This window comes from Mastigoproctus giganteus, chromosome 2, assembly GCF_048544385.1.
Source record: "Mastigoproctus giganteus isolate SK-2022 chromosome 2, ASM4854438v1, whole genome shotgun sequence".
Taxonomy (NCBI): domain Eukaryota; kingdom Metazoa; phylum Arthropoda; class Arachnida; order Uropygi; family Thelyphonidae; genus Mastigoproctus; species Mastigoproctus giganteus.
Window position 1 is genome coordinate 271,584,187 of NC_143576.1, and position 576,716 is coordinate 272,160,902.

The 576,716-nt window shown below is 41.1% G+C and overlaps 1 protein-coding gene across 1 annotated transcript; it reads left to right on the forward strand.

The window, feature by feature from the left end:
• The first annotated feature begins 73,678 nt into the window (after positions 1-73,678).
• Positions 73,679-473,892, forward strand: LOC150090473 (immunomodulatory peroxidase-like). The gene is made up of 13 exons (XM_090390327.1): positions 73,679-73,809; positions 225,311-225,516; positions 255,827-255,959; positions 279,613-279,836; positions 293,747-293,920; positions 305,793-305,948; positions 323,661-323,765; positions 375,367-375,477; positions 393,093-393,228; positions 414,891-415,451; positions 446,668-446,837; positions 452,868-452,970; positions 473,602-473,892. Exons 1-13 carry the CDS (start codon positions 73,793-73,795, stop codon positions 473,675-473,677), a joined length of 2,172 nt encoding a protein of 723 aa, XP_090246453.1. The 5' UTR covers positions 73,679-73,792; the 3' UTR covers positions 473,678-473,892.
• The last annotated feature ends 102,824 nt before the right edge of the window (positions 473,893-576,716 follow it).

Genomic DNA, 576,716 nt, shown 5'->3' on the forward strand with positions numbered 1-576,716 from the left:
TCTTCTGGATATCATGACCACGTCTTTTCCACTTCAGTTGCAGTGGGTTGTACTTCCTCTTGCTCTTCATCCTCTAGTTCCAAATTAGTGTTAGTATTAGCATTACCAATGGCCGCATGGTGCAAGAAAGCCTGTGACTTATGGTGCACCAGCCAAAAAAAAAAGAAAAAAAAAGAAAAGAGAAAGAAAAAAAAACGAATAAAACAATGATAAAAAATAAATAATAATAATTAATAAAAGAAGAGGAAATTAAACCCATCATCCTATGCGCTTCCCTCGCCCGAAGGTACTGTCCAGATGACCTTTGAATTTCCCCAAACAGTCAGCCTCTACCACCCATGAAGGCAACTTATTCCACTAATTTATAACTCCCTGGCTAAAATAAAACTTCCTGCATTTCAACCTAAACATTTCCCCCCTTCATAAATTGAATTTTAGGTTTAGCATTAGCATTAGTAGAGGCATTTGATGCAAGAAAGCAAGCTTATGCAGCATCAGCCAAAAAAAAAAACACATATAAAAATAATAAAAAATTAAATAAATAAATAAATCACAAGTAATATATAAAAAAACCTTTTTTTTTCTATTATAAACAACAAGTAACATATAAAAAAAAATTAGTCAATTCCTACTTAGGTCAACAAAGAAAAATTTTATTTAGTTACTTTTTATAAAATAATTACAATTAATATAAATATGTCATCATCAGCAGCCACTTTCAATCCACTGCAGGATGAAGGCCTCTCCAGCAACTTTCCAGTTCCTTCTGTTTTGAGCACTGGCCATCCATTTACTGCTCAAAAACTCATGAATTTCATCTATCCATCTCCGCCTTTGTCTTCCAGGTTTTCTTCTAGCTCCTCTTGGGTACCATTCTGTTATTTTCTTAGTCCATCTGTCATCATGTCTTCGAGCTATGTGTCCTGCCCAAGACCATTTTAGTTCTTTAGTTTTGATAAGAATGTCCTTTACTTGAGTTTGCTGCCTAATCCATGTGTTTCCCTTCTTATCTAACATTCTAATTCCCAATATAATTCGTTCCATTCTTCGCTGTGTAGTTCTTAGCTTCTCTTCCATTCTTTTGGTGAGTGCCCAAGTTTCACTTCCATAAGTCATGGTGGGGAGTATACATTGATTCATTATTTTACGTTTCAGACAAACTGGGATATTGCTCTTCAGTATGTGACTATATTTCCTGAATGCTATCCATCCAAAATTTATTCTTCTCTTGACTTCCAGCCATTTATCATTATTACAGCTAATAACTTGTCCCAGATAAGTATATGACTCCACCTTTTCAATTACTGCTCCTTCAATCATTATTTCCCTTTCTGTGGCATACTTGTTCATCATTACTTTTGTTTTAGGCATATTCATCTTTAGTCCAAATTCCTTACTAACTGTGCATAACTGATTAAGATTTTCCTCTAATTCTTTGGGATCGTGGCTTATGACCACAATGTCATCTGCAAATCGTAAATGGTTTAGGTACTCTCCGTTCACATTGACTCCTTTCTGTGACCAGTCTAATCTTCTGAAAGCTTCCTCAAGGGCAGCAGTAAACAGCTTCGGAGATATTATGTCTCCTTGTCGAACTCCTTTCTCGATTTTAAATTTGCTACTGTCTTTGTCTAGTCTAATAAAGGATGTAGCACTCTCATATATTTTCTTCAAAATCATAATATATGGAGTATCTATGCCTTGTCTTTCCAGTGCCCGAAACATTGCCTTATGCTGTATGGAGTCAAATGCCTTTTCATAATCCACAAATGCCAGGCATAATGGTGTTTTATATTCATTTGCTTTCTCCATTAGCTGTGATATTACGTGAAGGTGATCCATAGTTGAGAATCCTGTCCTAAAGCCAGCTTGCTCTTTCGGTTGATTCTCATCAAGTATTCTTTCTAATCTGTTAGTAATGACCCTTGTGAACAACTTGTAGATATGGGATAACAAGCTAATTGGTCTATAATTTCCAATTTCTGATTTATCTCCTTTCTTATGCAGCAAAACTATGATTGCATTATTCCACTGCTTAGGCATCACACCTTTTCTAATGCACTTTGTGAAGAGCCTTGCCAGTTTTTGTGTTATGTCTCTTCCTCCCAATTTTAACAACTCTACAGTAACTTCATCTTCCCCCGGGGCTTTCCGATTCTTCATTTTCTTCAATGCATGTTCTACCTCATCAGGAAGAATATCGGGTATGTCGTATGTGTTGCTACTTTGCAATCCATCTTCCCCACTGCTGGCATCATTCCCCTGCTCCTTGTATAATTCTCTATAGTAGTCTTCTGCTATTTGAATTACGCCTTCTCTGCTGTTTACAAGTACACCATTGCTATTCTGCAGTTTCAGTATCATTTGTCTTTCTGTATTACTGCTCATGGCTGCTGATTTAAATCCTTTGTTTTCCCTTAATGCTTGTTCTACTTTTCTTGTGTTAAATCTTCTTATGTCCTCTCTGAGTCTCTTTCTAATGGCTTTGCATAACTCAGTATACTCAATTTTCTCCCTGTTAGTGTTTTTCTTGCTCTTCATTTGTCGTCTTTGGTTCATCATGACAAGTGTTTCTTGACTAATTTTTTCTTCTTTGGATTTCTGTTTCCCTATAGGTTTCTTGGGCTTTATCACTTTCAGAAAGTTGTAATATTCCTCGTCGATATCTTGGTCCTGAGCAGTCTGCAGAAGCTCAAACGTGTTCTTAAGTTCCAGTACATACTGCTTTTTCTCCTCCTCTGTTATTTCAAAGACCTTTGTATTATTTACTCGAGTCAGTTTTTTCCTTTCCTTTCCTATGTCTATATCAAGTGTACATCTTACCATTCTGTGATCCCTTCCAACATTTACCTTATTCAGGAAGGTAACATCATTCACAATATATCTTCTGTTAGTGAGGATGAAGTCGATTTCATTAGTTGTTAATCCATTTGGACTCTTCCATGTCCACTTTCTGTTCACCCTTTTCTTGAAAAAAGTGTTCATTACTGACATTCCTTGAGATTCTGCAAATTCCACAAGTCTTTCACCTCTTTTATTTCTTTCACCAATTCCAAAATTTCCTATAGTTCCTCTTTCTACGCTGTTTTGCCTTTTTCCAACCTTAGCATTGAAGTCCCCCTTAATGATAGTGTAGTGAGTTTTCTGCTCATCTAGAAGACTCTCAATTTCAGTGTACATTTCTTCAACCTCTTCATCATCATGGCTCGATGTTGGTGCATAAATCATTATAATCTTTAGCTTGTACCTCTTAGAAATCTTGAGTATTAGTCTTGACACCCTTGGTGATGTACTTTTGAATTCCAAAATGTTGTTTTTAAAATCTTTATGGACCAGAAACCCAACTCCACCTTCACTCTTTTCACTGTTTCCATTGGTGTACAGCAGATTTCCACTTGATAAACTTATAAGTGATTCATTTCTTCTTCTTGTTTCAGCCAAACCGATGATATTCCAATTCACATTTTCTAATTCCTTTTCCAGCTCTAATATCCTGTCTTCCCCGATGAGTGATCGTACGTTATAACAGGCCAAGTTCAATTTCCGTGCATGGCAGCCTGGTCGTACCCAGAGATTCTTAGCACCCTCTGCTTCCACTCTGATCCTCTCGCTGCCGTAAGAGGGAGAGTGAAAGCTGCTGGGGACTGAGGGCCATTTGTATTGTTGTGCTCTCATTGCTGGAGGGATTGGTCTTTTCCTCTTCACGCTGACCAGGCGTCTTGAAGAGAACCACTCTGCACGTTCGTTGCCACCTAAGTGACGTAACAGGGCTCACCATCGAGAAGGTGCGCATGAGTGGATTTTAGGGAGGCAGGCCAACCGGACTTCTCCTAAATCTTCTGTAATAGAGAGATATTGGATCCATCAGTGTTTTAGGCTGAGTGTCTGATAACACACAGGATACCTGTTCCCCTCTAAGCCCCATATAAATATGTATATACATATTAAACCAATTTTCCATTTTCCTTTCTATATATGGTGTTGGACTATTATTTTTATTCACACGTTTCATTTTCCATTTTGTTCCCTCCTTGACTCAGACTAGAACCCTGAATGAAAAAAGAATCTGAAAACGAAAATTTTTTCCAGCGATCTACACGCTTCGCCACTGACGGTATTTATTCCTAAATTTATATCCTGCTAAATATCTTATATAAGAGAATTTTTTTCTCCCATATACAACTAAAATTAATTAATTAAATTTAATTAATGAATTAATATTTGAAAAAACTGTATTAACATCGAGTGTCATCCACTACAAGTTTAAAAAAATTTATTTCAGCTTGAGTAGATGAATAAAAAGTATTTTATTAACGTTTGAAAATTTGAACAAGATATATATATATATATATATATATATATATATATATAGGGAGAGTGTGAACTAATAGTAGAAATTGAAAAAAGACAAACTGAATGAATATTTTGCATCGACATTCACAGATGAGAAGTTATTCGGCGAGGGGAATACCAGAGGTGTATTCAACTCTCCACCGTTTATGTCCCCTAGTTCTGGCATCATTAATAAGCTTGACATTTTCGTCCTCATTCATTTTACTGGTACCTCTCAGAGCCTCAAACACCTCAATCAAATCTTCTCTAAGGAGTCTAGTTTCCAAACTCTGCAACCCACATATTCGAAGTCTTTCTTCATAAGGACGCCCTTTTGCCGATCTCACCAGGCGAGTTACCCTTCTTTGCACCCTTTCAAGCAGCTCGATGTCTTTCTTTAGGTGCGGTTTCCATACTTGAACACAGTATTCCAATTGTGGTATAACAAAAGCCTTATATGGGGTGATTCACTACCAGTGCGACAAACTTGAAGGAAGAATCACATAGTATTGCAGGGTCCGAAATGCCTTCGTCATGCGGTAGAGGATGTTGAACGGTAGGTCGCGTGAACAGCGATCCCGCTGGAAGTCAGCATTTACGAACCGTTTCTGTTGACGAAACCAAGTAGCAAAAGCCCTCCGGAGTGGATAATCCTCAGGCTCTAATGATTGGACGCGTTCAGATGGTATGAACTCATTTGGATTGTTGACAGTATCCTCCATACAGTGGATTGGGAAATACCCAATCGTTGGCCCATCGCTCGAGTACTCGTACTGCCTTCTGCAAGACGTAGGATATTCTCCTCATTGGCTGGGGTCTTTTTCGTTCGCTCTCGATTCATGGTACCTCTCGTGAAACGAACAGTCTCACATAAACTTCTGTGCACACGTGCGAAAATCGTAGGATGAACACGCCTGTGCAAGAAACGTTCCTGGTACAAGCGCAGAGCGGCGCACCCGTTACAGTCCGCAGCTCCATACGCGAGGTGCATGTCGGCCAGTTCAACGTTTGAATACACGTCCATCCTACTGCCTTGGGAACCGGTTCGCAAGTGCTCAATTACAGCGGGATCGCTGATCACGCGACCTCCCGTTTAACGTCCTCTACCGCATGACGAAGGCATTTCGGATGCTGCAATGCTATGTGATTCCGATTCGTCTTTGTGCCCCTACACCTCCTGCAAGTTTGTCGCACTGGTAGTTAATCACCCTGTATAATGGGATTATCTCTACTTGCAAAAGTTCGATAGATCATCAATAGGACACCATGGGCCTTCCTTGCAACCTGTTTACAATGCTCAGAGAATTTCATGTCTGACCGTATCGTAACACCCAAGTCCCTTTCCTCCAGTACTGGGTTTAGTTGAACTCCACCAAGTGAATACGTTTTTTTGGGATTACTGTTTCCCAGGTGTAATACCTTACACTTTGTTGGATTAAAGCACAACTATCCATTTTCTGACCATTCCTGAAGTCTATCTAGGTCTCTCTGAAGAAGCTCAGCTTGACAGTGATCATTAACTACTCTACCAATTTTAACATCGTCTCAAATATTTATTTTTAACATATAATATACACAACAGGCATTCGCCCAGTTAAAGTGTATAACAGAGCAAAGGTTGTACAAAACATAAAAATAAATGGTATACTTTGTACATAGTGGCATAGTGGCATAGTGGCATAGTGTTTTGTGGAAGGCGCCACCGGTGGTTTCCCACATCTGCACCATAGTACTCTGTGAAGAATTTACAGAATCTCTGTAAAAGCCAGAAAAAGTGTGGTGTCTGGTTTGTGACAGCGTTGTGCTGTGGTCTGTTGTTCTGTCTCTGGCTGCTTAGCCGCAAGGACCCTAAGGGAACCCCACGTTGCCCGCCACCACTACTGGGAGGTGAGCCAGGCTGCCCATTATACTCTGGCTGGCCTCCGCCAGGGTTGCCTGAGCTTCCTGATGGAGACCAAAAAAAAAAAAAAATATATATATATATATATATATAATAATAAAAAAATATATATATATATAATAAAAATAAATTAATAAAAATAAGTAAAAAAGTAATAGATTAAAAATAAAAAGGGAGAGAGAGAGGGGCATAGAAGAATAGAGGATTTAAGGGGGAATGAATTTGGGTGGGTTGACAGTGGAGAATAAATCCACCCTAATTGGGCGAAGTATAGGAAAGAGTGTGGGTTTAAAAAGTCACAGGGGACAGGTGCCCCTGTGTAATTGTCAATGGCATAGTGCCTGTAGATCCCGCACTGAGGTCAGTGCCAGCAATCCCGCACCTTGGATGGTGCCTGCAATAGATCCTACCCTATTAGGGTTTGCATGATTATGTCTGCGTTTTCCGCGGGAATAGAGAGTTATCCCACGCCGGTCCGGTTTAGTTCATGGGCTCTGAGTTCTGCAATCTCAGCTCGCCTAAGAGCAAATGTTTCCTGAGCGTAGGTGGTTAATGCCTTATAGGTATGTTCCTCGAGTAGCAGAGTGGATTCTTGATTACGAGGGTTTCTCTGTGTTGTGGTGAGGAATTTAAGCCTAATGTTGTCGTAGCTGGGGCACTCATACATGAGGTGCCCCCAGGACTCCTCTTCGCCGCAGTGGCAACGTGAATCATTCTCGATTCCCATGGCGGTCAGTTTTTGTTGGAAGGATCCATGGCCGGTGATGATAAAGGTCACATGGAGGCCAGGCGAAAACCAGGGTGGAGGTTCTGGGTAAGTTGAGCTTATGGATGGAAGGAATCGTTTTGTGATGGCCCCTTTTGTTGTAGTGTCCCAGTCATGTTGCCATATATCTTGTAGATTTTGGGTTATCCGTTGTCTTTCCTGCCTGGTGCCGTTTGTGGTGTCAAGTTGAAAATTTAGCAGTTGGGTTGGAACTCCCTTCCTTAAGTGATAAAAAAGCCCTCTTTTAACCACTTCTAATTATAGTGGCTGACATCCAGTTAATACCTGCAGAGCAGGGGTGCTGACGGTGCGGCACGCCCTGCAAATTGAAAGGAGCATGAATCTCTGGATTGAATCCAGCTTACGTTGTACAATGAAAGTTAATTCAAACGGGAAAAGTCCAATTCACAAAAATAAAAGAGATATTCATGACGTTAAGTCCAGCGCTATGTAGACTCGCAGAAAGCAGTTTGCTGCAGGAGACATCATCACTCACACACACACACACGAATAATGAGGACATCTTTAGCCCAGAACTCATCCATCAATCGGTCAGCTTACTCCAAATAGTTCTGTGAAATTGTTTCTTGTTCACAGCCATATCCAAGTCAAACTTGTTCATGAGTGCCAATGTTCTTTTGAAGAAGGAGTTCCTGGATATCTCTAATCTGGAGTTCCCGATGTGGAATGTAGTCTTCTGTCCAGTAGCCACCACTGGAGCGTGAAGGTCAATATGGCACAGAAGATCCGGCAGGTAGGTTGAACCAGCGAAGATGTGGTACAACAGTTTTAAATCAAGAACAGTTCGCCGAGTTTCCAGAGATTGAAGCTTGAAGTAGGAACAGAGATTCCGGTAGAAGATTCTGTGGTAAAACATGGGGTTACGTCTGGAAAGATAGTGGATAAATTTCATCTGGAGCGATTCTATTTGCTGTATCATGTATGCATAGTGTGGGTTCCATATAGGAGAAGCAAACTCCACTATAGGGAGTATAGTTGTCTTAAATAGGAGCACAGAGAATTGAGGATCTTGAAATCTGTACGTCTGCCGTTTAATGAAGCCAATTTGTTTTTTCGCTTGGTTTAATATATTCCTAACATGTTTATCAAACCCACATGTAGCAGTAAAAGTAACTCCCAGATCTTTAACTTCGTCAACTATGGAAATCGGCATGTCCTTGATGTAATACTCATTAACTAAAGACTTAGTTTTCCTCGTAGCTGCAAAGGAAATAGAGCTGCATTTCCTTGTATTAACCTCCAAACCATTCAAAGCAACCCAATCAGCAAAAGAGTTGAGAGCAAGCCTGAAGGTTAACTGCATCATCTTGACTGCTGATACGTCAATATAGTTTCACATCATTGGCAAACATTAGTGTCTTGATACCACCTCTCTCAACAAATTGCGGTAGATCGTTGATAAAGATGGTGAATAAAAGCGGCCCAAGAGATGATCCCTGTGGTACTCCTCTCGATGGAAAAAATTCCCTTGAGACTTCCTGTCCGATGATCACCCTATGTTTTCGATATGAAATATAGCTCATCAACCAGGATAATAAAGGGTCAAGTATTCCATAGTGGCTTAGTTTTTGAGCAAGATATCACGCCCTCTTTCCCTTCATCGATGTCGTTTATGAAAATTAAAAACAACAGTGGTCGTAATACTGACCCTTGGGAAACCCTACTTCTTATATCAACCCACCCTGAGGAATAGCCATTTATCATAATCCTCGGCCTCCTGCCCTGAAGCAATCCTGATATCCATCTATGGATTTTCCCAGTGATTCCAACTTGTTGCAGCTTATAAAGCAACCACCCATGTGGGACTGAGTCAAAAGCTTTGCTGAAATCTAAATAAACAATGTCGAAATTATTCTCTAAATCCAGCTCGTGAGTTACCCTTTCGAAATAGCGAACCAGATTTGTTAAACATGATTTAACATGTTTAACAAATCTGGTTCGATCCAAATGAATTCCACCCTTGATCATTGCCTCCATGATTTTCCGTACTACTGAAGTCAGACTGACAGGTTGATAATTTCGAACTTCACTTTTAGAGCCACCGTTATGTATGGGAGATACATTTGCACTTTTCCAATCCAAGGCAATCTCCCCAGTGTCTAGTAATGCTTGCATAATTATCCTCAATGGTTTAATGCACTCGCTTGCCGCCTCCCTTAAGATTATAGGGTATATTCCATCAACTCCAGGAGCTTTACTGGTCTGTAGGCTCGAAAGTTTTTTCATTAAATAATTTTGCAAAATTTCAATATCATTAATTACATATTTTTTAACTTCGCTCCCACAATTTCCCATTGCCACCCACAAAAGGTTTTTCATTTGTAAATATCGATGGAAAATAACTGTTGAGTTCATCTGCAACGGCAGCTGGTGTATTTATTACTATCCCCTTTCCCTTACGTAAAGGTCCGATCTGGTTTGTCCTGCTCTTCTTGGCATTTATATATGTGAAGAATTCTTTATCCCCCCTCTTTGCTCTGTTTGCTAGTGATTTCTCATAAACTGCCTTTGCCTGTCGAACCTTTTCTGTGGCTCTATTACACATCACCTTGTAGCTGTTTTAGGCTTCAGTACATTTTATTGCTCTGTAACCTTCCCATGCCACCTTTTTCTGCTCAAGTAATGTGGCAACTTCACTATTCATTCAACTTGGAACCCTCATCGTGGAGTATTTTTTTAATGGTATATACGCATTCAAGGCATCTGTGTTTAATGTTTTAAAAGCGTACCACAGTTCAAATGCATTCATTCTGTGCGCGATATCTACCCAGTTAATAGAGGCCATGTAGTACCTTAAGGCATCGTAATTTCCTTTTCTGAAATTGAAACCCATTCCTTTGCCTTTTACTTCTGCTACCTCTCTCTCATCATCATCCACCGTAGAACTCCGTGATCACTTCCTGCTACTGGTTCCTCTACTGTCAGCCCTGTTATGTCATCAGATTCATAGGTGATGATGAGGTCTGGGATATTGTTTTCTCTATTACTTTCCCTGACACGTTGATACAAATAACAGTCATCTAGTTGATTAAAAAATTTGTTCCCAGTGTCGAGTTTCCTTCCCATTTATTCCAATTAATTAGTGGCAAATTGAAATCACCCATAATAAGGCATTGACGCTTACTTGTCCATTCCATTTGCATGTAGAATCTTTTGTCATAATCTTCAGAATCACGTGGTCTGTAGATTACTCCTACTCGCATTATACCTTTGTTTCCAACTATCTCACACCATACAGACTCTATACTAGCATTGGAAACGTCTGAATCCCGGAAAACTGCCGTCGCACTTCTGATAAGAAGCATTACCCCACCGCCCCTTCTATCTACTCTATCCTTCCTAAATACATTATACAAGCCGTACTTAAACTCATCATCCCCAATTTCCGGGTGGCACCACGTCTCTGTAAGCCCCATTATGTCCGCGTTACTTGTTTTAACCATCAATTCGAATTCGCTCATTTTATTGACGACTCTTCTAACATTACTCTATAAACAATTAAGACTTACTGTTCTTGTATATTTAACAACCCTAACACAACCCTTGAAGTTTTTTAGGCTCTCTTCCCTGATATTAGCTACCCACTCACGTGAAACCTTTCTGCTCCCAGAACATCTAGATAATACGTCCAGTTGGAGTAACTGATAAGAACTCTTAAGGTATGTGCAAGAGTTACTTTGACCGATATTATCAGATAAACGCGTGTCAGTATTACCCACATCCCCCCTAACTAGCAGTTTCCCTGAACCTTTAAGGTATCCTCAATAATACTGGCAAAAACTTTTGCACCACCTTTGTTTAAGTGTATCCCGTCTCTACAAAACAAATTCCTTCTACCTACAAGTGTGGGCCATGCTGATAGAAATTTACCCCCTAAAGCCTTGCAGATTCCTTCAAGTCTTGAGTTAATCCACAAGGCTCTTAACATATAATCCCTCGTATCGTGTCTGGGCAGAATTGCAGACACATACACATTATGGCCTAGCTCGCGACATTTCCTCAGGATGGTCCTGTTTTTTCCCAACAAATCGTTGGATCGTGTACGTTTAATATCATTAGTCCCCACATGAGTAATAATATTCTCTTTATCCCCACTTAAAATCTGACAGTGTGTTGGTGACATCATCAATAGTTGCTCCCGGTAGACATAGCCTGGTTCTACTCCCCCTATCCTTATTACAAAATCTATTCTCCGTTTCCCCGACAATGGAGTCTCCTAATAAAACAATGTCCTTTTTAACCAGAGTAATTTGCACTTGGTTTTTCTGTTTTGAGGCTCGAATCGGGTGCGCATCACTTGGTAAATTTCTGGAGTCTTGAGTCCCCGACGAGCTTCCAGATGCATTATTCTCGAGGGTAATCATTCGTTTCTTCAGGGACTCAAATTGTTCCATCACTGCACGAAATTGTGATTTAAGATCGGTGCACTCCTTACATCGACCACAAAGAAAAGAATCCCCAGGTGAGCTACGATTAGTGACCAGGTCGACCTTGGAAAATTCCACAGGTTTCACAACGGATTAAATCGTGACTCCCCCGTAAATCGCCATCGGCTATTTCCGTGTGAGTCACGATACCCTGTGACGCGTTTAAGGCAGATCTCGTAACTACCATTATAAAACTAAATAAATATCAATGAAATTAACTTTAAAAAATTATATCTATAATATTATTAAAATCAAACAGTTACAGGAAAACCTATAACGAAATAATCCAACAATATCTAAATAAATCAAATATTTAAAATCACTAATCAACAGTAATCTAATCTACTTAACTGAGGAGCCCTGACGAAGCACGTCCGCTCACCTCGACTGCCAACACTCGAAATATTCTTTATCCTTTGTAGTTGATCGCTCACATCCTGCTTGATTTTTTCCAGGAATGCAAGGGCTATTAGGTTCTTCCTGACGATGGTCCTTCTCTGGTCTGCTGTTTGCTGACCTGAATAACCGGGAATTGTCCCAGTCACTTGGTATATAGTCTCACCCTGTAAGTTACATGGATAAGTTACATATCGGTGTCCAGCTTCATTATTTAGTAGTAGCCTTGCATGATGTACCTTTTCATTTCGATGCTCCACTTGATGCGTTGGCGTTTTATCTGTTCCTGGGTGATTACTATCGCAGATGCGCAAGAAGCACTTACAGTTGGTGGTGCTGGATGGTCTTGTCCTTCTCTTGTGGTAGCCATACGGGGGACAGCGCCACTCGCTCCAATGTCTTCCGCAGGAGACTGTCTCTGATTTTTCGAAGCGACCCGTCTGCCTAAGGCATGAACGCGAGTGACTTTATCCTGCGCCACACTCGATGCAGTATGATTAATATTTCTCTGCGACATCATCCATTATTGGTGGTGGACTTGTTTAGTTTCGGCTTATGTCTAGTAGTAGTTCTCGCGAGTGACGCCAGATGGCCCCACAATCTGCCTTATCCGCCACTCCGACCTTGGGGTAGGTAGGTTCCTTGGAGCAACTTTCACAATGTTTATTTATTTTATTAATTTTTATTACTATTAATTAATTTATTACTATTAATTAATTTATTACTATTATTCTAATTTATTGCTATAATTATTATACCGGTCTCCAGCGTGATGGAGCCACATTCCGTTCAGCCAAGGCGGTACTTGAACCCCGGTCCATCAGGCTTGTAGTCTAGTGTCGTAAACACTGGGCCATCGAGCCCATTATTATTATTTTATTTCGACATCAGTGAGCACCTCGGGTGCAGCCTGGTTCGACTAGAAGGGTGTACATTATGCAAATTCCAGTTGATTACATTTATCGAAATTCCAAGAAATCAAAACATATTGAAAATACAAATCAAAATAATTAAAAATAAAATAAATAAACAATAAAAAAATTATGATTCCAAGGAATTATTTCCACATAATGCTCATTGTTCATGTTTATAGCGTTTTTTCAGGGTGTTCTGTCTATAGCGCTTCGAGCTGCACACAGAAGAGGCATCGATTCCCAGGGTGTTATTCATTCCGAGAGCATTCGCCAGAAACACTGACCTACACCAATGACCCAAAACAATATGACCACTTACGTCATATGATGTTGGTTCTCCACGTGCAGCCAAAACAGCTCGATCCCGGCGAGGCATGGACGCTATAAGATTTCTAAATGTGTCTCGTGGTATCTGGTACCAACACGTATCCAGCAGATCCTTTAGCTCCTGTAAGGTTCATGGTTAAAACGCCGCAGATCGGAGTTGCTGTTGCAACACAAACGACAGATGCTCGATGGAATTGGGATTGATGTCTGAAGAATTTGGAGGCCAGGGCATTACCCGGAAGCCTTCCTCATGTTCCGCGAACCAGTCTCGAACAATCTATTATTGGTGGTGGACCTGCTTAGCTTCGGCTTATGTCCAGATGCTCAAAGAGATTATCACTTCAGGTAGATTCCGTTGTGAGGTTTAATTCCTTTGTTATTTCACATTGGTGTCAGTTCATCATCTGGGTAGGTTTCCGTGATTGTGTAGACTTTCTGCTGGTCTGCACGGCATGGTTGTTTACTGCAGTGGTTGAGGCTATGGGAGCGTCCTTCTCCTTGTGAAGAGGTCCTGGGCCAGCTGCGCGAATGCCTTCTATGTGTCAACTTTACAGTTATGACGAAGTCTTCGTGATTACTGAGGTTAAGCTTTGTTCTAGTAATGAACCTGCCATGGAGGTCCTCATATAGTGGGCAACTTATAAATGATGCTAGAACTAGGGGACATAAATTCAAGTTAAGGGGGGAAATGTTTAGATTGGACTGCAGGAAGTTTTATTTTAGCCAGCGAGTTATAAATTACTGGAATAAGTTGCCTTCATGGGTGTTAGAGGCCGACAGGTTGGGGAAATTCAAAGGTCATCTGGATAGTACTTTCGAGTAAGGGAAGCGCATAGGATGATAGGTTTAATTTCCTTTTTTTTAATTAATTATTATTATTTATTTATTTTTTTGTTTTTATCATTGTTTTGTTCGGATTTTTTTTTTTTTTTTTTTTGGCTGGTGCAGCATAAGCCATAGGCTTTCTTGCACCATGCGACCATTACTAATACTAATACTAATACAAAGTGTACATTAGGTGCTCCTACGTTTCACGTTCACCGCAGAGGCAAAACGGCGTATCACTGAGTCCAAATCCTTGCAGTTTGTCTTTAATGAATGGCCCCGTGTCCCGTCAGCAGGTAGGTGGTGTAGAGTCCTGGTGAGGGCCACGATGGATAATCCGGGTATCCCAGCAGTATGTTGGGTAGAAATTTTCTAATTATTGCACCTTTGCTGGAGGTCTCCCAGCGGGCCCGCCAAGTTTGTTGGAGGTAAGCGGAGAGACGGTTCCTTTCTAATTTGGGATCATTTGACAGATCTATGGTGTAGTCGAGGCATGTTGCCGTTCTGCCTTTGGTCAGTTGATAGAGTAGCCCATGTATATATATATATATATGTATATAACCTTTATTGTATACAAACATGGTATATACAATAGACCCATCACAGCAGCAATGCCAGGGGTTTTACATTGGATGGTGGACAATAATAGCGGATTGGGGAGACGGGGTCCACATCGAAGTTCGGACTCGTCCCCCAGAGCCAACAATAAAATAGAATCAGTGTCAGATTATTTACAGGACATTTTATGCTTTCGACAGTATTTACAATGAATTAATAAAGATATTCATATTTACATTATGTTTTATTGATATTTATATTCATAAAGATACTTTATTTACAACATATTCATAAAGACATCGTGCTTTGAACATTATTTACAATATATTGGGCATTATTATTATGCTGCCCTTATCAATGTGCACTTTGCCTGGCCAAGGTCAGGCTCTTAAGGATTGGGAGCATCTCCCTGGGGAGAAAGCGGTCACTGAGCGCTAGTCTGTTATAATGAGCTGTGAGCGTGGGAGCTGACCTCAGTCCGGGTACAGGGATTCTCCAGCCACACAGTTCCCAGATGCTTGGCTCCGAGACCATTCCGGTCGTCATCTTGACAGTGAGAACGAGGCGTTTTTCAAATACAAGATCTGGAAGTCGGGCAAAGTGAAGTGACGTCGCCATCGCAGTTGTCCTTTGCTGGGGTGGACGACGATGTTTTTGCGTGATCCAACAAAGGAGCCAGTATTCGGCGGAGTACACGCGCTTGATGTTGGTAGGGGCCGCAGACCCCCAAATTTCCGAGGCATACAGTACGACGGAGTATATTGAGGTGTATACGTATCGACGGGTCACATCCAGATCCCTAACGTGGAGCAGTTGTTGTTTTGTGGTCCAGCGCATTTGACAGAATTTTGCTGTGAGCTTGTCAATGTGGGGGTTGAAGCTCAGTTTATAGTCGAAGACGACTCCCAAGTCTGTATGCATCTTGACCACTGGGAAGGGAATGCCGTCTAGAGAGGCTTGGAGGGCCGCCGTAGCCTAGTGGTCAGGCGCGCGGGTGCAGAAGTACACGTGCCTTGAGTGACCGGGGTTCAAGCCCGTGACTGCTGAATACGGTGCTGTTTCTTGTATTCTCTCTATCTTGTGAACTCCTCTGACCGTTTGGTCGTCCCGGAGTATAAACAGAAAATTTATTTATTTATTTTATTTATTTCAGTGGGTTGGCGCTTCGGAGAAAAAGACAATTTGTGCTGATTTCGCAGGGTTAATGAGGAGGCCAAATTGATGCAGATAGGATCCTAAGTCGTGTAACCTTTCACAGATCTTTTTATTGATGTTTGAGAGATGTTCGCCGGGGTTAATCTGAGTATATATCTTAATATCATCGCCATAGCAGAGTATGTCTTCTCTCTGTTGCACAAACGGAAGAATAACTGCGGTGAATAATGCTCCGGAGAGAACTCCGCCTTGGGGAACTCCCGCAGTGATCTTTCTCCGGATTGTGTGTTGATCCGCTTTAAGAAGAATGGTTCTCTCAGAGAGCAGGGCTGTGATAAACCACAACATGTCACCTTTTATGTAGAAGTAGTTTTCTAGGAGGTGAACAAGTGAGGGGATACTGATGGAGTCGAAAGCAGCTTCCAGGTCGATGTAGGTGACAGAAAGCTCTGCTTTAGCTTCTAGTGCACTGAGAATGGTGTTGGTTATCCATGTTAAATTGGTGACTGTGGATCTACCTGGAATACCATAGTGAATCTGTGGGGGTTTGTGAGGCATGATTTGATTGATGATGGTGGAAAGTAATGTCTTCTCCATGAGCTTCAAGAGGCTGGAAGAATGAGAAATTGGCCTGAACTGTTTAATTAGGTTTGCAGATTGGCATTTAGGGTGTGGCCTCACAGTATATCTGTTCCAGAGAGGGGGAAAGTATTGCTGCGTTAAGACACGGTTAAAAATTGATAGTAGAGGACCGATTATAAACGAGCTAAGACATTTAGTCATGAATTGTGGCACAAGATCGGGGCCTGCAGTTGCAGTGGGTGGCAATCCATTTATAGCAGTTATAAGCCGCTTCCTGGTGATGCGAACGGTGGCGAGCATATCAGTAGGGACGTTGTTGATGGGTAAGTTGCCAAGGTGCATCGGGGCCACAGTGTTTGAGAACCGTGCAATGTGGTCCATCCACAGTTGAAGGTCCAGTGCTTTAGGTAATCCTGTGTGCTGAGAGTCATAAAACGATTTGCCTTTTCGTAGGGTTGAATTTAAATGCTTTTTAATTGCAAATATTTTCTGACGGTTGAAAACTGCCCGGGCTCTGGAGAAGGCAATACGATCTTGTATAGCGCCTGATTCTTTCCATCTCTTATGCAGATTTTGTTTTTGTTGAAAGCTGTTGTTCAGTGCTGGTGTCCACCAAGCTCTCGAACGGAGAGTGATGCAGACAGTCTTTGTAGCACCATAACTTGCAATGGTCCGAATCCATCTGGTCATGAGGTCCACAGCTAGCTCGAGATCACAATTATTGAGAGCCTCCCAAGGTATCGAGGATGCAGCTTCGAGACAGCGTTTCTTAACAATCTCCATGCTTAACAATCTCCAGGTGCAGAGGGAGGGATCCCGTTAAGGCCTGGAGTGCGTGGGTATTTACAGTGTTACATGCTCTCGAGATGGTTATGAGTATGTGTCGCTGCGTAGTCTTGCGATACCAGATATCGCGCAGAGAATGAATACAATTGAACTGTGGTACGCTTTTAAAACATTAATCACAGATGCCTTGAATGCGTATATACCATTAAAAAAATACTCCACGAGAAGGGTTCCAAGTTGGATGAATAGTGAAGTTGCCACATTACTTGAGCAGAAAAAGGTGGCATGGAAAGGTTACAGAGCAATAAAAAGTACTGAAGCCTATAACAGCTACAAGGTGATGTGTAATAGAGCCACAGAAAAGGTTCGACAGGCAAAGGCAGTTTATGAGAAATCACTAGCAAACAGAGCAAAGAGGGGGGATAAGGAATTCTTCACATATATAAATGCCAAGAAGAGCAGGACAAACCAGATCGGACCTTTACGTAAGGGAAAGGGGATAGTAATAAATACACCAGCTGCCGTTGCAGATGAACTCAACAGTTATTTTGCATCGATATTTACAAATGAAAAGCCTTTTGTGGCAATGGGAAATTGTGGGAGCAAAGTTAAAAAATATGTAATTAATGATATTGAAATTTCGCAAGATTATTTAATGAAAAAACTTTCAAGCCTACAGACCAGTAAGGCTCCTGGAGTTGATGGAATATATCCTATAATCTTGAGAGAGGCGGCAAGCGAGTGCATTGAACCACTGAGGCTGGTTATGCGAGCATCACTAGACTCTGGGGAGATTCCCTTGGATTGGAAAAGTGCAAATGTATCTCCCATACATAAGGGTGGCTCTAAAAGTGAAGTGGGAAATTATCGACCTGTCAGTCTGACTTCAGTAGTAGGGAAAATCATGGAGGCATTGATCAAGGGTGGAATTCAGGATCATTTGGATAGAATTGAAATTCTCAAGGATACTCAGCATGGTTTTGTAAAGGGAAAATCATGTTTAACAAATCTGGTTCGCTATTTCGAAAGGGTCACTCACGAGCTGGATTTAGGGAATAATTTCGACATTGTTTATTTAGATTTCAGCAAAGCTTTTGACTCAGTCCCACATGAGCGGTTGCTTTATAAGCTGGAACAGGTCGGAATCACTGGGAAAATCCTTAGATGGATAGAAGGATGGCTTCAGGGCAGGAGGCAGAGGGTTGTGATAAATGGCTATTCCTCAGATTGGGTTGATGTAAGAAGTGGGGTTCCCCAAGGATCAGTATTAGGACCACTGTTGTTTTTAATTTTCATAAACGACATTGATGAAGGGATAGAGGGCGTGATGTCTAAATTTGCAGATGATGTTAAAATTGGTAGAGTAGTTAATGATCACTGTCAAGCTGAGCTTCTTCAGAGAGACCTAGATAGACTTCAAGAATGGTCAGAAAAATGGCAGCTGTGCTTTAATCCAACAAAGTGTAAGGTATTACACCTGGGAAACAGTAATCCCAAAATAACTTATTCACTTGGTGGAGTTCAACTAAACCCAGTACTGGAGGAAAGGGACTTGGGTGTTACGATACGGTCAGACATGAAATTCTCTGAGCATTGTAAAAAGGTTGCAAGGAAGGCCCATGGTGTCCTATCGATGATCTATCGAACTTTTGCAAGTAGAGATAGGGACGTGATAATCCCATTATATAAGGCTTATGTTAGACCACACTTGGAATACTGTGTTCAAGTATGGAGACCGCACCTAAAGAAAGACATCGAGCTTCTTGAAAGGGTGCAAAGAAGGGTAACTCGCCTGGTTAGATCGGCAAAAGGGCGTCCTTATGAAGAAAGACTTCGAATATGTGGGTTGCAGAGTTTGGAAACTAGACACCTTAGAGGAGATTTGATTGAGGTGTTTAAGGCTCTGAGAGGCATCAGTAAAATGAATGAGGACAAAATTTTCAAGATTATAAATGATGCTAGAACTAGGGGACATAAATTCAAGTTACGGGGGGAAATGTTTAGATTGGACTGCAGGAAGTTTTATTTTAGCCAGCGAGTTATAAATTACTGGAATAAGTTGCCTTCATGGGTGGTAGAGGCCGACAGTTTGGGGAAATTCAAAGGTCATCTGGATAGTACTTTCGGGTAAGGGAAGCGCATAGGATGATAGGATTAATTTCCTTTTTATTTAATTTTTAATTTCATTTTATTATTTTTATTTCTTTATTAATTATTATTATTTATTTATTTAATTTTTGTTTTTATCATTGTTTTGTTCGGATTTTTTTTTTTTTGGCTGGTGCAGCATAAGCCATAGGCTTTCTTGCACCATACGGCCGTTACTAATACTAATACTAATATTCCAGCAGCATATGTAATCGCTGGCAGGAAAATAGCTTTATAGTAGAGGCTGAGGAGTTTCCTCCCCAAACCCCATTCCTTGCGTGTGATTCGCGCAAAACGTGCGGAGTGTCCTCTAATTTTCTTCCGTAAGTGCACTATATGTGGTGTAAAGCTCAGGTTCTTGTCTAGTACGACTCCAAGGCGCTTTAATTCGGTGGTAAGCTTAATTGTGTTACCTTGTATCTTGATTTGAGGGGGTCGTCTGGTGTCTGGGGCTCCTTTTAATAATATAGATCTTGTCTTCGAGGATGAGATCTTCAAATTATTGTTGTTAGCCTAGTCCTCTAGTTCCTATTGCTCTGTTGGCGGTGTTCTCCAGTTGCGCCCTAGACGCCCCAGGCAGCATCAGAACCACATCATCCGCATAGGCTAGGGGAACGACGTCGCCGAGTTCCAGGTTCAAAAAGACGTCTAAAACCAGGTTCCATAGGAGTGGACCCAGGATTGAGCCCTGTGAAAGACTGAATATGTAGGTTGCAGAGTTTGGAAACTAGACACCTTAGAGGAGATTTGATTGAGGCGTTTAAGGCTCTGAGAGGCATCAGTAAAATGAATGAGGACAAAATTTTCAAGATTATAAATGATGCTAGAACTAGGGGACATAAATTCAAGTTACGAGCGGAAATGTTTAGAGGGAGTTTTATTTTAGCCAGAGAGTTATAAATTACTGGAATAAGTTGCCTACTTGGGTGGTAGAGGCTGACTGTGTTTGGGGAAATTCAAAGGTCAGCTGGATACTTAACTACAGGAGGAGGGAAACGCTTAGGTTGTTCATTTCCTTTTCTCTAATTTATTAATTATTATATATTTTTTATTTTCTTATTCTTATTATCATTTAATTTTTTAATTTTTTTATTTTATTATTATTATTTATTTATTTATTTATTTTTATTTTTCTTTATTTATTTTTTATTTTATTGTTAGTTTTATTTATTTATTTTTATTTTTTGGCTGGTGCAGCATAAGCCCCGGGCTTCCTTACACCATGTGGCCATTGCTAATTCCCAAAATATTAATTCAACCTCGCCGAGTGTATAATTCGTTTTGGGGGTTGCTATGTTGCAAATGTGTAAAGTGTATTGATGTCTAGCGGCACCAGGGTTGCATGTGTAAGACCTCGCATTTTGCTGCATTAAAATACGCTGCCACTTTTCTGTCCGTCTTTGAAGTTTGTTCAAGTCATTCCGAAGAAGCGCTAATTCTCCGACGCCTCTAATTTGTAGATGTTATTAATGGGGACCTCACTTCCAACGCTAACTTCTACAGTTACAACTACGCCAATTTGCAGATTATTTCGCGAGACCACAGGCGATGCCCGTCTGTACCCAATTATTCGAGGTGGTCCTGTTCGAATGCAACTCGGTCACAATCGCAAACTGGGGAAATGTGCATTTCGGAACTCGACAGTTCATTGGCCCTTGGCTCTTTGCCGATAGGGGCGTCACACGTTGCGGTTAACCTTCTCCTGAGATTCTGAGACACGTGTGGTCGCGGCTCCTGCGTAGAGAAAAGAGGGAACCGGCCCAACTGAATTTGGCAGATTCTCTTCTCCCCCACCCCGCTGTATTACCTCCGCACGCCAGTTAACCATAATGACCTCGATACTTTACTTCTGTTCGTTCTCTCTCTTCAGAATCAATGAAAGGCCCTTGAACCTGACTGTCGAACTCGTAAATGAATCCTAAATAAATAATAATGGACGGATTGTTTCGATTAAAAAGCACAGGGGCGAGTCTCGCTTATTTTTAGGCTATTTGTCAAGCGTCACGTTTGGGCTGAAATTTTTCAGTTCGACGCTAAAATTGTCCGAATTTTTGCCGTCTTGAGTTTGCAATTTTTAAATTAAAGTTTTGCCCGCTTGTGAGCTGTTCTTTCCTTAACGGGAAAGTTGTTCCCCGCTCTCGGTGTAGTCTTCAAAGGCCCGTTTCGTACTTCTGAAAAGAGTGTACACCATTTTATTTGAAGAAGGAAAAAGACTGAAAAAAAATCGCAACAACGCAGTGGATCGTAGTGGCGTTGACGTGACACAAACTGCTCGACGCCGTGTACGGAAGGGTGGGCATCGCATACAACCGTTCCGCTTCTTTTTGGTTCAAATGAAATTGGTCTAGATATTATTTGAGCGGCATGGCGCCTAAGGAGACTGTTGTTTGAAGAAAATAAAGCGCTCAAAGCGGCGTTGCTTTAGTTTTGTTTATTTCCGATTTGTGGACATAATTGGAGTCAAACGTTTCGTGGTCACCGTCGCAAAAGTTCACTTAGGTCGCAGCAACGTATTGACTCGATTATGTAAAAATAAGTCCTTACGTGAACTTTCATGACAATGATATTGCAACGACAGCTGTCATTGAAGAAGTAGCGAGAAAAATTTGTTTTTCGTTAGGTTTAATATATTCCTAATATGGTGATCAAACTGACAGCCAGCGGTAAAAGTAACTCCCAAATCTTTAACTTCAGAAACTCTGCAGAAACTTCAAGGATATCCCGACAAACAGAGTTTGTCGTAGTTTTACTTTTCCCGGAACCTGCAAAAGAAACTGAGCTGCATTTTCTAGGATTATCCTCCAGACCGTTTAAAGCAACCCGATTAGCTTAAGAGCAGAGGGCTGCTTGTAGGTTATCTGCATGTACTTGACTGTTGATGTGTGAGTAAAGTTTCGCATCATCGGCCAACATTAAAATTTTAATAACGCCTCTTTCTACAAAATATGGTAGCTCATTGACGAAGATGGTGAATAAGAGAGGCACAAGGGATGATCCTGGTGGTACTCCGTTTGATGAAAAAAATTCTCTCGAGATTTCCTGTCCAATGATAACCTTATGTTTTCGATACGATATATCACACATCAGCCACGAAAGTAGAGGGTCCAGTGTCCCATTCTGGCTTAGTTTTTTTGCAAGATGATAGTGTGGGAGGCTCTCAAAAGCCTTAGTTAAATCAGTGTAGATCACATAAACCTGTCTATCCAGATCGACGGCATCTTGTAGGAGGGGTGTTTTTGTTTCTTTTTATTTATTCTTTTACTATTTTCTATTTACTTCTTTATTCACTTATTTCAATTCAGTTTATATTATTTACTTTATTCAATTTTACCTCAGAATTGCCATCTAACACAATTGTTGAAATTTATTTTTGGCAACAGCTTGGCTCAAGCGCTGAGGCCCTCAAGCAACCTGACTGCCCAGAATTCCTAGAATCTTCCAGGATTCCTGGAAGCTGAGGGATTCCTTTTACACATAATATAGCGTATATTATATTACATATTACGTTCTTAGCGTTTTTTCACCAACCTTTCATGGAGTAAAATAAAATTAAAATAAAATAAAACAAAACAAATCTTGATAACTATATTTACAATAACCTGTATTTACAAAATTAATATACGTATTACAATATTAAAAGTATTAAAACACAAGATTAAAATGCATTAAAATATACTAAGTTAAAAGCGATAAAATCCCGTAGCTTTCAAAGGCTCCAGCCTTCTTCTTCTTCAGCAGTACTCTCTATTATTCAGTACACCTTTAAATATCAGCAGGGTAATGGTAGGCATCACATGTTTCCATTCTCACGTGTTTCTCTCTTGCATTGTGGAACTGGAAGTGGCTCGAACGGAAGTCGTACGGAACCGTTCATCCTTTTTTAGGATAATAGTCTCTAAAAGGGGGTGAATCCGTACACCCCTATCCCTATTAATGTTGGTTGTAGAGCTGATCCGCAAACTCTCGAGCCACTTACGGTCCCAGAACCTATGCGCCCGATCGGTGATAGTGGCATCGTCTGGGGAGATCTGGTGCTGCTTCTCCCAAAAATGTTCGGCCACGGCGGACTTGTCATATTCCGCATTTCTTATTGCTTTTTTTTTTTTTTTTTCATATGACAAGTCCGCCGTGGCCGAACACTTTTGGGAGAAGCAGCACCAGATCTCCCCAGACGATGCCACTATCACCGATCGGGCGCATAGGTTCTGGGACCGTAAGTGGCTCGAGAGTTTGCGGATCAGCTCTACAACCAACATTAATAGGGATAGGGGTGTACGGATTCACCCCCTTTTAGAGACTATTATCCTAAAAAAGGATGAGCGGTTCCGTACGACTTCCGTTCGAGCCACTTCCGGTTCCACAATGCAAGAGAGCGGAACACGTGAGAATGGAAACATGTGATGCCTACCATTACCCTGCTGATATTTAAAGGTGTACTGAATAATAGAGAGTACTGCTGAAGAAGAAGAAGGCTGGAGCCTTTGAAAGCTACGGGATTTTATCGCTTTTAACTTAGTATATTTTAATGCATTTTAATCTTGTGTTTTAATACTTTTAATATTGTAATACGTATATTAATTTTGTAAATACAGGTTATTGTAAATATAGTTATCAAGATTTGTTTTGTTTTATTTTATTTTAATTTTATTTTACTCCATGAAAGGTTGGTGAAAAAACACTAAGAACGTAATATGAATATACCCAACCTCAGAGGCCTATTTGAGGAGATAGCGTATATTATATTATTACCGCGATCTCTGAGTTTCTCATGAGCAAATGGCACAAATACACATCAAGGGTATTCATTCCCAATGATGCAGGTCAAGCGCGAAATAACGCATACATGTACAGGTAAGATGGTTGGTCAGTCATCGTAGTTAAATATGAGAATTATTTCCTTTATATTTTTAGTGATTAATCTTAATAAACCACAGCTACTGATTGATATCCATCATTTTCTATTATCAGAGCTTCTTCAGCTCAACATCTGTTACAGACAAATAAATTCCCATTGGTTTTATGCCTTAAAACCTTCAAAAACCTCCCTAATGGTTTGCTACCATTCACCATTATTTCTTTTAATTCCTACCTGCTTCGTCTCGTTATTTGTCGCTTTTAAACTTCATTTCTGCTCAATATTACTTCAGTTATGCATTTCATCCCTCTAGTAATCACAGCAATCATTTCACACTCAAATCACGCTCTCCTGAACATTATACATCGGCCTGGTGGTCAGTTCTTTTCCTGAATTTAAAGAAGTTCTAAAATACCTTCGATTTTAGTTACGCTTTCTCTCTTCACGCCACAATATGCGATATACTTCTTTATCAGCTGGCACGCTCATGTCACTCCTGTAGCGTACCTAATTTTACACCCTCGCTCACATCACCTGTTTTTTTTTTTTGCCTCTCTAACATCTATCATACTTTTACAACTACATTTCTTCTTTCCCCCTTTCTTTGCGCGCGAGAACCCCTTCTCTTTAATTTCACTACGCAGTTTCTTAATTTTTTTCCATATCTTGTTTTCAAGTACACGGAATCCCTTAATTGTACAGAATCGTTTCACCTACCCCCCGCACTTTTAGAACAAGGCGCGGCGATCCTCTTCCATCCTCAATCGGCGGTATGATTGAGGGATAAAGTGAAAATGTACCCCTCTTCTTGCGCACCCTTTTAAATCTACCGCTCTTCCACTTTGTTTCTTCGACCTGCTAATCGTTCCGCCTGCTCCGGCCCTCTAACGGAACTATTTCTGTACACATTTCTTTGTTTGTAAACTTTGTTTCCGCCCGCTATTTGTACCCTTAAAACTAAGTATTTGTACGACTTTATTATGTTAAAAGCAGTACAACTTACGGACAGCAGATTCAAATTCAGCAAAAGCGTTGCCCGATAAGAATCCAATTTTAGATAATATTATACATGAGGGGATAAAAGTTCTTCAGATAAATGGTCAGCGCTGCAGAGTGGCAATGGATGAGATTAGAATAACAGCATTTGAAAAAAAAAAATGATATTATTTGCATACAGGAACCCTTTCATTCTTTCTCAAAGTTATGGGCTTTCCCACCTCAGCAAGAATTATTCATTCGCTTGACAAATCTCCAAAAATGCCATAGTTGTTATAAACGATGAATTGGTTGTTACCAACGTTACAGATCTGTGCACGGACACTGTGACCTGTTTAATGATTTCTACACCTTTCATAAGTTTTTACATTGCATCTGTTTACTGTCCACCAACCGAAGACATACAATTCACTTTCCATCGTTTGGACAATATGTACTCATTTCGCTTCTAAAAATCTTATAATAACAGCGGATCTAAATGCCAAATCCAACTTCTGGCACGGCGGTTTCATCAACCTTAGAGGATTAGCTCTCGAGGATTTAATTTCATCCTACAACTTAAGAGTGCAAAACCTGGTTGACAAGCCGTTCACATTCTCTACTGTGAATGGTGAATCAAATATAGATGTCACTCTTACCACGATTAAAATAGATGAAATTCTAACTGACTGGGACGTTATTCCAAACCTTGTGAATAGCGACCACCGCGCTATTGTATTTGAATAGAATAGAACAGAATAGAATAGAATGTTTAATTGCAGCAATGATAGACATACAATTAGTCCCGTCACGGCATGGTGGTGCCAGGGGTTAACAAAACATATTTACAAAAGAGATACACATGAGAAAAACATGAGTTACATCAGATTATTAACAAAGCACAGTTTTATATTTTCAGTTCGACGAGGATACCCTTCCGGTATTTTTTATTATTGACCACTTCTTGAGGTCCCCGTCGATGGCTTGCAGTGAGGGCAGCATTTGCTTTGGCAGGAATCTATCGGTTAGTACTAGCCGGTTACGGTTTGCTAGCAGCTGTGCTGAAGATAAGGGGAGATAAGGGGAAGGAATGCGCCAAGAGCAGTGATCCCAGAAGTTCGGCTCTGTAATTTTACCGGTGGCCATCTTGATGGTGAACAGCAACCTTCTTTCTCCGATGTAGGACCGGAGCCTGCGTAGGTGAAGAGCTTCTGCTAACTGCGTTGATCTGAGAGCTGGAGGAAGGTGGCGTTTGCTGTTGGCCCATTTTAGAAGCCAGAATTCGGCAGAGAATATTCTTTTAATGTTGGATTCGGCGGCCGAGGCCCATATCTCTGAAGCATACAGTATTGTCGGGTAAAGGATTGATACGATGTATCTTTTTACCAGTTGTGGGTTGGTGGTGTGGAGCAGCTGTTGTTTGGCGACCCAGCGTAGTGAATTCAGCCTCGACTGTATGAGGTTTATGTGATCGTTAAAAGATAGTTTGGAGTCGAAGACGACCCCCAGATCTTTGTGTGTTTGAACACTTGGAACTGAGGAGCCGTTAAGCACAGGCTCCAACGTTGTTGGGTTGTCTTTTAGAGAATAAGTTAATTTTAGGGGGTTGATTTGGAGGTTGAAGGTATTGAGGTAGTCAGCCATGTCCTGCAGTTTGCTAGTGATTTGCTGAGTGATTTCGGCTGCTGAGTTGGATGGCGATATTCTAGTAAGGAGCTTGACATCGTCAGCATATGTGATCCAATTGCGCTTATTGGTCACAAATGGCACCATGATTGCTGAAAAGAGAATGTCAGGCAGGACCCCCCCTTGAGGTACACCGGCAGTTATGTGACGCGTGAAGGTCTTTGTTCCGATCTTTAGAACAAGGGTCCTCTTCGATAGGAGAGATTCTAGGAACCAGAGAACCTTCGACAGCAATATAATGATTCACAGCCACACGATCTTAAACGTTTCTCAATGAATACCATTAAATGGAATAAATTCAGAGATTACCTTCTCACTATTTTCTCTGCAGATGTTGCAGATAATTCAAATGCTATGACGGCAATGGAATTTACAAATTTCGTCCAGACCCACCTATATTTCGCAATGAAGTACTCAGCCAAAAAAAGGACAAGAAGAAGAAGTTTTGTTCCTTGGTGGTCTTTAGACTTAAGTAGCCTGCGAAAGCAAGTTCATCATGCTAGAAAAGAATTCCAGCGAAATAGGCATCTTTCTGCCGAGGATGTCGGACCTTCAGGGAAGCTTACAGTACTCTAAGGAAAAACTATCAAAAAGCAATTTCCAACTCAAAAGAAAGTTGTTGAAAAAATTTTGTAACGGATAGAGAAAATAAAGAACCGTGAGGCTTGATTTACCGGATATCAAAGAACAAAATGGCTTGCGGAGGTATTTATAACACCGTTAACGTAGATGGTCAAGAGACTCAAGACTGGATGTGTACGGTGAATTCAATAATTAACAACTTGTTCCCCAAAGGTATAACGGATCTAGATTCACCTGAACAAATGCAAATACGTCATGAAAAGTATGAAGGGCCATTAGACATAGAACACTTTTTACTGGATTTGGGCTCTGCCTTGGCAAAGCTCAATGGTAAGAAATGCCCCGGTATTGAACTGATTGAGAACACAGTCATAGTCAATTTTTTTGAATTTTTTCCCACATTCTTTTAAATTTGAAGAACAAGTGTTTAATAAAAGGAATATTTCCTCGTCAATGGAAAATAGCTCTACTAAAGGTACTGCACAAGCCTGAGAAATCAATATCAGATCCACTGGCCTACCAGACCTATTTCACTTTTAGCAAACCTGGGGAAATTGTTTGAGCGAATTAGCCCCAAGAATCCAAAAAAATGCTAGAAGATCATCAGTTATGTTCAGAAGCACAATATGGCTTCAAGAAAGCGCGGTCGACTGAAGACGCTATAAATCTTCTGACCAACTATGTGTCCAACTCACCTGCTAAATACGTCCTCGCTGGGTTCGTGGACTTTCAGGGCGCGTTTGACACTTTATGGTGGGAACGTGCCCTCAGGAGCTTGAGATCCGCAGAGTGTGATGCGTAAATCTACAGTGTTATGCGATCGTACTTTAGCGACCGACATTAATGTGGTGGCAAAACATCTTACGTACAGTGTAGAGTGTGTTTAGTGTCAAACAGCACCAGGGGTTTCCCCCATCTCCGCGGGCTATACATTGTGGGTGTGAAACAGAACATTGTCAATGCCAGAGGTTTAAAAGTGTATGGATTTTACACATGTGTAGTGTCGTGTACCGTTGTTCCTCTGGTCATTTAGCCGCTGGGCCCCTAATGGGACCCAGCGTTGTCCACACTCTGCCTCGTGGTGGCAGACCAGGTACACCAGTATTATAGTTATTTACTCTGGCAGGTCCTGCCACCTAATTCCCTGAGATTTCAGTGGCAAGGACCTTAAAAAAATAATAATACAAATAAAAAAAAAAATAAATAAAAATAAAATAAATAAATCATTAAAAAAAAATAAAAAAAAAAAAATAATAATAATAAATAAATAATAAAAAAAAACACGTTATAGTTATGGGTCAGCCAAAAAGAAGTACTATTTGTGCAAATAAATGTTGTTAAGTTTATGGGTGTAGGGCTCAAGCAATTTTACAATGGTTCAGACACTAGTAATTAAAAGAGAGAGAGAGGGGTGGGGAGAGTGAAGGCTGGGGGGAAAAGACAGAAATAAGGGGTCCATAGAGAAGATGACCCACAAATCAGTGGAGCAGGCCCATGCCCCACCAGAGGGAAGAGAGGGGCGGTGAGGAGGGGAGGAGACCAGAAGTCACCACTCCCGCACGGGGAGTGGAGGCAAAGGGCCACGCAAGGGAGCTTGGCTTAAAAAAAAAAAAAAATTCTATAGAGTCCCAAAGGAGGGTCTGGTATCTGGATGAGAGCCAGTTTCGTTGAGTCCAAGGATGGTTAGTTTAGTCGTGGTGCCTGTTCTTGATCCCTGTAGATAGCAATAAGTGTCCTCCTTCGGGTGAACAGTCCCTGGGCGAATTTTGTCAACTCCTTATACTCCTCTTGCGAGTCCAACAGGTTTGATTCCCTGTCGCGAGGGAAGTAAGTCAGCCTTGTCATCAGGAAGTAGCGGAGATCCTCATAATTTTCACAGTTGTACATTATGTGAGACCATGTCTCCACTTCCCCACAGACACAGCGGGGATCGTTTACTAATTTAAAACTGTTTAGTTTGGCATTCAGGGCCCCATGACCTGTTAAAAGATACGTAGTGTACAGTCCAGGGTGAAACCATGATGGTGCTTTTGGGTATAATCTTCCGACATCAGGCAGAAATTTCCTCGTTATTTCCCATTTTGTGGATTCTGACCACCTATCCTGCCAGACCTGCTGTAGGTGGGTGGCGAGTTTTGTTTTCTCTCTTTTTAGGTTTCCTGTAGGGTCAATGGAGTGGCCCAAGAAGGTGCAGGGAAGCCCTTTTGCGAGATGCTGCACCATGGCACAACGCACCACCTCGAGATCAAGGGGGAGTGCTCCCGCCAGAACCTGCAGAGCATGTGTACTCACAGTGCAGCAGGCCCGCGTAATAGAGAGGAGTATTGTCCGTTGGATGGAATCGAGTGTCCTTCTGTTAACTGCAGTAGTTGCTTTCTGGCACCAGATGGGTGACGCGTAAGTTATGACTGGTATAAATGTCGTTTTGTAATACAGTCCCAAGGTGTGCCTCTTGAGTCCCCAATCCCTTTTAGCTATTCTTGAGACGAGGGCAGAATATCTCCTGATTTTCTCTCCGATATGTTTCAAGTGTGGGTTGAAAGATTGGTTCTTGTCCAGTATGATTCATAGATATTTCATCTCACTGAGTAGTTTGATACTTGTGTTTTCTACTTTAATTTTCGGTGGTCTACCGAGATTTAATGTTCCTTTCAGTAGCATTGAGGTTTTCCCCGGTGAGATCTTAAGAAAATGGACCTTCATCCAGTCTTGTAGAATTTGAATTGCTCGATTTGCCTGGGTTTCCAATTGAAGTCGATTGTCTGCGGCAACAGCCAGTATCAGGTCATCTGCAAATGCCTGTGAGTGGACTTCCCCCAAGTCGAAGGACAGAAATTCATCCAATACCATACTCCAGAGGAGTGGTCCCAGTACCGATCCTGGGGGCAGCCCCTGTAAACAGGCCTGGTCAGTTTCTTGTACGGAGTCACTACTTGTATTTTTCTCTTGGATAAATATGACTTCATTATTTTGTAAAGATTGATGGGTGTTTTTGCGTTCCGCGGTCTGGCCAGGACGCTCGGCCACCAGATGGTGTCGAATGCCCCAGCAAAATCGACCGAAATAACCAAGAAGTACTTCCTATCACAGGAGCAGCCAAACTTAGGAGGCTGTTGAGAGCATCCACTGTTGAGGTTCCGGGTTTGAACCCAAACTGTGTGGGCATCACGAGATTTGCAGCTTCATAGTGGTGCAGGAGTCGCTTGTGAAGCGTCTTTTCAAGGAGTTTACTAGCAACTGGGAGCAGGGAAATTGGCCGGTATGATTCGGGTTGTTCTGGTGGCTTCATTAAATTTTTTAGAATTAATTTGACGTTGGCCATTTTCCAGTCGGCTGGAAAGACTCCAGTCTTCAAGCATGTGTTGAAGAGGTTTAGTAAAGTCTGCGGAGAGATGTCTACTACTTTTTTAATAATCTCCGGCTCCAGAAGATCTGGGCCTGGGCATTTTTTATTCCTTATTTGCTGCGCTGCCTGTTGTAGTTCTTCTAGGGCAAAAGGTGGTTCCATTTGGTCTATGTGATATGTTTCATTTCCATCGCAGATCTGCAGTTGTTCTGGTAGTTGCGGGTGTGCTGGTTTTTGGAAAATCACATTGAGGATGTTGGTGATAGACTGTTCCCAGGTGGTGGCCATTGTTCCCTGCGTGGTGCGGGTGGAGGTCATGACCTCACCCCTGGGGAGTTTATTCGTAGTGACTTTGTACACCACCCCCCAGGGTCGGCATTTCCATTCGTGCTGACTAATTGCTCCCAGTCCTTCTGCTTACTTTTTCATATTAACTCAGTGTATCTGTTTCTCACTGCTGCGTATCTTTGTCTGAGTGCTGTTACTTCCACTTCCTGCCAGGTACGTCTTGCCCTTTGGAATTGTTTTCTTACCTTTATGACTTCTCTTCTGAAGTTCTGTATGTCCCGAGTCCACCAAGGGACTGCACCAGGTGTGAGCAATTTTCGCTTCATCGCAGCCTCACTGGCCGCTATTATAGTCTTGGCAATTTTTCTCTGGATGTTGTCTGGGTCTTCTTGTCCATCCTCTTCAATGCGGTGTTGGCATAAGGTTCGAGTCAACAGTTCCCCAAAGAGTCTCCAGTCAGCTTTGTTTACTGCAAAGCGGTTAAGCATCTGTTTGGCTATTGGTGTTCTATATAGAGATCGGTTAATTTGGAAGGTAATCACTCTGTGGTCAGACGTGGTCCAGGAGTCTTGGACTGTCCAGCCAGTGATGTGTCCTGCAAGGTTTCCGGTGGCAAGGGTGACGTCAACTGTTGCCTCCCACAGTGTTACAAAACGTAGGAAGGTGGTGCGGCCTGTTTAGGACTTTCAAGGGAGAATTCGCCAGGAACTCCTCAAGACGCTGCCCATTTCCGGTGCCCCTTCTGTCCGGTATTTGGCTATGCCAAGCCGGGGAGCGGCAGTTTACATCCGCCCCTACCAAGATCCGTTGGCCTGGGAGAGTGTCCATCACAACCTAGAGGTATCTCGTGGCAAATGTTATTTCTTCCCCCGGGCCTACAATACAAGGCAATCGCGTAGAAGGATCCCAGGGGTGATATTATATGGGCACAAGCAGCCCAGCCTGTGCAAAGTTGTGTGATACGGGTGGCAGTAATGGCTGGATTGCGGATCACTATGTCCGCTTTTGGGGTCTCATTCTCAGCCTGTATGATTTTATATGCTATTGGATAGCCTCTTACTTCTTTGGAGTGGGTGTGGGTTTCCTGCAATAAGAGGATGTCGGCATTTTCCTCGTCCGCTATTTTTCTGAGTTGTTCAGGCACTGCTCTGGCATGGTGTGCGTTTTGTTGTAGTATTAACAGCTTGGTTGTATTGAACTTTTTAAATTGTATTGCCATAATCAGTCCTCATTTGGTATAAACTCTTTATCTTGTTGTACGTCGGACATATTGGATCCCTGATGGAATGGGTATGTACGAGCTTTGAGGATTTACAATTCACACAAATCGGTTCTTGCTCCTTGTTTGGACAGCTGTTGTATTCATGCCCTTTGCTAGAGCAGTGTCCGCAAGTTGGTGTGATCTGAGTGCATGTATGGGAGGTGTGGCCATACCTGCAGCATTTATAGCATTTAGGTACGGTCACATACTCCCTGAACCTGTGGCTACCCCACTCAATATAGAGTCTTGTCTGGTGTTTTAGAATCTGCCAAGCGGCAGGAGCCAGTTCCACTATCCAGTTGTTTTCTCCGGACTTTGACTTTTTTGAATATCTTGGTTGCACAAGATTTGTCATGTCTTTATTTATCTCTTGTAGATTACGAGTTACCACTTCCTCTGCAAGTTGGGCAGGTGTCACATCTTTGTTGACATCGAAAATTAAGATTGATGGCCCTCTTCTCTTGGGTGGCTCTGCAGTGATACCCAGTGTGGCTATCTTGGGATTTTCCACGATATTGTTGATATCCTCCCTTGACTCTGTTTCTATTATTACCCCTACATTTCTCATCTTTCTAATTGCTTTTATCTTTGTTGTCTTTAAATCATCCTTCAGTGTTTTCATTATGGTGGTTTTAAAATCCTCACTTGTTTGTGTTCCTTCTGTCTCTGCTGGTCTGAGCACCACAAGGTTTGGTGTTCGAAGCAGCGGTTGTTTTCTAGGTTGCGGGGCCTTTGGGTTTGTCTCTTTGTTGTTTGGAATCCTCAGGGCTTGTGCATATGTGGGAGTAAGCTGTTGAGACTGTGGTGTAGGAAGATTCGGTAGTGTGTCCAGCACCTTCTCAAGGATGGAGGTTCTTGTCTTAAGTTCCTCGTTAGTGGTTTTTAGTTTCTCGCTGTCGATGAGGAGGGCAGTGGTAATAGATTCAAGGGTGGCCCAGAAGAAAGGTCACAAGATTTCTATGTAAAGCAGATATTATTTGGTGGGTTGGAGGAGAGTCTTCATCTATAGATTTGTGAGTTGTAGGGTATGCAGAAGGTGTAGTTGCTGTGACGGTTAGTTTTCTGGATTGGGGGAGGCCTTCTGCCTCAGTCTGATCCAATGCTGTGCGTGGTCCCTCTGGTTGTTTGGCAGAGGAGGTCTTAGGGACCCCTGATGGGGTAGGAAGATTAGTTGATAGTTTGGCTGCAGATAATGTTCCAGGACTCTCGGCCAGATTAGGGGAGGGCCTTAATGCTGCCTGGGAGGCAGGAGCACTTATAGCTGTTGGAGAGAGATTGGTCTGTAATTTCCCAGTGTAGGGAGAGCTTGCCTGTGAAGGTTGCAGAGTAGGAGGGACAGGGGCTAGGCGATCTGTTACTGGCGTTGAAGTGTTAAATTGAAACTTAGATGAGATCACAGGGTCAGATTCATCAAGAGGAGCTTTGTTGAGAAATTTTACTTTGGCTTGAGGAGACCGGGTTGTTCTGGTTTTTGCTCTCCTCTTACTTTTCTGTTTCTTTTTCTTGGACCTGTTGACTTTGAGAGGCTGAAGGCCAACTTGGTCTGAATCGTCAGCCGGCGATGAGGATGTTTCTCTTGAGCTCATGTCTAAGGGTTGTATGGTTGGGGTCAAAGACCAATAAAGCTATAATAAAGTAATTGTAAGGGGTTGCTCCTGAGTAATTTGATTTCTTCTGAAAAGTCTACCGGAGGTTTAACGGGGTTGAAATTTTTTACGCCTCAAGAGGACTGAAAATGCTGCCGAAAGACAGCGTCAGGCCCGTGTGATGACCTGAAGCCGCACGTCAACGCCTCGAAAATCCCCGAGTATCCCCAGAACACAAGTGGGGGAGAAGAAGTAGCCAGCGGCGAGCGTGGCCCTAGAGAGAGGAACCGACGGCGAAGCAGACCACTTTCTGACAATTGCTATAAAGGGGTTAGGCAAGGTGTTTGTGGTAGCACAGCTCCCTAGTTTATTTCAGGTGCAGTCTTTAAAACAGCCGGAGGCAATGAGCTAGATACCAAGAGGTGGGAGCACCCGTCGTCGAACACTGGTTGTCAATAGCCAACTGCTTTTGTTCTATAGTCGGGAATTGGAAGTTCTGTATCGTATTGATAAAATCAGCCAAGAAATCATAAATAATAAAACATTACCTGAGGAAGATGCAGGCGATTTGGCATCTTTACCGGACAGACCATCACCAGAGGAATTCTTTAGAACATCTTTCTCGAAAATCAAAACAGTATAACCGCACAAATTATTAACTTTAATCGGAGCTCATTCACAGGCTGCCACACACTATTCGCGCACGCACTCGCTCCAATTCAAAACTTTATGGACGTATCGTATTCCCATCAATACCCACTAAGCCTAACTGTCAACAATGCGTGTGTGACTACAGCAAAGCGTTAGCAGAATGCTAAGCCAAAAGGGATTTTTTTTTTATTATTATTAGTACTAGTATTAGTAACGGCCGCATGGTGCAAGAAAGCCTATGGCTTATGCTGCACCAACCAAAATAAAAAAAAAAAAAAAAAATCCGAACAAAACAATGATAAAAACAAAAAAATAATAAATAAATAAATAAAATAAATAACTAAATAATAATAATTAAAAAATAATAATAAAATAAAAAGGAAATTAAACCTATCATCCTATGCGCTTCCTTTACTCGAAACATAGTGACATAGTGACATAGTGTTTTTTGACAAGCGGCACCGGTGCTTTCGCACAACTCCGCATTTGAATCTCTTGTGAAGTAAGACAGAACAGTACTGTCAAGGCCAGATAGCATATGTTAGTGTATGTTCATGTTTGCTTAGTGCGGGTTATGTTGTTCATCTGGCCGCTTGGCCTAGGGTCCGTGGAACACCACAGACCGCTAGTTACCATCACTGGCACTGGGAGCCGGACCAGGTATGTGGGAAGAGAACTCTGGCTGGCCGACCCTGGGGTTTGCCTGAGCTTCCCAGGGAGAGCCAAAAAAAAAAAAAAAATAATAAAATAAAATAAAAAAGAATAATAATAAATAATATAAAAAATAAAAATAATAATAATAAAAAAAAAAAATTAATAAAAAAAAATAATAATAATAAAAAATAAAATAAATAAATAAAATAAAATAAATAAAAATAAAAAAATAAATAAAAAAAAAATTTTTTTTTTTTTTTTGAAATAGGAGAAGGGGTGAGAGATTGAGGAGAAGAAAGAAGGTAAGCAGAAGAGAGAGGGTGAGGTAGGGTGGGCTCCCCCCTGGGGGGAGCCCACCCTACCTCAGGAAGAAGAGAAAAGGTTGTGAGGTCAAGTGACCCACAAAGTCAGATTGCCTAATAGCATGATCCTGCATTTGAAAGTCAAATGCCAGCCCCACTCCCAGAGGAGTATTTATATGAGTTCCTGCACAAGTAGGAAAATCAGATATTGTCATACACCTTGAAGAGAAGAGGTGCCAGCAAGTGAGTGGGTCCCACAATGGGCAGGGGGCCCAGGGTCAACAATTTAATCTTCTTCATCCAAGGGTGACTTGTAGGCAATGGGCAGTGTCCCACACTGGGACTTGGATAATCTTCTCTTAGGGGATGAGAGGAGGCACATGGATTCATGAAACTCAAGGATTGCTTGGAGTTCTTGTGGCTATTGTAGAAAAGTCCTTTTTGGGTTCGTGGGTTTGTCAGATAGCTTCCTTTGTGAACGTCGAGAGATTCCTGTTAGGTCATGACAAAGATCAATATTCTGTTTGTGTTTTCTTTGATTCCATTCAGGATATGTTCTGTGAATTGAGTTTTGGGTTCATTATAAGATGGGGGTGCGTTGAACAGTTTGCTGTAGGTGAATTTGACGCATTTCAAATACAGTCTGGGCAAAAGTAGTGAAGGCTTTGTAGTTGGTTTCGTCAATTATGTAGAGGTGTTCCTGCCCACTGGGTATATTTCCAGTTTTGGTAATTAGGAGACTTCTGGGTAAATCATAAAGAGGGCAATTATACATGAGGTGAATCCAGTCTTCATTGTCACCGCATGTGCAGAGAGGAGAATCGGTGAGACCCAGGGCATGCAACTTGGCCCGAAACGATCCATGACCAGTGAGGAAGAACGAGACGTGAAGGCCTGGTGAGTACCACGGAGGAGGTTTTGGTGCAGTTATCATAACTTGTGGAAGAAATCTTTTAGTTGTTTCACCTTTGGTTGTTTGCTCCCAAGATCTTTGCCAATGCTGGAAGAGCTTAGTGTAAATCTGTTTCATTTCGTTTTTTGGATCATTAGCTAGATCGAGTGTTATATCCAGAATGGTGGTGGCAATTCCTCTCTTTATGCGGTATGCAAGGCCGCGACGAATAACCTCCAGGTCCAGAGGAAGAGTGCCTGCTAAGACCTGCAGGGCAGGATTACTGACTGTGCGGCATGCTCTAGTCACAGTGAGTAGGATATTGCGTTGAATTGTATGTAGCTTTGCTTTATTACGTGCAATGATGGCACGAGGGAACCATATGGCTGCACCATAGCACACAGCTGGTAAGAAGATGGTTTTATAAAGTAGCATGAGAGTCCTCCTCTTCAAACCCCAGTCTGCTCTGCTAATTCTTACGATCATGGCAGTATAACGACGTATTTTATTGGAGAGGTAATTAAGATGAGGTAAGAATGTTAATCGGGAGTCAAAGGTTACTCCTAGATATTTTAGTTCTGTTTTGAGTTGCAATGTCTGCCCAGAGATTTTAATTTGGGGTGGTCTTCTTATGTCCAAGGATCCTTTGAGGAGGATTGTCCTTTACTCGAAAGTACTATCCAGATGACCTTTGAATTTCCCCAAACTGTCGGCCTCTACCACCCATGAAGGCAACTTATTCCAGTAATTTATAACTCGCTGGCTAAAATAAAACTTCCTGCAGTCCAATCTAAGCATTTCCCCCCGGTAACTTGAATTTATGTCCCCTAGTTCTACCATCATTCATAATCTTGAAAATTTTGTCCTCATTCATTTTACTGATGCCTCTCAGACTCTTAAAAAACCTCAATCAAATCTCCTCTAAGGTGTCTAGTTTCCAAACTCTGCAACCCACATATTCGAAGTCTTTCTTCATAAGGACGCCCTTTTGCCGATCTCACCAGGCGAGTTACCCTTCTTTGCACCCTTTCAAGAAGCTCAATGTCTTTCTTCAGGTGCGGTCTCCATACTTGAACACAGTATTCCAAGTGTGGTCTAACATAGGCCTTATATAATGGGATTATCACGTCCCTATCTCTACTTGCAAAAGTTCGATAGATCATCGATAGGACACCATGGGCCTTCCTTGCAACCTGTTTACAATGCTCAGAGAATTTCATGTCTGACCGTATCGTAACACCCAAGTCCCTTTCCTCCAGTACTGGGTTTAGTTGAACTCCACCAAGTGAATAATTTTTTTTGGGATTACTGTTTCCCAGGTGTAATACCTTACACTTTGTTGGATTAAAGCACAGCTGCCATTTTTCTGACCATTCTTGAAGTCTATCTAGATCTCTCTGAAGAAGGTCATCTTGACAGTGATCATTGATTACTCTACCAATTTTAACATCATCAGCAAATTTAGACATCACGCCCTCTATCCCTTCATCAATGTCGTTTATGAAAATTAAAAACAACAGTGGTCCTAATACTGATCCTTGGGGAACCCCACTTCTTACATCAACCCAATCTGAGGAATAGCCATTTATCACAACCCTCTCCTCCTCCTGCCCTGAAGCCATCCTTCTATCCATCTAAGGATTTTCCCAGTGATTCCAACCTGTTCCAGCTTATAAAGCAACCGCTCATGTGGGACTGAGTCAAAAGCTTTGCTGAAATCTAAATAAACAATGTCGAAATTATTCCCTAAATCCAGCTCGTGAGTGACCCTTTCGAAATAGCGAACCAGATTTGTTAAACATGATTTTCCCTTTACGAAACCATGCTGAGTATCCTTGAGAATTTCAATTCGATCCAAATGATTTTGAATTCCACCCTTGATCATTGCCTCCATGATTTTCCCTACTACTGAAGTCAGACTGACAGGTCGATAATTTCCAACTTCACTTTTAGAGCCACCCTTATGTATGGGAGATACATTTGCACTTTTCCAATCCAAGGGAATCTCCCCAGAGTCTAATGATGCTCGCATAAATTGCCTCAATGGTTCAATGCACTCGCTTGCCACCTATATTAAGATTATAGGGTATATTCCATCAACTCCAGGAGCCTTACTGGTCTGTAGGCTCGAACGTTTTTTCATTAAATAATCTTGCGAAATTTCAATATCATTAATTACATTTTATTTAACTTCGCTCCCACAATTTCCCATTGCCACACAAGGTTTTTCATTTGTAAATATCGATGCAAAATAACTGTTGAGTTCATCTGCAACGGCAGCTGGTGTATTTATTACTATCCCCTTTCCCTTACGTAAAGGTCCAATCTGGTTTGCCTTGCTCTTGTTGGCATTTATATATGTGAAGAATTCTTTATCCCCTTCCCTCTTTGCTCTGTTTGCTAGTGATTTCTCATAAACTGCCTTTGCCTGTCGAACCCTTTCTGTAGCTCTATTACACATCACCTTGTAGCTGTTTTAGGCTTCAGTACATTTTATTGCTCTGTAACCTTCCCATGCCACCTTTTTCTGCTCAAGTAATGTGGCAACTTCGCTATTCATCTGATTTGGAACCCTCCTCGTGGTGTATATATTTAAGGTTATATACCCATTCAAGGCATCTGTGATTAATGTTTTAAAAGCATTAGCATTAGCATTAGTAGAGGCATTTGATGCAAGAAAGCAAGCTTATGCAGCATCAGCCAAAAAAAAAAAAAAAAACGACTTCCACTTCACCCCTCTGTTCGTTCAAAATACCTGTCCAGCTGAGCCTTAAACTTATTTAGGCTATCAACCTCCACCACAAGGGATGGAAGTCTGTTCCACCAACCAACCACCCGCTGGCTAAATGCAAATTTCCGCACGTCTATCCTACATCTGTCTTTCCTCAATTTGAATTTATGCCCTCTCAGGTGATTATTCTGAGCTAGAGGAAGAATCCCATCAGCATTGAGCATGCTTAAACCATTCAAGGCTTTATACACCTCTATCAGATCACCTCGCTGGTGCCTAGTCTCCAGACACTGTAATTTGCAAAACTTAAGCCTTTCTTCGTAAGAGCACCCCTTTGTTCCATTCACTAATCTTGTTGCCCTTCTCTGTACTCGTTCCAGCAGCTCTACATCCTTCTTGAAATGAGGCCTCCAGACCTGTATACAGTACTCTAGGTGTGGCCTGACCATCGCCTTATACAATGGAATAATCACCTCCTTATCCCTGCTGGAAAAATTCCCGTATATCAATGACAATACTCCATGAGCTACTCTTGCAGCCCGTCTGCACTGCTCAGAGAACATCATATCTGCCTGCACAACCACCCCCAAGTCCCTTTCATTCTCTACCACTGTCAGTGTTGTACCACAGAGTTGATACGTTGCTTTGGGGTTGCTGTTTCCCATGTGTAGTACTTTACATTTGTCAATGTTAAACTTCATTTGCCACCTCTCAGCCCATCTGCTCAAACTTTCCAGATCCTGTTGCAGCAGCATAGTGTCAGTAGTGTCCTTGACAACCCTGCCAACCTTTGTATCGTCTGCAAACTTGGACATTAATCCCGATATACCATCATCAATATCATTTATAAATACAGAAAACAATAATGGACCCAACACTGAGCCCTGAGGGACTCCACTAATAACATCAGTCCACGATGAGCAGTGTCCATTGATTACCACTCTCTGTCTTCTCCCCCTCAACCACCCCTTTATCCATAGCAGCAATTTGCCTCCAATGTCACACTGCTCCAATTTGTGTAGCAGTCTTCCATGTGCAACAGTATCAAAAGCCTTTCTAAGATCCAAGTATATAATATCAAAGTTATTCCCTGCATCCAGTTCTTTTGTGACTGCATCATAGTATCCAATCAAGTTGGTCAGGCAAGACTTCCCCTTAACAAAACCATGCTGCGTCTGAGCTATAACTGAAGTCTTGTCTAAATGATCCTGCAGTGCTGCTTTAACCAGTGCCTCCATTAATTTTCCTGGAACAGAAGTTAAGCTCACAGGTCTATAATTACTTGTGTCAGCCTTTGATCCTCCTTTGTGAATTGGGGTCACATTTGCACATTTCCAGTCTATGGGTACCTCCCCTGAGTCCAAGGAAGCTCTCATAATTATGGCTAAGGGTTTGCTTACTTCCTTTGCTGCCTCCTTTAATATAACTGGATAGATCCCATCCACCCCGGGTGCCTTTCTTGTGTTTATCTTCAACAGTTTCTCCTCCACTTTACTCCCAGTTATTTCAAGATTCTGTAGCTTACTGCTAGAGTTGAATACACCTCTCGCATTCCCCTCGCTGAATAACTCCTCATGTGTGAATGTCGATGCAAAATATTCATTTAGTTTGTTAGCTACCTGAGCAGGCTCATCAACAGTTGACCCATCAATATCAAGTGGACCAATCTGATTCATCCCCTTCCTTCTAGAGTTTACATAAGTGAAGAACTCTTTGCTGTTTTTCTTTGCATCCCTTGCCAAGGATTTCTCGTAATCTGCCTTCGCCTGCCTAACCTCCTTTGTAACTTGGTTACAGACCAGCTTATATCTATCATAGACTTCTGTGTCACATGTTAATTTATATGTATCCCATGCATTTTTCTTCTCTGTCACATGTCTTATTTTTTCATCTGAAATCCATTTTGGCCTAAACCTTGAACAATATTTCTTAGTTGGTATGTAAAGCCTAGTAGCTTCCAAGACAAGTTGTTTGAATGCTTCCCATTTTGAATTTGCTGTTGGTAACATCATCAGTTGGTCCCACTGTATAGAATTTAAATACTGTCTCAGTCCATCATAGTCGCCTTTACGAAAGCAAAAACCCTTCCCTTTACCCCTAATGGTAGTTACCTCTTTGAATAAATCCCACTTCAGCACACTGTGATCACTGCCACCTAGTGGTTCATTTATCTGCAGATTCTTAATGCATGAAGAATCACTGCTGATAATCAAATGAAGAGTATTGCTCCCTCTAGTTGCCTCCCGAACATGCTGATGTAGAAAACAATCATCCAATAAATCCACAAAATCCCTGCTAGTGTGTGAGTATCCAGCCCCCAAATTCCGGTCAATATCTGGGAAATTAAAATCTCCCATTATAAGACACTCTGATTTACTGGCCCACTCTATTTCCCTGTACAGTTCCTTATTATACTCATCAGAGTCATTAGGCCTATAGCACATTCCTACTCTCAATTTTGATCTCCCAATGTTTATGTCACACCAAACTGACTCCACAATGCACTGTCCAGCGATGTCGACTGGCTTCACTTCCTTGGTTTTTATGTGTTTCTTAACTAATAGCATAACACCTCCTCCCTTTCTATCCTGTCTGTCCTTTCTGTAGACATTGTACTCCCCAAATTCCAGTTCTCAATTCCTTATATCTGTGTGACACCAAGTCTCTGATATCCGAACAATATCTGCCTTCGATGTTTTGAGCAATACCTCAAATTCATCAAATTTATTTACTAAACTCCTAGCATTGGTGTACACGCAAGTATACCTGCACCTGTTTCTATTCTTAGCTACCCTAACACAACCCATGTGTTTACTTGTACCGCAATGGCTCCCAGCAGTCTCTGAAATACCATGCATCTTGTTTTCCAGGCTTCTGCTCATTCCAATAGAAGCAGTGCAAGAATCTCTTTCACCTCTGCCAGTGGCTACTGTCAATCTATTGGTCTTTGTCTCCCCCCAAGCTAGCAGTTTTCCGACCCACCTAACACTGCCTCGATAGCATCAGCAAATATTCTTGCACCCTTTCTATTTAAGTGTATCCCATCCCTCTAGAAGCAATCTCTCCTGTTCCGTGCTAAAGGCAAATTTCCGCACATCTATTCTACATCTGTCTTTTCTTAATTTGAATTTTTGCCCCCCTTAGGTTCGTAATCTGAACAAGTGGAAGGATCCCATCAGAATTCATTGTGCTCAACGCATTCTTTCCCCCACTGTTTTCCTCTTGTATATCAATGACCTTCTTCCATTGACTGGAAATCCTATCCAAAGTTTTGCCGATGATAGCACATTGCATTCCACTTTCCATTTTGAGAAAGCTTGCCCTGCTCAATCAGCTTCTACTTCTCCAATATCCACTACGAGTTCCTTAAATGCCGATCTTCAGGTAATTCTCCAGTGGGGCAAAGACAACTTAGTTGATTTCAACCCTTTTAAAACTCAATCTTGTCTTATATCTCGCAAAAAGGATTCTTCTGCTCCTATGCTTATCTTTAGTGATACTCCGATTTCTCTTTAATGATATATCTCTTTTGGGGATTACCCTGACTTCTAATCTCTCTTGGCACAAGCACATTACAAATATTGCTTCCTCTGCATCTAAAAAACTTGGTTTTCTCTTTCTCTCTCGGCATTACTCTTCTTCCAAACAGCTGCGCACTCTGTATAAATCGCAAATCCGCCCTGCCATGGAATATTGTTCCCACATCTGGGGTCGTGCCCCCAAAACCTCTCTCAGGCTTCTTGATTCCATTCAGAAGAGGGCAGTTAGGTTAATTAATGACTCATCTCTAACAGAGTCTCTCCACTCGCTGTCTCATAGATGTACTGTTTCTCTTCTACAGATACTTCCACGGGCAGTGTTCTTCTGAATTGGCTTCTATAATTCCCGCTCTCTCTTTCAAAACAGTCCGAACACGTGCCGCCACCAGCCAACATCCATTTACTGTCCAACTTCAAACTCACAGAACCAACATTTCATCTTCCTCATTTATTCATTCAACTGCCATTTTCTGGAACAACCTTCCTTCATACGTATTTCCCGAAAATTACAATCTACAGAAGTTCAAGTCCAATGTCAACAAATATCTTCTTTCGTCTTCTCAACCTCCAACCCAAGCACGGTACTAAGTACTATAAGTTATAATACCTCTCGTGTTTGGGGTTCTCATAAAAAAAAAAAAAAAAAAAAAATTCAAGTCCTTAAATACCTCAATCAGATCACCGCGCAGGTGCCTAGTCTCCAGCCACTGCAATTTGCAGAACTTAAGCCTCTCTTGATAAGAGGATCCCTTCATTCCCCTCACCAATCTTGTTGCCCTTCTCTGTACAAGCTCAAGTAAATCTACATCTTTCCTAAAATGACGCCTCCAGACCTGTACGCAGTACTCAAGCTGTGGCCTGCCCATTGCCTTATACAGAGGGATAATTACCTCCTTTACCCTGCTAGCAAAATTCCTATTTATCATTGACAAAACCCCATGACCTGCCCTGGCAGCCTGTCTGCATTGCTCAGTAAACTTCATATCTGACTGCACATTTACTCTCAGATTTTTTTCATTTTCTACCACTTAAAGTGTAGTACCACACAGTTGGTACGTTTCTCAGGGGTTACTCCTACCCATTATTTTATTTTATTTTATTTTATTTTATTAATAACAAGATACACAACAGGTAACCATGAAGAGTGTATCTGAGATCAGATCAATAAACATAATAACAATAATATGAAATCCAACAGGACGATAAACATTGATATAGATTCAAACAATAAAAGCATATGTACAAAAGAGGATTGTATTAAGTTAAGTTACCGGTAAAACAAGTAATAATTAATCCGTTGGAGAATAGAAAAATAATATAACAAATAATAAGTTACAATAATTAGATGTGAGCTAGTCACTTTGCAGTTTAAGAGAAGAGGCAAACTTGTGAATGGAGTTCATCAGTGATTGGGAGTTGTCAAAGAAGTCAATGCGAGAGTCATTTGCTGATTTGCTGATTCTGTTCAGTGGACTGAACTTCATTAAGTCCATGTTGGCAGAGTCAAGGCGAAACGGTGTAAGGTTCCTGACTTGTCTACAAGGAGCATTGAAGTTTATTTTACTCAGGATATCAGATGCTTCGTAAATTCCAGTGATTACTTTGGCTAGAAGGGCGATGTCAGCAGTAACTCTTCTGGTGCACAGAGGCCTCAGATGAAAGTAATCAACCAGCCATTCATAATACACTGAGTGATAGAATAGAGGATTGCGGTACGTAAGGTAACGGACAAAGTTTTTTTGGACTGCTTCAATTTTGTTAGTTAAAGTCTTTGTGTGAGGATTCCAGATGGGTGAACTGAATTCAAGGATTGGCAGAACAATAGTTGTATGTGTTCCGTTTGATGAATCCCAGTGTTTTGAATGCTTTGCTGGTGATTTTAAGGACATGGGCATCGAATTTAGCACTGCTGGAAAAGAGAATCCCTAAGTCGTTAACTTGGTCACACCTTTCGATGATCACAGAGTTAACAGTGTACTCCGTATTCATTAGTTGTGGAGATCTGCAAGATGAGAAAGAGATAACTTTGCACTTCGCGGGGTTAGCAGACAAGCCATTCAGAGATAGTCACAGAGAGAATTTATTGAGAGCACATTGAAGTTGTTGAGAATCGGTAGTCTCCTTCACTACTGAGTAGATCTTAAGATCATCTGCATAGAGAGCAACTTGAACATTGGAGGTGTAGATGAAAGAAGGAAGATCATTTACGAAAACAATGAAGAGAAGAGGACCTAAGGGAGAGCCTTGTGGCACTCCGCTTAGTGGTATAAAACAGTCTGAGTTCACTTGATCTATGATAACGCTCAAGGAACGATGCGTAATATAGCTGCGTAGCCATGAGAGCAAAGGGTCACGGATACCATATAGCTTAAGTTTTTCCAGAAGTTGTTCGTGCGGGACTTTTTCAAATGCCTTGGATATGTCTGTGTAGACTGCATCAACTTGTAGGTGGTTATCAAGAGCTTCCGAGGTATATTGCCAAAGAGGAAGTAAATTTGTGACTACTGACTTGCCACTGCAGAAACCATGTTGATTCTGATCGATAAAAGGCTTGAAGAATTCGAAGAGATGTTTGTGCACTGCTGTGTCGAAGAGTTTAGCCAGGCTGTTTTGCAAGGTTATGGGTCTGTAATCGCATACGTCATTTTTATCACCTTTTTTGAAAATAGGAACTATATTGGCCTGCTTAAAGTGCTTAGGATACTTCCCCAGCCTGAGAGACAGGTTGAAGATCCGCAGTATGAGGGGTTTTAATGTAGTGACAGTCCTTTTCCAAAATAAGCCTGGAATGTCATCGGGGCCTCTAGTATAGTCATTTCTCATGCTTTTTAATGCCGAATTTAAATCTTCATCAGTGATAAAGAGATTAATGAGGATATCATCTTTAACAGGTTTGAAGTCAGGAAATGAGGCAGGTCTCAATGTATCATTTGTTTGAATTCTGGAAAAGTGTTTGGCAAACTCTTGAGCAATACTGAATTCGTCAGATAAGAGAATTCCATCTGCGTTACGGAGTTGTAACTTTCTACTGGTTATGTTCTTATGCTTTATGAAATTCCAGAATGGTTTGATATCTCTGTGAGTAAGCAGACTATCCTGAACCGACTCTGTATACATATTGTAAGAGTTTAATATGAGTGTTTTCACTTCTTTGCGGAGTTGGCTGAATATTTCATAGTATTGACTGTCACCTTTTTGCTTATACTTGTTTCTGTAGAATTCTTTGGATTTAATTTTACGTATTAGTTCACTGTTATACCAGTGCGGGTAGGTAGAGCGTGCTGTAAGATGGGATTGTGGAACAATGTCAGATATAACTGAATGGACACAGTTAATCAGGTTGTTGGTGAGCACATCGATGTCATCCATAGCGTCAGCGAGCTGCTTGTCTACATTTCTTAGAGCTAGGTTGAGCAGAGGCCAGTCAGCATTTCTGAAATTGAAACGAGGAGTACGGCAGCTGCATTTGAAGTTATGAGAAGTCACTGTGATGTCAAAAGTAATTGGTGAATGATCCGAGTGAAATATGGGGTTTTCGGTGTGAACATCTATATGAGTAGAGGAAAATATTAGGTCGAGGTAGGCATTTTCTCTGGTTGGAAAGTTGCAAATTTGTTCCAGACCGTAGCTGTGAAGCATATTAAAGAGAGCCCTAGTCTGCAGTGATGGAGAAGAAGATCCTAAATTGGCCATTTGACAGTTAAATTCACCCAAAACCATTGCTATGTCGGCAGATTGAATTAGTGGGAAGATTGATTCCAGCGAGCTTTCTAAGTACTGGAGGTCTATATTAGTTAAGGGAGGTGGAAAATAAAGCAATACTATTAAAACGTTTAACTTGCCAAGATGAAGAAGGCAGTATACTGATTCAATATTTGTGAAATTTGATGCAGTTTCACAGAGTATATGGTTAGAGTGTATAATAGCTACTCCGCCTCCACGAGATCCTCTGTCCTTTCTATGGATTGTATATTGTCCATCTATAATCTCCTGATCATCAATATCAATGGAGAGCCAGGTTTCAGTGAGCAGGTAAATGTCGTAAATATGTGAGCCTTGGATTGCTCTGAAGTGGTTTAGGTTGCTAATTATACTCCTGCAATTCTGAAGGTAAACACTGAACAGTTGGGATCTGGGGATTCTATGACGAGAGGAGAACGTAGTATGTGTAGATAGCAGGGTATCTGATTGCTATGCCGGTGGAGAGGAGATTTTGGACTCCCTTGATGGTCTGTCCGTGAAGCGTTTTACTAGAGCCCCTGATAAAAGGGATCTTAGATTCAGCACTTTTTCTGTTTGTGATGGAAGGCATGTTATTATAAAAGATGAGTAGGCGGGACATCGTGTCTTCAGAGAACGGACATCTACTCCGAAACCATATTCTTCTTTAATTAGGTTGATAAGATCTTCAGATTTAGTGGCGGGTCCAAGTCTAGCAAGAAAAATTCGGTCTTTTTTGATATTATACTTGTGTTTGAGTAACTGAGATTTTTCTGCAGTAGTTACATTCTGTGTTTGATGAGTTATGGCTGGAAGCTTGGAGAATATATATTGAGATATAGATGCTTTAATATTTTCTGACGGTTTGTTCTGTTTTGACCTTTGGTGTGATATTTGAGACTGGCAATTAGAAACAGGTTTACTCGCTGTGGCGGCAGATCTACAGACAGGTTTGCAGACCTCATTAGATGTGGCAGCAGTTATTTTTGCATATGTTGCCTTAACTGATGTTGAAGAGGATTGCGCTTGGTGACTCTGAGCTTGTAAAATAGAGGTACAGACAGAACTGTTCCGCAGAGGAGAGTAGGTGGGAGGAGTGGTTCTATTTACATCAGAAGAATCATCTAACAGAGTCTGTTTGGCAATAAATTGCTCAGTTGAATGACTTGAGTCAGGAATGTTAGCAGGCTTGGGCAAATTAATATTTGCAGCAGTAGAAGTATTGAGGCCGGTGGAAGGTGAAGATCTGGTCTCAATACTGAGGGCATCGTCAGTTAATGAAGAATTCGTATTCCCTTTGAGCCCATTGGTTTCGAGAGTAGGTTCAGAATTCTTCCTAGTTTCCCTTAAGTGGCAAGACATAATTGATGTCAGATTTTTAATTTGGGCGTTAATGTCAGAATTTTCAGCCTGTTGATTAGTTAATATTGTTTTTATACCACAGATCTCCGTGGATAGCTCGCTGTTTCCTTCATTGAGTGTATTAGAATCCAGGAGAATTTCAGAGTTTGCAGTATGAGGTGCGCTGATTAGATGAGTTTGAATGAAGATTTTCTGCATAGTGTTAAAGAGTAGTTCCTGGAATTCAGTTGATTGCAGAATACCAAAGGTTGGATTCAGAGTTTCCATAGGGAAGGAGTTAGCGCTGAGATCTTCTGACAGCACAGATATATGTGTTTGAGTTGATGCATCTGAGATTTGATGCGACCCCAAAGACAACAAAGAAGGATTAGAGGCTTCATCCATGTACGATTCAGAGTCGGTATTTCTAGTTATTGGCATGATATTTGTCTGAAATGTACTAGAGTACGGCATTTCAACTTTGTTAGCCGAAGAGGAGGAAAGTGACTCAGGTTCCGTGCTGTTTGGCGTTGCAACAGTTATAGGGCTTTTCTGAGAATTTCTGAGTCGACATCTATCACAACAGAATGATTTCCGCCGACTTTTATTTAATTTTTTCAGGTCAGAATGTGTACAGTCATTGCATATTAATTGTTTGCACTCAGTACATTGGACAATGGGGTCAGAGCTGGTCCCACAGATGGTGCAGACGCTAGAATTTTGACAGGAGGTAGTATTTGTCATATTGAATTCAGTTGCTGTAGTGTTACTAGATAATTTAATATCACCACAGTTGTGGTTTAGCAAGCAATTGGCACTGTGACCTGCCGGTCGCCTTAGTTGCCCTGCAGTGAAATCCACAGGGAGCAGGGGTCTAAGTAGGGAGGGAAGAACAGAGCGGCTAGGCAATACTCTAATGCCTGGTCAAGGTCAAGTGTCTGTTGGACACATGTATAAGTTGAACTACAAGATAATGGCTGAAAGCGCTTGTATGGAGTAGCAGAATGAACATGCAGAAATTCATTTAATACTTATCTGTTGTCCGTTCAAATAATACAGTACTTGCACCTGGAAATCCAAGGGCCTATCCTTATGTGGTGGCACTAATAGGAACTTAATACTCTAATAAAAAACACACAAAACAAGAAACGTTTACGGAGCATATCATACAGACAGCCGGACACAATCATTCCCCTAGCGGCTATGCAGTACTTTGCCTTTGTCAAGGTTAAACTTCAGTTGCCACTTCTTAGCCCATCTGCCCAAAGTATCTAGATCCTGTTGCAGCAACGTACTGTCATTAGTATCCTTAACAACCCTGCCAACCTTTGTATCATCTGCAAACTTCTACATTAAGCCTGATATACCTTCATCAATATCATTGATAAATATACTAAACAACAGTGGACCTAACACTGAACCCTGTGGGACTCCACTAAAACCATTTGTCCACTAAGAGCAGCACCCATTGATTACCACCCTCTGTCTTCTCCCACTTAACCATCCTTTTATCCATTGTAGCAACTTACCCTTAATACCATTCTGCTCCAATTTGTACAATAGTCTTCCATGCGCAACAGTGTCAGAAGCTTTCCTGAAATCCAAATATATGATATCAAAATTATTTTTTGCATCCAGTTCCTTTGTGACCACATCATAATAACCAATCAAATTTGTCAGACAAGACTTTCCCTTAACAAACCCATGCTGTCTGAATTATTGCTGCAGTCTTGTCTAGATGATTCTGCAATGCATCTTTAACCAGTGACTCCATTATTTTACCCGGAACAGAAGTTAAACTAACTGGTCTGTAATTACTCGTGTCACCCTTCGATCAACCTTTGTGAATTAGGGATGTATTTGCACATCTCCAGCCCGTGGAAACCTCCCCTGAATCGAAGGACGCTCTCATAATTATGGTTAACGGTTTGCTTAGTTGCTTTACCGCCTCCTTTAATATAACTGGATAGATCCCATCCACCCCAGGTGCTTTTCTTATGTTTAAATTCAACAATTTGTCTTCCACTTTGCTCTCAGTTATTACAAAATCATGAAGTATCCTGCTACAATTTGATAACCTTCTGCCATTTTCAAACGTTAATAATTCCTGATGTGTGAATGTGGATGCAAAATACTCATTCAGTTTGTTTGCTATCTGAGCAGGATCATCAACATGAACCATCGATGTCAAGCGGACCAATCAGATTCATCCCCTTCCTTTTAGAGTTTATATAAGCAAAGAAATCCTTGCTGTTTTTCTTAGCATCTTTTGACAAGGATTTCTCGTAATCTGCCTTCGCCTGCCTAACCTCCTTTGTGACCTGATTACAGACTAGCTTATATCTGCCATAGGCTTCTGAGTCGCTTGATAATTTATAGGCATCCCATGCATTTTCTTCTCTGTTACGAGTCTCATTAGTTCATTTGACAACCATTTAGGCCTAAACCTTGAACAATATTTCTTAATAGGTATGAAACTTTTAGTAGCTTCCACGATTAATTCCTTGAATGCTTCCAACTTAGAATTTGCTGTTGGTAACATCATCAGTTGGTCCCACTGTAAAAAATTTAAATACTGTCTCAGTCCATCGTAGTCGCCTTTACGGAAGCAATAACCCTTCCCTTTACCCCTGATGGTAATTAAATCTTTAAGTAAATCCCACGTCAGTACACTCTGATCACTGCCACCTAGTGGTTCTTTTATCTGCAAATTCCTAATACATGAATGATCACTGCTGATAACCAGATCCAGAGTATTACTTTCTCTGGTTGCCTCTCGAACATGTTGCTGCAGAAAACAATCATCCAATAAATCCACAAAAGCCTTGCTAGTGTGTGAGTGAACAGCCCCCAAATTCCAGTCAATATCTGGGAAATTAAAATCTCCCATTATAAGACTCTCTGATTTACTGGCCCATTCTATTTCCCTTTACAGTTTCTTATTATAGTCATCAGAGTCATTAGGCCTATAGCACACTCCTACTCTCAATTTCGATCTCCCAATGTTCATGTCACACCAAACTGACTCAACAGTGCACTGTCCACCTATATCAACTGGAAGCACTTCTTTTGATTTTATATTTTTCTTTATTAACAGCATAACACCTCCTCCCTTTCTATCCTGTCTATCCTTTCTGTACACATTGTACTCCCCAAATTCCAGTTCTACATTCCTTATTTCAGTGTGACACCACGTCTCTGATATCCCAACAATATCCACCTTCGATCTCTTCACCAAAACTTCAAATTCATCAAATTTATTTACTATACTTCTAACATTGGTATATATGCAAGCATACATGCTCCTACTCCTATTCTTAGTTACCCTAACACATCCCATATACCCACCTATTTCAGGATGACTGCTATCCGTCCCTGAAACCCAGAACACCCCACGCTCCAGGTCGCTACTTATTCAAATAGAAGTTTTGCAAGAATCACCTTCACCGCTGCCTACGGCTACTGTTAAACTATTAGTCCTTGTATCCCCCAAGCTAGCAGTTTTACGACCCACCTAACCCTGTCTCGATAGCTTCAGCAAATATTCTTGCACCGTTTCTATTTAAGTGTATCCCATCCCTGTAGAAGCAATTTCTCCTGTTAAGAAGTACAGTCCAGGCTGAAAAAAAATTCTATCCCTTGAGCCTTGCACAATCTTTCCAGGGCCGAATTGATCGACGGGGCTCTCATCATTTTACATACCAACCCTAATTCACGGCTTTTTTTCAACAGTGACCTGTACTTGTTAAGTAATTCTGCCGCTCTCCTACTCCTAATATCTCCATTAGTGCCAACGTGTACAACTATATCACCCTTTGTGCCCTTAAAAGATGATATCCGCTCTACAACGTCATCAACCTTTGCCCCTGGCAGACATACCCTGGTCCTGTTCCACCTATCCTTCTTACAAAGCATGTTTCCCGTTTCCCCTGACAATAGAGTCACCAACAACTACTAGTTCCTGTAGGACCAGCGCATTCTGCCTTGGGGGCTACCGGTGTGTTGCGTGATGACCAAGTGCAAGCTCTGGCGTTGATGAGGGCAGCTGAGAGCCTGATGGGCCCCTAAATTTAGATCTTTCGAGCGCATGCACCTTGTCCTTCAAACTCTCATATAGGCCCAATACAACGCTGAGTTGTCGCCTGATTTCCTTACACTCCTTACATCGCGCACACATAAAGACATCCCCCATGGCAATATCATGTTCTGTCTGTTCCAGAAGTTCGACAAACATTACACAAGTTGTACATATTTTTAGGCTGCGATGCGTTGGAGAATCGCCCCCCTCTAAGTTCTTCCCCGAGTCACAGCACTCCTGCCACTTTGAGCCCGTTGCTTTGCTGCTCTAGTTTGTGGCATGATACTTTAAATTAATAAAATCAATAAATTAAATTAATTAAATGTCAATACTACGATACCTAATAGAAACAGTGAAGCGTAATACTCTATAAATAATACGTTCCAGCTACCTAACTACCTCAATTAAAAAGTTGAATTACCTATCCCTATATACACTGATAATACCTTGGCATTGGAGGTGAGCCGACGCGCTTAGTCAGGGCTCCTCAGTTAAGTGGTTTACTGTTGGATAGTGCTTTTAAATATTTGATTTATTTAGATATTGTTGGATTATTTTGTTATAGGTTTTCCTGTAACTGTTTGATTTTAATAATATTATAGATATAATTTTTTAAAGTTACTTTCATTGATATTTATTTAGTTTTATAATGGTAGTTACGAGATCTGCCTTAAACACGTCACAGGGTATCGTGACTCACACTGAAATAGCAGATGGCGATTTACAGGTGAGTCATGATTTAATCCGTTCTGGAACCTGTGGTATGTTTTCCAGGGTCGACGTGGTGACTAATCCTACCTCACCTGGAGATTCTTTTCTTTGTGATCGATGTAAGGGGTGCACCGATCTTAAATAAAAATTTGGTGCACTGATGGAACAATTTGAGTCCCTGAAAAAACGAGTGCTTGCCCTCGAAAATAATGCATCTGGGAGCTCATCAGGGGACTCAAAACTGTAGCAATCTACCAAGTGATGCACGCCCGATTCGAGCCTCAAAACAGAAAAACCAAGTGCAAACTACTCTGGTTAAAAAGGACATTGTTTTATTAGGAGACTGCATTGGCAGGGAAACGGGGAATATTTTTTGTAATAAGGATAGGTGGAGCAGAACCAGGGTATGTCTGCCGGGAGCAACTGCCGGGATTGATGATGTCACCAACAGATTGTCAGATTTTAAAGGGGATAAAGAAAATATTATTATTCATGTGGGGACAAATGATATTAAACGTACACGATCTGACGATTTGTTGGAAAAATACAGGACCATGCTGAGGAAATGTCGCGAGCTAGGCCATAAAGTCTATGTGTCTGCAATTCTGCCCAGACACGATACGAGGGATTATATGTTAAGAGCCTTGTGGATTAACTCAAGACTTGAAGGAATCTGCAAGCCTTTAGGGGGTAAATTTCTGTCAGCATGGCCCACACTTGTAGGTAGAAGGAATTTGTTTTGTAGAGACGGGATACACTTAAACAAAGGTGGTGCAAACGTTTTTGCCAGTATTATTGAGGATACCTTAAAGGTTCAGGGAAACTGCTAGTTAGGGGGGTTGTGGGTAATACTGACACGAGTTTATCTCATAATATTGGTCAAAGTAACTCTTGCACATACCTTAAGAGTTCTTATCTGTTACCCCAACTGGACGTATTATCCAGATGTTCTAGGGGCAAATACGTTTCACGTGAGCGGGTAGCTAATATCAGGGAAGAGAGCCTAAAAAACTTCAAGGGTTATGTTAGGGTTGTTAAATATACAAGAACAGTAAATCTTAATTGTTTATACAGTAACGTTAGAAGTGTCGTCAATAAAATGAGCGAATTCGAACTGCTGGTTAAAACAAGTAACGCGGACATAATAGGGCTTACGGAGACGTGGTGCCACCCGGAAATTGGGGATGATGAGTTTCAGTACGGCTTGTATAATGTATTTAGGAAGGATAGGGTAGGTAGAAAGGGTGGTGGAGTTATGCTTCTTATCAGAAGCAGCTTATGAGTGCGACGATAGCTTTCCCGGATTCAGACATTTCACATGCTAGTATAAAATCTGTTTGGTGTGAGATAGTTGGGAACAAACCTATAAAGCGAGTAGGAGTAATCTACAGACCAGGTGATTGAGAAGATTATGACAAAAGCCTCTACATGCAAATGGAATGGGCAAGTAAACGTCAATGCCTTATTATGGGTGATTTCAATTGGCCTCTAATTGATTGGAGTAAATGGGAAGGAAACTCGACATGGGGAACAAAATTTTTAAATCAACTAGATGACAGTTATTTGTATCAACATGTCAGGGAAAGAGAAAAGAATATCCTAGACCTCATCATCACACATGAATCAGATGACATAACAGGGCTGACAGTAGAGGAACCAGTAGCAGGAATTGATCACGGAGTTCTACAGTGGATGATGAAGAGAAAGAGAGGTAGCAGAAGTAAAAGGCAAAGAAATGGGTTTTAATTTCAGAAAAGGAAATTACGATGCCTTAAGGTACTACATGGCCTCTATTAACTGGGTAGATATCGCGCAGAGAATGAATACAATTGAACTGTGGTACGCTTTTAAAACATTAAACACAGATGCTTGAATGCGTATATACCATTAAAAAAATACTCCACGATGAGGGTTCCAAGTTGGATGAATAGTGAAGATGCCACATTACTTGAGCAGAAAAAGGTGGCATGGATAGGTTACAGAGCAATAAAAAGTACTGAAGCCTAGAACAGCTACAAGATGATCTGTAATAGAGGCACAGAAAAGGTTCGACAGGCAAAGGCAGTTTATGAGAAATCACCAGCAAACAGAGCAAAGAGGGGGGATAAAGAATTCTTCACATATATAAATGCCAAGAAGAGCAGGACAAACCAGATCGGACCTTTACGTAAGGGAAAACGGATAGTAATAAATACACCAGATGCCGTTGCAGATGAACTCAACATTTAATTTGCATGGATATTTACAAATGAAAAACCTTTTGTGGCAATGGGATATTTGTGGGAGCGAAGTTAAAAAATATGTAATTAATGATATTGAAATTTCGCAAGATTATTTAATGAAAAAACGTTCGAGCCTACAGAGCAGTAAGGCTCCTGGAGTTGATGGAATATACCCTATAATCTTAAGAGAGGCGGCAAGCGAGTGCATTGAACCATTGAGGCTAATTATGCGAGCATCACTAGACTCTGGGGAGATTCCCTTGAATTGGAAAAGTGCAAAGGTATCTCCCATACATAAGGGTGGCTCTAAAAGTGAAGTTGGAAATTATCGACCTGTCAGTCTGACTTCAGTAGTAGGGAAAATCATGGAGGCAATGATCAAGGGTGGAATTCACGATCATTTGGATCGAATTGAAATTCTCAAGGATGCTCAGCATGGTTTTTTAAAGGGAAAATCATGTTTAACAAATCTGGTTCGCTATTTCGAAAGGGTCACTCACGAGCTGGATTCAGGGAATTATTTCGACATTGTTTATTTGGATTTCAGCAAAGCTTTTGACTCAGTCCCACATGAGCGGTTGCTTTATAAGCTGGAAAAGGTTGGAATCACTGGGAAAATCCTTAGATGGATAGAAGGATGGCTTCAGGGCAGGAGGAGGAGAGGGTTGTGATAAATGGCTATTCCTCAGATTGGGTTGATGTACGAAGTGGGGTTCCCCAAGGATCAGTATTAGGACAACTGTTGTTTTTAATTTTCATAAACGACATCGATGAAGGGATAGTGGGCGTGATGTCTAAATTTGCAGATGATGTTAAAATTGGTAGAGTAGTTAATGATCACTGTCAAGCTGAGCTTCTTCAGAGAGACCTAGATAAACTTGAGGAATGGTTAGAAAAATGGCAGCTGTGCTTCAATCCAACACAGTGTAAGGTATTACACCTGGGAAACAGTAATCCAAAAATAACTCATTCACTTGGTGGAGTTCAATTAAACCCAGTACTGGAGGAAAGGGACTTGGGTGTTACGATACGGTCAGACATGAAATTCTCTGAGCATTGTAAACAGGTTGGAAGGAAGGCCCATGGTGTCCTATCGATGATCTATCGAACTTTTGCAAGTAGAGATAGGGACGTGATAATCCCATTATATAAGGCTTATGTTAGACCACACTTGGAATACTGTGTTCAAGTATGGAGACCGCACCTGAAGAAAGACATCCAGCTTCTTGAAAGGGTGCAAGGAAGGGTAACTCGCCTGTTGAGATCGGCAAAAGGGCGTCCTTATGAAGAAAGACTTCGAATATGTGGGTTGCAGAGTTTGGAAACTAGACACCTTAGAGGAGATTTGATTGAGGTGTTTAAGGCTCTGAGAGGCATCAGTAAAATGAATGAGGACAAAATTTTCAAGATTATAAATGATGCTGGAACTAGGGGACATAAAGTCAAGTTACGGGGGGGAAATGTTTAGATTGGACTGCAGGAAGTTTTATTTTAGCCAGCGAGTTATAAATTACTGGAATAAGTTGCCTTCATGGGTGGTAGAGGCCGACAGTTTGGGGAAATTCAAAGATCATCTGGATAGTACTTTCGGGTAAGGGAAGCGCATAGGATGATAGGTTTAATTTCCTTTTTATTTTATTATTATTTTTTAAATTATTATTATTTAGTTATTTATTTTATTTATTTATTTATTATTTTTATCATTGTTTTGTTCAGTTTTTTTTTTTTGGGCTGGTGCAGCATAAGCCATAGGCTTTCTTGCACCATGCGGCCGTTACTAATACTAAATACTAAATACAAAAACAATGGCTGCAAGATTCAAACGAAATAACTGTTATTAAGTATAACGTATAGCTACAAAAACGGTTTATCTAAATTAAAATAAGAATAACCAGCATAACTATAACTATAAGACTTCATATTAAGTACAATATAAAATAACAATTATGTAAATAAAAAGGCAAACACTTATCGTTTTTTTCGCAGCCTGCAACTGACAGCTGTAATTTTTAAAGAGGGTCTAGCGGCTCGTGGGATTTCTCCCATCTCCGCGAATGTTCTATGTATCGGTGAGAGTACCCTGTCAAAGCCAGAGATTTTGAAGTAAAGTGTAAAGTTTAAAGTGTGTTTAGGGTCAAACGTCACCAGAGGGTTTCCTCCATCTCCGCGTTGCTTTCATTCTGGGTGAACCAGTTCTCTGGGAAACGCCAGAGATTTAAAAGTGTATGGATATTGTTCATGTGTAGTGTCGTGTACCGTTGTTCATCTGGTCGTTTAGCCGTTGGACCCCTACTGAGGCCCAACGTTGCCCCTCTTTCGCCCCGTGGAGGCAGACCAGGAAACACCAGTAGACTAAGATGTACTCTGGCAGGTCCTGCCGCTTAATTTCTTGAGATTTCGGCGGCTAGGACCTTAAAAAAAAAAAAAAAAAGAAGAAGAAAGAAAGAAAAAAAAAAATATATATTTGGTAAATTCGATGAGGAATAACGCTAAATTTTGAAAGGCCGAATGTATGGGCGAAAAACGTAATTTGGAGATGATTAAATCAATTCCGAAGTGTAGGGCATTCGCTTGCATATGAGTGGGTGTGGAGACTGAAGCCGGGGGGGGGGGAGAAAAGACAGAAGTATGGAGTCGAGAGAGGAGGCAACCCCAAGTCACAGTGGGTCATGCCCATGCCCCACCAGAAGGGAAAGTGGGAATGGCAAGGATAGGAGGAGACAGTAAGACCGTCTCCCCCCCCCACCGGGGATAGGGATATTAAAGATGAAGGAGGCTAGGGTGCCCTCTTCAAGTCGCCAAATGGCTTTTGGCAGCTGTGTTGCGTTAAGTCTCTTTTCTTCAATGTCGAGTCGATTTCAGTCCAGTCACTCATGGGGTAAGCCCCGTCCTTGTGTTTTTCACTTTCTTGTCTCAGGGGTTTTTCTCTGTAGTAACTCTGTTGGATAGTATTTTATGGTCTTGTACAGTTTAACTTGTGGTGATCTTTCTTCAGACACGATTTATGGTAATTAGCAGTTTTCTCCTCTCGAAGAGGTCCTGCGCATATTGAGAAAGTGCTCTGTATTCCTCTTCTGTGTCAATGAAGTGGGATTCCAGTCCTTTCGGAAGGTAGTGTATCTTTGTGATCAGGATGCCTCTGAGATCTTCGTATTCTGGGCAGTCGTAGACCAAGTGGTTCCAGTTCTCGATCTCCCCACATGTGCAGTTGGGGTCCTCAACAAGGCAGAACCCAAGCAGCTTCTCCTTAAAGGGACCATGACCAGTAAGGAGCGAAGTCAAATGCTTCCCCGGAAAGTACCAGGTCGGTTGCTTGGGGTATATTTTGCTGAGGTCAGGGAGGAATTTTCTTGTAATTTCTCCTTTTGTTGTATCGATCCATCTTTGTTGCCACTCCCGAAGTAGGTAGGCCTCTAATCGGACTTTTTCTGTTTTAGTACTACTCGCTGGGTCAATTAGTCAATTATGAAATCCTGGAAGGTGGCAGCAACCCCCCCTGTCGTGCAGGAAGAGCAAGCCAGCTTGTACACTTTCCAAATCGAGGGGGAGCGCTCCAGCAAGCAACTGCAACGCCGGTGTGCTTACTGTTCTGCCTGCTCGTGTGGTTGTTAATAAAATGGTTCTTTGTATCATATCCAGAGTTCTCCTATTGATTGCAAGCGTCGTTTTGCTGTACAACAGTGCAGCAGCATAAGTTATCGCAGGGATGAAGGTTGCCTTATAATACAACACTAGTGCTGTTTTTTCTCGTAACCCTCGTCACCATTGCCGAGTAACGTCTTATCTTCGTCCTTATATATTGTAGGTGAGGTTGGAAAGATAAGTTTTTGTCTAGGATTACTCCTAGATATTTCATTTGGTTCGCAAGTTTAATGGTCACACCTTCTATTTTAATTTGGGGTAGACGCCGTATTTGCAGAGTTCCTTTTAGTAGAATAGATGTGGTTTTTGTAGGCGAAATTTTTAACTGGTTTCTTGTAGCCCATTTTTGTATTTTCTGTAGAGCTTGGTTTGCAGTGGTTTCCAGTTGGGCTCTTGAGAGCCTCAATGGTTAGAATAAGGTAGTCCGCAAAGGCCTGAGCCCCGATCAGCCCAAGGTCCAGGTTCAGGAGCTCGTCGAGGACCATGTTCCAAAGGAGTGGCCCCAAGACAGACCCCTGCGGGCAACCCCTGTGTACAGATCTTGTGACTTTTTGGTAGTTGGCATTTATTTCTAGTTTCCTGCAAGATAGGTAGTCCTCTAGTACCTTGTATAGGTTGATAGGGTCTGCAGCCACCCTTAGTCTGCCTAAGACGCTCGGCCACCATAGTGAGTCGAACGCCCCGGCAAATTCAATTGAAATGACTAGTAGGTATTTTTTTCTGCATTCCTGTGCCTTCCGAAGCAGGTTTCGAAGTGCATCCACTGTGGAAGAAACCGGCTTAAATCCGAACTGATTCTTAGCCGCCAGGTTTGTCCTCTCACAGTGGTTTTTGATTCGCTTGTGCAGCAGTCTCTCATATAGTTTGCTGACCACCGAGGGCAGTGCGATAGGTCTATATGACTCTGGGCAGTCCGGTTTTTTGTTAGGATTTTTAAGTAAGAACTTGGCGTTTGCTGTTTTCCATGCTGTGGGGAATTTTCCTGTTTCCAGGCATCTGTTGTATAGAGTAAGTAGTAAGTGCGGTGCAAATTCTGCAGTTTTCTTCAAGATCTCCGGTTCAATCATGCCCAGTCCTGGGCATTTGCGATTTCTGATCTTGGTGGCAGCCTCACTGAGCTCCTCTAGGGTGAAGGGGGATTCGATTGCCGAGGTGATATAGTTTGCGTTGTCCTTGCAAATTTCGTATTGTTCTTGGAGTTAATATTGCTGGGTCCTTAAAGATTTTATCCAGTATGTTGCCCATTGACTGCTCCCAGGTGGTCGTTAGGTTTCCCTCCGGTGTCCTGGTAGTACTAATGACCTCGCCCCTGGGGAGCTTATTGGTTATCACCTTGTAGACTAAGCTCAGGGGTCGGTGTTTCCAGAAGTAGACACTAGGCGCTCCCAGGAACGCTTCTTACTTTTTTTATGGTGTCTGTGGCAGGTGGTAGATGACTTTCATCAAACGGTGAAATACCACCACTTTGCTTATTGGAGGTTGAAGGGGTGAAACCCATGTTTAGGCTCTATAGCAAAGTTTCCGGCATCCCCCTCCCCCATACTTCTCCTTCAACCCATGCACGGTACTAAGTACTATAGGTTTTGATACCTTTCGTGTTTGGGGTTTTCATAAAAAAAAAAAAAAAAAAAAACGGTTCCTAGCTTCTCTGTAATGTTGTCTCAGGACCTCCAACTCATTTTCGGGCCAGGTTCTGCGAGCTCTCTGGAAGTCTTTTCTTGTTTTTTGCATTTGTCGTCGTAGTACTGCAATTTCTGGTGTCCACCAGGGTACTGTGCCAGGTTTTTCGTTTTTTCTTTTTATCGCTCGATCACTGATGTTCAGTAATAATTTTGTAGTTTCTCTCTGAAGGTCATTCGGGTCGCTCCGGGGGTTTATGTTTTCCAGATTGTGTCCAATTGCCGTGGTGAGCAGCTCTGTATATGGTGTCCAGTCTGCATTTGCGACTGCATATCTCTTTTGTGGTTGGTTTGTTTGAGTTATTCTTGTTAGTTGTCTTTCAACTGAAAGGGTTATTGCCCGGTGGTCTGAGGGTGGTCCATGCTTCCTCGAACCTCCAATCAGTCACACGTCCGGCCATACCCCTGGTGGCTAGGGCGATATCAATTGTGGCTTCCCAGAGGGTGCTCGAAAATTGTAAGATATAAAATCTTACATGTTAATATTTTAGAAATGAGTGAGATTTATTTAAAATAAAACTTAGGAAATAGCAAAATAGGACAGTAAACATTTCCAGTCACAAATATTATTCTAGGTCACTCACAAGGATTAAAAATTAGAGAAGGGAGCGGTAAGCTATTAGCAATTAGGGATACATTTCAGTTCCCACCATGGCATAGAACAAACAATAACAACGGGAATGGTGACAACTGTTTGCGAGCAGGTGCGAATAACTATGGTTCTGAAGAACAAAGACTGAACATTGTGGGACATCCCTTTGTCTGGTTACATCGAGAAATCGGCCTGGTAGTAAATACGGGTCAAATTACTCCGGCTAGCAATCACATTTGCGTCTGACTGTCGGCGATGGCAAGGTCGTTAGAGCATGTAAAATAAATCTGCTAAGTTTAACGAGGGGTGGCGAAGGTGACGGCGAACTTCAAAGCAGCAGATTGCCTGGGAAAAATTTGGAAATTTATTAAAATGAGCTCTGAATATACAGCTTGAGAAATTTTAAAGGATGAATAGGAAATGATGAAAGTTTGACAAAATGAGAAGATTGGGCAAATCCGAGAAAAAAGGCAGGCCCGACATAAGGAGGCGATACGTAATTGAGATGACAAAAGTGAGTGAACGGGGAGAGACAAGACACACACAGTTGAGATTTCGTTGGTGTTTGTGGAAATGGGTTAGAAAAAACATAGAGTTGAGTTTTTGACGGTGTTGGGGAAAGAATGAGTTAAAAGTTACTGAGTTGAGTTTTTGTTAGTGTTTTGTGAAAATGGGTTAAAAAGAACACAGAGTTGGGCTTTTGTTGGCGGTTTGTGGAGATGAGTTAGGAAAGACAGAGTTCGGTTTTGACAATGTTAGTTGGAAAATGAGTAATAAGTTGTGTAGGGTTAGATAAGTCCTGTCCTATCCTGTCAACCAGCTGGGAAAGATGTGACAAATTAAGATGGAGTAGTGAAGGGTTAGATAAGTTTAGTGCAGTCAGTAAGTTAAGAAAAGTTAGTGGAGTTTCATAATAGAAGAGAACAGTCGAGTAGTCCGTTATGGGAAGGCAAGGGTAGTGGCCCGTATGCAGATGAATGAAGTGTAAGGAGAAAAAACCTGTCCGTCGTCTATAGGCAAGGATAGTGGCCCGTATGCAAATAAGTCTGTCCGTTATAGGAAGGCAAGGGTAGTGGCCCGTATGCAGATGAATGAAGTGTAAGGAGAATAAGATTGACCGTCGTCTAAAGGCAAGGGTAGTAGCCCGTATGCAAACGACTGAAGTGTATGGAGAGATAAACCTGTCCGTTATAGGAAGGTAGTGAAAGTGGCCAGCGTGAAAATAAGTAGTGTAAGGAGAAAAATAACCCTAGCTCATCATTAGAAGGCAGTGATAAAGGCCAAGGAAAGAAATAACCCTAGTCCATCATCTGAAGGCAGTGATAAAGGCAAGGCGCAGATAAGTGAGCTGAGAAGATAAAGTTGTAATTCCTAGTCCGCCAGAATAGCTGAACCGAAGGTTGAGTAGCAGTATCGAAGACGAGCCCATAAATCCCTAAAAGACACAATGATGCCCTATCTAGACGTAGACTACAGCCCATGGGGAAACTTGAAGTTCTGAGATGAATGCAGTTGGTAAACGATGATGCCATTCCCAGACAAGGAGCTGAAGGCCCCAAAACGGAGAAATCCGATTCGTAAAATTAAGTAAGTGACTAGTTATATAGTATTCTCCCTCACAAATAAAGGACTGTTGGAACGCTAATATCAGATTAGTATATAATGTTTAGAAAGATGTTAAGGGAAGGATATACAAAGATATAAATACTGTATATGCATAAATATAGAGATAAATCAGATAGGGGTTTTGATTAATGTATAGTTAGACATATGTAGAAAGGCAAAGGAGAGAAATTTGATATTTGTTATTAATTATTGTCTAACATATAGGTATGATATATTTTGGAAGGGAAGGGTAGAGAATACAGAGAAAGAAATAGCCTTATGAATGTAGCTAACCCTTGGGACCAGCATTAGTCCAGAAATTGGTGTCAAATGTACTATCTGTCTTGATTAGAGAAAGTTGTGAATTTATATTCCCCAAGACAAAATGGGGCACTAATTAAAACGGAAGTTAAGAGTGAAATTCCTAAATCAATACATAAGGTAAGAATTTGATTTAAAGTGGAGATAGGGTGTACCTAATCCTCTTAAGTAATTATTGTTCATGTGTGAAGAAGAAGGTATAGCAGTTTTTGTAAAGATATTAAGTTTGTTGTGTATAAAGAAATAACCTTTCTAGTGCAAAACCAATGTATTTAATTGCCATATATAACTGATAATACATAGGCAAATTTGAGTAATAATAATATGTGCTTGAGAGTTGTTAATTTTTATATTGTGTATATAAGTGTAAATAAAATGTTATGTTATACATTAATGTGTGTGTTGTTTGTCATTCTTGAACTCTCAGCCTGTCCGATGGGAATTATTAATAATTGAGAAGTTCCCTTGAATCTGGAATTCTCCTGTAAAGTAAAGTCAGATGTGTAAGTGGGGAAATTAAAATAAGGTGGATAAACATTATAAGGGAACGATAAAAGAAAAAAAAAGAACAAATAAATAATAAAAAAAATGAATAAGTAAATATAAAATATCATCATCACTTGAATTCCATCCCCCACAAAATGTTGATGGGGTCGATTTAGTACAGTTAGATAGGATCCTGCAAGGTAGTCTTCTAAGAGTTGTCCATTTCGAGTTCCTCGCCTGTCTGGGGTGAGGCTGTGCCATGCCGGGGAGCGACAGTTCACATGAGCTCCAATGATGACTCTTTAATTTGGTAGGGTATCCTGTAGGCATCGGAGGTAGTCGATTGCAAAGTCTATATAAATAAATAAATTTTCTGTTTATACTCCGGGACGACCAGACGGTCAGAGGAGTTTACATGATAGACAGAATACAAGAAACAGCACCGTATTCAGCAGTCACGGGCTTGAACGCTGGTCACTCAAGGCACGTGTACTTATGCACCCACGCGCCTGACCACTAGGCTACGGCTATCTTGTCCCTGTCTGCAGTAGAGTGCCACGACATATAGAGATCCTAATGCTGTGCCAAGTTGTGCACAAGCAGCCCATGGAGTACACAGCTGTGTGATTTTAGTTGCGCTGATGTTGGTGTTTCTTACCAGGACGGAAGCCCACGGGATGTCTTCAACCATGTGGATCACCTTGTAATTGTGTGGGTACCCTGCGACCCGCTTTAGATGTGTATACGGTTCCTGGAGTATAATGACGTCCAAGTTTTCGTCTTCGGCTTTGGTCCGTATCTGGTCAGCCACTGCTCTGGCTCGCTGTGCATCAATTTGGATTATTTTCAGCATATTTGTGTTATAAATCTTAATTCTCGTTCCCATAGTTGATCCTGCTTTGGAATAAGGTCTTGGTTCGTTGGTATATAGGGCATTTCGGGTCCCTAAGTGAGTGCTTGTGGCCTAATTTCATAGTCTTGCAGTTAACGCAGGTGGGTTCCTTATCTTTGTGGGGGCAAGCATTAAAATCATGGCCCTTTTCAGAGCAGTGGCAACATGTTGGGGTGGTTTGTGCACACATGTGTGTCGTGTGGCCAAACTTGCAGCAACGGTAGCATTTCGGTATGATTACTCGTTCATCATAGCGGTAGCTTCCCAATTCAATGAAACCCTTGTTTGGTCTTTCAGGACCTTCCAGGCATGTGGGGTAAGCTCAACTACCCAATTTTTATTTATTTCGTTTCTCGCTTGTATGAAGTATTTGGGTATTACTGTTTCTTGTGGGTCCTTTCCCGGGATTTTGCTCTGTAAGTTCCTGTGGTACAGCTCAGACGCTAATTGGTTAGGTGTGACATCCTTGTCCACGTCATAAATTATTATAGCCGGGCCTTTCCTTTTTGGTGGCTCAGCTGTTAGGCCCAGGGCAGCAATCTTGGGGTTTTCAATTATCTCTTGCATCTCTCGGTTTCGATCACGAGTCCTACGCTCCTCAGTTTGCGTATTCCTCTTATTCTTGTTTGCTGGAAGTCATTCTTCATAGTGCTTATTAGTTTGTTCTTGATTTCGTCACTTGTACCAATTTCCACTATGTTTTTGGGTCTTAGTATTACAATGTTAGTCGTTGGTAGCAGCGTTTTTTCCCCTGGTTGTTCCTTGGCTGGTATATTTATTACAATTGGTGGGTTCGTGAGCGCATTTACATAGATAGGGGCGCGCTGTTGCGTCTGTTTGCCCCTACATTCCAGGTAAGCCTCTAATTTGCCGCGTTTCTTTCTGCCTCTCTGTTGACTTTGTGGAGGACTGTTTCTAGTTTAGTCCAGATTCCCACAATCTCGCCTCTGAGGGCTGCCGTGATTCTGTTCGTTGACTCTTTTAGTTTGTTTTCGAGCTCTACCCGAAGGGCCAGTACCTGGTCCACCACAGTGCCTTCCGGCAGCCTGGGGTCAATGTTTGGGGATTCAGGCTGTTTGCTTGCTTCTTCGTTGTTTTCTGTTCGGACGTCCTCTTTATCTTGTTCTTTAGGTTCGCCTTGAGATCTTGTCTCCCTTCCCAACTTTGGGGCAGTGTATTTCTTGTAGTTCTTTTTGGGCGTTGGCTGTGGCAGTGCAACGTTGCCGTCTCCACTTTGCTCTATTATTTGCAATTCGTCGTTTTGATCTTGTTTGTAATGTCCACTTGTTAGTTTTTCTTCGTCCATAGTTTGTTCTGTGATTTTCTGATTTGAATTGCTCATTTTGTCCCAGTTGGTGTCTGACTTCAGATCCTCGAGGCTGTTGCGGATTAACGAGCTGAGGAACTCTCCGTCGGGAAGAGCCTGTGAGATGATAGCAAAGATTTTGAAGTAAAGTGTAAAGTGTAAAGTGCGTTTGGTGTCAAGTGGCACCAGGGGTTTTCCCCATCTCCGCATTGCTTGCATTGTGATGGGTGTGCCAGTTTACTCGAAATGACAGAGATTCAAATGTGTATGGATATTGTACATGTGTAGTGTCCTGTACCGTTGTTCATCTGGTCATTTAGCCGCTGGACCCCTACTGAGGCACAACGTTGCCCCACTTTAGCCCCGTTGAGGCAGACCAGGAAACACCAGTTGTCTGTATTCACACCCTTCTGGCACAGAGCCGTCCCGGGGTGACCCAAGGTTTCTTTGGAAATAAACTGATTTTAATAATAATAATAATAATAATAATAATAAATATCCAGGAAGATGACGTCTAGCTGAGATTTACTGTTGAGAGCAGTTTGAATTTTAAATAGGGTATGGGTTGTACCCTGTAATGATTCCACATTGTCGGGATTGATCCGGACTTCAATATGCGATTAAAGATTAGAAGAAGGGGCTCCACAATGAAGGCACTACACACTTTAACCATGAAGAGAGGGAAGCCGTCAGGACCAATTATAGATTTATTGGGAAGTCTATTGATGGTATTTATAAGGTGTTGCTTTGTTAGCGTTATAGTTGAAAGGGGCTGTCTGGAGTGCATGATGAAATCACTTAGGTTTGGGGTTATTGGGTTTAATGGCAACTCGTTGAAAGTCAAAGATACCCATTCCTGAAATACCTTCTCATCGATATGGAAATATATACACACCCTCTATGCACTTGCGTGGCAGGGAGGCGCTAGGAATGAGAGGCCGAAAGTAGTGGGCGAAGGTGATCTTAGATTGTGTGGGGCATTGCGTGCAGGTAGAGTGGGGGAGTAGATTGAAGACTGGGGGGAAAGGCAGAGACAGGGAGCCGATAGAGAAGACAGCTCCAGTTTACAGTGGGGCAAGCCCATGCCACACCAGAGAGTAAGAATGGGGTGGCGGGTGGGGGAGATACGGTGGAACCGTCACCTCCCCCACCCGCCGGGGAGGGGTGGAATAGTTGAGCCAGGCAAGGGAACTGGCTCAGGTCGCCAATACGGCGTGCATGCAGAGACTGCGATTTGTTCATGTGGCATTTGGTATAGACTAGTAGGATTGAGCCGCTTGTAGGATTTAACTCCTCTTCTCTGATGTCCATGTGAGCCAAGTTTGGCCGCCTATTTGGAGGTCGCTCATTGGAAATGGGACCCGTCCAGTTAAATCAGATTTTAGCATCCATAGGATAATGCGTAGAGGGCTGCTCGCCGCTTTTGGTGTATACTCCGTCTGTAGGTCAAGATTGAGTGTTCAAGAGGCAAATCCTGGTCCATTTGATGCTGGAGATGTAGGATCAATAAGTCTAAGTCAATTCAGTGCAGTTAATGCAGCATTTATTGAGTAGTCGCTCGTGGGATCCATGTCTCGTCCATTGATATTTGCAAGAGTAGGATTTATTGTCCATTAGGGCTGATTCCGTTGTTGTTTGGGAGAATGGATCTGTCAACCAGAATGCAAGTCCAGGTCGTATATTGTGCACGGAGGCTGTGCTTGCTCTTTTGTTTGGAGGTTGCCCTTGGGAATCATGTCCCGTCGGTGAGTCAATTTGCAGAGAAAAGAAAGTGAGTATGGTTCAGGTGAGTTTCAGTTCTGCCATGATGTCCAACGTTATTCACTAGGGTAGAATTGGGAGGTTCTCCCCCCCCCCATACTCCTCCTGTGACACGTGTTCCGTTTGGTTATAGTTGGTGATGAGTTGGGATATTTAATGGTCCTACCCCAGTAATCTGGTGTGGATGGAATTATAAAAGTTTCCACTTGATCACGGAGCTTTCAGATTTGAAGTAAAGTGTAAAGTGTAAAGTGTGTTTAGGGTCAAACGGCACAAGGGGTTCCCCCCATCTCCGCGTAGTTTACATTGTGGGTGAACCAGTTGACTGGAAAAGCCAGAGATTTAAAAGTATATGGACTTTGTATATGTGTGATGCCTTGTACCGTTGTTCATCTGGTCATTTAGCCGCTGGGCCCCTACTGAGGCCCAACGTTGCCCCACTTACGCCCCGTGGAGGCAGACCAGGAACCCAGTAGTCTGTTTCACTCTGGCAGGTCCTGCCACTTAATTTCCTGAGATTTCGGCGGCTAGGACCTAAAAAAAAAAAAAAAAAAAAAAAAGAAAGAAAGAAAGAAACGCGTCGATGTAGGGGTAGAATCGCTTAGTTTTGCTAGGCCAAGTTATGGGCGTAAGGTAATTTAGATATGTTAAGTTTTTGGTGTGTAGGGCTTTCGCTAGCGTATAGATAGAGAGGGGGGAGGCAGAAGGCTGGGGGGAGAAAGACAGAAATATGGGGCCAATAGAGTAGGTAGCCCCAGTTTTCAGTGGGACATGCCTATGTCCCACCAGAGTAGAAGATATAGGGTGGAGAGGAGGGGAGGACGAAAAAGTCCCCCCTCCCCCCAAGGAAGTAGGTATAAAGGTGAAGGGGGCTAGAGTGCCCTCTTCAGATCGCCATATGGCTATTGGCAGCTACTGCTGCATTTCTGTTTTCAAGTTTCTTCACTCATGGGGCAAGCTCCATCCTTGTGCTTGTGTCCCTCATCTTTAGTTGCAGCCTGTACATTGTGCTGGCTGGTGTCTCAATAGTGGTACTTGATATCAGTCATTGTAGATGGTGATTAATGTCCTTCTCCTGATGAAGAGGTCTTGTGCGAACTGGGACAATGCTCTATATTCATCCTCAGTATCTATGAAATGGGATTCCAATCCTTTTGGTAGGTATCTTATTTTTGTTATAAGTACCCCTCTGAGGTCTTCATATTGTGGGCACTCGTACATTATGTGATTCCAGCTTTCTGTCTCCCCGCACGTACAGTTTGAGTCCTCAGTGAGTCCGAATCCGTGCAGCTTCTCATTGTAGGGTCCGTGTCCTGTTATTAGAGATGTCAAATGGTACCCAGGGAAGTACTAGGTCGGCTGTTTTGGGTAGATTTTCTGGAGGTCAGGTAGATATCTTCTGGTTATCTCACCCTTGGTGGTCTCAGTCCATCTTCTCTGCCATAATTTTAGCAGGTGGTTCTGTAATCTAGTTTTTTCCGTTTTTAGGTTGTTCGCTGGGTCAGTTGTGTAGTCCAGATGTGTGGCCGCCACTCCCCTGGATAGCAAGTATAGCAGACCTGTGCGAACGACATCCAGGTCCAAAGGAAGCGCTCCAGCGAGTACCTGTAGTGCTGGAGTACTCACTGTACTACACGCACGCGTCGTAGTTAAGAGTATGGTCCTTTGGATCATGTCCAGAATTCTTCTATTCACTGCCAGTGCAGTTTTTGGGAACCAAATTGCTGAGGCGTAAGTAATTGCTGGGAGAAACGTTGTCCTGTAATATAGCGTCAGGGCTCTTTTTTTGAGTCCCCAATCTTTCCTAGTAACTCTGGCTACCAGTGCAGAATAGCTCCTGATTTTTTTTCTTATGTACTTTCAGATTTGAAGTATGAAAATCAGACCATTCTTACTTGTATGCAGCTTATAAACACACAAGTGTCACCACTGTCACAACCCTTATAAGCAACACTACGCCCCCACTTGGAAGAGTCACACCAGTTCAAATTACGAGGCAGCAGTCCTGAGCAACTGACTCCCTATGCTAAAGCATTGGTAACCATTATCAGTAAAACGGTTGGAAAGTTCTCCAACCGTTAAAAAGTATTTCCTATTAAAATCGGTAAAGAAACACCAGAGTCAACCTAAAAAATATCAGAAAAGGTAGTTCTTTACTTCCCAAAATAAACCGTATATTATTTACAGTATTTTCATATTTAACACCACTTTACTCACAAAATTACCATTTTGAAAACGAGCTAAGATTGACACCGCGCAACACAAAATACACAGCCAGCCGGTTTCATCGGGTTGGGCTTGTGAAGATGAGGAGCAACCTCGGCTCTGTTCAACGGTCCACGCTACTGGCTACCTGCATAGGGTGGGACGGTTTCTACTGCATCTATTCAGATCATTGCCGGAACCTTTCCGCTTGACCTGTATGTTGCCTTCCGTGGTCTGGTCTTCAGAATCAAAAAGAGAATCCCGACGAAGTTTTTGGATATGGAACTTAATCTGGACGCAGAACCTAAGGCAGAGAAGACCCGCTGCTATAATGAGTTAATTAACAGCTGGCAGACCCGATGGGATACATATATATAATCTTTATTGTATACAAACGTGGTATATACAATAGACCCTTCACAGCAGCAATGCCAGGGGTTTTACATTGGATGGTGGACAATAATAGCGTATTGGGGAGACGGGGTCCACATCGAAGTTCGGGCTCATCCCCCAGAGCCAACAATAAAATAAAGTCAGTGTCCGATTATTTACGGGATATTATGCTTTTCACAATATTTACAATGAAATAATAAAGATATTCATAAATACATTCATATTTATATTAATATTTATATTCATAAAGATATTCTTGACTTTATTTACAACATATTCATAAAGACATCGTGCTTTGAACATTATTTACAATATATTGGGCTCTTAAGGATCTGTCTTCGGTGGGTACCTCCGATCCTTCACAAACCTACAGAGGTCGCCGTCAATTGAAAGGATTGTGGGGGGCATCTCCCTGGGGAGAAAGCGGTCACTGAGTGCTAGTCTGTTATAGTGAGCTGTGGGCGTGGGAGCTGACCTCAGTCCGGGTACAGGGATTCTCCAGCCACACAGTTCCCAGATGCTTGGCTCCGAGACCATTCCGGTTGTCATCTTGACAGTGAGAACAAGGCGTTTTTCAAATACAAGATCTGGAAGTCGGGCAAAATGAAGTGAGGTCGCCATCGCAGTTGTTCTTTGCTGGGGTGGACGACGATGTTTTTGCGTGATCCAACGAAGGAGCCAGTATTCGGCGGAGTACACGCGCTTGATGTTGGTAGAGGCCGCGGACCCCCAAATTTCCGAGGCATAAAATACGACGGAGTATATTGAGGTGTATACGTATCGACGGGTCACATCCAGATCCCTAACGTGGAGCAGTTGTTGTTTTGTGGTCCAGCGCATTTGACAGAATTTTGCTGTGAGCTTGTCAATGTGGAGGATGGGGGGAGGGGGGGGTTGATGCTCAGTTTATAGTCGAAGACGACTCCCAAGTCTGTATGCATCTTGACGACTGGGAAGGGAATGCCGTCTAGAGAGAGGCTTGGATTTCAGTGGGTTGGCGCTTCGGAGAAAAGACAATTTGGGATGATTTGGCAGGGTTAATGAGGAGGCCAAATTAACGGAGATAGGATCCTAAGTCGTGTAACTTTTCACAGATCTTTTTATTGATGTTTGAGAGATGTTCGCCGGGGTTAATCTGAGTATATATCTTAATATCATCGGCACAGCAGAGTATGTCTTCTCTCTGTTGCACAAACGGAAGAATAACTGCGGTGAATAATGCTCCGGAGAGAACTCCGCCTTGGGGAACTCCTGCAGTGATCTTTCTCCGGATTGTGTGTTGATCCATCTCGATATGCCTTGTCTACAGACCACAGGTCGAAGTCGATGTTGAGCGAGTTGAGAGTGTCCAGAGTCACATTAGGGAAGTGTCTTTTGAAATTCTGTAACCGCTGTAGCCTTGAGCAGAGGGAGGGTGTACTACGGAGATGTCTGCCTGGAAAACGCCAACCAACCGTGTTCCAGATGTTGATGTGATCCTCCTTAGGTGAGCACAGATGAAGGATTGACTTTATTTTTAGCACATGGGCTCTGTGGACTATGGGCGTGTATTGCAGGTTGCAGCAGAGAGTAGATTTAGATGTTGTGTAGATCTGGTGCGACCACAAGTTGGCCCACTTCAGTATAGAGTCATTTATAAAGATAATAAAGTTACTTTGATGAAGAAGAGTTCTTTGAAACGTATCTTAGGTAGTAGAGCTTTATCAGAAGGATGCAGATGGTTTGTGCACGCTGCAGTCAGTTCCTGAAAAGGGCAGTTTAGAATTTTTTGTAGATTCTGAAGCACTTGAAAAAGCTGGCCGGGCAATAAAAATTGGCCGAAGTGCTGGGAAAAGGAGAAGAATTTGGAGATGTATTTCTAGGTAGCTACCGTGGCCAGAAAGTAGCAGTAAAAGTCCAAACTGACCACTGCTACTGTGGGCTAAAGAGAACTGGAGAGATTCTCTTTGAGTGCACCCTATGTGATGACCTGAGGCGGAACGTAGTAAACTACACCCAGATCTGTGAAAACCACCCGCAGCTGCCTGCAAACACCAGAGAAACTTCGTGCCTTTCAGAACTTCTCTACTGGAGTCATCTCACGCAGGACTTCGTATGGATTACCAGAGGCCACCAGTGGTCTGCTGAACAACGAATCAAGAACATTTTTTCCCCTCTCTCTCTCCCTCTCTCTCTCTCTCTCTCTCTCTCTCTCTGTCTCTCTCTCTCTCTTTCTGTTACCGTGAACACTGATTTGTGTTGCCATTGCGTAGTTAAAGGTTCTTTTTTTTTCGCGCTCCGCACTAGTGTAGCCAAGATTTTTTTCTCTCTCTCTCTCTCTCTCTCTCTCTCTCTCTCTTTTTTCTCTTACTGTCGCTCTGCCTATTCTCTAGCCAAGTTTTTTTTTTTCTTTTTCGCTTTTTTTATCGGTATTTTTTTTCTTCTTCGAAGTATCCCATTTTAGACGTTATTTTATCATTAATTTATTTCTTCTTCTTCTTCTTCTCTGGAGCGAGCGCCCAGAGGAATCTGGAGGAGGCCAGAACAGGACAACAGAACACAAACCTACGACATTCACATTTCTGGCCCATTTGCAGTCGATTCCGCTCTTTACGGAGATACGAGGCAGAGTTGAACTGACGTCGTAGGAGCTGCCCTTTACACGCACACTCTCTCTTTCTCTTTCTCTTTCTCTCTCTCTCTCAGGGGCCACAAATAATAATAATAAATTATTATCAGTTTATTAATGAAGCACCCCCGTACAGACGTTTTGTAAGAGGGTGGCTGATAAATACATCGAACGTAACTGGAACACATAAAATAAAATATCCCAAAACAAACAAACAAACAACAAAAATAAATAAATAAATAAATAAACAAACAAACAAACAAATAAATAAATAAAGTGTCTTTTTAGACCTGAGTTGAGTGATTGTGCTGAACGGAATATCGCCCGTCGAATAAAAAGGGTCTTTTGATCACACCATAAAGCGTTCATTACGGGGTTTTTATTTGTCCTTCCAAAATGAAAACGCATTGGGAAGAGACAAATTCCTTTCACGGCCCAAAATGTCAGGGGTGTCGTGCAATCTTCGGGTCTTTTGCTACGAATAAACAAACTGTTCTTTCTCAGATGCAGTGAGCCTCGCATCGAGCCGCAATGAGGTTCCTGCAGGTTCTCTCTCTCTCTCTCTCTCTCTCTCTCTCTCTCTCTCTCTCTCTCTCCTGTCCGGGTCCATTTTGAAATCGCTAAAGAGTGTCGGCAGGAAACATCCGCCCGCCTTAATCCCCTCCGCGCGATGAAGAGCGCTACGGAGACAATGAGGGTGGTGGAGGAAATGAGCTCCACGGCGGGGCCTCACAGCAACATTATCAATTTGTGGGGCATCTAAAGTCCCAGTCAGAAGTTGCGCAGATGGTACGTAGGGTGACCCTCTGAATCCACTGAGCTACTTTTAAGCTTGCGCACAGTAAGCATTCTCGGGCACCCGGTATTCCAGACTGACCAACTTCTTAATACAGCGTCGGAAAAGGAACTAATTGAGGCATGGAGGGAAACGAACGGGAACGATACACCTTGGGATGTCTGTTCAATGTCGAGTTATTGAACATCCTCGCGTCCAAGAACCTTCTCGAAAGGTTCCGCAGTTGCACCTTAGAATCGTTGTGGAAACTGAACTGCCAACATCCGACCCCCTCCCCCTTCTCCTCGCGAATGCTCCCGCACAACTCTCTGCGATCTTCGTTCGCTGTCCCCGCAACGAAACTCGAGCGTGTTTTCCTCGCTCGTATCGAGGGTGCTCGAAGTGGGAACAGCTGCACGGGTGGCCCCCGGTCGGTCTGCTTGCGCGGGTGCGTTCACCTGCGTGGCGACGTGGAATGAGCTCGTAAACAGAGCGGAACAGGAACTCGAAGTGGACTGGATTCGCCCGTGACTCCGTACTGTCTTCGGGAGGGGGAACGGGACGGGGGAGGCGGAGGGAGGACGCCCACCGATTGGTCGTTCGGTCGGCACGATTTTCGAACGGACAGCCGTAATCGGGACCGCGTTGTTATCTGGATCGCACCAATAAGCTTCGACATGGCTCGAGGCTGTCAGACAGCAGCAAAGCGCGAGGCCGTAGAAATACCCGGGTCGGAAAGTAGGCTACCCATTGTGCCGCCGCCAGATGCCGAGCAGAGTTCGTACGAAAAGGACCGTGACGTCATGAGCGGTTAGGCTTAGTCGCGAAGTGTTTCTTAGGTCGCAGCAAAGTTCTGTTCTCCGCACTCCAAGCGAAGTGGTGCTCGTGCAATCGCGAAACCCACAGAGGACTGTTTGTGCGTGTGTGCGTGCGTGCTTCATGCGGGGGAGACTCCCGACTGACTGCTGCCATGGAAACAATCGAAAGGTGAGTGCGATCCCTTCTTTAATTGTCCAAATTTAACTGACCCCGCGTTGGGTTTGCGGATGACGCTTTGTGGGGTGATCACGGACGGGGGACACGTAGCCCCCTATCACGAACGTTAATCGCTCAACAGCGCAGTAATGACATTCGCACAACATAAACTTCAGTTCTCAGCCGCTGCACCTGCGGAGGTTAAGGGCCACCTGTCGCAGGCATTAGAGTGACGGTACAGAGTCGCCGACCCTCCGTAGCGTTCTCATCACGACGGATAGCAATTTCCATTAGAGAGATCCAACTCCTCCAGGAATGAACCTCAACGCTGGTGTCATCGAATTGCGAAGACTCCCGAGGCGAGTTTCTGAGCATGCGTAACTACTCGTCGCTGCTCGGTTGCCGCGCGGACCGAGGAAATGCTTTTCCGGGTGTTGCCCTTGAACTCCGTGCTACGTGACGGACTTGAGGTCGGTGATCGTTGCTCAGATGTCCGGACTCACGATTGTTCGCTCGCCACGACCATTGACCTCCTCGCACACCGTTCCCGTTCCTCCCCGCCCATCCCGTCCCATTCCCCGAACACTGAGGTCCCCCAGTCGGAGCATTTGTACGGAGGCCGCGGAACAGGATCGCCCGTTACGTGCACTGCACAAAAACAAACGAACGAACGAGCTTTTCGGAGCAGAAGTCGAAGGCGCATTTCAAAACGGAGGGTGGTTTCCCCTCACGAGAACGAATCAGCTTCACCGTCGACTTCCTCACTCTACCCCTCCCCCCTTTCACGACTACCAGTCGGTCACGACCCCGAGACACAGAGGAACCGACAATTGTTTACAATCGCTCAATCAGCGTGTGAAATGTCGGCGAGTGGGGCGACGTCCTCTCTCTTTCTCTCTGTGTCCGTGTTTCGCTGCTCGGAAGGAAAGAGAATTCGTAAGGAGTTAACGGCGCCGAAGTAATTTTACGATTTCAGCGCGTGCGCGAAGACAGTTGCACGGATCGGTTGGAAGACAGTGCGAAAGGGCTGCTGAATGAAAGAGGGGGGCAGTGCGGGAGGGCCGCTCTCCGTCGATTTGACTTCTTTTTTCTCACGAATTGCAAAACAAAAGCAGATGACGGGATGGAAGGTAACGAAACTTTTCTCCTCAATTGCATCGACACATTAAAGAGTATTTGAAATCAACGAAGCAGAATTATTGAGCACAATCCATAGTATGAAAAAGGACCTCACACGAGGGCCGGATGGTATCCTACTGTTTTATGGAAAAAAAATGTGGAACTACAGTGGTAAAGCCACTCGTTCACTTAATAACATTGTTCTTTGACAGTGGACTCTATCGCACCCAAAGAAAAAAGGCTTTTGTTACCCCTGCTTATAAAAAAGGAGACCCAACAACTACACACCAGTTTGTCAATTGAATACACTCTCGAAGATAATTGAATCCATCGTAATGAAGCGGCTATTAATATTATCTTTATTTCTCCTAGGAGAGAGGCACCCGGTTAGGGTACAGTCATTGACTAGGGGAGGAGGGGGGTGTACATGTATATTCTGTTATGCAACAGAGAATAATACAATTTTCCATTAAATGATACGAACACTCGTTACTAAATTATACAATTCGTCCTGTACTTATTATCACAATTATACGATACATTAATAACTTGTAATCTGCTTCAGACTTAATAAATACACGAGAAAAATTTTATACTACTGCGTTTAAAGCATAACATCACCATATTTACATTAGCACGGATATTCGCAGCAGAACAGTAAACAGAATACTGTATAATACAGAGTAAAATGTTCGTTTTCACTGTTTCTTCTGTGAGAGTAGAGTGGGGTAGGTAAGATATATCCAGGAGAGTGTTTCCAGGTGAGGTCGGGATTCCTGTCAGCTAATCTATGGAGGTTCTTAGTGCTCTTTATTCTCTTTATTTTTTCTTCCATCTGTATCTGCAGGCAGCACTTTTCGAGAACTTTTTCTCTGTATGTTTTGCTTGTGCAGAGTTATTCAAATTTATGAAACTTAATCTGTCGGATTTCTCTCATGGATGCATCAATGGACTTTCCAGCGGGCACGGATTTGATCTCTTTTGTCTCGAATATATCCCAAGCGCTTGACGAAGGTGAACAAGTCGACTCCATCTTCCTTGACTTAAGCAAAGCCTTCGACAAGGTAGTCCATCAGAGAGTAATCAATAAACTGGATCGCTATGGTCTCGGAGGACCGGCACTAAACTGGATTGAAAACTACTTGGAAGGTAGAGAAACTTTTAAAGGTAAAATCTCATATCCTTTCAAGCCTAAAATTGGTGTCCCACAGGGTTCATCCTTACGCCCACTATTATTTCTTATCTAAATCAACGACCTGCCAAGTACCCTTGGAGACTACATATTATAAAAATCCAACCAGAATCAACATATTATATTATATTATTACATTATATCAACAAAAACCAGAATCAACATATTATAAAAATCTATAAAGCAATTGGCAGTACCAAAATGAGTGCATCATCCTAAACGAAGCTCTTCAACGAGTTATTCAGTGGCTGAAGGAGAATAAAATGGCAGTCAATGAAAACAAGTGTGAGCTGATGAGCTTTGCTAGTGCACACAAGAAAAACAAACTTCGTTTTTCTTATTGTATCAACAACGAGGCAATCAAAAAAGTTAATTAAAAATTTAGGTATCGTTATTAAAGAATCATTTTCCTTTGATGTCCATGGCTCTAACATTGTGAAGCCAGCTAGCAAAAAAGTAGGCTTCCTGAAAAGAATTAACCGAGACTTCAATCAGTTGGCACTTTTCATCTTTCTTTACAAAATCTGTTAGGCCAGCCCTAGAATTTGTCTCATAGGTAAACCCATACCATGCAAGAACAAATTAAGGATACTACAACTTCTATAAGGGACACCAAGACAATGAACAAAGCAAATGTGGAAATATTCGACACTTTTGGGCACTTCAAGAGGCAACTGAAATTGCTAACCTCATCCGTTACTTGAACCTTGAAATTGACTCTTCTTACCGGTTCTAAGACTCTGATTCTATAATGCGCGTGAAGAAGGCCTGACGTAGCCCAGTGGTCAGGAACGAGAGTGAGTGCATAGCACGCGTTCCTTGAGTGGACGGAGTTCAAGGCCGTGACTGCAAATTACGATAAATATTTGTATTGACGGACGATTAATTATGAACTCTATCGACTTGGTTGTCATGGCTCAGTATAAACAGAAATTTTAAATACCAGTGCTCTACCTTACTCCTACCTGTTTACTTCAATCTCACTGATCCTACTCCTAAATCCTCCTTTATTACCGTTATAGTTATTCACAGTTACAAAAGAGTAATGCGCATGCGTGAGGGTGCAGCTGCAAAGCAGAAACTCCGAGTACGAATTTCCAAGAAAACTCAAGAAAAGAAGAAATTCTACGGGAGAATCAGTGAGACTGAAGTGAACGGCAATAAGGAGAAAGGTTGAACGCTCAGATTTCTTCACGCAATGCTTCAAATTCTTATTACAGTACGTCACTCCGAATGAATTCCTGGGGGCACTAGCGTAGCTACCCTTTCTCGGGCCGGAGGAAGACAACATGTTCGGCCCCTACTTAATTAATGAAAATTGCAAAAACAGCAGACAACGAAAGACATCGGGCCCATAAAGGGCTCGGGACCGGAGGCAATTGCCTTGTCTGCCTACATGGTAGCTAAGCCACTGGATGGGGGTTCCCTTGCCACCGCTGTGAATATACGCAATCTTCCTCCCACTGAACTCCTTTTAAGAGAAAAAAAAAAAAAACTCGGACTCTCTCTCTCTCTCTACCCCTTTGTTAAAGGCGCGAGTGCCCGTTCCGGACCAAGCTTTTTGTCCGGTCAACTTCTCTTTCCCAAGTTACGTGACGTTGAGAATTTGCCCTTCGCAAGTTGGCCGGGGGGGGGGAGTCGTTAACGATTAATTGCCTTCATCTGGGCAACTAATTGGTCGTGCGGCAGCCGATTTAGGGCAGCCGATTGAGCAACTGATTGGCTGCCCCACATTTCTTCGCGGGATAACAATTTTTCGACGCAACGGAATTATTTTCAAAGTTAAGGCCCTGCGGCAGTTTTGGTTGACCTAGATTAGTGACACGCGTCTCTTGTTCGGTTTTGATGCTTCGATTGCGAGCAAACGGCGCCGTTTTATTACGAGAACCTCATTTCCACTGCCTTTCTCGCGACAACCCTTAACTGTGGCCAACAAACAAGCGTTTCATAGTCACATTCAGAAGTTTCCATCACTTTTCGCAGATGATTTCAAAATTGGCGATTTCGGGTTTACGAACAGTAAGAGGTGCACGAATACAAACGAATGTTCGACCACCCCCTTTGCAATTCTTCTCGAACAATTCCTTGCTGCACATCCAAATTTCTGCTCCTTCGCCGATGATTTAAATTTTTTTATTATTTCGAAAGACCCCAAACAGATTGAAGAAATTAATGATCAAACCTCCAATCAAATTCAACAATTAACAGATTATTTACAGTTAGCTGGACTGGACTCCAACTAAACAATGCGAAGTCAGTCCACATGACAATTACGAAGAGGAAGTTCAGGAATGACATCTGAGTTGTAGTTAATGGCGAGACGATTCCAAAAGTATCATCGCATACTGACCTAGGGTTAACGCTGGATGAAGCCTTAAATTTCAAAGATCACTTCCTGAAGACAAAGAAGAAGATCTACGCTGCATTCTGGGCTATCCGCCAGCAGCTCGTAGGCTGCCACAACGTCAGTCTGCTTTGTCAATATATTATTGGTTGTCTCACTCCTATACTTTTGAGATTTACATCTGAAATCTGGCCCTCAGCACCTGCCTCTCTGCGTAACGGATTCTTGTCGACGGAATACTTGATTCTGCGGTGGCTGAACCGTCTGGGAGGGAACCCTTTCACCATCTCCAAATCTGTTCTTCTAGTCAATCTAGGCATGATACCCCTGGAAGCTCACTGTTCTTAAAAAAAAACTGTGCACATTCTCTGAGCTGATAACCGGTCGGATTGAAGCCCCATCGATAGAGGATGTTATCTCACTTCCCAAAGCAAGCAATAGAAACCACCAGAGCGGGCGAGGTGCTCTTAGGATGGGGCTCAGAATTTATTATGAGAAATGTAAATAATTAATGCAAAAATATATTGTAAAAGCAAAGCAAATTGTAATGACAGAAGAAATGAAATGTAGGACAACCTCTATTTGTAATTGCAATATTAATTTAATATCAATTTTATTTTAAAATTACCGCTATTAAGTGAATGTTCTAAACAATCTCATTATTTTAAATATCAAAAGTTTGTATAAAATTGTACGCTGTATTTAAAAAATATATATTTGTACACTATCCTAGTCAACTGGCTGTTCAGTGGGTGAACCTCTTGTTAATAAACAGATGATTAATAATAATAATAATAATAATAATAATAATAAGCTGTTAATACCACTCGCTGTGTTGCATCGGTCAGACGTGGAAGGCGGTAGCTGTGGCCACACACATGCGTTTTCACGAATAACTTGAAGTGGAGCGAGAAAAGAATTCGTTTTAAAACATCTTCGCTGTTGTCTTACTCTTCCAGATGGACGCTTTTCAATAACAATCATTGCTTCTTCTGAAAATTGAGAACGTCTCTTCGGACATTTCCATCTTTGCCCTTGTTCACTGCAGCACCGGAAGGGACACTCAATTACAGACGCTTAAATCAGCGCGATCAACATGGACCTGTAACCGAAAGCACCGAGAACATCCGATCATCATGTGTATGGACATGTGTTTAGGTAAGGGCGGCACCTGCAACGTTTGTTCAACTCCGCCTCGTGTCTCTGTGAAGAACAGTATCTCTACAAATGGGCCAGACATATGTGTGACGTACGTTTGTGTGTATATATTATATATATATATTATTTTTCTGTTTATACTCCGGCACGACAACCAAGTCAGTAGAGTTTACAATAAATCGTCAATACAAATATTTACCGTATTTAGTAGTCACGGGCTTGAACCCCGGTCCACTCAAGGAACGCGTACTATGCACTCTCGCTCCTGACCACGTGTGTGTGTGTTCTGTTGTTCTGTTCTGGCCACTTGGCTAGCCAGAAATATCAGTCACCTGAACAGATAATTCTGGGTAATCGTCCACACCACGGGAAGCTGGGCCAGTCCCAGCAAGGCGCCCTGTAGCCAGGTGGGAAGGAGCAGCAGTGCGTAGCACACGCTTCTTCATTAGACCTCGGTTCGAGCCCGTCACCACCAAATACCAGTGAGTTTGACCTGTGAGTTTAACTTCAGTTCCTGGAAAATTAATGGAGACACTGGTTAAAGAAGCACTGCAGGATCATCTAGTTTTTGTTATTTGGTTTTTTTAGGAGCATTAGCAACTAAGGCTATATTGCTCCGTGATATGCGGTGGTCATTCCCTGACCTTTCCGCATCCTCCGTTTTTGGTGGTGACGGGCTCGAACCCCGGTCTAATCAAGAAGCGACTGCTGCTCCTTCCCACCTGGCTACGGAGGCGCCCGATCATCTAGACAAGACTTCAGTTATAGCTCAGACGCAGCATGGTTTTGTTAAGGGGAAGTCTTGCCTGACCAACTTGATTGGATACTATGATGCAGTCACAAAAGAACTGGATGCAGGGAAGAACTTTGATATTATATACTTGGATCTTAGAAAGGCTTTTGATACTGTTGCACATGGAAGACTGCTGTACAAATTGGAGCAGTGTGGCATTAGAGGCAAATTGCTGCTGTGGATAAAGGGGTGGCTGAGGGGGAGAAGACAGACAGTGGTAATCAATAGACACTGCTCATCGTGGACTAATGTTATTAGTGGAGTCCCTTAAGGTTCACTATTGGGTCCATTATTGTTTTCTGTATTTATAAATGATATTGATAATGGTATATCAAGCTTAATGTCCAAGTTTGCAGACTATACGAAGGTTGGTAGGGTTGTCAAGGACACTACTGACACAATGCTGCTGCAACAGAATCTTGAAAAGTTCAGCAGATGGGCCGAGAGGTGGGAAATGAAGTTTAACATTGACAAATGTAAAGTACTACACATGCGAAACAGCAACCCCAGAGCAACATATCAACTCTGTGGTACTACACTGACAGTGGTAGAGAATGAAAGGGACTTGGGGGTGGTTGTGCAGGCAGATATGAAGTTCTCTGAGCAGTGCAGACGGGCTGCAAGAGTAGCTCATGGAGTATTGTCAATGATATACAGGACGTTTTCCAGCAGCGATAAGGAGGTGATTATTCCATTGTATAAGGCAATGGTCAGGCCACACCTAGAGTACTGTATACAGGTCTGGAGGCTTCATTTCAGGAAGGATGTAGAGCTGCTGGAACGAGTACAGAGAAGGGCAACAAGATTAGTGAATGGAACAAAAGGGGTGCTCTTATTAAGAAAGGCTTAAGTTTTGCAAATTACAGTGTCTGGAGACTAGGCACCAGCGAGGTGATCTGATAGAGGTGTAGAAGGCTTTGAATGGTTTGAGCATGCTCAATGCTGATGGGATTCTTCCTCTAGCTCAGAATAATCACCTGAGAGGGCATAAATTCAAATTGAGGAAAGACAGATGTAGGATAGACGTGAGGAAATTTGCCTTTAGCCAGCGGGTGGTTGGTTGGTGGAACAGACTTCCATCCCTTGTTGTGGAAGTTGATAGCCTTAATAAATTTATGGCTTATCTGGACAGGTATTTCGAACGAACAGAGGGGTGAAGTGGAAGTGGGTTTTTTTTTGACTGATGCTGCATAAGCTTGCTTACTTGCATCAAATGCCTCTACTAATGCTAATGTTAAAATACCGAGGATGCGGAAAGGTTAGGGAATGACTAGCGCATATTCCTGGAGTAATATGGCCTTAGTTGCTAATACTTCTAAAAACCAAATAACAAACAAAGAAACAAATAACAGTCCCAGCAAAACACGTACTGTGTCAAGAGGGACTCTGACCCACCTAGCGTTGCCAGAAGTTGGGCGAGATTTCTCTGGGAGACCACTCCAGAGGGAGGAGGAAAAAAATGGAGGTAAAAAGAAGGAATAAAAAAAAACCACAACCACCCGTGGTGCAGTTTGTAAAAAAAAAAAAATCGTCACCAGACAGCATTGACGGTTCGCAGGACAGAGCCCTCATTATGGTGGAAGGTGAATGACGTCTGGGTGTGTAATGGTGCTGTTTGGGATTTCGGGAAACGACGAGATTGATTCGTGACTCTTGTCAAGTGCAAGGACGGTGTGCTGGAAGAGAACGCGGGAGCGTTACTGAATAACCATTGAATGATCCTCCCGGAGAGACGAGCCACCATCGCCGAACCATATACGCGCGCGATGATTAAGAAAATACGAGGAAGGTGCCAAGGGCGGTGAATAAGGAAGTGGAGCAGTAAGGGAGAGAGAGAGAGAGAGAGAGAAATGAAAAGCTGACTTAACCGATTTCTTTTTAATTGAAATTGAAAACCAGAAAAGCGCCAACGATTGCGTTTGTAAATTTGTTAATGAACTATTTGTGGTGTACATCTGATGATACAACAGTCGTTTTCTTTACAATATTTCTCAGCTTTGCTCAAATGTACAAACAACACGAACAGCACTCCAACAATTACAAATTCAATATAAAATTTTATACGAAACTATTTAAAATTAATTTGCAACCAGCAAAGAATTTCCTTAGAAATTCCTTGAAAAATTGCAAATTATGCTCTCTTTCTATCTGTCTGTCATGTAAAATAAGGCAATGGTACGTATAATTTGTATAATTTATAAAGACAATGAATTGTAGAAATTATAATTCTGTGTATAACTTCTATTTGTAGATATGAATGTGCACCCCCTGGCTAATAGCTGTAAGCGGGTGTCTCTTAGGAGATAATAATGTAAATTCAGGAGTACTAATCTTTAACAGCTCCGGTTGTATTACCAGGTATCTCAGACAACGCGGTGATGAAAATAACGAATATGATAATGTAAAAGATGGCTGGAATCTAAAAATCACGACTGAAAGTGAATAAAGCTTGTTTCGAAACCACCAAAATTTTTCTTACGAATTGTTCGCACGATGTATGGAGGGGTTGATAACGAAATGATTACTGGTGACTTTAATTCAGAAAGAAAATGTCCGTTTCACAAAAACTGTACACTTTCTATTAAAAGAGTTCATTTATTTCTGTGTAATGGTACATAAAATGGGATTGATTTCAATAATCTACCTAACACAGATGTGTCTCATTCTTAAAGCCTGAAGTTTGTGCTCATTTCATAATCAGCAACCACTGTCCCACAAATGCTGATTTTGATGATGTGTTTTATGAACTGTACATATTCTCTTGATTAAGGTGCTGGTGATGTAGATTGAAATGTTTCTTTAAAGAGTTCAATCAGCATCTCCATCATCCCTTTTCCTTTTCTGTACTTAGGTTGTTGTTGTTTTTTGGTTTTTAGGAGCATTAGCAACTAAGGCCATATTGTCGGGGATATGCAGTAGTCATTCCCTGACCTTTCCGCATCCTCCGTATTTAGTGGTGACGGGCTCAAACCCCGGTCTAATCAAGAAGCGTGTGCTACTCACTGCTGTTCCTTCCCACCTGGCTACGCAGGCGCCTTCTGTACTTTGGGTGTCATCAACTCCATCAGGATTATAATCATCACCTTCACTTTCTTCATCGATATTTTTTTTTCTCTAGGTAGTCAATACCGACCTCACCTTCTCCATCTTCATCTGCATTTTCATCCATATCATCCTCTTTCTCGCCATCTTCAATATTTAAATCATTAACTTTGTCTCCATCCTCATCTTCATCTTCGCTTTCGCCTTCGCCATGAAAATGGATCATTTTCATCTTCATCGTCTTCCGCTTCATCTCCTTCTCAGTCTTCTGCTTCCTTTTCTTCTCGGTACTAACCATCTAAGTATTTCAAGTTTGATATAAGATCGAAAACCTTTTTTCTATAGTTATCAATAGTCGTTACCTCACAGTTGAAGAGATCCGGGTTTTTCAAATTTGTGAATTCCTTTAATGGTTCCAACGTTTCAAGGTCTTTAATTTTATTTTCACTCAGGTCACAGAGAAAATCCGTAGATCTATAGAACGATGGCTTTAGGGCAGGAGGCAGAGGGTTGTGTTAAATGGCTGTTCCTCAGGTTGGGTTGATGTAAGAAGTGGGGTTCCCCAACGATCAGTATTAGGACCACTGTTGTTTTTAATTTTCATAAACGACATTGATGAAGGGATAGAGGGCGTGATGTCTAAATTTGCAGATGATGTTAAAATTGGTAGAGTAGTTAATGATCACTGTCAAGCTGAGCTTCTTCAGAGAGACCTAGATAGACTTCAAGAATGGTCAGAAAAATGGCAGCTGTGCTTTAATCCAACAAAGTGTAAGGTATTACACCTGGGAAACAGTAATCCCAAAAAAAACGTATTCACTTGGTGGAGTTCAACTAAACCCAGCACTGGAGGAAAGGGACTTGGGTGTTACGATACGGTCAGACATTAAATTCTCTGAGCATTGTAAACAGGTTGCAAGGAAGGCCCATGGTGTCCTATCGATGATCTATCGAAATTTTGCAAGTAGAGATAGGGACGTGATAATCCCATTATATAAGGCTTATGTTAGACCACACTTGGAATACTGTGTTCAAGTATGGAGACCGCACCTGAAGAAAGACATCGAGCTTCTTGAAAGGGTGCAAAGAAGGGTAACTCGCCTGGTGAGATCGGCAAAAGGGCGTCCTTATGAAGAAAGACTTCGAATATGTGGGTTGCAGAGTTTGGAAACTAGACACCTTAGAGGAGATTTGATTGAGGTGTTTAAGGCTCTGAGAGGCATCAGTAAAATGAATGAGGACAAAATTTTCAAGATTATAAATGATGCTAGAACTAGGGGACATAAATTCAAGTTACGGGGGGAAATGTTTAGATTGGACTGCAGGAAGTTTTATTTTAGCCAACGAGTTATAAATTACAGAAATAAGTTACCTTCATGGGTGGTAGAGGCTGACAGTTTGGGGAAATTCAAAGGTCATCTGGATAATAGGTTTAATTTCCTTTTCTTTTATTAATTATTATTATTATTTATTTATTTTTTATTTTTTTATCATTGTTATATTCGGGATTTTTTTTTTTTTTTTTTTTTTTTGGGTGGTGCAGCATAAGCCATAGGCTTTCTTGCACCATGCGGCCATTACTAATACTAATGGTCTTAATTTGTAGAACCTGAGGATGAAGACATATTCAATAAGGTCGATTTCCTGGGATTGATTTTTTTCAGTATTGCATCCAGCTCCAGCATGATAAAGGGGTCAGCTAAGGACTAAGAGCAGTAATTAACATTTTGTACTCGAAGATCAACATGTTCGGGAAGGTCTTCCAAAGGGTCATCAGTTGGGAAAAGATTGTCCAGAATGAGATTGACCGAGTCGTGTCAATTAGTTGATTCATTCGTTCCTACGACCACAGACCCTAAGATGTCTAATGTAAAAGTCTTCTCCCTTGTAATTTTGTAGAAGAGCCCCCAGGGATTTGCATTGCCAGAGTCCTTAATAAAGTTGGTCCACGTTTCTTTTTTCCTGTTTGCTATTGCTTTTTGTATACTGATTCTTTTTAGTGATGTAGCCATTATAGAGGCGGGCAACATCTGGAGGAGGCCATCCACGATGCCCCTGGTACTGATTACGGGCATGATGGACATCTTTTCGCAGTTTACTGAGTTACATTATCCACCAAAAGCAGGTCCTAGGAGTGAATGTCTTCTTCTTGGCTGATTTGTATGAGGATTTATTTAAGGATTGCTGAACGAGATCACACATTCGGTGGTCAAAGCAGTGCCAAGATGGGCCAGTATGGAGAATGGGAAGTCATGCTCAATTGATCCATCGAAGGCTTCCCACTGAATTGATTTTGTGGAGAAACGGACAAAGTCAGGCATTCTGGAATGCGAGGGGCAGATAGAACTGGCAGTAACAACATGAAATAGGATGACACTATGATCACTCAGCGTCCAGTTAGTGATCTCGGACCTCAGGTCATTGGTGGTGATAGTAATATCTATGTTAGATTGTCCAAGAACTGCAGTATGTGGAGAGTTGGTTGGGTTGATTGTGGACTGCCAGATTGCGGGTGAGAATAAGGCCCCCCAGGAGAAGCTCACGAGGATCTGAGGAAGAGCTGTACCAGAATTGGGATTTTTTATTGATGTCTGAGGTTATAAGTATAGATTTAGAACCCAAAAACAGCCCAAAGCAAATTCAAGGTAGTTGGGAGATTCTTCTATGTCCATGGAAGGTGAACAGTAGAGTGAAAGTAGATAAAACATAGATGAGGCATGGGTGATTTGAACACAGGTTGTAAACTTATTGCAAAGGTCGTGGATGGCTAGGACATCCAGCTGGCTGTTGATGATCCCAATACAGGTCTTTGGGTCATCAAGGGTAGGCTTAATTACCAGAGTGTGGATGGAGAATCCCGTGACTTTAAATGAGTTACCAAGTTTCATCCTGGAGGCATAGGGTTCCTGGATTGATATTATATCTATACAGTGCTCCTCCGCTGCACGTCGGATCTCATCAACGACAGTCCGGGATTTGTGACCATTGATCTGCATGACTTTGAGTTTGACACTATGGCTATTGCTGGTGAGACTGTGGATTTGTGGATTGTAAGGAGAGGAACTGCCCTGTACAGATAGGGGCTGTGGTTGAAGAGTTTGGGGGTCCTTAGTCTTACTTGTTCTAATGCTTGCTGGTATTCAGGACAGGCTATATCCCGCACCGAGTGCACATGTTCACGACATCTTTTCTTGCAGTTAACGCAGCTAGGATTCTCATCCTTGTTTGGACATTCTGCATGAACGTGGCCACTACGGACGCAGTGTCTACATGTAGAGAATGAGTGCATACAGTGCTCGGATGTATGTCCACACATCCCAGACACAAAAAGCATTTAGTCACCGGGGTGAACGGGCGGAACTTGTGAGAACTACACTCAAGAAAGATCCTGTCAAGTGACATCATTATTCTGAAGATTCTAGGTGATAGTGTGATGACCTGGTGATCTCTACAACTGGAATTAGCTTTGATTGTGAATCTGAGGTTGGTATCCTGTTTTATTTCCTCAAGGGTGACGCCATGGTCATCAAGATTTTTGTAGAACAAGTCCTCAGAGATCTCATCTTTGGTAACACTTGTGGGAAGATCATACACCAGTATAGATGGATTGGTGCACTTGGTTCACAGTGACTACAGCAGAGTGAAATGGCTGGCAGCTGCGATGTTGTCCAGATCCCCCTTGGTTCTGGTTTCAAGAAGAACTCCCCGGTTCCTAATTGCTCTCAATGACTTGATCTTATCTGTCTTGAAGTCTTTCTTTAGCGTATTCTGTACTATTTATTTCACCTCTCGACTAGTCTTCAGTTCTGACTGTTCAGATGCACGTACTGGAAGAAGATGCTGAAGTTTTTAGGTGTCAGCTTTGGCTAGTTGTGGGAGGTGGGACAGTCCTTGAGATGGTGTATCAAATGGCGTCTTGGCTGCTGAGGCATAGGATCTGAGTGGTAGTTCTTTATTCTGTGAAGGGGCTTCCAGTGCAGGATGAATTGTGGTTGGAGGGAGCTTGGATAAGGTATGAAGCACCCTTTCAAGGATGCTTGTCTGGGACCTTAGCTCTTCATTAACTGCCCGGAGCTTTTCATTATGAATCAATAGAGCTGTGGAGATAGTCTTCAGTCTAGCCCACAGCACCTGCACAGTATTTGCTGCCGACTTATTAAATCTGTTATTATCGTGGTTTAGGAATGACACTAGATCTTTATGCAGTATAGAGATTACTTGATGAAGGGATGAGGAGTCAGCAGAAGCAGCAACAGCAGGGGCAGAGGAGACAGGAACAGCATGCCTGTTCGAGGACGGAAGCCCTGATGCAACAGTCCGCTCAAGGGCAGAGAGAGACGGAGTAGCTTTTGGAACTGATGTGCATGATGGAGTTGAGGTAGCCAGATTCGAAGAAGCGGTGGAAGAGGCTGCAGGATGAGCTGGAGTAGGAGAAACAGGGGCAGCTGGTTGGATGGATGAAGGTAGAGCAGGTTGTGCAGAAGGAGGAGCAGGAGAAACGTTGGCAAGCGATTCCAAGATGGCGGTAGCAACTGGAGTAGAGATGCTGAAGTCGAGTTTAGCTGTAATTGATTGTTAAGGATCAACAGAGGGTGATCTGCCATTATCATCAACTGGGGAAGGATTGTCAGTGGAGCAAAGTGGACGGAACCTGGATCTCTCTTTACTCTTCTTTTTCCGAGATCGGCTGTTTGCCTTAAGGGGAGGAGTTTAGTTGGATCCGAGTCCTCGCCAGCGGAGGAGCTAAATTGTTCGCGGGAACTCATGTGTGATACTCGTTATCTGTTGTTCGGGATGGAAGTATCAGTGTGCTGAGAACAGTCTACTGATATAAGTGGCAATCTCCTGAAACGGGTCTACTGAAGGAAATCACAATCTACCAAAAATTGTAATTTCAACTATTGCCACCAGGGAGCAAGACAGGCAGTTGAGGAATTAGGATGTTCCACAGTGGCACACGACACATGGTGACGTCATAGTCAATTAACGGGATACGAAAATCGCGCTATCAAGCTCAGCAGAATATATATCTATAAGGATCACGTGATGAAGAATTAAATTCGCGTGTCGATAAAATCATTAATAAATACTGTGACGTCATAAGCAACGGTTAATAACCAGATCAATAATAATAAAGAACGTCGAATTAGAAATGCAATCAATCCAAATGTGAGCAGTTGTGTCCACCTTTCGGAGGCAAAGGCCAATAGCGGAGTGGCAACGGGTACCACGTGACCTGGCGCAGTAAACGAAGGCCTTTGTTCAGCAGATCGGAGAGCAGCAAAGACTGCCATTGTGGACGTTCGTCAGTAGAGCAACGCAAAGCGTAAAATAAAAACGCTCAGAAATCGGCGACGCCTTAGAAGTTTGCCGAAAAAAAGAGACGGATAAGTTCGCGTGACGTCACACGTGGGCACGCCGACCCGTTTAATATTGGTTCGCGCGGTGGGGTGGCCCTCGCTGCTGTACGGAGCGTAGTCCGCAGACTTACGAAGCGAGTTCACCCGGTGTCGTCTTCTCCTCTCCGTCACGTGACACTTTCTTGGTCCCGCAGTCCTCTTCTCGTTAGCCCCTGACCTTGTTCTCAGCTTCCGTTACTACCTCGAGTGCCAACGACGTCATCGAAACGTGGGCACGACGTCATCGTTATAATATCTTCATTGCACCCAGCGAAGAGGGTGGCTTCGATCAACACCACGACAAATTTATTTATTTATTAAATCTGTTTATTGCTCTGCCAAAGAGCCACTCCCTGGACAGCTAGAAGCTAGGGGGGTGATATTACACACAGAGGTTAAGACAGGGACATGTGCCTGGCGGTTACATGGGGCCCATGTATGCCTAACCCGACAGGTACAGAACTTAGTGTTTATTATTTTACATCATTAAAAGAATTAAAGGATATTATTTTCTCAAAATTGGTATAAATTACATAAGCATGAGGGAAATATACAAAATATAAAGAAATGAGGCAGTCCTTCACCGGTTGTTACACGTGGTATCTCTTCAATTCTTCAATCTTGAACGTAATAGTGCAGCCAGGCGTCTTTGGAGTAGTAGATTCTAAGTAAGAGAGGACCAGTGATGGCTTCACCTATCTTTAACGGGATGCATTGTGGTGGCATTTTCCTTCTGGTGGCGTCTCATAAGTGTACGTTTGCATATGTGTCCTTTAGCTTCTGACGTCTGTATGAATGCTGTTCGCAGAATCTATCCAGGTCGATGGCTAGATTGTTCATCAAATCTACCGTATTTCCTGGGAACATGCGTCTCAATCCTTTCAGGTTGTTCAAGCTGATTGTGAGTGGGAGCCTTGGGTCCATTTGATTCCTTCCGGCAATGCGTGGAGTTTTTATTAAATCAGTGATGTCAGGGGTGTCGAGTCGTCTTGTGATTAGTCTGGCAAGTGTAAGAAGAGTTGCTGCCACAATCCGTTGTTTCCATGGGGTGACTTCCAGATTTATGTAGAACTGAGCCCTAGAAATGGTGTATTGGTTGCCAGTCCGCCAGTTGAGCCATTTCAGGAGCCAGTATTCCAGGCTGAGGAACTTGTTGAAGTGTGTTGTGGGAGCAGAGGACCAAATGGTTGCGGCATTGAGAGGTATGGGATAGACACATCGGACAACATATTTCTTTACCAGGTCGGCGTCATGAATTCCCGTTAGTTCCTGGCGGATCGCCCACATAGCGGAGTACATTTTTGTTTTTGTGTTCAGGAGGTGAGCCTGGAATGTCACCCATCATCCCACACTAATCCGAGATCTTTGTGCGTTTTAACTTTCTGAATGGGTGATCCATTGATAGTAAGATTAATGTCATTGCGTGACTTCTTCCAGGTGAAGGACATTTGAGCTGTCTTTGTTTGGTTAATCTGTAGTCCGATGGAAGCCAAATATTGTTGAAGGTTATGTATGGTTTTATTTGCCTGCAAGGTAGTGCTACGAACCTGAGTTTGGTCAGAGGATGTAATATAAAGTTTCAGGTCATCGGCGTATGATTGGAAGTCAGTTTGGGATGCAAGGAAGGGCTCCAGCGCTGCGGCAAATAGGGTTGGTGATAGGACTCCCCCTTGCGGGACACCCCTATTAGTAATGCAAGTTGTCTGAAATCTGCGATGTGATATGATGAGATGTCTGTGCTCCAGGATTGATTTAATGATACTGAAAGTCCTTCTAGTGATGTTAAAGTACTGCTGGAGAATGGTGATTAGAGCTGTTATATCTATTTTGTCATAGGCCGCTTTTATGTCAAAGAAAATAACATCAAGCTGTATCCTGTTGTTGAGGGCTTTCTGGATTCTGGTAAGGATGTCTAGGAGGTTGCTGTTAGTAGATCTCCCCTTAATCACAGTGTGGAGGTACGGAGGCCTGTGATTGAAACAGTGGTCTGCAATGGTGGGCTGGATTGCTTTTTCAAATATCTTTAGGAACCCACAGCCGATGGCAATCGGCCTGAAATCTTGAGACCGCTTGGGGTCCCTGCATTTAGGGACTGGCCGCACAAAGTATGTGTTCCAGATATTTGGAATCTCCCCACTTTCTAAGATTTTGTTAAAATTATGGACTAGTGGGTCTATAATATATGTACTGCAGATTTTGATTAAAAACAGAGGAAACCGGTCGGGACCCACAACAGCTTTCAGTGGAAGTTTTTTGATGACCTCCATCAGATGGTTCCGGGTTATGGTTATGAGTGAAATTGGAGGTTTGAAGAGAGGGCCAAAACGTGTAACAGGGGGTGGAACATGTGACTGGTCGGTCTGTTGAAAAGTAAGCTCAGTCCATTCTTTAAATATTTCTTCCTTCATATTGATTTGCTTATGGCTCTGTTTTCTGGAGTCTTTTAGATCTTTTCAGCTTATCCAGGGCAAACTGGTTGCAGACAAGTCGTTTTTGTCTTAAGAAGAGAGCCCTTGCCTTTTTATAGGCGCTGAAGTTTTCGGTGTCAGCTGATTTTCTCCATCGTCTGTAAGCCTTCTGTTTCTGGAGAAAAGTTTGCTTGATTGTTTGATTAAACTATACAGAGGTTCTGGAGGTGATGCGTATTTCTTTTGCAGCTCCCTCTTTGGCTATTCCATAAAGCTCTTCGGCTAGGTGGCTTAAGGCTACGTCAGGAGGGATCGTAAACAGGTGTGTCCAGTTGAATTCTCTGAGACGTCTGAGGATGATTTCTGGTTTCAGGAATTTAGTAGAAAAGGTGAGTTCTCTCTCAGGTTGGTTTTCTTTTCTGGGCAAGTGATGACTGTGATTTTTTGTAAGGCGATTTCACATGTGATAGGATTGTGGTCAGAGTAGAATTTAAAAGAAGAGGTGATCATAGATATGCTGTCAAGATTATGGAATACGAGGTCGAGTGTGCTACTACCTCTGGTTGGGCTGGTAATACTTTTTACGAGGCCCAGGGCAACAAATATGGCGTCCAGTTCTTTCTTGGCTTCTTCATGGCGTGGTGAAGGCATGTTGAAGTCACCGGTCACTATGGTTTTGAGGTTTGTTTCTAAGTTTGTAGCTGTGTAGCTCCACTCTTGAATCTTCAGTATGATCTGGGGGAAAATATATTACACAGACTTGAATCTGGGTATCCTTGAACGATAACACTGTGGAAAGAGATTCAAAGTTAGATGTTTGGCTGGTTTTAGTTTTAGTGGGTTGAAAATGTTCTCTGAACACCAGTGCGACTCCACCTCCTCTTCTGTCGTCTCTGGAATTCTCTAGAGATCTGTACTTTGTTGGCTGCGTGAGGGTATCTAGGTGATTGCTCTTGGGTAACCATATTTCTGTGATACATATAATTTCATATTCTTCCATGAGGAGCAGGGATTGAAGTGTGTTTAGTTTGTTGGTGAAGCTTCTGACGTTTTGGATGGAGCAACTGAGCTGAAGGCATTTCGGATTCATATGTTCCTCATCTGTTGGTTGCTATGTCGAATGGTTGATTTCGTTGGTGGTCAAATTTTCTCTATGAACCCTGTCAATGAATGGTTTAACCAGGGTTCCTGGTGGCCAGATTTTGGGATCTAGAATTATGCTTTGTTTATCCGGAGGACAGAAAATTACAAATGAGGTATAACTTGGGCGTCTTGTTTTGACGGGTTTCACTTCTACCTGTGCTGCGAACTCGGTGTCCAACATCATCTTGATGTTTTCGCCCGTTGTAGCTGGGCTCAATCTTGAGACGAAAAATTTCCCGCGAGTTGGGACAGCAGTGATATTATAAATGGAAGACAGGCGTTGTGAGTGTTGGTCTCTTCGAGGTATTAATGATCTGGTGTCTGGTAAAGAGTTATTTGCGTGAGGAACATTGATGCCTGGGTCAATTGATTGAACCATATCAGCTGACTGTGGGTTTAACCGCCTGATTAGAGGAGAGGTAGGTTTAACTGCTGACCGTGAGGTTAACCTGTCGTGCTTTTCTGGGAGCATCTTTACCACCTTAGCATATGTCGGTTTGGTGGGAGGGCTTGACGGGTCACCCCGGTTTTTATTCTGGGGGTTATATGCAGGCTGGCTCTGGAAGCTTCGTGATTTTGTACTTTGACTGCTGGTAGTTGCTAGGTTGTTCTCTTGTGCCAGTTCACTGGATGCCTCCACCGGGAAATACTGCTGCCTTGGGAGTGCGGTTGACAATGAGGTGTTATTCACTGGGGTGTGTGTTTGGAGAATTGATTCTCTGGTACTCAGTGGTTGAATATCCTCAGAACAATGGTAAGAGGGGGCTGGCATTTCTCTCCTAATGGCGTCAGGTGAGTTGCTGCGTCCTACTGGCTGAAAAGGGCCCTACTTGGGGGGATATTCGCATTGAGATCTTGGTTCCGTTCTGTTATATCAAAATCAAAATCAACTTGAGACGTGGTTTTGTTATATCGACTCCTGAGGCGTTCAACAGCTTTATGAGAGTTCCGAAGGTACTGAGATGCCACGGGTTTAACATTGAAAGGAACGAAAAGAGGAAAAAAAAAAAACAAGTTGTAAACAAGGGAAATGAGAAATCGGTTTATTTATTTTTCTGTTCTTTTTGGCAACGTACCGATGAAAGAAAGAAAAGCAATGCTCGGGGAGCAGCCCCCGTCAGCTGAAGACGGGGGCTGCTCCCCGAAGATCGTCCTCTCTAGGATTTGTCTTCGATGAACTTCTTGTAGCGGACAAGATGTTTATTGAAGACATCTCCCGTTGTCTGTCGCCTTTCCTCGGCCACAGACTGCACAGAAGTGAGGGAGGAAGGACAGCAGGGTTCTCAAGGGTTTCGGGGATTCACCAACTTCGTTGCCTTTTCCGAGAGATCGACAAGCGGCATCGTATTTCACCTCGGAACGTTAATCTGTCGCCACGGTTCACTAATGGAGGAAGTGCGCGTGCGCGTCGGCGTGACTGCTGCCTAATCTTGAATTCCTCAAGTTTTCAGTGTTTAATGTAATTTTTTTTACGTGATTTGTTTCTTGCCTGTACTGTATTCATATTTGGCGCCTTCGCTTGTCTCAAGGCCCGGATGTTAACCCCTCGGTTACTAGCCTTCACTGCTCGCTACCGGCTGTATCACGAGGTCAAGCAGTTGCATTGTGTCGGGAGTTATTCGCCCGTCGACCCCTGTATGGCACGACGTTTACAACTCCGACCTATTTACGCTCCCGCTCTACTTATGAGACTGCCTTCGGCAACAAGTTGGAAGAAATTTGGCAATCAAGCGTTTGGCTATTTGTCCGCTATATGCCCGGCATATAGCCGAGTGGGCAGGAGCGGGAGTGCAGTAGCACACGCTCTTTGAGTAGACCGGGGTTCAAGCCCCTGACTGCTGAATACGGTCGATCTGCCAACCCACACTGGACCAGCGTGGCAGATTATGGTCCATTTCCCTCAGCATGAATTGTTGAGGAGGCTTCCACCCTGCAGTGGGTTGATAATGGCTGCACTTTACTTTATGCCCGGCAACCAAGTGTTGCAAATTTGTCATCATTTTGCCTGGACAACACTCTGGGTAGTTCGTTGGGTAAATTACATTCGCTGTCGGTCCAGTTGACAGGGTGTCCGTGTTTGATTGTGATGGGCAGTAATGAGGAAAGTGGGAAGGCAGGGCGAAAGAAACTGTCTCGATTGTTTTGATTCTCTGTAATGTTGTTTCAGGACCTCCACCTCATCTTCGGGCCAGGTTCTGCGAGCTCTCTGGAAGCCTTCTCTCGTTTTTTGCATTGATGTCGTCATTTCCATTGATGTGATTTGATGTTGTCGCTGTATAATCAATTAAAGCTTTTGATACTGTTGCACGTGGAAGATTGCTGTCTAAATTGTAGAGGTATGGCATTAAGGATATGTTGCTACAATGGATAAAGGGATGGTTGAGTGGGAGACGACAGAGAGTGGTAATCAATGGAAACAGCTCTTCGTGGACAAATGTTATTAGTGCAGTTCCCAGGGGTTCGGTGCTGGGCCCATTCTTGTTTTGTATATTTATCAATGATACTGATGAAGTATATCAGGATTAATGCCCAGGTTTTCAGGTGATACACAGGTTGGCAGGGTTTTTAGCGACATTAAAGACAGTATGCTACTCCAACTGGATCTTGACAAGTTGGGAAAATGGGCTGAGAAGTGGCAACTGAAGTTTAACATTGACAAATGCAAAGTGCTGAATATGAGTAGCAATAACCGAAGATTGATGTGCCAACTGTACGGTACAACACTTAACGTAGTAGAGAATGAAAAAGACCGGGGGATAATTGTGCAGTCAAATATGAAGTTTGCCGAGCAGTGCAGACGGGCTGCCAGGGCAGTTCACGGAGTCTTGTCAAAGATATATAGGAATTTTGTTAGCAGAGACAAGGAGGTGATTATTCCTTTGTATAAGGCAATGGTTAGGCCACACCTTGAGTACTATATACAGGTCTGGAGGCCTCATTTTAAGAAGGATGCAGAGCTGTTGGAACGAGTACAGTACAGAGAAGGGCAACAACATTAGTGAATGGAACAAAGGGGTGCTCTTGCGAAGAGAGGCTTAAATACTGCAAGATTCAGCAGCTGGAGACTAGACACCTGCGAGGTGATCTGATTGAGGTGTATAAGGCCTTGAATGGGTTGAGCAAGTTGAATGCTGATGGGATTCTTCCTCTTGCTCAGATTAAGCACCTGAGGGGTACAGATTCAAATTGAGGAAAGACAGTTTTAGAACAGATTTGCGAAATTTTGCATTTAGTCAGCGGATGGTTGATTGGTGGAACAGACTTCCATCCTTGTGGAAGTTGATAGCCTAAATAAATTTAAGGCTGAGCTGGACATGCAATTGGGACGAATGGAAGGGTGAAATGGGAGGATTTTTTTTTTTTTTTTTGGCTGATGCTGCATCAGCTTGCTCTCTTGCATCAAATGCCTCTACTAATGCTATTGTTTGGAGGAAGGGATGTTTTGCACAGTGTTGGAAGGAAGGAAGCAAGTATAAAGATCTTGTTGGAAGGAGCGGATAGAGAGAGAGAGAGGTCAAAGCCTTCTTCTTATAGCCCAGTTGCCTTGTTGTCTGTTCTAGGAAACGTACTGGAGAGGTTGGTTATGGACAGGTTGAACAAGGTATATAAAGAGCGTCATGAGAAATCTGATCGGCAGTTCGGCTTCAGGAAGGGTCGTTTTGCTGAGAATGCCTTTGTGAGTCTTCTGTCTAAGGTCCATTATTCCTTGAACAAGTATGTGTTGGGATTTTTTCTTGACTTCAGGGTAGCTTTTGATCTTCTCTTGTGGGAAAGCGTTATGCGCTGTTTCAGGCTTTTGAACTGCCTCGTGATTTATATAAAGTGATGCGGAGCTACTTAGATAGGTGCAGAGCGGTTGTTTGTAATCGCTTTGAACGGGTATGTTACACGATCACCAGGGGGTTCCACAGGGGTCCATCATTGGTCGCTATATGTGGAACTTCATCCTGGATGAGTTGTTAAACCAAGAATGGAATGGTGCGAACTTAGTAGCTATGCAGATTATGTTGCGATACTGGAGTATGGAGATGCCAGATTAGAGCTGGACCAGAAGGCCAGCTGGGTAATGAGTAGGGTAAAGGCTTGTGCTTTGGTTTACAAACATATCTTCGAGTAAATCTCAATGCATGATGCTGAAGGGCTCTTTTTTAGTCCTACCAGGAATCCCACTGTAGGTTTTCGGGAGCGTGCCATTGCCTTTGCCCCTGTGGTCAAGTACCTTGGGGTGTATTTGGACAGTTGGCTGAGCTTTATTCCGCATGTAAAGGCCATGCGCGATAAGATAAAGAGATTGTTTGGAAAGTTGCGTTGGATAACTAAAGCGGATTGGGGGATTAAGGGAAACAACTTGAACATTTTGTACAAGTGTATTTTCCTGCACATAATTACCTATGCATGTGGGACTTGGGTTCTGCTGTTGAAAGGAGTGTGGTCCGTCGGCATCTACTGGCAGCACAACATTTTGCGATGCTTTGTGTTACCTGAGTGTGTCGCACTGTGTCCACGGAGGCCTTGCAAGTGGTAGCTGGTGGCTTGCCAGTAGACTTGGTTGTTATTGAGAGATGCCTAAGGTATCGAACTGAGAATAATGTTCCTTCAGAGTGCTGGATGTGCGCTCTTATCCTCAAGAAGGTAGAGCTTATGGAAGATTAGAGCTTAAGGAAGAAGGGAAGGGAAGGGTATTTTGGCAGAGGTTTGTCAGCTCTGGCAGGAGAGATGGAGGGCGTCTACTAAGGGTAAATAAATAAAATTTCTGTTTATACTCCTGGACGACCAAACAATCAGAGGAGTTAACAAGATAGACAGAATACAAGAAACAGCACCGTATTCCACAGTCACGAGCTTGAACCCCGGTCAGTCAAGGCACGTGTACTTATGCACCCGCGCGCCTGACCACGGTAGGGTGACGGACTTCGTATCTGTTCCAACTTAGTAACATCAGATGATGACTACTGTTACTAAGTTGGAAGAGATACGAAGGTGGCCAAAGCTGAGTGTCTTCCATTCCTTGGTAGTAAGTGGACACGGGCTAAAGTTGCGACTGCATCAGTCGGGACTTGTTGAAAGTGACTTGTATCGATGTGGGGAGGGTGAAACTAGCCAGCACGTTGTTCTCCAATGTGGGTTATATGATATTCCAAGGCGGAGGCTGATTAGCCAGTTAGGGGTTTCCTCTCCTTATGAGTTGCATAGGCTTTTTGAATATAAAGAAATGTATATATTTTGTTTATAGAGTTTTTAACTGCTGTAAATAGAATAAGAAATGCCAGATATTACGTTGGCCTTGTGATTTTCGCTTTTGTCTGCTTAATGCATGGTGTATGCATGGTTTGTTAAGAAGCTTATTTAATGGTATTGTTATAACTATGTAGTTAGTTGTATATAGGTGTGAATTAATATTTAATGTGTTAGTAAATTTAGACGAAATTAGTTTTGTTAAAGACAAAGCAATCAGAATCTTCGTACCTTGGTGATGTGATAGTAGTGACCCGCCTCCACGAGGCTAGGGGCGAGAACTTTTCTGCAAAGTCGAGAATTATTTCTGAGGGCTGGGAAGGCTAAGAAGGTCGTTTGTACATGGATGATTTCCGTGGTTGCTCAGGTATCTTGCTCAGGGAATGCTTTAATGAGTGTAAATATGATGATGACGTAACCGGCCTACAGTCCTTATCACAAAAAATACTTCACGCCTGGAATGACAACGAAGATCTTCACACCATTTCTCTGGACATGAAATCTGCTTTCGACTCAGTCCAAATAACGCCCCTTCTTGCTGTACTTGAAAGATTTTACAGGAATGTGCTGGAGATCCTCAATAATCTGCTATCTAGGAGAATGCTTCACTTCACAGGCAATGGCATTACAGTCTGCAAAAGCGTGAAAGTAGGGATCCCACAAGGTGGTTCTCTCTCTCTCTCAGCCTTGTTATTTGCAGCAATATTCGTTCCACTAATGGATCAAATTCCAGCTTTCCTATCGTATGCTGATGATATTGCATGCTACTTGCCATGCAAACGCCGTGTTGGTGACTCACAAGAAAGATAAAACTTCCTCTGAATCTGCAAAAAGCTACCTAAATACATTCTGTAAGTATGCCAAATTTTTGGCCTGTCAGTTAATCCAGAGAAGTCAAACTATCGCATCTTCACTCCAAGTCGGATGACTCCTGCTGATACTGCATCTTCTCTACTTCCGGATTTGGCAGGAAATGTTCTGACTCCCACAGACAGTGTCAAATTCCTAAGAGTAATCCTTGATGCCAACCTCACCTATAAAAAACAGAGCCTTCTGGGGAGTGAAAATAGATCTGTGCAAAACGCACAATAAGCAAATAATCAGGAAATACATTTTGCAACTTACATCAGTAGTGTGCTCTCCTATGGCGGGGACAAGTTTGGTTGGCGGCAGCACCCACCAGTCTCAGGAAACTGTGGGGCCTCAAATTCTGGGTGCTGAAGTGGGTCAAATTATGGTCTCACCAGATTTAGGCGACATCTAAATCTACTCTCTGCTGCAACCTGCAATATACGCCCATAGTCCACAGAGCCCATGTGCTAAAAATAAAGTCATTCCTTCATCTGTGCCCAGCTAAGCAGGATCACATCAACATCTGGAACACGGGTGGTTGGCGGATGCCAGGAAGACATCTCCGCAGTACTTCCCAAATGTGACTCTGGAGAGTCTGCGCCAGTAGCACAATAGTATCGTCACTGTCCTCCCCACCCTGTGTGGAGAAGGCCCCGGTTCGATTCCCGTCGATGACGCGAGGAACTTTTATGGGCTTTTTTACTCCGTGGCTGAGTTAGTCGGTCTCAGGTGTAGATAGCAAGGTTTTTTCCCCCAGAAACTGTGATTTTTCGTCTACCAAAAGAGACAAATCGACCAGAAACACAGGGAATTAACAAACATAAGACACACAGCACGGCAGATGAATTTAAATATTCGGGTGATCTAAATGTAATAGGTTTTTTTTTTTTTTTTTTTTTTTCATCTTGTGATTCTGGACACTCCCAACTCGCTCAACATCGACATCGACCTGTGGTCAATTGACAAGGCATATCGCGATTGAATCTTGTCCTATCTTTTTATTATTATTAAAATCCGTTTATTAAAAAATAGCAAGTGTTTGCGTTCACCCCTTATACACAGCCGACCGGCTAGAAGGGTGTACAAAATGCAAGAATTGCAATTATATACAATATAAGAAGGGTGTACAAAAAGCAAAAATTACAATTATTTACAGTATTTACAATATAAGAAGAGTGTACAAAAATGCACGAATACAATTATTTACAATATTTACACAAGTGCGTATATTTACAATATTGTTTACAAATTCGCTCATTGTTAAGATTATAGTTGAAGTAAGCTGTGCGCTTCTGAGATGCTCTTCACTCTGTACTGCTTACTTTCGGAGTATTTCTAGGTGGTATATTTACAATATTGTTTATAAAATTCACTCATTGTCAAGATTATAGTTGAAGTAAGCAGTGCGCTTCTGAGATGCTCTTCACTCTGTACTGCTTGCTTTCGGAGTATTTCACAGGGTGGTCTATTGTCAATGAGTTGAAAAGGTTCACTGCGTTGTTTGGGAAGAAGTTCTTCAGACAGCACAGGTTGGATAGTTTAGAATGCAAAGGTAAGTAGGGACTGTCATTACTGCGTCCAGCACGTGGAGTAGAGATAAGTCCTCGAAGACTGGGGGCGTCAATCACACCGGTAAGCATCTGAGAAAGAAGAAGAATATTCCTGGATGCAATGTGAACTCTCCAGGCAGTTGTTGTTTGTAAGGGACAGTTATGTAAATGCTGGTCCTAGTGAGCCGATGTCATTTCATCTTCTGCTCAACTTGTAGCCCTTTTTTGTTTTAATTGCTTTTTCATTTTTACATTTTGATTTTGTTTTTGATTTTTATCTATTTTTTGTTATTATATGGGCTTACTCCTTCGGAATTTCTGTCCGTTTGGCTCATTAACCGCGATAACTTACGCGGTTAATGAGCGTTCAAGCTGACAGAGTTCGTTGAACAACCATTTGTAGAGTGTGTTACATCTCCAGACAGGTCGATGTTTCCAGCATTTTGAAGCTCGAAGGAAAGTTACATCGTATCATTCGAGCAGGTCCCCACAGAGGAGGCTGCAGTACCCCCTCGTTTATATCTGGCAGAAGCAGATTAAACTGCAGACATCCCAATTTGGTGGTGGAGAGGAATCCGCTCGAAAGGGTTCAATGCCCGTTTAATTCGGGAACGTCATCTCGAAAGGCAAACCCTTTTTTCTCTGTTTTGTTCGAGGGGGAAACTGAGTCCGCCCCCATTTGCACTACAGAGCTACCGAAATATCGTCCACGCACCACCGACCCCAATGACTCCTAAGCCCCCAGTGCTGCCCAGTGGGGCCCCTTGGAGTCGTTGATTTCCGAAGAAAAACCACGGAGTTCTCGCTGTTGGCGTCTGCTCAACTTTTTTATTTTTTCTTTGCGCGACAGCGTCGTGGCCCCCATGCGCGGGACGCCAATTCCCTCTCCGTGCGACTCCTTTCAACAGCATTTGGGCACGGCGATTTCACTTTCTGTCGCCGTTGTTCGAACTGCGGAAGGTGAACAAACGCTAGGGCAGACAACCCCTCCGTGATAGGCGGTGGGCGTCAAACGTGAGCACGGATCACTTTTCGACACCAGCTGACGACAGCTCGATGCGTCCGGAACAACCTGCCCAGATGGGATGAGGAAGCGCAATTGGGGTCGCTCGCCACTCGCTGTTTCTGCCGCCTAACGACCTGCGGTGTTTTTTTCGTTTCATTTCGAGCTTCAGCACGTGCGCGTTCCTCTTTAAAATAACCGAACAAAAATAGCGAAAGACAAAACCCGATCGGTCGCTGAGGGCCTCAAAGTATTTTATTGTTTTCTGCGGGCTCCAGGGTTTCCCCTGAGGATCTCATCAAGTATGTTATTTATCGATGCGTGCCAACTCGTGCTTATAGTTCCAAGAGGGGCCTTTGTGGATGGAATCACTTCACCTCTGGGGAGCTTCTTGGTAGTTATCTTGCAGACAACCCCCCCCCCAGGATCCGAGTTGCGAAAAGTAAAAACAGGGTCTTCCCACGATTTCCCTTTGCGCTTCATAATTAATGAACCCTGAGGACCTCAGTCAGCTCTCCCCTTATTCCCCCCCTAACTCCCCCCCCAATATTTCTCTCTCGTTTCATTTCGCTACCTGATTCCGACCGATCGCCGGGTGAGCGGAACAGGAAGATGGATTGCTCGTGATGGCTGCACATCGGACCACACGTATTTCGAACGGTTTCCAGCAGCAGTTCCGCGTTGCCTCCCCCCACCACCCCATCAATTTGTTTATTTTCCTTCATAAAAACACTCCCGAACCGACTTGGGCTGTGCATAGGATCTGGGCCGGCTGGCCGGCCCCTTTTAGACATGTTCGTTGTGTGAAGGGGGGGGGAGTCGGATTCTTTTATTTTTATTATTATTATTTTTTAATTTACATACATTTTTATTACAAATATACACATATACAAACACTTTCTATTTACAATCATCGCATTCTGCGTAAGAAACAATTTCAATTATACAATTTCACTTGCAAGCAATTAAAAGCAATAAAAGATATACTAAAGAAAAGATACGTCTCTATGTATGGGTGGGTACTTGTTTTCGGTGGCACCTACACGTTTAGTCGAACTCCACCTTGCAAAATCACTTGGAGAGAGAGAGAGAGAGAGAGAGAGAGAGAGAGAGAGAGAGAGAGAGAGAGTAACTCTGATGTCTACACTCTGCAGCGATCAACACCACATCCGCTCAAACACTGCCCATTTCTAAGCATGCGCAGTTGTGCCTCGTTCTCTCATTCCAGTGCTGCTGCTGCACCAATTTGTGTCCAGTGGAAGGAGTGCAATACCAAAGGACAGGAGCCCTCAGGCTGCCCAACCCGAGGGGGGGGAGGAATAATAATAGGGATTAAAAATAAATAATAAATAAAATATAATTCTATGTGTAGTTAATACCATTATATACATTCTATATTATCACTAATTTAAGAACACAACATTTAGTTTCTAAGTTAACAGCTGTTTGACCTAGTAAGGTAGAAATATAAGTTCAGGAATACATCAGTCTACTGTTGTCAACTTCTAGAATTAGTAAACAAGATGCGTCTTCTTTTAAACACCTTGTCAGAAAAAGATTGGGATGCTGCAAAGTTCTTGGCATCTTGAATCAAAATATCGAGGTTGTCAGTCCTAATAGGTTGAGTGCTGTTAAATAATTCTTGTCTGAAGTCTTCATACGCCGGGCAATGAAGCAGAACAATCTTCTACTGCCCCACAAAAACACAAAGGGTCAGGTTCAAGTCCAAATTTACACAATTTATCCCGCAGTGAACCATGTCCAGTAATTAAATACGACATTGTCATAGAAGGATAGCTTTCTTATTTACACCAAATGTTGCATCTTCAATGAACTGCCTGGTAGTGAGTCCTGTTTCACTGGATTGCCATCTGTATTTCCAGTTCTCAGTGAATTTTGTCCAAAGATTAATTTTCTCCTGCCGAATGTCGAGGATTTCAGTTTCCAAACCTTTCTTTAAGTTGGAAATCATGCCTCGGTATGCCACAAAAAGGTCAATCGGGATACAACCTGAGATCACTTGTAAAGCATTGGTTGATGTTGTTCTGCAACATCTGTGTGTTGCCAATATCATCTTTCTCTGCAATGATAAGAGATTGGCCTTCACTGTGACGTGAGTAACCCTAGGAAACCATATGGCAGCCGCATATACTACAATTGGCAAAATATAGCCTTATAATATAATGCCAAAGTTTTGTGCTTTATACCCCATTCAGCTCTTGAGAGCCTAATCACATTGGCAGTAAACTTCTTAATCTTTTCAGATAAGTTCTTTACGTGGGGGATAAAAGAATATTTATCATCAATTAAGAGACCAAGATATTTATTTTGAGAAAATAAGGAGGAATTTGGACATTGTAGATATGATGTTTAGGAGGTCTGTTTTAATCCAGTTTGTTATTGAAGATCATCATTTTAGTTTTGGTCTCAGGAATGTTTAATTTGTTTATTCTAGACCATTCCAGCAAACCATCCAGGATTTCTTTCCCATGTGTTTCTAGCAAAAGTCTTGACCTGCCTGGTATGCACAGCGCTAAATCGTCGGCATATGCTATTTTATTGCAAATTTGACTTTCTTTTAGTAACCATTGGTCTAAAACAGAATTCCAGAGGAGAGACCCAAGGACCGAGCCTTGTGGACATCCATCCTCTGGAAATGAATTTTGAAAATACCAAGTGTTGTGAGATGGCTTTTATCTTGAATATTTGAAAAATAAGATCTAATAACCTGATATAGTAAATCATCACATTCTGCCTCTCGAAGTGACCTGAGGGCGCTCTCCCACCAGAGTGTATCGAAAGCGCCCTCAAAGTCGATAAAAAAAACCATCATGTATTTCTTGTCTGTTGTTTTACATAGATTCACTAAATTTCTGATGGCATCTTCACTGAAGGAGCCTTTCTTAAAGCCGAATTGTGAATTAGAACTCATTTTACTTGCAGCCAAAACCTTCTGCATCCCAGGCGCTAATAATCTCTCATAAAGCTTCCCAAGATGTCCTAGAAGGGATATTGGGCAATATGCCTTGGGATCCATTGCCAATTTTCCAGGCTTTCCGAGCATCTTTACTAATGCAATCTTCCAAAAATTTGGAAAAGTCCCCTCTAATAGACATTTGTTGAATACATTCAACAATATATGTGGAAAATGTTGGTGAAATCTTTTGATTGCCACATTTTCAATAAAGACCATTCCAGGACATTTTGACAGATTGATTTTAGAAATTGCGAGTGCACGTCCATCTAGACTAAATAGTTCCATGTCATTTGATCCCTTGTAAGATCCGTTAACGAACCTTATCTGAGCTTGTTCGGTTGTGTCTTGCTCTGGGTGATCATCAGGGAAAAGTCTCTCTGTAATAGCTTCAACGGTGGAGAGCCAATAAGTAGTCAGACTTCCGTTAGAGTAAAGAGAACTATATATCTCAGGAGTTACAAGTTTGTCACGACAAATTTTGTATATTAACCCCCATGGGTCAGAATTACCTGTATGGGACACGAGTTTCTGCCATGAGGATCTTTTGGCTTCCGCAATAGCTTCGAAATATTACTTACATAATAGACTTCTTTTAGTCGCCCAACGTCTGTTTCTGTTAAGTATGCGTGCCTGGAAATTCTTGCTTGCATCTATAACCCGTCTTCTCAAAACAGATAACTAGAGATTCCACCATGGGGTGGAGCCAGGTCTCCTAACTTTCCTTTTTCAGTGAAAGCTCTGTAAAGAGTGTTTCGCATAAAGTAAGCATATTCTACTGCAGATAAACTGTCCAATTGTGCAATTTTATCATCTGAAAATTCTTGTTGCAAGACTCGCTTAAATTTGGTCCAGTTCGTGGTTCTGATAGAGAAGCGGTATAAATCATGAAGGTGACCTGAAGAACCTCCATCCATCCCTAACATTTAATACTAAATCAAAAGTGATCGCTATTGCATACATCCGGGCAGACCATCCAGTTTTCTACATGCTGAGACAAGCGTGGAGAGGAAAGGGTAAAGTCTATGTTAGACCGTCCGTGAACGGTCCAAAAGGCTTTTGGCATGTTGGGAAGATTATGCACAATCCAATGGTTAGTCAATATAAATTCTTCAACCACGGAACCTCTAGCGTCGTTGCGTTCGCTAAACCGAAGTTGAGATTTTGCATTGGAGTCGGTTGAAACCAATATATTTGCACCAGGAAAAGTGCTTAAAATTTCTTCCAAAAGATGCATTGGTACCTCAATATTATCATTTGGAGCGCAATATAAAGAAACCATCTAGAAGTCTAAAAATTGGGTAGAAAAGAATGTACAAAAACGAGATATGACTGTTACAGTTAGACCTCAATTAAATACAATGATGGCAGTTTTTGACTGCTTGGATTGACATGCAACGACTCTAGCTACAAACGGGTATCCAACAACGTGATATAACTTATCCGTTTGTCTATACATCGAGTAGGGCTCCTGAATAGCCAAATTGTCTACTCTATCCTGCAAACATGAAGCTCTTAGTTCATCTGCAACGCAACGTGAACGTACGTTGCGCGTTCACCTGCATTAGTTTTAGGAAGTATTTGTTGGTAGATCTGTTGTAATTTAGATGGTTTATTTGTGTATTATTCATTAGCAATTTTCAGTCTTGCAAGTTCAGCTGCCTTCTGATATTCTGGACAGAGTGGGTCCCTTACAGAATGTGCATTGTCCCTGTTCCTCCTCTTACAGTTTATACATCTCGGGGGTTGTTCTTTATGGGGCAATCTGCGTATATATGTCTCCCAGCCGCACAATAACCGCAAGATACAGTCTTGTGGGTGCAAAACTGCGTGAGGTGGTCAAATCCCAAGTAACGGAAGCATTTTTTCACTATTGGCGAATTACGTCCTTTCAGCTCATCTACTCACCTGCTGTTGTCTCAGAATTGTACATAATCTGCCACACAGGCGTGCACGAAAGAACGCTTCGCCATTGCGTTGTCCAATTTGAAAAATTAAGTTAAATTGACCAATTGAAGACCAAATTTGCACTGAAAATCCTGGCCTGACTCGCGAATAAACTCTACTCCCGCCTCACGAGGTGGGGACTAACTATATTCTGGATCTAAGAAATCGTTAGCAATTCATGCAGGCGCAGGCAGGGTTCGAACGCCGATGTCGCGTCGGACCCAAATTGAAGTTGATGATGCGAGTCCAGTTCGTTTATTTTACCCAAGGATTGTTTGGCTGCGAACATCCGTATCTGCATGACACACACACACACACACACACACACACACGGGGGTCAGGATTATTTGCAATTTTCCAACCAGAGAAACTGCCTACATGGAACTCGGCGGGTGGGTAAAGTGTAAGTGTGTGTTGTTGTCTTATGGCACCAGGGGTTTCCCCCATCTCCGCGTTGCTTTCATTGTGGTGAACCAGTTCACTGGGAAATGCCAGAGATTTAAAAGTGTGTGGGAATTGTTCATGTGTTGTGTTCTGTACCGGTGTTCATCTGGTCATTTAGGCGTTGGACCCCTATTGAGGCCCAACGATGTCCCACTTATGCCCCGTGGAGGCAGACCAGGAACCCAGTAGCTGTAGATTCACTCTGGCAGGTCCTGCCGCTTAATTTTCTGGATTTTCGGCGACTAGGACCTTAAAAAAATAATAATAAAAATAATAAATAATAATAATAAAAACAAATAAATAAAATAATAATAAAAACAAATATAAAATAAAAAATAAAAACAAATAAATAAAATAAAAAATAAAAACAAATAAATAAAATAAAAAAAATATATAAAAATAAAATAAATAAATAAAAAATATGAATAAGTGAAAAATCTTTGCTATCGAAGGGGTAATATCGCTTTGGTTTGCGAGGCCGAGTTTTGGGCGTAAGGTAATTTATCATGTTAAGTTTTTGACGTGTGGGGCTTTTGCTAAGATAAAGGTAGAGAGAGGACGGAGACAGGAGATTGGGGGGAAAAGTAGATAGCCCCAGTTTTCAGTGGGACATGCCCATGCCCCACCAGAGTAGAAGTTTGGGTGTTAGGACAGGGAACAAAAACGTCCCCTGCCCCCAAGGAAGTGGGAATAATAGGTGAAGAGGGCTAGGGTGTCCTCTTCAGATCGCCATCAGTCTGTTTGTACAGTGTGTTTAGTGTCAAACGGCACCAGGGGTTTTCCCCATCTCCGTGTACAATACATTGTGGGTGTGAAACAGAACACTGTCAATGCCAGAGGTTTAAAAGTGTATGGATTTTGTACATGTGTAGTGTCGTGTACCGTTGTTCCTCTGGTCATTTAGCCGCTGGGCCCCTAATGGGACCCAGCGTTGTCCACACTCTGCCTCTTGGAGGCAGACCAGGTACACCACTATTATAGTTATTTACTCTGGCAGGTCCTGCCACCTAATTTTCTGAAATTTCAGTGGCAAGGACCTAAAAAAAAAAAAAAAAAAAAATATCCGCTATAGATAGGGGCTAACACAAAGGGAGTACTAGTTGGGAGATTTGATGTTGTTAAGTTTTTGGGTGTAGAACTCAAGAAATTCGGAGTTGATTCAGACACTAGTTGTAAGTTAGAGAAGGGGAGGGAGACTGAAGACTGGGGAGAAAAGATAGAGATGCGAGATTCATAGAGAAGATGACTCTAAGTCAGGGGAGCAGGCCCATGCCCACCAGGGTGAAAAAACTGGGTGGAGAGGGGGGATGACACCAGGGATGAATTCCCCTCCCGCCAAGGAGTGGAGGCAAAGGACCACGCAAGGGAGCGTGGCTAGGGAGGCCTAAAGGCAGCAGCTGAGCTGTGCTGGTGTAGGTTCTGTCACTCCTGGGACAAATTAAGGAAGGAGGTTTTTTTTTTATTTTCCTTCTCCTGAGAGGACTGTCATATCCAGGAAGTTTCTTACTTTGATCATCAATGGGTGGTGATTGGGTGCCTAATCCGTCTAATAGTTGCCAGGCCGGCTGTTTGCGCCGGCCTGGAAACCCAAAGGTCGCGGATCAGAGTAGAAAATGCAAAAACCTTGGAGTTGCAATATGGCCACAGAAGCCGATGCGCCAACAACTAACAAAAAAAAAAAAAAAAAAACTTGATCTTCCATTCTCCTCTACTTATACAGAGGTTCGCAAAGATATTCCTAATATTCCACTCAGATCATTCGCCAATTACCTTTGACATCATTGCACAGTCGGAACTAGGGAGGAGCGAGAGCAGCGTCATCCCGAGGTGCAGCATTTTAAGGGCGCATTCGATCAGTTATATATTTTAAAATTGCTTCATTTTTGATCAAATTAAGTCGGACCCGTGTTTAACGAACTTCTTTATATGAATTTTTTGAATTCCTTTTGGTATTTACATTTAAAAGTTTCTGTAAAATGAAGAACATTTCCATATAAAAAGAACGGATTAGGAGACTTAACTTTGTATGCTTTATTTCCACTTCTGGCCTTTAAGCAATTAGAATAAATTACAATTTATTTTCTAATTTCTAATTAAGAAATTAGAAAATAAATTAAGGGTTAAAGGGATTACCGTTCCACAATGTAAGCGGAACGTAAGATTTTGTATGCAGCCACGTATCCTCACATACCGAGAAGTCATGCTAGTCAACTGCTTTCTGGAGCCTGTGAAAACATTAAGGCGTATTCCCGATATGGATAATAGCTTCTTGTCAACTCGTAAACTTTGTTTAAAATAAAAATAAAATTTTATTAAAAGAAATACAGTATTGCATTATCTTTGAACGTGCTCAACTTAGCTCTCAGCAACATGGACAAGCAACTCTATGATGCCGTTGATGACATCGATATGCTCACCAATAACCTGATCAAATGTGTTATATCTGACATCGTTCCTCAATCCCATCTGATGGCACGCTGTACCTTCCCTCACTGGTACAACAGCGAATTAATACAAAAAATTAAATCCAAAGAATTCTACAGAAACAAGTATAAGCAAACAGGTGACAGTCAATACTATGAAATATTCAGCCAACTCCGCAAAGAAGTGAAAACGGTCATATTAAAATCTTACATCATGTATACAGAATCAATTCAGGATAGTCTACTTACTCACAGAGATATCAAACCTTTGGTCCTTGAGGTTGTCACAGACATTCTCTCAGATATGCCAGACAAGCTGTTCTTGCTACCTGGCGCCGACCGGGCTAGCCGAGTGGGTAACGTACCTGCCCGGCAACCCAAAGGTCGCGGGTTCGAATCTCGCCTCGGGCTTGGATAAAAGTACTGCAAAAACCTTGGGAGGTGCAATATGGCCACAGACGCCGATGCCGCCAACAACTACCAAATCAAATCAATCAAATCAAATCTTGCTACCTGGCAGTCTTAAACGCTGATGGAACTGATATTCGGGTGATACTCAAGTCAAAGTGGACCCAATTTCGGCAAAGTACTGACGGTCGGTGACAGCCAAATCCTCTGCTTGCACTTTCACGATGGTGGGACTAGGAGTAATCCTGGGTAAACCTTCATGCACAAGTACATGGTGGGTGACCACCCAGGTGTGAATCAACGTAAGCAGGGGTCGAGGTGTGGCGCCCACACCACATAGAGGAATGTCGCCCCTCTATGTAACCAGGCAGTACTAGGTGGTAGATGACTCTCATCAACCGGTGCAATAAAACCACTTTGCTTATTGGAGGCTTGAAGTTGTGGAACCCACGTTTAGTCTCTAGAGATAAGTTCCGGTCAACCCTTCCCTATCTCTTCCATCATGCAGTATGATTGATGACTTTTGGAGTTATGATGAACGTCGTGGTGAGATCCAATATTCCTTACATTTCGAGGGTACAGCTCTAAAACGGTGTTCACAGGTCGGCCGCTAGTTAGTACACCGGACCGAACCTATTGGTAACTCTCTAGTAGGCTTCCGGATCAGCTAGTGCATAATCTTGCTACTTCTACTCTGCCAGATAGTGACTGGAGGGAGTCCTAGTAGTGTGTATGCGGTTAACATTGTCGTGGCCATGTTATGTCAAGGATTTGGGTATATTCTTACCATGTGTACGCCATATCCAAAAATTTCATTACTTCATACAGCATGTCCTAATTCATTTCACAAATATACGTGGTCTCAATTCTAATCTTAACGATGTCCATTTTCATTTTCAGTCTGCCAAACCCCATGTACGTTTTCTGACAGAATCTCAGTTATCGGTTGATTCAACTGCTGCTCATCTCAGATGCCCAAATTATTCGCTGTATGATTCCTTTCGCCTCAAAGGTGGTACTTGTGCATATGTCCGTTCTGATATTCCCTGTCAGAGACTTGGCAATTTGGAATCACCTCTCTTTGATCTTCTCTGGCTTAAAATATCTCTACCTCATTGTGTCAAATTCATCTGTTGTCTCTACCGTTCTCCCAACTTCACTAATCACTTGGAGATCTTTGACTTCGTCTCGTTGCAACTTGACTTTCTCCAGTCCAACTTTCCTAACAGTGAGGCAATTTTCCTTGGTGATTTTAATGTTCACAACTCCAGCTGGCTTCCGTTTTCTAGTCACACTGACCCAGCAGGTCGAGTTGCTGAGGCTTTTGCAATTACTAATGACCTAGCACAGATTGTTCACTTACCTACAAGAATACAGGACAATCCTAATCATACAGCCAATACGCTTGATCTTTTTCTCACAAACAACCCTTCTAAGTACACAGTCGAAGTGAGAGGTCCTTTAGGCACTTCAGATCACAACTTGGTGATTGCCTCTTCTCCAATGGAACTTTTATCCCATGGCTGATCGCAACATCGTGTTGTTTGACATTGCGTTCTTGTAATGCCAAACAACACGAGGTTGCGACCAGCCTCGAGACTTCTTTTCTTCTTTTCCTTGGTCGGATTACTGTTTCAAAACTTCTGACGTCAACGTTTGCTTAGATCGTCTCAGTGAAATTATCCTTGCAGGAATGGAATCATTTATCCCACACTCCACTTTAAAATCTCGTCCTTTATCTAAACCTTGGTTTACCAATAAATGTGCTAAGGCTGTCCAAGAGAAGAATGTTGCATATCGTAATTGGCTTGTTTCTAATTCTTCAGTTTTATTTTCTGCCTACACCAAAGCTCGCAACAATTGTAAAGCAGTTATTAATCAGTCCAAACTAGAGTTTGAACAGGCTAAGAGTAGAAAACTTGCTTCTTGCCCTAATGGTAGCCGAGCATTCTGGTCTCTTGCCAAAGCTATTGGCCGCAACTTTTGCCCATCTCTGCTCCCACCTCTGTCCAAACGAGAGGGTTCTGTTGTCACTTCAGCCAGGGATAAAGCTGCCCTGCTAGCATCCCATTTTTCTTCCAACTCATATATTAATGATCTTGGTAAAACACCTCCCACTATTCCCAACACGCTCCATTCAATGCCTCCTGTGGGCTTCCGTCAAAAGGATATCAGAAGGATTTTGATGAATCTTGAGGCTAAGAAAGCTCCAGGTCCTGATGGTATTTCTCCACATGTTCTCAATATCTGTGCTCCTCAATTTACTCCTATTCTTTGCCGCCTTTTTTCACTTTCATATTCCAAAGGTGTTTTTCCTTCTGCTTGGAAATTTGCTCATATCCAGCCAGTTATTAAAAAGGGTGACAAATCCCTCCCATCCAATTATCGTCCCATTGCAATTACTTCTACTCTTTGTAAAGTAATGGAGAAATCAATTAACCGCCAACTCTTAAACTACCTAGAAACCTTCCGTCTGATCAACGATCGCCAGTATGGATTCCGTCAGTGTCAATCCACTGGTGATATTCTGGCTTATGTTACCCATTCATGGACTACTTCAATGGAAAGGTTTGGAGAAACACAAGTAGTTGCTCTTGACATCTCAAAGGCTTTCGATCGTGTTTGGCATAAAGGTCTTCTAAACAAGCTTCCATCTTATGGTTTGCCAACTGTTTTTAGTAATTGGTTATCCAGTTTTCTCTCTGATCGCTCACTGAGGGTGATGGTAAATGGCTCTCTGTCTTCTAATTTCTACACTAATGCCGGTGTCCCCCAAGGTTCAGTTCTTTCCCCCACTCTTTTCCTCTTGTATATCAATGACCTTCTTCCATTGACTGGAAATCCTATCCATAGTTTTGCCGATGATAGCACATTGCATTCAACTTTCCATTTTGAGAAACCTTGTCGTGCTCAATCAGCTTCAACTTCTCGAAAATCTGCTACCTATTCCTTAAATGCCGATCTTCAGGTAATTCTCCAGTGGGGCAAAGACAACTTAATTGATTTCAACCCTTCTAAAACTCAGTCTTGACTTATATCTCGCAAAAAGCATTCTTCTGCTCCAATGCTTATGTTTTGTGACACTCCGATTTCGAGGCAAAATGATATATCTCTTTTGGGGATTACCCTGACTTCTAATCTCTCTTGGTACAAGCACATTACAAATATTGCTTCCCCTGCATCTAAAAAACTTGGTTTTCTCTTTCGCTCTCGGCGTTACTTTTCTTCCAGACAGCTGCTCACTCTGTATAAATCGCAAATCCGCCCAGCCATGGAACATTGTTGCCACAACTGGGGTGGATCCCCCAAAATCCCTCTCAGGCTTCTTGATTCCATTCAGAAGAGGGCAGTTATGTTAATTAATGACTCATCTCTAACAGAGTCTCTCCACTCGCTGTCTCATAGATGCACTGTTTCTGCTGGATGTCCCTTCTACAGATACTTCCATGGGCTGTTGTTCTGAATTGGCTTCTATAACTCCCACTCTCTTTCAAAAGAGTCGGACACCAGCGAACATCTGTTTACTGTCCAACTTCAAACCCACAGAACCAACTTTTCATCTTCCTCATTTATTCATTCAACTGCCGTTTTCTGGAACAACTTTCCTTCATACGTATTTCCTGAAAATTACGATCTACAGAAGTTCAAGTCCAATGTCAACAAATATCTTCTTTGGTCTTCTGAACCTCCAACCCAAGCACGGTACTAAGTACTATAGGTTCTAATACCTCTCGTGTTTGAGGTTTACATAAAAAAAAAAAAAAAAAACATCCTGGAATTTCATGGAGCATAACAATAGGCAGAAGCAAAAGTGATTCTTGCACTGTTTCTATTAGAATGAACAGTAGCCTTAAAAGCAAGGTGATGGAGATTTCCAGGACTGCTGGGATTTATAGTGGAATAAGAAAATACATGGCTGTGTTAAGGTAAATAAAGTAGGAACAGGTTTATGTACACCAATGCTAGGAGTATAGTTTATAAATTTGATGAGCTTGAAGTGCTAGTGAAGACATCAAAGGCAGATACTGTTTGGATATCGGAGACGTGGTGTCACACAGATATAAGTACACCCAATTAATGTTGGTGGACAACGCAGTGTTGAGTCTCTTTGGTGTGAAATAAGAATTGAAAAACGAAAATTGAGAGTAGGAGTGTGTTACAGGCCTAATGAATCTGATGAGTATAATGTGCAATTATGCAGAGAAATAGAGTGGGCCAGTAAATCAGAAGAATGTCTTGTATTGCGGAATTTTAGATATTGACTGGAACTTGTGGGTTGGTCACTCGTACACTAGGAAGACTTTTGTGGATTTATTGGATGACTGTTTTCAACAGCCACATATTGATCTGATTATCAGTAGTGATTCTTCGTGCATTAAGAATCTGCAAATAAAAGAACCACTAGGTGGCAGTGATCACAATGTGGTGAAGTCGAATTTACTGAAAGAGGTAACTACAATCAGGGTAAAGGGAAAGGTTTCTGCTTTCGTAAAGGCGAGTACAATGATCTGAGACAGTATTTAAATTCTATACGGTGGAACCAACTGATGATGTTACCAACGTTGAATTCTAAATGGCAATTCTTCAGGGACTTAATTTTGCGAGCTACAAGGCTTTACATACCAACTAAGAAATACCGTTCAAGGTTGAGGCCTAAATGGATGTCAGCTGAATTAATGAGGCTCGTGGCAGGGAAGAAAAATGTATGGGAAGCGTATAAAGTATCAGGTGACACAGACGCCTATGGCAGGTATAAACTAGTGTGTAATAAAGTCGTATAATGTATTTAGGAAGGATAGGGTTGATAGAAGGTGTGGTGGTGTAATGTTTCTTATCAGAAGCAGCCTGAGTGCGACGATAGCTTTCCCGGATTCAGACATTTCACATGCTAGTATAGAGTCTGTATGGTGTGAGATAGTTGGAAACAAAGGTACAATGCGAGTAGGAGTAATCTACAGACCAGGTGAATTTGAAGATTATGACAAAAGCCTCTACATGCAAATGGAATGGGCAAGTAAGCGTCAATTCCTTATTATGGGTGATTTCAATTTGCCTCTAATTGATTGGAGTAAATGGGAAGGAAACTCGACATACGGAACAAAATTTTTAAATCAACTAGATGACTGTTATTTGTATCAACATGTCAGGGAAAGTACTAGAGAAAAGAATATCCTAGACCTCATCATCACACATGAATCAGATGACATAACAGGGCTGACAGTACAGGAACCAGTAGCAGGAAGTGATCATGGAGTTGTACGGTGGATGATGAAGAGAAAGAGGGGTAGCAGAAGTAAAAGGCAAAGGAATGGGTTTTAATTTCAGAAAAGGAAATTACGATGCCTTAAGGTACTACATGCCCTCTATTAGTATCTCGTCTAGAATGAATACATTTGAACTGTGGTACGCTTTTAAAACATTAATCAGAGATGCCTTGAATGCGTATATACCATTAAAAAAATACTCCACGAGAAGGGTTCCAAGTTGGATGAATAGTGAAGTTGCCACATTACTTGAGCAGAAAAAGGTGGCATGGAAAGGTTACAGAGCAATAAAAAGTACTGAAGCCTATAACAGCTACAAGGTGATGTGTAATAGAGCCACAGAAAAGGTTCGACAGGCAAACGCAGTTTATGAGAAATCACTAGCAAACAGAGCAGAGGGGGGGGGGATAACGAATTCTTCACATATATAAATGCCAAGAAGAGCAGGACAAACCAGATCGGACCTTTACGTAAGGGAAAGGGCATAGTAACAAATACACCAGCTGCCGTTGCAGCTGAACTCAACAGTTATTTTGCATCGATATTTACAAATGAAAACCCTTTTGTGGCAATGGCAAATTGTGGGAGCGAAGTTAAAAAATATGTAATTAATGATATTGAAATTTCGCAAGATTATTTAATGAAAAAACTTTCGAGCCTACAGACCAGAAGGCTCCTGGAGCTGATGGAATATACCCTATAATCTTAAGAGAGGCGGCAAGCGAGTGCATTGGACCATTGAGGCTAATTATGCGAGCACGCGAGACTCTGGGGAGATTCCCTTGGATTGGTAAAATGCCAATTTATTTCCAGTACTTAAGGGTGGCTCTAAGAGTGAAGTGGAAAATTATCGAACTGTCGGTCTGACTTCAGTGGTAGGGAAAATCACGGAGGCATTGATCAAGGGTGGAATTTAGGATCATTTGTATGGAATTGAAATTCTCAACGATCTCAGCATTGGTTTGTAAAGGGAAAATCATGTTTAACAAATCTGGTTCGCTATTTCGAAAGGGTCACTCACGAGCTGGATTTAGGTAATAATTTCGACATTATTTATTTAGATTTCAGCAAAGCTTTGGACTCAGTCCCACATGAGCGGTTGCTTTATGAGCTGGAACAGGTTGGAATCACTAGGAAAATCCTTAGATAGATAGAAGGATGGCTTCAGGGCAGGAGGCAGAGGGTTGTGATAAATGGCTATTCCTCAGATTGGGTTGATGTAAGAAGTGGGGTTCCCCAAGGATCAGTATTAGGACCACTGTTGTTTTTAATTTTCATAAATGACATCGATGAAGGGATGGAGGGCGTGATGTCTAAATTTGCAGATGATGGTAAAATTGGTAGAGTAGTTAATGATCATTGTAAAGCTGAGCTTCTTTAGAGAGACCTAGAGAGACTTCATGAATGGTGAGAAAAATGGCAGCTATGCTTTAATACAACAAATTGTAAGGTATTACACCTTACAACAAAGTGTAAGGTATTACACAAAGACGGTTAGTTAGGCGAAGGCAGATTACAACAAATCCTTGGCAAAGGATGCAAAAAAAAACAGCAAAGACTTCGTTACTTATGTAAACTCCAGAAGGAAAGGGATGAATCACATTGGACCACTTAACATAGCTGGGTTGACTATTGATGATCATGCTCAGATAGCTGATAAACTATGAGTATTTTGCATCTACCTTCACACATCAGGAGTTATTCAATGAGGGGAGCGCCAGAAGTTTATCAAACGCTAACAGGGAGCTACGTGATTTTGTAATAATTGAGAGCAAAGTGGAGGAGAAATTGTTGAAGTTAAACATAAGGAAGGCACCTGGGTGGATGGGATCTATCCAGTTAAATTAAAGGAGGCAGGAAAGGAAGTAAGCAAACCCTTAGCCATAATTATGAGAGATTCCTTGGACTCAGGGAAGTCCAAGGACGTCTTGGTGATACATATGCACACCTGCGGTCCCCATGGACTGGAGAGGTGTGCATTTTGACCCCTCTTTTTGATTTGGTGATACACCAATTCAAAAAGAGGGGTCAAAAGGTGACACAAGCAATTATAGTCCTGTTAGTTTATCTTCTGTTCCAGAGAAATTAATGGAGGCACTGGTTAAAGAAGCACTGAAGGATCATCTAGATAAGATTGCAGTAATAGTTAAGATACAGCATGGGTTTGTTAAAGGGAGGTCTTGTCTGACCAATTTGTTTGGATAATATGATGTGGTCACAAAGGAACTGGATGCAGGGATTTTGATATCACTGGACTTTGATATCATATATTTGGATCTCAGTAAGGTTTTTGATACTGTTCCACATGGAAGACAGCTGTACAAATTGGAGAGGTATGGCATTAAGGGTAAGTTGTTACAATGGACAAAGGGATGGTTGAGTAAGAGACGACAGACAGTGGTAATTGATGGACACTGCTCTTCGTGGACAAATGTTATTACTGGAGTTCTCCGTAGCCGAGTGGGCAGCAGCGCGAGTGCAGTAGCACACGCTCTTTGAGTAGACCGGTGTTCAAGCCCCTGACTGCTGAATACGGTCGATCTGCCAACTCGCACTGGACCAGCGTGGCAGATTATGGTCCATTTCCCTCAGCATGAATTGTTGAAGACGCTTCCATCCTGCAGTGGGTTGATAATGCCTGCACTTTACTTTACTTTTTTTTTCCTCAGGGTTTTTGTGTTGGGCCCATTGTTGTTTTGTGTATTTATCAATGATATTGATGAAGGTATAACAGGTTCAATGTTCAAGTTTGCAGATGATACAAAAGTTGACAGGGTTGTTACCGACAGTAAAGACAGTATGGTACTCCAACTGCATCTTGGAGATAAGTTGGGAAAATGGGCTGAGAAGTGCCAACTGAAGTTTAGCATTGACAAATCCAAAGTACTGCATATAGGTGGCAGTAACCCAAGAGAAACGTACCAAATGTGTGGTACTCCCTCAGGGAAGTGGAAAAGACCTGAGGATAATTTTGCAGTCAAATACGAAGTTTGCTGAGCTGTGCAGACGGGCTACAAGGACAGGTCATGGAGTGTTGTCAATGATATATATGAATTTTGCTAGTAGGGAGAAGGAGGTGATTATTCCCTTATACAAGGCAATGTTCAGGCCACAATTAGAGTGTTGTATACTGGTCTGGAGGCCTCATTTTAGGAAGGATGTAGAGTTGCTAGAATGAGTACAAAGAAGGGCAACAAGGTTGGTGAGGGGAACCAAGGGGTGCTCTTACTAAGAAAAGCTTAAATTCTGCAAATTGCAGCGCCAGAGAGTAGGCACCTGCGAGGTAATCTAATTGAGGTTTATAAGGCCTTCAATGGCATTAGCAAGCTGAATGGCGATGATATTTTCCTCTTACTCAGAACAGGAACCTGAGAGGGCATAAATTCAAATTGAGGTAAGATAGTTTTAGAATAGATGTGCCGAAATTTTCCTTTAAACAGCGAGTAGTTGTTTGGTGGAACAGGCTTCTATCTTTTGTTCTGGAAGCTAATAGCCTAAATAAATTTAAGGCTGAGCTGGACAGGCATTTGGAATAAATGGAGGGTGAAATGGAAGCAGGTTTTTTTTTTTTTTTTTTTGGCTGATGCTGTCCCAAGCTTGCTTACTTGCATCGTATGCCGCTACTAATGCTAATGCTAATAGACCCAGTAGAAAGTTACAGCTCCATAACTCACATGGAATTCTCTTATCGGACGAATTCAGTATTGCTCAAGAGTTTGCCAAACATTTTTCCAGAATCCAAACAAACGATACATTGAGACCCGTCTCCTTTCCTGACTTCGCATCTGTTATAGATGGTATTCTCATCAATATCTTTATCACAGATGAAGATTTAAAGTCATCAATAAAAAGCAAGAGAAATGATTAACCCACAGATGCAGATGACATTCCTGGCTTATTTTGGAAAATGACTGCCGCTACCTTAAAACTCCTCATAGTGCGGCTCTTCAGCTTGTCTTTCAGGCTGGGGAAGTATCCTGAGCACTTTAAGCAAGTCAATATAGTTCCAGAATCTTGTAAAACAGCCTGGCTGAACTCTTCGCCACAGCAGTACACAAACAACTCTACAAATTCTTCAGGCTTCGAATTCATGGGGCACTATCAATTTTGATAATTGTTTTTGATAATTATCAGATAATTATCGAAATATTATTATTAAAATATGTGACCACGGAGGGATTTGGGGTTGAAAAAAGGAACTTCAAAATGAGAAGAAAGTACTTCCAGTAGTGCAACTGCGCTCGATGAAAACGAACACCCTTCAAAGTGAGGATGAACAATCGCAGTCTACTTTTGTCCCCCCAAAATCGAAGTGCAAAAACAAGAACCGACTAGTAAAAGACCAAAACGAAAGTGCGATGACACTTCTTTGAATTTCGACTTCGTGTCGTTAATAAAGATGCTCCTCGTGCACAATAAAATATTACGAAATAGTTCTTTGGATCCCGCTAAACTGGTGTTCCGTAAATATATTGAGATACGAAAAGGTTCCGTCAATAAAAAAGTTTGAGAAACGCCGCTCTATCCTGTCACTTAGAGGGGAACATGTATCCTGTGTGTTATCAGACACTCAGCCTAAAACACTGATGGATCCAATACCTCTTTATTACAGAAGATTTAGGAAAAGTCCGGTTGGCCTGCCTCCCTAAATCCACTCATGAACACCTTCTCGATGGTAAGCCCTGTTACGTCACTTAGGTGGCAACGAACGTGTAGAGTGGTTCTCTTCAAGACGCCTGGTCAGCGTGCAGAGGAAAAGACCAAACCCTCCAGCAATGAGAGCACAACAATACAAATGGCCCTCAGTCCCCAGCAGCTTTCACTCTCCCTCTTACGGCAGCGAGAGGATCAGAGTGGAAGCAGAGGGTGCTAAGAATCTCTGGGTACGACCAGGCTGCCATGCACGGAAATTGAACTTGGCCTGTTATAACGTACGATCACTCATCAGTGAAGACAGGATATTAGAGCTGGAAAAGGAATTAGGAAATGTGAATTGGAATATCATCGGTTTGGCTGAAACAAGAAGAAGAAATGAATCACTTATAACTTTATCAAGTGGAAATCTGCTGTACACCAATGGAAACAGTGAAAGGAGTGAAGGTGGAGTTGGGTTTCTGGTCCATAAAGATTTTAAAAACAACATTTTGGAATTCAAACGTACATCACCAAGGGTGTCAAGACTAATACTCAAGATTTCTAAGAGGTACAAGCTAAAGATTATAATGATTTATGCACCAACATCGAGCCATGATGATGAAGAGGTTGAAGAAATGTACACTGAAATTGAGAGTCTTCTAGATGAGCAGAAAACTCACTACACTATCATTAAGGGGGACTTCAATGCTAAGGTTGGAAAAAGGCAAAACAGCGTAGAAAGAGGAACTATAGGAAATTTTAGAATTGGTGAAAGAAATAAAAGAGGTGAAAGACTTGTGGAATTTGCAGAATCTCAAGGAATGTCAGTAATGAACACTTTTTTCAAGAAAATGGTGAACAGAAAGTGGACATGGAAGAGTCCAAATGGATTAACAACTAATGAAATCGACTTCATCCTCACTAACAGAAGATATATTGTGAATGATGTTAAGGTCCTGAATAAGGTAAATGTTGGAAGTGATCACAGAATGGTAAGATGTACACTTGATATAGATGTAGGAAAGGAAAGGAAAAAACTGACTCGAGTAAATAATACAAAGGTCTTTGAAATAACAGAGGAGGAGAAAAAGCAGTATATACTGGAACTTAAGAACACGTTTGAGCTTCTGCAGACTGCTCAGGACCAAGATATCGACGAGGAATATTACAACTTTCTGAAAGTGATAAAGCCCAAGAAACCTATAGGGAAACAGAAATCCAAAGAAGAAAAAATTAGTCAAGAAACACTTGTCATGATGAACCAAAGACGACAAATGAAGAGCAAGAAAAACACTGACAGGGAGAAAATTGAGTATACTGAGTTATGCAAAGCCATTAGAAAGAGATTCAGAGAGGACATAAGAAGATTTAACACAAGAAAAGTAGAACAAGCATTAAGGGAAAACAAAGGATTTAAATCAGCAGCCATGAGCAGTAATACAGAAAGACAAATGATACTGAAACTGAAGAATAGCGATGGTGTACTTATAAACAGCAGAGAAGGCATAATTCAAATAGCAGAAGACTACTATAGAGAATTATACAAGGAGCGAGGGAATGATGCCAGCAGTGGGGAAGATGGATTGCAAAGTAACAACACATACGACATACCCGAAATTCTTCGTGATGAGGTAGAACATGCATTGAAGAAAATGAAGAATCGGAAAGCCCCGTGGGAAGATGAACTTTTTTTTTTTTTTTTTTTATGTGAACACGAACACGAGAGGTATTAGAACCTATAGTACTTAGTACCGTGCTTGGGTTGGAGGTTGAGAAGACGAACGAAGATATTTCTTGACATTGGACTTGAGCTTCTGTAGATTATAATTTTCAGGAAATACGTATGAAGGAAAGTTGTTCCAGAAAACGGCAGTTGAATGAATAAATGAGGAAGATGAAAAGTTGGTTCTGTGGGTTTGAAGTTGGACAGTAAATAGATGTTGGCTGGTGGCGGCACGTGTTCAGATTGTTTTGAAAGAGAGAGCGGGAATTATAGAAGCCAATTCAGAAGAACGGTGCCCATGGAAATATCTGTAGAAGAGGCATGCAGCAGAAACAGTGCGTCTATGAGAAAGCGAGTGGAGAGACTCTGTTAGAGATGGATCATTAATTAACCTAACTGCCCTCTTCTGAATGGAATCAAGAAGCCTGAGAGTGGATTTGGGGGCACCACCCCAGATTTGCGAACAATATTCCATGGCAGGGCGGATTTCCTATTGATACAGAGTGAGTAGCTGTGTGGAAGAAAAGGAACGCGGAGAACGAAAGAGAAAACCAAGATTTTTAGATGCAGGGGAAGCAATATTTGTAATGTGCTTGTGCCAAGAGAGATTAGAAGCCAGGTAATCCCCAAAAGAGATATATCATTTTGCCTAGAAATCGGAGTGTCACTAAAGATAAGCATAGGAAGAGAAGAACCCTTTTTGCGAGATATAAGACAAGACTGAGTTTTAGAAGGGTTAAAATCAACAAAGGTGTCTTTGCCCCACTGAAGAATTACCTGAAGATCGGCATTTAAGGAATTGGTAGCAGATTTTCGAGAAATGCAAGCTGATTGAGCAGGGCAAGGTTTCTCAAAATGGAAAGTGGAATGCAATGTGCTATCATCGGCAAAACTATGGATAGGATTTCCAGTCAATGGAAGAAGGTCATTGATATACAAGAGGAAAAGAGTGGGGGAAAGAACTGAACCTTGGGGGACACCGGCATTAGTGGAGAAGTTAGAAGACAGAGAGCCATCTACCATCACCCTCAGTGAGCGATCAGAGAGAAAACTGGATAACCAATTATTAAAAACAGTTGGTAAACCATAAGATGGAAGCTTGTTTAGAAGACCTTTATGCCAAACACGATCGAAAGCCTTTGAGATGTCAAGAGCAACTACTTGTGTTTCTCCAAACCTTTCCATTGAAGTAGTCCATGAATGGGTAACATAAGCCAGAATATCACCAGTGGATTGACACTGACGGAATCCATACTGGCGATCGTTGATCAGACGGAAGGTTTCTAGGTAGTTTAAGAGTTGGCGGTTAATTGATTTCTCCATTACTTTACAAAGAGGAGAAGTAATTGCAATGGGACGATAATTGGATGGGAGGGATTTGTCACCCTTTTTAATAACTGGCTGGATATGAGCAAATTTCCAAGCAGACGGAAAAACACCTTTGGAATAACAAAGTGAAAAAAGGCGGCAAAGAATAGGAGTAAGTTCAGGAGCACAGATTTTGAGAACATGTGGAGAAATACCATTAGGACCTGGAGCTTTCTTAGCATCAAGATTCATCAAAATCCTTCTGATATCCTTTTGACGGAAGACCACAGGAGGCATTGAATGGACCGTGTTGGGAATGGTGGGAGGTGTTTTTCCAAGTTCATTAATACATGAGCTGGAAGAAAAATGGGATGCTAGCAGGTCAGCTTTATCCTTGGCTGAAGTGACAACAGAACCATCTGGTTTGGACAGAGGTGGAAGCAGAGATGGGCAAAAGTTGCGGCCAATAGCTTTGGTAAGAGACCAGAATGCTCGGCTACCATTAGGGCAAGAAGCAAGTTTTCTACTCTTAGCCTATTCAAACTCTAGTTTGGACTGGTTGAATACTGCTTTACAATTGTTGAGAGCTTTGGTGTAGGCAGAAAATGAAACTGAAGAATTAGAAACAAGCCAATTACGATATGCAACATTCTTCTCTTGAACAGCCTTAGCACATTTATTGGAAAACCAAGGTTTAGATAAAGGACGAGATTTTAAAGTGGGGTGTGGGATAAAGGATTCCATTCCTGCAAGAATAATTTCACTGACACGATCTGAGCAAACGTTGACATCAGGAGTTTTGAAACAGTAATCCGACCAAGGAAAAGAAGAAAAGAAGTCTCGCAGTTCATCCCATTTTGCATTCTTGTAATGCCAAACAACACGAGGTTGGGAATATCCATGGGATAAAGGTTCCATTGGAGAAGAGACAATCACCAAGTTGTGATCTGAAGTGCCTAAAGATCCTCTCACATCGACCGTGTACTTAGAAGGGTTGTTTGTGAGAAAAAGATCAAGCGTATTGGCTGTATGATTAGGATTGTCTGGTATTCTTGTAGGTAAATGAACAATCTGTGCAAGGTCATTAGTAATTGCAAAAGCCTCAGCATCTCGACATGCTGGGTCGGTGTGACTAGAAAACAGAAGACAGCTGGAGTTGTGAACATTAAAATCACCAAGGAAAATTACCTCACTGTTAGGAAAGTTGGACTGGAGAAAGTCAAATTGCAACGAGAGGAAGTCAAAGAGCTCCAAGTGATTAGTGGATTTGGGAGAATGGTAGAGACAACAGATGAATTTGACACAATGAGGTAGAGAGATTTTCAGCCAGAGAAGATCAAAGAGAGGAGATTCCAAATTGTTAAGTCTCTGACAGGGAATATCAGAACGGACATATGCACAAGTACCACCTTTGAGGCGAAAGGAATCATACAGCGAATAATTTGGGCATCTGAGATGAGCAGCAGTTGAATCAACCGATAACTGAGATTCTGTCAGAAAACGTACATGGGGTTTGGCAGACTGCAAGTGGAAATGGACATCGTTGAGATTAGAATTGAGACCACGTATATTTGTGAAATGAATTAGGAAGTGCTTGGGCTGTTTAAATCTTTTCGCAGATAAGCTTGCTGTATTAGTTTGACAATTCATGGTGTATTCAATAGTAATAAAAAGTGGGTGGGACATGTTGTATGAAGTAATGAAATTTTTGGATATGGCGTACATGTGGTAAGAATATACCCAGATCCTTGACATAACGTGGCCTCGACAATGCTCCCCGCATACACACTACTCGGACTCCCTTCGGTCACTATCTGGCAGAGTTGAGGTAGCAAGATTATGCACTAGCTGATCCGGAAGCCTCCTAGAGAGTTACAAATAGGTTCGGTCCGGTGTACTAACTAGCGGCCAGCCTACGAAAACCGTTTTAGAGCTGTACCCTCGAAATGTAAGGAATATTGGAACTCGCCACGACGTTCATCATAACCTCAAAAGTCATCAATCATACTGCATGAGGAAGGGATAGGGAAAGGTTGACCGGAACTTAGCTCTAGAGACTAAACATGGGTTCCACCACTTCAAGCCTCCAATAAGCAAAGTGGTGGTATTTAACCGGTTGATGAGAGTCATCTACCACCTAGTACTGCCTGGTAACATAGAGGGGCGGCATTCCTCCATGTGGTGTGGGCGCTACACCTCGACCCCTGCATGCGTTGGTTCACACCTGGGTGGTCACCCACCATGTGCTTGTGCATGGAGGTTATACCCAGGATTACTAACAGTCCCACCATCGTGAAGGTGCAAGTGCAAGCAGAGGATTTGGCTGTCACAGACCGTCCGGTCTTCGCCGAAATTGGGTCCACTTGACTTGAGTGTCACCTGAATATCAGTTCGATCAGCGTTTTAGACTCCCAGGTAGCAAGTACAGCTTGTCTGGCATATCTGAGAGAATATCTGTGACAACCTCAAGGACCAAAGTTACTGTAGAGTCTTTAAAATTGGGAGAAAGAGACATAACACAAAAACTGGCAAGGCTCTTCACAAAGTGCATTAGAAAAGGTGTGACGCCTAAGCAGTGGAATAATGCAATCATAGTTTTGCTGCATAAGAAAGGAGATAAATCAGAAATTGGAAATTGTAGACCAATTAGCTTGTTATCCCATATCTACAAGTTGTTCACAAGGGTCATTACTAACAGATTAGAAAGAATACTTGATGAGAATCAACCGAAAGAGCAAGCTGGCTTTAGGACAGGATTCTCAACTATGGATCACCTTCACGTAATATCACAGCTAATGGAATGAACTATGGATCACCTTCACGTAATATCACAGCTAATGGAAGAAAGCAAATGAATATAAAACACCATTATGCTTATCATTTGTGGATTATGAAAAGGCATTTGACTCCATATAGCATAAGGCAATGTTCCGGGCACTGGAAACACAGACAAGGCATAGGTACCCCATATATTATGATTTTGAAGAAAATATATGAGAGTGCTACATCCTTTATTAGACTAGACAAAGACAGTAGGAAATTTAAAATCGAGAAAGGAGTTCGAGAAGGAGACACAATATCTCCGAAGCTGTTTACTGCTGCCCTTGAGGAAGCTTTCAGAAGATTAGACTGGTCGCAGAAAGGAGTCAGTGTGAACGGAGAGTACCTAAACCATTTACGATTTGCAGATGACATTGTGGTCATAAGCCACGATCCCAAAGAATTAGAGGAAAATCTTAATCAGTTATGCACAGCTAGTAAGGAGTTTGGACTAAAGATGAATTTGGCTAAAACAAAAGTAATGATGAACAAGTATGCCACGGAAAGGGAAATAATGATTGAAGGAGCAGTAATTGAAAAGGTGGAGTCATATAGTTATCTGGGACAAGTTATTAGCTGTAATAATGATAAATGGCTGGAAGTCAAGAGAAGAATAAATTTTGGATGGACAGCATTCAGGAAATATAGTCACATACTGAAGAGCAATATCCCAGTTTGTCTGAAATGTAAAATAATAAACCAATGTATACTCCCCACAATGACTTATGGAAGTGAAACTTGGGCACCCACCAAAAGAATAGAAGAGAAGCTGAGAACTACACAGCGAAGAATGGAACGAATTATATTGAGAATTAGAATGTTAGATAAGAAGAGAAACACATGGATTAGGCAGCAAACTCAAGTAAAGGACATTCTTTACAATTCTCCAGCTCCCCTTGGATACCATTCAACAGAATGGTATCCAAGGGGAGCTGGAGAATTGGAGAATACCATTCTGTTGGAGCTGGAGAATACCATTCTGTTGAATACCATTCAACAGAATGGTATCCAAGAGGAGCTAGAAGAAAACCTGGAAGACAAAGGCGGAGATGGATAGATGAAATTCATGAGTTTTTGGGTAGTAAATGGATGGCCAGTGCTCAAAACAGAAGAAACTGGAAAGTTGCTGGAGAGGCCTTCATCCTGCAGTGGATTGAAAATGGCTGATGATGATGATGATGATCCTGTCACTGAGTGTACTTTGAGTCCTCTGTTCTATCACACCGTGTACTTTGTATTGCTGCGTGATTACTTTCATCTGAGGGCTCCCGTGCTCTAAAAAAGTTACTACTGACATCATCCTTCTGCCAAAGTAATCACTGGAGCCTACGGAGCATCGGATATCCTCAATGAAACCAACTTCCTCGAAGACAAGTCAGGGATTTTATGCCGTTTCGCCTTGACTCTGCCACCATGGACTTTACGAAGTTCAGTCCACTAAACAGAATCGGCAAATTATAATCATTATTATCAATCAGAAGGAATCGTGGGTCACTCCGGGACGGCAATGTGCCAGCAGGGTGTGGAACTAACGTACTGAGGTGCGAGGAACCGCGTGTACGTGAGTGCTCGACCTGGGATATTTACAGCATTCAACTTACATGAAGTTGAAATAAAAACAAACTGCGTAGTAATAAAGAGCGAAGTAAAGTAAGGACGGAGGGAGGGGGGGCAACATCGGCAAATCCTGGAAACAAATAAACAGTTCCTTCTGTCGGAGTTTTACTCTTCGCCAATGCATCTGATTCTTACCTTCGCCAGTCAGCACCTGTTCTCTCTCTCTCTCTCTCTCTCTCTCTCTCTCTCTCTCTCTCTCTCTCTCCTGGACACTCGCCTGTTCCGCTGTTATGGTAGCCCGTGCTGTAACTGCTCGTGTGTATTTTATTCCCTTTTCTTTTCTCTCGTTTATTTCTTTTGGTGGCTGCGTGTCACTAAGCGAGGTCGCCGGTTACTGCCTTCGAGCAGCCGTCTCGTGGCCTCCGTGCTCGATGCCACGACAGAAGGTCATTTTGCGAACAACGGCGGATGGATGGGCCGACATTTCTGCAATAAATTCGAGAAAGTACGAAGGAAGGGGGGGGGGGAAGTATCGGCGGATTGCAGTTGCGAGCACGAATTCCTCCGAGCGGATTATCCGGCAATAATAGCGGAGTCGATTCGCCATCACGAAGCCCGACATCGGTGCCGAGGAAAGTGCCGAAAGGTGGTCGGCACACGAACGGTGCAAACACACGCAAGCGTGTTCACGACAGCGTGAACTTGGATATTGTTATTATCTTTATTTCTCCTAGGAGAGAGGCACCCGGTTAGGGTACAGTCATTGACTAGGGGAGGAGGGGGGTGTACATGTATATTCTGTTATGCAACAGAGAATAATACAATTTTCCATTAAATGATACGAACACTCGTTACTAAATTATACAATTCGTCCTGTACTTATTATCACAATTATACGATACATTAATAACTTGTAATCTGCTTCAGACTTAATAAATACACGAGAAAAATTTTATACTACTGCGTTTAAAGCATAACATCACCATATTTACATTAGCACGGATATTCGCAGCAGAACAGGATACAGAATATAATACAGAGTAAAATGTTCGTTTTCACTGTTTCTTCTGTGCGAGTAGAGTGGGGTAGGTAAGATATATCTTTTTTATATATCAAGGAGAGTGTTTCCAGGTGAGGTCGGGATTCCTGTCAGCTACTGTATGGAGTTTCTTAGTGCTCTTTATTTTTTCTTACATCTGTATCTGCAGGTAGCACTTTTCGAGAACTTATTTTCTGTATGTTTTGCTCGTGCACAGCTTTTCAGGGTTGATTTTTAGGGTATTAAACTGCTTTAGAGTGTTTGCTGGAAAGAATCTTCCCAACTGTGTAAGTGAGGGCTTGAGTTGCTGTTCCTTACCTGCAGCTCATCTTTGTTTTTCTCCGGGTGTTACTATCCACTCTCGGGCTTTCGGAGAATCCAGCCGTCCCGTTAAGATCTCAGCAAGTGTCATCTTATTATTTGTAGTGATCGTTAGTCTCCACCAACGACTGACTTCTAAATTGGACTATAGTATAGCTCTTGAGATGGTAAAAGGCTTAGCTGAAATTCTGTTCAGCCATCTCAAGAGCCAGTATTTTATTCCTAGAAAAGCCTTGAGAGTGCTTTCGGGAGCTGAAGACCAGATTTGTGACGCATATAGAGGAATCATCATATAAACAACGGAACCTCAACGTGCCACCTAGGCAAATATGCCCATATGCACAGAAGTCTAAAAAGAATTTTGTACTTTTAAAAATTTTTTGGTGTTATAATTTCAAATCAAACTATGTCCTAAATATACATTTAACCATTCCATTGTTTAAATGACTTACAAATTTTCGGTCATTAGCCTGTCATCGCATAAAGATAGATTAGTATCTCATGCGACTCCAGTTGCCGTCCCTTCCTCGAGGAGGAAGACCTCTACTCGCTCAGAAGGTTAACTAAAATTCTAAAATCATATTATACAAATTTGGCTGTCTAACTCAAATCTCACACTAGGTCTCTTCCCAACACATAGAACATCCACACACTAGTCCCACACTCGCCAAGTCCACGACACTGCCACAGCACCTCAGCATCAAGACATCAAAATATATTCTCGACAAAAATAATGTCCTTAACTTCTAATAGTAATCAGTACGCTTCTTATTTAATTCCATTGCATTATTAAATTCTGGACATGCATGGTCTACTGCAACATGATCACTTACAATTTTCTTGCGCTTGCAATTTACGCAACAAGGGACTTTATCTTTATTCGTGCAATCTTTAAAAGAATGCCCATGTGCTGCACAATAGCCACAAAAAACCTCATTCCTACAGAATTTGGCAATGTGGCCATAAGTCATGCACTTATAACATTGAGTTACTGTGACAATGTCACGAACTGGACAAGCGGACCAATTCAAAAATACTCTGCCCGCACTTGTTAACTGCTTATGAACAGGACTGGAGACTTGAAGGATCCAGTTATTAACATTCTTCCTCTTGGCTTTATTCACAGATATAACTGCCAGATTTTCCTGAAACAGGTCTTCTTCTATTCCATAATCTTTCAAGTTCTTTAACCATAGCTGTTCTAATAACTCCTTCCTATCAATGTCTTTCTCGACATCATATATCAAAATCTTCGGATTCTGCTTCTTCACTTTTTCAGCATTCAATTTAAGTTCTTGAAACTTCACACATTTTGTAATCAAGTCTAGATCTTTTTCTGTTTCAACTTCAATCACCACTTTCTTATCACGAACAGCCCTTAAATTTCTCACTTTGACATCCTGAAGTACCGGTCTTACATTCTTTATTAGATCATTTCTCACATCTTCGCTGCTCTTATGTTTCTCATTCTTGATTGAGATAATGGCAACTTTCGGTTTATTCTCCACTTTATCTTTTACTACAGTTGCATATTCTCTAGGCATTCCTTGAGTGTCCTTTTTAACCCTCTTTATTCGAGCATTAATATCAAGCTCTAAGACAACCATCTCTAGGTCATCCCATAACTCCAAAATTCGAGCTGATACTTTACTAGTTATTCGATTCTCCCGTTGAAAAAGGATATCTCTCAAATTAGAACGAGATTCAGCTATTTTGCCGTATAGAGGAATAGGGATAACACATTTATTGATATACTGAATCGTTAAATTGGGGTTTCTAATACCGGTGAGCTCTTGCCTGGTTGGCCAAGAGCGCCGCGTATGTTTTCCTACGGATGTAAGCATAGTGCGGAAGGAAGTTCAGTCCTTCGTCCCCCTTGAGTCCAAGATCAACGTGTGACTGAACCTTTTGGACAAGGATGTCGTTCACGTATATTCTTATTTTGTTTGTGAAAGTCATTTGCGCAGTCTTGTCTTCATTTAGGTGTAGCCCGATAGAGTCCAGGTATTTTTGTAGTTTTATTTTGGCGTTGTCCATTTGGTTGCAGTAGCTGGCAGATTTCTGGAGTTATAGAAACTTTCATATCGTCCGCATATGTGATAAATAAATAAATCTTTATTGTGAAGTAGAGTCGATATTGCTTCCCGTTTTGAGCTAAGAAGGGTTCGAGGGCTATGGCAAAGAGTGTGGCGAACAATACGTCGCCTTGAGGGACTCCTTTATCGACTTGGCACGTAGCGCACACATTCCCGTTTGTTATTGGGATTCGTCTGCGCAGAAGGGTGTTCGTTAAAAAATGGAGCACATTTCCCGTGATGAAGAAGCAGTCCCTCAGAATGACTATTAGAACTGGGACGGATACGTTGTCGAATGCGGCTGCCACATCTAGAAAAACAACATACATTTGCTGCTTGTTATTTAGCGCTTTCTGGATCCTTATTAGTGTTCCCATGAGGTTGGGGATGGTCGATCTCTGACGAAGTACTGAGTGCAGGTATTCAGGTCTGTATTTGAAGCAATGTTGGTGTCCACAATTGTATTTTCGAAGATTTTTTGCAAAGAGCATCCAACAGAGATTGGTCTGAAGTCTTTTACAGATTTAGGGTTTTTAGTTTAGGTTTTACATAATAGCTTTTCCACAGCTTCGGGAAATCCTCTTCCACCATTATTCCCTGGAATAGATGTAATAAAATATCGATGATGAAACAGCTACAGATTTTAATCATAAAAAGTGGGAGTTTGTCTGGCCCGATTGTAGCTTTATTTGGGAGACTGTTGATTGCTCTTTTTAAGTTGTCTCTGCTGATACTGATTTCCTTCAGTTCTTCGTTGTTAGTCACAATTTGATTAGTGTTGATAATCTCTTTGATTTTCTTGATTACATCGTACATTTTGTTAATGTTATCTTCACTGTTAACTTAATTTTCCTTGAGGGGGTGTTCCGAACTTAGTTTCAGTCCAATCCTTAAAGGTTTTCTCAGTCATTTTATGCGTGTAGCTTTTTTTGTTGCCAATTCTTTTGCTCTTTTTTAATTTTGTTATAATCATTTGAAGGTGTGCCTGTTTCTTAGCCTTCGTGAAACGTGCTCTTTCATGCTTGTACCGGATGTGATCCTCTGGATGCCCTGTTCTTTTCCATTCATTTCCTGTACAGTTTTTGTTTATTTTTAAAAATTATTTTTAATTGTGGGCTGAACCAAGGGGTTGCTGGTTTGTCAGACTAATAGCCGCTTTTCAAATTATTATTGTTAAATCCATTTATTATTGTAACAAAAAGTGTTTGCTTTCACCCGTTTTGCACAGCCGACCTCCTATAGAAGGGTGTACAAAAATGCAAGAATTGCAATTATTCGCAATATAAGAATAAGAATTCAAAAAGGCAAATTCAATAAATAAACAAAGTACACAGTGTTTATTGCTAGTTAAAAAAAAAAAAAAAAAAGAAGAAGGTAAAGTGCAGCTATTGTCAACCCACTGCAGGATGGAAGCCTCCTCAATAATTCATGCTGAGGGAAATGGACTATAATCTGCCACGCTGGTCCAGTGCGGGTTGGCAGATCGACCGTATTCAGCAGTCAGGGGATTGAACCCCGGTCTACTCAAAGAACGTATGCTACTGCATTCCCGCTCCTGACCACTCGGCTACGAAGGCCTTTATTGCTAGTAAATGTCCATAATATTGGTTGCAATGTGTAACTTGGGCATGCTGATGATGTCAGCAAGGCCAGGCGCTTTGCAATTTCGTCCAAAAATTATTAATGGAGATGTTTGCGCGACGTTATTCGCATTTATTATTAACCATCCTCGTGGCAGGGTTACAATGATGGCGGATGGCTGTTGCGTATTGCAATTATGTACAAAAGGTGGGTAGCAACAGTTGGGAAGAGTTCAGAGATCAGTTTATGGTGATGTCCTCACGTTACTGACAGTTCTGATTCGCATACGACGCACCCATCTACGAGCAGGAGTGGCAGTGACAGTTACGAGTGTGACAAACGGCCTCAAAGCTGTTCTTCGCACTTATAACTCGCATTCAGCTGTTTTACTCGAATCCACTTCTTCGCTTTAGATGAGAGATCCGCTCTGTGTGCGGGTTGAGAGATCCACTCTGTGTGAGGATTGAGAGATCCATTCCTCCTGCATTTCTTGTCCGTCATTTGAGAAATTAAGATATTATTCGGAGCTGTGCGCAGTCGCCGTTGGAGATGGTGAATGGGTTGCGGATGATCCTCATACATTCGTCTCATTATCCAGAGAGCGATTGCGAGTGATCTGCTTATATAGGACGCGGGAGCAGAAGAATAGAGTGGAGAAGCGGGTGGCGCAATTGGTTGTAGGCACTGGTGGAAGTATCTGACGATCACTTCCATGCCGAGCGAGCCCATCCGACAGGAACTGTCGCCTTGCCCACGTTGCGGAGTACGTTTTGTTTGTCGTTGAGGAGAATGACTGCGAAAGACAAGACCGTGTGAAGCCACTGTCGGCGCGACACTTCACTTTCTATTTTATTTTATTTTTATTTTTTAACATATAATATACACAACAGGCATTCGCCCAGTTAAAGTGTATAACAGAGAAAAGGTTGTACAAACATAAAATTAGATGGTAGACTAATATACTTTGTACAATGGAAACGGGAAAAGTTCAATTCACAAAAATAAAAAGATATTCATGACGTCAAGTCCAGCGCTATGTAAACTCGCAGAAAGCAGTTTGCTGCAGGAGACATCATCACACACACACACACGAATTAATGAGGACATCTTTGGGCCAGAACTCATCCGTCAATCGGTCAGTTTACTCCAAATAGTTCTGTGAAATTGTTTCTTGTTCACAGCCATATCCAAGTCAAACTTGTTCATGAGTGCCAATGTTCTTTTGAAGAAGGAGTTCCTGGATATCTCTAATCTGTAGTTACCGATGTGGAAAGTAGTCTTCTGTCTAGTAGCCACCACTGGAGCGTGAAGGTCAATATGGCATAGAAGATCCGGCAGGTAAGTTGATCCAGCGAAGATGTGGTACAACAGTTTTAAATCAAGAACAGTTCGCCGAGTTTCCAGAGATTGAAGCTTGAAGTAGGAACAGAGATTCCGGTAGAAGATTCTGTGGTAAAACATGGGGTTACGTCTGGAAAGATAGTGGATAAATTTCATCTGGAGCGATTCTATTTGCTGTATCAAGTATGCATAGTGTGGGTTCCATATAGGAGAAGCAAACTCCACTATAGGGAGTATAGTTGTCTTGAATAGGAACACAGAGAACTGAGGATCTTTAACTTCATCAACTCTGGAAATCGACATCTCCTTGATGTAATATTCATTAACTAAAGTCTTAGTTTTCCTCGTAGCTGCAAAGGAAATAGAGCTGCTTTTCCTAGTATTAACCTCCAAACCATTCAAAGCAACCCAATCAGCAAATGAGTTGAGAGCAGTCTGAAGGTTAACTGCATCATCTGGACTGCAGATAGGTGAATATAGTTTCACATCATCGGCAAACATTAGTATCTTGATACCACCTCTCTCAACAAATTGCGGTAGATCGTTGATAAAGATGGTGAATAAAAGAGGCCCAAGAGATGATCCCTGTGGTACTCCTCTCGATGGAAAAAATTCCCTTGAGACTTCCTGTCCGATGATCACTGTATGTTTTCGATATGAGATATAACTCATCAACCAGGATAATAAAGGGTCAAGTATTCCATAGTGGCTTAGTTTTTGAGCAAGTTGATTATGCGGGACACTGTCGAAAGCCTTAGTAAGGTCTGTGTAGATCACATCAACCTGTCCCCCGCGATCGACGGTGTCTAGAACCTGTTGCCAGATGGTGAGAAGATTAGTGGTAGTTGATCGGCCCCTGGTGAAGCCATGTTGGCAGTCGCTGATGAAGTGATTAAAGTATTCCATTAATCGGTGGTGAATGATAGTGTCCAGAATTTTTGCCAGCGAGTTCATAAGGCAGATGGGACGGTAATTCTCTAGTGAGTGGTTTGCACTTCTCTTTGGGATAGGAATAATATTAACAGTTTTGAAGTGAGTGGGGTAGATACCAGACTTAACGGAAAGATTGAATATATGCAATATTATATATTTAAGTTGTGGAAAGCATTTCTTCTACAAGATAAGTGGAATCTTATCTGGGCCTGCAGAAAAATCTTTTGTTAGTTTCCGAAGCGCTTGAATGATATCGTCTGTGTCCACCGAGAGATTATTCAGTGTATCATCCTTAACAACTTGAAATTGATAAGCTGAAGCAGCAGTAGCTGCTGTTTTCTCTGAAAAGGAGGAGAAAAAGGTCGCAAAAAGATCTGCTTTAGTTTTGTCACAGGTTATAGGCTTGCCATCGGAATCAATGATCCTTGTTCCTGTTGAGCAGTTATTAGAATTCTTTAGCATGTTCCAGAATGGCTTTAGGTCTCCATTTACTGTGAAACTGTGTTCAATTGATTGCATATAACGAGCGTACTGATTTTTGATCATCCTTTTAACGTTACTTCTGTGTTCCTTGAACAGTGCCATATATGCTTCATCATGTGTCGTCCTATGTGCGAACTTTTCTGTATGTGCGAACCATTCTGATAGGTTCCTGAAGATTCCTTATAGTAAAGGGGGGGGTCAGCTGATTTCGATATACCCAGCTCCACATCCGTTTGTCAAGGTAACAGAGGCTGTCAGTAAAGAGACAGTGCGTGTATGTGTGTGTGTGTGTGTGTGGACGGTGGGGTCCGAAAAGTGAAGGGCGCTTTCCCGTACCACTCAAGGAGGAAATGCATTTCAACGTTCACGAGCAAACGAGAATCCCGAGCACCACCACGTTCGGTTCTTTCATTTAAAAGTTCCGACGGGGTTTGGCGTCAGCATGTGGAGGAACTCGTTCTGGGCCACAAAAGGAAGAAAACGCTCCGGGACAGAATTGGCATCGATAAGTACTCTGAAAAGGAATAATACGAAAAATTAACTGAGGCAGAAGACCTAGCTTCGATTGAGGTTCAATGAAGTTATTCGTTTCCCGTTTCAGGACCCACCCGATTACGTTGCGCAGCGTCATGTTCGCAACATAACACGATTCAGATTGAGAATGGAAGATCAAATAGGGGCACCGGGGCCGCGTGAAAACGGGGTGTTTCAATTGACACGGAAAGGAAAAGATCCGAAAGGAAATCTTATTTGTAGAACGCTGTCGTGTGGAGCCTTTTCACAAATGATGCGATGCGCTTTTTCCATCTGATTTTGGGAAGAGGCGGGGCTGGCAAAGGGGCCGAGGGCGCAGAGGTGAATTACCAGCGTCTCCTTCCCCACTCTGTCCGCAATTTCATTTTAAATAAAGTATTAGAAGATGAAATGCACGAGGCATGATTTCATTTCTTATGGGTTTTGGTAATTAACTCTATCATAAATATCGGTGTGGATACACCATAGTTCACCCGTAAATTTGAACTACGTATTGAGGAAGCAGTTTCGCAACTGTGATGGCACGTTGCATTACCAGGGTACCTGCCCACCCACTGATGATGAAGCCAAAAAGCTTCGAAACGATCGTCTGGGTGGTGGGATCCTCTGAAAATAAATAACAGTAGTCTTCTCTCCTAGAGAGAAGAGAACGTTATTCATTTGAAGTAGTACAATACCAGCCATCTCGTTGTGAAGGCACCCACAATATGAGATACAATTAAAACGATGCCCTTGCATTATACATACGTAGTTCAAAATTATGGGTAAACTATGGCGTATCCACGCCGATATTTTAAATAAAGTGCGCCTGCGTGGAACAAGTTGGCCGATATTTATTTGATAATTTAGTTATTCCTATTTTGTGTTACAATTGTTGGGAGATAAGAGCAAGAAGGGAGGGAGGGAGAACACATAAGCCAGAGGCTTTTTAGGGGGTGTTCCCTTTCAAAAAGGTAACAATAAAACCAGACCTGAAATTACGTGAGTGCTATTTAACAGATTCATCATAAATAAATCGGACATGTTTCTACATTCCATTACAGAGACTTCGAAAACCAACCGCTTACGTCACGTGGTGAACAATACTTATAATTACATTGCGAGTACTTTTACAATAAGAAGTATGAAAGCAAAAAAAAAAGATGAAATAATCGCGAAGAGTGTTACAAGCTTTTTGACAGCTATTCCTTCAACTTGTTTACACAATTTCCAAACTGGTATGCATTGTGGAAAGTTCAGGAGTTGAGTGGAAGGTGATTTCGATCAGACCTCCCTGGTGATGTGTTCAGTCAGGAGCTTCTTGAACTTGTTTAGTGAAATGGCATTTTTGATGTTTTCAGGAAGATTATTCCAGGTTTTTGCGCCTCTGTATTTTATATTTTTCTGCCCGATGGCTTTTCTGAAAAGCGGAACCTTCAGGTTCGCTTCATTTCTTAAATTATATCTTATTCCTTCTTCTTCTATTGTTATAAAAAAGGATCTGAAGAGAGGAGGAAAGTTTGGTGTTTTCAAAGCATTGTAGACAAAGACCGCTTCAGCTTTTTGTATCAGTTGGTAGATGCTTAAGAGTCTCGCTTCCTTATATCTCGAAGTCACCGATGCATTCCAGGGAAGGCCCAAAATTGAACGAACACATCGATTGACAATTGAATTAGCATTAGCATTAGCATTAGCATTAGTAGAGGCATTTGATGCAAGAAAGCAAGCTTATGCAGCATCAGCCAAAAAAAAAAAAAAAAAAAAAAAAGTAACATAAATAAATAAAAATAACCACTTCCACTTCACCCCTCTGTTCGTTCGAAATACCTGTCCAGCTGAGCCTTAAACTTATTTAGGCTATCAACTTCCACGACAAGGGATGGAAGTCTGTTCCACCCACCAACCACCCGCTGGCTAAAGGCAAATTTCCGCACGTCTATCCTACATCTGTCTTTCCTCAATTTGAATTTATGCCCTCTCAGGTGATTTTTCTCAGCTAGAGGAAGAATCCCATCAGCATTGAGCATGCTCAAACCATTCAAGGCTTTATACACCTCTATCAGATCACCTCGCTGGTGCCTAGTCTCCAGACACTGTAATTTGCAAAATTTAAGCCTTTCTTCGTAAGAGAACCCCTTTGTCCCATTCACCAATCTAGTTGCCCTTCTCTGTACTCGTTCCAGCAGCTCTACATCCTTCCTGAAATGAGGCCTCCAGGCCTGTATACAGTACTCTAGGTGTGGCCTGACCATTGCCTTATACAAGGGAATAATCACCTCCTTATCCCTGCTAGAAAAATTCCTATATATCATTGACAATACACCATGAGCTACTCTTGCAGCTCGTCTGCACTGCTCAGAGAACTTCATATCTGCCTGCACCACCACCCCCAGGTCCCTTTCATTCTCTACCACTGTCAGTGTAGTACCACAGAGTTGATACGTTGCTCTGGGGTTGCTGTTTCCCATATGTAGTATTTTACATTTGTCAATGTTAAACTTCATTTGCCACCTCGAAGCCCATCTGCTCAACCTTTCCAAATCCTGTTGCAGCAGCATAGTGTCAGTAGTGTCCTTGACAACCCTGCCAACCTTCGTATCGTCTGCAAACTTGGACATTAAGCCTGATATACCATCATCAATATCATTTATAAATACAGAAAACAATAAAGGCCCCAATACTGAACCCTGAGGGACTCCACTAATAACATTAGTCCACGATGAGCAGTGTCCATTGATTACCACTCTCTGTCTTCTCCCCCTCAACCACCCCTTTATCCATAGCAGCAACTTGCCTCCAATGCCACACTGCTCCAATTTGTGCAGCAGTCTTCCATGTGCAACAGTATCAAAAGCCTTTCTAAGATCCAAGTATATAATATCAAAGTTATTCCCTGCATCCAGTTCTTTTGTGACTGCATCCTAGTATCCAATCAAATTGGTCAGGCAAGACTTCCCCTTAACAAAACCATGCTGTGTCCTAGCTATAACTGAAGTCTTGTCTAGATGATCCTGCAGTGCTTCTTTCACCAGTGCCTCCATTAATTTTCCGGGAACAGAAGTTAAACTCACAGGTCTATAATTACTTGTGTCAGCCTTTGATCCCCCTTTGTGAATTGGGGTCACATTTGCACATCTCCAGTCAATGGGTACCTCCCCTGAGTCCAAGGAAGCTCTCATAATTATGGCTAAGGGTTTGCTTACCTCCTTTGCTGCCTCCTTTAATATAACTGGATAGATCCCATCCACCCCAGGTGCCTTTCTTGTGTTTATCTTCAACAATTTCTCCTCCACTTTGCTCTCAGTTATTACAAGATTCTCTAGCTTACTGCTAGAGTTGAATACACCTCTGGCATTCCCCTCGCTGAATAACTCCTCATGTGTGAATGTCGATGCAAAATATTCATTTAGTTTGTTAGCTACCCGAGCAGGGTCATCAACAGTTGACCCATCGATCTCAAGTGGACCAATCTGATTCATCCCCTTCCTTCTAGAGTTTACATAAGTAAAGAACTCTTTGCTGTTTTTCTTCGCATCCCTTGCCAAGGATCTCTCGTAATCTGCCTTCGCCTGCCTAACCTCCTTTGTAACTTGGTTACAGATCAACTTGTATCTATCATAGGCGTCCGTGTCACGTGTTAATTTGTATGTATCCCATGCATTTTTCTTCTCTGCCATATGCCTCATTAGTTCATCTGACAACCATTTAGGCCTAAACCTTGAACAATATTTCTTAGTTGGTATGTAAACCTAGTAGCTTCCACGATAAGTTCTTTGAATGCTTCCCATTTTGAATTTGCTGTTGGCAATATCATCAGTTGATCCCACTGTATAGAATTTAAATACTGTCTCAGTCCATTGTAGTCGCCTTTACGAAAGCAATACCCCTTCCCTTTACCCCTAATGGTAGTTACCTCTTTGAGTAACTCCCACTTCAGCACACTGTGATCACTGCCACCAAGTGGTTCATTTATCTGCAGATTCTTAATGCATGAAGAATCACTACTGATAATCAAATCAAGAGTATTACTCCCTCTAGTTGCCTCCCGAACATGCTGATGTAGAAAACAATCATCCAATAAATCCACAAAAGCCTTGCTACTGTGTGAGTGACCAGCCCCCAAATTCCAGTCAATATCTGGGAAATTAAAATCCCCCATTATAAGACTCTCTGATTTACTGGCCCACTCTATTTCTCCGAACAGTTTCTTATTATACTCATCAGAGTCATTAGGCCTATAGCACACTCCTACTCTCAATTTTGATCTCCCAATGCTTATGTCACACCAAACTGACTCGACACTGCACTGTCCAGCGATGTCGACTGGCTTCACTTCCTTGGATTTTATGTGTTTTTTAACTAATAGCATAACCCCTCCTCCCTTCCTATCCTGTCTATCCTTTCTGTAGACATTGTACTCCCCAAATTCCAGTTCTGCATTTCTTATATCTGTGTGACACCACGTCTCTGAAATCCCCACAATATCTGCCTTTGATGTTTTGAGCAATACCTCAAATTCATCAAATTTATTTACTAAACTCCTAGCATTGGTGTACACACAAGTATACATGCACCTGTTCTTTTTCTTAGCTACCCTAACACAACCCATGTGTTTACTTGTACCCCAATGATTCCCAGCAGTCTCTGAAATATCCTGCATCTTATTTTCCAGGCTGCGGCTCATTCCAATAGAAGCAGTGCAAGAATCACTTTCACCTCTGCCAGTGGCTACTGTTAATCTATTAGTCCTTGTATCCCCCCAATCTAGCAGTTTTCCGACCCACCTAACATTGCCTCGATAGCATCAGCAAACATTCTTGCACCCTTTCTATTTAAGTGTATCCCATCCCTGTCGAAGCAGTCTCTCCTGTTAACAAGTACAGACCAGGCTGAAAAAAATTCTACCCCTTGAGCCCTGCACAATCTTTCCAGGGCCGAATTGATTGACAGGGCTCTCATCATATACTCCCTCCTATCGTGTCTGGGCAGAATTGCAGACACTTTCAATTTCAACCCTAATTCACGGCTTTTTTTCAACATTGACGTGTACTTGTCAAGTAATTCCGCCGGTCTCCTACTCTTAATGTCATTAGTGCCAACGTGTACAACTATATCACCTTTTGTGCCCTTAAAAGATGATATCCGCTCTACAACGTCATCAACTTTTGCCCCTGGCAGACATACCCTGGTCCTATTCCACCTATCCTTTTTACAAAGCATGTTTCCCGTTTCCCTGACAATAGAGTCACCAACAACTACTAGTTCCTTTGGGACCAGCGCATTCTGCCTTGGGGGTTGCCGCTGTGTTCCGCGATGACCAAGTGCAAGCTCTGGCATTGGTGTGGGCAGCTGAGAGCTTGATGGGCCCCTCACTTGTAATCCTTCGAGGGCATCCACCCTATCCTTCAAGCTCTCATATAGGCCCATAACAACGCTGAGTTGTCGCCTTATCTCCTTACACTCCTTGCATCGCACACACACAAAGACATCTCCCATGGCAGTATCATGTCCCATACTTGACTGCTCCGCAAACATCAAGCAAATAGTGCATCTTACAAGGCTGTGATTCAGAGGACAACTGCCCCCCTCAGTTCTCCCCTGGGCCACAGCATTCCCATTAGCTTGAGCCCTTTGCTTTGCTGCTCTGGTTTGAGTCATGATTTAGAGTTACTTTCAATAAAATTTCGATTTCTGTACAAAATTAAATCCTAAACTTGTATCCAAACACAGTTATAACGCTATATTTATGTTTCAGTAACGAGTGTTATCTACGGAATATTTACGTTCGAATTGATCCTCGTAAGGTTGTATTGACTGGTCGTACCCCATGAGATAATTCCATATGTGAAGTGAGGCTGTATTAAGGAAAGGAATACTAGTCGGAGAAGGGAAGGAGGTAGCTAGGCAGAGGCTCGGGCGAGTATTCCTGCTAGTGACGAAGTCTTCTTTCGTAAGGTGATCATTTGTTTATCCCAACTCAGCTTGTCATCTAGCCAGATTCCTAGAAACTTGGTATCATTCACCCTTTCCAGTTGTTTTCCTTTGTATGTTATTTCGAAATCAATATTCAATGGTTTATTTTTCGTCCTAAACACCATATATTTGGATTTTTCTGGGTTTAGTATCAGCTGATTCTTTTGAAGTCAACTATGCATTTCAGAGAGCAGGGCAGAGATCTTGCATTGAAGTTGGTTAGGGTCTTTATCAGTGATTAGAATGGAAATTGATAGAGAGCAGGGCAGAGATCTGGCATTGAAGCTGGTTAGGGTCTTTATCAGTAATTAGAATGGAAATGTCATCGGCGTACGCTACTACGTGGGAAAATGGAAAATGAGAGAGAAATTCACTAATGCAAAGAACAAATAGGATAGGTCCGAGAAGTGAGCCTTGAGGTACTCCCCTGGAAAAATAAGAAATGCTGAAAAAGACAGGTTTGTTTTAACGACAAATGGCCTATCAGTAAGGTAATCTTCAAGGAGAAGGTTAATTTTGCCTCTCCAGCTCAAGATTGCTGAGCTTGTTGGGTACGATTTTATGATTTATGCAGTCAACAGCTTTCGATGGGTCTAGAAACAGTGCTATTGCGTAGCGACCCCTTTCAAGACAGTCCGTGATCCTGGAGCAGAAGTCAACAATTGCCAGGTCAGTGGATCTTTTCGAACGATAAGCGTACTGTTGTTGATGGATAAGCTGATTGACTTCCAGGAAGCCCATGAGTCTGCCGTGAAGAATTTTTTCGAATAATTTTGCAAAACCTAAGAGTAAAGCTGTTGGACGAAAATTGTTGATAGAGTTACAATTTTTCCCTGTAGGAAAAAAGCAGTCATTTTTATTGTAGGAACAGAAACAATGACTGCTTTTTTGAATTCAGACGGGAATTTACCAGATTGAAAATAAAGATTGTAAATATACTTCGGTGGTGTTAGAATTGAGTTAAGGATCTTCCTCAGCAGAGCAGGAGATGTTTCATCAAAGCCAGGGGCTCCCTTTACTTTTAATTGATGTCCTGCTTCTAAAATCTCTTGATCTGACAGCGGAGCGAGCAAAAAAGAGCTCCTCATTGAGTGCTTGACAGATTCTCTTGTTGCATTATCTCTAGAGTCAACTTCGTCTTTAAAAAGGTTATTCACACTTGAGAATTTACCAGATTGAAAGGAAAGATCGTAAATATAACAGAAGGCTGCGGCTTTTTCCTGGTCATCTGAAATGAGTACCTCGTTCTCAACTACATCTCCAACGTAGCTCTGTCATTTTGTTTTTTATTATTATTATTATTATTATTATCTGTTTATTTCCATAAGGAAACCACCCTGGGACGGCAAAGTGCCAGGAGGGTGCTAAGTTCATATCAGGGTACGAGATACTACGTGCAATTGGTTACATATACTGAACACGTAGTCTCGTCCCGAAATATTATAGACACATTTTATGTTTAATATGTACAGTACTTACACATTAATCATTCTGTGCAGACATTCTACAACTCATATTTACAATTCACTAATGATTCCATCTATAAATTACATATTAACATAACTGTTAGAGAGGGTATATTTTACCAGTCAACAGATTACCAAATTATTATTGTTCTTAAAGCAGAAAGTTTCACTTTTACTTACAATTCTTTGGTACTTTGCAGCCGGTTCATATTTCGGTAAGTCTGTATGAATCCTGGAAGATCTCTTTCCGGTATGCTGCATCCTCACAGAGTTTTTCGGCATCTTTGTGCATCTAGGGAGTTAAATATTTTCCCTGCATTTGATGGGAAGAATCTTTGCAGGCTACTAAGATTGTTCAGGACTGAACGCAGTGGATTATTTACTTCTCCGCAACGTCTAGCAGTGGCACGCGGTTTAACTAGAATATTATCCAGGACTGGAGCATCCACTCTGCCTGTGAGCATTTGTGCGAGAGTGTGTATGTTCCTGTTAATTGTCCGCTTCATCCAGGGTGTTATGTTAAGGTTTGAGTAGAGAATAGCCCTTGAGATAGTAAAAGGGTGGCCAGCAACTCTGTTAAGCCATCGCAAGAACCAGAACTCGATCCCAAGGACGGACTTATAATGTGAATCTGGAGCTGAAGATCAGATTGCGAGGCATACATTGCAATTGGCAGGAAAACATTAAAATATACTTGGTCGCTAGCTGAGGATCCCTAATTCCTACCAGTTCCTGTCTAGTAGCCCATAAAGTGGCGAATATTTTTGTCTTCATATGGGCGAAGTGTTGAGCAAAGGTGAGTCTGTCATTCCACTTAAGACCCAGGTCCAGGTGAGTGTGCACTTTTTCAACGCTAGACCCGTTCACCGAGATCGAGATGTCATTTTTATTCTGCTTGTAAGTTATGGTCATTTGGGCAGACTTCTGTGCATGAATACGGAGCCCGATGCAATCCAGGTAGCTCTCAAATTCTCAGATTGTGCTATTTGCTATCTGGCAAATACCTTCTGCTGATTCGTGGTGTTTGGACATGATGAAGAATTTCACATCGTCAGCATATGTTATAAAATTGCAATACCGTGCAAGAAACGGCTCCAGGGCGGCTGCGAAAGAAGGTAGCCGAAAGAACTCCCCCTTGTGGCACTCCTCGCGAGATGGTAAAGCAAAATTATAGCTTTTGGTGTAGCTTCTTAACTATTTAGGATTTGCTCAAATAAGAAGTTCTTTCAGCAATATTGGTGCGCGAAACAGCGAACAGGGATTAAGGAATTAAATAAAAAGATGTTGGGATTAAGGGATTGAGCCCACGCTTTCACTTCGTATGATTTCTGTAGGGGTTCAAAGAATTGAAATACTGCAGTGTCGAGAGCACCCAACGAAATCGAGCGTAGAGGATCCGTAGGATGAGTTCATTCGTGATGTCATCAAATACCGTAACGGAACAATGGGACAGTTGCGCGGTCAGCCAATTCCCCCCCACACACACATCTGGGACTGGTCCATTTTCTAAGAGGAGTGAGCGGGGGGGATTCACTCATCTTCTGAAATCTTCAATTTCAGAAGATGATTTTGCGCCGGCGGATTTGTTTTCGGAACTTGCAGGGAAAGCTGCGCTCTTTCACGGAATGTGTTTTAGAGGGGTGGACGACTGTCTTGTTTCAGCAAGAAGCCGTTCCGCAGTCGGCTGGTACGGAGGTGCGAGAAGCATTTGGAAAACCCGGATGCTGACACGCGCTTCTTTGTTCACGCTGGGAAAACCAGTTCGTCTGCCCCACTTATGGAACGAAAGACTCCGCTACGAGGTCAGCTCTTTCGAGGCACGGCTCGGCTGTTCGGTGACAGTGAGCACGTGCAATTCCCCGCTTCAATACAGCGACAGTTAATTCGCGATCGAGACAAGTTGCCATGGCGAAGGGCACGCGAGGCGATATTTGGCGTTGGAGGAGGAGGTTGTGTCCCGTGGGTTGTCAGCGTCTCCATCCGTTGCCCGAGGAAACGAAACAGAAACCTAATTTCAGGGTCATCAGTTTCGGCCTGCCTCGCTCCTCGCGAATGAAGACCGAGTTGGAAAGAGCATGCGCAGAAGTCCGATGGCAACGACACATGCACAGACTCCACGATCCTCCCAAGCGTCACCCACACGAGACGCACACGGTCTGCAGAAACGATCGTGCCGACTTCGAGGAGGTTGTCCTCAGCGGCGCTCACAGGGGTCAAGGAAGTCCTGCCCCCCCTCCCCCGTTCTTTTAATCGAGAGGTTGTTCGTTGAACTCGGGTTGAACTATCGGATGCGTCAGCAGCAACAGCACGACAGTTTACGAGAGTGGCACACCCGCCGTGCTCAGCAAACACGGCATGCGGAGAACGAGTGGGGGAAGGGGGGGGGTTATTTATTAAATCGCGCTTTACAGTTTGCCCTTTTACGAGTGTCGGTGAAAAATAAATGCGGGTGATCTCCGCGTGTTCGAACACCGGCTATCCGCAGTATCTGACACTTGAAGCTTCCCCCACCCCTTAATTTCTACGAAAGAAACAAACTTCAGTCCATTTTTTGTCGCAAAAACTTATCTTCAATGACCCTCGGATTCCTAGAGAAGACCCCGACCCTGTTAGTGATTGATTGCCCTTGGGATGTCTTGGTAAAAGGCGTTCGAGGTCAGAGCGATCATCAGAGGTCAGGGTGTGCATCCGAAGAAAGTGGGTTTTCTGATTCGCCCTCGCCTGACTATTCTTCCAAGCCACGGTTCTCTCTCTCTGTGGTAACCCCAAATGCCCGTGCGCAAATTTCAGGGCAACCCACTGCGAGAATATTGTTCTCACATGTCGGGGTGCAGTAACCTCTCCGAAGCTTTTTAACCCCCTTCAAAAGAGGGCAGCCAGGTTTAATAATGCGACCCCGTTTCCAAAGAGTGGCCGCTTGAGATTTCCAGTCTTAGGCATTTTAAAGACGTTTTGCGGGGGGCACAGGGCTGGTACCCGACGATAGCAAGAAGTCATTGAGGCCAGAATCGCCGATCCCCAATCACGTGCAGCTTTCGAGTGGAAGGGGAAGAGCGCACCATCCTGCAGTGGGTTGATAATGGCTGCATTTTACTTTTTTACTTTTACCAGCCGGTTCGCTGCGAGTTGCAAAAACAAACTGGTGACATTCATCGATAACTGCCTTAAGGGGTGGAGGAGAGGAAGACGACCCACGTCCAAAGCAGTCGAGTGCGGTTATAAAATTTAAAAACGAGAATTGCGTGAACAGAAATGTGTGAGTGGGTCAAGGCGAGGACGTTTTTCACGAATTTCACGACAATGCAGAAGCCGCCACCCCACTGCAACCACACTGAATGCACCCCGTCGGTTCTCATCTTTTCTTAAATAAATAAGATCTTTATTGTACAGTTCACCGGTACACGCAGGTACCACCACCCTACAATACCCTTCAAGGCACCATGCCAGGGGTTAACAAACGGCAGAGATAATGAAGGAATTGTAAAGATTAATTATAGGCGAATTATATAATAAAAAAAAGAAAAAAGTACCCATAGCAGATAACATTGACTTGAAAGGAAAACTAATACAAAATAACAAATTGTGATAACAAAAGCTTTTCCTCAAGTCCAGTTTTCTGAGAGTCTCTTGCCCCGCCATTACGATCTGAGATCAGTTGGTAGTTGTGGAGCCCACGTGCAGATCTAGGATGATCCGTCTATACTTTTTATCATCTATGATTTTAGACAAGTCAGCATCCAGGGATTGAACCAGGTGGAGCTTCTGATAAGGGAGGAACCGATCTTTCAAATGTAGTCTCGAAGGAAGAGCAAGAAGCTTGGGAGTGGAGCGGAGACCTGGTTGGGGAATCCGCCAGCACACCGTGTCCCAAACGTTGGGTGCTGAGACTCTCCCGGCAATCATTTTTACGGTGAAGATGAGTCTTCTCTCGTGCATTAATGCTGAAAACCTGGTTAAATTCAGCGCGTTGGCCATCGGTGTTGTGCGCTGCTGTGGTGGGAGATGACACTTCCAGGTTGCCCACTTCAGGAGCCAGTATTCAGCGGCTTTTAATGGTTTAATTGTGGTGTCTGCAGCTGAGCCCCACAACTCTACTCCATACAGTACACTTCCAAAAATCATCATCCTGATATACATTTTTATCAGGTTTCTGTTGTGAATGTGTAGCAAGTGCTGCTTGGCAACCCACCGTTTCTTGTTGAATTTAGCACAGAGTTCTTCTATATGGTGATGGAATCGTAATTTTCTGTCGAAGATTACACCCAGATCTCTTTGCTTTTCAACGCAGGGGATCGGGACTCCGTCAAACGCATGCTCAATTATCGTTGGTGTGGGTTTAAGTGAGTTTAAATGTGAGTTTAAGTGTGCGTTTAAAATTCGTGAGGTACTGTTGTACTTCTGATAAGGTCTTGTTGATGGTTACTGTGGCGCTTTTGGCTTCATCGGTCAAATTTATTTTTGTGAAGATCTTTAAATCATCTGCATATGATATCATATCTGTTCTATTGTGTATTAGTGGGTAGATGATAGCAGTGAAAAGAATTCCGGACAGGACTCGTCCTTGTGGAACGCCTGCTTGTATTTGTCTAGTATACCTTTGATTTCCTATGTACATTTGGATGATTCTATTCTGAAGAAGGGATGTCAGAAACTTCAATACTGGGCCTGTAATGTGATAGTAATTTGGAAGGAGTTTGAGCAAGGCTGGGATGTGAACACTATCGAACGCAGCTTGTAAATCAAGATATGTGATTGCCATTTCTTCTTTCTCCTCAAATGATCCAAGGATCGCATTAGTAGTCATAATCAGGTTACTAACTGTTGATCTGTTTTGCAACGAATAATGAATTTGCTGGGGCCTGTGCGGGAGAATGTGCGTGGTAAGTGTTTTCAGTACTGTTTTTTCAAGTAATTTCAATAGACACGAGGAACGAGAGATGGGTCTAAAGTGCCAGTTGGATCCTTTCGCACACCGTGACGAAGGAGCCGCGTTTGCGTCAATGACCAACTCAAGTCCGCATCGCTTGCGGCATTCGGTCGAAGGTTTCTTTCTTTCTTTCCCTCTTTCTTTCTTTCTTTCTCTTTATTTCTTGTTTGTTCGGACGCGTCTGAATGGACGCTGCTGTGGCGGAGGCAACGAGTGCCTGATGAAGGGGGATACGCACATCGTCACGAAGCGTCTGAGCAGCACCGGCAACAAAAAATGGTTTCGCTGACGAGGGGGAGGTGCTCCGCTTGCTCGTGACTCTTTATGGGCCGCCATTCCGCCGAAGAAACAAAAACGTCATTTCCCGTTACTGCTCAAAAGGGTGTCGAGGCCAACCTCTGTTTTTATTTGTTGTGTCTCAGACCCGTCAAAAAACAAAGCGACCTTTAACCTCCAGTACGCTTCGCGCCCATTCGTACAAACTGGCGCAAAACAAACCGATTTTTTCGTCTTTAATAAACTGTCATTTTTCAAACTTCTTGTCAGTTTCAGCGCATGCGCCTCTTGCGATGGATTTTGCGCGTCATTGTTGGCTGCTCGTACCGGGGTCCCGGTGAAATTCAGCCCCCGCCACCCCTCTGTGGTAAAGTGCCGGAATAATATCGCTTTGTGCCGACGGCCCTCACTCCGACCGAAATTAGGGCAAATGAAATGAAAGGGCGAATTCGCCATGGACTTCGTGCCCTTTGCGGCGATCTACCCGAGCGACCTGGCGAGTTCAGTGGGACTTCTCGAGCGAGGTCGGCTTTGCTGCGCTCAGCTCGGGACAGCCGCGGTTATTTTGGGTCGGCAATTTCTTTCGGTTTACCTCGGGGGGAGAGGAAGGGGGAATGTGCAAGAGGGGCACGTGCTCATCTGTGAAAACTTTGTCGCGATGCGCGGAAAGTACGAAATGGGAAGGAACCGGGCGAATCTCGAATGAAAGCGAACGAGTCACGGGTTCCGCCTGTTCCCCTTGACCTGGAACGAGGTCGTTGATGAGAAAGTGACGACTTCGGCCAAATCGCAATTTCCACAACGGGGTCAGTGGAGTGTCCTCGCTGGCAAGGTGCAGTGGGTTCTGCTGGGCGGGACTGCTGGAATGGACTACATCCAGAACTACAGAATATGATAAACCCAAGAACAAAAGTGCGGTTAGTAGTGAAACGATATGGAAATTGGCATTGCTCAAGATTCTTCGCAAGTCAGGGAAAAATATATCCGATCCCCGTGCTTACAGACCAATTTCCTTACTTGCTAATCTGGGAAAGTTATATGAGCGTCTTCTGGCTCCCAGAATACTAAAGAAATTTGAGGAAAACCAACTATGCTCAAACTGTCAGTTTGGCTTCAAAAAAGGGAGGTCCACCGACGATGCTATTCTTACGGTGATGAACTTTATCCAGAATTCATCATCTAAATATGTTTTGGCAATTTTTGTGGACTTTGAGGGCGCTTTCGACTCCCTCTGGTGGGAGAGTGCCCTCAGGTCTTTAAGGCTGGCTAAATGTGATAATTATGTGTACAGGGTGCTGAGATCATACTTTAATGAGAGATACATCATGGTCAAGGCAAAGCATCTGTCTTACAAGGCCCAGGTTTCGAGAGGATGTCCCCAGGGGTCGGTGTTGGGGCCTCTCCTCTGGAATGCCGTACTAGATCAGTGGCTCACGAAATCACATGAGGATTGTCTAAAGGTGGCCTACGCGGATGATCTCGTGATTGCCATAGGCGGAAGGTCACGTAAGGTATTAGAGGACAAAATTCAACCCATCTTAGATGATTTGGTGGCATGGGCTGCCATCAACAAGCTCAAGATATCTCCGAGTAAAACAAATTTCATGACATTTAAAAACCACTTTAATTACGGAAGACCACCAAGAATTCAACTGAATGGTTTACAGATACCTTATGTTCCTCAAAACAAATATCTTGCCATAATTCTTGATGATAAATTAACCTTTCTCCCTCATGTCACCAAACTGAAGGAAAGAATTAGAAATTTTACTGCTTCGGTCATAAGAATCTCCAAAAGAGACTGGGGTTTGAATAAAAAGACCTTGAAACTATATTATAAAGCAATATTTCTGCCTATAGTTTCGTATGGAGCAGGTATTTGGCACCAGAACGTCGTTAAGGTGAAAATTAAAAACAAGTTAATATCAATTCAAAGGACAATGCTTCTGGCACTAAACAATGCCCCTCGTACAGTATCAAACAATGCCCCTCGTACAGTATCAAACAATGCCCTCCAAATTCTTGGAGGAGAACTGCCTTTAGATTTATTTATCTTATACCGTGGCATGATTTATAAACATAAGAAAGGACTGCAGGTATCTATTATGGGAATTACAACCGACCCAGTTAGTAACTTAAAGACAGAACGGAAAAGATTATGGAGTGAAATGGTTAGTATTTGACAAAGGAGATGGAATGAGTCTGTGCACGGTGAAGTCACAAAGAAGTATATTGAAAATGTTGAGTTTGCTTCTACTCAACCTTCTGTTTCGTGGTTTGCACCAAGCATGTTTACGACGTATTTATTAACAGGCCATGGATCTCTGAGGGCCAAACTTTTCGACAGGGGATTGGAGCCGGATCCTTTTTGCACCTGTGGTCAAATGGAGGACTGGATCCATGTTTTACTGTTTTGTCCGCAATATACAGACCATCGAGTATTGCTACTTAATCAGGTTCCAGGTCTAGCTGAGGACAACGTGAAAATACTAGTTGAGAACAAAACAAACTTTGAGACTTTCCAGATCTTTGCAGAATCGGTCTTTAAGAAAAGACTTCAACTACGAACTCAAATCCAAAGTCGAGTATAAATCTGACAGCTGAGCAGTTAATATAAATGTTGGTATCGCATTAAATATAAATAGGATGACTTGTCAGATATGTAAATTGAATTGTATTACTAGGATTTAGAGTCAAAATTCTATTATCTTTTGTACATATGTAAATATTTACTTCGTTTTTTTTTTTTTTTTTTTTTGCTGGTTTCCAGGTTTGGGCAACCTGGGGACGGGATTGCTGGCACCCACCGGTATTGCACTATCTCCGGTGGGTGTGGGATTTGTGCCCATGGCACTAAAGGTAATAGTAGTCCCAGGCTTGGCTGCTTGTGCCTGGGGGCAGGCTGCGGCTGCCTGGGTGTTGGCTGCTCCCTGGTGGCAAGGTGGACATACACAAGCGATTAAAAGCTTGCTGAGTTTCTGCACCACCACAGACGTGCAAGGTGGAGATGGGCTAAGGCCTAGGAGCCACCCTTGATACAGGTAAAACACACACACACACACACATACGTGTTCATATATAATATAGTATATATATAGGTATAATGAGAATGATAATGCTAATGTATATAAAATTGTATATATATCTTCTCTGTAAGTTCTTGTATATAAAAGGTAAAGAATTGTGTGTACAAATAAATGGAAAAAAATGGAAAAATGCTGGAATGGACGTGAAGGCAACTCCTAATCCGAGGATTCCATCGGACACTACTCGTGTGTGAAGGCTGCTTGGACTGAGATTGGCAGCCCCGATAAGTTTTCGGTCTCACCCGGGAAAAGGGGGTTCCCGACTCGATGTCAAAGTTCGCTTTACTTATCTATCTTTCGACACATTAAAATAATTTTCCTCCTAATGATAGCCATTCGGCCAATGGGAGAAGAGGGATGCGGACTACGTGGTGATACGTAACTGAAGCTTGTTTTACTGCGGTAAAACGAGCTTCTCTTTAAGCGTGGTCACGCGCTATCTAACATGACCACGCGGTACCATTCTCGATTTCCATACATAACGTATTTGTCTGTTCATAGCAGACGAAGAGACATACACAGTGTCGAAAGCTTCTGTAAGTATTTTATTTTACTTTATCAACAGAAGCGAGCGCAACGAGCAGGGAGCGAAGCCCCGTAGTCTCTCTATAACCCCTGGTTTAGTGCTGTAAAGGGTTTGTAAAGGTAGGGCACCTGCGTGTACCTAGGAACCTTACAATAAAGATCATATTTATTTATGTATCAAAAACGTTTTCCTCCTCGTTATATTTATTCGAGCTAATGGCAGAAGAGGGCGAGGCAATTACGTCACTACAAATGCGATTAATTATTGAAAACTGCCTGCATAACGTTCACTAACTTCGTGCTTCACTGTCTAACATCTGATGTTTCATTGTAACGTGTTTTATGTATTGATGAATATTGTATATTTGTAAATACTGTGGTTTAGTACTTTGTAAATATTCGTATAGTTTGTGAATACAGGCACTCCTCGACTTACGTACTTCATCGGGGTTTTTTTTCATGTACGTAAGTCAGTTTTGTACGTAAGTCCGACTTCAATATTCTAGATACAAAATACATATATAGTACAGTGCAACGCACACAGATTATAATACCCCCCCCACAAAACTTCATCGCGTACAACATTTTACGATTTGTAATCGAGTTAAATTAGGCTGAAAAAACATAAAATCAATAACAAGTTAGAGTAGAGTATTTATTGAAAACTAATTAATCTAAATACGATACGAAATTTAATTTAATCTACGATCAAATCACTTTACGATGGATTCACCAAAATAAAACAGCGTTCATTGTACGAGAGAAGTTGGGGCCGGTCAGTGCGAACTGAATTTTAATTCTAATAAACGGCTATTGTATTAGCGAAAATATTACCCACAGCTATAAAATTAAAGATGTCGAACACAAATTTACGCTTTATCTCCTCCAATTAACAAAATTTAATGATGCGCGAAAATCGGAAGAACATTCCCCACGGGGCGGCAAAATAAAAATAAATTTACGCTTACGTGCGTTAACGGTGTAATCGATTGATATTTCTGCTCACCGACATTCATTTCTTTCTTTTTTTGGTCGCAAAATTTAAAACGGTAAGAAAATAAGCGATGGATAACAAAGAACACGCACGCGCAAATTGCAACTAACACGATAAGCGCGAATGACGTACGGAGTAACAAATTTACGAAGCTCAGAAAAAAATAGGAACGAAGAGCAGATTCTTAAAATTTATTTATGATTTTTTAAGATTTCAGTGAAGGGGAACGGACTTCACCGTAACAACGTAAAAACCCACACGATTCAAGCTATCGGTATTATCGCAAACGCAATAAGATCGAGTTTACTACCCGTTTATATATATATATTTTTTTCTTTTTATGAAAACCCGAAACAACGAAAGGTATCAAAACCTAACCTTTGTAAAATTACCTTTTTGTAAATAATTGTTCAATTTTCCCAAGTTTGGGAAACTGTAAGCCCCTGGCTTTATGGCCGTGAAGGGTAATAAAGATTATCTCTCTCTCACCTATAGTACTTAACACTGTGCATGGGTTGAAGGACAAGTATGGGGGAAGGGGGATGCCGGAAACTTAGCTCTAGAGACTAAACATGGGTTCCACCACTTCAAGCCTCCAATAAGCAAGGTTGTGGTATTGCACCGGTTCATGAGTCATCTACCACCTACTGTATCAATATTTACTTCTGCTGACATCAAATTTTGCATGTTTGCCATCCCTGTATTTGCCGACCCATATCTGATGACAGCTCTACCACTTTTTTATTTTACTTTACTTTTTTTTTTTCTTTAGTTTGTTTAACTCTTTGGTATTACTATTTTTACTTCACAGTTCCCTCGCCTCCAAATTGGCTTTGCAATTCGGCCCATAATTTTCTTACTTTATCTTAACTCTTAGGATATTAACATTCTTTCACCTTTTCCAATCTACATTACTTCTTTTTTCTACTATCCTTACCGTTCTAGTCCTTGGCACTTCGTGTAATTTTCATCCCCATCTATGCGAACTTTATCAGACTTATCTATTGCACGCTTCTATAACTAATATATAAGTTGAATAAAAATATATGACTATAATTAATTGAAAAATATATATCTTTTTCTTCATTATTCTGGGGATCTGTGGTTTTTGTAATTTTGGCATATCACGGATATAGCAGTAATCTGTATTTAGTCATTCCACAGTTAGGTAAAACTTGACTTACGTAAGAAGTTCTGCAACGTATCTGTTACGTATGTCGGGCGGGAGCTTCTGTACTGCGTGTGGGTAGCAGTAACCCGAGAGTAACGTACGAATTGTGCGGTACTAAACTGGGGGTGGTGGAGAATGAAATCAACGTGAGGGTAATGGTGTAGTCAGATATGAAGTTTGTGAACAGTGCAGACAGGCTCCAAGAGTAGCCTCCTAAACCCCCCAATAATCTTTTATTGTATAATAAATAAATAAATAAATAAGATCTTTATTGTACAGTTCACCGGTACACGCAGGTACCACGACCATACAATACCCTTCACGGCATCATGCCAGGGGTTAACAAACGGCAGAGATAATAAAGGAAGTGTAAAGATTAATTATAAGTAAATTATATAATAAAAAAAAAAAAAAAGTACTCATAGCAGATAACATTGACTTGAAAGGAAAACTAATACAAAATAACAAAAATAACAAATTGTGATAACAAAAACTTTTCCTCAAGTCCAGTTTCTGAGAGTCTCTTGCCCCGCCATTACGATCTGAGATCAGTTGGTAGTTCTGGAGACCACGTGCAGATCTAGGATGATCCGTCTATACTTTTTATCATCTATGATTTCAGACAAGTCAGCATCCAGGGATTGAACCAGGTGGAGCTTCTGATAAGGGAGGAACCGATCTTTCAAATGTAGTCTCGAAGGAAGAGCAAGAAGCTTGGGAGTGGAGCGGAGACCTGGTTGGGGAATCCGCCAGCACACGGTGTCCCAAACGTTCGGTGCTGAGACTCTCCCGGCAATCATTTTTACGGTGAAGATGAGTCTTCTCTCGTGCATTAATGCTGAAAACCTGGTTAAATTCAGCGCGTTGGCCATCGGTGTCGTGCGCTGCTGTGGTGGGAGATGACACTTCCAGGTTGCCCACTTCAGGAGCCAGAATTCAGCGGCTTTTAATGGTTAAATTGTGGTGTCTGCAGCTGAGCCCCACAACTCTACTCAACGTGCATTCTTAATTTAATAAATCTCATTATAAAAATATTCTCCACCGGTTCCACTCCAGGACACTTCTTAACATTAGTTTCCTAGCAACATTACCTAATTCATCAGGAAGGAATAATCTATCCTGAGAATCGGAAATGTATTGCAAATTGTCGTTCTGGATTCTAGAATGTTTCTCAGAATCACCAACCGAATTGTCTACGGGAAATAATCTGTCCGAAATATGGTTCACTCTATCATTCCAATCTCATCTATTGTTCAGTAGAACGTCGGTTTTCTGGAATAATCTGAAACGTTGATCTTTCTTCTTTTTTTAAAGCAGTAAGCTCCGGTTATAGTGATCGCATTTGCGAATTGAATTTTGATTATAATAAGCGAAAGATCGAGTTTACTACCTGTTTATAACAGATTGTGCAAACAAAAAGCCCAATAAACTGAAAACTGCAAATTGCTTTTATTGTGAGCTATGTGACCTTCAGAAATGTGCTTTAGAAAAATATCACAAACTGCTGGGTTTTCTTGGGAAGCCACGAGTGAATTTCGCATTAGTTTAGCTCCAGATTCGGTAAGAACAATATCAGTCGTAACTGAGTGATTTATTATTTTTCTCAATTTTTTACAGTAAAATGTGAACAAAAAGAAAACTTGCGGTTTTAATATTGCAACAAAAAACGGAAATTATTAATAGAATTATGAAAAGGGAAAATTTAGGAAATCTCTCCAAAGAGTTTAATGTGAGGACATTAAACAACAATTTACGACATCGAGAAAAATTCCGATGATATAACAGAATTTGTGTCAATTATGGATAGTGAAGGAGGATCTAGAAGTAAAAAAAAAGTCAAAAACCTTTTTTTTCGACTTTACAGAGTGTACTAAATTTATTTATTTTATTTTTTTTTGTTTTCTTCAAAGCGAAGTTTAGGTGAACCAGTGTCTGGCCCAATGTTCTGTGAAAAAGCATTGGATTTTAATCAAAAATGAATAGGTAATGAAGATTTTAAGGCACAGGTCGGTGGAAAAACTTTAAACTGAGACACTGCATATGTGAACTAGATATTCAGTGTGAGAAACTTTCTGCAGATGAATCAGCAGCAGAGTCCTTTGAAAAGTAACTTTGCTTCAGTTATAACAAATTGTGAGAAAGAAAATGTTTATAATGTTGATGAGACGGGCTTATTATGGAAAGCATTACAAGAAAACCCTAGCCGCTAAAAGAGAAATGCCTGTACCAAGTTTTAAGATGAGAAAAGAGGGAATTACAATTGGTATGCGAGAAAATTATTTATTATTATTTATTTATTTATTTATTTAATTTTTGTTTTTATCATTGTTTTGTTCGGATTTTTTTTTTTTTTTTTTTTGGCTGGTGCAGCATAAGCCATAGGCTTTCTTGCACCATACGGCCGTTACTAATACTAATACTAATACTAAATGCCACTGAGATGCCCAAATTGTCCATGCTCATCAGTAAGTGGAAAAAACCAAGAGCATTTAAAAATCTTTGTGATTTTCCTGTTTTGTATAAAAATCATAAAAATGCCTGGATGGATGTTTCTGTTTTCCGAGACTGGTTTATAATTTTTTAAATTTAATTAATCTTATTTTATTTAATCGTAAGTAAGATTAAATTAATTTAATCGTAAGTTAAGATTAAATTAATTTAATTTTACCTTACGATTCTTACCTACCGGTAAGATTAAAAAGGAATTTAATCTTAACCGGAAAATTTTACGGATAATTTTTCCGGTAAGATTAAATTCCTTTTTAATCTTACCGGAAAAATTATCCGTAAAATTTTCCGGTTCGATAATCCGGAAAATTTTGCTATCCAGAAGAGGCGCGGCATCAATTATTAAGGATAACTGACACCCTACTGTATTGTAAAATATCTAAATTTATGTGATCCAAAAGCAAGATAAATTTTGCTCTCACATGAAATACGTCTGAAAATTTTTGGAACAATTTCTTCTTCTTCCATAAAACCATAATCCTTTAAGTTCTTGCAATATATGTCTTCTGAACAGTGCTTTCTTAGACAGTTCTTTTGGAACTATCATAAATAAGAAGTGAAGGATATTCCTTCCTGAGAGCTTCCGAAGTAACAGCAGCAGAAACGAGAGGGCTAGAAGCAGAAATATGCTCATATCAGTTTTGCAAGCAGTCTCAAGAACAATACCATAATTCCCAGCTAATCTTAAAGATTTCACCGTCACATTTTTAAATTCAGATTTGAAAGTCTTCGTTACTAAGTTCTTAACATCCACCCTTGTCTTCAAATCACTGTTATCATTAGCTTCAAAAATAACATTGTCTTTTGTCTGCCGACTCATCCCTAATTTGTGCCCCATCTGGAGCAACCTCAGCAAAAGTACGTGCAGAAGCAATTTGCAACTCAGAGTTATTAACTTTATTTGCATATTTTTATCATTTGAATCAGGAACCGGAGATCTGTGATCCTTAAAACGAAACAAAGCCGAAAAAAAACTTCACAACACTATCCAATAAATTAGGTCTACTGCTAACCTCCTAGTTTACAGCCTTCAACCTCGTTTTCAATTAATAACAACATAGCAACACTCTCAAGGTTTGACAACTTTTCCATTATTAAATTACCATTTAATAATGATAAAACTTCAGCTTTAATAATGACAGTAACTTCAGTCACTTTATTGCTTTCACTGGAGAAAAAATACCTAATGTCGTGTCTCATATACAAGGAACACTGCCATAAACTAAGGATACATCCTGTACATTATCAATCAGCAAAGTTTGCAAACCTTTTTCAATACCTGGTTTAAGGTTAATACAGTCGATTCCTGTTATTTGGGACACATCGGGACTAGTGCATTTTGGCCCGATTAAGCGGCTGCCCCGATTATCCGAAATTTCACGTAAAAAAAGTTAAAGATACAATGGACCCCCGCTTTACAATTGGTTCACTGTACAATCAAATCACGTTACGATGGAGTCACCACAGTAAAGTACCGTTCGCTATACGATGTGTAGTAAGCCAGTCACTGTGATCATGTTTGTGAATTGAATTTTAATTCTCAATTCAAGGCACAAATTTACCTTTATTACCTTACCAATTAAAAAATTAAATGATACACGAAAATCGGAAGAATATACGTGATAACCAGAATAATTAATACTTACAGTAATATTAACTATATAGCATCGGTGTAAATACACCATACTTAACCCATACATTTGAACTACGTATGTAGCGTAGAGGGCATCGTTTTAATTGTATCTCATACCGTAATATGTACATGCTAAGTAGTTAACATTTCTGTTCACTGACACCTATGGGTGGGGCCTAAAATTTAAAACCGTAAAAAGACAAGCAATCAACAACGAAGAACACGGCACACACACACAAACTGCAAGCAACACGACACGCGCAAGTGAGAACGGAGTAACAAGTTACGAAGCCCCAAAAAGGAATGAAGAGAAGATTCCGAAAATAAATTTTTTTATATGATTGAAGATTCCATAGAAGTGTAAACACATTTCACCATAATAACCCACAGAATTCCAGCTGTCGGCACCATCGCAAATCCAACAAGACTGAGTCCACCATCCGTCCACGATAGATTGCGCAAACAGAAAAGCCCAACAAACAAGTGACTGCAAACTGTTTTTATTGTTCCATGGCTGCGACCTCCAGAAATCCGACCGAACCACGTGGTATGGTGGGAGACAATCGTTGAGTAATCTCGAGTGCTGTGGTCTCCTGCCTCAATTAAACGGCATGTTGTCCAATTAAGCAAAGTAAACCCTGGCTATTTTCTCGATTGGGTTCTGTTTTTTTAAGATTTGCCCCAAATAAATGACTGCCCCGATTAACCGGTGGCCCAAATAACTGGAATCCACTGTATGTGATTTAGAATTAACCTCAGAAGAATTAAAGGGAAGCTCTCTATCAGAGTGCAATTGCAACTGCATGTTTATAACAGAAACAATTTTTGGCAGCTCTCTTGTAACAGGTCCTCAAACATACCTGAATTCAGACAGTTTTCTTAATTCAGATTGAGATGAAGGCACTTTAGGAGGTAATAAAGGAGAGGTAGCCTCTCCTCCCCCCAATCTGCAGAGGGTTTACTTGTTGTAGTTGGTTTTGGATTCATATTAATTGAACTCCAACAAAAACTATCTATAATATTAAGCAAAATAAAATTGAATTCGACTACTGTAAATAAAGAACAAATCAAAATCTATTAAATAACAAGAGCGATCAATTAATTTAAACACACTGAGTAAAAGCAAAGCCAAAATATGCCAAAATTGCTTAAACCTAAGCAACGTTATTCATTGCCCAGGTTTAATCAATCTATAATGTGTTTTGCATTATAAATTGCAAAACAGAATTCTTAAATGTAAACAATGCTATAAATTGCCACACAATGGCTGTCAGCTTCGAATCACCTCAAACTAGCACAAAAATAAGAATGCAGTTAAATATAAAATTGTTAAACAAACTACAACTGAAATTAATTCTGGTGTGAAAGAGAGTTTATGACACATCTTAGATACAGTATTAGAAGTAACAACAGTTAGAAATGCAAATAAATCTCATTAGTAATAATCTGTAACGCTAACACAATGGCGGCCATGCTGATGCTGTCATTACCAGCCACCAAGAGATATAAATTAAACGATTTTTTCCGCAAAAAACAAATACAAAAACACCGAATATACAGCAAATGCCAAAAGAGGTTCAGAAATAACCCCAAAACGAATTAACACTAAACAACTCAAAGAATCATCAATAATCACAAAAAAATCAGCAGCCAAGTAAAAACATGACACTTTCACAGTTTTCGCCACTACTTCGAATGAGTAGCAGATGGCAAAGCCTCTGTACTGAAGTATCGATCAGTGACAACTCAAATAATCACCAATGATCACAAAAAAAATCAGCAGCCAAGTAGAAATGTGACCCACTCTCACAGTTCCCGCCACTATTCCAAATGAGTAGAGAGGGCAAAACCTCTACAAAAACATTAGCAGTATCATCAGTGACATTTTCTTACAAGTTGCACTGTTAGCGAGGAGGAAGGGAACTATCCCAATGCGGCAGACTTCACTATCACAAAAATTTAATCAACTGAAGTGCTACACGAAGAGGACCCTCTGCTCCTATTTTTCTCTTCAAGCTCCTATTCATCGATGACATATCCTGTAACCCAGGCCTTCTTGTTACTGTGCCAAAACACTCCCAGCACGCATTTTTGTTTAAATACTACGGGGGTATTTGTGTTTGTGTATCACTCTAATACTATGGGGGTATTAGAGTGATACACAAACAAAGGCTTCAGCTTAAAATCTCAAGAGGCATTGGCACACAACAGAAGAGTGAGCCATCTTTCATGTCCAGGTAAACTAGCCTCATCCTTAGTGATGTACGTGTTGATGGCGCTAACAGCAAAGCCCAATAAACCGGAGGGTGCGAATTGTTTTTGTTATTTTATGGTTGGGACTTCCAGAAATCTGCTTTAGAAAAATATTACGAAGATTTTCGAAATTGATTCTTATAACTGAACACAGCAACAGCTTTGTAATTTGTACGTAAGTCGTTTTTGTCCTGCCCTTTGGGATGCAACGACATTCCTCACGCAGCATGGAACCAGAAGCAAAAGGCCTTTTCCTAAGTGACCTATGGGAACGCAGGTAAATAATTACATAGCGATATTTATTCGACCTTGAGAATGCCGAGCACTGAATGTACAAGCAAATAATTAGATATAGGTCATTTCCCGATTAGATATCGACCAGTGCGTTTCGACAGGTGTGTCTTTTATGTAGAAAAGATTTTACTTACTCCGTCATACCTCTACATTTTATGTAGAAAAGAGTGTGCGAGGTGGGCGAAGCCCCCTATTTTTATTATTATAGTATTATTTTATTGTCATTTTACACGTTTACACCCGCGCTTACATAGATGCGGGAAAGGGGTTCGTCAGTAGTATCCAAACTTTTCTGGTCCCGCACTCTCATTTTACTTAAAAGGACTAGCGCGCACCCCGAAATTAAAAATTAAAGTTTAATACTTTTTTATTTATAAATCATTAATTTATTAAATAATATTAAATCGTTAATAAATAATTAATATTAGATCAATTTTTTCTTTAAAAATAATTTAAACATGGAAGGCTTTACATCTAAAATCACATTTATCAAGTCGCAATATAATTTTAAAAGATCACAAATAAAAAAATACCAAACAAAATTAAATGGAATTTCAAGAACAAAATGCGTCTACTTGAACGTGCACCATTAAATAAAGTCGTTTTATTTTCAAATCAAACAAAGCGCAATCAATGATATAGACGAATTTTTCTAGAAGGGATAAGGAGGTGTTAATCCCCTTGTATAATGTAATGGTCCGGCCACACCTTGAGTACTGTATACAGGTCTGGAGGCCTCATTTCAAGAAGGATGTAGCTGCTGGAATGAGTACAGAGAAGGGCAACAAGATTAGTGAATGGAACAAAGGGTTGCTCTTACGAAGAAAGGCTTACGTTTTGCAGATTACTGTGTCTGGAGACTAGGCACTGGCGACGTGATCTGACAGAGGCTTATAAAGCCTTGAATGGTTTGAGCATGCTCAATGCTGAAGGGATTCTTCCTCTTGCTCAGTCTATGAACCTGATGGGGCATAGATTCAAATTGAGGAAAGACGGTTGTGGGATAGATGTGCGGAAATTTGCCTTTAGCCAGCGGGTAACCACCCGCTGGCTAAAGGCAAATTTCCGCACATCTATCCCACAACCGTCTTTCCTGGTGGAACAGACTTCCATCTGTCGTTGTAGAAGTTAATAGCTTAAATAAATTCAAGGAAGAACTGGACAAACATTTCTTGCATCATGCCTCTTTTGCCATCATGCTAAGATGGCTAAAATGACTTATGCAATGATGGGCTTGAATCAAAAATAGTAGAGGTCGAAAGGGATCTGGGAGTTATGATGGCGCCGGATAGGAGCTTTCTGAGCGGCGTAAAGAGGCAGCCAGGAAACACCATCGGGTTCTATCGACGGTTTATCGAACACCATCCTGTAGAGATCATAGTCCCATTGTATACGGCAATTGGAAAGTTGTGCCCATGTATGGAAAACTCATCTGAAAAAAGACAGACATTCAGCTTCTTGAAAGGATCCAAATGCAGACAACTCGCACGGTGATATCGGCAAATAGCGTGATGTTTACGTGCAAGTAAATGGTAAACAGAGGCCTACAAGCTGTCGTCTTTCCTCTCATTTTCGGCAGGTTGACTCTTGATAATGATTCCGGGGTTGTGTACACAATATGCTTCGTTTCCTTTGCAATCTTTTTCTCCCTTAGTTTATGTACCGTAGAAGTGAAATTCATCAGCCAACACTTATGCCTCCTCTCTGGCAGCACCACCTTGTGAACCTGGAGAGACATTCCAAGGCATTTCTTTCGAGTCCAATGACGCTCTCATTAGCGTTCTTGACGGTTTGATGCATTCATATGCAGCCTTTATTACAACCGTCTTCTCCTGGCGCCCTTCTTTAATCTCAATGGCTCTTCTAACAAACCCTCACTTATTTTACAGCGGTCTCATTCCTTGACTGTCAAAGTAGAGGGAAGTTGTGAAAGTCTGCTGATGAGTTTAAGGTAGGATATGTGTTTGAGGACTAGAAAACACCATTTTGCTTCCAAATGAGTGGGATCAGTTGCAGAGATCGTCTTCAAAAAAGCAATTGAGGTTTACTGCTTAGAAATTAATGTTAGGAAACAGAAATCTTTGAGTTACCGGCGAAGGGTAATGTGCAGTTAAAAGTGGTGTACGAAGAAAACGATTTAGGGGTTACGATTTAGTCAAACGTGAAATTTTTCACGCGGTGTAAACGTGCTGATTAGAAGTTGCACGGTGACTTCTTGTTGTTGGTATACACGACCTTTGTAAGTGAGGGAAAGAATATTCATGTTACCATAGAATATACACAACAGGCATGCGCCCAGTTAAAGGGTATAACACAGCAAAATAAAAGAGAACAAAGATTGTGCAAAATATAAAAATAAATAGTAGAATAACACACTTTTCCGCCTCGTTTCACTTTTAACATTCAGAGAGGACTCTGCAGAAATGGCCAGAAATGAACTGGCTCTTTGGCTACCCGGAATCATCAGGTCGGAAACGCGCCAAAACCACGGGAAGGTAGACCAGGGGCTACCAGCCAGCAGCAGCAGAAGACAAAGTACGAGCCAGAGACCCAAGCCAAAAATAGTAAAAATACAAAAAAGTATCTTAGTATTAGTAACGGCCGTATGGTGCAAGAAAGCCTATGGCTTATGCTGCACCAGCCAAAAAAAAAAAAAAAAAAAAAATCCGAACAAAACAATGATAAAAACAAAAATTAAATAAATAAATAATAATAATTAATAAAAAATAAAAATAATAAAATGAAATTAAAAATTAAATAAAAAGGAAATTAATCCTATCATCCTATGCGCTTCCCTTACCCGAAAGTACTATCCAGATGACCTTTGAATTTCCCCAAACTGTCGGCCTCTACCACCCATGAAGACAACTTATTCCAGTAATTTATAACTCGATGGCTAAAATAAAACTTCCTGCAGTCCAATCTAAACATTTCCCCCCGTAACTTGAATTTATGTCCCCTAGTTCTAGCATCATTTATAATCTTCAAAATTTTGTCCTCATTCATTTTACTGATGCCTCTCAGAGCCTTAAACACCTCAATCAAATCTCCTCTAAGGTGTCTAGTTTCCAAACTCTGCAACCCACATATTCGAAGTCTTTCTTCATAAGGACGCCCTTTTGCCGATCTCACCAGGCGAGTTACCCTTCTTTGCACCCTTTCAAGAAGCTCGATGTCTTTCTTTAGGTGCGGTCTCCATACTTGAACACAGTATTCCAAGTGTGGTCTAACATAGGCCTTATATAATGGGATTATCACGTCCCTATCTCTACTTGCAAAAGTTCGATAGATCATCGATAGGACACCATGGGCCTTCCTTGCAACCTGTTTACAATGCTCAGAGAATTTCATGTCTGACCGTATCGTAACACCCAAGTCCCTTTCCTCCAGTACTGGGTTTAGTTGAACTCCACCAAGTGAATACGTTATTTTGGGATTACTGTTTCCCAGGTGTAATACCTTACACTTTGTTGGATTAAAGCACAGCTGCCATTTTTCTGACCATTCTTGAAGTCTATCTAGGTCTCTCTGAAGAAGCTCAGCTTGACAGTGATCATAAACTATTCTACCAATTTTAACATCATCTGCAAATTTAGACATCACGCCCTCTATCCCTTCATCAATGTCGTTTATGAAAATTAAAAACAACAGTGGTCCTAATACTGATCCTTGGGGAACCCCACTTCTTACATCAACCCAATCTGAGGAATAGCCATTTATCACAACCCTCTGCCTCCTGCCCTGAAGCCATCCTTCTATCCATCCAAGGATTTTCCCAGTGATTCCAACCTGTTCCAGCTTATAAAGCAACCGCTCATGTGGGACTGAGTCAAAAGCTTTGCTGAAATCTAAATAAACAATGTCGAAATTATTCCCTAAATCCAGCTCGTGAGTGACCCTTTCGAAATAGCGAACCAGATTTGTTAAACATGATTTTCCCTTTACAAAACCATGCTGAGTATCCTTGAGAATTTCAATTCGATCCAAATGATCCTGAATTCCACCCTTGATCAATGCCTCCATGATTTTCCCTACTACTGAAGTCAGACTGACAGGTCGATAATTTCTCACTTCACTTTTAGAGCCACCCTTATGTATGGGAGATACATTTGCACTTTTCCAATCCAAGGGAATCTCCCCAGAGTCTAGTGATGCTCGCATAACCAGCCTCAGTGGTTCAATGCACTCGCTTGCCGCCTCTCTCAAGATTATAGGGTATATTGCATCAACTCCAGGAGCCTTACTAGTCTGTAGGCTCGAAAGTTTTTTCATTAAATAATCTTGCGAAATTTCAATATCATTAATTACATATTTTTTAACTTCGCTCCCACAATTTCCCTTTGCCACAAAAGGCTTTTCATTTGTAAATATCGATGCAAAATAACTGTTGAGTTCATCTGCAACGGCAGCTGGTGTATTTATTACTATCCCCTTTCCCTTACGTAAGGGTCCGATCTGGTTTGTCCTGCTCTTCTTGGCATTTATATATGTGAAGAATTCTTTATCCCCCCTCTTTGCTCTGTTTGCTAGTGATTTCTCATAAACTGCCTTTGCCTGTCGAACCTTTTCTGTGGCTCTATTACACATCACCTTGTAGCTGTTATAGGCTTCAGTACTTTTTATTGCTCTGTAACCTTTCCATGCCACCTTTTTCTGCTCAAGTAATGTGGCAACTTCACTATTCATCCAACTTGGAACCCTCCTCGTGGAGTATTTTTTTAATGGTATATACGCATTCAAGGCATCTGTGATTAATATTTTAAAAGCGTACCACAGTTCAATTGTATTCATTCTCTGCGCGATATCTACCCAGTTAATAGAGTCCATGTAGTACCTGAAGGCATCGTAATTTCCTTTTCTGAAATTAAAACCCATTCCTTTGCCTTTTACTTCTGCTACCTCTCTCGTCATCATCCACCGTAGAACTCCGTGATCACTTCCTGCTACTGGTTCCTCTACTGTCAGCCCTGTTAATATATCATTAATTACATATTTTTTAACTTCGCTCCCACAATTTCCCATTGCCACAAAAGGCTTTTCATTTGTAAATATCGATGCAAAATAACTGTTGAGTTCATCTGCAACGTGTGATGTGTGATGTTCATGTTCAAACTGTTCATGTGTGATGATGAGGTCTAGGATATTCTTCTCTCTAGTACTTTCCCTGACATGTTGATACAAATAACAGTCATCTAGTTGATTTAAAAATTTTGTTCCCCATGTCGAGTTTCCTTCCCATTTACTCCAATCAATTAGAGGCAAATTGAAATCACCCATAATAAGGCATTGACGCTTACTTGCCCATTCCATTTGCATGTAGAGGCTTTTGTCATAATCTTCACAATCACCTGGTCTGTAGATTACGCCTACTCGCATTGTACCTTTGTTTCCAACTATCTCACACCATACAGACTCTATACTAGCATGTGAAATGTCTGAATCTGGGAAAGCTATCGTCGCACTCAGGCTGCTTCTGATAAAGAGCATTACCCCACCACCCCTTCTATCTACTCTATCCTTCCTAAATACATTATACAAGCCGTACTGAAACTCATCATCCCCAATTTCCGGGTGGCACCACGTCTCTGTAAGCCCTATTATGTCCGTGTTACTTGTTTTAACCAACAGTTCGAATTCGCTCATTTTATTGACGACACTTCTAACGTTACTGTATAAACAATTAAGATTTACTGTTCTTGTATATTTAACAACCCTAACACAACCCTTGAAGTTTTTTAGGCTCTCTTCCCTGATATTAGCTACCCGCTCACGTGAAACGTCTTTGCCCCCAGAACATCTAGATAATACGTCCAGTTGGGGTAACAGATAAGAACTCTTAATGTATGTGCAAGAGTTACATTGACCAATATTATGAGATAAACGCGTGTCAGTATTACCCACATCCCCCCTAACTAGCAGTTTCCCTGAGCCTTTAAGGTATCCTCAATAATACTGGCAAAAACGTTTGCACCACCTTTGTTTAAGTGTATCCCGTCTCTACAAAACAAATTCCTTCTACCTACAAGTGTGGGCCATGCTGATAGAAATTTACCCCCTAAAGCCTTGCAGATTCCTTCAAGTCTTGAGTTAATCCACAAGGCTCTTAACATATAATCCCTCCTATCGTGTCTGGGCAGAATTGCAGACACATAGACATTATGGCCTAGCTCGCGACATTTCCTCAGCATGGTCCTGTATTTTTCCAACAAATCGTCAGATCGTGTACGTTTAATATCGTTTGTCCCCAGATGAATAATAATATTTTCTTTACACCCTTTAAAATCTGACAATCTATTGGTGACATCATCAATAGTTGCTCCCGGCAGACATACCCTGGTTCTGCTCCACCTATCTTTATTACAAAAAATATTCCCCGTTTCCCTGACAATGCAGTCTCCTAATAAAACAATGTCCTTTTTAACCAGAGTAGTTTGCACTTGGTTTTTCTGTTTTGAGGCTCGAATCGGGTGTGCATCACATGGTAGATTGCTGGAGTTTTGAGTCCCTGACGAGCTCCCAGATGCATTATTTTCGAGGGCAAGCACTCGTTTTTTCAGGGACTCAAATTGTTCCATCAGTGCACCAAATTGTAATTTAAGATCGGTGCACACCTTACATCGATCACAAAGAAAAGAATCCCCAGGTGAGGTAGGATTAGTCACCAGGTCCACCTTGGAAAACATTCCCCAGGTTCCACAACGGATTAAATCATGACTCACCCGTAAATCGCCATCTGCTATTTCCGTGTGAGTCACGATTCCCTGTGACGTGTTTAAGGCAGATCTCGTAACTACCATTATAAAATTAAATAAATATCAATGAAAGTAACTTTAAAAAATTATATCTATAATATTATTAAAATCAAACAGTTACAGGAAAACCTATAACAAAATAATCCAACAATATCTAAATAAATCAAATATTTAAAAGCACTATCCAAAAGTAAACCACTTAACTGAGGAGCCCTGTCTAAGCGCGTCCGCTCACCTCGAATGCCAACGTACGAATGTGAACGATCTTATACAACTACAGTGTACAAAAATGAAAGAGTGTACACAAGATTAACCTCAACAGATTGAGGTAAACACAAATGACACTTTGAGGTTTCAAAGTAAACGATGCAAGTAATCTTGTTAAATTTCGCAAATTAATATAAATATATATAAAAAAAAAAGATTATATACAAAGGTCGAAGTCCAATGACATGAAGAAAATCGCAGACAGCAGGAGACATCATCATTACACACACACGCACGCGCGAATTAATGAGGACATAATTTATCCAGAACTCATCCGTCAGCCAGTCAACCTACTGCAAATATTTCCGTGAAACTCATTCCTGTCAGAACCTGCTGGATGTTCTGTGCTATATTGATCTTCACGCGCCATGTTCTCTTGAAGAAGGAGTTCCTGGATATCTCTAATCTAGAGTTATCGATGCGGAACTCCTTCTCTCTAAAAGCCACCGCTGGCGCGTGAAGATCAATATAGCACAGAACATCCAGCAGGTAGGTTGAACCAGTGAAGATATGATACAACTGTTTAATATTCAATACAGTTCGCCGAGTTCCCAAAGATTGAATGTTCAAGTAGCAACAGAGATTCGGTGCTAAAACATGGGATTTCTTCTGGAAAGATAGTGATTAAATTTCATCTGCAGCGATTCTATTTGGTGCATTCATTAAATGTTCATAATATGGATTCCATATAGGAGCAGAGCACTCCAGTGGAGGGAGTATCATTGCTCTGAATAGGAGCACAGAGAACTGAGGATCTTTGAAAATCTAAGTCTGCCATTTGATGAATCCAATTTGCGTTTTCGCGTGGTTTAATCTATTCCTGACATGTTTATCAAACCCTCATCCAGCGGTAAAAGTATTTCCCACATCTTTAACTTCGGCAACTCTGGAAATCGGCATCTCCTTGATGTAATATCGGTTAACTAAAATCTTAGTCATCGTCTTTTGTGTAGAAGACGATAGCGAAACTACATTCGGATGTTGTGTTCAGGTCTGCAGTCACATTCGAAGAAAGACAAGAAAGCGATGCTTGTTGTCTACCATGAAACCTCTGCTAGCCTCTTTATAAACCACTAACTGATTGAATTCATTGTAATCATTTCATGGCTGCCTATGTTATTTCTTAGATACTCGATTCAGTTATTCCCACCAAACTTTCCTCTTTCTTCAAAACTCGACTTCGAGTTGAATTACATCGATTTCGCCCACAGACTTGACGACCCTCCGGCGATTTGTATCGTATGAAACTAACAGATTTCGCTGGGTGGATGTGGTATTCGCAGATTTATTTACATTTGAGATTTCTAGACAGTGAACAACTGTTTAGAAGAAACGTACCACCGGGAGCGAAAGGGAAACCCGAATTTTCTAGAGCACAGAGGAAGAAATCTTTATAATGTACTTCTTACGCAAAGAGAGATTAGAAGTCAGGGTAATCCCCAATAGCCATATATGATCTTTCCTAGAAATCTGAGTGTCATCGAGGATAAGCATAGGAGTAGAAGAATGTTTTTTGCGAGATATAAGACAAGAGTGAGTTTTAGAAGGATTCAATCAACTAAGTCATCTTTGATCCACAGGAGAATTGCCTGCAGACCAGTATTTAAGGAATCGGTAGTGGATAATCGAGAAGTTGAAGCTGTTTGAGCAGGGCAAGGTTTCGCAAACAGGAAGGTGGAATGCAATGTGCTATCATCGGCAAAACTCTGGATAGGATTTTTTGCAGTCAATACAAGAAGATTTAATATACAAGAGGAAAAGAGTGGGAGAAAGAACTGAACCTTGGGGAATACCAACATTAGTGGTGATGTTAGAAGACAGAGAGCCATCTATCATCACCCGCAGTGAGCTATCAGAGAGAAAACTGGATACCCAATCGCAAAAAATAGTTGGCAAACCATAAGATGGAAACTTATTTTAGAATATCTTTATGTCCAACACGATCGAAAGCCTTTGAAATGTCAAGAGCAATTGCTTCAATTTCACCAAACGTTTCCACCGTATTTCGCCATAGATAGGTATATAGGTAAGAACAGGTACGAAAAAGGGAGTATATTACCAGTGGATCGACGCTGACGGAATCTATACTGGCGATAGTTATCAGATGGATGGTTTCTTGGTAGTTTAAGAGTTGGCGGTTAATTGATTTCTCCATTACTTTAGAAAGAGTAGAAGTAATTGCAATGAGACGACAATTGGATGAGTGGGATTTGTCACCATTTTTAGAAACTGGCTGGATATGAGCAAATTTCCAAGCAGAAGGAAAACACCTTTCGAATAAGAAAGTGAAAACAGGCGACAGAGAACTGGAGTAAAGCTCAGGAGCACAGATTTTGACAACAAGAGGAGAATTACCATCGGAGATTTTTTTAATATCAAGATTGTTCAATATCATTCTAACATCCTTTTAACAGAAGACCACAGGCGGCACTGAATTGAGTGTACTGGGAATGGTTGGAGGTGGTTTACAAAGATCATCAATACCATTGGGACCTGGAGTTTTCTTAGCATCAAGATTCGTCAAAATTCTTCTAACATACTTTTTACGGAAGACCACAGGAGGCATTGAATGGAGCGTGTTGGGAATGGTTGGAGGTGGTTTACAAAGATCATCAATACGCGAGTTGACAGAAAAATAGGATGCTATCAGGTCAGCTTTATCCTTGGCTGAAGTGACAACAGAACCATCTGGTTTGGACAGAGGTGGGAGCAGAGATGGGCAAAAGTTGTGGCCAGTAGCTTTAGCAAGAGACCAGAATGCTCGGCTACCATTTGGGAAAGAAGCAAGTTTTCTACTCTTAGCCTGTTCAAACTCTAGTTTGGACTGATTAATAACTGCTTTACAATTGTTGCGAGCTTTGGTGTAGGCAGAAAATGAAACTGAAGAATTAGAAACAAGCCAATTGCCATATGCAACATTCTTCTCTTGAACAGCCTTAGCAGAATTATTGGAAAACCAAGGTTTAGATAAAGGACGAGATTTTAAAGTGGAGTGTGGGTTAAAGGATTCCATTCGTGCAAGAATAATTTCACTGACAGGACGTGAGCAAACGTTGACGTCAGAAATTTTGAAACGGTCATTAGACCAAGGAAAAGAAGAAAAGAAGTCTCGCAGGTTATCCCATTTTGCATTCTTGTAATGTCAAACAACACAAGGCTGCTAAGAGAGAAAGGGTCCATTGGAGAAGAGACCTCCAATCACCGAGTTATGATCTGAGGTGCCTAGAGAAAGCGTATAGATCTGAGAAGATACTGGAGTCGTACCACCAGATACAAGTGTAGAAGTTTCCTGACAACATTCCATCCTTCAGGATGGAATCTTCGTTGAACTCTACTTTAATAGAATTAATTTGTTTTAAATTATTGTTTTTTGGATGTATATGGGTTAGTTGAATATATTACGATACGTGTGCATTTATATATATATACAGGGTGTTTCAGTTAAACGTTTCAGAACTTCTAAGAGGGGTAGGGTACATCCTGACAACTCGAAATCATATAGCAATGTGGGGTCGGAAATGCTTTCCTGACGCGGTGTTGTACACAGAAGCACCATAAAGAAAAGAGACCGTAAGTGAGAAATCGTTTTAATAATACATGAAAAGAAGCAAAAGGTACATGGATTAAAGTAAGTGTTCGAAGTTTCTTCAACCTCGTATTGCTTTCGCACAGTGGTACCTTGGAAAATGTGCTACAAATCCCCTTTTTCCTGCTGAAGTGTTGTTTTCCGATGAGGCATCCTTCACAAGGGAAGGAATTTTCAACACGCATAACGACCATATCTGGGCGGTCGAGAACCCGCATGCAATGCGACGTCGTGCAGCACAGATTCGATTTTCGGTCAACGTATGGGCCGGTATTATGGGAGATCACCTCATCGGACCTTACCTGTTACCGTGTCGTCTAACCGGACCTATCTACTTGATCTTTCTGCAGCAAGTATTGCCACAACTTTTGAGAGATGAACAGATTTCTGCATCGACGCAACAGACTGTGGTTCCAACACGATGGAGCGTGCATTGTAGCCCGTGGAAGAAACTTCGAACACTTACTTTAATCCATGTACCTTTTGCTTCTTTTCATGTATTATTAAAACGATTTCTCACTTACGGTCTCTTTTCTTTATGGTGCTTCTGTGTACAACACCGCTTCAGGAAAGCATTTCCGACCCCACATTGCTATATGATTTCGAGTTGTCAGGATGTACCCTACCCCTCTTAGAAGTTCTGAAACGTTTAACTGAAACACCCTGTATATGTATGTGTGTGTGTGTGTGTGTGTGTGTGTGTGCTCGCATTACATGTTATTTGTAGTATTATTGTATAGAAACTAATGTTATTTATGTATGCTTAATTGATGTAAGACTTCTATGTCTGCTGTCTAAGTTATAATGTATATAGGATCCTCCTAGTTGAAGGCTGTTCAGGGGTGAAGCATATGCATATATGGAGGCCCACTTACCTCGAATGGTGTACTTGGAAGGGTTGTTTTTCAGAAAACGATCAAGACTGTTGGCTGTATGGTTAGGATTGTCTGGTATTCTTGTAAGTAAATGAACAATCTGTGCAAGGTCATTAGTAATTGCAAAAGAGTCAGCACCTCGCTCGACCAGCTGGGTCAGTGTGACTAGAAAACGGAAGCCTGCTGTGTGGGTGTAACCATGAAACGGAAGCCAGCTGGAGTTGTGAACGTTAAAATCACCCAGGAAAATTACCTGACTGTTAGGAAAGTTGGAGTGGAGAAAGTAAAGTTGCAAAGAGAGGAAGTCAAAGAGCTCCAAGTGATTAGTGGAGTTGGGAGAACGGTAGATTTCAACGGTAGAGACAACAGATGAATTTGACACAATGAGGTAGAGAGATTTTAAGTCAGAGAAGATTGAGAAGAGGAGGCTCCAAATCATAAAATTTTTGATACAGACTATCAGAACGGACACATGCTCAAGCACCGCTGAGGGTGGAGGTTTTTTCTATATTACTATTAATTTAAATAAAACCCCTTTTGTTACCTTAATAGTACGGAGTATTTTGTAATACAGTATACAAACGTTGCCCTGAAATCTCTGGTACCCACTTCCACTATTTGACTGCTTGATACGTGCCCAATTCAGGAAATTCCTGATCCAGATGAGGGCGTTGAATTTACCCCACTTTTGATGGAACCTATTTATGTCGGCCAGCAGGCGTTTGAGTCTGAGAATAATTACAGACAAGATAAACCTTTGAAACAACTTTAATACATGTTAATATATAAATGTACACTTTAATACAAATTTCTCATTTTTCCTGTTTTATTTTTAAGTGAAAACAGATCAATCATTATATAAGCAGATAATAATTCGGTCTTAACAAAGGGGCCATCTTCCCCTAGGCCAACAACGGACATATCTAATTGCGGCGCTCATTCTGGCCCTTACAGGTCAAGAATATCTGACATATTTCATTCGTGCCTTCTGTACTTCCAGATATTCCGATTCCTTTCAACCACAGTACTTCTCGGTATCCCCTGCAGGTTTATGGCTGGATGTAACCTACAATTTCTTGTCCTCTCGTGATCTGTTTAGTTTCCATCATCAATAGTGAAATATATTTTTATATGTTTCTCTAATTGATATAAAGTTTTCTTTTTACGGAGCCTTAGCTGTGCTTTCTCTCTCTGTCTCTAAACGTTCGTAAGGGCTCTTCTCTGCTGCTTTTAATGAACACAGATACATTAAGTTATGATCAGACAGCAGACATAACACTCCCCGTAGTAATTTTTTCTTAGTTGTTCCACTTTAATTTAGAATATAGCCGCCTTTTGGGTTAACACGACTTTAATCGTTTAGCTCTCAATGTCACATTCACCTTAAGCACTCTGTCTATTTCCAGGGATATATGCACCCCGATATATAAATATATAAGAACTTTGGTTTCGGTACTCTCACTTAGATAGCCTTTTAGAACTTCCAACTTTCGATTCTTTTTTGAATTCTGCTCAATTACAGACCCACTTATGTAAGTCCTACGGTTCACCGTATGGTTTCCATAGCACGAATAGTTCACTTTACTCTCATCCCTCTCTCTTGTCTTGTCCTCGGTCAATATCTTCATCTGGTGTGATCTTCCGCTACTTCCTCTCTTTCAAGGGGCACCCCGATTCCTGGGTGTCGGCGGGTATCCACTCTAGGAAACGGCCTTTATTCCAGTTGGGTAGCCAGCACTGCTGGGCAGATTGTGGTCGGCCCACAGGGGTCTGGCTCCTCACTTCTTCCCATGGATTTCATGTCTTTGTAGGGATTTCGCTTTCACTTGGAGGTTATCTCTCTCTCAGCACACGGCATATTACTTTTCTTAGCTTTACAGTCCCTATCGGCTTCGCTGTCCCCCTTACACAGAAACTATCTCACGTGCTCACATCGCCAACTTTCTTCAGACTTCCTTTCGCCCTTTCTGCCCCCTCCCCGGCTCTCTCGATTCCCCTCCAATGTCAGGGTAGGCTCGAAAGCGCGTCCACTCATTTTTCAGTATCCGATCACCCGATCCCCTACTTCCGCTTACCATGAGTTCCTTCTGGAATTTTCCTTCCTCGAAAGATCTTCGATCTAACCGCATTCTTGATTGTTCATGCTGTTCAAGGGGGCGTGTACGTCGACTCCACTCGGTGTTCCTTTGGAGGCAAAACTGCCACATTCTTTAAGTGTGACTGCGCTTTCCCTGCGGCGTTTCCTTGATTGCAGTTACGAACTCCTTCCAGCTACTCTTTAGAGTAGTGGTGACCAACTGAATTTGAGACGCGATCTACTTTTTTCCTTCAAAATGTGCCGCGATCTACCATCTGAAGAATTTCATTGCACGTGGTTAAAAACGCTAATCAACACATATTGAAAATTTTAAAATTAAAAACAATTCTGAATTCTTATTTTAAATTCGTACGTATTTAAAATTTTAATGTATGCGAAGTTTGTGTCTTAATGTCATCTGCCAAGCTTTCAAAATCGGGGATGTACTGTGATAAGGCCAACCGTAAAGAATCTTTTGTATGCAAGTCCGTAAGAGCACAGCGATTCTTCGTCTTTGCTTGTTTCAAATACGAAAAGGCTCGATTCACACAGATATATTATTATTATTATTATTATTATTATTATTATTATTATTATCCATATGGTGCAAGGAAGCGCGAGGCGTATTGTGCACCAACCAAAAAAAACATTCCCCAGTTACCCTGACAGAGAGAGAGAGAGAGAGAGAGAGAGAAGAATGGCGATATGCAGCTGAGGACCCTCTGTTTGTCAAACCCATACTCACCAGATGAGGGGTTAAAAGTTCGTCGACGCTCAGGTGATGCAGAACCAAAACAGAAATTTAAAAGTTGATTACGTTTTTTTGTTTTACATTTGTGACTACTTTTGTTGGCAAAGATATTTTGAAAAGTCTTTTCCGATGGTCCAAAAAGACGGAGCTCGACTTGAAAGAGAGCCCTCACAAGAGGCCACTGCCACGGAACAGCGTAATGATCGCGGTCATCCTCCCAGTGAATCGTGGGAAGGATTGGTTTGGCAAAGGTGAAAGGGAACTCACTGCGCCATTAGAGGACCGCCTCCAAAGGTCACTGCAACTGCTGTTTGTTTGTTATTTGGTTTTTAGGGGCATTAGCAACTAAGGCCATATTGCTCCGGGATATGCGGTGGTCATTCCCTGACCTTTCCGCATTCTCCATATTTGGTGGTGACGAGCTCGAACCCCGGTTTAATCAAGAAGCGTCTGCTACGCACTGCTGCTCCTGCCCACCTGGCTACGGAGGCGCCATAGAGCATGTGCGTCGTGGAACAGTGTGCTCGTAATGGAGGACTCTGGAAAACGGCCAGAAATGTTTACTTTCTTACTATCAGTTTATTAACGCAAGGTTCACCCCCTGTACAGCGAGTGGGCTAAGGGGGTGTACAGAAAATTTGAAATATACATTTACAATATAATTGTTGTATAATAATAACAACCATTAAAGTTGCTTAATTGTATTCTCTGCAATCCTCTCATGTTGCGCAGATGTGCGTTTCGCTGTTTCTTTCTTGCCTCTACGCACGTGTGATGTTGTAAGGGGCGGCTCCTAGAGCGTCAGTTCAACTGCGCCTCGTATCTCTGTAAGCCCGAACCGCTGAAAAATGGCGGAATATATACGAGTACTGGGGGGTCTTGCCGCTATGTTGCCGTTTAACCGTCTGCGCGTGAGAGCGAGTCGTAAGAGTGCCTCGTTGTTTTTAATCGAGGTCGTCGTTTTGTTGCTGCTGCTGCGGGGATTTTTGTATCAGGGGCTCGTGAAGAACTGCGCGGTGACTGCAATAAAGACGTTAAGGGGAATCGCGAAGACGAAGGGAGGGGGACGCTGTCTGTCACAGTTTCCGTCGAGTTGCGTGCCAGCATTGTTTCTCTTCTTGGGAGGATGGTCTGACGCACCCCTACCGCCAGGTGTTAGAGTGAATCGGAGATGTGTTCCCTTTCTCCCCTCCCCCTCCTCGGGTGCTTCACCTCGCCGTGCGTCCCGATGCCACGGGCACTGCCGTTCACTCCGCAGCAACCCTCATTCGAGGTCGGCGACCTGTCGTAAGACGTAGAGCCAGCGGGGCGGAAAAATCACACTGTGACGTCACGCTTTTTTTGAGGATTTAGGTCGCAATTTGAGACGTTGAGGTCACGCGATGAATCGAGAGGAGACGCGGTTTGTTCTTCCAATTTTGTTTCGTTTTCTTATTCCAAGTTTTTGAGCCTTCGAGTTAAGCGGAATCTGCCCTTTGCACCCGTCGCATCGACGGTTATTTGCGTCGGGGGACGGATTCCGAGCAGAGGCGTGTTCCTCACTTCCGGGGTTCCGCAGTTCTTTCAAAATTCCAGCTGCGAGGAAAGATTAAATCATTATCGTCAGTTTATTCCCATAAGGAGACCACCCAGGGACGGCAAAGTGCCAGGAGGGTTCATTTGCTTCTTGTTCCCGCCGCCCCTCTAGGACAGGAAGACGTCCTCGTTTTTATTGCGGGTCAAATCCCAATTGAAGTGCGTCCAAACAACGTACGAGTAACGACCAAATGACACCGCTGCCCGCGTTTTGCACCCGGCGGTGTCGGTGCATCCGGCGAGTGTTTAGAGAGAGAGACGCTGGAATGTCTCGTGCGTTCTTGATGCGATTCTCCCGAGTTCGCATCTGGCGGGGCGCATTCCCCAGATTTGTTTATTTACACCGTGAGTAGCAGCGGTGGAGGTGGGAGGGGTGGTCGCGGCTTTCACTTGTGAGCGGAATTATTAAATGATCGGCATTAAGCGCAGCGACCCGTTGGATTTCGCTCAGTTTGTTTTGAACCTCGGCAGTTGTGCGTCGCAAAAAAAAAAGTTTTAATTTTCTTTTAAAGTTTATTTAAATTCCTAATTTTAAATTTGATCGCACTTTTAAACTTTCCTTTTTCGTGCTGACAACTTTTTTTTCCAAATTTGGTTTCCGTCATCCACATTTCCAGTTTTAGGGTTTCGGGGGACAAATTTTGGGGCTGAACCGCGGAGTTTTCTTGAGAAGAAACAGCGGGCTGGTCACGCTCTAATTGGCATCGCTGTTTCACCCCCATTCCGCACAGATCTCGCGTTTCTGCGATTGTCCCTATCCTCTAATTTTATCGGGGAAACACTTCGGTCAAATATCTACTTACTTAGCCAAGTGGTCAGGCGCGCGGGTGCATAGTACACGTGCCTTGAGTGACCGGGGTTCAAGCCCGTGACTCCTGAATACGACGCTGTTTCTTGTCTTCTGTCTATCTTGTGAACTCCTCTGACCGTTTGATCCTCCCGGAGTATAAACAGAAAATTTATTTGTTTGTTAGCACAAAGTTCACCCCCTGTACAGCGAGTGGGCTAGGACGGTGATATCTAATCTTCCGAGCAGCGTGGTGACCTCACCCGAGACGTTCTTTCTTTTAGATCGCGATGGCCGCAGAGAGAGACGCACGCGTTCATAATTGAAAGAATAAATTTTAAAAACAGCGGTGAACGGAAACGTTCTTTTTTTGAGTGCGCAAATGCAATAAAAGTAGGAACGTCAAATGCAACTTTAAATCGAGACCGAGTTATGAAATTGGCTTTCAATTCAAATTCGTTTCATGAAAAACGAAAATGCGAACTCGCTTTCATCAAGAGGTCCGCCGAAATGTTGAAAGTTAAAATGGTTCGTTCTCAATTGCGCAATATTTTTAAGGGATTCAGTTCCCTCAGTGGACGCTTCAAAATTAATAGATGACGAAAGAATCGGAGCGTCGCTATTACTAGGGACTATAGAGTATAACGTCGAAGATTCTTCTTCTGTCCTTCAGAGTGGAAGACCACAAATAATGTGTCATCATCCCTTATAGTCACCTCAATTGACATCTTTAGCTGTTTGTAAACGAAATGGGAGATGTCTGTATTTGCTCCAGCAATCTCAGGTTGTTCTTTCCACGGGATGGGGGTCCATTGCTTCCCGTCCTACTGTACAATTGGACGCACTAACGCGGTACAAGTCAAATTAGGATTCTTCGATTTCCTTAGATAATTTGCTAATTAGCCAAGAAAATCGAAGCGTGCTCTCTAATTAAGCCTTTTGATGTGTTGCAGTTGCTTTAGTAACACGCGAGGGATAACAACTATCGCCGCTTCTGGAAACGTCCAATTTGACAAATAACCGACTTTTTATGACAATCGGCTGCGGTTAAGACAAGGCATTTTGACGCATTCGCAGATTGTAGTTGTACCTCGGAATGTTTCTCTCCACTCATAAGTGCCGAGAGAGAGAGAGAGAGAGAGAGAGAGAGAGAGAGAGAGAGAGAGAGAGAGAGCGAGTGAAGCCCGCAGATGGAAGGAAACGTGTCAGACTCCACTCACAGATGCCGGGAGCCAGTGAAGCCCGCAGATGGACGCAGAAAGAAGAAATGAAGAGGACACGAAGTAAAGAAGGCAAGACAAACTGAGTGGCAGAATCAAACTGATCGTCTACTCTTTCAAGTGTCCCACTGGCACTCATTTCTCTTTTAGGTTTTGCTTTTCTCGTGAAGTTACGCTTGGAAAGTAAAAGAAGACAAGGACGTGCATAAATTATATTTGTATTTTGTGGGTGTACACCCCCGTGGTCAAGAGCCGTAAGCGGGTGTCTCTTGGGAGAAAATAAAGACGATAATTCCTCGAGACCCAACAGGAACGTGTTGGGTCTCTTCGCACAATTTCCTGTCATCGGCCTAAGGGAGGTCATCGAAACTGGTCGCTCGTTGTAGGCCCTGCACGCCGTTAAAAAATGTCCCAAAAAGTAAGGGACCCGGAGATAATCCCTGAGGAACGCCGGGCGAAAGTCGTTAAAATAGTTAAGGGTGTTTTTAAAATAAAACGAGGTCACAGCCAATCCCGTTACCAGCGAGCTTCTTCCACAGCGCATTACGGGCAACTGAGTCAAATGACGAGTCCACATCTCAATGAATTACATCCAACAGATGGGTTGCTGTTAGCAAGGAGCCTCCCTAGCACCACGGTCCACTAGCAACAGATTTGTGACTGCCGACCAACCCTCTGAAGGAGCCACGACGAATGTTATTAAGAATGGAGTCTCACCACACCCTTCTGGTGCACAACGCCTTCTCACCTGCGAATACGCACCCCCAGAAAGAAGTCGAAGGAACGCCACTGTTCCTTAGGTCATCCGTCGATGGGTAGACAACAAACGGCCAGTAAAGGAACAAAGGTCACACTCGCAAGTAACCGACGTACGGATGCGCACAGAACTCTTCGGGTGTCGCACGACCTTCGCCAAAATGAGAGGAGGGGGCGAGTTCGCGATGGCCCCCAACCCACTTCGGTGACCTTTTATCGTTCAAAGTCCCGAACTAGTTCCCCAAATGAGGCCCGAATGAAAAAGCCGCGTCCGCAGGTGTACATGGCACGCGCAGAATGGCAGTTGCCGAGAAATTCCGCGCTAAAATAGCGCATTCGCCGCCGTGTCAGTTTCCTTTCTGGGAGCGCGTTCAGATAAGACGGAGGTGAACGGCCACGCTCGAAGTAGGAAAGTAGGGCGGTTCCTCTCCGAACCTAAATTCGTTTGGCCTCGAGGGTCGAAGAACGCGCGCCTTGCATCGACTTCCTTGCATCCCCCCAATTCCCCGCCGACAATCCCGAAGAGGAATTGCCCCCAAAAAGGCTTCATTTATTTCGAGGGCCGATAGCTGAGGAATTGGAGACTCGAAGTTCGCCGACTCAATCGGAATCCGTGGGAATGTACCGGGCCACCCTTTCATCGGGATTCGCTTCGGACGTGTCCTGAAAAGTGCTCGTAACAACCGTGCGTTTCATTAGCGCGTGACTTTTTATATATTTGTCCGCTCGGTTCAGCGACAAACGGCTCGGGTGTGCGCCTTGGAACGCGGTTGCGTCGATAAATGAACTCCCGCAGAAAGTCGGTAATCTTAAAGAAGATGCGGCGATCGTGAGAGCCACCAGGAAGCGCACGATCGGTCCTCTAACGGACACGTGCGCAGGAGCGTGCTATCGTCAGCTCGATTCTGTTACGTCACAGGGGCAATCGGTGACCCGAATGTGCGCAGATAGTAATTTTCGTTGGACAGCCAAACGGCACCTCTTGCACGTGAAGCCACCGACAACTGCACGGCGTATAAAAACCCCGGCGTATTCGGCCATACTGTACGGTGCCGAATTGTCCGCGCTACCCACCCATACCCACGATATCGTTCAGAAATCTCTCAGTGAGTACAGGCTTGTACTCACTGAGAGATTTCTTCCCAAGCAGATGCTCGTTGCCCTCAACCGTGTGGACGCCATCGAGAGCATAATAAGTAAGAAGAGGGACAGACAGAACTTTATCAAAGCCCTTGAACCCTGATGTATGTCCAAGTTGTATTTATTTCTATATTTGTGTCTAGCTCTGTGTTTTTATGCTGTATTTGTGTTTCTGTTGCATTTGCGATCGGTATTTTTGTATTTGTACGCCGTACTTATTCTGCTTTTCCCTTATTCTGCTTTCTTTGTGAACCCCTGGCGCTCGTCGCCGTGATGGGATATTCTGCTGTAACTCTACTTCACAATAAAGATTTATTTATTTATTTATTTATATATGCGACTCAATTCTGGTTCTGAAGTGGGCCAACAACAGCGTCACTTAAGGACCACGCAGCTCGCCGAACAGCTTAAAGTACGGCGTTCACCAACATCGTTGCCTGGAAACGACTGTTAACCGCAATAAAGATGACGACCTCCTCGCCACGCTAATGGCAGCTATGTGAGTGCCACATCCCTCCATCTGCCTTTTAACACGTTTTTTTTTTTTTTTTTTATGAAAACCCCAAAGAGAAAAGGTATGAAAACCTGGAACTCCCTTTTAAGAGAAGATCCGAAAGAAACTGTGGTGTGGATCGCTGTTGTGCGTCCACAACCGAGTGCGCAATTATTTGAACATGTCTCGCGTGGTTTCTTTCGGTAGATGCGATTTATTATTTTGTGTTTATGGGGGTCTCTTTCCACACACCCATTAAGAGCACGCACGCACGCAGCTAGAGGGCGTGGTTACAATATTTCGGTATTAAAACGAACTTATTTACAAAATTTGAGAATCAAGAAACGTAGAGCATGCGCTTAAAAAATTAACTATTTTTAATTAATTGCCAAGTAATTGTTAAAAAGTAAATATTATTATATTAATTATTAAAGTAGTCTTCTTATTATACACTGAGTGATCACCGAATTATGGCCACCTAGCTAATACTTCGTAGGTCCTCCCTTTTCCCTCAGTACAGCGGCAATCCGACGTGGCATTCATTCAACAACATGTCGGAAGCGTTCGTCAGGGTTGGCCAACCGAGCTGGGTGCAATGCGGTCAGCGATGCAGGTTTCGAAGTGATCGGTGTATCCAGACGCCTGATATGCCTTTCCACAGTGTCCCACAAGTGCTCTATGGGATTCATATCGGGGGAGTTCGGAGGCCAATCGATATGCTGGAAGTCAGAACTGTGTTCCTCAAACCATTCCTGCAGAACAAGTGCTCGATGACCCGGCGCATTGTCATCTTGGAAGACACCATCGCCATTCGGGAAAAAGCGTAACACAGTGGGGTGTACACAGTCAGCCAGCAGTTGACCATTGCGGAGACCACTGATACGTTCTTCCACATGCACCAGGGGTCCAAATTCCTAGGCCACCCCTGTAGCCAGGTGGGCAGGAGCAGCAGTGCGTAGCACACGGTTCTTGACTATACCGCGGTTCGAGCCCGTGACCACCAAATACGGAGAATGCGGAAAGGTCAGGAAATGAGCACCGCATATCCCCGGAGCAATATGGCCTTAGTTGCTAATGCTCCTAAAAATCAAATAACAAACAACAAACAACAACCAAGTTCCTACCACTGAAACATTCCCCACACTATACAACTGCCTCCAACAGCCTGCACTTTTGATACCACGCACGATAGATGAAGAGCCTCATGTTGTTGATGCCAAATCCGTACAAGAGTATCCACGGTGTGGAGTAAATAACGTGACCATCCGACCAGCACATCCTCTTCCAGTCTTCTGTAACATCAAACTTGCACGCTCTTTGCACCAGGAGAGTATTTTACACCGATGAACTTTGGTTACGACATCTTCTCGTCTGCTGGTATACCCCATGCGAGCGTGCGACGCATGGCCATGCTAGATATTGTTTAAGGTTGGCCCATGTTGTGGGTAGTCAACTCTTCAGCAGTGTTGCGCCTGTTCGCCTGTACGATTCGTCAAACCTGGCACTCATCTCTAACATCAACCTTTCGCTGACCTTTGCAATTTTGCCGTCGGGTCGTTGTTTGACCATTTTGACGCCAGTCCTGGTACACTTTAACTACGGCGGCTCTCGAACACCCCACCATTTCAGCCATTTGGGAAATCGAGGCACCAGCTCGTCGAGCACCCACAATCTGTCCTTTATCAAAAAACAAGGCGTGACTGGGGCCTGAAAAAGCGAACACTCTCTCTCTACTATAAGGCTACATTCATACCAGCAATCTCATATGCTGCTCCAATCTGGTTCCACAAGACAGCCATGGCCGTAAATAAAAGAATTCTTGATTCAATCCAGAGATCAATCCTTCTAACAATAACCCGCGCATGCAGGACTGTCAGTACGCATGCGCTCCAGGTGCTGGCGGGGGTTCTCCCGCTGGACCTGGAGATTGTCAGGTGTGGTCTGTCATACTACCTATCTAAAGGGATGCCCGTCACATTCATGGGGTACACCACCATCGAACTTACAAATGACAGAGAGACAGAAAAAACCCGATTATTAGGGCATCTAAAGCAAGAATGGCAAACCCGCTGGACAAACAGCACCAAAGGAGAAGTGACAAGGAAATTTCTTCCGGAAATACACAAAGTGTACCCTAAATCACCGCCTTGGCTCCACCCAGGACTGCACTCCACTTACCTCCTGACGGGTCACGGACCTTTCAATGAAAAACTTGCAGCCTTTCGGCTTGTGGAGGACCCACATTGTCCATGTGGGGAACGCGAGAACTGGCAACATTTGATGCACCAATGTCCACTGTACGACGACCTACGTGGAATCTTAATCACCAGACTAACTTACTTACCTCAGGACCAGGAACACCATCTCCTGGACAGCTTCGATGAATATAGTGCGCTGGCCAAATTTGCACAAGACTTATTTGCAAGAAGGAGAACACAAATTGCAATTAATAATGCACGCCATTAGCCCAGGGCTCCCTGCAGATGAGCATCCAAACTGAACCAGACTATGGCCGTTATGGTGGGACCTCACTCTCCCTGTCTCCTAGGATTGAACATCCATTGCAAATGATAGACGATCCGACACCATATATGCGGACTCCTACTAGACAATGATCTCTCTCTGGACGGGACTCTTTCTCCCATGTGCGACGCAATGACTGGACCACATGACCATAGCAGCTCTGCTGCAGCACGCCGCCTGGCGTTCTGAACTGGGCATCTTTGCCCAGTTCACTTTTAAAACCCCATCCCTAGGCAGGGAAGGGGAAGAGATAGGCCCCTGTCTCATCCCCTCCCCTGTCCCCCCCTTTCCTCCCTGGTGGGGCTTGCTCCACTGACACTCCTGAGAGCGCCTTCTCTTTCGTTCCCATACTTCTATCTGTTCCCCCCAATCTTCAGTCTTCCCCCACTATACCTTTATCAACCGACCGTGAATGTCCCACTGCATGCTGCTAAATTTCAATGTAAAAAATTAACCTAACCTTCATTTAAAACCTATCTCGGCCTTACCTAAACCTCTAGCGTCTACCCCATTTTTTTTTTTTTTTTACATAGGTCCTAGCCACTGAAATCTCAGGAAATTAGGTGGCAGGGCCTGCCAGAGTAAATAATTGTAATCTGGTGTACCTGGTCTGCCTCCACGGGGCCAAGTGTGGGCAACGTTGGGCCTCAGTAGGGGTCCAGCGGCTAAATGACCAGATGAACAACGGTACACATGTACAAAATCCATACACTTTTAAATCTCTGGCCTCAACAGTGTTCTGTTTCACATGACAATGTATACTACGCGGAGATGGGGGAAAACCCCTGGTGCCGTTTGACACGAATACACTTTACACTTTACAGTCCGACGAATCCTTCCTTTTGCCCTCACGCTCGGAATTTTACTGCCCACTGAACCACCGACACCTCATCTAAGCTACGTAGGTCGACTGCGCACTCTCGTCCCTCACGTGATCGGCACGTCGCATTCAGTGTTCATAGGGGTGGTCATAATTCAGCGATCACTCAGTGTATTTGCGCCTGTCGTTACACATTACTGGCCGTGTCGTGTACACAGCCCAAAAATATTAAAGCCATGTGTGAGGGCGAACATGGGATAACTGTGGAAGTAAAGCAAGTGAAAACACGACACCCAGCTTACTCCTCCTTTATAATCTCTTGTCCACCAGATAAGGCAACTCGCCTACAAGACGTAAGCGCCTGGCCAGTAGGTACCTTAGTCAAGCCCTACAGAGACAGATGGGCCAGACCACTGGTTAAAAATGATGCAAGGAATCGGGCTCAATAGCAATCAAGAAAACTACCCCCAGCTGGGGATGCAGAACATCACATCCACCTGTTTGCACAAAACGTGAGGAGCATCTCAAATAAGCTCCACACCCTACAAACGATGATGATGTACGGGGACCTGGATTTCATTTGCCTAATCGAAACCTGGTTGGGAAATGGAAAACAGTTAGATCGGCTAACTGCGGCAGCAAACTGCAAATGTGTGGGAACCGGAAGAACAGATAGGCGAGGGGGGGGAGTTATAATTTGCTATCAAAATAAATACCAGTCTATAAGAGAACGAAAAACCAATTCAAATAATTTTGAAGGGATTTGCGTTACCTTTTCAAAAGAGCACGTGAAAATACAGATATGCATCATATACCTCCCACCTGAGCACTCAAAGGAGACAAGAAACGAACTCTATGCTTGGCTTGCTGCAAATCTAAAGCCATCAGTCGACACAATAAGAACGGGAGATTTTAATTTGCCTCTTCCGAAACACAGGGAGGCCAAGAAAGAGCTGGATGCTACATTGGGTGCATTGCACTTAACGCAGCTTCCGACACCAGTAACAAGGGGAATGCAGCAACTTGACCTGTTGTACCATAGTTCCTTAGACATAAGGCTAACGCAAAACTGCATAAAATTTAAGTCGGACCACAATCCTATTGAAATAGAAGCAGCACTGAAGATACACAAATACATGCAGGGTAACCACACGAACTGGGAAAAGCAAAGTAAGTATCTTTTCTCCGTGAAGTATATTAATGCAGAGGTCATTCTCAGTCACCTGACTAGTTACAACTGGAATGACCTGCAAGAAAAGCCAGTAGACGAAGCTTTAGAAATGATCACTAAAAAGCTATACCAAACAGCATTGGAAGGAGCAGCAAAAGAAATCAAAATATCTGAGAGAACAAAAGAATGGTTTAACCCACAACTGAAAGCAAGTTTCCTCAGGAAGCAAAAACTGTATAGAAAATGGCAAAGAACGGGTCATCCTGCCGATCACATTCGTTATAAGAAAGAAAGAGCACATTTCATCAAAGCAAAACGACAGGCACACTGCAGTGTTATTCATAACAAACTAAAACGAGCAAAAAGAATTACTAGCAATAGAAATAGCACAGAGAATATGACAGAATGCATTTTCAAGGAATGGGCTAATAACACTTTTAGTAACCTGCATGGACTGAATCAAATTGAGAACACTGATAATGGTAACAAAATTTTGGAATTCCTGAAAGATTTAAACAAGCGAAACCATTCGGCAATAGAGGAACCAACAAGACCTCCTTTGAGTGAAATACAAATCACCAAAGAGAGCGTAATGAAAGCAATCAACGATCTGCCCAATAAGGCCACTGTTGGACCAGACAAATTTCCAATGTTCATCCTTAAAATAAGTAGCCCATTTATAATAGATCTATTACTGCACATCTATCAGAAAATCATCAGGTCAGGAGCTTTCCCGCAAGCTTGGAAAAATTACATTGTAACCCCAATACCAAAGATTAAACACCCCAAATTGGCTAAGGATTACAGACCAATTTCTGTTAGTTGCACCCTACAGAAGGTATTCGAAAAAGCGCTTCTTCCCACCATCAATCAACACTGCTTCAGCCATAGACCACCACATTTGCACTCAGTCATTTCGGGTAGATCAACAATAACAAACTTACTGGAAACCCTTTTTCGCGTGCAGAAAGCACTAAATGAGAAAAAGCAAATTGATATTATTTTTTTGGATATCTCCGCAGCCTACGACAACGTCTCAATTCCAGCGCTCATTGCGATTTTGAAGAATTATTTTAATGTAAGAGGAAATCTGTTAACTATAATAACCAGCCTGCTAGAACATAGGAAACTTATTGTTAAGCACCAAAAGCTACAATCTTGCTTTACCATCTCGCAAGGAGTGCCTCAAGGGGGAGTTCTTTCGGCTACTCTCTTCGCGGCCGTCCTGGAGCCGTTTCTTGCACGGTACTACAATTTTATAACATATGCTGACGATGTAAAATTCTTCATCACTTCCAAAGACCATGAATCAGCAGAAAGTATTTGCCAGATGGCAAATAGCACAATCCGAGAATTTGAGAGCTACCTGGATTGCATCGGGCTCCGTATTAATGCACAGAAGTCTGCCCAAATGACCATAAGTTACAAGCAGAATAAAAATGACATCTCAATCTCTGTGAACGGGTCTAGTGTGGAAAAAGTGCACTCTCACCTGGACCTGGGTCTTAAGTGGGATGACAGACTCACCTTTGCTCAACACTTCGCCCATATGAAGACAAAAATATTCGCCGCTTTATGGGCTACTAGGCAGGAACTGGTAGGAATTAGGGATCCTCAGCTAGCGACCAAGTACATTTTAATGTGTGTCCTGCCAATTGCAATGTATGCCTCGCAAATCTGGTCTTCAGCTCCAGATTCACATTATAAGTCCGTCCTTGGGATCGAGTACTGGTTCTTGCGATGGCTTAACAGAGTTGCTGGCCACCCTTTTACTATCTCAAGGGCCATTCTCTACTCAAACCTTAACATCACACCCTGGATGCAGCGGACAATTAACAGGAACATACACACTCTCGCACAAATGCTCACAGGCAGAGTGGATGCTCCAGTCCTGGATAATATTCTAGTTAAACCGCGTGCCACTGCTAGACGTTGCGGAGAAGTAAATAATCCACTGCGTTCAGTCCTGAACAATCTTAGTAGCCTGCAAAGATTCTTCCCATCAAATGCAGGGAAAATATTTAACTCCCTAGATGCACAAAGATGCCGAAAAACTGTGTGAGGATGCAACATACCGGAAAGAGATCTTCCAGGATTCGTACAGACTTACCGAAATATGAATCGGCCGCAAAGTACTAAAGAATTGTGAATAAAAGTGAAGCTTTCTGCTTTAAGAACAATAATAATCTGTTGACTGTAAAAATATACCTTCTGTAACAGTTATGTTAATATGTAATTTATAGATGGAATTATTAGTGAATTGTAAATATATCAGTTGTATAATGTTTGTACACAATCATAAATGTGTAAATACTGTATGTATTAAACATAAAATGTGTATATAATATTTCGGGACGAGACTACGTGTTCAGTATATGTAACCCACTGCACGTAGTATCTCGTACCCTGATATGTACTTAGCACCCTCCTGGCACTTTGCCGTCCCGGGGTGGTTTCCTTATGGAAATAAACAGATAATAATAATAATAAAAAATAATTTTAGGCGTACACACAGTTTCTGTGGATGTGCGCTTCAATTATTAAAACACTGGAAATTATTCGGTGGGAAGAATCTCCCCGGAGAGGTGAACTTTTCATTGGGACTGCCAGAACCCCGCACAGATATGCAGCGATGACCCTTTCATTTTATATTTTAGATTTTGTTTGGTTATATTTCTTTTTATTTCATTTTGGGACAATCCTCTGACATTTTGTGCCGTGAAGGGAATTTCCTCTCATCCCAATGTACCACAATGCGGTATTTACTACCTCCAATACTACCTCCTGTCAAAATTCTAACGTCTGCACCATCTGTGGGACCAGCTCTGACCCCATTGTCCAATGTATTGAGTGCAAACAATTAATATGCAATGACTGTACACATTCTGACCTGAAAAAATTAAATAAAAGTCGGCGGAAATCATTCTGTTGTGATAGATGTCGACTCAGAAATTCTCAGAAAAGCCCTATAACTGTTGCAACGCCAAACAGCACGGAACCTGAGTCACTTTCCTCCTCTTCGGCTAACAAAGTTGAAATGCCGTGCTCTAGTACATTTGAGACAAATATCATGCCAATAACTAGAAATACCGACTCTGAATCGTACATGGATGAAGCCTCTAATCCTTCTTTGTTGTCGCATCAAATCTCAGATGCATCAACTCAAACATCTGTGCTGTCAGAAGATCTCAGCGCTAACTCCTTCCCTACGGAAACTCTGAATCCAACCTTTGGTATTCTGCAATCAACTGAATTCCAGGAACTACTCTTTAACACTATGCAGAAAATCCTCATTCAAACTCATCTAATCAGTGCACCTCATACTGCAAACTCTGAAATTCTCCTGGATTCTAATACACTCAATGAAGGAAACAGCGAGCTATACACGGAGATTTGTGGTATAAAAACAATATTAGCTAATCAACAGGCTGAAATTTCTGACATTAACGCCCAAATTAAAAATCTCACATCAGTTATGTCTTGCCACTTAAGGGAAGCTAGGAAGAATTCTGAACCTACTCTTGACACCAATGGGCTCAAAGTGAATACGAATTCTTCATTAACTGACGATGCCCTCAGTACTGAGACCAGATCTTCACCTTCCACCGGCCTCAATAGTTCTACTGCTGCAAACATTAACTTGCCCAAGCCTGCTAACATTCATGATTCAAGTCATTCAACTGAGCAATTTATTGCCAAACAGACTCTGTTAGATGATTCTTCTGATGTAAATAGAACCACTCCTCCCACCTACTCTCCTCTGCGGAACAGTTCTGTCTGTACTTCTATTTCACAAGCTCAGAGTCACCAAGCGGAATCCTCTTCAGCATCAGTTAAGGCAACGTATGCAAAAATAACTGCTGCCACATCTAATGAGGTCTGCAAACCTGTCTGTAGATCTGCCGCCACAGTGAGTAAACCTGTTTCTGATTGCCAGTCTCAAATATCGCACCAAAGATCAAAGCAGAACAAACCGTCAGAAAATATTAAAGCATCTATATCTCAAGGTACTTTCTCCAAGCTTCCAGCCATAACTCATCAAACACAGAATGTAACTACTGCAGAAAAATCTCAGTTACTCAAACACAAGTATAATATCACAATTATTCCCACAAAAGACCGAATTTTTCTTTCTAGACTTGGACCCTCCACTAAATCTGAAGATCTTATCAACCTAATTAAAGAAGAATATGGTTTCGGAGTAGATATCCGTTCTCTGAAGACACGATGTCCCGCCTACTCATCTTTTATAATAACATGCCTTCCATCACAAACAGAAAAAGTGCTGAATCTAAGATCTCTTTTATCAGGGGCTCTAGTAAAACGCTTCACGGACAGACCATCAAGGGAGTCCAAAATCTCCTCTCCACAGGCATAGCAATCAGATACCCTGCTATCTACACATGCTACGTTCTCCTCTCGTCATAGAATCCCCAGATCCCAACTGTTCAGTGTTTACCTTCAGAATTGCAGGAGTATAATTAGCAACCTAAACCACTTCAGAGCAATCCAAGGCTCACATATTTACGACATTTACCTGCTCACTGAAACCTGGCTCTCCATTGATATTGATGATCAGGAGATTATAGATGGACAATATACAATCCATAGAAAGGACAGAGGATCTCGTGGAGGCGGAGTAGCTATTATACATTCTAACCATATACTCTGTGAAACTGCATCAAATTTCACAAATATTGAATCAGTATACTGCCTTCTTCATCTTGGCAAGTTAAAGGTTTTAATAGTATTGCTTTATTTTCCACCTCCTTTAACTAATATAGACCTCCAGTACTTAGAAAGCTCGCTGGAATCAATCTTCCCACTAATTCAATCTGCCGACATAGCAATGGTTTTGGGTGACTTTAACTGTCAAATGGCCAATTTAGAATCTTCTTCTCCATCACTGCAGACTAGGGCTCTCTTTAATATGCTTCACAGCTATGGTCTGGAACAAATTTGCAACTTTCCAACCAGAGAAAATGCCTACCTCGACCTAATATTTTCCTCTACTCATATAGATGTTCACACCGACAACCCCATATTTCACTCGGATCATTCACCAATTACTTTTGACATCACAGTGACTTCTCATAACTTCAAATGCAGCTCCCGTACTCCTCGATTCAATTTCAGAAAGGCTGACTGGCCTCTGCTCAACCTAGCTCTAAGAAACGTAGACAAGCAGCTCGCTGACGCTATGGATGACATCGATGTGCTCACCAACAACCTGATTAACTGTGTCCATTCAGTTATATCTGACATTGTTCCTCAATCCCATCTTACCGCACGCTCTACCTACCCGCACTGGTATAATAGTGAACTAATACGTAAAATTAAATCCAAAGAATTCTACAGAAACAAATATAAGCAAACAGGTGACAGTCAATACTATGAAATATTCAGCCAACTCCGCAAAGAAGTGAAAACTCTCATATTAAACTCCTACAACATGTATACAGAGTCAGTTCAGGATAGTCTGCTTACTCACAGAGATATCAAACCATTCTGGAATTTCATGAAGCATAAGAACATAACCAGTAGAAAGTTACAACTCCGAAACGCAGATGGAATTCTCTTATCTGACGAATTCAGTATTGCTCAAGAGTTTGCCAAACACTTTTCTAGAATTCAAACAAATGATACATTGAGACCTGCCTCATTTCCTGACTTCACACCTGTTAAAGATGATATCCTCATTAATCTCTTTATCACTGATGAAGATTTAAACTCGGCATTAAAAAGCATGAAAAATGACTATACTAGAGGCCCAGATGACATTCCAGGCCTATTTTGGAAAAGGACTGTCACTACATTGAAACCCCTCATACTGCGGATCTTCAACCTGTCTCTCAGGCTGGGGAAGTATCCTAATCACTTTAAGCAGGTCAATATAGTTCCTATTTTCAAAAAAGGTGATAAAAATGACGTATGCGATTACAGACCCATAACCTTGCAAAACAGCCTGGCTAAACTCTTCGACACAGCAGTGCACAAACATCTCTTCGAATTCTTCAAGCCTTTTATTGATCAGAATCAACATGGTTTCTGCAGTGGCAAGTCAGTAGTCACAAATTTACTTCCTTTCTGGCAATACACCTCTGAAGCTCTTGATAACCACCTACAAGTTGATGCAGTCTACACAGACATATCTAAGGCATTTGATAAAGTCCCGCACGAACAACTTCTGGAAAAACTTAAGCTGTATGGCATCCGTGACCCTTTGCTCTCATGGCTACGCAGCTATATTACGCATCGTTCCTTGAGCGTTATCATCGATCAAGTGAACTCAGACTGTTTTATACCACTAAGCGGAGTACCACAAGGCTCTCCCTTAGGTCCTCTTCTCTTCATTGTTTTCGTAAATGATCTTCCTTCTTTCATCTACACCTCCAATGTTCAAGTTGCTCTCTATGCAGATGATCTTAAGATCTACTCAGCAGTGAAGGAGACTACCGATTCTCAACAACTTCAATGTGCTCTCAATAAATTCTCTCTGTGGCTATCTCTGAATGGCTTGTCTGCTAACCCCTCGAAGTGCAAAGTTATCTCTTTCTCATCTTGCAGATCTCCACAACTAATGAATACGGAGTATAGTATTAACTCTGTGATCATCGAAAGGTGTGACCAAGTTAACGACTTAGGGATTCTCTTTTCCAGCAGTGCTAAATTCGATGCCCATGTCCTTAAAATCACCAGCAAAGCATTCAAAACACTGGGATTCATCAAACGGAACACATACAAGTTCAAAAACTACAGATATGCGGTTATCCTTTATAAAACTATTGTACTGCCAATCCTTGAATTCAGTTCACCCATCTGGAATCCTCACACAAAGACTTTAACTAACAAAATTGAAGCAGTCCAAAAAAACTTTGTCCGTTACCTTACGTACCGCAATCCTCTATTCTATCACTCAGTGTATTATGAATCGCTGTGTGATTACTTTCATCTAAGGCCTCTGTGCACTAGAAGAGTTACTGCTGACATCGCCCTCCTAGCCAAAATAATCACTGGAATTTATGAAGCATCTGATATCCTGAGTAAAATAAACTTCAATGCTCCCTGTAGACAAGTCAGGAACCTTACACCGTTTCGCCTTGACTCTGCCAACACGGACTTAATGAAGTTCAGTCCACTGAACAGAATCAGCAAATCAGCAAATGACTCTCGCATTGACTTCTTTGACAACTCCCAATCACTGATGAACTCCATCCACAAGTTTGCCTCTTCACTTAAACTGCAAAGTGACTAGCTCACATCTAATTATTGTAGTTTATTATTATTTGTTATATTATTTTTCTATTCTCTAACGGATTAATTATTACTTGTTTTACCGGTAACTTAACTTAATACAATCCTCTTTTGTACATATGCTTTATTGTTTGAATTTGTATCAATGTTTATCGTCCTGTAGGATTTCACATTATTGTTATTATGTTTATCGATCTGATCTCAGATACACTGTTAATGGTTACCTGTTGTGTATCTTTTTATTAATAAAATAAAATAAAAATAAAAATAAAATAAAAAATTTATATTTGGGGGGGGGGGGGACAGATGAACTTTCTTTCTTTCTATTCAGGATTCCTCTCAATTTCCGAATTAATTCTTACCGCGAATGTTGGCGTCGTGCAATCGGTTCGTGCACAAATGTGAAACCGATCCCTCCCCAGTTTCGTAAAACGACTCCCACGCGCGAGTGTGCGCTACTTAATCGTTCGTGGTGCGTTCCTCCGCAGCGCTGCGCGTGTTTTGGGTTAGTGGCGTTGCATTGTGTACAGCCCGAGGTCATTTGCAGTTCGAGTTCGGCCCCTTTTCACTCGAATATTCGTCGACAAATCCCGACGGCTGCATTTATCGACGCTCTTCGTTCGCGCTCGTTTATTTTTCGATTTTATTTCAGCCACCCCGTTCTGTTTGCGGCGTTCTTTGTCCGCATAACCTTCTCTGACCTCCTGAACGGAGTGTAATCGGAATATTTATTTTTACGAAACAGGTCTCCTTTCTAAACTGGGCGAATCTGCACCGCAATGCTTTTATTTTCTTAATAACGAGTTGCCCAACAGGCAGCCGTTAATGAAGAGGGTGTGAGACCAGAACAGAGTCGGAATCGGTTTAATGAAGAGGGTGTGAGAGCTGAACAGAGTCGGAATCGGTTTCGTAAAGGATGATGGCAGCACGTGATATCTGTGTACTTTTTGAACTTGTTCCGGTCGATGAATCCCGCTGATGTCAATGTTTTGCTGGGGATTTGAAGGACGGGGGGGGGGACATCAAATTTGGCGCTGCAGGAGAGAAGAGGATATCCCCAATATCGCGCGCATTATCGAGCAACAGACCGATAACGCTATTTAATGCAACTTTGGGGGCAACAGCCCGCTCGCTCGCTGCAAATAAACAAAGAAACGGAGTGACGTCCGTGAAAACGAAGACAACCATCCCCGTCCGTTTCGAAAGGCGCCCTGAAGTACCGCGCACATATTTGTCCGCTCGATCGGTGTTAGTGCACTCGTGGGGGCGAATTGGGACCGAGAGTAAGTTCAGTATCCGTTTCCCGAAGAGTGCGTTTGTGGGCTTTTGCGAGATTCACATTTCCCTTCTAAGAGTGGTGGCAACTTGCGAACAAAGACGTGTTGATTGACAATAAAATACTACTGATTTTCAATAAAATTTACTGTTTGTTGAGTTATCTTCTAGTGTCAAGATTGAATTTGATTAAGGGGAGGAGCGCAACCGTCCTACCAACCTGCCTTTTGATCGATATAAATTTTAATCCCAACTGGATTTAGTCTAATTCTTTAAACTCGAAGTAATTTCTAAAATGGACGGAAAAAATGTGAACTCTAAGGAGGTAACGTGTGAAGTTGGTGGAGAGAATAGTTGATCACCGTTGCTTCCACATAAAATCCCTCAGAGGCAAACAGAAGCTAGGAAATTTTATTTTTAACATATAATATACACAACAGGCATTCGCCCAGTTAAAGTGTATAACAGAGCAAAGGTTGTACAAAACATAAAAAGAAATGGTAGACTAATATACTTTGTACAATGAAAGTTAATTCAAACGGGAAAAGTCCAATTCACAAAAATAAAAAGATATTCATGACGTCAAGTCCAGCGCTATGTAAACTCGCAGAAAGCAGTTTGCTGCAGGAGACATCATCTCAAACACACACACACGAATAATGAGGACATCTTTAGCCCAGAGCTCATCCATCAATCGGTCAATTTACTCCAAATAGTTCTGTGAAATTGTTTCTTGTTCACAGCCATATCCAAGTCAAACTTGTTCATGAGTGCCAATGTTCTTTTGAAGAAGGAGTTCCTGGATATTTCTAATCTGGAGTTACCGATGTGGAATGTAGTCTTCTGTCTAGTAGCCACCACTGGAGCGTGAAGGTCAATACGGCACAGAAGATTCGGCAGGTAGGTTGAACCAGCGAAGATGTGGAACAACAGTTTTAAATATGGCCAGTTTGTTTATTCAAGAGCAATTAGTCAGGATCAATTAGGACCGCATGCTGGTCTCATATCAATATTATCGCGGGATAGGGAAGTGGGTGAGGAATCAGCTGGGGTTGATGCTATTGGAAGGAGTCCTGTAAATGAAGATAATACTGTTAGTACCCAAAATGAAGTTGCTACAATGACTGATGAATTGGAAGACGTTCAAGATGTGTCACCAATGTACGAGGGAATTTCAGAAATGCGCGAGGACATCGAGGGTTTTCTGTTTGGGGATACTAACAAAATTTACTAAGAAAGCTGTTGGTATCGCTATGGATAAAAGGAGTAACTTGAAAACTGTTGCTACATTTTTTGGAAGATAACGGCAAAAATGGAGGAGAACGCATAAGCCAATGGCTTTCTAGGGGGTGTTCCCTTAGAAAACGATGCGAATAATATTAAAATGTACAGTTCTGAAATTGTACAGGTAATGTTCAAGGGCAAAGACAGAAATAAATTGAAGTTTTTTCTACATTTCTTTACGGAAGACTTCGTAAACCATCTCTGCTTATACAGAGTATCATTGCGAACATTTTTACAATTAAATGAGGAGAGAAAAGAAAAATGACGAAGCGTCTGCACAAAAATTTGCAACTGCATCCTTTAACATTTGTACATTATTTCCATGTTGGTAATGATTTGCTCCGTGTGTTTCAAATCCAGGAGTTCAGTAATTTGAATCAGACATCCCCGATGATGCGTTCAATTAGTAGTTTTTTGAATCGGTTTAATGAAGTGACATTTTCGATTTTTGCAGGAAGTTTGTTCCAGGTTTTAGCATAATATTAAATACAAATAAAAATATTTGTATTTTATATTACGAAATACAATTTTATATATTTTTATAAAAATATAAAATACAGCGTGCAGTTACAACGGTTTCCCTTTGGAACAAGGACGATTATTGCTCTTTTGAATTGAGAAGGGAATATACCACATTTTTTTTTTTTTTTTTTTTTATGAAAACCCCAAACACGAAAGGTATCAAAACCTATAGTACTCAGTACCGTGGATGGGTTAAAGGAGAAGTATGGGGGGAGGGGGATGCCGGAAACTTTGCTCTAGAGACTAAACATGGGTTTCACCACTTCAAGCCTCCAATAAGCAAAGCGGTGGTATTTCCAGATTAAATATATTCTTCAGTGGCGTAGGAATTGAGCTAAGGACCATTTTCAGCAAAGCAGGAGATATTTCATCAAAGCCAGGGGCTCCCTTTTCTTTCAATTGTTGCCCTGCTTCTAAAATATTTCGATCCGAGAAGGGAGCGAGAAAAAAAGAGTTTCTGATTGAGTTCTTGGTACATTCTCTCATTTCATTGTCTCTGGAGTCAGGTTCGTCTTGAAAGAGGTTATTCACACTTGAAATAAAGTGGTTACAGAAGGCAGTAGCTTTTAGGTGGTCATCTGAAATGAGTACCTCGTTTTCAACTACATCTCCAACGTAGCTCCGTGATTTCAGTTTCCTTTTCGGTAATAGTTTGTTCAAAACTGTCCAGTTTTTCTCGCTTGTTATGATACCTGTAATTTGAGAACTATAGTATTTTCTTTTCTCTGACCGAATGCAGTCAGTGACTTTGTTTCTGTACGTTGCGTATTTAATTTTATCTGCCTCGATTCCTGTTGCCCTAGCAATTCTTGCAAGGTTGTCCCTTTTCTTTATTATCAACTTTCTTTATTTCTTTATAACCCCGGGGGCTCACATCTGGTGAGTATGGGCTTGGCAAACCCAGGGTCCTGAGCTGGATATCATCATTCTTCTCTTTCTTGGTGATTCCTTTCTACTTCTCTCTCTCTCTCTCTCTCTCTCTCTCAGGGGGTAACTTGGGATTTTTTTTTTTTTTTTTTTTGGCTGGTGCAGCATAAGCCTTAGGCTTCCTTGTACCATATGGTCAATAATAATAATAATAATAATAATAATAATAATAATATTATTATTTAACACGTTACGAATCTTCTTTGAGGTGAAAGGATATGTTTTCCCTCTTGGCCTGGTGGCCTTTTTAATCCCTGGGCTCTGATATATGACACGTATTTTTCATAGATATTTAGGATATGCTTAAAAAAGCAGTTAGTTGCAATTTCAGGATCACTTGTAGCAAGCACCCCATCCCACGTTGACTGCTGCAAGTCGTGACAAATCTGATTGAGAGAGTCTGGAGTAACAGATTTGAGAGTGTGCATTATCTCTGCTTCACTTATTTCATTTTCAATTACCATTAAGATGGGACGATGATTGGAAATAGTTGTATCAAGTATTGCATACGTGAGAGAGCATTCCCCAATTGCGAAGTCAAGAAGGGAATTGTGGGACTCTCCCATTCTAGTCGGGATATCTCCATCGGTAAGAACAGAGACACCATTTGAAGTAATGACATCTAGGAGGTCTTGCACCTGAGAGGATGAGCTTTGAAGAATGTTAATATTAAAGTCACCAATCAGTAGAACGCTTAGGGATTTGCTTATGAAATGAGATAGGGTGCTGTCACGAGTTACAAGGAAGCTGTTAACTGAAGCTGAGGGAGGTCGGTATAGACACCCGATCACCAAAGAGGCAATAAATGATGAGGTCATCAAACGTTCTCAGCTTTTATAGCTGGTGGTGCAAACCTTATCTGTTCTCCCGGCTGGGACAGATGAGATTGAAAAGCAAATATCTGTTAGACCTGAGGTAGCAAAAGTTAGATATGAGCATGACACTTTGTATCAGCAAGACAAGCAGTAAGGAAATCATATGCTGATGTGGTAAGTGGATCTCAGTCTATTGGCAGAGTTGGTAGTGATGGGGAAAATTTTATGGTACTTAGGCTATGGATAAAAGTCATTGTAAATCTATTTTGGTTTGAGGAATACTGTGGCAAAAAAACTTAAAAACTGAGTTTAAGCAATTAAAAATTAAATTAATTGAGCGCAATAAGGGAGTTCTTCTTGACACAGCTACAAAAGCTGAGCTGGCTAGCGTTTCGGCGTCAGAATCCTTTGCGTCTGCTGGAATAGCTGCAGAACTTCCAAAGAAGAGGGATCCATCTATAATAATCTATGATGTTCCAAAGTCAAGATGCTTTTTAGAAGAATTACATTGTAAGAACCTTGAGTAGTATGATATCCCTCTGGAGCAGGTTAAAAGGGATTTAGTTTTTAGATTTGCAGTTAGATCAAGAAATCTGCAACAGCTCATTGGGTAATTAGTTTATCACCTAAATTATATAAATGCATTTCAACTTTGGACAGATTATATCTGCCAGTAAACCATTTACGATAGTGTCAAAATGTCTTTTGTGCCTAGGATATGTCACACGACCAAAAATCACCTTCATGCGGTCATTGTGCTAAAGGAGGACATGTTGCAGCAGAATGTCCAAATAAAGACCAGGACCCTTGCTGTATTAACTGCCAAAGAAAGAAAACAGATTCAAATCGTTCGGTCGGAGATGTCAGATGTCCTGGGTATTTGCGAGCACTCGAACTAGTACAGGCTAGGACATTATATGGTTAGAATGCTGATAACAAGACTGATGTTAACTAGGTCTCGATGAGTTGGATGTGTCAGATGATTTTATGCAAATTGGTAATGTAAACAATACTCAAATAAGGATATTGCAAATAAATGGCCGACGTTCAAAATTAGTGGCAGATGAGATTAGACAAATAGCTGAAGAAAAGCAAGTGGATGTGGTATCAATCCAAGAACCGTATTTGGCAATAATTCAACCTGACTAGAAATGTAGAATATCGGGATATTATTTATATTCAAAAGTAATACACTCCGTGCTAGAAGAGCCTAAGACGTCTATTGTAATGTTCAATAGAGAATTGGATGTAGTGATAGTACATGGTTTATGTAATTCATACGCTACTTGTGTAATGATTGCTCAGGTGTCAGTCCGGTTTTATCTCATATCTGCGTATTGCTGTCCTTCCATGGACTTCAATAATTTTCTAGACTACTTGGAGCATGCTTTACTAATATTAAGACCACATAATGTAATTATAACAACTGATGCTAAGGCCAAATCTAGCATTTGGCATAGTTCAATAACTGGTACGAGGGGCTTGATGTTGGAAGATCTTATTTCTAGTCATAAATTATGACTAGAAATAAACTAGATAAATAAACCCAATCAGCTATCAATGTTTAGTGGAGCAACGGGAGAATCTAAATATCGATATCGCTCTTACAACGGCTGGGTTACGAAACTGTTTATACGACTGGCGGGTATTTTCGGACTGGACTTGTGGTGATCACTGTGCTATTTCTTTCTACGCTGATGGTGTACTGCCATTCCAGAATATACAGGATCGAATTCCGGAACTAATTAGATTTTCACTTAAATGAACTGGTCAAAGTTTGAGGATCCTGTCTAAATGGGATTTTCCGACGCATAAGCAGCAAGAATCAATAAACCTACCTGCATTGGTTGTATTTATGTATACTCAAGATTCTATTACAAAGGTGGCCTATAAGTCTACTAGAAAGAAGATAAGTTCTACTAAATCATGTCCATGTCCATAGTGGTCACGAGATTTACGTTGAAACGTACATCGGTGCATCGTGCTAGGAGGCAATTTCAGCGGCATAGACAGTGGCCTCCCAGTGAGGTTGCTAGATTACATCAAGAGTACATAGCACCGAAAAATAATTACAGAAGAGCAATAACAATTCGTAAGAGGGAAACACGGAAATTATTCGTCCAATAGTCGGGGAATTCGAATCCATGGGGTCTGTTGTATAAAATTACGAGAGACAAGCTACGCAATTCGGATGTTTTTAATACTGTGCATACAAGTTCGACAGAAACAATAGGATGGATGGATGGATTCCGTTGAAGCTGTAATTGATAAACTATTCCCACAAGATGATTGCTTGGAGGATACTGCAAATCAGACTTCAATAAGAAGAGAAAATTCTTTACATGTAACTCAAATAACTACGGAGCCATTTACAGTTAATGAATTGGCACGTGCAATTGGAAAATTAAATTTTAAGAAATGTCCAGGATATGATTTGATTGAGAATGAATTTATAGAACGGTTTTATAAATTGTTTCCGCAGTTGTTATTACTACTACTATATAACAAATGCCTTGCAGAAGGATATTTTTCACCAGATTGGAAGGTAGCTTTATTGAATATAATCAAAAAGCCTGGTACCCTCCCCTCTCAGATCCTGGATTCTATCGGCCATAGCCCTTCTAGCTAACCTTGGCAAATTACTGGAAAAGTTGATGGTTCTGCGCATTAAGCAGTTAATAGAGCAGCGTGGAATGATTTCAAATAAACAATATGGGTTTACATCTGGAAAGTCAGCAGAGGATGCTTTAGTGGACTTTCGAACACACATCGAGAGTTCTGCTTCAAAGTATGAATTAGCCATTTTTGTGGATTTTCAGGGAGCCTTTAACTCGGTATGGTGGGAGGCTACTCTTGCTCAGTTGAGGATAGCTGGAAGTTCTCAAGAATTATATACATTGTTTGGAAGTTAGTTTAGTGAAAGATACATAATTGTTAAATCTAAAACCTTTTATATTATAAAGCATGTTCATCGTGGTTGTCCCCAAAGTTCAATCTTTCATCTGGAACCTTGTCTAGCAAAATTGGTTAGCGCACTCTTTTTCCAACTGTAGGACAATAGCTTTTGCCGATGACTTAACAATTATAGTGGCTGGGAGGGAGTTCGAGGAGTAGTGTTGAACATAATGCTGATATTGTATTGACTGATTTGCATCTCTGGGCACAAAACTATAAGTTAACTATTAATCCGTATAAAACTAAAATGATGCTTTTTAAAAGCAAATTGGACCCTGGTCGACCTCCACAAATAAAGTTAAATGGTATTCAGCTACCAATGACATCTGAAGCAAAATATCTAGGAATAGTAATAGATTAAAAACTCTCAATTTTTCCACCTCTAACATATTTAGGAGCTAAAGGGAAAAAGTTCTCTGGTGCTGTTATTCGTGTTTCAAAGTCTGACTGGGGTTTATCCCTCAAGACTCTCATCTTCTGTATTATAAGGCAGTATTTCTCCCCATGGCAACATATGCAACGGGCCCTTGGTTTCATCGTGCTGAGGTTCCAGGCAAAACTCGGCTCTGTACAAAGATCAATAGCATGTTGAGAGTGTGTAGGACCGTATCTACTGCAGCAATTCAGGTGTTGGCCGGGGCTATTCCTTTTTTGGACTTGTTCCTGATATACCGAGAACTATGGTATCGGATTAAGAAGAAGATTCCCGCTATGTTTCATAACATTACAATCGATACTCAGGCAGATATTAAAAGGGAAAAGAAACGGTGTATAAACGAGATAATTAACCGATGGCAAACGAGATGGGACACTGGAACTGCGGGAAGGGTGACATATTTATTTCTTCCACAGGTGACGTTTCTGCTAGATAAAAGGATAGCTGGCTTACGCCTAGATTTGAGTTTCTATATACAATAAAAGGCCAGGGCTCATTGAATGAGAAACTGTTTGCTCTGGGATTAACAAATACTGAATTGTGTTTTTGTGGAGCCAAGGAAAATTGGTTTCACATTTTGGGAATGTAATATTTATGATAATGTGCGATCAATAATTAGTGATCTCCTGGTGACTGTGATTCCTGGACAGCAGTTTCATCTCTTCATAAAATAAATAAATAAATAAATATTCATTTATTGCAAATACAGCAAGCCCATCACAGCACATGGATAGGGGCAGGTAAAAATACAAAGGGAATGACATAAAATAATCGAGTAGATGTACATGGCAGATTTTATATAGATATTAACAATGGCTAGGAATTTTAGTTATGAATTTAAAACACTAGTCAGGTAAATTTTTAAGAGAGAGTAGGGGCAAGACTGAAGGGTGTGGGGGAAACAGACAGAAATATGGGGTCAATAGAGAAGGCGACCCCAAGGTGTCGGTGGGGCAAGTCCATTCCCCACGACAGAGAAAGAGGGATCAGCGGGGAGAGGAGACAAAGAGACCGTCAGCTTCCCCCACTAGCATGAAAGGGGAAGAAAGGACCATGCAAGTGAGCATGGTTTTGAGAGCCAAGCTGGCCTTGAACATCAAAGCTGTGGCAAGTCTTCTTAGGAGTTCCCGTTCAGTGAGTCCCAGTCCGGTCTAAGAAATATCACTGATGAGAACAGTGTCCCATCTTTCATTTTGTCCTATTTATGGTCTGAGTCTGGTAGCAATTTGGACGCCTGTCCCGTCCAATTGTCACTTAAAATGTAGAGGGTCGATTCAATGAGTCTGGTCCGGTTTTGGTGGTCATTCTTAGGACTGATGTTCTGTTATTTGTGGTGACGATGACGTAGTGATTGGTTGGTTTGCACTTTTGTTGTTACAGCCTGGTTCTTCCAGGGTGTGTGATTTCCTTGCAACAGGTTTATCAGGGCTTGCGGTTATATCTAAGGTGGATCCAGTAGGTTAGAATGAACAGGTGGCAGAAGTGTCTGGCGTCTAGCAAACATCTTTTGGGCAAATTCCGAAAAGGCTCTGTAGGTGATTTTATCCTCCAGTAGGTAATGCTCCTGATTTGTTGGTATAAAATGAAGTTGGGTGACAAGTAAACCACGGAGATCTTCGTACAACTCGCACGTGTACATAAGATAGTGCCAGGACTCCATGGAGCTGGAGGCACACCTTGGGTCATCAATAATTCCCAGTAGATTTAGTTTGCAGCGGATTGCTCGTTGCCCTGTGAGGAGGTAGGTTGTATATAAGTCTGGGGAGAACCAGGACGGATAATACTGTGGATATGTAGTTTGTACACTTGGCAGGAATTTTCGTATAATTTCTCTCTTTGTGTAGTCTGTCCAGCGTTGTTGCCAGATGGTAATCAGATGGGTTTGTAGTCTCCTTTTCTCCATGGATCGTTTACTGGCAGAATCTGTGGTAAAGTTCATGAATGTAGTGCTGGTTCCACGGTTCAGATGGCAGAGCATACCCACACGGGCAACCTCCAGGTCTAGGGGTAGAGCCCCCGCAATCACCTCAAGCGCATGAGTTGACACCGTGTTACAGGCACGTTATGGTCAAAAGGATCGGTCTTTGGATTATGCCCAGTCTTCTCCGGTTCACTGCTGCTGAGGATTTACCGTACCAGGCACCTGAGGCTTATGTGATCTCCTTATGTATCTCCTTAGTCCCCACGCCCGGGAGTGATCCTGCGACCATTGCTGTGTACTTTTTTATTTTTGCATGGTTGTTGTTAAGATGAGGGGCAAATGATAAATTTCTATCCAGGATGACGCCCAGGTATTTTAACTTAATTTTTAGTCTGATCGTCCTGCCATAAATTTTTATTTGTGGTGGTCTTGTTGGAGTTAGATAACCTCTTAATAAGATGGACTGGGTTTTGGTCGGTTCGATGGTTAATTTGTGCTACTCAGGCTACATCAGGAGGATTCCTAGAGCTCTGTTAGCGAGGTTCTCCATCTGAGCACTGAAGTTGGCAGCGAGGATCAAAGTGAGATCATCCGCATAGGCCCGCGAATGGACGTTTCCAAGGTCCAAGTGAAGAAACTAGTTGACAACGTAATTCCACAAAAGTGGACCAAAAACAGAACCTTGCGGACATCCACGATAAATTTGGCGTTCCACCCTGCAGTAGGGGACCTGCACTGTGATTTTTCGGTTACTCAGATAATACCGGATGCAGGCGAAGAGTTTACCTGGCAGGTTCGCTTCTCTCAGTCGTGCGAGGACGCTCGGCCACCATAAGGTGTCGAATGCCCCCGCGAAATCTACTGAGATCTCCAAAAGGTATTTCCGATCATAGTTTTTGGCCAGACCCAGGATATTCTCCAATGCGTGGAAGGTGGATCTCCCCAGCTTGAAACCGAATTGGTTTGGTGCATGGAGTTGTGCCTGGGTGGAGTGTGCCTCAATTTTTTCTCTAAGCATCTGTTCCATCACCTTGCTCAGGACAGAGAGGAGTGCAATCGGACGATAGGAGTTCGGTAGGTGTTGCGGCTTGGATGTATTTTTTAATATGAGCTTTTAATGCTGGCCACCTTCCAGTACGTTGGGAAGTAGCTTCTGAATCTATACAACCGTTGCGGAGGCAGCGGTTGTATAGATTCAGAAGCAGGGTTAGGGTGTCCTTTGCCGCCTCCATTAATATTACTGGATAAATCCCATCAACACCGGGAGCCTTTTTTATGTTTAACTTCAACAATTTCTCCTCCAATTTGCTTTCAGTTATTATAAAATCATTAAGTATCCTGCTACAATTTGATAACTTTCTGCCATTTTCAAACCTTAATAATTCCTCATGTAGATGCAAAATGTAGATGTGATGCAACGCGACCAAACGGAGATCCTATGCATAAAATCCCTGTTTCCTCGCCGAGGTTACCCACAGGATATCGTCCTTTTCTTGCCGAAAAGTACAACATTACTTCGGTTCAAACGAGAGGGAAAATATTTGTGCCGCGAATCAACCCTAGCATTACTCCTGGTGTCATCAGAGAAATGTGTGTTGAGGGAATTGGTATCGATGTTGAAGTACGTCAAGTACGAACCAGACACCCTGCCTACTCCTCCTTCACCATCTCTTGCCCCATTAATTGTGAAGCCCAACTACTGAACAGAAACATATGGCCCAGTGGCACCCTCGTTAAAAGATACAAAGAGCAATCGACAAGGCCCACAACTAGTGCAGTGAACACCCTGGCAAAACAATAGCAATTAACGAACACCTCGCCAATCTTCAAAGAAGATACAAAAGTCTCCATTTTCTTACAAAATGTTCGCAGCATATCCAATAAACTCCACACCTTGCAGAGCCTTCTAATCAATTCAGAACACTCATTTATCTGTCTGACAGAAACGTGGCTCCAAAATAATAAGCAGCTGAACGCTCTGGCAGACAATTTAGGCTACAAGTGCATCGGTAGAGGGAGAGAAATCAAAAGGGGCGGAGGAGTAATGATGCTATATAAAACCGACTTCCAGATTGGGAAAGAACAAAGCTCTAATTCAGATAACTTCGAAGCTGTTATCGCCACATTTTCTGGTGAGAACAGCAAGGTACAGCTTTGTCTTATCTACATGCCACCAGAACATACGAGAGAGAGATCAGAAATGAGTTCTTTACCTGGCTGGTATCAAACTTAGACGTAAATATTGAGACAATCATCTTAGGAGATCTGAATATGCCTTTGCCGAGGAATAAAGATGCAAAAGCAGAGCTAGACGCCACAGTAGAAGCACTCGGAATGAAACAACACCTGCGACAAGAGGATTACAGTGCTTGGATTTAATTTATTACAACGCGCAAGATGTTTACTTAATAGACAACTCCTTACAGTTTTCCTCCGACCACTCTGCGCTTTCAATGGAAGTTGCTGTTCGAAGATAGATTGCCGGTCAGAACTGCGACACACATCAGAGTAATGAACCAAATTTGATATTTTCCACAAAATATATCAAATGCGAGGTCATATTGCAATGCTTAGCGCAATATAACTTTCAAAGTCTACACAAGATGTCCACTGAAGAAACCATAGATGAGATTTCGAGGTTACTCTTGCAGATCGCCCACCTAGGAGCAGCAAAAGTATTAAAGATCTCAGACAGAGCGAACTCTTGGTTCACTCCACAAGTTAAAGTTATGTTTAAAAAGAAACAAAAGCTCTACCGAAAGTGGAAAAGAACTGGACACCCGACTGATCGGACTATATATAAACGCGAAAGGGCACAGTTCATTCGACTGAAAAGACAAGCATACTTTGAGGTTATGAAGGAAAAATTAAAAAAAGGAAAGAGAATAGTTAGCAAGAAAAACAACAAAAAAGAAATGACGGACCAGCTGTTTAGAGAGTGGACAGAAGTCACATTCGGAAAGCTTTTGAATGAAAAGCAGAAAAATTTTGAGGAAAACATCCGCGAGATGCAGAAAATGATTGAAAAACTGATGAGTCCGACTGGCACTAACCGGACTAGAGCTAGAAACATATTACGTGAAATTAATATCAGCAGGGAAAACTTAAAGGAAGCTATTAACTCGCTCCCCAATAAAGCAACGATCGGGCCGGACCAGTTCCCGCTATTCGTGATAAAAATATGTAGCGCTTACATAATCGAACCGCTCCACCACCTCTTCCAGCGAATACTAAGTGAGGGGGTTATCCCGGAAAAATGGAAGAGATATTACGTAAAACCAGTTCCAAAAATATGCAATCCTAAAACCAGTAAAGATTTCAGGCCCATCGCAATCGGATGCTCTCTGCAAAAAAATATTTGAAAAAACAATCCTGAACACCATCAATCAGCACTGCTTTGTGGACAGGTCAGAATACTTACATTCTGTGCTTCCTCGAAGGTCGACTATTACTAATTTAATGGAGACTCTACTCCGAATACAGCTAGCTTTAAACAATAAACAACAGTTGGACATCGTCTTTCTGAATGTTGCAGCAGCCTTCGACAACGTCTCAATCCATAACAGTAATCCTCCAGGAGTATTTCCTCATTTGAGGAAGCACTTTAAGCATTCTCACTAACACCCTTCAAGAAAGACAAATTATCGCAATAAACGGGTAACAAACAGCAACTTACAGTACTCTATCTCTAGGGGAGTACCTCAAGGGGGCGTATTGTCCGCCACCTTCTTTGCAATAGCACTAGCACCATTTTTAGCTCAAAACTGTGAACAATTTATTACATATGCTGACGATTTGAAATTTTTTGTAACTTCTAAAGAACCAGAAACTGCACCCCATCTATCAGAGGAAGCAAACAAGGCAATCAAGAAGCTAGAAGAATATCTGCACTACATTGGCCTGAAACTTAATGAAAAGAAAACTGCCCAAATGACCTTCACCAACAAAAAGAAAAATGAAATTACGATTTTTGTGAACAATACCAGAATCCAAAAATCCCCCGCACATGTTGACCTTGGCCTTAAGTGGGATGAAGGATTAAACTTCATACCTCACTTCGAACACATTAGGAAAAAGACTCTGGGCACTAGACAAGGACTCACCGGTCTCCGAAGCCTTCATCTTATGATTCAATACATCCTTAAATGCGTTACACCGATTCCGTTGTACGCATCGACTATCTGGTCATCAGCCCCTGAGAGCAACATCAAGGCCTTCTTAGGAGTAGAATACTGGCTCCTGAGATGGCTAAACAAGATCGCCGGGAAACTGTTTACCATCTCAAGAGCGGTCTTGTCTGCCAATCTGGACATCGCACCCTGGAAGTATATCATCACAACCAGAAACATCTCAACTCTGGCAAAGCTGCTAACGGAGAGAGAGAGAGAGAGAGACAGAGAGAGAGAGAGAGAGAGAGAGAGAGAGAGAGAGAGAGAGAGAGAGAGAGAGAGAGAGAACAGATGCGCCGAAAGTGGGAAACGTGATCACTCGCCCTCGGATGATACGACCGAGAATAAAGAGGGAAGAACCAAGTCTCAAGTGCCAACTGACTCAATTGGACTCTCTGGGGAGATTTTTCCCAGCAAATACTGGGAATTATTTTAATGATTTAAATATAGATCCAGAGAAACTATGTACACACAAAAGGTATAGGACAGAAATCTTTGGTAATGTGTATCGGCAAGTATAAATATAATAAGAACACTAATTTAATAATTTATATAATAATAAGTAGCATTTAACAACTATTTGTAATTAATTAAACCAACTTAACAATTAATTCATTAACCATATATTCTGTGTTTTTGCATTTCCAGAATTTGTAAATAAGTTCATGTAAACATGCTTGTAAATACTATAATGTAACCACACCCTCTAGCCACGTGCTGTCTATGGGTGTCTCGAAAGAGAAATAAACAGATAATAATAATAATAAATAAAAAAGTAGTGATTCAGTTTGTTTGCTATCTGAGCAGGATCATCAACAGTCCAACCGTCGATGTCAAGTGGACCAATCAGATTCATCTCCTTCCTTTTAGAGTTTATATAAGTAAAGAATTCCTTGCTGTTTTTCTTAGCATCTTTTGCCAAAGATTTCTCGTACTCTGCCTTCGCCTGCCGAACCTCCTTTGTGACCTGATTACAGATTAACTTATATCTGCCATAGGCTTCTGAGTCGCTTGATAATTTATATGCATCCCATGCATTTTTCTTCTCTGTCACGAGTCTCATTAGTTCATTTTTATTTATTTATTTATTTATTTATTTATTATTCAATTTATTCCATATGCTTCACCCCTGAACAGCCTTCAGCTAGGAGGGTGCCTGAAGGATTTGACAACCATTTAGGCCTAAACCTTGAACAATATTTCTTAATAGGTATGAAACTTTTAGTAGCATCCACGATTAATTCCTTGAATGCTTCCCACTTAGAATTTACTGTTGGTAACATCGTCAGTTGCTCCCACTGTACAGAATTTAAAAACTGAGACCACTGCACTCACCTTTACGGAAGCAAAAACCCTTACAGTTACTGCTTTAGGTTGTAAATTAGGTGTCACGAAGAAATTTTGTTACGCGAATAATCTGGATTTAAGTTCTTTTAATTTAATTTTTTCTTACGTCACTATGAAGCGGAAAATCCGATTGGTATTTAACATGAAGCGCGTTGAAGTGCCTTTCTAAATTTCCTTTTTTGGGTATAGCCAGGGAAGCATTGCAAATCAAGCATTTTTCTTTTTTCATTACAAAAAGTTCCCACTCTTGATGAAGATAACACGTTTTCGTAGTATTCATTTTAAATCAAAGGGTATTAGATCAACGTTTAATTACTATCCAGTTATTAGCATTAATAATCTAAATAAGATTTCGACACATGCACTCTGCTCTCCACAACGAAACTGCGTGAATTTCCAATCGACAAGCCTAGCTGCTGCGCGGGGACAAGAGTAGTCACGAGGTTCAACGGTTTTGTAATAAGCTGATGCGGTGGGGTCATAATAATAATATTTAATTTCGACTAATCAATTTTTACATGTATTTAGAATTGCTCGTGATCGACCGAATTTTTTTTTTTTTTTTTTACGAAAACCCCAAACACGAGAGGTATTATAACCTACAGTGCTTAGTACCGTGCTTGTGTTGGAGGTTGAGAGGACGAAAGAAGATATTTGTTGACAGTGAACTTGAACTTCTGTAGATTGTAATTTTCAGGAAATACGTATGAAGGAAAGTTGTTCCAGAAAACGGCAGTTGAATGAATAAATGAGGAAGATGAAAACTTGGTTCTCTGAGTTTGAAGTTCGACAGTAAATGGATATTAACTTCGGACTGTTTTGAAAGAAAGAGAGAGCGGGAATTATAGAAGCCAATTCAGAAGAACAGTGCCCATGGAAGTATCTGTAGAAGAGGCATGCAGCAGAAACAGTACGTCTATGAGACAGCGAGTGGAGAGACTCTGTTAGAGATGAATCATTAATTAACCTAACTGCCCTCTTCTGAATGGAATCAAGAAGCCTGAGAGAGGTTTTGGGGGCACCACCCCAGTTGGGGGAACAATATTCCATGGCAGGGCGGATTTGCGATTTATACAGAGTGAGCAGCTGTTTGGAAGAAAAGTAACGCCGAGAGCGAAAGAGAAAACCAAGTTTTGTAGATGCAGAGGAAGCAATATTTGTAATGTGCTTGTGCCAAGAGAGATTAGAAGTCAGGGTAATCCCCAAAAGAGATATATCATTTTGCCTAGAAATCGGAGTGTCGCTAAATGTAAGCGATAGGAGCAAAAGAATCCTTTTTGCGAGATATAAGAGAAGACTGAGTTTTAGAAGGGTTGAAATCAACTAAGTTGTCTTTGCCCCACCGGAGAATTACCTCAAGATCGGCATTTAAGGAATTGGTAGCAGATTTTCGAGAGATTGAAGCTGATTGAGCAGGACAAGGTTTCTCAAAATGGAAAGTGGAATGCAATGTGCTATCATTGGCAAAACTATGGATAGGATTTCCAGTCAATGGAAGAAGGTCATTAATATACAAGAGGAAAAGAGTGGGGGAAAGAACTGAACCTTGGGAGACACCGGCATTACTGGAGAAGTTAGAAGACAGAGAGCCATGTACCATCACCCTCAGTGAGCGATCAGAGAGAAAACTGGATAACCAATTACTAAAAACAGTTGGCAAATCATAAGATGGAAGCTTGTTTAGAAGACCTTTATGCCAAACACGATCAAAAGCCTTTGAGATGTCAAGAGCAACTACTTGTGTTTCACCGAAACTTTCCATTGAATTAGTACATAAATGGGTAACATAAGCCAGAATATCACCAGTGGATCGACACTGACGGAATCCATACTGGCGATCGTTGATCAGACGGAAGGTTTCTAGGTAGTTTAAGAGTTAGCGGTTAATTGATTTCTCCATTATTTAAGAAAGAGTAGAAGTAATTGCAATGGGACGATAATTGGATAGGAGGGATTTGTCATCCTTTTTAGGAACTGGCTGGATATGAGCAAATTTCCAAGCAGAAGGAAAAACACTTCTGCAATAAGAAAGTGAAAAAAAAGCGGCAAAGAACAGGAGTAAGTTGAGGAGTACAGGTTTTGAGAAACAAGTGGAGAAATGCCATCAGGACGTAGAGCTTTCTTAGCATCAAAATTTCTCAAAATCCTTTTGACATACTTTTGACGGAACACCACAGGAAGAATTGAATGGAGGATGTTGGAAATGGTGGGAGGTGTTTTTCTAATATTATTAATGCATGATTTCGAAGAAAAATGGGATGCTAGCAGGTCAGCTTTATCCATTGCTGAAGTGACAACAGAACCATCTGGTTTGGACAAAGGTGAGAGCAGAGATGGGCAAAAGTTGCGGCCAATAGCTTTGGCAACAGACCGGAATGATCGACCACCATTAGGGTTGTGATCTGAGGTGCTTAAAGAACCTCTCACTTCGACCGTGTGCTAGAAGGGTTGTTTGTGAGAAAAAGATCAAGCGTGTTCGCTGCAAAGTTAAGATTGTCCGGTATTCTTGTAGGTAAATGAACTTTCTGTGGAAGGTCATTAGTAATGGCAAAATGTCGGTGTGACTAGAAAACGGAAGCCAGCTGGAGTTGTGAACATTAAAATCACCAAGCAAAATTACCTCACTGTTAGGAAAGTTGGACTGGAGAAAGTCAAGTTGCAAAGAGAGGAAGTCAAAGAGCTCCAAGTGATTATTGGAGTTGGGAGAACGGTAGAGACAACAGATGAATTTGACACAATGTAGTAGAGAGAATTTCAGCCAGAGAAGATCGAAACGAGTAGATTCCAAATTATGAAGTCTCTGACAGGGAACATTGGAACGGACAGAGGCACAAGTACCACCTTCGAGGCGAAAGGAATCATGCAGGGAATAATTTGGGCATCTGAGATGAGCAGTAGTTGAATCAACCGATAACTGAGATTCTGTCAGAAAAAGTACATGGGGTTTGGCAGACTGCAAGTGGAAATGGACATCGTTGAGATTACAATTGAGACCACGTACATTTGTGAAATGAATTAGGAATTGTTTGCCGCGATCGACTTGTTGGCCAGCCCTGGTATATGAAACAACCCTTAAGATGGTGAAAGCGTTCCCGGTGACCCTGTTCATCCATCGCTTTACCCACTTCCTTTGGGACTCTATAGAATTTTTTTTTTTTTTTTAAGCCACGCTCCCTTGCGTGGCCCTTTGCTTCCACTTCCCGGGTGGGAGGGGGAGGTGACTTCTGGTCTCCTCCTCCCCTCGCCGCCCCTCTCTTCCCTCTGGTGGGGCATGGGCCTGTTCCACTGATTTGGGGGTCATCTTCTCTATGGACCCCTTATTTCTGTCTTTTCCCCCCAGCCTTCAGTCTCCCCACCCCTCTCTCTCTTTTAATTATAATTACTAGTGTCTGGACCATTGTTAAATTGCTTGAACCCTACACCCAAAAATATTTAACATTTATTGCATAAACAGTACTTCTTTTTGGCTGACCCATAATTATAACGTGTTTTTTTTTTTAATATATTTTTATTTATTTATTTTTTTTATTTATTAATTAATTAATTTATTTATTTTTTTTTTATTTATTAATTTTATTTATTTATTTATTATTTTTTTTAAGGTCCTTGTCACTGAAATCTCAGGAAATTAGGTGGCAGGACCTGCCAGAGTAAATAACTATAATACTGGTGTACCTGGTCTGCCTCCACGAGGCACCCCATTAGGGGCCCAGCGGCTAAATGACGAGATGAACAACGGTACACGACACTACACATATGCAAAATCCATACACTTTTAAACCTCTTGCATTGACCGTGTTCTGTTTCACACCCACAATGTATATCCCAATCTTTATTATCAAAATTTGCAGCCCATATATAGTCGACCTTCTCCTTCACCTTTTCAGACAAATCCTGCAATCTGGAATAGTTCCTTCAATTTGGAAAACTTACCATGTTAAGCCCATTCCAAAGATCAAGAAACCCAAATCTCCTAAAGACCTGAGACCAATATCCATCAGCTGTTCTTTACTCAAAATTTTCGAAAAAGTAATTCAGCCAAAAATTGCCCAGCATTGCTTTGCACACAGGCCCGAGTACCTCCATACCGTTCTACAAAGGAGATCGACAACTACCAATCTTCTTGATACCCTCTTCAGAATTCAGCACACTCTTAACAACAAATCACAGATTGACATCATATTCTTCGACATAAAATCGGCTTATGACAGATTACACCTCCCAGCTCTTTTTACCATTCTGAAACACTACTTCGGCCTGGCGAAACCTTACTTCAAATTTTGAAGTCTATTTTACTTCCTAGACATCTGTCTGTGACCCACAATGACTTACAAGTAACTATTGACGTCTCAAGAGGCATTCCACAAGGAAGTGTACTGTCAGCTATCCTGTTTGCAGCAATTTTGGAGCCTTTCCTTGCTCAGAATCCGAACTTTGTTTCTTATGCCGACGATCTGAAGTTCTACGTGAGCTCAGATCATAATCATCAGATTCATGATATCAACCAACAAGCTTCTAGGCAGATATCGAGCTTGGAAAGTTATCTTGCCACAATAGGACTGCATCTGAGCCCTTCCAAATCAGCACAACTGACGATAACCAAGAAGAAAGCCAAAAATGATATCCAAATCTTTGTGAGTGGGGAACCGGTGCAAAAGGTCAACTCTCATACTGATCTTGGCCTCACCTGGGACGTTGGGCTCACATTTCAGCCTCACTTTGCCAGGATGAGGCAGAAGACGTACGCTGCTCTTTGGGCAGTGCGTCAAGAGCTCGTTGGTGTGCATCAGCCAGCGCTGCTTGTTCGGCACATCCTGAGGTGTATTACGCCGATTCCTCTCTATCCTTCAGAAATTTGGTCATCTGCCCCTGCCTCATACCTTCAGAAGTATCTCAGTTTAGAGTACTGGTTGCTTAGATGGATGAACAGGGTGGTAGGCCAACCCCTAACTATCTCCAGATCTATCCTACAAGCAAATCTGGACACCACTCCCTGGAGACATATCATCGTGACAAAAAATGTCCTCACGCTTGCACGGCTTATAACGAGGCGAATGTATGCTCCATCAGTATCCGCATTAATCTCTGGCCCGAGAAGAGAAGGGGGGAGCACCCCGACTCCTGTTTCCCTCTACGTCTTATGCTGTCAAACATCGATTCCCTGAGGAACATGTTTCCAGCCAATTGTCTTCGGATCTTCAATAAATTTAGGATCCACCCAGATAGGTTCTGTGAAGACAAGCCCTACAGGAAGGAAATCCTCAAGAACTGTTACCAGATTATGAACCTATAATACTCACCTGCTCCTGGACAGACCTTTATTCCTTTATTTCCTTTATTTTTTTTCCTTTATTTTTTTTATTTATTATTATTTTTTTTTAACTTGCCTCTTTGTATATGACAAAGACTTTCTGTCTTCAAGTAATCATGTATATTACTGTATATTTTGTACATTTTTGTTTATTTAATCTGTAAAAGTCTCGGGTCGAGCACGAATGTACCCTTGTTTATTGTACATTGTGTTCCTAGCACCTTAGTCTGTATTCACACCCTTCTGGCACAGAGCCGTCCCGGGGTGACCCAAGGTTTTTTGGGAAATAAACTGATTTTAATAATAATTTTAATAATAGCTCGTGGAGATGGGGGAAACCTCTGGTGCCGTTTGACACTAAACACACTCTACACTCTACCCACTAAACACACTTTAAACTTTACCCACTACTCGCTGTATGCAGACAAGTGAAATGAATATATACATGTGTATGTACACATACATATTATGATTTTTTTTTTTAGGTCCTAGCCGCCGAAATCTCAGGAAACTAAAGTGGCAGAACATGCCAGAGTAACTAAGTCTACTGGGTTCCTGGTCGGCCTCCACGGGGCGAAGGTGGGGCAACGTTGGGCTCCAGCAGGGGTCCAGCGGCTAAACGACCAGATGAACAACGGTACGTGACATTACACAAATACAATTCCCACACACTTTTAAATCTCTGGCATTCCCAGCAAACTGGTACACCCACAATGAAAGCAACGCGGAGATGGGGGAAACCCCTGGTGCCGCATGACATCAATACACCTTACCCACTACTCGATTGGCAGGAATCTGTTGATGTACGACGTCGGGGCAGAAGACCAGATTGGCGATGCAAATAGTGTTAGGCTCAGGCACGAGCTGTGCTTCCCCACAACTGCGCGATATATATCAACGTTACATAGCCGAGTGGTCAGGGGCGCGAATGTGGGTAGCACAGGCTGTGTTGGTTGGACTGGGGTTGAAGCCCGTGACTGCTAAATAAGATTAACATTTGTATCGATTGATTTATTGTGAACTGCACTGACCTCATGGTCGCGCCGATGTAGAAACAAGAACATTATGAACTGTCCAACTTGTGCTGTATGAAGAATTTCTTCTCAAAAACGCAGTCACCCTTTTTAATTGATTGGCAAAAGACCCTGTGAAATACTTTGCACAGGGAAGAGCCACTCTGAAGCGCACGGCTTACTTCTAATGTATAGAGCGGAATACCCCCCGAGGAAACTCACAGAAGACGGAACGAACAACGTGAAATCACTGTTGAACCTCTACTTTTCTATGATACTGCAAATGAATTCCCCTCTCAATATTGTCAATAATTGCATTCTGTAAATAATATTCTAATTACTTTACACTTTGGTAAATATTGTAAACAACTGCTGTTGCTGTATTTTTGGGCACCCTTCTAAACAGTCCGCTGTGTCGGGTGTAGCATACACTTGCCATAAAAAAAAAAAAAAAAACTACTATATTTAGGCCACCCGAATAATTAAATTCATCTGCCGTGCTGTGTCTTATGTCTGTTAATTGCGTGTGTTCTATGGTAGATTTGTCTGTTTGCTGCACGAAAATCCCAGTTTCTGGGGAAAAAAGCTTTCTATCTACGCCTGAGTCCGACAACTCCGCCACGGAGTGAAAAAAGCCCATTAAAGTTCCTCGCGTTATCGATGGGATTCGAACCCGGGCCTTTTCCAGCGGGTGTGGGGAGGATGGTGACGCTGCCACTGTGCTACCACGGAGACACACACTTGCCATCAGAATATACTGATTTAATAACAAAATAATAAACGGATCTAATAATAATAGTAACTATTATTATTACTATTATTACTAGCCAGGGGGGAGGGTAGTAGTGAAGGCGTCTACCTGGTTGAAGGGAGGGGGAAGCAGAGCTCCCCCAGAAGCGGATGCCCATCCTGCTCTGGGGTGGGAGACGAGAGATGGCAGTGGGGTGACCCTCGAGGCGAACACGAGGGTACCACCCAGGTTCGGGGAGAGGGCTGGGGAGTGAGAGAACAACCAACGGGGTGGTAGGAGTAAAAGTTCAGAGGGAAAGATTCCTCTGATGGAGATCCTACGTCGACACTCCCACATTGGCCAGGGGTCAACTGGCCCGTGCCTGCATTCTAGAACGAGCCGGCTAAGTAACCACGGCATGTTGTGTGCCCATAAATGGGCCATCTGCCCACTATCCTTTTTTTGTTAGGTTATATGTTTTTTTTTTTCACCCTCTTTCTCGCATGGGAGGGGAATGCAGTGTGGTGTAGTGAGATTTAGTATAAAATACTCCATCAAAGTTAACTTAAAGATAATTAATTTAGATTTTTATGAAACATCTAAAAGATAATGGTTAGTATTAACACAACTTATTAAGAGTCGTTGTGTTCTTTCTCACTCACACTCGTACTTTCTTTCATTTTTCCAGCGTTGCACTCCGCTTCAGCGATTTCTTCGTTTTAGTAATTATGCAAATGACGTAAGAAAGCGAGCGAACTTATACAAAGTACAAAGTACAAAGTACAAAGTATGTTGAGGGTCAAACGGCACCAGGAATTTCTCCCATCTCCGCGAGTGTTCGCTGTATCGAGGGACAGTACTCTGTCAAGACCAGAGATTTAAAAGTGTGTGGATCATGTGTTGTGTAGTATGTTGTGCCCATTGTTCTTCTGGCCTATTGGCCGTCGAGCCCCTGATGAGACCCGACGTTGTCCGTACTATGCCAACGAGGAGGCTGGCCAGGTGTACCTTGAAATTTATTATACTCTGGCAGGTCCCGCCGCCTAATTTCCTGGGATTTCAGCGGCTGGGTCCTATAGAAAAAAAAAAAAAAAAAAAAAAAAAGATAGATAATCGCGGTGGTATAATTGCAAAATCGCTATTAAGTTGGTATGTGGGGTTTGTTCCCCGAAATTACCATGGGATTGTACGCTAAAATGACAAGTTCTAGAGGCCTAATGGGGCGGGCAATAATTTTGGTGCTAATTTAAATTTGGATGCGTGGGGCTTTCGCGGTGAATAGTCAAAGAGAAGGGTAGGGAGACTGAAGGCTGGGGGGGAGAAAGAGAAGTAAGGGGCCGATAGGGTAGATGGCCCCTACAGTCAGTGGGGCATGCCCATGCCCCACCAGAGGGAAAGGGGGATGGCAGGAGGAGGAGAAGACAGCGAGCCATCTCCCCCCCCCTGCCAAGGAATAGGAGTGAAAGCAGGCTGGTCAAGGTTGCCAGCCCAGATCGCCATATGGCTAGGTGGCAGCAATGTGCTGCAATCATTTCTCTGAGCCCTTGCATGGTAGTATCTGGGAAGGTTTCCGTGGTTGTGTAGACATTCTGCTGGCCTGCACGGCATGGTTGTTTACTGCAGTGGTTGAGGCTGTGGGAGCGTCCTTCTCCTTGTGAAGAGGTCCTGGGCCAGCTGCGCGAATGCCTTGTATGTGTCAACTTCAGTTATGGCGAGGTCTTCTTGATTACGGAGGTTAAGCTGTGTTCTAGTAATGAACCTGCAATAGAGGTCCTCATATAGTGGGCAACTGTACATTAGGTGCTCCCACATTTCACGTTCACCACAGAGGCAGAACGGTGTATCACTCAGTCCAAATCCTTGTAGTTTGTCTCTAATGGCCCCGTGTCCAGTCAGCAGGTAGGTGGTGTAGAGTCCTGGTGAGAGCCACGGTGGATAATTCGGGTATACCAGCCGTATGTTGGGTAGAAATTTTCTAGTTATTGCACCTTTGCTGGAGGTCTCCCAGCGGGCCTGCCAAGTTTGTTGGAGGTAAGCGGAGAGACGGCTCCTTTCTACTTTGGGATCATTTGACAGATCTATGGTGTAGTCGAGGCATGTTGCCGTTCTGCCTTTGGTCAGTTGATAGAGTAGCCCATGCTTAACAATCTCCAGGTCCAGAGGGAGGGATCCCGTTAGAGCCTGGAGTGCGTGGGTACTTACAGTGTTACATGCTCTCGAGATGGTTAAGAGTATGTGTCGCTGTGTAGTCTCCAATTTTTTCCGGTTCACTGCAGTGGTAGCCTTGCGATACCATATTCCAGAAGCATATGTAATCGCTGGCAGGTAAATAGCTTTATAGTAGAGGCTGAGGGTTTTCCGCCTCAAACCCCATTCCTTGCGTGTGATTCGCGCAAAAAGTGCGGAGTATCCTCTAATTTTCTTCCGTAAGTGCACTATATTTTATTATTATTATTATCATCAATTTATTTCTCTTATGAGAACACCCAGTTACAGCCACAGGCTAGAGGGTGAACATACATATACAACTATGTTACAAAACATACATCTATGTTACAGTTATGAAATACATAATATCTGATTTATAATTATCTGGAATATAGAATATTTCAGTTATTAATTACTTACTACCGTAAACTGGTAAGAACTTAATACCATGACAATTGAAGCATACCTTTTGCTTAAACAGACACAAGTGAAAGTTTCACCGTATTTACATAAACACAAATATTTACAGCCAAACAACGTACAGCATTTGTAACCACAGGAATGACTGCGATACAGTAGAAAAAAAAAAAAAAAAAAAAAAAATTGAAAGTTCAAATTTCCAGCAGTCGTCTTCTTCTGTGGGATTAGAGTTGTGTAGGTAGGACAATCCTGACATCTATTTCTTGATGAGGTCGGGTTTCCTAAATCCCAGTGGCTTGTGTCTGGCCGAACAAGGTGCTGGAACTGTATCCTTAATTACATCTGTATTTGCAAGTAAGAGTTTCTGAGAACTTCCTTTCTGTAGGATTTGCAAGTGCAGAGCTTTTCAGGATTGATATTGAGGTTGTTGAATAGCTGGATGGTGTTTGCTGGAAAGAATCTTCCGAGGCTATCTAACTGCGTAAATGCCGATTTCAGTTGTGGTTTATTTTCTGCAACTCTTCTTGGTTTTTCGCCGGGTATTTTTATCCACTCTCGGGCTTTCGGTGCGTCCAGTCGTCCCGTTAAAAGCTGAGCGAGGGTCATTATGTTCCTTGACGTGATTGTTTGTCTCCAGGGTGTGACCTCTAAATTGGAGTATAGTATAGCTCTTGAGATGGTAAAAGGTTTAGCTGAAATTCTGTTCAGCCATCTCAAGAGCCAGTATTCGAGTCCTAGAAAGGCTTTGATACTGCATTCGGGAGCTGAAGACCAGATTTGTGCCGCGTATAGGGGAATAGGAGTAACACATCTGTTGATGTATTGCTTCATCAGACCGGGGTCTCTAATACCGGTGAGCTCCTGCCTGGTTGCCCAAAGCGCCGCGTATGTTTTGTTGCGGATGTATGCGAAGTGCGGGCGGAAGGTCAGGCCTTCGTCCCACTTGAGACCAAGATCAATGTGTGACTGTGCCTTTTGGACGAGGATGCCGTTCACAAATATTGCCATTTTGTTTGGCTTTATTTTATTTGTGAAAGTCATTTGTGCCGTCTTTTTTTCGTTCAACTGCAGCCCGATACAATCTAGATACTCTTGAAGTTCTTTTATTTTAGTATTAGCCACTTGGTTGTGGTATTCAGCTGATTTCTGATCTCCTGAGGTAATAAAAAATTTTATATCATCGGCGTATGTGATGAAGTGCTTCTTGTTCTGGGCTAAGAAGGGTTCGAGGGCTATGGCAAAAAGTGTGGCAGACAATACTCCGCCTTGCGGGACACCTTTATCAACCTCATACGTTGCGCACATGTTTTCGTTTGTCACCGCAATTTGTCTGCGCCAAAGAGTGCTCTGTAATAAATGGAGGGCATTTCCTGTAATGTGGAAGTAGTCCCGCAGAATGACTATGAGAGCTGGGATGGATATGTTATCATACGCGGATGCCACATCTAAATAGACTACGTCCACCTGCTGCTTACTGTTTAGTGCTTGCTGGATCCTTAGCAGTGTCCCCATGAGGTTGGTGATGGTCGATCTCTGCGGAAGTACTGAGTGCAGGTATTCTGGCCTGTGCTTAAAGCAATGCTCGATGATGGTGTGCAGGATTGTTTTTTCAAAGATTTTTTGCAATGAGCATCCGATAGCGATTGGTCTGAAGTCTTTTGCAGATTTTGGGTTTTTTATTTTGGGGATAGGTTTTACAAAATAGCTTTTCCACAACTTCGGGAAGTTCTCCTCCATCAAAATTCTCTGGAATATGTGTAGTAGTACATCGATGATGTAACAGCTACAGATTTTGATCATAAATAGTGGGAAATTATCTGGCCCAATTGTTGCTTTATTTGGGAGGCTGTTGATTGCACTTTTTAAGTTGTCTCTGCTAATACTGATTTCCTTTAGATGTCCATTGTTAGTGACAATCCGATTACTATTGATAGATTCCTTAAACCCCTTGATTACATCTTGTATCCTGTTATTGTTTGCTTCGCTGTCAATTTGGTTTTCCTTGAGGGGTGTTCCGAAAGTGGCTTCGGTCCATTCCTTAAAGGATGCCTCAGTCATTTTATGCGCGAGGTTTTTTTTGCTGACAATTCTTTTGCCTTTTTTTAGTTTTGCTTTAGCCATATCTATGTGTGCCCGTTTCTTCTCCTTCATGAACCGTGCTCTTTCATGTTTGTACCGGGTGTGGTCCTCTGGATGTCTAGTTCTTTTCCATTTCTTGAACAATTTTTGCTTATTTTTGAAGATTGCTTTCAACTGTGAGTTGAACCAGGGCTTTGCCCTGTCTGATAATTTAATTTCCTTAGATGCTCCTTCTTCAGCCATATGCATGAGTGATTGTGAGAGCGCTGATAAGGCATCATCAGTGCCCAAAAGGTATAGGTTTTGCCAATTATATGCCATCAGGTGTTTCAGAATGACGTCACTTTTAATATATTTTGATGAGAAAATCATCTTTGTTTCCCTTTTTGGATGCCGAACATCTTGAGGGATGTCCCGGATTCTTCTTAAAGTGGCTTCACACGTGAGCGGTTGGTGATCCGAAGTGAATTTCATGTAGCTGTTCCTCAACTTTATATCTGGGGTATTGTAGTATATGAGATCTAGGCACTGAGTTCCTCTTGTTGCTGGTGTTTTCAATTGGATCATGTTTAAAGCATTCATTGTATCGTCCAACTCGCTTTTTGCCTCCCGATGTTTTGGTAGTGGCATATTGAGGTCCCCCATTACGATTGTGTCTGTGTTCGTGCTCAGATTTGAGGTGAGCCACGTAAGAAGCTCGGCTCTGTTTTCTCTAGTGTGTTCCGGTGGTAGGTATATTACGCCTAATTGCAATCTCCTCGTTTCCTTACCAAGAGTGGCAATGATAGCCTCGAAATTCTTCGATTGCGCCTCGAGTTCTTTGACTACAGAAAATCCTTTCTTGAAAAGAATCATTACACCGCCTCCTATTTTACCCTCTCTTCCATTTGCGATGCAGTTGTAACCGGAGGAGTGTGCAAGGGCGTCCAGGTGTCTATTATTATGGAGCCATGTTTCAACTAAGCATACGCAGTCATTCTCCGAGTTGAGTAGTAAGGTTTGTAGTGCGTGTAGCTTATTCGATATACTTCTTACGTTTTGCAAGAAGATAATGATCCGGTTCGAGTCTTTTGCGAGAGAAAAATTGACTGTTGATTGCTATTGGGCTCTTCGTAGGTTCGCGGTGCTGTTCCTAATTGTGGGCCTCCCAGCCCTTTCTCTATATGTCTTCACCAGCGTTCCTACTGGCCAGATGTTTCTGTCCAAGAGCCGTCCTTCACTATTTAGTGGGCAGGAGAGTATGAAAGAGGAATATGCAGGATGTCGTGTGCGTATTTGCTTGACCTCTACATCCATCCCCAATCCTCTGTCGCACATTTCTTTAATAAGATTTGGACCTGTCTGCGGATTGAGTCTTGAAATAAATATCTTTCCTCTGGTTTGTACAGAGGATATGTTAAATCTATCGGCAAGCCTCTGACTGTGTCCCGCAACACGATTAGTTGTGGTCTCGGTTCTATTGTGCTCATCATTGATTTGATTCGTTTTTTGAACCCTATAGTCCGCGAGATTGTTCTCAAACATGGATTGATTTGCGCGAGAGGGTATCGATGGGGCAGATTCACTCGTCTTGTTCTGTTGCGGTGCCTTCTGTCTAATGGTCGCAATCTGCGCAAAGGTAGGTTGTCTAGTAAACCCAGCATTTATTTCAGTCGTCAATGTGCTCTGGGGGTTGTCATTGGTTGATAGGGAGAGGGGACTAGCATTTGCGAGGTCTATTCTTGTTTCTGGCCTAGTCGTGTGGTCTTTCTCAGTGGAGATTTCAGATCCTGACACTCTTAGACGCAGTAGTGACTCGCCTCCCTCATTTTTAAAGTTATTATTCCTATCATTTCTTGCTTTTCCCTTAGTATCCCTCTGTAATTTGGATGTCTGCGTATGCTGATCCGTTCGTGCCTTGTCCGCATCCTTGTATTGGGCCCTATTTTCTTGTTTTTTCATAGCTAGTACAGCAGTGTCGATTTTTCTATCCGTTAGTTGTAACTGCGCTAATAGTGTGTTCAATTTTTCCTCTAATAACTTTTGACTTCTGCTGATTTTAATGTTTTGCTCCCTTAGTTCATTGTTCTCCTCTTGGATCTCACGTAGGGCCCTGTACATCGGAGAGAGGAGCTCTGTTAAGTAATATTCGTGATTACTTGTGTAGGGTTCCGAGCCGCAGTGTTGTTTTTTCTCAGTTCCATTGTAATGAGGGCTTTCTGCAACACGCTGTACAACGAAGTTTGACATTTTTTCAGTGTCTTGGGTTCTGCTAAGAAGTCTCCGATGTTCGCAGTCATCTGGACATGCGTCGCACCCTAGTATCTCCGTTATCGAGTCACCTATGACATTAATTGGTTCTTCGGGTATCCCAGAGCAGATACCTTGAGAGGAGTCCGTAGGCTCGCGTTCGCTGCAGGCGTCATCGCCCGACTCGCCTTCGCTAGACTCTTCTTTAGATGGCTTATTTACCCGTTCACCCCCATCGTTCCCTTTCTTGGATTTACAAGTTAGACAAAGAAATTTCTTCTTCCTAGCTCGATTAAGTCGAGCTATGTCCACCGAGGAGCAACATCTTCCAATAACCGCCTTGCATCCGCTGCATTTAATAGCGCATTTGCTCACTTTTTGGCATATATTACATATTTGATCAGTTGCTTCTGATCCCTGTTTTTCCATATTTTGTAATCCAGACATGTGTTTCCCTTTAGCTTTTAAGGTCGCTCTTTCCCTAAGGGCAAAAGAAGTATAGTGAGCTACTGTAACTTTACTAAAGCCTTTCTACCCACCTATTAAGGGGAAGTACAGCGGGAGGTATGACCTTGTAGTGATTTCGAAAGACTCTACCCTCGGTAAGCGGACACGTTGCGTTTATACGAACTAGAAAATGTCCGATCAGGTATTCGCAGAATTAATCTTTAGAAATCATATTTACCTGCATGCTTTCGTCTTCTGTTCATACTTGTTTCAAAAGCTGGAGAAGAGAGCTACCCACTGATATCAATTACAACTAGTTTAACACTTTTAATCCATACTAAATTAAGGTAAAAAGCGGAGCACATAATTCCTCAGTTAGTCGACTTCCGCCACCTAGCGGAAACATCCGTGTAAAGCTCAGGTTATATGTGGTGTAAAGCTCAGGTTTTTGTCTAGTACGACTCCAAGGTGCTTTAATTCGGTGGTAAGCTTGATTGTGTTACCTTGTATCTTGATTTGAGGGGGTCGTCTGGTGTCTAGGGCTCCTTTTAATAATATAGATCTTGTCTTCGAGGATGAGATGTTCAAGTTATTGTTGTTAGCCCAGTCCTCTAGAGTTTCTATTGCTCTGTTGGCGGTGTTCTCCAGTTGCGCCCTAGATCCCCCAGGCAGCATCAGAACCACATCATCCGCATAGGCTAGGGGGAACGACGTCGCCGAGTTCCAGGTTCAAAAAGCCATCTAGAACCAAGTTCCATAGGAGTGGGCCCAGGATTGAGCCCTGTGGGCATCCTCTGAATACTTCTCTTGTTACTGAACAATATGGTGCTCTGACTGTCACGAACCTATTCGACAGGTAGGATTTGATGACTTGATACAGATTTGATGGTAGGTTGGCTTTCCGGAGTCGGGCCAGGACGCTTGGCCACCATAAAGTGTCAAACGCCCCAGCAAAGTCTATTGCTATGACCAGAAAGTATTTCTGATCTGAGGTAGTTGCAGCATTTGTAATATTTTCCAGGACATCCAAGGTTGAGCATCCCTTCCTAAATCCATATTGTCGGGGTGACTGCAAGCCGGCTGCAGTGTAGTGGATCCCTATTCTGTTTCTTAATAAGTGCTCAAAGAGCTTGCTCAGGACTGATAACAGTGCTATGGGTCTGTATGACCCCGGAAGGTCCAGTTGTTTGTTGGGACTTTTGGGAATGAGGCACAAGTTTGCAGTTTTCCAGGCCTGGGGGTACAGGCCTTCTTTGAGGCAGTGGTTGTATAGATTAAGAAGCACCTCTGGAATGGTTTCGACGGCTTTCTTGACAATCTCTGGCTCCAAAAGATCAGAACCAGGAGACTTCTTGTTTCTAATCCTCATGGCAGCTGTTTCCAGTTCAAGTTTGGTGAAAGGTTCTTCTGTTGCAGTCGTGTAGTAGGTTTCATTGTCTGTACAGAGGGTTATCTGCTCTGGGGTAGAGGGGGCAAGATGGTCTTGAAACATGGTATCCATGATGTTAATAATTGTTTCCTGCCAGGTCCGGGTATAAGTACCCTGCCGTGTCCTCGTCGCTGGTATGGTCTCACCCCTGGGGAGTTTGTTTGTGGTTACTCTGTATACCACACCCCAGGGGTTATCATTCCCAGTGGTAGAAACAAGGTGTTCCCAACTGCGCATCTTACGCTGGCGAATGGTTGCCGTGTATAGGTTCCTTGCATCTCGGAAGTTCTGTCTCAGTGCCTCCACTTCCGCTGCCGGCTGGGAGCGCCTTGCCCGCTGGAAGAGTTTCCTTCTCCTGTGCACCTCCTGCCTAAGCCTCTGTAGCTCTGGAGACCACCAGGGTACAGCCCCCGGGGTTGGGTTTTTCTTTTTGATAGAGGTATTGGCAGCTTCAGTGATGAGACCAGCGACCGTCATCTGATGCTGATCCGGGCTGAGTCCAATGATGTTCAACGATTGGGCTGCTGTGGTCAGTGTGGCTTGGAAGAGTGGCCAATCCGCCTTCTCTATGGCATATCTTGGCTGTGCCTGCCTCACTGCTTGGTGTCGACTAAGGGAGCGCTGGAGCTCAAACGTGATGGCCCTGTGGTCCGACGTGGTCCAGCTTTCTTGGACGGTCCACGATGTTAGGTGGCCAGCGAGGGATCTGGTAGCCAGAGAGACATCGATTGTGGCCTCCCCCATCGAACTAGAGAACGTTGCCAGATTGTTTGGCCGGTTGAGGACTGTGTACGGACTATTTGCTAAGTAGTCTTCAAGTTGTTGCCCGTTCTGTACTCCACGTCTATCCATGGTCTCGCTGAACCACGCTGGGGACCTGCAATTCACATCCGCTCCCACGACAATTTTACTGTTTGGGAAGTCTGTCTGGAGGCTCCTCAGATATCTGGTTACTGGTAGTATATCTTCACCTGGGTGACAGTATAGCGATACCGCATAAAATTCACCCAGGGGCGTGATAATATGGGCACATGCAGCCCAGGATGTGCAGTAGTTGGTTAGTTTTGTTGCCGTTATATTTGGATTCCGAATCAATAGCGAACTTATACAGCGGCAGCCAAATTTGTCCGCTTCTTCCTTCATTTATTCAAACTCTTCACTTCCACGAATAACGGATGGAAGCAACGCCCACCCGCTGGCGGAAGGCAAACGTATACACGTCTGACCCGCAACCATCCTTTCCCAGATTCAATTTATGTGGCTCCCCTCATGCGTCCATTCTCAGCGAGTGGAAGAATGCAATTATCATTGGAGGCTTTAAGTTTCTTTCTTTCTTAGTAAACTCGTGGGTTTTACGTTCGCTTTAACTTCGGAATGATTCTGTCTCGCGCACTGTAAATGAGTTAAACTACAACGCGTGACCAATAAAGGTGCCGATTTTCCGTTTACTTCTGTCCTCCCCCGGCTCAATGCTGGCAGGTGAGCGAAAGTTTGGAAAAAACGCTTGGGTTGAACTAGCAGGGCTCGACCCCTGCTGATCACCTCAGATAGTAAGAAGAGGTGCTAAATGGATATCGGTGGCAATAGTGATGGGCAGGGTCAAGCACCCACAATTTACACATAAACCACGCGCACTAACCACTCCGTGCATAGCACAATTGTGGCACAAAGCGACGCATTTTTGCCTAGCAGTTTTCAGTGGAGAAACAGCCCTCCCCCTTCCCTCCCTCCCGCCATCTCATGTTTCTTGATTTCTATAAAGAACGAGAGAAAGTAGGAAATGCCATTATTCACGGGTGTTTCTTTTCTCGTGCAGGTTTCTACTGTCGGTCGCCATGCTGCTCGCGTCATGTGCCATAAGCATCTGCCAGAACGACATCACCCCCAGGTACGCGATCCTGCAGCGGAACAACTACGAGTGGCTGCCGCCTATCTCGGACTACGACATGGACCACGCGTTCGTCTTAGCGGGACACAGGATCAGATCTAAGAAGATGCACGAGATGTACTTAGCGAGATCAGGTAGGTGTGCCTTTTCCGTTACTTTCTGCCAGATACCCCTCTATCTCCCCCAGCTTCCATGACCAAGGAGGGTATGGGGATAATTATTCTAAAAGCACGGGTTTGTACGCTTTCCCATTACTGTATCTTTAAAAAGAACGATTTCTTTTAAACTGATCACTGATGGTGTGGACATCCTTTGAAGTTCTCCTAAGATAAAGGCGTCCCGTTTTTGGATTCTACTGAGAACTTCAAACCAGGACTAACCAAGCACTCAGAAAGTTCCAATGTTGGTCCACCACCCACAGGCTTTTAATATCTGGAGAGAAGGCTAAACCCGTACTGCTAAAAGGATCCCTTCAGCGGAGACGACCTCCAACCATTAAGATTGCGAATACCCCAATCAAACTGTCTTCAGAAATCAAATACTTAGGCCTGGTAATTGACATGAAGCTTACTTTTTATCCCCACTTCGTTTATGTGTCTTCAAAGATCGGAAAATACATGGCTATGATAACTAGAATACGTCCCACGGACTGGAGTCTCAAACGAAGGGCTTTTTGGCCCTCATCTACAAAGTTATATTTTTGCCAATTATCAGCCACGGTGCAGCAGTTTGGTGTACAAAAGCTACCTTGGTGCAAAACAAAGACAAAGCGTGACTCTATCCAAAGGGTTCTGCTACTTACAGTCACTACAGCCTGTCGTTAGTACCCCGGCTCTCCAAGTCTTGGCCCGCTTCATGCCTCTGTATCTTGAAGTGGTCAATGGGGAAAGCCAATCTTGGAATTCAATTAGACATGGCAAATGATCTGAAGAAGGAAAGAATACGCGTAGTGGAAAGACTGCAAGCCATTTGGCAGGAACGGTGCTATCACCAGAAACGTTTTTCTTAATGCGACATTTCCTGGCCCAAAGCCTCCTCCTGGTTTTCTACTCCGCTACAAGTTACAGTTCTGTTAACGGGGCATGGTCCGTTTAATCACAAGTTGACAACCCTTGGAATTCAGCAAAACCCTCTCTGCACTTGTGGAGACCATGAAAATTGGGACTACGTTATGTATATATGCCCTGAATAAGGATGAATATTGCATCGGATTCATAACTAAAACACAGAAAAACTCACGAAACCAAGAGCATTTCCTACTTCTAGAACACCACTATTGCGCACTTACTGAGTTTGCGCAATCGGTATTCCAACAAAGGCGCACTATGCATAGGCGGCCTTCCTAATTTTGAGAACCATTGAAGTGGATAAACATGTGCTGAGCTACAACTTCCCAAAGTCATATTACACGCTAACTCCTCTAGTATCTACTGGATTAAACGGTAGCAGAAATTACTCAAATGGATTCTGGACCAATTGACTATCCTCCTACATGAAATTGCAAACCCTCAAAGCTTCAGGGTATTAATACAAACCCTTAACTTCAGGACAATTTTCGCTGGTCGCCAGTCGATTGCCAAAAGTGCACCTGTATGGGTGCACTTGGTGGGTCAGGTGCTGCTGGTACCTGTCTCTCAGGTGTGGGATGCCGTTCTGATGCTCCACTTTGCAGGGCTTCCTTGTCGTGCATGCTTTCTACTTTCCCTGGGTCTGAGTGGACCTCTCAGCCTAGGGGGATCCAACCCTCCTCTCCCTCCCTATCTCCTTCTTCAGGAGGACGCCATATTTCCTCGTCACCCCTACTTCCCACTTTGCTTCCCTTCTTTTTTGTACACTACTCCCTTACTCTCACTTTTTTTTTTTTTTCTGACTTGGACTGCGTCAAGAAGCTGAGGCAACCGTGGCGAAGACTAGCCAGAGATCGATTGACTGCCTGGCTCACCTCCCAGTGGTGGCGGCGGCAACGTAGCGGTGTTATTAAGGGCCCCTGCGACAAAGGGCTAAAGAAACAACAGAACCCAACACAATACTATACATTTACAGCGTACCACACACGATTCTGGCATTTACAGAGTCCTGTATACTTCATAAGACCAAAGATGGCGCAGATGTGGGAGACCATCGGTGGTGCCTTATCCTAAACATTATCTCTCCTCTGAAATAAACTTTAATCCTGAGAGAAGAATTCTATTGTACACCGAAAGCATATTGCCGCATGTAACCCCCTTCACTGCTACAAGCCAGGGGTGAATGTGAAAGGATAACGTGTATATATTATATGTATTACTCCTGGCGCATTTAATCGTCAAATATATATATTATACAGTCTATATATACAGTCATTATACATATAAATGAATATTAAATGTAACCTCTTAAAGGCAATGTTTAAGAAGTTACATATGATGAAGAGATATTCTGTTGATAGATGCACCTAAAGGCGCAAAGCAGCATTAAAGGAGTATATATAACTTTGCATTAATATATTGAAAAAAGTGTGCATAAATGGATGTGAAAGTTACACAAAGTGTTGGTGCGTCTAAGGAGATTCGGATCTCACATCGATCTAACTGGTGGTTTAACAACAAAATGAAGGTTGTGTTTGTAAGAAAACAAAAGGCTTACAGAAAATGGCAGAAAACCAGAACCGCTGAAGACTACATCGCTTACAAAAAAAACGAGCCTGTTTCTTAAAGCACAAACGCCAAGAGTACAACTTTGCAATTTCTAAAAAGCTTAAACAGTCTAAAAGAAACAATAACAACAAGAATACCAGCTTCCCCATGGACGAAACCTTATTTAGGGAATGGGCGAACAGTACCTTCGGAATCTCTCCAGATCCTAATTTAAAGTATAACTCTCTCGCACCAAACAATACCAGTTGACTGGTAAATTACATGAATAACATGACTCCATCCGGATCCAATCTTGATATCAGACCTCCACTAACAGAAATCACCATAACCAAAGAAAATGTAATTCAGGCATTAAATAGTCTCCCAAATAAATCCACTTCTGGCCCCGATATGTTCCCCCCAGCGGCGCGTTATGGCTTCATGGGGCCCCGGGCAAATTTGAATTCGGGGACCCCATGTATAGTGTTGAATTTTTCTTCGGGGGGGGGGGGAATCCCACGCCTCCAGTATACTCTTACCCATGCAAAGAGCTAAATAAGAATAATTGTAGATGAGATTTTATTAAAAATAAAACAGATATTTATAAAGAACTTTTACATGTAGATTGAGTATAATCCACAAGAAAAAAGTCATAAATGAACTCAATTTTTTTTTTTTTTTATGAAAAACCCCAAACACGAAAGGTATCAAAACCTTTTAGTACCGTGCATGGGTTGACGGAGAAGTATGGGGAGAGGGGGATGCCAGAAACTTTGCTTTAGAGACTAAACATGGGTTTCACCACTTCAAGCCTCCAATAAGCAAAGTGGTGGTACTTCACCGGTTGATGAGAGTCATCTACCACCTGGAATTAGTATTTAAGTACTTTAATTGCATTAAATAATAAACTAGATTAATTAAACGGGAATTAGAATAATAATATTAATCGTTGTTTGCCTGCCAATTGCACATCCTCATCTCCACCCCTTTTCTCATCAAAATGTAATTTTCTTTTCCGTTTTCTCCCTTTGTCTGACTCAATAATTTGTATTGTTTGTTAATGCAAAACATTCTGACTCTATAGTATCAAAAAATTCATTGTGGTTTCGAATGTCTTCTGATATGTACAAAGAAAACGATTTTAAAGGATTTATGGTATTGTGTAAATCAGAATTTTTATTTTGAAGACTTTTCAGTCTTTGTAGAATTGCATTCCATATGGAAAGTAAAAGCGTTGTTTCAAAATCTTCAAAGTTTTCACATAGCTTTTTTGCTTCTAATTTTATTACAGGTTTTTCATTACAATCTTCAAAAATTTTAAATAAAGATTCTTTTATGGCCGAAAATTCATCTTAACAGCTAAAATTGCATCTTCTCTTGAGGACCATCTTGTAGAACAAATTTCTTTTATTGTTACATTTCCTTTTGCAGTCGCTCTCGTTGAAATATCCAATCTCTTTGTGGAAGAAGAGAAAATCGAAGAAGTGGAGTGCTTATGGACAATCTTCTGCAGCAGAATTCCCCACTGAATTTAGGCTATGAGCCGCACAAGGGACATAAAATGCAGTTTTACAATGGCTCCTAATCTTCGCTCTCCTTTATCACATTTACCATAAGTTTCTAAGTGGGTTTTCAAAAACATATCAAAATTAGCCAAGTATTCTAATCAACTCATAAAATTTCCTGCACTACTACTATGATGCCCTCGAAATCCCAACCCTAATGAAACTAACAGTTTCACAGTCGCAACAACTCTTTTTAGAACCTCACGCCAGTAATTTGTTTGTTTTTCATAAGCTTTTATCAACTCTAAATCAATTCTTCCTACACTTTTCAAGCGCTTTACGTACCCACACATATTTTCGTTATGTTCTTTAGACTCATCGTGCCTTTTTAAAATATCAACAATATGTTTGCAATCATTACATCCAGTAACTAATACATTTTTTGATATAACTGAAAACAATTTGCAAATAAAACAGTACACAGATTTTGTGGTTTCTGAAAATATTAACCACTCTCTTTTTTTTCTGTGGTACCATTAGCTCTACTTAAATAGGAATGGGATTCGTTTAATTTTCTAGTAATGATTTTTCCATCACAATTAAAATTTCGATTTGAATTTTTAATGTTTTCAAAATTTTGCGGTTTTTCGCCAAGGCAAAACTCAATAAAATCATTTGTGTTTGACCATAAAGCAATATCTTTAGTGTATGTTTGATATTATTCGTATTATTATCATTGATATTGTAAACAGTTGCGTTGTTGGTATTGTTTTCAGTTTGATCAATAATAACGCCGGCTGATATTGTGAGTTGGAAGGTTCATTTTCTATCCTATTTTCTTCTGTCATCTTCTCGATTTTTTATTGCTACAAAATAAATGATTTTTTTCTGTTTATACTCCGGGAGGACCAAACGGTCAGAGGAGTTCACAAGATAGATAGAATACAAGAAACAGCACCGTATTCACGGGCTTGAACCCCGGTCATTCAAGGCACGTGTTCTTATGCACCCGCGCGCCTGACCACTAGGCTACGGCGGCCTATCTCCTGTAATGATGTTTGTTTCTTTTTTAATTGTGCCTCTCTAATTTTCTGCTTTTTTCTTTTTTGAAATCCAGATTCATACGTTCATTTCATCGCCCTAAAATATTATTTTTAATAAAAGTAATTATAAAATTATATAAAAATTTTTTATATTCGTATATTGTATAATTTATTATTTTTTACTTTATTCATCTAATCGTTTTCCATAATTAAGTAAAATAATATTTGAATGAACAATGTGAAATAGAAATCCAGTAATCTACCCCAATTACAGAAAATAAAATGAAAGAAAATTTGTTTAAATTAATTGTACATTATGGGGGAAAAGAGCGTGCGCCAAATCATGCGTTAGAATTAGTATAAAATATAAAATAAATATTTTAAGAACAAAACAAACAAAATACTAGTATTAATACCTACCTCGAATTTTCTCTTTATTTATTAAATAAGTTGTTTATATTTCATATGTTGCCGGCGTCGCACCTGCAATCTTGGGTCCCCAGATATGGAACCGAAATTTAATTCCCCAATTTTTTTTACTAGAAAAATCAGTTTATAGAATATTGATTTGGGGAATTTGGGCCCCCCGTTGATGGGGCACCAGGCAATTGCCCTTTTTGCCCGTAGGATAACGCGCCGCTGGTTCCCCCTCTTCATCATGAAAGTAAGCAGTCCATTCATCATCGAGATTTCGCTACACATATTTAGGGAAACCCTACACATTGGAGTTATCCCTGAAATACGGAAACATTACATTGTAAAACCCATGCCTAAAGTCAAACATCCGAAAGACAAGAAGGAGTTTCGTCCCATCTTTATAAGTTGCAATTTATTAAAATTGTTCGAGAAGACTCTACTGCCAGTTCTTGTCATGCATTTTCTCCAGAAAAGAGAAAAATCTATATTTACACACTGTGATTCCAAAGAGATTGACTGTGACGAATTTAATGGACACCCTAGCATTAGCATTAGTAGAGGCATTTGATGCAAGAAAGCAAGCTTATTCAGCATCAGCCAAAAAAAAAAAAAAAAAAACCACTTCCACTTCACCCCTCTGTTCGTTCAAAATACCTGTCCAGCTGAGCCTTAAACTTATTTAGGCTATCAACTTCAACAACAAGTGATGGAAGTCGGTTCCACCAACCAACCACCCGCTGGCCAAAGGCAAATTTCCGCACATCTATCCGACATCCGTCCTTCCTCAATTTGAATTTATGCCCTCTGAGGTGATTATTCTGAGAAAGATGAAGAATCCCATTGGCATTGAGCATGCTCAAACCATTCAAACCCTTATACACCTCTATCAGATCACCTCGCCGGTGCGTAGTCTCCAGACTCTGTAATTTGCAAAACTTAAGCCTTTCTTCGTAAGAGCAACCCTTTGTTCCATTTACTAATCTTGTTGCCCTTCTCTATACCCGTTCCAGCAGCTCTACATCCTTCTTGAAATGAGGCCTCCAGACCTGTATACAGTACTCAAGATGTGGCCTAACCATTGCCTTATACAAGGGAATAATCACCTCCTTATCCCTGCTAGAAAAATTCCTGTATATCATTGACAAGACACCATGAGCTACTCTTGCAGCTCGTCTGCACTGCTCAGAGAACTTCATATCTGCCTGCACAATTACCCCCAGGGTCCTTTTCATTCTCCACCACTGTCAGTGTAGTACCGCAGAGTTGATACATTGCTCTGGGGTTACTGTTACCCATATGTAGTACTTTACATTTGTCAATGTTAAACTTCATTTGCCACCTGTCAGCCCATCTGTTCAACCTTTCCAGATCCTGTTGCAGCAGCATAGCGTCAGTAGTGTCCTTAACGACCCTGCCAACCTTTGTATCATCTGCAAACTAAGACATTAAACTTGATATCCCATCATCAATATCATTCATAAACACCGAAAACAACAATGGACCCAACACTGAACCTTGAGGAACTCCACTAATAACATTAGTCCACGTTGAGCAGTGTCCATTGATTACCACTCTCTGTCTTCTGCCACTCAACCATCCCCTTATCCATAGCAGCAATTTGCCTCCAATGCCACACTGCTCCAATTTGTGCAGCAGTCTTCCATGTGCAACAGTATCAAAAGCCTTTCTAAGATCCAAATATATAATATCAAAGTTATTCCCTACATCCAGTTCTTTTGTGACTACATCATAGTATCCAATCAAATTGGTCAGGCAAGACCTGCCCTTAACAAAACCATGCTGCGTCTGAGCTATAACTGAATTCTTGTCTAGATGATCCTGGAGTGCTTCTTTAACCAGTGCCTCCATTAATTTACCTGGAACAGAAGTTAAACTAACAGGTCTATAATTACTTGTGTCAGCCTTTGATCCTCCTTTGTGAATTGGGGTAACATTTGCACATCTCCAGTCTGTGGGTACCTCCCCTGAGTCCAAAGAAGCTCTCATAATTATGGCTAGGGGTTTGCATACTTCCTTTGCTGCCTCCTTTAATATAACTGGATAGATCCCATCCACCCCAGGTGCCTTTTTTATGTTTCTCCTCAAAAATCTCTCCTCCACTTTCCTCTCAGTTATTACAAAATCATCCAGCTCACTGCCAATGTTTACTTTACCTACATCATTCTCCGTCCTGAATAACTCCTCATGCGTGAATGTAGATGCAAAATACTTGTTTAGATTGTTAGCCACCTGAGCAGGATCCTCAACTGTTGAACCATCAATATCCAGTGGACCAATCTGATTCATCCCTTTCCTTCTCGAGTTCAAGTATGTAAAGAACTCCTTTCTGTTTTTCTTTGCATCCTTTGCCAAGGATTTTTCGTAGTCTGCCTTTGCCTGCCTAATCTCCTTTGTGACTTGGTTACAGACCAACTTATATCTATCATAGGCTTCCATGTCACCCATTAATTTGTATGTATCCCATGCATTTTTCTTCTCTGCCACATGTCTCATTAGTCCATCTGACAACCATTTTGCAATCTTGGGTCCCCAGATATGGGACCAAAATTTAATTCCCGATTTTTTTTACTAGAAAAATCAGTTTATAGAATATTGATTTGGGGAATTTGGGCCTCCCGTTGATGGGGCACCAGGCAATTGCCCTTTTTGCCCATAGGATAACGCGCCGCTGGTTCCCCCCTCTTCATCATGAAAGTAAGCAGTCCATTCATCATCGAGGTCTCGCTACACATATTTAGAGAAACCCTACACATTGGAGTTATCCCTGAAATACGGAAACATTACATTGTAAAACCCATGCCTAAAGTCAAACATCCGAAAGACAAGAAGGAGTTTCGTCCCATCTTTATAAGTTGCAATTTATTAAAATTGTTCGAGAAGACTCTGCTGCCAGTTCTTGTCATGCATTTTCTCCAGAAAAGAGAAAAATCTATATTTACACACTGTGATTCCAAAGAGATTGACTGTGACGAATTTAATGGACACCCTATTTCGGATCCAAACGATTCTGAACGCCAAAGAACAGATTGATGTAGTATTTTTAAACATTAAAGATGCTTTCGATAATGTCTCAATCAGTTCCTTTATGACAATACTTGAAAGGCATTTCAGAATACAGGGAGGCTTATTAAAAGTAATCGCTTCCATCCTCAAACAAAGGCATTTGAGAGTTGAACATAGAACCTTCCAGTCAAACTACGTCATCTACACAGGAGCCCCACAAGGACTCCTGTGTAGGTATCAGTAAAGGAGTCCTCCAAGGACTCCTTTCTGCACTATTTTGTGCCGCCGCTTTGGACCCCTTCCTCTCTACGCATCCTGATTGCAGCACTTACGCAGATGGTATAAAACTCTTCTTCTCGTCGAAACACGGTGACAAATCTGACGCAATCAACGCCCATGCCACTGACCTAATACAAGAACTGGATAATTATCTTGAGAATATTGGCCTACTCATAAACCCGACTAAGTCAGCTCAAATGTCTTTCACCAATCTGAAGAAGAAGATGAACATAGACAGCTACATCAGTGGTGTTAGGAACCAAACGGTCTCGCATCACACTGATCTAGGGCTTACCTGGGACGAAGGCCTGACCCTCCAACAGTACTTCGCCAACACCAAGGCAAAAACTGTGTCAGCAGTGTGGGCGATAAGACAGGATTTTACTGGAATAAACAACCACAAACCTACCACCCATTACATACAAACATATCTTGTTCCGATTCCCATGTATGCCTCGACGATCTGGTCCTTTGCTTCCCTCACTAACATCAAAAAATTCATGGCTATCGAGTACTCGATTTTAAGGTGGTTGAACTGTGTTAATGGCCACCCTTTCACCATCTCGATATCAATCATGTATGCTAAACTTTGTTGCACCCCTTGGAATCCGTTGCCCATTGCAGGAAATCTGCGCAACCTGTGCCAACTCCTCACTGATCGTCTTGACGCCCCAAATGTCCACAATCTTGTTGTGGGTTTCCCGCGTACTTTGCAATGATGCGTGGATTCTCCTAAGACGCTTATTACAGAATTTAACAACGCTTAGAAGATGTTTTCCGTCTAACATACTCCAAACGTACAACACTCTGAAGATTGATCCCTACGAGTTCTGTGATGAGAAAACGTACAGATATGAGAAGATACAGGACATGTACCACCACATACAACTGCAGAAGCTTCCTGATTGTCTCCTTCGGGATGGAATCTTCGTTGAATTCTACTTTGCTGAAGAATTAATTTGTTTTAAATTATTATTATTGTTTTGGATATATATGTGTGTTAGTTGTATATATTACGATATGTATGCATTTGTATGTCTCTACCTTTTGCTCTGTCACTGTACTGTATATATATGTGTATGTGCTTTGTTTGTTCGCATTAGATGTTATTTGTTGCATTATTTTGTATTATTCATAATTCACCTACGACTTCTATATCTGCTGTCTAAGTTATAATGTACACATGTATATAGGCTGAAGGCTGTTCAGGGGTGAAGCGTATGCAATAAATTGAATTGCATATGCTTCACCAGGTGAAGGGAGCATATGTTCAGGGGTGAAGCATATGCAATAAACTGAATTGCAAATGCATTGAATAACATAAATAGAATAATATGTGCCAGTAACTAGAAGGGTGTGGAAAATAGAAAAAGAAGTAGTAGCAGTAGTAGTGGTGGCATGTGATGCAAGAAAGCAAGTGTATGAGCTTATGCAGCATCAGCCAAAAAAAATCACACCATTGCCTCCAAATGCCTGTCCAGTTCCTCCTTAAATTTATTCAACCTATCAACTTCCACAACGACAGATGGAAGATTGTTCCAGCAATTAACCACCCGCTGGCTAAAGGCAAACTTTTTGCACATCTATTCTACAATTGTCTTTCCCCAGTTCCCCCTTTGTGAATTGGGGATACATTTGCACATCTCCAGTACGTGCGGACCTCCCCTGAGTCCAAGGATGCTCTCATAATTATGGCTAAGGGTTTGCTTAGTTGCTTTGCCGCCTCCTTTAATATAACTGGATAGATCCCATCCACCCCAGGTGCTTTTCTTATGTTTATCTTGAACAATTTCTGTTCCACTTTGCTCTCAGTTATTATAAAATCATTAAGTATCCTGCTACAATTTGATAACCTTCTGCCATTTTGAAACCTTAATAATTCCTCCTGTGTGAATGTAGATGCAAAATACTCATTCAGTTTGTTTGCTATCTGAGCAGGATCATCAACAGTCGAACCATCGATGTCAAGTGGACCAATCGGATTCATCCCCTTCCTTTTAGAGTTTATATAAGTAAAGAAATCCTTGCTGTTTTTCTTAGCATCTTTTGCCAAGGATTTCTCGTAATCTGCTTTCGCCTGCCGAAACTCCTTTGTGACCTGATTACAGATTAACTTATATCTGCCATAGGCTTCTGAGTCGCTTGATAAATTATATGCATCCCATGTATTTTTCTTCTCTGTTACGAGTCTCATTAGTTCATTTGACAACAATTTAGGCCTAAGCCTTGAACAATATTTCTTAATAGGTACGAAACTTTTAGTAGCATCCACGATTAATTCCTTGAATGCTTCCCACTTAGAATTTACTGTTGATTACATCGTCAGTTGATCCCACTGTACAGAATTTAAAACTTTCTGAGACCATTTTACTCAGCTCTACGGAAGCAAAAACCCTTTCCTTTATCCCTGATGGTAATTAAATCTTTAAGTAAATCCCACATCAGTACACTGTGATCACTGCCACCTAGTGTTTCCTTCATCTGCACATTCTTAATACACGAATGATCACTGCTGATAACCAGATCAAGAGTGTTACTTTCTCTGGTTGCCTCTCGAACACAGAAAACAATCATCCAATAAATCCACAAAATCTGACTAGTGTGTGAGTGCCCAACCCACAACTTCCATTCAATATTTCGGAAGTTAAAAACCCCCATTATAAGACTCTCTGATTTACTGGCCCACTCTATTTCCCTGTAAAATTGTTCATTGTACTCTTTCAAGTCATTAGGCCTATAGCACACTCCTACTCTTATTTTTGCTTTCGCAGTGCTTATGTCACAACAAACTGACTCAACAGTGCACTGTTCATCTATATCAACTGGATGCACTTCTTTTGATTTTATGCTTTTCTTAATTAACAGCATAACACCACCTCCCTTCCTATCCTGTCTATCCTTTCTGTACACATTGTACTCCCCAAATTCCAGTTCGGCATTCCTTATATCAGTGTGACACCACGTCTCTGCTATCCCAACAATATCCGCCTTTGATGTCTTGACCAACACTTCAAATTCATCAAATGTATTCACTATACTTCTAGCACTGGTATACATGCAAGCATACGTGCTCCTATTCCTATTCTACGTTACCCAAGTGAAGTACATTTGTGAAAAGTGAAAGAACGTTAATATATTAAAAGTTACGATGAATTAAGAAAATCACGGGCCGAATTGGCAAGCCAATAGAAAGTGGAAGAACTGTAAAGTAAAATTAGTACATCAGAATAATAATAAAATGAAAATAAAATGAAAGTGGTATAGCTGTCATCAGATATGGGGTGAAACATATTTAGAAAAATCCCTACCTCGCACAAATGCTGACAGACAGAGTAGATGCTCCAGCCCTGGATAATATTCTAGTCAACCGCGTGCCACTGCTAGACGTTGCGGAGAAGTAAATAATCCACTGCGTCCAGTCCAGAACAATCTTAGTAGCCTGCAAAGATTCTTCCCATCAAATGCAGCGAGAATATTTAACTCACTACAGATAGATGCCGAAAAACTGTGTGAGGATGCAACATACCGGAAAGAGATCTTCCAGAATTCGTACAGATTTACCGAAATATGAATTGGCTGCAAAGTACCAAAGAATTGTGAGTAAAAGTAAAACTTTCTGCCTTAAGAACAATAATAATTTGGTAATCTGTTGACTGGAGAAATATACCTTCTCTATCAGTTATGTAAGTTATAAATGGAATTATTAGTGAATTGTAAATATATGAGTTGTATAATGTTTGTACGGAATCATTAATGCATAAATACTGTAAATATTAAACATAAAATGTGTATATAATATTTCGGGACGAGACTACGTATTCAGTATATGTAACCCACTGCACGTAGTATCTCGTACCCTGATATGAACTTAGCACCCTCCTGGCACTTTGCCGTTCCGGGGTAGTTTCCTTATGGAAATAAACAGATAATAATAATAATATAGGTAGGGCAAATATGCTTGATCATATAAATAAATATTGATATATGATCAGGTATTTCATCAGGGGACTACACCTGATCATGTAACAGGAACTGCGTTTCTATGCTTGTCCATAGTAGTAGAAGAAAAGTGAAAGACCAAAAAGCAAGGAAATATTTCATTGCCTTTAAAAAACTTTGCAAATCCAGTTTTCGTGAGAAGGAATATACGTTTGCAATTTGAACAGTTAAGGTTGAATAACGGATGAATTGATCGACTGTACCCTCTTCTTTACATGGAACGGTATGCTATTTTTTTATATAGGAATAGAGAAAATTCTTTGTAAAGGTGGACAGGATGTTGGTACTCTGTTGTTGGTACCCCAGCAGAAGTGGGGGATGTCCACTTCTGCTCCTGCCAACGCAGTTGGCAAGAAGCCTTTTAGTTGTTTTTCTTGGGTTTGAAACTGCAATAACACCTTCTTCCAGCTTAGTTTTCTGGTTAATATGAGTAACTTCTGTTGAGCTCTCTGGCTGCCGGTAGATGTCTGTTCGTTGAACTCTTTGTCTTTTGGAGAATACTGACGACGAACAATCTCTAGGATGTGATGCTTGTGCTCACTTTGAAAGTGTCTCTTCATCGGTTTCTGTTGTAGCCTACTTGCCCAACTCGTTGTGATGATCAGTGTCTAGGTTGTGATGCTTGTGCTCATCTGCGAACAGTGTATCTTCGTCGGTTTCTGTTGTAGCCTACTTTCAAGGTTGTTGTGCTGTAGCTGAGGGAATGTCCATTGCACAGTACAGTTGATTTGTGATGTGAATGTGAAATTTGTATTGTAAATAATTGTATACTGTGCTATACTATTTCTATATGTATGGCGGATTTTCCGGATTATTTTTGGCTTGGGGCCGCTTTACTCAATAAATCAAAAAAAAAAAAAAAAAAAAAAATCTCAGGTTCGTGTACTGCCTATTTTTTTTCCACGTGGGTTTTCTGGCTATTGCTGGTGTTAGGCACCACTGTATCAATCAGACAGGTAGCCTTTTCCAACTTGTCCACAAGGGTTATGTCCGGCCTGTTGTGCGGGATGTTCTTATTTTTATTACGGCGCAGGCCCAATAGAGCTTGTGGGTTGGGGTCGTTAGTACTGCCGGGGGTTCGTACTTGTAGTGTGGCACATTTTCTTTAGTTAACAGGTATTTCCCCTCTAGCTTCTGATGTATTATCCTGGCTACGTAGTCGTGTTTATGAGTGTATCTAGTCTGGGTGATCACCTTGCATCCCGCGGTGATGTGTTGGATCGTTGCTGAGGCCACGTGGTATCGTCCACATGTGTCATCGAAAACTCCGGGCTCCTCCGCGATATATTTTCTGTAGTTCCTAGTGTTTATTACCTGGACTTGGATAGCCAGCATGAATCCCTCAGTCTCGGAGAAGAGCGTCCCGCTCGTGAGCCATGCATTGGAAGCGATTTTTTCTATGTGTTCTTGATGGACATCATTGTAGTGTCTGCCATGGAGTGTCTTCTGTGTCCATTTTCCTAGCTTCGTTTGTGCCTCCTGGTTGGGAGGGGACTCCTCGCTTAGGTTGAGTGGGGTATAGCGCTTGTCTCTTCCTTATGGCCTTATTCCTTATCGCCTGGTGGAGTGCTGCTGTGCGTTTCTGGAAGTAATCCTTCAGATTAGCAATCGTTGTCTTCTGTTACTCAATGAGGTCTATCAGACCCCTTCCTCCTTCTTTCCGGCCGATTGTCAGTCTCTCCACTGCTGATTTCGGGTGGTATTGGCGGCATTGTCATCATTGTCCTTGTCTTTCTCATGATAACCTCCAGCTCGGTGTTAGTCCAATCTATGACCCCGAAGAAGTATGCTACCACTGGGACTGCATAGGTGTTTATGGCTTTAACTGTGTTCCCTACGTTCAGCTTTACTTTCAGCAGGCTTCTGAGTCTCTGATAGTAGTTTTCGGTCAGGCAGGCCTTAATTTCTTTGTGCTGTAACTGCTGAGCCTACATATTCCCCAAGTATTTGTAGGCCTCTTCCTCTGCCATGGCCTCGATCTCTTTATTATTATTATTATTATTTTTATTATTAAAATCAGTTTATTTCCCAAAAAACCTTGGGTCACCCTGGGATGGCTCTGTGCCAGAAGGGTGTGAATATTTACAGACTAAGGTGCGAGGGTACATGCGAGGATACAATAAACAAGAGTACATGCGTGCTCGACCCGAGACATTTACAGGATTAAATATACAATAATGTACAAAATATATACAGTAGTAATATACAAAATATACGATTGCATGAAGACAAAAAGAGCTACCAGCTGCAGACTGGTAAAGTCTGCAGCTGGTAGTTTCGGTTGGCTAATTTTCCCTGGTGCAATTCGTGGGTCTTGGATTTGTCTAGGTCAAATTCCATCCTAATATGATTGCTGAATTCTTCGGTGATCTGGAGTAGTTGCTGGAGGTACTTCTCGGTTTCCGCTTAGCGTCATCCATGTACATCAGGTTGGTGATGGTGTACAGGTTTTTCCTTCCTTCTTTGAGGTTAAATCCGTACTTGCTACTGTTCAGCATGGTGGATAGCGGGTTGAGTGCTAGACAGGACCACAAAGGGCTCAGGGCATCTCCCTGAAAGATTCCTCTCTTGATGGGGATTGGCCTGGTTGTGATTTTTTTGACCTTAATGATGGTACTCCATTTCGCCATCGTTTCTCCTAGGAAGTTTGTCACTATCGGATTGACTTTATAGATATTCATCGCCTCTATTAGCCAGCTATGAGGCACGGAGTCGAAGGCCTTGCTCTAATCCATGTAGGCTGTGTGAATGTTGCGGCGCTTCTTGTAGACTTGCTCCATAACCGCGGCATCTATGGTCAATTGCTCCTTGCAACCTTTGCTCAGCCGCTTGCATCCTTTCTGCTGTTCTGCCTCTGGCTCTCCAAGTGGACTGATATCCTCGTTATGCAGCTGGTCAGGATCATGTACATTGTTGGGAGGCAGGTGATTGGCCTATATTTCGCCGGGTTTCTTGTATATTCGTCTTTAGACTTCAGATATGTGATTCCTTGAGTGAGAAACTTCGGGATTGTCTCTCGGCGCCTTTTCATTCCGGTGAACTGCTCTGCCAAGTGCTTGAGTGTGCAAGTGAGCTTCTTGTACCAGTAGTTGTGAACGTTATCTGTTCCTGGAGTTCGCCAGTTGTGCGAGTTATTGATCGACTGTTTTACTTCCTCTTCCCGAATTTCCCACCCTCTCATTTCTTGCACGTCCTTGGTTTTCTTGGTTTTATTATTATTATTATTATTGTTCTCTTACATTTATTTCTCTCTGATTGGAGGATTACACTTCGTGACGGGGACTGCTACCAAGTACACAGGGTGGTTGTAATGTCTGGTGTTACTGTTGGTCGAGGAAATCTCTGACTATCCTACAGGTGTTCAGGATTGCGACCTTCTGGAGTTCCCTGTAGGTATTCTCTGGGAGACCTATTTCTGCTAGGCTGCTATATAGGGTCTTTGGCACCATACCGTTGACACAATGATCAGGATTGTCAATACTTCTTGCATATGCCACATCTCCTTGACTTCATGTCTCAGGTTCGTGTACTTCCTAATTTTTTCCTCGTGGGTTTTCTGGACATTGCTAGTGTTGGGCACCGCTATGCCAATCCGGTAGGTAGCCTTTCCCATCTTGTTCACAAGGGTTATGTCCTGTCTGTTGTGCGGGATGGTCTTATCCGTTTTTATGGCGCGGTCCCACTACAGCTTGTTAGTTGGGGCCTCTAGTACTGCCTGGGGTTCGTACTTGTAGTACGGTACACTTTCGATGAACTGGTATTATTATTATTATTATTAAGTTTGATTTTACCCCCTGCACAGCCACTTGGCTAGAAGAGTGTACATAGAATTATAAATACATATTTAATTTTACAAAAACATAATTAGAAATATATATATTTATTACATATAGAATATATAATACATATATAAATTTCATATATATGTGAAATATATATATTGATGATATGAACAATTAAATGCAATAATGTAATAATATAAATAATTAAATCTGTTATGTTAGTTGCTGATAAAGAAGTCAGCCTATGTATTTAACTCTTCAATTATCAAGATCTCTTATTTCAAAGTGAATACAATTAAGTAAATTAACATTATTAGCATTAGCATTAGTAGAGGCATTTGATCCAAGAAAGCAAGCTTATGCAGCATCAGCCAAAAAAAAAAAAAAAAAAAAAAAAAAACCACTTCCACTTCACCCCTCTGTTCGTTCGAAATACCTGTCCAGCTGAGCTTTAAATTTATTTAGTCTATCAACTTCCACAACAAGTGATGGAAGTCTATTCCACCAACCAACTACCCGCTGACAAAAGGCAAATTTCCGCACGTCTATCCTACATCTGTCTTTCCTCAATTTGAATTTATGCCCTCTCAGGTGATTATTCTGAGCAAGAGGAAGAATCCCATCATCATTGAGCATGCTCAAACCATTCAAGGCTTTATACACCTCTATCAGATCACCTCGCTGGTGACTAGTCTCCAGACACTGTAATTTGCAAAACTTAAGCCTTTCTTCGTAAGAGCACCCCTTTGTTCCATTCACTAATCTTGTTGCCCTTCTCTGTACTCGTTCCAGCAGCTGTACATCCTTCTTGAAATGAGGCCTGCAGACAGTACTCAAGGTGTGGCCAGACCATTGCCTTATACAAGAGAATAATCACCTCCTTATCCTTGCTAGAAAAATTCCTGTATATCATTGACAATACTCCATGAGCTATCCTTGCGGCCCGTCTGCACTGCTCAGAGAACTTCATATCTGCCTGCACAATTACCACCATGTCCTTTTCATTCTCCACCACTGTCAGTGTAGTACCGCAGAGTTGATACGTTGCTCTGGGGTTGCTGTTTCCCATGTGTAGTACTTTACATTAATCAATGTTAAACTTCATTTGCCACCTCTCAGCCCATCTGCTCAACGATCTTGTTGCAGCAGAGTACTGTCATTTGTGTCCTTAACAACCCTGCCAAACTTCGTATCGTCTGCAAACTTGGACATTAAGCTTGATATACCATCATCAATATCATTTATAAATACAGAAAACAATAATGGACCTAACACTGAACCCTGAGGGACTCCACTAATAACATTAGTCCACGATGAGCAGTGTCCATTGATTGCAACTCTCTGTCTTCACCCCCTCAACCACCCCTTTATACATAGCAGCAATTTGCCTCCAATTACACCCTCCTAGCCCACTTGCTGTACAGGGGATGAACCTTGCGTTAATAAACTGATAGTAAGTAAATAAATATACATTAAAAGGACAATTAACAGTGGTTGAAAATGCACTTGATTGGTTTTGGTATAATTTAAATACATATATATATATACAAATTATATATATATATATATATATATATATATACAAATATATATATATATATATATATATATATATATATATATATATATACAATATATATATACAAATACAAATATAAATACATATATATATATACAATATATATATACAAATATATATATTTGTATATATATATAGATTAATATGAGGGAGATATCTTGGGTTTCAACATCTATACAAAGAAAATTAAGTTTGCAATATGAATTCAGTTATACTCTATTAAAAAGTATCCAAGTACAGAAGTTCCTGAATGTATGCGTCCGTAGAAAGCTTGTGATGGATTGGTAAACGCAGTGACACGAATCACTGTAGGCAAAGGCTTCGATGCAAATCTTCCAAGATATTCTTCCCGTATTTCTTGTCATCCAATAGTATTTTGGGGCCAATCTGCAGCAGGTTGAAATGTTCAATAATATTTGTCGGGAACATGTCTCTAAGGCAGACGAGGTCGGTAAAAGAGTCGACGTATAACGTCGATTATGTAGCTCTCTAGGGTGGATAATTGATGCCGAGTTGATTTTTTTGCACGTTGGAGGAATCTATCCTATTAGTCAGTAGTTTGGCAAGAGTGATGAAGTTCTTTTCCATAAAGTTTATTTTCCATGGTGTCATATTCATGTTTGCATGTAGGGATGTTAATGGAGTCAAGGAGTGTGGAATCAGCTGAGTCCGTCTCAGAGTTCGACATCTTTCATTACAGCTTGACAGAATACGTTTATGGGCAATAATTGAAAAAAAAAAAATGGGAATTTCAGATAAACGAGACAGACGCTGTCACAGTTGGATAGAACTGTTAGAGACGAGTAAAACGAGGTAAGTCACCATAAACCCTGTGATTCCTTGCCGAGTAGAAGAAGAAGAAGGAGAAGAATTATTTATTGTACAGTAAAGATACAGTATTTGCCCGCCACAGCACAGCCAGGAGGCCACAGGGGCTTGACAAGGTTATGGGGTAAAATAAAAACATGTACAGTATACCAAAAAAGATAAGATAACATGAAATTAACTTAAAAACGAGGCATTAAAGCACGCTATAGATATATCCAGATGTATATCTATGAGTATATACACAGTCCTGAGGCAGACAGTACACCAAGGTATGTATACGTTCATATGTACAAATCGCATTTATAAGTCCGATTATTCCTCCTTAAGTTGTTCGGTATACGTTTCGGATTTTCTTGTGAAACCGTTCGTCGGTGCACGGGTTGAACGCTGCAAAAGAGGAACACGTTCCGCTGCACTGTCTAGTGTCGTGTCTACGGCAGTGTGTCCAGTTCCACAGACTGAGACGCACAAAGAAAACGCTCGAAACAAGCGATGGAGCCCGGAAATTTTCTTAACATCGCAAAGCTTGAATAACGGAGAACCCGTGGATCTTGCAATTTTACCTACACTGTATCCAAAGATATTAGTGATAAATCAAGAGCATGAGAAACACGTGTCCCTTCATCAGCCAACATACTGGTGAAACTTCAAGTAAAACAGTGCTAGAGTGAAACAGTGAAATTTATAAAGTAACATTTTGTGTTGTTTGACGTTTCCTTAAGTTCTCGCAGAAATGTTGAACCCAATCGCCACACGTTGAAACTGAGCGCGACGAAGCCTGCTCGCTTACTTTGTAATGATAATCTTTAATATAATTAAATGACCATAAGCAAATAAATTAAGTAATACTAAAAATAATATAATTGCAATTTGTTATTATAATAAAAGTTATAAAAATAAAATATAAAATTAACTCTTCCAAAGAAAATTAAAAGGAACGCGGAACCTATAATTATCGTCGAAGGGCACTCCAGAGCTTCATCGCTCTGAAGACACATTATCATTATTATTATTATATCATTATTATTATTATTATTACATCATTAGCCAAATGATGCAAGGAAGTCTGAGGCCTTTGCTGCACCAGACAAAAAAAAAAAAAGAAGAATTTCTGAGTTCCCCTGAGAGAGAGAGAGAGAGAGAGAGAGAGAGAGAGAGAGAGAGAGAGAGAGTAGTAGAGTGTGTTTAGTGTCAAACGGCACCAGGGGTTCCCCCCATCTCCGCGTGCTATACATTGTGGGTGTGAAACAGAACACTGTCAATGCCAGAGGTTTAAAAGTATATGGATTTTGTATTTGTGTAGTGTCGTGTACCGTTGTTCATCTGGTCATTTAGCCGCTGGGCCCCTAATGGGACCCAACGTTGCCCCACTCCGCCCCGTGGAGGCAGACCAGGTACACTACTTAGTTATTTACTCTGGCAGGTCCTGCCACCTAATTTCCTGAGATTTCAGTGGCAAGGACCTAAAAAAAAAAAAAAAAAAAAACACGCTATAGATAGGGGTCAGCCAAAACAAACGGAGTACTAGTTGGGCGATTTGATGTTGTTAAGTTTTTGGATGTAGGGCTCAAACAATTTGGAGTTGATTCAGACACTAGTTGTAAGTTAGAGAAGGGGAGGGAGACTGAAGACTGGGGGGAAAAGACTGAGATACGGGGTCCATAGGGAAGATGACCCCCAAGTCAGTGGAGCAGGCCCATGCCCCACCAGAGTGAAAAAGAGGGGTGGCGAGGGGGGAGGACACCAGGGATGAACTCCCCCTCCCGCCAGGGAGTGGAGGCAAAGGACCACGTAAGGGAGCGTGGCTAGGGAGGCCTAAAGGCAGCAGCTGAGCTGTGCTGGTGTAGGTTCTGTCACTCCTGGGACGAAGGAAAAAAGGAGTGTTTTTTTTTTTTTTTTTTTTTTTTTTCCTGAGAGGACTGTCATATCCAGGAAGTTTCTTACTTTGATCTTCAATGGGTGGTGTTTGGGTGCCGAACCCGTCTAGCAGTGAAGACAGACTGCGCAAACTCTGTAAAGGCGACATAGCGCTGCTCGTCCATTATAATCAGGTGCTCACAATTCCGGGGATTTTCTTGCATTTTAGTGGCAAACCTTAGCCGGAACTCATCATATTCATGGCAATCATACATCACGTGATCCCACGTTTCTTCATCCCCGCAGTGACACAGCGGATCTTCTTCTATGCCTAGGGATGTTAGCTTCGCTTTAAAGGATCCGTGGCCTGTCAATAGAAATGTAGTATGGAGGCCTGGTGAGTACCAGGGAGGAGGCTTTGGACTGATGAGGTTCACAGAGGGAATGAACTTTTTGGTTATCAATCCTTTGTTGGTGGTGTCCCATGTCTCTTGCCAGGTCCTGTACATAATTTCGGAGATTCTCTTCCTTTCCTGTTTGGGGTTGTTATCAAGGTTAAGAGTGATGCCTGCTGTTTCGGTGGGAATACTCTTCTTCAATCGTTGATATAATCCTCTTCTTATTACCTCTAGGTGTAGGGGTATACATCCAGCTAGCACCTGCAGAGCTGGGGTGCTTACTGTACGGCACGCCCTTGTTACGGCAAGGAGCATAGAACGCTGTATGGAGTCTAGTTTACGGCGATTTCGGTCGAGGGAGGCCCTAGTACACCATACTGAGGCTCCATAGCAAGCTATTGGCACAAATATGGCATTATAGATGAGGGCCAGAACCCGGCGCTTAAGGCCCCAGTCTGCACGGCTTATACGGATGATCATGGCCGAGTATTTTTTTATTTTCTGTGACATATATTTCAAGTGAGCATGGAAATTTAGCTTCATATCTAAGACGATTCCTAAATACTTGATTTCTGGGTATAATTTTATGGAGGTGTTGTCAATTTTGATAACCGGTGGTCTTCGTAGTTGAAGCGTTCCCTTGAGCAGTATAGATTTGGTTTTCTCTCCCGAGATCTTTAGTCGGTGAATGGCTGTCCAATCCTGGAGCTTAGTTAGTGCACAATTTGCTCTCTCCTCTAAATCAGCTCTTGTGTCACCATGCACCACCAAAACCAAATCGTCAGCAAACGCAAGGCGTTGAGTCATCCCCAAGTCCATCCCAAGGAACTCGTCCAGGACGATGGACCAAAAGAAGGGCCCCAGGACCGAGCCCTGGGGACAGCCTCGGGAGACCTGGCTAGTGACAGACTCGTACCTGGTACTAACATGGACAGTGCGGTGTCTCAGGTACTCCTTGACACAGCTATAAAGGTTGAGCGGTGCTTTGGCTTGTCGGAGTCTTCTGAGAATACTTGGCCACCACAGCCGATCAAACGCTCCAGCAAAGTCAACTGTGATGGCTAGCACATACTTGCCTTGAGTGCTTGAAACAGTAGATATTAATTTAAGAAGAGCATCTTCAGTGCTGCAACCAGCTTTGAAACCGTACTGAAGTGGAGAAATGAGGTTTTCTTTAGAGTAGCATTTTGACAACCTGCTGAGGAGAAGCCTTTCCAGAAGTTTGCCTAGGACTGGCAAGAGAGCAATTGGCCTGTAAGATTTTGGCTCTTCAGGTGGTTTGTCTGGGTTCTTCAAGATGAGTTTAAGGCATGCCTCCTTCCAGATAGCAGGAAAGTGGCCTTCCATTAGGCATCTGTTGAAAGTGGCGAGCATGGTGTTAGGGAAGTAGGTTGCAAATTTCTTGATAACATCCACCTCCAGGAGGTCATTGCCAGGAGTTTTATTTTCTTTAGTTTTGTCCAGTGCAGCTTTTAGATCGTCATTTGTAAATGGTTCTTCAGTATTTTCTGTTGTATAAGAATCGTTAGCGGTAACAATCTGTAGTTGCTCTTCAGTTAGCTGTGCATCATCTGTTGGAAAGAGGGCATTTAGCATGTTATGGACAGAGTCTTCCCACGTGAAGGTGGAAGAACCATCAGGTTTTACAGTTGTACTGAGGACTTCACCTCTAGGGAGTTTGTTCACAACGATACGATAGACAACTCCCCAGGGGTTATCATTTCCTGTGATCGAGACCAGATTCTGCCATGAGGCTTTTTTGCAGCGTCTAATCATGGTAGTGTAACTGTTCCTTAAGAATCGGTAACTGTCTTTTGCGGCTTCGACCTCTAAGGGTGGGAGGTGAGCACGGGCTCTCTGAAAAGTTTTACGAGCTTGGTGGACTCTCTTCCTCATATCTTGTAGTTCAGCATTCCACCAAGGGACTGCGTTTTTGAAGGGCCTTCTCTTGGGGATTGCCATAGCACAGGCCTCTTTGATGGTCTTGGAGAGGGAAACTGCACAGTCCTCAGAGGTGATGTGATTCAGTTGTGAAGAATCTTCATGAAGTCTTCTTACAAGTTCGGCTTGAAAGCGTGGCCAGTCAGCTTTCTTTGTGCAGAATCGCACTACATCCCTTGGTATTGGGGGAATACGATCCACGGAGCGGCCAAGAGAATAGGTGATTGCTCTGTGATCAGAAGTGGTCCATGCTTCATTAACCTTCCACTTGCTGAACTTTCCAGAAATAGTCGGCGTGGTCAGGGTGATGTCGATGGTACTTTCCCAGAGGGTGCTACTGTATGTGGGGAGATTTCCAGGCTGGTTGAGTACTTGTAGTCTGGAGGCAAGGATGAAGTTTTCAAGTTCCTCCCCATTTCGAGTGACCGTACGATCAGGTGTTTGACTATGCCACAGGGGAGAGCGACAATTCGCGTCCATGGCTATGAGTAGCTTACCCCCTGGGAGAAGGTCAAGTGCTGTTTGTATTATGGCGATCGCAATTGAGATGTCTTCACCAGGTCTGCTATAGAGTGAGAGCAGATGTAAGGATCCCATGGCAGTAAGAACTTGAGCACAGGCACTAAAGGATGTACAAAGTGGAGCTACTTTAGTTACAGAGATTTCAGTGTTACTGACTAGGATTGCGGCCCGTGGTGCATCTGTAGTACCTTGAATGATTTTGTATGAAGCTGGATAACCTGTGACCTTACCCTTGTAGGCATAAGGCTCCTGGAGCATAATTATGTCAATATTTTCTTCCTCTGTTTTTAATTTAATTTGTTCAACCACTGCTCTGGCATGCTGTGCATTTATCTGCAAGAAATTCAGCTTCTTCTGTGTTGGTGGTTGGGTGGACCGTCTATCCATAATTGGTTCTGTCTTGGTATATTCCCTTAAATTTTATATATACAGGGCAGTTTGCATCCCTGACGGAGTGCAGGTGGGGTATTTTAGACCGTTTGCAGTTTGCACAAGCTGCTGGTTCCTCCCTTTTAGGGCAGTCTTTGAACTCATGTCCCTGCTGGGTACAGTGACCACACGTTGCGACCCGTTGGTTGCAGGTGTGCGATGTGTGCCCAAATTGCAGACACCTGAAACATTTGGGAACCGGAACGTACTCCTTGAATCGGTGGCTTCCCCATCCGATGTAGATTCTCTCATGTTGGCTAATAACCTTCCACGCTCTGGGGGAAAGTTCGACTACCCAGTTTACTGTAGCAGCTGACTAAAACTTCGTGATATGTTTTGGTATAATGTCAGCATCAACGTCGTCCTCTGCTGTATGCGCGCTAAGGTTTTTGTAGTATGTTTCCTCCTTTAGCTCTTGAGGAGTAGTACTCTTGTCCAGACCGAAGAGGATAATGGAAGGTCCTTTTCGTTTTGGCGTTTCTGCCTTCAATCCTATGTTGGAGATTTCTGAACTCTTTAGTATAGTTTGTGCCTCCTCCCTAGTATCCGTTTCAATGATAACACCAGGCATCCTGGTTTTTCTTATGCTTTTGATCTTTAGGGTTTTCATGTGCTCCTTGAGGTTGCTGGTTAAGACATCCTTAACTGCGTCGCTAGTTGTTAGTTGCGTATCCTGTGTGGGTTTCACCAGGATAACATGCGATTTAGCTGTTCTTTTGTCAGATTTCCTGATAGTATTTTTTTGCACAGGGACCTCTTCGTTGAGCGATGAAGTGCCATTCCTCAACGCCTCGGTAAAAGAACGGGGGCGTTGTAGCATTTTGTTTTCCCGTTCTTGTGTGAGTAGGTCTAATTTGGCCGACATTTTCTCGTTATCTGTATGCAGATGGTATACAATGCCCTCCATTTTCGACCATATTCTAATAATGCCTGTGCGAGTGACAGCAGTGATTCTGTTGGTCTTCTTGGCCATATATTTCTCAAGGATGTCGCGCAGTTTTAGGAATTGGTCAATTGGGGTCCCCTGTAGTGGTTCTTCCTTGTCATCAGTGTTATCTGTATCCGATCCGCTGGATGTATCCCTACCTGGGTCCCCAGGTATATCCCTTACAGGGGGGGACTCTGTGCCAGATCTATGTCTTGTCCTTCTAGCTTTCCGCGTGCTTTTTTGCCTCTTTAGTTCTCTCATAGCTTCATCGTTCTCATGAAGGAGATTAGCATTTCTAGTGCGTCAGCCAGCGTCTGCGCGGTCTCTGTTCATATATTCAACGTCGGAATCTGACATGGTTTTAGTTCAGCGCAAAAATTCCAGAGAAAAAAAAAAAAAAAAAGGGCAATACAATTTTTCAGGATTTCACAACTATAGTCTTTTAGAGAATCGCAGAAGATTTTGTTTACTTTGCAAGATGGACATTCGCAATTAGTGAAATGCGCCAGTCAAGGTCACAACTGAAGGAATACAGTAGATGTGTTTACTCACTAAGTCCTGCGCCGGAGGGGAATGCTACACATTCTTGTCACACAAGGGGGTATACATTCCATTGTCACACGAGCCTCCCAAGTCAAGTGCAGGGTATTTGCGTGGCAACCACAGTGTAATTGGTGCCTCTCTATAGCCCTGCTGTCAGCCGCATGGTGACCAGTACGGTCTGGCAACAAAGGATACAGATAGAAAACGCAAATAACCTGCAAAGTTCCCAGTAAAAGAGCAAAAGTTTCTCACCCTGAGATCCACTGTAGTAATTCTTCTAATTAGTACACTTTTCATTAACTAACAGGCACTGTAAACACATATTCAGAGAGGAAACCCAGGAGCGCGGAAAACGTGCGTCCACACTGGACGAGTTCACTATCTACCCTTTCTGAGAGAGAGAGAGAGAGAGAGAGACAAGTGACAAAGTGTATTTGTAAGTTAATGGCGGCTTCCAGGGTGTCCCCTATATCCGCCGTTTGTTAGGCTTTTTCGCCAATTGCCACTGAAAAAAAAAAAAAAAAAAGAAACAAAGTCGGTTCAAATTTGAATTTTGGGAAGAAAAAAAAAAAAAAAATTTAAATTTTAAATTTTTGAATTTTGAAGAAAAAAAAAAAAAAAAATTTGCATCTAATAGATGAAATTTTGAGTTAGGTGTGCAGTAGTGTTGTGTTTGCGTTGTGTGTTAGCCGGCACCTGGCATTTAGCAGTAAGGGGCTGTGGGCAGAATTGTGTCCCAGCCCCCCACTCCCGTCCCTAGCCACGTGGAGGCAGCCAGGATCTACTTTCTATTTATAAACTTATGAGGACGCGGACTAGGCCTGTCAGTCTTATTGGTAAACTCTGTGTTGCCGGGCAATTCCCCGGGGAAGATCCCCCCCGGGAATCACCAGGCCACACTTTAGCATTGTTTTCTTTCCTAAAAAAAAAAAAAAAAAACTCTCACAGGGCTTAATCCTGTCCAAGAGTGGGGGATGTGATGTAGTACCCCAGCTCCTGCAGGGCTTAATCCTGTCCAAGAGTGGGAAGGCTGGAGTCTGGACGGTACTGTTCTATCAGGATACGGCATTGTCCATTTCTTCTTTACTTCCTTTTCCCCACTCTTCCATGTTCCATCTTCTTTCTCTTCTCTTCCTTCCTCTTGGGCATAATCTTGTGTGACCCAACACCCATTGTTTTGCCGTAGTGTGCTAGCACAGGTGCAGTTGTTTGGCCACGTTCATCGGTGGTTTTCCTCCTCTTTCTTTCCTTTTTCTCTTTCTTCCTTCTTCTGCTCACTTCGCTTTCTCTTCCTCTCCTTCTTCATCTTCTTCTTATGGCTCATATTGTTTGCAAGGTATGCATACTGTGATGTCTGGGATCTGGTCATTGAGAGTTTGGGTCTGTATCTTGTCCCTCAGTATTATCTTTGTTGTTTCATTGTCACATCATTCCTTTTGTTTATTCAGAACTACTATGGTCCAGGATAGTTACTTACCACTACCTATATCTACTAGATGTGTCTTGGGCTTAGGCAATGACAGGGTAATTTTTCTTGGTGGGCCCGGCACTGTTAAATAATAGTACATCCATGGTTTATGCCCATTGGAGTGGTACTCTGAGAGGATTAGGCTGAGGTCAACATGTAGTTCTTTAATGACACTTAACTTCTTGTATGGTGAGAATACTGTGATGTCTGTAACATGGGCACTGAGAGTTTAGCTCAGTACCATGCCCCTTGACTTCATTTTTATTATTTTTGATGTTACTATCATTCCTTTTGTTTAAGCAATATTATTATGATCTAGGATAGGTACTCACCATTACCTATACTTTCTTGTTGTGCCTTAGGCTTAGTAAAGACCGGGTTAACTGGCCTTTGTGTGTCTTTATATTACTTAACTACTTATAGTAAAAGCACTGTGTTGCCTGGAACACGTACACTGGGAGTGTGGTTCAATACCATGCCCCTTGATTTTATTTTTGTTGTCTTCCATATCACGATCAATATTTCTGGTTCATGTTTTACTGTTGTGATCTAATAGGTACACACCATTACCTGTACTCACTTGTTGTGCCTTAGGCTTAGGCAATGTCAGGGTTAGTTGGTCTTATTGTGCCCAAGACTGTTAATTTATGGCACATGCAAAATTTATGGCCTTTGGTATGATTATCTGTGATAACTGAACTGTAGTCTACCTGCTTTGTTCCCAATGACTCTTAATTGCTTGTAGGGTGAGTATACTATGATGTCTTAAGCATGGGCACTGGGTATGTTGTTCAGTGTTATGCCCCTTGGTATTAGTCTTTTCTTTCCCTTTTCCTCTTGTTCTTCTTTCCCTCTCCCTCCTTTCCCCTTCTTCCTTCTCTTCCCTTCTTCCTCTTTTCTCCTTCTCTTCCCCTTCCCTTCTTCTTTGTTATTGTTCATGTCTCAATCTTTGCTTGTTGTCCATGTCATACTATTGTGACCTGGGAATTTCACCCCATTACCTCTGCTCACTTGATGTGCCTTTGGCTTTGGCAATGTTAGGGTTAACTGGCCTTATTGTGCCTGGTACTGTTGATGTGAGGTACAAAGTTTTTGGCCCTTGGTGTAATTTGTGATGTCAGTGTTGCAGTCAACCTGCTTTGTTCTCATTGGCACTTAACTGCTTGCAGGGTGAGATGTCTGAGGCATGAGCACTGGGAATGTGATTCAGTGACCTGCCCCTTGATTTTATTCGGTCTCTCTTCTTCCCCTTTTCCTTCTACTCTCTTTCCTTCCCTTTCCTCCCTTCTTGTTGTCTTCTATGCCTCAATCATTCCTTCTTGTTCTTGCAGTGCTACTGTGATCTGGGACAAATATTCACTACTTCCTATACCTACCAGATGAGCCTTGGGCCCAGGCACTGGCAGGGTTAACTGGTCTTAGTGAGCTTGGCACTAATAGTTTGTGGTTCATACTGTGATCTAGGACACTTATTCACTACTACCATGATCTAGGACAATTATTCACTGCTACCTATACCTACCAGATGTGCCCTAGGCCCAGGCACTGACAGGGTTAACTGGTCTGAGTGAGCCTGGTACTGATAATTTGTGGTACATATAAGGTTTATGACCGTTGTTGAGGTTCCCTAAGAAGGTACTATTGTAGTCAACATGTATTTTCTTAATGGTGCTAAACTACTTGGGTGGTAAGTGCACCGTGTTGTCTGAAACATGGGCACTGAGGATGTAGTTCAGTACCATGCCCTTGAATTTATTTTTGTTGTTTTCCATGTTGCAATCATTACTTCTTGTTATTGTCATATTTCTGTGGCATAGGGTATACTCTCCATTTCCCTTACTCACTTGTTGTGTCTTAGACTTTTGCCATGTTGGGGTTGACTGGTCTTTTGTTCCCGGTACTGTTTATTATGGTACATGTACAGTTTATGTCCATTGTTATGACTATCTGAAATGACAGTGCTGCAGTCAGCATGTATTCCTTTTTATTGTGGTATTTTTAGCATGGGTACTGAGAATATATATCAGTCCCTTTCCGTAGGTTAGTCTCCATCCATGCTGTGTCCTCTCTCCCAATTTTAGGTATGGGCTTGTGTGTTGCCTCTTGCTTTACTCCGGCATACCGAGGAGGGTTCTTCTTCTTTTGAATGCACTTGTTGCAAAGTTTACTAATGCTTGAAAGTTATCTGGTGATTCCAGCACTTTGGGGAAATCCTTAGTGTGATACACTTCTGTTACAAGCTGGAATGGTTGTCTCAGGTCTGTGTAGTTAATGCATTCGAGCATTATATGTTGTACGGTTTCCAGTGACCCGCATCTGCAGTTGGGGGAATCAGCCAGCCCCAGAGCATGCAGTCTTGCATTTATGCTTCCATGCCCCGACAGGAGGAAGGTAGTATATAAATCTGGGCTCAACCAGGGTTTATTGTTTTTATTTATTTCCTGTGCCAGGGGGATGAACTGGTAAGTTGTTCTCCCTTTGGTGTCTTCTCTCCATTCTCTTTGCCAGTCTGTAATGAACATTTCTCTTAATCTTCTTTTTTCTTCCTTATCTGTCTCATTTGGATCTGTTGTATATTCTCCTAGGGAATGTGGGGTTCCTTGTCTTCTATAGTATTTTAGAGAGAGAGAGAGAGAGAGAGAGAGAAAGAGAGAGTCAGAAATAAAACGGAATCACCAAGAAAGAGAGAAGAATGGTGATATCCAGTTCAGTACCCAGGGTGCGCCAAGCGCATACTCATCAGATGGGAGCCCCTGAGGTGTTATGCCGATCAATCGAGCAGCGCTCCTTCCACGTTCTGCTAAATTATTTTTAATTTTGATCGCTTATCGTACAGGATGTTGCGCGTTAGACAACTAACTCGAAAATTAACGCAGTTCGTTTTAGAATAAGTTCAATTTCGTGTCTACCTGTTTTTTTTTTTTTTTTTTTTTCAGTTAAGAACAGCGTACGAAACAAGTCACGAACCACACCGAAGAGTAACGCAGAGATAACGTGCAGTCCACAGACGTTCATTGCGCCAAAGGGGTTGTTCGACTCCTTTTCCAATATCTCTTGGGAGAGGAATCGATTCAACCGTAAGATCTCGGTTTCGTGAGAAACTAACGTGGACGGGGGAAAAGATGTGCTCACGGGCTGTCCGTTGAACAAAGGGGATGTCAATTTATTATTAAAAATACTGGGGGGAGGAAGGTGGAGTGGGAGTTTCGAGCTGTCTAGCGCATGGGAGGGGAAAGGAAAGCAACAGCAAGAGCGCACTCAAGAAACGCCTTCTCTCTCTTCCGCAGGCAGAACGATCTCGAAGGGGACGTATCCTGCAGAATCCCGCCATCAGCACTTCCTGTCGAAATCGCCGAAAGCCAACGACATGGAGGAGATCCACGAGGTGTTCGAGGAAGCCACGAACGTCCTGAAAGAAACGTAAGTCCACTTTTGTTAAGCATATATCTGAGTTTTTGAACAATTTCCTGGGAGCATCTGTCGAAACTATTTCAGGGGGAAATCGATGCCGACCGACCACAGTTAGTTCAGACACGCATCCGAATTGCAGTTTGTAGAAAAACGGTTAAAAACGGACGTTCCACTAAAAGCGAGTTTTGCGACTTTTCAATTTCCAGCAGTTAAGGATGACACACTTCATAATCTCTCGATGGACATCTAACTCAAACGCTTTGGAAACTTACAAAATATTTTTCTGTTGACCCAGATATTCCACTTATCGTTTGGAAGAAATGCTTTCCACAACTTAAATACATAATATTCCACATGTTCAATCTTTTTCGTAGTATTTACCCCATTTAAAACAGTCAATATGATTCCAATCCCGAAGAGCAACGCAATATAATCACTGGAAAATTATCGTCCCTTCTGCCTTCTGAACTCGCTGGCAAAAATTGTGAACACTATCATTCACATCCGATTAATGAGATATTTTCGGCACTCCATCTGCGACAGCCAACATGACTTTACCAAGGGTCGATCGACTGCCACTAATCTTCTCACTATCTGGCAGCAGGTTCTAGACACCGTCTGTATGGGAGGACAGGTTGATGTGATCTACAGTGGTGGAGAAAAAAACTGCATCACCTTAAAAAAAGTAACATTTGTTGAGAACCGTATAAGATATTATTATTATTAAAATCAGTTTATTTCCCAAGAAACTTTGGGTCACCCCGGGACGGCTCTGTGCCAGAAGGGTGTGAATATTTTTTTTATTATTATCATTAAAATCCGTTTATTAAAAAATAGCAAGTGTTTGCTTTCACCCCTTATACACAGCCGACCGGCTAGAAGGGTGTACAAAATGCAAGAATTGCAATTATATACAATATAAGAAGGGTGTACAAAAAGCAAAAATTACAATTATTTATAGTATTTACAATATAAGAAGAGTGTACAAAAATGCACGAATACAATTATTTACAATAATTTACACAAGTCTGTATATTTACAATATTGTTTACAAGTTCACTCATTGTCAAGATTATAGTTGAAGTAAGCAGTGCGCTTCTGAGATGCTCTTCACTCTCTACTGCTTGCTTACTTTCGGAGTATTTCACAGGGTCTATTGTCAGTGAGTTGAAAAGGTTCACTGCGTTGTTTGGGAAGAAGTTCTTCAGACAGCACAGGTTGCACAGTATAGAATGCAATGGTAGATAGGTACTGTCATTACTGCGTCCAGCACGTGGAGTAGAGATAAGTCCTCGAAGACTGGGGGCGTCAATTACACCGGTAAGCATCTGAGAAAGAAGAAGAATATTCCTGGATGCAATGTGAACTCTCCAGGGAGTGATATTTAAGTTGGTATATAAAACAGCACTGGAGATGGTGAAAGCATTGCCCGTGACCCTGGTCATCCATCGCATTAACCACTACTCGACTGCGAGGAATCTATTTATGTACGACGTTGGGGCAGAAAACCAGATTGCTGATGCATACAGTACGATAGGTTGTAGGCACCGCTGAACGTATCCTCCGACTACATCTACGTTTAGTAACCCCGTCAGCTCTTGTCGAACTGCCCACATCGCCGAGAAAGTCTTCGTTTTCATGGTGGAGAAATGGGTCTGAAAAGTGAGGCCCTCGTCCCAAGTCAAGCCGAGGTCGGTGTGAGACTTCACTTTCCTTATCTGCACTCCGTTGTGATAGGCTGTGATGTCATTTTTTATTCTCTTTTTTGTAAAGGTAAGTTGAGCTGACTTTGATGCATTTATTTCCAGACCTATTTGCAGTAGATATGCTACAAGGCTGTCGATCAGGACGGAGACTCGCTGATTGGTCAGGTGAGTTTGTTCAGCTTCTTTTGACGTTATGTATAATTTGAGGTCGTCTGCATACGATGAGAAATCAGTATACCTTGAGAGGAAGGGTTCAAGGGCAGCGGCGAACAGTACACAGGATAGTACACCTCCCTGTGGTACTCCCCTCGTTATACTGCACTCCTGTTGGAAGGATTTATAGCTGATGATGAGTTGTCTTGGTGTAAGGATGCGGTTGATGGTTTTTAGCAGGCTTCCAGTAATGCCAAAGTACTTTTCCAGAATGTTGATGAGAGCGGGAATTGAGAGCTTATCATAAGCAGATGAAATATCCAGGAAGATGACGTCTAGCTGAGATTTACTGTTGAGAGCAGTTTGAATTTTAAATAGGGTATCCAGTAGGTTTGTATATGTAGATCTTTTGGGGATCACGGTGTGCAGATGTTTCGGTCTATGAGAGAAGCATTGGGCGATCAGTGCGGATAAGATAGCTTTCTCAAACACTTTTAATAGAGAGCAACCCACTGAGATCGCTCTCAAGTCCTAAGTTCCTTTGGGTTTCTTCTTTTGGGTATGGGTTGTACCCTGTAGTGATTTACAGACTAAGGTGCGAGGAACGCATGTACAATAAACAACAGTACATGCGTGCTCCATCTGAGATATTTACAGGATTAAATATACAATTGCATGAAGATAAAGCAAAGTCTTTGTCAAATACAAATAGGCAAGTTAAAAAAAAAAGTCTGTCATGTCCAGGAGAAGGTGAGTCTCATGGATTCATTATCTGGTAGCAGTTCTTGAGGATTTCCTTCCTATAGAGTTGTCTTCATAGAATCTATTAGGGTGGATCCTAAATTTATTGAAGATCTAAATACGATTGGCTGGAAACATGTTCCTCAGGGAATAAATCCTCGGTCCCGAGATTAGTGTGGATACCGATGGAGCATCAATTTGCCCCATTAGAAACCGTGCAAGCGTGAGGACATTTTTTGTCATGATTATATTTCTCCAGGGAGTGGTGCCCAGCTTTGCTTGAAGGATCGATCTGGAGATAGTTAGGGGGTAGCCTACCCCCCTGTTCATCCATCTAAGCAACCAGTACTCTAAACTGAGATACTTCTGAAGGTATGAGGCAGGGGAAGATAACCAAATTTCTGATGCATAGAGAGGAATCAGCGTAATACACCTCAGGATGTGCCGAACAAGCAGCGGTGGCTGATGCACACCAACGAGCACTTGATGCACTGCCCAAAGAGCCGCGTAAGTCTTCTGCCTCATCCTGACAAAGAGAGAGGCTGAAAGGTGAACCCGACATCCCAGGTGAGGCCTAAGTCAATATGGGAGGTCACGTTTTGCAACGGTGGCCCACTAACAAAAATTGGATATCATTTTTGACTCTCATCTTGGTTATCGGCAGTTGCGCAGATTTGGAAGGTCTCAGATGCAGCCCAATTGTGGCAAGATAACACTCCAAGCTCAATATCTGCCTACAAGTTTGTTGGTTGGTATCTTGAATCTGATGATTATGATCTGAGCTCAGGTAGAACTTCAGATCGTCGGCTTAAGAGACAAATTAGGATTGTGAGCTAGGAAAGGCTCCAAAACTGCTGCAAACAGGATAGCTGACAGCACGCTTCCCTGCGGGATGCCTCTGGAGATGTCAATAGTTACCTATATTGTCTGATTATAGTCATTTTGTTTGCCTCAAAGCAAAGGTATTGCGTCAGATAACGCTTCTATTGCATCAGACAGTAATTGCAAGGTATTGCGTCAGCCGTTTATATAAATACTGAGTTGGAAGGGTATACACTTTGTTAGTCTCCTGTGAAGCTCTAAGCATGGCTCCGTATGTTCAGTTGACACCAAGAAAAAAAAAAAAAAGGTAGCTATTGCTCTGTCCCAGGAAAGGTTTCCTACGCGTGCTATCACTGATAAAACAGGCTGCAGTCACCAGTCAACAGTATCCCGGGTGCTGAAATTAAAGCGTGAAACCGGTGATATGAAGAAATTACCTGGATCAGGCCGTAAGAGAGTGACTACGCCTTTCCAAGACCGATATTTGAAACTTCGTAATCGCCATGCTAATGCTCCTGATCTAAAACTGGACTTAGAGATGGCCTCTGATGTTGAAACAAGTGCACGAACTATCCGAAGACGGCTTTCGGAATGTAGTTTGCATGCCTATCGGCCCAAAAAGAAGCCTTTTTTGACCCAACAAATGAGGAAGAAGCAACTTTCTTGGACTAAAACGCGTTTCATGGACAAAAGAGCAACGGGACACCGTCATCTTTTCTGACAAATCGAAATTAAATTTCATGACTCGGAATAGAAGCGATATATCAGGAGAAGAAAATCGGAGGCATACCATGTTGACTGCATAATACCGTCTGTAAAGTTCCCCGCCAGTGAGATAGTCTGAGGATGCATAGCAAGCAAAGGGGTGGGACGAATTAAGATGCGCATTCCCTGCCCAGGCATGGGAATGCCCCTGAGGGCCTTGAGGCCACTCTTCAGGCCTTAAACCTTACACGGTTAGTGACGCAACCAACTAGAGCGTGTCAAGCACTGGACTTAATCTTCTACAATTTACAAGATATCAAACTCCTATCTACAAACTTTCGATTCCAATCTGATCACTCGTCAATTGCATGTAAACTATCCTTACAGAGAAATTCCCTTGGGTTACCTGACGAGTACTCTGCTCAATTGCCTAGGATAGCCTTCTCTACCAAATATCTGAAGCCAGAGATCATTCTCCAATGCTTGATTGGGTTTGACTGGGGGCGTCTCTATTCTGAGCCGTTGGCGGATGCCGTTATGCTCTTGTCGGAACAACTGAAGTTAATTGCACTATATGGTGCAGCCAGAATCACCAGTACTGGTAACAGGTCGAATCGGGGTTTCAATAAGGAAACTAAGATGGCTTTCTTCAAGAAGCAGAAGGCCTACCGGAAATGGCAGAAAACTCAACTGCCCTCAGACCATTCCATCTTTAAGAAAGAAAGAGCTTGCTTCTTGAAAAAGAAAAGGCTGGTCCTTAACCAAGCTGTTCTCAATAGGTTCAAGAGTGGTAGAAGGATCCTTTCGCATCATCATCTAGTCATTGACAAAAATCTTGTCCAGGAATGGGCACAGTTCAGCTTACAGCTGGCAGATTTTCCGGACTGATTCCTTTCTCTCGCAGGAGGACTGGTTACCTAGGGCACACTTGTCTGAAATAGAAATAACTAGAGAGACCCTAATTGATGTCATCAATAAACTACCCAACAAAGCCACTGTAAGTCCGGATGGTTTCCCACTCTTTATTATCAAAATTTGCAGCCCATATATAATCGACCTTCTCCTTCACCTTTTCAGACAAATCCTGCAATCTGGAATAGTTCCTTCAATTTGACGCCATGTTAAGCCCATTCCGCCTTCAAAACCTGCCATGTTAAGCCCATTCCAAAGATCAAGAAACCCAAATCTCCTAAAGTCCTGCGACCAATATCCATCAGTTGTTGTTTACTCAAAATTTTCGAAAAAGTAATCCAGCCAAAAATTGCCCAGCATTGCTTTGCACACAGGCCCGAGTACCTGCATACCGTTATACAAAGGAGATCGACAACTACCAATCTTCTTGATACCCTCTTCGGCATTCAGCGCACCCTCACAACAAATCACAGATTGATATCATATTCCTCGACATAAAATCGGCTTATGACAGAATACACCTCCCAGCTCTTTTTACCATTCTGAAACACTACTTCGGCCTGACAGATACCTTACTTCAAATTTTGAAGTCTATTTTACTTCCTAGACATCTGTCTGTGACCCACAATGACTCACAATAACTATTGACGTCTCAAGAGGCATCCCACAATCCCACAAGGAAGCGTACTATCCGCTATCCTGTTTGCAGCAGTTTTGGAGCCTTTCCTTGCTCAGAATCTGAACTTTGTTTCTTATGCCGACGATCTGAAGTTCTACGTGAGCTCAGATCATAATCATCAGATTCATGATATCAACCAACAAGCTTCTAGGCAGATATTGAGCTTGGAAAGTTATCTTTCCACAATAGGGCTGCATCTGAGCCCTTCCAAATCAGCACAACTGACAATAACCAAGAAGAAAGTCAAAAATGATATCCAAATCTTTGTTAGTGGGGCAAAGGTGACCTCCCATACTGATATTGGCCTCACCTGGGACGTTGGGTTCACATTTCAGCCTCACTTTGCCAGGATGAGGCAGAAGACGTACGCTGCTCTTTGGGTAGTGCGTCAAGAGCTCGTTGGTGTGCATCAGCCAGCGCTGCTTGTTCGGCACATCCTGAGGTGTATTACGCCGATTCCTGTCTATGCTTCAGAAAATTGGTCATCTGCCCTTGCCTCATACCTTCAGAAGTATCTCAGGTTAGAATACTAGTTGCTTCGATGGATGAACAGGGCGGTAAGCCACCCCCTAATTATCTCCAGATCTATCCTACAAGCAAATCTGGGCACCACTCCCTGGAGACATATCATCATGACAAAAAATGTTCTCACGCTTGCACGGCTTATAACGAGGCGAATTGATGCTCCATCAGTATCCGCAGTAATCTCTGGCCCGAGGAGAGCAAGAGGGAAGCACCCCGACTCCTGTCTCCCTCTACGTCTTACTCTGTCAAACATCGATTCCCTGAGGAACGTTTCCAGCCAATTGTCTTCGGATCTTCAATAAATTTAGGATCCATCCTGAGAGGTTCTGTGAAGACAAGCCCTACAGGAAGGAAATCCTAAAGAACTGCTACCAGATTATGAACTTATAATACTCACCTGCTCCTGGACAGACTGTTTTTTTTTTTTTTTTTTAACTTGCCTATTTGTATATGACAAAAACTTTTTGTCTTCATGCAATCATATGTTTTGTATATTACTGTATATTTTGTACATTATTGTATATTTAATCCTGTAAATATTTTGGGTCGAGCTCGCATGTACTGTTGTTAATTGTATATGCGTTCCTCGCACCGTAGTCTGTGAATATTCCCACCCTTCTGGCACAGAGCCGTCCCGGGGTGACCCAAGGTTTCTTGGGAAATAAACTGATTTTAATAATAATAATAAAAAAGATTATTAACGGAACGGTGAATGCGGAAACCTACACTGCTATCTTCGAGGAGTGCCTGAAACCCGTTATTAGAGATAACCACACAGACGTCCAAACTATATTTTTCAACAGTAATCAGCACATTGCCACACAGCAAAATGGGTTAGTTTTATGCTAATTAGATTTAATGATGAGTTTGTCTTCTTGTCTCACAAGACTTAAATCATAATTACACCAATGTTTTCTCTCGTTTTTCTCCCGTAAGGTCATACCTCAGAAATGCTAGAAGTGCATTGTTGCACTGACCCGGATTTAAACAGTCCACATTTGAACCCTCTTGAAAATTGTTGGTACATAATGTCGTCTAAAATTGCTCAGAAGAAGCCAACAAGTAATATTCAGCTGCATTGTAAGGCTGTGGTTCCACGAAATTGGGAAACCGTACATCCAGAAGTTGATTTGGTCCTTCTGGTTGTCTCAGAAATTCTCTCAGATATGCCAAACAAGCTGCACTTGCTACCTTGGAGTCTAAAACGCTGATGGAACTGATACCCTGGTGAGACTCAAGTCAAGTGGACCCAATTTCGGCGAAACCGGATGGTCTGTGACAGCCAAATCCTCGGCTTGCACATTCACGATGGTGAGACTCAGTAATACTGGGTATAACCTCCATGCAAAAGTACATGGTAGTGACCACCCAGGTGTGAACCAACGTAAGCACGGGTCGAGTTGTGGCGCCCACACCACATGGAGCAATGGCGCCCCTCTATGTTACCAGGCAGTACTAGGTGGCCGATGACTCCATCAACCGGTGCAATACCGCCACTCTGCTTATTGGAGGGTTGAACTGGTGGAGCCAATGTTTCGTCGCCTGAGCTAAGTTCAGGTCAACCCTTCCCTATCTCTTCCATCATGCAGTATGATTGATTAATTTGGCGCGTCCGTAGCCAGGTGGGAAGGTGCAGCAGTGCGTAGCCACGCTTCTTGATTAGAATGGGGTTCAAGCCCGTGAGCCACAAAATACGGAGGATTCGGAAAGGTCAGGTAATGATCAACGCATGTCCCCCGAGCAATATGGCCTTAGTTGCTAATGCTCCTAAAAACCAAATAACAACAACATTGATGACTTTTCAGGTTAGGATGAACATCGTAGCGAGATCCATTATTCCCTACATTTGGAGGTACAGCTCTAAAACGGTATTGGCAGATTCGCCGCTAGTTAGTACACGGGACCGAACCTATTGGTAACTCTCTAGGAGGCCTTCGGATCAGCTAGTGTATAATCTTGCTACCTCTACTCTGCCAGATAGTCAATGGAGGAAATCCGAGTAGTGTGTATGCGGGGAGCATTGTCTAGACCACGTTATGGCAACGATCTGGGTATATTCTTACCACGTGTACGCCATATCCAAAAATTTCATTATTTCATACAGCATGTTCCACTCACTTTTTCTTACTATTGAATACACCATGAATTGTCAAACTAATAGAGCAAACGTATCTGCTAAAAGATCTAAACCTCCCAAGCACTTTCTAATTCATTTCACAAATATACGTGGTCTCAATTCCAGTCTCAACGATGTCCATTTCCACTTGCAGTCTTCCAAACACCATGTACTTTTTCTGACAGAATCTCAGTTATCCGTTGATTCAACTACTGCTCATCTCAGATGCCCAAATTATTCGCTTTATGATTCCTTTCGCCTCAAAGGTGGTACTTATGCATATCTCCGTTCTGATATTCCCTATCAGAGACTTGGCAATTTGGAATCTCCTCTCTTTGATCTTCTCTGGCTTAAAATCTCTTTACCTCATTGTCTCTACCGTTCTCCCAAATCCACTAATCATTTGGAGCTCTTTGACTTCCTCTCTTTGCAACTTTACTTTCTCCAGTCCAAATTTCCTAACACTGAGATAATTTTCATTGGTGATTTTAATGTTCACAACTCCAGCTGGCGTCGGATATTTGTCATACCGACAGAGCTGGTCGAGATGCTGAGGTTTTTCAATTACTAATGACCTTGCACTGATTGTTCATTTACCTACAAGAATACCGGACAATCCCAATTAAATCCCAATTTGTGAGAAAAAATCAAGCGTCAACACGCTTGATCTTTTTCTCACAAACAACCCTTCTAAGTACAAGGTTGAAGTGAGAGGTCCTTTAGGCACTTCAGATCACAACTTCGTGATTGTCTCTTCTCCAATGGAACCTTTATCTCATGGCTATTCCCAACCTCGTATTGTTTGGCATTACAAGAATGCATAATGGGATGACTTGCGAGATTTCTTTTCTTCTTTTCCTTAGTCGGATTACTGTTTCAAAACTTCTGATGTCAACGTTTGCTCAGATTCTGTCAGCGAAATTATTCTTGTACGACTGGAATCCGTTATTCCACACTCCATTTTAAAATCTCATCCTTTTTCTAAACCTTGGTTTTCCAATAAATGTGCTAAGGCTGTTCAAGAGAAGAATGTTGCATATCGTAATTGGCTTGTTTCGAGCTTTGGCTACACCAAAGCTCGCAACAATTGTAATGCAGTTATTAATCAATCCAAACTAGAGTTTGAACAGGCTAAGGGTAGAAAACTTGCTTGTAGGCTTAATGGTAGCTGAGCATTCTGGTCTCTTGCCAAAGCTATTGGCCGCAAATTTTGCCCATCTCTGCTTCCTCCTCCTCTGTCCAAACCAGATGGTTCTGTTGTCACTTCAGCCAAGGATAAAGCTGACCTGCTAGCATCCCATTTTTCTTCCAGCTCATGTATTAATGAACTTGGTAAAACACCTCCCACCATTTCCAACACGGTCCATTCAATGCCTCCTGTGGTCTTCCGTCAAAAGGATATCAGAAGGATTTTGATGAATCTTGATGCTAAGAAAGCTCCAGGTCCTGATGGTATTTCTCCACTTGTTCTCAAAATCTGTGCTCCTAAACTTACTCCTATTCTTTGCCGCCTTTTTTCACTTTCTTATTCCAAAGGTGTTTTTCCTTCTCATTGGAAATTTGATCATATCCAGCCATTTCCTCAAAAGGGTGACAAATCCCTCCCATCCAATTATCGTCCCATTGCAATTACTTCTACTCTTTCTAAAGTAATGGAGAAATCAATTAACCGCCAACTCTTAAACTACCTAGAAACCTTCCGTCTGATCAACAATCGCCAGTATGGATTCCGTCAGTCTCGATCCACTGGAGATATTCTGGCATATGTTACCCATTTATGGACTAATTCAAAGGAAAGGTTCGGTGAAACACAAGTAGTTGCTCTTGACATCTCTAATGCTTTCGATCGTGTTTGGCATAAAGGTCTTCTAAACAAGCTTCCATCTTATTGTTTGCCAACTGCTTTTAGCAACTGGTTATTCAGTTTTCTCTCTGATCGCTCACAGAGGGTGATGATAGATGGCTCTCTGTCTTCTGGCTTCTCCACTAATGCCGGTGTCCCCCAAGGTTCAGTTCTTTCCCCCACTTTTTTCCTCTTGTGTATTAATGACCTTCCATTGACTGGAAATCCTCTCCATAGTTTTGCCGATGATAGCACATTGCAAACCACTTTGCATTTTGAGAAACCTTGTCCTGCTCAATCAGCTTCAACTTCTCGAAAGTCTGATACCAATTCCTTAATTGCGAATCTTCAGGTTTTTCTCCAGTGGGGCAAAGACAACTTAGTTGATTTCAACCCTTCTAAAACTTAGTCTTGTCTTATATCTCGAAAAATGGATTTTTCTTCTCCTATGCTTATCTTTAGTGACACTCTGATTTCTAGGCAAGTTGATATATTTCTTTTGGGGGTTACCCTGACTTCTAATCTCTCTTGGCACAAGCACATTACAAATATTGCTTCCTCTGCATCTACAAAACTTGGTTTTGTCTTTCACTCTCGGCGTTACTTTTCTTCTAAACAGCTGCTCACTCTGTATAAATCGCAAATCCGCCCTGCCATGGAATATTGTTCTCACATCTGGGGTGATGCCCCCAAAACCTCTCTCAGGTTTCTTGATTCCATTCAGAAGAGGGCAGTTAGGTTAATTAAAGATTCATCTTTAACAGAGTCTGTCCACTCGCTGTCTCATAGACGTAATGTTTCTGTTGCATGCCTCTTCTACAGATACTTCCATGGGCACTGTTCTTCTGAATTAGCTTCTATAATTTCCGCTGTCTCTTTTCAAAGCAATCAGTCCGAACGCGTGCCGCAGCCAGTCAACATCCATTTACTGTCCAACTTCAAACCCACAGAAACAACTTTTCATCTTCCTCATTTATTCATTCAACTGCCGTTTTCTTTAACAACCTTCCTTCATACGTAGTTCCTGAAAATTACAGAAGTTCAAGTCCAATGTCAACAAATATCTTCTTTCGTTTTCTCAACCTCCAACCCAAGCACAGTACTGTAGGTTCGAATACCTCTCGTGTTTGTGTGTTTACATAAAATAAAAAAAAAAAAAAAACTCTATGCCCGGTCGTTGCAAGGCTGTAATTGCAGATCGAGGAGGAACAACAAAATATTGTGGACTTATTTTGCTGATTTACAATAGAGAGAGAGAGAGAGAGAGCATCTTTATTGCACTTCACGGCCCAAAAGCTATGGGTTTACATTTTTACAACCTCTCAAAACTTCTGGGAAATTTTACAAATGAAAACATATTTGATACAAAAGAGAGAACTCCTTACGAGAGTTAGGTCTGATTGAGCTGACTTAACATCGAGATAAGAGCACCAGCTCAATCAGACAGCAACAGATGCAAAGTACACATTGCTCCTTAGTCCTACTAGTCATAATTTTTTTTCGGTAAGTCCGGTCAACGGCAAATTTGTTCAGGTCGGCGTCAAGTGCCTGGGTTTTCTTGAACATCTGCTGAGGGAGGAACCTGTCCGAGAGATGGAGTCGTGCTGAATGCGAGTAGAGCTGGGGATTGGCCCTAAAGGCAGTAGGGGGAATCCTCCAGCCACAGGTGTCCCAGAATGAAGGTGTTCCGTTATGCCTGTTATCATCTTGACTGTTGCTAGGAGGCGTTGGTCGTCGATTAAGGTGTGAAGCCCTGGAATTCCGAGAGAGTGGCAAGCTGTGTGGTACGAATCAGAGCTGGAAGGTTGTGCTTCCTGTTGGCCCACTTTAGGAGCCAGAATTCTGTGGCAAAGAGTGGTTTCTTTATTGACGGTGCCGCTGATGCCCAAATTTCAGCAGCATAGAGTAAAGGTGGAAAGATAATTGTTCTTACGTACCTCACGGTTGTCTTTTTATCTCTGATATGAAGGAGATGCTGTTTTGCTATCCACTGGAGTCTTGAAGCACGTGTGAGGAGCATGTCTCTGTGGGCGTTGAATCGAAGTTTGAAGTCGAATACAACGCCTAGATCACGATGGCCGGACACAACTGGGATGAGGGTGTTGCTGACCGAAGGCTGGAGAGAAGGAGTTTGCTTTAATGAATACACCATGAATTCGGACTTAGCAGGCTTGATCGTGAGCCCAAACTGGCTGAGGTAAGATGCGACTGCAGTGAGTGTTGTTAATTTCCGTTTTTACCACATCAAGGTCTTGACTAGGGATGATTGGAGTGAGTATCTTGATATCATCTGCATTGCTCAGTAGACATCGGGAATGGGCAACCAGCGGGAAGATAATAGATGAGAACAGAAGGCCGGAAAGGATCCCTCCCTGTGGGACTCCTGCGGTGACGGATCTAGTAAGGGTGCGATCTCCTGTATGAAGCTTTATAACTCTGTTATGCAGAAGAGAGGAGAGAAAGCATAATATGTTCCCTGTGATCTGGAAGTGGCATTCCAGGACAGTGAGTAGTTGGTTTACTTGGACGGCATCAAATGCAGCCTCAGTAAGTAACAATAAGTAAGTAGTAACAGTAAGTAAGTAATATATAATACTTACTTGACTTGTCATTTCAGTTTGTACACGGAAATGCAATAAAATGTATGTTTTGTTGTCACGATTGCTATTTGCATGATTTCTCATATTTCCATTAATTACGCATTTTACTCATTGGGAAGATATTTATGGCAATTAGGTCTATCAGGTGTAGTTAATGAATTTCGAACATTTCTGCAACCCACAATGCAGCGCTAAACACGTCATTTTCAAAATTCACAAGGGATGCAGTTTTTTTTGTCCGCCACTGTATATGTTAAAATTGTTGATGTTAAAAATCACTTGTCTCAGGGGAAAAGAAAACACAATGAGGGAAATTAAATATTAAGGAAGAAGATGTCGTCGGGTAGGGTTGAACTTTGGAGGGCCACGAACCATTGTAATAACCATGAATTTTTCGACCCACAAAAACCAAATTTGGACCCTGCTGAGAACTTCTGGTCTAACTTCAATAGTTGGAAAATCATGAAGGCAATGATTAAAGGCGAAATTCATGATAATTTGGACAGAAATGGAAATCTGAAGGATACTCAGCATGGTTTTGTAAAGGGAAAATCAAGTTGAACAAATCTGGTTAGCTATTTTGACAGGATCAATCAACAGCGAAATTATTCCCTGAGTTGAATGACCCTGTCACTCAGCTCAGGGAATAATTTCGACATTGTTTATTTGGATTTCAGCAAAGCATTTGACTCAGTCCCACATGAGCGGTTACTTCATAAACTGGAAAGGGTCGGAATCACAGGGAAAATCCTTAGACTGATCGTTGGATAGTTTCAGGGCAGGAGGCAAACAGTCGTGATAAATAGTTGTTCCTCAGATTGGGTTGATGTAAGAAGTGGGGTTCCCAAGGATCAGTATTAGGGCCACTGTTGTTTTTAATTCTCATAAATGACATCGATGAAGGGATAGAGGGCGTGATGTCTAAATTTGCAGATGATGTAAAGATTGGTAGAATAGATAATTATTGCCGCTCCAAGTAGAGTGACCTAAAGTGACCTTCTTCAGAGTGACCTCGATAGACTTCAGGAATGGTCAGGAAAATGGCAGCTATGTTTTAATCGAACAGAGTGTAAGGTATTACACTTGGGGAACAGTAACCCCAAAATAACTTATACACTTGGCGGAGTTCAACTAATGCCGGTAGCGGAGGAAACGGACTTGGGTATTACGATGCGGTCAGACATGAAATTCTCCGAACATTGTAGACTGGTTGCAAGGACATAACATTATACACATTTCTGGCCTGTTACAGTGCTCTGTGACCATCACAGTGTACAAATACGGGGGTGAACTTTCGTCAGGTGCCGTCCTACATAAGATACTATTCATGTCTACATGGTTGCAAGGAGGGCCCATGGTGTACTATCGATGATGTATCGAACAATTGCTAGTAGAGATAAAGACGTCATAATCCCATTGTATAAGGCTTTTGTTAGACCATACTTGGAATACTGTGTTCAAGTATGGAGACCGCACCTTTGAAAGGTCCAAAGACTGGTAAGTCGGCTGGTGAGATCGACAAAAGCGCGTCCATATGAGGAAAGACCTCGAATTTTTGGGTTGCACTGCTTGGAAACTAGGCACCTCAGAGGCACTTCATCGACGTGTATCAGTCTCTAAGAGGCAATAGTAAAATGAACGAGAATGAAATTTTCACGGTTATAAATAAATATTCTAGAACTGGAAGCCATAAGTTCAACTTACAGGGAAATGCTTAAACTCGATTGCAGGAAGATTGATTTTAGCCAGCGATTTATAAATTACTGGAATAAGTTACCTACTTGGGTGATTGAGGCTGACAGTTTGCTTTTGTCTCTGTAGACCATCGGGTTCTGTTAGATAAGCTTCTCAGATATAGTTTTGATAATGGCCTGCATAAATGAATAGAACGTTATCTTGACCATAGGTTGTCCTTTGTACCTTTTGCTGCACAGTCTCGTGTCCAGGTGACGCAGCCTCGTTGAGGGCGCTGTGGAAAAAACTGGCTGGCATTTCTGCTGTGTTTCATAAAGAGTGCACCGATCTCTTTTGTATCTCATTATGATACAATGCGTTAACTGCAACTACCTAATTTCTTGCGTCTCCTTGTGATGCACTGATTCCGGTGTAGGATTTTCTTCACGTTGTCCTGCTGCAACCATGATCGTGAGCATCCTAGAGTGATGCAGACTGTTTCACTCATTCTTTTCTTCACGTGGCTACAAATTATCTACAAGATCTAGTCTTGATGCAATAGTTCAAGCTGGACTGTTCCTTCTTTCTTTCTTCTCTTTGAATTGATCTCAAATTATTAATCTGAAAGCATCCCATTGTAAAGAAATGACTTAAATGCAACCAGTGGACTTATCGGGAACGGACACATCAGAACCTGGACTTCTCTATTTCTTTTTGGGTATTATCATTACGCAGATAGTAGCTCCCTGGTATGACTCAACGCGTCAGGAATTTTAACCAGCTAGTGGCTGTGGACATAGTGTATTTGTTAGGCGATTCCTATGGTTTCCCGAAAATCCGCTCTAAGTATTCTGTGATGATACACAACTTTGGAAAGCCAGTTGGTGTGGGTTACGTGAGTAGCATGTTGTTCGACTGGTCTCTTAGCATTAGCATTAGCATTAGTAGAGGCATTTGATGCAAGAAAGCAAGCTTATTCAGCATCAGCCAAAAAAAAAAAAAAAAAAAAAAACCCACTTCCACTTCACCCCTCTGTTCGTTCAAAATACCTGTCCAGCTGAGCCTTAAACTTGTTTAGGCTATCAACCTCCAACACAAGGGATGGAAGTCTGTTCCACCAACCAACCACCCGCTGGCTAAAGGCAAATTTCCGCACGTCTATCCTACATCTGTCTTTCCTCAATTTGAATTTATGCCCTCTCAGGTGATTTTTCTGAGCTAGAGAAAGAATCCCATCAGCATTGAGCATGCTCAAACCATTCAAGGCTTTATACGCCTCTATCAGATCACCTCGCTGGTGCCTAGTCTCCAGACACTTTAATTTGCAAAACTTAAGCCTTTCTTCGTAAGAGCACCCCTTTGTTCCATTCACTAATCTTGTTGCCCTTCTCTGTACTCGTTCCAGCAGCTCTACATCCTTCTTGAAATGAGGCCTCCAGACCTGTATACAGTACTCTAGGTGTGGCCTGACCATTGCCTTATACAAGGGAATAATCACTTCCTTATCCCTGCTGGAAAAATTCCTGTATATCATTGACAATACTCCATGAGCTACTCTTGCAGCCCGTCTGCACTGCTCAGAGAACTTCATATCTGCCTGCACAACCACCCCCAAGTCCCTTTCATTCTCTACCACTGTCAGTGTAGTACCACAGAGTTGATACGTTGCTCTGGGGTTGCTGTTTCCCATGTGTAGTACTTTACATTTGTCAATGTTAAACTTCATTTGCCACCTCTCAGCCGATGTGCTCAACCTTTCCAGATCCTGTTGCAGCAGCATAGTGTCAGTAGTGTCCTTGACAACCCTGCCAACCTTTGTATCGCCTGCAAACTTGGACATTAAGCTTGATATACCACCATCAATATCATTTATAAATACAGAAAACAATAATGGACCCAACACTGAGCCCTGGGAGACTCCACTAATAACATTAGTTCACGATGAGCAGTGTCCATTGATTACCACTCTCTGTCTTCTCCCCCTCAACCACCCCTTTATCCATAGCGGCAATTTGCCTCCAATGTCACACTGCTCCAATTTGTGTAGCAGTCTTCCATGTGCAACAGTATCAAAAGCATTTCTAAGGTCCAAGTATATAATATCAAAGCTATTCCCTGCATCCAGTTCTTTTGTGACTGCATCATAGTATCCAATCAAATTGGTCAGGCAAGACTTCTCCTTAACAAAACCATGCTGTGTCCGAGCTACAACTGAAGTCTTGTCTAAATGATCCTGCAGTGCTTCTTTAACCAGTGCTTCCATTAATTTTCCTGGAACAGAAGTTAAGCTCACAGGTCTATAATTACTTGTGTCAGCCTTTGTGAATTGGGGTCACATTTTCACATTTCCAGTCTATGGGTACCTCCCCTGAGTCCAAGGAAGCTCTCATAAGTATGGCTAAAGGTCTGCTTACTTCCTTTGCTGGCTTCTTTAATATAACTGGATAGATCCCATCCGCCCCGGGTGCCTTTCTTGTGTTTATCTTCAACAGTTTCTCCTCCACTTTACTCCCAGTTATTTCAAGATTCTGTAGCTTACTGCTAGAGTTGAATACACCTCTGGCATTCCCCTTGCTGAATAACTCCTCATGTGTGAATGTCGATGCAAAATATTCATTTAGTTTGTTAGCTACCTGAGCAGGATCATCAACAGTTGACCCATCAATATCAAGTGGACCAATATGATTCATCCCCTTCCTTCTAGAGTTTACATAAATAAAGAACTCTTTGCTGTTTTTCTTTGCATCCCTTGCCAAGGATTTCTAGTAATCTGCCTTCGCCTGCCTAACCTCCTTTGTAACTTGGTTGCATATCAACTTGTATCTATCATAGGCTTCTGGTCACGTGTTAATTTGTATGTATCCCATGCATTTTTCTTCTCTGCCATATGCCTCATTAGTTCATCTGACATCCATTTATGCCTAAACCTTGAACAATATTTCTTAGTTGGTATGTAAAGCCTAGTAGCTTCCAAGATAAGTTCTTTGAATGCTTCCCATTTTCAGTTTGCTGTTGGTAACATCATCAGTTGGTACCATTGTATAGAATTTAAATACTGTTTCAGTCCATCGTAGTCGCCTTTACGGAAGCAATAACCCTTCCCTTTACCCCTAATGGTAGTTACCTCTTTGAGTAAATCCCACTTCAGCACACTGTGATCACTGCCACCTAGTGGTTCATTTATCTGCAGATTCTTAATGCATGAAGAATCACTGCTGATAATCAAATCAAGAGTATTACTCCCTCTAGTTGCCTCCCGAACATGCTGATGTAGAAAATAATCATCCAATAAATCCACAAAAGCCTGGCTAGTGTGTGAGTGACCAACCCACAAATTCCAGTCAATATCTGGGAAATTAAAATCCCCCATTATAAGTCTCTGATTTACTGGCCCACTCTATTTCCCTGTACAGTTCCTTATTATACTCATCAGAGTCATTAGGCCTATAGCACACTCTTACTCTCAATTTTGATCTCCCAATGCTTATGTCACACCAAACTGACTCAACACTGCACTGTCCAGCGATGTCGACTGGCTTCACTTCCTTGGTTTTCATGTGTTTCTTAACTAATAGCATAACCCCTCCCTCCTTCCTATCCTGTCTATCCTTTCTGTAGCCGTTGTACTCTCCAAATTGTAGTTCTGCATTCCTTATATCTGTGTGACACCACGTCTCTGATATCCCAACAATATCTGCCTTTGATGTTTTGAGCAATACCTCAAATTCATCAAATTTATTTACTAAACTCCTAGCATTGGTGTACACGCAAGTGTACCTGCACCTATTTCTATTCTTAGCTACCCTAACACAACCCATGTGTTTACTTGTACCGCAATGGCTCCCAGCAGTCTCTAAAATATCATGCAGCTTGTTTTTCAGGCTTCTGCTCATTCTAATCCTGCATCTTATTTTCCCGGCTGCTGTTCATTCCAACAGAAGCAGTGCAAGAATCTCTTTCACCTCTGCCAGTGGCTACTGTCAATCTATTGGTCTTTGTCTCCCCCCAAGCTAGCAGTTTTCCGACCCACCTAATACTGCCTCGATAGCATCAGCAAATATTCTTGCACCCTTTCTATTTAAGTGTATCCCATCCCTGTAGAAGCAGTCTCTCCTGTTAACAAGTACAGTCCAGGCTGAAAAAAATTCTACCCCATGAGCCTTGCACAATCTTTCCAGGGCCGAATTGATCGACAAGGCTCTCATCATATACTCCCTCCTATCGTGTCTGGGCAGAATTGCAGACACTTTCAAATTCAACCCTAATTCTCGGCTTTTGTTCAACAGTGACCTGTACTTGTTAAGTAATTCTGCCGGTCTCCTGCTCTTAATATCCATAGTGCCAACGTGTACAACTATATCACCTTTTGTGCCCTTAAAAGATGATATCTGCTCTACAACGTCATCAACCTTTGCCCCTGGCAGACATACCCTGGTCCTGTTCCACCTATCCTTTTTACAAAGCATGTTCCCCGTTTCCCTGACAATAACATTAGCATTAGTAGAGGCATTTGATGCAAGAAAGCAAGCTTATGCAGCATCAGCCAAAAAAAAAAAAAAAAAAAAAAACCCACTTCCACTTCACCCCTCTGTTCGTTCAAAATACCTGTCCAGCTGAGCCTTAACCTTATTTAGGCTATCAACCTCCACCACAAGGGATGGAAGTCTGTTCCACCAACCAACCATCCGCTGGCTAAAGGCAAATTTCCGCACGTCTATCCTACATCTGTCTTTCCTCAATTTGAATTTATGCCCTCTCAGGTGATTTTTCTCAGCTAGAGGAAGAATCCCATCAGCATTGAGCATGCTTAAACCATTCAAGGCTTTATACACCTCTATCAGATCACCTCGCTGGTGCCTAGTCTCCAGACACTGTAATTTGCAAAACGTAAGCCTTTCTTCGTAAGAGCACCGCTTTGTTCCATTCACTAATCTTGTTGCCCTTCTCTGTACTCGTTCCAGCAGCTCTACATCCTTCTTGAAATGAGGCCTCCAGACCTGTATACAGTACTCTAGGTGTGGCCTGACCATTGCCTTATACAATGGAATAATCACCTCCTTATCGCTGCTGGAAAACGTCCTGTATATCATTGACAATACTCCATGAGCTACTCTTGCAGCCCGTCTGCACTGCTCAGAGAACTTCATATCTGCCTGCACAACCACCCCCAAGTCCCTTTCATTCTCTACCACTGTCAGTGTAGTACCACAGAGTTGATACGTTGCTCTGGGGTTGCTGTTTCCCATGTGTAGTACTTTACATTTGTCAATGTTAAACTTCATTTGCCACCTCTCAGCCCATCTGCTCAACCTTTCCAGATCCTGTTGCAGCAGCATAGTGTCAGTAGTGTCCTTGACAACCCTGCCAACCTTTGTATCATCTGCAAACTTGGACATTAAGCTTGATATACCATCAATATCATTTATAAATACAGAAAACAATAATGGACCCAACACTGAGCCCTGAGGGACTCCACTAATAACATTAGTCCACGATGAGCAGTGTCCATTGATTACCACTCTCTGTCTTCTCCCCCTCAACCACCCCTTTATCCATAGCAGTAATTTGCCTCCAATGTTACACTGCTCCAATTTGTGTAGCAGTCTTCCATGTGCAACAGTATCAAAAGCCTTTCTAAGATCCAAGTATATAATATCAAAGTTATTCCCTGCATCCAGTTCTTTTGTGACTGCATCATAGTATCCAATCAAGTTGGTCAGGCAAGACTTCCCCTTAACAAAACCATGCTGTGTCTGAGCTATAACTGAAGTCTTGTCTAAATGATCCTGCAGTGCTTCTTTAACCAGTGCCTCCATTCATTTTCCTGGAACAGAAGCTAAGCTCACAGGTCTATAATTACTTGTGTCAGCCTTTGATCCTCCTTTGTGAATTGGGGTCACATTTGCACATTTCCAGTCTATGGGTACCTCCCCTGAGTCCAAGGACGCTGTCATAATTATGGCTATGGGTTTGCTTACTTCCTTTGCTGCCTCCTTTAATATAACTGGATAGATCCCATCCACCCCGGGTGCCTTTCTTGTGTTTATCTTCAACAGTTTCTCCTCCACTTTACTCCCAGTTATTTCAAGATTCTGTAGCTTACTGCTAGAGTTGAATACACCTCTGGCCTTCCCCTCGCTGAATAACTCCTCATGTGTGAATGTCGATGCAAAATATTCATTTAGTTTGTTAGCTACCTGAGCAGGATCATCAACAGTTGACCCATCAATATCAAGTGGACCAATCTGATTCATCCCCTTCCTTCTAGAGTTTACATAAGTAAAGAACTCTTTGCTGTTTTTGTTTGCATCCCTTGCCAATAGAGTCACCAACAACTACTAGTTCCTTTGGGACCAGCGCATTCTGCCTTGCGGGTTGTCTCTGTGTCACGCCATGCCCAAGTGCAAGCTCTGGCGTTGATGTGGGCAGCTGAGAGCTTGATGGGCCCCTCAATTTAGTTTCTTCGAGGGCATCCACCTTGTCCTTCAAGCTCTCATATAGGCCCACAAGAACGCTGAGTTGTTGCCTGATATCGATACACTCCTTGCATCGCGCACACACAAAGACAACCCCCATGGCAGTATCATGTCTCGTACCCGATTGCTCTGCAATCGGGTACAGGAGGCACGATTACCAGGAAAGAACCTCCCAGGATCCGTCCACGGCGCAGGGTCCAGACCAGGGCAGTAGATAAACGCCCGTCTGGCTGTCTGCACCCTTGCAATAGCGAGAGGGAAGGGAGCCAGAATAAAGGAGAATTTTACAGAAACGAAGAAGACAGGGAAGGCATACAGAGAGAGATGAGCAGAAGGCATATCCAAGAGAAAACAAAGGAGAGGAAAATGCTTAGTGCAAGAAGGGGTTGTCCGTAGCGAAGGGCATGTGGTGGAGAAGAAAAGAGAATGTGGAAAAGCGTGAGTAGAAATTCTGCTTGCTGCGAGGAGTCACTGGGAAATTGAGGCATCGGTTGAGTTTGACTATCGAAGAGTTGATTCGCTGGTGCTGGTGACTTGTCTGATGGAATGATCAGGGTGTGCACCAGAGCAGAGCAGACGTTGACCGTCAGAAGACGCTTCAAATCCCACTAGGATATTCCCTGGTTAGCTGGATGAAGTGAGTATGATTGTGCTTTCAGATCAGTGCCTTCATTCCTAGCAAGAGGATGTCCAGTTCGGTATTCATTCAGTTGTGTTTGTGGCCGTTGATCAGGGAAGAGCAGATAAGAGGAGAGCCAGAGCAGCTTCGGGAATGTTTGGTCTGGATGTCTCATTTAGTATTAGTATTAGTATTAGCATTAGTAATGGCCACATGTTGCAACGAAGCCTATGGCTTATGCTGCACCAGCCAAAAAAAAAAATAAAATAATAAAATAAAATAAGAAGAAGAAGAAGAAAAAAAAAAATAATAAGAGAAAAGGAAATAGATAACTTATATGTTTCTCTCTTTTTTTTCCTCTTTCCGTAGCTAACTATCCAGATGACCTTTGAATTTTCCCAAACTCTCAGCCTCTACCACCCATGTCGGTAACTTATTCCAGTAATTTATAACTCGCTGGCTAAATTAAAACTTCTTGCAATCCAGTCGAAATATTTACCCGGTAACTTGAAATTTTGGCCAAAATGATCCTATAATTTATGGGACGTGGAGAAATGATATCAGCGCCTCTTGAAAACTGTAGGGGCATTCCTGCTAGGGAATTTGATTCTAACAGTTTGCTTTCCAGACTGAATGTGGTTAAATTTAGACTCAGTGAAGGTTAATTACGTAGGTCCAGGTAGATGTTACAAGAGTCCATTACGTGGCGCCCGTCCTCCAGTTGTCTGCATTCACAATGGGCATCACTTATAAATATGCGGACGATCGGAAGTTTTATAAAATTATTCCAGGAAAAATCTCCCTTTTTGGCCTTACAAGGCGCCATTAACCAATTTGAAATGTGGTCTAAAGTAAATAATTTGAAAGTTAACATTTCTAAATGCAATGTGACGACCTTCAGTGATCGACATGTCGGTTCGATCTTACACGAGTATAATATTGGTTCCGCCCCCTTTTAACTAAGGTGTAGAGAAGTTAAAGATTTCAGGGGTCAGCTGTCGTGCTAACTGCCCCTTTATATCTCACGTTGAACTCTATAATAATACGTTGCAATCAAAGTTTTAAGACTCTTGAGACGATTCGTCTACCTCGCTAGTTCTTCAGCTTCATTTTACTTTACCTAAATTTTGTTCTACAAGTCTTGGAATATGCTTCGATTCTGTGGCCTCCTACTTCTGCATCCCAAATCGCAGCACTTATTGCATTAAATCAGCTCATTATGAGATACTGAAGTTCTACCCTTCATGTACCGCCCCATTATAAGGCAAGCATTGAAAAAATGCAACTTCCTTCAACTGAACTGTTCCATACGGTTCGTGTGAGGTGATTTTGAGGATTTCATCTCCTTCTTGCTCACCGTTTTGGAGTAACTAAGATAACTTTCGTGGTAAAACAACTCACTGGAAAATCGGGCTACGTTAACGTCTGGTATTTCGATCTCTTTATCCCGTCTCCGGAATTCACCTCAGCTAACTTCAAGCCTGGATGGACCACTGAGATCTGTTTGCCGCTCCGATTGGTGTCATCGCACCAAACCGTGGATGACACCAATCTATGGATCTCGATCTAAACCAGCGAAAAAATAACGAAGAAACAGAATTCACTTAAGAAAAACGTGTTGCTAATGTGCGTGCGTGTGGACGGATTTGTGTCTGAGAAGGGTGGATAAATGTTAGTTCAATTCTCTATGAGGAACATATAAAGTGTAATGTTTATGCGCGTTTCTGTGCCATTAGTTACATGAAAGCAGCGATTACCAGCTAGGCTACTTCTGAGTAGCGTCCTCGCCACGAGGAGGTTGGTCGAACTGTACACGTTCTGTCCAACCGTGCAGGTAGAACTAAACCGGAATTCCTCAGAACAAGTCGTTTTTCGCTTGCCCTCCCTTTCTTCATCTGCAAAAGTCCCGCTGTTTCTTGTTCCGGGGTCTCCTCTGACTTCGCTGATGAATACACGGCAGCGCGAGTCTAACGTAGTTGATTTTATGGTTTTAGTGCATTTTATATCGCGAAGTAATTTTAGATTGTGCAGTACATTTTGCGCAACCTTTGCAGAGAATGTATAATAAAACAGTCGCTTTGTTCTCTTCAGAATGGGCCTGTCCAAGGAGCAGGTGACTCTCGCCCTCCCTCACGAGGAGCTGAAAGGACGACACGCGCAGATAGCGTCGCAGAATTGCCACGACCATTACGACCTCCAGTGCACCGACAGCAAGTTCAGAACCTTCGACGGCAGCTGCAACAACGTCAAGCAACCGACGTGGGGACGGGCTGCGACTTGCTTCCAAAGACTGCTCCCTCCGGAATATTCCGACGGTAAGCGAAACTTTTACTCGTCCTCCCAAGCACGCGCAGCTTAAATGAGCAATGCACGCACCGAGAAAAAACAAAACAAAACTTATAAAGGAGAGTTTCCCCGTAGTACTGAATTGCACGATTTAAGAGAGTAACAACCGCACATCCACAGTGAAAACAGCAACTGGATTGTAATAAGTTAAGATTAATACGAGTAGGTTTCACGGTACGTGAAAGCTACTTGTATTAATTAATACGAGTACCCTGAAAACTACTTATATCAATCTTAACTTAACTTACTTATTACAATCTTCTTACCGTTTCCACTGGACTATTACTCTCTCGAAACGGAACTTTCTTTCTCGTGATTATATTAGTCGATGAAGTTACATTCAAGTGGACAAGAGCGTCACGAGCAGCTTGTCAATTTGTGCAACGGCAATTAGCGAACAAGTTCGTTCGTGTATAGATCGCCCGAAGAGCAAGACTGCCGACCGACAAGGCAGGTTTGGGAACGATACGGGGTCACAAGAAATAGAGTGGGAAGAATTCTTTTACCTACAATATATAAACACGAGCAATTTGCATAATCCATAAATGAAACCTTACTGTAAATCAGCGGATAATCTTGGAATAATTGCGCAAAGACCGACTGTTCACGAGGACAATAAGAACTTCTTTTTATTGCTGTTAAGTTCGGTACAAGTAGTAGAAGCAATCAAACAGTCTCCCAAAAATAGACCATAAATCAGTATTTTCGATGAACACAGTTCACCTATATCCAGAACAATAAGACTTCTTTTTGGTCGGGCCTCACGAGTGCCTCGTGATGTACTTCGGGCATCGTGATGGATTTCAGGAAAAAAAGCTTTCCTGAAATCCACAGAATGAAATCCTTGCAACAGATCGGACCTCACGTGTGTCCGATCTGTTCGCCCTCCTCACTGCCCCGCGCGTAAAATTGTTTCTCGTGATTTAACTTTCTCGTACATTGACCCCACTAGGTGGCGAAGGTCAGTGATTACTGAATTATGTGCTCCTAAAAATACTCAAATACCTAAGTTAACCTGAAAGGATCATAAATGAACTGCATATTGACAGAGAGCTTATGAGAAGTGGAATCTGGATATAGTGTCTACTAATGGAATCCTGAACAGGTAATATGTCTAATCTTGATTTTAAGCATTCATACTTCGGGTAATAGTTGAAAGGAACGGTTGGTTTATAGCGATTCAGTGCAGCGGAACATAGCAATATTCTGCTTAAGGCAATACGGCACTTAAGCTCTGGACAAGGTCAAGCTGTGACAAAGTTAGGGATTAAAACCTCCCCCATTTCCACCTGCATATTTCATAGGCTAGTCATCGAACGATAGAAGTGCCCTATCTTGTTATACTAAAGACTACCTTCCTCGAAATTACTGAAATTCCAGCCCCCATTTGCATTTCAGAATGACAGATTTCAGCGCATCAGCCGTGCCGCTTACTTGCTGTATATGTCTGACCAATGATGACTTCATAATTAAATGCGTTACTTGTCACAAAAACTATTGCAATAAGCCTGATTGTACTTCTGTAGATATTAAGAAATTAAACAAAACTCGAAAACGCAAGTTTGAATGTAACGCCTGTAGGCAACAAACAGAGAAAAATAATGAAGAATTACCCAATGAAGTCATTTGTGAAGATTCTTGCACAAAACAGATTAATGACCTTGAACAAGCAACAAGAGAAATCCTCTCGCAGACTGACCTTGGAAATGGCATCTTGGGCCATCCTGAAGGATCAATTTTTGAAACCTTGGGATGCGATATTTGCCCAGAAGACTGCGAGCACTCTGAAGGGGGTTTCGCTAGAAAGAGGAGCAATCATAGCCCGGATGAAAGGCAGGAAGAGAACCGTAAAGAATATGTCTCGCGTACGGAATTAAAGGATATCCTTGCAGACTGCATCAGCCCCTTTTCGATGCAGGCTGTGGAATACGCTGAAAACCTCGCGAGCAATTTCATCCCTGTACATAAAATGCTACAGGAACTGCAGGAAGAGAATTTTCTTCTCAAAGAACAAAACAGTAAAATATTGCACACCCTTAAACGACTGGAGGAAAAGCTAGGATGCTTTGAATCCGTCCTCGTTGCACAAGGTGGCTCAACGGCTCCCGTAACCGACGAAACTTGCTATGCGAGGCAGAGCTACCCAAAGAAAAGTAGAAGTGATATGCATGGATTGTACAGGAGGACAGAAAGCATTGAAAATCACAAACAGAAGACAAGAAAAGAATTGAATTCGGAGGAAAACATATCAGAAAGAATTGCAAAACTACAAGACAGCCAAATAATATGTGAATCTCAAGCCCAGCCGCGAACTGTCTGTTTGCAGCAGGACCTCGCAAGCAATAGCACCAAATCCAGTGAAACTTTAGGGGCAGCACAAGGAAATGGCTCCACACATTCCACTAGGAAAAGTCGAAACCAAAATAAAGAAGCCTCAGAAATATTAGGACAACAGGAATCAACTGAAATGATTGGAGCATGCATGTATTCCAAGAGTACGAACTCCAGAGTTACATCTTCCCCCTCAAATCATGTTCCTGCAAACCCACACACTTATGCGCACATCACTATGCTACCTAAAAAGCATAACACTTTTGAGGGTAGAAAAACCCGCCCATCCCAAAATTTCATGCCTACTCTCGCCGAGGACGGCCGACGACGTAATCCAGTTCACAGAGAAAGTATTAACGTGTCTTCCTGTAACACACCTGAAACAAACAAACGGTTTGCTGAAATGTACAACATTACTTCCGTTGCAACCAGAGAGCAAATTTTTGTATCAAGGCTGGGACCCACAACACAGCCCAGAAACATTAAAGCCATGTGTGAGGGCGAACATGGGATAACTGTGGAAGTAAAGCAGGTGAAAACACGACACCCAGCTTACTCCTCCTTTATAATCTCTTGTCCACCAGATAAAGCAACTCGCCTACGAGACGTAAGCGCCTGGCCAGTAGGTACCTTAGTCAAGCCCTACAGAGACAGATGGGCCAGACCACTGGTTAAAAATGATGCAAGGAATCGGGCTCAATAGCAATCAAGAAAACTACCCCCAGCTGGGAATGCAGAACATCACATCCACCTGTTTGTACAAAACGTGAGGAGCATCTCAAATAAGCTCCACACCCTACAAACGATGATGATGTACGAGGACCTGGATTTCATTTGCCTAATCGAAACCTGGTTGGGAAATGGAAAACAGTTAGATCGGCTAACTGCGGCAGCAAACTGCAAATGTGTGGGAACCGGAAGAACAGATAGGCGAGGAGGGGGAGTTATAATTTGCTACCAAAATAAATACCAGCCTATAAGAGAACGAAAAACCAATTCAAATAATTTTGAAGGGATTTGCGTTACCTTTTCAAAAGAGCACGTGAAAATACAGTTATGCATCATATACCTCCCACCTGAGCACTCAAAGGAGACAAGAAACGAACTCTATGCTTGGCTTGCTGCAAATCTAAAGCCATCAGTCGACACAATAATAGCGGGAGATTTTAATTTGCCTTTTCCGAAACACAGGGAGGCCAAGAAAGAGCTGGATGCGACATTGGGTGCATTGCACTTAACGCAGCTTCCGACACCAGTGACAAGGGGAATGCAGCAACTTGACCTGTTGTATCATAGTTCCTTAGACATAAGGCTAGCGCAAAACTGCATAAAATTTAAGTCGGACCACAATCCCATTGAAATAGAAGCAGCACTGAAGATACACAAATACATGCAGGGTAACCACACGAACTGGGAAAAGCAAAGTAAGTATCTTTTCTCCGTGAAGTATATTAAATCAGAGGTCATTCTCAGTCACCTGACTAGTTACAACTGGAATGACCTGCAAGTAAAGCCGGTAGACGAAGCTTTAGAAATGATTACTAAAAAGCTATACCAAACAGCATTGGAAGGAGCAGCAAAAGAAATCAAAATATCTGAGAGAACAAAAGAATGGTTTAACCCACAACTGAAAGCAAGTTTCCTCAGGAAGCAAAAACTGTATAGAAAATGGCAAAGAACGGGTCATCCTGCCGATCACATTCGTTATAAGAAAGAAAGAGCACACTTCATCAAAGCAAAACGACAGGCACATTGCAGTGTTGTTCATAACAAACTAAAACGAGCAAAAAGAATTACTAGCAATAGAAATAGCACAGAGAATATGACCGAATGCATTTTCAAGGAATGGGCTAATAACACTTTTAGTAACCTGCATGGACTGAATCAAATTGAGAACACTGATAATGGTAACAAAATTTTTGAATTCCTGAAAGATTTAAACAAGCGAAACCATTCGGCAATAGAGGAACCAACAAGACCTCCTTTGAGTGAAATACAAATCACCAAAGAAAACGTAATGAAAGCAATCAACGATCTGCCCAATAAGGCCACTGTTGGACCAGACAAATTTCCAATGTTCATCCTTAAGATAAGTAGCCCATTTATAATAGATCTATTACTGCACATCTATCAGGAAATCATCAGGTCAGGAGCTTTCCCGCAAGCCTGGAAAAATTACATTGTAACCCCAATACCAAAGATTAAACACCCAAAATTGGCTAAGGATTACAGACCAATTTCTGTCAGCTGCACCCTACAGAAGGTATTCGAAAAAGCACTGCTTCCCACCATCAATCAACACTGCTTCAGCCATAGACCACCGCATTTGCACTCAGTTATTTCGGGTAGATCAACAATAACAAACTTACTGGAAACCCTTTTTCGCGTGCAGAGAGCACTAAATGAGAAGGAGCAAATTGATATTATTTTTTTGGATATCTCCGCAGCCTACGACAACGTCTCAATTCCAGCGCTCATTGCGATTTTAAAGAATTATTTTAATGTAAGAGGAAATTTGTTAACTATAATAACCAGCCTGCTAGAACATAGAAAACTTATTGTTAAGCACCAAAAGCTACAATCTTGCTTTACCATCTCGCGAGGAGTGCCACAAGGGGGAGTTCTTTCGGCTACTCTTTTCGCGGCCGCCCTGGAGCCGTTTCTTGCACGGTACTACAATTTTATAACATATGCTGACGATGTGAAATTCTTCATCACTTCCAAAGACCATGAATCAGCAGAAGGTATTTGTCAGATGGCAAATAGCACAATCAGAGAATTTGAGAGCTACCTGGATTGCATCGGGCTCCGTATTAATGCGCAGAAGTCTGCCCAAATGACCATAACTTGCAAGCAGAATAAAAATGACATCTCGATCTCTGTGAACGGGTCTAATGTGGTAAAAGTGCACTCTCACCTGGACCTGGGTCTTAAGTGGGATGACAGACTCACCTTTGCTCAACACTTCGCCCATATGAAGACAAAAATATTCGCCGCTTTATGGGCTACTAGACAGGAACTGGTAGGAATTAGGGATCCTCAGCTAGCGACCAAGTACATTTTAATGTGTGTCCTGCCAATTGCAATGTATGCCTCGCAAGTCTGGTCTTCAGCTCCAGATTCACATTATAAGTCCGTCCTTGGGATCGAGTACTGGTTCTTGCGATGGCTTAACAGAGTTGCTGGCCACCCTTTTACTATCTCAAGGGCCATTCTATACTCAAACCTTAACATCACACCCTGGATGCAGCGGACAATTAACAGGAACATACACACTCTCGCACAAATGCTCACAGGCAGAGTGGATGCTCCAGTCCTGGATAATATTCTAGTTAAACCGCGTGCCACTGCTAGACGTTGCGGGGAAGTAAATAATCCACTGCGTCCAGTCCTGAACAATCTTAGTAGCCTGCAAAGATTCTTCCCATCAAATGCAGCGAAAATATTTAACTCACTACACATAGATGCCGAAAAACTGTGTGAGGATGCAACATACCGGAAAGAGATCTTCCAGGATTCGTACAGACTTACCAAAATATGAATCGGCTGCAAAGTACCAAAGAATTTAGAGTAAAAGAGAAACTTTCTGCTTTCAGAACAATAATAATTTGTTGACTGTAAAAATATACCTTCTGTAACAGTTATGTAAATATGTAATTTATAGATGGAATTATTAGTGAATTGTAAATATATCAGTTGTGTAATGTATGTACAGAATCATCAATGTGTAAATACTGTATATATTAAACATAGAATGTGTATATAATATTTCGGGACGAGACTACGTGTTCAGTATATGTAACCCACTGCACGTAGTATCTCGTACCCTGATATGTACTTAGCACCCTCCTGGCACTTTGCCGTCCCGGGGTGGTTTCCTTATGGAAATAAACGGATAATAATAATAATAATAATTTCTCAAAACTACTCGTTAACTTTGTAGGGACGGTGAGATGCAGTTGCTCTAGATGGGTGGAAATAATGACCGAAGAAAGCTGCAACTCATTTTGGGAATTCCCCGTCATAGAAACGTTTCTTCTTTCCTCCAGTGGCTGAAACTTGAAATGTTGATAAAGCTGGGGGTAACGCTTACACGATCTGTAGGGTTGTACGGTTTCCTGATAATCCTTTTTGCATCTTCTTTAGTTGGTTGGAAAGACTTACTTACCATTACTACTGGAAAATGATGCGTGAAAGCAAGCTTATAAAGCGTCAGGCAAATAAAAAAAAAAAATTCTACATCATACATGCCCGTCCCTTCTATTGGTTTCTCTAATTCTTCCTTGAATTTGTTCAAACTACTCACTTCCGCAACAAGATGGAAGTTCGTTCCAGTAATCAACCACCCACTGCCTCAAGACAAATCTCTTCACGTGTATCCTACAACCCTTCTTCTTCAATCTGAATTGACGCCACCTCATGCGCATAGTCAGGGCAAGAGGAAGAACCCAGTCAGCATTTAACTCGCTTAATCCATTCAAAGTCTTAAACACTTGAATCAGATCCTTGCAGGGCCTAGTCTCCACACGCTGCAAATTGCATATTTGAAGCCTTTCTTGGTAAGACAAAAGTTTCGTTTGCCTCATCAGTTTCGTTGCCTTTTGCTGCACCTATTTAAGCGTGTCACTTCCGAAAATGAGGCCTCCAGACCTGTGTGCAATACTCAAGGTGTCGCCTGACCGTTACAAAGGGACAATCAGCTCCTTAATTCTTGTTCGGTTCCTGCTCTGGGCGAACCTTGCATATACACAAGTTCAACTATGTCTGTGCACGATGCAGAGATATTAATGTTCGCATGTCTCTGCATCGTATAATAAGTTTTATTAATGAACGTCCAGTGCAGATACGCCATATTTTGTTCGTAGTGAACTTGAAAGTAGTTGAAGGGGCATCGATTGGATTGTATCTCATATTGTGACTGCCTTCACAACGAGTTGCCATGATATTGCACTACGTCAAATGAGTAACAGTTCGCTAATAGATAAGACTACCGTTATATATCGATGCCATTTCAACTACTTCGAGGTCAGTACGAACAAAATATTGTGTATCAACACTGGATGTTCATCACTGAATTTCTAATTCGTAGTCCTATATTTTGCGCACATATTTTCTTAAATAAATTTTATTTTGCACAAGTTTTGGACCTTTGATTAACTCTTTTTTTTCTTTTGCATCAGCAAAAAAAAAAAAAAAAAAAAAAATCACACCATTCCCTCCAAATGCCTCCAGTTCCTCCTTAAAATTATTCAACCTATCAACTTCCACAACGACAGATGGAAGTTTGTTCCAGCAATTAACCACCCGCTGGCTAAAGGCAAATTTCCGCACATCTACATCTGTCCTTTTTCAATTTCAATTTATACCCCCTTACGTTCGTAATGTGAACAAGGGGAAGGATCCCATCAAATTCAGCGTGCGCAACCCATTCAAGGCTTTAATACACCTCAATCAGATCACCTAGTCCCCTCCGATCACTCTCCCATCACGTTTGAGTTCAACGTCACTGTAAACTCAAACACTGATGAAGCTCTCAGGAACAAGAAGATTACCAAAACAGTATTCTCCATCAAATATTTAAACCCAGAGATCATCCTTGCACGTCTCACAGAAATAAACTGGAAGGATCTACAACAGGAATCAATAGACACTGCTATATCTAACCTGGCTACCCAGCTGCTTGAAATTGCCTCCCAAGGAGCTTCCAAACAATTAAAACTCTCTGATAGATCCAATACATGGTTCAATGCCGAAGTCCAGGTAGCATTCAAGAGGAAACAAAAAGCATTCAGAATATAAAAAAAGTACCATAACTCAGCTGACCACCAGATGTACAAGAAAGAGCGGGCAACCTTCCTCAAATGTAAACGAAATGCAATCCGGCAGCTGGCACTCAACAGAATAAACCACTCGAAACGTATTACATCCAAATGCAACAAAGATTTCCATATAGATGAGAAGGTATTTCAGGAATGGGTATCTTTGACTTTCAACGAGTTGCCATTAGACCCAAAAACCCCAAACCTAAGTGATTTCATCATGCACTCCAGACAGCCCCTTTCAACTATAACGCTAACAAAGCAACACCTTATAAATACCATCAATAGACTTCCTAATAAATCTACAATTGGTCCTGACGGCTTCCCTCTCTTCATGGTTAAAGTGTGTAGTGCCTTCATTGTGGAGCCCCTTCTTCTAATCTTTAATCGCATATTGAAGTCCGGATCAATCCCGACAATGTGGAATCACTACAGGGTACAACCCCTACCCAAAAGAAGAAACCCAAAGGAACCTAAGGACTTGAAACCGATCTCAGTGGGTTGCTCTCTATTAAAAGTGTTTGAGAAAGCTATCTTATCAGCAGTGATCGACCAATGCTTCTCTCATAGACCGAAACATCTGCATACCGTGATCCCCAAAAGATCTACATATACAAACCTACTGGATACCCTATTTAAAATTCAAACTGCTCTCAACAGTAAATCTCAGCTGTACGCCATCTTCCTGGATATTTCATCTGCTTATGATAAGCTCTCAATTCTCGCTCTCATCAACATTCTGGAAAAGTACTTTGGCATTACTGGAAGCCTGCTAAAAACGATCAACCGCATCCTTACACCAAGACAACTCATTATCAGCTATAAATCCTTCCAACAGGAGTGCAGTATAACGAGAGGAGTACCACAGGGAGGTGTCCTATCCTGTGTACTGTTCGCCGCTGCCCTTGAACCCTTCCTCGCAAGGTATACTGATTTCTCATCGTATGCAGACGACCTCAAATTATATGTCTAAAGAAGCTGAACAAACTCGCCTGACTAATCAGCGAGTCTCCGTCCTAATCGACAGCCTTGTAGCATATCTACTGCAAATAGGTCTGGAAATAAATGCATCAAAGTCAGCTCAACTTACCTTCACAAAAAAGAGAATAAAAAATGACATCACAAGGGATTGCAGATAAGGAAAGTGAAGTCTCACACCGACCTCGGCTTGACTTGGGACGAGGGCGTCACTTTTCAGACCCATTTCTCGACCATGAAAACGAAAACTTTCTCGGCGATGTGGGCAATTCGACAAGAGCTGACGGGGTTACTGAACGTAGATGTAGTCGGAGGATACGTTCAGCGGTGCCTACAACCTATCGCATTGTATGCATCAGCAATCTGGTCTTCTGTCCCAACGTCGTACATAAATAGATTCCTCGCAGTCGAGTAGTGGGTAATGCGATGGATGAACAGGGTCACGGGCAATGCTTTCACCATCTCCAGGGCTGTGTTATATACCAACTTAAATATCACTCCCTGGAGAGTTCACATTGCATCCAGGAATATTCTTCTTCTTTCTCAGATGCTTACCGGTGTAATTGATGCCCCCCAGTCTTCGAGGACTTATCTCTACTCCACGTGCTGGACGCAGTAATGACAGTCCCTACCTACCACTGCATTCTACACTATCCAACCTGTGCTGTCTGAAGAACTTCTTCCCAAACAACGCAGTGAACCTTTTCAACTCATTGACAATAGACCCTGTGAAATACTCCGAAAGCAAGCAGTAGAGAGTGAAGAGCATCTCAGAAGCGCACTGCTTACTTCAACTATAATCTTGACAATGAGTGAACTTGTAAACAGTATTGTAAATATACACACTTGTGTAAATTATTGTAAATAATTGTATTCGTGCATTTTTGTACACTCTTCTTATATTGTATATAATTGCAATTCTTGCATTTTGTACACCCTTTTAGCCGGTCGTGGGGTGAAAGCAAACACTTGCTATTTTAATAAACGGATTTTAATAATAATAATAATAATAGTCTACAGCCACTGCAATTTGCAGAATTAAGCCTCTCCTGGTAAGAGGATCCCTTCATTCCCCTCACCAATCTTTTTGCCCTTCTCTGTACATGGTCAAGCAAATCTACATCCTTCCTAAAATGAGACCTCCAGACCTGCACGCAGTACTCAAGGCGTGGTCTGATCATTGCCTTATACAGAGGGATAATCACCTCCTTTTCGTAATCTGAACAAGTGGAAGGATCCAGTATTTTGACATACGGCTAGTGCAGGCAGTAGAACCAGACCCGCCTCCTCGTTGGCTAGGGACATACACCATGCAGCAATCTTCCAGACGTTGGCTGCTCCCTGGTGGCCTGAAACAACACATACAACATAACCAGACTCAGTACACAAACAAACATAATACAAAGTGCTCAGACCTTCTTATACAGTTTGTGTAGTGAGCACAGTGAAATGAGGTGGAGTTGGACGACTGCCACCCCAATACAAATAACAGACACACACATGCATTCTCTCTTTAGGGGAGTGCCTGATGTTCAGTGAATCAGGGAGTTACGAAGCTTTCACTGAAGTTCCACCACCCTGAGTGCGTGCGAAAAAGCAGTTTTAAAAGAAGAATAATCAGATTGTAAGTATACATTCCGAGCAGTTTTTGCCAAATAAAATGCAAATGCCAGTTTTATTTAAACACTTATTTAAATAGAGATGGCGATTGTTGTTGCATTCAGTTAATTGAACAGCGTAATTTGAGTCCACGGTTCAGCGAATAGACGTGTTTTAAAGAATAGAAGCCATTAGATAGCGGCGAACCTCGTTCCCTGACCCACCTTACCGGTTTTACCTTGCCGAAGGAGCAGAGGGAGAGGCCGAGTGTTCTGCGATATCAGCAGAATGGATCTGCCCGCGAACAGCGAATACGACAAAAAGCTATTAGTTAAATAAAGAAACATAAAATGAGAACAACGGGAGAACTAAATGAAGAGAGAGTTTTGTGAAAAGAATACGCATCTGACATTTCCAATAATACTTTAGATCGGTGGTCTGAAACTGCAGGCCCCCGAAGCAATTTTACACGGCCCGCGAATACATTTCAATTATGTATTTGTGCTAAATACGGTGCTTATATTTTAGAGAGATCGAGATATGGACTGAGCTTATGTGCGCGACTGCTACTGAAGGAAAAAGAGAGAGAGAGAATGAACAGGTTGGGGCTTTGTCTTGTCACCGTATGCTTGTATGCCAGGCCACGTGACTGGGGTAAGGTGGGACAACTTCCCACGTCGGTGCAATCAGTAAATTTAGTTCACCAGCCGACAGTTGGTGGCGCTTCAATATTCTGATGTTTCCGGTTTTTTCTGTTGAGTTGGTACTTCTGATACATATTTTCCTCGAGTCAGTCACTAGTTGGTCAGCTGGATGCGCAGCTGCGCACGCAGTTCATATTGCTATATAAATGGAGATAAACTAACGTAGGACCCGTCAGCTGCTTTCAGATCGTGCATTCGGCCCGCGTGCAATTTGAGTTTGAGACCACTGCTTTAGATAATGGCAAAACAGCGTATTTCGAGGCCTGAGGTAGCCCAGTGGTCAGGAGCGAGAGTGCATGGCACGCGTTCCTTGAGTGGACGGGGTTCGAGCCCGTGACTACTAAATACGATAAATATTTGTATCGACGATTTATTGTAAACTCTTCCGACTTGGTTGTCGTGCTGGAGTATAAACAGAAAATTTAATTTACAAACAAGTTTAGATCGGCGTCCCCAGCAAACGCGGAGGCCAAATGACGTCAAAAATCCACAGCACGGGGACCCATAAATGAAACGAGTACGTTTTAAAAACAGACGGCCGTCGTGTCTAAGCCGGTGAGGAGGTCGCGGGACAGCAGTGGTCGTGGATGGAATCACCGCATTTCGAACTTCACGCGAATCAGGGCAACGGACGTCATCTGACGGATCACTCAACCCGAGAATGCGACAGATTTCCATTACGTTATGATGTTACGCGGCGAAAAATAAGACATACATAAGATAAAGCGCGTGTAAAATCAAAAAAGATAATATATTTATTTTTATTTAATTACGAAATCATTTTGCAGGGAACGTTTCTGTAACTTTCCCCCAAAAAGTCATTTGATCTTTTCTTGGTTTACCGGAAAAGTGCTTGTAGCCGAAGCTCGCTTGAAAAATACTATTTGGTCCCCACGAGAGGAATGTCTTTCTCACTCACACACTTCACGCAACTAAATCCTTACCCTATCGAAATCGCCTTGCCCTTTCCACTCGAAATATTCAGCTCTTTGTGGTCGCTTCAGAATCGTTCCTCTTCGCTCTACACCACTGGCCTCCAAACGTTTTTGTTCGCGCGCCCTTATTTTACTTAAAACGACTAGGCGCACCCCGGAATAAAAAATTAAATGTATAAGTTTAATATATATATATTTTATAAATGATTTACGTGGAAGGCATTATATTTAAAAGACATTTATGAAATCGCGATGTAATTTTAAAAGATCGCAAATAAAAAAAAATACAAAAGAAATTAAATTGAAGTTCAAGAACAAAATTCGTGCATTGAACGTGACGATCAAACAAAGCCTAATAACGAAGTATTAAAAACATTTATTTATAATTTTTATTTTCAAGTACGTTTTGAAAAACTAAAGTTTTCGTAATCAATAAATATTGATTTATTGCGGATTATCTCGCTGACCCCGTGATCATCTCGCGCATCCCACTTTGGAGAACACTGCTGTAGACGACGACTCCCTGGGTCTCTTTTTGTCTACAATATCATAAACTCTGTTATCGGTTCTCCCTCTCTTCTTGAACAAATACCTTTCACCGAATCCGCTTCAATTCTTTTGTTTTTTTTATAAAACTAAACCTCACTGCCTGTCCGTCCCTCGTCCTCATCGCTTACTCGGTAGTCCTCTGTTTCGTTTCCTTCGGGTATTGAATAATTACAATATTGATTTTACTCTTAAAACAGAGTATTCTTTAAGAATACTTTGTTATCTTTTCATCTATCTAAATTTGATATCCATTTTAATTCTAGTTTTGTATTAGCTGTAACTCTGAGCATTCTCACCATTATTCCCGATCTGTGTGCCCTGCGTGTGAGAAGTCAGCGTATAAATAAATAAATAAATACTAGAGAGAGAGACAGAGCTGTGTGACAAGATGTGAGTCGTTATTTGTATAAAGTTAATCTAAAGTCGTCTTAAAACAAAAATGCAATTTTGTAGTGAACGTTGTTTGACAGAAGCCCTCGAAATACAGTTAATACTCGCGTAATGCGAACAACTATAATATCATTTTTCATTTTATTTAACGTTATTTAACTTGTATTTACATTTTATTTAAATTGTAGATCGTGCGCATATAATTAATTACAAACTTAATTCTGTTGTGAGCTCCTGGCTTGTGGCCGGACGGGACAGTTCCGAATTAACCATACTCTACATTGCGTGTTCATCTAGTTGTAATAAAGAATAATCTCTCTCTCTCTCTCTCTCTCTCTCTCTCTCTCTCTCTCTCTTCAATACTCGAGGATTATCTATTTTATATTCGGCGCATCGTGACTGCGAAAATGTTTTACGAAGAGACCATATGCTTTGCCGACCAGCGCCACGCCTAAGTCACGGTTTAGTTTTGTATTTCACGGTGGTGCTTATGGGAATGAAAGAAGAATAAATTACATCATTTGTTCTGTATAAACAACAAAAAAAAAAAAGCTGATGCCGTTCCATCTTTCAGGAGTTTCCGCTCCTCGAGTTGCCAAATCAGGAAAACCTCTTCCCAATCCGAGGGTTCTTTCCCTGCACATCCACAGACACGTCGATCGACCAAACAAAGAATGGACGCACCTGTTCATGCAGTTCGGACAGTTCGTCGACCATGACGTCACCATGACCCCGCTGAGCAGCACAGGTAAGACTCGCTTCTTTTCTAGAATTTAGTGTTAGTAGTGATACTTTGATACGCCTGAACTTCTCTGGACTGAATTCTCACCTCTCTGCGACAATTTCTTTTTAAGATGGGGAAATTTCTCCCCGAGAAAATCAACTTTCAGCAGCTACATAAAGCACATTGCTTGGAAAAATTTAGAGAAAGTACAAATATATATATACTGATGAATCCCAAACAGTTGCAGCCGTAGGTGCTGCAGCAGTTTCTTCCACCTTCTCAGTAGATGTGTCACTACCTACTGAATGCAATGTCTACACCGCAAAATTATTTGCAATAAAACTAGCTCTAGATGACACAAACAAGCCCCGTTCTTTGGTCAGTCGCAGCTATAACAATAAAACAGGTTCCCATCGAATGTCCCCAACATTGAACAATCAGAAAATCAAGCTTTACTCGTTATTCAACTTACAGAAACCGTTGGCAATAAAGCAAATTTCGAGGAACTGTTTAATTATTTGAAACATAATTCTGTATAATAGATTGTGATCGCAGTGACAAGCAAATCACGAAAAGGCACACTAGGCCCAAGAGGCCCTTGTGCCAAAAAAACCCAAATACAACAACAGCTCGAAATGACACTCCCGCGCTATCCGCTTACTTTGCGTTCACGTTAATTAATTAAATATTCCGTTTATGCCACGGGACGACCACTTACGGTCAGAGCAGTTCACGAAAAAGATAAAATACTCTCTTGACCACTCGTGCACGTTGGCCCCCCTTCCTCCCAACAACGGAGGAGGCGAAAGATTTTAAGTTCGCAAGATACATATATTTTTTTTTTTATTATTTTTTTTTTTTATTAAAATGTGAACAGTATATACATTTTCAACAACAACTACTTACATTCTATGTGCAAAGCAAAAAAGAAAGATAAAGAAAACATTTTAGAAAGAAATACAACGGTTTCAATTTATTATTATTATTATTAAAATCAGTTTATTTCCCAAAAAACCTTGGGACACCCCGGGACGGCTCTATGCCAGAAGGGTGTGAATACAGACTAAGGTGCGAGGAATACAATGTACAATAAACAAGGGTACATTCGTGCTCGAACCGAGACTTTTACAGGATTAAATAGACAATAATGTACAAAATATACAGTAATATACATGATTACTTGAAGACAGAAAGTCTTTGTCATATACAAATAGGCAAGTTAAAAAAAAAAAAAAACGGTCTGTCCAGGAGCAGGTGAGTATTATAGGTTCATAATCTGGTAACAGTTCTTGAGGATTTCCTTTTCCTAGAGCTTGTCTTCACAAAACCTATCAGGGTGGATCCTAAATTTATTGAAGATCCGAAGACAATTGGCTGGAAATATGTTCCTCAGGAAATCGATGTTTGACAGCGTAAGACGTAGAGGGAGACAGGAGTCGGAGTGCTTCCCGCTTGCCCTCTTCGGGCCAGAGATTAATGCGGATACTGCTGGAACATCAATTCGCCTCGTTATAAGCCGTGCAAGCGTGAGAACATTTTTTTGTCATGATGATATGTCTCCAGGGAGTGGTGCCTAGATTTGCTTGTAGAATAGATCTGGAGATAGTTAGGGAATGGCTTACCGCCCTGTTAATCCATCTAAGCAACCAGTACTCTAAACTAAGATACTTCTGAAGGTATGAGGCAGGGGCAGATGACCAAATTTCAGAAGCATAGAGAGGAATCGGCGTAATACACCTAAGGATGTGCCGAACAAGCAGCGCTGGCTGATGCACACCAACGAGCTCTTGACGCACTGCCCAAAGAGCAGCGTACGTCTTCTGCCTCATCCTGGCAAAGTGAGGCTGAAATGTGAGCCCAACGTCCCAGGTGAGGCCAAGATCAGTATGAGAGGTCACCTTTTGCACCGGTTCCCCACTCACAAAGATTTGGATATCATTTTTGGCTTTCTTCTTGGTTATCGTCAGTTGTGCTGATTTGGAAGGGCTCAGATGCAGTCCTATTGTAGCAAGATAACTTTCCAAGCTCAATATCTGCCTAGAAGCTTGTTGGTTGATATCATGAATCTGATGATTATGATCTGAGCTCACGTAGAACTTCAGATCGTCGGCATAAGAAACAAAGTTCGGATTCTGAGCAAGGAAAGGCTCCAAAACTGCTGCAAACAGGATAGCTGACAGTAGGCTTCCTTGTGGGATGCCTCTTGAGACGTCAATAGTTACTTGAAAGTCATTGTGGGTCACCGACCGATGTCTAGGAAGTAAAATAGACTTCACAATTTGAAGTAAGGTATCCGTCAAGCCGAAGTAGTGTTTCAGAATGGTAAAAAGAGCTGGGAGGTGTATTCTGTCATAAGCCGAATTTATGTCGAGGAATATGATATCAATCTGTGATTTGTTGTTAAGAGTGTGCTGAATTCTGAAGAGGGTATCAAGAAGATTGGTAGTTGTCGATCTCCTTTGTACAACGGTATGGAGGTACTCGGGCCTGTGTGCAAAGCAATGCTGGACAATTTTTGGCTGAATTACTTTTTCGAAATTTTGAGTAAAGAACAGCTGATGGATATTGGTCTCAGGTCTTTAGGAGATTTGGGTTTCTTGATCTTTGGAATGGGCTTAACATGGTAAGTTTTCCAAATTGAAGGAACTATTCCGGATTGCAGGATTTGTCTGAAAAGGTGAAGGAGAATGTCGACTATATATGGGCTGCAAATTTTGATAATAAAGAGTGGGAAACCATCCGGACCTACAGTGGCTTTGTTGGGTAGTTTATTGATGACATCAATTAGGGTCTCTCTAGTTATTTCTATTTCAGACAAGTGTGCCCTAGGTAACCAGTCCTCCTGCGAGAGAAAGGAATCAGTCAGGAAAATCTGCCTGCTATAAGCTGAACTGTGCCCATTCCTGGACAAGCTTTTTTGTCAATGGCTAGATGATGATGATGATTCGAAAGGATTCTTCTACCACTCTTCAACCTATTGAGAACAGCTTGGTTAAGGATCAGCCTTTTCTTTTTCAAGAAGCAGGCTCTTTCTTTCTTAAAGATGGAATGGTCTGAGGGAAGTTGAGTTTTCTGCCATTTCCGGTAATCCTTCTGCTTCTTGATGAAAGCCATCTTAGTTTCCTGCTTCAGAAATTTGATCATCTGCCCCTGCCTCATACCTTCAGAAGTATCTTAGTTTAGAGTACTGGTTGCTTAGATGGATGAACAGGGTGGTAGGCCATCTCCTAACTATCTCCAGATCTATTCTACAAGCAAATCTAGGCACCACTCCCTGGAGACATATCATCATGACAAAAAATGTTCTCACGCTTGCACGGCTTATAACGAGGCGAATTGATGCTCCATCAGTATCCGCATTAATCTCTGGCCCGAAGAGGGCAAGAGGGAAGCACCCCGACTCCTGTCTCCCTCTACTTCTTACGCTGTCAAGCATTGATTCCCTGAGGAACATGTTTCCAGCCAATTGTCTTCGGATCTTCAATAAATTTAGGATCCACCCTGATAGGTTCTGTGAAGACAAGCCCTACAGGAAGGAAATCCTCAAGAACTGTTACCAGATTATGAACCTATAATACTCACCTGCTCCTGGACAGACCTTTTTTTTTTTTTTTTAAACTTGCCTCTTTGTATATGACAAAAATTTCTGTCCTCATGTAATCATGTATATTACTGTATATTTTGTATATTATTGTTTATTTAATCCTGTAAAAGTCTCGGTTCGACCACGAATGTACCCTTGTTTATTGTACATTGTGTTCCTCGCACCTTAGTCTGTATTCACACCCTTCTGGCACAGAGCCGTCCCGGGGTGACCCAAGGTTTCTTGGGAAATAAACTGATTTTAATAATAATAATAAAAGAATGATCTCTGGCTTCAAGTATTTGGTAGAGAAGGCTATCCTAGGCAATTCAGCAGAGTACTCGTCAGATAACTCAAGGAATTGCTCTCTAAGGATAGTTTACATGCAATTGGCGAGTGATCAGATTGGAATCGAAAGTTGCCAGGTAGGAGTTTGATATCTTTTAAGTTGTGGAAGATTAGGTCCAGCGCTTGACACGCTCTAGTTGGTTGCGTCACTAACCGTGTAAGGTTAAAGGCCCGAAGAGTGGCCTCAAGGCCCTCAAGAGCATTCCCATGCTTGGGCAGTGGCAAGTTAAAGTCACCTGCTACAACAGTTGGAATTTTAGGCATTAAGTTGGTTGCTAACCACGTGAGCAGCTCCGCTCACGTGGTTGATTTTAATTTCAGGAAATAAGAAAAAAAAACAGTTTCTTGGGGTTGGGTCGTTCTCATGTTAAGTGTCACACGTTGAAGGTGATGGACTGTTCAGTGATTGTGAAGAGATGACCGCCACTGTTCCATTCGCTGGTAAGATGATCCACAGTTTCTGGTTTTTTGCTGTGGAATTCGAGTAGACGTCTGCTCTCCAACTTCCTCTGTAGGCTCCACTTCAGATGTTGCGCCGATGTGTCCACAGGAGGCACGTTGTCACCGCTTCTTGTGTGCTTCAACTTGTAAATGACGGCCTTGGCCGCAATGAATAGGAAGGTGGTGTGTGCTGTTTGCTCAGAGTGAAGTAGGTACCAGTAGTCCTCCTGAGTGTGGGCGTGGTTGCAGGCAAGTTATGCTGCATCCAAAGCGTATTTGACGAGTTCCTTGTTCACAGCGCATGCCAGGTATATGTGTTCCAGGGTACCTATGGTGGCGCAGAAGAGGCAGTAGTTTGAGGAGCGTAACCCGAAGATTTGTAACTTGACTGGCGTGGGAAGGATGTTGTGCCACAGTCTCCACTGGATGTCTGCGTCCGATTTGGAACATTTCGTCCTGTACGGAAGATTCCACTGAAAGTGTGATGGTGGCTAGGGTGAGTGGAGAGGGGTGCAGGGACAGCTTGGCAGGTGGATGACGGGAAAATCGTGGTTGCATGGCGAGACATGATTAGCTGATAGACATTTTTTGGAAGGTGCAGGAGACAGAGGTACCGTGTCTTCTGGTGATGTGATGGCGAAGGTTGGTGTAGGCGAGGATCCAGTGACATTTCTAATCCCTTTAGTTGTAGTGATGTCTGGAAGAGCTTGTGTGATGGCTGATTTTAGATGTATGTGTTGCTGCTTTGCATTAATGGTTTTAATGGGCAAATCTTCTGATCCTTTCCATTCAAGGCTTGGTGTCAGGAGGTCGCCTATGGTTCTTATTCCTGCCTAGTTCCACGTAGGGAAGAAGAGAATATCATCATTTGCAGGGTCTATTATTCTTTTATTGTAGAAGAGCAGTTCTGAAACTATTCCGGGAAGGGATGTTCTCTCAGGATTATGGCGAAGGTTTAGCTTTTTCCAGCGGTATAGTGCGTCTTTATAAAACGGCGGTAGTTTGAGTGGTACTGGTGCCATGTCCATTCTCAATATTGTTGAAAGGGATAGTCCTCTAGTGGCTGTTGCTAGTAGTTTATCCGTAGTGTTGGAATCTGCGTATTTTGTTTGCAGCGTCTTAAGAAGAAAGGTGATCCGGAATGCTGTGATTTTGTCGTCAAAAGAGACCAACCCTTAACCCCCGTGAGTAAGTGGTTGGCTAAGTTTGGAGTAGGACATCCAGTTGGTTTTGTTCCAAAGGAAGCTTCGGACAGATGCCTGGATTTGGTGGAGGAAGTCAGCAGGTGGAGTGAGAATTTTGAAGGTGTGCCAGAGAACGCTTGCCGCCATATGATTGACCACAAGCACTCTCCCTCTCAGCGAAGATGTGGCGCACACGCTTCTCCATCTCCCGAGTACTTTGTTGAAACGACTCAGCAGTTCGGGCCAGTTCTTCTGGGAGAAAAGGAGGGTATTGCCGAGGTACACACCTAGGTATTTCTGTCCCTCGCTGGACCATGTGCCTTGGATGGGGGAGTCGGTTCTAGTTTTCCAGTTGCCAGCCCACAGGCCGCTGGCCTTACAGTGGTTGAGGTTTGCGCCTGATGCTTGAGCATAAAGATCATGAGCCTTTTGAATGACTTCAAATTCGCTCTCGTGTCGTATTGCAATTGTGACGTCATCTGCGTATGCTGAGTAGGTTATATTTAGGTGGGGTTCTGGTAGCAGCGTTCGTCGGGATTGTACACTGGTGGCAATTTTATTTAGGAATGGTTCTATGGCAATTGCATAGAGTTGTCCAGAGAGTGGGCAGCCTTGTTTTATTCCTCTGGAATTCGGAAAGTGGCAGGTGAGCTGGTTGTTGAGTTTCAGGCAGAATTTGGCCTCCTTTTATAGCAGATGGATTGTTCCGATGATGTAAGGTCCCTATCCAAAGGCTTTCAAGGTTTGAAATAGGTAGCTGTGTTCTACGCTGTCGAATGCCTTTTTCTGGTCAAGGCTAATTAGTGCTAGGAATTCTCTTTGGCTGTTCGCAGTGGAGAGGAGGTCTCGGATCAGATGTAGATTGTCGTCAATCGATCTTCCAGGTACAGAGCATGTTTGTTGGTGATCGATGATATCAGGGAGAGTGACTTTTAATCTATTGGCGATGGCTTTGGAAATGATTTTACAGTCCGTATTCATTAAGGAAATCGGGCGCCAGTTTTGTAAATTGGTGCGATCTCCTTTCTTGGGAATCAGTCGAGCGACAGAGGTGGTGACCGAAGCTGGTAGTCCATGGAACTGAGCTTCTTCAAGCATTTCAAAGAGTAGCACTCCGAGTTGATCCCAAAACGTTTGGAAGAATTCAGAAGTCAGTCCGTCCAGACCTGGTGATTTATTTTTGGAAAGGACTTTGCATGCTGCTGTTAGTTCTTGTAGGGTGATTTGTTTCTCCATACTGCATTGGGCCGTATGGGAGATTTTTTTAAGTCCTGAAAGGATTTCCTCCGTTGCCTTTGTAGAGGTTTCTTGAGAACTGTAAATTTCTCTATAAAATCTTGTTACTTCAGAGAAGATTTCCTCTGGGTCTTCAGTGATGTTTCTGTTTTGCAGCTGAATGGCAGTGATGGTGGTTGATTTCTAATGTCTGCTTTCTAATGAGAAAAAGTATTTGGTCGGGGCATCAGATAGATTTATGTGGGTGTATCTTGATCTGAGCAGGGCGCCTTTTGCAGAGTGTTCTAAGTGGGTTTGTATGGCTTGTAGTGTTGACTGATAGGTCTGACTATCAGATGGGAGATTTTTTAGCCTTTGCTCAAGTTGATAGAGGTTATTACGCTTTTGTTGACTTTTCTGATGGCTGTAGGTTTGCGAGAATGATTTCAGTTTACTTTTAAATCTAGGCCACCACGTCTTCATGGGTTCCAATCTGTCTTTGGATTGGGCAAGGTTGGATATCAGGTCTTGCAGCTTAGAAATGTATTCCTTGTCTTGAAGAAGGCTATTGTTGAACATCCAATAAGCACCTCCACTTTTGTAGTGATTGGGTGAGAAAGAGCTGTAATTTGATAAAGGAGTGAACTGAGATATAAGATGGCAAATGTGTGATGCTTCTGACCAGGGGGATGGTGTGTTTTGGGATGTAATATCTGTCCATTCGGGCTTGGTAAGGTAGTCTTTCAGATGCTTTATTTGCTGATCTCCAGGTGTAGGACTTTTCTTCTGGGTGCTGGTGTCTAAATACGTCGACCAGTTCATTGTTGTTTATCTAGGCCTGCAGGTTATTGATTAATGTTGTGCGGTGCTCAGTGCATCGTGCTCTGTCCATTTTTGGGTCAGGAGTGCAGTTGAAGTCGCCAGCAAGACTGTTGTGTTCTTGATCTATAGTAGAGATGTGGCTTTGTATGAAGTTGGTTATTTGAATAGCATGTCTGTCTTGCTGTGGCATGTAGATGTTAAAAAGGTGCAGGGTTTCCTTCTGGGGTGTATCCAGGTGGGCGTAAATTGCGTAGCCAGCGATCTCTGCTATCACATTGAGCTTGCAGGCGGACTTTTGATGAAGGCCGATACTCACTCCTGCCCCATGATGTTGTTGTGTTGGAGAATGATGAAATACATATGACCAATCTGTCCATTTCAAGGATGGCCTTGTGTCTGTTTTAATATTTGTTTCTTGTAGGAAGAGTAGGTCGGCATGATGTCGTTGGACCTGGTGAAGGATCAGCTTATTGCGCAATGGAGAGGAGCATCCTCTTGCATTAAGTGATAGCATGCTAAGGGTCAGCATTATCTGCAGGAATAAAGATAAGGGTTTTGCAAGTTTTGGGGCGGTTAACATCCTGATTGATGATATTGCTGTTCAAGCCCGTTAATCAAGTAGTACAGGCGTTTGGATCTATTCACATCTGCTCTGTCTTTCTTTCCTTTTAGTTTGGAACGCAGACCCGTAAGTTGTGAGATCAGCTCGGGTATGTTAGAGGTGAACTTCAGAGTTGTCACCAGCTTCTGTGGGGAGCCGCGTTCTTCCCGTAGAAAGGATCGTAGTTTCTCCACAGTTAAAGGACCTTTCGTGTAAGGAAACTCGTTTTCCTCGTCTTCTGAAGCACTTGAATCGTGAGAATCACAGTTGGTCTCTTCTTCAGTGCCCAGAAATTCGGGTTCTTCTTCATTTGGATCGTGAGTGATTTGTAGCTGTTTATTTATTTCCATACTTGGTGGTATGATGGACTTATTTGAGATCTGACCGTTTATCTTCTGTGGTGTTCTGTATTTATTTTCGTCGCCCCTGTTGTTTTTGTTAGCGGTTTGCTCTTTTCCTGCCGCCGTGTGTGTTGTCTTCTTCTGTTTTGTGGCTTTGGACGTGGAATGCCTTGGGGGTTGATTCCGAGATAAAACTCTTGTTTCGGTTGGTCGGTCTCCTGAAGAGATTGCGTCCTGGTCTTGTGTGGTCTTTGAATTTTCTTTTTCTGAAGAGTTTGTTGTGGGAAGCATCTCAGACTGTTTGACAGTTTCTTCAGCATCCCCATTATCTCCAACAGTCAGCTCGCTTTGTGCATCTGGCCTGACCCAGGTTGGTGCCGCCTGAATTTCGGTATTACTTTCAGAAGAGTTAGAGATATGCGGGCAGTTTTTCCTGATGTGACCCTCTTCGTGGCAGAAGAAACATTGTGAGGAAATGGAGGTAAAGAAGGTGTAAATTATTCCGTTTAGATCGGTGTTGATGAGTTTTGGGATGTTTTCTGCGTCATTGTTGGCGAAGTGCGTAAGTGCTTGCCTGCGGAAGTTTTTTATATGCGAAAATTCCGATTTCGTGGTTGCTGCAGAGAGTGTGCGCATTTTCCCGGTAACTGATCCGTATTTGGATAAAATCCCTCTCAGAAATTGATGAGGGATTTCAGTTGGGGGGGGGGCGTTTGAAATTGTAACTTTCGTTGGTGCTAAGGCAATTGGCGCCGCTTCTAGGTGATGAAGACCGATGTATTCCATTTTGCAGGATAGTTTGCGCCCATGAGGGGTGGCTGAAATACACCTGCACAGTTCCAGCCACACAGGATGCGTGGGTAATATTTTTCGGTGGTACTTTCTCCGCGATCGCTGTAAGGTACTGCTCTAGGGGAGTGTTTTCCTTGGTAGCGAAAATTACTGTTCCATTTTTCCCGGGAAGTAATAGCGGTTGCTACATTTGTAAGAACGTTGTTCGACCGCATGTGTACTATTGTTGGTCGCGAGAGAGGGGTTTTTGCTGTCGTCAAGCATAATCCATTAGATACGGTATTAGCATAAGTGTTAACAGTTGCTGACCTTTTGGACCTTGAGGTATTGGACCTGTTGTCGCAGGATGTGGCTTCCAATATCTTGGTCACTGCTGGCAGTAGCAGTAGGTTCCGTTGCTGTGGTTGTTTGACCTTCGCTGGCCATAGCTGGAGGCAATAGATGGAATGGGTGGGGGGTGGAATAAGCCGTTACTGGAATGTCCAGCTTTCCATATCTAAAGTTAAAAATTAAAAATCTAACCTAAGTCAAACTCCGCTAATTCTGGACACGCGAATTTATTATTACTCGAAAGTTCTTCCGAAGAGGAATCGAAATATGTAAGTCTTGACTAGGGGTTCTCGCAGACAAACGTCAAAGGGACAAATGGGGCAGGAGCTCAAAGGCACGTGTCCGATCCGTGTATAGAGCACATACTGTTCTTGGGCCCACAGATATCCTGATTGTCAGCTCTGGATGTCTTCTTATTATTTTAACCAAGATGCACAAAAGGCTTCTACTTACAAAACACGTGACTAATAAGCAGGCGATCAACTCAATTCGTATCGATGTGAATGTAATGTACAGCGGGGCAGTCAAGCAACGGCAAGTCTCTTTTTAAGCCTTAACTTATAGTGCCTGATATATACATAAGCAATATGGCTGTCATCACTAAGCAGCGATCCCCATGGCAACAAAATAAATATATACATTACAGTATATATATTTATAACACCCAACACTGTAACCTTTTGAACACTACATATACAACTCTTCATACACTAAAGTCCTGACGTCGTCATAAAAGGGCGGCGCCCAAATTTTACTTTTCCCTCCTATTTTTCGCGTCCACGAAGTCTATTGGCTGGTTAATTGGAGGAGACAGTATAGCAGCTATTCCAAAACTAAAAATATTTATTATAGGCAAAGCCAAAGATAGACAGAGAGAGAGAGAGAGAGAGAGAGAGAGAGAGAGAGAGAGAGAGAGAGAGAGAGAGAGAAAAATACAAGCACATTAGCGTATTTATTTATTTATTAAATCTGTTTATTGCTTTGCTCAAGAACCCCAACTCCCCTGGACGGCAGTAAGCTATGGCAGTTAATACAAGGAGCATTGAAGTTGATTTTACTCAGGATATCAGATGCTTCATAACTTGAATCATGAACGTTAACAGGCTTTGGCAAATTAATATTTGCAGCAGTAGGAGTATTGAGGCCGGTGGAAGATGAAGATCTGGTCTCAATACTAAGGGTATCGTCAGGTAATACGGAATTCTTGTTCATTTTGAGAATATTAGTTTCAAGGGTAGAGCCAGAGTTCTTCCTAGCTTCCTTAAGTAGTAAGACATAATTGACGTAAGATTTTTAATTTGGACGTTGATGCCAGAAATTGCAGCCAGCCTGTTGATTATTTAATATTGTTTTTATGCTACGAATTTCTGTGCATAGCTCATAATTTCCTTCATTGAGTGTATTAGAATCAGATTTTTCAGTATGAGGTACACTGATTAGCTGAGTTTGATGCAGGATTTTCTTCATAGTATTGAAGAGTAGTTCCTGGAATTCATTTGATTGTAGAATAGAAAAGGTTGGATTCTGAGTTTCAGTAGGGAAGGAGTTAGCGCTGAGAGCAGAGACACATGTGTTTGAGTTGATGCATCTGAAAGGTGATGCGACCCCGGAGACAACAAGCAGAGATTAGGGGCTTCTTCCACGTAAGGATCAGTATTTCTAGTTATTGGCATAATATTTGACTCAAGTGAACTAGAGTAGGACATTTCTAGTTCATTATGTGGACATTTCCAGTTCATCATTACGTCTCCAGTTCAAACAGTTTTCTGTCATGGAAAGCCTTGTCGAGGCAATTTTCCATCTGGTAGTGTTCTTCGGTCATTACTGTAGATTTGTATGTGTCCGTTGGCTTCTGGCGTCTGTATATATATGCTGCTTTATCCAGATCGATGGCTAGATTGTTGATCAAATTTACCGCGTTTCCCTGGAACATGCGTCTCAAGCTTTTGAGGATGTTGAAACTAATACTGAGTTGAAGCCTTGCGTCCACTTGATTTCTTCCGGCAATGCGGGGAGTTTTTATCAGGTCAGTAATATCAGGAGCATCACGAGGAGTTGAACCACTGTCACTTCAGCGCATGTACTTCTGTACCTTCGCTCTTGACCATTCTATTCGGCTGCCCCGGCCTTTGTTGTAGAGTTTATTCAATTAATTGCAGAATTTATTCGAGTACTGATGTGATTAATGAAAGTTTGTTGCTCATTTCTGACTAATTATTTTATTGTTTTCCGCACACAGTCGAGAACCAGATGATTCAGTGCTGTCCCCACACGAACGACACACATCCTCAGTGCCTCCCCATCATCCTGCCACGTGACGATCCGTTCTACTCCCGGTTCGGTCAGACCTGCTTGAATTTCTTGAGATCGGCTCCGTGTCCACTCTGCACTCTGGGTAAGTATTTGATTTAAAAACAATAAGTAAATAATATTTATTGCAGAACTGCCCACCATGGCACAACGTGCCAGCAGCATTTAGCCGTCAGGGGTGTGCGTTGTCCGATTTCTTTCCAGTCTTTGCGCTCTCCATCACATCCAAACGGACGCTCCGGGGGGGTTACACTATCGGCGCACGCGCTGTGGACCAGAAAGAGATGACAGATTTACATTTCGTTCAATACTCTCCGGTCATCAAAAAGAATGGAAATGGGTCAGAAGGTGCATTCCCATTCTGACGACCACGTATTTCTGACCAGACAGAAACATCGCCTACAAAAAAAGAATTTTCCCCTCTACCTTTCATTGAAACGTCCAATACATTCTGCACATCATACGTTTCAAGTTTTTCCGAAATACAAAAAACAATTCCCTTCTCTTCAGGCAGGGAATTCTTTTCTCTTCCCTTCTCTTCACGAAGCAATATCAGAAATATTGCTTCGTCTGCATCTATAAAACTGAATTTTCTCTTTTCTTCTCGACATTACTCTTCTTCTGAACAGCTGTTTGCTCAGTATCTCAAATCTGTCATACCATTGAATATCGTTCAGACATCTGGGACGGTGGAAGAACGATATTCAAGCCATAACCTCTCTCTCTCTCAGGCTTCCAGACTCCATTTAGTTAGGTTAATTAATGACTCATCTGTAACAGTCTCTGCGCTCTCTGTCTCATAGGCGTTCTGCTTTTGCTGCACGCCTTTTGTATAGATAATTGGCTTCTATAACTCTCTCTCCCTCTCTCTCTCTCTTCCCCATCAGTCCGAATACGGGCCGCAACCTTTTACTGTCCAACAATCTACAGATATTCAAGTCTAATATCAACAAGTAAATTCTTTCATCTTCTCAACCTTCAGCCCACGCACAATACTAATTATTACGGGTTCTAATATCTTTAATAATAATAATTGAGATTATCATGCGAGATAGTGGTAAACAGGTTTTCAAAATCGAACATATGATATCTAGATTACCATCATTAATCTTTAAATCATCATCATTAAAAAATATCCTAAGTTTTTAACAATTATTTTGAGATGAGATTTCAGTCTCTTTTGGGACATTTTTGTGCACCCATTTCTAGAGGAAGTAATCAACCTTGAACGTAAAAATGATTTATGAAATTTGGGAATCCCACACACCAATGGGAAATTAACATTATAATTTTTTATTTTTTTAAATTTTAGCTTTTTGTGCAGTGATAGCAATTTTAGTAACAGTATTAGCAGTGACAATAATAGAAGAAAGTTTATAAAGAATCAACTAAGAAAAAAAAAAAACTTTCCACGTCACCTGTCCATCCCCTCCAATCCTTTTTCTAGTTCTTACATGAATTAATTCAAACTACTCACTGTCACAACACATGGAGGTTTGTTCCAACAATCAGCTGTACACTGGCTAAAGGCAAACTTCCGCAAATCTATCTTGCAGCCATCCTTCCTCAATTTGATCTTATGTCACCTAGTTGGTGTGGTCTGAGTAACAGGGAGAATTCCGTCAACACTGAGCTTGCTTAATCCATTCAAACCTTAAACGCCTGAATCAGGTCACCTCGCGGGTATCTAGTCTCCAGGCGCTGCAAACAGTAGAACTGAACCTTTCTTGGGAAGAGCAACCGTTTGTTTCCCTCTTCAGCCTCGTTGCGTTGTACACATTGTCGTGTGTTACAGAACACTGTAAAGGCCAGAGATTTAAAAGTGCATGGATGTAGTTAAGTGTAGTGTCGTGTACCCAGGTACACCTGCAATTTAAGAAAGTACCTAACCTCGAAATCAATGTAACTCACCACAACTGACAACACAGGGACATTCATGTGCTCTTGTGGAGGACTCGGGGTTTCTCCCATTAGCCGCTATTGCACTTCTTGTGTTGAAGTGTCATGATTATTATTATTATTATTATTATCTGTTTATTTCCATAAGGAAACCACCCCGGGACGGCAAAGTGCCAGGAGGGTGCTAAGTACATATCAGGATACAAGATACTACGTGCAGTGGGTTATATATACTGAACACGTAGTCTCGTCCCGAAATATTATATACACATTCTATGTTTAATATATACGGTATTTACACATTAATGATTCTGTACATACATTATACAACTCATATATTTACAATTCACTAATAATTCCATCTATAACTTACATATTAACATAACTGTTACAGAAGGTATATTTTTCCAGTCAACAAATTATTATTGTTCCTAAAGCAGAAGGCTTCACTTTTCTTCACAATTCTTTGGTACTTTGCAGCCGATTCATATTTCGGTAAGTCTGTACGAATCCTGGAAGATCTCTTTCCGGTATGTTGCATCCTCACACAGTTTTTCGGCATCTATGTGCAGAGAGTTAAACATTTTTGCTGCATTTGATGGGAAGAATCTTTGCAGGCTACTAAGATTGTTCAGGACTGAACGCAGTGGATTATTTAGTTCTCCGCAACGTCTAGCAGTGGCACGCGGTTTGACTAGAATATTATCCAGGACTGGAGCATCTACTCTGCCTGTGAGCATTTGTGCGAGAGTGTGTATGTTTCTGTTAATTGTCCTCTGCATCCAGGGTGTGATGTTAAGGTTTGAGTAGAGAATGGCCCTTGAGATAGTAAAAGGGTGGCCAGCAACTCTGTTAAGCCATCGCAAGAACCAGTACTCGATCCCAAGGACGGACTTATAATGTGAATCTGGAGCCGAAGACCAGATTTGCGAGGCATACATTGCAATTGGCAGGACCAAGTACACATTAAAATGTACTTGGTCGCTAGTTGAGGATCCCTAATTCCTACCAGTTCCTGTCTAATAGCCCATAAAGCGGCGAATATTTTTGTCTTCATATGGGCGAAGTGTTGAGCAAAGGTGAGTCTGTCATCCCACTTAAGACACTGGTCCAGGTGAGAGTGCACTTTTTCCACACTAGACCCGTTCACAGAGATCGAGATGTTATTTTTATTCTGCTTGTAAGTTATGGTCATTTGGGCAGACTTCTGTGCATTAATACGGAGCCCGATGCAATCCAGGTAGCTCTCAAATTCTCGGATTGTGCTATTTGCCATCTGACAAATACCTTCTGCTGATTCATGGTCTTTGGAAGTGATGAAGAATTTTACATCGTCAGCATATGTTATAAAATTGTAGTACCGTGCAAGAAACGGCTCCAGGGCGGCCGCGAAGAGAGTAGCCGAAAGAACTCCCCCTTGTGGCACTCCTCGCGAGAAGGTAAAGCAAGATTGTAGCTTTTGGTGCTTAACAGTAAGTTTTCTATGTTCTAACAGGCTGCTTATTATAGTTAACAAATTTCCTCTTACATTAAAATAATTCTTTAAAATCGCAATGAGCGCTGGAATTGAGAAGTTGTCGTAGGCTGCGGAGATATCCAAAAAAATAATATCGATTTGCTTTTTCTCATTTAGTGCTTTCTGCACGCAAAAAAGGGTTTCCAGTAAGTTTGTTACTGTTGATCTACCCGAAATAACTGAGTGCAAATGTGGTGGTCTATGGCTGAAGCAGTGTTGATTGATGGTGGGAAGCAGTGCTTTTTCGAATACCTTCTGTAGGGTGCAACTAACAGAAATTGGTCTGTAATCCTTAGACAATTTTGGGTGTTTAATCTTTGGTATTGGGGTTACAATGTAATTTTTCCAGGCTTGCGGGAAAGCTCCTGACCTGATGATTTCCTGATAGATGTGCAGTAATAGATCTATTATAAATGGGCTACTTATCTTAAGGATGAACATTGGAAATTTGTCTGGTCCAACAGTGGCCTTATTGGGCAGATCGTTGATTGCTTTCATTACGCTCTCTTTGGTGATTTGTATTTCACTCAAAGGAGGTCTTGTTGGTTCCTCTATTGCCGAATAGTTTCGCTTGTTTAAATCTTTCAGGAATTCAAAAATTTTGTTACCATTATCAGTGTTCTCAATTTGATTCAGTCCATGCAGGTTACCAAAAGTGTTATTAGTCCATTCCTTGAAAATGCATTCGGTCATATTCTCTGTGCTATTTCTATTGCTAGTAATTCTTTTTGCTCTTTTTAGTTTATTATGAACAACAGTGCAGTGTGCCTGTCGTTTTGCTTTGATGAAATGTGCTCTTTCTTTCTTATAACGAATGTAATCGGCAGGATGACCCGTTCTTTGCCATTTTCTCTACAGTTTTTGCTTCCTGAGGAAACTTGCTTTCAGTTGTGGGTTAAACCATTCTTTTGTTCTCTCAGATATTTTGATTTCTTTTGCTGCTCCTTCCAATGCTGTTTGGTATAGCTTTTTAGTGATCATTTCTAAAGCTTCGTCTACCGGCTTTTCTTGCAGGTCATTCCAGTTGTAACTAGTCAGGTGACTGAGAATGACCTCTGCATTAATATACTTCACGGAGAAAAGATACTTACTTTGCTTTTCCCAGTTCGTGTGGTTACCTTGCTCGTATTTGTGTATCTTCAGTGCTGCTTCTATTTCAATGGGATTGTGGTCCGACTTAAATTTTATGCAGTTTTGCGCTAGCCTTATGTCTAAGGAACTATGATACAACAGGTCAAGTTGCTGCATTCCCCTTGTCACTGGTGTCGGAAGCTGCGTTAAGCGCAGTGCACCCAATGTAGCATCCAGCTCTTTCTTGGCCTCCCTGTGTTTCGGAAGAGGCAAATTAAAATCTCCCGCTATTATTGTGTCGACTGATGGCTTTAGATTTGCAGCAAGCCAAGCATAGAGTTCGTTTCTTGTCTCCTCTGTGTGCTCAGGTGGGAGGTATATGATGCATATCTGTATTTTCACGTGCTCTTTTGAAAAGGTAACGCAAATCCCTTCAAAATTATTTGAATTGGTTTTTCGTTCTCTTATAGGCTGGTATTTATTTTGATAGCAAATTATAACTCCCCCTCCTCGCCTATCTGTTCTTCCGGTTCCCACACATTTGCAGTTTGCTGCCGCAGTTAGCCGATCTAACTGTTTTCCATTTCCCAACCAGGTTTCGATTAGGCAAATGAAATCCAGGTCCTCGTACATCATCATCGTTTGTAGGGTGTGGAGCTTATTTGAGATGCTCCTCACGTTTTGTACAAACAGGTGGATGTGATGTTCTGCATCCCCAGCTGGGGGTAGTTTCTTGATTGCTATTGAGCCCGATTCCTTGCATCATTTTTAACCAGTGGTCTGGCCCATCTGTCTCTGTAGGGCTTGACTAGGGTACCTACCGGCCAGGCGCTTACGTCTTGTAGGCGAGTTGCTTTATCTGGGTGGACAAGAGATTATAAAGGAGGAGTAAGCTGGGTGTCGTGTTTTCACTTGCTTTACTTCCACAGTTATCCCATGTTCGCCCTCACACATGGCTTTAATGTTTCTGGGCTGTGTTGTGGGTCCCAGCCTTGATACAAAAATTTGCTCTCTGGTTGCAACGGAAGTAATGTAGATTTCAGAAAACCGTTTGTTTGTTTCAGGTGTGTTACAGGAAGACACGTTAATACTTTCTCTGTGAACTGGATTACGTCGTCGGTCGTCCTCGGCGAGAGTAGGCATGAAATTTTGGGATGGGCGGGTTTTTCTACCCTCAAAAGTGTTATACTTTTTAGGTAGCATAGTGATGTGCGCATAAGTGAGTGGGTTTGCAGGAACATGATTTGAGGGGGAAGATGTAACTCTGGCGTTCGTACTCTTGGAATACATGCATGCCCCAATCATTTCAGTTGATTCCTGTTGTCCTAATATTTCTGAGACTTCTTTATTTTGGTTTCGACTTTTCCTAGTGGAATGTGTGGAGCCATTTCCTTGTGCTGCCCCTAAAGTTTCACTGGATTTGGTGCTATTGCTTGCGAGGTCCTGCTGCAAACAGACAGTTCCCGGCTGGGCTTGAAATTCACATATTATTTGGCTGTGTTGTTGTTTTGCAATTCGTTCTGATATGTTTTCCCCCGAATTCAATTCTTTTCTTGTCTTCTGTTTGTGATTTTCAATGCTTTCTCTCCTCCTGTACAATCCATGCATATCACTTCTACTTTTATTTTGGTAGCTCTGCCTCGCATAGCAAGTTTCGTCGGTTACGGGAGCCGTTGAGCCACCTTGTGCAACGAGGACGGATTCAAAGCATCCTAGCTTTTCCTCCAGTCGTTTAAGGGTGTGCAATATTTTACTGTTTTGTTCTTTGAGAAGAAAATTCTCTTCCTGCAGTTCCTGTAGCATTTTATGTACAGGGATGAAATTGCTCGCGAGGTTTTCAGCGTATTCCACAGCCTGCATCGAAAAGGGGCTGATGCAGTCAAGGATATCCTTTAATTCCGTACGCGAGACATATTCTTTACGGTTCTCTTCCTGCCTTTCATTCGGGCTATGATTGCTCCTCGGTCTAGCGAAACCCCCTTCAGAGTGCTCGCAGTCTTCCGGGCAAATATCGCATCCCAAGGTTTCAAAAATTGATCCTTCAGGATGGCCCAAGCTGCCATTTCCAAGGTCAGTCTGGGAGTGGATTTCTCTTGTTGCTTGTTCAAGGTCATTAATCTGCTCTGTGCAAGAATCTTCACAAATGACTTCATTAGGTAATTCTTCATTATTTTTCCCTGTTTGTTGCCTACAAGCGTTACATTCAAACTTGCGTTTTCTAGTTTTGTTTAATCTCTTAATATCTACAGAAGTACAATCAGGCTTATTGCAATAGTTTTTGTGACAAGTAACGCATTTAATTATGAAGTCATCATTCATCAGACATATACAGCAAGTAAGCGGCACGGCTGATGCGCTGAAATCTGTCATTCTGAAATGCAAATGGGAGCCGGAATTTCAGTAATTTCGAGGCAGGTAGTCTTTAGTACAACAAGATAGGGCACTTCTATCGTTCGATGACTAGCCGAAGAAATATGCAGGTGGAAATGGGGGAGGTTTTAGTCCCTAACTTTGTCACCGCTTGACCTTGTCCAGAGCTTAAGTGCCGTATTGCCTTAAGCAGAATATTGCTATGTTCCGCTGCACTGAATCGCTATAAACCAACCGTTCCTTTCAACTATTACGCGAAGTATGAATGCTTAAAATCAAGATTAGACATATTACCTGTTCAGGATTCCATTAGTAGACACTATATCCAGATTCCACTTCTCATAAGCTCTCTGTCAATATGCAGTTCATTTATGATCCTTTCAGGTTAACTTAGGTATTTGAGTATTTTTAGGAGCACATAATTCAGTAACTCACTAACCTTCGCCACCTAGCGGAAAAACTCCTGATGTGTTCGATTGTTATGTAGTCTATACAGGGTGTCTCAAAACTATTAGTACAAAGTTTAGGGGAGTTAGGTAACATCTAAAGGAATGTGAATCACATAGGCAAAATTTCTGGTTTACTCATTCAAACAGTAGTCGCCGAACGAGGAGCATGCATCGATATACGAACTGTGAGCTGGCAGACATGCACCTAGTGTATGGATTAGCAGAGGGCCCACACGGTGTGAGCCCCCATGCGGCACAACATCGCTTCGTAATAAATGTGTGGGCAGGTATGATCGGTGACTGCTTAGTCGGCCCATACCTGTTACCATCCCGCATGAACTCCGCTAAATATCAGATCTTTCTTGAACAAGTTCTACCAGGGTTACTTGACGATGTTCCAGCAAATGTGAGACGCAACATTTGGTTTCAACATGACGGGGCGCCTGCCCATTACGAAAGGTGTGTTCGTGACCATTTGAACAGTCGTTTTGGGCGTCGATGGATTGGCCGTGGTGGACCCGTTGCCTGGCCCCACGCTCACCTGATTTATGGAGCCTTGATTTCTTTCTGTGGGGGGCCCTCAAATCTATCATGTATGAATCGCCTGTGGAGACAGAAATGGATCTCGGGACTCGTCTGTGCTGCTGCTACTTTGACTACTGTCAAAGAAACTCCAGGTGTGTTCGACCGTGTCCGCCAATCCATGCTGCGTCGGTGTCACGCATGCATCGCGTCTCATGGTGGAATCTTGGAGCATCTGTTGTAACATCCTGAAATGCATCCATCTCGTACTCCATTGTTAATATTATGTCAAATAAATGATTGCCACTAATTACTGTCTTGTGTCATTTCTGCTTCTTGTGCCTCTGTTACTCCTTTCCCATGACGTTTCCCGTTATGAGTTCCTATGCGATTCACATTCCTTTAGATGTTACCTACCTCCCCTAAACGTTTGTACCAATATTTTTGAGACACCCTGTATTTATAATCTTTATTGTATACAAAAGTGGTATATACAATACACCCTTCACAACAGCGATGCCACAGGTTTAACATTGGGTGGTGGGCAATAGCGTTGGGGGAACGGGTTCCACACCGAGGATCGGTCTCAACCCGAGAACCAACAACAGAATCAGTGTCAGATTATTTACAGAATATTATCCTTTTGACAATATTTACAATGTATTAATAAAGATATTCATAAATATATTCACATTTATATTCATAAAGATATTCACATTTATATTCATAAAGATATTCTTGACTTTATTCGCAACATCTTCATAAAGATATCGCTTTGAACATTATTTACAATATATTGGGCATTATTATGCTGCCCATTTAGACATGCGTTGTGTCTTATGCAAGGCGGCCCCTCAACGTTAGTTTATCTCCGCCATGGTTCTGTGTGATGATATACACGACTCTATACAATGGCAAGAAATGAGCGTAGGGTGTGTGTTGTTGTGTGTTTAGTTGCTTCTGACCGTTTTGCTACCAGCAATTAGCGATCACTAGCAAAGATGCTTCCCAGTACCCGTCCACGCTTATCACCCATTTAACGCAGGTCTGGCAGACTAGGTGGACGGAGTTTACAAAGGGTGCCATAACTCGAAAATATCTTCCAGAATTCCAACCAGTTTATCCAAAATGTCCAAACAGTTTATCCCAAATGCCCAACATGGTTCTCCCCAACCTACAAACCACCTTCCTACTCACCCGCGCACGGTTCCATTCGTGCAATACTGACTTATTTCCATATAACAGACAATCCTGTGTAACTGTGGATCCCAGGAAACCTGGGACCACCTTATGTACCACTGCCCGCTTTACGAAGACCTTCGACGCATTCTCATTACACAGATACATTACCTTCCGCAGGATCAAGGAAATCATCTTTTGGAACACGAGCAACGCTACCGCGCCTTTTCCAAGTTTGCCCAAGACCTTTTGGCCAGGCAACGAACTTTACCTCAACCGTAAATCTCCGCAGGAATGGTGCCATACCACTCCTTCTTTGATTCGTCCCAGGAGTTACTACCACCAAGACAGCTCAGATGCTGCCATCAGGCCTTCCTAGCCATGCTCCTTTGCGTGGTCCTTTGCCTCCACTCCCCGGTGGGTGGAGGTGACTCCGGTTTCCCCCTCTCACCGCCCCTCTTTTCCCCTCTGGTCGGGCATGGGCCTGCTCCACTGATTTGGGGGTCATCTTCCCTATGGACTCCTTATCTCTGTCATTTCCCCCCAGCCTTCAGTCTCCTCACCCCTCTCTCTAACTTACAACTACTAGTGTCCGAATTATCTCTAAATTGCTCGAGCCCTACACCCAAAAATTTAATAACATAAATTCGTATAAATAGTACTCCTTTCGGCTGACCCCTGTCTATAACATTTTTTCCCCCTTCATTTTATTTTATTTATTTACTATTTTTTATTTTTATTTTTATTTATTTATTATTATTATTTTTAATTTATTTTTTATTTTTTTTTATTTTTATTATTTTTTTTAGGTCCTAGCCACTGAAATCTCAGGAAATTAGGGCATGGACTTGCCCCACCGACACCTTGGGGTCGTCTTCTCTTTTGACCCCATATTTCTGTCTGTTTCCCCCCAGCCTTCAGTCTTGCCCCTACTCTCTCTTAAAAATTTACATGACTTGTGTTCAAGCTAACCCCTAGTAATCGTACCCCACACATTCGGCGCCTCCATAGCTAGGTGGGAAGGAGCAGCAGTGCGTAGCATACGCTTCGCTTCGTGATTAGACCGGGATTCGAGCCCGTGACCACCAAATACGGAGGGTGCGGAAAGGCCAGGGATTGACCACCGCATATCCACGGAGCAATATGCCCTTAGTTGCTGATGCTCCTAAATAACAAACAATGTCAAATGTCAATGTATCCCACACTCAATAATTAACCAATTTTTAATTACCTCGGCTAACCCTATTTCTTCTCCTCCCCCTTTTTTTTTTATAGGTTCAGGAAATTAGGTGGCAGGACCTGCCAGAATAAATAACTGTAATACTGGTGTACCTGGTCTGCCTCCGCGGGACGGAGTGTGGACAACGTTGGGTCCCATTAGAGGCCCATCGGCTAAATGACCAGACCAACAACGGTACACAACTTTTTCCCTGTCAATAATGAGGAATAAACTGATAAGTGGAGATATCTATCAGACTGTAATTAGTAATAACCTAGAAACAACAGACTGGCACTCTACTGTCGGAACGATCGTTGATAATTTGTTTCCAAAGGATCTACCTCACTGTGATACTGCAGAACAGGCAGAGATCAGGAGGAAAAACCAGAATTATGTTGGATCTACCGATGTTTGCCTTTTCACTCTCGTGGAACTAGGAGCTGCTACTGCTAAACTCAATAAGAAAAAATGCCCTGGCATTGACTTGCTAGAGAATTTGGTAATTGTGAAATTTTTTAAACTGTTTCCCAATATACTACTGAATATGTACAATAAATGTTTCCTCGAAGGACTTTTTCCCAAACCCTGGAAACTAGGTCTACTGAAAATTTTATATAAACCTGGAAAAGTCAAAACAAACCCAAGGGCGTACAGACCAATATCCCTCCTGGCTAACTTAGGGAAACTTTTTGAGAGATTAATTTCTCCCAGAATTGCAAGCATGTTATCGGACCAGCAGTTGTGCTCAGATCATCAACACGGATTCAAAAAGGGTCACTCGACCGAAGATTCTATAATTTCTCTTCTGAAATACATCCAGGATTCTCACAGCAAGTATGTCTTGGTGGTGTTCGTGGACTTCGAGGGCGCATTCGACTCCCTCTGGTGGGAGAGCGCCCTCGGGTCGCTACGTTCAGCCATGTGTGATAATCATATCTACCAAATTATGAGATCATACTTTCAAGACAGACAGATCAAGGTTTGTGCCAAACACCTGACTTACAGCACGACTGCTTCCAGAGGGTGCCCACAGGGTTCAGTCCTGGGGCCTCTCCTCTGGAATGCAGTCTTAGACCAATGGCTGACAAATAAAAATGGAGATTGCAAAAAAATTGCATATGCAGACGACTTGGCGGTTGGCGTTACTGGAATGTCGAGAACAATCTTAGAACATAAGATCCAAACAATATTGGATGATTTATCGAACTGGGCCAATCTAAACAAGCTCAAAATTTCCCCTACAAAAATTAATTTCATGGTTTTTCGAAAGCAATTCAATTATGGCAGACCTCCCAGAGTTATCCTAAATGGCTCACAAATCCCCTACGTATCCAGCACCAAGTACTTGGGACTTACAATCGATGACAAACTAAACTTTCATACTCACGTATCCAAAATTTCTGAGAAAATTAAAAACTTCACGGCTGGAATTGCAAGGATTTCCAGAAAAGAATGGGGCCTCAGCAAAAAGACGTTGTCTTTATACTATAAGACTATCTTCCTACCAATTGCTGCGTACGCAGCAGGTGTTTGGTTCTGGAGGGTCTCAAAAACTAAGACCAGGACTAAACTTCTTTCATTACAGCGTTCGGTGTTGCTCACACTTCTACAAGCTCCTCGGACGGTGTCGAATAATGCCCTACAAGTTCTAGCAGGAACCCTGCCTCTGGATCTTTATATCTCCTACAGGGGTATGATCTACAATCTCAAAAAAGGAATTTCTGTAAATATTTTTAACATTGTAACAGACCCTACGAACAGAATAAAAGAGGAAAAACGAAGACTCTGGAAGGAACTCACCGCTGTTTGGCAGCAAAGATGGGCTGAAAGTGAACACGGTGAGGTCACACGAAGATACATCTCAAATGTTGAATTCGCGTCATTACCCACAGTCTCAAAATGGTTTGTGCCTAGCATGACCACATCATATTTAATGACTGGCCACGGATCGCTCAGGGCTAAACTTTTCGAAAGGGGCCTTGAGCCTGACCCTTTCTGTCACTGCGGTGCATCTGAGACATGGCAGCACGTTCTCTTTGAATGTAATGATTATTCGAATGAAAGACAGGTACTGCTGAGTAAAATAAACAATCTCTCAGAAAATAATGTACATTTGCTCGTCGAAAATTCTGATGTCTTCACTACATTTCAACAGTTCTCTGCGGCAGTTTTCAAGAAAAGACTCGCGGCTAGAAACTCTACTGTGGTGTCATAATAATCCAGATTAACTCACTTTTGGGAAGAACATATCGGAAGATAGCCATCAACGCAACAGGAAATAACGGGTAGACCCCTTTCTCCTCTAAGTGATGCTGGATGGGATTCCAAGAAGCTTGGTGTATAAACGGGCCTAAATTATGAGGAAGCTAACCTCGAAGAATTGTAAATAATTGCTTAACGTACAATTAAGAATACCCATACTTCTGCGCACCCCAACACGCTTCTCTCTCATGAAATCTTATTTAAAAAGGAAAAAAAAAAAAATAAATAAATAAATAAAATAAGATGTTCTCCCCATAGGATGAATCCTGCAGTAATCTGAAATGCCATCAAGCCAATTGAACACAAAAAAACCCCAATTTCTGCTCTCTGACTGATGTAATGCTACACGTATAGAAAATTTATAGCTACACGTATTGAAAAACCTTCTGCAAGAATGCTAGTGTTACTGCGAGTGCTTTAATGCATGCTGGGAACTTCCTCTCCTGCCTAAAGCTCAGGAATACCATGTGAACTTTCTACATGGAAATCGCATCGAGGAACTTCTATTGCCCTATACTCTACAAGCTCAGATTCTACCGGGGAAGAAATTAAATCAGATTATATATTTCCTGAACAGTTAGACTATATTTCCCGAACAGTTAGACTACTGGACAGTCTTTAAAATTGTACAAAACAGAAATACATGTAACTATTGGTAAGTAACAACTAATGTTGCTGTAAAAACGACTGTAAATAATTCTCAAATTCTGTTGGTAGAACTGTCAAACAGAGAGAGTGGTAAATCTCACTGTAATGTAAATAGTGATCAATGTTAACAGTTTATTTTCTTGTTAATGCTAAACGTAATAGAATAACTGATATATAATGCTCCTGATAACTGCACGTCTCTTTAAAAATGTTTATCTTGGCTGTGTGACTTCAATGGGTTTTTGAAGCTTCAGCCTTTTTTTTTTTTTTTTTTTGCGGGCTCCCAAGCCTGGGCAGCCTGTGAGCGAGATAGCGGGCACTCACTGGTATTGCACTACCTCCAGTGGGTGCGGGATTTCGTGCACTTTGGCATGTAAAAGGTTTTAAAAAAAAAAAAAAACCAGGCCTGGCTACTCGCGCCTGGGGACAGGCACCAGACAGCAGCTGCACAGGTATTGGCTGCTCCTTTGCAGAGGTCCTACATTCAATACAGATCCACTAGGTGGAGATGGGCTATGCCTAGGGGCCACCCTTGATACCAGGACACACACACACGTGTTTTGTACTGTGTTTCCTCAACTGTATTGTGAACAAAAAAAAAAAAAAAAATATATATATATATATATATATATGCTAGGGTAATTATATATATGAGAATGAAAATGTACATGAAATTGTATATAGATTATTGTTTATGCTTCTTGAAATTGTACATAATATTTGGGTGTGTAAATAAATGAAAAAAAAAAAAAATGTCAATTGTTCGGAACAGTTTGGATTCTGATCCGGTTGGATTGGAGGAATTCATCGAAGGCCTCTTCACTTGGTTGGTCACAAAATCTACACTTTTTTAACCTGTGGCATTGACAGTGTTCTGTTTCACACCCACAATGTATAGCACGCGAAGATGGGGCGACTCCCTGGTGCCGTTTAACACTAAGCACACTCTACGCTCTACTCTACCCGTCCACGCCACGAGAGGGCGAGCCCAACTATACACGTACTAAACTAAATGCAATATTTCAAGCACCCATAGGAATAAGCGCGAGTCTTATGGGTGCGGTAGTCTCCTATAATCACGCACGGTGGCGAAATGCTACAAAGAATCCCGCATCCACTGCAGAAAGTGTAATAGCAATGGATGCCAGCAGTTCCCGTACCCAGGAAGCCCAAATCTGGTTAAAATCCCGTCTCTAATAAACTGGAGACCAACGAATCCTGCCACCTAAGGTGATAGCAAAAAAAAAAAAAAATAATAATAATAATAAAATAAAATAAAGAAAATAAAGAAAAAATTAAATAAATAAAAAAAAATAATAATAATAATAAATTTATTAGATAAAATGTTAAAATAATACAATACAATACAATTTATTTTTATTAAGAGAATTTGTTTACAATAAATGAACTTGTTAAGAAAAGTAAATTTCTTGACAAACACCGTCTGTGTTCGACGAGAAACTTTGAATGAGAAGTGCTAATTCATCAGGATTATAGTCAGAAATAGATTTGGTATCATCTGAAGGAAAATCCTTTGAAAATTCAATGGATTTTCAAAGTTGCGCCAATGAATATTAGGAAGCGAATATCTCACAATGTCCCTTGGAGGTTGTCTCGAAACTTTAGCTGTTTTTTCTAATAGGAAAGAGATGACCCTAGATCAGATGTAGTCAGATCAGTGTTTATCTTCCAGTTATGAATAAATGACAGTAGGTTATTAGTTACTAATGTAATGTCTATAATTGATTGTCCTAAGGAGTTGAAAAAGGTATATGTCTAACCTGGAAGGTTAATGACATTCAGTTGATGAGATAAAATGAGGTCGTCTAAAAGGCTCCTCTTGTATCACTAGATTTGCTGTGCCAAAGAGAAGATTTAGAATTTGCATCCATTAAAACTAGCAGAGGCTCTGAGTTAATAGCTTGAAGCGCCGAGTCTAAGTAATGAAGATGAACAACACAATTCCAACCGAAGGTAAGTCCACCTCAAATAAAAGAATAATTAATTCACTCTCTGTCCTATCAGTCAGTTGTCGAATCCTCTTCGCCGACTTCGGAAACCCACGCCGTCCACCCTAGGGCGCGTGGAGGCTGGAGTTAGACAAACTGTTTCCACTTGACCAAAAAGCCTAATTATTTTGTGTTTGTGTAAGTATTTGTTTAGGTTATGTTGTTCCAGGCCTCTAGGCCATCAGGGAGCAGCTGGCTCCTGAGTAGTCGCTACCTAGCGCCCGACCCTAAGCCGTAGAGCTGTGCCCGATTTTACTATCAAAAAGAAAGAAAATAAATAAAATAAAGAAAAAAATTAAATAAATAAAATAGAGCCGGGCCCGATTTTACTATCAAGTGCAAGTTTACAAGTGGATGCATCCATTGGAGGTAGTGCAATACCAATGGATGCAATTCTTCGACGTGGCTCTCAATCAGTCTTCTTCCCATGGGTCTGGGCCCTGTTTGCAGCACTATAATTGGAGCAGACAGTAAAATAGTAGCGGGAGTAGAAGATATGTTTATTCGTTCAGCTTTCGCCATTCAATAAGAAAGAAGTGTACATTTTTCTGCAAATTATAATTGTAAATACTGGAAGCGTTATCTATAAATTTACCTCGTAATTCGCTTAGTTGGTTGGTTGGTTGGTGTCGTGTCCATTTGAAGTCAAATTGAACCATGCGCTGATATCACTGCTTTAGCTAAGTCGACGATCTTTTCGTTGTAGAGTTCTCCCTGAAAAGGGGATTCGTCCATGCTTTGCAAAGTCGCCTGAATTGCAGGACAGCTGAAGATGTGTTCCGGAGTAAGCTGTTCGTTCGGACAGTTTCTGCAAAGTTTATAAGTTCTGGTACCATCCGCAATAATTTTCATACCTGCCATGTGTCGAGTTCTCAGTCTGGCAATGGTCTTAGTGATGTTCCTATTTGCATTAATCTCGCAGACTTGGTGATCAGTTTCTATATGTTTCTGTCTGAGTCTATATCTGGCGACGGCATTAGCATCGTCTAGAGTTATGGTTTTTGAGGTGTTGTGATTTAAGTTTCTTGCTTCTTTTGCCAGTTTATCGGCCGCCTCATTTCCTTCTATACCCACATGCGCGGGCATCCACTGTAGTGTGCAGCTCTTTCCCAATTGATGAACTGTCTCCAAGTGTCGGTGAATGTCCTGTGTGAGTCCTGTTCGTCCATGTTTTATTGCCAGCAGGGCCGCTCTTGAGTCGCAGAAGATTACAAGCCCTCTGGCTCTGTCTATGTCTCTTAGTGAAATATAACTATTTAGGGCCTCAAGGATTGCCCTTAGCTCACATGTAAAGTTAGAGGCGATGCTGCCTGCACCTATGCTTTGTTGCATTTTTGTAGTATTTGTCAGGGTGATGTGTATGCCTGCTCCACCCTTGAGGATAGTCTCGTCAGAGGATCCATCGGTATACATCTGTACTAGGTCACGTCTCGAATAAGTCTCAATTGTTTTGATTCCTATAGCTTTGACAATGGTCTCGATTTCTTTTTTTGTACAGTGTTCCACGAGATCCAAATTTATTGTGGTATTTTGGGGGATGCAAGATGGTAAGGTAGGCTCTTGAAGTATGTCATATTTTGTGAGTTCAAGATCAAGACTTTCTCTGATTTCCTTATCGTATTTCATGGTAGATGACCTTTTGAGTCTTGACCTGCAGTTCCAATTTATAAAGGTCCTACGGGAGATATGATCAATGTCTGTGCTGTTAGCCTTATTAGTGAATTTAATTGTGTGATATCTTCTTCTTTGATTGAGTGTCTGAATTCGCTTAGTTGTCGCTCAATTTGGGTCACGTTAAACAGCTCAGAAGGTCGTTGAATGTTGCATAATCTGAACCCGTAGAAATGCTTCTCGGTAAGCAGCTATCCACATACTGATTACAGGAACACACCGGTTTTAGACAAAATTGTAACAAGACCACATTTAATTGTTTCTTGAAAACATTTAGGTTAATTATAGAACAGAGCCCAATTTCAACACATGTGGTAGCAAATTTCCACCCGTATGCTGAACAGTACCCAAATCACCCGTAATAATATGCTTGCGGTGGTCATCTGCATGTGGCTGACGTTCTGCTAAATCACCAACTTTCGACTTTGCAGTCGTTTTCTACAAGGTTACAGCAACCCGCTTCTAATTGCAAACGTTTACTGCTATGTGCTGTATCGCACTCTAATGAAACTGTTAGTAGGTGTAACGTATGTCAAATACTCTGATGATACTAATGGTGTATTTAAATCTTTTAGTTATATGTCCAAATTGGATTTTATCGATTAACCTAACCTAACTGAATTTCGAAATACTGGTTTGCCCTTTCCTGTTCTGTAAGTAAGGAGCAAACTGGTAGATATCCTACACGCGAAATCGACGATCCTGCAATGGTTGCGGACAAACTGAATAAATATTTTGCTTCCACATTCGGGCATTGAAGGTGGCGTAGTGGCAAAAGGTGAAAGAAGCTTCGATGAAATTCGGAGTAATTTTGGTCATGAGAAAAGTGTGTTTCTTCTTTATGCAGAAGTAGTCTGCTTCCTTTAATAATAGTAGATTAGGGTGGCTTTCGAAATTGTTACAACCATATATTTTTATTATACTGTACTTTAAAGCTGACTTGCCCTTTGTGAACGTGTCCGTTCGCTTTTTATTTTGGCAGGTCCAAGGCAGCAGCCGAACCAGCTCACTGCATACATCGATGCTTCAACAGTCTACGGAAACAGCATCAACGAATCTAATTCGCTGAGGACGTTCCGAGGAGATGGTAAGTACACTACAGTATTTGCGATAAACCAACTGGGCTGGCAGCCCGTGCAACCCGGCCACCTCTTTCTCGCGGGAATATTACTAGAGGCATATGATTAGTGCTGTAGCCGTAAAATTAGCAGAAAGTATACTCTGTGATTATCACATATGCAGACAGCATACAGTGCTAATTAATCGAATTCCTGAGGATATATGGCGTATACCTGTGTGTATATATATATATATATATATATATATATATATATATACACAGGTATACGCCATATTTATATATATATAATAATGTTGCCATCAAGGGTCAGCAGCCAAAACCGAAGGAAATATACCAAGAAGCAAGGCCTCTGTTTCGGCAATATGTATTTTTTATTTATTGTTTTTTAATTTACTTTTATTTTACAGGTACCTATTTAATTTTTTTTTCCAATGTGACTACATCCTGAAATCTGACGCCAACATTCCTCCATTTATACTGAAATCTATATAAGGTATAAGGTATGTTCGTGTCAGACGGCACCTGGGATTTCTCCCATCTCCGCGTGTGTTTCGCTGTATCGAGGACAGTACACTGAGCTTGACAGTACACTGTCAAGTGTACTGTCAAGTGTACATACTGTACACTGTCAAGCTTGACAGTACACTGTCGAAGACAGTGTACTGTCAAGCTTGACAGTGTACTGCCAGAGTACACTGTCAGTACACTGTCAAGCTCTGGCTTGACAGTGTACTGACAGTGTACTCTGGCTTGACAGTGTACTGTCAAGCCAGAGCTTGACAGTGTGACAGAGCTAGACTTGAAAGTGTGTGGGCCGTGTCTGTGCAGTGTGATATGTTGTGCCCATTGTTTATCCGGCTTATTGGCCGCCAGGCCCCTAGTGGGGCCCGACGTTGCCCATACCCTGCCACGTGGGGGCTAGCCGGGTGTATCCAGTATTATAACAATTTGCTCTGGCAGGTCCTGCCACCTAGTTTCCTGGGATTTCAGTGGCTAGGGCCTATTAAAAAAAAAAAAAAAAAAAAGTTTATGCATTTGACATTAATGCTTAATGGGATTGCTGTTAGGAAATCGGTGGTTAGGGTTGAACACTAAAGAGATGTATTAAAGGCCAAATAGGTCGTGCAAAATTTTGATGTTATTAAATTTAGACATGTAACGCTAGATAAAAGCTGATAGTGTTAGATATCTTTAGAGATTTGCACAAAACCGGTAGAATTTAGACGTTGGTTATAATTTGGCGGCATTGTTAAGGGGTGTACTCGGTCGATTTAGTGAGAGAGGGGGGGGGGAAGATTGAAGACTGGGGAGGAAACAGATAGAAGAATAGGCACGGATAGAGTAGGCATCCCCAAAGAGGTCAGTGGAGACGAGAACCACCAGGCGAAAAATGGGGGGTAGGCAGGGAGGAGAGGAGACAGAGATCCGTCTTCTCCATTCCCTGCCCGGGGATGGGGTTTTAAAGGGAACCAGGTTAGAGTACCCAGTTCGGATCGCCAATGGCGTGTTGGCAGCAAAGCCGCAGAATGTCTTCGTCGGTGTCATGTCCAAGGAGTGTCGAATCCAGTATGAAGGTCCAGCTGCCCATCCCGCTCTGGGGGTGGGATATGTTAGCTGGCAGTGGGGAACCTACCAGGTGAGGGGGGGGGGGGGGAGACACACATATTTACTTCATTCGTAATGTGCATTCTCACTCTACTTGCATTCTTTTTTTTTTTTTCTACTTTTTTCTTATTTTATAATTTTTTTTTAATTTTTTATTTTAATACTTTTTTCTTATTTTATTTTTTTATTATTATTATTTTTTTTTATTTCACTCAAACTCATTCATCTTTTTCTCACACAGCAGGAGGGGATGCAATGATGGGAGCCTAAATTTAAATACTAATTAAAACTAGGGTTAGGTTTGCCTGTACTTAACTTAGCATTTGTGGTTTGTGTTCTTTTCTCTCACGCTTGCACTTTTATTCATTCTTCTAGCTCTCATCTCATTTATTCGACTCTTTCTGCACTGCACTGCACTCTCTGGGCACCGCAACTTACTGTTATTCTTCAGTTGTGGTGCAGGCCTAGATGCAAGGTTTTTTTTTTTTTTTTTTTTTGCATGCCAGGGGAGAATGCAGTGATAGTGTTTATGTGGTTTGCAAATGTTTGTTGGTACAGTATATATAAAGTAATGTAAGTTATTTTTAACTTTGTATTCTTTCGGCCAATTACATTTGCTCTTCTGCTCATTCCCATTCACTTTCTCTGCATGCATTCCCATCCCCTCCCCTACATTGGTTTGGGGCCCCAGGTTCCTACACATGGCAGGGTAATCCTGGGGAGGTTTGTTATGTCAGATTTCTGTCAGGGTGCAGAGTAATGCTATCCTAACAGTTTTTAAGTCATCATCTGGGCGTGGTGGGAAACTTGGGCAATTTTACTATTGATTATTATTTAATTGCTGGAGCTGAATTGCCATTCTTTGCATTGCTCTGCGCATTTCGAAAACTTTCTGTGTGAAAGATGTAAAAGCTTTATAATTTTGCTCTTCTATGATGAAGAGATGTTCTTCTCCCCTGGGAAGGGGACCAATCTGTGCTATTAGCTCTGTTCTTGGGATGTCATATATTATACATTCATAGAGAATGTGTGCCCAGTCTTCACTTTCGCCACAGGTGCAGTTTGGGTCATCGGTCAGGCCTAAGGAGGTTAGTTTCGCCTTTAGGGAGCCGTGCCCTGTCAATATAAATGTTGTAAAAAGTCCAGGGGCATACCACTTAGGTGGCTTTGGGCTAACCATTGACACCAGTGGCAGAAACCGTTTGGTGACCAGACCTCTGGTTTCCTGCTCCCACTTTGTTTGCCATAGCTCGTGGAGCTTTGTGGCTATTCTTTTTCTTTCATCATTGAAGGTATTGGTTGTATCAAGGGCTATCTCCAGAAATTCTGTGGGTATGCCCTTTTTAAATCTATAATATAAGCCTCTTTTGGCTACTTCCAGGTAAAGTGGGAGAGTTCCGGCCAGCAACTGTAGTGCAGGTGTGCTTACTGTGCGACATGCTTTGGTAATAGTGAGTAGTATTGTCCTTTGTATCGATTCTAATTTATTCCTATTTCTTACTATGGCCGAGCGGATAAACCACGCACCGGCTCCATAGGTGATAACAGGCAGGAACATTGCACGGTATATGATTACCAGGGTCTTTCTTTTGAGTCCCGAGTCTGCTCGACTGATCCTGGCAATCATACCTGCATAATTTCGCACTTTCTTCGCCAAGTAGATCAAATGGGGGTAAAAAGTTAATTTTGAATCAAAGACCACTCCAAGATATTTTAGTTCTGTTACCATTTTTATAGTGATTGTGTTAATTTTGATTTGTGGACGTCTTCTTATGTGCAAATTACCTTTTAGAAGTATTTGTTTGGTTTTTTCAGGCGATATTTTGAGCATGTGCATTTGTGCCCACTCCTGCAGCCGCAAGAGAGCGGCATTTGATCTTTGCTCTACAACCACTCGTGAGTTGCCTTTTACAAGGAAAATCATGTCGTCTGCAAAGGCCAGGCTTTCCACGGGGCCCAGATCCAAGGCCAGAAATTCATCCAGAACAATGTTCCAAAAGAAAGGGCCAAGGATTGATCCCTGCGGGCAGCCTTTATTCACAGGGCGTGTCAATTCCTGGAACCTTGTGCGTATTGAGACACTTCTGTCTGTAAAGTAGCTGTTTATTACCTTATAGAGGTTTTGTGGAGCATTTGCCTGGCGAAGTCTCCTGAGGACACTAGGCCACCACAGTGAGTCAAATGCCCCAGCAAAGTCAATGGAGATTGCCAGCATATATTTCTCCTCTGTGTTTTTAACTGTTGTCAGGAGGTGGTGCATGGCATCCTCCGTAGAATTGCCCTGCTTAAAACCGTACTGATTGTTGGAATGCAAACCTGCTTCTGTGAAATGTTAAGCTAATCTGCTGTATATTAGTCTTTCGTATATTTTCCCAGGTACAGGGAGTAGGGCTATTGGTCTATATGATTTGGGATCAGTAGGGAGTTTTTCAGGGTTAACCTTAACACAGCTTGTTTCCATATTTTTGGGAATATACCTTCTGTCATACAGTTATTATATAGTGCTATTAATTTATGTGGTGCTATTTCCGCTAATTTTTTGATAATCTCAACCTCTAAGAGGTCAAAACCTGGGCATTTATTGTTTTTGGTTTTAGATAGTGCTATTTCTAAGTCTTGTATAGTGAACAGAGGTTCAATATTGGCATTGTCATATTCAGTGTTTTCTATATACTGAAATATGTATATATATATATATATATATATATACACACACACACACACACACACACACATACTCATTACCTGTATATGCGGCATATACACCGATGGGCCAAAAGATTATGACCTCCTAACTAATATGATGTTGGTACTCCACGTGCAGCCAAAACAGCTCGTACCCAGCAAGGCATGTACGGTACAACATTTCTAAATGTGTCTTATGGTATCTGGAATCAACAAGTAACCAGCAGATCCTTTAAATCCTGTAAGGTCGGTGGTTGAGATGCCACAGATCGAAGTTGCTCTTCCAACACAAACCACAGATGCTCGATGGGATTTATGTCTGGGGAATTTGGAAGACAGGGCAATACCTGGAACTCTTCCTCATGTTCCCTGAACCAGTCTCGAACAAACTGGGCAGTGTGGCATGGCGCATTATCCTGCTGAAAGACGGCACCGGCAGGGGGGAAGACCGCTGCCATGAAAGGGTGTACCTGGTCAGCAATGATGTTTAGTAGGTGGTAGATGTCAGAGTGCCCGCCACATCGATGACTGGATCCAGGGTATCCCAGCAGAACATCACCCAAAGCATGACATCTGCCACCGTCTTGGTTTCATCCTAAGGTCCATCCAGGTGTCTTCACTTCCCCAGGTAAATGATACACACATACACGGCAGTCCACATGGTGCAACAGTAAACATGATTGATCTGACCAGATGACTTTCTTCCATCAATCAAGGTCCAGTTTTGATGCTCACGTGCTTATTGTATGCGCTGTCACTGGTGAATCGTGGTTAGCATGGCCACTGAGAACCCTGCAGCTATGCAGCCCCATATTCAGCAGGGTTAGATGTATGTTGTAACGCATTACTCCCATCACCAGCATTCCAATTACCGGCGAGTTGCGCCACAGTCGCCCTTCTATTGCCAACATACCATCTGGAAGAGCCTTCGCTCACCTCGAGCATTGATGAGCCGTGATCGTCCAACACCTCGCTGGCGGTTCATGGGTTTCCCTTCCTTAGACCTCTTTTGGCAAGTACTAACCACAGCTGACTGTAAGCACCCCATCAGCTGTGCTGTTTTGGATATTATTATTATTATTATTATTATTATTATTATTATTAAAATCCGTTTATTAAAATAGCAAGTGTTTGCTTTCACCCCTTATGCACAGCCGACCGGCTAGAAGGGTGTACAAAATGCAAGAATTGCAATTATATACAATATAAGAAGGGTGTACAAAAATGCACGAATACAATTATTTACAATATTTACACAAGTGCGTATATTTACAATATTGTTCACAAATTCACTCATTGTCAAGATTATAGTTGAAGTAAGCAGTGTGCTTCTGAGATGCTCTTCACTCTCTACTGCTTGCTCACTTTCGGAGTATTTCACAGGGTGGTCTGTTGTCAATGAATTGAAAAGGTTCACTGCGTTGTTTGGGAAGAAGTTCTTCAGACAGCACAGGTTGGATAGTGTAGAATGCAACGGTAAGTAGAGATTGTCATTTCTGCGTCTAGCACGTGGAGTAGAGATAAGTCCTCGAAGACTGGGGGGCATCAATTACACCGGTAAGCATCTGAGAAAGAAGAAGAATATTCCTGGATGCAATGTGAACTCTCCAGGGAGTGATATTTAAGTTGGTGTATAAAACAGCCCTGGAGATGGTGAAAGCATTGCCCGTGACCCTGTTCATCCATCGCATTACCCACTACTCGACTGCGAGGAATCAATTTATGTACGACGTCGGGGCAGAAGACCAGATTGCTGACGCATACAGGGCGATAGGTTGTAGGCACCGCTGAACGTATCCTCCGACTACATCTACGTTCAGTAACCCAGTCAGCTCTTGTCGAATTGCCCACATCGCCGAGAAAGTCTTCGTTTTCATGGTCGAGAAATGGGTCTGAAAAGTGAGGCCCTCGTCCCAAGTCAAGCCGAGGTCGGTGTGAGACTTCACTTTCCTTATCTGCACTCCGTTGTGATAGGTTGTGATGTCATTTTTTATTCTCTTTTTTGTGAAGGTAAGTTGAGCTGACTTTGATGCATTTATTTCCAGACCTTTTGCAGTAGATATGCTACAAGGCTGTCGATTAGGACGGAGACTCGCTGATTGGTCAGATGAGTTTGTTCAGCTTCTTTAGACGTTATGTAGTCGTCTGCATACGATGAAAAATCAGTATACCTTGCGAGGAAGGGTTCAAAGGCAGCGGCGAACAGTACACAGGATAGGACACCTCCCTGTGGTACTCCTCTCGTTATAATGTTCTGATACGTTAATATGTTCTGACCCAGTCGTCTGGCCATTACAATTTGACCTTTGCCAAACTCGCTTAAATCCGCTGCCTTTCCCATCTGAAGAACAAGAGTAACACTGATTAATGGAGCTCGGTATCAGGTGATTTTATGACATTTTAGGATATTATGAAAAAGAGAAGGACAGTGATGGCCAAGAGCCGCCAATACCACCGGAGAGAATGACATTTGCTCAGAAGGAATAATGGAGGGGCCTGATAGAATTTATCGCGCAATAAAAAACACAAATTGCTAACCTGAAGGATTACTACCAGAAACACACAGCAGCGCACCACCAGGCCATAAGAAAGATAGACAAGCGGTATACCCCACTCAACCTAAGCGAGGAGTCCCCTCCCATCCAGAAGGCACAAATGAAGCAAAAAAGTGGACAAGGAAAACACTCAATGGCAGATACTACAATGACATCTATCAAGATCACACAGATAAAATTGCTTTCCATGCATTGCTCACGAGCGGGACACACTGCCAGAGACAGAACGATTTTTGCTCACCAACCAAGACCAAGCAATCCACACTAGAAACTATAGAAAATACATCGCAAAGGAGCGAGCCCGGAGGGTCCGATGACACATGTCGATGATACTACCTGGCATCATTGATGATCCAGAACATCAGTGGGGGCTGCAAGGTGATCACCCAGGCTGAGTACGCTCGTAGACACGACTACGTAACCAGGATATTACATCAGAAGCTAGCAAGGAAATACCACTTGACCAAAGAAAGGGTACCGTATGAAAATAAAATATAAAAAAAAAAAAAACTGTTATTTTTTGAACATCCGAAAAATTCAATTCATCTGCCGTGTATTGCGTATTATGTCCGTAATTTACCTGTGTTCGCTGATCGATTTTCCTGTTTTGCTGGACGAAAAATCCGATTTGCCAGGCGAAAAACCTTGCTGTCTACGCTTGAGACTGACTAACTGAGCCATGGAGTGAAAAGAGCCCATTGAAGTTCCTCGTGTCAATGACGCTATTCGAACCCAGGTCTTTTCCACCCGATATGGGGAGGAGAGTGACCATACCAATGTGCTACTCGCGGCGACAGCTTAACGTACTACAAATACGAACCCAGGAAGTACTAGGAACCGCAACCCACAAGCTGTAGTGCGATCGCGCCATAATAACGGATAAGACAGTCCTGCACAACAGACCGGACATAACCCATGTGGACAAGGAGGAAAAGGCTACCTGTCAGATTGACATAGCGGGATGCATCACCGGCAACCTGCAGAAACCCATTGGGAAAAAATCAGGAAGTACATGAAACTAAGATAGATCAAAGAGATGTGGCATATGCAACAAGTTACGACCATCCCGGGCATCATGTCAACCACCAATATGGTGCCAAAGACTCTAAAAAGCAGCACAGCTGCAATAGGTCTCCAAGAGACCACCTACAAGAAACTCCCGATAGCTACAATCTTGAACACCTGTAGGATAGTCAGAGAGCTCCGTGACCAGCAGTAACACCAGACATAACAACCACCCTGTGTATTTGGTGGAAATATCCATCATAAGGTGGTATCCCCATTTAGGGGACACCACCTTGTGATGATCTGCAATAGGTCTCCTAGAGACCACCTACAAGAAACTCCCGATAGCTACAATCTTGAACACCTGTAGGATAGTCAGAGAGCTCCTTGACCAGCAGTAACACCAGACATAACAACCATCCTGTGTATTTGGTGGAAATATCCATCACAGGGTGGTATTCCCATTTAGGGAGAAATAATATAACAGCAATAATAATAATCATGATTCTACATTCTTTATTATGTAGCACAGAGCAAAACAGAAAGTAAAATAAAATGACTAGTTGTAGTTAAACTCGGTTTAATGTTAAATACATACCATAATTAGTAAAAACAGAATATGTTAGATACACACAGCAACCAGCAACACAAAAAGCTTTTGGGCTTTATATTGCCCTTCATCAGTTAAACGTTGGATTGAAAGTTTGGGGAATGTAGAACTTAAGAACTTGTGATGGCAGTCATGCAGTGTGAACTGCATGATGCAAAAATTAACTTTTAGAATTGAAGTCTGTGGTTGTGATTTATTGAAAAGTTGCCACATTTTGTCAGTTATGAGAATGGTTGCTTCAATAATAGGATGAAAACAACATCCTCTGTTTCTATTGATGGAAGTGTGAGAGCACGTGATGTGCAATGACTTCAACCAGGCACAGCGTCGGTAATGGTGGGACCGATCAACAACCATGACATCACGGCGAGGGTCAATGCCATGTTGGGTTGACCAGAAGTGCTCAGCAATGGCTGGGCGTTCTATGTTCGCTACACGAATAGCTCTTTCGTGTTCTGAAATATGTTTGCCTAGTCTTCTGCTACTTTCACCGACGTAACAGCTAGTGCAGTTAGGAAAGAAATGCGGTAGTTAGGGCACTCTGTAGTAAGGTTGGAACTGGTGTTTTCCCTTTGGAGATGAGTGATCGCGATTTCCTGCTTGGGAACTTTACGCACTGTATCCCATGAGATTTTCCACCATACTTCAGAGTTGACTGATCTGCCCCATTTTTTGCCATGGCTGCTTTAGCTGCTATATCGAGGACATGGCAGAAGACTTGGAAACGTATTTCAGAACACGAAAGATCCATTCGCTTGGTGGACATATAACACTCGGCAATTGCTAAGCACTTCGGGCCAACCCAGCACTGCATTGACCCTCATTGTGATGTCATGATTGTCGATCGGTCTCACCATTACCAACGCTGCGCCTGGTTCGAGTCATTGCACATGACATGCTCTCATACTTCCATCAACAGAAACAGATGATGTCGTGTTCATCCTATTATTGAAGCAACCATTCTCATGACCGACAAATGGTGGAAGTTGGTTGAAGTTGAACTATTGGAAGTTGAAGTATGTGGTTGTGATTTCTGGGAACGTAGCGTTCCCATAAGAGACAACCAAATACTTAAACTTCCCACAGTTAATTGTTGCATCACCCAGTTCACTGCATGACTGCCATCACACACTCTTAAATTCTATGTTCCTAAAACTTTCAATCCAATGTTTAACTGATGAAGGGCAACATAAAATCCTGAAAGTTTTTTGTATTACTGGTTACTGTATGTATCTATATATTCTGTTTTCATTGCTTTTTGTATGTATTTAATATTAAACCGAGTTTAACTACAATGCGCCATTTTATTTTACTTTCCATTCTTCTCTGTGTTACATAATAGAGAATACAGAATAATGAATTCTATATTCTCTATTATGTAGCCAATAATAGAGCATATAGAATAATGAATACAGAGCGTGTAGGCCTTTTTGCCTATGTTAGAACTATTCTTGGCCACCAAGCATACGACGTAGTAGTGAAGCTACTATGTCGTTTAAATAGCTCGAGTTAGGCAACATCTGAGGTTTTCCCACCGATGTAAACCAAACAACGTTTTTCCAGAAGGCTTTCTTTACAAGTTTCCATTTCCTAGTGAATCTATGCAACGTGCCTGCTGGAACTTCAGCTACAAGGCCTTCAGTGTTTGGATCAGCTGCCTCCATCATGAGTTGTGGAATATCTCCACCAGTAAAGCAGCCCTGATGCTTGAATTAGTTTGGTTCCTAGCTGTATTTACTCAAGTATCATCCACATCTTGTTCTTCCAAGCTCTGAAGGAGACTTACTGATATTGTACACGACAAAAAATTTAAGTTAGCAATTTTGTCCGTGAGTCCCGTGAATCTCATCATCGACATAGTACATTCATAGCAAATTATACACAGTTTGTACTGAACTTGAGCGACAAGCACTTATCTGCGGAAGAGATAGATCTTTGGTCTTTGGGAATTAAGGTTGCTTTCTTCCCCGAAGTCCACTGATCACTGATATTGCTTTAGGTGTCCAAGCGTCATTAGCATGTTTTCTTGAAGAAGGGACGAACCCAATTTGCCTTAAAACCGCAGCGATTTCGAATCATGCTCAACCTGCTTTCTCCAATCTCAATCACCAGCAGATCTCTGCCCTTAGAACATTGAAGCAGGATTCTTCCATCAAAAGACATCGAACAGTTGTGATAAATCATAGTGATTATGAGGCGAAAACCCTCTCACTTCTGCAGGACACTTCTGTGTACCAGCCATTAACTGTCCCTCCAACCAAAGCCTTGGAACAGTGGGAGGCAAAAGTAAACGTGCTCATCAACAGTTGGTTTCAGCTAGGGAAATAACCGAGTCCATACGTAGTCGCCTCCATGACTCTGGTTGCCAGATGCTGCAATTCTATGGGCTACTGAAAGTCCATAAGGTGAATGTACCTTTAAGATACATTGTCTCCTGTTGTGGCTCACCGAATTACGAGTTGGCAAAATTTTTCTCAGGGCTCCTCTCGCCCCTCGTAGGCATCACCGCCAACACCGTTTCCAACAGTAGTGAACTTATATAACAGATCCAAGCCCTATCCATCTCGTATGATCAAGTCATGGCCTCGTTCGATGTAGTGTCCCTATTTGCTTCCATCCCTGTTGAGCTTGCCATGATGTGTGCCAAGGAACTTTTGGACAGTGACCAAACCATTAGCAACAGAAGCCAACTAACTTCAGATGATATTTCCACCCGTCTCAGACTGTGCTTAGCTGGTGGTGCAATCATGTTCGATCACTCCATTTGTGATCAGGTGCACGGCACGGGCATGGGTTCACCAGTTATTTCTGCCACGGCAAACATCGCAATGGAAGAATTGGAGGCTCGTGCATTTACGAGTATATCAGATCCCACTACCTTTTGGTGTCGCTATGTGGATGACGTTTGTAGTTATTCCCAGAGATTCGGACGACCGACTCTTACACCACCTTAACTCTCTACCACCTTTCATAAAATTCATTATCGAACTAGAGTCGGGCAATACCTTACAATAATTGGACACCCTGGTCCGACGTGAGGGCACACGCCTGAGAACAACAGTCTATTGCAAGCAAATGTGTGCTGGCCAACTACCAGTCGGCAAACACACACAGCAGCCATCTTCTCGGCACTGCATGGGCCTTGTTAACTGATGCTTGCACCCACTCTAGTTCTACAGATGAGAGACGCACCGAGACTGCTAGGTTCAAGATAGATCTCACGAGATATGGCTATCGCATCAGCACCCTAGATAGGTACGACCTACAGGCCCGTGAGCACGTAGCGACGGACAGGACCATTCAAGGTAATGAGACTACTGCGAGTGCCTATATCCCATATTACCTAAACCGTTCAAATCAGGTTTCTAGGGTCCAGAAATCTAATGGAATAAAGTGCGTACAGTTCCCAGGCAGGAAATTGCGATCCCTCATCTTCACTTTGAAGATAAAGGATCTTCACCTTACTACAGAGTGTACAAATCTACCGCATTTCTTGCCGTGACTGCACTGGCTGCTACATCGTGGAAACTGGCAGAAGACTTAGAACGGATTTCCGAGTGAAACCTAATCGTATTCTCTATCCAAAAAATCCTTTAAGCTGTTCTAAATCTTTAAATTCTTGAAATTCTCCAATTATTAGAGTGTAATACAAGGAGGCGGGAATTTTCCTTCTAACCTACTCTTCCTTTCGCCTACTCAAACACACCCACCACGCTTTGGAAATACGGGAATGGAACGTGCTCGAGCTATAAATACGGCCTACGACACGTGTTCGCTTCACTTCGAAAATGGTATAAACGAAATGACCCATCAAGCTTCTGGAAATCATTTCCCTTTATACTTCTATTTTTCCTCGTGCATGGATTTAGGACAAAGCTTGCTTTTATTCCTTCGTCCTCTTACTAATGTATTTCATTTCAATACTATTCTAATTACATCTGACACGGATGCAGCCATTCCTGAAGAAAAAATTCTCAGGTAAGATAATATCTGGAATAAAATATAATGTTTCTAAAATTTAAAATTCTAAAAATACTTCTTAATAGCCTGTACTACCCTATTTGGTTAAAATTCACAAAATATCAATTTTATATTCAAAATGAGAACACAGATCCTCACCAAGAAAAAATCACAATAAATTGGCATTTGTCCGATTTTACGAAAATTAGAAGGTCTCCACTACACAAGTTGTCTGCCTGCCGTACAATAGTGGAAGTAGAAGTACAAGACGTATCTGTCCTGGAACTATTTGAGGAACAAGAAGAAATGGATATAGGCAAGCGCCCATTCTTTCCAAGGAGAGATAAATCCAGGACTGAGAAAACAAAGCCCTCAGCCTTTCAGAAGCCACCGGACGTACCATATAAATCTTAATAATGCTTGCATTCAAATTCTTACAATGGAACTACCGTAGAATCCCTCGAAATAATGATGACATCAAGGCACTTATACTTTAGCATTAGTAGAGGCATATGATGCAAGAAAGGAAGCTTTTGCAACATCAGCCAAAAAAAAAAACAAAACAAAAACACGCTCCGATTTCACCCGTCCGTTCCATCCAAGTACCCTCCCAGCTCAGCCTTAAATTTATTTAGGCTATCAGCTTCCACAACAAGGTATGGAAGTCTGTGCCACCAACCAACCGCCCGCTGTCTAAAGGCAAACTTCCGCACACCTATCCAACATCTGTCTTTTGTCGATTTGAATTGTTTCCCACTCAAATGATCATTCTGAGCAAGAGGAAGAATTCCATCAGCATTCTGCATGCTCAAACTGTTCAAGGATTTCTACACCTCAATCACATCACCTCGCAAGTCACTAGTCTTCAGACACTATAATTTGCAAAATTTAAGCCTTTCTTCATAAGGACAACCCTTTGTTCCATTCACTAACCTTGTTGCCCTTCTCTGTACTCGTTCCAACAGCTGTAGATCCTTCTTAAAACGAGGCCTCCAGACTTGTATACAGTAATCAAGGTGTGGTCTGACAATTGCCTTATATTTTGGGATAATCACCTTCTTATCCCTGCTAGAAACATTCCTGTATATCATTGACAAGACCCCATGAGCTACTCTTGCAGACCGTCTGCAGTGCACAGAAAACTTCATATCTACCTGCACAATAACCCCCAGGTCCTTTTCGTTCTCTACCACTGTCAGTGTAGTACCACAGAGTTGTCAAGTTGCTCTGGGGTTAGTTTTTCATATGTAGTACTTTCCATTTGTCAATGTTAAACTTCATTTGCCACCTCTCAGCTGATCTGCTCAACTTTTCTAGAACCTGTTGCAGCAGCATAGCGTCAGTAGTGTCCTTCACAACCCTGCAGGGTTGTGTCCTTCACAACTCTGCAAACCTTTGTATCGTCTGAAAACGTGGACATTAAGCTTGATATACCATCATCAATATCATTTATAAACACAGAAAAAAATAATGGACCCAACACTAAATCCTGAGGGACACCACTAATAACATTAGTCCACGATGAGCAGTATCCATTGATTACCACTCTCTGTCTTCTCTTCCTCAACCACCCCTTTATCCATAGCAGCAATTTGCCTCCAATGCCACACTGCTCCAATTTGTGCAGCAGTCTTCCATGTGCAACAGTATCAAAAGCCTTTCTAAAATCCAAATATATGATTTCAAAGTTATTCCCTGCATTCAGTTCGTTTGTGACCACATGATAGTATCCAATGAAATTGGTCAGGCAAGACTTTTCCTTAACAAAACCATGCTGTGTCCGAGCTATAACTGAAGTCTCGTCTAGATGATCCTGCAGTGCTTCTTTAACCAGTGCCTCCATTAATTTTCCTGGAACAGAAGTTAAGCTCACAGGTCTATAATTACTGGTCTTGTCCATTGATCCTCCTTTGTCAATTAGGGTCACATTTGCACATCTCCAGTCGATGGGTACCTCCCCTGAGTCTAAATAAGCTCTCATAATTATGGCTAAGGTTTTGCTTACTTCCATTGCTGACTCTTTTAATATAACTGGATAGATCCTGTCCAACCAGGGTGCCTTTTTTTATTTTTATCTTCAACAATTTCTCCTCCACTTTCCTCTGAGTTATTACAAAACCATCCAGCTCACTGCAAGAGTTCAGTTCACGTCTGGCCTTCCCTTCCCTGAATAACGCCTCATGTGTGAATGTAGATGCAAAATACTCGTTTAGTTTGTTAGCTACCTGAGCAGGATCATCAACAGTTGAACCATCGATATCCAGTGAACCAATTTGATTCATCCCTTTCCTTTTAGAGTTTCCATAAGTAATGAACTCTTTTCTGTTTTTCTTTGCATCCTTTGCCAAAGATTTCTCATAATCTGCCTTTGCCCGCCTAATCTCCTTTGTGACTTGATTACAGACCAGCTTATATCTATCATACGCTTCAATGTCACCCATTAATTTATATGTATCCCATTTTTCTTTTTCGGCCACATGTCTCATTAGTTAATCTGACATCCATTTAGGTCTAAATTTCGAACAATATTTCTTAGTTGGTATGTAAAGCCTAGTAGCCTCCAAGATTAGTTCCTTGAATGCTTCCCATTTTGAGTTTGCTGTTGTTAACATCATCAGTTGGTCCCACTGTATAGAATTTAAATACTGTCTCAGACCATCATAGTCGCCTTTACGAAAACAAAAACCCTTCCCTTTACCTCTGATGGTAGTTACCTCCTTGAGTAAATCCCACTTCAACACACTGTGATCACTGCCACCTAGTGGTTCATTTATCTGCAGATTCTTAATGCATGAAGAATCACTGCTGATAATCAAATCAAGAGTATTGCTCCCTCTTGTTGCCTCACGAACATGCTGATTTAGAAAACAATCATCAAATAAATCCACAAAAGCCTTGCTAGTGTGTGAGTGACCAGCCCCCAAACTCCAGTCAATATCTGGGAAATTAAAATCTCCCATTATAAGACTCTCTGATTTACTGGCCCACTCTATTTCCCTGTACAATATCTTATTATACTCATCAGAGTCATCAGGCCTATAGCACACTCCTACTCTCAATTTTGATCTCCCAATGCTTATGTCACACCAAACTGACTCGACACTGCACTGTCCAGCGATGTCCATTGGCTTCACTTCCTTGGATTTTATGTTTCTTATCTGATAGAATAACCCCTCCTCTCTTCTTATCTTGTCTATCCTTCCTGTAAAATAAATAAATTTAAATAAATTTTCTGTTTATACTCCGTGACGACAAACGGTCAGAGGAGTTCACAATGCTTATGTCATACCAAACAAAGATAGACAGAATACAAGAAACAGCACCGTATTCAGTAGTCCCAGGCTTGAACCCCGGTCACTCAAGGCACGTGTACGTATGCACCCGCGGCCTGACCACTAGGCTACGGCGGCCTGTACACATTGTACTCCCCAAATTCCTGTTCTGCATTCCTTATGTCTGTGTGACACCACTTCTCTGATATCCCAACAGTACTTAAACATGAGCGAACATTCTTTTGCTTGCAAGAGATGTATTTAAAAGCCAATGTGGACCCTTACTTGCGTAAATGTTCAATCAATTATACGCAAAGGCAGATCTAGGATTGGATCTGCCCACACGGAGGAGTTGCCATTATTGTGAACAGCAATACCCCTTTCGAGCCCATGCCACTCACCACCACCTTCGAAGTTGTAGCAGTTTGTCTTATATTAGGGTTCCTCCTAACTGTTTGTTCCATATATCTGCCACCTTAGAATGACACCTCTCAGGCCTTGATGATCTCATTAATGATCCGCCTTTCCACATGTCTACCCGTACATTTACTGCAATAGATCTCTCTATGTGCTCCCGACACTCCCTTCGTTTTGTCTATGGGAGGTAGATGATAATCTCTACTGTAGTGATCACTTCCTCCTGTTCTCCACCCTTTCCAATATGAGACATTTCCACCCGTCTAGAATACCATGGTGCAATTTCGATCGCGCTGACTAGATTGCCTTCAGACCTCTGGCAACATTCAGTACCATCACAGTCAGACAGGTACCAATTAATAACGCAGTTATGAACATCACAGAAAGAGACATCCAAGCAGTGGAATTGTACTTCTAAGACTTCAACACGGTTTTCACGATTTCCAAAACCATAGTGGAATGGTAATTGCACATCAGCTAAAAAGGCTCAAATAACCTGATAGCCTTCAAACGTGCACGCGCCAAAGCACGTTATGTTGAACGTCAGTTCCAAGATTCGGGAAGAATCTTGGATCCGCTTCACTTCTCCTGTCCCTCAAACAACGTCACCTAAGCTCGTTTGGAATAAAGTCCGGAAAATGAAGGGCAGATACACATTGTACAGCACATCGATCCTAGAACATAATGGATGTGCAATGGTAGATCCAACTGCAGTTGCGACCACCCTAAGGGAGACATTTGCCAAATTGTTTGCCGAAACATCATACACCCTTGAGTTCCTGGCCCAAAAACAAAAAATTGAAAGGATGCCTTTGAAGTTGTCTTCAAACAATTGTGGGGCATACAATCAACCATTTACAGAACGTAAATTAGAAACGGCACTATCTCTATCCAGGACGCCATTGATGATCTCATCTCATTAATTAATCTCCTCCCCCTTTCTATTATTAGGGGATTTCAATGGGCATAATACTGTGTGGTGTAGCAACAATAGAGGGGGTCGGATTATCAAGCGTATGCTTGAAGACAATGATCTGGCGCTCCTAAATGTCGGTTTCAACACCTTCTTCCACATATCAACCCATACAGTTACTGCAATATATCTCTCTATATGCTCCCTGTCACTCCTTCTTCTTTGTATATGGGTTTCGCACACTTCAGGGTTGGTGTACTGAAAAGTGACTTCTAACTACGCGTTCTCAGAGTGATTACTTCTTTTAGATGGTAACGATGTTTTTGTTATTTATTAGAACTACTGGCTCTGAAGATTCTTGTTTTTGATCCTTGGAAAGCGACTCCAATGGATTATCCTTTTGGATTTTTATTGCTTGGTGAACTGTTGAAGCCAGCTTGGACTTGCTACTGATTGTACATAGTACTTATACTGTATTTGCTAATGATGAATCTTTGCCTATTATAGTAGTTTGATGTGGTGAAATTGGTCCATGATATTTGGAGTCTTTCCTCAAAGAAGACAGGAATGTCTTTGAGGAGCTTCCTCTGTTTGATGATCCTGATACCAGGATAGGACTTTTGGTAAGATGCCAGGTGCCTGTCACACAACATAACTGCAGAACAGAGCACAAAATTTACACACTACACGCACATGACCGGTTATGGAGCAAGCCTCACACACAAAGTATAAAAGCAGCTAATGGGGAAATCCTGGGGTCCGCAACAACCACACTTAAACACTTACTGTATCGTGCACTTATCCGTTCTAAATTAGATTATAGGTCCCAAGTGTAAGCATCAGCGAGAAACGGCTTACTACGATGGCTAGACTCAGTTCATCACCAAGCCATCAGCGTTGCTACTGGAGCGTTTAGAACATCCCCAGTACAGAGCTTATACATCGAAGCAGGTGAACCGCCACTGTCCCTGCGACGAATGCAATTGTCACCAACGTATACTTTTAAACGGAAACCCTGCCAGACAACCGGTTTCGAGATAAAATGGGAAACTCTCAATAACACCCATCAGACTGCCAACCGTCGCTTTGGTATCCGTGTCCAAGGCCTTCTTAGTGAGCTTAATATCATAGTAGACAATGTTTCCCAGTCACCAAGGCAGCTACTTCCACCTTGGCATGCTTAAATACCATCCTGCGACCTTTCCATTAAAAATTGGGATAAGGCCGTCACCCCGTTTTCTGTCTACCGACAACTATTTGTGGTCCAAGGCTAATTCTACGGCATACAACTCAGCTGCGTATATGCTGCATTCGTGGTGAAGCTTCCCAGATATAGTACTATCGGGGAAGATGGCAGCAGAGCTTACAGATGATTCTGACCTCGAGCCATCAGTAAAGACGGGCAAGAAGTCAGAGAACTCGGCTCGGTGGGGAGCATGGCGTTGTTGGTAGACAGAAAATGGGGTGCAGGGTAACGAACTGGCTGACGTGGCCGCCAGATCACCTCAAAAAGAGAACCCTCACTGCCTGTTAGTCCCCTATAGAGACTACAGGCAGCTAATACATGCGAAATTACTTTCCCAATTGCATCAATCTTGGCATGGTCAGATTACAAACAAGCTGAATCAGATAAAGCGTGTAAACCAAAATGGCAGCGTAGTCTGCGCAGAAACGCAGAGAGGAAGTTGTTCTAGCTCGCCTCCGCATAGGACACAGTCATTTATCATGCATTTCTGCTGAGGGAAGATGACTCTCCTATCTGTGAGATTTGTGGCCTCGTTTTAACCACGTCACATTTTAACAGAGTGTTTTAAGCACGAACATGTTTTATATTTAGCATTAGCATTAGCATTAGCAGAGGCATATGATGCAAGAAAGCAAGCTTATTCAGCATCAGCCAAAAAAAACAAAAAAAAAAAAAAAAACCCACTCCCATTTCACCCCTCCGTTCGTTCGAAATACCTGTCCAGTTGAGCTTTAAATTTGTTTAGGCTATCAACTTCAACAACCAGTGATGGAAGTCGGTTCCACCAACCAACCACCCGCTGGCCAAAGGCAAATTTCCGCACATCTATCCGACATCCGTCCTTCCTCAATTTGAATTTATGCCCTCTGAGGTGATTATTCTGAGAAAGATGAAGAATCCCATTGGCATTGAGCATGCTCAAACCATTCAAACCCTTATACACCTCTATCAGATCACCTCGCCGGTGCCTAGTCTCCAGACTCTGTAATTTGCAAAACTTAAGCCTTTCTTCGTAAGAGCAACCCTTTGTTCCATTTACTAATCTTGTTGCCCTTCTCTGTACCCGTTCCAGCAGCTCTACATCCTTCTTGAAATGAGGCCTCCAGACCTGTATACAGTACTCAAGATGTGGCCTTACCATTGCCTTATACAAGGGAATAATCACCTCCTTATCCCTGCTAGAAAAATTCCTGTATATCATTGACAAGACACCATGAGCTACTCTTGCAGCTCGTCTGCACTGCTCAGAGAACTTCATATCTGCCTGCACAATTACCCCCAGGTCCTTTTCATTCCCCACCACTGTCAGTGTAGTACCGCAGAGTTGATACGTTGCTCTGGGGTTACTGTTTCCCATATGCAGCACTTTACATTTGTCGATGTTAAACCTCATTTGCCACCTCTCAGCCCATCTGTTCAACCTGTCCAGATCCTGTTGCAGCAGCATAGCGTCAGTATTGTCCTTAACGACCCTGCCAACCTTTGTATCATCTGCAAACTTGGACATTAAACTTGATATCCCATCATCAATATCATTCATAAACACCGAAAACAACAACGGACCCAACACTGAACCTTGAGGAACTCCACTAATAACATTAGTCCACGTTGAGCAGTGTCCATTGATTACCACTCTCTGTCTTCTGCCACTCAACCATCCCCTTATCCATAGCAGCAATTTGCCTCCAATGCCACACTGCTCCAATTTGTGCAGCAGTCTTCCATGTGCAACAGTATCAAAAGCCTTTCTAAGATCCAAATATATAATATCAAAGTTATTCCCTGCATCCAGTTCTTTTGTGACTACATCATAGTATCCAATCAAATTGGTCAGGCAAGACCTGCCCTTAACAAAACCATGCTGCGTCTGAGCTATAACTGAATTCTTGTCTAGATGATCCTGCAGTGCTTCTTTAACCAGTGCCTCCATTAATTTACCTGGAACAGAAGTTAAACTAACAGGTCTATAATTACTTGTGTCAGCCTTTGATCCTACTTTGTGAATTGGGGTTACATTTGCACATCTCCAGTCTATGGGTACCTCCCCTGAGTCCAAAGAAGCTCTCATAATTATGGCTAGGGGTTTGCATACATCCTTTGCTGCCTCCTTTAATATAACTGGATAGATCCCATCCACCCCAGGTGCCTTTTTTATGTTTCTCCTCAAAAATCTCTCCTCCACTTTCCTCTCAGTTATTACAAAATCATCCAGCTCACTGCCAATGTTTACTTTACCTACATCATTCTCCTTCCTGAATAACTCCTCATGCGTGAATGTAGATGCAAAATACTCGTTTAGATTGTTAGCCACCTGAGCAGGATCCTGAACTGTTGAATCATCAATATCCAGTGGACCAATCTGATTCATCTCTTTCCTTTTCGAGTTCAAGTATGTAAAGAACTCTTTTCTGTTTTTCTTTGCATCCTTTGCCAAGGATTTTTCATAGTCTGCCTTTGCCTGCCTAATCTCCTTTGTGACTTGGTTACAGACCAACTTATATCTATCATAGGCTTCCATGTCACCCATTAATTTGTATGTATCCCATGCATTTTTCTTCTCTGCCACATGTCTCATTAGTTCATCTGACAACCATTTAGGCCTAAACCTTGAACAATATTTCTTAGTTGGTATGTAAAGCCTGGTAGCCTCCAAGATTAGTTCCTTGAATGCTTTCCATTTTGAGATTGCTGTTGGTAACATCATCAGTTGGTCCCACTGTATAGAATTTAAATACTGTCTCAGACCATCATAGTCGCCTTTACGAAAACAAAAACCCTTCCCTTTACCTCTGATGGTAGTTACCTCCTTGAGTAAATCCCACTTCAACACACTGTGATCACTGCCACCTAGTGGTTCATTTATCTGCAGGTTCTTAATGCATGAAGAATCACTACTGATAATCAGATCAAGAGTATTGCTCCCTCTTGTTGCCTCACGAACATGCTGATGTAGAAAACAATCATCCAATAAATCCACAAAAGCCTTGCTAGTGTGCGAGTGACCAACCCACAAATTCCAGTCAATATCTGGAAAATTAAAGTCCCCCATTATAAGACTCTCTGATTTACTGGCCCACTCTATTTCCCTGTACAATATCTTATTATACTCATCAGAGTCATTAGGCCTATAGCACACTCCTACTCTCAATTTTGATTTCCCTATGCTTATGTCACACCAAACTGACTCGACGCTGCCCTGTCCATCGATGTCGACTGGCTTCACTTCCTTGGACTTTATGTGTTTCTTAATTAATAGCATGACCCCTCCTCCCCTCCTGTCCCGTCTATCCTTTCTATACACATTGTATTCCCCAAATTCCAGTTCCGCATTACTTATATCTGTGTGACACCACGTCTCTGATATCCCAACAATATCTGCCTTTGATGTTTTGAGCAATACCTCAAATTCATCAAATTTATTTACCAAACTCCTAGCATTGGTGTACACGCAGGTATACATGCACCTGTTTCTATTCTTAGCTACCCTAACACAACCCATGTGTTTACTTGTACCGCAATGACTACCAGCAGTCTCTGAAATAACCGTTTTTAGTCATCTCGCTGAGCCTTATACACTCAATCAGAAATTGATTGACAGTGACCTTGTGTCTGCTGTTTTTAGCTTTTTAAAATCAGTAAACATTTTGCTCACATTTAAAACTTTACCTTTTATTGTTACTTCTTTATTGATATATCTTTTATACATTTTGTACCTGTTTTATTAAATTTATCTTGACTTAGTGACCTAAGACGATCTGCAAGAGTAGCCCATGGTGTCTTGTCAATGATATACAGGAATTTTTCTAGCAGGGATAAGGAGGTGATTATCCTCTTGTATAAGGCAATGGTCAGGCCACACCTTGAGTACTGTATACAGGTCTGGAGGCCTCATTTCAAGAAGGATGTAGAGCTGCTGGAACGAGTACAGAGAAGGGCAACAAGATTAGTGAATGGAACAAAGAGTTGCTCTTACGAAGAAAGGCTTAAGTTTTGCAAATTACAGTGTCTGGAGACTAGACACCGGCGAGGTGATCTGATTGACTTGTATAAAGCCTTGAATAGTTTGAGCATGCTCAATGCCGATGGGATTCTTCCTCTTGCTCAGAATAATCACCTGCGAGGGCATAAATTCAGATTGTGAAATTGTGAAAGATGGTTGTAGGTTAGATGTGCGGAAGTTTGCCTTTAGCCAGCGGGTGGTTGAGAGGTGGAACAAACTTCCATCTGTCGTTGTGGAAGTTGATAGCTTAAACAGATTCAAGGCAGAAGTATACAAACATTTGGAGCGAGTGGATGGGTAAAATGAGAAGGGGGTGTGTGGTTTTTTTTTTTTTTTTCTTTTGGCTGATGCTATATAAGCTTGCTTTCTTGCATCATGTACCTGGCGCCTCCGTAGCCAGGTGGGAAGGAGCAGCAGTGCGTAGTACACGCTTCTTGATTAGACCGGGGTTCGAGCCCGTCACCACCAAATACGGAGAATGCGGAAAGGTCAGGGAATGACCACCGCATATTCCGGAGCAATATGGCCTTAGTTGCTGATGCTCCTAAAAACCGAATAACAAACAAACAAACAGCATCATGTACCCTGTTAATGCTAATTCATTAGGTCACTGAAAGTTGTCCAGTTTTATAGACGAGGTTTGGCGCTTTATAACTTTGTTGTTAATGCGCCAATTAAACCTAATACAACCAACCAAATCTCAGTGCATTTGCTCAACTTTTCTAGATTCTTCTGCAGTAGCGTACTGTCATTACTGGCATTAATAACCCTCCTAGCATTCGTACCATCTGTAAACTTGGACATTAAGCCTAATATACCTTTATCAATATTATTGATAAATACAGTGGGGCCAAAAGCAATGGGCAATTAGTGGGGCCAAAAGCAATTAGTCAAAGCAGTGGGGCCAAAAGCAATTAGTCAACAAAGAGCAGTGTCCATTGATTACCAGTCTCTGTCTTTTCCTACTTAAATGGCCTTTTCTCCGTTGTAGCAACTTGTCCTTAATGGCATACTGCTCTGATTTTAGAGCAGCCTTTTTTGCGCAACAGTATAAAAGTCTTTCCTGAAATCCATGTATATGATATAAAAATTATGTTTCGCATCCAGTTCCTTTGTGACCACATCATAGTGTCCAACCAAATTGGTCAGACAAGACTTCCTCTTAACAAACCCATGCTATGTCCGAGCTATAACTTCAGTCTTGTCTATATGATCCTGCAAGGCTTCTTTAACCAGTGACGCCATTATTTTCCTCGGAACAGAAGTTAAACTTACAGGTCTGTAACGTCACCCTTTGATTCTCCCTTTGTGAATTGGGAATACATTTGCACATCACCATTCCGTGGGGACCTTCTCTGAATCCAAGGATTCGCTCATAATTATGGCGAACGGTTTGCTTACTTCCTTTGCTGCCTCCTTTAATATAACTGGATACATCCCATCCACCCCAGGTGCCTTCCTTAGGTTTAACTTCAAAAATTTCTTCTCCGCTTTGATCTCAGTCATTGCAAAATCATTTAGCTCCCTGTTAGAGTTTAATAAGCTTCTGTCCTCCCTACAGAATTCCTCATGTGTGAATGTAGATTCAGAATACTCCTTCGTGTTTCAGCTAAGTGAGCAGAGTGATCACCGTCGAACCATCGATATCAAGGGGACCAATCTGATTCATCCCCTTTTTTTATGTACAAAATATACCACTGTAACTACTAATGGGTTAAATTTTATAATAATCATTCGATTTTTTTAGATGAATATTTTCAAATATAGAGATCATATTAGCATTCAAAAAGCTATCGATCCTTGGCAATATGTTATTTCTCCACTGGAACACTGAATTTCATACATTTAATTAATAGTTAGCGTTATATAAAGATAGGTGCGGTACAATACTGTTCTAACGAATATAATGTGTACAAAGTAGTGAAGTTCGAGAATGGCAATAAGTTCAAGGAATGTTTAGCGTGCTTACTGTAGTAAAACTTCTCAAATTCTGCTTTCTGAAATCTGAGATTTCCGAAGCCAATTAATTCAAGCAAATTTTTGTGTACGTGGATGATGATGGAGTTTCTGAGGCCTCAAAATTAGAAGCTCATATAAAGATATTTGTAAATAATTTGTAGATTTGCATTAGAATATATATAAAAAAAAAAACGAAAGCTTTTCTTTTAATGAGATGGATAGATCTCGTACATCTTCACTGCACATCAGGTTGCTTTGGTTTCGTGTTGCTTCAATAAACAGCGTTGACGTTATTCAGCTGATAAATTCGTTTTATTAAGACGGCAGGTGAACATATTTCCTTTTCTTTATTTTTACGCTTACAAAAATGGGTGTTTATAAAATAATGAATAAAATGGCAAAGGTCTGCCACGCTTTGATATTGTATTATTTTATAAAAAAAAGTTTTTTTATGGAGTAAAAAAATATGAATTAAAATGCAAATTTTCGACGTTATTTTGTGGAAATGTGTTATTTTCAAAACGTAGTTCTGGGGCGAAATGGACGGAGAGTTTTGTTATTGATTCTGTGCACTCATCCACAGAGGAAGATCGGTTCTTTGTCTCTGTGGGACGAAAGGATTTTCGGTTCTCCCGTTTTTTTTTTTTTTTTTTTTGTCGCTTTCTCTCTCTCTCTCTCTCTCTCTCTCTTTCTCTCCTTAGACCGCAGTGCAGTTCCTGAGGAAGCGTCCGTCCCACTTTAACTTCTCTTGGGTGGACTCTTCTACTCAGCGTCTGTTCTGCTTTTCCTCAGAATCCTTTTTGGCATCATTTTTCGCATCTCGGCCGTATTTGGCGTCAGTTTCGCTGCTTCAGTCGCTCTGCATCACCGATGAACAACATTGGCACGGAATTTACTTCGATTTAAAATTTAAAAATTATTTCGAGACAAACTGGCACATGACAACCTGTAGTATGGGACGTCGCACAAAAATGGCTTCTGGTCGTGTTGCGAATTCCTTCAGGGCCGAACTGTCATTTTCTCTTTCATGCCGACGCCCTTTAATCGCTCGTGTACGAATACGCGTACATTTGCATCACGAGACTCGCTTAAGTTACGTTAAAACTCGTTTCTCGATATCTGCTCGTGCGAGCGAGATCGCTGGGTTTCCCTAAGCACACCCGAGAAATCTAATTCAGCGATGTCACCAGATTCGGGTCAATAATAAAAAAGAGAGAAATTTTCCGGTTGAACGAAGAAAGGCTTTCCGATCGGAATGGACATTCCACACGGTTTTGATATCAAATCGAGATGCGTCACGCCAAATCAGCTAACTGTGTCGTCTTTGCGAAGAGGTTAAGTTAACCCCGCCGCGCTAAACTAATTCTTTCTTTCTGCTCCATTCGTAACAAATAAAAAAAAAAAAAAAGAAAGAAAGAAAACGTATAAGCGACTTCTCTCGTTATTATTATTATTTTCCCTTCGGTTTTATGTTCGAAGGACACATTCCTCCTTCCTATCCGCCCATAACGCCCGAGATCAATTCCCTTAAGCCACTGACAGGCGACTGATTCTGGCCCCCCAATTTCTTTTTAAACTATAATAACGCGGAAGTCCGTTGACAACGCACGAACTACTTGAAAACGCATCTACCACTTACGGAGATAAAAGTTTAATTCTCTTTCCTGGCATTTTATCTGTATGGCATTTCCCCCTCCCCCGTAAAAATAAACGCGTGAAAAAATACGAAAGACGTCCAGTTGGAAAGTCTGAGGGCTCTTCAGCAGCTGCGAGTTCGCCCGAAACCGAAAGAATGAGCGTTCATAACGGGTAGCGCTGCCCTGGCAAGGAATGTGCAGTCAACCCCAGGGCTCATATCTGACGAGTATGGGCTTGGGTCCTGAGCTGGATACCATCATTCTTTTCTTTCTTGGTGATTCTCTTCTACTCTCTCTTTCTCTCTCTCTCTCTCTCTCTCTCTCTCTCTCTCAGGATTAATCAGAATTGTTTCAGGCCGCTGCAGCAAAAATAGAACTCAAAAGATGATTCCTTTACATTTTATTTTAAAGTTAAGTAAGAAAAGAAAAGAAAAATAAAAAATATAGAAAGAGTCAATAACGTATAGAAAAACAAATATCACAAATATAGAAAGAGTCAATAACAAGGAGGCACCAACAAATGAGTGAAAATTATTGTCCCACATTTTCTTCCAGTAACAACGAATGAATTTATCGATTACCTCTACAAATTCTATGATTGAAAAAAAAAAAAAAATAATCAGCATCCGCGCCCCCAACAATTGTGTGGTGTTCGTGAAAATTCCATTTGATTCGCTCAGTATTCGTTCCTTTAAAAAGGTTAGTTAAAGTCGGTCTCGTTGAAGTATCTCCTGACCCTCTTAAGGTACCGAAGATGCCAGTGGTTGATCCGTGCATAACTCGGTTTAAAAGGAACAGGATTTCGTGTCGAGGTGAGTAGTAAAAATTTACTTCTTTCGGAAGTTTTCTTGATTCGGTCGCACTCTTCGTTGATTTCTTTAAAATGTTGAAAAAAGTGTTCTTTCTTCTAATGATGTAAGGAGTCTCAAGTAGGCGCACCATTCCTTATAATTCTCAGCGCAGTAGTTGAGGTGTTTTTTAAGCACACTTGTTCAACAAGCTACTTCTGTTTCTTTCCGAGATATTCTTCACGAGGGCCTAGTGCTTCGTGATCGAAGATCGCGGCACATTCCACGATTGGAGCCACCTCCATTTCTTACATTTTTATCGCGTAATTGATGTCGGAGAAATCTATGAAAGAATGTTTAAGAATACGTGACATCCTGGCCGCCTTTGTCTTGATCATTATCGGCTGGACTCGCACGATTGACGAAGGTTACCGAGAAGTTGATCTCCTGTTTGAACGCGGTATCAAGTTACCATCCATTTTGTAGTCAAAACGTATGCTCTCTTTTGTGTCAGTCTGTAAAACAAGAAACAAACCAATAGTAATTATTACGCATTTAGCAATGTTTACAGTTAACCCGTGGCTAATAATCGAGTGAATACTTTTCGCATTGCTTGTTCCAGTAGTTGAGAGAGGCATTTATATTGTTTACACTCTCGTGCACTTTGATATCATCTGCAGAGGTCAACAATCCTGTGTCGCTGTTGAAAGACTCGCCCACATCATTTTAAAAATAGGAGGAGCCCTGGGGAACACCTCTCCTGATTGGGACCGAAGAATATTTAGAGCCAAAAACTGCAGCAATCCTCTCAGGTTAAAAGCTGCTTAGCCAGTCAAGAGCAGACACGGCTTTTCTAGGGTTACTGAGTGTGCTCACGAGTGTTAAATAGTGAAAGGCTTCGGCTAGATCAATGTAAATTGTATCCATCTGTTCATAGGCATTTAGGTTTTTAATAAGCTTGCTATGAAGCGTTAGTAAGTTGGTGGTAGTGGACCTTCTATTTCACGCAGTCAACTTCCACTTCAGGTAGTGTAAAGTGTGCTTAGTGTCAAGAGGCACCAGGGGTTTCCCCCATCTCCGCGTTGCTTTCGTTGTAGGCGCATGAGTTCACTGAAAAGGCCAGAGATTTAAAGTGTGTGGATACTGTATTCAGGTAAAGTGTAGAGTGTGTTTAGGGTCAAGAGGCACCAGGCGTTTTCCACAGCTGATGTTAGGTGGCGAAGATGACAACAGTCTGCTTATCGTGCTCCGTGTATTTTGCTATTTTCAGTTTAATTATGAGTCATGTACTAGCTATATTTAGTAATCGCAAGTTCAGAAGTGCCTCCATCTAAATATACCAACTAAGGAAGAAATGCACAGTCAGGTAAATTATGATTATTGTTTTTTAGTCCCATGCATGAACTATAACGTGTGCGGTACGGCCATAGATAAGTTTCCTTGTCGGGGGAAAGTTCACTACTTGTGCGATTAGGCTTTGAAGGGCGCCAACAGTGGAGCGACCTTGTCGGGATCCATATTGGTTGGGTGAAGGTAGGTTTGCTAGTTGGTAGTAGTGTTGGATTCTTGCTAGTAGTAATCTTTCAAAAAGTTTACTGCAGACGGTGAGAAGGGGTTTGGTCTGTATGAAGATGATTGTTCGGGTGGGTTGTTCGGATTTTTGATTATTAATTTTAAATTGGCTATTTTCCAGTCGAGGGGGAAGGATCCGTCTAGCATGCATCAGCTGAACAATTGGAGCAATAGATCAGGGTCAATTTCAGTGACATTCTTAATGATCTCCGGCTCCAGAAGGTCTGGACCTGGGCATTTTCTGGCAGTTATATGTGTTGCAGCCTGCAAAAACTCCTCTTTAGAAAATTGTGGCTCTACATCGCCAGTTTAATAAGTGTCGTTTTCCCGACATGTCCTAATCCTAATTCTGGTCCTTGAGGTTGTCACAGACATTCTCTCAGATATGCCAGACAAGCTGTACTTGCTACCTGAGAGCCTAAAACGCTGATGGAACTGATATTTGGGTGACACTCAGTTCAAGTGGACCTAATTTCGGCGAAGTCCGGACGGTCTGTAACAGACAAATCCTCTGGTTGCACATTCACGATGGTGGGACTGTTAGTAATCCTGGGTATACCCTCCATGCACAAGTACATGGTGGGTGACCACCCAGGGGTTAACCAACGTAAGCAGGGGTCGAGGTGTGGCGCCCACACCACATGGAGGAACGCCGCCCTTCTATGCTACCAGGCAGAACTAGGTGGTAAATGACTCTCATCAACCGGTGAAATACCACTACTTTGCTTATTGGAGGCTTGAAGTGGTGGAACCCATGTTTAGTCTCTAGAGCTAAATTCCGTTCAACCCTTCCCTATCTCTTTCATCATGCAGTATGATTGATGACTTTTGAGGTTATGATGAACGTCGTGGCGAGATCCAATATTCCTTACATTTCGAGGGTACAGCTCTAAAACGGTGTTCGCAGGCCAGCAGCTAGTTAGTACACCTGACCGAACCTATTGGTAACTCTCTAGGAGGCTTCCGGATCAGCTAGTGTATAATCTTGCTACCTCTACTCTGCCAGATAGTGACTGGAGGGAGTCCGAGTAGTGTGTATGCGGGGAACATTGTCGGGGCCACGTTATGTCAAGGATCTGGGTATATTCTTATCCAGATCCTTGACACGAATCCTTACCCAGATTCTTACCACGTGTACGCCATATCCAAAAATTTCATTACTTCATACAGCATGACCCACCCACTTTTTCTTACTATCGAATATACCATGAATTGTCAAACTAATACAGCAAGCTTATCTGCGAAAAGATCTAAACCTCCCAAGCACTTCTTAATTCATTTCACAAATATACGTGATCTCAATTCTAATCTCAACGATTTCCATTTCCACTTGCAGTCTGCCAAACCCCATGTACTTTTTCTGACAGATCTCAGTTATCGGTTGATTCAACTACTGCTCATCTCAGATGCCCAAATTATTCGCTGTATGATTCCTTTCGCCTCAAAGGTGGTACTTGTGCATATGTCCGTTCTGATATTCCCTGTCAGAGACTTGGCAATTTGGAATCTCCTCTCTTTGATCTTCTCTGGCTTAAAATCTCTCTACCTCATTGTGTCAAATTCATCTGTTGTCTGTACCGTTCTCCCAACTCCACTAATCACTTGGAGCTCTTTGACTTCCTCTCTTTGCAAATTGACTTTCTACAGTCCAACTTTCATAACAGTGAGGTAATTTTCCTTGGTGATTTTAATGTTCACAATTCCAGCTGGCTTCGGTTTTTTGTCATACCGACAGAGCTGGTGGAGATGCTGTGGCTTTTGCAATTACTAATGAACTTGCACTGATTGTTTATTTACCTACAAGAATACCGGACAATCCCAATTATACAGTCAACACGCTTGATCTTTTTCTCACAAACAACCTTTCTAAGTACACGGTCGAAGTGTGAGGTCCTTTAGGCACTTCAGATCAAAACTTGGTGATTGTCTCTTCTCCAATTGAGCCTTTATCTCATGGCTATTCCCAACCTCGTGTTGTTTGAAATTACAAGAATGCAAAATGGGATGAACTGCGAGACTTCTTTTCTTCTTTTCCTTGGTCGGATTACTGTTTCAAAACTTCTGATGTCAACGTTTGCTCAGATCCTGTCAGTGAAATTATTCTTGTACGACTGGAATCCGTTATTCCGCACTCCACTTTAAAATCTCGTCCTTTATCTAAACCTTGGTTTTCCAATAAATGTGCTAAGGCTATTCAAGAGAAGAATGTTGCATATCGTAATTGGCTTGTTTCTAATTCTTCAATTTCATTTTCTGCCTACACCAAAGCTGGCAACAATTGTAAAGCAGCTATTAATCAGTCCAAATTAGAGTTTCAACAGGCTAAGAGTAGAAAACTTGCTTCTTGCCCTAATGGTAGCCGAGCATTCTGGTCTCTTACCAAAGGTATTGGCCGCAAATTTTGCCCAGCTCTGCTCCCACCTGTGTCCAATCCAGATGGTTCTGTTGTCACTTCAGCCAAGGATAAAGCTGACCTGCTAGCATCCCATATTTCTTTCAACTCATGCATTAACGATCTTGGTAAAACACCTCCTACTATTCCCAACACGTTCCATTCAATGCCTCCTGTGGTCTTCCCTCAAAAGGATGTCAGAAGGATTTTGACGAATCTTGATGCTAAGGAAGCTCCAGGTCCCGATGGTATTTTTCCACTTGTTCTCAAAACCGGTGTTCCCGAACTTACTCCTCTTCTTTGCCTCCTTTTTTCACTTTCTTATTTCAAAGGTGTTTTTCCTTCTGCTGGGAAATTTGCTCATATTCAGCCAGTTCCTAAAAAGAGTGACAAATCCCTCTCATCCCATTATCGTCCCATTGAAATTACTTCTACACTTTCTAAAGTAATGGAGAAATCAATTAGCCGCCAACTCTTAAACTACCTTGAAACCTTCCATCTGATCAACGATCACCAGTAAGGATTCTGTCAGTGTCGATCCACTGGTGATATTCTGGCTTATGTTACCCATTTATGGATTAATTCAATGGAAAGGTTCGGTGAAACACAAGTAGTTGCTCTTGACATCTCAAAGGCTTTTGATCGTGTTTGGCATAAAGGTCTTCTAAACAAGCTTCCATCTTATGGTTTGCAACTGTTTTTATTAATTGGTTATCCGGTTTTCTCTCTGATCGCTCACTGAGGGTGATGGTAGATGGCTCTCTGTCTTCTAACTTCTCCACTAATGCCGGTCTCCCCCAAGGTTTAGGTCTTTCCCCCACTCTTTTCCTCTTGTATATTAATGACCTTCCTCCATTGAATGGAAATTCTATCCATAGTTTTGCCGATGATAGCACATTGCAGTCCACTTTCCATTTTGAGAAACCTTGTCCTGCTCAATCAGCTTCAATTTTTCGAAAATTTGCTACCAATTCCTTAAATACTGATCTTCAGGTAATTCTCCAGTGGGGCAAAGACAACTTAGTTGATTTCAACCATTATAAAACTCAGTCTTGTCTTATATCTCACAAAAAGGATTCTTCTACTCCTATGCTTATCTTTAGTGACACTCCGATTTCTTTTAGCAAAATGGTATATCTCTTTGGGGATTACCCTGACTTGTAATCTCTATTGGCACAAGCACATTACAAATATTGCTTCCTCTGCATCTAAAAAACTTGGTTTTCTCTTTCGTTCTCGGCGTTACTTTTCTTCCAAACAGCTGCTCACTCTGTATAAATCGCAAATCCGCCCTGCCATGGAATATTGTTCCCACACCTGGGGTAGTGCCCCCAAAACCTCTCTCAGGCTTCTTGATTCCATTCAGAAGAGGGCAGTTAGGTTAATTAATGATTCATCTCTAACAGAGTCTCTCCTCTCGCTTTCTCGTAGACGTACTGTTTCTGCTGCATGCCTCTTCTACAGATACTTCCATGGGCTGTTGTTCTGAATTTGCTTCTATAATTCCCACTCTCTTTCAAAAGAGTCGTTACACCAGCCAACATCCATTTACTGTCCAACTTCAAATCCGCAGAACCAACTTTTCATCTTCCTCATTTATTCATTCAACTGCCGTTTTCTGGAACCACCTTCATTCATACGTATTTCTTGAAAATTACAGTCTACAGAAGTTCAAGTCCAATATCAACAAATATCTTCTTTCGTCTTCTCAACCTCCAACCCAAGCACGGTACTAAGTACTATAGGTTATAATACCTCTCGTGTTTGGGGTTCTCATAAAAAAAAAAAAAAAAAAAAAAAAATATCTGTTTCTCTGTTTGTGAGTCCACATGAGGGCCGAAGGCAGTATCCAGGATGTTTGTTGATGCGTCTCAGGAACACGTTGCAACACCGTCTGGTGTGATCGTGGTTGTTATTAACTCCCACCCCCCGGGGGAGTTTGTTCGTGACGATTTTATAAACGGTGCCCCAAGGGTTAGTATTCCCTGTGTTAGTTAGAAGTTGTTCCCTTGTTTCTTGTTTGTTTTTCCGTAAGAGAGCAGTGAATGAGTTCCGTGCCTCTCTATAGAGTTCCCTGAGTTTCTTCATTTCCTGTGCGGACCAAGTCCGTCTCGCTCTTTGGAAGTTTTCCCTCCTGTTTTGGACTTCTTTCCGGAATCGTTGCAACTAGTGGGTCCTCCCCGGCATAGCGCCAGGTGTAGGTCGTTTTCTTTTTACTGCAGTGTTAGCAGCGTCGGTGATGATATCTGTGATTGTCCTTTGCAATTCGTCTGAGCTTCTGGGGTTTTCTAGGTCCATTATTCCTCTGTTTTTGTTAACAGTTAATGTCTCCTTATATAGATTCCAGTTTGCAGTATGGAGCGCGTAGCGATGGCGCATTCGCCAAGCTGTTTGCTGCCTGTGGAGGTTCCTATTGAGTGGAAAGGTGAGAACTCTGTGGTCGGACGTGGTCCAGGCATCCTGCAACGTCCAATCAGAAATGTTACCCGCTATATGGACCGCTAGGGGGACGCGTCTGTCCGGCTGCTTGTATCATGTGCTCCGTAAACTTTTCTTGATTTGTGTATTTTTAATTACAGTATTAAGTTCCTATTAGTGCTACCACATAAAGATGGGCGCTTGGATTGCTAGATGGAAGTTATTTATTATTTGACCAGACAACAGATAAGTGTTAAATGAATTTCTGCATGTTCATTCTGCTTCTATATACAAGCGCATCCAGTCATTATCTTGTGGTTATACATGTGTCCAACAGTTTCGCAATACCAGAGAGTGCCAGCAATCACGAACCCCGGGTTGCCCATACCAGGGAGCCAGCAGGAAAAAAAAAAATAATAATAATAAATAAAACAACACTAATATTCAATAGTCTGGATGGCACAATTATAAACTTCAAAAATCGCAGTCCGACTGAATATTTCCTCATGTGCTGTTCTACATGCACTGGAATCTCCAAACCGAAAAAAGGTACTGTCCAGCAAATGCCCAACTATAGCCATGTATGTATGTATGTATTTGTGTTGGGCGGCACCTGGATCGTAAGTTCATCTCCGCCTCGTTTCACTTTTAAATTGAAGTATTCTACGGAAATGGCCAGAAGTGAACTGGCTGTTTGGCTACCCAGAATCAGCAGGCCGTATGGTTCTGCTTTTGGTTGTATTCTATTCTCTGATTCGTCTCGTTTTTGCAATGGATATTCTCTCTCTCTCTCTCTCGAGGATGCTTTTCACATTTCCAGTAAATTGTTTCTCCTATTACCCTGTTGATACTCCATCAATAGGCCTATCTTGATTCTTAGTTCTTCTATCTTCTGCTGAAACCTTCTTTCCCAAGCTGGTGGTTCCTTGCTTTTTCATTTCCTATGTTGGTCTCTTGTATCTCTTCCATTGATCCTGGTGGCTGCAATGTTGTTTTTGCAATCTGCTGGTGACGAATGATGTGGGTGTATGGGTATGACTGGGAAACAAAGTCTCAGTCATACCCATACACCCACAGTGGTGTTGGCCTTGTGGTATCCATCCCCACGAAAACGCGCCACCACCACGGGAAGGTAGACCAGGGGCAACCAATCGGTGGCAGCAGAAGAGAGGAACGGCGAGAGCCCAACAAAATACGAGCCAAAAATAGTAAAAAAAAAAAAAAATAATAAATAAATAAATAAAATAAAAAAAAAGGAACTTATACAACTATACAAAAATCAAATACTGTACACAAGATAACCTCAACAGATTGAGGTAAACACAGATAATACTTTGAGGTTTCAAAGTAAATAATGTAACTAATCTTTTGCATATTAACATAAATAAAAAAACAGAACTATACGCCATGGATAATAGAACCATTAGAGCACCAGATATGAATCAGGTCCAGCCCCCCAGAATCTAGAAGGGAGGATTCATGATCGCAGCAACAACATGAATCAGGTCCAGCTCTCCAGCTGCTAGCCAGAGGTAGAAACCAATAGTTGAACGCAACGTTCTCCAAAATCACCGCACCGACACAAGGAATCGGGTCCAACAAGAAACTCCACGAAAACAATCGAGTCACCAGATTTGCTTCTCAAAAGATGGCTCTAAGAACAGTTCTTCTTGCAAAAACAGCAGCTGAAAACTCCTGAAATGAATTAAAACAGTCACGATTTGCAATAAGTAAATGTACTGTATCAAACGATAAGCCAGGAATATGTGCCATCAAAGTCTGCCTATGGTCTTCATGATCTCAACATAAAAAATTACATGCATCCAAGTCTCCTGTTTGCCACATCTACAGAAAGGATCTGTCTCCAATTCTTGCTCATATAATTTGGCCCTAAGTGAGTCATGTCCTGTTAACAAAAAGGAAGTATACACAGAAGGCTCAAACCAAGATGCCCAAGTTTTTGACAATGCATAGTTCACCTGAGGAATATATTTCTTCGTCATAGCTCCAACATCACCACTTTCCCATCTGGTCTGCGATGAATCCATTAATTTATTCCATATTCGCTGTTTTCCTTCTTTAATATTATTCTCCAAATCGATTGTGATATCCAAAAACGTTAACAACATAGCCTTTTTCAATTTGTACAAAAAACCTTCTGTAGACAATGAATAAACCCAATGGCATGGTACTAGCAATTACCTGTAGGGCATTTGTAGACGCTGTCCTAGGTACTTTCAGTAAAGTTAATAACATAGTGCGCTTTAGCCATAAAAGTTTCGATCCAATCCTAGTTTTAGTTATTACCGAAAAACAAGAAACAGCTGCATATGCCATTATCTGGAGAAAAATAGTCTTATATTACAATGACAACGTCCTCTTATTCAATCCCCACTCCTTACGAGAAATCCTGTAAATGGAGGCAGTAAGTGCCTTACTTTTACATTCAGGTGTGAAACATGTGTCAAAAAAAAAGTTTTTCATCTTTGATTAATCCGAAATATTTTAGCTTTAGTTTTAGCAACATAAGGAATCTGAACTCCACCTAAAAGAACTCTTGGTGGTCTGCCGTAATCAAATTGTTTCTTAAAAACCATAAAACAGGTCTTACTTGCAGAGATCTTCAATTTGTTCAATTCGGCCCACTGCATTAAATCATCTAAAAGTGATTGTATTTTTTCTTCCAATTTAAATCTGGAGCGCCCAGAAACTCCAATCACAAGGTCATCAGCATACGCTATCTTAACAAATTCTGTACCCTCCTTAACAATCCACTGATCTGAAACTGCATTCCAAAAGAGAGATCCCAAAACCGAACCTTGAGGACAACCTCTCGAGACTCAGTCACTATATGACAGATGACGTGCACGCACAGTAATAAATCTGTCCTGAAAGTATCACCTGATAGTGTTAAATATGTAACTATTACACTGTGAAAGCAAAAGAGATCGAAGGGCACTTTCCCACCATACCGAATCAAATGCTCTTTCAAAGTCTATAAAGACCATAAGAATATATTTATCAGAAGAATTCTTGAGGTATTTTAAAAGAGATATTACGGCGTCCCCTGTAAAGTGCCCCTTCTTAAATCCATGCTGATCAGCAGAACACAGATGCTTATCCTCTAACATCACAGAAATTCTTGGAGCAAGTCACCTTTAATAAACCTTACCCACGTTCGCCAAGAGAGAAATTGGTCTCTATGCTGGATCAGTCCTAGGTTTACCAGGATTATGCAATACTTAAGCAGTGCACTCTCCCACGGTCTTGGAAAAGTACCCTCAATGAAACATTTATTAAATAAATTTAATATAAATTGAGGAAAATAATCATAAAACTTAATGATTACTTGATTTTCAATTAAATCCAAACCCTGACATTTCTTAACGGTCAATTTAGCTACAGCTGAACCCAACTCTACCAACCTGAACAGAACAGCATCAGAGTCATCTGCTCCTGTAAACTCAGAGTTAATCCGGCGTATCTTCGCTTGTTCAGGTGAATCATCTTGAGGAAGATCCTGAGGAAATAGTCTTCTAACAATCGTTTCTACTGTAGAAAACCAATTCGATGTCTCATCATTATTGTTCAATACAGTGTTGTATATTTCTCCACAAAGCAATTTATTGCGAGAAATTTTACACAGTCCACCATGGGACAGACAATTTTTAGTCCTTTTTCTCCTGTTGGAGTGCACACAAGCCTGAAAAATATGATACTGTACATAGTTTACATATTCTAAGCTGTCATAGCATTTAAACTCTCTCCAGGTATCTCACTATTACCACTACCGAAAACTGTAGTCAAAGAATTTTTAAAATCGTTCCAGTTAACGCGGTCCATACAAAATCCAGACAGGTCACTTGTAGCGAAGCACTTTTACCCTCCTTCGAGACAGAGATCAAATGAAATTGCACGGTGATCACTATTTACTAAGCCAGAATTGACTTCCCAATTCAAAATAGAATCGCACATACTAAGAGATGTCACAGTAACGTCAATATTAGACTCTCCATTTACAGTTGAAAAGGTGAACGGCTTATTTCGAAGGTTTTGAACAACTAGATTATGAGATAATAAGAGGTCTTCAAATTGGATCCCTCTCACATCACTATATCCACTGTGCCAAAAATGTGATTTTGCGTTAAAATCAGCAGTCACAATGAGATTATGGGATGCATATCTTAAACAAATATTTTCCAAATTATGAAGCGCTATCTGAATATCTTCAGATGGTGGGCAATACAGTGACACCAGGCAGAACGAAGCAACTTGTGAAGATACAAGAAAGCTGGTCATACACGCCGAGCACAAACCCGTGATTGACGTCTGAAGAAGGTCTTGATTAAAAATCACAATAGCGGATTTTGGAGGAACATCCAAAGCTGCTACTGTTCTAGTTGAAAAGGAAAACCCATAATCTTATGGGCTGCCCCTCCCACTTGTGAGGAATAAAATGGCTCCTGGATATAAACAATGTCTATACAATGCTCCAAGGCAATCACCCTTATTTCATCAGCAACGGCCCCACAGCGCTGACCATTTATTTGCAAAATTTTCAAATCTCTATGTCCTTGCAAAGCTCAAGAGGTAAAATCAGAGAAGTAGCTATTATCCATGATTGATACGCATGTTTGCTAATTCCACTGCTTTCATGTACTCAGGACACTTAATGTCCCTTACGGAGTGATTACAATCTCTGTTTCTTCTCTTACAATTAATACATTGTGGAGGGTCCTCCTTGTGAGGGCACTCAGCGAAAACATGACCTCCATTAGCACAGTGACCACAAGAAACAGTCTCGCGTGAACATGACTGTGCATCATGTCCAAATCTCAGACAACTAAAACCACCGTGAATTTCTGAAACCTATCGGAACCGATACGAAGGAAAATTCTTTCATTATGAAACAAGCATTTATATAATCGAGGATTGAAACCAATGACCCAATTAGTTGCATTAGTTCCACATCAGGAATTAAACCTGAATGGTACTTCATATTTTACCTCATCCTGGGTAAATTCATAATCTTTAAAATTTTTATAGTATAAATCCTCCAGGATTTCGTTCGTTCTTTGCAAACTCTGTGGGCACTCCGTATACAAGCACTCTTGGATCTGACCTTTTAGGCTTCTCGATCGATAGAACAGCCTCCTTTAAAGCTGAAACGTTCCTTATCCTAGTTGCATTTTCTGAGTTTGTGGTTTCTAATAAAACCCTTTTATTCCTCAGGAGACGAATATTTTTTATCTTCATATTCTTATAATTCTTCTTAATTGCATATGACACGGCATTCCGTACGTCTCGGTTCGAAGCCAAAGCAGAATCCTCTCCAGGTCTAAGTATAACAATGTTTTTATGGTCCGAAATACCCCGAGGACTAACCAAGAACACAGGCGCAACCTTATCTGCAGCTGCAACACCCATTGCGCGCCTCGCAGTAGCCTCCCTAACAATAGTATCATCATCAGAATTCTCACAGACCGTATTCTGCCAAACTGCATCAGCCATTACTCTGTGAGGAGCTGTCCGTTTCTCCATTAGCTGATCAAAATGATTTGCCCGAATTTCTAGTTCCTTTGATTTAGCTTTTAATCGCTTATTTTCAATCAATAAAGCTATTGTGACTGCCTCCAAATCTGCCCACCAACAATGGATGCGATTTGAGGTCAACTTTGTTACTTTGCTTGAATCAGCTGACATGAACTCTCCCAAAGGCTTTCGAATTTTGGCTACCGTTGCATACACAGCAGAAGCCTCAAGGGACCGTCTAAGTTTCAAACCCTCCGAAAATGACGAATCGTGACCCACATCATTTTCACTAGATTATATTTTGATTATCCGTATTAACCGTGGAAGTAATAACAATGGCATCCGTTCCCATTAATGTGGTAGACTCTTCCACCCACACATGAGGATTTTATCATTATTCTTGTCTTTGTCCAACGGAGGAACAAGCACTTTGGGTGTTTTAGGGGTTTTCGTGTTTTTTTTACCCCTAGACAGTTTTGCATTGTTCGGAGATTTCTTTCTCCTCACTGAATCTACTAACTCTGATCCGGAAGACGAATTCTCTGCGTCAGAATGTCTAGTTAAATTTTTTTCTAGTCCGTATCCATGTTTAAGAGTATGTTTTAGTGAAGAAAAACAAAAGCAAGAGTCATAATTAAATAATCTTATAGTTCGATAACTTTTCTCTTCTTCAAAATATCCCGAAAGATAATCACACCACTTCAAAATATGTATTTATATATTAATTTCCAGCTGGATGAAATATTGAAGAGGTATTTTAAATCCCGCAAAATATGTTTTCCAGATCACGGCTCCAATCCACCAGAGGGGGCTGGAAAATTGTAAAAATGGAGCAATGTTTCTAGGTTCACATCCACGAAAGACGGGATCCTCAGTACCAATATGTGATCCGTTATAGCTATTTTAAAGCTTTGAAAGGAGAGCCCAAAGAAGTCCACAAGGCTAACCTATGGAAAATATAAAAAGTTGATACAATCACACACTAAGGCTTCCCTAATTGAGAAGTACGAGTGTATTTATATTATATTAAGTACTATGTATTACTGAGATGGCACTAGTTAGTGTTTTCCATCTCCAGGGATATATTGAAACAAAAATTCTCAAGTAGCCATTTTCTCCCGTGAAAAGCCCATAGACTAAGTTAAGTCCTTGGGAAATTCCACAACGGTATATATCCCGATGTTAACTATATGTATTTCTATGTAGAGTTTTCAAAGAATGAAACAGAACACTGTTTAACTGTTTACTCAATGATATCAGCACAACCCCACAGTTCCAACACCCAAAATTTAACCCAACACTTCATCTTTAAGAATCACATATTTTTATAACAGGGGATAGCTTAAAAATACTTAAATAATCTTATTATCTATATAACATCGGTGTACATACACCATAGACAACTCTTAAGAAACTAGGAAGTAGTTGTTGTAGTAAGTATCATTTGCTCTGTTTCTCATATTCTGCTCTTCCTCCGCGACGAGTGGCCATCACTTGTTAACAGGAGAGACTGCTTCTACAGGGATGAGATACACTTAAATAGAAAGGGTGCAAGAACGTTTGCTGATGCTATCGAGGCAGTGTTAGCTGGGTCGGAAAATTGCTATATTTGGTGATACAAAGACTAACAGATTGACAGTAGCCACTGGCAGAGGTGAAAGTCATTCTTGCACTGCTTCTATTGGAATGAGCCGCAGCCTGGAAAATAAGGTGCAGGATATTTCAGAGACTGCTGGGAGACATTGCGGTACAAGTAAACACATGGGTTGTGTTAGGGTAGCTAAGATAAAGAACAGGTGCACGTATACTTGCGTGTACACCAATGCTAGGAGTTTGGTAAATAAATTTGATGAATTTGAGGTATTGCTCAAAACATCAAAGGCAGATATTATTGGGATATCAGAGACGTGGTGTCACACAGATATAAGGAATGCAGAACTGGAATTTGGGGAGCACATTGTGTACAGAAAAGATAGACAGGACAGGAAGGGAGGAGGGGTTATGCTATTAGTTAAGAAACACTTAAAATTCAAGGAAGTGAAGCCAGTCGACGGTACAGTGTCGAGTCAGTTTGGTGTGATATACGCATTGGGAATTCAAAATTGAGGGTAGGAGTGTGCTATAGGCCTAATGACTCTGATGAGTATAATAAGGAACTGTACAGGGAAATTTAGTGGGCCAGTAAATCAGAGAGTCTTTTAATGGAGGATTTTAACTTCCCAGGTATTGACTGGAATTTGGGGGCTGGTCAATCACACACTAGCAAGGCTTTTGTGGATTTATTGGATGATTGTTTTCTACATCAGCATGTTCGGGAGGCAACTAGAGGGAATAATACTCTTGATTTGATTATCAGCAGTGATTCGTCATGCATTAAGAATCTGCAGATAAATGAACCACCAGGTGGCAGTGATCACAGTGTGCTGAAGTGGGGTTTACTGAAAGAGGTAACTACCATCAAGGATAAAGGGAAGAGTTTTTGCTTTCGTAAAGGTGACTACGGTGGTCTGAGACAGTATTTAAATTCTATACGGTGGGATCAACTGATGATGTTACCAGTAGCAAATTCAAAATGGGAAACATACAAAGAATTAATCTTAGAAGCCACTAGGCTTTACATACCAACTAAGAAATAATGTTCAATGTTTAGGCCGAAATGGATGTCACATGAAGTACTGAGACATATGGAAGAGAAGACAAATGCATGGGATACATACAAATTCATGGGTGACATGGAAGCCTATGATAGATATAAGCTGGTCTGTAACCAAGTCACAAAGGAGAGTAGGCAGGCAAAGGTAGATTATGAGAAATCCTTGGCAAATGATGCAAAGAAAAACATAAAACAGTTCTTTACCTATGTAAACTCTTGAAAGAAAGGGATGAATCAGATTGGTCCACTGGATATTGATGGTTCAACAGTTGAGGATTCAGCTCAGGTGGCAAACAAACTAAACGAGTATTTTGCATCTACATTCACACATGAGGAGTTATTCAGGAAGAGGGATGCCAGAGGTGAAGTAAACTCTGTGAGCTAGTTGATTTAGTAATAACTAAGAGCAAAGTGGAGGAGAAATTGTTGAGTATAAACATAAACATAGCACCTAGGGCTCATGAGTTCTATTCAGTTATATTAAAGGAGACAGCAAAGGAAGTAAGAAACTCTTAGCCATAATTATGAGAGCTTCTTCGGATTCAGTGGAGGTACCCATCGACTGGAGATGTGCGAATATGACCCTAATTCACAAAGGAGGATCAAAGGGCAAGACCAGTAATTATAGACCTGTGAGTTTAATTTCTGTTCCAGGAAAATTAATGGAGGCACTGGTTAAAGAAGCACTGCAGGATTAACTAGACAAGACTTCAGTTATAGCTGGGACACAGCATGGTTTTGATAAGGGAATGTTTTGCCTGACCAGTTTGATTGGATTCTATGATGCAGTCACAAAAGAACTGGATGCAGGGAATAACTTTGATATTATATACTTGGATCTTAGAAAGGCTTTTGATACTGTTGCACATGGAAGACTGCTGTACAAATTGGAGCAGTGTGGCATTAGAGGCAAATTGCTTCTATGGATAAAGGGTTGGTTGAGGGGGAGAAGACAGTGATAATCAATGGACACAGCTCATCGTGGACTAATGTTATTAGTGGAGTTCCTCAGGGGTCAGAGTTGGGTCCTTTGTTGTTTCCTGTATTTATAAATGATATTGATGATGGTATATCAAACTTAATGTCCAAGTTTGCAAACGATACAAAGGTGGGCAGGGTAGTTAAAGACAGTACTGACGTTGTGCTGCTGCAACAGGATCTGGAAAGGTTGAGCAGATGGGCTGAGAGGTGGTAAATGAAGTTTAACATTGACAAATGTAAAGTACTACACATGGGAAACAACAACCCCAGAGCAACGTATCAACTCTGTGGTACTACACTGACAGTGGTAGAGAATGAAAAGTACTTGGGGTTATTGTGCAGTCAGATATGACGTTCTCTGAGCAGTGCAGACGGGCTGCAAGAGTAACTCATGGTGTCTTGTGAATGATATATAGGAATTTTTCTTGTAGGGATAAGGAGGTGATTATCGCCTCGTATAAGGCAATGGTCAGGCCACACGTCAGGCCACACTTCTTGCATTACAGGTCTAGAGGCCTCATTTCAAGAAGGATGTAGAGCTGCTGGAACGAGTACAGAGAAGGGCAACAAGATTAGTGAATGGAACAAAGGGGTGCTCTTACGAAGAAAGGCTTAAGTTTTGCAAATTACAGTGTCTGGAGACTAGGCACCGGCGAGGTGATCTGATAGAGGTATATAAAGCCTTGAATGGTTTGAGCATGCTCAATGCTGATGGGATTCTTCCTCTTGCTCAGAATAATCACCTGAGAGGGCATAAATTCAAATTGAGGAAAGACAGATGTGCGGAAATTTGCCTTTAGCCAGCGGGTAGTTGGTTGTTGGAACAGACTTCCATCCCTTGTTTTGGGAGGAAATTTAAAGCACAGCTGGACAGGTATTTCGAACGAACGGAGAGGTGAAATGGGTGTGGTTCTTTTTTTTTCTTGTTTTGGCTGATGCTGGCATAAGCTTGCTTCTTGCATCATATGCCTCTACTAATGCTAATGCCAATGATATTGCACTATCTCGAATAAGTAACGCTTCACTAATAGAGAAGACTTTTGTTACTTATGATGCCTACTACAGAAACTACTTCGTAGTTTCTGAAGAGTTGTCTATGGTGTATCTACACCTATATTTTATAGATAGTTAACTCTTAACGTATTATGCCTTGTGCATTTAGTTATTTTTAAAACAATCGTAAGAACAAGAGCACATTTCCACAGTCACTGCAACCAACAATCCTTCTAGCGGTCTCAAATGTTGGACACGGTATGAGGTATGTTCGTGTCAAACGGCACCTGGGATTTCTCCCATTTCCACTTGTGTTAGCTGTATCAAGGACAATACTCTGTTAAGCCAGAGTCTTGAAAATGTGTGGGCCATATCTGTGCAGTGTGATGTGTTGTGCCCATTTTTTGTCCAGCTTATTGGCCTCCAGGCCCCTAGTGGGGCACGATGTTGCCCATTCCTCGCCACGTGGAGGCTAGTCGGGTGTGTCCAGTATAACAAGTTGCTCTCGCAGGTCCTGCCATCTAGTTTTCTGGGATTTCAGTGGCTAGGATCTAAAACAAAAAATTACGCGTTTTACATTAATGCTTAATGGGATTGCTGTTAGGAAATCGCTGGTTGGGGTTGAAAACTAGAGAGATGTATTAAAAGGTCTAATAAGTGGGGTAAAATTTTGCTGTTATTAAATTTAGACATGCGAGTTTACACGCTAGATGAAAGATAATAGTGTTAGTTGTCTTAGAGATTTACACGAAACAGGTCGGATTTAGACGTTGATTAGAAGACTGGGGGGGAACCAGATAGAAGAATAGGGACGATAGAGCAGACATCCCAAAAGAGGTCAGTGGAAACGAGCTCCACAAGGCGAAGTTTAGGGGGGGGGGGGGGGACAGGGAAGTGTAAAGTAAAGTGTAAATTGTGTTTAGTGTCAAGCGGCACTAAGGGGTTTCCCCATCTCCGCGTTGCTTGCATTGTGATGGGTGTGCCAGTTTACTGGAAATGCCAGAGATTCAAAAGTGTATGGGTATTATTCATGTGTAGTGTCGTGTACCATTTTCATCTGGTCATTTAGCCGCTGGACCCCTACTGAGGCCCAACGTTGCCCCACTTTCGCCCCGTGGAGGCAGACCAGAAACACCAGTCGACTAAGATTTACTCTGGCAGGTCCTGCCACCTAATTTCCTGAGATTTCAGTGGCTAGGACTTTAAAAATAATAATAAAAAAAAAATATATATATATATATATATATATATATATATATATATATCTATACCTGTCTCCTCCCTCCCCTGCCTTGGGATGGGATTTTAAAGGGAACTGGGTTAGAGTACCCAGTTCAGATCGCCAATGGTGTGTCGGCAGCAAAGCCGCATTATATCTTTTTTCGGTGATGGTTGTCATGTCCATGCAGTGTCGAATTAGGTAAGAAGGTCAAGCTGCCCATCCCGCTCTGAGGGTGGGATATATTAGCTGGCAGCGGCAACCCACCAGGGGAAGGGGTGGGAGAGAGACACATTCACTTTATTCATAATCTGCATTCTCACTCTACTTGCATTCATTTTATTTTTTTATACTTTTTTCTTATATTTTATATAACTTTTTTACAAGTTTTATTTATATATATATATATATATATATACAGTATATATATATATATATATATATATATATGTCCACTCACACTCATTCATCTTTTTCCCACACACCAGGGGGGATGCCATGATGTCTAGTGTAAATTTAAATACTAATTACAATTACGGTTAGTGTGTACTTAACTGTAGCATTTGTGGTTTGTGTTCTTTTTCCCAAACACTTTTTCTCAAATGTTGGACATGTGTGGACATGTGTTTATGTAAGGGCGGTACCTACAACGTTTCTTAAACTCCGTCTCGTATCTCTGTGAAGAACAGTATCACACAAATGGGACAAATATGTGTGTGACGTTGGTTTGTGTATTATGTGTGTGTGTTCTGTTGTTCTGTTCTGGCCACTTGGCTAGCCAGAAATATCAGTCACCTGAACAGATAATTCTGGGTACTCGTCCACACCACGGGAAGCTGGGCCAGTCCCAGTAAAACACGTACCGTTTCGAAAGATGCTCTAACCAACCTGGTGTTGTCAGGAGGTGGGCCAGGAAACTCTGGGGGCCCATTCCAGAGAGAAGAGAGGAGAGAGAAAAAAACCCTACCCGTGGTGCAGGTCGTAAAATAAAAAAAATAAATAAAATTAAAATTAAAAAAATAATAAATAAATAAAGAAAATAATAAAAAAGCTATTGGTGCGTGCAGGCAATATATTATAATAAAGGTAATATATTATAATATATTATAATAATAAAGTAATATATTTATATATGAAAAATAAAAATACATAAAATAAAATAAAAATTGATAGTATGGCAAATTTAGCAAAAAAAAACCGTACTAAAATTTTAAAAAATGATAATAATAATATTAATAATAAAATAAAATAATAATAATAAAAATTAAAATTAAAATAAATAAAATAAAATAAAAATAGAAAAAAAAATTGAATTTAGCCTTCCCCTTCACAAGTGTGAAATGTAGGCTGTAGAATTGTTTGTCTAGTTTTGGTTGGCATTGGCATACAAGGTCTTTCGCTGGGTAAAAATGCCAGATGCAAAGGCCTGCAGGAAGGAAAGATTGTCTGGAGTCTGGATTAGTTGAACCACATTGGTTGGGGAGAAGTTCAGAATGTCTCTCCGAAGTTGATCTCTGAGATCCTCGTACAAGTCACAGTCAAAAAGAAGGTGGTACCAGTTTTCCTTACCTCCACAAAAACATAGGTCCGTAGCCAGAAGCCCCAGTTGGTACAGCTTTTCATTCAGGGAGCTGTGGCCGGTCACCAAGAAGGACGTTTCAAGGCTGAGAGAGAACCAGGATCTTGCAGTTTGGTCATCGCAAACTTTACCTCGGGGAGGAATATTTTGGTTACTGTGCCTTGTGGCGACGTATTCCACCTGATTTTTCAGATGTTGACCGTTTCACTGTAACAACTTGTTTTTTCCCACTTATCATCTGCAGTGAGATTAAGCTCAATATCCAGAATACAGGTTGGTATTTTCTTTCTGATTCTGAAGCAGAGCCACGGAAGATCGTAAACAAATCAAGCGGGAGAGTTCCCGCAATTACCTGAATAGCTGCCGTGGAGACAGCACGTCTTCTTCTTGGCTGATTTGTATGAGGCTTTAGTCAAGGATTGCTGAACGAGGTCACATTGTTCGGTGGCCAAAGCAGTGTCATGGTGGTCCAGCATGGAAAGTGGGAAGTTATGCTCAATTGTTTCATCGAAGGCTGCCCAGTCAATTGATTTTGTAGAAAAACAGACAAAGTCAGGCATTCTGGAATGAGAGGGATGGATGGAACTGGCAGGAGCAACATGAAATAAGATGACCCTATGATCACTCAGCGTCCAGTCAAGGATAGTGGTCCAGTCAGTGATCTAGGACCTCAGGTCATTGGTGGTGATAGTAATATCTATGTTAGATTTTCCAGTAGAACTACAGTATGTGGGGAGGTGGTTGGGTTGATTGTGGACTACCAGATTGCGGGTGAGAATAAGGTTCTCCAGGAGAAGCCCATGAGGATTTGAGGAAGAGCTGTATCAGAATTTGGATTTTGCAATGACGTCTGAGGTTAAAAGTATTGATATAGAACCCAAAAATCCAAAGGAAACTCAAAGTAATTGAGAGATTCTTCTATGTCCTTGGAAGGTGGAGAATAGAGTGAAATTAGATAAAACATAGATGAGACACGGGTGATTTGAACACATGTGTACATGTGTTTTTGTAAAGGGCGGCACCTAGAACATCTGTTCAACTCTGCCTCGTATCTCTGTGAAGAACAGTATCACTACAAATGGGCCAGATATGTGTGTGACGTAGGTTTGTGTATATTATGTGTGTGTACTGTTGTTGTGTCTGGCCACTTGGCTACCCAGAAGCATCAAACACCTGGAGAGACGATTCTGGGTACTCGTCCACACCACGGGAAGGTGGGCCAGTCCCAGTAATGCACATACTGTCTCGAAAGAGACTCTGACCCACATGATGTTGCCAGCAGGTAGGTCAGGATCCTCTGGGGGCCCATTCCAGAGAGGGAGACAAAAAAAAAAAAACTACCCGGGGTGTAGGTAATGGAAAAAAAATAATAATAAAAAAATAATAATATTAAAAAAAATAAAAAAAATAAATAAAAATAAAATAAACACAAGAAAACCCACCCGTGGTGCAGGTTATGGGGGGGAAAATAAATAAAATAATAATAAAAATAAATAAATAAATAAAATAATAATAATAATAATAATAATAATAATAATAATAATAATAATAAATGAATAGATAAATGAAAATAAATAATAAAAAAAATAAATTTGTAAGAAAAAAAAATATATATATATATAAGAAAAGCAAGTGTCGAGTGGCTGACTCCAAACAGAATGCAAGGAGGAGAAAAAAAAAACTTTGTCTAATCCACTTCAGGCCCAATGCCAGGGGTGTTGACCACTATATGATCTCCTTCGAGCAAAGACTTCCGTAGCAAAGTTGTGAAGAGCAAATAAACGTTCAGGGGATTGGAGTATCTGGTCTAATTGGTTTTCCGATATTGGGATGGTATTCACTAAACCTTGTCTCAAGTCGTCGTACAGAATACATTCAAAAAGATGTGCTTCCAGTTTTCCTTGGCTCCACAGTAGCACAGGTCAGTCGTGCAGAGGCCTAGTTGGTACAGTTTTTCATTAAGAGAACCATGTCCAGTAACTAGGAAGGACGTCTCCGTGGTGAGGGAAAGCCAGGATTGGACCAAATTAGAGGATGTAAAGGTTACATCAGGAAGGAATTTTCTAGTAACCACTCCAACCTGGGATGTATCCCAGTGGGTCTGCCAGATGTTCAGTAACTCGTTGTTGCATCTGGCTTTCTCAGCTTTTGGTTCGGTGTGCAGATCAAGTTCGATGTCAAGGAACTTACTGGGGATGTTGTTTTTAATTCTAAATACTAGTTCTCTGTAAGCGGCATACAAATCTATAGGAAGAGTTCCAGCTATGACCTGGATGGCTGCTGTAAAAACTGTTCTACAAACTCTAAGGGTAGCCAGTAGCATTGTACGTTGGATGGAACTCAATCTGTCTCTCATCTTGACCAAGCCAACTCGGTGAAACCTGGCACCGCCTTGATATGTGACGATTGGCAGGAAGACTGCTTTATAGTAGAGACGAAGCGTCCTCTTGGAAAGGCCCCAGTAGTTCCTGGAGATACGAATAATGTAGGCTTCTTGCTTTTGATCTCAGATGGGTGAGGTGTGGCAGGAAGCTCAGTTTGTGGTCAATTACCACTCCAAGAATGGTAGCTTCAGTATCTACGGGTAGCCGGATTCCGAGGTTACAAACTTATTGCAAAGGCCGTGGATGACTAGGACATCCAGCTGGCTGTTGAGGATCACAATACAGGTCTTTTGGTCATCGCGGGTAGGCTAGATTACCTGAGTGTGGATGGAGAATCCCGTGACTTTAAATGAGTTACCAAGTTTCATCCTGGAGGCATAGGGTTCCTGGATTGATATTATATCTATAGAGTGCTCCTCCGCTACACTTCGGATCTCATCAGCAACAGTCCGGGATCTGTGACCATTTATCTGCATGACTTTAAGTTTGACGCTATGGCTATTGCTGGTGAGACTGTGGATTTGTGGATTGGAAGGAGAGAAACTGTCTTGTACAGCTAGGGGCTGTGGTTGAAGAGTTTGGGGGTTTTTCATTGGCGGTCCTTAGTCTTACTTGTTCTAATGCTTGCCGATATTCAGGACAGGCTACATCCCGCACCGAGTGCCCATGTTTACAAGGTCTTCTCTTGCAGTTCACGCAGCTAGGATTCTCATCCTTGTTTGGATATTTTGCATGAACGTGGCCACTACGAGCGCAGTGGCCACACGTAGGGGATGAGTGCGTACAGTGCTCGGATGGATGTCCATATCCAAGACACAAAAAGCATTTAGTCACCATGGTGAACGGGAGGAACTTGTGAGAACTACACCGAAGAAAGATCCTGTAAAGTGACATGATTATTCTGAAGATTCTAGGTGATAGTGTGATGACCTGGTGAGCTGTACAACTGGAATTAGCTTTGATTGTGAACCTGAGGTTGATATCCTGTTTTTTTTTTTATTTCCTCAAGGGTGACGCCACGGTCAGAAAGATTTTTGTAGAACTAGTTCTCAAGGATCTCATCATTGGTAACACTTGTGGGAAGATCATACACCAGTATAGATGGATTGGTGCGCTTGGGGGGATTCACAGTTACTCCAGCAGAGTGAAATGGGCTGGCAGCTGCGATGTTGTCCAGATCCTCCTTGGTTGTGATTTCAAGAAGAACTCCCGGTTCCTAATTGCTCTCAATGACTTGATCTTCACTGTCTTTAAGTCTTTCTTTAGCGTATTCTGTACTATTTCTTTCACCTCTTCACTAGTCTTCATTCTGACTGTTCAGATGCACGGACCAGAAAAAGATGCTGACGTTTTTGGGTGTCAGCTTTGGCTAGTTGTGGGAGGTGGGACAGTCCTTGAGTTGGTGTATCAGATGCCGTCTTGGCTGCTGAGGCATAGCATCTGAGTGGTAGTTCTTTATTCTGTGAAGGGGCTTCCAGTGCAGGATGAGTTGTGGTTGGAGGGAGCTTGAATAAGGTATGAAGCACCCTTTCAAGGATGCTTGTCTGGGACCTGAGGTCTTCAAATGTTGGACAGTGAAGCACATGCACGAGCCTTGATGAACGTTATGGAGGCAGTTGTGTCAATAATTAATTGTATTTGCAGTGACGTAATTGCCTCGTCCTCTTTTCCCATTGGCTCGAATAAACATCACTAGGAGGAAAACGTTTTTAATATATATAGAGATAAAAATAAATAATGGGACCATCGTTGTTTAACATTTAAGTAAATGACTTAACCAAAATTTTCAGAACAGAAGGAGCTCGTTTACCGCCATATGCAGATGACCTAAAGTTCATTGCAATCGCGCAAGATTGCGCAGTTAGTGTGATCCTTGGCACAACGGGTAGAATTGGCCTGAGTTCGAGTCCCGTCGACGACGTGACTCGATCTCAGACGCGAGGAGTTCTTGAGGGTTTTCTCATGACGTGTTTTTTTTTTTTTTTTTTTCCCTGGAAACTCCGGTTTTTCGTACATGAAAGAGCAAGTCGGTCTTTGCTGCACGCAATTTACAGACATATTATATCCGGCATAAGTCGCCTAAAACCCAACAATAACGTGCGAATTCCCAGCAAACCTCAGAAGTATTTATTTTCCCTCTGATGAACGATGATCTTTAGATCAGAGGGAAATTTAGTTTCACTCTGACCTAAAGAAAGCAACCTTTGTATAAATGCATAAAATAATATCTTTTAGCCAACCTCGAAAATCATGTGGCTATACATAAATAATGAATCTCTGCGTAGAACCCGTGCAGTAAAAGATTGCGAAGGAGCGTTCTCCTTTGATTGCGTATTTATACGGACGTAGTAGTCAAGCGAGCCTCGAAGAGATCAGGTTTTGTTAAAAGTTTTTCTTCTTGACTAAAGAGTTCTTCTTCTTCTTGTATGCAATAAAGAGTTCGTAAAAGTCAAAAGGTAGCTAAAATTCCACATTAGTTTTACAGCTGTTGGGGTTGCGTGCAGGGCCGGATTAAGGTATTCTCGCACCCAGAGCAGAAAGATTATTTTTGTGCCCCTTTGCATATCCTAGAAATCTGAGTAAGGTTTTGCAAAAAAATCCTTCCCTTTGCTTTCATCTTCTAGCACTCTGTAAGAATGGCGCACTGGGTGGGTGCCTTGTTATCCAGTGCTTTAATCCGGCACTGGTTGCGTGAACAGTTTCGGCAAAAGTCGGCAGTCACACAAGAGAGAAAACATTGAAAGCAATTAAATTTTTGCAATTATTAATAACTTCAATTAATTAAGGATGGGTGTGTCACTTACAGCCATTGCTTCATAATGGATTAAAATGTATTCGTAAAGCGGTTCTTGATAACAAGTACCGCTTCACTTGCTTTAGTTTCGCCAAATATTCTTACCTAAGAAGAAATCGTACATTTTCCAACAAACAGAACAGCTTACGGAGAAAAAAGTCGGATACCCCACTTACTGAGCCTCTGCGATAAGGCCAAACAAATGGACCCATCCTTGCCAAAGTCTTTTCAATGTCAAATCTTAGAAATATCACTTCGCTGATTATTTTTGTTTTCTTATAATTTTCTTTTGTTATTGTCTTTTTTATATTTTTTGTTATTTCGCGAGTATTGTTTATTTTTAAAGTTTTTTCGCACGCTGTTATTGCGACCGGTCCTGTAATGTGCGCTTATTAAAGATCCAGAAAAAAATTGCTCATAAATTCTGCTCTTTTACAGGCAAATTGCAGGTCACGAGAGCTCACGTGGGGGATTTGCTTCCTCAAAGCATAGACGCCAAAGAGGACGAATGCAGCGTTCCGGAACAGAACATGTTCTGCTTCAGGTCAGGTAAGCATCTCCGTCGGCGAATTACTGCCGGTAAACAGAGCGCGCATCAATCTCGTGCAAACAGCGAGCGGCATGTCCGGCTTTGCGCCTACATCGTTCCCTTCTATGGAGGTCGCGCTCAAACATTTTCCCCGTCCTCGTCCATTGACCGCCTCCTCTTTCTTTTAAGTTTTACGATCGGATGCGTCCACACGTACTCTCACAGATGCTAAGACTTGTCCAGCGTGCGAGTGGGGCAGGCTATTATAAAAATGTAGGCAGAGGCAGTGGGAGCCAGCGAAACCGAATCTCAAAAGGGATTTGCGCACCGGATTGTACTGCTCTTAAAGAAAGTCGAGGGAATGAATCTTGAAGTGCAGGAGCACGGCCAACATCCTTACTCTCCGTGATCGAGGTAAAGGCAATTTAATTAATGTAAACTTAATGAAGAAGCGCTTCTTTTGTCATTGCTCAATTTTTTCGTAGTTTGAAACACTGATTTCCGATCATTAACATCGTAATAACAAACGAATGAAAGAGTAAAATTAAAATTTTCAGCCATTTATAAAAATGGCTGATTTTTACTAACCGGTACCCCTGGGCGTGGCACACGAAGAGGCAAAGTGCGGGACGTAATTATTATTAAATCAGTTTATTGACCGAATAAATATGGTCCGAAACCCTTACAGGGCCATTCAGCCAGGAGGAGGGCAATCCGCAATACAATTACATAATTCTTTACATTCTATATTTTATTTTTATTTTATTTTATTTTATTTTATTAATAACAAGATACACAACAGGTAACCATGAAGAGTGTATCTGAGATCAGATCAATAAACATAATAACAATAATGTGAAATCCTCCAGGACGATAAACATTGATATAGATTCAAACAATAAAAGCATATGTACAAAAGAGGATTGTATTAAGTTAAGTTACCGGTAAAACAAGTAATAATTAATCCGTTAGAGAATAGAAAAATAATATAACAAATAATAATAAACTACAATAATTAGATGTGACCTAGTCACTTTGCAGTTTAAGAGAAGAGGCAAACTTTTGGATGGAGTTCATCAGTGATTGGGAGTTGTCAAAGAAGTCAATGCGAGAGTCATTTGCTGATTTGCTGATTCTGTTCAGTGGACTGAACTTCATTAAGTCCGTGTTGGCAGAGTCAAGGCGAAACGGTGTAAGGTTCCTGACTTGTCTACAAGGAGCATTGAAGTTTATTTTACTCAGGTATCAGATGCTTCATAAATTCCAGTGATTACTTTGGCTAGAAGTGCGATATCAGCAGTAACTCTTCTAGTGCACAGAGGCCTGAGATGAAAGTAATCACACAGCGATTCATAATACACTGAGTGATAAAATAGAGGATTGCAGTACGTAAGGTAACGGACAAAGTTTTTTTGGGCTGCTTCAATTTTGTTAGTTAAAGTCTTTGTGTGAGGATTCCAGATGGGTGAACTGAATTCAAGGATTGGCAGAACAATAGTTTTATAGAGGATAACCGCATATCTGTAGCTTTTGCACTTGTATGTGTTCCGTTTGATGAATTCCAGTGTTTTGAATACTTTTCTGGTGATTTTAAGAACATGGGCATCGAATTTAGCACTGCTGGAAAAGAGAATCCCTAAGTCGTTCACTTTGTCACACCTTTCGATGATCACAGATTTAACAGTGTACTCCGTATTCATTAGTTGTGGAGATCTGCAAGATGAGAAAGAGATTACTTTGCACTTCGAGGGGTTAGCAGACAAGCCATTCAGAGAGAGCCACAGAGAGAATTTATTGAGAGCACATTGAAGCTGTTGAGAATCGGTAATCTCCTTCACTGCTGAGTAGATCTTAAGATCATCTGCATAGAGAGCAACTTGAACATTGGAGGTGTAGATGAAAGAAGGAAGATCATTTACGAAAACAATGAAGAGAAGAGGACCTAAGGGAGAGCCTTGTGGTACTCCGCTTAGTGGTATAAAACAGTCTGAGTTCACTTGATCTATGATAACGCTCAAGGAACGATGCATAATATAGCCATGAGAACAAAGGGTCACGGATACCATATAGCTTAAGTTTTTCCAGAAGTTGTTCGTGCGGGACTTTATGAAATGCCTTGGATATGTCTGTGTAGACTGCATTAACTTGTAGGTGGTTATCAAGAGCTTCAGAGGTGTATTGCCAGAAAGGAAGTAAATTTGTGACTACTGACTTGCCACTGCAGAAACCATGTTGATTCTGATCGATAAAAGGCTTGAAGAATTCGAAGAGATGTTTGTGCACTGCTGTGTCGAAGAGTTTAGCCAGGCTGTTTTGCAAGGTTATGGGTCTCTAATCGCATACGTCATTTTTGTGACCTTTTTTGAAAATAGGAACTATATTGACCTGCTTAAAGTGCTTAGGATACTTCCCCAGCCTGAGAGACAGGTTGAAGTTCCGCAGTATGAGGGGTTTCAAAGTAGTGACAGTCCTTTTCCAAAATAAGCCTGGAATGTCATCTGGGCCTCTAGTATAGTCATTTCTCATGCTTTTTAATGCCGAATTTAAATCTTCATCAGTGATAAAGAGATAATGAGGATATCATCTTTAACAGGTGTGAAGTCAGGAAATGAAGCAGGTCTCAATGTATCATTTGTTTGAATTCTAGAAAAGTGTTTGGCAAACTCTTGAGCAATACTGAATTCGTCAGATAAGAGAATTCCATCTGCGTTACGGAGTTGTAACTTTCTACTGGTTATGTTCTTATGCTTCATGAAATTCCAGAATGATTTGATATCTCTGTGAGTAAGCAGACTATCCTGAACTGATTCTGTATACATGTTGTAGGAGTTTAATATGAGAGTTTTCACTTCTTTGCGGAGTTGGCTGAATATTTCATAGCATTGACTGTCACCTGTTTGCTTATATTTGTTTCTGTAGAATTCTTTGGATTTAATTTTACGTATTAGTTCACTGTTATACCAGTGCGGGTAGGTAGAGCGTGCGGTAAGATGGGATTGAGGAACAATGTCAGATATAACTGAATGCATACAGTTAATCAGGTTGTTGGTGAGCACATCGATGTCATCCATAGCGTCACCGAGCTGCTTGTCTACGTTTCTTAGAGCTAGGTGGAGCAGAGACCAGTCAGCCTTTCTGAAATTGAATCGAGGAGAACGGGAGCTGTATTTGAAGTTATGAGAAGTCACTGTGATGTCAAAAGTAATTGGTGAATGATCCGAGTGAAATATGGGGTTGTCGGTGTGAACATCTATATGAGTAGAGGAAAATATTAGGTAGAGGTAGGCATTTTCTCTGGTTGGAAATTTGCAAATTTGTTCCAGACCATAGCTGTGAAGCATATTAAAGAGAGCCCTAGTCTGCAGTGATGGAGAAGAATATCCTAAATTGGCCATTTGACAGTTAAAGTCACCCGAAACGATTGCTGTGTCGGCAGATTGAATTAGTGGGAAGACTGATTCCAGCGAGCTTTCTAAGTACTGGAGGTCTATATTAGTTAAGGCAGGTGGAAAATTAAGCAATACTATTAAAACTTTTAACTTGCCAAGATGATTCAATATTTGTGAAATTTGATGCAATTTCACAGAGTATATGGTTAGAATGTATAATAGCTACTCCGCCTCCACGAGATCCTCTGTCCTTCCTATGGATTGTATATTGTCCATCTATAATCTCCTGATCATCAATATTTATGGAGAGCCAGGTTTCAGTTAGCAGGTAAATGTCGTAAATATGTGAGCCTTGGTTTGCTCTGAAGTGGTTTAGGTTGCTAATTATACTCCTGCAATTCTGAAGGTAAACACTGAACAGTTGGGATCTGGGGATTCTATGACGAGAGGAGAACGTAGTATGTGTAGATAGTAGGGTATCTGATTGCTATGCCGGTGGAGAAGAGATTTTGGACTCCCTTGATGGTCTGTCCGTGAAGCGTTTTACTAGAGCCCCTGATAAAAGGGATCTTAGATTCAGCACTTTTTCTGTTTGTGATGGAAGGCATGTTATTATAAAAGATGAGTAGGCGGGACATCGTGTCTTCAGAGAACGGACATCTACTCCGAAACCATATTCTTCTTTAATTAAGTTGATACGATCTTCAGATTCAGTGGCGGGTCCAAGTCTAGAAAGAAAAATTCGGTCTTTTGTGGGAATAATTGTGATATTATACTTGTGTTTGAGTAACTGAGATTTTTCTGCAGTAGTTATATTCTGTGATTGATGAGTTATGGCTGGAAGCTTGGAGAAAGTATCTTTAGATATAGATGCTTTAATATTTTCTGACGGTTTGTTCTGTTTTGATCTTTGTTGTGATATTTGAGACTGGCAATTAGAAACAGGTTTACTCGCTGTGGCGGCAGATCTACAGACATGTTTGCAGACCTCATTAGATGTGGCAGCAGTTATTTTTGCATATGTTGCCTTAACTGATGTTGAAGAGGATTCCGCTTTGTGACTCTGAGCTTGTGAAATAGAGGTACAAACAGAACTGTTCCGTAGACGAGAGTAGGTGGGAGGAGTAGTTTTATTTACATCAGAAGAATCATCTAACAGAGTCTGTTTGGCAATAAATTGCTCAGTTGAATGACTTGAATCATGAATGTTAGCAGGCTTGGGCAAATTAATATTTGCAGCAGTAGAAGTATTGAGGCCGGTGGAAGGTGAAGATCTGGTCTCAATACTGAGGGCATCGTCAGTTAATGAAGAATTCGTATTCACTTTGAGCCCATTGGTTTCGAGAGTAGGTTCAGAATTCTTCATAGCTTCCCTTAAGTGACAAGACATAACTGATGTGAGATTTTTGATTTGGGCGTTAATGTCAGAAATTTCAGCCTGTTGATTAGTTAATATTGTTTTTATACCAGAGATCTCAGTGGATAGCTCGCTGTTTCCTTCATTGAGTGTATTAGAATCCAGGAGAATTTCAGAGTTTGCAGTATGAGGTGCGCTGATTAGATGAGTTTGAATGAGGATTTTCTGCATTGTGTTAAAGAGTAGTTCCTGGAATTCAGTTGATTGCAAAATAGCAAAGGTTGGATTCAGAGTTTTCGTAGGGAAGGATTTAGCGCTGAGATCTTCTGACAGCACAGATATATGTGTTTGAGTTGATGCATCTGAGATTTGATGCGACCCCGAAGACAACAAAGAAGGATTAGAGGCTTCATCCATGTACGATTCAGAGTCGGTATTTCTAGTTATTGGCATGATATTTGTCTCAAATGTACTAGAGTACGGCATTTCAACCTTGTTAGCGGAAGAGGACTAAAGTGACTCAGGTTCTGTGTTGTTTGGCCGTGCAACAGTTATAGGGCTTTTCTGAGAATTTCTGAGTCGACATCTATCACAACAGAATGATTTCCGCCGACTTTTATTTAATTTTTTCAGTTCAGAATGTGTACAGTCATTGCATATTAATTGTTTGCACTCAATACATCGGACAATGGGGTCAGAGCTGGTCCCACAGATGGTGCAGACGCTAGAATTTTGACAGGAGGTAGTATTTGTCATATTGAATTCAGTTGCTGTAGTGTTACTAGATAATTTAATATCACCACAGTTGTGGTTTAGCAAGCAATTGGCACTGTGACCTGCCGGTCGCCTTAGTTGCCCTGCAGTGAAATCCACAGGGAGCAGGGGTCTAAGTAGGGAGGGAAGAACAGAGCGGCTAGGCAATTCTCTAATGCCTGGTCAAGGTCAAGTGTCTGTTGAACACATGTATAAGTTGAACTACAAGATAATGGCTGAAAGCGCTTGTATGGAGTAGCAGAATGAACGTGCAGAAATTCATTTAATACTTGTATGTTGTCCGTTCAAATAATACAGTACTTGCACCTGGTAATCCAAGGGCCTATCCTTATGTGGTGGCACTAATAGGAACTTAATTCTTTAAATAAAAAACACACTAAACAAGAAAATTTTCCGGAGCATATCATACAGACAGCCGGACAATCACCCCCATAGCGGTTCGATAAACCGCTAGGGGGGTGATTGTGTCCGGTTGTGAATATAAACAAATAAGTATACATTATTATTAACAAAAAATGCAAATCAGATTTTACAATCAGCGGATGTCAGAAAGTGAACTTACAAAAATGACAGCCACAAATACGAAATATTTTTACAAATTTCAGTAGCCGATTTAACAGTAAACAAATTTAGGTACAGCTTTTAGGGTGGGAGTAAATGTTATAGCTCCATCCACGTGAAAGTTTCCTGTACTTTTTATGATCTGTATACTTTTTTTGAGTCGCACAACCGGAGTGCACGTGGGCGTCCGTGTGACGGCTGCCTAGTTCTTGAGCTCCGCAAGTTTTCGGTGTTTAATGTACATTTTTTGTGAGTTTCAGTAATATTTTTGTGGAAATTATTGTTTTTTTCATGGTCTGTTTCTTGCCTGTACTACTGCATTCATATCTGCCGCCTTTGCTAATTTCAAAGCCCGAATGTTACCTCCATGGTTATCGGCCTTCACTGCTCGCTAACTCCTGCCCGCTACCGGTTATATCACAAGGTCAAGCGGGTGCACTGCGTTGGGAGTTATTCGCCAGTTGACCTTTTGTATGGCACGCCGTTTACAACTCTACCTATTTACGCCCACTTTACTTGTGAGAATGCTTTCGGCAACAAGTTGGAATACATTTGGCAATCAAGCGTTTGTTTATTTTTCTGCTATTTGCCTAGCAACCAAGTTTTGGAGAAATTCTCAACTTTTAACATGGATAACCCTCTCAACAGAACGCTACTGCTAGCCTTTTAGGCTGTGCTTTCTCGGAATTCATACTGCTCTCAGAGCTGTTAAGCTCACTAATTGCACAACGACTGTTTCGCTCTGTTTTTTCACTTCCCTGAAAATTGCCTGCCTCGCAATACCCTTCGTCTACTCTTAAGCCCGAGCCATCAATTCCCATTTAACTTTTCGTGTCGGACAATCTTTTGCCATAATTCCAGACACCTAAAGTTAATCGGTTGAGCAAACAGAGGAGAAGAAAATTTATGTATTTTGTATGTATTTATTTGTCTTGGGCGGCACCTGGAACGTTAGTTCATCTCCGCCTCGTTAACTTATACAACTATACAAGGATTAAATACTGTACAAAAGAAAACCTCAACAGATTGAGGTAAACACAGATACTTTCAAAGTAAACAATGAAAGTAATCTTATGCATATTAACATAACAAAAAAAAAAGTTCAAAGAAAATAATTAAGGATAACAGTACCATTCAACCGACAAAACTTTGCAGAAACTCAGAACCAGGCACAAACCTTATAAACAGTTGAGGTTAAATCCAGTAAGTCCTGCAGTCATTAGTAGCAAAGTCACAGTCAATCACCAATAACAAAGTCACAGTCAGTTAACAGCCATCCGAGCAAAGGAGCACAGGAATTTTCATGACCAAACTGAGTTGTAGTTGTAGGACACTTGTAGAATTTCACAACACACACACAGAGCACAAGTCCAGAGTTGTAGATCTTGTTGAGAAAATGGACGTCATTGCAGCGAAGGTGAAGAGTCTTGAGCTGAATTCGAAACATTCGCACGTGTAGTCATTGCAGTAAGGATTGCGAGCCTTTTATTGAAGGTTGCCTTAGCAAAATCCTGAAGAGCGCGGTAACTCGTGGCATTTGATACAAAATTAGGTTCCAATCCTGATGAAAAGTTGGGAATTGCATTCTGCAGAATTACTCGAAATTCATTGTATGAGGAGAAGAAAATGGCTTTGCCACCTCTGTGCAAGTAACTCAAAACCGGCGGATATCTCGGAGGAAGAGGCACCTTCTATCACCCCTACCGAGGCACCACCACCCACATCCTCCGGTCTGTTTGATGTGCTGGTTTCGAAGATCAGAAGCACTACATCATCGCCTGCGTCAAGAACGCCTCGTGAGACAAGCTTACGCATTGGGATGGATGATGCCTTTTTGGAGCGGGAAAAAGATTTTGCTCCAGCCGTCTCCGGAACGGACTCCCGAGTTAATATCCCTTCAGAAATTTTGGAAATTAAAACCGTTTTAAGTGACACGTCTACACTCAATGCCCTCCATGAAGATCTCAAGATCAGCTTAATGGATGCATAGTTCTGCTTAGATCAGCTTAGTTCTGGCTCCAATAATGGATTCTCTTGCTTGCCTTAGTGTTGACAATAACGTGATGACGATGAGAGAACGCCCATACCAAAACAGGGAGAGGTGAACCTTTGATCAGGTAGTTGCTTTGAGTCATCCTGATCAATTGGACTCTCTAGCACAATCTTACAGCCCTAACCCCAGAACGGCTATTTCCGCCCAAGATGTTTCGACAGTGCAACCTCAAGAGAACAGACTACCAATACAGGAGACAACAGTTTCTGTCCTGGGCCAACCGATTTTGGTCTCTCAGTCGAGACGGCTAGAGGAGATCTATAATATATCAGCTGTGCAAACCAGAGAAAGAATTTTCGTTTCAAGACTGGGTCCCTCGACGCAAGCAGAAAGTATCAAGGCACTCTATGCCCATGAGCATGGGATTAAGAGTGATGCAAAGTCTATCAAAACGAGATTTCCAGCCTTTTTCCTTTAACCTCTCCTGTCCAGGGAATGCAAAGCATATCATCTTGGATTCTGACTGCTGGCCTGTAGGTACCCTCATTAAGCCGTTTCAAGAGAGAGAGGTAGACCGATCGCTTACAACGGACCTAGACAGGGCATATAGCATAGCAACAAAAAGGCCACATTCAATCAGATTCGCACGACGGCAGCCTTGTTTAGTTCATGCAGAATGTACGCAAAATAAAAAATAAGCTTCATGCCCTCCAGACCCTCCTTCTTCTTGACGAGTTTGATATCATTTGTTTTACTGAAACATGGCTAGTGCGGATAGACAGCTCGACCTTGTGCGTCTTAAAACCCTCTACAAGCGCATTGGAAATCCTAGGAACGCCGGAAATCTTTTTAGCAGTCGTTTCCAGCCAATAAGGACAAGAGTAAGTCAGTCGAACAACTTTGATGCAATCTGTGCAACACTGAGGAGCCTCCTTTTCCAAATCCAATGCTGCCTGGTTTACATCCTCCCAGATCACAATCAAGACCCTAGATCGGCGCTGCTCAATTGTCTGGCAACAAACTTAGTGCCAAGGACTCCAACTATACTCGTGGGCGATTTCAACTTGCCGATGCCTATGCATGATGATGCTCTTGTGGTCCTTGAGGTCACCCTTCGAACCTTTGATCGCACTCGGTTGTTGGCGCCGGCTACAGGAGGTCAAGTACTTGCCTCTAATATTCCATAACCTACCAAGCATCCAGCTCCTGCCTAACAATTTCCAATTCCAGTCGGATCACCTGCCAATTGCATGTCAATTATCCATACAAGGCAATTCCCCTGAGTTACTGGATGAGTATGCCAGTAAATTGCCTAGGTTTACCGCTCAACTAAATATCTGAAGCCGGGCATCGTTCTACAGTGCCTGAACGGATTTGACTTGTGGCGCCTATATACTGAGTCCACAGAGAATGCCATCACCGTCTTGTCCGAACAATTGAAGTGGTGCAGCCAAGAAAGTCAGGATTTGTAGCAGATCGAATCGGTGTTTTAATAAGGAAACCAAGTTGGTCTTCACCAGGAAGCAGAAGGCCTAACGGAAATGGCAGAAATCACAACTTTCCTCAGACCTTACCATCATTAAGAAAGAAAGAGCTTACTTCCTGAAAAAGAAAAGGCAAGTTCTAAACCAAGTTGTTCTCGATCGGTTGGAGACGGGTAGAAGGATTCTTCCACATCATACAGTCATGATGTGATTGATCAGAATGCTAAAGTGATTGATCCAGTTTCCTCTCTCTCAGAGAAGGACTTGTTACCTAGGGCGCGGATGAATGACACAGAAATATCTAGAGTGACCCTGATTGATGTCATTAACAAATTACCCAATAAAGCTACTGTAGGACCAGACCGTTTCCCACTATTCATAGTAAAAATATGCAGCACATACATAGCAAAATTTATACTTTACATTTTCGCAAACGAATCCTACAATCTGGAATCGTTCCATCAATTTGGAGATCCTATCATATGTCTAGCCCATTCCAAAGATTAGGAAACCGAAATCTCCGAAAGTTCTACGACCAATCTCCATCAGTTGCGCTTTACTTAAAATCTTTGAAAAAGCGATACAGCCAGCAATTGCCCAACAATGTTTTGGTCACAAGCCTGCGTATCTTCATATAGGTTTCCCAAGAGATCAACAACCACCAATCTTCTAGATACTCTCTTCAAAATCTAACAAGCCCTGAACAGCAAATCCCAGATCGACATAATCTTCCTGGATATTAAATCGGCATATGGCAGAATATACCTTCCAACTCTGTTTACCCAACTTAAGTACTACTTCGGTCTGGCAGATACCGTACTGCAAAGCTTGGAGTTAATTCTGCTTCCCAGATCTCTCTGTTACAATCAACGGCATCCAGGTAACTTGGACGTGACAAGAGGCATGCCGGAGGGAAGTGTGCTTTCAACTATCCTCTGCACAGCTGTTTTGTAACCTTTCCTAGCATGTAACTCTAACTTTTTGTTTCTTGTGCCTACGATCTGAAGTTCTTCGTGAGTTCAAATCTTCCTCATCAGATTTTTGATATTAACCAACATGAATCTACACAGATAACGAAACTGGAAAACTATCTAGCCACAATTGGGCTGAAATTGAACCCTTCCAAATATGCTCAACTACCGATAACTAAAAACAAAAAAAAGTCAAAAATAATGAACAAATCTTCGTTAGCGGTGAAAAGGCGCAGAGATTAACTTCCCATACAAACCTAGGCCTCACCTGGAATGTTGGACTCACCTTCCACCCTCACTTTACCAGGAGGAAACAAAAGACGCCCGCGGCAATTTGGACAGTGCGTCAGGAGCTCTGGAATATTGGTTGCTCAAATGGGTGAACAGGATGGTTGGCCATCCTTTTACTATATCCAGGTCCATCCTCCACGCTAATCTAGGCACAACTCCTTGGAGACTTCTCATCACGAAAAGAAATACACTCACGCTGGATCGGCTTATCACAGGTCGAATTGATGCTCCGTTTATATCTCCATTAATCTCTGTGCCAAAGAAGACAAGAGGAGAACACCCCGATTCCTGCCTCCCTCTACGGCTTAACCTTAAAAACATTGATATGTTCCCGGCCATTGCCCTCAGATATACAATAAATGAGGCAACCTCCCTGATAAGTTCTGTGAGGACTAGCTCTACAGAAAGGAAATACTTAAGAACTGCTACCAGCTATTGAATCTATGACGTTCACCTACATCTGGACTTTTTTTACTGCTGCATTTATCTTGCTCTTTATTACAAACTTCGTTTTTATTTCGAGCTTCTGTTCATCTCTGTAAATATGTCAGGTCGAGCACATACGTACTCTTGTAGATTGTCCGTCTCGTTCCTCGCATCTTAATATGTAAATTTCACACCCTCTTGGCACATTGCCGTCCCGGGGTGGCCCACAGTTTCCTAGGATAATAAATTGATAATAATAATAAGAAGAAGACGAAGTAACGATCATCGTGTCGACCACCGGTATGGTGCCCAAGACCCTACACAGCAGCCTAGCAGTACCTGGCACGGAGTGGAATCCCCCAATCAGGGAGAAATAATATAACAGCAGCAATAATAATAATAATAATAATAATAATAATAATAATAATAATAATAATAATAATAATAATGCGGCAACCGATAAGCAATTCCAGCAACTACTACTCCAGTTCACCGAAGAATTAAGAAAGACTTCAGGGTGGAATTTTATCTGCACAAATGCAAGACCCACACACTGCACCAGGGAAAATTAGTTGGCCGAAACTACCAGCTGCTGACTGATAAAGAGATCGAAGCTATGACAGCAGGAGAGACCTACAAATAACTAGGGATGATGCAGGGTCAGCAGTTAGAGCACAAGGAAATGAAGAATGCCTGACGGAAAAATATCATCAGAGACTCAGAAGCCAGCTGATGCAAAATTGAAAGGAGGAAACACATTTAAAGCCATAAACACCTATGCAGTCCCAATACTAACATACCCCTTCGGGGTCATAGATTGGACTAACACCGAGCTAGAAGATATCATGCGAAAAACAAGGACAATGATGACTAAGAGTCGCCAACACCACCCGAAGCTATTATTAGTGGAGAGACTAAAAATAGCTAGGAAAGAGGGAGCAAGAGGCTTGATAGACCTGATAGGGCAAAAGAAAACAGCGATAGTTAACCGGAAGATTACTTCGAGAACAACACAGCATCAGTCCAACAAGCAATTAGGAAAATAGATGTGGTAAAACCCCCTCCCATCCAGACTGCTTTCAACACAAGAAACGAAGTTAGAAAGATGGGCAAAGAAGACACTCCTCGGCAGAACTACAATGACCTCCATCAAGATCACGTTAATAACATTGCTTCCAATGCATGGGTCACAAACAGGACGCTCTTTCCCGAGACTGATGGATTCATTTTGGCTATCCAAGAGCAGGTAACCAACACCAGAAACTACAGAAAATACATCGCAAAGGAGCCCAGAATGTCAGATGACACAAGTCGAAGATGCCACCTGGCCTCAAAAACGATTCAACACATTGTATAGTTGTATAAGGAACTTATACAACTATACAGTCTGCGCGGGTAGCACAGTGGTATCGTCACCGTCCTCCCCACACCGCGTGGAAAAGGCCAGGGTTCAAATCCCGTCGATTACACGAGGAACTTTAATGGGCTTTTTTCACTCCGTGGCTGAGTTAGTTGGTCTCAGGCGTAGATAGCAAGGTTTTTCTCCCAAGTAACTGGAGATTTTTTCGTCCAGCAAAACAGTTAAATCAACCATAAAACATACGCAATTTACAGACACAAACACGGGTTAATATATTTAATTACGGGTAACCCTAAAATAATAATAATTTTTTTATATACAACTATACAAGATTAAATACTGTACAAAAGATAACCCCAGCAGATTGAGGTAAACACAGATGATACTTTGAAATGTCAAAGTAAACAATGAAAGTAATCTTATGCATATTAACATAAATAAAAAAAAAAGTTCAAAGAAAATAATTAAGGATAACAGTACCATTCAACCGACAAAACTTTACACAAGCCCAGAAGTAGGCGCAAACCTTATAAACAGTTGAGGTTAAATCCAGTAAGTTCTGTAGTCATTAGTAGCAAAGTCACAGTCAATCACCAATAACAAAGTCACAGTCAGTTAACAGCCATCCGAGCAAAGGAGCACAGGAATTTTCATTGCCAATTTGAGTTGTAGTTGTAGGACGCTTGTAGAATTTCAAAAAAAAAAAAAAAAAAAACACAACACAAAGAGCACAAGTCCAGAATTGAAGATCTTGTTGAGAAAATGGACGTCATTGCAGTGAAGGTGAAGAGTCTTGAGCTGAATTTGAAACATTCGCATGCATAGTTATTGCAGAAAGGATTGCGAGCTTTTTATTGAAGGTTGCCTTAGCAAAATCCTGAAGAGCGCGGTAACTCGTGGCATTTGATAAAAAATTAGGTTCCAATCCTGATAAAAAGTTGGGAATCGCATTCTGCAGAATTACTCGAAATTCATTGTACGAGGGACAAGTGTACAACACGTGCTGCCAATCTTCCCCACCGCCACAATGGCAGAGTTCCGTAGGAGACAAACAAAACTTAAACAATTTCTTATTTAATGATCCGTGTCCTGATATCAAATAGGAGGTAAACAAATCAAGGCTAAACGAGACTGTAGATTTTTTATCCGTAAGAGAGTCAACTTCAGGAAAAAACTTATGCATTACACTGCCCAGTGTTGTGCCATCCCACCTACTCTGTCACAAGTTGATCAACTCTAGCTAAATTCTTTCGTTCAGCTTTAATATCAACTTGAGTGTTAATAGAAATACCAAGGATCTGAGTGGGAATCTGACGTTTCAAGGGATAACATAAGCATCTGAAAATTACGTAGAGATCGAGTGGTAACGTCCCGGCTAAAACCTGTAAAGCAGGTGTTGAAACTGTTCGACAAATCTTCAAAATACAAAGTAACATTGTACGCTGGATTGACATCAAATTTGATTGAAATTGTACAGTCCGCACCCTATGGAACCAAGCGCCAACAGCATAGGTAACCATACGGAGAAACGCAGAGTTATAATAGATTCTTAAACATGTTCTAGAAAGACCCAACTCAGTTCTGGAAACTCTGACAAGAGCGCCGGTGAAATTTCTGATCTTAATTCGCAGATTGGATACATGAGGGTGAAAGTTTAACTTGCTCTCAATAGTTATTCCCAAAAGTTTTATTTCCGTTATTAGAGGTATTTGTCTATTGTTTATTTTAACTCTTGTTGATCGACGAACGTCCAATTTAGAGCCAAGGATCATAATTTTTGTCTTGGTATAACTAATTTTTAACTTATTTTCACCTGTCCATTGTTGAAGATCAGATAGAACTTTCTCAGCGGATATTTCAATAGAAGACCTTGAATTGCCACCAACAAGGACTGTCAAATCATCCGCATATGCCATGATCTTCACGTTGCCAAAGGTTCGGGTAATCCAACCTTGCAGAACAACGTTCCAGAAAAGTTGTCCCAAGATGGAGCCTTGAGGACACCCTCGAAAGACCTGACGCAAAATGTGTCTGTACTTAGATCTGGCGGTGATAAATCTGTTAGAGAAATAGCTCTTAATTAGAAGATAAAGTTGCTGGGAACATTCGGCATGACGTAAACGTTCGAGGGCACTTTCCCACCAAAGGGAATCAAAAGCATCCTCGAAGTCAATAAAGATAGCAAGAGTATACTTGAAACTGGAATGTTCAACAGAAGAAATGAAGTCTACAAGGTCGTCCCCGCGGACCTTCCAGGAGTGAATCCGTATTGATTAGGCGCAATTAGTCCCCGTTCCAATATCAAGTTGTTTAAAAAAAAAGTAAAGTGCAGCCATTATCAACCCACTGCAGGATGGAAGCCTCCTCAACAATTCATGCTGAGGGAAATGGACCATAATCTGCCACGCTGGTCCAGTGCGGGTTGGCAGATCGACCGTATTCAGCAGTCAGGGGCTTGAACCCCGGTCTACTCAAAGAGCGTGTGCTACTGCACTCCCGCTCACTCGGCTACGGAGGCCCTTTAATCGCAGGGCAATTAAACGTTCTAATAGCTTACCAAGTTTGGCCAATAAGGCTATAGGCCGATAAGACCTCGGTTCCTGGGGGGGCTTGTCTGGTTTCCTAATCAGCTTGATAAGGGCTGTCTTCCACAGATCTGGGAAAGTCCCAGCATCTAAACATTTATTGAAAAGTTGTAGAAGTATACTGGGCTTAATCTTGGCGAGCCGTACAATAAAGGTACTCTCCAGCATGTCTATCCCTGGGCATTTCTTAACTTTCACTTGTTTGACCGCTGTGTCCAACTCGATGGAACTAAAAGGCTCAGTCTTAATTGAAGAAACATACAGAGAATTGGCAGAACGAATACTAGGGTGAAAATCACAGTAGGAGCTCACATTGTCCTGTAGAAAAAGAATATCTAGAATAATGTTTACAGAATCCGTCCAGTTAGTGGTCTATATGATCGATACATACACTTCTTGTGTAAATAATTTATTTTTTACAATTTTATAAAGTACCCCCCCCCCCCCCACGGGTCTGCATTACCAGAGTTGTACACAAATTCTGTCCAAGTTTCCTTCTTCCTGGTAGCAATTGCCTTCACATAACGTTTCTTGAGATCAACGTAATAATTATAAAAGATGCGAACATCAGCCTGAGACAAATGACGATTGCGCTGATAGGTGCGTCGAGCGTGGTGGACCTGTTTCCGAAGCGAAGATAATTCTGACGACCACCAGGAACAAGTTCTGGAATTGACACGTTTTTTTCCTTGATGATTTATATGATGCATTAATCAAAATTTTTTGAATCTGTGTCGCAGCTTCAGACACAGACATGGCGTCAAAATGAGAGTTAGTCAGTTTGGAGAAATTAGCATTTACAGAGTATTCAAATATGTCCCAATTAATGTTATTAATTGAGAAGCGAACGTGCTCAGGCACACAGATACTCGAATCTGAGGGACGAGAAGGTATGGAGACCGAGAAAGAAATTGCCCGATGGTCACTTGTTGTCCAGTTAGGCTGTACAGTCCAATCGTTATAGCTAGATTACAGAAGGAATTTGAAAAAGTGATATCAATGTTTGATTCTCCGGAGAAGCTGGAGAACGTAGTGAACTGTTGAGGTCTGTTAAAAATCTTCATATTATTATTAATAATAAATTCTTCCAGTAATTGCCCTCGAGCACCAAAGCGTGCACGGAACCAAAACTTAGACTTGGCGTTTACATCCGCTGAAATAAGGACATTATGAGGACCCAGAAAATTCAATGTGGATTTTAATAATTTAATGAGTTATTTAAGTCTTCAGATGGAGGGCAGTATATTGAGATGATATAAAAGGTCACGGTTGAATATGTGACAAGGATACAAGTTGCAGTTTGGTGACAGAGACCATTAATGACAGTTACATCAATTTTGTCGTTTAATACAACAATACAAGTCTTCGGTTGCTGGTGAGCAGGTTGGATTACTCGGGTGGAAAGAGAATAACCTGTGATCTTTGAACAATCTCCCATTCGCCCTTTAGCAAAATATGGCTCTTGAATAGTGATGATGTCGATTGAGTTTTGTTCTGCTGTTAATCTAATCTCGTCCGAAACAACTCTAGAATGATGCCCGTTAAGCCTTATGTGAGATGACTTTGGCTACAGGTAACCCTGCGATACAGATTTATATGTTGTTCCTTAACCTTTTGCTTATAAAGGTAATTTGAGCTGATTAAGCAAGATTAAGTTCTAGACTGATTGAATCTAGATACATTTCTAGTTGTATTTTTTGATTGGCCAGTTGATTGATGGTAGCTGCTTAATTAGGATTAGATGATGTTAGGTAGAATTTAATGCCGCCCGCATAAAACAGAAAGTCCCGTGATGCAAGAAAGCGTTCAAGGGCTACAGCGAACAGGAAGGGGGAATTGCTAGTCACTGTGCGTGGCCTACGAACTGAAATACGTCATTGCTCCTCCCTTACGAGATACGTGACGTGTTACAGGTAAAGGAACTGGGAAAAATAACTGCAATCAGAAGGAAAAAAAAAAAAAAAACAATTATAGGAAGGGTCATGTTTTTAATTGACTCTCATTTTTGTTTAGTGATTTTTTTTAGTAAAAAAAGGTTAGATTTTAACGCGACTTCGATACGGATTCAAACAAAAGAAGCAGCACGTCATTCATTTCGATCGTTCGTTGGCCATGCCCAGTGGTACCGGATGCCAAATTTTTAATATAAGAATCAACACAGATGCAGATTGAAGGTAAATCAAAATACAGTGAACGAAAAGTTCATTCAGGGTCCGTTCCATTCGCATTCATTATATTGCATTTACAATTTGTCGCCTCCTAACATTTCACTGTTTTGTCTTCACCCGAATTTATTCCGCGTTCCTGTTTAATACTCGATTATTTTCCCACAATTTCTGTTGTGTATGAGACACGCGTGGCGCTTTGCAACTTGGGCTTATTTCCGGTCAGTAGTTGGATGAATTTTTTTTTGCGTTCTTTCAAACTTCTCGTTTTATTCCTAGGCGATATTCGCGTGAACCAACACCCCGCCCTCACTTCGTTTCACATCGTTTGGCTGCGTCAACACAACCGTATTGCCGAGCGACTGAAGCGACTCAACCCGATTTGGAATGGCGACCAGATCTACTTCGAAACCAGGTGAGTTGTTTTATTTATTTATTTGTATCTTCAACCCCGCAGAAAACGTCGAAAGTAGGTGAAAGCAAAAGCAGTTTAATTAAGATATGGCTATGCGGTATGTAAATATAAAATAAAACAAAAATTACTATTTGTACGACAACGCAGAATATAAGAACATATTATATTATCATCAAATATATTATATAATATATAAATACCTTAGCATTAGTAGAAGCTATTTATTAGTTATTAAATCAGTTTATTTAAACAATAAATATGGTCTGTACCCCTTACATGCCATTCAGCCAGGAGGGCCATCAGTAATACAATTAATTATTTACATTAATTAAAACACATACTGTATAAATCAATTTTAACAATCAGTAGCGTTTACAAGGTAAACTTACATAAAAAACTGCCATAAATAAGAAATATTTAAAAATTTAAGTAGCAGATTAAAAGCACACGAATTTATAACTTGACAAATTCAGGCACAATTGTAGCAGCAGGAGTCAGGGGAGAACCTGAACACATCTCGGTTCTCTGGTTTCTCCGCCTTTTCCGCTGATTACATGTCACAGCTCCAACCGTGTTAAGGTTTCCTGCAGTTTCAGTTTCTTCGATCTGTTTACTTTTGAGTCACGGAATTTGTCGAGATCAGTGTCTAGTCTGTTGATAAGAGGGATTGTATTTCCGGGAAACATATTGCTGACGCGACCTAGATTGACTAGCCCTCCTTCAAGGGAAAGTCGAGGGTCAGCTTTGTAGCGTCCTGCTGTCCGGGTAGTCCTGACGATATCGTCGATTATGTGGCATCGATGAGTGCGGTTATAAGTTTATTAGAGTTAGAAAATTTGGGCAGCAATTTGCTGTTTCCAAGGCATCACGTGTAAATTCGAGTAGAGCCCCAATCTAGAGATGGCATGCTGCTTCCCTGTTGTTCTATTAAGCCATTTCAGGATTCATTACTCTAGTCAGAGAAATTTGATGAAGTAGGATTTGGGCTCTGAGGACCAGATTGTGGAGGAACATAATGGAATGGGATAAAGGCAATGTTGGATATATCGGATAATGAGTTGAAGGTCAAGTATTCGTGCGTAATGCTGCATAGAGCTTGGTTTTGGTGCAAGAAACCAAGCTTATATAGCATCAGCCAAAAAAAAAAGAAAAAAAAAACTTTTCGTTTCACCCATCCATTCACTCCAAATTGTTTGTCTATATCACCCTTGATGGACGTTTGTTCCAGCAATGAACCACACGCTGGCTAAAGGCAAATTTCTGCACATCTATTCTACAACTTCCTTTCCTCAATTTGAATTTGGGACCCTCAGGTGCGGAATCTGAGCAAGAGGAAGAATACCATTATCATTAAACTTGCTCAAACCATTCAAGGCCTTACATATCACTTCAGATCACTTCAGAGGAGCCTGGTCGTCAGACTCTGAAATTTGCATAATTTAAGCCTTTCTTGGTAACAGCAGCCCTTTGTTCCGCCCAATAATATCGTTGCCCTTCTCTGTACTCGTTCCAGCACTCTACATCTTTCCTAAAATGAGGCCTCCATATTGCATGCACTACTGAAGGTGTGACCAGACCATTGCCTTATTCAAGAGGATAATCAGTTCCTTATCTTTGCTGTAATTACTCGTATTACCCTTCGATCCCCTTTGTGAATTAAGGACACATTGGCACACCTCCAGTCCGTCGGGTCCTACCTTGAGCGCAAGGATGCTCTCATAATCATGGCTAAGGGTTTCTTACTACCTTTGCTTACTCTTTAAAATAGCTGGATAGATCCCAACAATGATGCTCTCATAATCATGGCTAAGGGTTTCCTTACTTTCTTTGCTGCCTCCTTTAATATAACCAGATAGATCCCATCAACCCCAGGTTTCTTTCTTATGTTTTACCTCAACAATTTCTCTTCCACTTTTCTCTCAGTTACTACAGAATCACTTGAGTCCCTGTTAGAGTTTTGATAAGCTTGTGGCCCCCACTTCCCTGCAGAATTAGTCATGTGAGAATGTAGATGCAAAATAGTCATTCAGTTTGTCAGTATCTGAGCAGGATGATCAACAGTAGAACCATCGATATCAAGTGGAACAATCTGATTCATCCCCCTTCTTTGTAGAATTTACATAAGTAAAGAAGTCTTTACAGTTTTTCATCGGAAATTTTGCAAAAGATTTCTCGTAATCTTCATTTGCTTGACTATCCTCTTTTGTGACGATTACAGACTGTCTTATATCTACCATGGGCATCTGTGTCTCCTGATAATTTATATGCATTCCATGCAATTTTCTTCTATGCCACGAGTCTCATTAGATCGACATCCATTTAGGCCTAAACCTTGAAGAGTGTTTCTTAGTTGGTAGGAAAAGCCTAGTAGCTTCCATGATTAATTCCATGAATGAATCCCATTTAGAATTCCCTGCTGGTAACATGATCAATTGATCGCACTGCATAGAATTTAAAAACTGGCGCCTCCATAACCAGGCGGGCAGTTGTAGCAGTGCATAGCACACGCTTCTTGATTAGACCGGGGTTCGAGCCCGTGGCCACCAAATACGGTGAATGCGGAAGGTTCACGGAATGACCACCGCATATCCCCGGAGCAATATGGCCTTAGTTGATAATGCTCCTAAAAACAAGTAACAACAACAACAACAACAACAATTTAAAAACTGTTTCAGACCACCCTAGTCACCTTTACAAAAGCAAAAACCCCTCCCTTTATCCCTGATGGTAGATACATCATTGAGTAAATCCCACATCAGTACACTGTGTCACTGCCACCCAGTGGTTCCTTTATCTGCAGATTCTTAATGCATGAAGAATCACTACTGCTAATCAGACCAAGGCTGTTGGTTGCATGTCGAACGTGCTGCTGTAGAAAACAATCATCCATTAAATCCACAAAAGTCTTCCTACTGTGCGTGTTTGTGCAACCCTCAAGTTCCTGTCTATATCTGGGAAGTTAAAATGCCCCATTAAAACTTACCTGTAAATACAATGGGATTGATTGTTCGGTCAATAGTAGGTGGTTTGGAGTCCGGGCGAAAACCAGGCTGGAGAGAGGGGATAAGCTTGTCCGACATTCGGTATAATCTTCTTAGTAATGGAGCCTTTGTTAGTGAGGTTACTGCGATTTTGCCATAGAGATCTAGGGACTTTGTTTGTTCAGTTGTACGGCTGTGTGTCTTTGCTGCTCCGGTTAACCAGTTAAATTAACAGAATTATGCTCAGGTTTATATGATGATTTTTATGTTGGTGTATTCCTAATCTGATGCTGAACAAGAGGATATCCATTGTGTGGCGACCTGGACATCCAGGTATTTATTATTTATAGTTTTCTTATACTGCAAAATTTGCTGTTTTTGCTACTCACGGCTGACCAGAGATATCTATCGCTTCCGGCTACAGGTCAAGGTCAGGCAAATGCGCTATGGGTTTGTACTTGCGGTCAAGTAATCATGGCAACACACGTCATTTACTGCCTCCTAGCAATTATCCACGCCTCGTACAAGCGGATTTCCACATCCAACAGTAACAAGTCCAGCCAACTAAAATAAGCCGTAAATTTTGACTTATTTTGTATCTGATCGGTAAACGTATCACTTGGAATACGATACGTAGTTAAGGCAACTACTAAACACAATTGTAAACTCTTTTCCAGCCCACTCGTAATCCTTTTATCTGCGCCTAAAATCAGAAAATGCCTTTAAAGCAAGATCACCCAAATAATGATAGCTGTGTAATTTGTGGAATTGTTCCGGACGTAGCTATAAAATGTACTTCCTGTCTCAAGACATACGGAAGCGAATGTCTCGCGTTGGACCTAAAGAGGCTCGGAAAGCAGCGACGGAAATTTTGGCAGTGTCCCCCCTGTAAGGGAGAAAATTATATGCATTCACTCGGAACAACTGGTGAAACTTTTAACGATGTTAACCAAATTTCGGATTCACCTGAGCACAGGACCCAACCCGAACCTGAGGTAGACACGGAAAAATTGACATCGCCAGATGCACATGTGGAATTGACACCCGACTCATCACAGGAAGAACAAAATGACCATTCAGATCTCATCATGCAAAAATCTAGTAGCTCCCAACAGGATAACAACCTATCAACAGAGATCTCCGCAATAATTAATCAAACATCACTCGAACACAGTCCACTCCTGGTCTCGCTCCTCACAAATATTGAGACAACTCTATGTATAAAGCTGTCGCCAATTCATAATATCCTCGCAGACCTACTGCTGGAAAACAAGCGACTACGAGAACACAATGAATGCATACACAAAACATTGGAGGTGTTGCGGAAAAATTTTGAGGACCTGAAGCAATCGGTTTGTGATCTTGCTGTTCAAACTAACCATCATGAGCAGCAGCCTCCGGACGAACACTTTCACGCGAAACCGAGAGCTCCTACCCAAACCACCCCATCTTTATTACCACATGACCCCTCTCCAGCCCCCATTCTTACAACATGTGAGTCTGAAGTTGTGTGCCCTGAACGTAGCACTAGACCAGTATATATTGAAATCACAGCAGATGCCAACGGATACTCAGGAAATACTGCCTCACAGAAGACCCAAAGAATTCATCAGGAGCAGAATCTGCCAAATCGCACCTATTCGCGATCACAAAACTCACATATGGGGTCCTCGCGCTCAAAACCGGATAATGCTTTGGCTGCTGAAGTACATCGCAATTGTAGTTCCGCTTCAAACAACGTGAGAGGTAACCATTATGCAGGGACTACGATTGCATCTAATGTAAAGACCCATAGAGACACTACAACGTATGCAATGATTGCAAGCCAACGAACAAAAGAACAAACACTGACCCGCAATCCAACTCTTAAGGAACTGAGCCCCAATCTTAAAGTTATTGGAACCAATTTGCACTTCAGCAAGATGCAAATTGCGAACACTGGAATGATGAGCAAGCGATTCCGTAATGTCTTCATTAGTAGGCTCTCCCCTGCTACCACAGCTGATGATGTGGAACACCTTCTTGCTGCTTTCAAAATGAATGGTAGAGTCACCAAGCTATCCACAAAATATCCCACCTACGCCTCCTTTAAGATCGATGTAGCTGATGCAGATTTTGAAGCACTCTTCAATCCTGAAATCTGGCCTGCTGGAGCTCTTGTTATGCCATATCTCGGGCATAAAGGGCAGCGATATAGAAGTAATGGAAAGGACTCCCACCAATGGTACCCTGATTCATAGCAATCCCAGATCTCGTTACCGCAACTAGCACCACAGACACGGAACACCAATATGCCGATCCCTGTGCTCATCAGTCCTAGACACACCCCGCTGAATCGAGTCGTGCTATGTCAAAGACCACCCGTCCGTATTAAAGTACCTACAGTACCTGCCTGCACCATATTTTATCAAAATGTGCGTAGTCTTAGGAACAAGCTTGACACTATGGAGCAAATTCTGCTTCCCGGATATTTTGACCTGCTCGCCATCACCGAAACCTGGCTCAATGACGATGAAGAATTCCTAGCAGCAGCTGCCCCAGCTGATTATGGGGTCGTATTCACATCTCGGATTGCACGCAAGGGTGGAGGCTCCGCAATATTTTACAAGAAATCCACTTTCAAGCTATTGGATAATAAATCCAGTAACTCCCCTAACTATGAAGCAATCCTCGTTACGTTAAGATACAACTTCGTGACGTTTGACCTCTGTGTGGTGTACATACCTCCAACGCCTTCCCCGCAAATCATCCTGGAAGTTTCCAACTGGATAATCAATCAGCTGCATCCCACAGCTTCTCATGTAGTTTGTGGTGATTTCAATTTACCTCCTCAGCTATCTAATATGAAAAAGGATCTTCTGGCACACTTGAGATGTGCTGATCTACAACTTATTAATGAAGCTCCAACCAGGGGGAATAACCTCTTAGATCTAGTTCTAGCCTCTATCCCTTGCACCCTTGATTACATTGCAGAAACGTCATTCGACTCTGATCATGTCCCAATACATGTGACTGCATATCTGCCAGCCCCCAAATTAGAAACCAGAAGGACAACAAAAAAGGTTGACATCACTAGCCCCAACTTACTTGACGTAGATAAGTGCATCAGAGCCACCTCTCTCATTCCCTGGGTGGCCTTAGAGACTTGTGACCCAGAAATAGCTGTGAACATTCTCACAAACTGGATCAACACGGTTGCCAAATATGCCGCCTCTAAAAAAAATCACAATCAGTCCATATACAAGACTTTGGTGGAATTCAGAACTCAAAATGAGTTTCCAGCTGAAGCAACAGCTCCATCGCACATGGAAACAGTCGCAAAATGTCAATGATCGCATCGTTTATTCTAGGGCACGGGCTCAATTTAATCGCATGAAATCTGAGGCAATCAAATTATACGTTAACCGAGATCTGGCTAAAGGAAAAATTCCATACAAGAAAGTGAACCATCATTTTCCTCTGCAACTTGATCCTGAATTGTGGCTCGATTTCGTCACAAGATTTAATCGTAATCCCATGCCAAACTCAGATCTGGCTCTACTAACAGAGCCCACCCAGCAAGAAGTGTTGAACACCATTCAGATCACAAAACAACAGCTGATCGTCGCCATCAATTCTCTACCTGCCTCGTCAACCACTGGTGATGATGGAGTCCCCCAATTCATGCTCAAATGCCTAAGTCCGTACATTATTCAGCCACTTTTAATTATCTTCAACCAGTTACTCTCGAACCAGATTTTCCCACAGCAATGGGAAAACTATCTTATCAAACCTTTAGCCAAAGTTCAGTCGCCATCGAAACATAAACATTTTCGACCCATCTCCAACTCCTCCAGCCTGCTGAAGCTCCTGGAGAAGACCTTACTCCCGATCCTCACCAAGCAGATCATGCCCAGTAATCCAGCCCAAATTCACTATTCCCTTCCAAACAGATCAACGATCACAAATCTGCTAGCCACAACGAATACTATCTTGTCAGCATTCGAGAAAAGGCACGAACTAGCTGTTACTTACTTAGACATTGAGGCTGCATTTGATGCCGTCCAAGTAAACCAACTACTCACTCTCCTGGAATGCCACTTCCAGATCACAGGGAACATATTATGCTTTCTCTCCTCTCTTCTGAATAACAGAGTTATAAAGCTTCAGACAGGAGATCGCACCCTTACTAGATCCGTCACCGCAGGAGTCCCACAAGGAGGGGTCCTTTCCGGCCTTCTGTTCTCATCTATTATCTTCCCACTGGTTGCACATTCTCGATGTCTACTGAGCTATGCAGATGATATCAAGATACTTACTCCCATCATTCCTGGTCAAGACCTTGATCTGGTAAAAACGGAAATTAACAACACTCTCACTGCAGTCACATCTTACCTCTGCCAGTTCGGGCTCAAGATCAATCCTGCTAAGTCCGAATTCATGGTGTATTCATTGAAGCAACCTCCTTCTTCTCTCCAGCCTTCGGTCGGCAACACCCTCATCCCAATTGCATCCAGCCATCATGATCTGGGCGTTGTATTCGACTCCAAACTTCGATTCAACGCACACATAGACATGCTCCTCACACGTGCTTCAAGACTCCGGTGGATAGCAAAACAGCATCTCCTTCATATCAGAGATAAAAAGACAACCGTGAGGTACATAAGAGCAATCATCTTTCCACCTTTACTCTATGCTGCTGAAATTTGGGCGTCAGCAGCACCGTGAATAAAGAAACCACTCTTTGCCACAGAATTCTGGCTCCTAAAGTGGGCCAACAGGAAGCACAACCTTCCAGTTCTGATTCATACCACGCAGCTCGCCAACTCTCTCGGGATTCCACGGCTTCCCACCTTAGTCGAAGACCAATGCCTCCTAGCAACAGTCAAGATGATAACAGGCATAATCGCAACACCTTCATTCTGGGATACCTGTGGCTGGAGGATCCCCCCTGCTGCCCTTAGGGCCAATCCCGAGCTCTACTCGCATTCAGCGCGACTCCATCTCTCGGACAGGTTCCTCCCTCAGCAGATGTTCAAGCAAACCCAGGCACTTGACGCCGACCTGAACAAATTCGCTGTTGACTGGACTTACAGGAAAAAAATTATGTCTAGTAGGACTAATAAGCATTGACATGTGTACCTTACATCTGTTCCTGTCTGATTGAGCTGGTGCTCTTATCTCGATGTTAAGTCAGCTCAATCAGACCTAACTCTCGTAAGGAGCTCTCTCCTTTGTATAAAATATGTTTTCTTTTGTAAAATTACCTGTTTTTGTAAATTAATTGTTCTATTTTCCCGGAAGTTTCGGGAGGTTGTAAAAATGTAAACCCCTGGCTTTTTGGCCGTGAAGGGCATTAAAGATTATCTCTCTCTCTCTCTCTCTCTCTCTCTCTCTGAGATTTCACATGTTGTAAAATCCGTCTGTTCTCCACGGTTTTGGAGTTTGCCGGGTCTGTGGGGAATCCTATATGGGAGACAATTTTTTCCTTTGGAATGTTGGAGCAGCAAATCCCAGCACGCAATCTCCAATTCCAGGGAAAGGCATCCCGCCAGGACTTGGAGCGCGTGGGTGCTCACAGTGCAGCAAGCTCTTGTCATTATTAGTAATATCGATCTGTGTGTCATCTAGAGTTTTTCCTTGTTGACAGCTGTGTTAGTTTTTGTGTACCAGGCTCCAGCTGCATAGCCGAGTGCTGGGATATAGAATGCCTTACAGAGGACGCCAAGGGCCCTCTTTTCAGGCCCCAGTCTTTCCTAGTGACTCTAGCCAGTAGGCTCACATACCTTCTTATTTTTATTCTGTAGCAGAGATGTGGCGCGAAGCTAAGGTTTCTGTGAAGTATCACTCTGAGGTATTTTATTTCTGTTAGCAACTTTAGGGTTGTCCAGTTTATCTTAATCTGCGGTGGTCTTCTAGGGTCAAGGAATCCATGAATTGAGTTCAGTGTTGGCATTCGAGGTGAGCGGACGCGCTTAGTCAAGGCTCCTCAGTTAAGTGGTTTACTTTTGGATAGTGCTTTTAAATATTTGATTTATTTAGATATTGTTGGATTATTTTGTTATAGGTTTTCCTGTAACTTTCCGGTATCGTGACTCATACGGAAATAGCCGATGGCGATTTACGGGTGAGTAATGATTTAATCCGTAGTTGAACCTGTGGAATGTTTTCCAATGTCGACCTGGTGATTAATCCTTCCTCACCTGTGGATTCTTTTCTTTGTGATCGATGTAAGGAGTGCACCGATCTTAAATTACAATTTGGTGCACTGATGGAACAATTTGAGTCCCTGAAAAAACGGGTGCTTGCCCTCTAGATTAATGCATCTGGGAGCTCGTCAGGGACTCAAAACTCCAGCAATTTACCAAGTGATGCACCCCGATTCGAGCCTCAAAACAGAAAAACCAAGTGCAAATTACTCTGGTTAAAAAGGACATTGTTTTATTAGGAGACTCCATTGTCGGGTAAACGGGTAATATTTTTTGTAATAAGGATAGGTGGAGCAGAACCAGGCTATGTCTGCCGGGAGCAACTATTGATGATGTCACCAACAGATTGTCAGATTTTAAAGGGGGAAAAGAGAATATTATTATTCATGTGGGAACTAATGATATTAAACGTACACGAACCGACGATTTGTTGGAAAAATACAGGACCATGCTGAGGAAATGCCACAAAGTCTATGTGTCCGCAATTCTACCCAGAGAGGATTGGAGGGATTATATGTTAAGAGTCTTGTGGATTAACTCAAGACTTGAAGGAATCTGCAAGGCTTTAGTGGAAAAATTTCTATCAGTATGGCCCACACTTGTAGGTAGAAGGAATCTGTTTTGTAGAGACGGGATACACTTAAACAAAGGTGGTGCGAACGTTTTTGCCAATATTATTGAGGATACCTTAAAGGTTCAGGGAAACTGTTAGTTAGGGGGAATTTGGGTAATACTGACACGCGTTTATCTGATAATATTGGTCAATGTAACTCTTGCACATACCTTAAGAGTTCTTTTCTCTTACCCCAACTGGACGTGTTATCTAGATGTTCTGGGGGGCAAAGACTTTTCACTTGAGCGGGTAGCTAATATCAGGGAAGAGAGCCAAAAAAATTTCAAGGGTTATGTTAGGGTTGTTAAATATACAAGAACAGTAAATCTTAATTGTTTATACAGTAACGTTAGAAGTGTCGTCAATAAAATGAGCGGATTCGAACTGCTGGTTAAAACAAGTAACGCGGACATAATAGGGCTTACAGAGACGTGGTGCCACCCGCAAAATGGGGATGATGAGTTTCAGTACAGTTTGTATAATATATTTAGGAAGGATAGGTTAGATAGAAGGGGTGGTGGGGTAATGCTCCTTACCAGAAGCAGCCTGAGTGCGACGATAGGTTTCCCGGATTCAGAAATTTCACACGCTAGTATAGAGTCTGTATGGTGTGAGATAGTTGGAAACAAAGGTATAATGCGAGTAGGAGTAATCTACAGACCAGGTGATTGTGAAGATTATGACAAAAGACTCTCCATGCAATTGGAATGGGCAAGTAAGAGTAAATGCCTTATTATGGGTGATATCAATTTGTTTCTAATTGATTGGAGTAAATGGGAAGGAAACTCGACATGGGGAATAAACCTTTTAAATCAACTAGATGACTGTTATTTGTATCAACATGCCACGGAAAGTACTAGAAAAAAGAATATCCTAGACGTCATCATCACACATGAATCAGATGACATAACAGGGCTGACAGTAGAGAAACCAGTAGCAGGAAGTGATCACGGAGTTCTACGGTGGATGATGACAAGAGAGGTACCAGAACTAAAAGGCAAAGGAATCAAACATCACTCGAACAAAGTCCACTCTTGGTCTCGCTCCTCACAAATATCGAGACAACCCTATGTATAAAGCTATCCCCAATCCATAATATCCTCACAGACCTACTGCTTGAAAACAAGCGACTACGAGAACACAATGAATGCATACACGAAACATTGGAGGTGTTGGGGAAAAACTTTGATGACCTGAAGCAATCTGTTTGTGATCTTGCTGTTCAAACTAACCATCATGAGCAGCATCCTCCGGACGAACACTTTCACGCGAAACAGAGAACTCCTACCCAAACCACCCCATCTTTATTACCACATGACTCCTCTCCATCCTCGATTCCTACAATATGTGAGTCTGAAGTTGTGTGCCCTGAACGCAGCACTAGCCCAGTATATGCTGAAATCACAGCAGATGCCAAAGGATACTCAGGAAATACTGCCTCACAGAATATCCAAAGGAGTCATAACCACTGGTGATGATGGAGTTCCCCAATTCATGCTTAAATGCCTAAGTCCATACATTATTCAGCCACTTTTAATTATCTTCAACCAGTTACTCTCGAACCAGATTTTCCCACAGCAATGGACAAACTATATCATCAAAGCTTTAGCCAAAGTTCAGTCGCCATCGAAACCTAAACACTTCCGATTCATCTCCAACTCCTCCAGCCTGCTGAAGCTCCTGGAGAAGACCTTACTCCCCATCCTCACCAAGCAGATCTTGCCCAGTAATCCAGCCCAAATTCACTACTCCCTTCCAAACAGATCAACGATCACCAATCTGCTAGGCACCACGAATACTATCTTGTCAGCATTCGAGAAAAGGCACAAACTAGCCGTTACTTACTTAGACATTGAGGCTGCATTTGATGCCGCCCAAGTAAACCAACTACTCACTGTCCTGGAATGCCACTTCCAGATCACAGGGAACATATTATGCTTTCTCTCCTCTCTTCTGAATAACAGAGTTATAAAGCTTCATGCATGAGATCGTACCCTTACTAGATCCGTCACAGCAGGTGTCCCACAAGGAGGGCTCCTTTCGGCCTTCTGTTCTCATCTATTATCTTTCCACTGGTTGCACATTCTCCATGTCTACTGAGCTATGCGGATGATATCAAGATACTCACTCCCATCATCCCTGGTCAAGGCCTCGATCTCGTAAAAACAGAAATTAACAACACTCTCACTGCAGTCACATCTTATCTCTGCCAGTTTGGCCTCAAGATCAATCCTGCTAAGTCCGAATTCATGGTGTATTCATTGAAGCAAACTCCTTCTTCTCTCCAGCCTTCGTTCGGCAACACCCTCATCCCAATTGTGTCCAGCCATCGTGATCTGGGCGTTGTATTCAACTCCAAACTTCGATTCAACGCCCACACAGACATGCTCCTCACACGTGCTTCAAGACTGGTGGATAGCAAAACAGCATCTCCTTCATATCAGAGATAAAAAGACAACCGTGAGGTACATAAGAACAATTATCTTTCCACCTTTACTCTATGCTGCTGAAATTTGGGCGTCAGCAGCACCGTGAATAAAGAAACCACTCTTTGCCACAGAATTCTGGCTCCTAAAGTGGGCCAACAGGAAGCACAACCTTCCAGCTCTGATTCATACCACGCAGCTTGCCAAACCTCTCGGGATTCCACGGCTTCCCACCTTAGTCGACAACCAACGCCTCCTAGCAACAGTCAAGATGATAACAGGCATAATCGCAACACCTTCATTCTGTGATACCTGTGGCTGGAGCATCCCCCCTGCTGCCCTTAGGGCCAATGCTGAGCTCTACTCGCATTCAGCACGATTCCATCTCTCGGACAGGTTCCTTCCTCAGCAAATTGTGAAGCAAACCCAGGCACTTGACGCCGACCTGAACAAGTTCGCTGTTGACCGGACTTACCGGAAAAAAATTATGACTAGTAGGACTAATCAGCAATGACTGATGTGTACCTTGTATCTGTTCCTGTCTGAATGAGCTGGTGCTCTTATATCGATGGAAAGTCAGCTCAGCCAGGCTTAACTCTCATAAGGAGTTCTCTCATTTGTATCAAAATATGTTTTCATTTGTAAAATTACTTTTTTTTTTGTAAATAATTGTTCGAGTTTCCCGGAAGTTTCGGGAGGCTGCAAAAATGTAAACCACTGGCTTTTTGGCCGTGAAGGGCATTAAAGATTCTCTCTCTCTCTCTTTCTCTGAATGGGTTTTAATTTCAGAAAAGGAAATTACGATGCCTTAAGGTACTACTTGGCCTCTATTAACTGGGTAGACATCGTGCAGAAAATTAAAAGATTTAAAGTGTGGTATGCTTTTAAAACATTAATCACAGATGCCTTGAATGCGTATATACCCTTAAAAATATACACCACGAGGAGGGTTCCAAATTGGATGAATAGCGAAGTTGCCACATTACTTGAGCAGAAAAAGGTGGCATGGAAAGGTTACAGAGCAATAAAGAGTAATGAAATCTATAACAGCTACAAGGTGATGTGTAATAAAGCCACAGAAAAAGGTTCGACAGGCAAAGGCAGTTTATGAGAAATCACTAGCAAACAGAGCAAAGAGGGGGGGATAAAGAATTCTTCACATATATAAATGCCAAGAAGAGCAGGACAAACCAGATCGGACCTTTACGTAAGGGAAATGGGATAGTAATAAATACACCAGCTGCCGTTGCAGATGAACTCAACAGTAATTTTACATCGATAATTATAATTCAAAAACCTCTTGTGGCAATGGGAAATTGTGGGAGCGAAGTTGAAAAATATGTAATTAATGATATTGAAATTTCGCAAGATTATTTAATGAAAAAACTTTCGAGCCTACAGACCAGTAAGGCTCCTGGAGTTGATGAAATATACCCTATAATCTTAAGGGAGGCGGCAATCGAGTGCATTGGACCATTGAGGCTAATTATGCGAGCATCGCTAGACTCTGGGGAGATTCCCTTGGATTGAAAAAGTGCAAATGTATCTCGCATACATAAGGGTGGCTCTAAAAGTGAAGTTGGAAATTATCGACCTGTCAGTCTGACTTCAGTAGTAGGGAAAATCATGGAGGCAATGATCAAGGGTGGAATTCAAAATCATTTGGATCGAATTGAAATTCTCAAGGATACTCAGCATGGTTTTGTGAAGGGAAAATAATGTTTAACAAATCCGGTTCGCTATTTAGAGAGGGTCACTCACGACTGGATTTAGTGAATAATTTCGACATTGTTTATCTAGATTTCTGCAAAACGTTTGACTCAGTCCCACATGAGCGGTTGATTTATAAGCTGGAACAGGTTGGAATCACTGGGAATATCCTTAGATGGATAGCAGGATGGCTTCATTGCAGGAGGCAGAGGGTTGTGATAAATGGCTATTCCTCAGATTGGGTTGATGTAAGAAGTGGGGTTCCCCAAGGATCTGTATTATTACCACTATTATTTTTAATTTTCATAAACCACATTGATGAAGGGATAGAGGACGTGATGTCTAAATTTGCAGATGATGTTAAAATTGGTAGAGTAGTTAATGATCACTGTCAAGCTGAGCTTCTTCAGAGAGACCTAGATAGACTTCAGGAATGGTCAGAAAAATGGCAGCTATGCTTTAATCCAACAAATTGTAAGGTATTACACCTGGGAAACAGTAATCCCAGATAACTTATTCACTTGGTGGAGTTCAACTAAACCCAGTACTGGAGGAAAGGGACTTGGGTGTTACGATACGGTCAGACATGAAATTCTCTGAGCATTGTAAACAGGTTGCGAGGAAGGCCCGTGGTGTCCTATCGATGATCTATCGAACTTTTGCAAGTAGAGATAGGGACGTGATAATCCCATTATATAAGGCTTATGTTAGACCACAATTGGAATATTGTGTTCAAGTATGGAGACCGCACCTAAAGAAAGACATCGAGCTTCTTGAAAGGGTGCAAAGACGGATAACTCGTCTGGTGAGATCGGCAAAAGGGCGTCCTTATGAAGAAAGACTTCGAATATGTGGATTGCAGAGTTTGGAAACTAGACACCTTAGAGGAGATTTTATTGAGGTGTTTAAGGCTCTGAGAGGCATCAGTAAAATGAATGAGGACGAAATTTTCAAGATTATAAATGATGCTAGAACTAAGGGACATAAATTCAAGTTACGAGGGGGGGAGATGTTTAGATTGGATTGCAGGAAGTTTTATTTTAGCCAGCAAGTTATAAATTACTGGAATAAGTTGCTTTCATGGGTGGCCGACATTTTGGGGAAATTCAAAGGTCTTCTAGACAGTACTTTCGGTTAAGGGAAGCGCATAGGATGATAGGTTTATTTTCCTTTTTTTTTATTAATGATTATTATTTATTATTTATTTTTTTTGTTTTTATCATTGTTTTGTTCGGTTTTTTTTTCTTTTGGCTGGTGCAGCATAAGCCATAGGCTTTCTTGCTCCATGCGGCCATTACTAATACTAATACTAATCCTTTGAGAAGTATTGAACTTGTTTTGTCTGAGGAGATAGATATGCTCTAGCCCAATTTTGCAAGTGACTAGTGGCCGGCCCGGTTTGCTGTGGTGTTCAGTCGTGCCCGGCTGTTAACCTGCAGCATCAGAACCACGTCATCCGCATATGCCTCGGTTTTGACATTTGGATTATCGAAATTAAGGAACTGGTCAAGGACCAGGTTCCACAAGAGCGGCCCCAGGACAAAACCCTGAGGGCAGCCCCTTTTGACCCGCCTATAAACAGAGGCGTGTGGAGTGTTAACAGTGATTCGCCTGTTTTGAAGGTAAGATTTGAGGCATCGGTTTAAGTCTCCTGTGATATGAGCCTTCTGGAGCCTGGCCAGCAGAGCAGGCCACCAGAGAAAATCAAAGGCTGCTGCGAAGTCAATCGATATTAGGAGGAAATATTTCGTGTTGCAGTTTTTAGCTGTTTCAATAATATTTTCCAGAACGTCTACAGCTGAGTGCCCCTTCCTAAAGCCATATTGATTAGGCGACATGAGGTTTCATTCTTGGAAGTGGTTCTTAATTTTTTGGTGGAGAATGCGCTCGAGAAGGCGCTCGAAGAGCTTGCTGAAGATTGACAGCAAGGTGATTGGCCTATACGACCCTGGCATTCCTTGTGGTTTCGTTGGGCTTTTTAAGATGAGTTTTATTCGTGCCGTTTTCCACGAGGCCGGGAAGTGGCCAACCGAGAGATATCGGTTATCAACCCAAAGGTCACGGGTTCGAATTCGGCCTCGGGCTTGGATCATAGTAAAATGCAAAAACCTTGGGAGTTGCATTATGGCCCAGAAGCCGATACGCCAACAACTAACAAAAAAAAAAAAACTGTTTTCACCGCCCACTTGAAAAAAGTAGCGGCACATCAACGTGCCGAGGCACACATGTTGGGAACCACTCATATGGATAATACAGTTTAGGATGGTGAATTCACTGATGAAAAGTTGTACAATTGTGAGAATGCTGTTCATTAAACTTCTCCCCGACAACGCACTGGATATTAAAGACCACGAACAAAGCGAACATGAAAATTAACAGAGAATTCCTGTGATGCTTAGTGCAAACAAGCCTGGAAATCACCAGCTAAAGCCGTTTTGCATCGGTAAAAGTCGAAGTCCCCGGTGAGTCCAGTTGATTTGCTGCGTTCAGACAAATTTGTCTGTACGAGCATTGCACTTTATGTGCGCGCTCATGAAATGCGGAAGATTTACGAAACAAGCGACACAGAATTCGTGCTGCGGGGTTAAAATTATTTTCAGCAATCGCGAGAGATAAACAACGACGAGTTTCGAAACAGAAATGCCTTCAAGAAATGTCAGTTCGGTTTTCCAGCCAGCAAGGTGTCCGGAGACATCGAGCTGTCGCTGTGCACGGTTTACGTGCGCTAAAGTTGACCCGATTCTTAAAGTGTGCGATAATTACTTTCGCTAGGATTTCTCCGAAGAGAAAGCGGGCCAGGTCAGCGCATTGTCAGTTCCCGCGAAGGGTCATTATGCGTTTCAGGGTAACTTCGTCAATGCCTGAACGACGCCATTCCTCTAAACAGAAGATTAAGAAATCAGTGAAGGCCTTTTATTACCTGACTGAAACCAATTGTGGGATTTATTCTTATTCCTATCACACAAGTTAATTACAGAGTAAAGGCTACCCTCCAACTTTAATTTCATATTCTAAAATATGGTGTTTAGATTAAGCTGTTATATATAGATATATGCATGTATATATATCCTATAGAACAGTGCTTCTCAAACTTTTTTGAATCCCCCCCCCCCCTAAAAAATGCTCTTTCCAGGGCTTTTTGTAGACCACCACTATAAAGTGAAGCTAAATAACTGAAATGAATATTTGTCTGTTTGCCTCCAAAAACCTAAATGCAGCCCTGCATGTATGAGTGTGAATTATAAAGAAAACTATTTACTGCACTTTATTCCTTCTTCGTAAAAAATTACAACTACATAAATAAAGTCATAAAAATTAAAGTTAATTAAATAATTCGCGATATTAATGGAAATAGTTAATTATATTTTAATATTTAATTAGATAGTATGAATCAGAGCTGTAATGCTCAATATGTTCTACGTTAATAATATTAGTAAAAATCTCCTCTTATTATTTTATTAATACTTTTAATATTTAATGCGATGGATGAGCTTGGTGGAGATTTATTAGCTTATCAATATTAGGTCTTATCAATATCTGTAAGTAGAAGTCGTAAATCGCCATGTTTAACAGCATTCAGACAATTTCTTTGTTTTGTCAGCAATTGAGATACAGCACTGAAACCGGTTTCGACTAGATATGCTGTTGGAAAAGAAATAAGTAATTGTTTTACAATTCCCCACAATGCAGGATAATGGTCAGGGATTTTCTTTTGTAACCCAAATTCCTGATATGAATTTTGAAATTTTGGCTTCAGTTCAACTTCATTTTGTAACTCAATCAATTCTACAAAAATTCACCATCGTCATTATTTAAAAAAGGATTTTTTTTTCAAATTAAGGAGATCTTCGAACCTTTCCTGCATATCTCTGCGCAATATTTCTAGGTGATTACAAAAAGTTAGTAGACTTTCATCAGCTATTTTTTCTTTTTTCTCTATTCCCAACAGATTTGGAAATTGATACAATTCGCGTCGTCCTATGTTGCGCATAAAAAACTTTAATATTAAAATAAGTTCTGAAATTTGAGTTTTCGCCTTAATAAGAGTTACATCTTGTCCTTGTAAATGTAAATTCATTGAGTTGAATCTAGTAAATAAATGTGCAAGATAAACAATATCAGTTTTCATTTTCTTGATTTCATTACTAAGGTCGTTGTTCCTATCTTCAAAAAAGTCGACAACAGTATCAGAGATCATAAAATCTGTTGAGACAGTTGCCTTTTGACAGCCACCGAACCTCGGAGTGAAGTGTAAATCGTTCAAAATATTCACTGTTTTGATCACAAAGCTTTCGAAATATACGATCATTCAAAGAATGTGCTTTAATTTTGTTTATAAGAAATCAATGTTTATAGAATAATAAGAGTTTGTAGAGAATTCTGCAGTTGATCACCAAGTTTTTTCGCAACTAAGTGCTGATAGTGAATGACACAATGAACAGTAATAATATTTGGCACAGCATTTTTTAAATAAGCCATAAAACCCTTGTAACGGCCAATCACTGATGGTGCTCCATCCGCCCCTCCGTCGCTCCCTTTCATGCCTATCGCCCACCTGTCGCGCCCTTTCACGCCTACGCCCCCATGGATAATTCAAACGCCCCCAGGGGGCGATAGCGCCCACTTTTAGAAGCACTGTTATAGAGACCATGACTGCAGAAAATTATAGATTTCCAGAGAAACAGTGTAGAAACAGTGCAGTGCAGAAAACACTTTAGGGCGACACACGATGAAGCATATATGGAACTATTCAAGGAACATAGAAGCAACATTAAAAGGATGATCAGAAATCAGTACGCTCGTTATATTCAATCAGTTCAAAGCAGTTTCACAGTGAATGGAGACCTGAAACCATTTTGGAACACGCTTAAGAATTTTAATAACTGCTGAACAGGAAGCAGGAACATTGATTCCGATGGCAAGCCTACAACCTATGACAAAATTAAAGCAAATATTTTTGATACCCTTTTCTCCTCCTTTTCCGAGAAAACTGCAGCTACTGCTGCTTCAACTAATCAGTTTCAAGTCATTAAGGATGATACACTGAATAATCTCTCGGTGGACACAGCCGATATCATTCAAGCGCTTCGGAAACTTACAAAATTTTTTCAGCTGGCCCAGATAAGATTCCACTTATCTTGTGGAAGAAATGCTTTCAGAGCTTAAATATATAATATTGCATATATTCAATCTTTCCGTTAAGACTGGTATTTATTCCGCTCATTTCAAAACAGTTAATGTTATTCCTATCCCAAAGAGAAGCACAATCCACTCACTAGACAATTACCATTCCATCTGTCTTCTGAATTCGCTGGCAAAAATTCTGGACACTGTCATTCACAGCCAATTAATGTAATATTTTCAGCAATCATTTGCGGCTGCCAACATGGCTTCACCAGGGGCTGATCAACTACCACTAATCTTCTCACTATCTGGCAGCAGGTTCTAGACACCGTCAATCGCGGAGGCAGGTTGATATGATCTACTCAAACCTTGGTACTTATTTTGACAGTATCTCGCACAATCAACTTGCTAAAAAAACTAAGCCGCTGTGGAACACTTGACCTTTTCTATCCTGGTTGATAAGTTATATTTCATATCGAAACCATAGGTGATCATCGGAGAGTAAGTTTCAAGAGAATTTTTTCCATCGAGAGGAATACCACAGGGATCATCTCTTGATTCTCTTTTATTAACTATCTTTATCAACGAGCTACCGCAATTTGTTGAAAGATCCTATTAAGATGATATTAAGATCACATTAAGATCCTATTAGGATCCTAAAAGATCCTATTAAGGTGATATTAAGATCCTAATATTTGCCGATGATGCGAAACTATATTTGCATATCAGCAGTCAAGATGATACAGTTAACCTTCAGGCTGCTCTCAATTCCCTTGCTGATTGGGTTTCTTTGAATGGTCTGGAGGTTAATCCTAGGAAATGCAGCTCTATTTCCTTTGCAGCTTCGAGGAAAACTAACTTTAGTTAATCAATATTACATCAAGGAGATGCCGATTTCCAGAGTTGACGAAGTTAAAGATCTGGGAGTTACTTTTACCGCTACATGTGGGTTTGATAAACATGTTAGGAATATACTATACCAAGTGAAAAAACAAATTGGCTTCATTAAACGGCAAACGTACAAATTTCAAGACCCTCAGTTCTCTGTGCTCCAATTCAAGACAACTGTACTCCCTGTACTGGAGTTTGCTTCTCCTATATGGAACCCACGCTATACATATTTGATACTTCAAATAGAATCACTCCAGATGAAATTTATCCACTATCTCTCCAGATATAACCCCATGTTTTACAACAGAATCTTCTACCGGAATCTCTGTTCCTACTTCAAGCTTCAATCTCTGGAAACTGAGCGAACTGTTCTTGATTTAAAACTATTGTACCACATCTTCGCTGGTTCAACCTACCTGCCGGATCTTTTGAGCCATATTGACCTTAACGCTCCAGTGGTGGCTACTAGACAGAAGACTACATTCCACATCGGTAACTCCAGATTAGAGATATCCAGGAACTCCTTCTTCAAAAGAACATTGGCACTCATGAACAAGTTTGACTTGGATATGGCTGTGAACAAGAAACAATTTCACAGAACAATTTGGAGTAGGTCGACTGATTGACGTATGAGTTCTGGGCTAAAGATGTCCTCAGTAATTCATGTCAGTGTAATGATGACTCCTGCAGCAACCTGCTCTCTGCGATTGTTCATGGCGCTGGACTTGATGTCATGAATACCTTTTTTATTTCCGTAATTGGACTTTCATTGTGCAAAGTGTATTACTCAACAATTTTTTTTATATGTTGTACAATCTTTGTTCTCTTATCTTTTTTCTGCTGTGTTATACACTTTAACTGGGCGCATGCCTGTTGTGTATATTATATGTCAAAAATAAAATAAAAATAAAACCACCGAAGTAGAATATAAGGTAATCGTCGTTTATGTATAACACCACGACAAATTCCTGCGTCACGAAGAAGAAGAAGCGCGGATTTTGCCAATGTCAATCGGAATCCCGCAGAGCACCATCCTTGGGAGGTGTGTGGGGATAATGGATTCGTGCGAGGTGCGGTTGCTCTTATAATGGGCGACAGTCATTCAGGTACATGAACAGGAGAAGCAAACATTTAATTTTGAACAGTTAAAAACTTAGAATGTAATGCCTCACTCTTACTTCCGAAACTTCCCTCGGAAATGCGTGCGCAGTAAAGTTGCGGAAGTGTACTGCAGCAGCAGTTGATTGCTTCTGGGAACGCCGCGACAAGGAGCGCTTATGTTTAACTTAGTTTTTTTACTTTTTTGTTACAAGTGTAATATCTATTATGTTATGTTAAGGAAAGCTCATAAAAATTCTAAACATTGTAGACACCAAATGTTAATTTTTTTACTCTAACAGTTTAGGGTTAGTTAAGGCACAGTTCATTTCATCGAAATCGAGGGCAACTTTATCTTATTCAACATCAGTTTTTACGTTCAAGCTGGAGGTGGATGAGTTTCTGTACTCAAAGTTATCGCAACTAGTTAGATCGTGTTAATCAATCTCGCACTTCACTGCCTTGCCGTTGTTTTTCTCCCACAAAAATGTATCACCGAGTGTGAGAAAAACAACAACTTACTAACGATCTGAATTCAGCCAATGTTTCACAAAATCCAGAATAATAATAACTTGATGTTTTCTTTTAATGATGACCTTTATCGGAATTCATGCCTTGTTATTTTGTGCAGGAGGATAATTGGAGCTCAGATGCAGATGATCACTTACGGCGAGTTTCTGCCAGTCGTCCTTGGAGACCACTATATGGACTTCTACAGCCTGCGGGTGTTGAAGACGGGCTTTACCCAGTACAACTCTAAAATGGAAGCTACAATCATCAACGAGTTCGCTACGGCTGCCTACAGATTTGGTCATTCGCTCGTGGACGGCCTCTTCAGCGAAATCCAGCACTCGGGACACATCTCTGGAATCCTCCTGAGGAACTATTTCTTCTTCCCTTTCGAGCTGTACGATGGCCAGCTGGAGCCTCTTATGAAAGGCATGACTTTGCAGCCATCGCAGAAGTTCGATCCTTACTTGGTGCCCGATGTCAGAAACTTTTTGTATCGGCGAAGAGGAAACGCCACCGGGCTCGACCTGGCTGCCTTTAACATCCAGAGAGGTCGTGAACACGGACTGCAGGGATATACGTCTTATATCCACTACTGCTTCGGAATCGAAATCCACACATTTTCAGATTTGGATCGCTTCATGCAGGTGGAACGAAGAAAGCGCTTGGAATACATTTATGAGTAAGTACCTGTGGGAACTGGGTCTTTCTGTTTTATCTTATTTTAGTTAATTATTACTATATTTAATTATATACACTAGTTTTCAAAGAAAGTGCATCACCCAGGAATTTCATATTTTTAACCCTTTTCACGATGGTTTGATACATTAATAACTAGCATCACAAATAGAAATATAAACAAAAGATATTTATTGATACATTGGTGGGCAAAATGTAAGATCCAGTCAGGGTTTTCACCTGCAGCTTCTCATAGGAGTGGTCTGGATATAGAAAAGGCATACCAAAGGAACCTCGTGATGTACAGAAATGATGAAGGAAACAACACCGACACAACAACAGAAACAAAACGGTACAGAAGGACTTTATTCAACAATGGCAACATAGCACTGACTGCCATGATACAGATGCATCACTGCCAAAAATGGAACAAAGGGAAGAGGTGGTACTCAGTAGGAGATATAGCCACCCCTAATGTCGAAGCATGCTTTGCACCGCCTGTCCATATTTAGAACAATGTTGTTGATAAGTTCTTGCGGTAACATCGACCTTTCCTCTGTCAGCGCGATCTTCAGCTGGTGAGCAGTTTCTGGTGGGTGTGGACAAGCGGCTAGGCGTCTCCCCCAGAGCGTCCCATATGTGCTGGGAGTTAGATCGGTGGAATTTTATTTTATTTTATTAATAGCAAGATACACAAAAGGTAACCATTAACAGTGTATCTGAGATCAGATCAATAAACATAATAACAATCCACCAGGACGATAAACATTGATGTAGATTCAAACAATAAAAGCATATGTACAAAAGAGGATTGTATTAAGTTAAGTTACCGGTAAAACAAGTAATAATTAATCAGTCAGAGAATAGAAAAATAATATAACAAATAATAAACTACAATAATTAGATGTAAGCTAGTCACTTTGCAGTTTAAGAGAAGAGGCAAACTTGTGGATGGAGTTCATCAGTGCTTGGGAGTTGTCAAAGAAGTCAATGAGAGAGTCATTTGCTGATTTGCTGATTCTGTTCAGTGGACTGAATTTCAAGTCCGTGTTCGCAGAGTCAAGGCGAAACGGTGTAAGGTTCATGACTTTTCTACAGGGAGCATTGAAGTTTATTTTACTCAGGATATCAGATGCTTCATAAATTCCAGTGATTACTTTGGCTAGAAGGGCGATGTCAGCAGTAACTCTTCTAGTGCACAGAGGCCTCAGATGAAAGTAATCACACAGCGATTCATAATACACTGAGTGATAGAATAGAGGATTGCGGTACGTAAGGTAACGGACAAAATTTTTTTGGACTGCTTCAATTTTGTTAGTTAAAGTCTTTGTGTGAGGATTCCAGATGGGTGAACTGAATTTAAGGAATTGGCAGAACAATAGCTTTATAAAGGATAACCGCATATCTGTAGTTTTTGAACTTCTATGTGTTCCGTTTGATGAATCCCAGTGTTTTGAATGCTTTGCTGGTGATTTTAAGGACACGGGCATCGAATGTAGCACTGCTGGAAAAGAGAATCCCTAAGTCGTTAACCTGGTCACACCTTTCGATGATCACATAGTTAACAGTGTACTCCGTATTCATTAGTTGTGGAGATCTGCAAGATGAGAAAGAGATTACTTTGCACTTCGCGGGGTTAGCAGACAAGCCATTCAGAGAGAGCCACAGAGAGAATTTATTGAGAGCACATTGAAGCTGTTGAGAATCGGTAATCTCCTTCACTGCTGAGTAGATCTTAAGATCATCTGCATAGAGAGCAACTTGAACATTGGAGGTGTAGATGAAAGAAGGAAGATCGTTTACGAAAACAATGAAGGGAAGAGGACCTAAGGGAGAGCCTTGTGGTACTCCGCTTAGTGGTATAAAACAGTCTGAGTTCACTTGATCGATGATAACTCTCAAGGAACGATGCGTAATATAGCTGCGTAGCCATGAGAGCAAAGGGTCACGGATACCATATAGCTTAAGTTTTTACAGAAGTTGTTCGTGCTGGACTTTATCAAATGCCTTAGATATGTCTGTGTAGACTGCATCAACTTGTAGGTGGTTATCAAGAGCTTCCGAGGTGTATTGCCAGAAAGGAAGTAAATTTGAGACTACTGACTTGCCACTGCAGAAACCATGTTGATTCTGATCGATGCAAGGTCTGAAGAATTCGAAGAGATGTTTGTGTACTGCTTTGTAGAAAAGTTTAGCCAGGCTGTTTTGCAAGGTTATGGGTCTATAATCAGATACGTCATTTTTATCACCTTTTTTGAAAATAGGAACTATATTGACTTGCTTAAAGTGCTTAGGACACTTCCCCAACCTGAGAGACAAGTTGAAGATCCGCAGTATGAGGGGTTTTAATGTAGTGACAGTCATTTTCCAAAATAAGCCTGGAATGTCATCTGGGCCTCTAGTATAGTCATTTCTCATGCTTTTTAATGCCGAATTTAAATCTTCATCAGTGATAAAGAGGTTAATGAGGATATCATCTTTAACAGGTGTGAAGTCAGGAAATGAGGCAGGTCTCAATGTATCATTCGTTTGAATTCTAGAAAAGTGTTTGGCAAACTCTTGAGCAATACTGAATTCGTCAGATAAGAGAATTCCATCTGCGTTATGGAGTTGTAACTTTCTACTAGTTACATTCTTATGCTTCATGAAATTCCAGAATGGTTTGATATCTCTGTGAGTAAGCAGGCTATCCTGAACTGACTCTGTATACATATTGTAAGAGTTTAATATGAGCGTTTTCACTTCTTTGCGGAGTTGGCTGAATATTTCGTAATATTGGCTGTCACCTGATTGCTTATATTTGTTTCTATAAAATTCCATGGATTTAATTTTATGTATTAATTCGCTGTTATACCAGTGCGGGTAGGTAGAGCGTGTGGTAAGATGGGATTGAGGAACAATGTCAGATATAACTGAAGGGACACAGTTAATCAGGTTGCTGGTGAGCACATAGATGTCATCCATAGCGTCAGCGAGCTGCTTGTCTACGTTTCTAAGAGCTAGGTTGAGCAGAGGCCAGGTCAGCCATTCTGAAATTGAATCGTGGAGAACGGGAGCTGCATTTGAAGTTATGAGAGGTCACTGTGATGTCAAAAGTAATTGGCGAATGATCCGAGTGAAATATAGGGGTGTCATTGTGAACATCTATATGAGTAGAGGAAAATATTAGGTCGAGGTACGCATTTTCTCTTGTTGGAAAATTGCAAATTTGTTCAAGACCATAGCTGTGAAGCATATTAACGAGAGCCCTAGTCTGCAGTGATGGAGAAGAAGATCCTAAATTGGCCATTTGACAGTTAAAATTACCCAAAACCATTGCTATGTCGGCAGATTGAATTAGTGGGAAGATAGATTCCAGCGAGCTTTCTAACTACTGGAGGTCAATATTAGTTAAGGGAGGTGGAAAATAAAGCAATTCTATTAAAACTTTTAACTTGCCAAGATGAAGAAGGCAGTATACTGATTCAATATTTGTGAAATTTGATGCAATTTCACAGAGTATATGGTTAGAATGTATAATAGCTACTCCGCCTCCACGAGATCCTCTGTCCTTTCTAAAAATTGTATATTGTCCATCTATAATCTCCTGATCATCAATATTTATGGAGAGCCAGGTTTCAGTGAGCAGGTAAATGTCATAAATATGTGAGCCTTGAATTGCTCTGAAGTGGTTTATGTTGCTAATTATATTCCTGCAATTCTGAAGATAAACACTGAACAGTTGGGATTTGGGGATTCTATGACGAGAGGAGAATGTAGTATGTGTAGATAGCAGGGTATCTGATTGCTATGCCTGTGGAGAAGAGATTTTGGACTCCCTTGATGGTCTGTCCGTGAAGCGTTTTACTAGAGCCCCTGATAAAAGGGATCTTAGATTCAGCACTTTTTCTGTTTGTGATGGAAGGCATATTATTATAAAAGATGGGTAGGCGGGACACCGTGTCTTCAGAGAACGGACATCTACTCTGAAACCATATTCTTCTTTAATTAAGTTGATAAGATCTTCAGATTTAGTGGCGGGTCCAAGTCTAGAAAGAAAAATTCGGTCTTTTGTGGGAATAATTGTGATATTTTACTTATGTTTGAATAACTGATATTTTTCTGCACTAGTTACATTCTGTGTTTGATGAGTTTTGGCTGGAAGCTTGGAGGAAGTATGAGATATAGAGGCTTTAATATTTTCTGAAGGTTTGTTCTGTTTTGTTCTTTGGTGTGATATTTGAGACTGGCAATCAGAAACAGGTTTACTCACTGTGGTGGCAGATCTACAGACAGGTTTACAGACCTCATTAGATGTGGCAGCAGTTATTTTTGCATATGTTGCCTTAACTGATGTTGAAGAGGATTCCGCTTGGTGACTCTGAGCTTGTAAATTAGAGGTACAGGCAGAACTGTTCCGCAGAGGAGAGCAGGTGGTAGGAGTGGTTCTATTTACATCAGAAGAATCATCTAACAGAGTCTGTTTGGCAATAAATTGCTGTGTTCAATGACTTGAATCATGAATGTTAGCAGGCTTGGACAAATTAATATTTGCAGCAATAGAAGTATTGAGGCCGGTGGAAGGTGAAGATCTGGTCTCAGTACCGAGGGCATCGTCAGGTAATGAAGAATTCCTGTTCACTTTGAGCCCATTAGTTTCAAGAGTAGGTTCAGAATTCTTCCTAGCTTCCCTTAAGTGGCAAGACATAGCTGATGTGAGATTTTTAATTTGGGCGTTAATGTCGGAAATTTCAGCCTGTTGATTAGTTAATATTGTTTTTATACCACAAATCTCCGTGGACAGCTCGCAGTTTACTTCATTGAGTGTATTAGAATCCAGGAGAATATCAGATTTTGCAGTATGAGGTACGCTGATTAGATGAGTTTGAATGAGGATTTTCTGCATAGTATTAAAGAGTAGTTCCTGGAATTCAATTGATTGCAGAATACAAAAGGATGGATTCAGAGTTTCAGTAGGGAAGGAGTTAGCGCTGAAATCTTCTGATAGCACAGATATATGTGTTTGAGTTGATGCATCTGAGAGTTGATGCGACCCCAAAGACAACAAAGAAGGATTAGAGGCTTCATTCGGAGTCGGCATTTCTAGTTATTGGCATGATATTTGTCTCAAATGAACTAGAGTACGGCATTGCAACTTTGTTAGCGGAAGAGGAGGAAAGTGACTCAGGTTCCGTGCTGTTTGGCGTTGCAACAGTTATAGGGCTTTTCTGAGAATTACTGAGTCGACATCTATCACAACAGAATGATTTCCGCCGACTTTTATTTAATTTTTTCAGGTCAGAATGGGTACAGTCATTGCACATTAATTGTTTGCACTCAATACATTGGACAATGGATTCAGAGCCGGTCCCACAGATGGTGCAGACGCTAGAATTTTGACAGGAGGTAGTATTTGTCATATTGAATTCAGTTGCTGTAGTGTTACTAGATAATTTAATATCACCACAGTTGTGGTTTAGCAAGCAATTGGCACTGTGACCAGCCGGTCGCCTTAGTTGTTCCGCAGTGAAATCCACAGGTAGCAGGGATCTAAGTAGGGAGAGAACAGAGCTGCTAGGCAAATCTCTAATGCCTGGTCAAGGTCAAGTGTCTGTTGGACACATGTATAATTTGAACTACAAGATAATGGCTGAAAGCGCTTGTATGGAGTAGCAGAATGAACATGCAGAAATTCATTTAATACTTATCTGTTGTCTGTTCAAATAATAAAGTACTTTCACCTGGCAATCCAAGGGCCTATCCTTATGTGGTGGCACTAATAGGAACCTAATACTTTAATTAAAAAAACACCCAAATCAAGAAAAGTTTACGGAGCACATCATACAGACAGCCGGACACAATCGTCCCCCTAGCGGGCAGGCTAATCCACGAACAATGTCCTCACTTTCCAAATACATATCAACAGCTGCAGTGCGATGGGGTGTGGTGTTATAATCCATAAATCCTAACTCCGGGCCAATGGTGCCTGGAAACAGATGCACATGGGGAAGGATTACCTCAGTACAGTAGCGTGCACCGGTTACAGCACCGCCTTCCAGTATCTGGAAACTGTACGTCCATCCAAGATAACGCCTCTCCAGACGAGAACACCTCGACCTCCATATCGATCCCTTTCAGCGATGTTTGCCTGGTGATACCGAGTGCCAACCTCTCGCCAGATTAGCTAACGTCCAGAATCGCTACTGAGACTGAATCTACTCTCATCAGTAAAGAATACCTTAAGTAAAGATTTTGTGGTTGTAACCTTTAGAAATAGTGTTGGTTCTTAAGTTTTGCACACCAGTGTAGTTAAGGCAAAGCTAAGTAATATTTGACAGGAGCTCTCAAAATATTCCGAAATGAGCATTTGTAACTTTTATACAACAATTTTGTTAAACACGACGAGAAGTATGGCTGAAATGTTATCAGAATTTGCTTCAGTTTATCATTTTAAATGGAAAACAAAATGAAAAGTTCACCAGGTGCAAACTAATATTTAGTTGAACCGCTTCTGGCCCTGATGACAGTAGCACACCATCGAGGCGTTGACAATATGAATTTCTGAAGATAATCAACTGATAGTTCGTGGTCCCAAACACGAATTATGGCTTAGTCAAGATCACAAAGGGTCTTTGGTTTCTTTCTGGCAACTGCGGATTCCACACGATGCCAACTGCTCTCTATAGAAAAGAGGTCCAGGCTGTTTCCTGGTCAGCTAACAGTTGTAATGGACCGTTTTTTCAACCATTTTTCCAACTATTACAAATGTAAACAGATTACCGTCGAACCTCTAATGCAGAAATGAAGTTAAAGTAACTACAGAAGTGGCTACTTGCACTTTACCCCCCCCCCCCCCCCCGATGACAAGGAGCAGAGTCATGCTGAAAGATTCAGTTACTTGTCAAGTTGAAATGGACTCTAATGGTTGGCAGCAATGTGCCTTCCAATATAGCCAGGTATCCATTAGCAACCAGACGGAATCCTTTATAAACTGCAGGAGACCTATTCGGCAGTACGAAATTCACTCCCATATCATTTGGCTGGTAGGCAATTTCACTGTAGACACCATACCGAGACACGTAAATTCTAAAGCTAAAGCAGAGCACCAAAAAAAGCCTCCAAGAAAGCATCTGGAACGTGAGGTCGTTGTCCAGTCTTATTAAAACTGATACATTTTCATTAAATATCGTGATTTATCCACAGTCACATATACATAATTACTTCTCTATTTTTGAAATAATGCTGTAACACCATCTGCAAAGAATCTCACCTCTTATTCATCGAAAGACAGCTGCAATTTGTAATAATTAGCATTAGCATTAGAAGAGGCATATGATGCAAGAAAGCAATTTATGGAGCTTCAGACAAAAAAAAAAAAAAACACTTCCATTTCACCCCTCCGTTCGTTCCAAATACCTGTTCAGCTCAGCCATTCAGGCTATCAACTTCAGGAAAAACAGATGAAAGTGTGTTTCACCAACCAACTACCCGTTAGCTAAAGAAAATTTCCGCGCCTCTCTCCTATATCTGCCTTTCCTGAATTTGAGCAAGAGGAAGAATCCCATCAGCATTGAGCATGCTCAAACCATTCAAGGCTTTATACATCTCAATCAGATCACATCGCGGGTGCCTATTCTCCAGACAATGCAATTTGCAAAATTTAAGTCTTTCTTCGTAAGCGCAACCCTTTGTTCCATTCACTAATCTTGTTGCCCTTCTCTGTACTCGCTCCAGCAAATCTACATCCTTCTTGAAATGATTCATCTCAATCATCTATACTGTATACAGTACTCAAGGTGTGGCCAAACCATTGCCTTATACAAGGAAATAATTACCTCATTATCCCCGCTAGAAAAATTCCTGTATATCATGGACAAGACACCATGAGCTAGTCTTGCAGCCCGTCCGCACTGCTCAGAAAACTTGATATCTGCCTGCACAATTATCCCCAGGTCCTTTTCATTCTCTACCACTATCAGAGTTGATACGTTGCTCTGGGATTACTGTTTCCCATACGCACTACTTTACATTTGTCAATGTTAAACTTCATTTGCCACCCCTCAGCCCATCGGTTCAACCTTTCCAGATCCTGTTGCTGCAGCATACTTCAGTAGTGTCATTAACAGCCCTGCCGACCTTTGTATCGTCTGCAAACTTGGGCATTAAGCTTGATATACCATCATCAATATCATTTATAAATACAGAAAACAATAATGGACCCAATACTAAACCCTGAGGGACTCCACTAATAACATTAGTATACGATGAGCTGTGTCCATTGATTACTACCTCTGCCTTCTACCCCTCAATCATCCCTTTATCCATATCACCAATTTCCCTACAAAGCCACACTACTACAATTTGGGCAATAGTCTTCCAAGCGCAACAGTATCAATAGCCTTGCCGACCGGGATAGCCGGGTGGGTAAAGTGCCTGCCTAGTAACCCAAAGGTCGCCCGTTCCAATCCCGCCTCGGGCTTGGATCAAAGTACTGCAAAAATCTTGGGAGGCGCATTATGGCCACTGAAGCCGAAGTGCCGACAACTACCAAAATAAATAAATAAATAAAAAAAAATCAATACCCTTCCTAAGATCGAAATATATAATATCAAAGTTATTCCTTGCATCCAGTTCTTTTGTGAATGAATCATAGTATCCAGTCAAATTGGTCAGGAAAGACTTTACCTTTCAAAATCATGCTGTGTCCGAGCTATAATTGTAGTCTTGTCTAGATGATCCTGGAGTGCTTCTTTAACCAGTGCCTCCATTAATTTTCTTAGAACAGAAAGCAAACTCACGGGTCCTTTTTTTTTTTAATGTAAACCCCACACACAAGAGGTGTTAGAACCATTAGTACTCAGTACCGTGCTTGGTTGGATGCTGAGAAGACGAAAGAAAATATTTTTTGACATTGAACTTGAACATCTGTAGACTGTAATTTTCAGGAAATTACGTATGAAGGAAGGAAGGTTGTTCCAGAGAACGGCAGCTGAATGAATAAACGAAGAAAATGAAAAGGTGGTTCTGTGAGTTTGAAGTTGGACAGTAAATGGAGGATGTTGGCTTGGCTGGTGGCGGCACGCGTTCGGACTATTTTGAAAGATAGAGCGGGAATTATAGAAGCCAATTCAGAAGAACAGTGCCCATGGAAGTATCTATAGAAGAGGCAAAGGAGCACAAACAATACGTCTATGAGACAGTGAGTGGAGAGACTGTTAGAGATGAATCATAAATTAACCTAACTGCCCTCTTCTGAATGGAATCAAGAAGCTTGAGCGGTTTTGGGGCACGACCCCAGATGTGGGAACATTATTCCATGGCAGGGCGGATTTCCGATTTATACAGAGTGAGCAGCTGTTTGGAAAAAAAAGTAACGCCGTGAGCGAAAGAGAAAACCAAGTTTTTTAGATGCAGAGGAAGCAATATTTGTAATCTGCTTGTGCCAAGAGAGTTTAGAAGACAGGGTAATCCCCAAAAGAGATATATCATTTTGCCTAGAAATTGGAGTGTCAAAAAAGATAAGCATAGGAGCAGAAGAATCCTTTTTTCGAGATATAAGACAAGACTGAGTTTTTTAAGGGTTGAAATCAATTAAGTTTTCTTTGCCCCACTGGAGAATTCCCTGAAGATCGGCATTTAAGCAATTAGCATTAGCATTAGTAGAGGCATATGATGCAAGAAAGCAAGCTTATTCAGCATCAGCCAAAAAAAAAAAAAACACACACACACCACTCCCATTTCACCCCTCCGTTCGTTCGAAATACCTGTCCAGTTGAGCTTTAAATTTGTTTAGGCTATCAACTTCAACAACAAGTGATGGAAGTCGGTTCCACCAACCAACCACTCGCTGGCCAAAGGCAAATTTCCGCACATCTATCCGACATCCGTCCTTCCTCAATTTGAATTTATGCCCTCTGAGCTGATTATTCTGAGAAAGATGAAGAATCCCATTGGCATTGAGCATGCTCAAACCATTCAAAGCCTTATACACCTCTATCAGATCACCTCGCCGGTGCCTAGTCTCCAGACTCTGTAATTTGCAAAACTTAAGCATTTCTTCGTAAGAGCAACCATTTGTTCCATTCACTAATCTTGTTGCCCTTCCCTGTACCCGTTCCAGCAGCTCTACATCCTTCTTGAAATGAGGCCTCCAGACCTCTATACAGTACTCAAGATGTGGCCTAACCATTGCCTTATACAAGGGAACAATCACCTCCTTTTCCCTGCTAGAAAAATTCCTGTATATCATTGACAAGACACCATGAGCTACTCTTGCAGCTCGTCTGCACTGCTCAGAGAACTTCATATCTGCCTGCACAATTACCCCCAGGTCCTTTTCATTCTCCACCACTGTCAGTGTAGTACCGCAGAGTTGATACGTTGCTCTGGGGTTACTGTTTCCCATATGTAGTACTTTACATTTGTCAATGTTAAACTTCATTTGCCACCTCTCAGTCCATCTGTTCAACCTTTCCAGATCCTCTTGCAGCAGCATAGCGTCAGTAGTGTCCTTAATAACCCTGCCAACCTTTGTATTATCTGCAAACTTGGACATTAAACTTGATATCCCATCATCAATATTATTCATAAACACCGAAAACAAACAACGGACCCAACACTGAACCCTGAGGAATTCCACTAATAACATTAGTCCACGTTGAGCAGTGTCCATTGATTACCACTCTCTGTCTTCTGCCACTCAACCATCCCCTTATCCATAGCAGCAATTTCCCTCCAATGCCACACTGCTCCAATTTGTGCAGCAGTCTTCCATGTGCAACAGTATCAAAAGCCTTTCTAAGATCTAAATATATAATATCAAAGTTATTCCCTGCATCCAGTTCTTTTGTGACTACATCATAGTATCCAATCAAATTGGTCAGGCAAGACCTGCCCTTAAGAAAACCATGCTGCGTCTGAGCTATAACTGAATTCTTGTCTAGATGATCCTGCAGTGATTCTTTAACCAGTGCCTCCATTAATTTACCTGGAACAGAAGTTAAACTAACAGGTCTATAATTACTTGTGTCAGCCTTTGATCCTCCTTTGTGAATTGGGGTTACATTTGCACATCTCCAGTCTATGGGTACCTCCCCTGAGTCCAAAGAAGCTCTCATAATTATGGCTAGGGGTTTGCTTACTTCCTTTGCTGCCTCCTTTAATATAACTGGATAGATCCCATCCACCCCAGGTGCCTTTTTTATGTTTATCCTCAACAATCTCTCCTCCACTTTCCTCTCAGTTATTACAAAATCATCATGCTTACTGCCAATGTTTACTTTACCTACATCATTCTCCGTCCTGAATAACTCCTCATGCGTGAATGTAGATGCAAAATACTCGTTTAGATTGTTAGCCACCTGAGCAGGATCCTACCTCAATTGGTAGCAGATTTTCGAGAACTTGAAGCTGATTGAGCAAGACAAGTTTTCACCAAATGGAAAGTGGAATGCAATGTGCTATCATCGGCAAAACTATGGATAGGATTTCCAGTCAGTGGAAGAAGGTCATTAATATATAAGAGATAAAGAGTGAAGGAAAGAACTGAACCTTGGGGGACAACGGCACTAGTGAGAAGTGAGAAGACAGAGACCCATCTACCATCAGCCTCAGTGAGCGATCAGAGAGAAAACTGGATAACCAATTACTAAAAACATTTGGAAAATCATAAGATGAAACTTGTTTAGAAGACCTTTATGCCAAACACGATCGAAAGCCTTTGAGATGTCAAGAGCAATTACTTGTGTTTCGCCGAACCTTTCCACTGAATTAATCCATAAATGGGTAACACAAGCCAGAATATCAGTATTCTGTAATAAGAAAAAGTGGGTGGGACATTCTGTATGAAGTAATGAAATTTTCGGATATGGCGTACACATGGTAAGAGTATACCAAGAACCTTGACTTAACGTGGCCTCGACAATGCTCCCCGCAAAGATACTACTCGGACTTCCTCCGTTCACTATCTGGCAGAGTAGAGGTAGCAAGATTATGCACTAGCTGATCCGGAAGCCTCCTAGAGAGTTATCAATAGGTTCGATGTGGTGTACTAACTAGCGGGCCGCCAGCGAACACCGTTTTAGAGCTGTACCCTCGAAATGAAAGGAATATTGGATCTCGCCACGATGTTCATCATAACCTCAAAGTCATCAGTCATACTGCGTAATGGAAGAGATGGGGGAAGTGTTGACCGGAACTTAGCTCTAGGGACTAAACTTGGGTTCCACCACTTCAAGCCTCCAATAAGCAAAGTGGTGGCATTGCACCGATTGATGAGAGTCATCTACCACCTAGTACTGCCCTGTCATATAGAGGGGCGGCATTCCTCCATATGGTCTGAGCGCCACACCTCGGCCCCTGTTAACGTTCGTTCACACCTGGGTGGTCATCTACCAGGTACTTGTGTATGGAGGTTATACCCAGGATTACTAACAGTTCCACCATCGTGAAGGTGCAAGCAGAGGATTTGGCTGTCACAGACTGTCCGGTCTTCGCCGAAATTAGATCCACTTGACTTGAGTATCACCCGAATATCAGTTCCATCAGCGTTTTAGACTCCCAGGTAGCAAGTACAGCTTGTCTGGCATATCTGTGAGAACCTGTGACAACCACAAGGACCATATAATTTGATCCTCCTTTGTGAATTGTGGTGATATTTGCATATCTACGGTCTATGGCTACCTCCCCTGAGTCAAGGAAGCTCTCATAATTATGGCTAAGAATTTGCTTATTTTCTTTGCTGCCTCCTTTAATATAACTGGATAGATCCCATCCATCCCGGGTGCCTTTTTTAATGTTTATCCTCAACAATTTCTCTTACGATTTCCTATCAGTTATTACAGGATCATCTAGCTCACTGCCAGAGTTTACTTTACCTCTGGCATTCTCCTTCCTGAATAACTCCTCATTTGTAAATGTAGGTGCAAAATACTCGTTTAGGTTTTTTAGCCACCTGAGCCATCAATAGTTGAACGATCAATATCCAGTGGACAAATCTGATTCATCTCTTTCCTTCTAGAATTTACATAGGTAAAGAACTCTTTTCTGTTTTTCTTTGCATCCTTTGCCAAGGATTTCTCATAATCTGCCTTTGCCTGCCTGATCTCCTTTGTGACTTGGTTACAGACCAGCTTATATACTGTCATAAGCTTCCATGTCACCCATTAATTTATATTAGAATTTGTTTTAGTATTAGTAACGGCCGCATGGTGCAAGAAAGCCTGTGGCTTATGCTGCATCAGCCAAAAAAAAAAAAAATCCGAACCAAACAATGATAAAAACAAAAAATAAATATATAACTAAATAATAATAATTAATAAATAAAAAAATAATAATAAAATAAAAAATAAATAAAAAGGAAATTAATCCTATCATCCTATGCGCTTCCCTTACCCGAAAGTACTATCCAGATGACCTTTGAATTTCCCCAAACTGTCGGCCTCTTCCACCCATGAAGGCAACTTATTCCTGTAATTTATAACTCGCTGGCTAAAATAAAACTTCCTGCAGTCCAATCTAAACATTTTTCCCCGTAACTTGAATTTATGTCCCCTAGTTCTAGCATCATTTATAATCTTGAAAATTTTGTCCTCATTCATTTTACTGATGCCTCTCAGAGCCTTAAACACCTCAATCAAATCTCCTCTAAGGTGTCTAGTTTCCAAACTCTGCAACCCACATATTCGAAGTCTTTCTTCATAAGGACGCCCTTTTGCCGATCTCACCAGGCGAGTTACCCTTCTTTGCACCCTTTCAAGAAGCTCGATGTCTTTCTTCAAGTGCGGTCTCCATACTTGAACACAGTATTCCAAGTGTGGTCTAACATAAGCCTTATATAATGGGATTATCACGTCCCTATCTCTACTTGCAAAAGTTTGATAGATCATTGATAGGACACCATGGGCCTTCCTTGCAACCTGTCTACAATGCTCAGAGAACTTCATGTCTGACCGTATCGTAACACCCAAGTTCCTTTCCTCCAGTACTGGGTTTATTTGAACTCCACCAAGTGAATACGTTTTTTTGGGATTACTGTTTCCCAGGTGTAATACCTTACACTTTGTTGGATTAAAGCACAGCTGCCATTTTTCTGACCATTCCTCAAGTCTATCTAGGTCTCTCTGAAGAAGCTCAGCTTGACAGTGATCATTAACTACTCTACCAATTTTAACATCATCTGCAAATTTAGACATCACGCGCTCTATCCCTTCATCAATGTCGTTTATGAAAATTAAAAACAACAGTGGTCCTACTACTGATCCTTGGGGAACCCCACTTCTTACATCAACCCAATCTGAGGAATAGCCATTTATCACAACCCACTGCCTCCTGCCCTGAAGCCATCCTTCTATCCATCTAAGGATTTTCCCAGTGATTCCAACCTGTTCCAGCTTATAAAGCAACCGCTCATGTGCGACTGAGCCAAAAGCTTTGCTGAAATCTAAAGAAACAATGTCGAAATTATTCCCTAAATCCAGCTCGTGAGTGACCCTTTCGAAATAGCGAACCAGATTTGTTAAACATGATTTTCCCTTTACGAAACCATGCTGAGTATCCTTGAGAATTTCAATTCGATCCAAATGATCCTGAATTCCACCCTTGATCATTGCCTCCATGATTTTCCCTACTACTGAAGTCAGACTGACAGGTCGATAATTTCCAACTTCACTTTTAGAGCCACCTTTATGTATGGGTGATACATTTGCACTTTTCCAATCCAAGGGAATCTCCCCAGAGTCAAATGATGCTCGCATAATTAGCCTCAATGGTTCAATGCACTCGCTTGCCGCCTCTCTTAAGATTATAGGGTATATCCCATCAACTCCAGGAGCTTTACTGGTCTGTAGGCTCGAAAGTTTTTTCATTAAATAATCTTGCGAAATTTCAATATAATTAATTACATATTTTTTAACTTCGCTCCCACAATTTCCCTTTGCCACAAAAGGCTTTTCATTTGTAAATATCGATGCAAAATAACTGTTGAGTTCATCTGCAACGGGAGCTGGTGTATTTATTACTATCCCCTTTCCCTTACGTAAAGGTCCGATCTCGTTTGTCCTGCTCTTCTTGGCATTTATATATGTGAAGAATTCTTTATCCCCCCTCTTTGCTCTGTTTGCTAGTGATTTCTCATAAACTGCCTTTGCCTGTCGAACCTTTTCTGTGGCTCTATTACACATCACCTTGTAGCTGTTATAGGCTTCAGTACTTTTTATTGCTCTGTAACCTTTCCATGCCACCTTTTTCTGCTCAAGTAATGCGGCAACCTCACTATTCATCCAACTTGGAACCCTCCTCGTGGAGAATATGTATCCCATGCATTTTTCGTCTCTGCCACATGTCTCCTTAGTTAATCTGACGTCCATTTAGGCCTAAAACCTGAACAATTAAAATTGAAACAGACAAAATAATGCAATGGAAAACGACTAACTAAAGGAAACTACAGGAAGGCCCAATTTAGGAAGTATGTAGATCTGCTGGAAAGGATGTAGACACTATCAACGAGATTGGTGAATGGAATGAAAGGGTGAATTTACCGAAAAAAGGCTTCAACTCTGCAAATGAGTAACCTGCTCTTCAGTTGTACAGTTATGTGTGTTTGTTGCTCCGGTTAATCTGTTAAATTAACAGAATTATGCTTAGGTTTATATGATGATTTTGATGTTGGTGTATTCCTAATTTGACGCTGAACAAGAGGATATCCATTGTGTGGCGACCTGGAAATCCAGGTATTTATTATTTATTATTTTCTCATAGTGCAAAATTTGCTGTTTTGCTACTAACGGCTGATCAGGGATATCTACCGCTTCTGGCTACAATTCAAGGTCAGGCAAATGCGCTATGGGTTTGTACTTGCGGTCAGGTGACCATGTGGACATGTGTTTTTGTAAAGGGCGGCCTCTTAGAACGTGAGTTCATCTCCGCCTCGTATCTCTGTGAAGAACAGTATCACTACAAATGGGCCAGATGTGTGTGCGGTCGGTTTGTGGGTATTATGTGTGTGTTCTGTTGTTCTGTTCTGGCCTCTTGGCTACCCAGAAGCTTCAGTCGCCTGGACAGATGATTCTGGGTACTCGTCCACACCACGGGAAAGTGGGCCAGTCCCAATGGGGCACGTACTGTCTCGATACGAGACTCTGACCCATCTGATGTTTCCAAAATGTGGGCCAGATTTCTCTGGGGGCCCACTCCAGAGAGCGAAAAAAATAATAAAATAAAAATAATAAATAAAAGTAAATAAATAAATAAACTAAAAACAAAATATTTCCCGTGGTGCAAAAAAAAAAATTAATAATAATAAACAAATAAATAATTATAATAATTCCCCGTGGTCAAAAAGAAAATATAAAAATAATAATAATAAATAAATTAAATAAATAAATTCCCTGTGATAAAAAAAAAAAAAAAGAGAGAGAGAGCTGTCGGCACCAATGATAGCTCACATCTCAGGTGTCAGAACAGAGCGCGAGTAAAAAAAAAACAAAAAAAAAAAATAATAATAATTACAGAATAAATAATAATTTTAAACCCACAGTGAAGAGGAGATGTAAGTCGTGTTGCTAGCAGAGCGAGAGTAAGAAAAAAGAAAAAAAATGGGAGAGTGCTTATCTATCCTGCAAAGAGTGACAAAGAAGAAAAGGTGAGCCAAGGCTGCTCCTAGTTCCAGGGCAGAACCCAGAACCAATGCAGAACGCAGGTTAGAGGAAAAAAAAAAATGAAGCTCAGGAAATGAAAAAAATAAAATAAATAAATAAAAAAAAAAAATAATAATAAATAAAAATAATTAAAGAATAAATAAATAATTTTAAACCCACACCCTGGCCACAGTGAAGAGGATGATGTAAATCGGGTGCCAGCAGAGAGAAAAAAAAAATGGAAGACTGGTTATATATCCTGCACAGAGTGAGAAAGAAGAAAAGGTGAGCCAAGGCTGCTCCTAGTTCCAGGGAGGACCCGCAAACAGTGCAGAACGGAGGTTAGAAAAAAAAAAAAAAAGAATAGTCAGTAGAAGGAGTGACTTTCAGTTGGCAGTGGAATTGTTAATGATCGGCATTTCCACGTCGGTGATTGGCGATCAGTGTCCTCCTCCAGGTAAATACCTCAGCTGCATAGGTCTGGAAGGCTTCGGGGTCGTTCTTTGTACATATCAGTTGATGCAGATCTGCTGGTGGGAAGTCCTGGATCTTATTCTGGAGACGGTTTCGGATGTCGTTGTAATGTACACACTCCAGAAGCAAGTGTTTCCAACTTTCACTTTGTCCGCAAAAGCAGTAGGGAGTGTCGATGACTCCCAGTGTATGCGGTTTCTCATTTAGAAAAACGTGTCCGGTAATGAGAAAGGAAGATTCGAGACTGAGGGAGAACCATCGGGCGTTATTTTTAGTGGTTGCAAAGGTTACCTCAGGAAGAAAACTCCGAGTTACAACCCCTACAGCAGAAGAACCCCATCTGGTCTGCCATACATTGAAGAGTTTATTGAGACATCGAGATTTCTCCTGCTTTATATCTTGTAGTTAGTGAGAGTTCTATATCCAGGATCTTTGCCGAAATACCTTTTTTAATTCGATAGTAGAGCCCCTTGTAGATTGTGTAAAGGTCGAGAGGGAGGGTGCCTGCTATAACTTGGAGAGCTGTTGTAGAGACTGTACGGCGGATTCGATGGGTCGCCAGTAACATAGCTCTTTGTATAGAGTTTAGTTTTTCTTTCTTCTTAATGATGGGAACTCTGTGAAACCAGACCCCCGGCAGCATAGGTTAGTATTAGGAGAAAGGCAGCTTTATAATAAAGAAGAAGGGTTCGTTTTGATAGTCCCCACTCACTTCTTGAGTTCCGTATAATTGCGGCGTAGAATTTTTTGGTCTTGGAAATCAGATGCTGTAGATGGTGTAAGAAAGACAGGCGGTTGTCTATTACTGCTCCCAGGACTTTTGTCTGTTCTATAAAGGTTAGCTGGGTTCCATTGATTTTAACTTCGGGAGGCCTTCGTAAGTCGAGTCGATTTTTAAACACCACCATCTTAGTTTTGGCAGGGTTAATTTGCAATTTGTTGATTGTTGTCCAGGTAGAGAAATGGTTGAGTACTCTCTGTGCTGTGGATTCGAGGGCTGCCCTGGAATGACCAGCGACCACGATGGTGAGGTCATCGGCGAATGCTATGATTTTCGTTTTTTCAAAACTGTTACTGAGCCAGCTCTGGAGCACCATATTCCAAACCTAGGGCCCCAGGACAGAGCCCCGGGGACACCCACGGTGGATGGGTTTAAGGACTTGGCGAAATTTTTACTTAACTACTAAGGAAGCAGGTGAATGCTGCAAGGAGGCGAGCCCAGAGAGCTAGGAACCTGGGATTGGATGAAGCAGCTGAGTATGTAGCTAGCTATAGGAGCCTGCGAAATAAATACGTGGGAGACTTGAGGAAGGCCAAACAACGGTCATGGGAAGATTTTGTAAAGGTTGAAGGCAATAAAGATCCGTGGGGTCTTCCTTACAAAATTACGATGGGTCGAACTCGGGTTGATTCAGTTGCCCATACAGTTGTCGTTAATGGTATTGAGTCTCTTACTTGGGAGGACTCAATGAGACAAATAATGGGCTCCCTGTTTCTGAAGGACACTCCACAGGAGGATTCGCTGACCCAGGGTCGTGTGAGGGCGGAAAATAAGGCTTATAGTAATGCGGATATAGAAAAAGCATTTGAATTAGAAGAATTAAAAGTGGCACTACAGCAAGCAAGAATCGGGAAAGCACCAGGGTTGGATGAAATTTTTATTGAAGTGGTAAAGAAGTTATGTGAGACGCATGCCTGGTTGTTGCATGAAGTGTATAACGCGTGTTTGAGTGAGGGCATCTTCCCCAGTTGTTGGAAAACAGCAGCTCTTAAAATTTTATTGAAGCATCAAGATAAAGATTTCAGGGACCCAAAGTCATATAATCCAATAGCCCTCTTGTCTGTCTTGGGTAAGACATTTGAGAGGATGCTTGTTGGTAGAACTGAAAGAAGATATGCAGAAGGAACAAGAACCAGACCAAGGGATGGCATCCTCAAGGCAATATGGATTTAGAAAGGGCAAGGCAACGGAGGACGCAGTCTCTGGGATGTTGGATAGTGTACGAAGAAGCGAGACAAAGTATGTGCTAGGAGTCTTTGTGGATTTCAGGGGCGCTTTTGACTCTCTCTAGTGGGAGAGTATACTAGCACGGCTTAGAAAAATGATCTGTCCAATGAATTTATATAAACTGATGCGGAGCTACTTCTCCGATTGGAAGGTCATCGTTAGAAGTAGATTTTCTTCTATAGATCAGAAGATAGAGAGGGGAGCGCCACAGGTTACGATTTTCGAACCTCGTTTTTGATGAAATCTTGAATGATGACTGGGACGATGTGGAGATCTTGGCTTATGTAGATGATGTATTCATATTGATCCAAGGTGATGCCCGGGCAGCCCTGGAAAGTAGGGCTGAGTGGGCTCTGAACAAGCTGAGTGAGTGGCTGGATCAAATAAGCTAAGTATTTCACTAGAGAAAACAGTGTGCATGATTTTGAAGGGAAAGTTGAGTGCTGGTAGAAATCCTACAGTGAGAGTTCGGGGACGTTCGCTGAGATGTTGCACGAAGGTTAAATATCTTGGAATAGTGATAGATGAGAGACTCAGTTTTGTCCCCCACGCCAAGTACCTAAGAGAAAAAGTCAAAAATATTTACGGAAAAATTAAAAGAGTAGTTCACCAGGAATGGGGCCTGAGGGGTCGTGCCCTTAGGCTGATGTATGACTGTATTTATAAGACCATAAATGACTTATGGTTGTGGTGCTTGGGGGGCGCAGTAGCACATACATTTGTTAGACGACACTTGTTTGCGTCCCAGAGACTGGCTATCCTGGCGCTAACTAGAGCGTGTAGGACTGTGTCCACTGATGCACTGCATGCTCTGTCCGGGAAGGAGCCTATAGATTTGGTAATAGCACAAAGATACTTGCTATATAAAACAAAAAGAGGTTCCCTGGCGGAAGTGTTTGGCATGCAGGCCTGTCCGGGTATCAATAAGACGTATGGTCCAATGGATGTAAGATCAGAAAGGAAGAGATTGGATGAAGAAATTATCAGAATCTGGCAGGCGCGGTGGACGCGGTCAGAGGTAGGCCGGGTGACATATGGGTTCATCCCAGATGTCAGGGCTCAAAGGATGAGGAGTCACTGGCCGATGCTTGGTTTGTTCCCGACACTGGTGGTCACAGGACATGGACTTAAGGCTAGATTGGCTAGATTTGGGTTGTGTGAGAATCCTAACTGTGGCTATGGGGAAGAAGAAACAAGTGAGCACTTGCTGTGTGGTTTCCTCAATACGCGGGATATCGACAAAGATTATGTTTGGCAATGGGTGGAATTGTTGAGCCGCATGGAGTCTTTCGAGACCGTGAATGTTTTAATGCTTTTGTGAGGTACGTAGATGAAGTATTCAGGGTGAGAATTTGAAGAGAGCTGTGCTCTTGAGTTAATGAGCTGTAGACCTCAATGATTAAAATGGATGTATATAGCTAAAAAAATTTTTTATTGATGTATATGGCTAAGATTCTGGTTTTAACTAATTTATATACTGATGTAGATAGTGTAAATATTGAATTGTATATATGTGTGTTTTAGTTCTCAAGGAGAACAAAGTGAGATCTAGATAGTAGAAGACCTACCTCCATGCGGTAGGGATGGAAACGTGTGCCCTATGGTCAACTGTGTTGGCTGGGGTATGCGGCTAAAGGTCGATGTTATTTTACAAAGGTTTTTAATTTTATTAGATAAAAAAGTTGATGAGCTTTAGCTCGAGAAACATTTTAGGTGTATATGATGATGATGTATATAATATATCACCTTTCTTGAGAGGCAAACCTAGTGATTGAATTGTCTTCATGAAGTTTCACTATATGTTTCTACATCTGGCTAGCAGCTGGGGTGCTGGACCTTATTCATGGTGTTGGGTCTGGTGCTCTGGTTAGTTGTCTTTTGTGCTGCGATCATGAATACTCTATTCTGGATTCTGGGGTGCTGGGTCTGATTCATTGCTTGGAGATATGCTGGATATGTGGAGGTTCCAGTGCATGTGAAACAGCAACTGAGGAAATATTCAGTTGAACTGTGATTTTTGAAGTTTATAGTTGTGCCATCCAGATTATTGAATATTATTGTTGTTTTATTATGTTTTTTTTTTTCCTGCTGGCTCCCTGGTGTGGGCAACCTGGGGCGTGGGATTGCTGGCACTCACTGGTATTGCACTACCTCTAGTGGGTGAGGGATTTCAAGTGCGAATTGCGCTACAGTAAAATCAGACTCAGGTAATTTAACATACTTTTTCATGACTGCTTTGTAAAGACTACATATTCTCAAGTTCTCAAGGTATATTTGGCTTGTGCCTGGGAGCTACCCTGAATAAGAACACACTTGCACGCGAGAGTTTAATGTTTGTCAGAGCATATAATTATATGTAAATATATCTTGTATATAAATCATGTATATACTTTTATGTACATAATGTTCAGACTATATTGCGTGTAATTAATAAATGAATGAATGAAAAAAAATGTATATAATATGTCAGTAAATTGCATGTTTTCTGTGGATGATTTGCCGCCAGTAGGAGTGATGGCACTTTGAACAGAATTTCACAGTGGATGGTCTGTCGACCCTCCCCCCGCTCTTAGACTCGAAACACTTTGAACAAATTTTGTCAGCAGGTGGTCCGTCGACCAACCCCCGCTGCTAGGTGGCGCTGCCATCGAAACAATTTGAACCAAACTGACCAAGGGGGCGATCTGTCAACCCTCCCTCTCCCCACCCCCCGCCGCTAGGTGGCGCTACCATAGAAACACATTGAACAGAATTTCATGGCGGGTGGTCTTCCCCCCATATTTGCCGCAAGGGGGCGCTGCCATCGGGACACGCGCAGATGTGAGAAATCACAGGTGGCGCCTGATCCTAACACTATGCCACTGGGACACAACGCCTAAAGGAGCAATCACCAAAAGGTTCATTCCCTCAATTAGTCGGACTACCCCAAAGCCTCCTCCCTGGTACTCGCCTGGATTGCAAGTCACCTTCCTGCTTACAGGCCATGGACCGTTCCAGCAAAAACTAACAGCCATGGGAATAGAAAATAACCCATATTGCCACTGTGGTGAAGAGGAGTCATGGGAACACCTTATGTACGAGTGTCTCACTTAAGACAACGCCAAACTTCAATTCCTCACAGAGATTCAAGGAAACCCCCGCACTCAGGAGTCAACTTTACTTGAAGAAGAGACCACATACCCAGCCTTAACACACTACGCCCAGGTTGTTTTCAATTCTAGAAGAGCAAGACTTGCGGAACTCATGGCAGAACAGAATAACGTGCAACCCCTGAGATCCCCTACTGGGATAGGATAATGCAATTTACCCTGTGTGCAGGATACTCACAGGAGCACCTGCTCCTGTAATTTTCATCTCCCTTCTCCATCCTCTTCCTTAGATTGGATTGCCTTCCCTCTTTGGTCCACTCCAACTACTGTTCCCCACATTTGACCTCTTCTTCTCTTATCCCCTCATATGCTCTCTTATCTTTTTATTTTTTTTTTCACTCTTCAATTTTTTTTATTTTTCTTATTATTTTTTTATTTATTATTTTTATTATTTTTTATTTTATTTATTATTTTACTTATTTTTATTTTATTTTTTTATTATTTTTATTTATTGTTATTTTTTTATTTATTTTATTATTATTATTATTTTTTTATTTATTTTATTATTATTATTATTTTATTTATTTATTTTATTATTATTATTATTATTTATTTTTATTTTTTTTATGGCTTCTGTCAGGAGATTATTATTATTATTATTATTATTATTATTATTATTATTAACAGCTACAAAACAGCAAACAACGTGCCTGAGGGTGCAGCTACAAAGAATTATTACATAGCTTCAAAAAGCTTGGAGTATACATTTCCCAAAGTAAAGAAAAAAGTATATGTACAGATAAAATAAAACTAAATAAATAAAAGGACTCATCCGTCCTATTTAAGTGAGCAGGCAGAGCACTGGTATTTCTTCACACACAATCAGAGTCTTAGAACTTAAAAGAAGAGTCTATTTTAAGTCAGGTACCGGATGAGGTTAGCAATTTCAGTTGCCTCTTGAAGTGTCCGGGGGTACCAAATATCTCAATATTTGCTTTGTTCATTGATCTTGCAGTCCTGTTGTAGAAGTTGTAGTATCCATAATTTGTTCTCGCATAGGATGGTTTCAGCAGTGGATGGTTTCTTAGCGCTCTTGTCGGAGCGTTGAAATTTATTTGTGAGACGAGATGAGGGCAATTCAGGGTACCATTTAATAGTTGGTTAAGAAGGAGTAAATCGGCTTTATCTCTTCTTTTTTCCAGCGTTTCGAGTCCAAAGAATACACACCACTCTTGGTAGGATTTCTCATAGTATTCAAGGCCACTTTTAAAGCAAACGTACTGGATTGCTCTCCTTTGAATATTTTCAATTTCTAATTTTTGGTACGCAACATGTGGGGACCAGACCTGTGAGGCAAATTCTAGGGCTGGCCTAACATAGATTTTGTAAAGAAAGATGAAAAGTGCCAACTGATTGAAGTCTCGGTTAATTCTTTTCAGGAAACCTAGTTTTTTGCTAGCTGCCTTTACAATGTTAGAGACATGGACATCAAAGGAAAATGATTCTTTAATAAAGATACCTAAATTTTTGGCTGTACTAACTTTTTTGATTGCTTTGTTGTTGATACAATAAGAAAAATTAAGTTTGTTTTTCTTGTGTGCATTAGCAAAGCTCATCAGCTCACACTTGTTTTCATTGACTGCCATTTTGTTCTCCTTCAGCCACTGAATAACTCGTTGAAGAGCTTCGTTTAGGATGATGCAGTCATTGGTACTGCGAATTGCTTTATAGATTTTTATGTCGTCTGCAAATACGTTGATTTTGATTTGGTAGGCTCCAAGGGTGCTTGGCAGGTCGTTGATGTAGATAAGAAATAATAGCGGGCCTAAGGATGAACCCTGTGGGACACCAATTTCAGGACTGAAAGGATATGAGGTTTTACCTTTAAATGTCACGGACATTTCTCTACCTTCCAAGTAGTTTTCAATCCAGTTTAGTGCTTGTCCTCTGAGACCATAGTGATGCAGTTTGTTGATTAGTCTCTGATGGACTACCTTGTCGAAGGCTTTGCTTAAGTCAAGGAAGATGGAGTCGACTTGTTTTCCTTCGTCAAGCGCCTGGGATATGTTCGAAACAAACGAGATCATATCTGTGCAGGTGGAACGACCCTTGATAAATCCGTGAGAGTAATCTGACAAAGTAAGTTTCATAAAGTTAAATAGCTGCTTCATTACAATGGATTCAATTATCTTTGAGAGTGTATTCACTTGACAAACTGGTCTGTAATTGTTGGGTGAGGATGGGTCTCCTTTCTTGTAAAGAGGGGTAACAATGGCCTTTTTCAGTTGAACTGGATAGATTCCACTCTCAAATACCAATTTTATTAAGTGAAGTAATGGCTTTATAAGTGTAGTTCCACATTTTTTCCATAAGACAGTAGGGATACCGTCCGGGCCTCGTGTGAGATCCTTTTTCATGCTGTGGATTGTGCTCAATAATTCTGCTTGGTTTATTTCAAATACTGTTAGGGTATCAATGTAGTTGAGAGGAAAATTTTCGTTACCTTCCATCCCGTCATCTGCTGTATCTGTTTTGTAAATTTCTTCAAAGCTGCTAGCAAGGTAGTCTGCCTCAGACAAAGATGACAATTCACTGGGAATATCTAGCGTGTTTACAGCCGCATTTTGATTTTTTGCTTTGAAATAGCTGAATATAGGCTTCATATCTTTTGCCTCGAAGACTCTTCTTTCGACAAAACACAGGTATTTGTTGTAGTCCTGTTTTAATGTCGTTTTAACCTGTCTTCCTAAGGAGGAATATTTATTGTAAAGGCATATTTCTTTATTTGTCTTAAACCTACTATGCATTTTTCGTTTTTTTGCCAGTAGGGATTTTAGTTCCTTAGAGAACCAGTGTGGGTAATTTTTATCAGGAACACTATAGCATGGAACAAGATTGTTAGTTACTTCATTAATGATTTGGTAAAAGCAGTCCAGTGCTTCTTGAGGATCATTGATTTTTAATAGTAATTCCCAATTACAGTTTTTAAATGCATAATTCATATCAGGCCATTTCACTTTATTGAAATTGAGCTTCTGTTTTTGTTCTAAATCCGTATTTTTAACTGATCTCTTCTTGATGGAAAAAGCCACAGGAATGTGATCTGATTTGAAAAGATTAGTTGGCTTAAAGACCACCAAAGGAAAGTTGGTGAAGACTAAATCCAAGTAGTTTTCATTTCTAGTTGGAAATTCACAGATCTGATTCAAATTTAGAGAGATGAAAATTTTTTGAAATCTACCCTTAAGTGTCCAGACATTAGTTGGATTGGCATTACATCCATTATAGGCATGTGGCATATTAAAGTCCCCTAAAACAATTAAATGGTCTATTCCCAGATGTTCATCAAGAATTTGGTCGATAGTGATCTCAAATTCCGTCATAAGAGTGTTATCTACAGGTGGTGGAAGGTAGACAAGCATAACATAGCAGATATAAGAGCCACTGCCCAGTTGGAGAAAAATTCCTTCAATGTTAGCCAAGACTTTGATTTTTGAGATAGGAATCTCTTTTTGGCAGACGATCATGAGTCCGCCACCTCTCTTATCCAGTCTATCCCTACGAATAACAACAAAGCCCGGTGGGACCAATTCACTGTCCTTAACATCCTGAGTGAGCCATGTTTCCACTAAAAAGTAGATGTCGTAGTCTTCTTGTAATATCAGGGAATAGGTGTCTTTATAGTTGCTATTGTTTAGACATTGCACGTTTTGATAGTAACATAGCAAATCATCTTGTAAATTATTCTTATTTTGCCGAACTGGAATCCTATTTTCCTGTATTTTCTTGATTGTCTGTAGTTGCTATTTATTTCCGTTTTCAATATTCGTAGGTGAGGGTGGGTTTGTTGATTTTGTCCTTGTACTTACATTCTTGAGGAAAGGCAGTATCAGTGTTCCTTCGGTCCAGTTGTTAGTGTCCAGAATTCTTGCTTCGTTGTCCTCACTATATGAAACTTTAAAGGATGAGTACTCCTGTGGAAACCTTGCTTTCAGTTTGGTTACCTGAACATTTGACTTACAAAAGCTGTTAACGTACTCTTGTAATTCTCTTTCAGTTGTGTCCGGGGCCAACCTTGAAACAAATATAGCCTTGAGCTTTGGAATAACTTTCAGCTTTTTGTTTTTTGAGGCCCCGATTAGTAGCTGAGGATTCCGGTTTTTTTTTTCTGCTAGAGTAAATTCTTTCAATTTTGTCTGGGTTATCCGCTTCCTCCTTGTCGCCGCCATTTTCCATATCCCTTTTTAATATTTGGGCATAAGTATGCTTTGTCTGTGCCTTGGCTGTATACGTTTCTTTCGTTTCGGTGTGTTCATCAATCTTTTTTTCATATTTATTAACATTCTCTGAGATTTGAGTCTTGTTTCGGTGAGTTACACTTTCCAACCGACGTCCTTTGTTTTTGCTGGTTTTGCATGTTTCTATGGTTGGGTGTTCAGCTTGTGTTACTCTTAATTGAGTTGGTCCTTTATCGTTTCTCTTCTTCCGTTTTGCACCTAACGTTAGTTCATCCTCTGTTTGGTTACACTTATGCTCATAGAGTTTCACCCCTGATTCAGGGATTTGAGTGCTTGCATTTTTTTTTACGGTATTTAAGGCGGATTTGTTGTTTTCTCTTAGTAATTCCAAAGGTATTTGATAGGAGCCGATAATCGGTGGATCGTTATCATCATTAGAAATTTGGTCGTCGCCTGCGAGCGAAATTTCTTGATCTTTTAGGCCAGATTCTCTGCTAGTTAACGGCATCTTGCGTGGTTCGACAGGATTTGTGTTTTTGAAACAATTCGACTCAGGCGAGCAACGAATTGTATCATCGATATCAGCGTGATCACTCGATGCAGCTTTCGGGGTCTCTCCCGAGTTGTAGTTTGTTGGTAGTTTCGTGTGTTGTCTTGTAGTGTTAGTTAGCAAATTCTTTAATTCAAGATTGCGCTTTTTACAATCGGAGAGTTCATGTAGCACACCTTGCAACTTTTCGTATAGCGTGTCAAACCCATTTGTCATAGATTTTTGATAAATAAATATCTCGGACCATTTGTCGTATAATCCACTAATCTGGTTTGCAAGATATTGTCCCTGTGACTGTAGATCTCTCTTGAGCTCTTTAAAGTCAGTGACGAAAGCGAGAAACTCCTGTTCGATATTAAAATTTAAGTCGAACCCTGGGGTTGGTGCATTATTCAGCATCGAGTATGGCAAGGAGAAGGAGCTGTGCATGCCATTTGAGAAGGCTGGGTAGGTATCAAGTTGAGTCTCGTTAATAGACATTTCTTGATATTCTTTACTACTTGTATTATCTTGCGCGAGCTTACAAATAATACATCTAAAGCGTGCCTTAGCCTGTGACGACATTTTTTTGTGATATTTAATCTTATTACAACAAGGTCCTACTGCTCCACTGCAAGAACTACAAATCAGGAAGTCTTCAACTTGATCGTTGCATATTGAGCAAATCTTGAGTTTCTCCATAGTATGAAAATACTGTATGTGAAAACAAAATCACGTGAAAAAGTCTTAAACAATATTTGCCGTGACCTTTGGGATTGTCCCCTAACAATTAAAGAGCGCCGTTGCAACAAAGAAAGAGTTACTTACAGTAATGAAAAGGTGACCTTGGGGAGGGTGAAGTTGGTGGGGTGACGTTCCTAAGTAGATCTGTTCTAGATGAAGTAGCGGAAGGCCTGGGGGAGGGAAGGACGACCTTGGTGCTGGCAAGGAATGGTGACTAGGTGTTGACGGGTATTCTTCAGTATAGGACGAGGGAAGCTGCAGGTAGAATTAACCACTTTCAAATTCATTTGGAACAGAGGAAGATGCAGATGAGTTGACACCATGAGCGGACAGCTCGTCACAAGATGAATTATTTAGTATATCATTCACGAAAATCAAATCGGTAAAACTGCACTAACCATTAACTTTAATCGGAGCCTGATTGCACACAGCCTCACACTATCCACGCAAGCGCATACCAGGAAGCTCAGGCAACCCTGGCAGAGGCAGCCAGAATATAATGGGCAACCTGGCTCACCTCCCAGTGGTTGTGGCGATCAACGTACGGTCCCAGTAGGGGCCCCGCGGCCAAGCAGTCAGACACAACAGAACAAAGCACAATACTACATTAACCAGACATTACACTTTTTTTTTCTGGCTGTGCAGTAGTTCTGCATTTCATCACAGAATACAGATGGCGCTGATGTGGAAACCACCGGTGGTGCCTGAACCTAAATACTATGCCACCGAAACACTTTGAAGAAAACTGACGGGGGTTATAATCCACCCCTCCCTCTTCTCACCCCGCCGCTAGGCGGTGGCACCATCACACACTTAAAACATGCATGGTGTAACATGTCTTATGACATCATAATCCTTTGTGGTAATTCTTGGAATTCAAACAGATGGTTCCCGCCATGCATTTGAAGGTGATGACATGTTTTTTTTTTTTTTAAATTTTGTTGCTGGATGGCAACACATGTATATTTTAAAAAGAATTTTAAATGAGAAGACTATTTTCAACTTCAATATGTAATTTTTAGGCAATAAATTAATTAGTGCTATTTTGAATTGTTGTTTTTACTCTGAAGTATTCATGAACAAATCAATGGTATTGTTTGAACATAATTAAAGTATTCATGAGCAAATCAAAGGTATTATTTGAATATAATTAAAGTATTGATGAACAATATTTTTAACCAATGGTATTTTGTCAATTGAAAGTGATTTTCAATATAATTTTTAAGGAAGACAGAATTATAATGAACGAAGTCTTTTATTGAACACTGTTAACAATTATTCTGATAACATGTTTACACACCGCTCTCTCTTCAATGTGCACAATGGAAACTAATAATAAAAATGAGCACGTGCTTGGTCTAACAACATGGATCTCAGTTCAGATAATATTGAATTTATAACATTGAATATTTTCTAAGTATCAAATTGTGAGAAGAGTCCTTTACCTTTCTTTTCCCCGTCAAATTCATGAACAACATCACAAGGATATACAGTCTTTAAATATAATTCATATATATCAATGAAATTTTCATCCTCAGCGCCGTTCAGGAAAGTATTGGTTTGGAAGAGTTTCCTTTTTAGGAACACCTCACGAGATTGATATAAAAGTGAAACTATAATATTACCCATAAGTTTGAAGATAGCAGCTTCCTCCTGTAAAAAATGCAGTCGTTTTTGAATGGATATGGTTTTAATTGATAAAGTTTCTACCTTGAAATCATCGAGTTTAACATCGTGAATATCGTTGTTCTGTATACGACGAATAGTCAAAGATCCATTCCCACACACTGTTGCCAGATTTTTACTTATTCTGCATTCGGTCTCTTCTTTTCGGTTCAAATATTTTGTAAATTCCGGAAGTTTCTTTTGAAGGAGCATCCATTCTACACACTTAATAACAATTACCTGAGAATCGGACTCCAACTGAGCACAGGGTTTAAAATTTAGAAATCCAACCCGGACAAGACATTTTGAAGACAGAGAGCGATAGAAACTGTAATAGCAAAACTTAGACGCCATGGCTGGAGAGAGAGAGAGCTGAAATGAGCACAGATCAAAAACCCTTTTTAAACCAAATATCACCCTACTTTTCAACCAATCAAAAACAGATGCGTACAAACATGCGCAAAGGTATAAACTTCCAAACCTTTTTAAATCTCTAAATTGTTGAACTTTAGACATGTTCAATTGTGATTAAAACCATTTCATGGCCTAAAAAGTCTTATGACGTCATAACCCTTTTGGGGTAATTCCTGGACTTCAAAGATCAGGTTTTCTTCCCCATACAGGGTATAACAAGTCTTATGACGTCATAAACCTTTGGCGTTATTCTTGGAACACAATTCCTAATTAAATAGTTTATTTTTTTCATTATTTTAATTTGTTTTGTAGCCAATAAAAAAATAATTTGCACGTTTATATTAGCGCAATAATAAATAATACGATCATATAAACAAGGGGCCGTTTCAAGCTAAATTTCCTTTCTTTGTGGCCGACCAATATTTTCTAAATTAGTTACAGATACATTGGTATATTTTGACAAAATGTGTTTCTTTTCTCCTGCTTTCACATTTTACACACGATAAGACCGAACAACACCAACCTAAGTCAACGATTTCAATAAATCAAAACGTTTGATTTAGTGTAAAGATGGGGTGCATAAGGAACAACCTTAAAACGGGGAAATAACAATTACACCCACTAACAATGCTCCTTTGCGACGAGCTTAAGAATTTTTACTTAACCCTGATCGTTGTGGAACTACAAAATAGCTCGTCGCAAAGGAGCTATTTTAGTTCCGCGGCGGGGTTGAGAAGAGGGAGGGGTGGATACAACCCTCGGTCAGTTTTGTTCAAAGTGTTTCGGTGGCAGCGGCACCTGGCGGCAAAGATGGAGAGGGTGGAAGACCACCCGCCCTGAAATTCTATTCAAAGTGTTTCGATGGCAGTCCACCTAGCGGCAGGGGTGAGTAGACGGACCACCCGCTGACAAAATCTGTTCAGTGTTTCGAGGGTAGGGTCGACAGCCCACCCGCTGTGAAATTCTGGTCAGAGTGCCATCACTCCTACTCCCGCCTGAACGAAAAACCTTAGTTTCCGGTTGAAAAAGCACGCTACTCAGGACTGAGACGAATTAACTCAACCCACCCTTGTAAAAAAGAAATCCTCCCATTATTGACGGGCTTCGATTTCACCTCTTTTCCATCTGTGATGAGGATGTTTGCCACACTGATTGTGCTACCCACGAGAGCACATCGACTGAAGGTTGGACCTTTTACGAGCTTGTAGTCGGGAGAACTCAGACAGGGATTACGGCTTCCTCCGTGATTTTTTCCGGGTTTTCAGCCGTGACAATATGTAGGTCGGATAGAAAAGGCACACTTCTATAAACAAACACGGATATGAACGAAAAGTTGCGGTGCCTTTAAAATAATAATCTGCATTTTTTAATGAATGTGATTTTTTCCTCAAGTTCCTGTGGATTTATGCCAGCTGTTTTCTCTCTCTCTCTCTCTTTCTTGTTTAGCTCTGTTGAAGACATCGACTTGTTCACAGGAGGTACATCCGAGAATGCTGTGCCAGGAGGAGTCGTCGGACCCACTTTCGCCTGCATCGTGGGAATTCAGTTCTACCATCTGAAATTTGGGGATCGCTACTACTTCGAGCATCACGGAGAAACGGGATCATTCACTCATGGTAAGCGCTGCACACATAAAACACCGCGGTATCAGTTCAAGTGCGCAAAACATGGCATTGCTAATTGCGGAGTGACTCATTGCTCAGAAAAATTGAACCGACTACGAGTAAGACCTCGTCAGAACACTTGCTTTGTGCAGACTGCGCTGCCCGTGAGAAATTTGCTAACCTGCGCGTCTTCAAAGGTTAGTGAAGCACCCTTCTTCTACTGCTTCCATGTAGAATAGCCGAAGGGAACAATTACAATTTACAGACCTTTTAACTTAACCTCTGTTCTAGGAAAATTAATGGAGTCGCTGGACAAAGAAGTAACGCAGGACCATGTTGCTAGGAATGCAATTACACTGCAATCACAGTACGTATTTATATAAAGTCATTGTCTGACCAAAGAAATTGGATGCAAAAAAAAAATTTTGTTAACATATGCTTGCATTTCAGGAAAGCTTTTGATACTGTTTCCCCAAAACTGTTTGCTGTACAAACTTGAGCAATGGGGCATTAAGAGCAAGTTACTGCTATGGATAAAGGGATGGAAGAGTGGAAGAAGACAGAGAGTGGTAATCAACGGACACTGCTTTTTGTTTTGTTTTTGGTTTTTAGGGGCATTAGCAACTAAGGCCATATTGCTGCGGGGATATGCGGTGGTCATTCCCTGACCTTTCCGCATCCTCCATATTTGGTGGTGACGGGCTCGAACCCCGGTGTAAACAAGAAACGTGTGCTAAGCACTGCTGCCCTTTCCCACCTGGCTACGGAGGCGCCATATTGCTCTTTGCTGATTGATATTATCAGTGGAATTTCCTAGGTTTCAATGCTAGGACCATTGTTGAATTCTGTATTTATTAATAATATTGATGAATGCTTGTCAGGCTTAACGTCAAAGCTTGCAGATGAAACCAAGGTTGGTTGGTTTGTTATTCACAGTAATCAGAGTATGCTACTTAAACGATAAATTAGTTATATGGGCTGAGCAGTGGCAAATTAAGTTTAATATGCACAAATGCAGGGTTGTGCAAATCGGTATCTGTAATGCCAGAGTAAAAACCAATTAGGTGTTACTACACTCGAGATGGTGAGAACGAACGGCTGCTAGGTGTAATTGCACAGTCCGACTTGAAGTTCTCTGAGCGGTGCAGATGGCTGCTCATCAGATTTTGTCAATAATATTAAGTAATTTTAACAGCATGGATAAGAAGATGATTGCACAACTCTATAAGGCAATGATTAGGCCACATCAGGACTACTAAATACAGTTTTGGAAACTTAATTTTAGAAAGGACAGTGATCTATTGCGGAGGGTGCATTAAGATTACTAGGGACACAAAACGCTACTCTTACAAAAAAAGGCCAATTCTGAAAAGTGCAGCATCTGGAGAATAAGCACTTGCTAGGAGACCTGATTGAAGTGATTAAGTATTTAGATGGATTGAGTATACTAAATGCTGACGGCATTCTCACTCTTATTAGACAACACGCATAACGTGTTGTCATAAGGGAGAGGGGTAACAAATTAAAATTGAGGAAGGATAGTTGCATATTATGTATTTGTAATACTATTAGAAAATGGAATGCACAAGGCATAATTTCTTATGGGATTTTGGTAATTAACTATATAATATCGATGTGGATACATCATAGTTTACCCTAAAATTTGAACTACGTATTGAGGAAACAGCTTCGCAACTGTGATGGCATGTTGCATTACCAGGGTACCTGCCCACCCACTGATGATGAAACCCACTAGCTTCGAAACGATCGACTGGGTGGTGGTATCCTCTGAAATTAATAACAGTAGTCTTCTCTACTAGAGAAGCGTTATTTATTTGAAGTACGTAATGCAATACCAGCTATCTCGTTTTGAAGGCACCCGCAATATGAGATGCAATTAAAACGATGCTTTTGACACTACCTACGTTTTTCAAATTGATGGGTAAACTATGGTGTAAACTATCGGTGTATCTACACCGATATTTATAATTTGTAATACTGTACATGTTTTTATACTATCCCATAACCTTATCAGGCCCCTGTCCTCCTAGCTGTGGTGAGCACATTAGTCTGTCTTTACTGCACAATAAAGATTTCTTCTTCTTCTTCTTGCAGGATAGATGTGCGGAAATTTCCTATGAGCCAAAGATTATGTGATTTTTGGAGCAAACCTTCTTCTGATACCGGTTGGAATAAACTAAGGGAATTATCAAATTACAAGGAGTAATGGATAGGTGATTTTTATTTTGGCTGATGCTGTATAAATTTGCTCGCCTGCATCATGGCTTTGCTGATACTAATGATAATACAAACTCAACCATTTTGTATGAAAACGCGCATAAAAATTTCTAGCGTCAGTGATACGATTCGAACCAAGACGTTTTCCTCAAAAGTAGGGTGGACTGTGAGTGCAACCAATAATGCGTTGCCTGCAATGGCTTTGGCACGATCCTTGAGCAGAAGTCAAAAATTGCAAGATCAGTGGATCTTTTAGAGCGATAAGCATAGTGTTGTTGATGGATGAGCTGATTTTCTTCAGTATCAGTATCATGACAGTATTAATCGCGTTAGATGTGCGTATCACTAGGAAGGAGGCATAGCATGGGTGTTTGGTTCTTAATTTCTTTACTCCACTTCAAACCCATATTCCTTCAAAAAGAGACTTTTAATACTCTCTGTTCTTGACTCACGGCCCAGACTGGATACGAAGATCTTTTCTCTGGTGCGAACAGCTGATATTTGGTATATGTCCGCCAGTCTTCTTGCCTGAATGGGAGGTTCGTATCAACTGATACATTAATAGTTCGCTGAGAGAGATTAGCTTTAGATGGGATATGCTTAAATTTTTTACTTTGGTTTTCGACTACGGGAATCTGGACTGTCTCCCCAAATGTGGGATACTCAATTAAAGTTGAATCCGTTATGCTTGTTTTAGGGCTTACAGAGATCTGGGTGGGGTCTATGATTCCTCTTGTGCATGATGCTTCAGTCACTGCTGGGGAACCTGGTGTATCACGTCAAGGATGGTTTAACATTGGTACTATTATTGAATGTTGACTTTTTGGAATTCCCATTTCACTAACAAATTGTTTGAAGTCATGCAGTTGTGTTTCTACGCCTTTTAGTTTGTCTAAAATTACTTGGTTTTGGAATCTTGAATATTGGTTTTCTTTAGTTAGATTACTAAAGTTGGTGTCAGTGGTAACGTCAGCACTCTAAGCACTCGATTCGACCAGCTAAGGTGCCCTGAGAGTAGTGCTAGTTGGTCAGGACATAGGCAATTATGTATAGAGGTAGGGGATTCTTTTCTGGAAGAAGTATTGTGTAGTCGATCGTTAACTTTCGATAGGCTCACTTGTCCTTTCTCATTTTCGAGATGATGCTGACTCTCTCTTTGTGACAGTTCATTAGTCTCAGCCATTTGAATGAGATGCTTGGGATTTGCCAATCGCTTCTATTCAAGGTTGTGGTTAGACTTATATAAGTCAAAGAGATCTGTTATCATAAGCTTGACGGTTTTATTTTGTTCTCGCATAGATAAAACTTCATCCCTGAGGTCTTCAGTTTGCGCCCCTAGACGTTTTATCAGGAAAGTTATATGCCCAATACTTTCAGGCAAGACACATGTTTCCTCCAGCGGGCGACCTTCAAAGTTTGGAAGGGCTAAACATAAAGTGTCACGTTCTGAACTATGCTCAGTTCTGGCTTGATTTGGTGGTAGTAGATGCCTTACTTCAATCACAATTAGATCTAGTTTTTGGGCATCTGCTCGTGGATGGTCAGATTTTTTCTTTGTTCCTAGGCAAGCTTTCAAAACCGAGTTGTGTGTTTCACCTCGGACATCTAGACTCGCGCTGTTGTTTATTTGGGAGTGCCATATTGAATATTGAAATTCATTTAAGTTTACAATACTCTTTCCACTGTTAGAGCCAGCATCAGCCAGGTTTTCATTATGACGGCTGGCATATACAATACTATCACTAATATGCCGTCGTCTACATCGATTCCATAACTGCTGCTAGAGACTCTCTCACTGATCGGTTCTGAGCAGACTGTGTGTGCATGCCAGTAAGGGCGCAAACACACTATTATCAAGTCACGTGAATCTAGTCATAAAAGTAGTATTCTGTGATCCAGTTTAATGTAAACTGCGAAGTCGGTCGGAGAAGAAACGTCACTGTATAACGTAGGGTGGCCAGATTAAAAATTTGATCTCCAGGTAGTCATACTTATGTTTGGGGTATTCATTCCTCGTTTAGGGGTATTCGCATTATATCTTAAGAAAAGCGAACAATTTTAATAACAACCATTTTATTTCTATATTTTGTTGAGTTTTGCAAGTTTTTGGAATGCAAATTTAGTCAAATTTAAATAAAAATTAACCGAATTATAGCCCGTGCTTTAATTCTGAAAATTTTTTTGCAAAAGTTATGAACACTAAAGGAAACTTTTATAAATATTAACATCACATTTTTTACATAATTGTTTACATACACATTCAATAAACCTGATTTATTTTATCAAAAAGAAAATATTTACATAGCAATACTTTTCATTTGATCGAATTTACTTGAACAATTTTTCATTTTTTGGGACATAATGCGTAAAATTCTTTGCATGACATATTGTGATTGGTTGTTTGCAACAGTTCTTCAACATTCTTATTTCTATTCTTTTTCCACTCGTTAAACCTTGAGCTAAATATTCGCTCACTCATTACATTTGAGAGAGGCAAAGCGTAGATAAAATTAATATTTTTTTGTGTTACGTACTTCGTGCGCATTTAAAATTTTTATCCAACATCTGTGGTATTTTGAGGTCTTTTGTCTCAATATTACTACAGAATGATTTCAACAGAACATATTCTTCATACAGCAAATCGATACTGATATTAGGAATTTTAAATAAAAAAAGTTTGTTGCCTGAGCCTTAAACCATTACAACGAAATGAAAAAAGATGTCAAGTAGAATGTGAAAAGTTACAAAGTAAGCATAATATGAATATTCTACAACCCTCTTTGTAAGTAGCATAGAATGTCGGATTTGACATTCTACTTTTTCTATTAACATTTCCTCCATTTTTCTCTTGTCACGCTGACACGCCGGACCAAATTTCTGTTTGAACAGAAAAATGTGAACTCCCGAAAAAGTCATTCGGCCTTGTGGGCCAACGTGTTATCTTGTGAATACAGCCAATAACAATTGTGCATCCTCGAGCAATTAACTGAATGGTAAATATAGCTCCCACGCATTTGAATTTTGACTTGTTTACATTTGAAGTCGCGTGAAGTGAGAATAGTGTGTTTCCGCCCTAATTGCCGAGCTAGTGTTGCGTGAAGAGAGTCTCTTTAGCCGCGTTGCACTGACGACCGTTTTGAAGCAAGTATCATGTCGGACTTACAGATTGAACGGCGATATGTGATTCGTTGTTGTGTTAAAGGTTTAAATGCAACGGAAACAGTTAAAGAGAGGAATGAAGCATATGGTAATGAGTGAGTGTCTTGGTAGATCAACCATATTGCCCCATACAGCTAATATTACACAGGCAGTGATCACTGCAATTGGTATCGAGGTTCTGCCTCAACCCCCTTATCAATCGCACTTAGCCTCGCGTGATTTCTTCCTGTTTCCACGTCTAAAAAAAGCTCTGAAAGGGAAGCGTTTCGCGGCCGACACAACAATTCTCACAGAGACACAACTGAAGCACTTTTCAGTCTTTTAGAAAACGGCTTGTAGGAAGAATTTAATGAGTGTGTTCGACGGTGGGGAAAGCATGTGAAGTTCAAGATATTGTATTTTGAGAAGGAGAAATCCACAGAGGTTCAAATGATGACAATTAAAATCTTGAACAGTCCGCGAATTGAATGACCATCCCTCGTTTATATATATACATATGTATGCATATATTGTATAGAAGTTGTTATGCACGAATGAATTCTTGTGATAAAGCAATTCACAAATGAATTAATCTATCTTGTATTTTGTAGCATTCATCTCATAAGACAAACTTAGTTTAATTAATATTAAATGTTTCTTTCATAGAGCAACTGGAGGAACTTAAGAAGACATCTTTTGCAAAGGTGATCTGTGACAACATTCACATCCCGGATATCCAGAAGAAGGTGTTCCTCTTTCCCACTTCCAAGTAAGTACCATAACAATTGTAAAGTTAAATGAACCCCTTCGTTCCACTCACCAATCTTGTTACCCTTTTCTATACTCCTTCTAGCAACTCTACATTCTTCCTAAAATGAGGCCTCCGGACCTTTACGCAATACTGAAGGCGTGGTTTGACCGTTGCTTTATACAAAGGGATAATCACCTCGTTTTCCCCACTAGCAAAATTCCTGTATATCATTGACAATACCCCATGACCTGCTCTGGCAGCCTGTCTGTACTGCTCAGAAAACTGACTGCACAATTTACACGAGGTCTTTTTCACTCTCTATCACTCTTAGTATAGTACCACACAGTTCATACCTTTCTCTGGGGTTACTGCCACCCATATACAATATATTGCATTTGTCATTGTTACATTTCAGTTGCCACATCTCAGAAGATCTGCAAAACCTTTCTGGATCCTCTTGCAATAACATACTGTCATTAAAATCCCTGCCAACCTTAGAGACAACTGTAAACTTGGACATTAATTATTATTATTATTATTATTTCTCCCTGATCGGGAGTTTCACCTCGTGACGGGTATTGCTACCGAGTGCACAGGGTGGTTATTGTTATGTCTGGGGTTACTGCTGGTCGAGGAAGTCTAAGACTGTCCTACAGGTGTTCAGGATTGCGAATTTCTGGAATTCCTTGTAAGTGTTCCCTTGAAGACTGTTTCAAGGCTGTTATGAAGGGTCTTTGGCACCGTACCTGTGGTTGACATGATGATCGGGATGGTCGTTACTTGTTGTGTAAGCCAAATCACTTTGACATCCGTCTTAGGATCGTGTATTTCCTGAGTTTTCCCCATGCGTTTTCTGAAAGTTGCCAGTGTTGGATACCGCTATGTCAATCAGATAAGTTGACTTTTTCTTATTGTCCACAAGGGTTATGTCCGGTCTGTTGTTCAGGATTGTCCTATCCGTTATTATGGCGCGGTCCTAGTCGGTTGGGACTGCGCCATAAGAGACCGCAACCCACAGCTTCTGTGTTGGGGTCTCTAATACTGTCTAGGGTCGTACTTGTAGTAAAGTACACTTTCTTCGATCAACTGGTATTTCCCTGCTAGCTTCTGGTGCATTATCCTGGCTACCTAGTCTTGTCTATCAGTGTACTCAGTCTGTGTGATCATCTTGCATCGCGCGGTGATGTGTTGGATCGTTTCTGAGGCCAGGTGGCATAGTTGACATGTGACATCGAACACACCGGGCTCCGTGGTGTTGTATTTTCTATAGTTCGTGGTGTTGTATTTTCTATAGTTCGTGGTGTTGATTACCTGGTCTTGGATTGCTAACATGAATCCTTCAGTATCGAGGAAGAGCGTCCCGCTCGTGAGTCATGCAATGGAAGCAATTTTATCAATGTGATCTTGATGGAGATCATTGTAGTGCCTGGAACTGAGTGTTTTCACTGCCTATCTTTCTAGCTTTGAGTGAGGCATATCTTGTCTGTCTTCCTTATGGCCTGCTGGAGTGCTGCTGTGTGTTTCTGGAAGTAATCCTTCAGGTTAACTATCGCTGTCTTCTGTTGCTCAGTGAGGTCCCTCAGACCCCTTACTCTTTCTTTCCGGGCAGATTTCAGGTGGAGTTGGCGGCTCTTGGTCATGATGGTCCTTGTCTTTCTCATGACACCCTGAAGCTCTGCGTTAGTGAAATCTATACGCCTAAGGAGTATGTCAGCGCTGGGACTGCATAGGTGTTTATGGCTTTAACTGTATTCCCTCCATTCAGCTTTGCTTTCAGCAGGCTCCTGAGTCTCTGATGGTATTTTTCGGTCAGGCAGGCCTTAATTTCCTTGTGCTATAACTGCTGAGCCTGTATCATCCCCAAGTATTTGTAGGCCTCTCCGTCTGCCATGGCTTCGATCTCATTACCAGTCTGCAGCTGGTAGTTTCGGTTCATTAATTTTCCATGGTGCAATCCGTGGGTCTTGCTTTTTTTTCTAGACTAAATTCCATCCTAATATCATTGCTGAATTCTTCGGTGATCTGGAGTAGTTACTGGAGGTGCTCCTTGGTTCCCGCGTAGATCTTGATGCCATCCATGTACATCATGTGGATGAGGGTGTACACGTTCTTCTTTCCTTCTTATGCCAACCGGGCTAGCCAGGTGGGTAAAGTGCCTACCTGACAACCCACAGGGCGCGGGTTCGATTCCCCCCTCGGGCTTGGATCAAAGTACTGCAAAAACCTTGGGAGGTGCATTATGGCCACAGAAGCCGATACGCCAACAACTACCAAAAAAAAAATACCTTCCTTCTTAGAGGTTATATCCGTACTTGTTACAGTTGAACCTGGTGGATAGCGTGTTAAATGCTAGACAGAACCACAATGGGCTCTTGGCATCTACCTGAAAGTTTCCATTCCTGATGTGGATTGTCTTGGTTGTGATGTTTTCGACTTTAATGGTGATACACCATTTCGCCATCGTTTCTCACTATCGGATTGACTTGGTAGATGTTCAGTGCCTGCATTAGCCAGTCGAAGGCCTTGCGGTAATCGATGTAGACCATGTATAGGTTGCAGTGCTTCTTGTAGGCTTGCTCCATAACTGTGGCATCTATGGTTAATTCCTCCTTGTATCCTTTCCTCAGCCGCTTGCATCCTTTCTGCTGTTCGGCCATTATGTTCTGGCTCTCCAGTTGGTCTGATATCTTCCTGGTTATGCAGCTGGTCAAGATCTTGTACATTGTTGGAAGACAGGTGATTGGCCTATATTTCGCCGGGATTCTTGTATTTAGGCTTGAGATATGTGATTTCTTGTGTGAGAAACTTCTGGATTGTCTCTGGGTGCCTTATCATTCGGGAGAATTGCTACTTCAGGTTCTTGTTTTTGCAAGTGAGATTCTTGTACCAGCAGTTGTTGACGTTATCTATTCCTGGAGTTCGCCAGTTGTGAGAGTTCTTGATCGTCTGTTTTACTTCTTCCCGAATCTCCCCCTCTCTCATTTCTTGTAGGTCCATGGTTTTTTTGCGTTCTAGTTCTATCCAGGGAGTTCGGCGTTTATGTCTCTCTTTCCCGCTCCATATGTTTCCCAAGAACTCCTCAATTGTCTTCTAGTCAGATGTTCCGTTTCATTCGTTCCTGTCTTCTCCGAGATTCCTGTAGAAGCCTATTTGGTCCTCATCGAAGATTCGGTTGTTTATTTTCCTCTGGGAGCTCTCTTTGTATCGGAGTAGTTCCTTACTGAGTGCAATCAGGTTCTGCTTCAATGTGTCCAAGTGCTCTCCTATTCTCTGATTTTTTGTCTCTTGTTTGCTGTGAACGCAGTCTGTCTTCATTCCATGGCGGAGGTAGTCGGTCTCAAGCGTAGATAGCAAGGTTTTTTTTCCCCCAGAAACTTGGGTTTTTCGACTAGAAAACAGACAAATCGACCATACAATACACGCAATTAAGAGACATAAGACACAGCACGGCAGATCAATTGAATTATTCGGGTAGCCTAAATTTAATAGTTAGGTTTTTTTTTTGAGCACGCTGTCTCTGGGCGGTGCAGAGCGTTGGCACACACACACATGTATAGCACTATCTCAGTTGTGTGCGGAATCGGTGCTAATTCGCACAATGACAGTTTTAAACGCAGGCTGGAAAACGTGCCAGGAAGCAGCTGTCCAGGAATTACTGCTTCCTGGTTGTGAGGTGGCCAGAATATAATATACAGGCGACCTGTAATATTGATAGGGTACATGTTCGATTATAATTCTAGGTGGATTTGGACGAGTCTTGGGACCACCATAGAACAGAAACAAATATGAAGATGATGTGGACGCTGTCTTGTTTGAGGATGCTCTTCACTTTTCCAATTAATTTCTTACTCCTATTGCCCCGTCGGTACTGGGTTAATTGACCTATCTTGACTCTTAATTTTTCTATCTTCTGCTGAAGTCTTCTTTCCTAAGCTGACAGTGATAATAATAACTGTCAGCTTTCCTAAGCTGACAGTTATTATTATTATTATTATTATTATAAAATCCGTTTAGTATTATAGCAAGTGATTGCTTTCACCTGCCTTACATAGCCGACCGGCTAGGAGGGGGTACAAAAATGCAGGAACAGCAATTGTTTACAATACAATATTTACAAAACATGTTTAGAATACAATATTTACAAACCATGTTTACAATACAATATTTACAAAACATGTTTACAATACAATATTTACAAAACATGTTTACAATACAATATTTACAGAAGTGCGAATCATTTACATTGTTATTTACAGGATGTAATTCCTGACAACATTGGAAGAGGTAATTATATCATATAAAAGTAGATGTCCAAAAGTTGTTTTTGTTTTGGTCATTCCATCCTATTTATAAAGTTCAAGTTACGAGCGTCTTCCAGTTTCAAGCTTCTTCTTCTTCTTTATACTTCTATAGTTCAAACAAGCTGTGCGTTTCAGAGATGCTCTTCAATCTGTACTCCTTGTAGTCACAATATTTCACAGGGTCTATTGCCAATGAATTGAAAAGGGTGATGTTCAGAAAGAAGTTCTTCAGACAGCACAGGTTGGACAGTGTAGAATGCAACGGTAAGTAGGAGTTGTCATTACTGTGTCCAGCACGTGGAGGAGAGACAAATCCCCGAAGACTAGGGGTGCCAATCACACTAGTTAGCAGCTGAGACATTAGGATATTCCTGCATGCAAAGTGAACTCTCCACGGAGTGACCTTTAGATTGGGATATAAAGCAGCCCTGGCGTCAGATGATGAATGCCTGCCCGTGACTCTGTTCATCCACCACATTACCCAATACTGGGCTGCCAGGAATCTGTTTATGTACGACATCAAAGCAGAAGACCAGATTGGTGATGCATATGGAGCAACCAAAAAGAAAATCAAATTATGATATTAGGGTCGGCTGTAAATGATTATATCTACCCATATTTATTTTGTCTGTAAATTGGGTGTGTTCTCTGGTCGATTTGCCTGTTTGCTGGACGAAAAAAAAACCCAGTTTCAGGGGGGAAAAGCCTTGCTATCTACGCCTGAGCGCGACTAGCTCAACCACGGAAAGAAAAAAGCCCAATAAAGTTCCTCGATGGGATTCGAACCCGGGCCTTTTCCAGCCGGTGTTGGGAGGCGATACCACTGTGCTACCCACGCAGACTGCATATAGTGGAATAGATTGTAGGCACCGCTGGATGTATTCTCCGACTACATCGACGTTGAGTAAGCCCGTCAGCTCTTGTTGAATTGCCCACATCGCCGTGATAGTCTTCGTTTTCATAGTCAAAAATTGGTTCTGAACAGTGAAGCATTCTGGTATACCTTCATCAATATCATTAATAAATAGACAAAACACTGGGGGTTTCCTCTAATAGCATTAGTCCAGGAAGAGCAGTGTCCATTAATTACCACTCGCTATCCTCTCCCACTCAACCACCATTTTATGCATTCTAGCAACTTTCCTTTAATGATATAAGCTACAGTAGTATAGGTCCTTTGTACAGTAGTCTTCCGTGTGCAACACTATCAAAGGTTTTCCTGAAATTCAAGTATATATTATCGAAATTATTTTTTTCATCCAGTTCCTTTGTGCCCACATCAGTGTAGTCATTGAAATTGGTCAGAGAAGCCTTCTCCTTAAGACTCATTCAGTGTCTGAATTGTGAGCGATGGGCAGGATCTGAGCGATAAACTATAAAGCACAAAGAATGTGGGCAATATGGAACCAGAAGAGGAACAGCATAGCACGGAACCAGAGGAGGAACAGCAAGAAGAAATACAACCCAGTGTAGCTGAAGTGGTAAGAGTCGATCATGATATCTAGAAGAGTAGATGAGTGGAAGAAGGCACTAACAGAATTCGAAGGAATTGATCCCCATAAAAACCCACGTGGTACATAAGAAGAGGCCCAACAGGACCTTTTGGAGAGTCACAGACCACCTAAATCGGAAAATATTACCACATTACCTTGACAACAATGGTGCGACGCTGGAAGCTATCCAGACAGCCGTGTACTGTGATCCTATAGCAGCTACTAGGATTAATGGAATAGAAACGAGAGACCAGCAGCAGCAGAAGAACTGAAAACAGAAGGAACTTCTATTACCCTGTTGGACCGGCGGTTCCTTCTGTTTTCGGTTCTTCTTGATTGATTGGAAAAGTGAAGAGCATCCTTAACGGAGACAGCATCCACAGCAAACAAGAGACCAGAAATCAGAGAAGAAGAGAATACTTGGACAAAGTGAAACAGACTCTCCTCGGACTCATCAAAAGACAACTCAAGGAAGAATATAAACAACCGAATCTTCGATGAGAACCAAAGAGCCTTCTACAGGAAACTGGGAGAAGATGAGAAAGGTGGAAACGGAACACTCGAGAAGAAGACGATCGAGGAGTTCTGGGGAAATATCTGGAGCAGTGAAGTAAGAGCTATGGACCCAGCCCCTGGATAGAAGTAAAACAGAAGAAAACCAAGGACGTACAAGAGATGAGAGAGAGAGAGAGAGAAGAGATTTGAGAAGAAGTAAAACAGTCGATCAGGAACACCCACCACTGGTGAACCCCAGGAATTGATAACATCCACAACTACTAGAACAAGACGTTCTCTTGCACAGACAAAAGCCCCTAGCAGAGCAGTTCATTCGAATGATAAAGCACCCGGAGACAATCCCGAAGTTACTCACTGAAGGAATCAAAAATCTGAAGCCTAAAGACGAGGATTCAAGGAACCCGACAAAATATAGGCCAATCACCTGCCTCCCAACGATGTACAAGATCCTGACCAGCTGCATACCCAAGAAGATATCAGACCACTGAGAGAGTCAGAACATAATGGCCGAATAGTAGAAAGGATGCAAGGAGCAATTAACCATAGATGCCCAGTTATGGGGCAAGCCTACAAGAAGCACTGCAACCTTTACATGGTCTACATCGATTAGCGCAAGATCTTCGACTCCGTACCTCATACTGGCTAATAGACACCCTGAAGATCTAGAAGGCCAATCCGAATGGGACAAACGTCCTTGTAGCAACAATGGCGAAATTGAGTACCACCATTAGGGTCGAGCACAGCACAAACAGACCAATCCCCATGAGAAGACGAATCTTTCAGGGAGATGTTCTGAACCCACGGTGATTCTGTCTAGCACTCATCCCGCTATCTACCATGCTTAACTGCAGCAAGTATGGATATAACCTCAAAGAAGGAAGAAAGAACCTGTACACCCTCACCCATCTGATGTACTTGGATGACATCAAGCTCTACGAGGCAACCATAAAGCAACTCCAGCAACTGCTCCGGATCACCGAAGAATTCAGCAAGGATAGCAGGATGGAATTTGGTCTAGGCAAATGCAAGACGCAAGCACTTCACAAGGAAAAATTAGTGGGCCAAAACTAGCAGCTGCTGACTGGTAAAAAGACCAAATCTATGACAGATGGAGAGACCTACAAACCTAGCAATGGTGCAGACTCAGCAGTTAGAGCACAAGGAAATCAAGAAGTGCCTTACCGAAAAAATCATGAGAAAATCAGGTCTGTTGAAATAGAATTAAACGGAGGGAACAAAATAAAGCCATAAACGCCTATGCAGCTCCATTAGTAACATACTTCTTTGAGGTCATAGAGTGGACTAACACCGAGCTAGAGGATATGATGCGAAATACCAGGACAATTATGACCGAGAACCGCCAACAGCACCCCAAGTGAGCAGTGGAGAGACTTATAATAGCTCGGAAAGAGGAAGGGGTCTGATAGAGCAACAGAAAACAGTGATAGTTAACCTGAAGGATTACTTCGAGAACAATGCAACACCACTCGAACAGATCATAAGGAAGATTGATAAGTGATATACCCCACTCATCCTAAGCGAGGAGCTCCCTCCCACCCAGACAGCACAAGAAACGAAGCTAGAAAGATGGGCAAAGAAGGCACTCCATGGCAGACACTACAATGACCTCCGTCAAGATCACATCAAGAAAAAATCAAGGTGGGCATTCAAAAAGTGAATTTTGATGCTCATATTGCAACCTAAATTGCGAAGATTTTCGAGAATATTTTGAATAATTTTCTCATAATGCTGTGATTTATGACTTCCTAGAAAGTTTTCCATTACACTTTTAAAAGCAATCCACTTTTCTCTTTCAACGTCAGTCATAATGGTTCCTTATGGAAATAAACAGATAATAATAATAATAATAATAATAATAATAATAATAGTTTCAAACTGACCGACTAAGCCCAATTTTCTAATTTGGGAACCAGTGAAGATATCCTCCTTAAATTTTGCGTCAGATAAACAGGGAAATTTACTCCAAAGGTACTTAAAGCAGTTACCAACCTTATTCAATGCTTTAGCAAATTGCTTCATTATGCCTTACTTGATATGCAGTGGAAGTAAAAGTATTTTATCTGGCTTCACCAAACTTTTGTGCACAATATTTGTTTACCCCGGTGTAGGATTGTGCTTCCGACGCCATTGCTTCTTTGTCCAATGCAGCCCTTTAGCTCTGCTGTCCCATTCACAAATAAAGCGTGGCATTTTAATGTACTCACCCTGTTGTTCCAACGACATACATAAGACTTTCACGTCTCCACATAGTTGCCATTCGTGATCTTGATATTTAATATTCTCCAGAAGCAACTTTAGATTGTCATAAGTTTCTTTTAAGTAGACTGAATGAGCAACTGGCACAGATGTGTACTTATCTCCATTATACAAGAGACCACCTTTCGAACTAGTCTTAGAAATGTCTATAAATAGTCTCCATTCACTCGGAACGAATGATGGAGCTCCTGAGGCACTTATTAAACCAGCGATACCACTGCAATATACGAGAGGACCTTCTTGTGAAAAATACTGTATAAACTCCCTTTCACGATTTCTGTACCAGGAAAATGATGTACCTGGAGCAAGAAAGTTCTTCTCTTGAAGTCTGGATCCCAGAATTTCATCAGCATACTTTGGAAGACCTAAGTCCCTTACTAAATCGTTCAATTCGATTTGCGTGAATTGCTTTGGCATTAATATAATTTATGGTTGATAACATTCCTCTTCACTAACCCCTTTAGCTTCTGCTTCAGTGGAAGAAGATGTTGACTCCAAAGTTTCTGGTGGAGGTTTTACAGGAAGATCAGTTCCATGCGGAACCGGTCTTATGGCTGACGGTAGATCTGGATATTTGATGTCTTTTTATTTTTTGAAACGTAACCTTTAAAGTCACATACACAAAGGTAACATTCGGCAGGGCTTACTGGCTCGGGCCACATCATAGGAAAGCAAATGGCAAGCGCACCTTTTTTCCTTGACTCCATTTTCTAAGATGTTCACCACATGCATGTATGGCATGTGGTGAACATCATGTATGGCATGTGGTGAACATCATGCATGGCATGTGGTGAACATCATGTATGGCATATGGTGGCATACTTTATGCGGTGCCCACGATTTATCCTGATCGCCTAGTTTTATGTCGAAATATCCGTAATACGATTTTTTTTTAAAAATCGGTACTATTTCGCCTCTGCTTTACGGGAACAAAACAACCACTTATGTAACAAAATATGTTTATACACTTTCTGGTTGCCATACTGAAAGAAAACTAACACAGAATGAGAGCTCACAACAGGAGTACTGTAACTGCATATGGGATGTGCCACTTATATAGGCTCTATGGTTGAGTGGACTGTACAAACAAGTGAGTGCATGACAAGTTTAACCCGTAACTACACACAGGAGTCTCCCAGACTCCACTCGGAAAATAAAATTCAGGGAATCACAGAAAGAGGCCAGGAGAGCGGGGTGGGGGATCGTCTACTTTCCTGGGTCAAGGTCGGCTACCTTGCAGTGTCTGTAGTTATGGGTTAAACACGCACAATCTGTTGTATTTGAGACAAATATTTGATACTGATTACGAATATAAGGGTATAAAACATGTAAACCATTGCAGAAACTATAGTTATGTACACATTTGCGTATAATACCTCGGTAATATTTTGTTAATGAATTGTGAAAAATCTTTACGTGATAGAAACAAACGGACTTCGGTTTAGTAATCAGTAAACATGCATAAATAACTGCCACATACTTTTGCTCTAACCCAGATACGCTGTAAACCAGTGTAATTAATAAGAGAAAAGAAAATAGACAACCTATACATTGCCCGCCTCCCGCAGGTAAATATCCAGCTGACCTTTGAATATCACCAAACTGTCAGCCTCTACCACCCATGTAGGTAACTTATTCCAGTAATTTATAACTCACCGGATAAAACAAAAGTTTCTCCAACCCAATCTAAACATCTCCCCCCGTAACTTGAATTTATGTCCCCTAGTTTTAGAATCATTTATAACCGTGAAATTGTCGTCCTCATTCATTTTACTTAGTTTGTTTATTTTGCACCTTAATCAAGTCTCCTCTAAGGTGCCTAATTTCCAGCTGGGCAACCCGCATATCCGAAGGCTTTCCTCATATGGACGCTCTTTGGTGTCGTTTGGGGACTCCACTGCTGACTTTACACCAATCCGAAAAATTAGAATTTTTCCATTACTGGAAAAATTCTAACATGGATTGCTAGGTCGTTGTGATATGTTCCAGCTTATACAGTAACCTCTCATGAGGGACTGAGTCAAATGTCTTTCGAAAATCTAAATAAACTATGTCGAAATTGTTCCGTAAATCCAGCTCATGAGTAACTTTGTCAAAATAGCCTACAAAGTTAGTTAATAAAGATTATTTTCCCTTAACAAAATGATAGAAAGATGGGTTTCACTTAAACAACCATGTTAAAAAACCATTCAGAATGCCATATACATCTAAATGTCCCTGGAGTGCGCACTTATTTATCGCCTCTAAGATTTTCCCTACAATTAAACACAGACTACCGGTTACTAACTACAGACTACTGTTGTTACTGACGTCGCTAGTAAAACTGACTTAATGTATTTCTGATATTTTGGCATTTCTCCAATCCCAAATAATTCCTCCTGAATCCAATTATTCCCTCATATTTAATCTGATCAGTTAAATACACTCCTTGGAGGCCTCTCTAAAAATATGCCATCAATTTAGAGATATTTCTTGTCCGAATGTTTTTCTGATAAACAGTCATCTGTAATTTCGATATCATTAATTTTATATGACAGCCTGTTCTCGGCATGAAGGGACTTTCTTCCGTAAAGAAAAATGCAGACTATCTGTTCAATTCATTCGCAAAATCAGCTGGATTGTCTGAAACGTTTCCACTCCCAGTGTACAAGGGCCTTATCTGAATCGGTTTTTAATTTCTGGTATTCACATTCGTGGAAAATTCCTTATTACCATTCTTTGTCTCTAAGTCAGTGCTATCTGATACGCAGACTTGGCTTCTCTAACCTTGTCTGTGGTAATATCACAAAGGAACTTTACCTCTTATTGGCTTCAGTACTTTTTGTCGCTCTGTAACTGTCCATGCCTTTTTCTGCTCTATTCGATCGCCCAGCTCCACAATCGATCATTTTGGTTTCTTCCTCATGCAATATTTTCTTAATGGTATGTATTCGTCCATGGAGTCTGTGATTTTGTCCTCAATGTGCAATCCGCTCAATTAATAGATGCTATATTGCTCCTAAAATTTAAATCCCTACCTCTATCTTTAACTACATCTTTCATTTTCTTCTAACTGACGATTGCATGATCGCTGCCTACCTGGTTTTCTTCCTTAATCGATGTCATATACCCAATACTTCCGATGGAGGCGCCAGGGAATGTACTGAACCATTGATTATAATTATGAGGGCTTCTTTCGACTCGTGAGAAATTCCATTGTATTGGAGAAGCGCAAATACATAATTTTCTTAATATACATAATTTACAATACATTTATTATAGAAAACAGGAACAATTTATTATAGAAAACAGGAACAATGGTCTTCGCACAAACGGACCTTTGTCCGTTTGTGCGAAGTTTTTTGAGCGCATGAGCAAAGGTCCGTTTGCACAAACGGACCTTTGCTCATGCGCACAACTGCAATCCCCTGACAACGTCTTTTATTACTGCACCGTATATCCGGACCTCCATTTGTTTCTTCAAACATCATTAGAGCTTTAACTCCTGGAATGGATTCAACATTTCGAGACAGTGCAGAAATCTTTAATGCATTTCAAGCGTTGCTCATGCAGCATTCTGTAGAAGGCGTCAGAATACAGCCATTCGGTAGATAAAGGTTCTCCCAGTACTACAGACACGGTTGTTGGGAGATTTGGGAATATCTGATGAGTACTAGTGGCTGAAGGCTTTTCTTCTTACTTGAGCTTTCCTTTTGAGTCCATGATTATAGAACATTCAATTGGACGGATGTGGTTCGCGCTTTCACTTACAGGTGGTAATAAACAGTATAAATCAGATTATGATTTGTGTAATATGTATTATTAATTGATTTTAAATTAACATTATGTTTGCTACTCAGTTATGATGTCTGTGCACATAGGTTGTGTGTGCTTGATGTATATTTTAGAGGTATTGTTAAATGATTTGATAATTGTTAATTAGATTACAAGAATAGATTATTCAATAGATGCTGTATTAATCAGTTTTCCAAAGGGAATATGGAATTTATCAATGCTTTTGGATAGTTGTGTAACATTTTTTTAAAGACAGTTTCGCTAAAGCCCTTGGCCAGAACTTTGTTCGTCCCAGATAAAGTGCCCCTCTCTAGTGCTCCTGTTGGATACTAGCCGTTGGCCTACCTTCCCGTGGTTGTGAAAGAGAACTCAGAATCGGTCATCTGGGTGATTGCCGATTCCGGGTATGTATGTCTGTATGTATGTATATAAAAGAATAGGTTAGTACCTGGACTAAGGTCTATCTCCACCTGTATAATCTGAATTAAAGTAGAACTTCTGCGAAGAGGCCTGCATTGTAGTATGTGTGTGTATGTGCAGTATACTGTGAAAACAAAAAAAAAAATCAGGCCCTTTGCCACACGGGGCGGGCACCATCTGGGTAGCCACTTCCTGGGCACGTGGAGACAGGCCTGATTTGAAAGATGCAAATAAATCCTGCGACATTGTGCAATAGCACAGACAATGTCGCAGGATTTATTTGCATCTTTCAAATATGTAAAGTCAAATGGACTTTACACATTTCGGATGATGTTGGGCGATTACTCCATGAACTTTACACTTTTTTGAAGTCTTTGAGTGGACACTAAGGTCAGCAGTGTATAGATTTATTGGTGATATTCTTTCTTTCTCTCTGGAATTGGTTCTAAGAAGATTTATTGCGTACTCCTTGTAAGTAACACATATATGTATAGATAGATATATATTGATATTCTAATACTGGTGCTTCTATTTGGAAGGAATATGGAGAGAATTGAACGTTGATTTTAATCGTCGTTTATTTCAAGGTTTTACAGTGGTCTGCTATTAATTATACAGGATGTTCAGAAAAAGTTTATACACACTTTGATTGTTAATAACTTCTATGTTTATTTTCATAAATTGAATTTCATAATTTTACAATTAAGAAAAAATATGCATTAACAGAAGTGTTCAAATTGTTCTCCGTTTTCATCCAGACATTTTCATCCATTGTTGATATCGTCAAGGAACTGAAGTTTTTTGTTTTTTTTTTAGTTTTTTCTTTATGAAAACCCCAAAACACCAGAAGCCTTAGAACCTATAGTACTTTGTACCGTGCTTGGGTTGGAGGTTGAGAAGACGGAAGAAGATATTTGTTGATATTGGACTTGAACTTCCGTAGACTAATTTTCAGGAAATACGTATGAAGGAAGGCTGTTCCAGAAAACGGCAGTTGAATGAATAAACGAGGAAGATGAAAAGTTGGTTCTGTCAGTTTGAAGTTGGACAGTAAATGGATGTTGGCTATTGGCGAAACGAGTTCGGACTGTTTTGAAACAGAGAGCGGCAATTATAGAAGCCAATTCAGAAGAACAGTGCCCATGGAAGTATCTGTAGAAAAGAGAGAGAGAGAGAAAGAGAAGTTTTATTGCAATTTAAAAGAAAAATAAAAGATGGTTACAGAGAACTTAATGTTGCAACAAACCCGTCAGTGCACGCAGGGGTTAACAATGCCTAGACATACAAAGTGAATTAAAAAAAAATCGGTCCAACTGATGCCATTGTATGGAAAACACCTTTTTTCTATGACTTTTATCACATGCGAAGTTTTTGAGATCAGCGTCGTGTGTAGACCGTTGAGAGCATTTCAAAAGGGAAAAATCGATCTGCCAGAAAGAGTCCAGAATTCCGGGAGCACCAGTCTAGTAGCAGTCCACAAGGTAGAGATAGGGATTCTCCAGCAGCATGTATTCCAAATGGATGGCTCGCAGATAAATCCCAGAACAATTTTCACTGTGACGACCAACCTTCGGGAATCAATAAGCTGGGAGAAACGGGGAGTCCCCATTGCATTTGCTAATGCTGTAGTTCTAGCTTGTGGTGGCAAATTGGATTTCCAATTGGCCCATTTGTGTAGGCAATATTCAGATGCGATGCAAAGCTTTTTAATCGTTTGGGTGGCTGAGGCCCAGACTTCCGATGGGTACAGTAATGATAGGTAGATAATCGTTCTGATGAACTTTCTGATTATTTTGGGATCTTGAATGTTTAACAGATTTTGTTTCGTTATCCAGCGAAGGCTCGAAACTATCCGTGAAGCTATTTTATCTAGCTGCATATTGAAACGGAGTTTAGGGTCAAAGATTAATCCTAAGTCAGAATGGGAAGTAACAACAAGGATTTGGGTGTTTCCAAAAGTGGGAGCAATCACAGAAGGGTGGTATTCAGAGAGAACATCATTATTTTAGTCTTTCCAGGATTGATCATCAGGCCAAAGTGCTGTCGAAAGGATGCAATTTCCAAAAGACGATTATTAATGTAGTTATTGGTCGTGATAAGGTTGGGACTGGGCCCGATTGAGGGAAGAATCTTAAGATCATCTGCGTAGGAGATGATTTTTCGGCTATTCCGCAGCAATGCGGAAATATTGCTGTGAACAACAATCCAGAGTGGATACCCCCGGGGTACACCAGCGGTGACAGCCCTCCAATACCATATTACTCTAGTGCAAAGTCGTAATAACGACTTGCTAAGGAGAGCAGATAGAAAGCACAGCTTGTCTCCCTTGATGTTATAGTATCATTAAAAACCCACAAAAGAGAAGGGATATTCACAGCAATAAACGCAGCTCCAATATCTATGTAAATTATGGCAAGATCGCAATTGCTCTCGAAAGCTGCTAGTATGGCATTTGTGTTTGAGAGGAAGTTTGTAGTCGTTGATCGCTGAGAGAGCGTAGTGAATCCAAGGAGGCTTATCTGCGAGTATTTGTTTGGTGAGGACTAGTAGCAGCACGTTTTCCAATAAATTCAGAAGTGTTGAAGCTTTAGAGATTGAGTTGTAATGTTTACTTAGCAATGGATTACGGATCTTCGGTGTAGGCCTGACAGTATAGCTGTTCCACTCAACTGGAATGGAGCGGGTCCTCAGGATGTCATTGTAGATAGAGAGCAGCGGTTGAATAATAAAAGTGCTGAGACACTTAACAATGAATTGGGGAACATTATCAGCTCCTGCAACAGCAGTGGGAGCCAATGAGTTGACGGCTTTTATGAGTTGAGGCGAAGTGAAATTATAGCTGTGAAGTATATCCAGATAAGACGTGATCTGGCATGGCGAGTTTTGGGAATTTTAGAACACTTGACGGTTGAAATCTGGTAATGTGGTTCATCCATTGTTCAGGTATAGGTATAGGTATGTGGAGGGTTAGACGGCTCCGGAGATTTCTCCCATCTCCGAGGATGTTCTATGCATCGAATGACAGTACCATGTCTATGCCAGAGGTTTAAAAATAATGTACGGTTCATGCGGTATGTAGTTTGTTGTGCTTATTGGTCTTCCCACCTGTTGGCCGCTGGGCCCCTAGTGGGACCCATCGTTACCATAACTAGCGACGGGATGCCGGCCGAATGTACCAAGAGATTAATTATACTCTGGCAGGTCCTGCCACTTACCTTCCTGGGATTTCAGTGGCTAGAACCTAAAATAAAGGTTGGAGCGATCGCGGTTGATTTAGGTAAAATTGCATTTAGAAAGCGCTGTGTGGTGTTTTACGCTGGGAGGGAGGGTGAAATAGGAAGAAGAGCCAACCCCTCATTTTCAGTGGCGCACGCCCATGCCCAACCAGAGTGAAAATATGGAGAGGCGTCGAAAAAAAAAAAAAAAAAAACTCCTCCCCCTTCCACAGAAAATAGGAAAAAAAAAAGGTCCGCATTAGGAAATGCGATTTTGGGTTTCCAATAGGCCATATCACCTAATGTATCTCCGCTGTAGTCGTACATCTAAGAGACAGTGAGTGCAGAGACTCTTAGAGATGAGTCATGAAATAAATTAACCGCCCTCTTCTGAATGGAATTTAGTAGCCTGAGAGAGAGGTTTTAGGGGCATCGTCCCAAACGTGGACACAATGTTCCATGGCAGGGCGGATTTGCGATTTGTACAGAGTGAACAGCTGTTTCTAAGTAAAGGAATGCAAAGAGCGAAAGAGAAAACCAATGTTTCTAGATACAGAGGAAGAAATATTTGTAAAGTGCTTGTGCCAAAAGAGATTAGAAGTCTAGGTAATCCTCAGTACAGATATATCATTTCGCTTAGAAATCGGAGCAGAAGAATCCTTTTTGCGAAATATAAGACAAGACTGAGTTTTAGAAGGATTGAAATCAATTAAGTTCTCTTTGGCCTACTGGAGAATTACCTGGAGATGGGCATTTAACTAGGTGGTAGCAGATATTTAAGAAATGAAGCTGATTGAGCAGGGTGAGGTTTCTCCAAGTGGAAATTGGAATGCAATGTGCTGTCATCAGCGAAACTAAGGATAGGATTTCCGGTCAATGGAAGAAGGTCATTAATATACAAGAGGAAATCAGAGGTAGAAACGCCTAAACCTTGGGTGACACCAGCATTAGTGAAGAAGTTAGAACAGAGAGCCATCTACTATCACCCACAGTGAGCGATCAGAGAGAAATCTGAATAACCAATTACATAAAAACAGTTGGCACACCAACTGTTTTTTTATGGAAGCTTGTTTAGAAGACCTTTATGCCAAACACGATCGAAAGCCTTTGAAATGTCAAGAGCAACTGCTCGTATTTCACCGAACTTTTCCACTGAATTTGTTCATAAATAGGTAACATAAGCCAGAATATGACCAGTGGATCGGCACTGATGGAATCCAAACTGGCGATCGTTGATCAGACAGGAGGTTTCTAGGTAGTTTAAGAGTTGGCAGTTAATTCATTTCTCCATTACTTTGGAAAGAGTAGAAATAATTGCAGTGGGACGATAATTGGATGGGAACGGATTTGTCACCCTTTATAGGAACTGGTTAGATATGAACAAATTTCCAAGCACAAGGAAAAATCCCTTTGGAATAAGAAAGTGAAAAATGGCGGCAGGCTCCGTGGGATTAGGGAGTGAAGACTCTGCTTTGCAGATAGTTTTTCTTCATGATATATCATCATCATCATAATCAACCATTTTCAATCCACTGCATGATGAAGGCCTCTCCAGAAACTTTCCAGTTTCTTCTGTTTCTGGCCATCCTTTTACTGCCCACAAACTCATGAATTTCATCTATCCATCTCCGCCTTTGTCTTCCAGGTTTTCTTCTAGCTCCTTTTCGGTACCATTCTGTTATTTTCTTAGTCCTTCTGTCATCATGTCTTCGAGCTATGTGTCCTGCCCAAGACCATTTTAATTCTTTAGTTTTGATAAGAATGTCCTTTACTTGAGTTTGCTGCATAATCCATGTTTCTCTTCTTATCTAACAGTCTGATTCCAAATATAATTCGTTCCATTCTTCGCTGTGTAGTTCTCAGCTTCACTTCCATTCTTTTGGTGAGTGCCCAAGTTTCACTTCCATAGGTCATGGTGGGGAGTATACATTGGTTCATTATTTTACGTTTCAGACAAACTGGGATATTGTTCTTCGGTATGTGACTATATTTCCTGAATGCTATCCATCCAAAATTTATTCTTCTCTTGACTTCCAGCCATTTATCATTATTACAGTTAATAACTTGTCCCACATAAATACATGACTACAACTTTTCAATTACTGCTCCTTCAATCATTATTTCCCTTTCTGTGGCATACTTGTTCATCGTTAGTTTTGTTTTAGCCATATTCATCTTTAGTCCAAAATCCTTACTAACTGTGCATAACTGATTAAGATTTTCCTCTAATTCTTTGGGATCGTGGCTTATGACCACAATCTCAACTGCAAATCGTAAATGGTTTAGGTACTCTCCGTTCACATTGACTCCTTCCTGCGACCAGTCTAATCTTCTGAAAGCTTCCTCAAGGGCAGCAGTAAACAGCTTCGGAGATATTGTGTCTCCTTGTCGAACTCCTTTCTCGATTTTAAATTTGCTACTGTCTTTGTCTAGTCTAATAAAGGATGTAGCACTCTCATATATTTTCGTCAAAATCATAATATATGGAGTATCTATGCCTTGTCTTTCCAGTGCCCGAAACATTGCCTTATGCTGTATGGAGTCAAATGCCTTTTCATAACCCACAAATGCCAGGCATAATGGTGTTTTATATTCATTTGCTTTCTCTATTAGCAGTGATATTACGTGAAGGTGATCCATAGTTGAGAATCCTGTCCTAAATCCACCTTGCCTTGATGATTCTCATCAAGCATTCTTTCTAATCTGTTAGTAATGATCCTTGTGAACAACTTGTAGATGTGGGATAACAAGCTAATTTGTCTGTAATTTCCAATTTCGGATTTACCTCCTTTTTTATGCAGCAAAACTCTGATTGCATTATTCAACTGCTTAGGCGTTACACCTTTTCAAATGCACTTTTTGAACAGCCTTGCCAGTTTTTGTGTGATGTCATACAGTAACGTAATCTTCCCCCGGGGCTTTCTCATTCTTCATTTTCTTCAATGCATGTTCTACCTCATCAGGAAGAATATCGGTTATGTCGTATGTGTTGCTACTTTGCAATCCATCTTCCCCACTGCTTGCATCATTTCCTCACTCCTTGTTTAATTCTCTATAGTAGTCGTCTGTTATTTGAATCATGCATTCTCTGCTGTTTATAAGTACACCATCGCTATTCTTCAGTTTCAGTAGCATTTGTCTTTCTGTCATAGAGCGGAACAGGTATCCTGTGTGTTATCAGTCACTCCATGATATGCATTTTGTTATCTTGGCTCACCTTATATAAGGCTGCTATGAAAGAAGATTTTCCTACAAAAGATAAACATTTTCTAGTACAGTTCTAATTGTAAAGTTGCCTTCATTTTGTTAGGATTTTCTGGTTACAACAGGTTGTAACCAGAAAAATCTGGTTACAGCAGGTGATTATACTTTGGAGATGAAAGACTCACTCTCGCTTAACTTAATTTTACTTTACTTCTATTTTCTTTTTCTTGTGGATTCCTCTGTTGATACACCCCTTTACTATATCTATCCATCCCTTAACCAGTTCCCATACTTATCCTAGGACTTTCCTAGGTTGATACCGCATGACGTTATTAGGTCCTGGCCGCCTCCACGTGGGGAACAGATGTTGCTGATTCTTATCTGTATAAGTTTATGCATAATGCATAATTTATTAAGACAATAATATCTACACTGGTGTGCAAAACTTAAGGACCAACACTATTTCTAATAGTTACAACTCCAAAATCAAACGAGACAGCATTGGCGATTTGCAAAAATTTGAATCGTGATGAGAAGGCTCACATAAACAGATAAAAGCAGCAGTTTTCGCAGTTATGTACATATTACCGAATGGTGAGCACGATTGTTATAGACGTTCGATTGGTTCCGTACAGTGCTACAGACAACGAATGGCCAGTAGACAACATCTGGATGACTTTACCCTGGGTCGAATAATTGGGAAGCTCGAGGAAGGTCCATGTCTCGAGGAAAGTCCAGCAAACGCATAATAAGCTCTTCCAAATAAAGAAAATGCCACAGTACTGGAAATCTAGTTCACGATTAAACAGACGAGAAGAGGTTGTCCTTGTAAGGACACGCATCGGGTATACACATATCACTCACCTTCACTTGCTGTTAAATATATCCTGTTAAATTCATATTACAGGGGAAGAAGCTTAGACTACATTGTAGGAAGTTTACTTTTATCCAGCGAGTCGCTGATTGCTGGAACAAGTTGTCTTCACAGGTAGTCGAACCTGACAAGTATAATAATACATAAAGTTCTACTGGACAGTTAACTGTGTAAGGAAAGCAAACAAATTGTGTTTTCTTATGTACTTTTTATGGTCAGTATATGGCGAATACCATTACTAGTTCTATGCCATTAAAAGAATATTAAGTTGAATACTGATGTTCGAAAGAGAGAATTTCGCTATCCATTTCTAGTATTTGTTTCACAGTAGATTTTTGTATTTTTTCAAATGGTCTGATTAGCGCAGCACTAAAAAGTTCAAGATTTTTTTTTCTTAAGGAAACATTTAAATGTGTTTAAAAAATTTTGAGGCACCTTACACTTGGGTGAATTGACTTCTCTAGCAGGATTATATATTAAGGAACAGTTTTGTTGAATTAGTTGTGAACATTCTGATGTCAGAAGATTTCCAGAAAAAATAAAATACTGAAATCTATAATTTTTTTACCTTTCAGGAACCCCGTCATGTCCTGTCAAGATCACCCGGATGTAGATCTTTCTGCGTGGGTGGAGTCGCCAAGGCACTTCTGAAAGATTTCCGTTGGCTCTTCAGATAGATGTGGTGGCTAGTGACAAGTGGATGGAAATCTTCGAACTCCTGAAGTACAAACAATTCCAAGAAGCAGCTTGCCCCAGTTTGCATATTTATTCGTGTTCTTCTTTTGACAGCTTTCCAAATGTGTTCCTCCTTTCAACAGCGCACCTGTTTCTAGGTTGAATGTTCCGAGCTGCCACAAGAAAATATGTCGGCCCTTTGTTTGCCCTGGAAACGTATTTGCTATTCTTTGATTGTATTTTATTTATTTATTATTTTTTTTTTGAAAAGGGGGCAAAGTGGGGATGGGGTAACTGATGATAACTAAATAAACCATTCAGAAGAGACAAGGGATCTGCGAACATGAGACTAAGTTTCAGCTGATAGTAGGCTGGCTTTTCCCCAAACTACCTGGTTCCTCTTAAACCCGGGGCTTATAGCATAGGGGCACAAAACTTTATGCATCCGAAAAATGTATGTATACAAAAATTTATGCATCCAAAACAGACAGCGTTTATAAGATTCCTCTCCGCTCGGTCCACCAATGAAATAAAAGTAGTGAATCGCTGAGCTGTCAACGTGAGGAACGTAGGCCCTACCACTACAGGTAGTCACTCGTTGGAGCACTTGTGCAAGGAAATGCATTTCTCTGGCGTGCTGATTTGTTTTCGAGGTGTTTCCATCTGAATGGAGCGATACTGGCAGATATCAATACTTCATATCTGCCAGTTTATAGGGTAAAAAAGCAGTTCTTTTTGGGCGCAAATTGATTGGAAATGAAGGGGGTTCTCTCCAGAGCTCAGTTTCCTCTGCATTAATTTTAATGCAACAGAGGGCGCATGGTTTTCTCTAGTGCCTTGGCAGAGAATATCTTCTGTGGTATGTAAATATTTCGGTGGTGAATTTCGGAGGGGGAGCACGATGCGGAATGCTGTTTAGGAAAGAAAATACTCCGGCAAGTTGCACCGTTTCTCCGATTAACGTTCGGATCGCTCGGAGCCACACACACACTAAATTGGCTGCCGCGTGTAAAAATCTCGACCAAAATTCCATTATAAAGACATTTGTATATATGTATCTAGTCCGCTTTTTGTATGTTCGCCAAGCCATCAAAGTCGAAAGAGCTGTATGCCCACTTCTTCGGGCGGTGGAAAGCCATAAATAAAAGCATTTCAAGTGAGTTCTCAGAGAGACTTTAATCACCACGTAATTATTGCTATAATAGTAGTAGTAGTAGAGGCATGTGATGCAAGAAAGCTTATGTAGCATCAGCAAAAAAAAATAATAATAAATAATACAATTCACACAATTATTCACTATGAAAATTTGCAATGCTATGCAAAGCTTCTTATCTTACTGAGAGAGAGAGAGAGAGAGAGAGAGAGAGAGAGATTTCTGGAAATAGAGACAGTATGCACAGTAGTTACATCGCAATGGCAACCTTTCCAGTTGAAGCGCATGTAACGTAGTTGTTACAGTACCCGTCTGTATTACTGAAGCGGTTGTATATTTCCATCAAGAGGCGAATCATGAACGTTTTTCCACAACCAGCTGGACCACAATATGAATCGGTTCACAATTGTGAGATAACAGTCTCCAAATTACGTGATGTGCATGTATGTATATACATATGTTATACGGTAGCCTCTAGACATAAGTCCAATCCACCACTGTTAAATTTAAACAAAACTACGTGAATGGGCCGGAATGAGTGTTGTGTAGGGTTTATGTGGTATGTGTATATGTGCTGCTTTTTTTTAGTATTCAGGCCACGAAGTAGTCAACACCTGAACAACCGCTGCCCAGTGCCAGTCCCCAGACACAGGGAGCCTGGCCCGGGTCTACCACTAACTGCTAGCCGCACAAAAATTCCGCACCCACTAGTAGAAGTACTAGACCAACGGGTGCCAGCAATCCTGCGTCCAGGTTGCCAACGATTTTTTTTTCTGTATGTTCTTGAGTCAGGGTGCTCCTAGGCATAACTCCACCTCCTTCACCTGTGACGCCGAAAAACCTCTGCGAATCGGCCTGAAGAAAGTGTTGATATATGTGTGTTAGTATTGTGGGTTGTGTGTCAGGCTTCTTCGCACTAAGGAGTAGCCAGCACCTGGGCAGCTGCCGCCTAATATCCGTCCCATGCTCGAGGAGCCAAGTCCGGGTTCATTATTCACTGTTAGTGCTCAGCGCACTGAAATCCTGCAACTGCCAGATGTAGTGCAATACCGTCGGGTGGGAGAAATTCTGCTCCCAGGTGGCCCATTCCTGGAAGCTAGCAAAAAAAACCAACAACAATAAATAAATAGAATAAAATTAATTAATTAAAAATTATAATAAAAATAAAATAAATAAATAATAATAAAAATAAAATAAAAAATAATTATAATAATAAAAATAAAATAAAAAAATAATTATAATAATAAAAATAAAATAAAAAAATAATTATAATAATAATAATAAACTAACTAGTGGCAAAATCACTGTAAAACAAGCTCTAATTCTGAGGGAAAAAACATTATGGTTAAGTTAAGATCGTTAAATTAATTATAGTCAATTTTATTAAAAAAAAAATATTCTCAGCAAATCTGAAACAAAAAAATAATAATAAGTACGTTAGAACCAACAACAAAACAACACTAAAAGTGCTTTTGCACTAAACTAAACTCATCTTGATTTGTCAATATAACTGTTGACGTTTGATTTGTCAATATAACTGTTGACGTTTGATTTGTCTTGTCCTTCGAATAGATCCTATTACTGCGAGCAGTAACCACAATGAGGCAACTGCCCTTTGTGGCCTAAACAGTCCAAAAGTCATTTTTCGGAAGTCTTCACAATCTTCATTACCGCTAAATAATTGTTCACTCAACTATACTCTCTCTCTCTGAGAACTGGTTTCTTCCAGTTCCAGTGTAACCACTGGAACTTGACCATGGAAGATTTCCAATGGTCAAAGTCACACTTTGTGTAGAACACACTTATGATCCAATTTGTCAAACACTCACCACATTTTCAAAGTCCATAGATCTGGAGCACAAAATACCATATAAAATTCAAAATTGAAAATTGTATCCTCATTGACAGTTAAATGTTATAACTATTTTACTGATCCATGATACTCCAGAGCACACTTCCCATGCTAGTCCTTGAAATTGAACTTGAAATATTCATCCACAATGGAAAGAGGATCTATATTGTATATAATCTGTTAAAATTTTCTGTAATATAACAATCACAACTTGGTCAAGTTATCCTAGGAAAAACAGACTTTCCCGAGACATTTACTCTCTAAAATGTTAATATTGGAAAATCCATAAATCTGAAACCATTTGCCAGAGTGAGGCAGAAAAATCAAGAAAATTAGTTTCCCTTATATATAGTCGGTCAAAAATGTCAGATCACAGAAGCTGTGGTAGTGGAGTTACTGACTGTTAACTGCAGACCCAAAAATAGCCCAATTCTTAAAATTTAATACTAATTATATAAACTTATATGCATGTATAGAAAAAGAAAAAGAACTCTTTATTACATACAAAAGGCACACGCTGTACGCAATGCCCTTCACAGCTCCAAACCAAAGGCTAACAGTAAAGGCCAATACAATGAAATAAACAAGGATGAGATAGGAGAAAAAAGCAATATTATTACTAATTATACACTTGTACGATTAAACATTGGAAAACAAATGAATAATTTACTTATGAAAATATATACACAACAGCATGTTATCAAGTTAAATTATTCTCCAGGGAGCAGTCCTTTTACAGTTCTGGTGTCATCTGAACAGACGCAGAAATTTGGAACAATGTAGTGATGGATCCATGGGAGAGATGGACAATATATATATATATATATATATATATATATATATATATATATATATATATATATATATATATATCATGAAAAGCTATAAGAGGTATGATTTCTACTGTACTGAATTTAGCAATGAGGTACCTATCCTGGATCACTTCAACAGTCCAGACAAACAAGTAAACTACTTCTGAAAAAGTTAATTTTTATATTTTTTTCCAGGTTCTTAGAATCAAACAGCAGGAGACAATATTATTCAAAAATGAACATTTATCCATATATATAAATTCATCCAAGAGCTGAAGACCACAGATCCGAAGTTAAAGGAAAATCAATTACCAACGTCACCCCCTAAATTTACCCAATTACAAATGTCTTCTATCTATACTAACTTGTGCTGAGAATATGATTAAGGCAGCAATATCAACCATTTTGTCACCCTCCGCTGAGGTAAATAAATGTGAATATTGTAAATAGATTTTCTAACATATCAAATAGATTATATATATAAAACTTACTCGTTTCTTAACAAAGCTGCTCTAAGTTCAATTCTTCTGGTAAACAACAAGAATGAGAAGTTCTAGAGAAACCCAAAGAGGGCTGGAGAGTCACCCTTTGTGCACTTGCGGACAGGACAAAATATGGTTGCATGTGCTGTTACATCGGCTCGAGCCTCGCCCTTTGTGAACTTCCGGACAGGACGAAACATGGTTGCCTGTACTGTTATATTGCACACAATACGACAATATTAAAGCTACCTTGCTATAAAATATTCGCAACCAATAGGTGTACATTGTTTTAATCCAAATTAGGTAAGTTAAATAGCATCGTAGCTCTAATATTGTCATATTGTGTGCAATGAAACAGCACATGCAACCATGTTTCTTCTCGTCAAGAAGTGTACAAACGGTCTGGCTTCAGCCCTCTTTCATATAATTTGGATCTAAGTGAACCATGCCCTGATTTCAAGAATGAGTAAACATTGTCTCATTTTTTTTATTCCATTTATTTGTACATACAATTATTTAAAAATTATATACAAAACTTACAAAGAAGATAGGTACAATTTTATATTCATTAGCGTTCTCATTACACATACATAAAATACTATATTATATATGAACACGTGTGAGTGTGTGTGTTTTACCTGTATCATGGGTAGCTCTTGGCCTGAGCCCATGTCCACCTTGCACGTCTGTGTTGGTGTAGAAACTCTGCGAAGCTTTTTATCACTTGTGTACTTTCACCTTGCCAACAGGGAGCAGCCAAAACCTACAGCCGCTACCCGCCCCCAGCACAAGCAGCCAAGCCCGGGTCTACTATCACCTTTAGTGCCTTGTGCACAAATCCCGCACTCACCAGAGATAGCACAATACCGATGGGTGCCAGCAATCCCGTCCCCAGGTTGCCCAATCCTGGAAACCAGCAAAAAAAGAGGAAAAATATCCAAGCCAATTTGTATAACTCCAATAAACTTAGCAAAGTAAATATTTACATGTGTACAAGATAATAGAATTTTAACTCTAAATCCTAGCAATACAATTAAATTTACATATCTTACAAGTCATCCTATTTATATTTGATGGGATACAAACATATATATCAATTTCTCAGCTGTCAGATTTATATTCGATTTTGTATTTGAGTTCTTAGTTCAAGTCTTTTCTTAAAGACCGATTCTGAAAGGTCTGGAAAGTCTCAAAGTTTGTTTTGTCTCAATTAGTATTTTTACATTGTCCGCAGCCAGACCTGGAACCTGATTAAGTAGCAATACTCGTTGGTCTGTATAGTGTGGACAAATTAGTAAAACATGGATGCAATCCTCCATTTGACCACAGGTGCAAAAAGGAACAGGCTCCAAAACTCTATCGAAAAGTTTGACCTTCCAAGATCCATGGCCTTTTAATAAATATGTCATAAACATGCTTGGTGCAAACCATGAAACAAAAGGTTGAGTAGAAGCAAACTCAACATTTTCAATACACTTCTTTGTGACTTCACCATGCGCATACTCATTCCATCTACTTTGCTAAATACTAACCACTTCACTCCATAATCTTTTCCGTTCTGTCTTCAAGTTACTAACTGGGTCGGTTGTAATTCCCATAATGCCTGCAGTCCTTTCTTATGGTAATAACTCATGCCACGGTATAAGATGAATAAATCTAAAGGCAACTCTCCTCCAAGGATTTGGAGGGCATTGTTCGGTACTGTTCGAGGGGCATTATTTAGTGCCAGAAGCTCTGTTCTCTGAATTTGTAATAGCTTATATTTGATTATCACCTTAACGATGTTCTGGTACCAAATACCTGTTCCCTACCAAACTATAGGCAGAAATGTTGCTTTAGAATATGGTTTCATGGTCTTTTTATTCAAACCCCAGTCTCTTTTGGAGATCCTTATGACCGAAGCAGGAAAATTTCTAATTTTTTCCTTCGTTTGGTGACATGAGGGAGAAAGTTTCATTTATCATCGAGGATTATGCCAAGATAATTGTTTTGAGGAACATAAGGTATCTGTGAACCATTCTTTTGAATTCCTAGTGGTCTTCCATAATTAAAGTGGTTTTTAAATGTCATGAAATTTGTTTTACTCAGAGATATCTTGAGCTTGTCGATTTCAGCCCATGCCACCAAATCATCTAAGATGGGCTGAATTTTGTTCTCTAATACTCTACGTGGTTTCCTTCTATGGCATTCACGAGGTCATCGGTGTAGCCCACCTTTAGAGAATCCTTGTGTGTTCTCGTGAGCCACTGATCCAATACGTCATTCCAGAGGAGAAGCCCCAACACCGACCCCTGGGGGCATCCTATCGAAACCTGGGCTTTAAAAGACAGATACTTTGCCCAGACCATGATGTATCTCTCATTAAAGTATGATCTCAGTACCCTGTACACATAATTATCACATTTACCCAGCCTCTGAGAAAGCCCTGAGGGCATTCTCAAATTGCCAAAATATATTTATAAGATGAATTCTGGATAACGTTAGTCAACGTAAGAATAGCATCGTCAGTGGACCTCCCTTTTTGAAGCCAAACTGGCAGCTTAAGGATAATTGGTTTTCCTCAAATTTCTGTAGTATTCTGGGAGCCAGAAGATGTTCGAATAACTTTCCCAGATTAGCAAGTAAGCAAATTGGCCTGTAAGCACGGGGATCGGATGTGTTTTTCCCTGTATTGTGAAGAAACTTGAGCAATGCCAATTTTCACTGATTTGGAAAGTATCCTTCCAGGAGACCTTTGTTCAAGAGATTTAGCAGTACTTGTTGGTATAAGTTGAAAAACTTGATGATAACAGATTCTCCACAAGGTCAATTCCGGGGCATTTCTTGCTATTTAGTCTAGCTATGGCAGAACCCAACTACAGCAGATTAAAACACTCAGTATCAGTTGAACCCGTACACGTACTATTTTCAAGACGTAATTGGCCTTGCTCAAATGTATCCAACTCTGGAACACCTTTAAGGAACAGAGTTGACACTATACCAGGTACCGTACAGCTCCAGTCCTCAGATACTGCTCCATCTGTGGAGAAGTGTACAAATATATTGTACACTTCTCCACAGATTAGTTTGTTTGTTTCTGGAGATTTTGTAAACTAATACCCACGGTTCTGAATTCCCAACCTGTTTGACAAATCCTTGCCAACAATCTATTTTAGCATTAGCTATTTCTTTGTGGTATCTCCTCCGAAGACCTCTATAAGAATCCTTGTATGCTTGAACATCCTGTTGTGACAGATGTCTGTGTTTTTGATATTCCTTCCTTGAGTGCTGAACTTACGATCTTAAATTTCCAAGATCTGAATTCCACCAAGTGACAGGAGTTGTGTTCTTGTGTTTTTTCTTCGCTGCATAAATCTTCTCAGCCATTAATATATTAAGGGATTCGATCATTTCTGTCGTAAATACAGCAGAGAGAAAATATTTAAATTTTTTCCATTTAATACTGTTAATGGAAAATCTCCTATGATCAGTAAACTGAAGGTCATCGACTCTCTGCCCAGGAAGAAGACCATAAACTATGACACGGTGGTCACTGTTGATTAACTCTGGCACACCATCTCAATCAGAGATACAACAATCAATTTTTACAGAGGTCAGAGTAATATCAATATTGCTTTCACCGTTGACGGACGATAAATTGTAGGGTTTAACAGGCAAATTTTGAAGAGTAAGTCCATGAGCAAAAATAACATCTTCCAGGGCCGTACCACGAGGGTCAGTAAACCCGCTAGGAGGGAGTATATGATGAGAGCCTTGTCGATCAATTCGGCCCTGGAAATATTGTGCAAGGCTCAAGGGGTAGAATTTTTTTCAGCATGGACTGTACTTGTTAACAGGAGAGATTGTTTCTACAGGGATGGGATACACTTAAATAGAAAGGGTGCAAAAATATTTGCTGATGCTATCGAGGCAGTGTTAGGTGGGTCGGAAAACTGCTAGCTTGGGGGGAGACAAAGACCAATAGATTGACAGTAGCCACTGGCAGAGGTGAAAGAGATTCTTGCACTGCTTCTATTAGAATGAGCAGAAGCCTGAAAAACAAGATGCATGGTATTTCAGAGACTGCTGGGAGCCATTGCGGTACAAGTAAACACATGGGTTAGTATTAGTATTAGTATTAGTATTAGTATTAGTAACGGCCGTATGGTGCAAGAAAGCCTATGGCTTATGCTGCACCAGCCAAAAAAAAAAAAAAAAAAAAAAAATCCGAACAAAACAATGATAAAAACAAAAATTAAAAAAATAAATAAATAATAATAATTAATAAATAAATTGTTGTGTTAGGGTAGCTAAGAATAGAAACAGGTGCAGGTATACTTGCGTGTACAACAATGCTAGGAGTTTAGTAAATAAATTTGATGAATTTGAAGTATTGCTCAAAACATCAAAGGCAGATATTGTTGGGATATCAGAGACTTGGTGTCACACAGATATATGAGGGATGCAGAACTGCAATTTGGGGAGTACAACGTTTACAGAAAGGATAGACAGGACAGGAGGGGAGGAGGGGTTATGCTATTAGTTAAGAAACACATAAAAACCAAGGAAGTGAAGCCAGTCGACATCGCTGGACAGTGCAGTGTTGAGTCAGTTTGGTGTGACATAAGCATTGGGAGATCAAAATTGAGAGTAGGAGTGTGCTATAGGCCTAATGACTCTGATGAGTATAATAAGGAACTGAACAGGAAAATAGAGTGGGCCAGTAAATCAGAGAGTCTAATAATGGGAGAATTTAACTTCCCAGATATTGACTGGAATTTGGGGGCAGGTTACTCACACACTAGCAGGGCTTTTGTGGATTTATTGGATGATTGTTTTCTACATCAGCATGTTCGGGAGGCAACAAGAGGGAGTAATACACTTGATTTGATTATCAGCAGTGATTCTTCATGCATTAAGAATCTGCAGATAAATGAACCACTAGGTGGCAGTGATCAAAGAGATAACTCAAAGAGATAACTACCATCAGGGGTAAAGGGAAGGGTTATTGCTTCCGTAAAGGCGACTACGATGGACTGAGACAGTATTTAAATTCTATACAGTGGGACCAACTGATGATGTTACCAACAGCAAATTCAAAATGGGAAGCATTCAAAGAACTTATCTTGGAAGCTACTAGGCTTTACATACCAACTAAGAAATATTGTTCAAGGCTTAGGCCAAAATGGATGTCAGATGAACTAATGAGGCATATGGCAGAGAAGAAAAATGCATGGGATACTTACAAATTAACACATAACACAGAAGCCTATGATAGATACAAGTTGATATGCAACCAAGTTACAAAGGAGGTTAGGCAGGCGAAGGCAGATTACGAGAAATCTTTGGCAAGGGAAGCAAAGAAAAACAGCAAAGAGTTCTTTACTTATGTAAACTCTAGAAGGAAGGGGATGAATCAGATTGGTCCACTTGATATTGATGGGTCAACTGTTGATGATCCTGCTCAGGTAGCAAACAAACTAAATGAATATTTTGCATCGACATTCACACATGAGGAGTTATTCAGCAAGGGGAATGCCAGAGGTGTATTGAACTCTAGCAGTAAGCTAAAGAATCTTGAAATAACTGGGAGTAAAGTGGAGGAGAAACTGTTGAAGATAAACACAAGAAAGGCACCCGGGGTGGATGGGATCTATTCAGTTATATTAAAGGAGGCAGCAAAGGAAGTAAGCAAACCCTTAGCCATAATTATGAGAGCTTCCTTGGACTCAGGGGAGGTACCCATAGACTGGAAATGTGCAAATGTGACCCCAATTCACAAAGGAGGATAAAAGGCTGACACAAGTAACTATAGACCTGTGAGCTTAACTTCTGTTCCAGGAAAATTAATGGAGGCACTGGTTAAAGAAGCACTGCAGGATCATTTAGACAAGACTTCAGTTATAGCTCAGACACAGCATGGTTTTGTTAAGGGGAAGTCTTGCCTGACCAACTTGATTGGATACTTCTTCTTCTTCTTCTTCTTCTTTGGTCCTTAGCTGGCAGCTGGGGGAGGCGGTTGGCCACGCAACCAGTATGCTGCTGTAGGTGCCGCAGGGTTTCGGACTTGCTCTGTGATGTTCTTCCATACCTTACGATCCATGGCTTCAGTCCTGGCCTGGTTAAGGTCGAGACGTCGGCTCTTCAAGTCATCTTCCACTTGCTTGGCCCACGTTTTCCTAGGCGCGGTCCGTTGGATGCTCCATTGGGTGGGTCGTTGTCTCCAAAGAAGTGTGGATGGTATTCTGTTCGTGCCCATTCTACATACGTGGGCAAACCATCTGAGCCTTCGCTTCTGAATTTGGTCGGCAATGGTTGGTTGCTGTTGGCATCTGGCGCGGATGGTATCATTAGTGATGCGGTCGCGAAGAGAGATGCCGAAGATCTGCCGCAGGCATCGCATTTGGAATACCTCAAGTTTGTTCAAATCTAACTTGAGACAAATCCATGTTTCCTATCAGTAAAGAAGAACGGGCAGGATCAAAGTCCGGAAGAGTCGGATTTTAGTCGTTGTGGAAATGTTGGTCCTCTTCCACAGACACCATTTGAGCGAGGCGAACGCAGTGGCCGCCTGTCCAATTCTGCTGTGAATTTCCATGGTGGATGCAACTTTCTTCTCCTGGACCAGCGACCCAAGGTATTTAAAGTCCTGCACTTGCTCGATCTGGACGCCTTCGAGATAGATGGTGGCTTGCGACCCATCTGTTGTCAGGGCCTTTGTCTTACCAGCATTGATCTTCAAACCGTATGGCCGGGCAATGCGGGCAATGTCGTAGAGGATTTCCGTGGTTTCAGCGTCGTTACCGGCAAGGATAGCACTATCATCAGCAAACATCAGGTCAGTCACATAGTGATCCTTGTCATATTGTATGCCCTGTCTGTTTCTGAATGCTTGCCTCATAATGGCGTCGACCACGATGTTGAAAAGCAACGGGGAGGCTACATCCCCTTGGCGGACTCCAGTTTGGATGGTAAATTCCTCAGATAAATCGTTCTGGATGCGCACCTGGCTGGTTAAACCGTTGTATGCAGTTTGGAGGAGTGTGATGACTTTTCGAGGTACATGTTCAACCTCTAGTACTTTCCATAAGGCAGGCCGGTGGACACAGTCGAAAGCAGACTTAAAGTCAATGAAAACAATGACGGTTCGCTGTCCACACCGGATCCTCTCCTCCATCAGCTGACGAATGGCAAAGATTTGATCACAGCATCCTCGCCCGGGTCTAAATCCTGCCTGTTCTTCTCGACTGGTTTGCTCGCGATGTTTTTGCAGTCTTGACTGGATAATTTTCATAAAGACCTTTCCAATGATGGAAAGGAGGCTGATGCCACGGTAGTTCTTGCAGTCACGGTTATCACCTTTCTTGTGGATTGGTACGATAATGGCTTTCCTCCATGTTTACGGAATTTGTTCAGTGCACCAGATGGTTTTGAGGAGTGAGTGTAGTCGGCGAAGCCGTACATCTCCCCCGGCTTTGATCGCTTCTGTGGTGACTTGGTCCACTCCTGGTGCCTTGCCATTCTTCAGGGATTGTATGGCTGCTTTCACTTCTTCTACTGTAGGCTCAACATCGACCATGGAGACCTCAGGGGGGTCGATCGAGAGTGCTGTTGCTGGCGGTCCCTGAGGTGGGTCGTGATTATACAGAGCTTTGAAGAATTCACTCCACCGTTGCAGGCGTTCGGATGGTGATCGCACGAAGGTCCCATCAGGGACCTTCGTGATTGGATACTATGATGCAGTCACAAAAGAACTGGATGCAGGGAATAACTTTAATATTATATACTTGGATCTTAGAAAGGCTTTTGATACTGTTGCACATGGAAGACTGCTACACAAATTGGAGCAGTGTGGCATTGGAGGCAAGTTGCTGCTATGGATAAAGGGGTGGTTGAGGGGGAGAAGACAGAGAGTGGTAATTAATGGACACTGCTCATCGTGGACTAATGTTATTAGTGGAGTCCCTCAGGGCTCAGTGTTGGGTCCATTATTGTTTTCTGTATTTATAAATGATATTGATGATGGTATATCAAGCTTAATGTCCAAGTTTGAAGATGATACAAAGGTTGGCAAGGTTGTCAAGGACACTACTGACACTATGCTGCTGCAACAGGATCTGGAAAGGTTGAGCAGATGGGCTGAGAGATGGCAAATGAAGTTTAACATTGACAAATGTAAAGTACTACACCTGGGAAACAGCAACACCAGAGCAACGTATCAACTCTGTGGTACTACACTGACAGTGGTAGAGAATGAAAGGGACTTGGGGGTGGTTGTGCAGGCAGATATGAAGTTCTCTGAGCAGTGCAGACGGGCTGCAAGAGTAGCTCATGGAGTATTGTCAATGATATACAGGAATTTTTCCAGCAGGGATAAGGAGGTGATTATTCCATTGTATAAGGCAATGGTCAGGCCACACCTAGAGTACTGTATACAGGTCTGGAGGCCTCATTTCAAGAAGGATGTAGAGCTGCTGGAACGAGTACAGAGAAGGGCAACAAGATTAGTGAATGGAACAAAGGGGTGCTATTACGAAGAAAGGCTTAAGTTTTGCAAATTACAGTGTCTGGAGACTAGGCACCAGCGAGGTGATCTGATAGAGGTGTATAAAGCATTGAATGGTTTGAGCATACTCAATGCTGATGGGATTCTTCCTCTAGCTCAGAAAAATCACCTGAGAGGGCATAAATTCAAATTGAGGAAAGACAGATGTAGGATAGACGCTAGGAAATTTGCCTTTAGCCAGCGAGTGGTTGGTTGGTGGAACAGACTTCCATCCCTTGTGGTGGAGGTTGATAGCCTAAATAAGTTTAAGGCTCAGCTGGACAGGTATTTGGAACGAACAGAGGGGTGAGGTGGAAGAGGGTTTTTTTTTTTTTTTTTGGCTGATGCTGCATAAGCTTGCTTTCTTGCATGAAATGCCTCTACTAATGCTAATGCTAATGCTAATAATCGATTTTGCATTTACATCACCAGAAATTATCAAGTTTTTCTAGGCAAACTTTGTACATAATCTATGTACATTGTACAGAACCAATTGGAAATCTTCTGATGGCGGGAAATAGAGAGAAACGATTTAGAAATTTATAGATTTCCAGGAGACAAGCAAACAGACTGCATTCTGAGAACACTCACCAGAAATAAAGGTGACCACCAAATCGTTATTCAAAATGACGATAAGGTCGACTTGGGCGAACTGTCAAGCGAATGCACAATTCTTGCAGAAGTTGGGAAGCCCATTACCTTAAATGCTCTCCCACCAATTTGTGCAGAGCAATAAGGTTCTTGAATGCAAATAATATCCATTTTATTCTCAAACGCCGCCACAGCTGCTCTAGCTCTTTGGCCGTTAATTTGCAGGATTTTATTGCTCTGGAAAGAATAATTTATACTCAAAAGAGGTTTTAGGTTAGCCGTATTACTCATATTGTGTTCTCTTTTCTGTCAATCCCTTTGCTTTTATGTATTCGGGAGAGCAGCTATCATGAACAGAATGTTGAAAATCTTGATTTCTCCTCTTACATTTGACACATTTTGGTGGCACCTCTTTGTGCATGCATTCCGAGAAGACGTGGCCTCCATTGGCACAATGGCCACATGAGACTGTTTTGTGCGAAGAGTTTTGCGCTGAATGCCCATACCCCGAAAACATTTAGAAACAACTGTAAACTGACGAAACCTGTGTGAGGAGAACACCAGAAAAAAACGGTCATTTTGCATTATATACTTCTATATTTTTGGAGGTAATCCAATGACCCAATAAATAACGCGATTTCCTGCACCAGAACTGAACCTGAACGTGATTCCTTCCCTCCCCTCTTCAAAGCTAAAACCAGTCTTTCAAGTTTTTAATGTAGAGATCCTCTACAATGTCCTCTTTGGAATAATCCTTATGGATATTGTATATCATAACCGTGGGGCGTTGTAAACGGTTTTTATCCATAGCCAGACCAACACCAGTCAGCGCTGTGGAATTGCAAATGGTTTTTGCATCTGTAGTGTTAGTCGTTTCGACTAGAACACAATTGTTTCCTAAGAATCTAATGTTTTTAATCTTGATATTTCTGTGCTCTTTCCGTATTGGTCAGTGACCTTGTTTTTGATGTCCTGACCACAAGTTATTGAACTGTCAGGCGAAGGCTTTAATATTATTATATTGTTTGGATCACTGCCACCTACACTTTTGTTCCTGGGTCTAACATATTCTGCAGTTCTGGATTCAGATTCAAACACACTTTTGTGTTCTTTAGTAATAACTCCTGAGGGGTAGTCCGATCAGCAAGACGTTGTGCCCAAATTCCAGTGTGTTCTCTAACAACGTCCGCAAAAGATGTAACTTTACGATCTTCTTTAAAAAGGTTTTCTAAAAGGTTGCTCTTAGTTGCAGTTCCTCTGCCTTGATTTCTAAACGCTCGATCTCAATTATTAGTGCAGTAGTTACATCCTAAAAATCTGACCATAAACCCTGGATAAAATTAGAGGCAACCTTTGTTACCTTACTCGGTTTGGCTGCTAAGTATTGCCCTAAAGATCTCTTTATTTTTGTGATTGTATTATATACCCTTGTAGGGTCGAGAGGTTCAGAAAAATCAAATCCTTCCACAAAAGAAGTGTTTTGTATCAAGTCAGATTGGGTAAAGCTTTTTCGTTTTCATGATTTTTATCTACATCACAGTATTCATGAACAATTTTATGATTGCTCAGAGAACTTAAGTTTGAGGTATCATGTACATTAAGGTTTTTACCTACCTTTACTTCACTGATATCCGATGTAAGTGAGCTTTTCTTTTAATCAGTATTGGAGACCTGAACACATTTTTTGATCACGGTCTTAGGGTACGCTTTGCCCGCATTTTTATTAGTTCCCTCAAATTTTGAGTTTTCAATTTTGGCTAATTTAAGCTAGATTCTAGCAAATCCTTTTTTCCTTTTTTACCAACAGTTTTTACATTTGCTGTCTCAGCAATCTGCTCCCCAGCATCTACTTCAGTCCGTTTAGGGCCCTTTTTTCCAACTTGCTTTAAAAAGCACTGAGAAGCTGATTTAACTGGGAATTCATTGTTTGAATCAGACATAACCATGGTACATTTTTTCCTGGGTCCCTTAGACGGGAGTTCTGGTGCAGATTTGGCACTCACATCTGAGTCTATAGTCTCAGACTCAGAGTCCTGAGAACTAGGTGTTTTCATCCATGGGGTTGAAAATAAAGAGAAAAACAGTACAGACAAGATATATTAATTAAAGTCCTCTTTCCTGAAAGCGAAATAAGTTTATTTTGCTTGGTATGTGACTTCGGTGGCAGGTAACTTCTCCACAGCAGCTGGACGAAAAGCAAACAAGCAATACAGTACTAAGATGAGTGGGACCAGCAAAAGCGGTTATCTTGTCGAATACTTGATTGCCAGACAGAAGGAGACAAAAATAGAGCTAGTTTGCTAAGTTCCTTCTAAATCGCTGTCAACATGCAATCGCTTGTTGACAGCGATTATGCATAAGCTAAACAGATGCATACGTAGGTCAGATTTATAACAGTCGCACCTTACAAGCAGTCAACTGCCACAGAGGAACTGCTTGACCTTGTAATATAGCCCGAAGTGGACAGTGGTTAGCCAGCGGAGTAAGCCTACAGAAGCGAAGATTGAATTCAGGCCTCAGAGACAAGCAACGCTGGCAAATATGAATATAGGGATAGAAAGAAATCATTCAAAAATCATAATTACCTAAAATGTTAGGTAATAACCTCCCACAGGATGCACGGTATTACCAGTAGGCAGGTCACTATACAAAAAAACTAGTGTAAATCGCGACATAAATATATCAAATCACTGTAAACTTGAGGAGCACAAGATTAGACAGTCTTCATAGCCACATGCACGCGCACTCCTCCTCAAATATTTCACCTATATCCCCGGCGGGATATAGGGAAACATTGTCTCAGGCTGTCCACGCCTGAGAGCCACCGAAAAAAGAAAAAATATATATCTACACTCCATCGACCCAACTACCATAACCACGCATGGGCCCATACCCAGCACCAGCAAAAAAAAATGAAATAATAAATAATACAAATAATATCTATATAAATAATTAAGAAAAAGATAAAATAAATAACATATAAATATAATAAAAGAATAATAGCAATAATAAGTTAAGTAATCATGGAGGGTAAAGTGCAACAGTACGAAAAGGAAGATAACGTTGTAGTAGTAGTATTAGTTCAAAGTTCAAGTTCAAAGTATTTTATTATTTTTTTTGGCGGGCTCCAGGGTTTCACCTATTCGCCGCTGAAAGTAATCTATACATTGTGCACAATTTATAATGATTAATTATACATGAAAAGTTCAATGATTAATTATACATGAAAAGTACAATGATTAATTATACATGAAAAGACTATTTACAATGATGGTATATAAAAAGACTATATACAATGATGGTACATAAAAAGACTATATACAGTGATGATACAGTGAAATACTCGGCTTCGGAGTCCAGCAGACTGATCAATACATCAGGTAAGTGTAATCCAAAGAAACAGTTTAGCATTTTACTGAAACTCAGGAGCAAGAATTCTTTTTCTCCGTTTAAACAATTTCTCTGCATAGGTGGAGAAGGCAGTGTAATATTCAGAACAGTTAACCAATCTCGGCAGTTGGGAGCAGTCAAATACATTTGTGAGAAGTTGAAAGTCTAGTCTTAAATCGTCGTACAGAGGACAATGAAAGACGAGATGCTGAACGGTTTCTTGAGCACCGCAACTACAGAGAGGAGTGTTACTTAATCCTAGTGAGAACAATTTAAAGTTAAGACTTCCATGACCGGTATATAAAAACGTAACGTATAAACCAGGATTGAAATAGTCCATTTTCTTGTCGTAATCAACAACCTCGGGAAAAAACTTAAAGGTCTCCCTACCCAAAGTAGAGGTGGACCAGGTATATTGCCAAGCTCTACAACATTCATTTCTCATTTTTTTAATGTCTACATTTTCTTGCAAGTCAGAATTATATGTTATGCCTTTTACAATCGCAGGAATATTTTTCTTCTACAATATAAACGATAATGTAACATTACTTCCTATTGGATTGGCAGTCGATGACTGAGGACCTGGAGAGCAGCTGTAGAGACAGTTCGACAAGCTCTACTTACAGCGAGAAGGAAGAATCTTTGTGCTTGAGTAAGATATTTTTGAACAAGGGAGTTACCGATTCTGTATCCCCAGGCCCCAGCCGCATAACACAAAATTGGTATAAATATACAAGAGTAGTATAATTTAATGGAAGATTTCTTTACACCAAAAGTACTCCTGGTAATCTTAATTATTTATAGGTCATAGCTTTTATTTTCTGAAGTACATATTTTGCATGGTAATTGAAATTAAGACGGTCATCAAAATAAATTCCTAAGTATTTATGCTGCCGAGTGCTCCTAATCATTTCTCCATTCAACTTAATCACAGGTGGTCTATTCACATCAAGAGAGCCTTTTAGCAACATTTGTTTTGTTTTATTAGTAGAAATTTGAAGTTTATGTGTTTGACATCAGATATCCAAGTCCTCTAGAACTTCATTTGCTCTGCACTCTAGCTCCCGGCGGGAATTACCAAAAATCAGAATAGCAAAGTCGTCTGCATAAGCTATCTGAAGGATGTTGTCTCGATCAACCGAGAGCCACCCATCAAGGACCTGATGTGGGGGGGGGGATTATCACTCCTCTCTGACCTTGACTGGAGCTGCAATCCAGTAGGCAGAAATCGGAACTCCTGAAAAACGACGATCTTCCTCTGCAGAACGTGCCTGGTTCGATTAAACTTACACACAATTTGAAAGCGTTATAATAAACGGTTCCGGGAGGTACTCACCTTGAGAGAGGTGGAACCATTTGGCCGTTGCACTGTAACATGTGGGAACCTTTTAACATTCACTTTTACTATAAAAATCGAGTAGTAGTAGTAGTAGTAGTAGTAGTAGTAGTAGTAGTAGCAGTAGCATTTGATGCAAGAAAGCAAGTGTATGAGCTTATGCAGCATCAGCCAAAAAAAAATCACGCCATTCCCTCCAAATACCTGTCCAGTTCCTCCTTAAATTTATTCAACCTATCAACATCCACGACGACAGATGGAAGTTTGTTCCAGCAATTAACCACCCGCTGGCTAAAGGCAAATTTCCGCACATCTAATCTACATCTGTCTTTTCTTAATTTGAATTTATATCCCCTTAGGTTCGTAATCTAAACAAGTGGAAGGATCCCATCAGAATGCAGCGTGCTGAACCCATTCAAGGCCTTACATACCTCAATCGGATCACCGCGCAGGTGCCTAGTCTCCAGCCACTGCAATTTGCAGAACTTAAGCCTCTGTTGGTAAGAAGATCCCTTCATTCCCCTCACCAATCTTGTTGCCCTTCTCTGTACACGCTCAAGAAAATCTACATCCTTCCTAAAATGAGGCCTCCAAACCTGTACGCAGTACTCAAGGCCTGGCCTGACCATTGCCTTATACAGAGGGATAATCACCTCCTTTTCCCTGCTAGCAAAATTCCTATATATCATTGAAAAAATCCCATGACCTGCCCTGGTAGCCTGTCTGCATTGCTCAGAAAACTTTATATCTGACTGCACAATTACTCCCAGGTCTTTTTCATTTTCTACCACCTTACGTGTACTACCACACAGTTGGTACGTTTCTCTGGAGTTACTTCTACCCATATGCAGTATTTTGAATTTGTCAAGGTTAAACTTCAGTTGCCACATCTTAGCCCATCTGCCCAAATTATCTGGATCCTGTTGCAATAGCACACTGCCATTACTGTCATTTACAACCCTGCCAACTTTGTATCATCTGCAAACTTCGACATTAAGCCTGATATACCTTCATCAATATCATTGATAAATATATAAAACAACAGTGGACCTACCACCGAACCCTGTGGGACTCCACTAATAACATTAGTCCACGAAGAGCAGCACCCATTGATTACCACCCTCTCTCTTCTCCCACTTAACCATCCTTTTATCCATTGTAGCAACTTACCCTTAATACCATTCTGCTCCAATTTGTACAATAGTCTTCCATGCGCAACAGTGTCAAAAGCTTTCCTGAAATCAAAATATATGATATCAAAATTATTTTTTGCATCCAGTTCCATTGTAACCACATCATAATATCCTATCAAATTTGTCAGACAAAACTTTCCCTTAACAAATCCATGCTGTGTCTGAATTATTGCTGCAGTCTTGTCTAGATGATCCTGCAATGCATCTTTAACCAGTGACTCCATTATTTTATCTGGAACAGAAGTTAAACTAACTGTTCTGTAATTACTCGAGTCACCCTTCGTTCCCCCTTTGTGAATCGGGAATAGATTTGCACCTCTCCAGTTCGTGGGAACCTTCCCTGTGTCCAAGGACGCTCTCATAATTATGGCTAAGGGTTCGCTTAGTTGCTTTGCCGCCTACTTTAATATAACTGGATAGATCCCATCCACCCCAGGTGCCTTTCTTATGTTTAACTTCAACAATTTCTCCTCCACTTTGCTCTCAGTTATTACAAAATCATTAAGCACACTGCTACAATTTGATAACCTTCTTCCATTTTCAAACTGTAATAATTCCTCACGTGTGAATGTAGATGCAAAATACTCATTCAGTTTGTTTGCTATCTGAGCAGGATCATCAACAGTCGAACCATCGATGTCAAGTGGACCAATCAGATTCATCCCCTGCGTTTTAGAGTTTATATAAGTAAAGAAATTCTTGCTGTTTTCCTTAGCGTCTTTTGCCAAGGATTTCTCGTAATCTGCCTTCGCCTTTCGCCTGCCTAACCTCCTTTGTCACCTGATTACAGAGTAGCTTTAATTACAGACTAGCTTTTATCTACCATAGGCTTCTGAGTCGCTTGATAATTTATATGCATCCCATGCATTTTTCTTCTCTATTAGGAGTCTCAATAGTTCATTAGATAACCATTTAGGCCTAAACCTTGAACAATATTTCTTAAGAGGTATGAAACTTTTAGTAGTTTCATACCTATAGTTTCATAGTAGTTGTTTATGGATCAGGGACACTGCATTAGAAAAACGTACCCAACATCCATAATGTATATATATATATATATATATATACTAAATAGATACGTTATAGTGTAAAGTTAATATCTTTAAAGTTTGAAAATCCATATAGCCATAGTCCTGCCATATCTCCAGTATACATGAAAACCAAAATATAAATCATATTAAGTAAATTAATAAAATAATAAAATAATAAGCCCAACACAGGAAAATTATTTTGCAAGGAACTTTGTCGAGGGCTAAACCCTTACAAAATAACCAACCCATGCTAGACTGAGCCATCGGTTTCTGTTATCATCTGCCTGTATACTAAAGCCAAAATAATATAATAGTGGAAATGTGGAATAATTTAGTATAACATTAACGTAAGATTTGAGACAAATGTAAGTCTAGAATGCCAAAACAACAAGTGTCGTACCGTAATACATAACAACAATTTATAAATGATACAGGCTGGATGATATTTAGCCCGACCGATCGCTACCACATTATAAGCACAACTGAGTAATTATTAAAATTTTTGCTGAACACAATTTAGCATAAAATTTTGCAGAAAATAGCTAATAAAGCTAACCGAAGGAGAACGGAAAAATGTATAGTAGAGCAATAGTACCTCACTCCCCCTCGAATTACTCTAATAGTTCGCGAGGTATGAAAAAAAGGCAAGAGGAAAGCTAAAAGCAAAAAGAAAGAAAAGGTCAATTTATCGATAGTACATCGGATATTAACCGGGAGCGTAACTTCCCGACCCTAAAAGTAGGGATCCTGGTTAGGTAGTAAAGGCCTGTAAAAATATATCAATCGAATAAAAAGAAAAAGAAGAAAAAGAAAAAGGAAAAAACGGAATGGCTAATTCCTAATAAAGTTTACTTTAAGTATGACATAAATAATGTCAGATAAAGTCAAATTGTCAGTAATGCTAAGAGAACGAAAGACGGAACCTGTCAGATAAGGTCGAATTGTCAGTAATGCTTAGAGAACAAAAGAGGGGACATGGTAAAAACCCCGTAAGGAATCTACCAAGCATACTTTACCGTAGCCCAAGGCGGGAAAAACAAAACGCCTGCAGCAACCTCACTAGACTTATATAACTACAAAGCGTCATGCGCCACCTAAGATTTGTCAAGAATTAGCCGGTGTTTTTTGGATGAACAAAAGCATAATAGCGCCCTCTATAATAGAGAAAACAAAACCAATAATACTCAGATGTAGAAGAGAAATCCTAGTATAATATAGAATTCATTCCTACTGTAAAGAACCCATATAGGTACCACTTTTCTAAGGCGTAAGCTATATATAGCGAGTTCAAAACAGCAGTCCCTAGTATGTACATGTATATACAAAGGCTAATTAGTACACCACTCGCTATATCTATACCCTATATTAAAAAACAATAATGATTACATTAAGACCACGGCAATATCCAAAATGTATATAACAGTTTAATAAACTGCCTGCCTAATATTTTCGATAATTTCCAACTGGTTTAAATTATCGTGGTACTTTTTTAGTGCTATGGATAAAGCAGTACTCATATGTTTCAAAATGAAATTATATGGGAAACCGTTATCCAATAATTTATGCTTAAGATCGATAAGCGCATATATAACATCACTTTTATTATTACAAATATATACTCTTCTGATAGTTTGTGTCACTATAATGTTTTTAAGTATACGTACAGAGATATTAGTACCCCAACGGGTTAAGTCTATAGTTTTGAAATTGAATTCTTTGCGTTTGTCAAATAGCTTGGTAGATAGTGTATTATTATTAATCTGAATATCTATGTCCAGATATGCTACTTTAAAAGGGTCACCGTTGTTAGTGACTTCTAGAACCAACTCCTGCGGGTAGTGTTTAACCGCTTCTGTAAGAAAGCTAGTATTGTTGAACACAATTAGGTCATCAATATATCTGAACATATGGATATCTTTAACAAAGTTGTTTTCAAAATGATGCAGATATAAGTTGGCGATGAGACACGAGCTACTCGCCCCCATGGCAATGCCAGCATGCTGTATGAAAATATTACTACCATTATAAATATAGCTGTTGGAAATACAAATATTAATCAAGTTATCCCAATAATTACGTTGGCAGGGTAAAATTTGGCTATATTCTGTAAAATAATTATTTAACACCAATTTTAGACTATCATGTGGGATGCTAGTAAATAAATTTTTGAAATCATATGTATTTATATGTTTGATGCTATTCATATTGTTCTTTATAAAGGTTAAAATAGGTCTATTGTTATTAATAATTCTGGAGGAATCTATAGCCTTGAAAATCATGCTGAGAAATTCAACTAGCTTACTATGTGGGACTTTTGAGTAGCTATTTCTACAAGATGTAATAAATCTGAAACTAATAGGCGATTTGTGAAACTTGGGAATACCATACAAATACGGAAAATTAGTATTATAGTTACTAATTTTTAACCTTTTTTGTATAGCCAGTAGCTTTTTGGTAATAGTACCAAGGTTACAGTTAGATTTAGTATATGTAGCACTGCTATGTAGTTCATTGTATAATAGTGTGGCATAGAATTTTTTGCAGATGAAACTGTAATTATTAGCGGCCTTATCTATAGTTGTTATGATAAATATATCCTGTAACTCCTTTAAATGTCGTTTGATTAACTGCATATTATATCTTTTGCTATCTCTAATGGTATGATGCTTCCTATGTAAAAGCATACTAAATATATGTTGTTTAAAATCGCTATTAGTAAGAACTAGCCAATTATAGAAGGCCTCTAGTGGTAAATTAAACTTATAGGCCAATTTAAGGCAAAAATGCATAAGGTCAGAATGTATTAGTTTGGTTATAAGATTAGCATTAAGGCTAGTGTTAGGTCTGTATTTAAAACCGTAGGAAAGAACATATCTCAATTCCTGGTGAGGAACCAGGTTAAGATTACCAGTAATTACATGCCCATGATGTAAGTCAACGAAATCATGGTATTGTGGTAAGTGGCAGTAGCAAATAGCATCCTGGTAGACATTATCTAAGTTGCAGGCTAGCTGCTTATAATTACAAGCAGTAAGCCCAAAAGGTTTATTGTAACTAAACCTAGTTACTATATTCCTATTACTGAGTGGAAAACTGCTAACATGTTTATTTAATATCTCCTTTAACGGTAAGTAGTCAAATATAATGTTACTGAATTTAATATTGATATAGATGTTATGGATAACAGGTTTATTACATAGACGATATTTAAAAATATCCCTAAGTAAGTGGTCAAGATGCTGGTTACGATGTGAATATGTCTGGTTAATTTTTTCTAAGGCTTTTAACTTGCTATGCTTGAGGCCGAATAAGATATCATGTATGAGTTTAATATTTATAACATTTTTATCCCAAGTATCCAGCATGTCGGTAAATTTTCCTAAAGTATGCTTAGTGCGCATTTGAATGCCAGTACCAGTATTGTTAAAAACTTTGTTTCTCATCTTACTACGTGGCAATTTAGGCTGGGATCTATTAGCCATATGAAAAAGTTTATAAACACAAGTATCTAAACTACCAATATTATAATTACGTCCATTAAACAAACTATTGAGACCATAAGGGTACAGGGTTTTATATTTAAGAATATTGCAGTTTTCACGTTGTAATCTAATGCTGTGTCTATGTTCAATATCTAATATAGTAATAGAAATATTATCGAAACTATGTGTTTGGAAGTGCTGCAGTTCAATGTCATTTTTATTAACAAAATTATTAATATGGGATCTGTGCCCATTAATTCTAATATGTAATTCACCTCCCGTTTGTCCAATATACTTAGCCATACACGTATTACATGTAATTAGGTAAATAGCTCCCCTAGAATGGCAGAAAACCGGATCATAGGTATTATGGGAGACATGTTTAATGTTCATGGCCGGGCAAGTTTGACATCTCATATTGTTGCATTTGTTGAATTTTAAGTATAGCTCCGATGCAAAAGTCCTCGTGTCCAAATGTAAGTTATTGTCTATAGTATCATTAACCGGGCGGTTACTTGGTAAGCCTAATACATTAGATGCAACATGGCTATTTTGGTTACTTATCGGATCACTCATAGCCATAGTAGAATCCGCGGTACAGTTTAGCCTACGCGACCGACGTAGTATCTTATGATTATTCAAAGTGTAGTAACTCATGATAGTATTATAAGGTAAAAATAACTAAAAAATGGGGGAAATACAGTTAACCATCGACTATATATCTTACCAAACTCACAGAGTATGATAACTAGCATAATAGTATCCTTATACTTTAATATAGCGAAAACAAAAATATTGATATAAAAAGATGTAGAAATTTAATGTAATTAGATAACGATAACGATAAGGAGAATCCTTGCAGACCAGTCAATACAAAGGCAAACTCCTAATTAATAAAGCATCCATAATATTACTGAGTTTAGGTTGTAAAGATGTAAAATTATAGTTAAAGTGTAATATATAGAACACCCAATTAATGCCATCAAACGATCGAACATTACATCGGACGTTATGTATATACTAAATAGATACGTTATAGTGTAAAGTTAATATCTTTAAAGTTTGAAAATCCATATAGCCATAGTCCTGCCATATCTCCAGTATACATGAAAACCAAAATATAAATCATATTAAGTAAATTAATAAAATAATAATTCGTTATCGTTATCTAATTACATTAAATTTCTACATCTTTTTATATCAATATTTTTGTTTTCGCTATATTAAAGTATAAGGATACTATTATGCTAGTTATCATACTCTGTGAGTTTGGTAAGATATATAGTCGATGGTTAACTGTATTTCCCCCATTTTTTAGTTATTTTTACCTTATAATACTATCATGAGTTACTACACTTTGAATAATCATAAGATACTACGTTGGTCGCGTAGGCTAAACTGTACCGCGGATTCTACTATGGCTATGAGTGATCCGATAAGTAACCAAAATAGCCATGTTGCATCTAATGTATTAGGCTTACCAAGTAACCGCCCGGTTAATGATACTATAGACAATAACTTACATTTGGACACGAGGACTTTTGCATCGGAGCTATACTTAAAATTCAACAAATGCAACAATATGAGATGTCAAACTTGCCCGGCCATGAACATTAAACATGTCTCCCATAATACCTATGATCCGGTTTTCTGCCATTCTAGGGGAGCTATTTACCTAATTACATGTAATACGTGTATGGCTAAGTATATTGGACAAACGGGAGGTGAATTACATATTAGAATTAATGGGCACAGATCCCATATTAATAATTTTGTTAATAAAAATGACATTGAACTGCAGCACTTCCAAACACATAGTTTCGATAATATTTCTATTACTATATTAGATATTGAACATAGACACAGCATTAGATTACAACGTGAAAACTGCAATATTCTTAAATATAAAACCCTGTACCCTTATGGTCTCAATAGTTTGTTTAATGGACGTAATTATAATATTGGTAGTTTAGATACTTGTGTTTATAAACTTTTTCATATGGCTAATAGATCCCAGCCTAAATTGCCACGTAGTAAGATGAGAAACAAAGTTTTTAACAATACTGGTACTGGCATTCAAATGCGCACTAAGCATACTTTAGGAAAATTTACCGACATGCTGGATACTTGGGATAAAAATGTTATAAATATTAAACTCATACATGATATCTTATTCGGCCTCAAGCATAGCAAGTTAAAAGCCTTAGAAAAAATTAACCAGACATATTCACATCGTAACCAGCATCTTGACCACTTACTTAGGGATATTTTTAAATATCGTCTATGTAATAAACCTGTTATCCATAACATCTATATCAATATTAAATTCAGTAACATTATATTTGACTACTTACCGTTAAAGGAGATATTAAATAAACATGTTAGCAGTTTTCCACTCAGTAATAGGAATATAGTAACTAGGTTTAGTTACAATAAACCTTTTGGGCTTACTGCTTGTAATTATAAGCAGCTAGCCTGCAACTTAGATAATGTCTACCAGGATGCTATTTGCTACTGCCACTTACCACAATACCATGATTTCGTTGACTTACATCATGGGCATGTAATTACTGGTAATCTTAACCTGGTTCCTCACCAGGAATTGAGATCTGTTCTTTCCTACGGTTTTAAATACAGACCTAACACTAGCCTTAATGCTAATCTTATAACCAAACTAATACATTCTGACCTTATGCATTTTTGCCTTAAATTGGCCTATAAGTTTAATTTACCACTAGAGGCCTTCTATAATTGGCTAGTTCTTACTAATAGCGATTTTAAACAACATATATTTAGTATGCTTTTACATAGGAAGCATCATACCATTAGAGATAGCAAAAGATATAATATGCAGTTAATCAAACGACATTTAAAGGAGTTACAGGATATATTTATCATAACAACTATAGATAAGGCCGCTAATAATTACAGTTTCATCTGCAAAAAATTCTATGCCACACTATTATACAATGAACTACATAGCAGTGCTACATATACTAAATCTAACTGTAACCTTGGTACTATTACCAAAAAGCTACTGGCTATACAAAAAAGGTTAAAAATTAGTAACTATAATACTAATTTTCCGTATTTGTATGGTATTCCCAAGTTTCACAAATCGCCTATTAGTTTCAGATTTATTACATCTTGTAGAAATAGCTACTCAAAAGTCCCACATAGTAAGCTAGTTGAATTGCTCAGCATGATTTTCAAGGCTATAGATTCCTCCAGAATTATTAATAACAATAGACCTATTTTAACCTTTATAAAGAACAATATGAATAGCATCAAACATATAAATACATATGATTTCAAAAATTTATTTACTAGCATCCCACATGATAGTCTAAAATTGGTGTTAAATAATTATTTTACAGAATATAGCCAAATTTTACCCTGCCAACGTAATTATTGGGATAACTTGATTAATATTTGTATTTCCAACAGCTATATTTATAATGGTAGTAATATTTTCATACAGCATGCTGGCATTGCCATGGGGGCGAGTAGCTCGTGTCTCATCGCCAACTTATATCTGCATCATTTTGAAAACAACTTTGTTAAAGATATCCATATGTTCAGATATATTGATGACCTAATTGTGTTCAACAATACTAGCTTTCTTACAGAAGCGGTTAAACACTACCCGCAGGAGTTGGTTCTAGAAGTCACTAACAACGGTGACCCTTTTAAAGTAGCATATCTGGACATAGATATTCAGATTAATAATAATACACTATCTACCAAGCTATTTGACAAACGCAAAGAATTCAATTTCAAAACTATAGACTTAACCCGTTGGGGTACTAATATCTCTGTACGTATACTTAAAAACATTATAGTGACACAAACTATCAGAAGAGTATATATTTGTAATAATAAAAGTGATGTTATATATGCGCTTATCGATCTTAAGCATAAATTATTGGATAACGGTTTCCCATATAATTTCATTTTGAAACATATGAGTACTGCTTTATCCATAGCACTAAAAAAGTACCACGATAATTTAAACCAGTTGGAAATTATCGAAAATATTAGGCAGGCAGTTTATTAAACTGTTATATACATTTTGGATATTGCCGTGGTCTTAATGTAATCATTATTGTTTTTTAATATAGGGTATAGATATAGCGAGTGGTGTACTAATTAGCCTTTGTATATACATGTACATACTAGGGACTGCTGTTTTGAACTCGCTATATATAGCTTACGCCTTAAAAAAGTGGTACCTATATGGGTTCTTTACAGTAGGAATGAATTCTATATTATACTAGGATTTCTCTTCTACATCTGAGTATTATTGGTTTTGTTTTCTCTATTATAGAGGGCGCTATTATGCTTTTGTTCATCCAAAAAACACCGGCTAATTCTTGACAAATCTTAGGTGGCGCATGACGCTTTGTAGTTATATAAGTCTAGTGAGGTTGCTGCAGGCGTTTTGTTTTTCCCGCCTTGGGCTACGGTAAAGTATGCTTGGTAGATTCCTTACGGGGTTTTTACCATGTCCCCTCTTTTGTTCTCTAAGCATTACTGACAATTCGACCTTATCTGACAGGTTCCGTCTTTCGTTCTCTTAGCATTACTGACAATTTGACTTTATCTGACATTATTTATGTCATACTTAAAGTAAACTTTATTAGGAATTAGCCATTCCGTTTTTTCCTTTTTCTTTTTCTTCTTTTTCTTTTTATTCGATTGATATATTTTTACAGGCCTTTACTACCTAACCAGGATCCCTACTTTTAGGGTCGGGAAGTTACGCTCCCGGTTAATATCCGATGTACTATCGATAAATTGACCTTTTCTTTCTTTTTGCTTTTAGCTTTCCTCTTGCCTTTTTTTTTCATACCTCGCGAACTATTAGAGTAATTCGAGGGGGAGTGAGGTACTATTGCTCTACTATACATTTTTCCGTTCTCCTTCGGTTAGCTTTATTAGCTATTTTCTGCAAAATTTTATGCTAAATTGTGTTCAGCAAAAATTTTAATAATTACTCAGTTGTGCTTATAATGTGGTAGCGATCGGTCGGGCTAAATATCATCCAGCCTGTATCATTTATAAATTGTTGTTATGTATTACGGTACGACACTTGTTGTTTTGGCATTCTAGACTTACATTTGTCTCAAATCTTACGTTAATGTTATACTAAATTATTCCACATTTCCACTATTATATTATTTTGGCTTTAGTATACAGGCAGATGATAACAGAAACCGATGGCTCAGTCTAGCATGGGTTGGTTATTTTGTAAGGGTTTAGCCCTCGACAAAGTTCCTTGCAAAATAATTTTCCTGTGTTGGGCTTATTATTTTATTATTTTATTAATTTACTTAATATGATTTATATTTTGGTTTTCATGTATACTGGAGATATGGCAGGACTATGGCTATATGGATTTTCAAACTTTAAAGATATTAACTTTACACTATAACGTATCTATTTAGTATATACATAACGTCCGATGTAATGTTCGATCGTTTGATGGCATTAATTGGGTGTTCTATATATTACACTTTAACTATAATTTTACATCTTTACAACCTAAACTCAGTAATATTATGGATGCTATATATATATATATATATATATATATATATATGTAGAAATTGAGAAGAATAAGATTTTTGTTTAAACTACTTGAATATTCGATATAAACCAGAAGTGAACTCGATTAAAGGGATAGGGAATGTAGCGATATATGGTATGAAAAGTAAAGAGAAAAGTTGTAGGCAAGAAATTAAAAATAAAATAAGAAATAAAAAGGCGACCAAAATAATATTACATTGCAGTGTTTTTCACAATTTTAGTGTCTTCATCAGAAACTATCCAACGAAATCATGAGAAAGATGGCAATATTCTTGCTTCTGTTTCCGACATGTTCTGTATGCTACGGTACACATGTGCTGTGGCCACGTGTTGAGAATGAAATTTTTAAATTTTTAAATTTTGGAGTAAGAATAAGGCCTAATAAATTGTGCCAATATAAAAGGAATTATATTACGTAAGGCATACAGATCACGGATGACCTTACAGAAGCAAGTAAAATGAATTGGAAAAAACTAAATTAATGAATATTATTGGAATGTAGGAATAGGCAGAAAGAAAGGGATTTACCTTTACCATGTAAGACTAAAACTGACCAATTAACCAAGATGGCGTCGAGCCAGTATATGATAGCGGCTCCTAGCTTTAGAAAATGGTCTGTAAAAAAATATTTATATTAAATATTTTAATTTTATTTTAATTAAATTTAAATTTAATTTAATATAAATTTTAATATTAAAATAAATTAAAAATATATTTATATTTATATTTTTAATTTTAATTTCTTGCCTACAACCTGTCTTTTTCATACCATATATCCTGCATTCCTTATTCATTTAGTCGAGTTCACTTCTGGTGGATAGCGTATATTCAACAGGTGTTAACAAAAATCTTCTTTACACTTTCTGCATAAGATATATATATATATATATATACTCAAGAATAATGATATACAGAAGCTATATGATATTGGAGAAAAATCAAGTTTGAAATTACATACGTTTGAATTACAATAACGTAACTTATGGGTCAGGGACACTGATATAGCAAAACGTACCCTACAGCCATAATGTGTATATAAAAAATATTGTAGGTAGAACATGTTAACGAGCTTTATGTATAAAATTAAAATTAATGAATATTCAGTATACACTGGGAGCGATATATGTTATGAAAGAAAAGGGGGGGGAGGAAATGAACCGGAAATAAAACGATAAGATTTGCACAGATTGAAACAATACCAAATAAATTTTGAAAAAAAATTGAAAAAACCACCAAGGTGGAAATAACATTCCAGTGTCTTTCATAATTTTTGTGTCATCATCAGAGGTCATCCACCAAAATAATGAAAAAGACAGCAATTCTCTTCTGTTTCCTACATGTTCTGTATGCATAGGTTCACGTGTGAAAAGCCACGTGGTAATTTACAATTTTAATTTTAAAATTTTACAAATTTTGAATATAATTTTACGAAATTTGAATTAACGTTAATGTACTAATAAAAGTGTAGAAATTGATACAGATCATGGATGACCTTAGAGAAGTAAGTAAAACGCTAAGAAAATGAAAACATTAAAGCCAAAAGTAAGGAAAATCAGTATATACTGTAAGAGGGACTTACCATTACTAGCCAAACTGAACAAAAGACTGATTTGGCATGTTACCAGTATATATATGTGTGGGTACGCTAGCGGCTCCTAGCGATAAAAAAACTATATTTATCATGCATGTTTTTGATTGAAATGAAATGGGCGGTGATGATGCGGTAATCACAAAATAGATTGTGAAAGCTAGAAAATAGAGTACCGCTGTTGCGTTCGGTATACTAATGGCTAACAGGACACATGAAATGGAGTCTAGTAAAGTAGAAAGTTGGTTATGGTAGAGGATGGTAGAGAAAGGTTGGTTATGGTAAAGTATGGTAGAGAAAGGTTGGTTATGGTAGAGTATGGTAGAGAAAGGTTGGTTATGGTAGAGTATGGTAGAGAAAGGTTGGTTATGGTAGAGTATGGTAGAGAAAGGTTGGTTATGGTAGAGAATGGTAGAGAAAGGTTGGTTATGGAAGTAGTAGGGATCGGGTGGTTCGGGGTTTCAAACCCGTTCCTATATCTAGGACCCTGAACGAATGTCTGGGAGGGAGTGCATCATGTATGTAAAGTCAGTTGTGTAAATGAGTGGTATAATGAAATAAAGTTAAGCTTGGATATAATTAAATGAAGTTAAGCTTGAATATAAGTACAAGATTAATACACTGTGATAGGCCAATTGGTGGTTGGTAGGTGTTCCATTGGTTTGTTGATACACTCTTTTACTATCGTATACAAAATTATTGGAGAAACTCAAGTTCAAGAGGTTGTTCCAGTAATAGGTATTGCAGGTTATATAATCTTTATACTTAGCATAAATATCTTTGAGTACAGTTTTTAGTTTGGTTTGTTTGATACTTGTAAATAGGCTGTGGAAGTCAAAGGTTTGTATATAGGTAACATTATTATTCTGCAAGAAATTTAATACTGATAGGTTGTTGCCTATGATTCTGCTGTTACGTATGTTATTTAACACCGGGTGCAGTAGTTGTTCAAGTGTTTTTTGGGGTTTGTACACAACTATTTTTGCAGGAGGTTATGAATCTGAAACGTATGGTTTTTTTTTTTTTTTTGAAATTTTGGAATGAAGTATATTTCATGTTCAGCTTTAGTTTTTTATTGAAGGCTCTGAGTTTTTTTAATAATATTGCAGGCACTGGATATAGGCTTGTATGTATTGCTGGAGTAAAGTTCAGTTATCAAGGTATGTGCATAAAAAGATTTGCAAATGAATGCATAATTGTTTGCTTCTTTATCCAAAGGTGTGATGATGAAGTCTTTGTGTACTTCTAGCAGATTTTGTTTTAATTTAGCTAAGTTATGGTATTTGTGCTGATTATATATATTTGAACTAGTTATGCATATTTTTGTTTTAATAGAGTGAATGTATGGTTAATCCACTTATGGTATGCCTCTATAGGTGTGTTATGTTTGCAAGCTTGTTGAAAGCAGTAGTTTAACAGGTATTGATATATTAAAAGTGGTTAGATTTATTTTGGTACATGGCCTGAATTTAAATCCTTGTGATAGTATATATCTGATACAGTTTGTAGTTGTGATGTTTGTTTGTAGATGTTACTATGTTTAAATTACCAGTGATGATGTGTCCATGGTCTTGATCAATATAATGTTGCTTGGTACTACGCTTGCATATGCAGTTGTTGATGTCTGTATTATAGGATATTAAATTGGTTGCTATGGATTTGTAATTATATGCTAATATTCCAAAAGGTTTCTTATATTTATATCTAACTTTTATATAGCTTTGGCTGTTATTAGGAAGCAGATAATTATGATGATTTATAAGTTTATTAATATTTATGTTGTCCATTATATGGCTATTGAAGTTTAACATTATGATTGATTCATTTGCACAGGTTGTAGTGCGTAGGTTTTTTAGACTGAATTTACAAATATCGTTTATTATATGAAAGAGATGTTTGGACTCGAAGTTGAATGTGTGTATGAACCTGTGCAGTGCTTTCAGTACACCGTGTTTAGTGCTGAAAAATAAATTATGTATATATATATTGTACATCTATATATTTTATCCCAGTCTAAAGACTGGGTGGCATCAAAATTGCCTAGAATAGGCTTATGTTTAATGTTGGTATTTTTAAATTTTTTAGAACGTTTGTGTGGTTTGTTGTGGAATTTAATTATATTGAATTTTTCATATATACAACAGTCCGTTAAGTTATTGGTAATAATTTTATGGTTGAATTTATTATTTGGACTAATCGGTATAAGGTTTTTAATTGTAACATAAATAGTTCTTGTTTAGTTCTATTGTTGACGTCACTAATATGCGCTAGTATTGTTATGTATATATTGTTGAAGCTGTGTGATTGAAAATGCATATATCCTATTTCTTGTTCCACATTATTACTGTCCCTATATAGGTAGTTGTTGATGTCTGATCTGTGTGTATTTAGTCTCAGGTGTAGTTTATTGCTTGTTTTTTCAACGTATTTTATGCTACAGGTATTGCAAGTTATAAGTAATATAATATTGCTGGATTATCAAAGGTAGGCTTTGTAGTATCGTTTGTTATGTGTTGTGGGTGCATACAAGGACAGATTAAACCTAGTTTATTATTGCATTTGTTGAATTTCTGGTTATGGATCCAATATTTATCTACGTTTGAAGCACAAGATGCTTCTTTGCTCTGTTTTGAGTGTGTAAAATGGGTATATATGTCGTGTTGTAATCGTGTTGCGGGGTACAGTACAGAGCATGTGTCCCCGGGGTAAAATTTATTCTATTCTGCTCATGTAACATGTTTTCATTGATTTCTGACTCCATATATATAAGGTACACAAATATAAAATTAAAAAATTAAAAAAAATATATATACAATGAAGGGCGAATGAAGTGTGGACGCAACCAGGTGTAGACCGAAAGTTCAAAAGTAGGGATAGGCTGGTGAACATATAATATGCAATTGTGTATAAGCTGTTCTAGGTGGTGTGAGCTCAGCCTGGACAAAGCTTGGGATAATAGTCAAGAATAATGATATAGAGGAGCTATATGATATATGAGAAAAATTAAGTTTGAAATTAGATAAGTCTGAATTACAATAACATAACTTATGGATCAGGGACACTGCTATAGCAAAACGGGGCCCCACAGCCGTAATGTGTACATGTATATATAAAATATTTTAAGTATTATTTAAGTATAAATAATAAATTCAACCATAAAATTATTAAAAACAACTTAACAGACTGTTGTATATATTAAAAATTCAATATAATTAAATTCCACAACAGACCACACAAACGTTCCAAAAAATATAAAAATACCAACATTAAGCATAAGCCTATTCTACGCAATTTTGATGCCACCCTTAAAGACTGGGATAAAAATAATATAGATGTACAATATATACATAATTTACCTTTCAGCACTAAACACAGTGTACTGAAAGCACTAGACAGGTTCATACACACATTCAACTTCGAGTCCAAACATCTCTTTCATATAATAAACGATATTTGTAAATTCAGTCTAAAAAAACTATGCACTACAACCGGTGCAAATGAGTCAATCATAATTTTAAACTTCAATTGCCATATAATGGACAACATAAATATTAATAAACTTATAAATCATCATAATTATCTGCTTCCTAATACCAGCCAAAGCTATATAAAAGTTAGATATAAATATAAGAAACCTACCAGTAGCACTATCACAAGGATTTAAATTCAGGCCATGTACCAAAATAAATCTAACCACTTTCAATAAACAACTATATCAACACATGTTAAACTACGGCTTTCAACAAGCTTGCAAACATAACACACATATGGAGGCATACCATATGTGGATTAGCCATACATTCACTCTATTAAAACAAAAATATGCATTACCTAGTTTAAATAAATATAACCAGCACAAATACCATACTTTTTGCTGGTTATATTTATTTAACACACCAGTCATTGTGTATTTATAGAAATACACAAAGACTTCATCATCGCATCTTTTGATAAAGCAGCAAACAATTACGCATTCATTTGCACATCTTTTTATGCACATACCTTGATAACTGAACTTAACTCCAGCAATACATACAACCCTATATTATATCCAGTGCCTGCAATATCATAAAAAACTCATAGCCTTCAATAAAAAACTGAAGCTGAACATGAAAAACACTTCATTAAAAAATTTCACAAAAAAAACAATAGGTTTCAGATTCATAACTCCCTGCAAAAATAGTTATATGCACAAACCTGGAAAATCACTTGACCAACTACTGCAACCAATGTAAAATAACATACATAACAGCAGAATCATAGGCAACAACCTACCAGTATTAAATTTTTGCAGAATAATAATGTTACCTATATACAAAACTTTGACTTCCACAGCCTATTTACAAGTATCAAACAAACCAAATTAAAAACAGTAATCAAAGATATTTATGTTAAATATAAAGATTATATAACCTGCAATACCTATTACTGGAACAACCTACTGAATTGTGCATCACCAATAATTTTGTATACGAAGGTAAAACAGTGTATCCACAAACCAATTGAACACCTAGGGGCAGCCGTGCCTCATGCATAATAGCCAACTTATATCTATATAGTTCAGAAATCTCATTTCCACAGGACCTTAACCTCTACAGATATATAGATGACCTCATAGTTTTCATGTGCTCTAATTTCATCAAGGATTATGGACACTTACACCCGAATGAACTCATACTGGTAAAACAAATAACATTGATAGTACAGCCCATTTCCTAGATCTGGATATTAAGTTAAAGAACAACATAGCCTCCATCAACCTGAACAACAAACGTGATGCATTCAACATTAATATAGTCAACCTCACACAATGGAATTCATATATTTCCAATGGAGTACACGCCAACGTTATTCTAGCGCAAAGCATCAGGATAGCAACTATTTGCAGTAATAATGAGACAGCTACTGACCACATCAGGATATTATACAAAAACATATACACAACCATTTTCCTAAAGCATACCTTTGCCATCATTAGTAAAGCCCTTAACATCTTAAAGCACAAAAAACTAAAAGATATTTATATAAATAGCATTATCGGAAAATAATTATTCCTATATGCATCAAGTATGCATATAGCGTAAATACAATACACTAGACCTCTGTGGTGTCTTACAGTCTGGAAAACACATACCAACCAATTGGCCTATCACAGTGTATTAATCCTGTAATTATATTCAAACTTATCTTTATTTCATTATACCACTCATTTACACAATTGACCTTAAATACACGATGCGCTCACTCCCAGACATTCGTTCAGGGTCCTAGCTATAGGAACGGGCTTGAACCCACGAACCAACCGAGCCCTACTACTTATCTCTACCCTAACCATTTTTCTACTTTTCTAGACTCTACTTCATATGACCTGTGAGCCATTAATACACCGAACGCAACAGCGGGACTCTATTTTCTAGTTTTACCCAATCTATTTTTGGCCTTAACAAAGTTTAGTTGCCTTCTACCGCTATTTCGTCAGCTGTTATATTTCTTAACTATCCTGGGCAGTTTCGACTACATGCATTTAACCTATCGCTCCCGGCCCATTTCATTGCAATCAAAAACATGCACGATAAATATATATATATATGTATATATTTTAACACTAGCAGCCGCTAGCGTGCCCACACATAAATATACTGATAACCAGCCATATCAGTCTTTTGTTCAGTTTGGCTAGTAATGGTAAGTCCCTGCCTTATGGTTTATACTGATTTTCTTTACTTTTGGCTTAATTTTTTTCATTTTCTTAGGATTTCACTTACTTCTCTAAGTTCATCCATGATCTGTAGGCAACAATTTTATTAGTACGCTAATGTTATTTCAAATTTAGTAAAATTATATTCAAAATTTGTAAAATTTTAAAATTAAAATTGTAACTTTTTTTTTTTTTTTTTTATGTGAACCCCAAACACGAGAGGTATTAGAACCTATAGTACTTAGTACCGTGTTGGGTTCGAGGTTGAGAAGACGAAAGAAGATATTTGTTGACGTTGGACTTGAACTTCTGTAGATTGTAATTTTCAAGAAATACGTATGAAGGAAGGTTGTTCCAGAAAATGGCAGTTGAATGAATAAATGAGGAAGATGAAAAGTTGGTTCTGTGGGTTTGAAGTTGGACAGTAAATAGATGTTGGCTGGTGGCGGCACGAGTTCGGACTGTTTTGAAAGAGAGAGCGGGAATTATAGAAGCTAATTCAGAAGAACAGTGCCCATGAAAGTATCTGTAAAAGAGGCATGCAGCAGAAACAGAGCATCTATGAGACAGCGAGTGGAGAGACTCTGTTAGAGGAGAATCATTAATTAACCTAACTGCCCTATTCTGAATGGAAACAAGAAGCCTGAGAGAGGTTTTGGGGGCACCACCCCAGTTGTGGGAACAATGTTCCATGGCAGGGCGGATTTGCGATTTATACAGAGTGAGCAGCTGTTTGGAAAAAAAGTAACGCCAAGAACGAAAGAGAAAACCAAGTTTTTTAGATGCAGAGGAAGCAATATTTGTAATGTGCTTGTGCCAAGAGAGATTATGAGTCGGGATAATCCCCAAAAGAGATATATCCTTTTGCCTAGAAATTGGAGTGTCACTAAAGATAAGCATAGGAGCAGAAGAATCCTTTTTGCGAGATATAAGACAAGACTGTGTTTTAGAAGGGTTGAAATCAACTAAGTTGTCTTTGCCCCACTGAAGAACTACCTGAAGATCGGCATTTATGGAATTGGTAGCAGATTTTCGAGAAGTTGAAGCTGATTGAGCAGGACAAGGTTTCTCAAAATGGAAAGTAGAATGCAATGTGCTATCATCGGCAAAACTATGGATAGGATTTCCAGTCAATGGAATAAGGTCATTGATATACAAGAGGAAAAGAGTGGGGGAAAGAACTGAACCTTGGGGTGGACACCGGCATTAGTGGAGAAGTTAGAAGACAGAGAGCCATCAACCATCACTCTCAGTGAGCGATCAGAGAGAAAACTGGATAATCAATTACTAACAACAGTTGGCAAACCATAAGATGGAAGCTTATTTAGAAGACATTTATGCCAAACACGATCAAAAGCCTTTGAGATGTCAAGAGCAACTACATGTGTTTCACCGAACCTTTCCACTGAATTAGTCCATAAATGGGTAACATAAGCCAGAATATCACCAGTGGATCGATACTGACGGAATCCATACTGGTGATCGTTGATCAGAAGGAAGGTTTCTAGGTAGTTTAAGAGTTGGCGGTTAATTGATTTCTCCATTACTTTAGAAAGAGTAGAAGTAATTGCAATGGGACGATAATTGGATAGGAGGGATTTGTCACCCTTTTTACGAACTGGCTTGATATGAGCAAATTTCCAAGCAGAAGGAAAAACACCTTTGGAATAAGAAAGTGAAAAAAGGCGGCAAAGAATAGGAGTAAGTTCAGGAGCACAGGTTTTGAGAACAAGTGGAGAAATATCATCGGCACCTGGAGCTTTCTTAGCATCGAGATTCATCAAAATCCTTCTGATATCCTTTTGACGGAAGACGACGGAAGAGTTAGGTTAAGTAAAGTTAGGTAAAGGAGGCATTGAATGGAGCGTGTTGGGAATGGTGGGAGGTGTTTTACCAAGATCATTAATACATGAGCTGGAAGAAATGTGGGATGCTAGCAGGTCACCTTTATCCATGACTGAAGTGATAACAGAACTATCTGGTTTGGACATAGGGGGGAGCAGAGATACGCAAAATTTGCGGCCAATAGCTTTGGCAAGAGACCAGAATGCTCGGCTACCATTAGGGCAAGAAGCAAGTTTTCTACTCTTAGCCTGTTCAAACTCTAGTTTGGACTGATTAATAACTGCTTTACAATTGTTGCGAGCTTTGGTGCAGGCAGAAAAAATGAAACTGAAGAATTAGAAACAAGCCAATTACGATATGCAACATTCTTCTCTTGGACAGCCTTAGCACATTTATTGGAAAACCAAGGTTTAGATAAAGGACGAGATTTTAAAGTGGAGTGTGGGATAAAGGATTCCATTCCTGCAAGAATAATTTCACTGACGATCTGAGTAAACGTTGACATCAAAACCTTTGAAACAGTAATCCAACCAAGGAAAAGAAGAAAAGAAGTCTCGCAGGTCATCCCATTTTGCATTCTTTTAATGCCAAACAACACGAGGTTGCGAATATCCATGAGATAAAGGTTCCATTGGAGAATAGACAATCACCAAGTTGTGATCTGAAGTGCCTAAAGGAGCTCTGACTTCGACCATGTACTTAGAAGGGTTGTTTGTGAGAAAAAGATCAAGCGTATTGGCTGTATGATTAGGATTGTCCGGTATTCTTGTAGGTAAATGAACAATCTGTGCTAGGTCATTAGTAATTGCAAAAGCCTCAGCATCTCGCCCTGCTGGGTCGGTGTGACTAGAAAACGGAAGACAGCTGGGGTTGTGAACATTAAAATCACCGAGGAAAATTACCTTTTATTGGACTAACGGAAGTCAAAGAGCTCCAAGTGATTAATCGAGTTGGGAGAACTGTAGAAACAACAGACGAATTTGACACAATGATAGAGAGATTTTAAGCCAGAGAAGATCAAAGAGAGGAGACTCCAAATTGCCAAGTCCCTGACAGGGAATATCAGTACGGACATACGCACAAGTCCGATTTCTACTCCGATTTCTAGGCAAAATGATATATCTCTTTTGGGGATTACCCTGACTTCTAATCTCTCTTGGCACAAGCACATTACAAATATTGCTTCCTCTGCATCTAAAAAAACTTGGTTTTCTCTTTCGCTCTCGGCGTTACTTTTCTCCCAAACAGCTGCTCACTCTGTATAAATCGCAAATCCGCCCTGCCATATAAAATTGTTCCCACATCTGGGGTGGTGCGCCCAAAACCTCTCTCAGGCTTCTTGATTCCATTCAGAAGAGGGCAGTTAGGTTAATTAATGATTCATCTCTAACAGGGTCTCTCCACTCGCTGTCTCATAGACGCACTGTTTCTGCTGCATGCCTCTTCTACAGATACTTCCATGGGCACTGTTCTTCTGAATTGGCTTCTATAATTCCAGCTCTCTCTTTCAAAACAGTCGGAACACGTGCCGCCACCAGCCAACATCCATTTACTGTCCAACATCAAACCCACAGAACCAACTTTTCATCTTCCTCATTTATTCATTCAACTGCCGTTTTCTGGAACAACCTTCCTTCATACGTATTTCCTCAAAATTACAATCTACAGAAGTTCAAGTCCAATATCAACAAATATCTTCTTTCGTCTTCTCAACCTCCAACCCAAGCATGGTACTAAGTACTATAGGTTATAATACCTCTCGTGTTTGGGGTTCTCATAAAAAAAAAAAAAAAAAGGTACAACGTTTGTGGCGAAAGGAATCATACAGCGAATAATTTTGGCATCTGAGTTGAGCAGTAGTTGAATCAACCGATAACTGAGATTCTGTCAGAAAAAGTACATGAGGTTTGGCAGACTGCAAGTGGAAATGGACATCGTTGAGATTATAATTGAGACCAGGTACATTTGTGAAATGAGTTAGGAAGTCCTTGAGAGGTTTAGATCTTTTCGCAGATAAGCTAGCTCTATTAGTTTCACAATTCATGGTGTATTGAATAGTAAGAAAAAGTGGGTGGGACATACTGTATGAAGTAATGAAATTTTTGGATATGGCATACATGTGGTAAGAATATATCCAGATCCTTGTCATAACGTGGCCTCGACATTGCTCCCCGGATACACACTACTCGGACTCCCTCCAGTCACTATCTGGCAGAGTAGAGGTAGCAAGATTATACACTAGCTGATCCGGAAGCCTCCTAGTGAGTTACCAATAGGTCCCGTCTGGTGTATTAACTAGCGGCCGGCCTGCGAAAACCGTTTTAGGGCTGTACCCTCGAAATGTAAGGAATATCGGTTCTCGCCACGATGTTCATCATAACCTCAAAAGTCATCAATCATACTGCATGATGGAAGAGATAGGGAAGGGTTGACCGGAACTTAGCTCTAGAGACTAAACATGGGTTCCACCACTTCAAGCCTCCAATAAGCAAAGTGGTGGTATTTCACCGGTTGATGAGAGTCATCTTCCACCTAGTACTGCCTGTTAACATAGAGGGGCGGCGTTCCTCCATGTGGTGTGGCCGCCACACCTCGACCCCTGCTTACGTTGGTTCACACCTGGGTGGTCACCCACCATGAACTTGTGCGTGGGGGTTATACGCAGGATTACTAACAGTCCCACCATCGTGAAGGTGCAAGCAGAGGATTTGGCTGTCACAGACTGTCCGGACTTCGCCGAAATTGGGTCCACTTGACTTGAGTGCCACCCGAATATTAGTTCCATCAGCGTTTTAGACTCCCAGGTAGCAAGTACAGCTTGTCTGGCATATCTCAGAGAATGTCTGTGACAACCTCAATAACCACATGGGTTTTCACACTTGAACCTATGCATACAGAACATGTCGGAAACAGAAGTAAGAGAATTGCTGTCTTTTTCATTATTTTGTTGGATGACCTCCGATGATACACTGCAATATTATTTCCACCTTGGTCGTTTTTACAAAAAAATTGTTCAAAATTTATTTGGTATCGTTTCAATCGGTGCAAATCTTATCGTTTTATTTTCCGGTTTATTACCCCCCCCCCCTTTACTTTCGTAACATATATCGCTCCCAGGGTGTACTCTATATTCATTAGTTTTAATTTTATACATAAAACTCGTTAACATGTTCTACCTGGAATATTATAAAAGTGTTACAAATGAAAGTAAAATAAAATAAAAATGAAAATAAATAAAGATGGAGAAGTTATTAATCACAAAATGCCAAGCCTAGTTTAAGATAAAAATGAGAGAAAGAATGTAAAGAACCTATAAAAAATCATTAAGTAGAATTAAGTCTGAATTAAAGCCGAATTACCAGGCTAATCATATATAGAAAAGCTGAAAGAAAAGGAGGGGAGGGTAATAGGGATAATTATAAAAATTATAAAAATTTTAAAATGTTAAAAAAATTAAAAATTAAAAATTGGTACATAGATCAGCTATTTCATCAGGGTGCTACACCTGATCATTTACCAAACACTGTTTCTATGCATGATGATGGAGAACTCATGCTGATGGAGAAGGTATTAAAATGAAATAGATGAAAAAAAAATTATCTCCAGAAACATCAGTTAGGTAGCCCCAACACCGTTTATTTAGATTAATAAATTACGTGAAGCTGTGTATTTAATTTAATAAATTGAGTAGAGAGTATGTAAGAACGCAGTGTGTTTAAATCGAAAATATGTAAAATAAATAATAATAAAATGTTACAAGGTAGCGGTATAGAAAAAAGGAAGCAATGCAAGGTAAGGGAGGGAAAAGGAGTTAAAAATATAGAGGCGAAGATAGTGAGAAAAAGAAAAGTGAGAATGTCCGAATCACCCTCGTATTACACTAATAGTTCAACGGACGGAAAAACGAAGAGCAGAAAGTAGAAAGATGTAAAGAGAAGGAAAAGAGTTTAAAGGATACTAGGCAAGCTTGGTGTGTAAGTACCCAACCTCATAGAGAGGGCCTAGGCTGTGAGTGTTTTTTTGTTTTTTTGTTTTTTTTTTTTACCCCAAACATGAAAGGTATCAAAATCTATAATACTTAGTACCATGCATGGGTTGAAGGAGAAGTATTGTGGTGGGGGGATGCTGAAACCTTTGCTCTAGAAATTAAACATGGGTTTCACCACTTCAAGCCTCCAATAAGCAAGGTTGTGGTATTGCACCAGTTGATCAGAGTCATCTACAAACTATGTTAGTAGAAGTGGAAATTAAAACCGCTAGCTTGTAGTGTATATTTTGAGTGATAGATATATGAAACATAAAATAAAATATGAAAAGGAGAAAAATTAAATACCTATGATATTTGGCAGAAACAAGTTAAGTGGAATATAATCAAGAAATGAAGATACAAATAGGCGATCATGATTAATAAGGTACAATTATGCGAATATGATTAATAAGAATGGAAGGCAAACAGAGGAAGAACCGTGACAACGATGGTGGAGTTGCGCAGAAGAGAAGAAGTATGGGAGCCCTCTGTGGCCAAAATAAAAAAGAGAAAATAAGATTGAACATAAGTAATTACTGATAATATTAAATTATGAAAAATTAAAAGAAAAATTTAGGAAGTGAAAGAACACGAACATCGTTCTAATAGAAGTCATTATGTGTGAACACTTTCCAAGCAGTGGAAATACCACCATTCAAATGTAGAACTGTACAAATATACACGCATCGAATTAACCCTAATCGAGGTGGAACGTGGTGATGCTGAATTTTTCTTTAATGAAATCAGAGATATTTTTTATAATAAAATTTAAGAAATTAACAGGAATGTCATTATTGCGAACTTTGGTATACAGATAATTAAAAGCACCAGCGAAAAGTAATTGATTGCTACTGATGTTAGCCAAACGGATAATTTGTGTGTAGATTATATTTTTATGAACCTTAATCGAAATGTTCGAGTTCTAATTTGTTAAATAGATAATATTAAAATTAAATTCGCTTCTTTTGTCGAATAGTTACAAATTATGATGAAGAGGAGGACTGTTTAGAGTAATACTTAAATCAAGAAAATTGGCATGTTGGTTGCCAAAGTTTTCTTTATTGAGGGTGAGTTCAGTGGTATATATGGATTTTGCAAAATTTTCAAAATGAATGTTGAGAATAAAATGTCATCAAGATTCGGGTTGTTATTAATATATAGATGTTCGTAATAATGAAGATATAAATTGGATACTATACCAGAAATTTGTGAACCCATGGGAACTCCTATGGATTGTTTATAAGCGTATTTACCATCGTAAATATAATTGTTGAGAATACAGAGGTTGATGTAGTTATTCCAAGTAACCTCTTCTGTTGGTATAACGCTTCTGTTTTTGAGGAACAATTGATGAAATACATTAACAATAAAGTGATGTGGTAAGGAGATAAATAAGTTGCTGAAGTCATATGTTTCAATTCTAAATATGCTGAAATATGCTAAATATTCTAAATATGCTAAATATGCTAAATATTGGAATTAAAAATTTTAATGATACTGTGGCTATTCTTAATGATCCAAGTGGAAGGGATATTAATAAGAATGGTTGTTAACAATTTGAAAAATTGTTTACCTGGTTGATAACAGCCATTACTGGAAGTTGAAAGTAGTTCCACCTTTTTACGCTGTAATCTCAGCATTAATACAATCATCAAAAAAATTATAGCCTTGCATAAAAAATTACATACCAAAATTCGCAATTCTACTTTGCCTTTCTTGTATATGATAGCCAAATTCCATAAACATCCAGTTTGCTTCAGATTCATCACTAGTGCCAAAAACGTGGCTGTTATCAAACAGGTAAACAATTTTTCAAATCGTTTACTACCATTCTTATTAATATCCCTTCCACTTGAATCTAAGCAATCCTCCTCTTCGTCATAATTTGGAACTATTCGACAAAAGAAGCGAATTAAATTTTAATATTATCTATTTAACAAATTGAAACTCGAACATTTCGATTAAGGTTCATAAAAATATAATCTACGCACAAATTATCCGTTTGGCTAATATTAGTAGCAATCAATCACATTTCGCTGGTGGTTTAAATGATCTCTATACCAAATTTTGCAATAATGACTATTAATTTCTTAAATTTTATTATAAAAAATTTCTCTGATTTCATTAAAGAAAAATTCGGTTTCACCATGTTCCACCTTGATTAGAGTTAATTCGATACCTGTATAGTTGTAGAGTTGTACATTTGAATGGTGGTATTTCCAGTGCTTGGAAAATGATCACATATAATGACTTCTATTACGACTTCTATTAGAACGATGTTCGTGTTCTTTAACTTCCTAAGTTTTTCTTTTCATTTTTCGTACTTTAATATTATCAGTAATTACTGATGTTCAATCTTATTTTCTCTATTTTATTTGGCCACAGAGGACTCCCGTAGCTCTTCTCTTCTGACCAACTCCACCATCGTTGTCATAGTTCTCCCTCTGTTTGCATTCCATTCTTATTAATCATATTCGCATAATTTTACTTTATTAATCATTTCTTTTGTAATCGAATATTTGTATATTCATTTCTTGATTATATTCCACTCAACTTGTTTCTGCCAAATATAATAGATATTTAATTTTTCTCCTTTTTGTATTTTATACCATATTTCATATATGTATCACTCAAAATATACACTACAAGCTAGCTGTATTAATTTCCACTTCTACTAACACTCTCACAGCCAAGGCCCTCTCTATGAGGTTGGGTACTTACACACCCGGCTTGCCTAGTATCCTTTAAACTCTTTTCCTTCTCTTTACATCTTTTCCTTCTCTTTACATCTCTACACCAAAGCTAGGAGTTTGGTAAATAAATTTGATGAATTTGAGGTATTGCTCAAAACATCAAAGGCAGATATTGTTGGGATATCAGAGACGTGGTGTCACACAGATATAAGTAATGCGAAACTGGAATTTGGGGAATACAATGTATATAGAAAGGATAGACAGGACAGGAGGGGAGGAGGGGTTATGCTATTAATTAAGAAACACATAAAGTCAAAGGAAGTGAAGCCAGTTGACATCGATGGACAGGGCAGTGTCGAGTCAGTTTGGTGTGACATAAGCATAGGGAAATCAAAATTGAGAGTAGGAGTGTGCTATAGGCCTAATGACTCTGATGAGTATAATAATATATTGTACAGGGAAATAGAGTGGGCCAGTAAATCAGAGAGTCTTATAATGGGGGATTTTAATTTACCAGATATTGACTGGAATTTGTGGTTTGGTCACTCGCACACTAGCAAGGCTTTTGTGGATTTATTGGATGATTGTTTTCTACATCAGCATGTTCGTGAGGCAACAAGAGGGAGCAATACTCTTCATCTGATTATCAGTAGTGATTCTTCATGCATTAAGAACCTGCAGATAAATGAACCACTAAGGTGGCAGTGATCACAGTGTGTTGAAGTGGGATTTACTCAAGGAGGTAACTACCATCAGAGGTAAAGGGAAGGGTTTTTGTTTTCGTAAAGGCGACTATGATGGTCTGAGACAGTATTTAAATTCTATACAGTGGGACCAACTGATCATGTTACCAACAGCAAACTCAAAATGGGAAGCATTCAAGGAACTAATCTTGGCGGCTACCAGGCTTTACATACCAACTAAGAAATATTGTTCAAGGTTTAGGCCTAAATGGTTGTCAGATGGACTAATGAGACATGTGGCAGAGAAGAAAAATGCATGGGATACATACAAATTAATGGGTGACATGGAAGCCTATGATAGATATAAGTTGGTCTGTAACCAAGTCACAAAGGAGATTAGGCAGGCAAAGGCAGACTACGAAAAATCCTTGGCAAAGGATGCAAAGAAAAACAGAAAGGAGTTCTTTACATACTTGAACTCGAGAAGGAAAGGGATGAATCAGATTGGTCCACTGGATATTGATGGTTCAACAGTTGAGGATCCTGCTCAGGTGGCTAACAATCTAAACGAGTATTTTGCATCTACATTCACGTATGAGAAGTTATATATATATATATATATAATCTTTATTGTATACAAACATGGTATATACAATAGACCCTTCACAGCAGTAATGCCAGGGGTTTTACATTGGCTGGTGGACAATAATAGCCTTGGGGAGACGGGGCCCACATCGAAGTTCGGGCTCATCCCCCAGAGCCAACAATAAAATAGAATCAGTGTCAGATTGTTTACAGGATATATGCTTTTGACAGTATTTACAATGAAATAATAAAGATATTCGTATTTACATTATGTTATATTAATATTTATATTCATAAAGACATCGTGCTTTGAACATTATGTACAACACATTGGGCATTATTATGCTGCCCTTATTAATGTGCACTTTGCCTGGCCAAGGTCAGGCTCTTAAGGATCTGTCTTCGGTACCTCCGATCCTTCACAAACCTACAGAGGTCGCCGTCAATTGAAACGATTGTGGGAAGCATCTCCTTGGGGAGAAAGCGGTCACTGAGCGATAGTCTGTTATAGTGAGCTGTGAGCATGGGAGCTGACCTCAGTCCGGGTAGAGGGATCCTCCAGCCACACAGTTCCCAGATGCTTGGCTCCGAGACCATTCCGGTTGTCATCTTAACAGTGAAAACGAGGCGTTTTTCTAATACAAGATCTGGAAGTCGGGCAAAGTGAAGTGACGTCGCCATCGCAGTTGTCCTTTGCTGGGGTGGACGACGATGTTTTTGCGTGATCCAACGAAGGAGCCAGTATTCGGCGGAGTACACGCGCTTGAAGTTGGTAGGGGCCGCGGACCCCCAAATTTCCGAGGCATACAGTACGACGGAGTATACTGAGGTGTATACGTACCGACGAGTCACATCCAGATCCCTAACGTGGAGCAGTTGTTGTTTTGTGGTCCAGCGCATTTGACAAAATTTTGCTATGAGCTTGTCAATGTGGGGGTTGAAGCTCAGTTTATAGTCGAACACGACGCCCAAGTCTGTATGCATCTTGACCGCTGGGAGGGGAATGCCGTCTAGTGAAGCTTGGATTTCAGTGGGTTGGCGCTTCAGAGAAAAGACCATTTGGGCTGATTTGGCGGGGTTAATGAGGAGGCCAAATTGATGGAGATAGGATCCTAGGTTATGTAACTTTTCACAGATCTTTTTATTGATGTTTGAGAGATGTTCGCCGGGGTTAATCTGAGTATATATTTTAATATCATCGGCATAGCAGAGTATGTCTTCTCTCTGTTGCACAAACGGAATAATAATTGCGGTGAATAATGCTCCGGAGAGAACTCCGCCTTGGGGAACTCCCGCAGTGATCTTTCTCCAGATTGTGTGTTGATCCACTTTGAGAAGAATGGTTCTGTCAGAGAGCAGGGCTGTGATAAACCACAACATGTCACCTTTTATGTAGAAGTAGTTTTCTAGGAGGTGAACAAGTGAGGGGATACTGATGGAGTCGAAGGCAGCTTCCAGGTCGATGTAGGTGACAGAAAGCTCTGCTTTCGCTTCTAGTGCACTGAGAATGGTGTTGGTTAACGATGTTAAATTGGTGACTGTGGATCTACCTGGAATTCCATAGTGAATCTGGGGGGGTTTGTGAGGCATGATTTGATTGATGATGGTGGAAAGTAATGTCTTCTCCATGAGCTTCAAGAGGCTGGAAGAATGAGAGATTGGCCTGAACTGTTTAATGAGGGTTGCAGATTGGCATTTAGGGTGTGGCCTCACAGTATATCTGTTCCAGAGAGGGGGAAAGTATTGCTGCGTTAATACACGGTTAAAAATTGATAGTAGAGGACCGATTATAAACGAGCTAAGACATTTAATCATGAATTGTGGCACAAGATCGGGGCCTGCAGTTGCAGTGGGTGGCAATCCATTTATAGCAGTTATAAGCTGCTTCCTGGTGATGCGAACGGTGGCGAGCATATCAGTAGGGACGTCGTTGATGGGTAAGTTGCCTAGGTGCATCGGGGCCACATTGTTTGAGAACCGTGCAATGTGGTCCATCCACAGTTCAAGGTCCAGTGCTTTAGGGATTCCTGTGTGCTGAGAGTCATAAAACGATTTGCCTTTTCGTAGGGTTGAATTTAAATGCTTTTTAATTGCAAATATTTTCTGACGGTTGAAAACTGCCCGGGCTCTGGAGAAGGCAATACGATCTTGTATAGCGCCTGATTCTTTCCATCTCTTATGCAGATTTTGTTTTTGTTGAAAGCTGTTGTTCAGTGCTGGTGTCCACCAAGCTCTCGAACGGGGAGTGATGCAGACAGTCTTTGTAGCACCATAACTTGCAATGGTTCGAATCCATCTGGTCATGAGGTCCACAGCTAGCTCGAGATCACAATTATTGAGAGCCTCCCAAGGTATCGAGGATGCAGCTTCTAGACATCGTGGTGGATCAATGAATTTGGGTGCTGTGATGTCTTTTTTCTTTTTTGGGCCTTGGATATCAAAGTTAGGTGCGGCTAAGTGCAGGAGTATGGCAATGGGTTCGTGATCGGATTGAAATAGGTTTTGAGGACTGTCTTCGAGGTCGCATGGTGCTGAAGAGAACATTAGATCCAAGAGATTAGATCCTCTCGTGGGGTGGCAATTAAGTAGGCCGATACCCAGTGAATCCATTCTTCTAATGAGTTTCCTACTAAGATGTGTGAGAGTAGGTGGAAGATTGAAATCTCCACAAATAATGTGCTTAGCAGAGGCATGGAGGTGATTTACCAGCCAGTGGATCACATCTTCAATGATGTCACTGTTTGGGCCTGGTGGAATGTATACTGTTGCTATGTCTATCAGGTTGGCATTGAGCTTGAGGGATACCATAGCGGCTTCAAATGCAAGGGATTGGGTTACTACAGAATGTGCCAATGAGAAGATAGTGGTATTATAGAATATTGCGACTCCCCCACCTCTACGATCCTCTCTGGAGGAACTGAGCATCTGGTACCCAGCCTGAGGAGCACAGGCAAGGGAGTCCCGCCCGTTCCCAAGCCACGTTTCGGCAATGCAGAGAATATCAAAGGTTTTAGAGAGGAGAAGCTGTTCGACAGTGTCTAGCTTGTTACAAATACTCCTTGCATTTTGATAGACAATTCGAATGGTGGTAGCCATAGTAACTGGAGTTAGTACAGGTGGCAGGTCTCTTTTTAAGGTTCGCACTGGTCTACTGTGCATTGCCATGTGTACAGGGATATTCTTTACAGGTCTGAAGCTCTGGGGATTATCATTATAATCTGCTGAGAGTTGGATTGAATGATATGTGGACAGTTTGTTTCCTATGGTAAGTTTGTTCTCAGTGAAGTTATTTGATTTCTCATGCGTTTTGTTGGCTTGGGAGCTTGGTAGCTTTAATTGCTATTGCGTTTGATGTTGATGGTTTATTGCGGTTCTTGGCTTCTGATCTAGGAAGGGTTTGATGAGGGTTCCAGGGGGCCATAGCCTTGGATCCAGTACGAAGCTCATCTTCTCTGGGTGGCAGGTAAGGATGAAAGAGGCATAAGTTGGATACCTGGTTCTTCTCTGTCTCACATCAATATTCATCCCATGTACTTCTGTAAACATGGCCTTAATGCTGTCTGGTTTAGTAGTCGGTTCCAGTCGAGATATAAAGATTCGACCACGAGTCTGAACTGCTGTGATATTGTACGACTTAGCACGAGTACCCTTAGAGGAAAGTTCTGTGGCATCTCTATTGCCGTGTCGTCTTCCATGTTCCATGTTCTGATATGTTGAATATGTCATCCGGGTTTCTTTTGAGTGAACATGTTGGTCGGTGAGAGATGCCAGGGAATAGAGGCTGCCTATGTGGCCTGCTGGTGGGATCTTTTGGTTATTCTCAGCATCTTTTTTGCCGGTGACTACTTCTGCAAATGTGGGTCTTGTTGTACCCTTTCCAGTATGGATTGTCTCCTTTAACCTTTTAGATTTAGTAGTATTTTGGGTCGGTATTGTGGAGAGGGCCACCTGAGAGGTCTTTGCGTGGCTTTCCCCAGTGTTGTTAGATGCAGGTTTGGGTGAGTTACTGTCATTCAGCCCTGTGTCTCTGCTATTAAGCTGATTATTATCTCCTTGTGTTATAGCTACCATTGGGCTAAGGGTGACAGGCATATGAGGCATTGCATTATACAAAAATTGGGGCGTATAATTCCTTTTAGCGTTGGAATCATGTATCAATTCTACTTCTTGTGGCTTGTTTTGCGAGGTTCCCAGAGCCACGTTGTTGGATATACTATTTTCATTGGGAAAAAATAAGGTTGTTAGTTCACGCACTTGATTGGTTAGGAGACCTATTTCTTGTTTCATGTCATTGTTCTGTACACGAAGCTGCCGGTTCTCTTCAGATAAATTCTGCAGACTGTCAGAGATTGATGTGAATTTCCACATTATGTTTTCCAGAAATTCTGCAGTTTGCATGTGGAACAATTTCATGTGTTCTGTACAGATGCCATCAATGTATTTCAGGAACCTGTTTTGCTCATCATTAAGGAGGGCACTTTCCCCTTGGCTTTCTTTCCTGCATTCCACAGGATTTTCATGTGTCGCGATGATTGGTTGTTGACTGCAGACCTCTGGGTCCATTTCACACTGCGGGTTAACCGCTACTGAGTCAGTTTGACTTGCAGCGTGAGTCTGACTAAAGCTTGATGTTTGGACGTTTGTTTGGTTATTTTCGACCTCCGTATCATTCTGGATATCCACATAGTCCGTTGCATTTGTCATTTGTCCTTTACTTTCTTTGCAGAATGGGCAAATGTACTTTTGACGTCGCTGCTTGTTGAACCGCTTGATATCGCATTTGGTACAGGCCGCGCAGTAAAATTGCCGACATGACGTACATTGGATTACTGCTTCCTGATGATCCACTTTACAACGGAAGCACGTGGGGGGGCTTGTCGAAATTTCTGATTCTGCCATTCTTTGCCTTTAGGTTGAAATTTGTCCGACTAATTACTTTTCTGCGAAGAATTAAAACCGTTTGTATTTTAGGCGTTCTCTTGACGATGGTTTGCCTGTGGGGGTCGGAATAAGGATTAGTATTCTTACAACCACTGTATTTCTGCTGAGAGGGGAGGTTTTAAAGCTGAAAGGATAGGAGAGTTTAAAGTACCCTGCGGGTTCAGCAGCGCAGGACTTTGTGACTTCTCAAGGTTGACCACGATGTCGTCATATGCCTTTAGGGCACTATTGTTTGCTGGCTGTATACGGGTTAGAACTAATATAATGGAAGCAATAGCATAAAAAAGTATAAAACATGAAGTACCTGTTTGTTTGATGATGGTGATGATGGCTCATCCGTGTTGGGCGGAAGAAGAGGAATCTATTGGTACTTGAATCATGCTGTACGGTCAAGGATAAGTAACTAAAACTTGCTATCTATGAAGAGCATAACCGGACACGACATACATCAACTCGCGCAAGCGCACGCATTGTTCAGGAAGGAGAATGATGTAGGTAAAGTAAACATTGGCAGTGAGCTGGATGATTTCGTAATAACTGAGAGGAAAGTGGAGGAGAGATTGTTGAGGATAAACATAAAAAAGGCACCTGGGGTGGATGGCATATATCCAGTTATATTAAAGGAGGCAGCAAAGGAAGTATGCAAACCCCTAGCCATAATTATGAGAGCTTCTTTCGACTCAGGGGAGGTACCCATAGACTGGAGATGTGCAAATGTAACCCCAATTCACAAAGGAGGATCAAGGCTGACACAAGTAATTACAGACCTGTTAGTTTAACTTCTGTTCCAGGTAAATTAATGGAGGCACTGGTTAAAGAAGCACTGCAGGATCATCTAGACAAGAATTCAGTTATAGCTCAGACGCAGCATGGTTTTGTTAAGGGCAGGTCTTGCCTGACCAATTTGATTGGATACTATGATGTAGTCACAAAAGAACTGGATGCAGGGAATAACTTTGATATTATATATTTGGATCTTAGAAAGGCTTTTGATAATGTTGCACATGGAAGACTGCTGCACAAATTGGAGCAGTGTGGCATTGGAGGCAAATTGCCGCTATGGATAAGGGGATGGTTGAGTGGCAGAAGACAGAGAGTGGTAATCAATGGACACTGCTCAACGTGGACTAATGTTATTAGTGGAGTTCCTCAAGGTTCAGTGTTGGGTCCATTGTTGTTTTCGGTGTTTATGAATGATATTGATGATGGGATATCAAGTTTAATGTCTACGTTTGCAGATGATACAAAGGTTGGCAGGGTCGTTAAGGACACTATTGACGCTATGCTGCTGCAACAGGATCTGGAAAGGTTGAACAGATGGGCTGAGAGGTGGCAAATGAAGTTTAACATTGACAAATGTAAAGTACTACATATGGGTAACAGTAACCCCAGAGCAATATATCAACTCTGCGGTACTACACTGACAGTGGTGGAGAATGAAAAGGACCTGGGGGTAATTGTGCAGGCAGATATGAAGTTCTCTGAGCAGTGCAGACGAGCTGCAAGAGTAGCTCATGGTGTCTTATCAATGATATACAGGAATTTTTCTAGCAGGGATAAGGAGGTGATTATTCCCTTGTATAAGGCAATGGTTAGGCCACATCTTGAGTACTGTATACAGGTCTGGAGGCCTCATTTCAAGAAGGATGTAGAGCTGCTGGAACGGGTACAGAGAAGGGCAACAAGATTAGTAAATGGAACAAAGGGTTGCTCTTACGAAGAAAGGCTTAAATTTTGCAAATTACAGAGTCTGGAGACTAGGCACCGGCGAGGTGATCTGATAGAGGTGTATAAGGCTTTGAATGGTTTGAGCATGCTCAATGCCAATGGGATTCTTCATCTTTCTCAGAATAATCACCTCAGAGGGCATAAATTCAAATTGAGGAAGGACGTATGTCGGATAGATGTGCGGAAATTTGCCTTTGGCCAGCGGGTAGTTGGTTGGTGGAACCGACTTCTATCACTTGTTGTTGAAGTTGATAGCCTAAACAAATTTAAAGCTCAACTGGACAGGTATTTCGAACGAACGGAGGGGTGAAATGGGAGAGGGTTTTTTTTTTTTTTTGCCTGATGCTGAATAAGCTTGCTTTCTTGCATCATATGCCTCTACTAATGCTAATGCTAATCTTTCTACTTTCTGCTCTTCGTTTTCCTTCCGTTGAGCTATCAGTGTAATACGAGGGTGAATCAGACATTCTCACTTACCTTATCTCACTATCTTCGCCTCGATATTTTTAACTTCTTTTCCCTCCCTTACCTTGCATTGCTTCCTTTTTCTATACCGTTACCTTGTTATTTATTATTATTATTATTATTATTATTATTATTATTAAATTTACATATTTCGATTTAAACACTGCTTTCTTACATAATTTCTACTCAATTTATTAAACTAAACACAATGCGTTTATGTTCTTACATACTATCAACTCAATTTATTAATCTAAATACACTGGGTTACTTAATTTATTAATCTAAATACACTGCGTTGGGGCTAACTTACTCATATTTCTGGAGATTAAATATTTTTTTATCTATTTCATTTTAATAGCTTGTCCATCAGCATGAGTTTGCACAGAAACAGAATGTTTGGTACATGATCAGGTGTAGTCCCCTGATGAAATACCTGATCTATGTACCAATTTTTAATTTTTATTTTTTTAATTTTTTAAAATTTTTATCATTTTTAATTCTTTAATTTTTTTTGAATTTTATAATTTTTATCTCTATTACCCTCTTTTTCTTTCAGCTTTTTTACATATGATTAGCCTGTTAATTCGGCATTAATTCAGACTTCATTCTACTTAATAATTTTTTTATAGGTTCTTAACATTCTCTCTTTTACTCTTCAACTAGGCATTTTGGAATTAATAACTTCTGCATCTATATTTATTTTTATTTTATATTACTTTCATTTGTAACACTTATTTATATACATGTATCCTGTTTCGCTGCTTGGCGCATTCAGGTACACGTACTGTTTTCCTTTTTTTTTCCCCCTTTCACTTCTTCGTTTTTATATTTCACATATATATATATATATATATTTTTTTTTTTTTTTTTTTTATTAAAACGTGAACAGTAGATACATTTTCAACAACAACTACTCTATTTACATTCTATGTACAAAGCAAAAAAGAAAGATAAAGAAAAACTTTTTAGAAAGAAATACAAAGGTTTCAATATTTTAATTTCAGGAAATAAGAAAAAAAACAGTTTCTTGGGGTTGGGTCGTTCTCCTGTTAAGTGTCACACGTTGAAGGTGATGGACTGTTCAGTGATGGTGAAGAGGTGACCGCCACTGTTCCATTCGCTGTTAAGATGATCCACAGTTTCTGGTCTTTTGCAGTGGAATTCGAGTAGAAGTCTGCTCTGCAACTTCCTCCGTAGGCTCCACTTCAGATGTTGGGCCGATGTGTCGACAGGTGGCACGTCGTCACTGCTTCTTGTGTGCTTAAAGTAGAAGCTGTAAATGACGGCCTTGGCCGCAATGAATAGGACGTTGCAGGTGGTGTGTGCTCTCTGCTCAGAGTGAAGTAGGTACCAGTAGTCCTCCGGAGTGTGGGCGTGGTTGCAGGCAAGCTTTGCTGCATCCAAAGCGTATTTGACGAGTTCCTTGTTCACAGGGCATGCCAGGTATATGTGTTCCAGGGTACCTGGGGTGGCGCAGAAGAGGCAGTAGTTTGAGGAGCGTAACCCGAAGATTTGTAGCTTGACTGGGGTGGGAAGGATGTTGTGCCACAGTCTCCACTGGAGGTCTGCGTCCGATTTGGAACATTTCGTCCTGTACGGAAGGTTCCACTGAAAGTTTGATGGTGGCTTGTGTTGAGTGGAGAGGGGTGCAGGGACAGCTTGGCAGGTGGATGACTGGAAAATCGTGGTTGCATGGCGAGACATGGTTAGCTGATAGACTTTTTTGGAGGGTGCAGGAGACAGAGGTACCGTGTATTCTGGTGATGTGATAATGAAGGTTGGTGTAAGCGAGGATCCAGTGACATTTCCAATCCCTTTAGTTGTAGTGATGTCTGGAAGAGCTTGTGTGATCGCTGATTTTAGATGTGTGTTGCTGCTTTGCATTAATGGTTTTAATGGGCAAATCTTCTGATCCTTTCCATTCAAGGCTTGGTGTCAGGAGGTCGCCTATGGTTCTTATTCCTGCCCAGTTCCACGTAGGGAAGAAGAGAATATCATCATTTGCAGGGTCTATTATTCTTTTATTGTAGAAGAGCGGTTCTGAAAATATTCCGGGAAGGGATGTTCTCTGAAGATTATGGTGAAGGTTTAGCTTTTTCCAGCGGTATAGTGCGTCTTTATAAAACGGCGGTAGTTTGAGTGGTACTGGTGCCATGTCCATTCTCAATATTGTTGAAAGGGATAGTCCTCTAGTGGCTGTGGCTAGTAGTTTATCCGTAGTGTTGGATTGTGCGTATTTTGTTTGCAGCGTCTTAAGAAGAAAGGTGATCCGGAATGCTGTGATTTTGTCGTCTAAGGAGACCAACCCTTGACCCCCGTGAGTAAGTGGTTGGCTAAGTTTTCAACGTAATTTTCAACAAATTACAAAGATTGATAGATAGATAGATAATAAATTTAAAAGAAATCTAACAAATAAAAATAGAAAAAAAAATATACTGTATATATAATAATAAATAAAAAAATACATCCTCCACAACGGTCTGAATAAATTCCCGCACTGTGTAACATATTCAATAATGACTGCAAAACAAAACAAAAAAGAAAAAAAGATTCAGGTACAGTGGGGTGATGAAGAAAAAAAATAAAAACTGCACAATGAGAATTGGTCAAATATTCAGAGCTACAGGGCTCACTAACTTCCTCGATTCCTTAATATATTAAAAATTATGAGATTACCTCAATCTTTTTCGTGGAATGATTCCATTGAATTCTCTCACTTATGAGACCAATAAAATAAGATGAAATAAGGCGAAAAAAACGAATTTATGAATTCCCTCACTCATAGGGATACGACTAAATGCGATGCACCAGCGAATCGAAAGTCGAGAGCCCCAATCCAACCCCAAAACTGATCAAACAGCCGAAGCAAGGCCATGAGTGCAATAAGGCATTGTGCCATAATAAACAGTTAAACCTGCTTCCGATAATAAATGAAATCACTATTAAAATCACAATCAAAAGATTAAAAACATTATTAAAATTAAACGATTAACAGTTACAATTAGGTTGAATATTCAAATTAAATGAAATGCACAGCTATTTCCCTTCCTTAAGTAGACCATGCTTTTCGGTTGACGCCGTGTTCACAGGATGGGAATATCGCGAAGCGTTTGTGTGTATTTTACTCTGAAATTATTATTTTTATTATCATCAGTTTATTGCCATATGGAAACCACGCTGGGACGAGAATGTGCCAGGAGGTGCAAATTACATGTCAAGGTACAAGATACTCTGGACAGTGGGTTACCTAAACTGAACACTTAGTCTCGTCCCGAAATATTATATACACAATTTATGTTTAATATGTACAGTGTTTACACATGAATGATTGGGTACATACATTTTACAAATCATATATTTATGGGCCTATATGAGAGTTTGAAGGACAGGGTGGATGCTCTCGAAAGATCAAAATTGAGGGGACCATCAGGCTCTCAGCTGCCCACATCAACGCCAGAGCTTGCACTTGGTCATCACGAAACCCAGCGGCAACCCCTAAGGCAGAATGCGCTGGTCCCGCAGGAACTAATAGTTGTTGGTGACTCTATTGTCAGGGAAACGGGGAACATGCTTTGTAAAAAGGATAGGTGGAACAGGACCAGTGTATGTCTGCCAGGGGCAAAGGTTGATGACGTTGTATAGCGGATATCATCTTTCAAGGGCACAAAAGGTGATATAGTTGTACACGTTGGCACTAATGATATTAAGAGTTGGAGACCGGCGGAATTACTCAACAAGTACAGGTCACTGTTGAAAAAAAGCCGTGAAATAGGGTTGAATTTGAAAGTGTCTGCAATTCTGCCCAGACACCATAGGAGAGAGTACATGATGAAAGCCTTGTCGATCAGTTCGGCCCTGGAAAGATTGTGCAAGGCTCAAGGGGTAGGATTTTTTTCAGACTGCACTGTACTTGTTAACAGGAGAGATTGCTTCTACAGGGATGGGATACACTTAAATAGAAAGGGTGCAAGAATGTTTGCTGATGCTATCGAGGCAGTGTTAGGTGAGTCGGAAAACTGCTAGTTTGGTGGGATACAAAGAATAATAGTTTAAAAGTAACCGCAGGGAGAGGTGAACGTGATTCTTGCACAACTTCTATTAGAATAAGAAGCGACCTGGACCAAGGGGTTTTGGGGGTTTCAGGGACGGATGGCAGTCATCATGGAAAGGCTGGGTATATGGGATATGTTAGGGTAACAAGGAATAGGCATAGGAGCATGTATGCTTGCATGTATACCAATGATAGAAGTATAGTAAACAAATTTGATGAAATTGAAGTGCTGGTCAAGACATCAAAGGCGGATATTGTTGGGATAGCAGAGACGTGGTGTCACAAAGATATAAGGAATGCAGAACTGGAATTTGGGGAGTAAAATGTGTACAGAAAGGATAGACAGGACAGAAAGGGAGGGGGTGTTATGCTGTTAATTAAGAAAAACATAAAATCAAAGGAAGTGCACCCAGTTAATATAGATGAACAGTGCTCTGTTGAGTCAGTTTGGTGTGAGATAAGCACAGCGAAAGCAAAAATAAGAGTAGGAGTGTATTATAGGCCTAATGACTCGAATGAGTACAATGAACAATTGTACAGAGAAATAGAGTGGGCCAGTAAATCAGAATGTCTTATAATGGGGGATTTTAACTTCCCAGATATTGACTGGAACTTGCGGATTGGTTACTCACACACTAGTCAGACTTTTGTGGATTTATTGGATGATTGTTTTCTGCAGCAGCATGTTCGAGAGGCAACCAGAGAAAGAAACACTCTTGATCTGGTTATCAGCAGTGATCATTCGTGTATTAAGAATTTGCAGATAAAGGAACCACTAGGTGGCAGTGATGACAGTGTGCTGAAGTGGGATTTACTCAAAGAGGTAACTACCGTCAGTGGTAAAGCAAAGGGTTTTTGCTTCCGTAAAGGGGAGTACAGTGGTCTCAGACAGTTTTTAAATTCTGTACAGTGGGATCAACTGACGATATTACAAACAGTAAATTCTAAGTGGGAAGCATTCAAGGAATTAATCGTGGAAGCTACTAAAAGTTTCATACCGATTAAGAAATATTGTTCAAGGTTTAGGCCTAAATGGTTATCAAATGAACTAATGAGACTCGTGACAGAGAAGAAAAATGCATGGGACGCATATAAATTATCAGGCGACGCAGAAGCCTGTGGCAGATATAAGCTGGTCTGTAATCAGTTCACAAAGAAGGTTCGGCAGGCGAAAGGCGGATTACGAGAAATCTTTCGCAAAAGACGCTAAGAAAAACAGCAAGGATTTCTTTACTTATATAAACTCTAAAAGGAAGGGGATTAATATGATTGGTCCACTTGACATCGATGGTTCGACTGTTGATGATTTTGCTTAGATAGCAAACAAACTGAATGAGTATTTTGCATCTACATTCACACGTGAGGAATTATTACAGTTTGAAAATGGAAGAAGGTTATCAAATTGTAGGAGTGTGCTTAATGATTTTGTAATAACTGAGAGCAAAGTGGAGGAGAAATTGTTGAAGTTAACCATAAGAAAGGCACCTGGGGTGGATGGGATCTATCCAGTTATTTTAAAGGAGGCGGCAAAGCAACTAAGCAAACCCTTAGCCATAATTATGAGAGCACCCTTGGACTCAGGGAAGGTTCCCACGGACTGGAGATGTGCAAATGTATCCCCAATTCACAAAGGTGGATCGAAGGGTGACACGAGTAATTACAGACCAGTTAGTTTAACTTCTGTTCCGGGTAAAATAATGGAGTCACTGGTTAAAGATGCATTGCAGGATCATCTAGACAAGACTGCAGCAATAATTCAGACACAGCATGGGTTTGTTAAGGGAAAGTCTTGTCTGACAAATTTGATTGGTTATTATGATGTGGTCACAAAGGAACTGGATGCAAAAAATAATTTTGTTATCATATACTTGGATTTCAGGAAAGCTTTTGACACTGTTGCGCATGGAAGACTGCTGTACACATTGGAGCAGAATGGTATTAAGGGTAAGTTGCTACAATGGATAAAAGGATGGTTAAGTGGGAGAAGACAGAGGGTGGTAATCAATGGGTGCTGCTCTTCGTGGACTAATGTTATTAGTGGAGTCCCATAGGGTTCGGTGTTGGGTCCACTGTTGTTTTGTGCATTTATCAATGATATTGATGAAGGTATATCAGGCTTAATGTCGAAGTTTGCAGATGACACAAAGGTTGGCAGGGTTGTTAATGACAGTAATGGCAGTGTGCTACTGCAACAGGATCTAGATAATTTGGGCAGATGGGCTAAGAAGTGGCAACTGAAGTTTAACCTTTACAAATGCAAAGTATTACATATGGGTAGAAGTAACCCCAGAGAAACGTACCAACAATGTCGTACTACACTTAAGGTGGTAGAAAATGAAAAAGAACTGGGAGTAATTGTGCAGTCAGATATAAAGTTTTCTGAGCAATGCAGACAGGCTGCTAGGGCAGGTCATGGGGTTTTGTCAGTGATATATAGGAATTTTGCTAGCAGGGAAAAGGAGGTGATTGTCCCTCTGTATAAGGCAATGGTCACGCCACGCCTTGAGTACTGCGTACAGGTCTGGAGGCCTCATTTTAGAAAGGATGTAGATTTGCTTGAGCGTGTACAGAGAAGAGCAACACGATTGGTGAGGGGAATGAAGGGATCCTCTTACCAAGAGAGGCTTAAGTTCTGCAAATTGCAGTGGCTGGAGACTACGCACCTGCGCGGTGATCTTATTGAGGTCTATAAGGCCTTGAATGGGTTGAGCACGCTGAATTCTGATGGGATCCTTCCACTTGTTCAGATTACGAACCTACGGGGACATAAATTCAAATTAAGAAAGGACAGATGTAGAATAGATGTGCGGAAATTTGCCTTTAGCCAGCGGGTGGTTAATTGCTGGAACAAACTTCCATCTGTCGTTGTGGAAGTTGATAGGTTAAATAAATTTAAGGAGGAACTGGACAGGCATTTGGAGGGAATGGTTGGATTTTTTTTTTTTTTTTGGCTGATGCTGCATAAGCTCATACACTTGCTTTATTGCATCACGTGCCACTACTACTAATTCAGTGATGATTATATATATTAATACAACTGTTAGTGAAGGGATTTTGCAGTCAATAGATTACCAAATTATTATTATTCTTAAAGTAGAAATTTCACTTCTATTCAATTCTTTGGAAGTTGTCACTTTGCAGCCGATTCATATGTCGGTAAGTCTGTAAGAATTCTGAAAGCTCTCCTTCTGGTATATTGCATCCTCACAGAGTTTTTCATCATCTATGTGCATAGAGTTAAATATTTTTGCTGCTTTTGATGGAAATTATCTTTGCAGGCTACTACGATTGTTCAGGACTCGATGCAGTGGTTTGTTTTATTCCTCCACAATGTCTTGCAGTGGCCCGTAATTTGACTAGAATATTATCCAGGGCCGAAGCATCCACTCTGCCTCTGAGCATTTGTGCGAGAGTGTGTATGTTCCTACGATTGTTCAGGACTCGATGCAGTGGTTTGTTTTATTCCTCCACAATGTCTAGCAGTGGCCCGTAATTTGACTAGAATATTATCCAGGGCCGAAGCATCCACTCTGCCTCTGAGCATTTGTGCGAGAGTGTGTATGTTCCTTTTAATTGTCCGCTGCATCCAGGGTGTGATATTAAGGTTTGAGTAGAGAATGGCCCTTGAGATATTAAAAGTGGGGCCAGCAACTCTGTTAAGCCATCGCAAAAAGCAGTACTCGATCCCAAGGACGGACTTATAATGTGAAACCGGAAATCGTAGTAGCCTGCAAATTATCTTTGCAGTCTACTACGATTGTTCAGGACTCGATGCAGTGGTTTGTTTTATTCCTCCACAATGTCTAGCAGTGGCCCGTAATTTGACTAGAATATTATCCAGGGCCGAAGCATCCACTCTGCCTCTGAGCATTTGTGCGAGAGTGTGTATGTTCCTACGATTGTTCAGGACTCGATGCAGTGGTTTGTTTTATTCCTCCACAATGTCTAGCAGTGGCCCGTAATTTGACTAGAATATTATCCAGGGCCGAAGCATCCACTCTGCCTCTGAGCATTTGTGCGAGAGTGTGTATGTTCCTTTTAATTGTCCGCTGCATCCAGGGTGTGATATTAAGGTTTGAGTAGAGAATGGCCCTTGAGATATTAAAAGTGGGGCCAGCAACTCTGTTAAGCCATCGCAAAAACCAGTACTCGATCCCAAGGACGGACTTATAATGTGAAACCGGGAGCTGAGGACTAGATTTGAGAACAGATTGAAAAGCAGGACACACATTAAAATGTACTTGGTCCCTAGCTGAGGATCCCTAATTCCTACCAGTTCTTGTCTAGTAGCCCATAAAGCAGCAAATTTTTTTCTTTTCATATGGGCGAAGTGTTGAGCAAAGGTGAGTCTCTCATCCAAATTAAGCCCCAGGTCCAGGTGAGCGTGCGCTTTTTTTCACACTAGACCTGTTACCAGAGATTGAGATATCTTTTTTATTCTGTTTGTGAGTTATAGTCATTTGGGCAGACTTCTGTTCATTAATACGAAGGGCTATGCAATCCAGACAGCTCTCAAATTCTCGGATTGTTTTATTCGCCATCTGGAAATACCTTCTGCTGATTCATGGTATTTGGAAGTGATGAAGAATTTTACATCGTTACCATATGTTATAATATTTCAATACCATGCAAGACAAGGCTCCAAGATGGCCACGTAGAGGGTAGCCAAAAGTACTCCCCCCCCCGTGGCGCTCCTCGCAAGATTGTAAAGCAAAATTGTAGTTTTTGGTGCTTAACAGGAAGTTTTCTTTGTTCTAGCAGGGTGCTTATTATATTTAACACATTTCCTCTTATATTAAAATAATTCCTTAAAATCCCAATGTCGTCATAGGCTGCAGAAATATCCAAAAAAATAATATTAATTTTCCAAACAGGCCTCTGCGGTTGGGTATATCCATACTGTTTTTTTGAGTCTTTTTTCACCAACCATGCGTAGAATTAAAACACCAGGGAAACTAAACTTTTGATAACTGATTTATAATAAGTCAAAATACCCGCATCTACAACAAATTTAACTTTATAATAAACTCTACATATAAATTATTAAAATCTGCTACATTACAATCAATAAAATGCATAAAATATACTGATTAAAACGATAAAAACCGTTTTTTTTTTTTTTTTTTTTTTTTTTTTTTTTTGACTGTGCAAATGTGATGGTCTATGGCTGAAGCAGTGTTGGTTGATGGTAGGAAGCAGTGCCTTTTCAAATACCTTCTGTAGAATGCAACTAAAAGAAATTAGTCTGTAATCCTTAGCCAATTTTGGGTGTTAAACTTTGGTATTTGAGTTACAATGTAATTTTTCCAAGCTTCCGGGAACGCTCCTGATTTGACCATTTCCTGATAGACGAGCAATAATAGATCTATTAAAAAGAGACTACTTATTTTAAGTATGAACATTAGAAATTTTTCTGGACCAACAGTGACCTTATTGGGCAGTCGTTGATTGTATTCATTACGCCCTCTTTCGTGATTTGTATTTCACTCAAGAAAAGTCTCTTTGGTTCTTCTGGTATCGAATAACTTTGCTTGTTTACATCTTTCAGGAGGTCCAAAACATTGTTCCTATTAATAATTATGGATTACTAACAATAGAAATAGCACATATTCTCTGTGCTATTTCTATTGTTAGTAATTCTTTTTGCTTGTTTTAATTTGTTATGAACAACACTGCAATGTGCCTGTCTTTATTTTGTTGAATCGTGCTCTCTCGTTATAATGAATGTGATCGGCGGGATGACCTGTGCTTTGCCATTTTCTTTCATGTTATGGGTTGAACCATTCTTTTGTTCTCTCAGATATTTTGATTTCTTTTGCTGCTCCTTCCAATGCTGTTTGGTATAGCTTTTTAGTGATCATTTCTTAAGCTTCGTTTACTCGTTTTTCTTGCGGGTCTCCAGTTATAACTAGTTAGATTATTGGAATGACTTCGGCAAAATATACTTCACAGAGATAAGTTACTTACTTTGTTTTGCGGAGTTTGTGTGCTTACCCTGCATGTATTTATGTATCTTCAGTGCTGCTTCTACTTCAATGGGATTATGGTCGGACTTAAATTTTATGAAGTTTTGCCTTAGCGTTATGTCTAAGGAACTATAGTACAACAGGTCAAGTTGCTTCTTCCCCTTGTCACGTGTCGGAAGCTGTGTTAAGTGCAATGCGCCTAATGTAGCATTCAGCTCTTTCTTGGTTTTGGAAGAGGCATATTAAAATCTCCCGCTATTATTGTATCGGCTGATGGATTTAGATTTGCAGTAAGCCATGCATAGACTTCATTTCTTGTCTCATTTATGTGCTCAGGTGAGGGGGTATATGAAGCATAACTGTATTTTCATGTACTCGTTTGAAACGATAACATAAATCCCTTCAAAATTGTTTGAATTGGTTGTTCGTTTTCTTATAGGCTGGTATTTATTTTGATAGCAAATTATAACTCATGGCCTGATTTTGGACCGAACGGGTGCCGTTATTCTAACACACCAAGCAGCTTGTAAAGGAGAGATTATTTATATTGGTGCATGTGCAAAAAAGACCGGAAATCCGAAATTAGGTAAGGCCGTCGTACATTGATAGAATTTTTGTGTAGTTTCATTTCAGCGTTTCAGCGATAAATAATTTTATGTAGTTGTGTTGTATATTTAAAATTACAGCTTCATTGAATGGGAATACATGACCATCATTGACCACATGAAAGGCCAACTCCGACGCGTTTGCGCACGACATTCGGACGGAAGCGGCATGTTGCTTGACACGTAAATCTAACGTGCAGGAGTGGAACGCTCGTACGATGAATGACACTGACTACATGAAATCTTGCACACAGGATCACTTACCTGTGCTGAGCAAGAAGGAAGAATTGTGTGATTTTTTAATACATTATGAAGTTTCTGCATGGGCTTGGCTATAATTGTGAATTCAGTATTTCTAAAGAGTTTACTAAGCTGCCTGTTCCATTTTTCAACGTCAGATTACAGGCTAAAAATAAAACAGAAAATATGACACCCATTAATAATACCAAAAAACACACTTGATTTCCATATTGTCCGTTGAACAATGGTACAGGTAGCTTAATAAACTCTTTAGAAATACTGAATTCAAAATTATAGCCAAGCCCAATCAGAAGCTCCATAATATATTAAAAGATCACACAATTCTTTCTTCTTGCTAGGCACAGGTAAATGATCTTGTGCACAAGATTTCGTGTAGTCATTGGGATTCATTGTACGAGGGTTCCACTCCCTGCACGTTAGATTTACTTGTAAAAGCAACATGCTTCTTCCGTCCGCACGTCGCGCGCTAACGCGTCGGAGTTAGACTTTCATGTTGTCAATGATGGTCGTGTATTCCCATTCAATGAAGCGGTAATTTTAAAAATACAACACAACTACATAAAATTATTCATCTCGCTGAAACTCTTGAAATAAAACTACACGAAAAATTCTATCAATGTGTAACGGCCTTAGCTAATTTCTGATTTCTGGTCCTTTTGCGTATGCACCAATATTAATAATCCCTCTATTTCAGAGCCAAATACACAAAAACACTTCGCGAAATTCTCATCCTGTGAACACGGCACTCAACCGAAAAGCGTGGTCTGCTTAAAGAAGAGAAACAGCTGTGCATATCATTTAATTTGAATATAGTGTGCATAGTATTAGAGTCAGGCACCCTTGTGGTTTCCCACATCTGCACCATATGTACTCTGTGAAGAAATACACAACTATTGTAAATGCCAGAAAAGTGTTCTGTGTTGAATACGTAGAAAAGGGGGGACAGGTAGAAATATGGGGGATGAAGAAGGCATCCCCCAGGTACAATGGAATACATCCATCAGCTGAAAGTAAGGGAGGGAAGTGGGACAAAAGTTTCCGTGCAAGAGAGCACAAGCGTGATCGCCATTTGACACAATCTTCTTGCTCTTCTCATTCAGGTCCGGTCGTGATGTCAATTTCAGTGGTGATGTCGTCCGGTGATCTGTGTCTAAGTCAGTAGGGATATAAATAGGAATGGAGCTGTGGTTGTCCTATAATGGATCTTCTCAGATTTGCTGTTGGTGTAGTCTCATTTGCTGGTAGGCCTCTGCATTGATTCCCAAAATATAGGTGGTTGTCTTCTCTTGGTTTTGACGATGATCGGAATAGTGACTATATCCATTGTAGGGTCTTCCGTCGTGCGAATAAATCTTGTGCATAGCGTGTAAAGGTGACATAATCTTCTTCTCTTTCGAGGAGGTGCTGTTCTTGGTTTTTAGGAAGGTAATATATCCTAGTCAGGAGGAGGCATCTCAAATCTTCATATATTTCGCACTCGTACATCAGGTGGTCCCAACTTTCGAGTTAACTCCACAGGCATTGTGGGTTTTCGGTTATCCCGAGTGCAGTGAGCTTTCCTCTGATACATCCATTACCAGTTAACGAAAAAGTGTCGTATAGGCCAGGGGAGAACCAAGGGAAAGATTTTGGGTATACTGTTGCTATAAGAGGGTTCCACTCCCTGCACGTTAGATTTACATGTAAAACCAACATGCTGCTTCCGTCCGCACGTCGCACGCTAACGCGTCGGAGTTGGCCTTTCATGTGGTCAATGATGGTGGTCAATGAGGGTCAGAGAGGAAGTGCGCGTAGCTATGAAGACTGCCTAATCTTGTGCTCCTCAAGTTTACAGTGAATACATGTATTTATTTCGCGAGTTACACTAGTTTTTTTGTTTAGTGACCTGCCTAGTGGTAATACTGTGCATCCTGTGGAAAATCATTACTCTAACATTCTAGGTAATTATGTTTTTTCATGATATGTTTCTATCCGTATATTCACATTTGCCAGCGTTGCTTGTCTCCGAGGACTGATTTCAAACTTCACTTCTGTAGGCTTACTCTGCTGGCTGACCACTGTCCGCTTCGGGCTATATCACAAGGTCAAGCAGTTCCTCTGCGGTGGGAGCTCTCCGGCAGTTGACCGCTTGTAAGGTGCGACTTTTATAACTCTGACCTACTTATGCATCTGTTTAGCTTAAGAGATTGCATGTTGACAGCGAGTTAGAAGGTACTCAGCAAACTTAACTCTGATTATTTTTGTCTACTTCTGTCTGGCAATCAAATATTCGATAAGATGACCACTTTTGCCAGACCCACTCATCAACAGGTCTCAGATGGCCCAGCTGCTCTTTCAAAACTTACTTAATTTGTGCATCTCCGGAATTTAGCCTACACTTCAAGCTAGTAAGCTGCCCAATTGCAGCAAGACTTTGTTGCTCCCTGCTTTTCACCCACCCGATTACTGCCTTTCTCGACGTGCCATCCGCCCCCTTTTTCAGCTCAGATCCTTCGATTATAATTCAGCTGTATACAATGAAGTATAGAACGGGCGTTCAGCAAAAGTCCTCTGCCTAATGTGGGTTCAAACCCGAGGCTCCGGCATTACTTTGTGTTACGTGTCGTAGAATCTTCTGTCGTGATTGCCAACCACCTAAAGCTAAAAGGCTGAACAAACAACGGAGAAGAAAATGGACCTGCCACCTTTGCGCAAGTAAACCAAAAAGCGCGGACACTTCGAAGGAAGAGATATCCACTATCACTCTTGCAGAAGAAACCCCATCCAACCCCCCTGGCCTTCTTGATGTGCACAGTTCGATTGATGGTAGTATTGTGTCGTCTGCGTTGAGAACACTTGGAGATTCAAACTTATGCTTTGGGAAAGACGTTGCTTCTTCGGATAGTGAGTTTGATACCGCTCCTGCCGCCTCCGCAAAGGACTTGCAAGTTAATAGCCCCTTCGATAGTTTGTCAATTAAAAGCGCTCTAAGGGACAACACGTCCATACTCAATGCCCTCCCTGAAAGATTTAAGATCACTTTCGGGGAGATTCTGTCCCCAATAATCGACTCTCTTGCCTTTCTTAATGACGAAAATAGAAAACTCAGAACCCAAAATACGGAAATTCTCGACCAAGTGCTCGTAATGAATGAACAACTCAGGGATCTCAAAATCTTTATAAGTGAATGCTGTTTTTCCTCTAGTCAGACGACAGTGATGGACCATCTGGAACCTCAGGAGCATTCACAGGATGCAGATGATGCACTTCCAAGACCTCCAACTCAAACTGAGCGCGTCCAGCAAAGAACAAGAGATCTCCAAAATCTGCAAAGTTCGCCTCTTTTTGCAGACAGAAGAACAGATCGTAGCCCCGGCCGTGATGTTGAACCCTATGGGTACTCATCCCCCTTACACCGCTCTCCATCAGCGCGATCCGACCTTCGAGGCTGACAGACCTTTTATCCAGGACAAGTGTGTGATTCCTGGTGAATCTAATCTGCACCAACCTTGCAAAAGACGTCAGGAGAAACCTGGTGGCCAGGCTCATCACTGTTACAACAGGATGGAGATGAAAAAAACCCCACGCCTAAACAGGGAGGAGCGGATCTATGCGCAAGCAGACGCTTTCTGTCTCTCTGATCAATTTAACCATCATGCGCAATTTCCCAGGCATAACCCACAAATGGCTTGCATTCAAAGTGTTTTGACTGTAAAAACACAAGGTAACAGAGTTCCATGCGAGGAGCCTAATATGTCGGTTCCTACTGAACCTACCTCGGTCCCGCTGTCGCGGAGACTTGAGGAAATATATAATATTTCTGCTGTCCAGACCCGAGAGAGAATTTTTGTTTCCAGACTGGGACCAGCAACAAAAGCGGAAAATATCAGGGCACTCTTTGCCCAAGAACATGGGATCAACTTAGATGCAAAAGCTATCAAAACTAGACACCCGACCTATTCTTCCTTTATCATCTCCTGCCCTGCGAATGCAAAGCATATCGTCTTGGATTCTAGCTGCTGGCCGGTAGGCACCCTTATAAAGCCGTTCCAAGAGAGGAGTAGATCGATCGCTTACAGCGGATCCAGGCGAGATAAACAACCATAGCTACAAAAGGATGACTTGCTACCAGGTTCACACGAAGGAGAAATTCTTTGGTTTATGCAGAATGTACGCAGCCTAAAAAACAAGCTTCATTGTCTTCAGACCCTCCTATTGCTTAATGAGTTTGATGTCATCTGCCTTACAGAAACATGGTTAACGGCGGATAGACAGCTTGATCTTGCCCATTTTAACACCCCTTACAGACACATTGGGAATCACAGGATTAACGGGCGAGGCGGAGGTGTTGAAATCCTGTTCAACGATCGATTCCAGCCAATACGGACACGAGTGAGCCAGTCTAACAACTTTGAGGCAGTCTCCCTGACGCTGAGGAGTCCTCTTCTTCAAATCCAATGCTGCCTGGTTTACCTTCCTCCAGACCACAATGAAAACTCTAGAGCTGAGCTGCTCACGTGGTTAGCAACCAACTTAGTGCCTAAAATTCCAACTGTTGTAGCAGGCGATTTTAACTTGCCACTGCCCAGGCATGGGAATGCACTTGAGTGCCTTGAGGTCACTCTTCGTGCCTTTAACCTTACACGGTTAGTGACGCAACCAACTAGAGCGTGTCAAGCGCTGGACCTAATCTTCCACAACTTGCAAGATATCAAACTCCTACCTAGCAACTTTCGATTCCGATCTGATCACTCGCCAATTGCATGTAAACTATCCTTACCGAGCAACTCCCTTGGGTTACCTGACGAGTACTCTGCTGAATTGCCTAGGATAGCCTTCTCTACCAAATATCTGAAGCCTGAGATCATTCTCCAACGCTTGATTGGGTTTGACTGGGAGCGTCTCTATTCTGAGCCGTTGGAGGATGCCGTTATGCTCTTGTCGGAACAACTGAAGTTAATTGCACTACATGGTGCAGCCAGAATCACCAGGATTGTTAACAGGTCGAATCGGGGTTTCAATAAGGAAACTAAGATGGCTTTCATCAAGAAGCAGAAGGCCTACCGGAAATGGCAGAAAACTCAACTTCCCTCAGACCGTTCCATCTTTAAGAAAGAAAGAGCTTGCTTCTTGAAAAAGAAAAGGCAGGTCCTTAACGAAGCGGTTCTCAATAGGTTGAAGAGTGGTAGAAGGATCCTTTCACATCATCATCATCTAGCCATTGAGAAAAAGCTTGTCCAGGAATGGGCACAGTTCAACATACTGCAGGCAGATTTTCCTGACTCTGATTCCTCTCTCTCTCAGGAGGACTGGTTACCTAGGGCACACCTGTCTGAAATAGAAATAACTAGAGAGACCCTAATCGATGTCATCAATAAGCTACCCAACAAAGCGACTGTAGGTCCAGACGGTTTCCCACTCTTTATTATCAAAATTTGCAGCCCATATATAATCGACCTTCCCCTTCACCTTTTCCGACAAATTCTGCAATCTGGAATAGTTCCTTCAATTTGGAAAACCTACCATGTTAAGCCCATTCCAAAGATCAAGAAACCCAAATCTCCTAAAGATCTGCGACCAATATCCATCAGTTGTTCTTTACTCAAAATTTTTGAAAAAGTAATTCAGCCAACAATTGCCCAGCATTGCTTTGCACACAGGCCCGAGTACTTGCATACCGTTCTACAAAGGAGATCGACAACTACCAATCTTCTTGATACCCTCTTCAGAATTCAGCGCACCCTCAACAACAAATCACAGATTGATATCATATTCCTCGACATAAAATCGGCTTATGACAGAATACACCTCCCAGCTCTTTTTACCATTCTGAAACACTACTTCGGCCTGGCAGATACTTTACTTCAAATTTTGAAGTCTATTTTACTTCCTAGACATCTGTCTGTGACCCACAATGACTTTCAAGTAACTATTGACGTCTCAAGAGGAATTCCACAAGGAAGTGTACTGTCAGCTATCCTGTTTGCAGCAGTTTTGGAACCTTTCCTTGCTCAGAATCCGAACTTTGTCTCTTATGCCGACGATCTGAAGTTCTACGTGAGCTCAGATCATAGTCATCAGATTCAACATATCAACGAACAAGCTTCTAGGCAGATATTAAGCTTGGAAAGTTATCTTGCCACAATTGGGCTGCATCTGAGCCCTTCCAAATCAGCGCAACTGACGATAACCAAGAAGAAAGTCAAAAATGATATCCAAATCTTTGTTAGTGGGGAACCGGTGCAAAAGGTGACCTCTCATACTGATCTTGGCCTCACCTGGGATGTTGGACTCACTTTTCAGCCTCACTTTGCCAGAATGAGGCAGAAGACGTACGCTGCTCTTTGGGCAGTGCGTCAAGAACTCGTTGGTGTGCATTCAGAAGTATCTCAGTTTAGAGTACTGGTTGCTTAGATGGATGAACAGGGTGGTAGGCCACCCCCTAACTATCTCCAGATCTATCCTACAAGCAAATCTAGGCACCACTCCCTGGAGACATATCATCATGACAAAAAATGTCTTCACGCTCGCACGGCTTCTAACGAGGCGAATTGATGCTCCATCGGTATCCACATTAATCTCTGGCCCGAGGAGGGCAAGGGGGGGGGAGCACCCCGACTCCTGTGTCCCTCTACGTCTTATGCTGTCAAACATTGATTCCCTGAGGAACATGTTTCCAGCGAATTGTCTTCGGATCTTCAATAAATTTAGGATCCACCCTGATAGGTTCTGTGAAGACAAGCCCTATAGGAAGGAAATCCTCAAAAACTGCTACCAGATTATGAAATTATAATAATCACCTGCTCCTGGATATGACAGACTGTTTGTTTTTTTTTTTTTATTTTTTTTTATTACTGTATATCTTGTATATTATTGTATATTTAATCCTGTAAATATCTCGGGTCTAGCACGCATGTACTCTTGTTTATTGTACATTGTGTTCCTCGCACCTTAGTGTCTAAATATTCACACCCTTCTGGCACAGAGCCGTCCCAGGGTGACCCAAGGTTTCTTGGGAAATAAACTGATTTAATAAATAAATAAATGGTCACGTATTCCTATTCATAGAAGGGGTAATTTTAAATATACAACACAACTACATAAAATTATTGATCGCTGAAACTCTTGACGAAAATTCTATCAATGTGTGACGGCCTTAGTAGTGTTTTTAATATTTTTAATTCTGATTTTAATAGTGTTTTTAATCTTTTTAATTCTGATTTTCATAGGGTTTTTAATCTTTTTAATTGTGATTTAAATAATGATTTTAATTATTTATTATCGAAAGCAGTTTTAACTGTTTATTCTGGCACAATATCTTCTCCACTCATGGTCTTGCTATGGTGGTTTGATGTGTTTCAGCATCGGGTTGGGGTTCTCGGCTTTCGTTGCGCATCGGATTTGGTAGTATCTATATGAGTGAGGGAATTCATTAATTTGTTTTATTTCACCTTATTTCATCTTATGTTATGCGTCACATATATGGGAGAGAATTGTCTGGGAGCATTCCACGAAAACTATTGAGGTAATCTCTTACTTTTTATTAAATGAGAATTTGGTTATCAATGAAGTTTCAGAGTAAAAGCTGTCTTCTCTTTAAGAATACTAAATTAGCAAATATTTGGAAGGCAGTAAAATTACCGACATTACTTACATAATTAGATTAGAAACTACTTCTGAAAAAGTTAATTCTTAGATTTCCTGGTCGTTAGAATCAAACAGCGGGAGACTAGATTATTCAGAATATGAACATTTATCCCTAGGTATAAATTCATCCATGAGATGAAGACCACATATGCTAAGGTAAAGGAAAATCAATTACAACTTCACGCTCTAAATTGACCCAATTAAAAACGCACATTATATAAATTGGGAATAACATTACTCAACTGAGTTCTATAATTAGAATATAAGGGGCAATTATAAAGGATGTGGGACCATGTTTCTTCGTGAACACACAAACAATTAGCACAGAAACACAAATAAATTAATTTTCAAACCAAATTAATACAGTTTACTATTTAAAGACCCATTGCTTGTCATTAGATAAGATGTCTCCATGCTTCTTGCAAAAAACCACTTATAAAACAGGCGGCTACTAATAAATGAAACATCTGGGATATATGAAGGAGTAACAGCTTCAGTCACAGTTTCAGACCATCCGATTTGGCATAAATCCAAATAATTTTTTGAAATATCTTCTTTCTCTCAGCCTTGAGATCATCTTCAATGTCATAAGTAATATTCATAAAAATAAACGGATTCTTTTTCCTAAAATAATGACAAAATGCTCTGTAAGTTACATATAAATCTAATAGCATACATCCTGATATTTTTTGCAGCGCATTGGTCGGCACGATTTTAGTTACTCTCTGAGTGGCCAACAAAATTGTTCTTTGAAACAATACATATTAGCTCTAAATTTGATCTTGTTAATACAAGTAACTAATACAGACGACACATAGGTTGCTATTTTTTTTCTTTTATGTAATCCCCAAACACGAGAGGTCTTAGAACCGATAGTACTTAGCACTGTGTTTGGGTTTGAGGTCGAGAAGACGAAAGAAGATATTTGTTGACATTGGTCTTGAACTTCTGTAGACTGTAACTATTGGTATAAACACAACTTTATAATAAAGATTCGAAACAGGTCTATGCAGCTCCCATTCAGATCTAGAGATTGTAATTATGGCTGAATTAAAGTTCTTTAATTTACTAACCAAATGTGTAATTTAAATGCGGAATAAAAATCATTTTTGTCTGATATTACACCAAGATACTAAATCTTCCTTTCAAACGATAGCTGCCTGCCATTTAAAATCACATTTGAAGAGCGATTAATGTCCTAACTACCTTTCGTTAGCATCATTAAAGTCTTAGTAGACGAAATTATTAGTTTATTTAAACTGGCCCAAGCTCTGAACAACCACATCAACCCTCAACAATCCTCAACAATTTTCCTAGACTTACCGGCACACATAATACTAAATCATCTGCGAAGAAAATATTTTTGCATCTAGCTGCTTTTAATTGAAGCCACTTATTCAGTAATAAGTTACAGAATAGCGAACACAGTACTGAACCTTGTGGATATACAATGGTCGCAAACTTCTTTTATGAGGGATGCTGTGGCTGTATAATAAACTGGCAGGACCATAACAAACTATGACACGATATCAATTACGAGGACAATGCATTATCCTTAATGTATGACTGATGCTCTGATACCAAATGGCATCAAGAGCTCCTTAAAATCAACGAAGAGTGCTGAGACATATTTACTGACAGAGTTATTGACATATCTTAAAAGATCATTGATAGTGACAACTATAGACTTGGTCTTTCTAAATCCGAATTGAAAGGCATTTGCAATTGCTTAACAACCATGAAAAAATCGTTAAATCGTATATAAATTACTCTCCAAAATTTTCTGCAAGTTTGGTAATAAAGAAATTGGCCTAAAATTACAAGGATTAGTTATCTCTTTAGAAGGTTATGGTAACAACTTTAGGAGCGAACACTTCCAGATCAGCGGGAAAGTACCTTCCATTATGTATTTTTTGATGATAAAAACGTTCTTATCGGCGTTATTTAGTAAAAAGAATACAAAGAATACGAAACCCGATGCACATGCATTTTACTTGTTGCGTGCAGTGAAGCAAGTAAGGCATATTCTCCCTAAGAAAACTCAATTTTATGCAACAAGTGCAGTGACACAACTATTACAGTTGAGCAGTAACGCGCTACGTCATACTGTTATACAGTATCAGCATAATGATTAATATGCGAGTGACTGTGCCAAAATCTGGAGCCCAGCGTTCGAAGCAATATCGTGAAAAAAAGAAGGGGAAGTGGGACAGAAATGTGAATCCAGATGAAACTGAATAAGACTGTTTGGTTATGCCAAAAAAACTCGAGCTGAAATATTGAAAGAATACCGTGAACAGAAGAAAAGTAAACTTGAAATTCAAACTATTCTGAATCATTATGAAATACAACAGGTGAGTTCTACTATGACTGATAATTGTAAATCACAGAGTTCTACTATACTTCTCATCTTCAGAGTTCTACTATACTTCTCATCTTCAGAGTTCTTCTATACTTCTCATCTTCAGAGTTCTACTATACTTCTCATCTTCAGAGTTCTACTATACTTCTCATCTTCAGAGTTCTACTATGCCTGATATTTGTCAGCCTCAGAGTTACACTATGCTTGATACTTATCAAGAATCTAAACCTACAGTAGAACGAATGAAGAATAACGTGCACGAAAAAAAGGTTAGGTTAGAAATGGCTAATATTCAGAATAATGATTACATCCCTATAGTGTCTAAATGAGCTGACAATGAGTAGGAAAAACTAGTTTACCAAAACCAATTTGGATTTAGTTGTAATGTTTGTGAACGTTTATGGTTTCAGTTAGATTTGAAACTCTTTCAATCACCATCATATTAATTACTTCAAAATTAATTTCCTTTACATGAAGTAACCACTTTCATGACATGTAATACATTTCGTAAAAGAGGAATGGATACCAACTATTCCACGTGAAATGGATTTATATATCCAATACATCCTACTCATTTGCCTCCAATGGATGTTGTAACTGAGCGCTTGATATCACCACGATTATCCTTTAAGCAAATTCGTCATTTACGTTATGAACATGAACAATATGGGATCATTAGAAAAGTTATAAATGTACCAGTTAACGTAAATACGGTGGTTCATCGATTACCTACAGATTGAGTTGAGGATTATGCCATTAATGTACATATAAAACGAAGACTTGTACATGAATCATCATATCTATAAAGATGTGTGCACACGAAAACAGGGAAAATAGGGTTAAGGTATTTGATAAATTCACCTTTGTATAAATTCTACGGCATAAAAGTGAGTGACGATTTCTTACGGACAAATGATAGTGAACAGGAATATTCAAATGAAGGAATATTCAATTTGATATACATACAGAAGAACTTTGTTTTCCAGCTATATACACTGCGCTGCCACTTTATTAGGTTCACCGACCTAGTAGCATTTCAAGCATCCTATACTTTGAAAAACAGCCTGAATTCTTCACGGCATGGTTGAACAAGATTCTGAAAACATTGTGTAGCAATTAGCATTAGAATTAGCATTAGCATTATAATTAGCAGAGACATACGATGCAAGAAAGCAAGCTTATGCAGCATCAGCCAGAAAATAAAATTCCACTTCACCCCTCCATTCGTTCGAAGTACCTGTCCAGCTGAGTCTTAAACTTATTTAGGATATCAACTTCTACAACAAGGGATGGAAGTCTGCTCCTCCCACCAACTACCCGCTAGCTAAAGGCAAATTTCCGCACATCTATCCTAAATCTGTCTTTCCTCAATTTGAATTTGTGCCCTCTCAGATAACTATTCTGCGCAAGAGGCAGAATCCCATCGGCATTGAGCATGCTCAAACCATTCTAGGTTTTTTTACACTTCTATCAGATCACCTCGCCGGTGCCTAGTCTCCAGACTGTAATTTCCAAAATTTAAGCCTTTCTTCCTAAGAGCAACCCTTCGTCCCATTCACTAATCTTGTTGCCCTTCTTTATACTCATTCCAACAGCTTCACATCTTCCTTGAAATGAGGCCTCCAGAAGTGTATACAATACTCAAGGTGTGGCCTGACCATTGCTTATACAAGGGAATAATCACCTCTTTTTACCTGCTAGAAATATTTCCTGTATACCATTGATAAGACACAATGACTTACTCTTGCAGCCCGTCTGCACTGCCCAGAGAACTTTATATCTGCCTGCACAAATACCCCCAGGTCCTTTTCATTCTCTACCATTGTCAGTGTACTACCACAGAGTTGATACGTTGCTCTGAGATTACTGTTTCCCATATGTAATATTTTACATTTATCAATGTTAAACTTCATTTGCCACCACTCAGCCCATCTTCTCAACCTTTCCAGATCTTGTTTCAGCAGCATAGTGTCAGTAGTGTCCTTGACAACACTGCCAACCTTTGTATCGTCTGCAAACTTGGACAATAAGCTTGATATACCATCATCAATATCATTCATAAATACAGAAAACAATAATGGACCCAACACTGAACCCCGAGGAACTCCACTAATAACATTAGTCCATGATGAGCAGTGTCAATTGATTACCACTCTCTGTCTTCTCCCCTCAACCATCCCTTTATACATAGCAGAAATTTGCCTCCAATGCCACAATGCTCCAGTTTGTGCAGCAGTCTTCCATGTTCAACAGTATCAAAAGCCTTTCTAAGATCCAAGTATATAATAACAAAGTTATTCCCTGCATCCAGTCCTTTTGTGCCTGCACCAGTGTATCCAATCAAATTGGTCAGGCAAGACTCACGCTTACCAAAACGATGCTGTGTTCGAGCTATAACTGTAGTCTTGTCTGGATGATCCTTCAGTGCTTCTTTAACCACTGTCACCATTAATTTTCCTGAAACAGAAGTTAAACTCAGAGGTCTATAATTACTAGCCTCAGCTGTTGATCCTCCTTTGTAAATTGGGGTCACATTTGCACATCTTCAGTCTGTAGGTACCTCCCCTGTGTCCAAGGAAGCTCTCATAGTTATGGCTAAGGGTTTGCTTACTTCCTTTGCTGCCTCCTTTAATATAACTGGATAGATCCCATCCAACCCAGTTGCCTTTCTTGTGTTTATCTTCAACAATTTCTCCTCCACTTTACTCTCACTTATTACAAGATTCTCCAGCTTACTGGCAGAGTTGAATACACCTCTGTCATTTGCTTCGCTGAATAACTCCTCATGTGTGAATGTCTATGAAAAATATTCATTTAGTTTGTTAGCTATCTGAGCAGGATCATACACAGTTGACCCATCGATATCCAGTGGACCAATCTGATTCATCCCCTTCCTTCTAAAATTTACATAAGTAAATAATTCTTTACTGTTTTTCTTTGCACTCCTTGCCAAAGATTTCTCGTAATCTGCCTTCGCCTGCCTCACCTCCTTTGTACTTGTATCTATCATAGGCTTCTGTGTCACGTGTTAATATATATGTATTCCATGCATTTTTCTTCTCTGCCATATGTCTCATTAATTCATCTGACATCCATTTAGGCCTAAACTTTGAACAATATTTCTTAGTTGGTATGTACAGCCTAGTAGCTTCCAATATAAGTACTTTTGATGCTTCCCATTTTAAATTTGCTGTTGGTAACATCATCAGTTGTTCCCAGTGTATAGATTTTAAATACTGGCTAAGACCATTTTAGTTGCCTTTATGAAAGCAATAACCCTTCCCTTTACCCCTGATGGTAGTTACCTCTTTCAGTAAATTCCACTTCAGCACACTGTAATCACTGCCGCCTAGTGGTTCCTTTATCTGCAGATTCTTAATGCATGAAGAATCACTACTGATAATCAAATCAAGAGTATTAATCCTTCTAGTTGCCTCCTGAACGTGCTGAAGAAGAAAACAATCATCCAATAAATCCACAAAAGACTTGCTAGTGTTTGTTGACGAAACCACAAATACCAGTTAATATCTGTGAATTTACAATGCCCCATTATAAGTGTGAATTGAGTACCATGCAGAATTGAGTACTATGCAGACATGAGTGTGTCACGCATTTCCACGAGATTCAACGGAGGTGTAGACCTACAGCAAACTCCCCTTTCCTTCTCATCCAAAAGATCTTCAATAAGATTGAGATCTATTCAATGAGCGATCATTTGCACAAAGAAAAGTCATTTTCATGTTCCTGGACCCTGATAGTGATTCCAGCTTTGAGCAGTGGCACATTATCCTTCAGCAAGTAATCGTGTGACTCAGGATAAACTGTGAACATGAATGGATGCACTTGGTAAGCAACGATTTTTAAATACAATGATTCATTCAGACATGAATCTATGTACCCAAAAAAACATTCCCCACACCATAACACTGCCCCTACCACCTTTCACAGTAGTCGTCAGATTTGATAGGTCCATGGATTCATATTTTTTCCACCATATTCTAAGCCTTCCATCAGCTTGACGCACCAGGAACGTCGATTTGTCAGACCAGTCAACTGTTTTCTAATCCTCGGTAGTCCAGTGCTGTTGTTGCTATGCCCACATGAGATGTGCTATCGTGTTCTTCATTGATAACAAATGTACGCGATGTGGCCGTCGGTTGTTGTAGTGACAAATTGCGACTAGTGCTCCGTTGTGGTATTTTGTTCTGTGCATCAAGGTTTTATTCTGACGTCATTTACGACATTGTGATCCGTCTGTTTGCTTGCACAATTCTAGCCATCATCGTCTCACCTCTCTCATCAACAAGCGATTTTCTTCCACAGGAGTGTCGTTGAGAGCATGTTTTCTGTTCGTTGCACCATTCAAGAAACTGCGGTGTGCGAAAAGTTGAGAACTTCCGTTTCAGCGATTCTTTGTCCAGCACTTCTTGCAACTGCTACGATGCCACGTTCGAAGTCCATTAGATCACTCCTTTTCCCCATTATTGCTATAGTTTGTTCGCTTAACTGATACTAGGAAGATTGTTCTGCTGCATTTATATCCACAATTGTGGTCATGTGACTTGGAACTTTGTTGGGAAAACCATTTGTTTCCACACAGCAGGCAGGGATGTACCTAATAAACTGGCAGAACAGTGCATTCAGGACATGCACAAAAATTTAAAAATGGATTGAAAATTACTCTGTTCATGATGGCATATATTGAAATACCTAGATCTGATTGTCGTGGAGTAAATCCCAACCTTTTCTTTATATGGCAATTAAAATTATGTGAATCTGTTCTGCATAAAAGTTTCAAATTGCATTTAAATCCTTAGGAATAACAACTAATATTACTCGTTTAATATAGGAATCGAAACAATTTCTAAACAAGTCAGAGTCTAAAATTGGAATTTCTAAAATCAATTCCCAATTCAGTACATTATTGGAGTCAACGTAAAGGAGATGTGTTCGCCATGATTCGTCAATTAGGAAAACCTGCAATGTCCTTGACATTGAATGGGTGTGAACAAACATGGCCCGCTTTACTGTGCATGTTATAAAAATTATAAAAGAAAAATTACAACTAATGAAGTTATGGATCTGCCTTACATGGGAAGAGCTACATTAATCAATGAAGACGCCGTTTTCTTTTTAGGAGGATTAGCAACTAAGGCCATATTCCTCCATGGATATGCGGTTTCATTCCCTGACTTTACCACATCCTCCATATTTCGTAGTCACGGTTTCGAACCCCTGTCTAATCAAGAATGTGTGCTATGCACTGCTACTCCTGCCCACCTGGCTAAGGAGGTGCAGAGAAGACCCAATAATGTGCGCCATATATTCTTTAATAAGATTGTTCAGAGTATACTCCAATTTTTAAAATTAAAAACCTATAAGGTATAAGGTATAAGGTATGTTCGTGTCAGACGGCACCTGGGATTTCTCCCATCTCCGCGTGTGTTTCGCTGTATCGAGGACAGTACACTGTCAAGCCAGAGACTTGAAAGTGTCTGGGTCGTGTCTGTGCAGTGTGATATGTTGTGCCCATTGTTTATCCTGCTTATTGGCCGCCAGGCCCCTAGTGGGGCCCGACGTTGCCCATACCCTGCCACGTGGAGGCTAGCCGGGTGTATCCAGTATCACAACAATTTGCTCTGGCAGGTCCTGCCACCTAGTTTCCTGGGATTTCAGTGGCTAGGGCCTATTTAAAAAAAAATAATAATAATAAAAAAAAAAAAAAATAATAATAATAATAAATAAAAAATAAATAAAATAAAATAAAATAAAAGTTTATGCATTTGACATTAATGCTTAATGGGATTGCTGTTAGGAAATCGCTGGTTAGGGTTGAACACTAAAGAGATGTGTTAAAGGCCAAATAGGTCGGGCAAAATTTTGATGTTATTAAATTTAGACATGTAACGCTAGATAAAAGTTGATAGTGTTAGATATCTTAGAGATTTGCACAAAACCGGTAGAATTTAGACGTTGGTTATAATTTGGCGGCATTGTTAAGGGGTGTACTCGGTCGATTTAGTGAGAGAGAGGGGGAGGAGATTCAAGACTGGGGAGGAAACAGATAGAAGAATAGGGACGGATAGAGTAGGCATCCCCAAAGAGGTCAGTGGAGACGAGCCCCACCAGGCGAAATATGGGGGGTAGGCAGGGAGGAGGAGACAGAGGTCCATCTCCTCCATTCCCTGCCTGGGGATGGGGTTTTAAAGGGAACCAGGTTAGAGTACCCAGTTCGGATCGCCAATGGCGTGTTGGCAGCAAAGCCGCAGAATGTCTTCGTCGGTGTCTTGTCCAAGGAGTGTCGAATCCGGTATGAAGGTCCAGCTGCTCATCCCGCTCTGGGGGTGGGATATGTTAGCTGGCAGTGGGGAACCTACCAGGTGAAGGGGGGAGACGCACACATTTACTTCATTCGGAATGTGCATTCTCAGTCTAGTTGCATTTTTTTTTTTATACTTTTTTCTTATTTTATAATTTTTTTTTATTATTTTTTTTTTATACTTTTTTCTTATTTTATAATTTTTTTTTATTTATTTATATATTTTATTTTTTTTTTATACTTTTTTCTTATTTTATAATTTTTTTTTTTTTTTTTCACTCGACTCATTCATCTTTTTCTCACACACCAGGAGGGGATGCAATGATGGGTAGCGTAAATTTAAATACTAATTAAAACCAGGGTTAGTGTGTACTTAACTTAGCATTTGTGTTCTTTTCTCTCACGCTTGCACTTTTATTCATTCTTCTAGTTCTCATCTCATTTATTCGACTCTTTCTTTCTGCACTGCACTCTCTGGGCACCGCAACTTACTGTTATTCTTCAGTTGTGGTGCAGGCCTAGCTGCAAGGTTTTTTTTTTTTTTTTTTTTGCAGGCCAGGGGAGAATGCAGTGATAGTGTTTATGTGGTTTGTAAATGTTTGTTGGTACAGTATATATAAAGTAATGTAAGTTATTTTTAACTTTGTATTCTTTCGGCCAATTACATTTGCTCTTCTGCTCACCCCCATTCACTTTCTCTGCATGCATTCCCATCCCCCTCCCCTACATTGGTTTGGGGCCCCAGCTTCCTACATGGTAGTCATGGGGAGTTTTGTTATGTCAGGTTTCTGTCAGGGTGCAGAATACTGCTATCCTAACAGTTTTTAAGTCATCATCTGGGCGTGGTGGGAAACTTGGTCAATTTTACTATTGATTATTGTTTAATTGCTGGGGGGCTGAAATTGCTCTGCGCATTTCGAAAACTTTCTGTGTGAAAGATGTAAAAGCTTTATAATTTTGCTCTTCTATGATGAAGAGATGTTCTTCTCCCCTGGGAAGGGGACCAATCTGTGCTATTAGCTCTGTTCTGGGGATGTCATATATTATACATTCATAGAGAATGTGTGCCCAGTCTTCACTTTCGCCACAGGTGCAGTTTGTGTCATCGGTCAGGCCTAAGGAGGTTAGTTTCGCCTTTAGTGAGCCGTGCCCTGTCAATATAAATGTTGTAAAAAGTCCAGGGGCATACCACTTAGGTGGCTTTGGGCTAACCATTGACACCAGTGGTAGAAACCGTTTGGTGACCAGACCTCTGGTTTCCTGCTCCCACTTTGTTTGCCATAGCTCGTGGAGCTTTGTGGCTATTCTTTTTCTTTCATCATTGAAGGTATTGGTTGTATCAAGGGCTATCCCCAGAAATTCTGTGGATATGCCCTTTTTAAATCTATAATATAAGCCTCTTTTGGCTACTTCCAGGTAAAGTGGGAGAGTTCCGGCCAGCAACTGTAGTGCAGGTGTGCTTACTGTGCGACATGCTCTGGTAATAGTGAGTAGTATTGTCCTTTGTATCGATTCTAATTTATTCCTATTTCTTACTATGGCCAAGCGGATGAACCACGCACCGGCTCCATAGGTGATAACAGGCAGGAACATTGCACGGTATATGATTGTCAAGGTCTTTCTTTTGAGTGCCCAGTCTGCTCGACTGATCCTGGCAATCATACCTGCATAATTTTGCACTTTCTTCGCCAAGTAGATCAAATGGGGGTAAAAAGTTAATTTTGAATCAAAGACCACTCCAAGATATTTTAGTTCTGTTACCATTTTTATAGTGATTGTGTTAATTTTGATTTGTGGACGTCTTCTCATGTCCAAATTACCTTTTAGAAGTATTTGTTTGGTTTTTTCAGGCGATATTTTGAGCATGTGCATTTGTGCCCACTCCTGCAGCTGCAAGAGAGCGGCATTTGATCTTTGCTCTACAACCACTCGTGAGTTGCCTTTTACAAGGAAAATCATGTCATCTGCAAAGGCCAGGCTTTCCACGGGGCCCAGATCCAAGGCCAGAAATTCATCCAGAACAATGTTCCAAAAGAAAGGGCCAAGGATTGATCCCTGCGGGCAGCCTTTATTCACAGGGCGTGTCAATTCCTGGAACCTTGTGCGTACTGAGACACTTCTGTCTGTAAGGTAGCTGTTTATTACCTTATAGAGGTTTTGTGGGGCATTTGCCTGGCGAAGTCTCCTAAGTACACTAGGCCACCACAGTGAGTCAAATGCCCCAGCAAGGTCAATGGAGATTGCCAGCATATATTTCTCCTCTGTGTTTTTAACTGTTGTCAGTAGGTGGTGCATGGCATCCTCCGTAGAATTGCCCTGCTTAAAACCATACTGATTGTTGGAATGCAAGCCTGCTTCTGTGTAATATTGAGCTAATCTGCTGTATATTAATCTTTCGTATATTTTCCCTAGTACATGGAGTAGGGCTATTGGTCTATATGATTTGGGATCAGTGGGGAGTTTTTCAGGGTTTTTCAGGATTAACCTTAACACAGCTTGTTTCCATACTTTTGGGAATATACCTTCTGTCATACAGTTATTATATAGTGCTATTAATTTATCTGGTGCTATTTCTGCTAATTTTTTGATAATCTCAACCTCTAAGAGGTCAAAACCCGGGCATTTATTGTTTTTGGTTTTAGATAGTGCTATTTCTAAGTCTTGTATAGTGAACAGAGGTTCAATATTGGCATTGTCATATTCAGTGTTTTCTTTTATAATGTCGAGCTGGGTGGGGGAATGATTTCCAGTTTCAGTCTGAATGATACTGTCTAGGATGTTATTTACAGAATCCACCCAACACAGGGTTGGGGTTCCATCTGGTTTGACAGTAGTTTCTAAGACATCTCCTCTTGGCAGCTTGTTGGTCACTATTCTGTAGACAACTCCCCAAGGGTTATTGTTTCCAGTAGTTCCCACCAAGTGCTTCCAGCATTCCTTTTTCTTATCTCTTATGAGGGCTGTATACTGATTCCTGTGAGTTTTATAAGAATCTCTCAGTGCATCCACCTCATTTTGTGACCAAGATGTTCTGGCTCTTTGAAAATGTCTCCGTGCCTGGTGTACCCTACTTCTGAGTATAGTCAGTTCGGGACACCACCAGGGAACTGTCTGCTTCCTCGGTTTTTTCCGTGCGATAGACAGGGTTGCTGTTTTTGTTAAAATGTTTGTCATAGTCAGTGCTTGCTCGTCCGGGCTACAGTTGCCTGATCTAGTCCACTCATTTTCCTGTTTTTGCAGCTCAGCTGCTGTATGTTCTGCAAAAATCTGCCAGTTTGCCTTTTTAAGGTTATACCTTTTGATATCCAACAGAGAGTGTTGGGTTGTTTGTAATTGCCTGTTTAGTTTGAAGGAAATGGCTCTGTGATCTGATGTGGTCCAGGCTGGCTGGACACACCAGTCTGTGATTTTATAAGCTATTGAATTGGTGGCAAGAGTGATATCAATGTCACTCTCCCACATGGTACTGCTAAAAGTTGGGAGGTTATTTGGTTGGTTTAGCACTTGAAAGGGTGAGGTGGCTATATAGTCTGAAAATATCTGGCCGTTGTGTGTGCCTGCTCTGTCTTCTGTACGGCTATGCCATAAGGCTGACTGGCAGTTGACATCAGCACACAATATGATATTTGCAGGTAGCAAGTTTGTGACTACTTGTAGGTATTCAATAGTTGGATTTATATCTTCACCTGGTCTGGAATATAGTGAAATAATGTAAAACTGTCCTACAGCACTGGTAATATGGGCACACACTCCCACTGGGGAGCAGAGGTGACCCACCTTTGTGACTGTAAGGTCAGTATTTTTAACTACTATTGCTGTGGAAGGGACACCTGAGGTGTATTCTATTATTTTATAGTCTCTTGGGTATCCCTGAACTCTACCCATATGTGCGTAGGGCTCCTGGAGTACCAAGATATCTATATTATTTTCTTCCAATTTGAGTTTGATCTGATCTACAACGGCTCTTGCTCTTTGAGCATTCAATTGGACAAGATTTAGAGCCCTAGTCACATTTATGTTTTCAATCTGGCCCATAGTTGGTCCTAGATTGTATAAGTTTTGCCATTTTTTTATAACTGGGGCATTTATCATCCCTGATACTGTGTGTATAGTCAGTCAGCCGTGCTGCCTTGCAGGTAGCACATTTTGGCTGCTGAGACTTATTTTTGCAATTTTTGTAATCGTGGCCAGTGACTGCACAGTGACCACAGACAGGTTCTTTCTGAGTGCAGTCTCTGGCAATGTGACCATATTTATGGCAGTTAAAGCAACTTTGGATAGGGAAATGTTCTCTAAATCTATGACTGGTCCAGCCAGCATAGATTCTCTGTTGTCCCTGCAATACCTTCCAAATTTTTGGTGTAATTTCTGCAATTATGTTGAGTTGTCCATTCCTTTTGTTTTTTGTTGCTCTTTTCAGCAGGAATTCAGCAGCAAATTCATCTATTGTCATTTCATTGTTAAAGTTTTTGAAGTAGATATCCATCATGAATTCTTTTTCTATTACTGACACAGGTACATCAAAGATTATAATATTAGGGTTTTTCCCTTTTGGTTTTTCAGGGAGCAAGCCCAGTTTTTCAATTTCAGGATGGTTTTCTATTTTTCTTAGATCTTCTTTGCTTGCTACCTCGATCAGGACTCCATTATTCCTGATTTTCCGCATGTTGTTTATCTTTATTTCTCTCAGATGAGGCCTCAGCTTTGTTACCACTGTGTCCTTAACTGCCTCACTGGTTTTATGGGTAGAGTCACTTTTTGCTTTCAGAATAACAATGTTGCTTTCCTTGTTTATATTAGGTTGCTTAGAAGCTATTTGTTTTGCTTTAGTTATGTCCTGTTTGTTATTAGCCTTTGCACATTGGGCATAGGTTAGTGTGTTCATTGTTTTATAGTTGTTCTTCTCCTCAGTTGTAACCTCTAATTTTGATTTTAACACTTGGTTCTCTGTATTTAATTCAATCAGGCGCTGCTCAAGCAGTGACCAACAGTTCACTATCTGCAGCCTAATTGCAGAAGTAATCCTGTTGGTTTGCTTGTGCATATATTCTTCTAGATACACTCTGGTTTCCTTTGCCTGTTTGATAGGGTCAGTCAAATTTGTTAGGTAGTCTAGTTTTAGTTCTTCTTCTGTCTTTTGTTGCATCTCTGGAATTTCTATAGTTTCTTGATTTTTTCCTTTCCTGCCCTTCTTAATACTTAAAAACCTATAGTCCTTTTGGGAATTATTATGTTGTGAATTTCTTTAAATGCATTGAATTTGAACATCAAGGAAGTCCACATGAGCAAATGTGACAGCCGGGCACATGTGCATTGGGAAGGAAACAAGACGGTGGTGGTGGTGGTGATGCTTTGGGTGATGCTCTGCTTAGATACTATGGGTCCAGTCATCCATATGCAGGGCACTTTGACATCTACCACCTAGAAACTCCTGGACGACCTCAGACCATCGTACAATAACCTTCACATTAGAAAAAAACCTGACAAGAACAACTGCCAACAGGCACATGCTAATTAGATTCAACCTCAGCAAGGTAAACTGGGACAGAAACCTGGAGACACTACACACAGCAGGCTAGCAATGTGTGCATACATTGACTGAGCAGGCATGTGCGAGTGAAAACACGAAATAACTCCAGAAGGATGTAACAAAAATAATAACGAAAGCAACAGAGAAAGCCATGAAGAGAAGAACCCTCACTGCAGGGCCACGCTCCTGTGGAGTCCAGAGCTCACAGAAATGACGAAATTAGTACGCATAGAAAGAAACAATTTCAGAGGGAAAGGAGAAATTGGCTCCAACAAGAAGTCAAAACTCAGGCATCAATATAGAATAGCTAGATATCATTATACTGAAGAGATAAAGAAAAAGAAAACAGTATCGTGGGAGAGTCTAGTACCAGGATGAGGAAACAGTAATCCCTGTGGGTATACAAAATTACCACTCACAAATTCCCCAGGGAGGAATTCGTGACAGCCACCAAAACAGCACAAGAAAACTTACCCGTAACCTGGGAGGAGTCGATTGGGAACTTTCTTGACAATATCCTTCAAGACCTGCCAACAACACTAACAGATGAGCAGCAGTCTATATGCCAAGCAAATAATTGATATAATACTGACTACATAGAAACTCCCTTTCACCTTAGAAGAATTCCAGGATGCAGCAAGCCATACAACAAATAAGAAATGGCCTGGACTGCATCTAATTGAACCACAGATGGCAAAAGAAGAAACGGAACATACACAGGAATTACTGCTAAAATTATTCAATTGCTGTCTGGAAGCAGGTAAATTTCCATGACGGTGGAAAAAGGCAAATTTAAAACTGTTTCTAAAAACCCCAACAAGGCCACCAGAGATGCCTAGTTCCTCCAGATCCATGCACACCATCACGGAGGTGTGCATGGTGAGCACTCACACCATTGAGGTGCTGGCTGGTGTGCTACCCCTAGACCTTGAAATAGGCAGATGCAGGTTGCTATGTCACCTCTCTCTAATGGCAAAGCAGTATCAATCAGGGATTACACAACAGACCCAGCTAACACAGCTAAAGCAGATAAAGAATGTCTAGCTCACTACCTACAACAAACCTGGCAATCCAGGCGGACCAACTCCTCTAAAGGAGAGATTACGAGAGAGTTCATTCCCACAACTACAGCATTTAACCGGAAATGCTGAAATGGTTCTCCCCTGGCCTTCATGCCGCATTCTTCTTAACCGCCAATGGGCACATCAAAGGAAAAATTTAAGCACTAGGCATTATTGATGACCCGCTATGCCACTGTGGTTCCTCGAAAAGCTGGAGCTACTTAATGTATGACTGTGAGCTCTATGAGGTTTTAAGGTGTTTTCTCTTCACCAAAATCCAGTATCTTCCAAAAGACCAGGAACAGCACGTCCTTGATAACGCCAAAGACTAGATTGCCTTCATGCACTTTGCTCAAGAATTGTTAAACTGTTGTAGGGCGCTTCAATGAACACAAACTTTATAAGTCGACAGTACCACCCATAACTTAAAATGCAGCTTTGGGTCACTGACTGGAGCCTCGCCTGAGAGAGAAGTTCCATTAATGAACAGCAGAAAATAAGAAAACTGGCACACTCAAACCCCATTAAGTGCCATCTGCCGATTCGAACTAGGTGCCTAGTGCCCTATAAATCCCTTACCCTAGGCCAGGGTGGGATATGGGTTTCTGCCTCCCCCTTCCCCTAATTTCGAGTTTTATTTACTCTAGTTAGAGATTTCTTGTAGTAGATCCTGGCTGCCTCCACGGGTATAGGGATGGGAGTGGGGGTTGTAGATTTTTGTATCCTGCCCCTGATTGTGAAATATCAGATGTCAGCACTCAACATACAATGATACATACATTCATACACATTTAAACTAAACTCAATCATTCAATTAGAAGATTTTTTTACTACGTTGTCCGCCTTGGAGCACTGCCATTAGATGACACGGTGGCATATAGGGGTAACCCTGGTTACGGACTTTATTAACAATAATGCTTTCCTCTACTTCCACAGAGAGTGTTACAGGTAGTGATCGGTAAGTTAGAGGTGGTTCTGGTTTGCTGTGTTCGCACACCAATGATTTTTTTTTTAATTTTGTGATTCTACACTTTCTGCTGATCAAGTTGTGATTCCTTTAGTTTTAATAACTAGTTCAAGTCTATTATTACAGACTGTGATGGTACTGTAAATTTTGATTGTAGTTAAATTGCAGGATTTCTGGAAAAACGGAGATAAAATATCTATTATTCCGAAGCAAATGATTAGGAAAATCTGGCTATTGTTGAGTACTGCCTTTTTGCAGAATTATGGATAGGTCTCATGGAAGGAAGGCTGTGAGAGGGGGGGAGGAAGAAGTTGAAATGGGAGTGTTCCCCCTTTCCTCTCATATTCCCAAACTGCATTGGATGGGTCTAGGAAAAGTGTTGAACCTAAGACATTGAGGGTTAAATCTATACGTCCTAGCTCAGCTGGAACACATTCTAATGTCATCTGACATGGTCCTGGAAAGGAAGTTGACTGAGTACTTGCTGCCTATACTGCTTGTCGACTGCGAATTAGTATTAGTATTAGTATTAGTAATAGCTGCATGGTGCAAGAAAGCCTATGGCTTATGCTGCACCAGCCAAAAAAAAAAAAAATCCGAACAAAACAATGATAAAAACAAAAAAAAAAATCAAATAAAATAAACAACTAAATAATAATAATAATAATAAAGGAAATTAAAACTATCATCCTATGTGCTTCCCTTACCCGAAGGTACTATCCAGATGACTTTTGAATTTCCCAAAACTGTCGGCCTCTACGTCCCATGAAGGCATCTTATTCCAGTAATTTATAACTCGCTGGCTAAAATAAAACTTCCTGCAGTCCAATCTAAACATTTCCCCCTGTAACTTGAATTTATGTCCCCTAGTTCTAGCATCATTTATAATCTTGAAAATTTCGTCCTCATTCATTTTACTGATGCATCTCAGAGCCTTAAACACCTCAATCAAATTTCTTCTAAGGTGTCTAGTTTCCAAACTCTGCAACCCACATATTCGAAGTCTTTCTTCATAAGGACGCACTTTTGCCGATCTTACCAGGCGAATTACCCGTCTTTGCACCCTTTCAAGAAGCTCGTGTCTTTCTTCAGGTGCAGTCTCCATACTTGAACACAGTATTCCAAGTGTGGTCTAACATAAGCCTTATATAATGGGATTATCACGTCCCTATCTCTCCTTGCAAAAGTTCGATAGATCATCGATAGGACACCATGGGCTTTCCTTGCAACCTATTTACAATGCTCAGAGAATTTTATGACTGACCGTATCGTCACACCCAATTCCCTTTCCTCCATTACTGGGTTTAGTTGAACTCCACCAAGTGAATAAGTTATTTTGGGATTACTGTTTCCCAGGTGTAATACCTTACACATTGTAGAGGTCGCTGCCAAAGGGCTGCATGTCTTGCAGCATTTGCACAGGTAGGAACTGATCAGTTATCTTTAACCAGTTTGGAATGGCTTGTAGGACTGGCTTAGCCCTAAGGCTTGGGACCGGGTTCCTCCATCCACAATTAGCCCAGAAATTTGGTACTGACATAACGACGACCATCATTTTGATGGCAAAGACGAGTCTTCTCTCGGGAATGATGGCATGAAGACGTCTGATGATGAGAGCTGCTGCTATCTGCGTGGTCTTTGGTGTAGGGGAAACCGAAATTTCCATATGGCTCAATTCAGTAACCAGAATTCATCCGCGAAAATCCATCTATGATGGGTCGTAGCAGTTGAAGAGCAGACATCGGCACCAATGAGTATGACCGGATAAACACATGTCTTAATATATCTGCACCCAACAGCCAGGTCGTGGACATGCATAACTTGTTGTTTAGTGAACCACCAGAGTTGACAGAACTTTATTTGTAGGTGGTCTATGTGCAGTAAAAAGGAAAGTTTTCTATCTATATGATGAGAGCCTTGTCGATCAATTCAGCCCTGGAAAGATTGTGCAAGGCTCAAGGGGTAGAATTTTTTTCAGCCTGGACTCTACTTGTTAACAGGAGAGATTGCTTCTACAGGGATGGGATACACTTAAATAGAAAGGGTGCGAGAATATTTGCTAATGCTATCGAGGCAGTTTTAGGTGGGTCGGAAAACTGCTAGCTTGGGGTGAGACAAAGACCAATAGATTGACAGTAGCCACTGGCAGAGGTGAAAGAGATTTTTGCACTGCTTCTATTAGAATGAGCAGAAGCCTGAAAAACAAGATGCATGGTATTTAAGAGACTGCTGGGAGCCATTGCGGTACAAGTAAACACATGGGTTGTGTTAGGATAGCTAAGAATAGAAACAGGTGCAGGTATACTTGCGTGTACACCAATGCTAGGAGTTTAGTAAATAAATTTGATGAATTTGAGGTATTGCTCAAAACATCAAAGGCAGATATTGTTGGGATATCAGATTCGTGGTGTCACACAGATATAAGGGATGCAGAACTGCAATTTGGAGAGTACAACGTCTACAGAAAGGATAGACAGGATAGGAAGGGGGGAGGGGTTATGCTATTAGTTAAGATACACATAAAAACCAAGGAAGTGAAGCCAGTGGACATAGCCGGACAATGCAGTGTTGAGTCAGTTTGGTGTGACATAACATTGGGAGATCAAAATTGAGAGTAGGAGTGTGCTATAGGCCTAATGACTCTGATGAGTATAATAAGGAACTGTACAGGGAAATAGAGTGGGCCAGTAAATCAGAGAGTCCTATAATGGGAGATTTTATTTTCCCAGATATTGACTGGAACTTGAGGGCTGGTTACTCACACACTAGCAGGGCTTTTGTGGATTTATTGGATGATTGTTTTCTACATCAGCATGTTCGGGAGGCAACTAGAGGGAGAAATACTCTTGATTTGATTATCAGCAGTGATTCTTCATGCATTAAGAATCTGCAGATAAATGAACCACTAGGTGGCAGTGATCACAGTGTGCTGAAGTGGGATTTACTGAAAGAGGTAACTACCATTAGGGGTTAAGGTGAAGGGTTATTGCTTCCATAAAGGCGACTACGATGGACTGAGACAGTATTTAAATTCTATACAGTGGGACCAACTGATGATGTTACCAACAGCAAATTCAAAATGGGAAGTATTCAAAGAACTTATCTTGGAAGCTACTAGGTTTTATATACCAACTAAGAAATATTGTTCAAGGTTTAGGCCAAAATGGATGTCAGAAGAACTAATGAGGCATATGGCAGAGAAGAAAAATGCATGGGATACTTACAAATTAACACATGACACAGAAGCCTATGATAGATACAAGGTGATATGCAACCAAGTTACAAAGGAGGTTAGGCAGGCGATGGCAGATTACGAGAAATTCTTGGCAAGGGATGCAAAGAAAAACAGCAAAGAGTTCTTTACTTATGTAAACTCTAGAAGGAATGGGATGAATCAGATTGGTCCACTTGATATTCATGTGTCAACTGTTGATGATCCTGCTCAGGTAGCTAACAAACAAAATGAATATTTTGCATCGACAATCACACATGAGGTGTTATTCAGCAAGGGGAATGCCAGAGTTGAATTCAACTCTAGCAGTAAGCTACAGAATCTTGAAATAACTGGGAGTAAAGTGGAGGAGAAACTGTTGAAGATAAACACAAGAAAGGCACCCGGGGTGGATGGGATCTATCCAGTTATATTAAAGGAGGCAGCAAAGGAAGTAAGCAAACCCTTAACCATAATTATGAGGGTTTCCTTGGATTCAGGGGAGGTACCCATAGACTGGAAATATACAAATGTGACCCCAATTCAGAAAGGAGGATCAAAGGCTGACACAAGCAATTATACACCTGTGAGCTTAACTTCTCTTCCATGAAAATTAATGGAGGCACTGGTTAAAGAAGCACTGTATGATCATTTAGACAAGAGTTCAGTTATAGCTCAGACACAGTATGGTTTTGTTAAGGGGAAGTCTTGCCTGACCAACTTGATTGGATACTATGATGCGGTCACAAAAGAACTAGATGCAGGGAATAACTTTGATATTATATACTTGGGTCTTAGAAAGGCCTTTGATACTGTTGCACATGGAAGACTGCTACACAAATTGGAGCAGTGTGACATTGGAGGCAAATTGCTGCTATGGATAAAGGGGTGGTTGATGGGGAGAAGACAGAGAGTGGTAATCAATGGACACTGCTCATCGTGGACTGATGTTATTAGTGGAGTCCCTCAGAGCTCAATGTTGGGTCCATTATTGTTTTCTGTATTTATAAATGATATTGATGATGGTATATCGGGCTTAATGTCCAAGTTTCCGGACGATACAAAGGTTGGCAGGGTTGACAAGGACACTACTGACACTGTGCTGCTGCAACAGGATCTGGAAAGGTGAGCAGATGGGCTGAGAGGTGGGAAATGAAGTTTAACATTGACAAATGTAAAGTACTACCCATGGGAAACAGCAACCCCAGAGCAACGTATCAACTCTGTGGTACTACACTGACAGTGGTAAAGAATGAAAGGGATTTAGGGGTGGTTGTGCAGGCAGATATGAAGTTCTCTGAGCAGTGCAGACGGGCTGCAAGAGTAGCTCATGGAGTATTGTCAATGATATACAGGAATTTTTCCAGCAGGGATAAGGAGGTTATTATTCCATTGTATAAGGAAATGGTCATGCCACACCTAGAGTATTGTATACAGGTCTGGGGGCCTCATTTCAAGAAGGGTGTAGAGTTGCTGGATCGAGTACAGAGAAGGGCAACAAGATTAGTGAATGGAACAAAGGGGTGCTCTTACGAAGAAAGGCTTAAGTTTTGCAAATTACAGTGTCTGGAGACTAGGCACCAGCGAGGTGATCTGATAGAGGTGTTTAAAGCCTTGAATGGTTTAAGCATTCTCAATGCTGATGGGATTCTTCCTCTAGCTCAGAAAAATCACCTGAGAGGGCATAAATTCAAATTGAGGAAAGACAGATGTAGGATAGACGTGCGGAAATTTGCCTTTAGCCAGCGGGTAGTTGGTTGGTGGAACAGACTTCCATCCCTTGTGGTGGAGGTTGATAGCCTAAATAAGTTTAAGGCTCAGCTGGACAGGTATTTTGAACGAACAGAGGGGTGATGTGGAAATGGGTTTTTTTTTCTTTTGGCTGATGCTGCATAAGCTTGCTTTCTTGCATCAAATGCCTCTACTAATGCTAATGCTAATCAAAACTAACGCCCACATCTGTATGCTGTTGGACAGCAGAACTCGCGGATCTGCTTAAAATGGGCGGCATATTTCTTGGAGTCTGTTTAAAAGAGAAAGTCAACTGTTCTGATTTCTCAGGATTGATTTGAAGTCCGAATCCGGAAAAGAAGGCCTCATGATTCCGGATTTTCCGAATGATTAAAGTATTGATGTATTCAGCAGTGTCTCCAGGGCTAATTGGATGAAACAGTCTTATATCATCGGCAAAGATAAGGATATCAGTTTTTGCCTGTCACAAATGGCACCAGAAACGCTGAGAACAAGATACTGGAAAGGAACCCGCCTCGTGGGGCTCCAGCTGTACTAGTCCAGGTATAGTGAAGATCTCCATTGCGAACAGTAATTGTCCTGTTCTCCAGGTTTGTCTGAATAAACAAGAGCACGTCTCCACTAATCAGGTAATACTCACGTAGTAGTCTTGACAACCCGTGAACGGATATGGAATCAAATTCTGCCTGGATGTCGATATACGTAACGGTGGTTTCCGAACAGTGCTCAAATGCCTCGAGGATCCTGGTAGTGGTGGAGAGTAGACTTGCAGCAGTAGATCTTGACCGGGTATCATAATCGATCTGTGGAAGCTGTTGTGGCATAATTTGGATGGTTAATGTTCTTAGAAGAGATTTCTCAGAGCTTTAATAGGCATGATGCTGAGGAAATTGGGTGGAAGTGACTGGGCTGAGAAGCAGATCATGTTTTCTGCAGCTGTCATGGGGAAGGCAGCAAGCCATGTATTATAAATAAATCTATAAAATTAAGATGGCAGCTTATAATAAATTAATAGTTAAAAGTAAAACGGAATCATGGAAAATCTTGGTCTCAGAGGCAGGTAACTCTGATCCCTGGGGCCTTGTATATAAGTTAATAACAAATAACATGCACATCAGTCTCCTGTTATCTACTATTAAGTTGGGTAGTTGTCAAACAAATGACTGAGACAACAGTTGCTGGTATAGTTAACTGCTTATTTCCAGAGGATAATAATAAAATAAATAAATAAATTTTCTGTTTATAATCCGGGATTACCAAATTGTCAGAGGACTTCACGAGATTGAATACAAGAAACAGCAACGTATTCAGCAGTCACCGGCTGGGATCCCAGTCACTAAAGGCATGTACTTATGCACATGCACTCCTGACCACTAGGCTACAGCAGCCTAATTTGGGGGTTGACCAATTGCATATAAGGTGTGATAATCGTAATTATGTTGGTTCAGGTGTAGATACTTTATTTACGGTTAATGATCTTAAACAAGTTTGTTCGGGTATTAATATCAACGAAACTCCAGGTATTGATGTTGAAAATAATGTAATACTCAAAATAGTTCAAGTCTATCCACATCTAATGTTGGAGATTTTTAATAAATGTTATTTAGCTAGTAGCTTTCCGCGATATTGGGAGGTTGCCTTGCTAAATTTGATACCTAAACCTGGCAAAGATTTATCCGAACCTAGAGCATACAGGCCTATCTCTTTATATAGGCAGAGGGTTGTGATAAATACTATTCCTCAGATTGGGTTGATGTAAGAAGTGGGGTTCCCCAAGGATCAGTATTAGAACCACTGTTGTTTTTAATTCTCATAAACGACATTGATGAAAGGATAGAGGGCGTGATGTCTAAATTTGCAGATGATGTTAAAATTGGTAGAGTAGTTAATGATCACTGTCAAGCTGAGCTTCTTCAGGGAGACCTATATAGACTTCAGGAATGTTCAGAAAAATGTCAGCTGTGCTTTAATACAACAAAGTGTAAGGTATTACACCTGGAAAACAGTAATCCCAAAAAAACTTATTCACTTGGTGGAGTTCAACTAAACCCAGTACTGGAAGAAAGGGACATGGGTGTTATGATACGGTCAGACATGAAATTCTCTGAGCATTGTAAACAGGTTGCAAGGAAGGCCCATGGTGTCCTATCGATGATCTATCGAACTTTTGCAAGGAGAGATAGGGACGTGATAATCCCATTATATAAGGCTTATGTTAGACCACACTTGGAATACTGCGTTCAAGTATGAAGACTCCACCTAAAGAAAGACGAGCTTCTTGAAAGGGTGCAAAGACGGGTAACTCGCCTGTTGAGATCGGCAAAAGGGCGTCCTTATGAAGAAAGACTTCGAATATGTGGGTTGCAGAGTTTGGAAACTAGACACCTTAGAGGAGATTTGATTGAGGTGTTTAAGGCTCTGAGAGGCTTAAACACTCAATGAATGAGGACAAAATTTTCAAGATTATAAATGATGCTAGAACTAGGGGACATAATTTCAAGTTAAGGAGGGAAATGTCTAGATTGGACTGCAGGAAGTTTTATTTTAGCCAACGAGTTATAAATTGCTGGAATAAGTTGCCTTCAAGGGTGGTAGAGGCCGGCAGTTTGGGGAAATTCAATGGTCATCTGGATAGTACTTTTGGGTAAGGGAAGCGCATAGGATGATAGGTTTATTCTTTTTATTATTATTTAGTTATTTATTTTATTTTATTTTTTGTTTTTATCATTGTTTTTTTCGGATTTCCTTTTTTTTTTTTTTTTTTTTGGCTGGTGCAGCTTAAGCCATAGGCTTTATTGCACCATGTGGCCATTACTAATACTAATACTAATACTTCCAAATATGTCTAAGATTTTTGAAAGATCGTTACTCCTCAGATTAAATGATTTGTTTATTAAGCGTAATTATACACTACCTTTCAATATGGTTTTAACGAAAATGTTCCACTGAAAATGAACTAAACTACCTTGTAGATTATGTTGGCCCTTCAACGAGTAAACGTATTAGTTATTTATATTGAAGGAGCTTTCGATAATGTTTGGCATGGAAGCATAGTCTATTCTTTACTTGTTGAAATGTCCTCAATTGTTATTAAAATGTTTGTCAAATTATTTTCCCGGCAGGAAGATTTTAGTAAGATCTCAACTTTTCGTGTACTCAAAGAACATTTCAAGAGGTTGTCCCCAGGGATCTGTTTTGGAGCCAACCTTCTGCAACATGGTTACAAAAGAGATATGCAATGCCATAAAATTGCATATGCAGATGATTTGGTACTGGGTTTTTATGGCATGTCGAGAAGGGATTTAGACATTAAGGCAGCTACTGTAATGGATAATCTGGTATGTTGGGCATCAGATCACAAGTTAAAGATATATATTAGTAAAACTGTAATGATGTTATATAAAGGTAGATTAGATATGGGAAGGCCTCCAAGGGTATTAATTGACGGGAAACAAATCCCTATGGTTAAGACAACAAAACATCTAGGGATATTAATTAACAGTAAGTTGACTTTTATGCATTTAAAGTATTTAGGTGGAAACATGAAAAACTTCTTCTCGTCTATTATTACAATTAGAAGAAAGGAATGAGGCCTCAGTAAAAACACTTATATTATACTTGAAGGCAGCATTTCGGCCTATCATTGTGTATGGAGATAATGGTTGGTATTCAAGGTTACTCACAGTGAAATTCAGACAGAAATTATTGATTATACAAAGGAAAATGATACTATCGTTGTTTAAAATGTGTAGAACTGTTTCGACTAATGCTGCTCAGATTATATCTGTTTGTATACCACTAGATCTCTATGATGCTTATAGAGTTTTTTGTTACTATTTGAGAAAGGGGGTTGAATTCTACTTTTATGGGTATTACTAATAATTTAGATATGTCTAAACCTAAGAATTTGATAAAGGCTGCTTTGATGGATCAGTAGTAGGCCAGATGGTGCAGTAGTGAGACACATCAGGTTACCCTTTATTTCTTCCAGATTTTAACTTTGTCTGTGAGAAGAAAAAAACAGGGTTTTTTTCCAGAAATGGAAACCTCATGTTTAATGACAGGACATGGATCTTTTAATTTTAAGCTGCATTATTTTGGGTTAAAACATTACCTGTTTTGCTATTGTATGAGTATTGAAACCTGGGATCATGTGCTGTATTATTGCATTATTTATGAGCAGTACAGACAAAATTTAAGAAATACTATTGTCGAGTTAGGTCCTGGAAATGAAAACTTACACCCACAAATAGAAAGTATTTTAATGCCTTACAAGATTTTGCAAGTTTAGTCTTTAATAAGCGGAGACAGATGTCTTTCCTTGTAATGTGAACTTCTGTTCTTCCTGAGCAGTAAAAACAGAAAGAAAATTTTTTATTTTTATTTTTTTATTTATTTATTTTATTATTTTTTTTTATTGTTTTTATCCCTTTATTTATTATTATTTTCTTTTTGCTGGCCTGTAGTTTCAGGGTTACTGTATTCAGGATATTAAATATCTCGTGTGGATTTATGTTCCAGGGGATGACTTTTTTTAATTATTATTTTTTATTTAATATTATTATTTTTTTAATGCTGGCTCTTGGGTGTGGGCAACCTGGAAGCGGGATTTTGTTTGTGGGAATCTGCCAGTTTTGCACTGGCACTGGTGGGTGCGGGATTTTCTGGAGCTATGTTAGAACTGACAGGAGTAGACCCAGGTTCGGCTCCTTATGGTAGAGCGAGCATCGAGTGGTATTTGCCCATGTTGGTCTGCCAACTGATGGCAGAGAGGCCTGGTAAATACAAAATGGCACTTTAGGCCAATGTGGAGTTGAGGTTTTTTTTCTTTTTCAACATGTCAATTGGTGGAGATGGACGAATAGTCCTGGTGCCACTGTGAGACACGTATACATATACATACATCCGCTTCTTCCTCTGGTGAGGCCTGGGCCTGCCCCTGCCCATCTGTCTTTTAGGGGTCGCCTTCTCTATCGTCCCCATATTTCTGTCTTTCCCTCCAATCTTCAGTCTCCCCTCCCCACTCTGCCTGAACTGTCAACAGACAGTTCAGGAACGTTTCTGCACGTTTTTTTATTATTTATTTGTTAATAATTTTTTATATTTTTTTAAATTTATTATTTTTTTAAGGTCCTAGCCACGAAAATCTCAGGAAATTAGGAAGCAGGACCAGCCAGAATGAAAATTTAAAATTACAGGGTACCTCGTCTACCTCCACGATACATAGTGTGGACAACGTTGGGTCCCAACTGGGGTCTAGTGGATAAATGGCCAGAAAACAATGAGATATAACACTATACTTATCAAATCCATACACTTTTAAATCTCTGACCTCTACAGCAAACTATTACACCTACAATGAATGCAATGCAGAGATGAGGAAAACCCCTGCTGCCATTAGCATGAACACTCTATATATTATATACACCTAACTTTCAAAGGATATGGCAACTGAGATGGGACCAAACCACAAACCACATCACTAAGAAATTCATCCCTGAAATCTCAAGAATCGACCCCGGGCTACCCACATGATTCTTACCACGACTCCACTCCACCTTCCTTCTCATGGCGAACAAGTCTTTCAAAGCTAAATTGGCCGAGTTTAAAATTTTGTGAGACCTAAACTGCAATTGTGGTTTCTCAGAGCCATGGGGGCATCTTTTCTACCACTGTTACATTCACGAGGACCATAAGCACTCTCTTATGACAAGAATTCATTACATCCCCGTGAATAGAGAGTACCACCTGCTTGACAGAGCTGAGGAATACGTAGCCTTCACTACCTTTACAAAGGACCTATTCTAGAGGCTAAAATCCCTACCCAGAACATAAGAGACCTGGGAATTGGAATGTATTTTGCCATTGAAATCGACTGGCGCTCGTCACCCACTTGAAGATCGGCCTGATCATTAACCTATCTCGGACGGAATCTGTGCCCCATGAGCGACGCCACATCGGACTAATACCCAAATTGGACTCTTTACCAACAGTGACAATGTGCTCTCTACTGCCAACGCGCGATCTATACCAGGCTCCCTCGACTAGTACCTTTTTTCTCTCTTTGCCCCAGTGGGAGAGGAAGCAGTGCTGTCTCCTTCCCTCCCCTGCAAACGTTTATCCTTCTCCTGGTAGGGCATGGACATTATCACTCAAGATCCTGGGTCACCTTCTCTATCATCCCCATGCTTCTGTCTTTCCTTCTGTCTTCAGTCTTCCCCCCGACTCTGCCTAATACACCACAGTATCCCCACACAAATCGGAAAAACTTAATTTCATCCAAATTAAACTGCATAAACCTCATTTGGCTTTTCTAATTCCAGCGCTCCCCGTTTCCGAGTTTTTTTAAAGCCCTAGCCATGGAAATCTCAGCAAATTAGCTGGCAGGATCTGCCAGAATATATATAAGCGAATGGGTTCCTGGTCTGCCACAAATAGGCATAAGTGGAGCAACATTGGGTTCGAAATAGGGTCCATCGGCTAAACAACCAGAAGAACAATGGAACAGACACAAAACAATCCAAGACCCATACAATTATTTTAAATCTCTGGCGTTTAGAGCATACTCTAACACACCGCAACGTTATCAACACGGAGATGGGGGAAATCCCTGTTGACGCTTGACAATAAATACCCTTACACTTACCTAAATAACAAAAATAATCATTGGAGTGGATATAAACTGCTGTTCACCAGACTGGCACAGCAAAACTCCTGGGCAGTGAGGTGTAAACAATGGATGCACCTGGAGGACTTCCTTGGAAATAGCTGTTACACTATTTTCATTTTTTTTTCATTTTGTTCATAAGTTAAAATTGCAGAACCCAAGTATTCCCCCATTAGCTGTTCGTAAACGTCTTGTGGTGAAGCAATGCAAATGCTAGCCATGCAAGGAGGCCAGGATCAAATTACATCTTGGCACACTTACAGAGATCAAGACTCTAAGTGCAATTGAGAAGAAATAGCAAAGGTATTACATATAAGATAGGCAAAGTATGAGTAATGGATGGCATTGGGTAAATAGCGTAAAAAAGAGAGGGATCACAGGGGTACCCGTCATGAAATAGAAGTTAGTAGATGAAAAATGAAAAGTAGCAGTATAGAAAGTGGAATTTATCTTCCTGTCACTTCTAAAAATTCTGAACAAATGAAATTGTTTACAGTGTATATTTACATCATATAAAACAACAGTAAACAAAGCGTGGAGATAGCCGACTGCCCATGTCACCTCCACAAACTCTGAAGAAGTGAAGTAATGTACAGCATATAATAACATCAAATAAGAGCAGAGTCATCGTACAAACATATCTTCAAACCATGAAGAGATGCAATTAATTACAACATGAAACGTTGCAACTATTTACATGATATGGAAACTGTATAGATAATATTGGGAATTGTTTTCCAGACAAGTCTTCAAACTTTGAAGAAAAGCAATAATTTAAAACAGCATTTACTGCATATTACAGCTCATATAATATTTGGAAATACATAGTAATTCCTAGTTCAAACAAGACAACATTAGACTCTACAAAAGTGACAAGCTGAATAGACAATTCAGTTACATCGGTAAACTTGAGATGTAAGTAATTAACATATAGCAATTAAATGAATTAAAATGGAAAAGAGAGGATTAACTAACAAATATCATATCAATTCAAATAACTCACACAAAAGACCAATAATTGTGGTCCAACGATTAGCCTAGCCAGAGCTAGCATCGTGATCAATTTAACAATATTATGTCAAAAACATGTGCCAAAATAAATAAACATTGATTGTAAAACAGAAAATATAACACCTCTATAGCACAGAGCAAAAAACCCTTGGCTTTCAAAGCTAAACTTCAAATGTCGCCAAGTGGCCATAACTTCCAGTAGGTGAAAGTTCATACCGAGTTAGAATTGTTATAAAGACCATTAATTAACAATATAAATACATAATGTACATACAGTAACAAGGTATCACAAGATCTAGAAGGATCAATTCAGTAACTTATAAAACTCATCAGAAGTCCTGTAATTGACTTCTATATGTGAAAGTTTGAGAGGAAGATGAGTACCAGTATATTCAAAGCTATATGTAGGCAGCAGCAATGACTTTCAAGAGTCATGAAAGTTCAGGCGCACCGTGAGATTCACTACATCAGAATAGTAGCCACATATGTAAGTAATGCCTTGCAAAATAATCCAAGAAACATTAAAACACTTTTCCAACTTGTACTTCCAAGGTTGAAATTTTTCACGAACAATTCACCAAATGCATATCAAGAAGTTGTTGTAAATACCCTCTTCTTTTGAAAGCACAATTGGCAAAAGTATTGAATTTTACAAAGGGCGTTTCAGAAGCAGCCAACACCGTTTTATTACCATGAGAAAAGACGTCAACATAATTCTCTAAGTCCATTCGCAGGTCACTGTAAGATGAACAGTGATACAAGATGTTATCTACAGTTTCTGCTTCACCACAATTGCATAATGGCCAATTTATCAGTTAAAAATAACAGTTTACTGTTTAAACTACCAAGAACAGTAATTAAAAAGGTGATATAAAGGCTTGGGAATAGACAGGTGGAATCTTTCTTGACAAACTCCCTAACAAATGGGAAAAAACATTTTGGTAATTATACCGACACCTGTTCCAGTCCAATCCGATTGCCATTTATTGACAAAAAGCATTCGAAGCCTTTTTTTCTGGGGTTTAGCTATTCTCCAAGTTAAGACATGCCACAAATTGTCGCAGAAATTTGTCTACTATGGCGATAAATTAAAAATCTAATTTGCAACTGGTGCACTTTTGGAAGTTTACCAAGGAGAACTTGAAGAGCGGCAGTAGACTAGTTTTGAAAGCTCTGGACATCAGGAGGATAGCTGCGCTCTGAGCTTGTTGCAATTGCTTAATTATTATCACTTTATCAGAGCTATAGCCCCAGGCACTGGCCCCATAGGTTAACATTGACAAAGCTATACAGGTATAATATAACCTGAAAGTTCCACTCTTCAAACCCCATTTTTATGCGCGATTTGTCATAATTTGGCCAAAAGAACTTTTATTTGTCCTTGACAAACTTTACGTGTAGTACGAAACTCCTTTGATCATCCAATACTATGCCCAAATATTTCACTGTAGCACAATATTTAATTACCTTTTCATTATATTTAATGATAGGAGGACGTCCAGGATCCAACTTTCCCTTTAGAAGCATTTTGTTCCTCTTTGTAATAGAGACCTGAAACTTGTGAATTTTTGTCCAGTGCTGTAAATCAGCTAGTACAATATGTGCAGTATCCTCTAAAGTTTTCCTCGAGTTACCTTTAATCAGAAGTACAAGGTCATCTGCATAAAACTTCATGCTTACTCTTGAAAACTCGTTCCATGCAATATATCGAGAATTATGTTCAAACACAGGGGACCCAAAATGGACCACTGTGGACAATCTCTTGACACAGTCCTTGTAATTTTTTCAAATTCATTTTTAACACTTACAAAGCGATCCGAGAAAAGTAACTCCTTGGGACATTATAGAGAGGTGCAGACACCTGGGCCTCCCGGAACCTCTCCAGCATATTTTGCTACCAAACTGTGTGAAGGGCCTCTTTGAAGTCCACAAAGATAC

Coding starts and splice junctions, on each gene's coding strand:
- LOC150090473 (XM_090390327.1), top strand. Junction 293,921..305,792: donor GACCCCGCTGAGCAGCACAG/GTAAGACTCGCT, acceptor TTCCGCACACAG/TCGAGAACCAGATGATTCAG. Junction 375,478..393,092: donor CATGTTCTGCTTCAGGTCAG/GTAAGCATCTCC, acceptor TTTTATTCCTAG/GCGATATTCGCGTGAACCAA.